Source organism: Mobula hypostoma, chromosome 6 (genome assembly GCF_963921235.1).
Source record: "Mobula hypostoma chromosome 6, sMobHyp1.1, whole genome shotgun sequence".
NCBI lineage: Eukaryota > Metazoa > Chordata > Chondrichthyes > Myliobatiformes > Myliobatidae > Mobula > Mobula hypostoma.
In genome coordinates, this window is record NC_086102.1 from 61,063,565 (window position 1) to 61,640,280 (window position 576,716).

General features: G+C 41.3%; 2 protein-coding genes across 4 annotated transcripts; one reads left to right on the top strand and one right to left on the bottom strand.

Annotated features, from left to right (window-relative positions):
• Positions 1-2,074: 2,074 nt before the first annotated feature.
• On the top strand, positions 2,075-303,129 carry pola1 (polymerase (DNA directed), alpha 1). Of its 2 annotated transcripts, none has more exons than XM_063049905.1 (37): positions 2,075-2,176; positions 7,076-7,200; positions 8,737-8,833; positions 8,981-9,061; positions 9,425-9,537; positions 14,284-14,346; positions 14,462-14,563; positions 16,063-16,279; positions 21,988-22,132; positions 24,354-24,529; positions 29,999-30,111; positions 40,493-40,609; positions 40,694-40,768; positions 44,766-44,904; positions 57,001-57,155; positions 58,721-58,805; positions 59,068-59,129; positions 60,514-60,603; positions 67,506-67,622; positions 69,140-69,315; positions 70,760-70,889; positions 74,771-74,890; positions 79,145-79,256; positions 80,768-80,892; positions 82,195-82,344; positions 85,980-86,102; positions 128,815-128,847; positions 132,264-132,356; positions 134,621-134,826; positions 136,402-136,534; positions 147,941-148,072; positions 148,172-148,346; positions 171,393-171,574; positions 178,145-178,276; positions 217,042-217,158; positions 243,209-243,305; positions 302,299-303,129. In XM_063049905.1, exons 1-37 carry the CDS (start codon positions 2,134-2,136, stop codon positions 302,451-302,453), a joined length of 4,506 nt encoding a protein of 1,501 aa, XP_062905975.1. In that variant the 5' UTR covers positions 2,075-2,133; the 3' UTR covers positions 302,454-303,129. The 2 variants fall into 2 exon arrangements, with proteins under 2 accessions (XP_062905975.1, XP_062905977.1); XM_063049907.1 differs by having other exon boundaries at positions 21,991-22,132.
• Positions 303,130-339,055: 35,926 nt separating this feature from the next.
• Positions 339,056-348,560, bottom strand: arxa (aristaless related homeobox a). Of its 2 annotated transcripts, none has more exons than XM_063050884.1 (5): positions 347,894-348,555; positions 345,973-346,531; positions 345,007-345,052; positions 343,371-343,699; positions 339,056-340,251 (listed from the first exon to the last, which is right to left on the bottom strand). In XM_063050884.1, the coding sequence occupies exons 1-5, from the start codon at positions 348,168-348,170 to the stop codon at positions 340,014-340,016; spliced, it is 1,449 nt and encodes a 482-aa protein (XP_062906954.1). In that variant the 5' UTR covers positions 348,171-348,555; the 3' UTR covers positions 339,056-340,013. The 2 variants fall into 2 exon arrangements, with proteins under 2 accessions (XP_062906954.1, XP_062906955.1); XM_063050885.1 differs by lacking the exon at positions 339,056-340,251 and adding an exon at positions 341,367-342,341 and having other exon boundaries at positions 347,894-348,560.
• Between the last annotated feature and the right edge of the window lie 228,156 nt (positions 348,561-576,716).

The window sequence follows — 576,716 nt, forward strand, 5'->3', positions numbered from 1 at the left end:
TACCGAGACGCCTCTTAAGTCACACTTTGCCACACCAAGGTACTGGCTCCACTCGCTGGCTCACCAGGACATGGCCCTGCTAGAACAAGGCAGGTGCATGTGGGCAGCAAAGAATTTGCCTCATTTATGCCCCTTTGTAAAAATAAACTTGTTATTTTATAGTGGTCATTTTGAATTGTTCCCCTAAGCCATTGTGGTAAAGACAAAGATTGGACATTTCGATTAGTTGAAAAGTGATTGGAACTAGTCTGCTTCATGAACAGCATATCATTAGTTGAACGCATTCAAAACCAGGCTTCTGAACACATTTAACAATTCAATCCCACATGATAACAAGGAACTTCACTTGTGATGAGCCTGATCCTTTCTCTTGAGTTTAACAGGAGGAAGAGCACAGAGATAGAGGAGGATAGTAAATAAATTAAATTTTTTCATTCTTCTGGGCATTCATGGCAAATACAAATAAACAAAAAAAAAGCAAGAAATATTAAGAAGACGAGGTGAAGAGTCAATGAAAGTGAGTCCATTTGTTGTGGGAACAGTTCAGTGGTGGGGGCAAGTGAAGTTTTCCCCAGTGGGATGGTTGAGGGGTAATAAATGTTCCTGTACCTGCTGGTATGGGTCCTGAGGCTCCTGTACCTTCTTCCTGATGGCAGCATGGCTTTGATGATGGATGCTGCTTTCCTACGACAGCAATCCTTGTAGATGTGCTCAATGGTGGGGAGGGCTTTACCCGCAATGGGCTGCACTGTATCCACTACTTTTTGTAGGCTTTTCCATTCAAGGGCATTTGCATTTCCATACCAGGTCATGATGCAACCAGTCAGTATACCCTCCACTGTACATCTACAGAAGTCCATCAAGGTTTTAGATGTCATGCCGAATCTTTACATACTGCTAAGAAAGCACTACTATACTTTCTTTGTAATGGCGCATACATACTGGGCCCAGGACAGATCCTCTGAAATGATAACACCGAGGAATTTAAAGTTGCTGACCCTCTCCATCTTTGATTAGGACCAGATCACGGCCATCTAGTTTCATCTTCCTGTAGTCAGCTCCTTGGTCTTGCTGACATTGAGTGACAGGTTGTTGTTGTGGTGCCACTCAGCCTGATTTTCAATCTCCCTCCTATATGCTTCTTGGTCGCCACCTTTGATTCGGCCTACGACAGTGGTGTCGTCAGCAAACTTAAATATGGCATTGGAGCTGTGCTTGGCCTCACAGTCATAAGTATGAAGCGAGTAGAGCGGGGGGCGAGGCACACTGCTGTGTGACGCACCTGTGCGGATGGAGATCGTGGAGGAGACGTTGTTGCCAATACAATTAACTGGGGTCTGCAAGTGAGGAAATCTATCATTCAGTTCCATTGGGAGGTATTGAGGCCTAGATCTTGGAACTTACTGATTAGTTACTAATAGAATTTTTTAAATGACTTGTTCATATGTTTAATTGCTGAATTAAAAAAAAAACTAATTTTTGTTCCCAGTGAGTTTTACGGTACATTCCTTGAGCTACGAGGAATACAGTGGCCATTAGACACGAACTGAGTAAAAGCTTCCTCAGGGATAATAGTGTGCAACTCTTCAACTTCTTTAATGGCGTTTTACTTGCCTTCTTGGAAAAATAAGTGTTCATCTTCCTTCAAATAACAGGCACACAAAAGGGAGTGTTCAATACTTCCTCTCAGCAAGACAACTCCATGAATCTTGCTAGAAATCTTGAGCAACACACACAAAATACTGGAGGAACTACAGTACGTGTTCAAACAATTAACTTCATGTTGTCATGAACAACGTGTTCGTCGGCACACTGTTTCAGTGGGAGCCAGCCATCGACAGCAGCGTAGGAAAGAGTCTAGCTGCTTGAACTCACGTTAAACTCGGTAACTGAAACCGCCGCGGTGCGTCTTCACGGTTGTAACCTAACCTGGGGAACTGTCACTCATCGGAGACGGGCGGAAATCTTCTGCTGACCTGATCAAAGATGGTGGCGCCCAGCCGCTCTCCGTTCCGATTGGTGCGCTGCTGCATGACGTACATCCGAGCGTGCAGTTCCATTCGCCTCAGTTCCGGCAGATTTGGCGCCACATTTTGGTGCGATTTTAGCAGCGGTTGAGGCAAAAAGCATCGAATGGGTCCGGAGAGGGAGGCTGTAGCCGAGCCAGATGGGCAGGGTAATGAGAGCAATGGTTTGGATCAAGGGGAAGGCCAAACTCTGGGGTGGCGGTGGGGTAAAAGGAGATCTGGGGATTCATTGTGGAAGGAGAAAGGTGTGTGTGTATACAGTGTGAGAGTCGCTTCAGGGTGAGGGGTGTGTGGTGAGTGAGAGGTCACTCCTGTGTGAGGGGTGTAGGGGTGAGTGAGAGGTCACTCCTGTGTGAGGGGGGGGTGTGGTGAGTGAGAGGTCACCCCTGTGTGAGGGGCGAGTGTGGTGAGTGAGAGGTCACCCCTGTGTGAGGGGTGCGTGGTGAGTGAGAGGTCTCTCCTGCGTGAGGGGTGTGTGGTGAGTGAGAGGTCTCTCCTGTGTGAGGGGGGGTGTGTGGTGAGTGAGAGGTCACCCCTGCGTGAGGGGTGTGTGGTGAGTGAGAGGTCTCTCCTGTGTGAGGGGTGTAGGGGTGAGTGAGAGGTCACCTCTGTGTGAGGGGGGGGGTGTGGTGAGTGAGAGGTCACTCCTGTGTGAGGGGGGTGTGCGTGGTGAGTGAGAGGTCACCCCTGTGTGAGGGGTGTAGGGGTGAGTGAGAGGTCACCCCTGCGTGAGGGGGGTGTGTGTGGTGAGTGAGAGGTCTCTCCTGTGTGAGGGGGGAGTGTGGTGAGTGAGAGGTCACCCCTGTGTGAGGGGGGTGTGTGTGGTGAGTGAGAGGTCTCTCCTGTGTGAGGGGGGAGTGTGGTGAGTGAGAGGTCACCCCTGTGTGAGGGGGGGTGTGGTGAGTGAGAGGTCACTCCTGTGTGAGGGGGCGAGTGTGGTGAGTGAGAGGTCACCCCTGTGTGAGGGGGGGGTGTGGTGAGTGAGAGGTCACTCCTGTGTGAGGGGCGAGTGTGGTGAGTGAGAGGTCACTCCTGTGTGAGGGGGGGGTGTGGTGAGTGAGAGGTCACTCCTGTGTGAGGGGCGAGTGTGGTGAGTGAGAGGTCACTCCTGTGTGAGGGGGGGTGTGGTGAGTGAGAGGTCACTCCTGTGTGAGGGGGGTGTGTGTGGTGAGTGAGAGGTCACTCCTGTGTGAGGGGGGGGTGTGGTGAGTGAGAGGTCACTCCTGTGTGAGGGGGGGGTGTGGTGAGTGAGAGGTCACTCCTGTGTGAGGGGGGGGTGTGGTGAGTGAGAGGTCACCCCTGTGTGAGGGGGGTGTGGTGAGTGAGAGGTCACTCCTGTGTGAGGGGTGTAGGGGTGAGTGAGAGGTCACTCCTGTGTGAGGGGCGAGTGTGGTGAGTGAGAGGTCTCTCCTGTGTGAGGGGTGTAGGGGTGAGTGAGAGGTCACCCCTGTGTGAGGGGGGGGTGTGGTGAGTGAGAGGTCACTCCTGTGTGGGGGGCGAATGTGGTGAGTGAGAGGTCACCCCTGCGTGAGGGGTGTGTGGTGAGTGAGAGGTCACCCCTGTGTGAGGGGGGGTGTGGTGAGTGAGAGGTTACTCCTGTGTGAGGGGGGGTGTGGTGAGTGAGAGGTCACCCCTGTGTGAGGGGTGTAGGGGTGAGTGAGAGGTCACTCCTGTGTGAGGGGGGGGTGTGGTGAGTGAGAGGTCACCCCTGTGTGAGGGGTGTAGGGGTGAGTGAGAGGTCACTCCTGTGTGAGGGGCGAGTGTGGTGAGTGAGAGGTCTCTCCTGTGTGAGGGGTGTAGGGGTGAGTGAGAGGTCACCCCTGTGTGAGGGGGGGGTGTGGTGAGTGAGAGGTCACTCCTGTGTGGGGGGGGTGGTGTGGTGAGTGAGAGGTCACCCCTGTGTGAGGGGGGGGTGTGGTGAGTGAGAGGTCACCCCTGTGTGAGGGGGGGGTGTGGTGAGTGAGAGGTCACTCCTGTGTGAGGGGTGTAGGGGTGAGTGAGAGGTCACCCCTGTGTGAGGGGGGGGTGTGGTGAGTGAGAGGTCTCTCCTGTGTGGGGGGCGAGTGTGGTGAGTGAGAGGTCACCCCTGCGTGAGGGGTGTGTGGTGAGTGAGAGGTTACCCCTGTGTGAGGGGGGGGTGTGGTGAGTGAGAGGTCACTCCTGTGTGAGGGGCGAGTGTGGTGAGTGAGAGGTCACTCCTGTGTGAGGGGGGGTGTGGTGAGTGAGAGGTCACTCCTGTGTGAGGGGGGGGTGTGGTGAGTGAGAGGTCACTCCTGTGTGAGGGGGGTGTGTGTGGTGAGTGAGAGGTCACTCCTGTGTGAGGGGGGGTGTGGTGAGTGAGAGGTCACCCCTGTGTGAGGGGGGGGTGTGGTGAGTGAGAGGTCACCCCTGCGTGAGGGGTGTGTGGTGAGTGAGAGGTTACCCCTGTGTGGGGGGGGGTGTGGTGAGTGAGAGGTCACCCCTGTGTGAGGGGGGTGTGTGTGGTGAGTGAGAGGTCACTCCTGTGTGAGGGGGGGTGTGGTGAGTGAGAGGTTACCCCTGTGTGAGGGGGGGGTGTGGTGAGTGAGAGGTCTCTCCTGTGTGAGGGGGGTGTGTGTGGTGAGTGAGAGGTCACCCCTGGGGGAGGCGCGTGCGTGGCGAGTGAGGGGTCACCCCTGGGGGAGGCGCGTGCGTGGCGAGTGAGGGGTCACCCCTGGGGGAGGCGCGTGCGTGGCGAGTGAGAGGTCAGCTCTGTATGAGGGGTGTGTGGCGAGTGAGGAGTCACCCCAGGGTGAGGGGCGTGCGTGGCGAGTGAGGGGTCACCCCTGGATGAGGAATGGGTGGTGAGTGAGGGGAGGGGGAAGACAGTTACCAGAGTGAAGTGTGTGTGTGGTGAGGGGGATCAACCACGGGTAACGTGGTTGGAAAGATCTTTGTGGATGGGGGTGGAGAGAGGAGGGAGACCTTTCCTATCCATATATCTGGACAAGTATAAATATTGTAATTGTACCTGCCTCTACCACTTCCTCTGACAACTTCTTCCATATACTTCTGTGGCAAACACATTCCTCCAGGTCCACTTTAGGTCTCTCCCCTTTTAAATTATACCTGTGCTTTTTAGTTTTTGACTCCTGTACCCTTAGAAAAAGACAATTACAATCCATCTGATCCATGGCCCTCATGATTATGTAAACCTCTATCAGTTCCCCTTTCAGCCTCCTTTGCTGCAGGGAAAACAGTCCAGCCAATCCAGTCTCTCCTTATAACTCAAGCCACTCAGACCAACCAGCATTCTTGCAAGTCTTTGCTGCACCCTCTTTAGGTTAATGACAACCTTTCTATAGTGTGGCAACCAACACTGCAGTGTTCCTGGTGTGCTCTCTGCAGCAGTTTGTATGTGATGTCCCAACTCTTGTACTCAGTGTCCTGTCTCATGTCTAAGTAAGAACATTACGTGCTGCCTCCGTTGATTGATTAGCTCTATTTCTCAGGTGTACAATGACCAACACAGTCCGAGGATTGTTCTGCGGATGCCACATTTCCTGTGCTGACATAACTTGCCCACAATTCATTACCCCGACTCTTTGGGACGTGGGAGCAAACTGGAGGACTCAGAGGAAATCCACTTGGTCACAGGAAAACGTGCAGGGAATGGCAGGAATTGAGTTCTGAAAACTAAAGTGTTGCTCTAACCGCTACGCTGCCATGCTGCCTACCTTATCAACCTGTGATGCCATGGCTTATACTTCGGATACATACTTATACCCATAGGTCTCTCTGTTCCTCAGCATTCCTCGGGGTTCTGTCATCCGCTGTGTATGTCCTTGTCCCAGTCTAACTTCCCGACTCTGTGCACTTGTCAGAGTTGACGTCAATCTGCTATTCCCTGGTTCACTTTCCCACCTGTGACAATAGACGGCCTGAAAAACATCAAAGCATTTCAGCTATTTTGTCACAAACAAGAGAAGATCTGCAGATGCTGCAAATCCAAGCAACACACACAAAATGCTGGAGGAATTCAGCAGGTCAGGCAGCACCTGTAGAAAAGAGTAAACAGGCACCAGTTCGGGCCAAGACCCTTCATCAGGGTCGGGACTCAGCTATTTTGTGATGTTGAAACGAATGACAGGAGAGTTCAATTCTTAGGGGAATGATTCTTGCATTGAATACAGGGTTATTTCTCTTGTTTGGAATTATCCACACAGTGGTCAGTCACCTGTCACCCTTAAAGCTAGATGTACCTTCTATCTCTCTCTGTCTCTCTAGTGAATGTTTAAGCAATGTGTGCTGTGGCTCATTAAAATTCTGGCTTACTAAGATTCCCTGACAATTTTACCACTTTATAAATTTGCATTCATATTGAAGGATCTTACAGATGTGTACGCCCCTTTCCCTCTCCATGATCCCTGTAGCAGTCGTGTGGTAGCAAATTTACATGAAATAATATAATTTGCATTAACTAAAAATGAACAAAATCAGGCAGACACCTTGTGCAGATAATGGACTGTCTTCGTAAAATGCTTTCAACGATTGCATCCTCCAAATCTGTGTTATCATTGTAACATTCAAGATGATTGTCAATGCCTTCAAATTCTTCGTAGTTTATAATTTTTTGAAGTAGTGAAGTTGTTTCATTTCTGGCATCTCCAAGCCTGAATGCTTGAAACTGCAGTGAGCAAAACAGATCTGGGTTGACTTACTGCTTATTTCTCGCCAACTATCAGTGAGAAAAATCACTGCTTTTTGATCACAACTGACACTACTTAAGAACTTAGCTCTATGCACAGCGTAGTGTCTAATGGCCATACAAGTGTGTGCAACTGACTACTGAGAAACAGTTTGGCAACAATTTCCTGCCCCAATTAAGTGGTATAGTATCCCAAATAAACGCGGGGAATCCCAGCCATTTTCTCGATTAGTTTTTGTTCTTTAATAGTTGGCTGCCCCGATTAACCAGTGCCCCCAATAACTGGAAAGCACTGTATTAGGAAAAGTTACTTACCACATTATCCAAATGTCCAGATGAAATCTGTGCTTTTGTATTAAATGGGAGGTGTTACATTTTTCAGGTGATGCAAACTCTTGTGGCTTGGCAATAACGCGTGCAAAACGTGATCGCAGAGAAAAACGAGGACGTCTCGTGGCGTTGGAATGCCTGAAGAAGGCAAAAGCGGGTGAGAAAATAAAATATGAGGTAAGATAGTCAGCTTCAGAGTTTTAGTAAAAGATGAGAGGTTGTGACAGATACAAACCCAAATTGTTTTCTCTAAGTTTCATTGCTTTACAAAATGCTCTGGTTCATGATTCACTGATAAAATACCAAAGATGATTGTATTGGCGAATGAGGTGTCGTGGTCCCCATGGAAAGCAAGCACATACTATTGAAATCCACTTGGAGAATGCCAAAGAATTAAACTGGAGATTTAGCAGAGCTGACGATGCATTGAAGCACTGTGTCAAGGGAGGTCTTCAGCCAGACTGAGATATTATCATTTTGGAATGGAAAGATTAAAGATTGGGAAATCTGCAGTATCAACACAAAGGCGGGGGGGGAGAGAGAGAGAGAGAGCGGATCTAGACTTGTGGGGAGAGTGGAGGACAATTACTTGGTTCACAAGTGTCTGCAATGTAAGAAATAAGATAGGCAAGTTCAAAGCATTGATTCATTTTTAAAGGCTATGACATGGACCTAACTACAGCAAATGCATTGTTGTTAGCTAATGATTTCAGATGATTGAATGTTTTAGAAAAGATGGAGAAATTTGGAACAAAAAGAGAATAGCAAATCGTTAAAGTCACAGTAGAAACTGGATGTCACAGCACAAGGGCAAAGGGATCATTTTAGATTGGGTTAAGGATCAGCAAAGAATACAAGTTTCTGATGGGAGTTGTCGACAGGTTCCCTGCTGGTGATGTAATGGGGAAATACTAAAATACACATTCAAAAAGCATGAGGTAAAAATAAACCAGTTACACTAGGATATTCAAACAGCATGGGTAACATTGCTATTAAATGTATTTTTGGAAGATGTTTTTTAAATACATAAGGTCTTAAATGATGTATTGATGAGTAATGAATGTAATTGGGGTTTCTCTCCTTTTTCTATTGTTTGATTATGTGTACCTTGAACTTAATGCAGGGTCTGTAAACCTGTGGGTCAGATGTGTTATGGCACTGTCCAGCAGTGCTAGTGGTGAGGTTATGTGCTCAGTTGCTGAAATGAAATGTGCGCTCATTATCTCTCTGAGACAAGAGTGCTCCTGAAAATCTGTAGTCCAATTTTGTTGTGTCCGAAAGTTGTTCAGAATTTATTTTACTTTTATTAGTAACTCTAAGGCCCTTAACAGCAGAAATTAATCATTAATCAGAAATAAATAAATGTTTTGTTTTCCAAAGCATTTATTATCTCTTTGTTAGGTAAGTGCTGTTAACCTTGCACACGCACACTTTCTACCTTGTAATTGGCTACTGCCAAAGTTGAACGATCCATGTGAAGACTTTTTAAAAATAAAATTTTAAGATCTGTGGGTTATATTTTTCCTTGTGTGTGACTACTGTTTTTGACAGATGTTGCTTGATTTTTAATTTAACCCTTTCCCCAAACAGTGCCTGGATTGCTTTTCTAGCAAAATTTTTAGCTCTCGGTGTATCTTAATGGATAGATGATGTTCAAATTTGGTAAAATCCATCTTTTGCATTGTGCCATATGTCAAATTGCTGCTTTTTCAGGTTGAAGATATTTCAAATGTTTATGAAGAGCTTGATGAAGATGAGTACTCTAAGCTTGTATGTGAAAGGCAGGAGGATGACTGGATAGTTGATGACGGTGCGTGAACCTTAAATTCCTTCTTAATGTGTGTTTATGAGCCCTGCTAAGGGAAATTCTCCAAGACATTGGAATCATTTCAGTAATTAACTGTGACTTAATGTTCTGTTGTTGACAACTTGTTAATGTCATACCTGTATTTACCAGATGGGATTGGTTATGTCGAAGATGGTCGAGAAATTTTTGATGATGACTTGTCAGAAGATGTCTTTGATAATAAAACGAAAGGTAAGGATTCAGCAGTTAGATCAGAAAATGAGTGAAAAGTTCAGGAGAGGAGATAAAGCGAAGAAAAATAGTTCATGTTTCAGGTCGATGACCTTCATCAGAAGTGGTGAAGGTTTAAATTTTTAATAGTCTTTCGGAAAGTGAGACAGGAAACTGCTGAAATGTTATTTCTGCTTACTACCTGACCTGCAGTTTCCAGGGTTTCAAATTTCTAGTATCCATTGCTTTTTTTTGTTAGTGTTTTCTATTATATTGAAGGTACTAAAATTGATATATGTAACTCTTTTTAAGCAATTTTATTTTTAATGATTTGCCTATCAAATTTAAAACGTCATCTGTTATTAATGTGATCTGTCCCTGTAGGCAAAGGAGCGCCTAGTGCAAATAGAGAGAAGAAAGGTATGAAGAGCTTGGTCTCAAAACCCAACAACATTAAGTCTATGTTTTTGGCCAGCACAACGAAGAAGAAAGCTGAGGTGTGGCATAATCTCTTCACTTCTATTTTACCATGTCATTTCTAAAGAAGGTGGGCGCCAGCATTTATTGCCCATTCCTGGTAGGCTTTGAGAAGTTGGTGAGGTGCTGCAGACTTAAAATGTTCCTGCCCTTATGATGAAACTACTACCACACCATGTTTCTGAGACTGGATGTTAGACAAAGTGGAAGAGAATCTGCAGGTGGTTATATTCTTCCTGGCTGGAGTCTTGTTTGAAGACATGGGTATGAAGTGTTGTGTCAGAGAAGATCAGACAAGTACGTACAGAACACTCTGTAGATAAGAACATAAGAAATAGGTGCAGAAGTAGGAGATCTTTCTCATCGAGCTCTCTCTGCCATTCAATAAGATCGTGTTTGATCTGGCTGTGGACCTAACTCCTTTCCCCTATAACCATTAATTCCCCTACTGTGGTGCACTTTACATTGAAGTGCATGTTCTGTGTTTTTCTAATAACTGTTAAATTTGATTAAGCTTTTTTTTAAGAGACCAGATTAAATTTTACTTTCGATGTTGGTCAGGATCCATTATCTACCTTACTGTAGGTGAAGAATTGATGAGGCGAGATTTAAAGAAGCAGGATGCAGCTAAGATCTTGGGTTCACTACAGGCCTCTGTTAATCGGACTAGATTCTTAGTCCAGGTGTTGCCAAGCAGAAATCAAAACGAAACTTTCCCAAAGGATTGCTCTTCCTGCCCTTGATAATACCACACTGCACTTCTAGAGTCATAGAACACTACACCACCAAAACAGGCCCTTCAGCCCATCTAATCTGCTTCGAGCCATTAATCTGCCTAGTCCCATCGACCTGCATCGGGACCATAGTCCTCCACACCACATTCATCCATGTATCTATCCAAATTTCTCTTAAATATTGAAATCAACCCCGCATCCACCACTTGCGCTGGCAGCTCGTTCCACACTAACACCACCCTCTGAGTGAAGAAGTTCCAGCTCATGTTCCCTTTAAACATTTCACCTTTCACTCTTAACCCATGACCCCTGGTTGTAGTTTCGCCCAACCTCAGTGGAAGAATCCTGCTTGTATTTACCCCTCATAATTTTACATACCTCTGTTGAATCTCCCCTCAATCCTCTAACTTATTCAACTTTTCCCTATGGTTCAGGTCCTCAGGTCCCAGCAACATCCTTGTAAATGTTCTCTATACTCTTTCTGTCTTATTTATATCCTTCCTGTAGGTAGGTGACCAATCTGCATACAATATCCCAAATTAAGCCTCACTAATGTCTTATATGACTTCAACATAACATCCCAACTCCTGTATTGAATACATTGATTTATGTTGGCCAATGTGCCAGAAGCTTTATTTGCGACCCTATCTATGTGTGACACAGCTTTCAAGGAATTATGGATCTGTATTCTCAGATTCCTCTGTTCTGCCACATCCCTCTGTGCCCTACCCCTCACCATGTAAGACCTACCCTGATTGGTCCTCCCAATGTGCAACACCTCACACTTGTCTGCATTAATTTCTATCTGCCATTTTTCAGCCCATTTTTCCAGCTGGTCCAGATCCCACTGCAAGCTTTGATAGTCTTCCTCACTGTCCACTACCCCTCCAATCATCCGCAAATTTGCTGATCCAGTTTACCACATTATCATCCAGACAATGGATGTAGTTGACAAACGACAATAGACTCAGCCCCAATCCCTGTGGCACACCACTATTCACAGGTCTCCCTCCAGTCAGAGAGGCAACCATCCACAACCACTCTCTGGCTTCTTCCATAAAACCAATGTGTAATCCAGTTTACTACCTCATCTTGAATGCCAAGCAACTGAACCTTCTTGACCAAGCTTCCATGTGGGACCTTGTCAAAGGTCTTGCGAAGGTCTATGTAGATAACATCATTTGCCTTGCCCTCTTCAACTTTCCAGTTAACTTCCTCAAAAAAAGTCTATAAGATTGGTTAGGCACGACTTAACAAGCACAAAGCCATGTTGACTATCCCTAATCAGTCCACGTCTATCCAAGCAACATACACAAAATGCTGGAGGAACTCAGCAGGCCAGGCAGCAACTGCCAAAGGGCCTTGGTCCAAAACGTCGACTGTACTCTTTTCTTTTGATGCTGCCTGGCCTGCTGAGTTCCTCCAGCATTTTGTGTGTGTTGCTTGTATTTTCAGCATCTGAAGATTTTCTCTTGTCCATGTCTACTTATATATCTAGTCCCTTAGAATACCTTCCATTAACTTTACCACTACTGATGTCAGGCTCACCAACCTATATTTTCCTGGCTTATTCTTAGAGTCTTCCTTAAACAACAGAATAATATTAGATATCTTCCGTTCCTCTGGCACCTCACCCGGGCGTAAGGATGTTTTAAGTATCTCTGCTAGGGGACCTGCATTTCAGCCCTCACCTCCCACAGGGTCTAAGGGAACACCTTGTCAGGCCTTTAGTATCTATTCACCCTAATTTGCCTCAAGACAACAAACACCTCCTCTATAATCTGTATAGGGTATATGTCCTCACTGTTGCATTTTCTCACATCTATGGACTCTTTATCCGTCTACCAAGTAAATACAGATGCAAAAAATCCATTTAAGATCTTCCCCATCTCTTTTGACTCCTCGCATTGATTACCACTCTGATCTTCAGAGGACCAGTTTTGTCCCTTGCTACTCTTTTTCTCTTAAGAAAGAGTAGAAACCCTTAGGATTCTCCTTCAGCTCATGTCATCATCTTGATCATCTGATTATCATGTGTAAGTAGAGTGCTCTTGCTGCTTCTCAGAACCTGTTACCGGAAATTGGAGCGTGGACTGTGTTCTGGAGCTACACCTGTTACATTTATAGTTGCAGGCTGGAGAGAACTGAATTTTAATTCATTGGTTTGAATCTAAACAAGGCAGAGACACCAGGTGTCCTGATCTTCTCAAAAGTTGAGTTGTGCATATCGGGTACATACATATGTTACGGATAAGTAGTACAGTGAAAAACTAACGTGCAGCAGCATTGCGGGAATATATAGTGCTTGAAAGTTTGTGAACCCTATAGAATTTTCTCTATTTTTGCATAAATATGACCTAAAATGTGATCAGATCTTCATGTGTCCTAAAACTAGATCAAGAAAACCTAATTAAATAAAGAACCCAAAAAAACATTATACTTGTCCATTTATTTATTGAGAAAATGAACCAATATTACATGTATTTCTTGGAAAAAGTATGTGAACCTTTGTTTTCAGTAATCAGTGTAACCTCCCCTGTATAGAATCAGAATCAGATTTATTATCACCGACATGTGACGTGAAATTTGTTAACTTAGCAGCAGTAGTTCAATGCAATACATAATCTAGCAGAGAGAAAAAAAATAATATAATAATAATAAACAAATAAATCAATTAAGTATATTGAATAGATTTTAAAAAGTGTAAAAACAGAAATACTGTATATTTAAAAAAAAAAGGTGAGGTAGTGTTCAAAGATTCTACTTTTTTTTTAATAGGGCAGGACACCTCTATAACCTAAACTCCAATCTCATCTCATTAATTGGAATACCTGACTCCAATTAGCTTTTGTAGAAGGCATTACCCCAGAGGTTCACATACTTTTTCCAGCAAATGCCATGTAATATTGGATATTTTTTCTCAATTAATAAATGAACAAATCTAATGTTTTTTGTGTTATTTATATAATTGGGTTCTCTTTATCTAGTTTTAGGACTTGCATGAAGATCTGATCACATTTTAGGTCATATTTATGCAGAAACAGAGAATTCTACAGGGTTCACAAACTTCCTTGCACCACTGTGGCATGATATTAACAGCATCCACAAGAAAAATATAAATTTTACACGAAAGATCACAATTAGAACAAAAAAAAAGTCCACTTCAGTGCAAAGTGATCAGATTGGTGCTGAACTGTAGGTTTTGCTGGTTGGTTCAAGAACTACATGGTTGAAGGGAAGTAGCTGTTTTTGAAACTGTTGTTGAAGGGCTTTAGGGTTCTGTACCTTCTCTGGCCCAAATGAATGAAGATCACTGATGAAGTATAAACACAAGAAATTTTGCAGATGCTGAAAATCCAAAGCAACACACACAAAATGCTGGAGGAACTCAACCCATACATCCCGTTCCATTTGGCGCTTATCCCTGCAAAGTGCCACAAGTGCCACAGCTCCTCTCTCATAGTCACTCAAGGCCCCAAACAGTCCTTCGAAGTGAGGCAACACTTTGCAATTCTGTCAAGGTCATCTACTGTATCCAGTGCTCCGAGTGAGACCCAATATAGATCGGGGGACTGCTTCATTGAGCACCTTTGCTCCATCTGCCACGACAGGTGGGATTTTCCGGTCTCCACCCATCCATTTTTAATTCTACTTCTCACTTCTTTTCCAACTACTGCCATAATGAGACTATGCTCAGGTTGGATTCAGGATGCTGTCTTCTTGAGGCAGCGCTGTCTGTGGACACTGCTGGTGCAGAAGTATACACCCGTAATGAATTGGTCTGCGTCTTCTACTCCCTGCAGCTTCTTGTGTTCTTGTGCATTTGAATCACTGTACCAGACCATAAAGTGACCTGTCAGCATTTTTTCAACAGTTCATCTGCATAAGTTTGATAGAATGTTTGGAGACATGCCATGAAGAGAGAAAGGTCCAGTAGTAGTAGTTCAGGAGGAAAGAATTTATGAAGAATACTGTTTCAATCAAAAATGTGATTCATAATTACAGACTATTTGTATTTTTTTACTTTTGCAGAAAGATGTTGATTTGTCCAAGGATGATCTATTAGGAGACATACTTCAGGATCTTCATGCAGAGGTAAAGAGCCAGTTCATGCTTAAGTTTTGTTAGATAATTTGGCTGTATGTTGCATCACTTATTCTCCCTTCCTAGCTTTAGAGATCTTAACCAAATTTGGTTTTACTCTTAATAGGCATCCTCGATACCTGCGCCACCTCCCGTTGTGGTCTTGAAGAAGAGAAAGCCTGCTGGGGTGTTAGCGAATCCATTTTCTGTCAAACCACCCACCCTGAAGGTAACCCAATAAACAGCTTCAGTTATATTTTAATGCCTTCTGGATCTTCTGGAATTTGAAAATTAGCAGCAGATTTAAAGAGTGAAACAATGGGTCATGGAGGCAAACAGCCTGGAAGCAGTCTCTTTCACTCAGCAAATCCATACCCACCATTGATCCTATCTGATGGATCCTATTTTATTCTCCCCACATTCCCATCAACTACCCCTGGATTCCACTACTCACTGACACACTATAGGCTATTTACAGAGGGCAGTTTACCCTGTAACTCACCAATCTTTGGGATTTGGGTTCACCTGAAGGAAGCCCAGAGGAAAAAATGCAAACTTTGCACAAACAGATGGAGTGCGGGTCGGAATTGAGCCCCTGTTACCTGAACTGTAAGGCAGCAATTGCACTTCTGTGCCACCTTCAATGTGCTCAAGTATGTCTGTCTACATTAATATTAATTTCTGTTAACAATGGTTAGCAAATTTCACGACATATACCAGTGATATTAAACCTGATTTTAATATTTGTGCAGCCTATTTCGGTGTATATCTACTAATTTCTAAATTTTCTGAGATTTTATTCAAAGTCTTCTCTGTCAGTACTCCAGTGATTGTGGTGCATTCCAATCTGCTTCCTTCACTGGGTTATTTAACTTGCTGACTAATTTAATTCATATACATTGCATTTCTTGTAATTTGTAGTTTTTTATGTATTGCACTGTACTGCTGCCACAAAACAACAAATTTCAGTGATAATCAACCTAATTCTGGCTGTATCCAGATATGACAGTTCAGCCATCTGAGACAAGAGAAGTACCCTAAAGACTAACGTATGCATAACTCTGAGTGCCATGTATGCCAAGGTAGTAATTGTATATAGAGTTCATGACATGTTGCTCATGTGGGATGTATATACAGCACAAAACTTAGCAGAGATTTTGCTTAGTTACCTTGATATACTTTGTTAGGTCACTTTTCAGTGCTAAGATACATTGGTAAGACCACAAGCTGTGGTTAGGGAACACTGTTGTTGGGTTTCAAAGGACCTCACTTGCACTGGGAGAGAAGACTGTCACAGTGAAGCAATGCCACCATTTTGAATGGAGACTAGCAATGGTTTAGGGATCTTGGGAGGAGAAGGGAAAGTATGGATGACCACTTCTGCAGAAACATAGCAAACCTTTAATAGATTGTTTGAAATTAAGGGAATCAAGTCCTTGTTTGTTGCTGCAGGAAAGTGGCACTGAGGGAATAATTCAGCCACTGAATGGTGGAGCACAAGGAGCTTAATGGGTTGAGCCTGATTTGAACGCTGTGTGCCTTCTGTGTTCTCATTGAAATCCCCAGTTGAGAAAAGGATTTAAATGATTCCTAATCGCATTGCAATCTTTGGATTTTTAATTGTGTTACTTTGTGTACCAATTCAGTATGAAAGGTCTTTAACTGTGAAAACTCAGTTCCTGCACATCTCCGAAACAAAGTTCGAAGTTTTCATTTTTGAACCCTCAGGTTTCTGCAGGCCCTGATTTTACTCACTTGAATGGCTCTGCAAGAAAACCAGTCGTCCCTGAAGCTGGAATCAGCACAGTGGAAAGAGCCCTTCCAGTTCCTGTGAATTCATCAGCCAAAAAGGTGCAGGTGAAACAACAGCAAAGGAAGTTGGAATTGGAGGAACCAAAGGACATTCCCAAGGAAGTGATTGTAAAAGAAGAGAGAGATGCTGATGGTAAATATATATAAAAAACATATAATAAAATGCATGTGTGCCTTCAATATTCTTATTTTGTATCTATTGAGGATTGAGTGTTGAGCTGTGGTTTTGCTCTAAGGAAGGGAGCTTTGTCCTCTATAGCGTTCCATGAGCAATGTATACTGTTTGCTTACAGGAATGTACTGTGATCCTGGTCTTGCTTTTTTGTGTTTAACAATTTGTGTGCTTCTCCCTGAAACTCCTGGCTTTGAACCTTATTTGGACATAATGTGTCCTTTGTTGCCTATTCCTGATACATCCACACTATGAAGCAGAGAAATTTACTTCTTCACTGTGAATAAGTTTATGTGCCTCTCTGGCATAATATACAGCGATGAACAATCATGGTTTCTGTGGCAGCTTTTTCATCTCCTGAATCACAAAAGTGTCTGCAATTCATTGACATAAAACACCTCATGAAACCTGAAAAGCATAATATTAAGGTCATTGTAAAGTCTATGAAGGCTGGAGATTCTGAGTAGGTCAGGCTGTAACTGGGTAAGTGAGAAGCCGGTAATGTTTTGGGTAAATCTTGAAATAGCTTCTCAAATCCTGAAATGGGTTCATTGTACTTTGTTCTACAGTTGCACTGGCAAAGAACAAAGCATAAGCCTAATGGAAGACAGAGCAGAAAAGACTAAAGGAGAAGAGGGGAGAATTTGAGATTGGGTAAAAATGCACAAACTAGAGGGAGAAAGAGATTTTTAAAGAAGTAAGAAAGTTAATTCAGTCTTGGGAGTAAGAATGGTTCTTGAGTTTGGAGAACAAGCTGACTTTTTGACTTTAACTAGCATACTCTGACTTTAAAAAAATTTGTTAGGATTCTGCTCTGTATTCAATATTGTAAAGTAGACATGAGTACTAAACATGTCTCATCTGGTCTGGTATCTTTAAAGTTCATGACTGATACTATTAGAAGTTTATTTTATTTTATTTCATTTAAGCATATTAGATTTATTCAGGGCTATTAGATGCAACTTGAAGTATTTTTCATCTAGGACATGTTCAACATGGAGGGGCTTTGCTAGTCACCCAAAAGTACCCTTAACTTAAGAATATTTGTGGGTTTATAACTTATGCAAGTTTGACATGATTAATTCTCAATTCCTTTTACAACCTCTGCTTGACCTTATCACTAATACAACGGATTGTCCTGGAGGTCAAAGCATCTGTGCAACTCGTGTTGGGGCAGAAGGAAAGTTTGACAGGGCTGTCTGTGGGGTTGTACTCATACATTCACCACCAGGTGGAGGTAGAACAAAGCTTAGGGAATGCACTATGACTTGAAGTTTGCAGCTTGTGAACTAAAAAAGACAATGTTAACAATGAAATTATTGGTGTGAACTAACTTAAATTTCAGTCCTTCCTGTGCTACACGAAATCTCCAACACAGTACTGTTAATTGTGAGCAAGTTTATCTACCTCTTTGGAAGTGAATTTCAGAATTGCCGTTAAATTCTGTGGAAGGGTCTCGGTCCAAAACGTTGACCGTTTGCTCTTTTCCCTGGCCTGCTGAATTCCTCCAGCATTTTGTGTGTGTTGCTTGGATTTCCAGCATCTGCAGATTTCCTCGTGTTTAGATTTACCAAGGATTGTCAGTTGGGCTGGGGTGTGATTTTAAACTTTGAAGGATGAGTGAGTTACCTCGCGAACTTTTGAAAGTGCACTCATTCTGAAGTTGCTATAGTCTGTCTGGCCTGGTTCTTTAATGTGAGAGAAGCAGATATGTGCTTTTTTGTTGTCTTTGTTGAGTGCCTGCTGCACAGTGCTAGTTTGCAGCGTTCTTCATTTGGATGTTGACCTGCAGTTTTGATGGCTCATGTGAAGTCTGGTCCAAGGAAATAGGATCTGGAGCAGTGAGATAAATTATATTTAGAATTAGCTTGGTGCTATTGGGGAATTGATTATGTGATTGGGAGCCTGTCTTGTGACCATTGATGTACTAGAGGGACCAGTGCTGGGACCTTTTCTATTTATTTTATACATTAACATTTGAGTTTGATGCGGGATTTCAGGAATGACATGGACACTGGCGGTGGTGTTGACAGTGAGATGAATGGTCTTTGGCTGCAGAATGATGTTGGTGAGTTGGTCAGGGAAATGGCAGATAAAGCTAGGGCTTTACTGTTTGGAGAGAAGGAGGATGAGAGGAGACATGATAGAGGTATACAAGATATTAAGAGGAATAGGTAGTGTGGACAGCCAGTGCCTCTTCCTCAGGGTACTACTGCTCAATACAAGAGGACATGGCTTTAAGGTAAGGGGTGGGAAGTTCAAGAGGGACATTAGAGGAAGGTTTTTTACTCGGAGAGTGGTTGGTGTGTGGCATGCACTGCCTGAGTCAGTGGGTGGAGGCAGATTCACTAGTGAAGTTTAAGAGACTACTGGACAGGTATATGGAGGAATTTAAGGTGGGGGGTTATGTGGGAGGCAGGGTTTGAGGGTTGGCACAGCAATGTGGGCCAAAGGGCCTGTACTGTGCTGTACTATTCTATGTTCTATGAAACAATTTGGAAAATGTGAACTGAGGCATTTTGGTGAGGACAGATGCAGACAACGATCCAATGATCTGAACATTAAATTTTCTAACTTCTGGTAATCTTTGTTCCTGTGTTTTCCAGCCTCATGACCACTTGGGTCCTCTTTATTCCATACCTCCTTTGCCCCCCCCCCCCCCACCTGGGTCTATCTGCCACCTTTTGTCTCCCCATTTTACTCCTTCCATATTTGTCTTTACCTGTCACCCTCAGCCCCTGTCTTGCACTCCACCCTCCCTCTCCTGTCTACCTCCAACTTGGTCTATCTGCTGATCATCCCTCACTCTTTCTTGGTACATCAATCAGCTACCCAGCCCCTGCCTCTCCCCTCTCCCACTCTCTCCTTCACAGTGACCATCCTCCCTCAATGACCTCAATCCTGATCTCCACTTGAGACATTGACCATCCCTTTCTCTCTGCAAATACTGATCCGTTGAGTTTCTCCAGCAGTTTTTTTTTGCTCCATGTCATGCGAATTGCCACACACTAGATCAGGAATTCCCAACCTTTTTTATGCCATGGACCAACACCATGAGTGGACCCCCAGATTGGGAACTCCTGCACTGGACTATAGATAGGAGCATAGTCAATACTCTGATCCTGGAACCTGCAGAGTGAATATCTGTGTTTTTTTCCTCACTCATCTGCTCTAACCTTGGATTTGTGTATTTGTGGCATTCTTCTGCAATTTTTTTGCTGATATTTTGCTAAATTAGGTGCTGAATTCCTTAAAAATGTAACTTCTGTTATGCTAACGACAGGAATTCTGCAGATGCTGGAAATTCAAGCAACACACATCAAAGTTGCTGGTGAACGCAGCAGGCCAGGCAGCATCTATAGGCTGCCTGGCCTGCTGCGTTCACCAGCAACTTTGATGTGTGTTGCTTCTGTTATGCTAGGCAGAGTCGGAGATAAACTAAAACTGAATTTATGGTTGTATACAGTGCCTTAAAGTATTCAGCCCCCACAAGTATTTTCACATCTCACTGTCTCATTTTCTATATTTAAAATATATCGAAGTAGGATTTTTTGAGCTAATCTATAAAACATTGTCCATCATGTCAAATCAAAAGAAAAATTCCAAAGCCTGTCAACAGTTTGCTAAAATATGAAAACCATAATTGTGTGGCTGTAAAAGTATTTTTCCCCTTTGTACTCTAATTACTGCGCTAACTTTCCTCAGTTGCAATCTATTACCTTACCAAGGTAATATACCTTACCAAGTTGTTGATTAGAATATTGGAAGATTACCTGTTTTCAATGAATTCATCAGAGTAAATGCTCCCTCTCTCTGTAAGGTCCAACAGTATGGTGGATTTTCAATAGACCAAATCAAAATGAAAACAAAGGAGCATTCAAGGCAAGTCAGGGAAATGATAATATGGAAGCACAAATCTGGGGAAGAGTACAAGACCATTTCAAAGGCACTGAACATACCTCTGAGCTCAGTGTAGTCCATTGTGAAAAGTGGAAATATTTTGAAACCACAGCCAACACTGCCTAGGTCAGGCTGACTCTCTAAACATAATCGCCGGAGAAGAATGACATTTGTAAGAGAGGCTACTGTGACACCAACATTCACTCTGAGTGAGCTGCAGAAGTCAGTGTCTACAACTGGTGATGAAGTCCATGGCTGTATAATCTCTGAGGCCTTGCACAAAAAGGATATTTATGAAAGAGTGGCAATGAAGAAGCCCTGATTATATAAATAATAAAAAGCATATCCTTGCCCATAAAGACTTTGCAAAGCTTCACCAAGAAGATACTGTTAAAATGTGGTTGGATGAGACTAAAGTGGAACTTTTTGGCCTCAATGTGAAGCAGTACATGTGGCGTAAATCTAATACTGCACATCTGTCAGGTAACACTATCCCTACTGTAAAGTATGGTGGAGGTAGCATCATGCTATGAGAATGCTTTTCAGCATCAGGGGCTGGAAATGTGGTCAGAATTGATTGGAAGATGAATGCTGCTAAATACAGAGAGATCCTAGACTAAAACCTGCTAGCCTCTGCCAGAAGACTTGAGTCGGAGAGAAAGTTCATCTTTCAGCAAGACAGTGACACAGAGCACACTGCCAGATCAACCGTGGAGTGGCTTCAAATGAAGAAAATTAATGTCCTTGAGTGGCTTAGTCAGAGTCATGACTGTATTCAGATCAAACATCTCTGGCAAACCCTCAAAATTGCTGTCCACTGCTGCTCCCCAGCTAACCTGGCACAACTTGAGCAATTTTGCAAGGAGAAATGAGCTAATCTTGTTCCATCACGTTGTGCAAAGCTAATAGAAACTAATCCAAAAAGGCTACTGACTGTAATAGCTCCGAGAATTGGTTCAGCTAAGCAAAGGGGGATGAATACTTTTTAGCTGCTGACATTTCAGTTCTGGAAATGTTAGTTTTTCATGCTTTACAATTTTCCTTGGTTTTTTTTGGGTTTTCTGGGGGGAAAAAAGGAGCATGTGATTCACAAATAAAAATTGTCAGGTAAATTGATCAGCATTGCTGGTTATCATTTATATGAACAAAGGATTGGGCAATGATTATTTTTACAAGGCACTAAGTGGAACATCAGTTCTGTGTTGTGCATGGTTAATGTTAAAGTCGAAGTACTGTTAAGTGGTGGGATTGTTCTCACTAGCAACTCAAATAGGGAGAAAGAACACAAGTGAACTTAGATTTTCATGATGATTCAAGAATATCCATTTTACGTTTTTTTCTTCTTGTATTACTTTTCCCTCCCTCACATCCCACTTTGTACCTCTGTGATTGTTGAATATAGACAAGCTACTGTGGTGTCAAGGAAAATCATTAATTCCCCTTTGATTCTTTTTGCCATTAACTTGCACTGAAGGGTAATCTACATTGACTAATTAACCTACCAGCACATCTTGGGATGTTACAGGGAGAAACTGCAAACCTTGCACAGAAGGCACACAGGATCAGCGTCAGGGTCAGACTGGGCCATCGGAGTTGTGAGGCAGCAAATCTACCAGCTGTGTCGCCATGCCACTGTTGCATGTGAATCTGTGTGCTGCCATGTTTCCTGAGTGGTTCATTTCTAGGAAGATTGTCTTTGCAAAATTCTGTTCAAATCTTTGCTTTGTTTAACTGCTGTACCACGAGTTATAAATTCTGATTTTAATTAGCAGAAGATCCCCAAGTAATGGAGTTGGATGAGGGAGACTTTGATGAACCCATGGACACTGAGCCTATGTCCACTGCAAAAGTAGAAATGGAAGATGTGAAAGCCATCAAAGCTGAAGAACCCAAGAAGGAAGACAAGCCATTCAAGTAAGCCAATTGAAAGAAAGGACTTCTGGAAAATTAATAATGCACTTGTTTTCTTTAGGATATTCTGATAAACAATAGGGATGTATTTACTGATGGGGTTGAATAAAATCTGTTTTTTAGTCTCCTGCAATTGTATTGAGCAGCCATTTTACCAGTTACCAAACAATCAGCCTGTTGCTGGGCCTGGACATATCTCAAGAGGCTAAGATAGTACCCTTGCAGAATTGATCTGGTGCTAATGCTGATAAAGGTTCCTTTTTTAATTAAACCCTCAATTTCAGCTCTTTATTTTCATTTCCAAGCATTGGTTCAAGATGATTTTAGTGTAGTAGGTTTTCTGGGAGAATTCAGTCCAAAGTATGCTGAAGGCTATAAATACCAGTGGAGAGAGCTAGTAGGATCAAGACTCTGCAGATGCTGGAATCTGGAGCAGCCATCTGCTGGCGAAAGTCAGTGTGTCAAGTAGCATCTATTTGGGGAAGGGAAAAAAATTGTCGACAATTTGGACCAGGCCCTGGTGCTGTGTTTCAACCCAAATATCAACAGTTAATCTTCCCACTACCACAGATGCCTCTTGATCTGCTGAATTCTTCCAACAAATTATGAGAAGAGTTTGTAGCTGGCCAGAGTTTATTCTATAGCTCAGAGTGTTGGAGTGTCAGATTTCTCCCTGGTTGAGAAAAATTGCAGCTGCAATTGGTCTAGCTACAGTTTTTCTGAAAAGTTCGTGAAGATTGTCCTGAGAGAATTTCACCAGCATGTAGTGAGTGAACTGATCAATTTTTGGGTATCCTGGATAAGTGAATGCATTGGGTTGAATATCTTTCTGAGGTTTCTGAAGCTGCTTTTCACATAACCCAGTTGGAAATAGAAAGGCTGATCCAGGTTGACAAAATGTTGGAGAATTTCATTTCTAATAAAGGCCCAGTTCTGGTCCTACCTCTCATGGTGCTAATTTGATTACCAAGGTGGTCATTCATGGATTATGGACCTTAGGTTCAAAATTCTGAACAAATTGCCAGACATTTTGGTTATTTTGGAGTCTTTAAATTTGAGTAGTGAAGTTTGAAACAAGCTCAAAATTTTATAGAGAGATTAAAATCCAAAGCTGATGCCAATTACATTGCCTCTCTTTAGAAAGCCTTAATTTTCCCCCTTTTTTTTCTCCTTATGGTAATCCTTTAAACATCTTCACATTTCGAAGGCTTTGACCTGTCAATTTAATTGGAAGATGCATTAATAAAGAAGAATCTTCTCTGTTCTCAACATTCCAGTTTAACGCATCATGCTTTTTCCTTTTGTATTCCATTTGCTTTTGGATATGTATTAGACATTCCTCGAAACTTAGATTATCTGCTGTACCTGTGAACTAGATTTTAATGGGGGTCAACAAAAGCTCTTTGCTCATCCACTATTTTTCCTTATTTATAAAATTATGCGTTTACTTTGAAAACAAATTAGATCGAAGGTTCAGAGGTTCTTTTTATTATCGAAGTATGTATACAGAATACAACTCTGATGTTCATCTTCTCCAGATAGCCATGTAATGCAGAAAACCCATGGAAGTCGTTGAAAGAAAACACAACAACTCCTACCCCCACTGCACAAAAAGAAAATGAAGTAAAATGTGCAGACCTCAAACCCGCAACCTTCCCACCCCTGTGCAAAAATCCAACAGATTGCCCACATGGAAAATCACGAACAAGAATATCAGACCCCAAATCCCCAACCTCTCCCTCGTCCTATGATGTTTTCCCAATATTGAATTTTCTATATCATGGTTTTAACTCTTACGCTATGTATGCCTTTGGAATACCTTCTTTTGCTATCTATTCAGCTTTCTATGCTTCATTACTTGATGCTATCCAATCTCTGTTCCTCAATCCAATCCAAATATACATTGAAAAGCTGAGACTCTGGAACTGATAACTAAGGAAGCTCATTTTACCTCCGACCTCTGAATATTTTCTTCCCCTATTCATTCATTCTCTCTCTCTCTCTCTCTCTCTCTCTCTCTCTCTCTCTCTCTCTCTCATCAGTTCCTTACGCTTGTCAAAAGTTCACCTCTAGATATTTCTGTTCTCATTTTTCCTAATCTCCTAGTTGTAACATTTTTAAAACCATTATTTAATATGAATAAATACAGTATTATTATTGCTGTATTTTATACCTAAAGGAAAATGTTTTGCAAATTTAAAGATTCTGTTTTTGTTCTGGTCAGAAACTCTCCTGTTGTTGAATTTTGTTGGGATCATCTAAACCAAGATGAAAGTGATCCTCAGGTGACTGAAGTACAGGTGGATGCGGGCTGTTTGCCATTAGTAACAGATACAGCAGGAGAGCAAGTCTTTAGATTCTACTGGGTTGATGCTTATGAAGACCAGTATCACCAACCAGGTAATGGCAGTATTGCATAAATAATTGTGGTAAAAACCTGATAACAATAATAATGCTTCCTTTGAATTGTACTGACAGTGACGGTTAGTACTAGCTGTGTACACTTGTTGTGTTTTAATAATTATGTGCTCGAAAGTAAAAATGTTCAGCTTGTGCAAGTTTATGGTTTTTTGTTCTCTTGAACTGTTGATTTGGCCATATTTTTTTGAATTTTTTGCTCTCTTTTAAATGCTGAACCAATCTTGAAGAGGCAGCTTCATGTGCTTTGACCCTTTCCTTAATAACCAAAGGCACTTTAAGGTGACGACATCCCTTGCCTTACTTCCAAACTAGAGGCAACTGACCCCCCCTCCCCCCAAAAGCTCACTATGGATAATTTCCTTCACCTAAGCCTTCCCTGTTTCAGTAGAAATATACATACAGATCCACATATTTCCCTTTTATTCAAATATATTACATCATTGATAACATTTACGTAAGTGCATATTAGAGAGCTTTTATGTTGCCATTGTGAGTACAAGCCTTGTCACTTTGATTATATAAGCATAACATCAAGGTTATTTCATGCATGGCTCTTGTGCAGGATAATCCAAGAGGTTATCTGTCTGCACAAGTTCCTACGTTCTCCCCCCCACCCCCCACCCCCGGAAAGGTCTGTGGAACGGTGTTATACAGCTGTATGGATTGAATGCAAAAGAGACCACTGTATCTCTTTTCAGACTACCTTGGCAGTCATTCTGGGGAGATGATTACGGTCTCATCCCCACTGAATCCATCTTGAGGTCAGTGTGAGGCAGTGCTGTGACTTGTGCACCGCAGGGAGGATCTGACAGGGAAGGCCCTTCTCATCACCTGCCAGGCAGAATCTTCGTTCTTGTTTACAAGTTCTAATGCTGAGGTGTTCTGCCAAATGGTTTTTAAAAGTCTGCACAACAGAATCCATCATCTCCTTATTCCACAGGCTTTTAGTATCTTTCACGTAGACCATCGTTGAATGATTTCTGATCTAACATGCTTGTCTGGATAAAGTGCTTGATCAGTATTTGTGGTAGAATATTGGGAATAATCTTTGGTAATTTTTGTCTTCCCTCTTGCTATGGTTTGACAGGGTGGACATGTGTTACTTTTGCTGTGGTTCAGTTTTTTTAGGTACACAAACATCTTATTAAATCCCACATTGAAATCGCCAAGCTGTCTCTATTGCTCCTTGACAATTAGCTTCTTTCTGTTGTTCATGCACTTGTTGCTGTCTGAAGTGATTTTTTCTGGATTGCAACTTGTGGTTTAATTTCCACCTTTCTATTGCTAATCTGGTTTGCTCATTCTACATGATGATTAAAAATTCTGTTATTTATTGCATTTCTCTTGTTATGTTTTCTAATTTGCTGATTCATACTTTGGTGAAGCATTGTGGTTACCATAAATAGTCATAGGCATACTTTATTGATCCCGGGGGAAATTGGTTTTCATTACAGTTGCACCATAAATAATAAATAGTAATAAACCATAAATAGTTAAATAGTAAAAAGTAAATTATGCCAGGAAATAAGTCCAGGACCAGCCTATTGGCTCAGGGTGTCTGACCCTCCAAGGGAGGAATTGTAAAGTTTGATGACCACGGGCAGGAATGACTTCCTATGACGCTCTGTGTTGCATCTCGGTGGAATGAGTCTCTGGCTGAATGTACTCCTGTGTCTACCCAGTACATTATGTAGTGGATGGGAGACATTGTCCAAGATGGCATGCAACTTGGACAGCATCCTCTTTTCAGACACCACCGTGAGAGAGTCCAGTTCCATCCCCACAACATCACTGGCCTTACGAATGAGTTTGTTGATTCTGTTGGTGTCTGCTATCCTCAGCCTGCTGCCCCAGCACACAACAGCAAACGTAATAGCACTGGCCACCACAGACTCGTAGAACACCCTCAGCATCGTCCGGCAGATGTTAAAGGACCTCAGTCTCCTCAGGAAATAGAGACTGCTCTGACCCTTCTTGTAGACAGCCTCAGTGTTCTTTGACCAGTCCAATTTATTGTCAACTCGTATCCCTAGGTATTTGTAATCCTCCACTATGTCCACACTGACCCCCTGGATGGAAACAGGGGTCACCGGTACCTTAGCTCTCCTCAGGTCTACCACCAGCTCCTTAGTCTTTTTCACACTAAGCTGCAGATAATTCCGCTCACACCATGTGACAAAGTTTCCTACCGTAGCCCTGTACTCAGCCTCATCTCCCTTGCTGATGCATCCAACTATGGCAGAGTCATCCGAAAACTTCTGAAGATGACAAGACTCTGTGCAGTAGTTGAAGTCCGAGGTGTAAACGGTGAAGAGAAAGGGAGACAAGGCAGTCCCCTGTGGAGCCCCAGTGCTGCTGATCACTCTGTCGGACACACAGTGCTGCAAGCACACGTACTGTGGTCTGCCAGTCAGGTAATCAAGAATCCATGACAGCAGGAAAGCATCCACCTGCATCGCTGTCAGCTTCTCCCCCAGCAGAGCAGGGCGGATGGTGTTGAACGCACTGGAGAAGTCAAAAAACATGACCCTCACAGTGCTCGCTGGCTTGTCCAGGTGGGCGTAGACACGGTTCAGCAAGTAGACGATGGCATCCTCAACTCCTAGTCAGGGCTGGTAGGCGAACTGGAGGGGATCTCAGTGTGGCCTGACCATAGGCCGGAGCAGCTCCAGAACAAGTCTCTCCAGGGTCTTCATGATGTGGGAGGTCAATGCCACTGGTCTGTAGTCATTGAGGCCGCTGGGGCGCGGCGTCTTCGACACAGGGACGAGGCAGGACATCTTCCACAGCACAGGAACCCTCTGGAGCCTCAGGCTCAGGTTGAATACATGGTGAAGTACTCCACATAGCTGAGGGGCACAGGCTTTGAGCAGCCTGGTACTGACACCATCCAGTCCTGCAGCCTTGCTTGGGTTGAGACATTTCAGCTATCTTCTCACCTGTTCAGCTATGAAGCCCACCATGGTGGTTTCGTGTGGGAAAGGGGTATATTCATGAGAGCAGGGTGGGGGACTGTGAGGAGGGTAGGAGGGGAGAGTGGAATATGTGTTGGTTGGGGGCCGACAACAGATGGCTCATGTGTGGGATGGGCAGGGGCCACAATGTCAAATCTGTTAAAGAACAAGTTAAGTTCATTGGCCCTGTCCACACTGCCTTCAGCTCCTCTGTTGCTAGTTTGCCGGAACCCAGTGATGGTCCTCATCCCCCTCCAGACCTCTCTCATGTTGTTCTGCTGGAGTTTCCACTCAAGCTTCCTCCTGTACCTGTCTTTACCCTCCCTGATCCTGGCTTTCAGGTCCCTCTGTTTTGCCCTCAGCTCCTCCCTATTTCCATCTCCAAATGCCCTCTTTTTAGCGTTCAGGATGTCCTTAATGTCCTTTGTTACCCATGGCTTTGTTACCCAAAGGAACCAATAAACTAGTCTCACTCATGTTTTCAGCTCTTGATTGTTTCTGAGCTTCACTACCAATTTCACCATGATATTCTGGGTTGTAACCCTTTCTTCCTTTTCCAATTGTTGATGTTTTCTGGGAAAAAAACAGTATCATGGAGTATGTAATTTAGACTGGATCCCTCTGCACCAGTTAGCTTATAACCATATAACAATTACAGCACGGAAACAGGCCATCTCGGCCCTTCTAGTTCGTGCTGAACGCTTACTCTCACCTAGTCCCACCGACCCGCACACAGCCCATAACCCTCCATTTCCTTCCTGTCCATATGTCTATCCAATTTTACTTTAAATGACAGTATCAAACCTGCCTCTACCGCTTCAGCTGGAAGCTCGTTCCACACAGCTACCACTCTCTGAGTGAAGAAGCTCCCTCTCATGTTACCCCTAAACTTTTACCCCCTAACTCTCAACTCATGTCCTCTTGTTTGAATCTCCCCTACTCTCAAAGGAAAAAGTCTATCCGCGTCAACTCTATCTATCCCCCTCATAATTTTAAATACCTCTATCAAGTCCCCCCTCAACCTTCTACGCTCCAAAGAATAGAGACCCAACTTGTTCAACCTTTCTCTGTAACTTAGGTGCTGAAGTCCAGGTAACATTCTAGTAAATCTTCTCTGTACTCTCTCTATTTTGTTGACGTCTTTCCTATAATTCGGTGACCAGAACTGTACATAATGCTCCAAATTTGGCCTTACCAATGCCTTGTACAATTTTAACATTACATCTCAACTCCTATACTCAATACATTGATTTATAAAGGCCAGCATACCAAAAGCTTTCTTCACCACCCTATCCACATGATATTCCACCTTCAGGGAACTATGCACCATTAGTCCCAGATCCCTCTATTCTACTGTATTCTTCTTCAGTGCCCTACCATTTACCATGTAAGTCCTATTTTGATTAGTCCTACCAAAATGTAGCACCTCACATTTATCAGCATTAAACTCCATCTGCCATCTTTCAGCCCACTCTTCTAAGTGGACTAAATCTTTCTGCAAGCTTTGAAAACCTACTTTATTATCCACAATGCTACCTATCTTAGTATCATCTGCATACTTACTAATCCAATTTACCACCCCAACATCCAGATCATTAATGTATATGACAAACACATTGGACCCAGTACAGATCCCTGAGGCTCACCACTAGTCACCGGCCTCCAATCTGACAAACAGTTATCCACCACTACTCTCTGTCGTCTCCCACCTAGCCACTGCTGAATCCATTTTACTACTTCAATATTAATACCTAACGATTGAACCTTCCTAACTAACCTTCCGTGTGGAACCTTGTCAAAGGCCTTACTGAAGTCCACATAGACAACATCCACTGCTTTACCCTTGTCATTCGGGGTCATTTTGTGACATTCACGTACTTGTTAGGCTTTGTGCCTTCCTAGATAATATGTCTACCGTACATGTGCATATGCTCATATAGCCCAACACCTCACTGTATTTATTAGCAAAGTTCAGCTCCAGAATGGTAGGATTGAGAAAATGTATTTGACAGTCCTTCCATTTCATTTCAAAACCAAGCAGACATGGTTAACTCATGGACACAAGAGGTGCTGCAGATGCTGGAAATCCAGAGCAATGTATACAGTGTGCTGGAGGAGCTCAGCAGGTCAGGCAGCATCTAGGAATGTGAATAAACAGTCGATGTTTCAAGCTGAGACTCTTCATTGAGAACTTCTTCATCTTCCCATCTGTAGATGCTCCCTGACCTGCTGAGCTCCTTCAGCTCATTGATAAGGTTAACTCTATCTATCTGCATTATCATCTGTTTGCTGGATTATCATAGGCAGTACTGTGCTATTTGGGCAGTTTATAAGCAGATAGCTTATGTGGGAAAGGTGAGTACCACTGCTTGGAACCAAATGAAACTTGCTTTGTCTTTGTAACCTGTTACAGATCTAATGAAGTGATCTTGCTAATACATGATTATACTCTTTATTGGAAGGTGAATTACTGACCATTTTATGTCTTCCTCAGGAGTGGTTTACCTCTTTGGCAAAGTGTGGATTGAATCAGCAAAATCGTATGTCAGTTGCTGTGTGGCTGTGAGAAATATTGAGCGCACAGTATACCTGTTGCCAAGGGAAAAGGTATGTAATGACTGTTAACTTTTCAAAAACTTGTTTGTAAGATATTTTTTAGTCAATTTATTGAACAACAAGTTTATGTTCACACAATATTATCAACTAAGTTATAGCTTTTTAAAATGTTTGTAATTCTAATTGGGTTTTTAGCTTAAACCTATTTTTATACTGCTTTAAAAACATGAATTTTTAATTATTTGTGATGTTCCCTTAAAATGTCTCTTCAACAAATTGATTTTAAAATCCAATACAATCTAGATCAGAATTTTGCTACAATAGAATATAAAAGTTCTAAGTAAATTTATTATCAATGTACACATGTATCATTTTATACAACCTTGAAATTTGTTTTCTTGTGGGCATACTCAATAATCCAATAACCATGATAGAATCAATGAAAGACCGCACCCAACAGGTACAATAAGTATTGAGAATATGAGATAAAGAGTCCTTGAAAATGATTCCATAGGTTGTGCGAATAGTTCAGTGCTGGGGTGACTGAAGATGAGTTAAATTATCCCCTCTGGTTCAGGAGCATGATAGTTGAAGGGTAATAACTGTTCCTGAACCTGGTTGTGCGAGTCCTGATGCTCTTGTATCTTCTTCCTGATGGCAACAGTGAGAACAGAGCATGGCCTGGGTGGTGGTGGTGTTCCCTGATGATGGACGCAACTTTCTGTGCTGATGTGCTCAATGGTGGGAAGGGCTTTACCCGTGATGGACTGCACCATGCTCAGTACTACATCATCTGTGAAAAGTAAATGCAGTTTGGCCCCTCAAAAAGGACAAGATTCATCTTCTATCTCAATATTATTTTCCTGTCCTAAATCTGATTACTCTAAATTCCAGAGGTCTATTGAATTCTGTTTTGAAAATCAATCATGGAACCTCTAGGAAGCTCCAGGCCAAAGGGTTTCCAAAGATTCACCACCCTCCGAGTAATGAAACTTCTCACTTGAATTCTGTATTTTACCCCTTATTTTGAGACAAATTCCAGGTTCTAGACTCCTGAACCAGTGAAAGCACCCTTCTCCGAATAATTGTGTTGAGCCCTTGGAAAATTTGTATGTTTAAATGAGTCACTTCTCATTCTTCTTAACGCTAGAGAACAGAAGCGTAGCCAACTTAATTTTCTTATATGACCCTGTGATCTCTGTTAGAACATAATTCAAGAGGTGAACCCTTGCAAGACGTCAGGCCCTAATGGTGTACCTGTGGGCATTGAAAACCTGTGCCAACCAGCTGGTGGGAGTGCTCAAGGATGCCTTCAATCTCTCACTGCTGCAATTGGAGAGCAGGGTGAGCTGCATCAATGACTATTACCCAGTTGTACTCACATCTACTGTGATGAAGAGTTGGTAGGTTGGTCATGACCAGAATCAACTCCTGCCTAAGCAGGGACCTGGACCCCCTAAAATTTGCCTATAGCCACGATAGGTCCACAGCGTATGCAATCTCAGTGGCTGTCCACTCGGCCTTGGGTCACCTTGACAATAGCAATACCTATGTCAGCCTGCTGTTTATTGATTACAGCTCAGCATTCAACACAATCATACTCTTATTTCTAATCAACAAGCTCCAAAACCTTGGCCTCTGTACCTCCCTCTGCAACTGGATCCTTGACTACACGTCAGAACATATTTCAAGAGGTGAGCCCTTGCAAGATGTCAGGCCCTAATGGTGTACCGGAAGGCATTGAGGATCCGTGCAGTCACTGTATATCGGAAATAACATCTCTTCTACGCAGCCAGTCGACACTGGGGTACTTCAAGGATGCGTGCTTAGCCCACTGCTCTACTCTCTCTACACCCAAACTGTATGGCTGGATACAGCTCAAATGCCATCTCTAAATTTGTCAATGAGACAACTATTGTTGGCAGGATTTCAGACGGTGATGAGGAGGCATACAGGAGCGAGATAGAGCAATAACCTTGCACTCAATATCAGTAAGACCAAGGAATTGATTGTCGATTTCAGGAAGGAGAAGTCGAGGGAACACACTCCATCCGTATCGAGGGATCAGCAGTGGAAAGGGTGAGCAGTTTTAAGTTTCTGGGTGTCACGATCTCTGAAGATCTTTCCTGAGCCCACCAAATTAATGAATTTACAAAGAAGGCACATGAGTGGCTATATTTCATTCGGAATTTGAGGAGACACCATATGTCACCAAGGACACTCACAAATTTCTATAGATGTACAGTGGAGAGCATTCTGTCACTATCAGGTATGGAGGGGCCATTGCACAGGATCAGAAATTGCTGCAGGAAGTTGTAAACTCAGCCAGCTCCATCGTGGGTACTAGCCTCCCCAGCATCGAGGATATCTTCAAAAGGCGATGCCTCAGAAAGGTGGCATCCATCATTCAGCACCCCCATCTCCCAGGATGTGCCTTCATCTCATTGCTACTATCAAGGAGAAGGTACAAGAGCCTGAAGACACACACTCAACGTTTCAGGAACAGCTTCTTCCCCTGCACCATCAGATTTCTTTCTTTCTTTTTAAATCTTTTTATTGAATAAGTATACGAAAAGGTAAGCCATATAGGCACTAATACACTGTTAGAATATAATAAAATTACAGAAGATATTAATACAAAAAAAATACTACAAACAATGTAACTTAAACATAACGTACCAAGGTAACATAATAGTATACTAATTTTTATATATATATCAATAGAGAAAAGTAAAAAAAAAACCCCAAAAAAACCCCACCGTGCAACTAACTAAAAGCAAAGCAAAGCAATGGGCTAACTTGAAACCAAACAGAGTTTAAAAAAAACTTAAAATCACGTCCTCAATCCCGACCTCCATTAAAAACAGTAAAAAAAACAAGAAGGGTATATATTACATTAAATGAAAATATTGAATAAAAGATCTCCAAGTCTGTTCAAATTTAAATGAGGAGTCATAAAGATTGCTTCTAATTTTCTCCAAATTCAAGCATAATATCGTCTGAGAAAACCAAAAAAAGGTAGTTGGAGCATTAAGCTCTTTCCAATGTTGTAAGATACATCTTTTCGCCATTAAAGTAAGAAATGCAATCATTCTACGGGCTGAAGGGGAAAGATTACTGGAAATTTTAGGTAGTCCAAAGATAGCAGTAATAGGGTGAGGAGAGATATCTATATTCAATACCTTGGAGATAATATTAAAAATGTCTCTCCAAAAAGTTTCCAGAGTAGGGCAAGACCAAAACATATGAGTTAAAGAGGCTATCTGCCCCGGACATCTATCACAAAAAGGATTAATATGAGAATAAAAGCGCGCTAACTTATCTTTGGACATATGTGCTCTATGAACAACTTTAAATTGAATTAGGGAATGGTTAGCACAGATAGAGGAAGTATTGACTAATTGTAAAATCTGCCCCCAGTCATCCACGGAAATGATAAACCCCAATTCCTGTTCCCAATCTACCCTAATCTTATCAAATGGAGCTTTCCTAAGTTTCATAATAATATTATAAATCATAGCCGATGCACCTTTCTGACATGGATTAAGGTTAATTATAGTATCTAAAATGTATGTAGGAGGAAGCATTGGAAAGGAAGAAAGTATAGTACTTAGGAAATTTCTAACTTGTAGATATCTAAAAAAATGTATTCTTGATAAGTTATATTTATTAGATAATTGTTCAAAAGACATAAGGGAACCATCTAAAAATAAATCCAAAAACCGTGAAATACCCTTCGTCTTCCAAATTTGAAAAGCACGATCCGTAAAAGAGGGAGGAAAAAATATGTTACCTAAAATAGGAATCGCTAACCCAAATTGATTAAGATCAAAAAATTTTCTGAATTGAAACCAAATACGTAAGGTATATTTAACTATCGGGTTAGACACCTGTTTAAGGCGTTTCAAATCAAAAGGAAGAGAGGAACCTAAAATAGAGCCAAGTGTATAACCCTGAACAGATTGTAATTCCAATGCTACCCATTTAGGAATGGATAGTATATCCTGGTCAAGTAACCAGAATTTCACATGTCGAATATTAATTGCCCAATAATAAAATCTAAAGTTAGGTAATGCTAAGCCTCCACCTCTCTTAGCTTTCTGTAAATGTATTTTACCCAGTCTCGAGTTTTTATTTTGCCAAATAAATGAAGAAATTTTAGAGTCGACTTTGTCAAAAAAAGATTTTGGAACAAAGATTGGTAATGCCTGAAATATATATAAAAATTTTGGCAAAAAAAACATCTTAACTGCATTAATATGACCAATCAAAGTTAAATATAAAGGAAACCATTTAGATGAAAGTTGAATAATATGGTCTATTAATGGTAAAAAGTTAATCTTAAATAAATCTTTGTATTTACAAGTAATTTTAATCCCAAGATATGAAAAATAATTATTAATCAATTTAAATGGAAAGTTATAATATAAGGGAAGTTGTTTATTAATCGGAAAAAGTTCACTCTTACTAAGATTTAATTTATAACCTGAAAAAAGACCAAATTGTGCTAATAGCTCTAAAACAGCCGGGATGGATTTTTGGGGATTAGAAATATATAAAAGTCATCAGCATAAAGTGATACTTTATGGGACTTTAAGCCCTGAGTTATCCCAGTAATATTTGGAGATTCTCGAATGGCAATTGCAAGAGGTTCTGATGCAGTATCAAATAATAAAGGACTAAGAGGACAACCTTGTCGAGTACCTCGAAAAAGAGGGGAAAAAAGGTGAACTTAAAGAGTTAGTACGGACCGAGGCCACAGGAGAATGATATAACAGTTTAATCCAGGGTATAAATTTCGAGCTAAAATTAAACATTTCAAGCACCTTAAATAAATAAGGCCATTCTACTCTATCAAAAGCTTTCTCAGCATCTAAAGAGATAACACACTCAGGAACATTTTGTGAGGGAGTATAAACAATATTTAACAGTGTGCGAATATTATAAAAAGAGTAACGACCTTTAATAAAACCCGTTTGGTCTTCCGAAATAATAGAAGGAAGTACTTTTTCTAATCTATTTGCTAATAATTTAGAAAAAACTTTAGAATCAACATTTAATAAAGATATTGGTCTATAAGATGCACATTGAGCAGGATCTTTATCCTTCTCTAATATTAGAGAAATTGACGCTCTATTGAAAGATTCAGGAAGTTTACCAAGTTTTAATGAAGCCTCAAAAACCCTACAGAACCAAGGGATTAATGAAGGAGCAAAACATTTATAAAATTCTACGGTAAACCCATCAGGGCCAGGAGCTTTCCCCAAATTCATAGAGAAAATAACATTCTTAATCTCATCCGTGGTAATGGGAGTATCTAACATAGAAGACATATCCTGTGAAATCTCAGGGAAGGCTAGATTATCTAAAAAATCATTCATATATTTAGAATCTCGAGGAGACTCTGATTGATATAAGGAAGAGTAAAAATCACAGAAGGTTTGATTAATCCCCACATGATCAAGTATCAGTCGGTCATTTTGGTTATAAATCTGATTAATTTGAGATTTAGCATAATTAGACTTCAGTTGATTAGCCAACAGTTTGCCAATTTTGTCACTGTGTACATAAAATTCACTTCTTGTTTTCTTTAATTGGTTTACAATCGAGGACGAGAGTAATAAACTGTGTTCCATTTGAAGTTCAGTTCTTTGTTTATATAACTCCTCAGAAGGAGCTATAACATATTTCTTATCAATTTCCTTAATCTTGTCCACAATTACCATCTCCTCCTGCTTCAGCTTCTTCCTCAAAGCAGCAGAATACGAGATAATCTGACCACGAATATAAGCTTTAAAAGTGTCCCAAAGAATGTTGACAGAAATATCCTCTGTATAGTTAATTGCAAAAAAAAGATCAATCTGTTCATTCATAAAGTTAACAAAGTCCGAGTCCTGAAGCAACAGCGAATTAAAACGCCATTGTCTATTATTTTGTATATTGGCCAGAATTTTAATAGAAAGCTTAAGTGGAGCATGATCCACAATGGTTATAGAGTCATAATCACATTTAATCACTGAAGAAATAAGACGAGAATCAATAAACAAATAATCAATTCTTGAATAGGAATGGTGAACATGTGAAAAAAAAAGAAAAATCTTTTTCCTGAGGATGCAAAAAACGCCAAATGTCCGTCGACCCAGAATCAGAAAGGAATGAATTAATCAAAGTTGCAGATTTATTAGGTAAGGTCCGTAGAGGAGCCGAACGGTCAAAAGCTGGAGACAAACAGGTATTAAGATCTCCGCCCCAGATCAATGAAAACTCATTCAAATTCAGGAACTGATTAAATAATGATTTATAAAATTCCGGACAGTCCATATTAGGAGCATAGACATTAACCAAAACTACTTTTTTATTTAAATAGTAGACCATTAACCAATAGAAATCTACCATTCGGATCAGAAATAATATCATGTTGTATAAAAGTAACTGAGGAGTCTATAAAAATAGAGGCACCTCGAATCTTAGCATTGGAGTTTGAATGAAACTGTTGTTCCTTCCAGAATTTAAAAAAACGTAGTCTGTCCCCCCTCCACACATGGGTCTCTTGTAAAAATAAAATTTGTGCTTTAAGTCTCCGGAACACTTTAAAAACTTTTTTCCTTTTAATAGGATGATTAAGACCATTAGTATTTCAGGAGACAAAATTAGTAATAGACTTCATAAACCCTAAAGTCAACCTGCAACAAGGAGGATTGATGATAGGCTCGACCCACGAACCCGGAAAGGGAACAGAACATACAAGAGATACTGGGAAGAAGAACGCAACCAATACTTCAATAATGTATATAGCCCAAGAAGAAGGAAACTAAAACGTGAAGCCCCTCCCACCACCCCCCACCCCATGACCCCAAGGCTAAATCTAACGCAGACCAGCCCGAAAGAAGCAAGCACTAAAACTACCCCCATGACTTCCGGTATACGCTCCCTAAAAAAAGTGTAAATATAAAAAAGATCAGCTGATTATAAAACAGTAAAAGAATAAAAAAAAGATAACTCAATTAAAATAAACACATAATATAACAGAATAAAAGCCAGAAAATATAAAAAAAACCGCAATAAACCCCAGACCCATGAGTAAACAAAACAACAAAAAAAAATGAAATTATTAACATAAACTAGTTATAAAAACCTACAAAACAAAATAGATGTAAAAAAACTACAAAATTTAAGGCCACAAAGGAAATACGTAAAATGACGGTGAGGAAGTAACCACCCAGAATCCCCTGGGAAAAAGAAAGAAATGACGCAGTTAAAAAGAAAGTTTAGCAACCATATTAAATAATCAAAAATAAACTTTTCTGCCCAAATAGGGCAAAAAAAAATTAAGACCGACAAATTCACAGCCTCCGATCAACGGAGATAGTTAAAAAATTACGATTAAGATGTTGAAGGTGAAAATTGATCCAGATAACTCTGGGCATCCGATGGAGATTCAAAAAAACGGAGGGCTTCATCCAGCATACGAATCCTTAAACGTGCAGGGTAAAGCAGCGCTGGTTTTAAATCCATCTTGTAGAGTTCCGACATCACAGATCTATAACGAACCCATTGATCCCGGTTTGGTTTACTGAAATCCTCCACGAATCGGAACTTAAGATCCAGAAAATCAATGTACCCTTTAGATCAAACGAAACAGTTTCTCCTTGTCTTGAAAGTAATGAAAATGTAAAATGACATGTCCAGGTTTATCTGACCTAGGCGAGTATGATGGAACTCTGTGAACATGATCCAATAACGGTGGTTGGTCAGGAAATACAGTAGGAAATGCATCTTATAAAAGTTGAGAAAAATACTTCATAGGGTTATCGGATTCAACAGCTTCACGCACCCCAATCATTCGAAGATTCTGCCGTCGCATTCTGGATTCTAAGTCAGAGTTTTTAAAGGTCAGAAAGTAGAGTTTCTTCTTCATTACATTAATTGTTTCTTCGATTTTCTCCATCTTGAGCTCACTTTATTGCGTGGATTTTTGAAGATCAGATATAGCCGACCGATGTTCCGTAATAGATATCTGTATCTTCTCGATTGAATCGGCAATTTTCTGGAAACTAGTTGAAATTTTCCTTTGAATTAGCTCCGATATAGCTTTCAAAGTCACCGGTGGTTCAGTCGGAGGGGAATCGGTACCTTTCGGTCTAACCGGAGGTTTGCCATCCTTCCTGTTTTTTCCATTCTTAGACATAGCAGACCTTAAACGCATCCAATTATCGAAGAGCCCAATTTGTTTCAAAGTATTGTAAAAGTTGATGCCTTAATGGTTAATTAAAATATAGCTGATCATAAGAAGAAAAACTCAGAGGTAATGGAGCGAGTCAAGAACGTGACTTCACTCCATGAGCGCTACCGGAAGTCCTCCATCAGATTTCTGATTAGACATTGAACCCCATGAGCACTACCTCATTATTTTTGTTTCTTTTGCATTGCTTATTTAATCTATTTTTTATATGTACTTATTTTAATTTATAGTTTTTCCAAAAATTTTTTATTTATTGAAGTGTACTGCTGCCGCAAAACAACAAATTTCGAGACCTATCCCAGTGATGTTAAACCTGATTCTGATTCTGAGCTGTCACCACAACAGCCAATTTGGTGAACTATTCCTGCGTCTCATCTTGTACAGGGGTACCCAACTTTTTTTTCTGCTATGGACCCCTTCCATTAACCGAGGGGTCCACGGACCCCATGTTGGGAACCCCTGATCTTGTATATCCTTTCTCTTTAGGTTAGGAAAACAAAGTTATTCACATGAGTCTAGGTCTTTCATAGTTGTAGTAAGATATCCCTCTGGTTGTATTCAAATCTTACAACAGTTATAAGCCAATGAAACATTTGACTATCTAACTCTCCTTTTGTACCTGCATGTTACTTTCCAGTGCCTTGTATACAAGAGCACACTGGTCCCACCCAATGTTAGTGCTTCTCAGTCTTTCTCCATTTAAATAGTAGTCACTATTTCAGATTCTTGTACTGAGAGGAATAACCCTACGTTATTCTACGCTGTACGCCACTTGCCACTTTGTTGCCTCCTCATCACAGTGTCCTTATTTTCTTGACCTCTCCACATTCTCACTGCCACTCGTGTTCTGACTTAGTATTGGTTTATCAGCAATTGATTTGGGCCCCAGAACCAAATCATTAATGTAGAACCTAGTTAACAATTCTTGTGGTGTCTCACCGCCTGCCAATCTGAAGTACCTGTTATTTTGATATATTAACAAAATACGTGAAGATCTGATCACATTTTAGGTCACATTTATGCAGAAATAGAGAAAATTCTACAGGGTTCACAAACTTTCTTGCAATGTCAAACATGATTTCCCTTTCGTAAATCCCTCTAGACTCTGCTGGACCATATTGTTAATGTAGGTATCTTGATATTCCATTATAAATTTCAACATATACACAACTGCTTCTGTCAGGCCAACGGATCAGAACTCCCTTTTTTCTCTCTGCTACCCTTCCTTTCTGAACTACTAAGGTAGCTTTGCTGCTCCTCCAGTCAATAGAAAACATTCCAGAATGTACAGAATTTCAGAAGCTGGAAACTAGAGCTCCCACTATCTGAATGACTAGCTCTTTGAAAGTTCTGGAATGCAGGTCATCTTGTCCTTTTTAAATCAAATTTTAAGCTCATTATCTGCTTTAACAATATTTCTTTAATAGTTTTAATTTATTATGTATTTGCATTGTATCCTTGACTCTCCAGTGAAAAGTCAATTTACTCATAAATATAATATCAAAAGAATAAAAATGTAGCTAGAAATGTCTCCCATTAAAAGCAGGATCATTTCCTCCAGAGAAATGCAGTAAGTGAAGAATGATTTGTTGTGCTCAATACCAATTGTAGTCACTTATGAACATGAAATTCTGTGATGCTGAAAATTTTGAACAAAACACACAAAATGCTGGAGGAACTCAGCAAGTCAGGCAGCATCTATGGAGAGGAATAAGCAGTTTCAGGCTGAGACCTGAGTAAGTTTGATTGAGAGGCCAAGTCTCTAATGATTTGTAGTCTTGCCAGCATTGGCAATTTCAGCACTTCAACACTTTACAATTAATGCCAAAGGAGTTTTGGTGTTAATCTTGACAATGAGACTTTGTCTCCTGATCAAACAACAAAGCATCACATGGTTCTGACTGAAGAATAGGCCTCAAACTGTCCTAAAACTCTGGTTTGAAAGGTGAGCAATATACTTGTTCTTTGCTGCTTTTAATATTCAGGAAGTGTTGTGCTGTGTGCAATCCTAGTTTGTTTACATTTTTTGGATCTCTTGCTGTTCAGTGTATGAGAACTTGGGTCAATACGTTTTACATTATTGACATGAACTAGAGAGAGTGACCTTTCCAATTTAAATTAAGTTGCTTCTAATGTTTTCTTGAAAATGATAATCATTGAATTTATGTACTATGTGTGATTTCTTTTCAGCGCACAAATCTTAAAACTGGAGAGGATACAGAAACGGCCGTAGGTTTAGCGGATGTTTATCAGGAATTCAGTGAAGCGATTGCTGAAAGATACAAAATAATGAAATTCAAATCAAAGGTTGGTTAATGCATCGCTGACCAGAATTCATTTGATCCTTGGTACCTCATGACTTTACTGATGTGGTTATGTTTTAATTTTTAGAAAGTGGAGAAAAAGTATGCTTTTGAAATTCCAGACATCTCTGAAAATTGTGAATACTTAGAAGTCAGATATGCAGTGAGTATACTGAAATGTCTCAGTTATCCAAATGCAATCTTTATATTCACTGGATGGTTGTAGTTGCTAATCTCTAACCACCATTACAGTTTTGCGAGCCGCCATCTGGAACTGATGCATGTTGATAATGACACCCTCATGATGTTGTTGGATAAGGAGTTCCAGTGATGGTGATTAAATTTTACAGTCAGGATAGCGTGTGACTTTCAGATGGTGGAGTACCTGTGCATCTTCTGTCCTGGTCCTTCTTGCTTTTAGGGATCAGAAGATTGGGAGATGATGTTAAGGAAATCCTTGTGGCTATGATGGATTTTGCGGTTGGCACGCACTCAGCCACAGTCTTCTTGTGGTGGAGAGAGGGAAAAAAAGTGCTTGCGGTGTCAGTTGTGCAAACAGCTTTGTCTGGTGTTCAGGTTCTTCAACATTTTGGGAAGAGGCAGATATTCTATGGCACTGCTGACTTGTGCTTTGTAGATAATTGACAAGCTCTGTGGTGTTTCCAGATGAGCCACTTCTTACAGAACACTGGCCTTGTACCCACAATATGTATGTGATTGGCCCAATTAGATTTCCGGTCAATGGTGGCTTCGAAGATGTTGTTGGTGAGGTACCTGCTGATAGTAATGCCATTGACTGTAAATTTAAGGGCTTAGCTGTTCTCTTTATGCTGATGGTCATTACTGGTGGGGTGTTTTGACAGTTTAGTTCTGTGTTCTATTTCTGATATTCAGGATTTTATCAAAAAACCTGAAAACTCTTAGTGAATTCTTGCCTGGTGGTTCTGTACAAGCTTGTACAGTGAATATTTCATTGCTATGTTACTGCTTTAAGATTACTTCTAGATGGAGAAGTGTGGTCCTTGCAGGAGTGTATTAAATTGGAACAGGAAATTGGTATGGTCCCCCTAAATTCGAAGAACTTTCTATAGCGGCATGATTGAGAGGATCCTGACTGGCTTCATCACTGCCTGGTATGGGAACTGTACTTCCCTCAATTGCAGGACTCTGCAGAGAGTGGTGCGGGCAGCCCAGCGCATCTACAGACGTGAACTTCCTGCTATTCGAGATATTTACAAGGACAGATGTGTAAAAAGGGCCCGAAGGATCATTGGAGACACGAGTAACCCCAACCACAAACTGTTGCAGCTATCTACCATCCGGGAAATAGTGGGCCAGATAAATGCCATAGAATACTTGATATATGGAAACTATCCATTTAAATACATCTAGTTATGTTTTGCCTCAAATTAATAACATATGCTAGAAAATCATTTGTACTTAACCAAGGATGCCAATTAGTAATCAAAGAACTCAGTTTAGTTTTTCTGCCCCACCATTGCTGGTGCCCCATCAGTTGTGATGATTCTAAGGGAAGGGATTTATGAGCAACTGGAAAACCATGGCCTAATTAGGGACAGTCAGCATGGCTTTGTGTGCAGCAAATCATGCTGTAGTAAATTGATTGAGCTTTTCGAAGAAATGACGAAGGTGATTGATGAAGGTAGAACTGTGGATGTTGTGTACATAGATTTTAGAAAGATATTTGACAAGGACCCTTGTGGGGGCTCATCCAGAATATTAAGGTGCACTGGGTACATGGTGAATTGGCTGTTTGGAATCAGAGTTAGCTTGTCCATAGAAATCAGGGTGGTGGTTAATGGATTTATTTTGGCTGGACGTCTGTGACCTGTGTTCCAAAGAGATCCGTATTTGTAACTCTGCTATTTGTGACGCGTGTAGATGACCCAGATGAAAACTTTGAAGGGCGGGTTAGTAAGTTTATAGACATTACAAAGATTGGTGGTGGTGTGGATAGTGTAGAAGACCCGCAAAGGATACAGTTGGATATAGGTCAGTTGCAGATATGTGCAGCGAAATGGTAGATGGTGTTTAACCTGGCCAAATGAGGTGTTGCATTTTGGGAAATCAAATGCAAAGGGACAGATTGTTAAAAGCAAGACCCTTACCATCATTGGTGTGCAGAGGGATCTTGGGGTTCAAGTCATTTGCTGCATGTTGATAGTGTGGTTTAAAATAAGGCAAATGTCATGCATACCTTTCTCAATCAAGGAGTTGAGTCAGGAGCTGTGTTGCAGTTTTATGAAACTCCTGTTAGGCTGCCTCTGGAGTATTGCATTCAATTCTGATCGCTCCGTTATTGGAAGGATGCAGGTGGAGGCTTTGGAGAGGGTGCCAAAGAGGTTTGCAAGGTATCTGTCTGAATTGTAAGGCATCTGCTATAAGAAGAGGTTGGACAAACTTGGGTTGTTTTCTCTGGAGTGGAAGAGACTGGGGTTTACAAGATTATGAGAGGCATAGACAGACAGCCATTATATTTTTTCCTTTTGGTCTTATAAGACAATTAAATAGTCTGCTAGTACAATAAGGTGGCTATTTAGCATTTCAATCTTTCTTGTAATGGTCTTGTACCTGATTGATTACCTGTACTGCACTTTCTGTGTAGCTGTTGCAATTTATTCGGCATCGTTATTGTTTTACCTTGTTCTACATCTGTGCACTTTGTAATGATCTGATCTGTCCGAACAATATGTAAGACAAGCTTTTCACTATATCTCAGTGTATGTGACAATGATAAACCTATGTATTTAATGTATTTTAATGATTCAGTATATTTAATGTATTCCCAGGGTCAAAATATCTAATACTAAGGGACATTCATTTAAGGTGAGAGGTGGTAATTTCAAAGGAGGAGTGCAGGGTAAATTTTTACGTGGTGGGTGTCTGGAAATTGCTGCCGGAGTGGTGGTGGAGGCAAATGCAGGAGATATTTTCGACGCAAACAACAGGAATTCTGCAGATGCTGGAAATTCAAGCAACACACATCAAAGTTGCTGGTGAACGCAGCAGGCCAGGCAGCATCTCTAGGAAGAGGTACAGTCAACGTTTCAGCCGAGACCCTTCGTCAGGACTAACTGAAGGAAGAGTTGGTAAGAGATTTGAGAGGGGGAGGGGGAGATCCAAAATGATAGGAGAAGACAGGAGGGGGAGGGATGGAGCCAAGAGCTAGACAGGTGATTCGCAAAGGGGATATGAGAGGATCATGGGACAGGAGGCCTGGGGAGAAAGACGGGGGGGGGGAACCCAGAGGATGGGCAAGGGGTACAGCCAGAGGGACAGAGGGAGAAAAAGGAGAGAGAGAAAGAAAGCATGTGTATAAAAATAAATAACGAATGGGGTACGAGGGGGAGGTGGGGCATTAGCGGAAGTTAGAGAAGTCAATGTTCATGCCATCAGGTTCATGCCATCATCTATACAGTATACTCCTCTACTGTAAAGATGAAGCCACACTCAGGTTGGAGGAACAACACCTTATATTCCGTCTGGGTAGCCTCCAACCTGATGGCATGAACATTGACTTCTCTAACTTCCGCTAATGCCCCACCTCCCCCTCGTACCCCATCCGTTATTTATTTATATACACATGTTCTTTCTCTCTCTCTCCTTTTTCTCCCTCTGTCCCTCTCACTATACTCCTTGCCCATGCTCTGGGTTTTTTCTCCATCCCCCTTTTCCTTCTCCCTGGGCCTCCTGTCCCATGATCCTCTCACATCCCTTTTGCCAATCACCTGTCCAGCTCTTGGCTCCATCCCTCCCCCTCCTGTCTTCTCCTATCATTTTGGATCTCCCCCTCCCCCTCCCACTTTCAAATCTCTTACTAACTCTTCCTTTAGTTAGTCCTGATGAAGGGTCTCAGCCTAAAACATCAACTGTACCTCTTCCTAGAGATGCTGCCTGGCCTGCTGCGTTCACCAGCAACTTTGATGTGTGTTGCCAGATATTTTCGACAGTCTCTTAGAATGTGCAGAGAATGGAGGGATATGGGCATAGTGTAGGCAGAAGGAATTTATTTAGTTAGGCATCTAATTACTAGTTTAATTATTTTGGCACAACATTGTGGGCTGTTGGGCCTGTTTTGTGCTCTACTGCTCTGTGATAGTTGGTGAAACTTGTCTAACTGCTGCTGTTTCTTGCCGTAGGCTGACCTGCCTCCGCTTCCTTCTGACTTGAAAGGGGAAACATTTTCACACGTGTTTGGCACCAATACTTCGAGTCTTGAACTTCTGCTCCTCAACCGGAAGATCAAGGGACCAAGTTGGCTGGAATTCAAGTCTCCACGTGAGATACCTGATTTTTCTTTAAACTGTTTCATCTAGTTAAAGAAAAGAACTATTATCTATGCACTGCCTCTTGACTTTAACCCACCCCAAATGCTACACAACAAACAGTGTTTGTAAATTATCATTTAGTTTTGTAACAGTAGCAACATGGCAGCCAATTTATACAGAGCAAGGTGCCACTAAGATAAAATGTCATGTTGATTGTAGAATTAATAGAATGCAGTATCCTGTCATTTTCAAATATAAGAGATCTAATGGCATCCATTAAAGATATTGTGTAGCATCTCAGTTTACCATTTTGTCTGAAAGAGCAAACTTTTTTTCTACCATTTTCTTGCCTTTCTCGGCTAAAGTTTCAATGTTGTAATGATACGAGTTGAAGAACATCAGCCAATTATTATCGTCTTATTCCTTTGGAAGTGCAGCATGTCAGAATCTGCAGGTGGTTTAATTTCATTGATGTGATTACAGACTGCCCCTCTCAGTCTCACTCCAGGTATCTCAAAGCCTAACTGTGCTTAGATCAGCTACTTCAGCACATTCTACTCTGCTTTGGGTCTCCAATGCTTCACCGTTTTATTGTGATAAGCAGCTGACCCGGTAGACAAGGGTAGCAAAATCTCCAGCAGCAGTTTGTCCAGGACCAGACAGAGATCCCTAGCCATCCACAAAGGCTCAACTGCTGGTCTGTGTCTTTCACAGGAATGAGACAAGAGGTCATTTGTGCAGTCAGTTGTAGACGGACACCAAGGCAAAAGAGATATTGGGACAAAATATGTTGAGGCCAGACGATGGGCTGATTTGTTTGGTTAAGAGGTGGAGAGATGTCAGAATTTCACGAATGGAGGGTTATCAAGTATAAATGGGGAAAATGAGCTCAGCGGATCATGCACATCTCTTTGAGGCAAAAAAGCAGTGATCCTGGAGTACGCAATAGACCGTAAATCTTCATATCCATGGCTAACCAGCAATTTGCCTCCGTTAGTATTCTCTGTCCAGGAGTACATGGCAGATTTTCTAAAATCAGAAGTTCAAGTCCATACTTGCTGCACATGCTGGCAGTATGTTTCAATGATTCAGTGTAACCAAGAAATACTTCCTGGAATTAAATCTAGTTGCATTCTTGAAAATCTTGCAAAAATATTTTGTGATATGTTTTAACTATGTAAGTGATTTGGATGCAGAAATGCATTAGTAAGTTTGCAGACATGAAGGTTGGTGTGGTTGTGGATAGTGTAGAATGTTATCAAGGGTTACATCGGGACATTGATAGGAGGCAGATGGAGTTTAAACCAGAAAGGTGTATAATAATGCATTTTGCAAGGTCGAACTTGAAGGCAAAGTACATGGTGAATGGCAGGGTTCTTAGCTATGTGAAGGAGCAGAGGGATCTTAAGATCCACGTTCATACATCGCTCAAAATTGCAGCTGAAGTTCAAAGTATATTTATTATCAAAGTATGTATAAATTATACAACTTTGAGATTCATCTGCTTACAAAATAAGAAATCCGAAAGAACCCAGCTAGAATAAAAAAGACCAACACTCAATGCATGGGGAGAGGAGGGGAAAAGCACAAATCGTGCAAACAATGAAAGCAAGCATTCAGAATGGAAGTGAGTCCATAGACCTGCAACTGAAGCTCACATACACAAAACCTGGAGTAGGTCACAGCCTCAGCTCAACGCAGAGGAGAGAGGAGTAAATGTTGTGGAGAGTGAACAGAACCGGCCCGACCCTAGCCTCCGGTCCCTACCCTCTGCCTTTTCAGTCTAGCTGGGCCGGATTTTAAATTGTCCAAACACTGGGTCATTCCCACATTAGGAGCTAGACCCACTGCATCGATACGCTTTGGGCCTGGATCCTGCCACCAAGTTCAGGCCTGTATCCAACCTTTTCAAATCAGCCCAGCGCTTCAATCGGTCAAACCTCGCTCTTGGTTTAGGTGAACATTCTCTGAGGTGCCTGCGCTCCAACTTTTCTCCACTTTCGCTTGCTCCAACTCCATCTCTGACTCCAAATCCGACTCTGTCTCAAACCTGCCTTGACTTCGCTCCAACCACTTCTCTTAGCTCCAACTTTGCATCACACGCGTGCACCTCAACCCCTGAGTTAGCCTTGCGTTCGCCTTCTTCATTGTTTGCTGTGATAGTTTACCACAATTTTCCACAGCAAGTGTTACTAATAAAGTATATGGTTGTATTTCTTTATGAACCACCAGTAAGCTGTCGCCCATCTTCAGAAGTGCCATCTTAAACTCTTTGATAGGATAGATAGAAGTCACATGTTGTGTTTGCCTTCATTCATTAGGGGATTGAGTTCAAAGGCTGTGAGGTAATACTGCACCTCTATAAAACTCTGATAAGACCACACTTGGAGTATTGTCTTCATCTCTGGTTGCCTCATCATGGGAAGCAAACTTTAAAGAGGGTGCAGAGGAGGTTTGCGAGGTTGCTGCTTGGATTGGAGAGCATGTCTTTATGAGGCAAGGTTGAGCCTGCTGGGGCTTTTCTCTTTGGAGTGAAGCAGGGTAGTGGTGTACAAGATGATAAAATGCACAGGTAAAGTGGACGGCCAGGCTCTTTTTCCAGGGCGGAACAGAAAGAGCATAATAATCGGAATGGAGGAAAATATGGGGGGGGGGGGGGGAAATGTCAGAGGTAGGTTTTTTACAGAGGTGGGTGCATGGACTTGCTGCTGGGGTGGTGGTAGAGGTAGATATGTCAGGGGTGTTGAAGAGACTGTTCGATGGATACACAGATGAAAGAAAAATGAAGGGCTATGTGGAGAGGGTCTGGTTAGATTGATCTTGAAGTAGGTTAAAAGGTCAGCACTACATTGTGGGCCAAAGGGCCTGTACTGTGCTGTTACATTCTGTGTTTGAAATGCTGTCCTATTGTGCTCATGAATCTTAAGTAACTCGTTCACCTGGATAGCAGCAAACTCCTGATGATAGTATGTCTTTACTTATTTCCCAGTGTGTTTGTGCTTCTCTAAAGTAAATAACGCTGATTATCAGGGAGCTGAGCCCCACGAAAAGATGACATTTCTGTATCGGGGTGTTAGGTTTGGTTTCAATTGATCTAGCAGCACACCCTAAAAACATCTGTTTCCATAAAGCTAATTCAGAACTTCAAAATGATTAAAGAATGTTCATCACTTATTTCTCCATCCTTTTGATCTGACAATTGTAAGGAGGACATCAATATGGTAACTTCCCAGTGCTATACACAGCACTGTATTTGTTCGCATAACTGAGCACCGGCCACACAAGGATGCATTGCTCTTGCTTACAAGTCAGTCGGCAGCCTATTGATTTTGTAGAATTCCAAAGTCTGGGCACCTTTCTTGTTGTGTCTGATTTCACACTTTATTCCATGAATGCTCTTAACTCGGTCATTGAACTTGGCAAATTCATGGTATCGTTTGCTACTTCGCTTACTATGAAGAGACTGACCACCTGCTTGTATTTCCACCAAGCAAGCTGCCCTGTTGTGTATTATCTTACTTTTTGCATTTTCAAGTTGTTTCTGAAGAACCATATTGGTGTCTAAATCATCAGACATTGCAACAAAAAAATCTGATCTGTTCTGAGCTTTAACTTCAGTGTGGTTGACTTTTTACTATAGAATTTGTTTATCAGTTCTGTTCATAGCAGCTCAATTGCAGGTGTCAAATATTTTAGGGAAAATAATTAGTTGTTTTTGCAGGGGACGCAGCTGTCAGGTGAAGCAATTGTTGGTGATCTTATGCTCCTATTCTAGCCGTGTGGATTTAGACCACTTGTAGAGCTCAAACTGTTGATCAATTTCAGATGAGCTAATCTCAGTAAACTTAACCTGGTACCCTCTACTTGTTGTGGCTTGCCTCTTGCCCATTGGAGAGTTAATTATAGTATTCCACAGGCTTTCTCAATTCGTCGTGGTCTTGTACAAGCAAAATATTTCTTGGCAAGTTATTTATGCATTTGAAAATTCAGCTGTAGCATCACATAGCTCATTTAACTTTGTCTTTAGCACTATTATGATACTCTAAGTGGTCTCTGATTGCTCTGTCAAGATAATTACATAAATATAGGTTTAACATTTTTCTGTACTCCAGCTCTTTTATTGTGCCATCATTGGGAACACACGTAATGCAAGTGGATCTAAAATCGTTTTTGTTTGCCATTTATTATGTTTCTCAAACTCTGTTTTTGTAACTCCTGAATTGCCATAAGAAATTCATGTGAACACATCCGCAAGGCATTAATCTGCTTGATGATGAATGGGATCCTATTCCTGACCTCCTTTGACCGTTTCATGTTGAGAGAGAGATTTACTCTCAATTCCATGCACAAGGGCAGTGACTCTGTTCCCTTTTGAGCATTCTGAGTCTCCAAATGTCATTTCCACTGTTACATAAATATTTCCATTCTGCTCCTAACCTTGTCCTTGCTGCCTTTATGTATTTAGAATTGAACATGTTGGCATTGGAAGACCCAACTTGTTGCTAGATGACAATATCTCACTGCCATTAATGATTAGATTCATTTTGACTGTTGCATTCGATACCAGAACCTGCTATTCGTTCTGAGCCGTAATGAGCCAGCAGGGTCCAGTCATTTGCAAATGACTGCATTTGTTATAGCAGATGCTGCGTCATCCTGGATGCCCTCGGAAAATATGGCAACTTGGGGTTGGAGGGATGTATATGCACGTAGGTGGGAGGGAGGAACGGGGCTTGTTTTGCTGCTGTTGTTCGGCTGCTTGTTCTCTTCAGTGTTGTTCTGCTGAGCATTGTGTGGATGCTGTGTTGGCGCCAGAATGTGATGCGACACTTGCGAGTTCCCTACAGCACACACTTGTTAACGCAGGCGATGCATTTCTCTGTATGGTTTGCTGTACATGTGATAAATAAACTTGAAATCTTGAATCAGTGATGCTTGACTATTTCAGACCGTGCTTAAAATCAAACACACAGGTTAGACTAGTGTTTAAGAGCTAAGGGCACTTTTAGTATAAAAGCAAGAAGTGTTGGAAACTCATGACAGAACAAGCACCATCATTTCCAGGAGGAGCCGTTTATATTTCACATTGACAACTTACAGCCAGGACAGATGACAGCTTGCAGAGCAACACACACAATTCAGTAATTCAGCAGGTCAGGCAGCATCTATGGAAATGAATAGATAGTCAACGTCTTGGACAGAGACCCTTCTTCAGGATAGATGACAACTTGCAATTACTTTATAGCTTCAATGCACTCTCTTTTTCTTGGGGTGGGGGGGAGAAAGTAATAGCAACGACTTTGCTTCTCCAGGGGACAACTCATAATTTTTCTGTTTCTTACTGTACTGAAATTGCACACACTGAATTACAGGGGTACTCTTGAATAACGATGGGTGTGTTGGCTGTGCCGTGGTTGTTACCAGATTGGTGACCAACCATGTAGTCTAACAATCAGGAGTCTGAAATTCTAATCAAATCATAGCAGCTGTGGAATTTAGTATCTAATTATAAACTAGAATTTGGGAAGAATTATCAATTGTCCAATGATGAATATGAATATTGTCATTCAAAAAGCCATCAGATTTTCTGATATCCTTCGGGAAACAAATCTTCCATGATATGGCCTACATGTGTATGCAAACCCATATCGTGTGTTGACCCCTAAGTGTCTGATGAAGTGGCCTAGCAAGCTATTCAGTTGTACCAGTACCGCGTAGATTGCAGTGGTTCTGGAAAGTAGCTTCCTATCATCTTGTGGAGGGCAATTAGAAACTGACTAAAACTGTCGGTGTTGCTGGCAATACCCAGTTCTCAAAAATGAGTATTTAAAAAAAAGTTTTGCCATTTCCTGCACTTTATTTAACAACGGTAGTGCTTTGTTTTACATTGAAACAATGGGCATCATAGCACAGTAATGCCTAGTGAAGGGGGAAATAAAATAAAACTGTAGCAAAACTTGCCAATACTTTCTCTCTTCTCCCCTGTTTGAAGTTGTAGATAACGTATAGAGTTGCCAATTCAAGGACATTGGCGTCTCTTAATATCTTGAGCTGAAGATCTTCATGCATAGGCCTGGTATTGATGCTGGGATACAACTCAACTTTGTCTTATTCCTGTTCTTTCTTCATGTTGACACAAAACTCCACCTTTTGCCATATTTCTTTTTCTAACCTTAAACTCGAAATGTTTTACATCTGGTATTACAAATTTAGCTGGGATTTACTAATCTGGACGGCACTTGATATTTTGTTCCATATCCTGTTCCATCCTATTTGTCCCTCTCTTCATGCCCTCACACTGGCTGCTAGTGCCCTAGCATCTGCTTTTTCAAAGCTCATTAGATTACTTGATGTCTTTGCTTCTCCATCTTTCTGTGGCTTCCTCCACCTTTCAATGGCCCTGTTGCATCATCTTCATTTCTTCTGCCTCCTTTTCCTTTCTGGCTCTACCATTGTCAGAACCTTTGGCTGTCCTGGGGCTGAGATATGAAGTTTCCTGTATACTTTCTGCCTCCCTCTTCTCCTCCCAAATCTTCTTCAATATTCTTCTCTGTGATCAAGCTTTGAATCACCATGACTGCAATCCCTACCCTGGCAGCATGTTCAGCATAACTATGACCTAAAATGAAGCCGACTACAATTCACACTGTATCTTTAATGTGGCAAGTCTTTAATAGGAGAGTTGCTTGACAAAAATTTGAAATCACCCCAAGTCACATAAAACAATGTTGGAACAGATGGACTGTATGTAAGTGACCTGGATGACGATGTAGATGAGTGTGTTAGTAAGTTTTCAGATGATACCAAGATTGGTGGTGTTGTGGATAGCATAGAAGACTGGCAAAGAATAAAGTAGGATATAGATCAGTTGGAGATATGGGTGGAGAAATTATAGATGAGTTTAATCTGGCCAAATATGAAATGCTGTACCTTGGTAGGTTAAATGTGAAGAGACAGTACATTGCTAAAGGTCTTGCCCTTGATGAGTAGAGGGTTCTTGAGGTCTAAGTTCAAAGCTCCACATGTGGTTAAGAAATCATATATCATGCTTGTCTTTATTAGTTGAGACATTGAGTTCAAAAGTCAAGAAGTTGGGTTGCAGCTTTATAAAACTGTAGTTAGGCTGCATACATTTCTGGTTGTCCTGCTGCTGGAAGGATGTTGAGATTTTGGAGAGGGTGCAGAAGAGGTTTACCAGGATGTTTCCTGGATTAGAGGGCATGATCTATAACGAGAGGTTGGACAAACTTGGGTTGTTTCTCTGGAGCGCTGAGGCCGAAGGGAGACCTGATAGAGGTTTATAAAATAATATGAGGCAGAGATAGAGTTGACAGTATCTTTTTCCAATGTCCAATACCTGTGGGCATGCATATAAGGTGAGAGGGGGTAATTTCAAAGGAGTTGTGAGGGGCAAGTTTTTTTTATACAGAGAGCTTGGTGCCTGGAGTGCTCTGTCTGGGGTGGTTGGTGGTAGAGGCAGAAACATTAAAGACTTAAGAGATGTTTAGATAGACACATGAATGTGAGGAAAATGGAAGGATATGGACATCGTGTAGACTGAAGAGATTAGTTCAGTTGGCCATTTGATTACTAATTTATTTGGCTCAGCACAACATATTGGGCTAAAAGGCCTGTTTCTGTTGAAGCGCCTTCAAGGAGAAAAGAAAGTAGTTGAACGTATGTTTGTTGAAAGTGGAATGATTAAATTAATGAAGTGGAGGCGAGAATTAGACAGATCTTGGAAGGCTGTAGGATTGGGGGCGATTTCTGTTATGAGAATGGTGAGACCATAAAGGGTTTTAAAAACAAGGGGGGAAGTGTTAAAATGAAACATTTCTTCACCTGGAGATGCTGCCATTTGGAAAGCATGGTGATGATGGATGAAAAACTGGGGAATAGTCAAGTGTGGTGATAAGAATGATGTAGAGAAGATAATTGAAGTTTGGAGTAGAGTTAGTCAGCATTTAGAGATGGAAGTGGGCAGTTTGTGATGGCACACATGAGATTTGATGGCTCTTGGTTAATATCAATATTATAAACAGTCTGATTGCCTGTTCAAGTTTCTACTCTTCTGACAGTTAAAAGGCCAGGAAAGATTGGATAAAGCTGGGTGACATTGGTTGTGGAGATCAGTGTGGCGTTTTCTGAAGAAGTTGTAGTGGGACAGGAAATAAATGAGAAATGGGGAGGTTGGGTGGAAGAGAGGATATGGGGAAGAATCCTTGGAGGCAGCGGAGGAAGACAGCACTGGTGTAAGAACTATGTTGTCAATGCTTCTCTGGCTATGAGTCTGTGAGGTAAGAATGGAACAGCACTCACTTGGTTTAAGTCAGCTGGGCAACATAGAGATTGGAGGACGATGGCAACTGTGAAGGATTGAATGGAGGAGGATTGTGTTTAAGGCTGCAGACAGGTCAGCAAGGATACTGAGGAATAGGTTGTCACCATTACTGTGGGCCATTTATGGGCTGGGCAAAGCTGTATTGGTACTGTGGCAAGATTGCGTACCTGATTGGAGAGGATCTGGAAAGGATTCTGATTAAAATGGGCATGAATGTGGAAGATTAGCATTTCTAGGGGACAGGAGGGGAGGGGCTGATGACGACTGATAAACGTCCAGTGAGGATTTTAGCTCAAGCTTTGATAGGTCCCAAAAGGGAAAAGCCCATAGGATATTGGAAGTGTGGTAATTTTAATTGAAAATTGGCTCAGTGGCAAGAAGCAATTGGTAAAGGATGATATTTGAGATATTTGGAGTTCCACAGAGCTCTTAGTGATGGTGATATAAATGAATAATTTTGACTTCAGTGTGTAGGTACAGTAAAGAGGTTTCCAAATGATACTAGAAATGACCATGTGAGGAATAGTGCTTAAGACTGCAGGAAAAGTGGACTCTTTTGTTAATTGGGTAGACAGTGGCAAATGAATTTTATTTCTGCGTTATGTGAGCACTTGCATTTGGAGAGCTTTATGAAAGCATAGTAAAACAGTGTATTTAGGATATTGAATGGTATTGCTAAACTTGACCTTTAAAGTTGCAGGGCAGGTAATAAAGGCGTTCAAATGTTTTCCTTTTCTAGTACAACCTTCCTGACTCGGCTAATGCTGTCTGTAATACTATAGTTAGTAACATGTTGTGCAGTTCTGGTTGCCATATTAATTGAAAGATGTGATTGTGCTGGAGAGGGTGGAGAGGAGATTTACGAGGAAGTTAGCACAAGTAGAAAGGTATAACTGTGGGTAAAATTACATAACCTGGGGTTGTTTTCTTTGGAGCGGAAAGCTGAGGGCAGACTAAGTAAAGTAGCTTAAATTATAAGGTGCAGATAGAGGAAATAGGAAAGGCCTATTTCCCTGAGAGCAAGGGTTCCTGACCTTTTTTATGCCGTGGACCCTAACCGAGGGAATCTGTGGATCCCAGGTTGCGAACCCCTGTCTTAGAGAGATCAAGGACTGGGGGCATAGATTTCCTCATGACAGTGAAGTGGAACTGAGCATAAAAACAAGAGATTCTGCAGATGCTGAAAATCTAGAGCCACAAACACAAAAATGCTGGAGGAATTCTGCAAGTTAGGCAACCTCAATGAGGGCAATAAAGAGTTGATGCTTTGGGCCGAGGCTCTTCATCAGGACTGACTGGAAAAGGAGGGGGCAGAAGTCAGAATAAGAAGTTTGGCTGGGGAAGGGGAAAGGGGTAAAAAGGGGGGAGGAGCTGTGGTTCGGGGAGAAATTACCAGAAATTCAAAAGATCGATATCTATGACATTAGGTTTGAAGCTATCCAGCCAGAATGCGAGTTGTTGCTCCTCAAACCTGGGTTTGCCCTCCTCGTGGCAGTAGAGGAGACTATGGACAGACATGTCGGAATGGGAATGGGAAGTTGAATTAAAATGGGTAGCCACCAGAAGATCCTGTCTCTTGTCACTATTTGCTTCAGTCGAGAAAAATCTAACCAAGTCCAGTCTTTCTGTATTTGGTTTGAGACCTTGTGAAGTTACTGTTCTTCAAGTCCACATACAAATATATTCAGACTTGTCAGAATGGGAATTCAAATTGAAATGGCTAACCACCAGGAGACCCTGCCACTTACGGCATACCGAGCGCTTCAACCCTCTTTCTTGGATACCCCGTTACAGACTTCTGCCCACTCTGGATCTTTTCATCTATAACCATTCAACCATCGCGACCTCACCATCAAACCCACACTTGTAGTATGGCAAACTGACTCTACCTTGCTGAGGCCACTTCCTCTTATCCCTTGCACAGGACCCCACGAAGGAGCAACAGTCTATTGGTTCCTGCACCATCACCAACATTATAGTCTCTGGAGATCTCACATTTACTACCACCAACCTCATAGTACCCCACACTGTTCATTTCAACCTCCTACCTAAGATCCACAAACTTGACTGCCCTGGTAAGCCTACTGTTTCTGCGTGCTCCTGCCCCAAGGAACTTGTGTTTGCTCACCTCAACTCCATTTCGTCTCCCTCGGTTCAGTCCCTTCCTACCAACATCCATGGCACTTCACATGCTCTCCACCACTTCAGTCACTTTCCGTTCCCTGGCCCAGATCACATCATTTCACAATGCAGGTCCTGTCCCAATACACTCTTCCCCTCCCCTCTCTCCCCCCCCCCACCCCAAACTCTGGAAGACCTTAAAACTCTCTGCTTTCTGGACAACAAACCTAACCAGTTCCCCTCCACCACCCTTCTCCATCTGGTGAATTGGTTCTTAGCCTCAACAATTTCTTTTTTCGCTTCTCCTACTTTTTCCAAAACTAAAAGTGTTGTATGTGCACCTGCATGGGTTCTAGCTGTGCCTGCCTTTTCATCAGCTGCATGGAGCAGTCCATGTTCCAAGCCTACACTGTTAAAACTCCTCATCTTTTTTTCTGCGTCGTCAGTGACTCCGTTGGTGCTGTTTCCTCTACCCATGCTGAGCTCGGCAATTTTATCAACTTTGCTTCCAACTTCCTCCCTGCCCCTAACTGTCCTTGGTCCATCTCTGACACTTCTCTCCCTTATCTTGATTTCATTGTCTCCATCTCTGGAGACAGACTATCCACAGATATCTTTTACAAACCTATTGATTCTTAGTTATCTTGACCATACCTCCCCTTCACCATTTCCCATCCCCTTTTCCTTCTCTCATGTTATCTCCTTGCCCACCCATTGTCTTCCTCTGGTGCTCTTGTCTCCCCTCCCCTTTTTTCTTTCTTGCATGGTCTTCTGTCTCTTTCACCAATCAAATTCCTAGCTCTTTGCTTCATCCCTTCCCCTTAAAGTTTCACCTATCATCTGATGTTTCTCTCTCCCTTCCCCCACCTTTTAAATCTGCTCCTCAGTCTTTTTTCTCCAGTCCTGTGGAAGGGTTTTGGCCTGAAATGTCGACTGTACTTTTTCCCATGGATGCTGCCTGGCCTGCTGGGTTCCTCCAGCATTTTGTGTGTGTTGCTCTGATTTCCAGCATCTGCAGATTTTCTCTTGTTTGTGACTTGACTATACCTCTCACCACTCTGCCACGCTTGTCTCAGTTCCTCTGTCTCCACTGCACCTGTTCTCAGGATGGGCTTTCTATTCTAGAACATCTGAGATGTCCTTTTTTTTCAAAGAACGGGGTTTTCCTTAAACTACCAATGATGCTGCCCTTACCTGTATCTCCATTTCCCGCACATCTGCCCTCACCCCATCCTCCCGCCCCTTGTCCTTAGTTACCACCCCTCGAGCTTCGGTATCCAGAACGTTATCTGCCATGTGACTTCCGCCATCTCCAACAGGATCCTACCACTAAGTGCACCTTCCCCCGCCCCCCCCCCCACCCAACCTTGCTTTCTGTTGGCTTCCCGGTGATGTAAAGTTTCCCTGGTTCAATGAGATTGATAGGGGACTTTGGATTTCTCTGTGGTGACAGTGATTTTGGGGGAGAGTGGAGTTGTACCCGCGGAGTGAGAACCATAACAGTGTCAGATAATGTGGTGAATCCAAAAGTGCATGGAAATCAGATTGGCTCAGTCACCTGCAGAAGGATCATACATGCATGTTAAGTTGAAATTTAATTTGGGTGCTCTGTGTAAATAAATCCCGGTGCTGTCTTCTTTTTAGAACTCCCCAATCAATCTATGAGTTGGTGCAAAGTGGAGGCTATGGTGCTGAAACCTGATCACCTGACTGTGGTAAAGGACATGGCGCCACCTCCTCTTATTACGATGTCAGTTAGTATGAAAACTGTGCAGAATGCCAAAACGCATCAGAATGAGGTAAGTCGGGCTTGTGTTTTGATGGAAAATGACTGACGATTAACCATGGTTTTTGCCAGCCTCAAATTCTTAAGACTAACAGTTTTGGTATTTCATTAATAAGACCGATGGGTCAATAAGAATGATTTAGAGATCAGTTCACTACATTAAAAAATGACATCAGAATGGTTTGCATTGCAGTTGGCTTGAGTTGTGGATCAGTATTCCAAATATGAAAAGAATAGCCTTTGTTCAGAAATGTTTAAGCTTTGTGCAAATTCTCTGTCGATAAAGAAAACAGCTATGTTGCCACATAAACTAGTATGGATACATGGAGACTCTGGTCCAACAATTTTGTTAGCCATTGCTTTATTCTGCAAATTTGCATTTGAATACATGGAGCTAAATTCCATGTGAAACTCAGTTGACTGGCTGACAATTGGTTTTTGGCAGTTTGGATAATAAGTAAAATGAGGTTATGGTGCTAAGAGATTTGCATTTATTTGCCATATTCATGGCCTTGGGTCATCCCAGGAGTGCTCATAGATAATCAATTATTTCTGAAATGTCATCCCCTGTGTACAGTGGAAACACGGCAGCTAATTTGCAGAGAAGTCCCACAAACAGCCTTGTGACATTGACCAGAGACCCTCCCTTTTGTGATGTTAATTGAGATTCACATTGTGAAGAAAGAGTGGACTGACTTGCTTGTTTCCACTGAAGTGAGAGGATTCTTGATTGAACCAGGCCTGATGGTTCTTGATGGGTAGATGTGAAGACGATGCCTCCTTGTCTGGGGGCAACATTAGAAATGAGGAGTTACTCATTAAAGAAACGAGAGGTGCAGTTCGCTTTCCCAGAGGTCTTTGCAACTCTTTCCTCATAGGATGGCGGAAACAATATTTTTGGGGCAGGATTTTAATAGATTCTTCATATTGCAACGGTTGAAATGGTATGTGTGGTTGAATGGAATGTGAAGATGCAATAAATTAGCAATTCGACCAGTGATGTTCTTAGTGAACAACAGAGCGTGTTGCAAGGGCTAAGTGGCCTATTCCTGCTTTAATTCGTATACTTGTATGGAGATGTTTGTGCAGTTTGGTGAATGCCATCTCTTTGGAATGGTTCTTTGAGAGCTTTTGCATCTATCTTGAGATGGGACTTCTTTATAATAATTTACTGGAAAGACCATATTCTCTTAGTACTGCGCTGAATTTTTTTTTGTTGAAGTCTGGAGTGGGATTGAACCTTCCTTGTATGTGAGAATGGTACCACACATAACTTAATACCTAAGTTTAAACTGGATTTACATGTTCTATGGAGCCTAATGAAAACTTTGGGTAAATATTTGATGCTGATTCGGTATAGCATTGGTAATGAAACTTTGCTTGTCTTAACATCAGATTCTTCTTCAGACAGATGTTCTGAGTAATTTGTGTGCATCATTAAAATCAATCATGAGCAAAGCTTGAGGGGAAAGCAAAGCTTGAGGGTTTTAGCTGTGATTTTCAACACGGCTATCTATAATTCAAAGAGGTGGTAATACTGCTGAAAGGGTCTATTTATATCATCTTCTTCTGTTCCAGATTGTAGCCTTGGCAGCTTTAGTTCATCATGAATTTCCTCTGGACAAAGCTGCTCCCCAGCCTCCATTCCAGGCCCATTTCTGTGGTAGGTGTTTTCGAAGGCTTAGGGACGTACTTTTGTAATCTTAAAGATGCCTCTACTTAAATTGCATCCATATTGAAATAGCCAATGGTAGAAGCTGGTCATTGTCCTGAGTATTGGTATCTTCAGGAGTGATGAGCTTGGATATGTGCATCAGTAGAGAATGCAGTTCCTTGATTTTCCTATTCATTTATTAATCATGCTCATAAGAAGGAAGTCTGTGCTGAAAACCTTGTTAAATTGTTAATGCTTCCTCCCACTCTAGCTGTTACCAAGCCTAGTGACTGCATTTTTCCTTATGATTTCCGGGAGGCTTTGGCAAGAAAAGTGAGTAATTTCTCTCTGCCACTATCATTATTGTAAAATTTATTAATGTGATGATACCAAAAGGGAATTTTTATTCCAGTTCTTGTACAGAAATTATGCTTTTTTTCTATTTGTAAGCATTTTGAATGTGTTAATGGGACTTAAACTGGTCCAGATAATTATCATCTAAAAAAATTATTTGAACAAATGTGTGAAGCTATTAGTGAAAATAAAATTGCTTATCTGTCCTGAACTGCCTTGTGTGGATTTGAGTTTTGTACATTGGAAAGGTCTCTTCTAGTCCATCACCATCTGGATGAGTCATTTGGACAGGCAATAACCTACCAAGGTTAAAAGAAATAAGCAAATGCGGTCATATCCGGTAGTGTCACTAGACTAAGTGCAGCATTCCCCAAGTGCTGTAGCCTCTTGATACTGGCTTGGAAAGCTCGTGAGATTCAGCTTCTGACTAAGTTCCTCAGAGGGATAACAGAATACTGTTTTTTTTTCTGGAGGGGAGACAAACTAGGCAAATGGACAATATTTGTGCCATATTTTAAATAGTATGCCCAATTAAAAATTCTTCATGGTGGATGGGCAAATAAATTAGTAAATATTTCATATTTCCTTATGGCAGAGAAGAAAGCTAGTTGGCAGACTTTCATGTATTGTGAAAATTATAAGTAATAAAAATAATTAAAAAATAAGAGAACAAATGAATATTTTCATTTGGAAGTTTTTGTTTGTTTTTAGCATCGTCAAGATAATGTAAAGAGTAATTACTCACTGATAGTTAATTTACCAAGTCTGCTCGGTACCCTTTTCAAAATAGTTTTAACTGCTTTAGTCCTTCAGGAATGACGCGAATTGTAATTTGTTCTGCCAGACTTTTAAAAAAAATAGTTAATTGTTTTATTACCTTGATTTTATTGGTACATTTTACTGACGGCAGCAACATCCAGAACATGGATTTTCAGCCTCAATCCTTCAGCCATATCAGCCTTTATCAAATAAGCTATTTTCAAATGAAGAAGCTGATCTTCTAAATGAGTATGTACTTCCCTTGAACGACTTGGCACTATGTAGATAATTAAACTTGATAGTAATGCATGTAATGATTAAGAATAGTTGAAATTCTTTATGGGGTGAAAAGGATTTCTTCAGAAAAATTGCAGATGTGTACTGGGTGCATCAAAAATAACAGTAGACTGCACTCAAGAAATCTTAAATTACATGAGTTTCAAATGATTACTTAGGCTCTCTAAGTAAATGTTCATTTCATCTGAAGGTTTAGCAGTGACCGAGTGATAGGGTAGAGAGGATAAGTTAATTTGTTTAAATTCTAGTCAAAAAGCAGTTGGTTCTTTAATTTAGACCTTTGAACTGATTTATGTATTGATTTCAGAATGCCAAAGTTGAGGTTGCTGCTACTGAAAGGACTCTCTTGGGCTTCTTCTTGGCAAAGGTTCATAAGATTGACCCTGATGTTCTTGTGGTGAGTTGAAATTTTGAGTAATATTGTTGAAGGTTGCCCATGGAATCACAAATATGAAAGCTCACAGCTACCAGAAAGAAGTGTAGTCACCACAGTGAATATTTAATTGCAAAATGTGGAGATTTTATTATATATATTTACCACTTAACTGCCGTGCATAAATCATCCCCAAGTTCTGGACTGCTGCCTTTTCAGCATCTCCATTTGTACAAGTATATGTAGGCCAAGCAAATTGTTGGACTTGCCTTGAATTTTTTTAAAAATAAATAATACCATTTGTCTTTTTTGGAATGATTTTAATACTGCTTTTTTAAAGTTGCTTCTGATTATTATGTTCTTAATTGATCATAATTATTTATGGAATTTGAGAACAATGTGACCCATTTGGTTTAAATTTTAGCATAAATTGACAAAATATCTATCCAAATTGAGTCATACTATTCTTGGTAATGTGGGAAATGAGCATCAGTCATGCTGCATGTATTCTCTGGTGAATGCCATTTTTGATTGGCTTACAGAAGGCAGGAAAGCCTTTGGTTTTTATTCACATACATCCTATCAGGTCTGATCTCCAATTAACATGGTTAATGATAAACTTAGATTAAGATGAATAAAATTGTAAATGAAACAATTTCATTAATTTCCCACCCCCATTATTCCCAGAAACCTTTAGTCTCCACATCTCTTCCATCTTACCCATTCTTCCAAACCCCACAAGTACTTCCCAGATTCTGTTATCCTCCTGTGACTTGTTTTTCACAGGTTGTAGCATCTTTTCAAAATGACCACTCCTTGTGACTGAGATCCTTTAGTGATTGATATAAATCGAAGAATTTCAGAATAAGGGATGGCTATCGAAGATAGAAATGACAAGGTTTTGCTTCTTTTAGTGAGTTTTGGCTCTTTGGAATTTTCTACCACAGAGAACTGTGGAGATGGAGTCATCAGACATAGTTGTCTGACAGTCACTTGAACTGCAAGAAGGATGGGGTGAGAGAAAGAGAATGGCTAAATTTGGGCCAGCCATGATCCTATTTAAGGGTGCAGTAGGCTCAAGGGACCAATTAGCCTTCCGTTGCTCCTGTTCCTTACGTTGTTTGAACTTAATGGTCAGAATTTTCTGGCACAAGCAAGTTACCTGTGGTTGCTGCTCGCTTACCCACTGACTGCACTTAGTTTAATTGGGTCTCTAAGTAGAACTATCCTGTCATGCTGGTTCTTATCATCCCTTTCTCAATGTAAATCACTTTGCAGGGACTTAACAAGCCTTGCCAAAGAAAGAATTCTTGACATCCAATGGACTGCCCTACTTTCGGCAGATGTCTAAGCACGAGGCATTGAATGTTTTCAGATGTCTTTAACATTCAGCAACATTGATAGCTATTCAAGATTACGTAAATGATTAATTTTCATTTTTAAAATTGCCAAATTAAAAGCTCTTTAGAACATGTACATAACTTAAATTAAAAATTTATTAATTGAGCAGTGCTCCTCACCCATACCGCTGTTCTTCATTGAAATTAGTGGAACTGCTGGAGCCAACAGTGATCACTCATGTGAAACTCAAAAGTACTGCAGATGCTGTAGATCTAAAATGAAAGAAAATGCTTCAAATACCATAAAACTGTAAGATGTAGGTGTAGAATTAGGCCGTTTGGCCTATCAGGTCTGCTCTGCCAGTTCATCATGGCTGATCCAATTTTCCTCTCATCCTCAATCTCCTGCCTTCTCACCGTATCCCTTCATACCCTGACCAATCAAGTATCTTATCAACCTCTACCTTAGATATGCATAAAGAAGGCCTCTACAGCTGCCTGGGGCAAAGAATTACACTGATTCACCACTCTCTGACTAAAGAAATTCCTCCTCAACTCTGTTCTAAAAGGGCGCCCCACTACTCTGAGGCTGTGCCCTCTGGTCTTAGACTCTCCCACCACAGGAATCATCCTCTCCAAATTCACTCTATCAAGGCCTTTTACCATTTGATACTTTTCAATGAGGTCACCCCTCATTCTTCTGAATTCCGATGAATACAGGCCCAGAACCATCAAATGCTCTTCATATGACAAACCATCCAATCTTGGAATTATTTTCATGAACCTCCTTTGAAACCTCTTGAGTTTTCGCACATCCTTTCTAAGATAAGAGGCCCAAAACTGCTCTCAGTACTCCAAGTGAGGCATCACCAGTGCTTTGTAAAGTCTCAACACTACATCTTTGCTTCTATATTCTAGTCCTCTTGAAATGAATGCTAACATTGCATTTGCTTTCCTCACCACAGACTCAGCCTGCAAATTAACCTTTAGGGAAACTTGCACAAGGATTCCCAAGTTTCTTTGCGTCTCAGTTTTTTGTATTTTCTCTCCACTTGGAAAATAGTCAACCCATTCATTGCTTCTGCCAAAGTGCATGACCATACACTTCTCAACACTGTATTCCATCTGCCATTTCTTTGCCCATTCTCCTAATTTGCCCAAGTTCTCTTGTAGCCTCTCTACTTCCTCAAAACTACCTGCCTGTCCACCAGTCTGTATATTGTCTGCATCTTTGCAACAAAGCCATCAATTCCATCCTCCAAATTTTTGACGTATAATGTAAAAGGAATGTCCCAACACAGACCCCTATGGAACACCATAGTCATCAGCAGCCAGTCAAAAAAGACTCCCTTTATTTCCACTCTTGGCCTATTGCCAATTCGTCACTGCTTCATCCATACTGTAAATCTTTCCTGTATACCATGGGCTTGTAGCTTGTTAAGCAGCCTCATGTGTGGCACCTTGTCAGTGGCCTTCTGAAAATCCAAGCACACAACATCAACTGATTCTCCTTTGTCAGGCAAGAGTTTCCCTTGAGGAAACCATGATAACTATGACCTATTTTATCATGTGCCTCTAAGTACCCTGAGACCTCATCTTTAATAATTGACTCTAACATCTTCCTGACCACTGAGGTTAGATTAACGGGCCTATAGTTTCCTTTCTTCTGCATCTCTCCCTTCTTGAACATTTGCAATTTTCCAGTCTTCCAGAACCACTTCAGAATCTAGTGATTCTTGAAAGTCATGCCTCCACAATCTCTTCAGCCACCTCTTCAGAGCTTTGGGGTGTATACCATCTGGTCCAGGTGACTTAACACCTTCAGACCTTTCAGTTTCCCAGGATCCTTCTCTCTAATTATGGTAGCATCACATACTTTATGCCCCTTGACACCTGGAACTTCCACCATGTTGCTGGTGTCTTCCAAAGTGAAGCCTGATGCAAAATTCTTCCTCAGTTCGTCCATCATTTCCTGTCCTCCATCACTATCTCCCCAGCATCATTTTCCATTGGGCTGATATCCACTCTTGCCTCCAAAGCCAGTATATCCTTCCTCAAGTATGGAGAGCAGAACTGCACACAGTACTCCAGGTGTGGCCTCACCAGTACCCTGTGTAGTTGCAGCATGACCTCCCTTCTCTAGAATTCAATCCCTCTAGCAAAGCAGATAGCAGAAGTTTTTATAAGCATATAAAGCGGAAGAGGGTGGCTAAAGTCAATGTGGGTCCCTTGGAGGACGAGAAGGGGAAATTGATATTGGGTGACAAGAAAATGGCTGAGGCATTGAACGACTATTTTGTGTCATTCTCACGGTGGAGGACACGTCTTATATGCCAAAGAAGGATGTTATGGACGAAATGGGAGGTGAGGACCTCGATAAAGTCACTGTCACTAAAGAGATAGTGATGAGCAAACTAGAGAGCCTGAAGGTATATAAGTCCCCTGGTCCTGATGGGTTGCATCCCAGGGTGCTGAAAGAATTGGTGGAGGTTAGATGCGTTGGTAATCATTTATCAAAACTCTCTAGACTGGGCAGGTCCCGGCGGATTGGAAGACAGCAAATGTCACGCCACTTTTTAAAAAACGATGTAGGCAAAAGATGGGCAACTATGGGCCAGTTAGCTTAACATCTGTAGTCGGGAAAATGCTTGAAGCTGTCATTAAGGAAGAAATAGTGAAACATTTAGAAAGGAGTGGTTCCATTCGACAGACACAGCATGGATTCAGAAAGGGCAGGTCCTGTTTGACAAACTTAACTGGAGTTCTTTGAGGACATAATGAGTGCAGTGGATAGAGGGGAACAGGTGGATGACGTATACTTGGATTTCCAGAAGGCATTCGATAAGGTGCCGCACAAGAGACTTATAAATAAGATACAGATGCATGGAGTCGGAGGAAGTGTATTGGCATGGATAGTGGATTGGTTAACCGATAGAAGGCAGGAAGTTGGTATAGATGGGTGTTTCTCCAATTGGCAGTCAGTGGTGCGTGGGGTGTCGCAGGGGTCGGTGCTGGGCCTGCGGCTGTTTACCATTTACATTGATGATTTGGAAGAAGGGACTGAGTGTAGCGTAGCAAAATTTGCTGATGACATGAAACTGAGTGGAAAAGGAAATTGTACAGAGGATATGGAGAGTCTGCAGAGGGATATAGATAGGTTAAGTGAGTGGGCCAAGGTCTGGCAGATGGAATACAACGCTGGTAAATGCGAGATCATCCACTTTGGAAGGAATAATAGAAGAGCAGATTATTATTTAAATATTGAAAGATTGCAGCATGCTCTTGTGCAGAGGAACTTGGGAGTGCTTTTGCATGAATCACAAAAAGCTGGCTTGCGGGTACAACAGGTTACTAAGGAGACAAACAGAATGTTGGCCTTCATTGCTGGAGGGATTGAATTCAAGAGCAGGGAGGTTATGCTGCAACTATACAGGGTACTGGTGAGGCCACACCTGGAGTACTGTGTGCAGTTCCGGTCTCCATACTTGAGGAGGAATATACTGGCTTTGGAGGCAGTGCGGAGGAGGTTCACCAGGTTGGTTCCAGAGATGAAGGGGTTAACCTATGAGGCGAGATTGAGTCACCTGGGACTATACTGTCTGGAGTTCAGAAGAATGAGAGGGAATCTTATAGAAACATACAAAATTTTGAAAGGGATAGATAAGATAGAAATAGGAAAGTTGTTTCCATTGGTAGGTGAGACTAGAACTAGGGGACATTGCCTCAAGATTCAGGGGAAAAGATTTGGGATGGAGATGAGGGGAAACTGTTTTTCCCAGGGAGTGGTGAATCTGTGGAATTCTCTGCCCAGGGAAGCAGTTGAGGCTTCCTCACTAAATATATTTAAGAAACAGTTAGATAGGTTTTTACATAGTAAGGGAATTAAGAGTTATGGGGAAAAGGCAGGTAGATGGAGCTGAGTTTACGGACAGATCAGCCATGATCTTATTGAATGGTGGCACAGGCTCGATGGGCTGGATGGCCTACTCCTGCTCCTATTTCTTATGTTCTTACGTTCTCCTTTTTATACTTTACATTATTTGAAGAAACTTTTGGTATCCTCTTTAATATTACGGGCTGGCTTATTTTAATATTCCATCTTTAGCTTCTTAATGACTCCTTTAGTTGCCTTCTGTTGGTTTTTCTAAGCTTTCCAATCCTCTAACTTCCTGTTAATTTTTGCTCTATTATATGTTCTCTCTTTGGCTTTTATGTTGGCTTTGACTTTTCTTGTCAGCCACAATTGTATCATCTTCCCTTTAGAGTACTTCTTCCTCTTTGGGATTTATATGTCCTGTGCTTCTAGAAATTCCAGCCTTTGCTGCTGTGCCAACATTTCTGCAACTGTTCTTCTTCCAATCAATTCTGGCCAACTCCTCTTTCCTGCCTCTGTAATTCCCTTTACACCACTCTAAAACTGATACATCTGACTTTAGCTTCTCTTTCTCATATTTCATGGTGAACTTGATCATATTATGGTCACTTGTCCGTAAGAGTTCTTTTTCCTTAAGCTTTCTAATCAATTCTGGTTCATTGCACAACACCCAATCCAGAATATGTGATCTTTTAGTGGGCTCAACTACGAGCTGCTCTGAAAAGCCATTTTGTGGGTACTCCAGAAATTTCCCCTCCTGTAATCCAGCATCAACCTGATCTTCCCAATCTACCCGCATATTGAAGTCCCCCATGACTGTTGTAACATTGCCCTTTTGGCATGCATTTTCTATTTCCTGTTGTAATCTGTAGGTCACATCGTTATTACTGTTTGGAGGTCTGTATGCAACTCCCATCAAGGTCTTGTTAACCCTTGCAGTTCCTTAGCTGTATCCACACTGACGTTAGGCCACATCTGTGGAAAGAGAAAAAGAGGTCACATTTTGTCAGAAAGGAAGGAGACAGAAGTAGGTACAGAGGAGATATCAGGAGTAAGTTTACGCAGAGAGTGGTGAGTGCATGCAATGGGCTGCTGGCAACAGTGGTGGAGGTGGATACAATAGGGTCTTTTAAGAGACTCCTGGATAGGTATATGGAGCTGAGAAAAATAGAGGGCTATGGGTAACCCTAGGTAATTTCTCAGGTAAGGACATATTCGGCACAGCTTTGTGGGCTGAAGGGCCTGTATTGTGCTATAGGTTTTCTATGTTCTATGTTTCTAAGAACAAAAGAACTCATTAAGTTAACTCATTAAGTTAACTCATTAAGTTAACTCATTAACCCCCCAGCTCTCCCTATAGCTTAATGACTTCTTCCGGACAGAAACATTGACTCCACTTCTCTTCCCACCGATGTGGCCCGACCTGCTGAGTATCCTCAGCATTTTGTATTTTCTTGTAAATTGCTTATGAGCATTGGGGGTTGTTTGCAATCTATCGCTGCACTCTCAGCTTGCAGTTGTTTGCACGCTTGTCACAGCACTCTGAGGTGCGTTGGAATGTAGCTCTTCTGTGTTCTCATGGGAAGCCCCATCTTCTTGATCTTAAGCAGCATTTCATGATATCACCAATAATTTCTAAAGATAATCTCGGTTATTGTCTCAGCTTGTTGTTGAACAATATGTGTTTAACATCTGTGCGTACTTGCTTTCAGGGCCATGATATTTATGGATTTGATCTTGACGTTCTGCTGCAAAGAATTAATTGGTGCAAAGTTCCTCACTGGTCAAAGATTGGTCGGTTGAGGAGATCTGCAATGCCTAAACTTGGGGTAAGGCATGTCTGGTTTTCTCAGAATGAGGAATTCGTAATCTGCCAGAGAGCGACAATAAAAGAAATGAAGTTACTGTTATGTTTAAACAGCAATGTGCACAAGTAATGGAAGTAGATTGCCACGTATATTGGTAAAAATGCTTTTAACCCAGAGTCATTATGCTTTTGATATATGCTAACAGACTAAATAATGGAATGCCATTACCACTCTAATGGAAACCCACACTATATGTGACCTGTGAATGTTAAGTATTATCCCACATGCAAAGTGAAGGAGAAAACACTTGTCATCAGAGCTACATTTAAAAAACAAAATTAGCAGTCTGTACAATGACACCCTTAATGTTAAATTGTGAGAATAAGTATAGTAAATGTTATAAGAATTGTTCAATAAGGCTTAGTGTAGTTCTAGTATGCATTAAAGTGCTGTTTTTTTTAAAAATATATAGTTAATTACAATGACTTGAGAGAAGGTACTGGATTAATAAAGCTGTTACATCACAGGTGTGTTACCATATATTCAATTGGATTTTTGTAAAGAATTTTTTGGTATTCATGGTAACTTGATTATCAGAGGAATTAACCAACTGAATTAGGTTCTCACAGTGAGGGCAGCAAATTACTCTTTGACTTCCTCTTGAGTTTGTGGACAACTAGGGATGGACAATAAATCCTGTAACTCCTCCCCTGACTCCTCAAGAAGTGACTAGCTGATTCAGATTTTTTTTCTGTCTGTGAGAAAGGCTGATTCCATATTGCATAGAAGTAAAGCAGGCAATCCAAGGAAACGGCCAGTTACCACCAGATCTAATCTGTGGTGGTGGTCAGTTTCTTCATGTTGGCCAGAGTTTCTCAGTAGTCAGGGGTCTGACATTATAAAATCCCATCACATGATAGCAGATGTCAAAGTTACAAATTGTGTTTTGGGGAGAGTGTGCCCTTTTACTTGAATTCAGGTTTATTAAAGTTCCAATGGCTTATTTGTAAATAAGGTGATGAGCCAGTTCAGACTCGAGGTACTGCAGTGATGTTTAATAAAACTGTCTCTCTGCAACAGCTTGCTGCATGAGCACAGGCATTCTGTTGGGTTCTCTTTCTGTCCTCCACTTGACAGAATGAACCTCTTGCGTGAGGCAAAAGGAATTTTGCAGACTTCAGCTGGATGACCTTTCTTGCAATAAGACCCATCAACGAGCAGCTCCAGAAATGACCATATAAAGCACCGCCAAATTCAGTCTCACTGCGAAGCCCTGTGTGTCAACTCAGTTGGAGCAACAAGTAGTTTCTTCTGTAAAATTGTGCTAATATCTCTGAAGTGGGAGTAGGTTTTTATAATAAAAGTACTTTGGCCCTGAACTCAGTGTAATTGCTTCATTGACTGTACTTGGCTGGGGGGGGGGGGTGGGATGTCCAGAACCTCCAGACCCTCCAGACCAATTGTCCAACTGACATTTTCTTTTTGCAGAGCTGACCTTCCCCTCAGTGATTCCGTTTGCCATTACTGTTTTATTAAAGGGTCGTGGAGGGTTTGCGGAGAAGAATGCAGCTTGTGGCAGGCTGATTTGTGATGTTGAAATTTCTGCTAAAGAGTTAATCCGCTGCAAGAGCTACAGCTTAACTGAATTGGTCCACCAGATCCTCAAGGCTGAGAGGGTCGTCATTCCTGCCGAAAATATTCAGAATTTTTACAGGTGAGGGATATTTGTTTTGTTTGTAAGTGAGAGTTTTGATTACATGCCAAATCCCAGTATGATGAAGTCTAGGGGCAGAAGGAGAGGGCACTTAACTTGGGCCTTACAATTGCGAGATCAGATTTCAACTCTTCAGATATGTGATTGAAAGCGTCCTTTGTCCAATTATGATTCCTGTCTGAAATGGACTTGAAGTGGAAATTTCATTGCTCTTCTCCCTCCTTCATCACAGATGACAAAGTGCAATGCAGTTGTAGCAACGCACAAAATGGTGGAGAAATGTAGCAGGTCAGACAGCATCTATGGAGGGAAATAAACAGTTATGGTTCAGACTGAGATCCTCCACCTGGAAAGAAAGAGGAAACAAGCCAGAATAAAAGGATGCAGAATAAAAGGCATTGATCTGAGGAACTGGGTGGTGATAGGTGAAAGAGGCAAAGGGCTGAAGAAGAAAAAGAATTCAAATAGAGGACAGCAGACCATGGAGTGAAAGGAAGGAGGTGGGGATGCAGATAGGGAAAGGTGTAAGTGATAGGAAGGTCGTGAGGGTAGGAGAGGGGGAAGAGAAGGGGTAAAAGGGCAGAAGGGTTTGGGTATTTGGACAGAGGGGAGTGGTTACCGGAAGTCAGAGATCTTGTGCCTTCCTCATGTTGGAGACTGTCAAAACTGGATATGAATATGAGGTATTGCTCTTCCAATCTGTGTTAGGGCTCAGCAAGGCAGTAGAGGAGGCTGTGGACAGACGTGTCAGTGTGGGAATGGGAAGTGGAATTGAAATGGTTACTGGGGGAAATCTTGGCTGTTAACAGCAGATGGAGTGAAAGAGCTCAACTAGGTGAACCCTCCAGTTTGTGTGGGTTTCACTGATGTAGAGGAGGCTGCACTGGGATGCAGTTTGTGTATCTCTGTTAGTGCAAAGATTGGTGAAAAATGTTATGTCTGAGCTGAAGCTCTGAATGAAGATACTGGGTACCTGAAAAGTAGTTCAATTAATTGGTGCTTGCAGTGCATCTTGTCCATTCAGTGGGAACATGCCGGATCATGTTGTCTTAATGGCGTTCTTGCAGAGCATACAAATGGCTGGAAACTCATGGAAAGTACTCTGATGGGATAGGATTTAAAAAATGCAGAATAAAGACTGATCGAGCTTTTTAAAATAGCAGCCTTGCAGCACGACCACAAGCCCATTCACCTGACCCTAGATGTATTACCCTACCCACCTGTCTTTGGGATATGGAACTCTCAGGTAACCCACACATTCACAGGGAGAACACACAGTTGCTACACTGAGAGAATGGGTGATCAGGGCTGAATGGAATTACTGGAGCCTCAGGGCAGTAACTTGCACTGAAATTGTTGCAAGAAGCTAATTTAGCAAGCTGAAGTTGTATGTATCTGTTGCTGTATGTTGTGATGGTTTTAACTTTTTGCTCTGTTCCTCCAGTGACTCTCAACAACTCATGCATCTACTTCAGAATACCTGGATGGATGCAAAATACATCCTGCAGATTATGTGTGAACTCAATGTGCTACCTTTAGCTCTGCAGATAACTAGCATTGCTGGAAATGTCATGGTAATGTAATATTAGTGAATTATGCTGTTGAAGCCATTGCTAAACTCTTACCAATTTTATCAATCTAACAGTGGTTTTACTTTTAAAAGTCAGTTTTTAATTGTTTCAAGCTGAAATATCAAAACAATCTACCAAAAACCTAACTTCTTTTCCCCGAAGTTTTAAATATTCTTGGCTTCTGTACATCAACATTCAATATTGTAAACTGATCTATGTATTTTACCTGTGTGTAAGGCTCTACTAGATGCACTGTAAATCTTATAGGCAGCACGTGTATAATTTGCTGTGTGATGAAAATATGCAGTAGTTTCCTCTGCAATGTTGAAGGAGTTTGCTCTTGCAAGGAGAACAGGCAGACAGAGGCTTTGGTTATACGGTATCATGCTTGGCTGTTTGAGTGTATAGTTTCATCGCCATCATATGGTAATCAAAATTTACCGAAGCTGAAGCCTATTAATGTTATTGCCCAACAACACCAATCTTAATTCATTGACCAACTTAATGTCTTAATGAATTTTTAAAAATGTACCTGGTTAATTAACTTTATGATTTACGTTACTATTTATGGAACCCTACAAATGTTATTTATGCATAGTGTTTATGATGTTCATTTCCAATCTACCTTGATCTTAATTTTAGAATTGGATTTTATATCAATATTTGTAGTGACCAAGTCCATTGTGAACGTTTGCTGACACAATTTAGCTGCAGGTCTCTGCAGTTGTTGCACTCCTCAGTCTGTCTATCCCAAACTCTGTGAGACTTAGTTTTTCAGTGCTTTTTAGACTTCCAGTTTTCCCCCTCAAATGGCTTTTGCTTCTGCTAAAGCTTGAAACTTCTGCTGTGGCTTCATTCTGACTGAGACTGGTTCATGCTTTACATGCACTGAAATACTCTTTTGTTTGAAACTTTCTTTTGCAACCTTCTCGGTTGTCATGTTATTTGTAGTTTGGCACTGACCAGCCACTGTTGCTTCCTGTGTTCAGTGATTTGCTTTTAGTGTAATGGACTGTTAGCTTTCCAGTACATCAACTACTACATCATTTTATCCCACTGATACCCATTTGTCCATTGAATTTATTAATTCAACAGTGCCTGTTATTCGATTTAGTAAGTATCTCACTAGTTTTCTTGTCCGTGAATTCACTATTCTTCATTTGCACAACTTATTTACCTTCTTTTCTTGTAACTGTGTTTTGCACTCTACTGCCATCTCTAAGTAATAAACTTCACACTTTTGTGTCAATGATAATAAAACAGATCCTGAGAAGATTTTTTATTTCCTCTTCCACTCCCGTGGTTTATTTAAGTTAATTACTTAGTTCTGGATGTTGCTGTCAACCTTGATTTGCATTTCACTTACAACCTTGTTCCCCATCATGTCTGTCATAATGTGAAGTGGGCTGGTTGGGGGAGGAAAGGGGCTCATTATCGAGTGTCAGAATGAGGAAGCGGTAAAGATACTAGAGTTGGAGAACTCATTGGGAGCAGAACAATATGTAGTTAAGCCTACAAGAGGAGAGGCTGTACTTGATCTGCTATTGGGAAATTAACCTGGTCAGGTGTCAGGTCTCTCAGTGGGCGAGCATTTTGGAGATAGTGATCACAATTCTATCTCCTTTACCATAGAATTGGAGAGAGATTGGGACAGGCAAGTTAGGAGAGCGTTTAATTGGAATAAGAGGAGATATAAGGCTATCAGGCAGGAACTTGGAAGCATAAATTGGGAACAAATGTTCTCAGGGAAATGTACGGCAGAAATGTGGCAAATGTTCAAGGGATATTTGAGTGGCATTCTGCATAGGTACGTTCCAATGAGACAGGGAAATGATGGTAGGGTACAGGAACCGTGATGTACAAAGGCTGTTGAAAATCTAGTTGAGAAGAAAAGCTTACGAAAGGTTCAAAAAACTAGGTAATGATAAAGATCTGGAGGATTATAATGCTAGCAGGAAGGAGCTTAAGAATGAAATTAGGAGAGCCCGAAGGGGCCATGAAAAGGCCTTGGTGAGCAGGATTAAAGAAAACCCTAAAGTATTCTACAAGTATGTGAAGAGCAAGAGGATAAGACGTGAGAGAATAGGACCAATCAAATGTGACAGTGGAAAAGTGTGTATGGAACCGGAGAAGATAGCAGAGGTACTTAATGAATACTTTGCTTCAGTATTCACTGTGGAAAAGGATCTTGCGATTGTAGGGATGACCTACAGCGGATTGAAAAGCTTGAGCATATAGACGTTCAGAAAGAGGATGTGCTAGAGCTTTTGGAAAGCGACAAGTTGGATAAGTCTCCAGGACTGGGTGAGATGTACCCCAAGCCACTGTGTGAGGTGAGGGAAGAGATTGCTGAGCCTCTTGCAATGAACTTTGCGTCATCAAGGGGATGGGAGAGATCCTGACAATTGGAGGGTTGCAGGTGTTCCCTTATTCAAGAAAGGGAGTAGGGATAGCCCAGGAAATTATAGACCAGTGAGTCTTACTTCAGTGGTTGGTAAGTTGATGGAAAAGATCTTGAAAGGCAGAATTTATGAATGTTTGGAAAGGCATAATGTGATTAGGAATAGTCAGCATGGTTTTGTGAAAGGCAGGTCATGCCTTACGAACCTGATTGAATTTTTTGAGGATGTGACTAAACACGTTGATGAAGGTAGAGCAGTAGATGTAGTGTATATGGATTTCAGCAAGGCTTTTGATAAGGTACCCGTTGCATGGCTTATTGAGAAAGTAAGGAGGCATGGGATCCATGGAGACCTTGCTTTGTGAATCTAGAATCGGCTTGCCCACAGAAGGCAAAGAGAGGTTTTAGATGTGTCATATTCTGCATGGAGTTCGGTGACCAGTGGTGTGCCTCAGGGATCTGTTCTGGGAACCCTTCACTTCGTGATTTTTATGAATGACCTGGATAAGGAAGTGGAGGGATGGGTTAGTAAAGTTGTTGATGACACAAAGGTTGGGGGTGTTCTGGATAGTGTGGAGGGCTGTCAGAGGTTACAGTGGGACATCGATAGGATGCAAAACTGGGCTGAGAAGTGGCAGATGGAGTTCAATCCAGATAGGTGTGAGGTGGTTCATTTTGGTAGGTCAGATATGATGGCAGAATATAGTATTAATGGTAAGAATCTTGGCAGTGTGGAGAATCAGAGGGATGTTGGTGTCCATGTCCATAGGACACTCAAAGCTGTTGCGCAGGTTGACTCTGTGGTTAAGAAGGCATACGGTGCATTGGCTTTCAACCGTGGGATTGGGTTCAAGAGCCAATAGAGGTGTATAACATGATGAGAGGCATTGATTGTGTGGATAGACAGAGGCTTTTCCCCAGGGCTGAAATAGCTAACACAAGAGGGCACATTTTAAGGTGCTTGGAAGTGGGTACAGAGGAGGTGTCAGGGGTATGTTTTTTACGCAGAGAGTGGCGGGTGCGTGGAATGGGCTGCCCGCGACTGTGGTGGAGGCGGATATGATAGGGTCTTTTAAGAAACTCCTGGGTGGGTACATGGAGCTTAGAAATATAGAGGGCTATGGGTAACCCTAGGTAATTTCAAAACTACATGTTCAGCACAGCATTGTGGGCCGAAGGGCCTGTATTGTGCTGTAGGTTTTCAATGTTTCTGGAGTGAAAGGTTTGCTAATTTATCACATGCTTACACTAGCACATCCAGTGTGGCACTGAGTAAGGCGAGATGTTTTATGTAATTTCTGACAATTTTACCAAATTTTGATTAAGATATGGGGAATACTCTTTGATATCACTAATAGAGGTTACACTGCTGATGATTCTATGAATGTTATCGATAAATCATTAAAGAAAATGAGTTACATTGGTAGCAAATGACTTATTATTGATGAATAATATGCTTTATATGTTGATTTATTTCTCTTAGTCGCGTACACTAATGGGTGGCCGTTCTGAGAGGAATGAATATTTACTGCTGCATGCTTTCCATGAAAAGGACTACATTGTACCTGATAAACCTTCTTTCAAAAAGCATGTGCAAGAACATGTGAGTACTAGTTATTGTATGACTTCCTCTTGTTATTGTTTCTTTGATTCCGCTGCTGAGATGTGCCCAGAAGGACTTGTTGCCATAACCATAAGACCATAAGACATCGGAGCAGAATTAGGCCATTCAGTCCATCATGGCTGATCCCGAATTCCACTCAACCCTATACCCCTGCCTTCTCGCCATATCCTTTCATGCTCTGACTAATCAGAAAATTATCAGCTTCTGCTTTAAATATACCCACGGACTTGGCCTCCACCACAGTCTGTGGCAGGGGATTCCACACATTCACTACTCTCTGGCTGAAAAAATTCCTCCTTTCCTCTGTTCTAAACGGTCACCTCTCAATTTTGAGGCTGTGCCCTCTAGTTCTGGATACACCCATCGGAGTAAACATCCTCTCCACATCCACCCTATCTGGTCCTTTCAACATTCGGTAGATTTCAATGAGATCCTCCTCTGTATTCTTCTAAATTCCAGTGATTACAGGTCCAAAGCTGCCAAACGCTCCTCATATGTTAACCCCTTCTTTCCTGGAATCATCTTCTTGAACCTCCTATGGACTTTCTCCAATGACAACACACCCTTTCTGAGATATGGGGCCCAAAACTGTTGACAGTACTCCATGTGCGGCCTAACTAGTGTCTTATAAAAGCTCAGCATTATCTCCTTGCTTTTATATTCTATTCCCCTTGAAATAAATGCCAACATTGCATTTGCCTTCTTTACCACAGACTCAACCTGTAAATTTACCTTCTGTGAGTCTTCTACATGGGCTCCTAAGTCCCTTTGCATCTCCGATGTTTGAATTTTCTCCCCATTTAGGTAATGGCCTGCACTATATTTCCTTTTACCAAAATGCATTACCATACATTTCCCAACACTATTCCATTTGCCACTTTTTTGCCCATTCTCCAATTTGTTAAGTCCTGCTACAATTGCATTGCTTCCTCAGTGTGACCTACCCCTCCACCTATCTTCATATCATCCACAAGCCTTGCCACAAAACCATCAATTCCATTATCCAAATCACTGATAATCAATGTGAAAAGTAGCAGTCCCCATACTGATCCCTGAGGAACACCACTAGTCCCCGGCAGCCAATCAGAAAAGGCCCCCTTTATTCCCATTCGCTGCTTCCTACCTGTCAGCCATTCCGCTACCCATGGCAGTGTCTTTCCAGTAATGCCATAGGATTTTATCTTGTTAAGCAGCCTCGTGTGGCACCCTTTCAAAGCCTTCCGAAAATCCAGGTAAATGACATCCACTGCCTCTCCATTTGGTGGCATTAAACACCATTCTATTTGTTTGTCAAGTATAATTGCTGACAAGGCCATCAGCATTTGTTGCTTGTCTCCAATTCTCCTTAAGAAGATGATTGCTTTGAATTGCTGTGCTCCCTCTGACAAGTTGCAAAGTCCTAGGATTCTGACCCAGCTTTGGTGGATTACAGTGATATGAGGTGAGGATGGGGCTTGACTTGGATGCGGTGGTGTTCCCATGCAGCTGCTGTCTGTCGTTTTATGTAACTGAAACGGTAGACTCTTTTGAAGAATTCAGTGTATTGCTGATAGCATCTTGTTAATGGTGCACACGTCATCCATGGTGGTGGGTGATATAGAGATTCTTGAGTGATATTTTTGCTGCACCCATTATAGGGGAGAGTATTTCACTATACTTGTTTATAAGGAACATGAATCATTTGCCTCTGGCAACTGTTAGTGCAGCAATTATGTGATTGTCTCATGAAGTTTCTGATCATTGTTACTGGTGAGGGTTCATCACTTAGTGTAGACAGTTGAGCCTTTCACTTTACTGAATATAGTCATTGATCATCGCTTGTGTGGCACTCAGTTTGCTACCTACATGGGGACATGGGTAGCTTTATTATCTAATGATGTGTACACTGCTATCACAGCAAACACCCTCACTTCTAATGTCATAGTACAGTTGAAGATGTCTGGGTCTGGAACATTGTGATGAGGGGCTGCAATACTGATAGTGGGGAATAAAGAACATTACAGCACAGTAGAGGCCCTTCAGCCCATGATGTTGTGCCAACCTTTTAACCTACTCTAAGATCAATCTAACCCTTCCCTCCTACATAGACCTCCGTTTTTTTCATCCATGAAGAAGAATAGCTCTTAACTCGGCAGTGGAGTTATCGGGGCACTGTCATGACGGTGTTTCCATAGCAAGCTATTCTTGATTTTACGAGGCCGAGTTGCTCGCTCAACGCTCAACCCGACTTGGATTCGAACTCGGGAACCTTTGCTCTGGAGTCTGGCGCTGATATTATTGCGCCACCAAGTGGGACTTTTATCATCCATATGCCCGTCTAAGGGGTTCTGACAGGGCATTCCATGCACCCACCAATCTCTGTGTAAAGAATTTACCTCTGACACCTCTGCCCCCTCCCTTGCACTTTCCTCCAATCACCTTAAATCATGCCCCCTTGCATTAGCTATTTCCACCCTGGGAAAACGTGAGGCTGTACACTCAATCTATGTCTCTTATTATCCTACACACCTCTGTCAAGTCACCTGTCATCATCTTTCACTCTAGAGAAAAGCCTTAGCTTGCCTATCTTCATAAGATATGCCTTCTTGTCCCGACGTCATTCTGGCAAAGCTCCTTTGCACCGTCTCTGAAGTTTCCTTGTCCTTACTACAATGAGGTGATCAGATCTGAGCATAATATTCCAAATCTGAACAAGAGAAAAGCTGCAGATGTTGGAAATCCACGCAGCACACACAAGATGCTAGAGGAACTCAGCAGGCCAGGCAGCATCTATGGAAAAGAGTAAACATTGGATGTTTCAGGCCGAGAGTTCTTCCAGCTTCTTGGATGCACAGTCTGTTACGTCTCCAGTAGGAATCAGAAGGCTGGTTTCAGGCTGGAAGTCATGACCACTGGCTTGCCAGGTTAGATCCAGGGTTGACATTTCCTCTTGCTTGGGTGTCTCAAAGTAAGGCATTGGCATTTAGGACTGAAATGAGAAAAATTTTCTTCACATGACTCTTTGGAAATCTCTATCAAAAAGGATTTCGAAAGCAGATATGTGGATAGGAAAGGGATCTGAGCCAAGTGCAGGAAAATGGGATCAGCACGTCAAAGTACCTTAGTCAACATAGATGAGTCAGGCTGAAACCTGTTTCTGTGCTGTGTTTTTTGATATTGTATATATGATACAAAATAGCATAGAGGTAAAAGGTCAACCAACATATTAATGAATTGTGGAATATGAATGGGGGCTGAATGGCCTACCCATTCTTATGATATTCTGGAGCTACTGAAATGGGACTATTAATGTTGACAGAAAGGTGGAGTCAGCAGACCGAACCTGGTAGGAGAGCAAATTTCCTTCCCTAAAAGAAGGTAGTATATCAAAGTTATTATTCCCTGATTAATTTTTTTATTCCAGATTTAATTATTTAACCAATTTGATTTTCTTTGACATCACAGTGGGTTTTAACTTGCCTCTGTGTCACCAGCCCAGTCTCCTTGTCCAATAACCATTCCCACAAAGAATGGAAGTGATGTGTCCATTCTTGACAGCCGTAATCTGAGGATTGTTCTGTGCTTAATATGGAAAAAATTGGTTAATGAGGAAATAACTAGAGATCCTATTAATATTATAGGGTGGATGGGTGCTGTATGTATTTTATTCCTGTACCTATATTGTTCTGCTGTAGTGTTCTTTCAATGACATATCACTTGAATACTGAAATCTGGCAGAATGAATCCATTTTCAATTGACAGGCAATTTCAGATGAAGGCAATTGAGTGTCATAATGCTGCAGTAAAATTCTAGACACAGAGAGACGGCTGAGAGGATAGTGTATATAACTGTGGAATTGTAAAATTAGAGATCTGATGAGCTTTCAATGATTTTTTTTATGGGACTTCAGAAAATGCCTACTTTAAAAAAAATTAAGCCTGATTTCTTGATGCATGTGCCTTGCTAGCCTTCTATTCAGTCTTTTGTCACGTGTAGGTGCTGAATTTTAGTATTATTTTTAAAATAGAGGGCCATTTTTTTTTCTCTGGCACAATTTACCAAAACTGACTTTTTCAAGCTTTCTGAAACTTGGATGATTTACACACAATATAAGTGGCAACAGTTGCTCAAGAAAAAGTTTCTGATGCCTCCGGACATCCCAAACTGCTTTTTGTCAATAAAATAATTTTGTTGTGATGTCAGAAACGCGCACAGCCTGCAAACAACATGGTCTTTGACTCTTGGATTTTCAGGTAGATGATGATGAGGAACACATTGATGGTGGAGGTGGAAGTACAGGAAAGATGAAGAAAGGTCGAAGAAAAGCAGCTTATGCTGGTGGTTTGGTTTTGGACCCCAAAGTTGGTAAGTTTAACCATTGAATAAAACTATACTGCATTGTTTTTCTCCTTTTAATCTCACATTTTTGTTTTCCATATGATTTTCATCAACCCTCCCCCCTTTCAGAAAGCAGGGTGAATTTACTGCTGATAATATACATATGAGTCAACGTGCGTACATTCCGTCAGATTAACTACGACCAGAAGTTGGCCACTTGCCCTCTCAATCCTGCTTCACCAAGCATTAAGTTTTAGGTTGATCGGTTTGGAATCTCAATTTTGCATTTTGACTACCTTTGGTAACTTTTCGCTTCCATGCTTGTCGAGAATTTATCTACATATGATCTACACAGAAGGTGCTAGACGTACTCAGCATAATCAACAGGTTTCAATAGGTACATTTAATGTCAGAGAAATGTATACAATATACATCCTGAAATTCTTTTTCTTTGCAAACGTCTACAAAAACAGAAGTACCCCAAAGAATGAATGACAATTAAATTTTAGAACCCCAAAGCTCCTCCCAGCAAAGCAACGGCCCCCTCCCCCGCCAGCAAAAAAGCATCTACACCTTCCACCAAGCACTCAAGCGTGCAGCAAAGCATCTATAAAGACACAGACTTGCAGTACCCCAAAGACATACCATAGGCGCTCGTGCGCGCGCGCTCTCTCTCTCTCTCTCTCTCTCTCCCCCCTCTCTCTCCCCCTCTCTCTCCCCCTCTCTCTCCCCCTCTCTCTCCCCCTCTCTCTCCCCCTCTCTCTCCCCCTCTCTCTCCCCCTCTCTCTCCCCCTCTCTCTCCCCCTCTCTCCCTAAAAAGAGAAAAAGATGTGTCCCCATTTCACAGCGAGAGGAGAGATATAAGAAAACAGCTTGCTGATTTATGATGTTAAAAGTCTGTTGTGTCGCTTTTCCCCCGAGTTCTGTGCCCAAAGATCGCGGGTTTCTGGGCACACAGCCAGCAGCCAGCTTGTTGATTATGATCTTCTGTGTACTGCAGGGCACACCAGTTTTTTGTGGGGGCACCAACCTCGAATCTGCCCACGAAAATCCGGCACCCTGAAGGTGCACTGGTCTTCCAGGTTGCGTCAGGCAGTATCTATAGAAATAAAAATAGTTAATGTTTCAGAGTAAAGACTCTTTGTTGGAACTGGGAAGGAGAAATCAAGTTAGTTTTAAGTTACAGAGAAGGTATAGGATGCAACGTGATGAATCTCCTCTGACTCCTTGCCTTCTGTCTCTGAATTGCAGGTTTTTAACCTGCTCACTACTTGTATTTCTATTGAAATGAATCACTGACTTCCAACACATAATCAGGACGTAGGTTTGTCATTTCTCTCCTGCTAATGGAATACAAGATGCTCAATCCCTTCAGGGCGATTTGTTCCATAACTTCATTTGTCTGACTGATTTGACAGTAACATTTGTATAACATTTGGATGCTTATAAGTTTACTCCAGCATTTTGTGTATGTTCTGTATTTCCAGCATCTGCAGAATCTCCTGTGTTTATGCTTATACTTTTTGTGTCTTTTTTAGGATTCTATGATAAGTTTATTCTGCTGCTTGATTTCAATAGCTTGTATCCTTCAATCATTCAAGAATTCAATATCTGTTTCACCACCGTACAGAGAACTGCCTCAAATTCTCAGAGGAACCTGGAGGTAGGAACAATATTTCCACTGGTTAGCACATGCAAAATTTGGAAAATTTAGAATAGGAAGTCAGCTGCAGGACTTTCCAAACAAGATGGTGTGCCCCTTTGAGGGGAGATTATGGGAGTGGTATTCCCATTCTGCCAGGACCACCCCCACCCCTGGCTCTCAATTGCATTCAGTTAACTTACTTTCTTATGCCACTTATGTCCTCTGTCATTGTCTACCATGAGCAAGTGTCGTGCTCACTGAAAGGAGAATAAACCTTGATGTGTTGAAACCTGATGGGAATATTCAAATAGATGAAAATTTTCATAGTTTCTTTTGCTGGAGCATTGAAGTGGATACATTTCTTAATGGTTATGGGTTTAAAATTTGATTTATATTTAGTTGTAACTCATTTCATTACGTTTTGGGGAACCTCTAAAATACTGCATATTGCGGTATAGAGATACATTGCATATTTTATGTATTCTAATGATATTATTGATTGGGAATGGTATTGATTTTTGTAAATGTTTTGATGGTTGGTGAAATTCTATTGAAAGATCTCTTTACTGTGAGAATACTTGGAGCAGTTTTGTTGCCACTTGAAGCAGTAGGACCATTCACTTCTCATCAACTCTCACAGCAAGCACAAGATCTGAAACATTAATGGGTCATATCATGCTCACATTTAGGTTACAACCACTTCGTATCTCCTCCTTGTTGGCCAGCTTATCCTTGCCTTGCATGCTTCATTGCAAATACAAATGAGCTGCAGGTTGGTTAATCCCATGATCTTGCCCACTGTTTCCCTGCTGGATTCAGATCTGAGCACTGACTTAATGAATTTCTGGGCCAGATTTAGTCTGATTTGTGTCACAAAACCCTTAAAATTTGCATCTAAATCATTTGTTTACATTCTGAACATTTATGATTACATTCTAGGATTTCAAAGTCAAATTTATTGTAATATGCATGTATACATTGATACAGTGAAAAACTTCCTTGCAGCAACATCATAGGCACATAGCATTAGAAGCATTTCATTAAATTGTTTTTCTATTTTTTTTTACAAAGTAATACTAAAACTTGTTTGAGTATTTCTCTGATTTTTGTCAATGATGAGATGACAAAGGTTCATAATGGTACTTCTGTGGCAGAGCCTCAGGATCCACTGTATGAGGCCTAGCTGCCACTCAAGGCCACTTGGGAGGATACTTGGGCTTTCAAAATCCTAATCAGGTTATTCATCTACAGGCTGTGAATTTCGGTGAGTGGGTCCCATTCATTGTCTTATATTCTCTATAACATTTTTATCTCCCTCAGGGCGATGAACTAGAAGAAATTCCTGAAATACCAGATCAAGATCAGGAGATGGGTATTCTGCCTAAGGAAATCCGGAAATTGGTGGAGAGGCGGCGACAAGTTAAAAACTTGATGAAACAACCAGACTTAAACCCTGATCTCTACTTGCAGGTAATTGTCCATCTCTTTGCAGCTTTATTTCTGAACCAAACAAAGGCATGCCAGTTGGAGTTTCTTATTGTGCATGCAAATATGCTGAGTGGCTGGTAAGATTGACGGAAAAAGTTTTTGGATCCGACTGCAGAAATAATAATGAAGTGTCTTTGTCACTGTGGGCACCATGTTAATGGTGCTTAATTGACTTACAGAGTTTACTTTATTTAGTAACATTCTATATATACTCAGACCCCACTGAATGTTGAGGATGCGTTCCTCAGAGGTGGACACTATGTAAACTAGTGCTTATGTAGGGTCATTATAACATTACGTAAATAGATGTGTGTGCCTGATTTAATAAAAATCAAACCTGAGATATATGATATATATTATTTTATGTGCACACAGTAATTCGTGGAGTAACAAACATGCATACAGACCTAACCTGTACATCAGTGCAGCAGCAACACATCGCAGCAGCAGTGGAGGGAAGTGGGTGGTGGTTACACCTTACAGGAGGGATCAGGCTGCGGGTCCTCCTCTAACTTCGGCTTTTTCAAGTAGGCGTTATTATTTGACTACCTTTTCTTAAGTTTCTTCTCATGAGGCAGAACAGTAGCAGGAAATTATGTTGAGAACACCTCCCTTTGCCTTATTGTTTCACTCCCAGTCAGCATCAATGAGCTGGTCCATGATTTGTCTGATGGTGGTGATACTGGTGCTAATGAATTTTTTAAATAATTGTTTTGATTGATGACATAACCAATTTCAAAGCGGTGCAAACATCAACCTGATGCTCACCAGTTTCCAAATGCCGTATCAATTGCAGTTTCACATCCATGCTAATGTTTTCTCTAGACATTTTAGATGTACTATCCTCACTGGAAGTTGCAAGCTGTTTTCCAGACATTGAGTGAAAAAAATGGAATAAATTGGCAAGGGAACAAGAACATTTACACACACGGGGGAGGCAGAGTGTGAACTGATAAGTGATTGGCTATGAGTGGCTCAGAGCGTGTGTAACGTGCTCTCATTGGCTGATTGAATGTTTACTGTAATGGCAGCCGCTCTTGAGAAGTTTTAAGTGTTATTTAGAATGAATTTTTGTCATTTAAAAAAATTTCAATAAAGAATCGAATAACTGCATTGTAACAGAACAGCGCTATGCGGGGTCTGAGTGTATAGGAATCATTCCCATTGTTAAAACAGTGATGTATTGCTAAGCTCAATATGTTGGCAACAGCTGCCCATGGTTGCCACCAGCCTTCTAAAGCACATTTGTATGTATCTAGTATGATTCTGTCGGAGGGAACTTGAAGGGTAAAGGCACCCACTGATCCACCTTGGGCCACGTCAGGGCTTTCCACGCTGGTGGCTCGAAAAACAATTCCTGCCAGCAAAAAGGTGACAGGAAGTCAACTCTGTCCCCTGGCTGCCCTGGAATTGGCAATGTTGGAATGTTTCGACCATCAAAAACATTGAAGTTCTTGTGAACACATTTTTTAAAGAACAATCCAAAATATGTCATGTTGAAACATTAAAAATAATCTATATTAACCAAAACTTGTGATTTCCTTTGAAGCCATTTTGCCTTCATTGAAAGCATTCTCTCAGACGTCCGTCTTGAACAGATTGTCCAGAAGCAATGCTTTTGAATGTCAGCAACTTCCTCCTGCCATGCTGAACCACACAGTGGCTTTTGTGTCACAGTCCAGTCAGCTGCCTTGAGATGATCTGGTGACAGCAGCCATTTCTTATCCCCCATTTCTTATCCATGTAAACTGAAAAGTGGCTGTCAGTCAAATGTCAGTGCGGTACCAGTTTCTTCTACATTTCTTTGCTATGTCCAGTGCTGCTGTTCTTTTTAAATGAAATCTCATCACAGTTTACTCATTGAAGTTTGAATAACACTTTCTCAAAGCGATAGTTTTCTCGTTCCACTGAGAAAACAATGGAACATTGACATTGGAAATTATGCCACTTTGGAAAATTGGGTGTTTTCTAATGCCCGATCGTGATTTCAGTATTGCGCAGTTCAATGTTTTGGGAACGTACAGCACAAGCGTACCACTTCAGGCATTGCAGATGATAAACTACAATGCTTATAGTAGAATTAAGCGAAGTGGCAAACTTTATCATCGCAATCAGCGAGTGTTTTTTGTTAGTCCCTCTCACTCTGTGACATGTCTCTGCTTCTTTATTAGAGAGAGAGAGAGTTTGCTGCCACTTGTGCTTGGGATGGGGGAGTGTGGCGGGCTTTGGGGTTCTAATGTTTTTACTGTCACTCATTCTTTGGGGTACCCTTTTGTTTCCATTGTTGTCTGCAAAGAGCAAGAAGTTGGAGTTGTATATTATAAGCATTCTCTGATATTGAATGGAGCTATTGAACTAATACACAGGCATGCATGAGTATGGGATGGGTTTGCTAGCCTTTCAAAGAACAAGCATGCATATGATGGATCAGGTGGCCTCTAGTGTTGGTTGATGCTCTGAAAGCCATTTCTGGGCAGCAATAATGTGTAAACTACAGGGAAACACTGCTTGGAAGACTAGAGTGTCCATTCTATTTAACTGTGTTGATACATAAATGAAACAGTACATGATTCTTGGATACAAAAGCTGATTGAAGAGACAAATTTAATTCAGAAATACATCATTATTTGCAGCAATTTGATTATGTCATCTCATGGCTGTGGGTTTGTCTGAAATTACTTGGTGTAGTGTGGGGGGTGGGGAACTTTAAAGTTGGTGACTTGTAACATTTTTTTTCAGCTGAGCAACATCATATAAAAGCTGTTTTTTCAGTGCTGCTTTAAAATGCACAAAATTGCACCTTTTTAAATATAAATTGCAACTAACAATAGGTAGCAAGGTTTTACCCACAATGGTTTCAGCACTTAAAGGCTTTTTACTTCCTTAAAATCTCCATGCATTTAGTGGCCACTTCTCTCGTTTTGTGTGGGGGTAGGGTAGCAGACAGAAATCTCAACTAACAAAAACCTCCAACTTGCCAGATATTTGCAATCTTGTAAAATTTTTATCTCCTTAATTTTTTTTCTCTCTTAGCCATAACAGTAATTTTTAATAGGTATATCACTTCAATTAATGCCACGCTTTAATGTGGCAGCAACCGTTCTTCTCATTTATCACTTGACTGGCAACTTGGGCAGGCAGTTAAAGCTGAACTGTATCATGGTCAGGATTGTAATGATACAGAAAAATGTTAGCACGATTACTGCCTTAGTAATATGACAGTTCTGGGTATATTACTGATTTATCACTTCACAGTAGCATTTTGAGGTGATTTGTCTTTAGGGAAAAAAACACTGAAACATTTTAATATTTATAATATCACTTGTCACTCTCGGAGATGTCTGCTTGTAAGAAATATAGAATGCTTTAAGTTTGAAGCCAGAAGCAAATTATGCTGTACTAATAAGCTGGTACATTTGATTATCACTTTTTCTTAATGGCATTAGCATTGGTATTGCTACTCTTGGTTCTTTACTTTGTAATTCTATTTAGTGTGGTTGGGAATTGGCACCTGTTAAACCTGAAGATTAACCCCTATATCAGTTTCTGAATGATGCTTCAGTGTTCAATATTTTTGTGAAGTGCTGCTGACTTGTGATTTTTGCTTTCTGTTCCAGTATGATATCAGACAAAAAGCCCTGAAGCTTACAGCTAACAGTATGTATGGCTGCCTGGGATTTTCCTTCAGTAGGTTCTACGCCAAACCACTTGCTGCTTTGGTCACACACAAAGGAAGAGAGGTGGGTGTTTCAGAGATCTTTTTAAACAATTTTAATTTTTAATTGGGTTGGAGGTTCATATAAATTTGTTCTTGCCTGTGGTTGAGATTTCCTTAACTTGCATGCTGATGATAAGACATAGGAGCTGAATTAGGCCATTCAGCCCATTGAGTCTGCTCCACCATTCCATCATGGCTGATTTATTATCCCTCTTGATCCGATTTTTCTGCCTTCTCCCTGTAAACCTTGCCATCCTGACTAATCAAGAGCCTATCAACTTGCACTTCAAGTTAACTCGATGACTTGACCTCTACAGATGCCTGTGACAATTCACTACCCTCTGGCTAAAGAAATTCCTCCTTATCTCTGTTCTAAATGCATGTCCCTCTTTTCTGAGGCTGTGCCCTCTGGTCCAAAACTCAGCCACTATAGGAAATATGCATTTCATATCTAGGCTTTTCAGTAGTTGATAGATTTCAATGAGATCTTCCCTCATTCTTCTAACTCCAGTGAGTACAGGCCCAGAGCCTCAAATGCTCCTCATTTGTTAACCCTTTCATTCCTGGTATCATTTTTGGGAACCTGGCCCCTCTCCAATGCTAACACATCTTTACTTGGATAAGGAGCCCAAAACTGCACTCAGTAATCCAAGTGCAGTGTGACAAATGTCTTATAAAGCCTCAGTATGATGTCCTTGCTCTTATATTCTGATCCTCTTGAAATGAATGCTAACAATGCATTTGCCTTCCTTAACACCCCGACTCAAGCTTTAGGGAATCCTGCACAAGGACTTCCAAGTCCCTTTTCGTCTCTGATTTTTGAATTTTCTACCTGTTTAGAAAATAGGTTATGCCTTTATTCCTTCTACTACAGTGCATGACTATGCACTTCTCTACACTATATTCCATCTGTCACTTTGCCCATTGTCCCTGTCTGTCCAAATCCTTCTGCAAACTCCCTGCTTCCTTAGCACCAACTGCCCCTCCATCTATCTTTGTATTGTGCGCAAACTTGGCAACAAAGCCATCAATTCCATCATCCAGATCATTGACATTGAACGTGAAAAGAAGTGGTCCCAACACCAACCCCTGTGAAACACCATTAGTCATCAGCAGCCAACCAGGAAAGGCCCCCTTTATTCCCAATCTTTGCCTCTTGTTTGTCAGCCATTCTTCTATCCATAGTCATACTCTATTGATCCCGGGGGAAATTGGTTTTCGTTACAGTTGCACCATAAATAATTAAATAGTAATAAAACCATAAATAGTTAAATAGTAATATGTAAATTATGCCAGGAAATAAGTCCAGGACCAGCCTACTGGCTCAGGGTGTCTGACCCTCCAAGGGAGGAGTTGTAAAGTTTGATGGCCACAGGCAGGAATGACTTCCATGCTAGTACCTTTCTTATAATACCATAGACTTTAATCTTGTTAAGCAGCCTCATGTGGGGCACCTCATCAAAGGCCTTCTGAAAATCCAAGTAAACAATATCCACTGACTCTCCGCTGTCTGTCCTGCCTGTTATTTCCTCATAGAATCCCAACGGATTTGTCAAGCAAGATTTCCTCTGAAGGAAACTGTGCTGACTTTGGCCTGTTTTATCATGTGCCTCCAAGAATTCCGAAACCCCATCCTCAATAATGGGCTCCAACATCTTCCCTACTACTGAAATCAGGCTTATAATTTCCTTTCTTCTGCCTGGTTCCCTTCTTCAAGTGGAGTGATATTTGCATTTTTCCAGTCGTCTGGAACCACTCTGGAATTTAATGATTCTTGAAACATCATTACTAATCCAGTCTCTTCACCTACCTCTTTCAGAACCCTGGGGTATAGTCCATTTGGTCCAGGTAACATAACTGTCTTCTGACCTTTTGGTTTCCAAAGCACCTTTCTTTTAGTAATAGTAACAACACTCACCTCTGCACCCTGACGCTTGAATTTCTGGCATACTGCTAGTGTTTTCCACAGTGAAGGTTGATGCAAAATACTTAATAAGTTCGACTACCATTTCTTTGTCTCCCATTACTACCTCCCCAGTGTCATTTTATTCACTTTTATTTTATAATCTAGCTTTCCTTCATATTTTATCTTTTCTCTCCTTATGGCTTTTCTAGTTGCTTTCTGTTGATTTTTATAAGCTTTCCAATCTTCTAACTTCCCACTATTTTTTGTTATGATATATGCCCTATCTTTTCCTTTTATACTGTCTTTGACTTCCTTTGTCAGCTACAGTTACAGTTTCAATTGTTTTACGTTCCCTAGCCCCCATCATCTTATTTTCACTATGGTTGTCCAGTCCCTATACACCTCCATCCCCCATAAGGAAGGCCTCAAAGCTCTCTGTTTCTTCCTGGACAACAGACCCAACCAGATCCCCTCCACCACCATTCTCCTCCTCTAGGTGAACTTGTCCTCAGTCTAAGTAATTTCTCCTTTGGCTCTTTCCACTTCCTTGAAACAAAAGATGTAACCATGGGCGCTCACACAGGTTCCAGCTTCGTTTGCCTTTTTGTCGTCTATGTGGAACAGTCCAGGTTCCAAGCCTACACTGTTGTCCGTCCCCAACTTTTCCTATGCTGCATCGACAATTGCATTGCTGCTGCTTCCTGCACCCATTCTGAGCACGTCGACTTCATCAACTTTGCCTCCAACTTCCACCCTGCCCTCAAATTTACCTGGTCCATTTCCGAAACCTCCCTCCCCTGTCTCAGTCTCACTCTCTGTCTCTGGAGACAGTTTATCTACTGATGTCTATTATAAGCCCACAAACTCTCGCAGCTACCTGGACTATATCTCTTCCCACCCTGTTACTTATTAAAATGCTATTCCCTTCTCTCAATTTCTCCTTCTCCATTGCATCTGCTCTCAGAATGATACTCTTCACTCTGGAACGAAGGAGATGTCCTCCTTTTTCAAAGGAAGGGGCTTCCCTTCCACCATCATCAAGGCTGCCCTCAACCGCATCTCTTCCAATTCACGCAAATCTACTCTTACCCCATCCTCCTGTCACCCTACTAAAGACAGGGTTCCTCTTGGCCTCACCTACCACTCCACCAGCCTCCGTGTCCAGCATGTAATTCTCCGGAACTTCCGCCATCTCCAGTGGGATCCCACCACCAAGCACATCTTTCCCTCTCTCCCACCTCCCCCACCCCCCCCCCACTGCTGCTTTCCGCAGGGATCGCTCCCTATGCAACTCCCTTGTCCATTCGTCTCTCCTCACTGATCTTCCTCCTGGCACTTATCCTTGCAAGCGGAACAAGTGCTACACCTGTCCCTGCGCCTCCTTCCTCACAGGGCCCTAAACAGTCCTTCCAGATGAGGTGACACTTCACTTGTGAGTCTATTGGGGTCATATACTGTGTCTAGTGCTCCTGGTGTCACCTCCTCTATATCAGTGAGACCCAACGTAGACTGTTTTGCTGAGCATGTGCATAAGGTTGCATCATTCTCCGTTTAGAATACTTCATCTTTGGGATGTATCAATCCTGCTGCTTCCAAATTGTGCCAGAAACTCTGTCCATTGCTGTGCTGCCATCATCTCTGCTAGTGTCGCCTTCTAACAAACTTTTGCCAGTTCCTCTCTCATGTCTCTGTAATTCCCTTTACTCCAATGTAATACTGATACATCTGACTTTTATCTTGTCCTTCTCAGACTGCAGATTGAATTTTATCATATTATGTTCATTGTTTCCTAAGGGTTCCTTTACCTTAAGCTCCCTAATTAAATCTGGTTCATTCCACAACATCCAATCCAGAATTATCTTTCCCCTAGTGGACTCAACCACAAGCTGCTCCAGAAAGCTGACTTGTAGACATTCCACAAATTTGGCCTCTTGGGATCCAGCACCAACCTGATTTTTCCCAAGCAACCTGTATATTGACATCCAGATGACTATCATACCATTGCCCTTCTTGCGTGCCTTTCTATCTCCTGTTGTAATTTGCATCCCACATCCTGTTTGGAGGCCTGTATACAACTCCTGTTAGGGTCTTTTTACCTTTGTAGTTACTTAACAGGATTTATAAACGTATGATTAAGAGTAGTTAGCATGACTTTGTCAAAGGCAGGTCGTGCTTGATGAGCCTGATTGAATTTTTTTGAGGATGTGGCTAAACACATTGATGAAGGTAGAGCAGTAGATGTAGTGTATAAGGATTTCAGCAAGGCATTTGATAAGGTATCCCATGCAAGGCTAATTGAGAAAGTAAGGAGGCATGGGATCCAAGGTGACCTTGCTTCGTGGATCCAGAATCGGCTTGCCCACAGAAGGCAAAGAGTGGTTGTTGATGGGTCATATTCTGCATGGAGGTTGGTGACCAGTGATGTACCTCAGGGATCTGTTCTGGGACCCCTTCTCTTTGTGATTTTTATAAATGACCTGGATGAAGAAGTGGAGGGATGGGTTAGTAAATTTGCTGATGACACAAAGGTTGGAGGTATTGTCGATAGTGTAAAGGGCTGTCAGAGGTTACAGTGGGACATCAATAGGCTGCAAAACTGGGCTGAGAGATGGTGTTCAGCCCAGATAAGTGTAAGGTGGTTCATTTTGGTAGGTCAAATATGATGGCAGAATATAGTATTAATGGTAAGACACTTGGCAGTGTGGAGGATCAGAGGGATCTTTGGGTCCGAGTCCCCATAGGACACTCAAGGCTGCTGCGCAGATTGACTATGTGGTTAAGAAGGCATACAGTGCATTGGCCTTCATCAACTGTGGGACTGAGTTCAAGAGCCGAGAAGTAATGTAACAGCTATATAGGACCCTGGTCAGACCCCCACTTGGAGTACTGTTCTGGTCACCTCACTACAGGAAGGATGTGGAAACCATAGAAAGGGTGCAGAGGAGATTTGGAACGATGTTGCCTGGATTGGGAACATGCCTTATGAGAATAGGTTGAGTGAACTTGGGCTTTTCTCCTTGGAGCGACGGAGGATGAGAGGTGACCTGATAGAGGTGTATAAGATGATGAGAGGCATTGATCGTGTGGATAGTCAGAGGCTTTTTCCCAGGGCTGAAATGGCTAACACTAGAGGGTACAGTTTTAAGGTGCTTGGAAGTAGGTACAGAGAAGATGTCAGGGGTAAGTTTTTTACGCAGAGTGGTGAGTATGTGGAATGGGTTGCTGACAATGGTGGTGGAGGCAAATACAATAGGGTATTTTAAGAGACTCCTGGATAGGTACATGGAGCTCAGGAAAATGGAGGGCTCTGGTAACCCGAGGTAATTTCTAAAGTAAGTACATGTTTGGCACGGCATTGTGGGCCGAAGGGCCTGTACTGTTCTGTAGGTTTTCTATGTTTCTATGTTTTAACTCTCCCCACAAGGATTCTACATTTTCTGATCCTATGTCACCTCTTTCTAAGGAATTGATTTAATTTTCTCTCAACAGAGCCACCTCACCCCCTCTGTCTTACCTGCATGTCCTTTCAATGCAATGTGTTTTCTTGGATGTTAGGCTCCCAACTATGATCTTCTTTCATTCATGACTCAGTGATTCCCTCAGTGTCTTGAGTGCTAACGTCTAACTGCGCTACAAGATTATCTACTACTTTTTTCTATATACTGTGTGTATTTAAATATAACACCTTCAGTCCTAAATTCATCAACCTTTTTGATTTTGCCCCATTTTACACTTCAGCTCATCCCACTGACTGCAATTTTGCCTGTCCTTCCTCACAGTCTTACTACACACTGAATCTACTTGTATACCAACTGCCCCATCCTCAGCCGTATCACACTGTTTCCCATGACACTGCCAAATTCATTGAAATCCTCCCCAACCTCTCTCGTAAACCTGCTCGCAAGGATATTGGTCCCCCTCGGGCTCAGGTGTAACCCCTTTTTTTTTGTGCAGACCATACCTTTCCCAGAAGAGATCCCAATGATTTTGATTCAGATCCAGAAATCTGAAACCCTGTCTTCTGCACCAATTCCTCAACCACACGTTCATCTGCCATATCATCCTATTCTTACTGTCACTAGCATGTGCACAGGCAGCAATCCAGATTGTTGCATGTAGATTGTTGTGACCTGGTTTTCGGTGATCTGACCATTTGATGCATACTCCATAAGATTGACAGCCTTTGAAGTACTTGTATTTCAACTGTGTTAAAATTTGTTAGTCACTTACAACATCAGCAAGTTGGTGACGATTGAATATTGGTCTCGTCTATGTTCTTTGATAGTGCACCTATTCATAAAATAGCTGTGCTAACTGAAATTTTTTGTGTTTTGATTCTAATGATAGGGTTGGATTTCGCCATCTTGGTGATTTGTTCTAAGCATCTCCATCATTCACAGAGTCAGAAACAAAATCATAAAATAACATTCTGTCCACTCTGCTTCACTCAGTTTAAAAAGGAATTTGTTTTTAAACTGCAAGGCATTCTCGCACTCCCTCTCTCAGGTGTTTTTTTTGCTTTGTGGTGCAAGAGGTTGATTGAGAATCTGTGGTCGGAACTTGCAGTTGACAAACACAAGGTGAAGCAGTTTGACCACTGTATGGCTGAGGACTGTATTCCATATCCATTTGCTAGCACACCTTATTGAAGTAATTGTGAGATGACTGTTTAGAAACACAGCTAATATTTACTCCCTAGCTGAGAATCACCCAGATCTTGGCTAATGTTGGTTATAAAAAAATTAAGAGAATTGAATGTGATTATGTGAAATGCATTTTCCTGATGTAGTTGCTTTGTGTTATGGTCTTGGTCTCCTTGACTTCCTCTGACTGGGGACATAGACTAGGTAAAGTATAAAGCAGAAACACAAGTTTCGAAAGAAACTAGAATGTTGTAGAATTAGTCAGCTCCATCATGGGTACTAGCCTCTGTAGTATCCAAGACATCTTCAAGGAATGGTGCCTCAGAAAGGCAGCGTCTATCATTAAGGACCCCTACAACTTTGGACATGCCTTCTTCCCATTGTTACTGTCAGAAAGGAGGTACAGAAGCCTGAAGGCACACACTCAGTGATTCAGGAACAGCTTCTTCCCCTCTGCCATCCAATTTCTAAATGCTCATTGAACCCGTGAACACTCCCTCAATACTTACTTTTTATTTCTGGTTTTTCATACTGATTTCAATTTAACTATTTTATCTACACATAATTACTGTAATTCTTTTTGTTTATATTTATCATGTATTGCATTGTACTGCAAAGTTGGCAAATTTCATGACATATGCTGGTGATATTAAACCTGATTCTGATTCATTATTCTGTTGTATTACATGGTGACTTGTTTAATGCAGTACATGACTGATCGTATAAGTTAGCTACTCTGTAGTCCTTCGTGCATGTATTCAAATTTAATCTTGGATAATTTCACACTATACCCTCTTTCATCTTCTCACTCACTTCATCTGCAGAGATACAGGCAGGTTATGCCCTTTCAGCTTGCATTCCCATCTGCTCTGCTCTGTATTGTTACTTGAATGTATCATTGTTGTTTCCGAGTGATTGATTCAGTTTTGAAAATAACCCAAAACCATTTTTCCAAACACCAGTTTTTGTGCAACTGCATTATATCCTATGGTTTGTGGAAATGTTATTTTGATGTCTTTGCCATAGAAAAATGATCTTGTGTGTGCCTGTAATCCTGGAAATTTTTGCTTTGAATCATTTGGTGGAACTTGGGAGGTCTCTTCATTTGATTAAGGAGTTAAGATTGCGCTTGACTAACTTGATTGCTTTTAGAGCTTAAATTAATGAATGAGAGAAATGTTTGATTTTGATGTGGTAATATTATTAGTCTTTAATGAATCCAATTTGATTATTTTGAAGTTATTACTTGGGCTGTCAGTCTCCATGTTCTAAGGATCCACCAGGTGGCACCACACACTATAGAATCTTTTACATGGTGCAAAGTTTAACTCTGAGCTGTTTTGGGCATCATCCTTGTCTGCTTTCATACCAGTGGAGCTGTCTGATTACTGTCTTAAAATTGCCTTGAATTTTGCTGCAACAAAGATTTCAGCACTTCACTGGAAGGCACACTACACTTCACTTCTCAAGCACTTTTAGTTGTTTTATTTATAGATTAGAAGCACTTCACTGACTATGATAAAATCTGGTTTAAAATGTCTTGCTTCGTTATAGCCTTGCTCAATATTGAGTAATTCCAATTCCATTAAAGTGCTCCAAAAGTGTGGTGCTTTCTTCTTGTTGATAAATGTCTTTGATCTTTTTTCTTTTTCTAATTTTGTAATACACTGCTTTTGAAATGGGTGAAGACTGGATCAAAATCACATTGTATGGTTTGGTTATATGCTTTTAGGTCTTGAATGTCAGTCCATTTCACTTAATGAAAGTCCAATTTGTTGGTATTATTGAGCTCTTGATGGTTTGTTTGTGATGTGTTGGGCAGTTCCACTAAATGCTTTGACCTTAGAAGCATTTTGCCTGCTGCTGGGCATCGTTGTTCATTTTCCATGAATGATATTAAAATACAAGTGGAGGGAAGTGGGAAGAAGTTATATATTTCATCAGGCTGGCAAATTGTGTATTATCAAAGTTAGATTTAAACTTTCTTTCAAAGTAAAGAAAATATTCTGCTCTGTTTACCATCACTTCAGGGTAAACTTCCTTGATTTAAGTGGTTGAGTCAATAAAGGGTCACAGGTCTCTGGGATTATTTCATTTTGAAACCTTAGGGTTTGCAGAAGAATTTGTGATTAACCACTGTGTTGAAGGAAAATGTTTATGTTGCATAGCTCGGTGGGCTGAAGGGCCTGTTTTCATGTTACCTGACTCTAAGACAGCATTGAAACTCAGTGTGGGGAATGTTGATCGCATTCATGTGAGGGGTGACTTTGCAACTTCTAAGGTCTTGAGCACTCCTGTAGGTTATTTCAGTGGAATAAAAGGTCTGGGACTGACTGTCTCTGAACTAGTTGAATGAAGCAGTTGCAAGTCTTCTGAATTTTGCACACTATTTGTATTTTAGCCTTTTGTAGGATGATTGAACTTGTGACTCGCCACCCTCTGTGATAGCTCAGGTGGCCGTAGAACATTCAGCATGCTCAATATAACTGCACCAGCCATTTGCAAGGACCTCGGTGATCTTGTGCTTCTTCTGCTTCTTTTTATTCCACAACAATAGAAATATTAGAAAGCTAAAGGTGGACAGTCAGACCTAAGCCTATGCCTGCTCTTAACAGTATAATCCCCCCCCCTTCTTTTTTCATACCCCTATTAGTTCAATTTATCCAAACAGTCCACAGAAAAATTTAAATCAAAGTGGAATTTGTGACTGTTAGGAGATGGGCCCTGAGTCTATGCACTGTTTTTCTTTGTCCTGATGTTCTTTGTCATCTGAATGATTTGCTACAATCATTAATGAGTTTTTAGAATTACCCTTCTTCTTGATATTAACCCTGATTCGGATGCTAAGTCCATGAAGTGTTATTGTTGACTGACGACTTGTTCTTGTGCTTAATCTTTTTGCAGTTAATGTTCTCTGCTTTGGTACTTCTGCTAGTCTAAGCCCCATGGAACCTTAACACTCCTATTCATCTTTCTTATAGTCAGTTTTTGAGTGCTCAAATTCTGAAATTAATTGGCTAAATGCTTAAATTTCAGATTGAGCTGCAATTATTCAAAGGATCTTTGGCAGAAGTACTAACCTGCCTCTTCTCTTTCCAGATGCTCGAGAGCTCTGATGTGTATCTTTAGTAATATGAACAAATCCGATAAGATTTGAATAACTTTTAATAATTCATACGGTATGAAGGCTGAGGTTTCTTGGACTTAAAAAAATATATGTAGTTCTGGGTTGACAGAATCAGGAATACTTTTCAACCATGTTTGCTGAATACACCACCACAATGAGACATGAGAGACTGCAGATGGTGGAATCTGGAGCTATGCAAAAACTCTGGAGAAACTCAGCATGTCAAGCTGCATCCAGGGAGAGAAATGGATTTTCCCTCCATAGATAATGCCTGACCTGCTGAGTTCCTCCTGCACCTAGTGTGAAGAATTCCAGAATATCTGATGTTAATTGTTTTTGGCAACATACTTGTGCCTAGATTTCATGGGTTTTGTTCAAGATGATTCTGTGTGTCTACTTAACAGTTCTAAGTTGTTTTATTACACTGTATTATGAACCTGTTGCCTTATGCCAACAAATTTCAATGGGTTTTGATTGGCAGGTGGCTTCATGAAAGATTTTTTTTATTGGATCTTTCTTTACTCCATGCGAAAGAGTTTTTTGTTTTGGTGACTGAGAATTGAAGTGGATTTTAACTAGCAGATGGATTATTTTTCACACACCATCTCTGGCTGACCCAGTTTTATTTGAGAGCTGTCCTTGTGATAGCTCCAGAGTTAACAAGTATTCCATCTCAGTGCAACACGGGGTTGGTTAGTGTATATACTAAGTCTGGGTTAGTAAAGTATTTATTTATTGTTGCGATCTGTTTGATCCCATTGTGCTGGGCTGGGAAGCTTGTAATTTGTTGATCCATTAATTAAAGTATTGCCACAAGATTCAATCTGTAATGGTTGAAATTCAAACTTCATATTCACATGTTTTTTAAAATAAGGAAACTTAACACCTTTGGTGACAAATAGCTGGAAAGATTATCTTGCTTAAAATTATGTTTAAGTGCATGCCTGTTCGTATCCTTGATGCAGTTTTTGTATCATTTTTATGTCAGCCTGGAACCTTCTGATGGTGCTTAAAATCAAGTCTTTATTTTGGAAATTTCTGTCATCGTTTTTTCCTGTTACGGCTATAATGTAGAAATTGCTGTCTGCATCAGATCGAAACCCAGGTTACCAGATATGAAATGGTTGGAAACTGTTTTTACTTGTTAAAGGTTTTGGAGGGTAGGAGCTTTTAAGTTATTAAATACTACTCACCTCTAAACAGAGTGCATCGAAAAACAGTATGTGGCGTAATTGGGTTGAAATTACCATCTACTTCAAACAACTTTGTGAGGGTTGCATAGGAACTGGTAATGGAATTATCATATTACAATTATGAAAAAAATAATTTGTACAGACATTTAATTGTTGTAACAGGTGTAATTAATTCATCTTCAAGTCAGATTGTTTTATTGGAAATTGTTGCAAAGCCTAAAAAACGAGGTGCAGTGTAATTTTTCTTAACATGGTTCAGAGGTGTGGATTTTAAGCACATGTTTTTTTACCACTGCTCTTAAATTAGAAACTGATAGTTTCCACAATAACCATTTTCCTCCTAATCTAATCTTTCTATTCGTACTCAGACTATACAATAGTCATTTTTCCCATTTATTGGTTATAAATTATAACTGTGGAACAAGTTGTTTATTTTGGCGAACAGAGATTCAAGAGAGGCACAAGCAAAGAAACCAATCATTTCTGCGGGGTTTTACAATTTCTGAACAAAACTTTGATTGCTTAATGTTAGAATAATGTTTCTCTTTTGCAAATTTAGTTGAAGTATCAATTCTCAATGGCGTGTAGGCGCCAGCTGAAGATTAATGTTTTTTGTACTTGTGCAGTTTACCCTACTCCCTTCCATCATCAGATACAAAATTGACAGCTAGTAATCTGTACTGTACAACTCAATATGATCGGCACATGCTTCAATCTTTTCAATTTCAATGGGTGCACAAGAAAATTTCTTTTTATTGTAGTCACATTGATAATGTTGCAGTCGTTTTCTTCAAAAAAAACTATAGGTGTGTTCACTCATATACACACCACTCAAGTTTGAAGCAATAAGTCAAATTTTACCATTTCTCAATCTTTCAATAGAATTAAGCGCAGAAGATTTGATTTGATTTTGATTATTCTAAAATCCAGTGGTTGTCCAAGGATTTGCTTGACTTTTCTGCTGGAATTGAACCTATCATTTCAGGTAAATTTCAGTTCTATGAAAAGTTAACTGAGCCCAGGAGCTGATTAGATCTAGGTAACTGTACAGTAGTAGCTTAAAACATGTTCCTCTCTTGCTGACCGTATAGTGGAATAGTGATTTATTTGTGGGGACTAAAGCTAAAATGCAGGAAAGCTGGTGAATGTGTTGGAGGAGCTCATTGTTCTAATAAGACAGCAGGCGTTTTTGTATATCACCTTGAACATAGCAGAATGTACCAATGTGTTTTATAGCCATCTCCAATAAAAACCAGAAAGGTGGGGCTATTTGGATAGCTTGGCCAAAGCACAATGTCTTACAATGAAGAAAAAGTGATAGAAAGGCATTGGTTTAGGGACAGAAGCCTAAAGCCCCTGGCTTGGGCAACTGAAGGCACAGACAGCAGTGTATGATTGAGACTCAGAATGTTATGGTTTTGCCTAAATGTAGTAAAGGGATGTGCTATATTTCCATTATGCTCCTATCTGTGTAACTGAGACTGCCTTGATTATATTTAATGCCATTCTGCTTGTCAATTGAACTACTGATGTGCATTTAAAATTTTCTAGATATTAATCTGAGTTATTTCACGATTTTTCAAAGGACTGATCTCTGGAAAAAGAGGACCGTTTTGAACCTTGCAGCTGTTTTAACTGCATTTCATTGCTGAATTTCACAGTTCAGTTTGCAAATTGTCCTCCTTGGTTTCAAATTTAGCTGTTCTCTTGGCCGAAGGTCATGGTAAAAAGACTGTTATGCTATCACAGAATGGCATCCTGTCAGGGAAGAATAATGGTAACAGGATCATTTGGCCAAGATTCCCAACATTGTTGGGTTATTTCTTTCCTGACTGCTGCCATCTACACATTTCACGATGACTGCTCACATAACTTGTCCAAAGACTCTTTCTATACTCAACAAATACTGTTGCCAATAGAACATGTTGAGCATGCGAGGCAGCAGATTATCACAATTATCTGGTATTGTTCAACACTTTACTCGACTTCAGCACTATTAAGTTGACATACTTCAAAGCTGTACTTTTTGTACAACTGTTATTCTGGATAGTTATTAATAGTTATTTTTCTCTGAATTGCATTAGTCGCAAGCTCCCTGTAACAAGTGTAAATTAATTCTGTATGTTATACAGTGGACAGCTGGGGTGTCAAGTGCTTAAGTTTATAAGAGTAACTCACTCTAGTTTTCTGTCATTACCTTATATTGATGATTTAATGTGTAGAACAAAATGTATTCTAGGAAAGATAGATTTGGGATTCAGATACTGCCCTTAATTAGCAATTACTGTTCTCATTCCATAATTAGCTTTGGACATGTCTGTCATCTTGATATTTATGTGCTACACTATGATGTAGTCATTGAGTGAGCATCAAATGCTGTGTGCACATTCTGCTGTGATCTTGGGAGATAAAATGCTTGTAAAGTCAAGTAGTGACCTTTTATAATTTTATGAATCCAAAGTGTTGGCTTTACGTGGGAAGAAAATTTAGGAAAACAGTATGCTTTGTTCAAAATTCTCCATTTATTTTTTGATGAAGTGTTCCTGACTTTATGTTCTAGACTTCTGGAGGAAGCCATTATATTATGCATCTGTTTTCAGTGACTTAAAGCTTTTGGCCAATATTCTTGTGCTTGTACATAAGCTTAACAAATGCTGCAGTTTTAGCCATCAACAGACCTATGTAAATTAATTTGGTAATATTGGTAACTATGAACAAAAGTACTATTTTCCCTTACAGCACCTCCCCTCTCGTTTCTCTGCACTTTCAATGCACAATGTCCTACATTTTGCTTTGCTTCTCTCGTGTGAGGGTAGTTGGCTTAGTATACAGCAATAATCTTGAAGCTTATTTGAATGCAGATGGTTCAGAGTGTGATATTGACCAATGCATTGTTTCTGCCTTTTCCATTTTATGTTGTTGTTTTGTACAGTGTATTATGCCATTGTGGTAATTGTCGGTTGAGGAGCTTCTAAACTTCTACCAGTTTTTGCTTCGAGCTGGCTGCTCACACATTCATGGGAGGAATCTAAAACGTCTCTCCTTGAATTTGCTCTCTGAGCTAGTCTCCTTGTTCCTTGACACACCATCATAAACAATGTGTCATTGATCATGAAAGTACTCAGTAGGTAAACCTGGCATAGCATATAAATTAACTGCATTAATTCCTATCCATAAACTTCAAATTTATAAGATGAACTATGGATTTAAAACTTTGGAGAATACATTTGCACTTTGCATCATTCGCTTTCTTGGCATATTCCAATACATTTTGTAGCTAATGAACAACTTTTGAAATGCAGTCATTGTTGCTCCAGTGTAAAATTGGCTAGTATTTTGCTCGACTTCGAGACTCCAGAAGCTGCAATTGGTAATTTAATCTGCTTCAGTGGCTAGAATTTTGGAAGTCTTCCCTCTTCCTTTGTGAATAGAGATTGTGATCAGTACCTGAACAAACTTTTGGGTTTAATCACTGGCTTGTCTTCACCATTCCATTCATCCTTCCCCTCTCTGAGGCAGAATGTTCTGTCCTCATCGAGGGCCTTAGCTTTGTCCCCCTTTGCCCAACCTCAGTGAGTTCTGCGCTCGTGACGATGCCAAGCTCCTCTTCTATCTCCTCCAACTCCAAGTCCACTTCTTTGGCAATCATTACCCACCCTGCACTGATGATCCCTTCTCCTATCTTTGACCCTCCTCCTCTGATTGAATACGCTGCTCTGGATCTTTTAACTGCTGACAAGGCATCAACTGGCTGGACCAGCCTTTCTCTCATCTCATTTAACCGTATCCCCTCTGAATGCACTGCCCTCCACACTCTTCACACAAATCCCAACCTTCCCATCAAACCTGTAGACAAAACGGGTGCTGTTGTAGTGTGGTGGTCTGACCTCTACTTTGCTAAGACCAGGCAGCAACTCTCAAACATCTCCTCTTTCTTATCCCTTGAAAAGGACCCCATCAGAAAATTGTGTCTGATACCTTCACTAACCTCATCAACTCTGGAGAACCCTCATCCACTGCTACCAAACTCATAGTTCTCTTACCCCGTATTGCTCGATTCTGCCTCTGATCCAAGATCCACAAACTTGATTGTCTGGGTAAGCCCATTGTTTCTGCCTCCTCCTGGCCCACTGAAATTGTGTCCACATATATCAACTCCATTTTATACACTCCCCCCCACTGCCCCCAGTTCAGTCCCATCTACATCCATGATACTTCACATGTTCTTGGTCTGCTTGACAACTTTCAATTCCCTGGCTCTGACCACTTAATTTTCATCATGGATTTCCAAATTTCCAATTCTTGCACACTTTTATCCTCCATCAAGAAGGCCCGAAAGCTCTCTGCTTCTTTCTCAACACTAGACCCAACCAGTCCCCTCCACCACCATCCTCCTTCATCTGACAGAACTGCTCCTCACCCTCAATTTCTCCTTCTGCTCCTCACACTTTCTCCAAACCCAGGGGGTAGCCATGGGCGCCTGCTGCATGGGCCCCACCTATGCCTGCCTTTTTGTTGGCTATATAGAACAGCCTATGTTCCAAGCCTTCCCCAGTAATGCCCCCCAACTCTTCCTGTGCTACATTGATGCCTGCATTGCTGCTGCTTCATGCACCCATGCTGAGCTCAACAACTTCATTAACTTTGCCTCCAATTTGCACCCTGCCCTTAAATTCACTCGGTCCATTTCTGACACCCTTCCCTTTCTTGATCTCTCTGTCTCCATTACTGGAATCAAACTTTCTACTTACATCTTTTATAGGCATACCGATTCCCACGACTATTTTGACTATTAGTCTTCCTACCCTGTCTCTTGTAAAAATGCTGTTCTCTTTTCTCAGTTCTTTCGACACCGCCACATCTGTTCCCAGGAAGTGGGTTTCCTTTCCAGGACATCAGAGATATCTTCCTTCAGAGAATGGGTTTCCCTTCCTTCGTCATTGATACTGCCCTCACCCACATTTCCATTTCCCAGACATCTGCATTCGCCCCATCTTCCCATTGCCTTAACAGAGATAGAGTTCCTCTTGTTCTCACCAACTACCCCATGAGCTTGTGCATCAAACACATCATTAACACCACTTCTGCCATCTTCAATGACATCCTACCACCAAACACATCTTTATTTCCTCACCCCCCACTCTCTGCTTTATGTAGGGATTGTTCCCTTTGTGATTCTCTTGTCCATGTGTCCCTCCCCTCTAATCTCCCTCCTGATGCGTACCCCCGCAAGCAACAGAAATTCTACACCTGCCCATTCGCCTCAGCCCTTGCCTCCATTCAGGGCCCCAAACAGTCCTTCCAGATGAGGCAGCACTTCACCTGCTAATCTGATGGGGTCATCTGTTGTATCTGGTGCTCCTGATGCAGTCTCCTTTACATTCGTGAGACCGGATGTAAACAGGGGGGACCACTTTGTCAAGCACCTCCACTCCATCTGCCGTAAGCGGATTTTCCTGGTGGCCAATTCTTGTACCCATTCCCATTCCAACATGTCAATCCATGGCCTCTGTCAGGGTGGAGGAGCAGCACCTCATATTATGTTTGGGTAGCCTCCAACCTGATGGCTTGAACATTGATTACTCTTTTCGATAATTTTTTTCTCTCTCGTCTATTCCCCGCTCCGGCCTCTTACCCCTTCTCCTCACCAGCCTATCACCTTTCCCTGGTGCCCCTCCTCCTTCACTTTCTCCCATGGTCCACTCAGACCTTCCTTCATCTCCAGCTCTTTACCTTTCACACCCACGTGGTTTCACCTATCACCTAGCTAGTCCTCCTTCCCCTCCCCCCACCTTTTTGTTCTGGCGTCTTTCCCCCATCCTTCCCAGTCCTGAGGAAGGGTCTCAGCTCAAAACCATGACTGTTTATTAACTTCCATAGTTGTTGCCTGACCTGCTGATTTCCTCCAGTATTTTGTGTGTGTTGATGGGTTTAATGTCACCCTTTCAGGTTGGCAGGTCCCTGAGGAAAGAATTTACGTCCACAAAAGAATGACCAAAGTTAATCCCCGAAAATGAAGATGCTGGAAATCCACAAAATGCTGGAGGAACTCAGCAGGGCAGGCAGCATTGATGGAAATGAGTGAACAGTCAATGTTTCAGGCTGAGGCCCTTCATCAAGACTGGTTCCTGCAGCATTTTGTGTGGTGACCAAAATTAATTCAATGCCAATAAATGTTTAGAGATGAATTGAGAATGCAAAGGGTGCTGATTAAATGCAGACTTGTGTTTTTTGTTTTAACTACACCCAGATGGTAGTTTGAATCACACATTTATGCCACAGGAGAAAGTTTGAACTTGGTGGTTTCTAATGATGCTACAAACTGGAAAAAAAACTGAACCTCTGACCATTATCAGAATAGAGACACCCTTCACTCTTATATAATATCAAACCTTCTGACATGTTATAAATTGCTTGTTAGTATGCTTCATGGTACTGCCAGTCAATTCAGATCCTGGGCCCTTATGGGCTTTCATTTTAATTGTTTGACGGTCATGTCATTATTGCAACACCGATAATGTTACAATAAGATTTAGGATTAGTGCAACTGTCATGTTTGGCATCAGTATTGTCCAGAGCTATCCTCATCTTTTCCGCTGACTCCAAGTTTCCTCTAATTCCAGTGGTCGCTCCAAGAAACTCATTTGAGTTGTTTCTTTTAAGTTTGAAGAGTGCATGTATACAGTCTCTTCAACAATGACAGTTTTTGTTCGACAACTAGCTGAAACCTCAGAATGGGTTTGTTGCCTGTGCTGCTTTATGCTCATCCAATAGTTCACTGCTTGAGGTTCTTATTGGACTAAATTTATCAACAGTGCATTATGCTGCAGTTGGTCTGCTGGTATTGCTTGTATTGATTGTGCTTTAGATTGATCAGAGCAAGGCGCCTGCTGTCTATTAAAACTACCCATTTTCCCTTGATTTAGTCTTTTGACCGAGTAAGTAAACGTTTTTATTTTAATGCCTGTCAGTAATGATTAGTAAATGAGCAGGCCATTTCTTTTTATGAATCTGAGACTGCTGGCATTAGTGCAAAGTGAAAGGCTGGTTTCCTGAAACTGCCATTATCTTCTAATGGTAACAACAGCTGGAACAGGAGACCTCAATTTAATCTAAAGCATTTGGCTCAATTCCACATTGTAGTGGAAGCTTTTGTTGTCAGGGTAAACCATGGATTTTCCATGTATCAATGTGGTGTGAATCCCTTCCTCCTTCAAATAAAATGCAGTGTAGCACAAGTATTTCTCTTCTAATAATACCCTACCAATTTTGTTTTACTTGCATGTTGCAGACTGATTTAAAATGTGTAGTGTAAAATCATTTTCTAAAATTAAAGCTAAGTTTTTGCTTTATGCATTACTCACAATTTACACTACACAGAGTCTTCGGCATTGTTGCTAAGACAGAGGCAAACTTAAGAAAAAAAATAAGACAAGTTCCTTGCCAATAAATTGGCATTGTGTGAGAATGATGGTTATGTTAACAGCCATAATTTACTCCTGACAGTCAGTAGTTTTGGTATGTGAAACGTGATCTGAGTAAACACAGCAGTTTGTGTATCAAGAGATCATCTGCCAGTTGTTTAGAATACAAAGGTCATTTCTAAATACTTCCTGGAATAAGACCCAAAACAGTGAAATATAGATTGTGAATAGCTTTATAGTGAGACTAGTTGATACAAAAGTGTTGGAACATCAGTTTGATCCAAACACTAACAAATAAAGAACAAACATGAATCATTTCAAACATGTATATTTTGGTCCACATAAATTGTATTTTCTTCCCTTCCCCCTTATTCTTGTGCCTCTAACTACAGTAAGGGTATTGCAATTAATATAGTGTTACATACTCTGCTCTTGCCCTGGCCATTCTTCTACATTTGTGTGCCACAGCTATCAGCCACAGGTATGTGATGGAGCCATCACAAATAAAAATAACTGATGATAATGAACATTATCACACTCTTGTCTGGAAAATATTTGCAATGTAGCATTTTGAATCAGTAGGCAAAGCTGGCTCATGTTTGGACTGTCTTACTGATGATAGATAGCTCAGTGCAGACTGTACAAGTATAATTGACCACTGAGCGAGATCTTGCAATTGTCTACTGTATTTGAGAAAGCAAACTTGGAATATAGCTCTTAAAAAAAAAATTGTCTGGTAATGCAGAGGCCTGGATTACCAATCCAGAAGAGCTGGGATCCCACATAACACCCTGATGGCTTCATGGTTAGCTTTTTGTTTAAGGTGGTTGGATAATTGTTTTTTTTTTCAAGAGACCCAAATACAAATTCAGAAACAGTAGATGTGGTGTGCGAGAAATAGAATTTTGTAATCACCTACAATTTAAAAAATATGTTAAAGATAGAATCAAATCAACAAGTTAGTAACAACTAATTGCTTTTTCCTCAAAACATCTTATGAACCACTTTTTCTTGCATCCTGAGCTCCAAATTAAGCTGAATGCAATTACTTGAAATAGTCTTGTGCAGACAGAAAGAATAAGAAGCAAATGATTGCATTAATACTCTTTTAATTGACTCGTTGCCAAAAATTATTAAATAATGTTGTTCAACATGTGCACATATGCAGACAGCTGTTCATAGACAGTGGCCAACCATTGACTGTGCCAAAAGTGGTCAGTTATGCTAACCTAATCTGCACTGAGCAATCCACTATCAGTAGAACAACAGTTCAAACACAAGTTTCTCTTCACCTTGTTCTATGGGATAATACAGCATGGAACTTTTATTTTAATAAGTGTAAAAAGTTATGTGTACTTATGTGTACTTACAAAAATTCTGAGTCATAAGAGATTTATAGTATACGATGTCATGACAAAATTTGAAGCATTGGCAGGTTTCTAAGTGAATTAATCAAAACAGTCAGCCAGTCAAACAGCATCAATGGGGAGAAAAACAGATTTAATGCTTCTGATGAAGGATCCTTGACTAGAAAGGTCTTCTGTAATAATCTCCTCAAGGATGCTGTTTGATTTGTACAGTGCTTCTAGCATCTACTATTTTGTCTCAGATTTCCAGCGCCTGCAGCTTTTTAACTACATCTTTCAAAGTGTTTGTTAAATGCTGTCATTGCTTTGATATACTGTACATACTGTGCAATAGTCTTAGGCACATATATATAGCCAGGGTGCCTTATAGGTTTGTACTGTGCTGTATTTGTCAACTTGGAGTAGAGAGCGAGTTTGTTAATCTGGTGGGTGCAAAGGATGTTGGGAGTGGTGAGGGTGGTGCACCGTGGGAGGGGTTATGGAGGAGGAGTGCCAGGGACGAGGGAGTAGTGCAGATGCAGACACACCCAGCCCAAAGGTACCAGGCAGGTTCATGTGATTCCCAACAATTGTTTCTCAGGTGCTTCGCACTCCCTCCCCTCCCCTCTCCCTCCCCTCTTCCCACTCTCAGTCCACAATAGTGAATGTCAGAACCAGGCTGATCATTACTCACATATACCATGATTTTTTTTTTGCTGCAACAGTGCAGTGCAATACATTAAATTACTACAGTACTGTGCAAAAGTCTTAGGTGCTCTACCTTAAGTGCCCTAGAAGGAGGGCGTCTGTTAAGGAATGGGGTTTCCCTCCCTCTACTATTGATGCTGCCCTTGCCCCATCTCCTCCATTTCCCGTACATCCACACTCACCCATCTTCCTAGTGCCTTAATAGTGATAGAGTTCCTCATCCTTACCTACCACCCCATCAGCCTCTACATCCAACATATCCTTCGCAACTTCTGCTATCTTCAAAGGAATCCTACTATCTTTACGTCCCCCCCACACCTGGCTTTTCACATGGATTGCTTACTCCGCGATTCCCTTGTCCTCTACTCTAAACTTTTACTACTTCCCACCTATCTATCACTTTCCCCAGGTCCCCTCCTTATTCCCTTTCTCCTATGGTTCACTCTCCTGTCATTTCAGATTCCTTCTTCAGCCTTCGAACGTTTCTTTCCTCCTGGCTTTACTTACCACCCTTCAGCCAACCTCTTTCTTCCCCCCTCCCACTCCCCCACCATTTTATTCTAGCATCTTCCCCTTCCTTCTCAGTCCTGAAGAAGGGTCTCAGCCTGAAACATCGACTATCTATTCATTTCCATAGATGCTGCCTGACGTGCTGAGTTCCTCCAGTGTTTTGTGTGTGGACTTCCAGCATCTGCAGACATGTTGTGTTTATGAGTAAATCGGAGTGTTTTTTCTCACTTTTCTGAATTCTTATTGAGTTGAGGCTTTCTCCAGAATGTAACAGAGGAGATTGATTGGTGTCACTGGATCTTTCTCTGGTCAGGTGCATAGACATGTATATTGTGCCCTCCATGCAGGGGCTGACAATGTATTTACAGTTGCCATTCCGGGAATTCATAAGTCAGACTCTCTTGTGCTAATATTAATCTTGACTAGTGGTTTTGAAGGAATCAGTTTGCAGATGAAACGTTGCAACACGTGTATTTAAAACCACCGTCCCTTTGATCTTATCCAATGTTTAGATGATTACTTGGGTATTCATACCATTTAGTTCTTGAAGGAATTGATTCTACAGTAGTTAAGGTTGTTACTTTTGTGGCTCATGAGCATTAATTTGATAGTAAAGAGGCTGTAATCCCCCTCCTCATCACCTCTGCATCTCAATCTCTTCTCATTTTAAGATATTCCTTAAAATCTACATTTATCAGGTCATTTGTCCTGATAACTCCTTTTTTGGTTGATTGTTAAACTTTGTTACCCTTCCAGAGAAGAGCCTTGGGTCCTATTTTTAATGAAATTTAAAAGATGGTGAAGGTGCCATATGTTACCCTTAGGAAGGCTTTGTATGCACAGTGCTGTTGAATGGTGTTCCTTTCATTTGGAGTCACTGGATCTGAATTGGCAATGGGAACTTAAGTTTCTGTCCTTGTTCTGGGATGCTTGATCCAGCTGAGGCACTCCTCGTGTGCAGCATGAATCTGGTTCTGCTTGTATCTGTCTTGGACCCAGTGGTGTGGTGTGGGTTGAGTCATTAGGATTACTTCCATGATTTTTCTTTTGATGAAGGGAAACTAGAAAAAAAGTGTTAGAAACACTAGGGAGTGAGAAAACTAGAATCATTATAATTTTTATCACATTACTTTAGCATGCAATGCTTTCTAGACTAAATAACTGTATCAGTGAGAAAAAAATGTGCTTAATGCCTGATTTCTTGAGGATGGTCCACAAAGAAAGCATGGTTTTTCTTAGTTTTCCCTATAAATGTCCCATTGAATGTAAGAAAAAAGAGAAAATGATTTGCTACTCTCCAAGCTTTTGAATTTGAAGATGATGGGAAAATTGTATCTGGTTTCATTTGATCGAGAGTAGCAGTTGTTAAAGCTACCTAATGTCAGCAACAAATGTGGAAGGTGACTTTCTTACTTTATGAACAAATTCCATGCAGTTGGAATAATTTAGTGGAAAATTGGACTGAATCATTTATTTTTGCATCAGTTTGGGCAAAAATATAACTCCAGTAGCATGATGTCCTAATTTTAGGTTACGCTGCTAAATCTCTGATGTTGAATGTCAGTGACTACATGATAGACAAGGCCTGGTTTATTTGCGGATTTTCTCAAATGTGTAATCAAAACTATGTAGTTTTGATTTTAATATTTGTGAGTTACGCTTTCAATTATCTGATGGAGATTCCGTAGATGCTGGAAATCCAGCACAGCACATACAAAATGCTGGAGGATCTCAGCAAGTCAGGCAGCATCTATCGAATTGAATAAACAGTCGATGTTTTGGGCTGAGACCCTTTCATTAAGACTGGAAGGGAATAAGGAAGATGACAGAATAAGAAGAAGGTGGGAGGGGAAGGAGGATGAGCTAGAAGACGATAGGTGAAGCCAGGTGAGTGGGTGGGGGGGGGGAGACAAAGAATCAGGCTGGGAGGTAATATATAAGTGGAAGAGGCAAAGGGCTGGAAAAAGAGGAAACTGATTGGAGAGGAGAATGGACCATGGGAGAAAGGGAAGGACGAGGGGCACCAAGGGCAAGGGTTAGGCAGTTGAAAAGAGGTAAGAAGTCAGAGTGGGGAATAGAAGAAGGAAAAAAATTACTGAAAGGAGAAATGTATGTTTATGTAATCAGGTTGCAGGCTATCGAGACAGAATATAAGGTGTTGCTCTTCCACTCCGAGAGTGGCCTCATCATGGCAAAAGAGAAGGCCATGGACCATCATGTCGGAACAGGGATGGGAATAGGAATTAAAATGGTTGGTCATCAGGAATTTCTGCTTTTTGCAGATGGACCGAAGATGCTCGACGAAGTGGTCCCCCAATTTACATCCGGTGTCAACAATGTAGAGGGATTCATGTTGTGATAACCAGATACAGTAGACGATCCAAACACAGGTGAAGTGTTGCTTCACCTGTTGTTTTTGTTTGTGTAGGATTCTGCATTATGGACTGGAATTGAGGAGCAAAATATTATAGTATTCTGTTCGAAACACAACACGAAACAGAAGTAGTTTAATTAATATGAAATTTCTTATTTGTTATTAGTGTGATAAAGTAATAAATAGAGAGAGTGGTATCTCTTGTTAGTTGGTAGATGATTGCTATGATTAAAGATGCCTTTAATCATACATCAGGATATCTGGAATTTCAGGTTTTTGTGATCATTGATACCCTTCATTTTACCTTGAAATTCAAAGAAAACACTGTATGATCTATAACTTCTGTTCCTTGTCCTGTGCTGATACGACACTGTCTTGGCGTTCATATTACTGGTTACCTATTTGCGACTCTTTTCACAATTGCCAATGTGCAAAACATTGCACAGTCTAGCAGAAAAAAATCTAATTATCTCCTCTGGAATATTTGTGTAAACTTCAGAAAAATCTAGTTATCTTTTCTAAAGGATTTTATTTATTTTGTAAGTTTTTTAATTATTAAATTACAACCTTCTGTAATTCTGGTGAGGTCATTTTGGCCTTTGCAAAGTACAGGACTAAAGGTCCTGTCCATTGATTAGTCTTTGTGAGGAGGTTCTGTTACCATTATTTGGTAATATTATGGTTGTTGCCAGCTTTGTCCCTATGAATAATCAGCTATGCATGCAGGCTTCATAGCCAAATTTCCAACTCTAGGCCTCAGAGCCTGGTCTGAACCTTTTGGAATGCAATTTTATTCAAATCAATCCAGCCAATCTGACATTTTTTTGATTTCTGACTCCTGTGTACTAATGAAGAGTCTTCGACCTGAAACTGTAACTCTCTCCACACAAATGCTGCCTGACCTACTGAATTTTTTTGGTACTGCTTTTATGTCAGATTTCCAAAACCTGCAGTTTAAAAAACAATTCATTCCCTTCTGAGTTCCCGTGTTTGCACCCATATCTATTTCCATAAGCAGGCATGGTGCACATTACTGCAGTGCACACTAGTTGGGCTATCGATTGGAGTTTTGTTAATTTTTTTAAACTAACCATCAAACAGCTGAGAAAAGTGACTTTCCATTTGTAAACATTATGCCCAGCCTTCAACTTGCACATCACTTTGATTCTTTGTGATGGTTAAATAGCTGTGGAGTTAAATAGAAGAGTTATGATCTCCCTGTGGTGAAACTTTAGTAGATTATTTTGAATATTAAATATTTTAACTGGAGTCTTTTTTTAATTTTAGTCTTGCATCTGTCAACAGCAGAGAATTACATGGAAGTGGGCACCTGCTGTCAGAGTTATGTTTAGTTGTGTGGCTCAGGCACATTTGAAATGAATGCATTATTAATCTTGCCTGTTATGACATTTAAAAGTGGCAAGGATCTGGTGCTGAGGGTCAGGGGAAGCTCCCAAAGTTTCTGTAACACTATAATCTTCTTTGGCTAAGTTCTGCGAAATACCGAATTATAACTTGGATGGGAACCAGTAAAATGTTTTTAACCTCCAAGAACTGCTGGTCAGACCTGTCTGAGGATGAATACTTCATTAGTGCTGTTTGTGTTACAGTTTTGTGACAGACAAGTTTTTTTTTTACACAGAGTGTTGGGTGCCTGGAATGTGCTGCCTGGGGTGGTGGTCAAGGCAGGTATGTACGTTGGGGATTTTGAAGAGACATTTAGACAGCCACATGAATGTGAGGAAAGTGTGCAGACAGAAGAGATAGTTTGCCCTTTGATTACAAATTGAATTGGTTGGGCTCAACATTGTGGGCCGAAGGGCCTGTCCTGTACTATGTTGTGCGTACAGTTTACTGTGTACATGCTTCCAAGAATTATGTTTTGCATTTGGCCATGAAAGCATCATCTTTAAGAGTGCCATTCCACTTAATTTGTGAAACGACATGAGAAGCTCAAGCCAACCTCGGTTTAAACATGAATCCAAGCTTCAGAAGGAGCTAAGCTTTAATTTGGAATCTTAAGTTGGTTTTTGGTGAGGTTCTGGCTGTTTGCTAACCAAGTGACTTTTACTTTGCCTTCAGGTACTGTTAGTTCCATTATAAGGAAAAAGAATGGCCTTGCTTATTCAGGTGTTCAACACCAGAAAATAAACAGAAGGCAGTGTGCAGATCCTGGAAAACCAAAGCATCACACACAAAATGCTGGGGAACTAAGCAGGTAAGGCAGCATCTATGAAAATGAATAAACAGTTGACGTTTTGGGCCCAGGTCATCTTCAGGACTAAAAAGGAAGGGAAGATACCACTTCCCCCGGCCCCCCCCCTTTGTCCTACACTCCACTCTCCTCTTCTATTGGATTCTTCTTCTCCAGCCCTTTACCTTTACCACCCACGTGGCTTCACCTATCATCTTCCAGCTCGCCTCGTTCTCCTCCATCACCTTTCTATTCTGGTGTCTTCCCCTTTCCTTTTCAGTCCTGAAGAAGGTTCTCGACCCAAAAAATTGACTCTATTCATTTCCATAGATGCTACCTGACCAGCTGAGTTCATCCAGTATATTGTGTGTGCTACCAGAAAATAAAGACATGTTGCCTTCAATGTCTTTGTTGTGTTCTAGTTTGTTCCCCTGTTGGTGTTTCATGAAATGTTCCATTTTCTTTTCCCTGTTTGATTCAATTTGGGACTAACTGACTCTGTTTCGCCACTAAGGATTACTTTGGATAGACTGCTGAACTCTCTGTTCAGTCTGTAGGGTAGAGTTGTTGTGCATCTGGTGGAGTTGCTACTTCACAACTCCAGTGACCAGGGCTCACTTCTGAACTCTGATATGTATATGGTGTTTACACATTCTTCCTTTAACAGTCAGGATTTCCTCTGTATATTCTTGGTTCCTCCCATATCCCAAAGTCATGTGAAAGAAATGCCCACAGTACATCGCCCTGAATCTGCAGCTGAATCAGGTTTGAGTTGCTGGGAATAAAATGGGGTTAGTGTAACTGGGCAATGATGGTCGGTTCAGTCTCAACAGGCCAAAGAGGTGTTTCTGCTTCAGTACATTTCAGCTGGAAAAATGCACAACAGTAGCAGCAGGGAGCTTTGCATTAAGTAACACCATTGCAGCTTACTTTGTGCATTTGTTGCCTGAGCCTTTTATTGTGATAAGATTGTGCGATTTCCTGCAGCTGAATCCATTGGTGGAAGATGGTTCAGCCAGTTTGTTGTGAAGTTTTAGCTGCCCTTTCAACAAAATCGGCATGCAGAAGCTTTTGAATTTTGCATTCATTCAAAGATTGCGACATCAAGTTGCAAGGCAGCATCGTAGCTTATCAGCTTTACTCAGGAAGTGTGACCCAGGTGAGAATGAATGCATGTCCAATTTTGTTTCATGAATAGTATCCAATTTTAATATCAGCTGTGGAGAAATGATTCTCCACAAGTGGGTTTGTCAAATCTTAACAAGTTAGATTTTTGATTTTTTTTTATTGTTTTTAGGTGATAACACAAGGTGCATTCCATAAAGGGCACATGAATTTTAATCTGACAGAATTGATAAAGAACTCTTCAAACTAGTCTCACAAGGGTCCACCTTGCTGAATTCTGATGTTAAATCTCTATTTCACTGATTTACCTGGACTTGTTGTTTCAGTACAGCACAGGCAAATCAAATCAATTGGTTAGACATCTATACCTTGTATCAGGTGTGCTTTCATCCAGATACCACTGTGTGTCCTTGAACCCTGCTGAGTTCTGACAGAAGAATGAGAGCTCGAAGCACAACTGATAGCTACTTGCTGCTGTGGGGAAACTGATCTGTTAGTCGCCTGCTTCATGGGGTGTCAGCGGCGTGCTTTGCGGGTGGCAAAGCTGTTTGCTGCAGTTCTACCATGCATTCATTGACAGCGCAATCACTTTACGTTACACTTAAGCTGTGACATTCCCTTGTAAGTATCATTGCATGGCTTGATACCATCATCTCTGGCATTCTGGACCTTCTCTCTGCATTTTTTGGCTATGGTCAGAGTGATTGTCTTTCAAGGGAAGGTTGCAACCTTGGGGACAGCTGTCTATTTTGTCAAAACCTTGGCTTCTTTTGGGTTAGAGGTTAATGAAAACTGTGACTAAAAGCCAGTTGATGGGGGTATCTCTGGGAAATCTAATTAGTCATTAAGGACTCTTCCCTCCTCCTCAACCCTCCCAGAGTGCCCGAGAGTTTGAACAATTCATTAACACCTGTAGGTGATAACTTGAAGAAAGAAAACATTTGCACCGGAAAACTGGGATGCAAGGCTACAGTTCAGTACTAATCAATGTCACCAAATGAGTCTAACAAGGTTGACCGTCTCGTCTCGCAGAATAACCTTATGAAATACTTCTGGTGTGAGGTAATTTGAAATTGTTTTCTCAGAGAAGGATTGTTACATGCCTTAAAATAGCAGACGTGCGGCCTGGGCTATTAGTACCTTGTCATCTTTTGAAGAGAAAGGGGTTAGGATTTCAGCCCCCCACAGGAGGGGGTGGGTGGTCAGGCTGGGTTAGGCAGTTGCTGATGAAAAGATGCTGCATTCATTGCTTTGCTTTTCGCTCTTAAAGGCTAATCCAATTATTTATGTTCGACAACAGCCACCTGTTAGAATCTCTCTTGTTAAAGGTCATTTCTTGGTGCCGAGCCGTCTGACTTTTAACTGCTCTGTATTAAGTTTGTTGCCTCGTATATTGAATATTGTGAAAATGTAATGCATTTCATTTTATAGTATTTGGAATATTTTATCTCTAGTTTGCTCATTATTATCTCTTAAGCAGAAGCTATTCAACTGTATTGGAAGCTATATTTGTGAAATGTTCAAGAACTATCAGTACTTGAAAGGGCAAAGCGGCATGTAATCGTGGATCTTACACAAACCAAAATTTGTGGAGATGGTATGAGCTGAATGGCTTATCCTGTTCCGAAGTACTAAGTCAAAACAAAGTGAGCTATGATGTAAAATGCTGCCAGTGTCATTAATTTATGAGAATGTCCACTAAATTAAGGCAGATGTAGAATGTATATTTTAAATTGTTTTCCCTACTATCGATGTGATTCTGAGTGAATGTCACCCTTTTCCTTGTATCAAATTGTGCAACCAAAGATTTTAAAAAAAGGCTTACCAGCAAGCCATTGAATATTCCCTCTTAACTCCAGCTCTTCGACTTGTTTCTTTTTCCTCAATAAAGTGCTTGGGACATTTGGTAAATTAGAAAAATTATGAAGCTTAAGTTGCAGGAAATGGTATACTGTGATTTTTGCATGTAATATTGTTAGTATAGATGTTTCAATTGAATATTACTGAGCACGTGGCTGCCCCCCAGTTTGGCTCAGATTCAGCTGCCTGCAACAGTTGGGTTATGTTTGGTGCTGACACTTATCCTTGTGTAGGGAAGCTTTAACTTAAAAGAGTTCTGCGACTGAGACTTACCCATATCCGAGCAGTTAATTGTCCTGAGAGAGAAGCCGATGGGAATACAATAGTGTTTATCCTTTTGCCACTTAACACTTGTGGCAGGAAAACCAACTCAGGGGACCAAAATAAGAACTGACGGCAGAACATTGAAGCTAGGGCATTAGTTTGTTAACTATTTCAAGCCATGTGGAAGTTCAAAGGACTATTGAGGCTACAGAGCACTGTAGTAAATAGACATTAGTTTGATTTAAGGTAGTTGTTATGGGAGCTGGAACAACAACCTTTATTCATTTAATCTAGTATTTTGGATATTTTTGCCTGCTTAAGAGCAAAGCAAGCATTTTCAGGTATAGTCTACTTTTAGAAATGAATTTGAAAGGAATTTCAGAGGAGTCCACTCAGTGGCCAAGCTGCCTGGTATGAGCTGTTCGGCTGGATCCCATATTTGATCTGTAGACTGTGGTCAGATGATCTAAGTTGTTCCTTCCCACTCTGAGTCATGGATGGTATAGCAGCTGAAAGAGGATGGGGTTTGATTCTCGTGTTAAAATGGGTAAATTGCCACTATTCATAACTGCAGTTCTGTGATTTAAAACCATCATCCGCTCAGAATTAATCAGTAAACTCCAAGACCTGAGCCTCAATACAATCGGATCCTGGATTTCCTCACTTGTAGACCCCAGTCAGTTCGGATTCGCAAAAACATCTCCACAATCTCCAACAGCACGGGTGCACCACAAAGTTTATCTCCCACTCTGCTCGCTTTCATCTTATGACTGTGTAACTTCCTGCAGTTCCAGCACCATATTTAAGTTTGCTGATGACACTTTGAACTTTGATTCAAGTACAGCTTTATCTCAGTAAAGAGAACTGTGTCACTGGTGTGGGGAAAGAAAGATGGGAATTTAAACTTGCTCTGCCTTCACCATTCTCTCATTCACTATTCACTATTCTTGAATGTTTAGCTCAAAAGGAACACAGTATAAATACTTGGCAGATTTATGATGTTTATGCCAATAATTGCTCTGAAAACTTGGTTTTAAGTTTTGCTGCACTTGCTGTTTTCGTCATCCCTATGAGCTTTTAAGTATTATCTGAAGTTCTTTGGAAACCCTGTAATAGTGCACCCATCGATCACCCTCAACTTACTGACCAGTTGGAGAAGACAAAAGCTCTTATTTGATGTGGAGGTTTAGTTGATTCTGCAATGCCTAATGATGGATTCCAAAATTGACATCAAGGTAGCCTTATTGTTTACCGTTTCTTCCTTTCCCTTTTACAGAGTAGTGTGAACATTTTGATTTGGACTAGCAGAGTATTGTTGATGTAAAAATAAACCACCTATTTTTACCCCAAGTGTTAACGCTCCAGGTTGACCTTCAGTTCTCGTCTGACAAAAGACTTACTTTCCAAACCATTGATTAATTTGTCATTTTAGTAACCATTTAAGGTTGTGAGCTGCGTTCAGCTCTTCTACAACATGGTTTCAGTGGGCAGTGATTCATGGCAGCACGTATTTTTTGTAATTCTCCTTTCATCAGATATGAGTCAGGGTAGGGTAGGGTGGGATGCAAGGGTAAGTGTTGCGGCCTCAATTGTCCAGTGCGTGTGCATTCTGTTCTCAGCAAACTAACACTGTGTGGTTTCATGACTTCAGATAGCTGCAGTTGTGTTGTATTGACCATATACTAAACATATGTAAGCATTCCTTGATTTGCAAACATTCAAATTACGAAGTGGTCATTAATCCTTTGTGGTGTGCGTCTTTGATGTGCAGATCTACAGTTTGAAATAACAAAGAGCTCACCACTCACCTTTATGGGAAACATTTTGGCTGGACTTTTCAATTTGTAGAATTTTGCTGAACAAAATAGTTCATCCTTGCGGAATGTTTGTATATATCTATGGTACATTTTTAAGAGCTGACTTTATATCACTGGCCTACTGAAGTAAACAACAGCATAAAGAAATGGATACAGGGCTTAAGTAACTGAACTCAAAGTCCAGAGACCAGGACCGATGCTCTTGAAAGTTCAAATCTCATTTTGATAGTTGTGGAATCCAAATTCAGTTAACAATTGTGGATCCATCTGGAGTGTCGCAGAGGGAGATATATTGTGTCCATGACCAGTGGAAGGCAGTCAATTCTGAGTAGCCCAAGTCAAAGACAACACTTTGACAATGATGTGGTAATTTCAGAATGGTGGACCCATTCACAAAGGCAGGCATTTAAAGAGGAGTTTATCATCTTGGTGCAGTGTGAGAGAGCCAGTTCATGGAGGTTAGAGGAAAATTGCTATGTCATTGCAAGGTTGCAAAGGCTCAATAGAAGAGGTTACAGTACCTCTTGATTGGATCTGGCAAAGTGTGTACAGAGAGAAAAGTTGAGACGGTTGAGTTCTGGCGGAAACTCAGTGTCTACAAGACTTGTTATTACAGCACTAAATGGTTCAAATCAGTGAAGATCCTGTGATGTTACAGCAGATATGAGGCCAGTGAGTATAGTCAGGATGCAAACGGATAGCACAAAAGGCTTTGATGACTCAGATGAAGGCAGTTAAGGGAGAAATAAATTTGTATCTTCAAAAGCAACAGCAGAGAGAAGCTTTAAAACACACTGATCCATGGTGGGATTCAGGGTGTGAAATGGCATGAAAGTAGGGACACAGAAAGTTTAAGAAGCCACCAAAGTAGTTGTTACTACAGGTCCACAATCCCTTATCCGAAATCCTTGGGGCCAGTTGCATGTCGGAATTCAGAATTTTTCAGACCCCACCCCCGGATACCAAAAAAACACCTATGCTCAAGTCCCTTATTTAACCTGTCTCAGTGCGGTGGACTTTAGGACCTGGCAGCGCACCAAACCTAGGCACATTTTCCCGTATACTTTAAATCATCTCTAGATTACTTACAATACCTAATACAATGTAAATGTTATGTAAGTAGTCATTACACTCTATTGTTTAGGGAATAATGACAAGAAAAAATTTTATTTCCAACAAAAATATTCAATAAAACGTAAAAATATACAGCTTCAAACGAACCAAATCAAACACATGGTAAATGACTTATTGGAATAAATGTAGAACGTCACTGTCACTGTCACTATAAAACTTCAGTAACTTGTCCTTCTGTTTATTTAAATCATATACAGTGGTAGTTCTGACACTATTTTCTTCAGTAAGATGCCGCACAGACACACCATGAACAAGCTTTTGCAATAACCCCACAATCTGTGTTATTGATAACGATAGATGCTTCCTTCTCTTTTTCTCATTGTTTCCCATAGGGGTATCTGCAGCTCTTTTAGGCATTTTCACAGTGAAATTAAACACAAAGTCAACAGTGAACACAAGATATCAGCGAACAGCAAATGCACGTGTAACCAGTACGAGCGCTGAGCCGCAACTGACGTCTGGCTGCCTCTGCTAGTGCTACCACGTCACACCTGAGTGACATCAGCTGTTGGCGAAAAAACTTCAGTTTTCGGAGCTTTTTGGATTTCAGAATTTTGGATAAAGGAATGTGCACCTGTGTTAAATTTGTGGTATCCAGTAACTGATAAGTGTCTTTTATTTATGTTGAGTTTCATTGGGTAGTTTGGTAACTTCAAGAAGATGGTGATTCAAAATATGGAACACAATGAAATCATGAAAAAAGCAATGTTGCGGCAACAGTTGCAGAACAGGATGCGAGAAGTGAATCACTGGCCTAGGACTTCAGTTAGATGCTAAGTGCAGTTGACAGAGAAGAGTTCATTGAATGGAGAGACCAAGAAGTTGAATTGATTGAACTTATAGCTGTACATTTATGGAAAGTTAACTGTTTTGTACAGTTTCACATATTTTGATCATCCACTGTATGTTTTTTTTCCTTTTCCAGTTTGTATATTTGTTGGATAACTATAAAACTGATTTGTATCATGTAGAATGTTTGATGGTATATTATCGCACAATGTACCAGTTTAATTGAGAGTTCTGTCTTTAGTTAAGGATATTTCACTTAAAGCTTTATCCGTGTTTACTTGCTCATCCAAGCAACATCATAGAAATCCAACACATACTGTTATGGTTACAGTTGCTCACTCTGCAGTGTTAAAACAAGTTTTAAACCAGTGTGGTTTTACATATTGGTTTGATACTTGTTTTAACACAGCAGAGTGAGCGACTTCAAAATGTCACCATAACATAATTGGCTAAATATCCTTTTTGATTAGAATTTTTTAAAAATGTATCTGAGTTAAAACCGTCTCATCGGCTAATTTCTTCATTCAGTAAGCAAGTTACAGAACTTTAAAAAAAAAGATTTTGTTACTTCATGGATTATGAAGTTACTTCAAAGTTCTTTAAATAAAAGCTTTGGTAACTAGTCACAGTGGGAACAGGGATAATTCTCTCCCTGGATGGGAGGACTAGTGTCAGGGTAATGATATCAACTATGCCTATTCTATTATATATTCATAGACATGTTGTTTATCGGTTGTTTGGTAGTTGACACACAATAGCAAAAATTTGAAGGCCAATTTCTTAAGCAAAAATGCTTGACTGAAATTATAAGTAACTCAGAATTTTAGTGAAAAATGAATTGATCTTCTAGTCTGTTTCATTTTTGAAATCAAGATTGGGTTCATTATCAGTCATGTCATGAAATTTGCTTTGTGGCAGCAGTACTGTGCAAGGCAAAGTTTTGATCTAAGTTACAAAAATAACTAGTGCAAAAGAGGAATAACGAGATAATGTTCATGGACCATTCAGAAATCTGATAGTGCAGGGAAAGAAGCTGTTCCTAAAAGTTTCAGTGTGAAACTTTCAACAGTGAGAAAATTTCAACGGTTCTTGTTTCAGTCGAAGCAAGCAGCTGAAGAAGGGAGTGGAAGAATTCGGGTAGAAAAAGTTGTTTTTCTTTCCCTTAAACACTGCTCGGGGAGAAGGGTCTGCACTGCGCAGGCGTGTGATGTAGCGCGCCAAGGTTTAAAAGCAGACCACCATATACAGCGGCCCTCGTCGGAGTGGACTGAGTCATAGTGGGATGGCTTTGGCTCAACAGGCTTCGGCGAGAACAGGCAGAGGCCAGGGTAGGTTCCGGTAAGTTTTTTATTCAGATTGTCTAGCGTAGAGAGAATGCCAGGCAGGATGTTGGAATGCTCCCCTTGCAGGATGTGGGAAGACAGGGAGCCCTCCGGTGTCCCTGACAACGACACCTGCAAGAAGTGCATCCAGCTGCAGCTCCTAACAAACCGCGTTAGTGAACTGAAGCAGGAGCTGGATGACCTGCGGATCATTCGGGAGAATGAGGAGATTATAGATAGTAGCTACAGGGAGGTAGTTACGCCAAAGGAGCAGAGGACAGGAAATTGGGTCACTGTCAGGCGAGGGAAGAGGAAAGGGCAGGCAGAGCAGGGTTCCTCTGTGGCCATTCCCCTCAACAACAAGTATACCGCATTGGATACTGTTGGGGGGGATGACTTACCTGGGACTAGCTGCAGTAGCCGGATCTCTGGCACTGAGTCTGGCTCTGCAGTGCAGAAGGGAGGGTGGAAAAAGAGGAGAGCAGTAGTGATAAGGGACTCGATAGTTAGAGGTACAGATAGGAGGTTCTGTGGTCGTGACAGAGAATCCAGGATGGTTTGTTGCCTCCCGGGTGCCAGGGTCAAGGATGTCTCTGATCGATTGCATGACATTCTGAAGTGGGAGGGTGACCAGCCAGATGTCGTGGTGCACATCGGTACCAATGACATAGCAAGGAAGAGTGAGGAGGTCCTGGAGAGTGAGTATAGAGAGCTTGGTAGGAAGTTGAAAAGCAGGACCTTGAGGGTGGTAATCTCAGGATTGCTACCTATGCTACGTACCAGTGAGAGTAGGAATAGGATGTTCTGGAGGATGAACAAGTGGCTGAGGAACTGGTGTAGGGGGCAGGGTTTCAGATTTCAGGATAATTGGGACTTCTTCTGGGGCAGGTGGGACCTGTACAAGAGAGACGGGTTACACTTGAACTACAGGGGGACCAATATCCTTTCAGGGAGGTTTGTTAACGCTATTGGGAAGGCTTTAAACTAGATTTGCAGGGGGATGGGAACCAGCGTGCCAGAGTTGACAGTGGGGCTGGGGTGAAAATAAATGATGTTAAAAGTTCAAGCAAATCTGCTAATAGAAAGGTTGTGAGTGGTGGTAAAAATCTTCTGAGGTGTATATATTTCAATGCTAGGAGTATTGCGGGGAAGGCGGATGAGTTGAGGGCGTGGATTGACACGTGGAATTATGGTGTTATAGCAATTAGTGAAACTTGGCTATAGGAAGGGCAGGACTGGCAGCTTAATATTCCAGGGTTCCGATGTTTCAGATGTGATCGAGGCAGAGGAATGAAAGGTGGGGGAGTAGCATTGCTTGTTAGGGAAAATATTACAGCTGTGCTCAGGCAGGACAGATTAGAGGACTTGTCTACTGAGTCCTTATGGGTGGAGCTGAGAAACAGGAAAGGTATGGCCACATTAGTGGGATTGTATTACAGACCACCCAATAGTCAACGAGGATTGGAAGAGCAAATCTGCAGAGAGATAGCAGGCAACTGCAGGAAACATAAAGTTGTGGTGGTAGGGGATTTTAATTTTCCATATATTGATTGGGACTCCCATACTGTTAGGGGTCTAGATGGTTTAGAGTTTGTAAAATGTGTTCAGGAAAGTTTTCTAAATCAATATATAGAGGGACCAACTAGAGGGGATGCAATATTGGATCTCCTGTTAGGAAACGAGTTAGGGCAAGTGACAGAAGTCTGTGTAGAGGAGCACTTTGGTTCCAGTGATCATAACACCATTAGTTTCAATTTGATCATGGACAAGGATAGATCTGATCCTAGGGTTGAGGTTCTTAACTGGAAGAAGGCCAAATTTGAAGAAATGAGAAAGGATCTAAAAAGCGTGGATTGGGACAGGTTGGTCTCTGGCAAGAATGTGATTGGTAGGTGGGAAGCCTTCAAAGGAGAAATTTTGAGAGTGCAGAATTTGTATGTTCCTGTCAGGATTAAAGGCAAAGTGAATAGGAATAAGGAACCTTGGTTCTCAAGGGATATTGCAACTCTGATAAAGAAGAAGAGGGAGTTGTATGACATGTATAGGAAGCAGGGAGTAAATAAGGTGCTTGAGGAGTATAAGATGTGCAAGAAAATACTTAAGAAAGAAATCAGGAGGGCTGAAAGAAGACATGAGGTTGCCTTGGCAGTCAAAGTGAAGGATAATCCAAAGAGCTTTTACAGGTATATTAAGAGCAAAAGGATTGAAAGGGATAAAAATTGGTCCTCTTGAAGATCAGAGTGGACGGCTATGTGTGGAACCAAAGGAAATGGGAGAAATCTTAAATAGGATTTTTGCATCTGTATTTACTCAGGAAACTGGCATGAAGTCTATGGAATTAAGGGAAACAAGTAGTGAGATCATGGAAACTGTACAGATCGAAAAGGAGGAGGTCCTTGCTGTCTTGAGGAAAATTAAAGTGGATAAATCCCCGGGACCTGACAGGGTGTTCCCTCGGACCTTGAAGGAAACTAGTGTTGAAATTGCAGGGGCCCTGGCAGAAATATTTAAAATGTTGCTGTTTACAGGTGAGATGCCGGAGGATTGGAGGGTGGCTCATGTTGTTCCGTTGTTTAAAAAAGGATCAAAAAGTAATCCGGGAAATTGTAGGCCAGTAAGTTTAATGTCGGTAGTAGGTAAGTTATTGGAGGTAGTACTAAGAGACAGAATCTACAAGCATTTGGATAGACAGGGACTTATTAGGGAGAGTCAACATGGCTTTGTGCGTGGTAGGTCATGTTTGACCAATCTGTTGGAGTTTTTCAAGGAGGTTACCAGGAAAGTGGATGAAGGGAAGGCAGTGGATATTGTCTACATGGACTTCAGTAAGGCCTTTGACAAGGTCCCGCATGGGAGATTAGTTAGGAAAATTCAGTCGCTAGGTATACATGGAGAGGTGGTGAATTGGATTAGACATTGGCTCAATGGAAGAAGCCAAAGAGTGGTAGTAGAGAATTGCTTCTCCGAGTGGAGGCCTGTGACTAGTGGTGTGCCACAGGGATCAGTGCTGGGTCCATTGTTATTTGTCATCTATATCAATGATCTGGATGATAATGTGGTAAATTAGATCAGCAAATTTGCTGATGATACAAAGATTGGAGGTGTAGTAGACAGTGAGGAAGGTTTTCAGAGCCTGCAGAGGGACTTGGACCAGCTGGAAAAATGGGCTGAAAAATGGCAGATGGAGTTTAATACAGACAAGTGTGAGGTATTGCACGTTGGAAGGACAAACCAAGGTAGAACATACAGGGTTAATGGTAAGGCAGTGAGGAGTGCAGTGGAATAGAGGGATCTGGGAATACAGATACAAAATTCCCTAAAAGTGGCGTCACAGGTAGATAGGGTCGTAAAGAGAGCTTTTGATACATTGGCCTTTATTAATCAAAGTATTGAGTATAAGTGCTGGAATGTTATGATGAGGTTGTATAAGGCATTGGTGAGGCCGAATCTGGAGTATTGTGTTCAGTTTTAGTCACCAAATTACAGGAAGGATATAAATAAGGTTGAAAGAGTGCAGAGAAGGTTTACAAGGATGTTGCCGGGACTTGAGAAACTCAGTTACAGAGAAAGGTTGAATAGGTTAGGACTTTATTCCCTGGAGCGTAGAAGAATGAGGGGAGATTTGATAGAGGTATATAAAATTATGATGGGTATAGATAGAGTGAATGCAAGCAGGCTTTTTCCACTGAGGCAAGGGGAGAAAAAAACCAGAGGACATGGGTTAAGGGTGAGGGGGGAAATGTTTAAAGGGAACATTAGGGGGGGCTTCTTCACACAGAGAATGGTGGAAGTATGGAATGAGCTGCCAGACGAGGTGGTAAATGCGGGTTCTTTTTTAACATTTAAGAATAAATTGGACAGATACATGGATGGGAGGTATATGGAGGGATATGGTCCGTGTGCTGGTCAGTGGGACTAGGCAGAAAATGGTTCGGCACAGCCAAGAAGGGCCGAAAGGTCTGTTTCTGTGCTGTAGTTTCTATGGTTTCTAAAATCTTTAGGCCTTGTGCCTCCTCCCTATTGATAGTAACAAGAAGAGGGCATGTCCCAGATGGTGAGGGTCCTCAATGATGGATGCCGTCTTCTTGAAGCACCTTTTCTTGAAATTGCCCTCTGGTGGGGGAAGGTTGTGCCCATGATAGTTAAGTTTACAATCTTGTGATCTTGTACATTGGAGCCTCCATACCAGGCGATGATGGAACCAGCCAGCATGCTCTCCATGGTACATCTACACAAATTTACCCGAGTCTTAGGTGATATACCAAATCTCCACAGACTCCTAATGAAATAGAACCATTGGTCTGCCTTCTTCATGATTGTATCAATGTGTTGGGGAGATGCTTTATTGACTGTTGGTTTAACCCAGAAAAAAATCAAATTATATTAATGTGTAATGTCTGCAGTGCTCTCAGTAATCCATGCAGTGTGTCCCCACACAGAGTAAAGAATGTTAGGCGACATGAAATGGTTTCTATCCCATTTGCTGTGTTTGTTTTCCAGTTTCTGCCATTGTTAGGGGAGCAAATGGAGATGGGATGCACAAATTATCGTACTTCCCTTCCTCATGGCATCGTGCTGTATCAGTGTCATGAATCAAAACTGTATTTTATTATACGTCCAAAGGCAGGTGTTCACACCCTGGGGTCCATGGTCCCTCAGTTAATGTTAGGGATCCATGGCATAAAAAAAGTGTTGGGAACCTCTGTCCTAAGGGTACGGACGCTAGTTGTACAGTCTGCTATTGCAGTATTTCTGTATTTCATACTTGGATCATCTTACTTCCACATTCTTGATGTTATATGCCTAAAGAAGAATGAATCATTGCTTCAATTTGATTGCCGACTAATTATTTTTCCTTGCTTTCTTTCATTTAATGATTCAGCGAGCGCATTGCACGGGCACCAAACATAAAACAGTTTAAATGTGTGACTGGATATGTTCAGCATGTTATGTACTGTAAAGTATAAAGTGATTTGGGAAAGATGACAGGGAAGGTCTGCTGGGCTTTTTGGATTTGGGCTTTTATTCATCAGTTGATCTAAACGTTTTGATTGCAGCCAGTGAGGGTGAATTATTCCCAGTGTGTATCGTGTGTGTGTGTCTTGGAACTCAATAAAATAAGGAAATCATTGCTAACAAAGTAATTGCTGTTAAATAAAACACCGGCTTTAAACGTGAAATGGAAAGATATTGGGAATTCCCCAAGTTCCACTCGAACCGCATAATCTATTTAGAAAAGCTTCTTAATTTATGGCTTTTCTAATCAGCCAACACTTGGTTTGAGGAGTTCATTATTGCTTTTAAGCAGTTGTAGTCCAATAATGCTTAAATCTCAGCCAATTAGTCTGAAGGGAAATGACTTTGGCATTTTGTAATAAGTGTTGAATTACAGCATAGATTTGCCTATTAAACTCTTCACTGATGTGTTTGACATGAGTGAAATATTGTTTTTCAATGCAGTAGTACTTCACAGATCTAGGAGTTTTTAAAAATTCTTGAACTAATTTGTCTTGGGGTTGGGAAGTAGTAATCCTAAACTGCACAAATAGTTAAAAGGTGATAAAGAAATATGCAGGTTTTGTTTAATCTTAGCACCATGGGACCTTTAATTAATGACAATTGAATTTGAAATGCTATTATATTTATTCACTTTTGACATTTTAAAGTTATCTGTCACTATATTGATGGGTGGCCAATTATTTCCTGAGCACTGGTACACTTTCTCTATATGCCATCAACTGGGCTGTATTTAAAGTCCAATCATTGTGTGGCTCACTTTCCTTTTTAAATACGAACCAAACAATATTTCAGGTTTGTATTTGGATTTGTGCAGTAGATTATGATTGTATTTTTACCATTTATTGGGCTCAAAGCTTAATTAAGCTTAAGTATTTCCAAAAGATCTTTAATTGCCTTTTATGGGATTTTAATTGTTCAGACTGACACAAAAGAAATGATCATTATCGTTTTTTTTTCTCTTTCCTATTTTTGTGGGTTTAAAATGTATTTAACACTAAAATGTACCAAATAGCCTATTGTCTTATACTGCATTCTTCAGCAGTGATAAAGCAGGTGCAGTGACTTGCATCTGCTTCTGCAAAGCTCTTCTATAGGAGTGCTTTTTAAACTTCAAGCTGATTGTTATTTTCCATTTCCATAATAAGAATTGAAGATTGACTAACATTTACAAACAGAAACTAACAAACTGTTGGTTGGAAGTTTATGTACAACTGTTTTTGATCATACATGTGGAAGGTGCTGTGTGTTTAGAAAGCAACTGTAGCAAACATAAGAAAGAAAATGAATAGCTATCACAATGTGAAAGCAGTGCATAGTGATGATGTCCTTTCAAGATCGTCCATTGAGGCCATATGTGTAGAACTGAGAAATAAGGTGGTGACAGTCACTCTAGTAGGGCTGTATTATAGAGCCCCTAGTAGTCAGCAGCAATTTGGGGAGCAGATGTGTAGAGAAATTAATGATAGTTTTAAGATTAATAATTTCCCTGTATTGACTGAGCCACAGTGTTTAGGGCCCAGTTGGAGTTTGTGAAATGTGCCCAGGAAAGTTTCTTGAGGTATTTTACTGGAGGAGCAATAGCTTATATTCTGCCTGGGTAACCTGCAACCCAAAGGCATGAATTTTTAGTTTTCTAGCTTTAGGTAATACCCCACATCACCTGATTGTTTATTCCCTTCGATAGATGCTGCCTGAGTTGATGAGTTCTTTCAGTGTTTTGTGTACGTTTCCCTTTTTATTTCAGTCTCCCCCCCGATCCTTCAGTCCTCACATTTTTGCTGCTGTTTTCTTCCCCCACCCCACCCTTCACCCTTTGTTGTCTCCTTTCACCTCTTGACTCCATCCATCCACTTAACGCATAGGTCCCCCCTTCCTGCTCCCCCCCCTTCTGGTTCCAATTGTTTGTTCACCTTTCATTAAGACATAATGTTGTAGTTGTATACGCAAGTCATTGGTGAGGCTGCCCTTGGAGTACTGCATACAGTTTTGGTCACCCTGTTATAGGAAATCCATGGTTAAACTGGAAAGAGTATAGAGAAGATTTACGAGGATATTGCCAGGGCTAGAGGGTCTGTGTTATGGGAAGAGATCAGCCAGGCTAGATCTTTATTCCTTGGAATATAGGAAAATGGGGGGCATTATAGCTGAGTTCAGAATTATGAGAAGCCCAGATAAGATGGATGGTAACAGTCTTTTCTCCAGGGTACAGAGGTGCCAAACTCAGAAGCGTAGATTTAAGGTGAGAAGGGAAACATTCAAAAGGGACCTGATGGCAACATTTTCAAGGAGAGGGTGGTGAGTCTATGGAACAAGCTGGCAGAGGAAGTGGTTGAGGCAGGTGCAATAGTATCATTTAAGAAGCATTTGGCTTGGTAGATGGAGGAGAGGCGATTGGAGGGACATGGACCAAACGTAGGAAATTAGGACTAACTAGGTGAGGAACATGGGCTGCTTGGGCCAAAGGGCCTGTATCTATGCTGTATTGCTCTATGACGCTATGAAGACCGATGAACAAATATACTTTGGAAATGAACACCATTTCAGAGTTGCTGTAATAATATGATTTGAAGCAGGACAATTTGAAAATAAAAGACACTTGTTCTAAGTTCGGAGTATGTTTGATTTCCTAAAAGTTTTGCACTTCATTTGATAACAGTTTGTGGCATCCATTCCTCCTCCCCATCCCCCATAAATAGATCAGCCGTCCTTATCAAGACCACTCCGTGACCATGACTGATCATCGCTTGGTACCTGTACCACTCAAAGGTTTTAGATTAAAAATAGGCTATAAGGACAAGATTTTTTTTCGAATCTATAAATTAAGATGAAATGAGGATCAAATTGATGACACCATTTTAAGTGTGGGTGAAAAATGAGACAGCTCTTGGAAGTTGTGACTGGGTGAATCCAAATCTGTCCTTTAAACGAAACTGAACAAAAGGTGCTTTTAATTTCTTGTGTCTTATCATATTCTTGTCGCCATCAACATCATTTTCACATTTCCTTGCCTTTGTTATGTTCCTTAAATATTTTACTGTAGCAAAGTTATTGGAAGTGGCTGAGTTGCCTTTCCATTGTATCGAACGTTATACTATATGTGCTTTCTAGCACTGCTCAGGAGGTAAGGCTATGAGTTTGCTTTTTCCCTTTTACTCCTATGAACCATCCCCACCCACCTCTTGGTTTTATGTCATGGTTGCCTCCTAACCAATATCACTGCAGACCAGATTAAATATAGGATCTGGGGAGTGCACCTAAGATGGAGTTGAGTAAAAAGAACTTTGTGCACAGGGTTGCAAATCTTTGGAACTCTATGTCAGAGTCATTGTTGAGTAAGTTTGAGATAGATGGGTTTTTAGTGCTAATGAAATGGGAGAACATGGTGATGGAATGAGTGCAGTCCAGTAGATGTTTGTTTGTTCTGTGTGCTGTGTTGTATGACATGGGCAATCATGGTCTTTCTTTGACTATGATTAGTCTTGGCAAACTTTTCTACAGAAGTAGCTTGCTGTTGCCTTCTGGGCAGAGGCTTTTCAAGATGGGTGACCCCAGCCATTATCAAAACTCTTCAGAAATTGTCTGCCTGGCATCAGTGCATGCGTAACTGTGACTCGTGATATGCACCAGCTGTTCATAGGACTATCCACCAGCTGATCCCATGGCTTAATGTGACCCTGATTTGTGGGGAGGGTGCTGAGCGTGTGCTACACCTTGCCCAAGGGTGATTTGCAGGCTAGCAGAGGGAAGGAGCGCCTCACACCTCCTTTGGTAGAAACACATTTCCACCTTGCCATCCATTCAGTAGGTGAGACCTGTTGTAAACTGAATGCAAGTCATGGAGTAACTGCACAGTCTCAAAGAACCACAGGAATTATTCAGCAGGTGCATCTTATATTTTTGTGTTTGTATTTGGAGTACACAAGTAGATCATTAACCAATAATTGCCACCTGTTTACCTGCAACTTTTATTTTATTTCAGATTCTCATGCACACCAAGGAGATGGTCCAGAAGGTAATTTATCCTCGTGCATATCAGTGTATAAAATGGTGCTAAGCTGCAAAGACATTAGCAGCCAACTTCAGGAACTGCTCCTTCACAGCAGCAAATCTCATTCATATTCAAGAGTTTAATCAGGAATAAGTTATTTGTGTTAATTAAAGAAATGTTTTTCATATGTTGGGTGTGATAAATTGTGTTGTTCCTCACATATGTGAACCTTGTGAATAGAAGCACTTCTCCCTCAGGAGCTGCCTCCTTTGAGTGCTTTGTGCTAATGCTGTGTTTACCACTTTGCTTTTGTATGCCATTAGCAGCAATTTTGCAATGGTTTTAATTTTTGGTTCATTTTGTGTAACCAAAAATTAAGCCCTGCTCAGAAATGCTCTCCTGTTCCAACAGCAGCTTTAAGGGGCTATATATTGAAAGTGCATAATATCCATTTTCCGAAAGTTTTATACTATTCATGTCATGTTTTGTGGGGAAGCAGAGGGTGGCATGTGCAATAATGGGAGGTATTAAACTATTTTGATATTGTCCCCATTAAAATCAATATGAAACAACTTCTCCATACATGAAATGAACAATGAATATTGTCTTTTGTGTTTGCAGCATGTATTCTGCACAGTTACTTTGCTGCACTCTAATTCTTGATAGAGAAGTTGCCAGAAGAGCTGCTTAAGGGGATGACACTGTTATGACTAATAAGAACAAAGCTCGCAAATAACTATGTAGGTTATTAAAGGTCATGGGCTTTTTATAGTCTAAGTGAACCTGCAATTGGATTAAACAGGTTCTTGAAATAAATTTGTTTGATGAAGAATGTAGATGTTGGATGTGTCCTGTCTTAAAATGAAAATATTATAATTAGCTATGGAGGAGTAGGAATTCTTCAGCCGACCCTCCTTGTAAAGCAGAGGAAGTGCAGTAATTCTAACTCACTCACGGGTGATGTAAATTTATGCAATAAAAGGTCAGAACCGTGACAGACCTGTCATATTTGCCATTTCCAGTAATGTGCTCTGCTTCCCTATTTATTAACTCATCTGTCAACATCACTCTTTACATCTTCACTAACAGGATTTGCTTAATGCTAATAGACAATCTGAAACTGTACAATTTAATTCTGCTGAGGGTTTCAATTGACAGATGTATCTGTGATTGAAATAAAAGTGAGTGTTCAGTTGGAAGTGGGGGTCTGAATGTAAATTCAGCTCAACTTGTGTCTCTTCTCTGAAGGAAAGGCGAGATTGGAGGTTGTGGGGCTATTAGAATAACTAACAAATCTTTGCCATGGGTAACCTGTTGCTCCATATGTGTGGCTCACAAAGAGTCTACAGTGTAGGAGTTTAGTATGATGGTAGAAAATAAACTCCTTAGATCCACGTCTATAAGTTAAACAATTCCTTGCACCCATGTCAAATGAGTTCATATATTTCTAAAGAATGTGAAGTAATTATTTTTCCACTAAAGCTTCTGAGCTAATTCGATGAATGTATGAATTTTGTGATTTGGACATTAATCTTAAAAACAGGTATTAATTAATTTGCTCCATTTTAAGTGCAATGTCAGACCACTTTAGCACAAGTGGTGAATGTAAAACAGTAGCTTCACATGTTATATCAAAATTAATATATACTCAAGCATTGAGAGCTCCTTAATCTGAAAGATATACTTTTGCAATAGAGTTGCAAAAGACCGAAGCATCTGTTAGATTGATCATTTACCCAATGGCGATGCTATGGGAAGTAAGGAAGGATATTGTTGGAGCTATAGTGGAGAATTGTGCTCTTTATTTGCCATGTGTGAGGTACCAGAAAGCTGGAGATAGTAAGTGTTGTTCCTTATTCAACAAAAGCAGAAGGAATAAGCCAATCTACAGGCCAGTGAGCCTTGCAAAAATCCTGGGAAATCATTGAAATAAAATCTAAGGGGTAGGACTTATGTTCACTTAAAAGTGTAGAGACTAATTAGGAGTAGTTAAAGTGGTTTTGTCAAAGGGTATCCTTTTTCACAAATCTGTTTTTTTGAAATAGCTAAGAAATTTGATGAAGACAGTGCAGTAGATTTAGTTTACGTGGACCATAGCAAGGCTTTTGTCAAGTTCTGTTTGGTGTAGGCTAGTTCAGGAAATGATGGCATAGAGGATCCAAGGTGTGTTGGCAAACTGGATCTATAATTGACTTGGTGATATGAGGCAGTTGTGGGTGGTTTTCTGCCTCTAAGTCTGTAAACAGTGGTGTGCCTGTGCAGTGATTGGCGGACATTTGTTGTTTGTTTCAAAAGAAAATTATCTGGAGGAGAATGCAGGTGGACTGATTGGTGACGTCACAAAATTGGTGAAGTAATAGTGAAAAAATACATCATTGTTCATTTGCAAAGTTGGGTACAGTGGTGGTAGATGGAATTTAATCCAGATAAGTGCATTTGGGATGGGCAATAGTGAAAGGGCATACACTGCAAATGGCAGGGACCTCAGTGTTAGTTTACAAGGGGACCTTGAGGTACAAGTTCGTAGCTCCTGAAAAATGGTAACGCAGGTGGATAGGGGAACAAAGAAGGTATTTGCTATGCTGCCTTCATTGCCTGAGGCATTCATTTTTAAGATCTGAGATATCATTTTGCAGCGTGCACCTCTGACTTTAAGATAACTTTGTGTTTTAGCTAGTTATGATTTGTGCTGTGCTCCCTTCAACCCCTCACTGTTTGCCTTTTAAGATGTTTCTATTGTTCATCCTTTATTGGCCACTCAAATGAGATACAAAATCTCCTAAAGCACTATTTATTGTATCAATTGGTTAGCTTCTGCTTGGTTCCCATATAATAACTGGAAAATTTAATAGAGAACATGGAACACAAACCAGGCAGCTCACAAGCCTTAACGATCTGACTGTTGCAGCCCTAGAAATTGTCTTTTTCAAACAAGGCAAACCAATTTTATGAACTTTGCTGTTGTTTCTTTATTTAGGTAAATCTTCAATCACAACACTAAGATCTATTGGTATTCGCAGTTATATATGCATGGACAAATTAAAGCAGTGAAAAGAAAGGGATTTACTGTATATTTATTACACTTTGAGATCTCACAACATGATTTACTGTTTATATATTATCATGTAGCATGGTCATTGCAGATATATGATGGGGCTCTGCAGCTAATCTGCAAGCAATATGGTCAAAACAACCATGACAAGACTAAATAGATAATATACTTGGATGGTAGCTTTGCAGTTTAACCCTACTCTCATTTAAGCACATGTAAAAAGGCAGGTCGGACATGATTTTCACTGACAAAGTTAATTTGCTTTTCATTTGTGGTTTTGCAAAATTATTTGAACTGAGGAAGACCAAAACTTGGACTCTTCCTCATAACAGCATCTGTGCAGAAACAATTCCTTGGTTGTTACAGCTGGCATTTTCTTTTGCTTTAGATGAACCTTGAAGTTATTTATGGAGACACTGATTCCATCATGATAAATACTAACAGTACAAACCTGGAGGAAGTCTTCAAACTGGGAAACAAGGTGACGTATCATGCTGAAGAGTTCAAGCGTTGCAGTGACTGATCAGATATCAATGCCATTTTATTTCAAATAAAAGTATCATGTGTCACATGAGTGAGATTTATTTATCGATAAGAGTATTGACAACTCCTGAAGCATTTATTTGAATTTCAGTAAACTCTACATGCAAATGAAGTAAGATTTATTTTACTTCAATTGGCCCTTGCTTGAATTGGGTACTATCAATGAAAATTGTAATCTAATCAATTTGGTTAGAGCCAGGTGGCTTTTAATTGAGATGTTTTTCTTCCCATGAGGAATTCAATACTGGCAAGTATGTTCTGTATTGTGCAAACAGTTTGTGAACTTGGATGGTCTGATCTCGCTCTTCTTCTGTGGCTGAGCTATTGGTTCAATCATTCACTGTTACTCTTAACTATGCCCAGTAAATCAGAGTTAAATTGATTATAAGAAAGGTCAATCTTGTTCAACTTTCACCTCCTTTCCCTCACCCCCGCCAACCCTAACAATATTGTTTTGATGGAAATAGTCGGTGGTTGGTTGTTGAAAATTTAAAGGGAAACTGGAAATTTTTTTTTTAATTAGCAATTAAAATAAAGAAAATGTTCCACTTAAGCTAACTACCTGGAAATTTGCATTCATGATCAGATTTTCTGGAAATGCAATCACAAACACCCTTTAAGTTTCATCAGCCTGATATGTTTCTTTCAGTTATATCTTCATATTCTGCCAGAAGCTTGCTAAAGTGAAGTATTGATAGATTTTGCTTGCAGGTAACAGGTAACAGCCATGATTCAAACTGTATCTGGTTCTGCTAATTGGACCCTTGTGTTCTTTGCGTTTTATAGTTAAATATCTGCCTAAGTACCTACTTCTAGTTACTGAACTGAAAAATCAACAATATATAGCCAGGTTTGCAAAAAGTGACGAACTATTGAAGTGGCTTTATGGAGCTGTTTCTGTGACCGCTACCCCAAACACCAAGCAGCAGCGTGAATATAAACACAGACAACCATAAACACATTGCACTCTGGCAAAAGATAGATTTCATATGATAGATTTGGGGCAGCACAGTAGCGCAGTGGTCAGCACAACACTTTACAGTACCCATGACCAGGGTTCAATTCCCGCTGCTGCCTGTAAGGAGTTTATGCATTCTCCTGTGACCATGTGAGTTTTCTCCTACGTTCCAAAGATTGATAGTTTAATTGGTCATTGTAAATTATCCTGTGATTAGGCAAGGATTGAATCGGGGGATTGCTGGGCGACGTGGTTCAAAGGGCTGGAAGAGCCTATTCTGTGCTGTGTCTCAATAAATAAGTGCATAAATGTATGGTGGTTGTTCATTGTGTCTGGCGATGGCAGGAAACCTGTGCAGGAGAGTTTTTAAAGTGGAAAAGTCGTTGCAGTGTGGCAGTTCCACTCTCTCGACCACAGAAGCCTGGGTCCAGTGGTATGAACAAAGGATAGATTTAAATGGCGCATAAATGTGAATCAAAAACCTTGCAGCCTGTTCTTTTACTCCAGTAGAAGGAAGAGAACTCTTTGGCATGTCAAAGGTGAAGCTTTTCTTCAGGCAGGTTAAGAGGAGAGCTCTTGCCTGGGAAAAGCTAGGATGTCTTCTGGTAGTTTACTGATGGAGGGATCTCTGCCAGAGCTAAAAATTGGGAGAGTCAATCAAACATTGACTTTTGATCTAATATCAAGACTAAGATCCACCTTTGTCTATTATCATTTGGTTCTGCTGAACAGGATTTAGCTTGGACTTGGCGCATTCTTAGAGCAAGAATAGCAGTTCCTTGATTCACTCTGGAGAATGAATGAGGTTGCAGGTGATTCGTGGTATATAAACTCACCAGGAGGTCAAGGTAGAAGGATTAACATTCTGGACTTTTCTTCAGCAAAATTATGAAATCCCTTACTTGAAGCTGCTTTTAGTTAATTAATTGGATGCTAAAAGGGTGCACATGCAGCTTAAGTGTTTAAAATCCTACATTCTACCTCACAAGCACGATAAGCTGCTTATGAGGGAATGAGAATGTACAAATTTACCTGGTCAGATGTCAGTTTTCATACTTATTTGAGCTGGGTTTAAACGCCACCTTATTCTGCCATGAGTTGAAAATAATGTAATAAGTATCATTATCGCCACTGAGGGAAGCTAAGTCAGGTTCATACTATAGTCAGTCTGTGGTTAGGGTATAGGCTAAAGTGGATCTAATGAGACAGTGTGAAAATGAGCTAACATGCTGTTGCTTTGGCAGGTCAAGAGTGAAGTAAATAAGCAGTACAAGCTCCTGGAGCTGGACATTGATGGCGTGTTTAAATCATTGCTGCTGCTGAAGAAGAAGAAATATGCGGCCCTTGTCATAGAGCCCACTGCGGATGGACGCTACATCACAAAGCAGGAGCTAAAAGGACTGGATATTGTTAGGCGAGACTGGTGTGACCTAGCGAAAGAAACTGGAAAGTAAGGAACTGATTTTAAATAATATACCTTTCTTGTGTGCTTTTAAAACACGTTTTTGAAATGATGAGTACTAACTTCAGTGTATATGTACAATAAGCTCTCATCTCTGAGTCAGAACGTGTGGGTTTAAACCGCATTCAAGAAACTTCAGCTCCAAATCTTGTGTGTAATAATGCTGCACCTTTCATGATGCTGTTTTCTGTGGGGCTATTAAATTTAAGTCTTGTTTGTTTTCCATTTCTCTGCAGTTCCTATCCCCCACCACACCCTACCAGGTACTGTCTAAAGAGGATAAAAATAATTGTCTTCAGTAGTTCAATAGTTTTGTTTAATATCAGAGAAATGTTTACAATATACATCCTGAAATTCTTATTCTTCGCAGACATCCACAAAAGCAGAAAAAAGTGTCCTAAGGAATGAGTGACAGTAAAAATGTTAGAACCCTAAAGCACCCTATCCTCCCAAAGCTCCAGCAGCAGCAAAACAACGACTCTCCACCACCCTACCCACTTTCTCAAAAAAACATCAGCACCCTCCACCCACAAAGCAAGCAATAACAAAGCCCCCAAGGAAGACCCATGATCTGCAGTACAACAAAAACTAATTGTTCACCTGACATTTCAACATACCACAGACTTTCTTTCTCTCCCCTCTACCCCCCTCACTCCCCCAATAAAGGGGAAACAGTGCATCCCCTTTCACAGTAAGAGGAGAGATGTAATAAAATATCTCCCTGATTTACAATAAAGTCTGTTACAGCATTTATTTTTCTCTTAAGTTCTCTGAATGGAGAACTGACAGCAAACTCTTCCCCACCACCAAGGGACGGAGAGAGAGAGAGAGCCCAATTGACTGAGTACAGAACCCCCGACAGCTGATCCACTGCTCCCAATGTTCTGTTTTCTCCCGCCACGCTTCAGTTGGTGGCACTGGCATAGAATCAGCCCATCCACAGGGACGCAAGGGCGCACTTGTCTTCTAGGCCCTTGGGATTTTGAGCCCCTGGGAGTGGGTTTTACCACCGCAAAGAGACGAGATCGGAGTGTCACTCCAGGTCAGGATCTTCAACAGAACCCTGAAAAGGAAAAAGAGAGACATCAAAGGTAGAAATTAAGCTGTTGCAGATGAAGGAGGTGCCATTGTAACTCCACCTCCATCTACATAACCTCACAAACGTTTATCCCTCTGGCAAAATACTGCCAAGGCCAATTATCTACTTTTTTAATATATTCATTCAGTGGTTATGGACTTTTCAGGCTGAGCCACCATTTATTTGTCCATCCGCAGTTGACCTTGAGAATATGATGCAGAGCTGCTTTCTTGGACTGCAGCATTTGTTGAGATGTGGTTATACCCAAAATGCTTTCAGGGAGAGAGTTGTCTCTTCTCATTGCTGGGGGAAGGTTTCCTTAGTTATGAGTATTATTCCATTATTACTTTGTGAAAAGTTTGTTTTGCTATCTCGGTATATGGATTGTTTGTTAACCATCATTAGGTAAAGAAATATTTCTCTCTGAAATGCTTTGACTCTTTCAAAGAATGTGTTTTAGCTCTCATTTACTTTCTTTTTTGAAGCTATGTCATCAGTCAAATACTCTCTGATCAGCCACGCGACGCAATTGTAGAGAACATCCAGAAGAGACTAACTGAAATCCAGGAGAGTACTATGAATGGCAGTGTTCCTCAGAAATGCTTTGAAATTAATAAGGTAGGTTTCCTCTTAAGCTTTCTAATGAATGAATGTGGCTTGTAAGAGTATTCAACAATTCTGCATGGTTGGGATATTAGGATCCAACCATATGAAAACAACTGAGTTCACAAACATCAAATGATTCTCTATATTTGATTTTAATAGAATATGATGTCATGGGAAGGAGCAATTCAGCCTTTCCTGTATGTTCTGACTGGAAAGGAAAAAGCCAACTTGATGTCGGTCCAGTTAGCATTGCTATATTAATATTGCTGAACTCTTCCTCCCTCTTTTGTTCTTTCTTTCTTTTTAAATCTTTTTATTGAATTAGTACACAAAAGGTAAAACGTAGAAACTAATACACTGTTGCGACATAAACTTACAAAAGATATTAATACACAAAAAAAAGTAGTACAAACAGTGCAGTTTAGTTATAAAATAACAAGGTAATATAATAGTATACTAATTTTCCATATATATCAATAAAGAGAAGAAAAAACCCAAAAAAGGACCTCAAAAAAACCCCACCGTGCAACTAACCTAAAAAGCAAAGCAATGAGCTAACTCGGTATCAAGTAGACTTAAACAACTTAAAACGATCCCATCCTCAAACCCGACCTCCATTAAAAACCGAGAAGGGAATGTAAATATGGTCAAAGAGAGAAAAAAAGTTACATTAAATGAAAATGTAATTCCAATACTACCCATTTAGGAATGGATAGTGTATCTTGGTCAAGTAACCAAAATTTCATGTGTGGAATATTAATTGCCCAATAATAGAATCTAAAATTAGGTAATGCCAAACCTCCATTTCTCTTAGCTTTCTGTAGATGTATTCTACCCAGTCTCGGGTTTTTATCTTGCCAAATAAATGAAGAAATTTTAGAGTCAACTTTGTCAAAAAAGGATTTTGGAACAAAAATCAGTAATGCCTGAAATATATATAAAAATTTTGGCAGAATAAACATCTTAACAACATTAATACGACCAATCAAAGTTAAATAAAGTGGAGACCATTTAAATGAAAGTTGTGTAACGTGGTCAGTTAAGGGTAGGAAATTAGTCTTAAATAAATCCTTATGTTTACAGGTAATTTTAATCCCAAGATATGAAAAATGATTATTAACCAATTTAAACGGGAGGTTCTGATATAAGGGAACTTGCTTATTAATCGGGAAAAGTTCACTCTTATTGAGATTTAATTTATAACCTGTAAAAAGACTAAATTGTGCTAATAAATCGAAAGCTGCAGGAATAGATTTTTGAGGATTAGAAATATATAAAAGTAAGTCATCAGCATAAAGTGATACTTTATGAGATTTTAAACCAGGAGTTATAACAATAATATTTGGAGATTCTCTAATAGCAACTGCAAGAGGTTCTAATGCAATATCAAATAATAAAGGACTAGAGAACAACCTTGTCTGGTACCTCGAAAAAGAGGAAAAAAGGTGAATTTAAAGAGTTAGTACAAACTGAGGCCATAGGAAAATGATATAACAATTTGATCCAGGATATAAATTTTGGGCTGAAGTTAAACATTTCAAGCACCTTAAATAAGTAAGGCCATTCGACCCTGTCAAAGGCTTTTTCAGCGACTAGGGAAATTACGCATTCAGGATCTTTTTGTGACGGGGTATAGACAATGTTTAAAAGTGTACGAATATTATAAAAAGAATAACGATTTTTAATTAAACCCGTTTGTTCTTCCGAGATAATAGAAGGAAGTGCTTTTTCTAGTCTGTTTGCTAATAATTTAGAAAAAATTTTAGAGTCAACATTTAACAAGGATATTGGTCTATAAGATGCACAATGAGCAGGGTCTTTATCCTTCTTTAATATTACAGAGATCAATGCTCTATAAAAGGATTCGGGTAGTTTACCAAGTTTTAATGAGGCCACCAGAACCCTGAATAGCCAAGGGATTAATGAGGATGCAAAAAATTTATAAAATTCCACGGTAAACCCATCAGGACCAGGAGCTTTTCCCGGGTTCATATAAAAAATAACATTCTTAATCTGATCAGTGGTAAAGGAAATGTCTAACATGGAAGATATATCGTGTGAAATCTTAGGGAAATCTCGGTTATCTAAAAAGTCATACATATGTTTAGAATCTCGTGGAGACTCTGATTGATATAAGGAGGAATAAAAGTCAAAAAAGGATTGATTAATCTCAGTTTGATCAAATGTTAGTTGATCTTTTTGATTATAAATCCGGTTAATTTGAAATTTAGTAGAGCTAGTCTTCAACTGATTAGCCAACAGCTTACCAACTTTGTCACTATGTATATAAAATTCGCTTCTTGTTTTCATTAATTGATTTGCAATAGAGGACTAAAGTAATAAACTGTGTTCCATTTGAAGTTCAATTCTTTGTTTATACAACTTCTCAGAGGGAGCTGTAGCATATTTCTTATCAATTTCCTTAATCTTGTCCACAAGAACCAGCTCCTCCTCCTTCAACCTTTTCCTCAAAGCAGCAGAGTACGAGATGATCTGGCCACGAATATAAGCTTTAAAAGTATCCCAAAGGGTGTTCATGGATATATCCTCTGTACAGTTAATTGTAAAAAGGAGATCAATCTGTTCATTCATAAAGTTAACAAAATCCAAGTCCTGAAGCAACAGCGAATTAAATCACCATTGTCTATTATTTTGTGTATTGGCCAATATTTTCATAGAAAACTTAAGTGGAGCATGATCCGAAATGGTTATAGAGTCATATTCACATTTAACCACTGAAGAAATAAGACGAGAGTCAATAAAAAAAAAATCATTTCTTGAATAGGAATGATGAACATGTGAAAAAAAAGAGAAGTCTTTTTCCTGAGGATGCAAAAAACGCTAAATGTCTGTCGACCCGGAATCTGAGAGAAATGAATTAATCAAGGTTGCAGATTTATTGGGTAGACTCCGTAAAGGAGCTGAATGGTCCAATAATGGGGATAAACAAGTACTAAGATCTCCGCCCCAAATTAGTGAAAACTCATTCAAATTCGGGAACAAATTAAATAATGATTTATAAAATTCCGGACAGTCCGGGTTAGGAGCATAGACATTAACCAAAACTACCTTTTTATTAAAGAGTAAACCACAAACCAATAGAAATCTACCATTCGGATCAGAAATAATATCGTGTTGCACAAAAGTGATTGAGGGATCTATAAAAATAGAAACTCCTCGAATTTTGGCATTGGAATTCAAATGAAAGTGTTGACCCTTCCAGAGTTTAAAAAAACGTAATCTACCCCCCCCCCCACACACACATGGGTCGCTTGTAAAAATAGAATATGTGCTTTAAGTCTCCGGAATACTTTAAAGATTTTTTTCCTTTTTATTGGATGATTAAGACCGTTAGTATTCCAAGAGACAAAATTAATAGTAGACTCCATAATCCCTAAAGTCAACCCTCAAATAGAGGAGGATTGACAATAGGTTCGACCCACGAACCCGGAAAGGGAACAGAATAAACAAGAGATAACGGGGAAGAGAATGCGACAAGTACTTCAATAATATAAGTAGCCCAAGAAGAAAGAAAAACTAAAAAGTGAAGCCCCCCCCACCCCTCTGCCCCGTGACCCCAAAGCTAAATCTAAGATAGACTAGCCAGAAAGAAGCAAGCACTAGATCTACCCCCTTGACTTCCGATAGACGCTCACTAAAAAAAAGTGTATATATAAAAAGATCAGCTAAAGTTATAAAACAGTAAAGGAGTAAAAAAAAAGTACACCAATTAAAACAAAAATGATATAATACAAAGAAAAAACAGGTACATATGAAGAAAACCGTTAACCTACAAGAGACCATATAATTAAACAAGAAAATGAAATATCAGCATAGACTAGCCAAGAAAACTACAAAAAGTGCATTTGAAAACTACAAAGATTAAAGCCTCCAGGGATGTGTGTAAAATGATGCCGTGGGAACGGCCACCCAGAATCCCCAGGGAAGAAGAAAGGAATGACGCAGTTAAAAAAAAAAAGTTTGGCAACCATATTAATTAAACCGAAAAAACCAACATTTCTGCCCTCATATAAAGCAAAAGAAAAAAAATTAAACCCAACAGATTAACTGCCTCTGATCAAATAGAGATGATTTAATAGTGCGATTAGGATGTTGAAGGCAAATGTTGATCCAGGTAACTCTGGGCTTCCGACGGAGAGTCGAAAAAACGGGAAGACCCATCAGACAATCGAATCCTCAAACGTGTGGGATAAAGCAACACTAGTTTTAAATCCATCTTGTAGAATTCCGACATCACAGATTTGTAACGGACACGATGATCATGAACCTGTTTACTAAAATCCTCCACCAATCGAAAGCGGAGATCCGAGAAATCAATGTAACCTTTAGGTCGAGCAAAGTGAAGCAGCTTCTCCTTGTCTTGAAAATAATGAAATCGTAAAATAACATTCCGAGGTTTATCTGACTTAAACGAATATAATGGGACTCTGTGAGCCCGATCCAATAGTGGTGGTTGATCAGGAAATAAGGTGGGAAATGAATCTTTTAAAAGTTGAGAGAAAAACTTTATAGGGTCATCAGATTCAGCAGCTTCACGAAGACCAATAATCCTTATATTCTGCCGACATATTCTGCATTCTAAGTCAGAATTTTTAAAGGTCAGAAAGTCAAGTTTTTTCTTCATTGTAGTAATTGTTTCTTCAATTTTCCCCATCTTGAGTTCTTTCTGTTGCGTGGATACTTGGAGATTAGATATACCAGTCTGATGTTCCGTGATAGATGTTTTCATTTTATCAGTTTCATCGATGATTTTCTGCAGTTTAGATGAAATTTCCACATGAATCAGATCCGATATAGATTGCATAGTTACTGCTGGTTCAATCGGAGGGGGGTCGGTAACTTTCGGTCTAACCAGAGGTTTGCCGTCTTTCCCGTCCTTAGACATAGTGGACCTTAAAAGCATCCAAATATATAATAGCAATCCGCTGCAAGGTATTGTAAAAGTCGGAGCCTTAAAAGTTAGCTTAAATGTAGCTGATCATAGGATAAAGCTCAGAGGTAATGGAGCGAGTCAAGAACACGATTTCACTCCATGAGCTCTACCGGAAGTCTCCCCCTCTTTTGATGGTGTTAAAGCAGCAAGTGCAATGTAGCAGCTATTTCTTTTAAGTGTTTCTCATCACATAGTTGTTATGTGATCAAAGATATGGACATGTTGGATGGAGAAAGGTAAGGTGTATGTTGCCCAGTATATTTCAGAGACATCAGCTGCTTCTCTGCAGTAATTTAAAGCTTATCAGGTAGGAAAGGATCTTAAATATTTTAGATAGAGACCTCAAAAAGAAAATCAGGATGTGTTCATTTAAGTTTACAGTTTGAGTTAAAAAGGGCATGTTTCAATGCTATATGATTAGCTTTCCTTTTCCTTTGCCAGCATCCCAGAATGTTGTTCTTATCCGACATATCAGCTCGAAATTAGCTTGTTCAAATGTAACTTCACCATGTTTCATCGAAGGTTGTCCTTATCAATACTTTTTTTTTCCTTTTCAAATCCTTTTATTATTATTATATTATTCAAAAATAACACGAGTACATCGAAGTAAGCAACACTTACAATGTCTCAAGGGGAAAAAATATTATTTTAACAGAGTGAATGGCAGGCATTGAATCAATTGTTTACGGCATGTGCCGATAATGATAATATTGATTTTAACAAATGAGTAAATAATTCCTTGCTAAATGAAGAATGTTGGACTGGGATGTTATTTCATTTTTGAAGAGCTTCGTAAAATGCTGATAACAATTTTGTATAATATTTAGACCATCATTTAATACTTGTTTGTAGAAATGTTTATTTTGGCTAACTCTTGCTCTCAAAATGGCATTTTCAGTATAAGTTTGTTTGGAATAGTTACCATTCAGGTGAGGGACACACTTACATTGTAATTAAAGTTCAAGGATGCTTACTTTTGTGGAAAAAGGCACTATTGATAAATTTGGAAAATCATAATTATTTTGCCAGCATTTCTATAATGATTTGTCTTTAAATAAAACAATTGAGGGTCTCTGTTGGTCAGAGTTGACAATGGATATTGCGTTCTTGCTGTCTAGATGCGCAAGTCTGGGCAGTACGATATGGAGAGCAAGCTGTTGCCCATGTACCAAGCTCCCCCTCTCTACGCAACTGATGACCCCAAAGGAATGGCAGAGACTGATACAATTTGGTACCAGAAGCATCACAGGAGTTGCCAGTCAATGTTGAACTGAATGTAGGGCTGCCTTAGGGACTCCAAATCTGGATTTTTCCCTCAGGGTTTAATCCCAAAGCCTTCCCCATGAGTGGGTATAGCTGCAAGGCAGCAGAGGTTTGAGATCAGTTTTCCTTCTCCTAGATGAGCTGCCAACCATGGCTGATGAGCCCCATCTGCCTGAAGCAACTGGTTTTAAGGCTCCGGTAACCTGCCTGTGCCCCAACTGTGTCAGTAGAAACGGTTCTGCTGGGCTTGGTAGCTGAGCCACAGGTGCAGGCCAGGAGCTGGACTCGGTTGTCAGAGGCTACTTGAGGTGCACACCATTGGGAGCATTTAATCGGCAGGGGAGCTTGTCCCCATTACCATCCTTGGTTATAACAAACTTAAGGAACCAATAAAGCAACTACATACTTCAATATTTGTATAAATCCATATTGTTAAATTCATACCTTGCACTTCAAATTTCAGCTTGGGGTTCCGGCTTCAAAGAAATACCTGAATCAGATTAAATATCACTGGCTTATGTTGTGAAGTTTGTTGTTTTGTGGCAGCAGTACATAATAAAAAGCTATAAATTACAATACATATATGTAAAATAAATTAAATAAGCAGTGCAAAAAGAGAGCAAAACAAATAGTGAGGTGTGGTTCATGGGTTGATTGTCCATTCAGAAATTTGATGGCGGAGAGGAGGAAGCTGTTCCTGAAATGTTGCATGTGTCTTCAGGCTTCTGTAGCCTCTTGATGGGACCAACCCTGGTGATGAGGGTCCCTTCTGAGGCATCGCCTTTTGAAGGTATCCTCAATGCTGGGGAGGCTAGAGCCCAGGATGGAGCTGGCTGAGTTTATAACTTTATGCAGCTTTTCTGACCCTTTGCAGTGGCCTCTCCATACTAAATGGTGATGCAACCTATTAGAATCCTCTCCAAAAGAAATTTGCAAGAGTCTTTGGTGACATACCAGTCTCCTCAAACCCCTAATGAAATGTACTCCTGTCATGCCTTCTTTGTAATTGCATCAATATGTCGGGCCCAGGTTAGATCTTTAGAGATGTTGCACTCAGAAACTTGGAAACTGCTCACCCTTTCCCTCAATGAGGACTGGAGTGTGTTCTCTTGACTTTCCCTTCATGAAGTACACAATCAATTCCTTGCTCTTACTGATGTTGAGCACAGTGTTGCTATTATGACACCACTCAACCGGCTGATCTATCTCGCTCCTGTACACCACCTCTCCACCTTCAGAAATTCTGCCACAATAGTCGTGTCATCACCAAACCTGTAGATGTGTTTGAGCTGTGCTTAGCTGTACAGTTGTTAATGTAGAGAGAGTAGATCAGTGTGGGCATCCTTGAGGCGTGCCAGTGTTGATTGTCAGCAAGGTGGAGATATTATTTCTGATCTGCACTGACTGTGGTCTCCTGGTGAGGAAGTCAAGGATCCAGTTGCAGAGGGAGGTACAGACGCCCAGGTTTTGGAGCTTGCTGATTAGAACTGAGGGTATGATGGTGTGGAACACTGAGATGTAATCAATAAGCTGCAAACTGACATAGGCATTGATATTGTCCAGGTGATCCAAGGCCGACAGAACCAATGAGATTGTATCTGCTGTAGACCTATTGTGCTGATAGGCAAATTGCAGCAGGTCCAGGTCCAGGTCCTTAGGCAGGAGTTGATTTCGGTCATAACCAACCTCTCAAAGTACTCCATCGCAGTAGATGCAAATGGGTGATAGTCATTGAGGCAGCTCACCCTGTTCTTGGGCACTGGTATGATTGTCATCTTTTTTGAAGCAAGTGGGAACCTCCAGCTGCAGCATTGAGAGTTTGAAGATGTCCTTGAACACTCCCGCCAATTGGTTGGCACAGGTTTTCAATGCTCTTCCAGGTACACCATCAGGGTTTGATGCCTTGAGAGGTCACACCTTTGAGACAGAGATCACAGCTGCAGAGTATAGTTTTATAATTTTATTCTGCCTTTCAAAGCCTGCATAAAAGGCATTGAGTTCATCTGCGAGTGAAACGTTACTTCCATTCATAATGTTAGGTTACACTTCGTTGGACATAATGACCTGCAAACCCTGATAGAGCTGACATGTATCTGATTCTCTTAACTTTAATTGAATTGTTTTTTCGCCCTTAAATGGCCTTCCATAGGTTGTACCTGGATGACTGTATAGTTCTGGATAACTAGTCTTGAATGCCACAGATCTAGCCCTCAGCAGACTACAAATCTCCTAGTTTATTCACAGCTTTTGGTTTGGATATGTCATTGTGTTCTCGAATGCACACACTCACACACACAGGTCTTGATGAAGTTGGTGATAACTGTGGTGTATTCATTTAGATTCAAAGATGAGTACCTGAATATTGTTCAGTCCTCCGGATTCAAAGCAGTCCTGTAAGCACTCCTCTCCCTCTCTTGACCTTGCTACCTTGTTCTCACCACTGGTGCTGCAGTCTGTAGTCTCTGCCTATACGCCAGGAGTAGAAGTGCAGCCAGGTGATCGGACTTTCCGGAGTGTGGGTGTGGGATGGCACGGTAAGCATTTCTGATGATATAACAGTGATCAAGTGGTTGCATAGCTAATAATGTTTATGATAAGGCCCTTCCCTTGGACAACCTCGGTGGTGTGGAGAGGGAAGACTTGCAGCATGGGCAACTGCTGGTCTTCCATACAACCTTGTTCAGGCCTGCACCCTGGAAACTTTACAAGGCGCAAATCCATGGTCTCATGAGACTAACGGATGCCTATTAATTAATTAATGTTTATGGTAGTTGTTCAGATACTTTAAGCTAGCCTTGTTGAAATCCCCTGCAATGATAAGAGTGTACTGTTTCATGTCTGTTAATCATGGTGCTCAGCTCCAGTGCCTTCCAGACGTTGGCTGCCAAGATAGTGGTGGAAAACCCCGTCAGCAGATAAAATAGACTCGTTTGACTGTTAGATGTTTTAGGTCGGGTGAGCAGGATTTAGACAGAACTGCAATGTCTATGCACCATGATAACTTAATCATAAAGGATACTTCATCTCTTCTACCTTTGAAAGACTGAGCTCTCCTGTCTTTGCAGAGAATAGTGAAGCCATCGGGCTAAAGTGCTGCATCTGAAATGCTGGGGGTGAGCTATGTTTCCATGAAGCAAAGTACACAGCAATCCCTGATGTCTACGATCAATCCTTAAAGCTTGTTCCTCTATTCATTGCGATCATAACTGATGAGATCATTGCTGTGGTTTCAGCTTTAACCCTTTATTTCTTGATTCTCTTAGTGTTCAGAAATCTGTCGATCTCTCAATGAACGTGTATGTGACTGAGCTTCAACAGCATGTTGAAGTTGAGAATTCCATAGGTTCCTCACTTTTGAAATTAAGAAAATTATCTTCATCTCAGTCCTAAATAACCTAACCCTTATTTTCAAACTATGTCCCCTGTCCCGGGACATCTTGTGAAGAAATCCTCCTGTATCCAGTAGTTGACAGAGTCATTGATTCAGTCTTCGTAAAAATATAATCTTTCTAAAGTTCTTCAACAAGTCATCTTTTATTACCAAGTTGATGAGACTGACTGGAGCCAGAGTTGCTTCTGTGTACCAGTGTTCTAACTTCTCGGTCTCCCGATAGATCAATCATTAGTTTCCTGCAGATGCAATGACATCTTTTTATGTGTTTCTAGTTCTCTTGTTTGTGTGTTTTGATATTTTAAGGTATTTCTGGTCAGTCTGTAGCTCTGCTCGTGGCACTTTGTGTCAAATGAAAACAATTTGTAGTTGGACTACACCACTAAAGCGATACTAACCTTGATTTTGCTGAAAGTCTGCAAGTGTACAAGTCTGCAACAGCAATCTATGATTAACAGACTGTGGTTTAAATTATTGAGTTGATGGGGAGGGTTCATCGGAAAATGGGCAACACTTACACTGAGTCTGCAGGGAGGTTAAATATAGCTTGTTTTTAATAAAATAGCTTCAGCTGTGATTTTAGAATAAAAACTTGTGAAACTAGTGTTTTGTAGCTTGCTGACAGCGATTTCACACAGATGTTACTCATCAGGTATCTTCAGCAGGATGTTATACAGCCTAAACTTAAAAGCAGCGCACAGTACACCCTTGGGAAGAAAGAGCTAATACTTAACTTCCCTACAGTATTTCTTGCCTTCATCCTCATCCTCCTGAATGCCTATCATCCATGTTTATTAATAAATAAATTGATGTCAGCTAAAGTGCAAAGTAACTTTTGTATGGAAAATTCTGTCCAACAGCACTGACTATCATTTAGATCAAGTAGATAGGCCTGGGCAGCTGAAAGCACAACCATCAACAGACCAAAGGCCATAATTCAGAAGAAAAGTTTTGGGCTGGTGAGACATAAAATAGGGATGGATTTGACAGGAATAGAGGAAGCTAGAGAAAAGCCAGCTCTAATTGTGGACTGGAAAGGTTTGAGGTAGTGTAGAGTTGACAGGGAGTTGGGTATCAGTAGCCTCTGAAAAGAATCTAACTTTACATTTTTAGATTATGTTGCTAGGCAACAGAATCTGGATATAGAGGGCACCATGGATAAATCCTTGGGGGTTGATGGTCTATGTGGAGAGGAGTATTTGTTGGTGAAAGACGATGGTAAAAAGATTTGCATCAATGGAATATAGAAGGCATCCAAGTCACTGACCTAAAGCAAATGCTCCCAATCCAGAGTAGCACACTCAAAATGTTGGAGAACTCAGCAAGTCAAACAGCATCTATGGAGAGAAACAAACAGTTGACGTTTCAGGCAGAGACTCTTCATCGGGGCCTGTCGCCGATTGTGCATAGGTGAAGCAGAGTGAAAGATTTCCAGAGAGCCCATTCTAAACCTTGTTTTTAAATTACATAACATTAGGAAAGGTTAGCAATGCCAGTATTCAATGCCTCACCTGAATAAGAATGTAAGTGCCCTTGAATACTGTTAGGAGAGCTCTGCCATTGTGGTTTAGTAGTATTGCGCTGGCAGCACAATTCAAAGTTAATCAGAAAAGCAGGATAAGATAAATTTACTCAATCTGGCATTGTCAAAGCACATAAGATGAGCGAATGAGTAACTGAAGTGCAATTTTGGATTTTATATATTTGGAATTTGGCTGGTGTGGACATACTACTTACTCCTTTTCATGGACATTATTGTTTGAATCATTTAAAATTGTTATTTTTACTTGTGTTTTCTTTACTACCTTAGGCTTTGACCAAGGATCCCCAAGATTACCCGGATAAGAAAAGTCTGCCTCATGTCCATGTTGCCATGTGGATAAATTCCCAGGGTGGACGCAGAGTTAAAGCTGGGGACACAGTCTCTTACATCATTTGTCAAGTAAGAAATGGAGAGACCATCAACCAAGTTATTCTTTACCAAAACAGGTTGAAGCCAATGTTAGCCCAGGTGATGAATGCTAACGATTTATTTCTTTAGGACGGCTCAAATCTCAGTGCCAGCCAGCGAGCCTACGCACCTGAGCAACTGCAGAAGCAGGAAAACTTGACCATTGACACACAATACTACCTTTCCCAGCAAGTGCACCCAGTTGTGGCTCGAATCTGTGAACCCATTGATGGGATAGACTCTACACTGATTGCTACCTTGTTAGGTAAGGTCTTCTTCTTCTTCATGTACCTTGCGCGTTGCACACTTGGGCGACCATGGCTCTCCACATCGAACGATCCCATGCAGCATCAATGATATCTCGCACACTTAGATCTGTTAGTTCTTTCACAGTGTCCATATATTTTCTCCTTTGCCTTCCTCTTCCACGTTTCCCAGGCATACGGCCTTCTAATGCAAGGCATTCTATTTCTCCCTTTCTGATGACATGGCCCAGGAATTTAAGTTTCCTCTCATTTAATATTCTCATTAAAGATCTTTTTGTATGGGCACATTGGAGTACTGTCTCATTAATTACCATATCTCTATATGAAATTTTCAGCATTCTTCCAAGAAACCACATTTCTGTTGCTTTTAAGTTTCTTTGGAGTTCTGGTGTTATAGTCCATGTTTCGGAAGCATACAGCAAGATTGACCAGATGTAACATTTTAGTAGCCTAAGCCTTGTTGTCATAGAAATATGTCTGTTGGTAAAAATGGGTTTCATTTTTTGTGGAAGTGGCATTGCTTTTCCAATTGGAAGGTACTGTGCCTCGACCATAATAATAATTTAGTTTTACTCTGGTTAGAAATTGGGTCAATTCTTATTGGAAATACTAGGTTTAACATGGAAATTGTGGCATTTAGCTTACAAAAAGGCAGAGAAGTTAAACAAAAATATTGTTTCAGTATTCATGAAAGAAGAATTTAAAAAAAACTTGTAAATAATGGAGAAGATCATATCTGATTGAATGAGAAGTTAAAAGAAATCAGCACTAGTAGAGAAAAATTAATATTGAAATTAATGGGATCGAAAACAAATAAGTCTCCAGGACCTGATGAACTGCATTCCAAGGTCTTAAAAGAAATGTCAATGGAGATGTTTGATCTGAGAGTAATCCCCACAATAGGAATATGTCAAATTCGTCCCAGAATTTAAGGGAAGAAGAGGGAAAACAGTTAACTTTCATATTGGAAGGGGAAATGCACTAATCTGCGATGGTAGCAGGATACAGTACTTGGAGAGTTCTTATTGGAATGGGAAATCATGTTCTACAAATTACAAATTTGCCGGAGCATTTTGCAATTATGACTCTAACAATAACTAAGAGAGACCCAGTTGATGAGGTTTATTTGGAGGGTCTCAGCCTGATGAGCCAACTGTTTGTTTCCCTCCATTGATGCTGTCTAACCTGCTGACTTTCGGTTAAGATGGTGCCGAGCTACAATGTCTGTTGAGATCATTGCTTCGACATAGTTGTGTTTTTAGATTCATAGGGATAGTTTTGAGGGCAGTGTAGGGAGTTGGGGGTACAGGCTAGGGTTTTGGGATGAGGATGAAGGGAGTTAGAGGTCGGGGGAGTAAATGAAGTGTCAGGGGGAAGGTGTCGGAGTGCTCTGCGGCAGGCCAGTCATCCATGTTGGATGGATCTCCAGTCAGCAGGTCCCTCTAGGTCAGTGAGTCCTGAGCCCGGATGTCCTTGTGGGCAGGAGGCATGAGGGTTGGTAGACGCCAACATTCCCATCCTCCACTGTAGGAGTTAGCGACTTCTGGGTTAGAAGTCTATGCAAATCCGGATCTAGAGGCCTGGAGTTCAAAGTCCATGATTGGCAATCCTGGGATTGATACTGGAGGTAGAAGGCCAAAGTCAACAATCTAGAATTTGAGGCCTGAGGGTCAAAAGACCAAACTCGACAAGTATGGAAACCCCTGGGTCAATGCATTCAAAGGTCAGAGGCCTGATGCCTGAGAGTCAGAGCCAAGGACTCCAGAGGCTGGAGGTCTGTCTATGTGAGTGAGTGGGTGTTTGGGAGGAAGGAAAGGGGCTGTTTTTGTTTTGTTGCTGTTGTTGCTTTTGTTGTTCTCATGAACATTTTGGGTATGTGATGTTGGTGCAGTGTGTGTGGTGACAGCTGTGGGCTGTCCCCAGCACATCAATAAGATGTATTAGTTGTTAATGCAAGTATTGCATTTCACTGTATGCTTCATTGTATGTATGATAAATTAATCTGTGTATAGAACCCTCGTGACATTGTATCTGGAATAATATGTTCAGGTCTGGTCTTACTGCTTGGAAGGATACACATAAGACAGAGTGAGTAATCTAATGATACAAAAGACTGAGATGCTGGGGATGATATTGTATCAAGAGGAGAAGTTAATCTGACTTGCCCTTTTCTCTGGAGCTTTGAAGACAGAATATGTAAGTGAAAAATTTTGATGTGGCTTGATAGAGTAGGTGCATGAGTGACAGGCCATTCAAGACAGAGATCAATAATTAGGAAGCAAGGACTCCAGAGCACTACAAGGTAGCCAGGAAGGAACTTGAGAATGGATTGAAGAGAGCTAGAAGGAGACAAGAGAAGGCAAGTAGGGTGAAGGAAAACTTCAATGTGTTCTACACATGTGGGGAAAAAAACAGGAGGATGATAAGAGTGAGGGTTGGACCGATCAGGGATAAAAGAGGAAACACGTGCCTAGGTAGAAGAGGTCCTTAAAGATTATTCAGTATTTACCAGAAAGAGGGATCTTGATGATTGTGCAGACAGCGTACAACAGACTGACTTATACTGTTCCAGTGTTTAACATTAAGAAAGAGGAGCTGCTGGAACTTTCAAAAAACATAAGGATAGTTGAGCCCCAAGGTTGGATGGGATATATCCCAGGTTACTACGGAAAGCGAGGGGAGAAATTGCTGCACTTTGTCAATGATCTGTGCATTCTCACTTGCCATAGGAATAGTACCAGAAGATTGGAGGGTGGCAAATGTTATTCCTTTGTTCCAGAAAGGTAATGAGGATAATCCTGGGCATCATAGACCAATGAGCCTTGCATCAGTGGAAGGCAAACTACTGGAGAGGATTCTTAGAGACAGGATTTATAGTCATTTGGAGAAGCATAGTCAGATCAGGAATTGTTAGGTTGGCTTTGTAGGGCGGGCCGTATCTCACAAGCTTGATTGAATTATTTGAGGAAGTGATAGAACAAATTGATAAAGATATAGTGGATGTGGTGTTTTAGTCAGATGTTTGACAAGGTTCAAAGTAAATTTATTACTGAAGTACGTATATGTCACCTTGAGATTCATTTTCTTGCAGGCATTTACCAGAAAATAAAGAAGCAGGATAGAATTTATTAAAAGCTATAAATTACAAAGCCTGGCAAACAGCCAATGTGCAAAAGAAAACAAATCGTTCAGATATTAAAAAAGTAAATAATACTGTGAACATGAGTTCTGGAGTCAGTCTAATTGGTTGTGGAGTCAGTTCAGCACTGAGGTGTGTGACATTATCCTTGCTGTTTCGGGAATCTGATGGTTGTAGGGCAAAAACTGTTCCTGAACCTGGTGGTGTGGGACCTCGGGCACCTACCTCTCCTGACCCATGGTCATTCTGAACGAGTTGCATGGGGGCAGTTGATGATGAATGCTGCTTTCTTCTGCTTATAAATGTGCTCAGTGATGGGGAGGGCTTTGTCTGTGATAGACTGGGCTGGGTGCACCACCTTTTGTAGACTTTTCTAACCCTGTGTATTGGTACTTCCATACCAGGCCTGCTCCCTGTTGTTCCCCATGGTCAGTTCATTCAGAAAACCAGGAGGCATGGTATTCAGGGAAACCTGGCTGCTTTGAGTCAGAATTGGCTTGCCCAAAGAAGGTAGAGGGTGGTAATAGATGGAGCATGTTCTGTCTGGAGGTCCATGAATAAAGGTGTTCCGCAGGCCTCTGTTCTGGGACTCCTCTCTTTGTGATTTTTATAGATGACAAGATTTTTACAAATTCCATAAATGATGAGAAAATGGGGGGCGGGGAGTTAGTAAGTTTGCGGATGAACTGCAAGATGGTAGTGTTGTGGATAGTGTAGAACTGCGGTCCCCAACCACCGGGCCGCGGACCAAGCTAGGCTTTTCTCTTTGGAGTGAAAGAAGATGAGAAATGACTTGTTAGAGCTGTATAAGAGAGAAAGATAGAGTGGATAGCCAGAGACTTTATCCCAGAGCAGAAATGGCTAATACAAAGGTGCATGTGTTAAGGTGATTAGAGAAGATTATAGGGATGAGAAATCAGAGGTTTTTTTAAACACGGGAAGTGGTAGGTGTGTGGAACTCACTGCTGGGGTGGTGGTAGAGGCAGATACATTTGGGACATTTAAGATGCTCTTTGATAGGCACATTAGATCCTTGATATATACACTTTCCATGGTACCAGCAAAGCTCCACAAGGGATTGGAGGCACTTCCGCGCTGCCTGCTGTGATCTAGCCTGATGGTACCATGCTGTCATCTTCAAAGGTCTTGTCGCTACAAATTTTGCAATGAGGTGCATTCTGATTAGTTGCTTCACGGCATGGTTTGAAGCCTCCAATGCACAGGATAGTGAGAGGCTGCAGGGGGCTTTAGATTCAGCCAGGCCCATCACAGGCACAACCCTTCCTACTACTGAGGACGTCTTCAATAGGTGCTGTCTCACGAAGGTGACATCCATCATTAAAAACCCTCACCATCTGGCTAATCCTCAGCATTGTTATCATCGGGTAGGAGGTACAGGAACCTGAAGACCCACACTCATTGTTTTAGCAACAGCTTCTTCCCCTCTATCATCAAATTTCTGAATGGCCCATGAACCTATGAACACTAGCTCGCTATTTTGCTCACTTGTTACTCATTTTTTAATATATTTCTTATTGTAACATTCTTTATTTTATATATTGTACTGTACTGCTGTGGAATGCAATGTATTTCACCACATATGTCAGTGATAAACCTGCTTCTGATTTTGAGATGCCACAATAAGTGCCTGTGACCCTTGTGAATAAAATGATAGAATAGAAAAAATATTGTTACAAAATGCATTGCCATAGGTTTGATTTCTCAATGGGAAAGATTTAATAGTTCAATGGACAGCAACTTACTCATTGCACTGAGACATACTGAGCTGACCTTCAGGTACAGTTTGGGTTTGTGCCACAGTAGCATAGCGGTTATTAGCAAAGCCATTGCAGCTCGGGGCGTTGGAGTTCAGAGTTCAATTCCAACGTCATCTGTGTCGTTTGTACGTCCTCCCCATGAGTGTGTGGTTTTCCACGTACCAGTTAGTAGGCTAATTGGTCATTGTAAATTGTTCTGTTATTAGGCTAGGGTTAATATGTTTGCTGCCAGGCAGTAGGGCTTGTTGGGCTAGAAGGGCCCATTCTTCACTGAAATATGTCTGAATTTAATAAAAATAAATTTCTCTGAGAACATAATTGAATGCCATGCAAGTTGATGACATCATGATGCTGGGAAATTAGTAACTATGATAAAATATTTCATGGATGGAACTGCCTGATGCCATTTAGGGATGGGTAGCACTTCCACCAGGAGCCAGAGCCAACATGTTAAGTGTTGGCAAAATGGACTTTGTTCCTACTTTGCGTGTGCTAAACAGGCACCATACAGAATATTCAACAGCAGTGTCAAAAATGGTTTACAGGATGACAGGGAAATGGGTACTCCTGAGCCTTGTAATATTGTCAAGAGTTCCTACTGAGTTCATGGGATCATTGTTTCATTGCCTTATAAGGAGAGGCAAAGCAGAGTGGGCTCATACCATTCAGAACTTCGAAGAATGAGAAGCAATCTCATTGAAGTGTATAAAATCCTTATGGGACATGACAGGTTATGATATGGATGATGTTGTCCCTATGTAATGTCCAGGCACAAAGATCAGAGCATCAAAGACTGTTCATGTCTGCAATGGAAAGGAAATGAATCTTTGCACTTGTCTACCCCAATGGAGAATTCCCCCAAGTAGATTTTAGTGTGAAACTAAACCTGTAGTTAACTGACTAAAAGGAGCGATGTCATTCACTGAAGATATTCAAGACGGAAATGGTTAGATTTTTAAATATGAAGGAAATAAAGATGCATAGTATGAGGATAAGGAGGTGGTGCTGAGATTAAAGAAAATCAACCAGTTCTGTGCCAAGTCTGTGTGGAGCAGTTTTTTCAATACCATACTCTGTTCTTTATTGGTAGCCCTGCAGGTTATTTTCTCTCAGCTGCTTGTTCAATTCCCTTTTGAAAGCCTTGATTAACTCTAATTCTAACTCTCTCTGCAGGTAGTAGTTTTCAGATCAAACCACTCTGCTTTTCAAATTTTTTTTCCCCACACCCTTTTGCATTTTGACACTTTAACTCTTTGGCTTGGTCTTTAAACAACGTCACTAACGATCAACACAAGCACACCTTAAGGATGCGTGTTTAGCCCACTGCTCTGCTTTCTCCGCTCATGATTGTGGCTGGGCACAGCTCAAACACCATCTATGTATTTGCTGATGACGCCACTGTTGGCGGAAAGGCAGATAGTGACAAGGAGGTGTACAAGAGCAAGATAGATCAACTGGTTGAATGGTGTCACATCAACAGCCTTGCATTCAATGTCAGTGAGACCAAGGAATTGATTGTGGTTTTCAGGAAGGGGAAGTTGAGAGAACACCACGAGTTCTCATTGAGGGTCAGCAGTGGAAAGGTGAGCAGCTCCCAAGTTGCTGGATGTCAACACATTAACGCAATCACAAAGCAGGCGCTCCAACAACCATACCTTCATTAGAAGCTTACAGAGATTTGGTATTTCACCATGATAGCGTAGCAGTTTGTACAATGCTGTTTCAGCTTGGGATGTTCCGGAGCTCGGAGCTCGGAGTTCAATTCCAGTAAGTTGACTGTGTGCATCCTCCCTGTGGAATGCATGGGTTTTATCTGGGTCCTCTGGTTTCCTCTCATAGTCCAAAGACTAACTAAGTTGGTTAAGCTGTTTATGGTAAATTGTCCAGTGATTAGGTTAGGGTTTGCTGGGGCATCGTGGCTTGAAGGGCCAGAAGGACCTACTCTGTTCGATATCACTAAATAAATAAATAAAAACTCAAGGCAAATTTCTACAGATGTACCACAAAGTGCTACATCTGACTGGTTGCCCACTGCCTGATAACGAAGGCTCCAGTTCCCAGGATCGACAGAGGCTGCAGAGAGTTGTAGGCTCAGCCAGCTCCATCACAAGCATCAGCCCCTCCACATCAAGGACATCTTCAAAAGGCACTCCCTCCAGAAGCTGGCATCCATTATTAACGACTCTCACCATCCGTGACGACTGCTCATTACTATCAATGGGGAGGAGGTAAAGGAGCCGGCCTGTTCAAAATCCTCTCCAGGATTGGTTGTCCCCCGAGGCTCCTCAGGATTGTTCAGTCATTCCACACAGACATGAAGGGCGTCGTTCAAATTGATGGCTCTTCTTCGGAGGCCTTCAGCATCCGCAGTGGTGTGAAGCAGGGCTGTGTGCTTGCCCCCACCCTGTTCGGCATCTTCTTCGCAGTCATGCTGAAGCCCGCCTTTGGAACATCAACTGATGGTGTCTACCTCCACACCAGATCAGACGAGAGGCTGTTCAGTCTGTCCTGGCTGAGGGCAAAAACCAAGGTTCATGAAGTATTCATCAGGGGCATGTTGTTTGCAAACAAAGCGGCACTGGCAGCCACTCTGAAGAGCAACTGCAACGCCTCATGGACAGCTTCTCAAGAGCCTGCCAGGACTTCAGCCTGACCATCAGCCTGAAGAAAACCAATGTGTTGGACCAAGGCGTTGAGCACCCCCCTGCCATTACCATCAATAACTACGAGCTGGAGATAGTTCACAAGTTTACATACCTTGGCTCCACCATCACGGACAGCCTCTCCCTAGACCCCGAGATCAACAGGCGGATCGTCGAGCAGCCTCAACATTCGCCAGGCTGACAGAGTCTGGGAGAACAGAAAGCTGATGTCGCACACCAAAGTTGCAGTCTACAGGGCCTGCGTCCTCAGCACACTGCTTTACGGCAGCGAGACCTGGAGCCTCTACTACAGACAAGAGCGGCGTCTCAACGCCTTCCACCTTCGCAGCCTGAGACGCATCCTGGACATCACGTGGACTGACTGAGTCACCAACAATGAGGTCCTGGCCCGCCCCAGATACCCAGCCTCCTCACCCTGCTACAACAACGCCGTCTCCGCTGGCTGGGCCACGTACACTGCATGTCAGACGGGAGGATCCCGAAAGACCTGCTGTATGGGGAACTGGCCTCCGGCAAGAGATCACAAGGGCGGCCCCATCTTCGTTTCAAAGACGTTTGCAAGAGAGGCATGAAGTCACTGAAAGTGAACATTGGGAGGACATCGCAAGCGATCGCTCTCACTGGAGGCTGGAACTACGCAGAGGTCTAAAAAGAGGAGAAGAGAAGCTGAGGCTTGCTGCTGAAGAAAAGCACACTCATCGGAAAAACAGCAGCAAGACAAGACTGGAGGACAGCGCCTTCAAGTGCAGTCGATGCAGCCGAGACTGTCACTCCTGTGTGGGCCTCTACAGCCACAACAGACGCTGCTCTAACACAGACTGAAGCAAGACTTTCCAGCGCAGATCCATGGTCTCGCGAGACTAACGGATGCCACCACCACAGGAGCTTGAAGATGTACACTCAACATTTTAAGAACAGCTTCCTCTCCATCATTAGATTTCTGAACTGTCGTGAACCAATGAAGGCTACTTCACTATTCTTCTTGCACTATTTATTCATTTTATTTTTCATTACTTTAGAGTAATCTTTAATGTCTTACACTATACTGCTGCCACAATACAACAAATTTCATGGCATAGCTCAGTGATAATAAACCTGATTCTGATTCACTGTTTCTAATGACTGTACCTTCAGGGCTCCAAAAGTTGGTACCATCAGAGAGCAGGAAAGGAAGTTGATCTAAGATGAGATTAGATCTTGCATTTTGGAACTTCCTGGACAAGTAAGGCCCTGCTCTGATCCCTGACCTTCGCTGAACTGACCTAGGCCAGCAGGATTAGTGGCATTGCAGTTGCACATTTTGTATCCTGTGGCTGGAGAACTACACAGGAAATCAATTTGGCTTGTATTCTTAGAAGCTGCTTATTAGTCCCTGCGTTTTTCCATGTAAATTTTGCCAGACGGCAGGATCAAGTTATGGATCTGCTGCCAAAATTCAAGTGGCAGCCAAAGTTGCAATGTAGAGATCAGATCAGATGTGCAGTCCATGCCCACATCCATAATGATTGCTTTTTAGTTTCACTTCAGTTTCAAATCTTCCCTTGACAGATGGGTTGTGAGTAGCAACAACCTGGTAATGAGTTGTTGCTGTTGGCTAATTTTCTTTGTGATGGTTTAATTTGTAAGTTGAGCTCTGTTTCTTTGCAATTATCCCTCTTGCTGTTTTATTCCTTCTTTCATTCCTCCTGGTACCCTTCACCTAGAGCTGCCACGTTTATCTTTGGGAATAATATAAAAATTGTCAGTTTGATTGTGCTATTATTACTGCTGTTCCCTGGAGTGATCTGACCCAGAAGCTTTGTTTAATATTCAAAACTGGGAAGGAGACTGTTTTTAATTGATCTGATTATGCATGTTGAGTCACTGACTTGATGGTGTGCCCCCTTGAAAAGTGTTTAAAAATGTTGCCTAAATTTGTGTGTAGTATGAATCTGTACTTTGATAATGTTATCTTTTAGAAGATATGTCTTGTCCATATACTTAAAAGAAAGAACAAACTTGCATGTGTGGAGGAATTTCAAGGCCCAGGGAACTATTCCAAGTCAGCTGCAAAGACTAAAAACAGAATACATCAAACATGACCTGCCGTAAGCTAAACTGAATATAATTTACCACATTCTGGAGAGTTATTGCACAAAAACTTCCAAAATAAATTCCAAACTGAACTTCATACAGTGCAATGAGTGTTGGATCGCTTATTGAGGAGTTGGTGTCCGTGAACTTGGCATCCCTTAACTAGATAGCTGCTTGTTTGCTGGGATTGGAATTTTCTTTTTTTCTGGCATGTGCCTGCGTGCGTGCGAGTCTGTGCCTGTGCGTCTGCGTGTGCGTGCGTGTCTATGTGTCCGTGTGTGCGTCTGTGATGATGTGTTTTTCATGGCTTTTACAAGGTGTGGAGCGAGAGAGAGACTGGCACGCCACCCCTCACACAGACATTTCGCAGTATTTTTTGTTCCTTTATTTTACGAGGTCAAGTTGCGATCTCGACGCTCAACCCGGCACGGATGGTAAGCGTGCTCGGGAGCGGACCTGACTGGTTTCCAAACCCGGGAACCTCCACTCCCGGGTCTGGTGCCGATGTCGTTGTGCCACCAGCCGGCCCGGGATTGGATTTTTCATTGCAAGTGAACAATTCCATTTTCTCCCACCCCACCCCAAGTCTCTGTCTAAGCTTAAACCAGCATATTTCACCTTGAATCACCCTTCCAACCCTCTTTATCATCATTTATGAAATTTGTCTGCTTCGTTTTTCATCATATCACTCACAGCCTTCCCTGTGTGTTGTTGAATCCTTCATCAATTTTGTCATTGCCAGGATCCTCGATTATTTCAATGCTCTCTTGGCTACTTCCAATGTCTGTGAATTTGAGCTCCAAAACTTTGCTGTCCATGTCCTAAACTGTGTGAGGCCCTGGTCTCTCATTCAAAGTACAAAACGAAGTACATTTATTATCAAAGTATCTATACTATACGCAACCTTGAGATTTGTCTCCTTATAGGCAGCCACGAAATAAAGAAACCCGATCGAACCCCTTTTTAAAAAAGGTGATCAAACACCCAATGAGCAGTAAAAGAAAACATTGTGCAAACAATAAAAGTAAGCAACTAACATTCAGAACTGAAGTTCATGAAAGTGAGTTCACAGCCACAAAGCCAGTCATCACTGCAGCTGGCCTCCGTTCAGTGCAAAAACTAGTGAACCTTGCAGAGCAGTGAGCTGAAGCTTGCCTCCGGTCCCAGCACCCTGACTTCTTCAATCTGTTCCGGCACTTAAATAGTCCAAACCTTGGGTTGTTTCTCACTCTCGGACCCGAGCCCTGCCACTTTGATACGCTTTCAGGCCCACGCCTGCTGCTTCAATTCAGCCCAGCGTTTAAATCATTCAAACCTTGGGTCTTTCCTTGCTCTCGGACCCGGGTGCGGGCCCTGCCCCCTCGACTCTGTTTCGCTTCAGTTTTGCCACACTGAATCGCCCTCATATGCCAGCAAGTGTTTGTTGGCACAGTTTAAAAATTTTCCTCCTGTGTCTATGAATTTGTCCCTTGTTTTGTAGGCAAACCATTCAGCAATCCCCTAAGATCCAAGTACCTCTGATTCTTTTGTGTCATCCAAGCTTACTAATGTTGCATAAAGGTTGTTTGAATTGTGTATAAATGAGACCATGAGGCTATATGGAATCGGCGTTGAAGCAGAGTTGTGGACTGGAGCAGTTCAACCAGACTGAATGGTGGGACAGGCTGAAGGGTAAACTACACTTTCCATTGATCAGCCTTGCTTCCTGTTTATACATTTCGATTAGCACACCTCTACTTGCTGGGGTAGTGACAGAAAATGAACTTAACTCTCACTCAAGACTCTCCTGAAGATGGAAACATCTCAACTTTTGATTTGCCATGCCTCCTTTGAATCTTGGATATTTCTAATAAGTTCAATCTTATGAACCTAAACACAAATGTAACCTTATTAGCCCATTCACGGTGGGATAACTTTTTAACGCCAGGAATTAGCCTGGTGAATCTCTTCTGGGCTGATTCCAATGATAGTCCATCCTAACTTCAATAAGGGGACAAAAATTGATCAAAGTTCCAAGTAAGTTTATTATCAAAGTACATATGGCTTTTTAAAGAGATGACTTTTTAAAGTAGCTTTTGGTTGAGCCCACTAGGAGAAAGGCAACTCTGGATTGGGTGCAGTGTAATGAATTAGATTTGATTAGGGAGCTTAAGGTAAGAGAACTTTTAAGAGGCAGTAATCATAATATGGACCCGGCTGGTGGCGTAGTGCCATCAGTGCCGGACTTCGGGACGAAAGATCTCTGTTTGGAAACTCACCTGGCAGAAGGCAATGGCAAACCACTGCTGTAACTTGCCTCGTATGTGGTTCCCCACTACGTCAGAGAGGGGTGGAGGGAAATCGTCTACTAACTGGAGAAACTCCAGATGCGACTACCTTTCCTAATCATAATATAGAATTAAACCTGCAGTTTGAGAGGGAGAAGATAAAGTCAGATGTATCAATATTACAATGGAGTAAAGGAAATTACAGAGCCACAAGAGAAGAGCTGGCCAAAGCTGATTGGAAGGGGACACTGGCAGGGATAATGGCAGAACAGCAATGGCTGGAGTTTCTAGGGGTAATTTGAAAGACGCAAGATAGATACATCTCAAAGATGAAGAAGTATACTAAAGGAAGAATGATGCATCCGTAATTGTCAAGGAAAGTGAAAGCAGCACAGAAGGAAAAGAGAGACCATATAATATAGCAAAAGTTAGTGGGAAGTTAGAACACTGGGAAGCTTTTAAAAACCAACAGAAGGCCGTTAAGTGTGAAAAGATGAAATATGAAGGTAAGCTAGCCAATAATATATAAGAGGATACCAAAAGTTTATTTCAGATATATAAAGAGCAAAAGAGAGGCAAGAGTGGATATTGGACCACTGGAAAATTACGTTAGAGAGGTCGTAATGGGGAACAAAGACGGCAGACAGTTATTATGTATTTTACTTCAGTCTTCACTGTGGAAGATACGAGCAGTATGCTAGATATTAGAGTGTCAGGGGACAGAAGTGAGTGTAGTTGCTGCTACTAAGGAGAGTTGCTTGGGAAACTGAAAGATTTGAAGGTAAATGGGTCACCTGGAGCAGATTGGCATAAACATAGGAGGTTAGATGGCCTGTTCCCTTGCTGTGTTGCTCTAGCTTTAATCTGTGAGTGATTTCACATAAAATAAATAATAATCTGTAGGTTATGAGTAGAATATCACGATTACCATATTTGTTTAGTTCCACCCTCCCTTCTCCATTCTTGTGACAGGAAAATTAAGAAAAAGAAACTTTTAATGTATTGACTGACCTCTCCTTAATGAAATTGGCTTCTGTGTTCCAGTGGGGCTCGAAGTTCCACAAGGGTGCTTTTCAGCTGACAAGGCAATTTCTTCGACAAGTACCATTTTTAGATTTTTTTTATCTTGCAAAAGGGGTTTCTTGGCTTTTGCCTGTATATATGCAAGTTTACAACTGCTGCAAAATGGATCTTAAATAACATGCTGCATTTCCTTTGCTATCATGCTGTTAGGGAGATGATATTTGCAGCATCAAGGAATAGTGATGAGGAAATATGTAACTACAAATAAAATGTTGATCTTAACAAAACTGGACCTTGGTTCCGAACTGAATATAGCCTGTCCCAAGGAGCAATTGACAGCATCAGATGAAAAAGGTTATACTTCTCTTTAGATCTTAAACGCTGTATTTTTGGCAGAAACTGCAATTTCAGTCTTCTCCCCTCCTTACACACAGCCCTTTTCTATAGTGCATGTTGGTATTATAATGCTCATTCATGATGCACTTGGAGAGATGTGTTTGCTGTCAATTGTCATTTCTCATGCCTGTCCATCATGCCTTTCTATTCCTTCCACTGTCAGATGCAACGCAAAGCTTGCAAAGATTCAAACCCATGCCATCCTTAATCAACGGACAAATTAAGAGGTAGTCTAACTTGTTCTCCGGTAATGATAAGATGGCGGCAGGCTTAGTCATAGTGGCCTCTCTGGATTCAACAAGTGGTGCAAATGTTTGTCTTAAATGTTTTTCTTGTGATTGCAAGACCCTGCTGGATGTTAGTAATACAGAATACTTTTAAGTCTGGTTCAGTAGTTCATTGGCAAGATCAATGACAGGATTTTGGTAGCCTCAGGCTGTTGTACCTCATGCTGCACCATTGCCTGTTGCGGCCACCCAGGGGAGGAGGAGGTGCCAGGGACAGTGTGGGAGAGAACAGAGATGCAGTGGGCGTGCTGAACACTGTGCTAGGTTGAGAGCTGGCCCCTGTGGTCCAGCTCTTCCATCAGCGTTGCTGTCCAGTGTTCACTCCCTGGAAGACGAGCTTGGATTGTCCTTGACTGCCACTGACCCAGTGCAAGATGAGGAACTGCTGTATGCTTGCTTTTGCGGAAACCTGGCTTCAGGACAGCATCCCATGCACCATCTATCTTCAGGCCATGCCAGTCGGGGACTTGTACTAATATTATTTTGTTGACATTATGTGCTATTATAACTATATGTGCAGTGTCTGACTGTATATGCTGTGCTTTGCACCTTGTGCCTCAGAGGAACGATGTTTCGTTTAGCTGTATACATGTGTATAGTTGAATGATAATTAAACTTAAACATGAATGTGGTATTGTAGCATAGCCAAGTTTCTTCATGTGGTCTATTACCCAGCCCAACATAGAATGCGAGGCAGTTTAAAGGTGGTCCATTTCTTTCCTGTTCCTGCAGAAAATTGCTTACTTGCCATGATATCCATCTTGACCCCACATCCAAGATCTGTCATGCCAGCTTCCACTCCAGAAGGTGAATGTTGTGGCTGTATGGGCTGCCTGTTATGTTTGTGTAGTGTAATGAAATATGTGAATGTTCTCAGGTCTAGAGGGAGACACAACTTGGATTTGACTTACTGGATGAAGAAAGGGTTACTGAGCTGATGCTAACTTCAAGGATTTGAATCTTGAGTGATGAACTAATCCTAATCATCTCTGTGCAGCAACTATTTTCTTTCTGTTTAATGCTGGTCTCTAGATGGCAGCATCTGAAGTCGACAGTCTTTCGTTTAGGCCCAAACAATCTGACTTTGTTGCAAATGATGGTTCCCGGAATGTTTTCAGAACAATTGTAGTCAAATTGCTTCTCTGATGCAAAAGATTTATTTAACTTTTCATTAATTTTCCCAATAGAAATTTGCCACTTGAACCTTTCAATAGTTTTAGAATCACAAGGGTTTTCTTAATGTTTTGTACTGGTCGTGAATCAACTTTGCAGATTGCTGTAAATCACAGTGAAAATTTAAAGGGGAAGCATACTTTAAGAGATGTACTTTGAATAAATCTACAGGGTGTTAATTAAATAAAGAACAACTGTACACAGTTCTCTTTGTTTCATACGCTATTAAATGAAGCAGCCTTGAAATTATTTGCAACTCATGTGGCCTTTATTTTGTTAGCTGTTGAAAGAAAGTTCAAGATTTTGCACCACAAACAAGGCACCTCATGTCAAATGATTTGTTTCCCAAATAAAAGCCTCGAAGCTTGATTTTTGGGTAATTATGGCATTGTTGAATTGTATGCCGTGGCAGAAAAGAATGACTGATGGTAAAGGTATTTGGTGATGTGTGGCAGTTTGCCTATGAATTATTATTTCCCCATCACTGCTATTAATATTTTCAAATGATTTTAAGCAGTTTTGAAGAACAGGTAAATTTATTTTTCTGTGGAATTTCATATTTTGGTGTTTTGTGAGGTTTTTTTTCTTCCATAGTTTAGTTCAGGCTATCAGGAGCTCTCGTTAAAACCCTTCATTATCAGTCCACACAATAACCTTAAATCACATTTTAAGGACTGTATTAATCAGGATTGTTTGCACACAGTTCCCTTTCACCGTGGATCTGTATTGGAATAATTCTTTTTATTGCTAAGAGGTTATTACATGAATCGAGATTCAGTCAGTTTCAGAAGTAATAATAATTCTGCAGAGAAAACAACAAAAGTTATGTTACAGAATGCAGAATGTTGGATTTCATGTATCGCTGCATTCTGGATCTGCCACTCAAGGTTTTTTTAATATATTGGCAAAGAGAATGCAATGTGATTAGGCACTCAGTAAGTGTTATGCATTTTTATTAATAATTGCTAATTGGTTTTATGGTTGGCACACACACTGAGATAGTGAAATCTTTTGCTGACATAGTGTCCAGATAGTCCAATCCATACAGAAGCATATTGAAGTAGTTCTGAAGGGAAACAAAACCGAATGCTGAATATTGTGTTAGTTACAGAGTAAATGCAGCTGCAGCTTGATAACTAAACTACAAGTGCCTTAAAAAGGTAGATTCAGAAATTAAGACTTCACTTTGTTCATCTTTATTGTATAAGTGGTCTGCACTAGTCTTTCCTTTCTTCCTCTCCACCATCAGATTTCTGAAGCCTATGAAACTCATGAACACTACCTCATCATTTGTCTTTGGTAACATAGTCATTTATTTATGTCATGCACTATACTTCTGCTACATATGACAGATTTCACGACATTGATAATAAGTGATTGAAAAAACTAGCCTTTGAGCCTGGTAGTGCCTGAAGCTTTTGTATCTTCTGTTCAAGGGCAAGGGAGAGCAGAGAGAATGACTGGGCTGGAGACATTATTGATTTTGTTTGCTGTTTTCCCACAGCAGCAGGAAGTGTCAATGGCTGATTGTCGTGATTAAATTTGGACGTTGTGTTAAACCATGTATATATGTTGTAAATGGGTTAACTGTCTGGACACACCCCTCTGCTGACTGCCCCTGTGGCTCCTCCCACAGATTCCGGTATAAAGATGTTTCGCCTTGCCCCTCCCCCTCAGTCAGGGGGCAGACACTCACCAAGGAGGTCGTATTGTACAGCGAATAAAAGCCTTTCGGTATTTTACCTAACCTCAGTCTTTTGGAGTTATTGAAGGTGCTTTCAAAGCATGGAACACGCTTTGAGACCCGACAAATTAGACTTCGATCCACAAATGCCAGAAGCTGGAAACGCTTTTGAACTCTGGCTGGCTTGCTTCGAAGTGTACCTAGAGGAGATTAAAACGACCGACCCCGTAGCGAAGCGCAGAGTTCTACTCTCCAGAGTCAGTCCATGGGTCTACTCGCTGATCAGAGACCAGCCGAACTACAATGGCGCAATGAGCGCCCTCTAAGGCCAATATCTGCGGCCGATGAACAGTGTCTATGCTCGGCACCGCTTAGTGACACGTCAACAACGGCCTGGGGAATCAAGTGCTGAGTTTGTCCGAGCCCTACAGACACTCATGCAGGCCTGCAATTGCCAGGGGCTGACGGCAGAACGGCATGCAGAGCTCCTAGTGAGAGACGCCTTCGTCACGGGGACCAGGTCAGTGTATGTGCACCAACGGCTGTTGGAAAAAGCCGATCTTACCTTAAGTTCGGCGATCGAGCTGACCGACATACTGGAGGCCGCTCTGCATAACTCTGAGGCTCTCCAGGCACGCAATCCCCCGATGGCCTCGTGGGCACTGCAGACCCCGCAACCTGCCGGCGAATCGACTTCGACTGCTGCCAGTCGCAAGTCCCTGCAACCCGCCGGCAAATCGACCTCGGCTGCTGCCAGTCACAAGTCCGCGAAGTGCTACTTCTGCGGACTGGAGAAACACCCCCGGAAATGCTGCCCGGCCTGAGAAGCTACCTGCTCCAGCTGCGGAAAGAAGGGCCACTTTGCGAAGGTGTGTAAGTCCAAACTGCGAGCGGAATCGAGCAGCGCCGCGTGCGAAACATGGGGGGTCACCATCTTGCCTGCTGCCATCTTCCCTGCACGCCGCCACCACGTGCGAGACATGGGGGCGGCCATCTTAGTGCCACCTCCCACCGCCTACGACCAACGGGTGCTCACGGGGCACCCCACCACGCCGGACCAAGACAGCGACTCAACCCTGGCTTCCGTGACCCTCGACCAAAGTGCTCCCCACCAGCTCGCAAGGTCACTGATGGACATCCTGGTGGAGGGGCACAGGACAAGCTGCCTGTTTGACACAGGCAGCAGGGAGAGTTTTATCCACCCGGAAACGGTGCAGCATTGTGGACTCATGATACGGCCGGTAAGTCAGAGGGTCGCCATGGCTTCCGGGTCATATACAACAGACATCTGGGGGGTTGTGTAGCGACACTAGTGGGGCAGGGCACAGAATATCGAGACTTTACGTTACTGGTCATGCCTCAACTGTGTGCCCCTGTGCTATTGGGGCTCAACTTCCAGAGCCACCTGAAAAGCGTGACAATGAAGTATGATGGGCTCCTCCCACCAATTACTGTTGTAAATCCCCAGTTTTGTAGGGATACGTCACATACCCTGCTACTGACCACACACACACACACCCCACCCAACACCATGCGGACTGCCGCACTACCGACGCCACTTGCGGCCTCTCCACCCTCAGGATCCCTTCCCCACCGCTGTTCGCCAAGCTGACCCCTGACTGTAAACCTGTGGCAACTAAAAGCAGGAGGTACAGCGTGGGGGACAGAGCTTTCATTAAGTCGGAGGTGCAGCGGCTGCTCAGGGAGGGGGTCATTGAGGCAAGCACAAGTCCTTGGAGGGTGCAAGTGGTCGTTGTTTGGAACAGGGAGAAAAATAGGATGGTCGTGGACTATAGCTAGACCATCGATAGGTTCACGCAGCTCGACGCGTAACCTCTACCCTGCATCGCGGATATGGTCAATCAGATAGCACAGTACAAGGTGTACTTGACCATACACCTAAAATCCGCTTACCATCAGCTCCCCATCCGCCGGGAGGACCACCCTTACACCGCCTTTGAGGCCAACGGCAGGCTTTATCACTTCCTGCGCGTCCCCTTCGGTGTCACGAATGGTGTATCTGTCTTCCAGAGGGTGATGGACTGGATGGTGGACCAGTGCCAACTGAAGGCCATGTTCCCATATCTGGATAACATCACCATCTGCGGTCACGACCAGCAGGATCACGACAATAACCTCCAAAAATTTCTCCAAGTGGCCAAAGCTTTCAATCTCATCTATAACAAGGACAAGTGTGTATTTGGGACCACCCGACTTGCTATCCTTGGGTGTGTCGTGGAGAATGGAGTCGTTGGCCCTGACCCCAACCGTATGCACCCCCTGTTGGAACACCCTCAGAGCCCTCAAAAGGTGCCTAGGCTTCTTTTCCTATTACGTCCAATGGGTCTCTAACTTTGCAGACAAGGCCCACCCCCTGGTCAAGTCCACCACATTCCCCCTTTCAGCCGCATAAAAGGGGACATTGCCAAAGCAGCAATGCATGCGGTGGATGAGACCATCCCCTTCCAAGTGGAGAGTGACGTCTCCAACTTTGCACTGGCTGCTACCCTCAACTAGGCGGGAAGACCAGTGGCGTTCTTCTCCCGTACTCTTCAAGGCCCTGAACTTCGGCACTCCGCGGTGGAGAAAGAGGCCCAGGCCATAGTGGAAGCTATTAGGCACTGGAGGCACTATCTCGCCGGCAAAAGGTTCACCCTGCAAACTGACCAGCGCTCAGTCGCATTCATGTTTAATAACCAACAGCGGGGCAAAATCAAAAACGATAAAATTCTGAGGTGGAGAATCGAACTCTCCACCTACAGCTATGACATCATGTACAGGCCTGGGAAGCTCAACGAGCCCTCCGATGCCCTATCCCAGGGAACGTGCGCCAACGTGCAGATCGACCGGCTATACGCCCTACATGTAGATCTTTGCCACCCAGGGGTCACCCAGCTTTTCCACTTTGTGAAAGCCCGGAACCTGCGTTACTCCCTTGAGGAAATCAGGACGATGACCAGGGACTGCCAAGTCTGCGCAGAGTGCAAACAGCACTTCTACCGACCCGAAAAGGCACAACTCATCAAGGCCACCCGCCCCTTTGAGCGACTGAGTGTTGACTTTAAGGGCCCCCTTCCCTCCACCAACCGCAATGTGTACTTTCTTAACGTTATCGACGAGTACTCGCGGTTCCCCTTCACCATCCCCTGCCCCAACACCACTACCACGTCAGTTATAAAAGCCCTGCACAAGCTCTTCACTCTGTTCAGATACCCATGCTATATCCACAGTGACAGAGGGTCCTCGTTTATGAGTGATGAGCTGCGCCAATACCTACTGGTCAGGGGAATTGCAACTAGTAAGACCACTAGCTATAATCCCTGGGGGAATGGACAGGTGGAGAAGGAGAAGTGCACAGTGCGGAAAGCCACACTCTTAGCCCTCAGGTCAAAGGGACTGCCAGTCTCTTGCTGGCAGGAGGTCCTTCCCGAGGCACTCCACTCCATCTGCTCCCTGATATGCACGGCCACCAATGCCACCCCTCATGAGCGGCTCTTTTCATTTCCCAGAAAGTCGACCACTGGGACCACCCTACCAACTTGGCTGACGTCCCCGAGGCCAGTGCTGCTTTGGAAACGTGTGGAGCAATAAATACTCCCGGATGGTTGAGAGGGTTCACTTACTTCAATGCGAACCCCCAGTATGCCTATGTGGTTTTACCTGATGGGCGGGAGGACACAGTCTCCATCCGCGACCTGGCGCCCGCAGGAGCACCAGGCCCCTACCCTGAACACTCCGTGGTGACTATTGACCCCATACCCACCGATGTATGTACCCATGAGACACCACGCACTCCAAACCCTACACAGACACCACACAACTCTCCCATACTGGGCACGACGCACATGCACGAGGGATTAACAGCACCTAACATGCTGGCACCTCAAGTCAGGCCGGAGCCAGCACAACTGCCATCGCCGATGCAATCACCACCGGTACTACGTAGATCACAGCGACGGACTCGACCGCCTGATAGACTTGACCTGTAAATATGCTTGTTTTAAATATTGTCAGTCACTTCACCCCGCGGGACTCTTTTTTTAAAAAGGAGGGGTGAATGTGGTAAACCATGTATATAGGTTGTAACTGGGTTACCTGCCTGGACACGCCCCTCTGCTGACTGCCCCTGTGGCTCCTCCCACAGACTCCTGTATAAAGGTGTTTCGCCTTGCCCCTCCCACTCAGTCCGGGGGCAGACACTCACTGTGGAGGTCGTATTGTACAGCGAATAAAAGCCTTTCGGTATTTTACCTAACCTCAGTCTTTTGGAGTTATTGAAGGTGTTTCAGACGTTGAATTTGCAAACATTTTGCTTCTCTTAGATAAATTACAATTTGATATGTCATGAAAGAACATGATGAAAAGGGTTGAACTGAATTGACTTTATCACTTACATCCTTAATATACATGAGCAGTAAGAATCTTTATGTTATGTCTTCATCTAAATGTGCAATTTATAGTAATTTAAAATAAATAGTATGTATAACAGGACAGTCAATATAACATAGAAATACAATTGTTTTGGCATGAATTAATCAGTCTGATGGCCTGGTGGAAGAAGCTGTCCCGGAGCCTGTTGGTCCAGGCTTTTATGCTGCGGTACTATTTCTCAAATAGTAGCAGCTGGAACAGTTTGTGGTTGGGATGACTCGGGTCTCCAATGATCCTTCGGGCCCTTTTTACACACCTGTCTTTGTAAATGAGGAGCATGAGTATGTACTGTATCACTGCATTGGATGAGACAACAACTCTGTTTACCTAAAGTACGAGTGAGTCAGAGATCTTGTGGCATGCACTGATTACAGGAGTTTGGGGATTGCAGTGTGGTCTTTCTAAAAGTAGGCAAGCAGTCTGAGATCATTGAAACAATTGATGCAGCAAACCAGCAAAACATTAAAACAAGGTAGGTGTGTTTGAAAGATAGAAAAACCAAATCTAATAGGTATAATCCACTTTACCACTGGTGCCTAGGTATGGATTATTAAATTAGTTATTCTAAGAGAGGGATTGTTTCCTTATTATAAGATACATTGAGAACCCAGGATATATGTCATATTCAGTTGCAGCAGTCATTTTGTGGGAGTGGATTTAAGTGGCCCGGGTTCATCTGCCTGTGTCCAGCTGGCTTTTGCAGAATAGGTCACTGGGTGCCAGAGTAGCATAGCAATTAGTGTGACACTGTTACTGCTCAGAGCGTCGGGATTGGGAGTTGAATTCCAATGTCATCTGTGAGGAGTCTGTATGTTCCTCGCTGTCGAATGTGTGGTTTTTCTCCAAGGTTTCCTCCCAACAGTACAAAGACGTACCTGTTAGTAGGTTAATTGGTCATTGTAAATTGTCCCTTGATTAGGCTAGGGTTAAATCAGGCGTTGCTGGGTGATGTGGCTCGAATAGGGCAGAAGGACTTATTCCACGCTGTATGTCAATAAATAAATTTTATCAAGTTTATTTACCTGAGACTCAAAACAGTAAGATTATTCTTGCAGGAACATAATCTATTGAACATAGATAACAGTATGTCATCCTTGTCAGAGTGAGAGCATACTTGCTGGGTGTAAAAAAATTATTTTTAGATTATTGCTGCAGCTATTTGTGGGTCTTCCTTTGTGATCTGTGGCTGAAGCACCTCCATTGTCGTCACAGTGTCTACCGTAAGGAATTCACTAGCTTGTGAAGTAATTTGAATCAGATTTATTATCACTGGCATGTGTCGTAAAATTTGTTAACTTAGCAGCAGCAGATCAATGCAGTACGTAATATAAAAGTAATTAAATAAATAACAGTATGTGTATATTTAATTAAAAATCGTGCAAAAACAAATAATATATTTAAAAAGTGAGGTAGAGTTCACGGGTTCAATGTCCATTTAGGAATCAGATGGCAGAGGTGAAGAAGCTGGTTATGATAGTTGGTATTACTTATTTGTCATTCTTTCTCAAACTTTTATTGTATAAGAGTTTACATCATTCCACTCAAAGACCAGGGAAGTGGAGAAAGTTTTAAATATATTCTACAATAGCATGTCTTATAGCAGATGGCAATACTCCACAAACGGTAGTGAGTTGAATGACCAGTTGATTTTGTTCTTATTGGAATTGATCAGGGAGTTTAGAAGCAGTTGTGGTGGATGGTGGTGGGATGTCAACTGGACCATAAATTAAAAGAATTTCTTGATCGTCGCCATGGGATCTTCTTCAATGCTTTGAATGTACTGAAGAGCTTTGGTTTAATCAAAAAATGCAGAACTGTGTCAGTATTGAATCAGTGAATCTTTATTGCATTCCCGACTGACAGATCAGAAGTTTGCAGCATGCTTGGGCTTCTATAATATCATGTGCTGCAAAGTTATGGACAGTTGATGGAAGTGTTCACCAACGTTCTGTCCAAATGAAAGTAAATAAAATTAACTTAATTATTCTTGATTATCAGTTTGTCAGACCAAATCCCTCTATTTCAAAGCACCTTCAGTAAAACTGCGTCTGGTTATGAGTAAGTGAAGATGAATTAACTAGATCAGCTTGATTCCTCATTTCTTTTCTTTCCATCTCTCCCTACCATAAAGGCTTGGATCCATCCCAATTCAGAGTGAACCATATCTGTCTTCAAGATGAAGAAAATGATGTGCTGCTGGGTGGCCCGGTTCAGCTGACCGATGAAGAAAAATACCGTGATGCAGAGAGGTTCAAGTTCATATGTCCAAACTGTGGAACAGAAAACATTTATGACAATGTATTTGATGGCAGTGTAAGTATCAGAATATATATTGACAAAGCATGTCCTGCTCCCCTTGGCTAAATTGAAAAAATTACACAGCCTAGCAGTGCAGCTGAAACATAGAGGCCATAAAAGGCTCGGGCTTGATCATCAAGCAGTCTACTTAATTGGGATGCTAGCTACCACTCTAAAACAGAGTCCAGATTTCACATTCACTTGCCTAGGTTCATCTGTCAGAGTCTCCTCAACCCAACACCCAACCAACTGGAAGAATGAGCATGGATCACCACCTCCATATTGCACAGCATCTTCATTTGAAATTTATAGGTTTGTTTTCATTATTGTGGGATCTAAATCCTGAAACTTTCAGTTCAGCAGTGTTGCGGGGTACTATAAATTGAAGAAAAATAGGGCAGCACAGTTGTAAAGCATGTAGAGCCGCTGCCTCACGGAGACAGTGACCAGGGTTCAATCATGACCTCGGGTGCGATCAGCAAGGACTTTGTATCTCCTTTCTGTAACCTCATGGGCTTCCTTCCGCACCCCAAAGATGTGTGGGTTGGTTGGTCAATTGGCCACTTTAAATTCCTTCAATTATTTAGGTGACTGGTAGAACCTGGAGATAGTTCAGAGTGTGGAATGAATTTAAAAAAAAAAAGTGGGATTAATGTTAGATAGGTGAGTGATTGATGGTCTGTGCTTACTAGGTGGGCCAAAAGGCCAGTTTCCAGGTTGTATCTCTCTGTGACTATAATTAATTACACTGACAGCACAATGGACAATAGATGTTTGCTTTGCCATCTTCTCAGACAATGAAAACTAAATCAGTGCTTCCTCTGTGAAATTAATGTAGGCCAGTTGGCATGAGTGTTTGAATAAGATTGAGAACATCAGTCTGGCTTGCTGTTAATGAGGAATATGGGCAGATAGAGAGTTGATCTCCACAGTAGTGCAATAGTTCTAATTATGTTGTGCTGGCAACAGAGATAAATTTTAGTCCCTCAGTTATCCATGTTTCCATGCTGTGGAAATGTTTGATCGCCAAAAAAATAACCTAAAGGACAACTATTTTCCTGTGAAAGTACTCACTCAGATCTACTTTGATCCTCTGCAACACACACAATGCTGAAGGAACTCAGTAGGTCCGCCACCATCAGTGGAAATGAATAAACGGTCGACATTTTGGGCCAAGACCCCTTCTTCGGGATTGTAAAGGAAGAGGGTAAGACGCCAGAATAGAAAGTGGGTGGGGGTGTGGGTGATAGGTGAAGCCAGGTGGGTAGGATGAGTATAGGTCTGGAGAGAAAGGAATCTGATAAGAAAGAAGAGTGGACCACAGGAAAAAGGGAAGAAGGAGGGGACGCAGGGGGAGCTGATAGGCAGGTGTGAAGAGGTCCATCGGATGGACCGCACGGCGTCTTCGGGCAAGACGAGGGGAGATGGTGTCTGCCTACTGATCAACACTGTGTGGTGCTCAGACACAGTGGCACTGATGAGCTCCTGCAGCCCGGACCTGGAACACCTGTCGGTAAGTCTTGTCCCTACTATCTGCCACGGGAATTCACCTCGGTAATACTGACAGCGGTCTACATTCGCCCCCAAGGCAGACGTGGAGTGTGCTCTGAACACACTGTTTGCCAACATCAGTGAACTTGAGACCAGGTATCCGGAGGCTTTGCTCATTACAGCCGAGGACTTTAACCAGGCCAACCTCAGAAAGGCGCTGCCAAAGTTATACCAACATGTCTCCTGCCCCACCAGGGGCCCGAATATACTTGACCACTGCTACACAGCAGTCAAGGACGTCTACCGTTCCGTCCCACAACCTCACTTTGGAAAATCAGACCATCAGGCCGTACTCCTCCTCCCGGCTTACAAACAGAAACTGAAGCAGGAGGTCACGGTGTCAAAAGTGGTGTCGAGTTGGACAGAGGAAATGGATGAGGTCCTCCGTGACTGCTTTGAATCGGTGGACTGGTTAGTATTCAAGGACTCAGCAGCTAACCTTGATGAGTATGCCTCAGCTGTCACGGACTTTATTTGGAAATGCACGGGGGACTGTGTGTCTTGCAAGAGGATCCGGGTATTCCCTAACCGGAAACCTTGGATGAATTATGAGGTCAAGTCCCTTTTGAAGGCTAGAGCTGCGGCTTTTAGGTCCGGGGATACCAGTTGCTGCACGGAATCCAGGCGTGAAATCTGGAAAGCCATTAAGGGCGCCAAGGGGCAATATCGAGCCAAGTTGGAAGCCCAGGCTAACCAGAGGGATGCAGGTGGACTATGGCAGGGTCTAAATGAGATCACTGGGCGCAAAGGAAAGGCTGGGAATATTAATAACTGTGGCGCTTCTCTTCCTGACAAACTTAACGTATTCTACGCAAGATTCGAACCGAAGAGGAGCGTCCTGCTCCCTCTGGATGAACTGGACCTGGTGGCATCGAGATTCATTGTCACCGAGCAGGACATTAGAAAGGCCTTCCTAAAGATAAATCCAAGGAAGGCGATGGGCCCAGATGGCGTCCCGGGACGGGTTCTCTGGGCCTGTGCAAGGGAGCTAGCTGGAGTGTTTGCTGACATTTTCAACTGCTCCTTGCTTCAGTCTAAGATTCCCTCGTGTTTTAAGATGGCAACAATTATCCCGGTGCCAAAGAAGAGCCAGGTGGCATGCCTGAATGACTATCGACCTGTGGCTTTGACATCAATTGCTATGAAGTGCTTTGAGTGATTGGTTATAGCACACATCAACCACAGCCTACTGGTCAACCTCGACTCTTGCAATTCGCCTACCGGAGCAACAGGTCAACGGCAGATGCCATCTCTCTGGCCCTACATTCCTCCTGAGAACACCTGGAGAATAAAGATGCGTTATGTAAGGCTCCTTTTCATTGACTACAGCTCTGCCTTTAATACCATCATTCCAAATAAACTGATTCCTAAGCTCCGGAACCTGGGCCTTAGCACTCAGATCTGCAGCTGGATCTTCAACTTCCTCACAGACAGGACCCAGGCTGTAAAAATAGGGGACAAGCTCTCCTCTGCAATCACTCTGATCACCGGTGCCCCATAAGGCTGTGTACTCAGCCCCCTGCTGTACTCACTGTACACCCATGATTGTGTAGCCAAGTTTCCATCAAACTCAATATATAAGTTTGCTGATGACACCGCAATTGTAGGCCGTATCTCGGGTAATGATGAGTTTGAGTACAGAGAGGAATTTGAGAACCTGGTGGCATGGTGCGAAGACAATAACCTACCCCTCAACGTCAGCAAGACGAAAGAATTGGCTGTTGACTTCAGAAGGAGTAGCGGACTGCAGGACCCCATTTACATCGGTGGTGCGCAAGTGGAACAGGTCAAAAGCTTTAAGTTCCTCAGGGTCAGTATCACAAATGACCTGACTTGGTCCAACCAAGCAGAGTCCACTGCCAAGAATGCCCACCAGCGCCTTTACTTCCTGAGAAAGCTAAAGAAATTTGGCCTGTCCCCTAAAACCCTCACTAATTTTTATAGATGCACCACAGGAAGCATTCTTCTAGGGTGCATCACAACCTGGTATGGAAGTTGTCCTGTCCAAGACCGAAGAAGCTGCAGAAGATCGTGAACACAGCCCAGCACATCACACAAACCAATCATCCGTCCTTGGATTCACTGTACACCGCACACTATTGGAGCAGTGCTGCCAGGATAATCAAGGACACGACCCACCCAGCCAACACACTTTCCGTCCCTCTCCCTTCTGGGAGAAGGCTCAGGAGCTTGAAGACTTGTACAGCCAGATTTGGGAACAGCTTCTTTCTAACTGTGATAAGACTGCTGAACGGATCCTGACCCGAATCTGGGCCGTACCCTCCAAGTATCCGGACCTGCCTCTCGGTTTTTTTTTGCACTACCTTACTTTCCCTTTCTATTTTCTATTTATGATTTCTAATTTAAATTTTTACTATTTACTATCGATTAGTACTCCAGGGAGCGCGAAGCGCAGAATCAAATATCGCTGTGATGATGGTACGCTCTAGTATCAATTGTTTGGTGACAATAAAGTAAAATAAATAATAGGTTACAGTGGGGAATAAAAGAAGAGGGGACGCGGACGTTTTTTTTTACTGGAAGGAGGAATTGATATTCGTGCCATCAGGCTGGAGGCTACCCATACAAAATACAAGATGTTCCACCTCTCCACCCTGAGGGTGGCGTCATCGTTGCACAAGAGGAGGCCATGGACCGACATATCAGAATGGGAATTGGAATTAAAATATTTGGTCACTGGCAAGTTCCGCTTCTGCTGGATGGAGCAGAGCTGCTCTACGAAGCAGTCCCCCAACTTACGACTGATCTCACTAATGTAGAGGAGGCTCAGGAGCACCGGATACAGCAGATTCACAGGTGAAGTGTTGCTGGAAAGACTGTTTGGGGCCTGAATGGAAGTGAGGGAGGAGGTGAATGGGCAGGTGTAGCAATTAGGCTGTTTGTAGGGATAGGTACTGGGACGGATGAATGGACAAGGGAACCATGGAAGGAGTGATCCCTGTGGAGAGAAGGGGGCGAGGTAAAGATACGTTTGGTGTTGGGTCCTTTTGGAGATGGTGGAAGTTGTGGAGAACGATGTGTTGGATGCGGAGGCTCATGGGGTGCAGTAGGAAAGGACAAGTGGAACTCTATCCCTGTTAAGATGGTGGAAAGTTGGGGTGAGTGCGGATGTTCAGGAACTGGAGGAGATGCAGGTGAGGGCATTATCAACGTTGGAGGAAGGGAAACTCTGTTCTATGAAAAAGGAGGACATCCACATTCTGGGAACAGATGCGGCAGTGACAAAGGAACTGAGAAAGGGAATAGCATTTTTACAGGAGATGGTGGGAAGAAGTATAGTAAAGATAATTGTGGGAATCGGGAGGTTTATAAAGGATGTCAGTCAACAGTTTGTCTCCAGAAAAGAGGTCAAGAAAGGGGAGGGAGGTGTCAGCAAAGGACCACGTGAATTTAAGGGTAGAATAGTTGTGGAGGCAAAGTTGATGAAATGCTCAGCATGGTTGCATGAAGCAACACCAATGCAGTTGTCAATGTAGCAGAGGAAGAGTTGGGGAGCATTACTGGGAAAGGCTTGGAACATGGACTGTTCTACATAGCCAATGAAAAGGCATGAAACATTGATGTCGCCTTGCAGTTTTAAAAAAGTCCTCTCCCCTTCCCTTTTCTATTCCACACTCTTGGCCTCTCACCTCTTCTTAAACCTGCCTATCACCTCCCCTCGGTCCCCTCCTCCTTCCCTTTTTCCTATGGTCCACTCTCCTCTCCTAACAGATTTCTTTCTCTTCAGCCCTTTAACTTTCCTACCCGCCTGACTTCACCTATCTCCTTCCAGCTATCCTCCTCTTCCTCCCCCCCCCCACCTTTTTATTGTGGCATCTTCCCCCTTCCTCTCTAGTCCTGAAAAAAGGGTCTTGGCCCAAAACCTTGACTGTTTATTCATTTCCACAGATGCTGCCTGACTAGCTGAGTTCCTCCAGCATTTTGTGTGTGTTGTTGTTTTGGTGCATCGGTCGGCAACCTTGCCATTTCTTTAGCATTTGTCTGTTTCTTACCACCAGCCAGCATATTTTGTGTGTGTTGCTTTGGATTTCTAGCATCTGCAGAATCCTGTCTTTGAAAGGAAGTATCAGCTTCTTGCTTTTCCTTGGTTATTGGTTTGTAGCCTGTAAAAAAAAACAAGCAAACAAACAACAACAACAAAAGAAAATTGAATCTCATCATTCTTGGGGCTGGAGATTTAGAAAATGATGTTGTTCAAACTGCATTTATCTTCTGAATGCAAATATTTATCTTCATTGAAAATGAATAAGATGGGACTTACCAGTTGACGTTTCAAATAGTTGACATTTCTGTGCAAGAAAAAGTTAAAATAAGATATTGTTTTTTTAAATATTAAATCTTTATTTCCTTTCCCTTCCCTTCTCCCAAATATCCCCCCCAGTTTAAAAAAAAGACTCCTTGACCTTCTGTACATCATTATCCTCCTCTGTCATCAAATGTAGAGGAATGCATCTCCATCCCAAACTGATGCCAGATATTTGTGTGACCTTGAATCAAAATCTAAAATCATCGGAAAATATTTAATCATCTTAGGTTTTTTCCCCCAAGGTTTACAACACACAGTAAATTATGAGACTGGACATCTTAGTCTTTGGATGGAAAGCAAAGGCACCCTTATCTAAATTAAAAGTAATTATTTTAAGTTGATCCAGAGGAAGAGCAGTTGGTTTGGATTTTTTTAGTCAAAACAATCTGGTTGCTTGAGGAAAGTAAGGAGTGGAGCTTGGCACAGAGCAATGTTAGTGAACATAATCCTTGACTTCCCTTCATTACAGCAGTAAACAAGATAGAGAATTAATTGTACGAACTTTGAGAATTTGCAGGTGGGCTGACTGTAAAGTGAATGCATCACTATTCTTGTGCAACTTCAGATATAGAACTTGTGTATAGACCGGGTTGAGTGAAAAATGTTCTTTTTTACTGAATCTTGATTATACAGAAAAATAGTGATGTTTCTTATCATTAAAGTATTTTGAGTTGTATTTCATATGCACCTCTTCTGTTCTGTAACAGGGGCAACAGATACAACCCAGTTTACTGAACTGCAGTAATGTTAATTGTGAAGCATCGCCTTTTCAGTATCAAGTGCAAATATGTAACAAGTTGACTTTGGACAGCAGGCGGCATATCAAAAGATATTACAGTGTAAGTACATGAAATCATATGTAGAACAAAGTCTTGTCAATTGTTCCTCTAATGGAAATGAACTCTGACTGTTCTTTAAAGGAGCTTTATTTCTTCTAATACTGCTGAATTAAGCTTGAATGATGTTACTTGCGTTAAGAAAAACGGAATGCATTTAGTTAAATAAAAATGGGATGCAATTCCATAGAAACTATATTTTGTGCAGTATTAAAAAAAGTTAACATTGATGTATAAACAATGCCTTATTCTACTGGTAAGAGGGAGTATGCATTGCAAATAAGCTTGTGCAAGAGAAACATTAACTTATCTAAACTGAGAAATGAATAGGAGATGTTTTGTGAAGCAGGAAAATTTCACCAGCTTGACAGTTGGCAGGCTGCCTACTGTGTGGATTCATGAAAGCTAAGAATTACACTTTCATGAAATTTTCCTCACTAAATGCCCTGGTTAATCTGAAAGATAACCCACTGATTTCAATTCATCCTTTGGCTGGGCGGTGCTTGTTACATCTTCATTCTGACAAAGCATTTGTGTTAATCATTTGGCCCTCTAGTAGACACTCCAGGGCTGGTGCTTTTAAAATAAATGTGGCTGTGATAGCTCTTTAGTCTATTAAACTTACAATAGAAGCAAAGAACTGGTAATTATAAATTCTGTGCAGTGCTTGGAAAAGAAAGTGAAAATGGATACAGCTTTTGTTGAGTTTTTTTGGAAGTTCGTTCCAGTTGCTCCCTTTTACTTAAGTGCCTGTCTTGGGCCTTTCTGCAAATACTTGAGGCAAAGAACTGCATCCGAAGGGCAACTTGAGGATTTATATTTTTCAAGGTGAAAGTAAACAGTACTTATGTAACTGGCTTTTTTTAATTTAAGTGTATTTTGTTCTTTGGGATCAATTACACGAAAAGAATGTTGAATGGTGCTACAATTCAGAGCAAGGGGGGAAACTGGATTTTCTCAAGTGCCCAGTTATTAGAGAACTGTAGAGCCACATGGGAGAGAAACAGACCCACTTTGCCCATGCTGACCATCATACACCCAGCTTACTTAATCACCCACTTTGCCCATGCTGACCATCATACACCCAGCTTACTTAATCTCATCAACAGTATTTGGTCGACATTCTATATCCCTCAACTGTTATGAGGGTTACCACCTCCATCACTATCTCTGCGTGTTTCAGATTCCACTTATCCTTTGGGTCAGAAAAATTCTACTTTGGGATCCCCTCTAGCCCTCATTACTTGCATATGCTTCACTTATTAAGAAAAACTGTACAAGATGAGTGCTTTACATTGGTGTCCCTTATTATGAAAATATTGCTGCCTATTTGGCAGCAATGTTGTTTAGTATTTCAAGTAGGAAAATTTATTTGCCATTTTAGGTATTAATGGACCATTAGGACACTGGGACTCTGACGAATGGGGAGGCATTGGTGGGGTGGTGGTCATGGGGGAGATCTCAATTATGGAAAATGAAAATCAATTGAAGTTGCTTGATAATACAAAATGAAATCCTGAACGAAGTTAACGATACTTAAAATTACCGGCAGATATTAAAGAATCTGGAACAGGAAACAGACTGCTGGACAAACTCAGTGGCTCGACAGCATGTGTGGAGGTGAAGAGGTGGCCAATATTTCAGATTGAGACTCAGCACAGAGCTGTTGTTCAAGTAGAATACAGCATATCTATTCTTTATTTAAACTCTCTTGCAATAAAAATTGACGTACCATTTTCCATACTAATTGTTTTCTAAATTGACGTATTAACACCAAGAAAAGCAAGATCTCCCAGAATACCAACAGCTTTCAAATTCTCAGAATAAAAAAAATTGAGGCTTTGCCATCTGAAACATTTTGTCCTCAGTAAACCTGGATATATTAGAGTTGATGCCTTCAGACAAATCAATGATACAAATTGCAAACACCTGCAACATCCGCATCATTTTCAATGGCACACGCATCACCCAAAAATGACAGGTTTGTGATCGGTCTGTTAACTTTTCCTCAATCCACACCGGTATATATTACCCTTATAACTGAACGGATTTTGGTAATTGAATTGGAAGCCTCCTGAGGGACCAAATACACAATATTAACCATAACCATTTCACTGGTTGGCACCATTGATAAATTCGAGCCATCTGGCCAGCCATAACTTTGTTCCATAAATTTATCTTGACTCCGCTATTTTCCAAGTGCCCTGTTGCCGCTTCATTAATGATAGATTCCAGGATCTTCCCTACTACTGATGCTCACATGCTGTTTCCCTGTTATTTATGTATAGTTTATGTTAACAATTTTTGTGATGTACTATACTGTTGCTGCCATAAAAAAGATTATTTTCACATCTGAGAATGTATGTGACAATCAGAATCAGGTTTAATATCACTGGCATATGTTGTGAAATTTGTTGACTTTGTGGCAACATTACAATGCAATACATAAATTACAGTAGGTGTATATATGTGTATTAAATAGTTAAAATAGTAGTGCAAAAACAGAACTAACGGAGGTACTGAGGTAGTGTTCATGTGTTCACTGTCCATTTCGAAATCGGATGGCAGAGGGAAAGAAACTGTTCCTGAATCATTGAGCCTGTGCCTTCAGGCTTCCATACCTCCTTCCTGATGGCAGCAATGAGAACAAGGCATGACCTGGGTGATGGGAGTCCTTAATGATGGACACTGCCTTTTTGTGGCATCGCACCTAGAAGATGTCCTGGATACTACGGAAGCTAGTGCTCATGATGGAGCTGACTAAATTTACACCTCTCTGCAGCTTACTTCAATTCCATACTGTTGCTCCCCTCCCCCACCCCAATGCTGGATGGTGATGCAACCAGTGAGGATGCTCTCCACAGTATATCTAGAAATTTTCGGTGTTTTTGGAGATATTCTAAATCTTCTCAAAATCCTAATGGAATGTAGCCACTGTCATGCCAATAAGTAAATAAACTTGAAACTGTCATGCCAATAAGTAAATAAACTTGTTTTGAACCAATCAGGAGACAGAGAAGAAAACATTTCTTTGCATAGATGGTAATGAATATTTGGAATTCTCTACCCAAGGGGGAATTGAGAATATTCAAGATAGAAATTGTTAGATCTTAAAAATGTAAGATTGGTCCAGGAAAGTGGAACTGAGGTAGGAGATCAGCTCTGGTCTTCTCAAATGGCAGAATAGGAACAAGGAATTTAATTCCTTACCCAATTTCTTATGTATATTCTTTGGCCCTTCATAAATGAGGTCAGAACCAATTCTGCAGGAAGAGGGTGGTAGATGCTTCCACCTGTTTTCTATGGTGGCTGATAGAATGTCAATTGTCTGTTTACACCTAGCACTGATATAGTTTTATTCATCAAAAAGATAATGTGCTAAAGTCAATATGTGGAATTGGGTTACTGATCATAATCTTATTATCACTGTCTTATATGATGTGAAATTTGTCATCTTCCAGTAGCATTACAATGCAAAGACATAAAATTACAATAAATTAGAAAAATCAATAGTGCAACAAAACAGAATAACACATTAGAATTCATGGGTTCATGGATGATTCAGATATTGTGACCGTCATGGAGCTGGCTGAATCTGCAACTCGGCAGTCTCTTGCAATCCTGTGCATTGTAAGGCCCTTGCCAGGCTGTGATACAACCGATCAGAATGCTGTCCATTATAGATCTGGGGAAATTTGCAAGGGTATTTGGACATAACAAATTTCATACACTTAACAAAGTAGAGCTACTGGTATCCCTTCTTCATGATTGCATCAAAATGTTGGGCCCAGGATAAATCTTCGGCGATGTTTGTGCCCAGGAACTTAAAGCTTCTCATCTTTTCCACTGCTGATCCCTCACTAAGGACTGTTGCATGCTCTCCTGACTTCTGCTTCCTGAAGTCCACATTCAACTGTTACCCTAACTCAAGGGTCTAAATGGCCAACTCCTGTTCCTGCTTGAAAAGAATGAGATGTAACAGGTTACTTCAGTATTAACATTTGGAGGTATTGTCAATTTGCTTTGTATTTACCAGGCATTCTGCTGGTGCTGTAGCTGCTTTGTACACCATGAGGCAAACAATCTAACGCTATCTGCAAGATATCACTTAGATTGCAAAATTTGCATACTTTCAGAAATAGCTAGCTGAATTTGACAGCCTTCAAAACTAAAAGCACCTCAAAGCTTCTGTTCATCCTAGTTTCTTTTATAATGGAGTTGTGGCTGCCTTCCCCTTATTTGAATGCTGCTTTAGCATAAATCATTTGGGTAGCTGAAGGTCAAAACCATGAGGCAGGATAGAATCTTGTTATCCCGTTGTGGTACACTTAAGTTGGTACTTGGTAATTTTATTAACAGCTTTTGTACGTTGAATTCATTTGTGCTTCGGTGTCTTGAGTTGCATTTCCCAGGGATACTTAATTTGACCTTGTTTTTAAACTGTGTGTTAATGCTAAAAAGCATTAAAAGAATTAGAAGGGCCATCTACCTGCCAACTTTGTTTTGGTAAATTTCTGTACTTAGCAGCTTTTTATGGTCATGAACTCCAGGTCTTTGTAACAGAGTAAATAAGATCTTTCTTCTCTGCTACAGATGCTTCTTTGCCTCTCCTTAGAGCATGACCTGCTGCGGTAGTGTGAATATTAACTTTCTAAACAGACACTGGCTTCTTTTAAATTTCAAGCTAATGTGGTAAGATTCAGATTCAGTGAGGTCATCAAGTAAATGACATTGACTTGGCTACCCAATATGTCTTCTTCATGGTGGAGGATTATAAATACCTGGGGATACGAATTAACAATAAACTGGACTGGTCAAAGAACACTGAGGCTGTCTACAAGGAGGGTCAGAGCCATCTCTATTTCCTGAGGAGACTGAGGTCCTTTAACATCTGCCGGACGATGCTGAGGATGTTCTACGAGTCTGTGGTGGCCAGTGCTATCATTTTTGCTGTTGTGTGCTGGGGCAGCAGGCTGAGGGTAGCAGACACCAACAGAATCAACAAAATCATTCGTAAGGACAGTAATGTTGTGGGGATGGAACTGGACTCTCTGACAGTGGTGTCTGAAAAGAGGATGCTGTCCAAGTTGCATGCCATCTTGGACAACGTCTCCCATCCACTACATAATGTACTGGTTGGGCACAGGAGTACATTCAGCCAGAGACTCATTCCACCGAGATGCAACACAGAGCGTCATAGGAAGTCATTCCTGCCTGTGGCCATCAAATTTTACAACTCCTCCCTTGGAGGGTCAGACACCCTGAGCCAATAGGCTGGTCCTGGACATTTCATAATTTACTGACATAAATTACATATTACTATTTAATTATTTATGGTTTTTTTATTATTATTATTTATGATGCAACTGTAATGAAAACCAATTTCCCCCGGGATCAATAAAGTATGACTATAACTATAACTTCATGTTCCTTGCGCGTTGCACGCTTGGGCGATCATGGCTTTCTACATCGAACGATCCCATGCAGTGTCAATGATAACTCGCACACTTAGATCTGTTAGTTCTTTCACAGTGTCCATATATTTTCTTTTTTCCTTCCTCTTCCGACCCAATAGGTAACCTACCAAATCTTCCTTTCTTTTGAAGGTTATAGAAAGGTAAAGTAAGTGGCTTAATAAAGTGATGTGCCAGTCCAGTGCTGCCTCTTGTACCCAGAATTCTGCTCCTGGAATAAATGAGAATTCTTCCGATGAGCATCTTTCATGGACATTTAGAGTACTTGAGATGCTCCATTATGTATTTTCATACACTGCTAATGCTGATGACCCATGTCTTGATTGATCTATCTTGAGGTTGGATGAGTGCTTAAATTGTTGGAAAACTCTTTGGATAGCATGGCATCCATTTCCTCTTAAGCACTAATGCAAATAGCATCCAACTGCTGTCTTTAAGGTCTTACTTCTCGCCCTGCTGTATATCCATCCATCCTGATCAACAACAAACCTAAGTGTGGGTGGCACATTAGTCATTGACAAGCTAAGGATCAGAATCAGGTTTACTATCACTGTGTCACTTTTGCAGCAGTAGTAGAGTGTAATACATAGTCAAAAAAAACTATATCACAGTAAGAAATATATGTGTATATTCCTTATTGTGATTGTGTGTGTGTGTATATGTAATATGTATGTGTGTGTATATATATATATATATATATAATGTGTGAATTAAATAAATAGTGCAAAAAGAGCAGAAAACAGTGAGGTACTGTACATTAAAAAACACAAACAACAGGAATACTGCAGATGCTGGAAATTCAAGCAACACACATCAAAGTTGCTGGTGAATGCAGAAAGCCAGGCAGCATCTCTAGGATTTAATATTTATGTTTATGTTTATAACCACACCTGTTGCAATTAACTTCCTTTTGATCATCCTGTGGAGCTGGCTTTGTCCTACTCTTGTTAGTTTTCACAGTTTTTATTTTGTGCACTTCAAACTCTTCATTGAGCACTTTGACCTGACTTGACGTGATCTCGCTGGCATGGCAAACATCAATCGCCTTTTCTAATGTAAGATCTGCCTCTCTCAATAGCCTGCCTCTCACTTCCAACCTCTTCCTAGAGATGCTGCCTGGCCTGCTGCGTTCACCAGCAACTTTGATGTGTGTTGCTTGAGGTACTGTACATGTATTCATTGTCCATTCAGAAATCTGATGGCAGAATGGAAGAACTTGTTCCTAAAACGCTGAGTGTGTGTCTTCAGGCTCCTGTACTACCTTGAAGGTAGCATTGAGAAGAAGGCATATCTTGGATGACGGGGGTTCTTAATGATGGATGCTTCCTTTTTGAGTCATCGCATTTTGAAGGTGTTCTCAATGCTGGGGAGGCTAGAACCCATGATAGAGCTGGCTGAGTTTTCAACTTTCTGCAGGTTATTCTGATCCTGTGCAGCGGTCCCTCCATGCCAGACTGTTATGTAACCAGTTAGTTCTGTCGCGGTACATCTGTAAGAATTTGCCGGAGTCTTTGGTGACCTACCAAATCTCCTCAAATTAATGGAATATAGCAGCTGTCAGGCCTTCTTAATAATTGCACTAATATGTTGGGCCCGGGATTAAACTTCGGAGATGTTGTCCTGAAGTCCACAATCAATTCCTTCGCCTTACTGAGGTTGAGTGCAAGGCTGGTGTTGTGACACCACTCAACCAGCCAACCTATCTCTCTCCTGTACACCACCTCATCACCATCTGAAATTCTGCCAACATAGTAATATCATTGGCAAATTTATACATGGCGTTTGAGCTGTGGCTAGCCTTGCACGGTCGTGCACGGAGAGAGAGTAGAGCAGTGAGCTAATCATGCATCCTTGATGTGCACCAGTGTTGATTGTCAACGAGGAAGAAATGTTATTTCAGATCCGCACTGACTGTGGTCTCTCGTTGACGAAGTCGAGGATCCAGTTGCAGAGGGAGGTACAGGCGCCCTGGTTTTGGAGTTTCTTGATTGGCACTGAGATTATGATGGTGTTGAATGCTAAACTGTAATCAATAAATAGCAATCTGACATGGGTAGTACTAAACGGACTGGAGAGCCAGTGAGTTTGCATTCGCTGTAGGCTTGTTGTGGCAATAGGCAAATTGCAGCAGATCCAGGTCCTTGCTTCAGCAGGAGTTGATTCTGGCTGTGACCAGTTGATTCTGGCTGTGACCAATCTCTCAGAGAGCTTCATCACAGTAGATGTGAGTGCAACTGGGTGATAGTGATTGAGGCAGTTCAGCCTTCTCTTCTTGGGCACCAGTGTGCTTGTCGCCCTTTTGAAGCTGTGCGAACCTCCAGTAACAGCAGTGAGAGATTAAAGATGTCCTTGAACACTCTTGCCAGTTGGATGGCACAGAGTTTCAGTGCCCTGTCAGGTAGACCATCAGGACCTGACACTTTGCAAGGTTCATTCTCGTGACTGATGTTCTGGCATTGGCTGCTGAGACAGAGGTCACAGGGTCACCAGATGCTGCAGGGATTGGCACAGGTATAGTTTTATTCTCCCTTTCAAAAGATGCATAGGCTCTCAGGTATAGGCTACGCTGGTTTTAATAATACCAGGTAGCTGAAGAAGAGAGGGCAGACTGGCATTAAAACCCTGATGGCATGATGAAAAGGCAGTTTGTTCAATTTCTGTTATTTGGTGAACTTAAGTTTTGTAATGTCTTATGTGAAAAAGAAAGAAAGAATTCAGATAAATAATGAATTATTCAATAATTATTAGATGTTTTCTGTGAAATTACTGATTCCCAAAGAGAAGTACAGTACCTGTACTTGGCCTAGATTATTTTATGTGCACAGGCAATAATAATTTAGAATTTCAATTAATCTACAAGATAGAAACATATCCTATAATCTTGATTATAGTTGCATATTTTAAATGTGTCAACTTTAAGTAATAATCAGCTTGAATCAGACAATCTCTTACAAGTAACAAGATTACAGAATATTTAATTGATGAACACCTAAATGTATAATTGCCATTGCATTCACCCAGAAAATAAGACACACAGAAAAAGATTTTTAGAATCAATTGTTAGCAGCAGAGTTCACGTGTTGGAAATTCTGCTTTTGCCTTTCTTTCTGGTATGTCAGACAATCCATGAGTTTACTTCAGAAATATACGGGGAAAACTAATTGTAATTTAACAGATTTTATTTCTTGGAATATTTCACAAACCAAACTAAATACATGTGCATCAAGCTGTAAGGCTATTCAAAATACTGGAATGAAATTCATTCTGGTACTTGTAAGCATTTTATAATTAACTATAAACTTGAGATTCTGCAGAAATCTTGAGCGGTGTGTGTGCACTCACTCACTCAAAATGTTCAAGGAATTCAGCAGGTCCTTTCAAAACAAAACTTTCTGTAGCTCACCAGACATTTTTCTTGCAGGAAAACAAGAGTGAACTGTTAATTAGGCTTCAGAGAGAGTTATTAATTGACCTTTATATCCATAAATAGTTCATAATAATTTTGTCCTACAAATATACCAAAGTTCACAATTCAGTCTAACTTCTACATAATAATATTCAATAGGGGTTTAGAGATTTTGAAAGTGGGAGAAAAGTTTTGGGTAATAGATAAGTAAGCAACTCAAAGAGTGGGTGGTGATTCTTCCCAAGAACTGGACAGAATGTTCTGCTTTAAACTCACTTTTTTTTTAGAGCTTTTTCCCTTCTATTTATTCGCTGTGCATTTTGATCGTTTGGGTTTTTTTTTGTTCAGAGAGAGAGAGATACAACATAGAAACAGGATCCTTAAGTTCGCTGTATCTCGCCCAAGCATCACCCATCCAAATACACTAATCTTGTATTAATCTAATTTTCTATTCTTCCCTCAATTTCCTCTACATATTATCACTCATTGAAACATGAGGAGCAATTTACAGTGGCCAATTACCTACCAACTTACACATCCTTCAGATATGTGAGGAAACTGGAGGACCCAGAGAAAACCCATGTGGTCATAGGAGAACTTGCAAACCCCACACAGACAGCACATGAGGTCAGGACTGAACCTTGTTGCTGGTGCTGAGGCAGCAACTCTACCAGCTGCATCATTGTTTTGCTCTTTTGGTAACTATTTACTTAACAGTTCTCAAAACCTGCTATGTTATTTGAAGTGTGTTTTACTATTGCAGTGGTCCCCAACCAAAGCAAAGCATGTGCTGCTGGGCTGCAAGGAAACGATATGATTCGGCAATATGAAACAATATGAGTCAGCTGCTCCTTTCCTTATTCCCTGTCACGCACTGTTGAACTTGAACTCTTCCCCCCCCCACCCCCACCATTGGCTAATCTGCAAGAATATTGTCAATATTAAACCGGTCCGTAGTGCGATAAAGGTTGGGGACCCCTGTACTATTGGACTGGAAGCTTGTGGAAGCATTTGTTTCACAGTGGATTTGTAATATGTGAGATGCACAGCTGAGACTTGTTAGTTGAGGCTTCCAGAGATGGCACAGCATAACTCTTAAAGGAAGATGGTTTTAGGCCTTGCTAGCTCCTTTTCCAGATGACACATTATCACCAGTACACCAGTCTATCATTATTCGTGAAATTTAGGGGCACAGACTTCTCACTGATAATTTTAAAAATTGAGGCACCACGAATGCTGCTGTTAATGACCTTAAGACTTCACTGACATGCAACACTCAATCCTGCCATGGAGATAATAACTTTTTTATAAGATTAAGCTGGCAATAACAAGTTTAAAGCACTTTAGGCTACAACACTATCCATATTCTTGGAGTTTCCAGTGTTCTGACCTTAACCTCACGAGGATACAAATCTGAGGATTGTAAATAAGTAGATAAACGAGGATGTGGTATAATTATGTCATAGCAGAAGCACAACAGCCAGAGACAGGAGTGAACCATGTGGCTCCAGGAGCTTTCTGAGGTGTCCTGTGAGACAGAAAACATACAGCACAATACAGGCCCTTCAGCGCACGAAGCTGTGCCGAACATGTCCCTACCTTAGAACATCCTAGACTTACCCATGGCCTTCTATTTTTTCTAAGTTCCATGTAGCTGTGCAGGAGTCTCTTAAAAAACCCTATCATTTCCGCTGCTGCCGGCAGCCCATTCCACGCACTCACCACTCTTTGCATAAAAAAAAACTTACCCCTGACATCTCCTCTGTACCTACTTCCAAGCACCTTAAAACTATTCCCTCTCGTGCTAGCCATTTCAGCCCTGGGGAAAAGCCTCTGACTATCCACACGATCAATGCCTCTTATTATCTTGTACACCTTTATCAACTCACCTCTCATCCTCTGTCGCTTCAAGGAGAAAAGGCCAAGTTCACTCAAACAAGTCTCATAAGGCATGCTCCACAATCCAGGCAAAATCCTTGTAAATCTCCTCTGCACCCTTTCTGTAGTTTCCACATCCTTCCTATAGTGAGGTGACCAGAATTGAGCACAGTACTCCAAGTGGAGTCTGACCAGGGTCCTATATAGCTGCAACATTACCTCTCAGCTCTTAAACTCAATCCCATGATTGATGAAGGCCAATGCACCGTATGCTTTCTTAACCACAGAGTCAACCTGTGCAGCAGCTTTGAGTGTCCTGTGGACTCTGACCCCAAGATCCCTCTGATCCTCCACACTGCCAAGAGTCTTACCATTAATACTATATTCTGCCATCATATCTGACCTACCAAAATGAACCACCTCACACTTATCTGGGTTGTACTCCATCTGCCACTACTCAGCCCAGTTTTGCATCCTATCAATGTCCCATTGTAACCTCTGACAATCCTCCACACTATGACCTCAGTCTCAAGTTTGTCCACCCACTGAGCAATAATGCAGAATTTTAATGGTAGAGCCTGGAAGATTTGAGGTGCATTTCACATGTAATTGGCTCCCACTTATCGCCATTATTTTTGGAGGTTTGGGATATTAAGGAAATAAAAGAACGTGATCAGAAAGTGAACTGAGGTAGAAGTCAGCCGTGAATGGCTGAATAGTTTTGAAGGGTCACTTGGCAATCAAACAGTGATCTTGCTTCCTCTCTCCTGGAGCACATCCACAATTTTCAGCCTTTATCAATGTGACGGGTGAAATGCATCCTAGTCAGAACCTGTGTGTCTTATTCATTATCTAAATGGACCTTGGGTACCCATCTATGCCTGTAAATTATTGAATTTCTGCAACTTGTGTTATTCAGACAAAGGGAAACAATAGTCTATTGCTTGTGCCGTGATGCTGAATGCAGAGCCAAGCTCTCTTCATGCATCTTTCCATAGAGCTAGAGTTAACAGGCCTATACTTTGCTTGAAGCTTCAAAAGCTGTATGGACTTCCTATGGAGTCCTGACGAAGGGTCTCGGCCCAAAGCGTCGACTGTACCTCTTCCTAGAGATGCTGCCTGGCCTGCTGCGTTCACCAACAACTTTGATGTGTGTTGCTTGGACTTCCTTTAGTCACTTCTATTTTGTTGCTTCAATTCAGTGTGTAGTGTTGCAGCATTTAAAATAATACAATTTTTGTAGTATTAATAACCAGTTGATAGGACAAAGACTTCGTTCCAGTGATCAGGCGGCTTCTGAAGGTTCTCACTTGAGGGGGAATGCTTTTTGAGGGACCAGTAATGTAGCCGCAATGAATATTGGCTTTTGCTGTGCCCTCTGTTTTTCAGGTCCTTGTAGTGCCTCACAGAACAATAATTGGTGTGAATATTTTCCCACCAGGCGCTTCTGATTGACATCTGGGTTAAATAACTGTGATGTTAACTGACAGCGATCCCTTCCATGATGTTACTGTGGAGCCATTTTACCTTAGTGCCATATGCATGCAAAAAGGAAAGAGACCAAATTTTAAGCAACAGAAAGTATATGCCTAGAAACTGAATTGCCTGCATTTGTACACTGTGCAATTCATTTTCAATTTAATAGGAGGAATGGAAAATTGGGCTTTGCTGCCTTTTCTTCTGGGTCCACCGGTCATCCAATATACCAGCTCGCAGTGGCATCCATGTACACATTTCGGGAACTTTAGCCAGGCCTGAATGTGTTGTGCTATCAGTGAGCCCCTCATGTCAAAGCTACAACATACTACACATTCACAACCCTTCAATGTTACTTAAATGACTTTCCCAGAGCAGGTTCTAGCCTGTGGAATCTCATGCCAGAATCTGCCTCTGGTAGGTCCTCTTTAAACATGGTAAGTACCTGACTCTTTCCATTGAGTGCCTGAAACTGTAAATACTCATCTGCCTTTTCCTCGCAGAATGTATGTAAAAGGAAATTTAGGCCCTGTTGATGTAGTGTAAATGTCAGTAAGTTATGTACTATGAATGCAACATGTGAATGTATTGCACTCAGAATTAGCAGATATTATGAATAAAGCAAGTTTTTGGTAAAGGCAACCCAGCTCCTCATTGGATTGTCCTCTGGAAGGATTCCAGCACCCCATCCTATATATTATGGAGTACTGATTTCAAATTAGAAATTAAAGCTCCCAGCTAAATCTTTGCCTTTCTCTTTTTTCACCGCTGCAATTAAATAATTCATTACTTTGAATCTAAGTAGCTCACTCTTTTATAGAAAGAGTCTAGTAATGTATTATATGCCCTTAACTACTTAAGCAACCAAAAAAAAGTGGATACAGAATCAAAATTTTAATTACAAACCTTTTGTGTTAATTACACAATGAGGACTGTTTACTGTCTCATTGAAATGTCTTCGGATTGATTTACGCTTGAGGGTTTTGTTGCTTGAAGGTTTAAATTCTAAAAACTTAATCAAATTGTGAAGGAATTGAATTTTTAAAACTGCTTTTTTTGCCCACTTTCAATTAGTATTATAATGTTCAGAAGTACAGAGACTAAAATATTTACTCACCATTGTGCATGTCATTAATGTAACCTTTTAATCCAGACATGCATCACTATGTACATTTGTCTTGTTATTTTAGGCATTAATTTTTAAATCATGCCATATTGCTACCGAGCATTATTCCTATTTGTCTGATTCCTTTCAGTATAAGGTCATGTGTCTATAAAAGTTCAACTGCCAACCAGCCTCTGAAATAGCTTTGCTGCAGCCCATGTAATTATACATCATTGTCAGCCGTGGAACGGCTTCTATTGCCAAAGGGTGCTGTTAGTCATTCAGCTTCTGTTGCCCTAGAGTTGGGTGTAAGTAACTTTGCAGTAACCTAGTGCTTCCCAATTGCAGCTCTCTCTTCACTGAAATGAAGAGAGAGGAGACAATGTTCTTCAATTAAAGATTCCATTGAGATGAAGAAAAGATCAGTTGTGGATGTTTGAAAAAAAGATATCATTGGTGGGGGGGTGCCGTTTAGTGGTTAGGTAGAGAGACAGAGTCAGTGCTGTTTGTTGAATATCCTGTTAAGGACTGTTACCATTCTAATTAATCAAGTTAGAAATTACAGCTGTGGCTGCTTCCTCTATTCTCAGTATCAATTTTCTGCTCTGCTTAGACAAAGCAAATATAAATTTTGTGTTCATTTGTCATTCGTTCTTTGACTTCAGCATCTCGGAAAATAACAATGTAGCACAAAAGACCAGTATTTACCTAGTTGTAATGTAGGTTGCCATGGTGTTTTGCAAATTATTGCAATTATGTTCACCATGCGAGTCGCCCTTGGTAACTAGGGGGAAAAAAAACTGATAATCCTGTTTTGAACAAAAGGTCAAATTGCTGAATAGAAAGTCTTGATTAACTAGAAGATGTACAAAGTGGAATTATTTCCTTCCATTCAAAAAGAGGTCTTGATCAGGTTTGGTTGGAGGGGGAGGGTGAATAAGTACATCTGTTGATTACTGAAGTACAAAGAATTGAAAGGATGTTGTCTTGAGCCTTTCATGTTGGCCTAATGGTGGCTTTTTGTCAAATTTACTCATTTGATAGATTTGAAAGAGCAGCTGCATTTAATCTGGATAAATGCTTTACCCCCAATTTTTTGTATCCCTCCTGTTCTATCCAGGGCATGATACGTAGAATATACTCTGTGTGTTCATTGATTTGCATTGCAGTATTACCTGATGTTACTCAGGCAAACTAGTGTGGTGGGAATGGTGTGGTCCATGCCGCAGCTTCATTGAAATAAAGACAATTTAGACTATAATTAGGCTTTTCAGACTTTATTAAAGTGCAGAGAGTTCATTAGATGCCTGCTTTTTGGCAGCTCTGTTGAAAGTTACCGCTGGAGTTTCGAGAGGCTCTGAGAGGAGAGTGCGAAAGCTGAGTAAACTCCTGAAAACTTTGTCTTTACATTCTTCATTGCCTAGCAACAGAAGCTTCACATTCAGCCCCTATTTAATTTCTGGTTGTTGACCATCTGGGCTGTTTTCTTGACCAAAATAATCTTTTCCCATTTGTGAAGGAAAGGCAGACAGACCAATTATGGTTTGAACATGAAGTTCGTGAATTGAAGAATTCTTTGAAGTACTATTTAGGGAACAGCTTTCTCTCTTTTCTCACCCCACCACGCACACATTCCTTATAACAAAATGCAGATATAAGAAAATAGCTGTATAATAGTTTATAAACCCATATCATTTAATTTACATTACCCTTGGATTGACAATTGTAAATGATTGCTTGGTGGGAAAGGGGACTAAAGAGCAGATGTAAGCAAGATACACAATTAAAGTTATTTGAGGAATTTTGCATTTTTGGGGAGACTTCCATTATCTTCCTGAAAAGGAGAGAATTTAAAGAAGACGGGGCAACCCAGATCACACTTGAATTTCTGGCAGTTAATGAAAAATGATAATGGCAAAGGCCACAGAACCAGAGCCTACCATCCATTTTCAGTTAATACGTAAACTTATTGGTGATGGTGTTAACTAGCACACGACTTAATGAGCCTTTCACCTTTTGGTGGGAATCTTTGTCATTTTCTGAGCAGTGTGAGAATAAGTGTACACTATGATTCTATTTGGGCTGCACTTGGCTGAAATTCATTTCCTGTTGTGTAACTGCCAGAGTAGTTTCAATCCCCTGCACTGTTTTGAGTTTTATTGCTTTACATGGTCAATGTGACCTTGCAAATCTATTGCAATAATTCTTGAACCAATCTTGGCTTTACGAGGTTTTGTTGTCCTCCCTCTTGGCCAGATGTCTCTAGATTAGCTTTGCAGTTCATCATTTCTTAGTGGCTGTGCCATACAGTTCAATGCATTAATAACTATTTATATTAATAATGATGTTCATAACCTGTATTCAAGTGAATGCATTTTATTTATTTAAGCATATTTGTACACTCATCAATACCATCCTCAATGAGGTGCCAAAACAATAAACATTTTTTATCTATATCATTTATATGTCTGATAATCTAGAGATAACTCTTGCCTTTCAGTGCATGTAGGGATTTTGTTTCAAAACTTCACTATGCTTAGGTTTGATTTCACCTGATTTGATAGACTATAAGACATGGGAGCAGAATTAGGCTATTCAGCCCAACGAGTCTACTCCACGTTCTATCGTGGCTGATTTATTATCCCTCTCTACACCATTCTTGTGCCTTCATCCTGGAATCTTTGACACACTAAGCAAAAACCTATCAACCTCCGCTTTAAGTATATGCAACGGCTTGGTCTGTGGCGATGAGTTCCACAGATTCACTACCATCTGGCTAAAGAAATTCCTCCTCATCTTTGTTCCAAATGGATGTCCCTCTATTCTGAGGCTGTGCCCTCTGGTCGTAGACTCCCCCACTACAGGAGATATCCTCTCCACATCCACTCTACCTTGGCCTTTAAATATTTGATAGGCTTCACCTGAGTGTGGACACAAGTAAGTGGTGACTGTGGTTAGTAGTTGTGTCTTTTGGTTATCTATTCTCTCCTTTCACAGCTGCCACTTCTTCTCTGCGACACAGTGGAAGTCGCTTATGTAGTGCAGCTCCCTCTTGAATATATTTCCTCCAAATGCAACTATTTAGTGCAATGCCTTCCCAGCTTTTAGATGCAATGTTGAATTTCTTCAGGCCGATTTTGATATTCTGTTTGAAGCGTTTCCTTTGCCCTTCAGTGGCTCACTGACCCTCTTTCACCTGGGAGTAAAGGAGCTGTTTGGGACATGAGGTTCACATAACAAACACCAAACTCCTCAAAGAGCTCAGCCACAGCAAACCATTAACAGGAGGACAAAGGAAATGATTGGAGGATGTCTTCAAAGTCTCCTTGAAAAGGAAAGGTTATAACAGTTAGCGCGAAGCCATTACAGCTCGGGGCCTCAGAGTTCAATCACGGAGTCCTCGGTAAGGAGTCTGTACGTCCACCCTGTAGAATGCATGGCTTTTCTCCAAGTGCTGCGGTTTCCTCCCACAGTTAGTAGGTTAATTGGTCATTGTGAATTGTCCAGTGATTAATTTAGGATTATGGGTAGTGTGGCTCAAAGGACCGGAAGGGCCTGTTCAGTTTTATATCTCCAAATAAAATAAAATGAATTACTTGCCTGTAAGCATTCAAAATTAAGAATGAGCATATTGGACGTACTGAGATGTCAATAGCTGCATCAGCAGAACAAGTGCGCCCACTTCAACCCCTGCCTCATCTGTGAATCCCACATCGCCCCATCAACCATCTCAGACCAGAGGAGAAGCAAGTTAGCCTTGGCCATAGAACTACACGAAAAGTTGCTAACCAAGCAACTTAATGCTCTCTTTGCTGGTTTGGCCATAAAAACTACTGAAGGAAAGATGAGAGGCATATGATACATATCCTTGGCATAAGTATGCAACTCTAAAAATTAAATCTACGTTGGGAATCCAATGCAAGACTGGAGAAACATTTTGTAGCTGTGCGGGAAGGTAGGGGAAGTGGTCAGCAGCTTTAGATCGGCTTTTAACAAACTAAAATGTCAACATGCATGCAACAGAAAACAACTCTACGTTGTGATCAACCCACATTGTGATCTTTCTATATTAGTTTGATAAACTTATTTTAAATTATAAACACAAAATTCTGCAGATGCTGAACATCAAAGCAACGCACAAAAACTGCTGGAGGAACTCAGCAGGTCAGGCAACATCCATGGAAATGAGCAAGCAGTCGACGTCTCTGCCCAAGACTGTTCTTCAGGGCTGGAAAGGAAGGGGTGAAGATGCCGGAATAAAAAGGTGGAGGGACAGGAAGGAGGCTAGCTAGAATCTGATAGATGAAGCCAGATGGGTGGGAAAGGTGAAGATCTAGAGAAGAAGAAATTGGATATGAGAGGAAAGTGAAGGGGGAGGGGAACCAGGGTAGGTGATAGGTGAGAAGAGGTAAGAAGCCAGAGTGGGGAATAGAAGAAGGGGGGGGGAGGATTTTTTTTAATAAAAAGGTGAAATCAATATTTATGCCATCAGGTTGGAGCTACCTAGACAGATATGAAGTGTTGCTCCTCCATCCTGAGGGTGGCCTCTTTGTGACACAAGAGGGCATGTTGAAATGGGAATGGGAATTAAAATGTTTGGCCATTGAAAGTTCCACTTTTGATGGGTGGAACAGATGTTCTTGACAGTGGTCCCCCAATTTACGATGGGTCTTAACAATGTAGAGGAGGCAGCATTGAAAGCACTGGTTACAATAGATGACCCCAGTAGATTCACAGGTGAAGTGTTGCCTCATCTGGAAGGACAGTTTGGGACCCTGAATGGGGTGAGAGAGGAGGTGTATGAGCAAGTGTACCACTATCCACTTGCAGGGATAAGTGCTGGGAGAGACAAAGAGAATCACAGAGGGAGCGATCCCTGTGGAAAGTGGAGTGTGTTGGTGGAGGTAAAGATGTATTTGGTGGTAGGCTTCCTTTGGAGATGGCAGAAATTACAAAAAATGATGTGTGGGATGCAGAAGCTCATGGGGTGGTAAAAAAGTACAAGAGGAACTCTATCACTCTTAAGGTGCTAGGAAGATGGGGTGAGGGTGAATATCTGGGAAATGTAAGATGATTTTGAGGGCAGCATCAATGGTGAAGGAAGGGAAGCCCCATACTTTGAAGGAGGAGCACATCTTTGATGCCCTGGAAAGCAAGTCCTTGTCCTGAGAACAGATGAGGTGGAGACAAGGAACTGGGGAAAGGGAGGAGCATTTTTAGAGGAGATAGGGGTATTGTCAAGATTGCTGTGGGTATCGGTAAGTTTATAAAAGATGTCAGTCGACAGTTTGTTTCCAGAAAAGAAATCAAAACAGTGGAGAGAGGGGTCAAAAATGGAGCAAGTGAATTTAAGGACAGGGTGGGAGTTAGAGGCAAAGTTGATGAAATTGACAGGCTCAGCATTGGTGCATGAAGCAGCACCAATGCAGTCATCCATGAGGCAGAGGAAGAGTTTGGGAGCATATCTGGAGAAGTCTTGGAATATGGAGTGATCTACATAGTCAACAAAAAGACAAGCATAGCTGGGGCTCATGCAGGTGCCCATGGCTACCCTTTGAGTCTGGAGAAAGTGGGAGGAGCTGAAGGAGAAATTGCTGAGGGTGAGGACCAACTTTCCCATATAGGGGAGGGTGGTGGTGGAAGGGAACCGGCTGGTTCTTTTATTGAGAAAGAAGTGGAGAGCTCTAAGACCTTGATGGGAGACAGAGTTTATAGAACAGGACATCCGTGGTGAAAATGAGGTGGTCAGGGCCAGGGAATTGAAAGTTGGTGAGGAGATTGAGATCATGTCACCAATGTACTGTAGGTGGGAAGGGACCAAACTAAGGAAGATGGATCGTAAACACGAGGAATTCTGCAGATGCTGGAAATTCAAGCAACACACATCAAAGTTGCTAGTGAATGCAGCAGGCCAGGCAGCATCTCTAGGAAGAGGTACAGTCGACATTTTGGGCCGAGACCCTTCGTCAGGACTAACTGAAGGAAGTGCTAGTAAGAGATTTGAAAGTGGGGGGGGAGGGGGAGATCCAAAATGATAGGAGAAGACAGGAGGGAGAGGGATGGAGCCAAGAGCTGGACAGGTGATTGGCAAAAGGGATATGAGAGGATCAAGGGACAGGAGGCCCAGGGAGAAGGAAAAGGGGAGGGGGGGGAAAACCCAGAGGATGGGCAAGGGGTATAGTCAGAGGGACAGAAGGAGAAAAAGGGAGAGAGAGAAAGAATTTGTGTATATAAATAAATAATGGATGGGGTACGGGGGAAGGTGGGGCATTAGCAGAAGTTAGAGAAGTCAATGTTCATGCCATCAGGTTGGAGGCTACCCAGACGGAATATAAGGTGCTGTTCCTCCAACCTGAGTGTGGCTTCATCTTTACAGTAGAGGAGGCCGTGGATAGATACAGTAGAGGAGGATGGAATGGAGTTGAGGTATGGGGACACAAGTTCAGTAGGGTAGGAGGAGGCAGAGACAATGGGCCTACCTGGACAGTCAGGTTTGTGGATCTTGGGTAGGAAGTAGAAGCAAGCAGCACGGGGTAAGGGAGCTATGAGTTTGTCAGTGGATAGAAGTTCTCCAGAATTGATGAGGTCAGCAATGGTGTTGGAGACAGTTTTCTGGGGTCCTCTTCAAGGGGTAGCTATGATGTGTCTGAGAGTCGTCGCCTAGCCTCAGCAAGGCCGAGGTCAGTCTGCTGCACTACAACAACACCCCTTTTGTCTGTGGGTTTAATGGTGAGTTTGGGATTGGTGCAGAGAAAGTGGAAAGCAGTGCGTTCACAGGGGGTAAGGTTCAAGGAGGAGTGAGGAGTGCTGAATTTGAGTTGACTGATTTCTCATTAGCAAATAGAAATTAAACAATCCCGAGCAGGCCAAGAACCTGTGTGGGGTGTCCAGGAGATGATAGAAGGGGTCATCGCTGTAAGGTAGGGAATTCATGCCAAAGAAGTGGGTTTGGAGACGGAGGTGACAGAAGAAGAGCTTGGCGTGACAGGCATGAAGCTCACTGAGGTGCAGGCAAAGGGGGACAAAAGTAAGGCCCTTGCTGAGGACAGAGCATTCTGCCTCAGAGGGAAGGAATGGTGAAGACATGGCAGGGATTAGAGGAGGCTGGGGAGTTGGTAGTGTCAGAGGAGGGGGGAGGGTTAAGGTGTTCAGGGAAGGTGGGATGTTGTTTATCTCAATACTTACTAAATTGATTATTATGTACTTGAATATAAGTATTGTTAACTGGCTTTGTCAAATATATGTGTTCTGTCATTGAACAAAGATTTAGGTGATAAAATTAGCTTTTTACTTGTTGAAGGAGTTTGTTCATCAAGGTGAAGGAATTAACATTACTGAGGAATTAATACTCAAAAGAATCAGCATTAAGCACTCTTAAGCACTCAATAGATAAAACAAGTGGCAGCTGTTAGATTATCAGTGGCTGTTCCCTGCACTACTACTGAGATTCAGTCCGAGGTCAGAAAAGATTGGTATCACTATCATAGCAGCAATAGCAGCAGTCTTTGCTTGTGTTGAGTGTGACTGTTAATTATGATCAGTTACTTCTGATGGGATCAGGTTGTCCAGGAGCTGAACTGAGACTGTCCTAATTCATTTCATATAGCAGAATAATAGCCAAGAATGGTGAAAGGTTTTAGCTGGGGGCGGGGGGGGGGCGATGTTTGGATGGTTATTGTCATTCATTGTTTAGGCAATGAAAATGATATCCAACTGCTGTAGGCAAAACCTAGCTCTGCCCTAGAAGGCCTGTTACTCTTTAGGAAAAAAAATTCACCGACATCATAAAGTCAGAATGTAGACAAAGTACTATGTGGAGTGCCAATTTCATGTTTGGTCTGAATTGTTCGCAATTGAGGCATTAATTTGCCAAGGTTGATTTAAGCACCAAATCCAACATAACTGGAGCGACATTACTTTTCTTCAAGCTTCAGAGTTCTCAGCAGTGCCTGCTTGGTGATGGGAGTTTTAGTTTCATATCCTCTCCCCTGCAAAGGAGACTCAAGAAATTATAAACCAGCCTTGAAATAAAACTGCCTAACTGTTCTATCACTGATTTAGTGCTAGTTTCAACAAGTTTTTGATGAATAGAAATGTGTAATCATTGGCACAACTGCTTGTTAGGAAAAGAGGAAATCGGATGTCAAGTTGTACTGCTTAAGTAGAAGGGTTTGGAATTAGGCCATGTTAACATGCTAGTGAATGTGTGAGAATTGGAGCAGACGGCTGCATCCAACCTGCACTATGAGTTTGAAGCGGCTTATTATCTTTTCACTCTCTTGACTTATAGAGTCTGCTTTTTTTTTAAAAAAGCTAAGACCAGTAAGTCAAATGACAAACTGGTATTTCAGAGCCTGTTACTTTTGTAGCATTTAAGACAGCATATATTTCTTTTGTCATTCTCTTCTAAATATGTTGGCGTTTTAACTCCTCAGGCTCAGTTCAAGCAGCTGACTTTACTGGATTTAATATCTCCCTTCAATATAAATAGGATTGTAGCAAAACATGTTTGATAAGGAAGACAACATCCAGGCCTTGAGTGTTTGCTGAACGGCCAGTGAATGAAAGCCATTACATTTAGTGAACTTCAGCCTGATGTAGCACATTGGACAAGTAAGAGTGCACGAAGTCTTGCTAGTTGTAGCCACTTTGATTTTTTTTTTGGCATGTACGCTGAATCACTGTATATTAATTGAATGTTCCCTCATGTCTCATCCAAATGGGTTTATCAGTCACAGATAACTTATTTATGCACCTTTCACATGCAGCCTGATCACTGCAAAGAGCTTCACAGGGGTTATCAAATGTAAATAAGTCATGCTAGGAAAGGGGCTATCAATATACACAGCCAAAGTTTAGAAGGCAGAAATGTTCAGACAGGTTATTCCAGAGCTTAGCAATTAAAATGTATGGTTACTGTTACTGGAGCAATTCAATTTGGGAATGCAAAGACCAAGGGGAGAGGATTTGATGCATGGTGATTGGATGAAATGATATTTCCTTCCCTAAGTTAGGGATGCATAACTATACTGATTGGGTGGGGATTCCATTTGTTGTATTTTGTTGGATATCACCAATAATCCTAACAAGGTAGAAGTGAGTAACAAGAGATCTTGCAATGATACAAATTGCCCAGGATTGTAAGGTGGGAAGTTCCAGGACATTAAACCAACTTGGTGATGAACATCTATGTCAGGATGAAGTAATCTGATGGTGATATCTGTATTATGGGTCAAGTTAGGAAGAACACGGGAAGAAGAGGTTAATGCTTCTTGATATGCAGCCTGTTCATTTGTGTGTTACCCAGATAGTTATAAAATAATCTGAAATTGTACAGTACATAAAGATGTGTCACAAAAAATGTACTTCCTATGAAAGTTTTCTGTACTGCTCATCGGCATGACTCTGCATTAATTTAGTACGACATCATGCGTTGATACAGTGCGACATTATTTTTTGCTGAGGCAGATTTCAAGGGGAATAATTCCCACTAAAATAAATTTGGTTTTGGGTGTTGTCTATTGCAGATCATCAGTGTGTTGGTATTTATGGGGCGGTGAATTCTTCCTTCTCAAAATGATAACAAGATTTCAAGTTTTGATTTGTGATGGCAGGGGTTGATTTGTGCTTGCTTAATTTTGTGTCTCTCTTCATTTTAATAGAAGTCTTTGAGAACTCCAGACGCAGACTCGGATAAAAGTAAAATTAGTGTATAATCACAGGTTGTCTACTATTTGTAAACAAGTCAAATGATTTCTGAACTGAAAAGTTAGGTCAAGATAACAGCTTAAAATATGAATGTAACAAATTGCAGCATTCTTGACCTGGTATGCAGTGTTGCATACACAACCAAGTTACACTGAGAAAATATTTAGTTCCTGGCTTCCAAGTGATTCATGTTAAAATGTGTAATTATTTTACTGTGCTTTTTTCCACTGCTCTTTGTCAAAACAAGAATGTGTTTTCCATAATCAAAGCACACCTTCAGTGCCTGTCCTTATGCATGCACCATGGGTGATAGCATGCCTGGGTCTAGGAATTACTCGATAGCCATGCTTTATAGAAATGAAGGTCATCTAGGTGGACCCATTGCATACATCTAACTTGTTCAGAAGCACCATACTGTAATATTAACCAGCCAAGTCAATAAATATATCGAGATGATGCAGATGAGATGTTTCTTTCCCCATTGGTAGGATATCAAGAGCAGAATACTTAAATGAAAAATAATTGAATTAACACACAAGACTTGAATCACCTGAAATAGCATAATATCTTCAAACAAATTAGAAAACTTCAAAATATTTTGGGCAGCATTCACAATTAAATGTGTACACCTAAAGTGATCTTGCAATTTCAAACCAGAAACCAGGACTTTTGAAGTGTGGACTAACTAATCACTCTTCAAAGAATGTTAACGTGCTGTATTAATGTTAGATCTGCAGTTCTAATTTTAATTACTGCCAATTTCCCTTAAGTATTTTCACTTGTTTTTTAAATAAACCAGTCCAGGACCACTGACTGACTTGCAGGATAATAATCAGGACTGGTATCTGCGAGAAGTTTACTGCCTCGTTACCTATTTGAATTTGAAAAGTTCCACGTTCATTCCAAATATTTTTAAATTGTTTATGTTACCTTACTTTATGGCTCTTAAGTTCCAGAAATTAAACATTTGCCCCACTGTTACTTTTGCTATATATATCGTGCAAATGAATTTGAAGGATGTTGCCTTAAAGTTGTTCTTGGTTCAACTTGTACCCATATCACTGGTGTGCAATCAGTAGTGACCTGTTTGGCAATATGTGTGTGTGACTTGGTGATTTACTGTAATAGTCAGCTGATCAAGAGGCTTGCATCTGTTGTATGATAGAAAACTGCTTTAAAGCTTCTTTGAACCACCATCACCCAGGTCATACCATGTTCTCATTGCTGGCATCAGGAAGGAGGTACAGATGCCTGAAGACACACACTCAACGATTCAGGAACAGCTTCTTCCCCTCTGCCATCCGATTTCTGAATGGACATTGAATCTCTTCTTATTTCTATTGTTGTGCTACTTATTTAATTTAACTCTTACATATACTTACCATAATTCATTTTTTCACTATCATTGTGCATTGCATTGCCGCAAAGACAACAAATTTCACAATGTGTGCCAGTGATATTAAATCTAATTCTCATTCTGTTTCTAATTCATCTTGGAATGCTTTAGTGTATTACTTTTGATCTTCATTTTTGTGGCCAGGAATCAGTTTGGCTTAGATTTTCTCCATCTTGGGTATATTTATCGGGATAAAGCTTGGTAATTTAGTTGGGATTTTCAGTCCTGGCAATGTAAAACAGTCCAAAATATTTTTGGGACAGGAAATTAATCATTTGTTGCATGTTGTCCCATTCATACATTTGTGTACATCTAACAACTTTGAGGCTACGTGACCCAAGCTGCTGCTTGAAGATCTCAAAAGTTGTATTACATACCGCCCTGAAGATAACACAGTTGGTATTGCACCCAGAAGTTAAAGTAGACTTTATAATTATGAGTAGAGATAAGTTTTATTTACAACCAAGTAATTTTACACGAGTTCTCCAGCTCTTAGCTACATGCTGGAATGAATGGTAGTCACCTATAACTAATCAAGCATAGCATTTCAGTTCCCCCACACTTTATAAAATTGTGTTTTGACTTTACTTTTCAGCATTAAATCTTAAGTTTGGGTCAGACCAATTTAGAGCTAACATTTGAGATTTCTATCCATCATAAAAGACATCAATAAATACAATCCTCCCCTGATTTTAAACAAATGTACTTTTAGATAAGAACAAAGGAAAATATACTGAATTTCCTCAAGTGATATGGAAATTCTAAAGCAAAAATCAAATAATAAATGAGCTCAAAATTAGTGCTGTAATATGTGACAATATTATCTGCCTCTTGCTGCTGCACAGCACATGTTGAAGTTGGTTAGAAAAATAAATTTCCTTTGAATTATGGTATTGAAATTGATCTGTACTGGAGATCTAATTATCAAAGCAAAACGAAAAAGATATACTGTTCTATTAATAACTGTTCAAAATAGCTCCTTACACTGACGTTTATATTTAATCTTCATGAATAGTCGTTACATCTATTGTTGCAGTTTGTAAAGAAAGATTAACAGATAGTATGTATAAACATATTCATTTAGGTGTTAATTACAGAGGTTATTAGAAAAAAACACTTCTTTCATGTTATTGTAACTAGTAGGATGTCCATACAAACTAACCTCACTGGTTTTTATCAGTAGAAAGAAATACTGTCGAGAGCAGCTGTGAGTGCATGGAGGTTGCTGTTTTTTTTTTTGAATACTTTGAAGCTTGTTTCCATGCTGGTTAAAAATGAAGGTTTCTGCAACAAAAGCTAAATATGATCTGGGAAGTTTGTGAGAAGTTGTAAATGTTGTGCAAAGTAACACACCCTTGACATTCTTCTTGCCCATGTTGAGTTGCCAAATGTGGTAGAGTTATGAATGATTTTTCAGTATTTTAGTTTGGGGTATGATATGTTGCATTGAAGGATCCTGGGGCAGAGTGGGGCATGGGGAGGCTGGTCGATGGGAGTGGAAGGAAAATCACTGGGATCTCTGTTCTGAACAGGTAATTGTCTGCTTCTGAAGGGATGAGATTGATTGAGATGCCCAAACTTCTGTACTTGGATTGCCATTTTTGGGCTTGTGCAGAAGACCACAGGGTAAAATTGCAAGGATTTTGGCGTGCATGCATTTCATAGGAAACTTGGTATACAGGATGATATTGAATGGCTTATACTGCTCATCTAATGGCATGTGTTAAATTCTAACAAGAGTCTCAAACACTAACATAGAGTCTTAACAACAGGGTTGAGAGCTGGTTGACATTTAGTGTGTTCACATCTATACTGCTGTTTGAGAGTCTGAGGTGAATCAGAATGAAGTTTATTACCACTATCTTGTACGATGTGATTTGTTGTTTTGCAGCAGCAGTATATTGCTGAGACATAAAATTACTATAAATTACGAAATAAATAGTGTGAAAGCAGGAATAATGAGGTAGTGTTCATAGACCATTCAGAAATCTGATAGTGGAGGGGGAAAACCTGTTTCTTGCCAGCAGAACAATTGTTTCACCTGCTCCGACACCACCTCCGTCACTACCATTCAGGCCCCCAAGCAGTCCTTCCAGCTGAGGCGACACTTCAGCTGTGAGTCTGTTAGGGTCATATACTGCGTTTGGTGCTCCCGGTGTAGCCTCTTGTATATCAGTGAGACCTAACGTAGATTAGGAGACCGCTTCGCTGAGCATCTATGCTCCATCCACCAGCACAAGCAGGATCTCCCAATGGCTACCCATTTTAATTCCACTTCCCATTCCCATTCCAATATGTCCATCCATGGCCTCCTCTACTGTTGGATAAGGCCACACTTAGGTTGGAGCATGACACCTTATATTCCATTTGGGTAGCCTCCAACATGATGGCATGAATATCGATTTCTCAAACTACCAGTAATGCCTACCCCCATCTCACCATTTCCCATCCCCTTGTCTCTTTTTCATGTTATCTCCTTGCCTGCCCATCGCCTCCCTCTGGTGCTCCTTCCCCACCCCCCCTCGCTCACCTTTCTTCTTTCTTCCATGGCCTTCTGTCACTTTCACCATTCAACTTCCTAGCTCTTTGCTTCATCCTTCCCCCTCCAAGTTTCACCTGTCGCTTGGTATTTCTCTCTCCCCTTCCCCCACCATTCAAATCTACTCCTCAGCAATTTTTCTCCAGTCCTGCCGAAGGGTTTCGGCTCGAAACATCAACTGTACTTTTTTCCATGCATGCTGCCTGGCCTGCTGAGTTCCTCCAGCATTTTGTGTGTGTTGGTCTGAATTGTTGAGTGTGGAGCTTTAGTACGATTTTTTTGATGGTAGTAACAAGAAGCACGTATGTCCCAGATGGTTAGGGTCCTAATTAATGGATGCTGCCTTCTTGAGGCATTGCCTCTTGAAGGTACTGTTGATAGTTGGAAGAGTTATGCCTGTGATGGAGCAGATTAAGTCTACAACCCTCTGCAGCAGGGGTGCCACACCTGGGGTCCACGTGCACCTTGGTTAATGGTAAGGGTCCATGACATAATAAAGGCTGGGAATCCCTGCTCTACAGTTTCTTGCAATTCTGTGCATTGGAGCCTTTATACCAGGCTGTTGTGTATTCAATCTGAAGGTTGTCTAATGTACATCTTTAGAAATTTGCAAGAGTCTTTGTTAACATATCAAAATTGCTTAAACATCTGATAAAGTAGAGCTTCTAGCATGCCTTCTTTGTTATTTCCTCAATGTATTGGACTGAATAGTTATTTTGAGATGTTAACACCCAGGAATTTGAAGCCACTCATCCTTTCTGCTGTTGACCCCTTAATGAGGACTGATGTGTGTTCTCCCTAAGTCCCCTTACTGAAGTCCACAATCAGTTCTTGGTTTTGCTGATGTTCCATGCGAGGTTAATATGACACTACTTCAAAAATCCAATCGACCTCATTCTTATACACCCTCTCTATGCCCTCTTGAGATTTTACCAACAACAGTGGATCATATTCCTTAAGTATCTTACATTTTTTATTCCCCCCCCCACCCACACTTGCTTGCCCTTGTTCTCTGCTATCCCCCTAAACCATAATCCTTTCTCCTGAACCAGCTTCTTTCTTCAAGGTTTTCTGGTCCTACCCCATTCTATGTGATCTTCTTTCTGCTATGTCCTCACCCAGTCTTTCCTTACCAAAGGCTTGGTCAATTCTTTCTCATACCTCCACCAGTCACCATGAGCTACCCAAACTAGAGAAAATCTGCAGGTGCTGGAAATCCAAGAAAATCCACACAAAATGCTGGTGGAACTCAGCAGGCCAGGCAGCATCTATTTAAAAGAGTACAGTTGACATTTTGGGCCGAGACCCTTCAGCGGGACGGGAGAAAAGAAAGGTGAGGTGTAGATTTAAAAGGTGGGAGAAGGGAAGGAGAAACACAAGATGATAGGTGAAACTGGGATGGGGAGGGGTGAAGTAAAGAGCTGGGAAGTTGATTGGTGAAAGAGATACAGGACTGGAGAAGGGGGAATGTAATAGGAAAGGACAGAAGGCTATGGAAGAAAGAAAAGGGGAGGGGCACCAGACGGAGGCGCTGGGCAGGCAAGTACCCCCTCCTTTTGAGCGAGACCTACGCTCAATTTTCACTTCCCTCTTCACTAAATTCTCTTTTAAATGTCCCTTTTCTCTCTCTCACCTTATCTCCTAGCTTACCCATCACTTCCCTCTGGTGCTCCTCCCCTCTTTTCTTTCTTCCATGTCTTTCTGTTATCTCCTACCAGACTCCCCCTTCTCCAGCCCTGTATCTCTTACCAATCAGCTTCCCAGCTCGTTGCTTCACCCCTCCCCCTCCCAGTTTCACCTATCACCTTGTGTTTCCCCCCACCCCCCCACCTTTTAAATCTACTGTACTCTTTTCCATAAATGTCTGCCCTGCCATGGGCTACACCCCAACTTTTCAACCAGCACATCCACTCTTGATAGTAATAGTAAATTATGATGAAGATTAACACATGTATGGTTTGGGCCTCATTTTTGAAAAGAATGCTTGACAATCAAGACCTCCATACTAAGCTCATTGTATGCTAGGCAGCAGTGATCCCTGCCCTGTATTATGTTCTTTTGAAACTTAGACTATTTATACTTTAGCAATTCCAGTACAGGATTTAATCTTTTAAACGTGTTCATAAAAACATGTCTTATTTCATAGGATCTGCAAGACCATGTGCATTTGCTAGTTATGTTTGAGGTCACAGTGGTGATACATTTCACTCTAAAAATCATTATAGTCTCTAAAAATCATTATAGTTTGGAAATGGAAGATCCATGTACCACTGAAGTTCATTTTTGTCACTCAATTATTGTAGAAAGGTGAACAATGGAATCATATGTCTTGCCTTCATTTGGATAAAAGTTCACATAGTTGCAAAAGTACAATAAACAACAGACTAATTAAGGAACATTTTCATATATCCTTTCAGCCAACTGACGGCAACATTTTTAAGGGACAGTAATGACTGTGAAATGTGCTTCTATTCTGGCCTATTCCAGGCAACCAAACTAAACCTTTGGCAACTTACAGAATATGGGTTGGTGTCCTTTGTACAACTGCTTTAGACTAACGACCCTTCCTGTGAGCACAGTTGTCAAATCCCCAAATAACCACACCATTCTGGGTACTTAACTTTTACCTTTCCCTTGCAACATGTTCATCATAAGAAATATTTACTTTCTTAACATTTTCTTTCCCCTGCGTGCTGGATGGTATCATGTTACTTCATGGTTAGCTGTGACTGGAGTACTGTCCATATATTCCAAAATGTTTTCACCTTGGTTCTCACATGGAAGTGCACCGAATTGCAGCCAATATATAGGACCATGTATGGTCCACGCTTGTATATAATATTTCAATATCATCAGCCAGTGACAATTACCCATCTCTGCACTCTAGCTGACACTATCTGAGGTGGTTTCTAAAATTCGCCAGAAATATACTGCAGAGACTTGTGTGTGAATGGATAAAGTTCTGGCCATTCCAGTGAAATTTCTTAAATTGGGTGATCACTAAATGGCAAAAGAATTATTGGATGAAACATTGAACCCATAAAGGGCAACATGAGCAATATGTGCATAGTCAGAAGATATCGATGAGGTCCAAATTAAATATTTTTCATCGGTATTCACAAAGGAAACAGACTTTACAGTTGGAGAATTTAGTGAAGAGGGAAGTGAAAATTGAGTGTAGGTCTCGCTCAAAAGGAGGGGGTATGATACATTTGTGGGCTTAAAAATGAACAAATACCAGGACTAGATTGGATTTAATCCAAGCTGCAGTGGGAGGCCAAGAAAGAAATTACTTGTTCCCCAATGCACAAATGAAGTACGTAATGATTGGAGGAGAGCAAATTTGGCTACCTTTTCAATAAGGGCAGAGGTCAGTCTGGTAACTATAGACTTGCGAGCCAAACCTCAGTGGTAGGGAAGATACAAAAACATTCTGAGGGAGAGGATTAGTGATCACTTGGTATAGCAGGGAAAATTAGATGCAGCCAACATAGTTTTGTCAAGGGAAGATCCTGTCTGACCAATGTGATTGAACCCTTTGAAAAGATAACAGTGTGTCGATGAGAGCAGGACAGTGGTTGTGATTTACATTGACTTTGAATAAAGCCTTTAGCAAAGTCTTGTACCCAGGTTGAGAAAACCTTGGTCAGACCTGAGCAGAGTACTACCTTCAAAGGTGCATTTATTATTAAAGTACACAACTTTGAAATTCGTCTTCTCCTGGTAACCATGAAACCAAGAAAGAAAAGAAAGGCAGCACAATCATCAACCCTCAAATCTGCACCCCCCCCCGGCACAAAAAAAAACAAAATCTGACCAGGTACCTTGGTCCCCTAAATCCTCCTCCCCCACACAAAAAAACGCAAAAGATTGGGCAAAAAACACAATATAAAAAACTATAAGACTTATTTTTCAAGAAAGCCTACAGTCGAAGTCCATATCCAAAATGCAGAAAACCTGGGTAAGTTCTCCAGGCACAGTGGCAGGCTCTCCCCTCTCTGGTAGCAGAGTGAACCCAGCAATCAAAGGACAGGCAGCCACCACACACCTTCCATATTCGCCTCAATGTTTCAATCTCACTCGTCACTTTAATCGGCAAAATGGAGTCAAACATCGACTCACCCTGTCCAGCAGCCTGCTCACCATGAGGTTTCCACACGTTGCCTCTGTCTCCTGGAGACTGCAGACCCAAACAGTCTGCAAACTTCTGCGTTCGCCTCGAAGTTTCTATCTCCCTTGCCGCTTTAATCGGCGAAATAGAGTCGAATATTGGCTCAAGCCCCATTCCACAGCCTATGAGGTTCATGCACACTACTTCTGCCTCCCAGAATCCTCTCAGAGAGCCTCAGTGATCTCCAAACTGCATAACGGGGTTAATATGGAAGGGTGCCCTCTGGTTGGTATGGACGAATTGGGCCAAATGGCTTGTTTTCATGTTGAATAATTCAATGATTTTATCATTTTATAGCAGTTGCCTTAACTATCAGAAGGCAGTTACTTGCTTCTCTGACCATTTTCATGTGGTCTTGTCATTCTGAAATTGTGCGGAAGCACTAACACTTTGTATAAGTATGCCTGAAAATGTGCACAGTAGTTAGGAGATCCTAAGCAAGCCAGGTTTATGTGAGCCCAATGCTGCTTTAAATTTGACATCAACTAGATGCAGTCCTTTGGCATCAATCTGGAACCAAGTTGGACGATTTCTGAGGTAACAAACACACGCTTGTTTTTTTTAGTTCCTTACCTGGACTGTTGCAAAAAGCAAGACCTACTTCTATAACTATCTTGGTTAATGTTCTTTCATTTTGGTTAATGTTTCCAGTTATGATAAAGGTATAATTTAGTGCCTGCACATGTTCAATAAAGAAATCTTCCAGATCAACAGTTTTTTGTGAAAGGTCAATTTATTTCTGTCATCATCTAACCAGCAGATGGGGTGAAACAAAAGATTGTCACAGCCTTTACTTTCATAGAGGCATGCTGACAGGCTGCCTCACCATCAGGTATTTGGGGGGGGTGCGGAGAGGGGGCTACTGCACACGGTTGAAGTAACTGCAGAGAGAGGTAAGATTAGTCAGCTTCATCATGGGTACCAGCCTTCGTAGTATCCAAGACATCTTCAAGGAGTGGTGCCTCAAAGGCAGCGTCCATCGTTAAGGGCCCCCAGCACCCAGGTCATGCCTTCTTCTCACTGTTACCATCAGGAAGGAGGTACAGAAGCCTGAAGGCACACACTTAGTGACTCGGGAACAGCTTCTTTCCCTCTGCCATCTGATTTCTGAATGGATATTGAAACCATGAACACTACCTCACTGCTTTTTTATTTATGTTTTTGCACTACTTACTTAATTTAACTATGCGATGTACACATGTACTAATTCAGTTATTTTTCCTGTGTTATCTTGTATTGCAGTGTACTGCTGCTGCAAAGTTAACAAATTTCACGGTATTTGTTGGTGATATTAAACCTGATTTTGATTCTAAAGAATACTACAAGTCAGGTTAAGATTGGTTTGAGGGGAACTTGGAAGTTTGACCTTCCAGATGGTAGTGGTCATGTTTAGAAAGTGCTAGCGTAGGATACTTCATGAGTTGCTGTCGTGCATTGTGTACGCGGTTCACACTGTAGCCAAATGGACATTGGTGGGGGGATGAATTTATGGGATAGTGGTTGGGATGCCGATGGAGCATAATATTCTTTTAGTTTGTAGTCGTGGAGGGGCTTTTGGAAAGGCAGGAGGTGAGTCATCTGCTGCAGAATTCCTGGTGTTGCTGTTTTCTTGTTTCCAGAAAATTCACATGGCTGCCCCATTCATTTCTTATCAGTGGTTACCCCCACCACACTACCTCCAGGATGCTGGGGGTAAGGACTCAGCAATGCCAGAGTCAGAGTCAGAATCAGGTTTATTATCACCGGCATGTGACGTGAAATTTGTTAACACGGCAGCAGCAGTTTAATGCAACACAATATAGAAGAGAAAAATAAATAAAATAATAATAAAAATAAACCAATTACAGTATGTGTATATTGAATAAACTTTAAAACGTGCAAAAAAACCCCCCAGAAATACTGCATATTTTAAAAAGTGAGGTAGTGTCCAATAGTTCAACATCCATTTAGGAATTGGATGGCGGAGGGGAAGAAGCTGTTCCTGAATTGCTGAGTGTGTGCCTTCAGGCTTCTGTACCTCTTACGTGATGGTAGCAGTGAAAAAAGGGCATGCCCTGGGTGCTGGAGGTCCTTAATAATCGACGCTGCCTTTCTGAGATACCACTCCCTGAAGATGTCCTGGGTACTTTGTAGGCTAGTGCCAAGATGGAGCCGACTAAATTTATGACCCTCTGCAGCTTCTTTTGGTCCTGTGCAGTAGCCCCCCCCCAATACTAGACAGTGATGAAGCCTGTCAGAATGCTCTTGACAGTACATCTACAGAAGTTTTTGAGTGTATTTGTTGACATACCAAATCTCTTCAAACTTCTAATGAAGTATAGCCACTGTCTTGCCTTCTTTATAACTACATCAATATGTTGGAACCAGGTTAGATCCTCAGAGATCTTGACACCCAGGAACTTGAAACTGCTCACTCTCTCCGCTTCTGATCCCTCTATGAGGATTGGTATGTGTTCCTTCGTCTTGTCCTTCCTGAAGTCCACAGTCAGCTCTTTCGTCTTACCGACGCTGAGTGCGAGGTTGTTGCTGCGACACCATTCCACTAGTTGGCATATCTCACTCCTGTACGCTCTCTCGTGAGCAAATTTGTAGATGGTGTTTGAGCTATGCCTAGCCACAGTCATGTGTATATAGAGAGTAGAGCAGTGGACTAATCACGTACAGTGTTGATCGTCAGCAAGGAGGATATGTTATCACCAATCCGTACAGATTATTGTGGTCTTCCAGTTAGAAAGTTGAGGATCCAATTGCAGAGGGAGGTACAGAGGCCCAGGTTCTGCAACTTCTCAATCAAGATTGTTGGAGCGATGGTATTAAATGCTGAGTGATAGTCGATGAACAGCATCCTGACATAGCTGTTTGTGCTGTCCAAGTTGTCTGAAACCGTGTGGAGAGCCATTGAACTTGTGTCTGCCATTGACCTTTTGTGGCAATAGTTCAGTCTAGTCATGACCAACCTCTGAAAACATTTCATCACTGTCGATGTGTGTGCTATTGGACGACAGTCATGAAGGCAGCTCACATTATTTTTCTTAGGCACTGGTATAATTGTTGCCTTTTTGAAACGTGGGAACTTCCGCCTGTAGCAGTGAGAGGTTGAACATGTTCTTGAATACTTACTGTAGTTGGTTGGCACAGGTTTTCAGAGCCTTACCAGGTACTCCATCTGGACCTTACATCTTGCGAGGGTTCACTTTCTTTAAAGACAGCCTAACATTGGCCTCTTGAGACAGAAATCACAAGGTCATCAGGTGCAGCAGGGATCTTCACAGCTGTAGTTGTGTTATCGCTTTCAAAGTGGGCATAGAAGGCATTGAGTTCATCTGGTAGTGAAGCATTGCTGTCATTCATGCTATTGGGTTTCGCTTTGTAGGAAGCAATGCCTTGCAAACCCCACCAGAGTTACCGTGCATCCAATGTCGCCTCCAACTTCGTTCAAAATTGTCTCTTCGCCTTTGAAATAGCCCTCCGCAAATCATACCTGGGGTTCTGGTACAGGCTTGGGTCGCCAGATTTGATTGCCATAGACCTAGCCTTCAGCAGATGACATACCTCCTGGTTCATCCATAGCTTTTGGTTTTGGAGTGTTGTTCAGAATCAGAATCCGGTTTAATATCACCAGCATTTGTCATGAAATCAGTTCACTTTGTGACAACAGTACAATGCAATACATGATAAATATAGAAAAAAAACTGAATTATAGTAAATATATATGTATATTAAATAGTTGTTGGGGCACCACTCCTTGAAGATGTCTTGGATACTATGGTGACTAGTACCCATGATGGAGCTGTCTAATTTTACCATTCTCTGAAGTTTACTTTGATCCTGCACAGTAACCCCTCCTCCCCATACCAGACGTTGATGCAACCAGTCAGAAAGCTTTCCACGGTATACCTGTAGAAGGTTTCGAGTGTTTTAGGTGATAAACTTAATCTCTTCATCCTCTTAATGAAATATTGCCACTGTCTTGTCTTCTTTATAGCTACATCAATACGTTGAGACATGTTTAGATCCTCAGAGGTATTGACACCCAGGAACCTGAATTTGCTCACTCTCTCTGCTTCTAAACCTTCTATGAGGATTGGTTTGTGTTCCCTCGCCTTACCCTTTCTAAAGTCCACAATCAGCTCTTTGGTCTTACTGATGTTGAGTGCAAGATTGTTGCTGCGACACCACTCAACCAGCTGGTATATCTCTCTCCTGTACGACCTCTTGACACCATCTGAGATTCTGCAAACAATGGTTGTATCATCAGCAAATTTATAGATGGCATTTGAGCTATGCCTAGCCATACAGAGAGTAGAGCAATGGGTTAAGCACACATCCCTGAAGAGCACCAGTGTTGTTTGTCAGTGATGTGAGATGTTATTTCCAATCCACACCAATTGTGGTCTTCTGGTTAAGAAGTCAAGCGTATAGTTGCAGAGGCCGGTATAGAAGCCCAGTTTCTGTAGTTTTTCGATCAGGACTGTAAAAATGATGGTGTTAAACACTAAGCTACATATAGTCAATGAACAGCATCCTGACATAGATATTTGTACTGTCGTGACGTTTCAGAACTCTGCTTTGCACTACAATATTGATGACAACATACTCCTTGTTTTCTCACCTTTCCTACGTCAATACCTGCTTTAACATTTCATATTGTATTTTCAGATGTATTCTAGTCCCATGGGACCAATTATCTAGGCATTTTTTAACCTGTTTATGTATAAAAAAAAATACTCTTCAACTATGACTGAGCCCCAACTTAAATCTTTCCTGGCCAGTAAGCATTCTTCTGCCTATAAGATATCCAATGTGCTATTTCCATGTACCTGATACACTTGTCAGCCCTGTAGAAATAAAAGTTATCAGTATTTGTAACTGTACACTACATCTTCACTGACATTTGAATTGAGGCAAATGAATAGAACTTGTCATTGTACATTAGAGCAGAATGTCATGGGCTTCTGAAAATGCCATTCTTTTTATTTCTTCTGCTTTTATTCTTTGCTTTATCACTTTACTGTAAATTTTCATTTTAGGTAATTTTTCACAAGGTACCATTTTGTAAGATATTAAACTAGGTGCTCGAGTGCAAATCCAAAGATAATTTGATGCAGGCCGCCACTGGGAACCGCTGCCTTCTAAATGGCTTAAACACTAAATCTTTTGAATATATTCAATGCCCAGAAAATTAAATACCAGAATAATCATAATGGATGAATGTGATAATCTTTTTTCTAATTATGAGATTTCTATCATGTTTACTTCGGTTTGCACTCCATTCGGAATAATTGTTGAACTGAACGGCACTCAGGCAGGCAAAAATCTTGCTCCTTTTCTTATATTGTGTATTTATTTCAAAGGACGTGTATTTTGAAAAGATTTACCACTGAAGGTGGTTTGTTTCTCTAGGTTTGATGTTGAGTGTGTCAGTGGAAGACTGTAAGTTGGGTGATATTTGAGAATGGATGATCTACCATACCTTGGAGATGAATTATGTCATGTGCTGATTAATGAGTAATGGGCTAAAACTGTTTCCTATTGGTATGTTTCTTTCTAAGGTTCTTTCTTCTTTCTCCCAAAGGGCAAATTTCTTCTTTCAGATATACATCATAAGCAGCAAATTAAGTTGATAGTTTGTTTCAGGGAATAACAATATAGGCCATGTACACGAATAATTCGTAGAACATGATAAAGTACCATTAATGCACTTTGGAGGGATAAGATGTCTTTGTAGTTGATCTCTCGTAGATGCTGCTTATTATTTGGGGTCTGCTCCGGAAAAGTTGAAATGGAAATTGATTGACACAATGAGTCAAAATCTTCATTATTGCATATTGTGCCGTGGTGAGTGGACTTAGGAACTGCACAATGATTTAACAAAACAATGATCCCAAAGGTGAAGGGGAATATACAGAAGAAGAAAGGGAAAGTTATAAACAGTCAGGCTTTACTTCCTATGTTTCAGCTGTAAGCCATCACTGTTTAAGGCCATGGACATGTCAGCCATTACTGGTTCACCTTTTGCAACTAATTTGAAGGAAGAATGCTAAGCAGCAATTATTTTAATTTCACTCAGGAGAAAGGAAAAAGTAGTATTATGTAGGTATAGCTACAGTTCTAGTGCACAGTTCAATCATGACTTTCTCTGCATTCAATTGAACAATAAGGGACATTTTCAGAAGAAATACTGTGAACTTTTAGTAATCCACTTATTATAAAATTTGTGTAAATTAGAGTCTCTCCTTGCTTTTAACCAATTCTGCTGTAAGAGTCTGATGTTCCTTGTTATTATCCTTTCAATGTTCTTGTGACAGAGCTAGATGATTACTGAAATGAACAGATCAATAAGTCAAATGGCCAATTGAGCCTATTTGGAAAAATCTCTGTAAAATCTAGTAAATTGGTTGACATACATTGCAAAAATCTGTCAAATAGAAAAGCTGTTTGTCCCTTAATTTGTTGTCTTTCCCCTTTTTTCTCCACCTGCACTTTTTTCAGAGCTCATGGTGGAGGGTGGGAGAAGAAAGATGCTGATAAAAATATAAATTGTAAGAATATGGTTGTCTTAATGAACAGTTTAAAAGGAGCTTCATTTTTTATTTTGGATTTAGGCTTAATTTTTTGTTTAAAATCTATATTGATATTGACTTCGCTGGAGAACAGATGTAGATTTAGATTTGGAAAAAGGGTATTCTCAAACTGTCCTGGGGAATTCCTGCTTACTCATGGTTTGTTCAAGATTATATGGAATAGCCAAAAACATGGAAGCACTTTATCCTAATTTCAAATAGAGAAAATGAATTTCTTGAGATTTCTCCTTGTCTCCTGCCATGGCCTCAGTATAAGGTGGACAGAAACTCTATGGTTAACTGTTTATCTAGAGATTCCAATCCTTCTGTTGAATCTATAGCTAGAGGTTAGAAGAAGCTTTAAAAGTCATCGAGGAAATTGTCCTACTGACACATAAATTAGATAAGAGACAAAATATATTTTGTATCACAACAAATTTACGTCAGGGAAGCATTCAACAAACTGATGGGATGTGGAATATGTTTAAATGTCCACACATTTACATACAATGCTTTGTCTTCTAACATCTTGTTAACAGAAGATATTTTCCTTTGAAGATCCAAGCTACAACTAGACTGAGAAACTGCTTTGCATCATGAAATTTTAAAGATTATGTTACAGTATTTGAAATTCTTGGTAAACTGTGTAAAGTATAAGGATACGGATTCCTTGTAGACTTACTTTTGTTTTAAAATTATACTTTCATTATTGCATTCTCTCTTACTGTTTCTATGTATTATTTAATACATAAGTTGTACCTTGTCCACGCTTAGGCTTCAAATAAAATTATAGACCTCTGAAAGTATCAATATGTTGATGTCGACCTCTGGTATACTATAAGCTACAGTTACCAAGTGTTGATCCTAGACATATTGGTGCTGTGTTACTTGGAGGTTTTCAATCTTAAGGGACTTACTCTGCTTATGAATACAAACCAAATTTTCGCAGAAAGCCTGAATTTTAACAGTTAGCTTTTGGAGGTTGTGTATTTAAAGAAGGGGCTAAAGGAAACTTTTTAGAGATTTTCATTTTTGTTTTGTTCAATTTTTAGGGCTGGCTCGTTTGTGACGACCAAACATGCCAAAATCGTACTCAACATCTTCCACTGAGGTTCTCTCGCAATGTTCCATTATGCCAGACTTGCACAAAGGGTGCACTTAAGCCAGAGGTAAATAACTTTTGTATTGTTGCTGTAGACTCGTCTTTTTTCTCACAAAATATCCACAACAATAGCATGATTTGTGGATTACCTAAATTATGAGGGACTGGTCAGTGGTTAATTGAAAAGCTCAGTTTATCAATACCAAGTATTTTCATATCAGGTTGATACAATATGGAATTTTTGAATTTAGTAGAAAAGAATGAGGCAACTTGTGCAGTAGCAAGCAGACTTTAAAAGAGCTATCCAACTGGTAGATTCTGCCATCCGTTTCTTTGCGACCAGTGCAGTCTTCACTTTTTAAGCACTTACTTTTAAAATTCAGGTAACAGTCCTCCACCATCAATTCTGATAAAGTTTTTGCGATGAGTGGACCTAGCTTATTTAGAGCAATGACCGCATACCCCTCCCCTTGGCACTACATATCGATCCGTTATCTGCGCATGTGCATCTATGCATGCGAATTGTTCTCTCTCTTGTGCAATGTGAATACACCAGTTAAAGCCATCTCACGCATGTGTGCTCTTATTTAATCGATATGTAGTTCTGCATAGACACAACAGATTGGCAACGAGTATGAACCTGAATGTCAGAAAATATGAACTGCACCAACAGTTATGGGAAAAAATAATGAGAGTTAAGCAGCATGAGAAATCCGTTACAGGCGCTAACAAAGGAACACTTGAGTAACAGTGAAAGACGTATTGAATTTAAAGTGAAATAACGTGGTGATGGCTTCAATCAGGAAAGTTGATGAACTTGATAGCGCTAATGAAGGCTGGGAGTCATACATCAAGAGGGTTCAACTGTATTGTAACATGAACAGTATGGAGGAGCAAAAGAAAGCCCCTACACTTCTTAGCTTAATGGGCCCAAGAACGTAGTCTCTTACACAACCTTGTAACCCCTGAGAAGCCAGCAAGCAAGACATTCAACCAAACTCTTTCAATTTCACAAAATCACTTGAGCCCTAAACCTCTGGTAATAGCTGAGAGATTTAGATTTTACAAAAGTAAACAGTCAAAAGATGAAAACATTTCTGAATACATTGCAACTTTCCCAGTACTGTGACGTTAGAGGTGCACTTTCTGATGCATTAAGGGATTAGCTTGTATTTGGCATGCAAAGTCAAAGCATTCAAAAGAGGCTACTGTCAGAAAAAGACCTAATCTTAAAATGGGCATTGGGCATTGACCATTGCAATCTCATAAAGGATACAGCTGAACTGCAGAAAAGGACGTCAGACATGCACAAAGTGTCCCTGAATGGTGTAAAAACCCAAAGATGTTCACATCCTCCCATAATGCAATTGACTTTTGGTTCAAAGAAAAGCTGTTCAGAAAGTATCACATACAGAGAATGTGCAAGGTAGACAAAAAGCACAACCAAGTAAAAAGTCTCAAACACAGAACTATGCAAATGCATAAAAGTTACCAAATGTAAAACAGAATCAGACAACTTAAAGCTGAACCGTTATGCCTAAAACTGCACAGTATTACTGAAGCAGATTGCAATGTACTATGGATCACAGCAGATATGTCAGGTGTAAAACTGAAAATGGAACTGGACATGGGGTTAGCTTTACCTATAATTCCAGAAGCTGGCTACAACAGACATTTTTCTAAGATACCATTAGAGAAGACCTTAGTGATGCTAAAGACCTACACAGGCGAAAAACTGTGCCCCAAAGGCAAAGTGAAGGTGATATATGGAGGCCAAACACCGCAGTTAGAGTTTTATGTATTGAAAAGTGGGCCAGCACTTTTCAGACATGAATGGTTGAGAAAAATCCAACTAGACTGGCACTCAATCAAAGCTCTCAGTGTGGCATCAGCGGGCAACGACAGCCAAATGGTCGCACTAACCAGAGACTGGCACAGCTGCTTAATGCTTATGAAAAGGGGATTGGTAAACTCAAGGACAGGAAGGCCAGAATTGAACTGGATGAAACAGCAACACCAAGGTCCATAAAATGGGTCCATTGCCTTGTGCACCACTTCAGAAAGTGGATGCTGAACTGCGGAGCTTGGAGGCATTTGGAATTCTCACCAGGGTTGGAGTGATTGGGCCATGCCCATTGTTCCAGTAATCAAGAAAGGGAAGGCCAGAACCGTTTGCATTTGTGAGTATTCAAGGTGAGCATCAACCCAGTGCTGCAAATTGTGCAGTACCCCTGCCATGAATAGAAGACGTTTTTGTATCTTTGGCAGATGGGGAGAGGTTTTCAAAGATCAACTTCTCACAAGCCTATCTACAAATGAAGATTGAGGAGTCAAGCAGGAAGTTCCTTATAATCAACACTCACAAGGGATTGTTCCAGTATAATTGTCTCATCTTTGCCATCGCATTAACTCCAGCAATTTGGCAAAGAACAGTGAGCCAAGTGCTCCAAGGTATCCCAGGAACACAGTGTTACCTTGATGACATCATCGTGGTTGGCAAAAATGATGAGGAGCACCTCCAGAACTTTGGTAAAGCGCTTACCAGGCTGAGTGAGTATAATCTGCTCACGAAGAGAGAAATGTGAGTTTTTCAAGAACGAAATCTCATATTGTGGACATGTCATTGACAAGCATGGCTTACATAAGTCACAAAAGAAGAATGGAGCAGTGCTGCAGGCACCCAAACCGGAAAACGTGTCACAACTCAATTTATACTTGGGCTTTGTAAACTGCTACCAGTGGTTTCTCCCAAACATTGCTGCAGTGCTTCATCCATTGAATGCACTGTTAGACAGGAGCAAAGTGGGAATGGTCAGAAAGATATGAAAAAGCATTCAAGGAAACACAGAGACTAATAACATCCGATGAACTGCTCACCCATTATGACCTAACCCTGCCCATCAGACTGGCATTGGAGCCGTTTTATCACACATTATGAAAGATGGATCTGAACACCTGATTATTTTTGCTTTAAGATCACTGACAAGTGCAGAACGCAACTAGTCACAGATTGACCGAAGAGACCTTAGTCTAATATGGGGAATAAAGAAGTTCCACTGCTACATCTACGGACAAAAGTTTATGCTAGTGACAGATCACCAGCCCCATGTGTCTATTTTCTAAACCAGGAAGGGAATTCCAGTGATGACTGCTACCCAGTTACAATGTTGGGCACTATTCCTAGGAGCCCACTCTTATGACATAGAGTTCAAGAGCACCAAACAGCACAGCAACACTGACGGCTTGTCAAATCTTCTACTATTGGCAACTGAAGAAGTCTTCATACCCAGCAAAAATGTTCCGTACTGTGTTAATGGACCAGTTGCTGGTAGTAAATTCCAAAATACAAAGGGAAACAAGGAATGACCTGACATTGTCAAAAGTCTGTGAAATCACCATGCAAGGATGGTCAGCTCATGGTAACCCTGTGTCTGATTAGACAGGATTGCTATTGCATGTTTACCGAAAAGACAAGTGGACACCCGGTAGGATAGCTGCAGGAACTGGACCACTGGTGTACACAGAGGATGTTGGAGATCAGACATGGAGATGTCATGTGGACCAAATCCTGGATGCTCAACCGAAGAACACGCCTGAGTCGACTGTATCCAACAAGATGGACACATTACAGTCACTGGACTTGCCTCTCAGTGATGATCTCACTGACAGCAATATGACACCAGAAACTGAGAAAGTTGTGTTAGACCAGACATCTACCAAACCCGATGCCACTCCACAGGTCTAGAAGCATTATTTTAAAAGAAACAGAGCACTACTCAAAAGTCTGAACCTTTAGAACTGTGAAGTTAATTATGGACTTATCGTGAAAGCATGTTTATTTGGAATATGGGTTTACGAAAGGGAAATTGAATGTTTTGTACATGTACAGTTTATATTGCACTAATCTACGGGGGGAGGTATAGATCTATTTCTTTTTGAGCAATAACTACCTCCAACTTAGCACTACGTATTGATCTGTTGTCGGCACATGCGCTGTTGTCTACGCATGTGCATGGTTTTCTCTCTCTCACTGCAATGTGAATACACCAGTTAAAGCCATCTCCCGCGACATGCTTTTATGTAATTGATATGTAGTTGTGCGCAAATACAACAGTTTTTTTTTTATTTCACAATTTGCCTGTCAGACTAAAAGGTAAAGATAACAGGTGTAGGGAACCTTGGTTTTCAAGCGATATTGAGGCCCTGTTTTAAAAAAGAGAGGAGATACATCACAAATATAGGCAGGTAGGAACAAATGAGGTGCTTATGGAGTGTAAGAAATGCAAGAGAACACTTAAGAAATAAATCAGGAGGGCTAAAAGAAGGCATGAGTTTGCCCTAGCGGACAAAATGAAGGAGAATCCTAAGGGATTCTACAGATATGTTAATAGCAAAAGGATTCCAAGGGACAAAATTGGTCCTCTGGAAGATCAGAATGGTAATCCATGTGTGGAACCAAAAGAGATTAAAGAGATCTTAAATTAATTTTTTTTCATCTATATTTATTCAGGAGATGGACAGAGAGTTTATAGAAGTGTCAGCTACTTCATGGACCCTGTACAGATTACAGAGGAGGGGGTGTTTGCTGTTCTGAGGCAAATTAGGGTGGATAAATCCCCAGGGCCTGACAAGGCTTTCCTTAGACCATGCAGGAGGCAAGTGCAGAAATTGCCAGGGCCATAGCTGAGATATTTAAATCATCCTTAGTGACAGTTGAGGTATCAGAGGATTGGAAGATATTCAATGCTGTTCTGCTGTTCAAGAAAGGCTCTAAAAATAGCCTGGAAATTATAAGCTGGTGAGTCTGACATCGGTCATGGGAAAGTTATTGGAAAGTATTCTGAGGGACTAGGATATAAGAGTATTTGGATAGACATGGACTGATTAAGGATAGTCAGCATGACTTCATGCATGGTAGGTCATGTCTAACCAATCTTACAGAGTTTTTCGAGGAAGTTACCAGGGAAGTGGATCAAGGCTGTTACGTACCAGCAGCAATAGATCACAAATTGAACCAGGTTTTAATGTTAAAACCACTATCTTTATTAGTGTCTACTCAAAATATAAAAGATTAAACGAAATAAACGGAAAATAACAATGTTATGCGTGTAAACGTGTGTGTGGCTCCCAAACAGTCACATTTAGGAACAGTTCTTAAAGTCTTAAGATTCAGATGGCAAAGTAGAAAGGTTCAGTAACCCACGGAACAAATGAGTGAGGGGAGAGATTTGTAAAATGTAGAGAGAAGCCGATTACGAAGAAATTCCGCAGGTTCCATGCTGGGAAAACAAAATAACAGTTGCTGAAGATCTTATCCGTCGAGTCGTTCCAAAATCCACATAAAACATCACAGGGGAACAGTCACAGAAATATCCCTTATTCCAAGTGGTTACCACATAACACACCGGAATCCAGGTAAGGTTAACAACAGTGGTCCCACAGGATATTCCAACAAAAATCCACGTGTGGATTATATGAAGTGACAGTCCCACATCCAATGCACCATGTTCTGTTGAGCAACCCAATCTTTTGGGCATGGGAAGGTATCAGACTTTTCCCATTTTAACCAGGCTCCTACTGGCAGCTTGCAGTCCAGAGCCTGTATCTCCCCCTCTCTCTCCCCCTCTCTCTCCCCCTCTCTCTCCCCCTCTCTCTCCCCCCCTCTCCCCCTCTCTCCCCCTCTCTCTCCCCCCTCTCCCCCCCCCTCTCCCCCTCTCTCCCCCTCTCTCCCCCTCTCTCCCCCTCTCTCCCCCTCTCTCCCCCCTCCCCCTCTCTCTCCCCCCTCCCCCCTCTCCCCCTCTCCCCCCTCCCCTCTCTCCCCTCTCTCCCCTCTCTCCCCTCTCTCCCCTCTCTCTCCTCTCTCTCCCCCTCCCTCCCTCCCACCCTCTCTCTCCTTACAGCACTGAAAATCTCAGCGGTCTGTCGCAGCTTATACTGGTATCATAGTCCCACCTCACCCAGGCATCTCTTAAAGTGACACTCACAGTCAACGAAACCCATGGGCACATAACAAGGCAAGGCAGGGTACTTTGTTACATAGATTTTAGCAAGGTATTTGACAAGGTCCCACTTGTGAGGTTGGTCGTTAAGGTTCAGCCACTCAGCGTTCAAGATGAGGACATTGGCTTTGTGGGAGAAGCCGGAGAGTGGTAGTAGATGGTTGCCTCTCTGACTGGAGGCCTGTGACTAGTGGAGTGCCGCAGGAATTGGTGCTGGGTCCGTTGTTTGTCATCTATATTAACAATCTGGATGATAATGTGGTTAACTGGTTAACAAATTTACAGATGACTATCAACAAGATTGGGGATGTAGTGGACAGAGAGAAAGGATATCGTGGCTTGCAGCGGGATCTGGACCAGCTGCAGAAATGAGCTGAAAAATAACAGATGGAATTTAATGCAGACAAGTGCAAGGTATTGCACTTCTGCAGAACCCACCAGGGTAGGTCTTGAACAGTGAACAGTCGGGAACTGAGGAGTGGTAGAATACAGGTCCATGATTCGTTGAAAGTGGCATCACAGAAGGCTTTTGGCATGTTGTCCTTTATACATCAAAGTATTAAGTACAGGAGATGGGATATTATGTTGAAGTTGTTTCAGACATTGCCGCAGCCTAATTTGGAGTATTGTGTGCAGTTTTGGTCACCTACCTACAGGAAAGATGTAAATAAAGTTGAAAGAGGACCTGAGTTATAAGGAAGGATTGAATAGGTTAAGACTTTATTCCTTGGAACATAGAAGATTGAGAGGAGATTTGATAGAAGTATACAAAATTATGAGTGGTATAGATGAGGTAAATGCAAACAGCATTTTTCCACTGAGGTTGAGTGGGACTACAACTAGAGGTCATTGGATAAGGGTGAAAGATCAAAAGTTTAAGGTGAAGTTGAGGGGAAACTTCTTCTCTCAAAGGGTCGGATGAGAGTGAAATGAGCTGCCAGCACAAGTGGTGCATGCAAGCTCAATTTCAATGTTTGAGAAAAGTTTGGATAGGTACTTTGATAGTAGGAGTATGGTAGACAATGGTCCTAGTGCAGGTCAATGGGAGTAGGCAATTTAAATTGTTCAGCATGGATTAGATGGGCCAAAGGACCTGTTTGTGTGCTGTACTTTTCTATGACTCTAAGCTGAACATTCTGTCAAATTTCTGTTCTAATGAAGGAGGCACTGATTCTAGACTCTTCTGGTAACTAAAACACTTAATTATTGATTCTATATGAAATAATCTTAATGTAGACAAAATCTTGTGGAGTGATCTATAACATACAAAACTATGAAGGGTATGTATCGGGTAAATGTAAGAATGCTTTTTCCACCAAGGTTGAGTGGGACCATAAAATAAATCCTAGACTCAGTAAAAATATCAGGACAGGATCTCAGCAGTTGGAATAGAGTCTTTGCAGGCCACTGGTTGCCTGCAAGTATTAGACTTGCTAGTTCATGGACTCTTTGGGAAATGTGTACCTTGAATACTTGGGAAATCCACCATAGCCGGCCCCAAGCCCAGCTGAGAAAGGAGGAGACCCTTCGGCCTGAAACATTGACTGTTCGTTTCCACGGAAGCTGTCCGACCTGCTGAGTTCTTCCAGCGTGTTGTGCATGTTGCTTTGACCCCAGCATCTGCAGAGTATTTTGTGTTTGAGAAAAGAGGAAGGTTGGGCATCCCATAAAATCCCCGTGCTACAAAAACACTAACAGAAGTTCCAACGACCTCATCCCTGGGAGAGGAAGGGTACACCAAGAAGGTAAGTTACAGCTAGGAAAACTTGACAGAATGACCCAAGACTGAAGACTCTGGCGAGCTGCTGTTGGTGGCATATCCCCAGTAGGGGTGATGGGCTTAAGAAGAAGAAGAAGAATACTTGGGAAGCAGTATAGATTTAATGAGGAAGGTTTTCTGAACAATCATATTTTGGCTGAGGTTATAGATTCCATAATAGTAACAAGCTGGTGGAGAGCTGACCGTTGGTTGCAACTATACTTCTACTTCACAAGATTCCAAGCTGCTTTTGAGAATACTGAAATTGCCTTAAAGGTTAACACGACAGCACAATGTAGGATAAAGGGAGACAAACAGGGTGCGTAGCAAACAGAAGTAATGCAGAATTAGGTCTCTTGTGCCAGCCCTGCTATTGCATGAAATCATGCCTGATTTTTTAGCTCAGCATGTCTTTGCTGCATCAATTCTGTATCCTTTGATTCCATTAATATGTAATAATCTATCAGTTTCCGCTTTGAATATACTCTGCCACTGAGTTTCCCTTCAATAGCAAATTCCAAAGATTCACTACCCTCTTCGACCTCATTTCTTCACAGTTCTAGATGAGCAGTCCCTGTCTTGAGACGATGATCTCTGACAAACCAGTCAGGAGGAACACCATCCCTACATCTGAACTATCCAGCCTCTTTAGAATATTGTAACATTTGGAAAGGATAGGTCAAGCCTCCTCACTTGACAAATCTGATATCCCTGGAATCAACCTGGAAAATATTTGCAGCACTCACTCCATCACAAGTATATCCTACGCCGGGTAGGAACTACAAATCAGTAAACAATATTCCAGATGCTGAGAAAAATAATCAGAACAAGTTGCCTCTACTCTTTTCAGATGGGTGCTTCATAATTGGCTTGGGCAAAGTGGGTTGAGTGAGCTCCTGTGCTCTATGACACTACTCAAATTCTCTTGAAGTAAAGCCCAACGTGTCATTTGCTTCCCAGTTGCTTGCTAAATCTTTGTTAGCTTTCACATTTTGTATATGAGGGCACTGGCATCTTTTCAGTCATTTTTTAAAAAATATTCAGCTTTTCCAATTTCCCAAAGGTGGATGTCCTTTCTTATTTCCCATATTATATTCCATCTGCCATGTCCTTGCCTATTTGCTTATCTTGTGTATGGTTTCCTTATAACCTAACCAAGATTACGTAATTAGCTTGGTATTATGAGGTAGCTTGATTATTTTGTGCCCTATCCCTTCATCCAATTTAGTGATGTGTATCATGAACATCTGGGGCTTTAACGTCCATCCTTACCATTCAAGTCATAGCCTCCCAACTTGTAAATGATCCCATTTATTCCTACTGTATGTTTTCTGACCTTTAATCATTCCTCAGTAAATACCAGTATACTACCCTTAATGTGCTCTAATTCTGCTTAATAAGTTCTTGTGTGGAACTGCATCAAATATGTTGCAAAAATCTAAATACACCATATCATCTGCGTCACCCTTAACTCTTCTGCTGGGAGCAATCTCGGAAATTCCCACAAAGTTGTCAAATATTATTTCTCTTTCATAATTCCAGGTTTATTCTACCCAATGTTCTTCTTGTTACTTTCCAAGTGCCTTACAGTCATTTCCTTGTTTATAGATTACAGAATTTTCCATGATACTCATGTTAGGCTAACCATTTTTTGTTTTCTCTTCAATTTATTTTTGTCCTGTAAACTAGGGTTACATGTTTTACTTTTCGAGCTATGAAGTGTTTTAATTTGTGTGTTGGGGGCAGAAGTGAGTGTTGTCATTATTACTTAGGTGAAAATGCTTGGAAAGTTGAATGGTCTGAATGTGTTTAAGTCGACAAGACCAGATGTACTACACCCCACGGTTCTGAAAGAAGTAGCTGAAGGGATTATGGAATCATTAGCAATGAAATTTAAAGAATCAATAGATTCTGGCATGGTTCTGGAGGACTGGAAAATTGCAAGTGTCACTCCACTTTTCAAGAAGGGAGGGAAACAAAAGAAAGGAAATATTAAGCCAGTTAGCCTGACTTCAGTGACTGGGAAGATGTTGAAGTAGATTGTTAAGGATGTGGTTTGAGGATACTTGAGGCCACATAACAAAGCAGGCCAAGGTCAGCATGGTTTCCTTAAGGGAAAATCTTGCCAGACAAATTTGTTGGAATTTATTAAAAAAATAACAAGCAGGATAGACAAAAGAGAATGGGTGGATGTTGTGTACTTGGATTTTCAGACGGCCTTTGACAAGGTGCTGTACATGAGGCTGCGAAACAAAATAAGAGCCCATGGAATTACAAGAGAGATTCTAGCATAGTTAGAGCATTGGCTGATTGACAGGAGGCAAATAGTGGGAATAAAAGGATCCTTTTCGGGTTGGCTGCTGGTCACTAGTGGTGTTCCACAAGGGTCTATGTTGGGATTGCTTCTTTTTATGTTATATGTCAATGATTTGGGTGACAGACTTGATGACTTTATGGCCAAGTTTGCAGACAATACGAAGATAGGCGGAGAGGCAGATAGTGTTAAGGAAACGGGCTGCAGAAGGACTTAGATAGATTAGGAGAATGGGCAAGGAGGTGGCAGATGGAATTCAGTGTCAGGAAGTGTACAGTCATGTGCTTTGGAAGAAGGAATAAAAGTATAGACTATTTTCTAAATGGGGAGAAAGTTCAAAAATCCAAAGTACATACTGATTCGGGAGTCCTCATGCAGGATTCCCTAAAGGTTAGTTGAATCAGTAGTGAAGAAGGTGAATGCAACGTTCTAGTTCTTCTATTCGAAAATTTAATCATGGAATATTTAATTCATAACCTTGGTCACTTCGCAACCACTTCTTTGTAACATCTTTTAGATTGTAGCCATTAATGCACCTACCTTTTTACAAATACTGTGTGTATTCTGATAATGAATCTTCAGTTTTTCCTTCATGCCATTTGTCCCTACTTTGACTCTTGTCAAAGGTATACTCTTGTACAAGTGTCCCCCGCTTTACGGAAGTTTGCTTTACGCCACTTTACGAAAGACCTACATTAGTACCTGTTTTGCTAACCGAAAGAAATCCGAAGAGGATTTTCGCTTTTACGATAAAAGGCGCCCGCTTTAAACTTGTGTTTATCACCAGAAAGACTACCATGACCGTGAAGCCTTGCGCGGGCAGGTGTGTGAGTATGCGTGTACTTGCCGATTTTTTTTTTCTACATATTGCTTTTTGGCTAAATCTTCCCGATTCTGTTAAGTAAAACTACACTGTACCTACATTATTTCTATTCTAAAAGGCGCCCGCTTTAAACTTGTGTTTATCCCGAGAAAGACTACCATGACCACGAAGGCTTGTGCGGGCAGGTTTGTGCGCATGCATGTACGTGCCGTTTTTTTAGGTTTTATGTGCTATTTGGTATGATTTGGTAGGTTAATTTTTGGGTCTGGAAACGTTCAAAAAATTTTCCCATATAAATTAATGGTAATTGCTTCTTTGCTTTATGCCATTTTGACTTACGAAAGGTTTTATAGGAATGCTCTACTTTCGGATAGTAGGGGAAACCTGTATTTGCATTCACTGCCCTTTCCTAACTTATCCTGTACATGTATCGTCACCCATTTTGCCATCCTGCACTATTGCTTTGTCCTTTATCATTTTACTTTCTAAATTTACCCGAGCCATATTCCCCTAAGTTAAGTTTAAATGACATGTTTCCACATGCTAATGTTGTTGTGTGCTCTCACTGAATGGAGTGCAGTTGACCAGGCAATGCATCACTGAATTGTGTTTCCTGTATCTACTACATGGCAAATGATATAAAGAACCACAATATTGAAAGGCCTCTATAGACTAGATGTGGAAAGGATATTTCTTATGTTGGTGGGGGGGGGGGGTGTCTAAGACCAGAGGACACAGCCTCAGAATAGAAACATAGAAAACATACAGCACAATACAGGCCTTTCGGTCCACAAAGCTGTGCCAAACATGTCCTTGCATTAGAACTACCTAGGCTTACCCATAGCCCTCTATTTTTCTAAGCTCCATGTAGCCATCCAGGAGTCTCTTAAAAGACCCTTTCGTTTCCACCTCCACCACTGCTGCCGGCAGCCCATTCCATGCACTCACCACTCTCTGCGTAAAAACAAAAAACTTACCCCTGACATCTCCTCTGTACCTACTTCCAAGCGCCCTCTCGTGCTAGCCAATTCAGTCCTGGGGAAAAGACTCTGACTACCCACACGATCAATGTCTCTCCTTATCTTGTACACCTCTATCAAATCACCTCTCATCCTCTGTCGCTCCAAGGAGAAAAGGCTGAATTCACTCAACCTATTCTCATTTGGCATGCTCCCCAATCCAGGCAATATCCTTGTAAATCTCCCCTGCACCCTTTCTATGGTTTCCACGTCCTTCCTATAGTGAGTCGACCAGAATTGAGCACAGTACTCCAAGTGGGGTCTGACCAGGGTCCTGTATAACTGCAACATTACCTCTCGGCTCTTAAACTCAATCCCACGATTGATGAAGGCCAATGCACCATATGCCTTATTAACCACAGAGTCAATCTGTGTAGCAGCTTTGAGTGTCCTGTGGACTCAGACCTGAAGATCCCTCTGATCTTCCACACTGCCAAGAGTCTTACCATTAATACCATATTCTGCCATCATATTTGACCTACCAAAATGAACCACCTCACACTTATCTGGGTTGAACTCCATCTGTCACTTCTCAGACCAGTTTTGCATCCTATCAATGTCCTGTTGTTACCTCTGACAGCCCTCCAGACTATCCACACACACTCAACCTTTGTGTCAGCAGCAAATTTACTAACCCAACCTCCACTTCTTCACCCAGGTCATTTATAAAAATCACAAAGAGTAGGGATCCCTGAGGCACACCACTGGTCACCGACCTCCATGCAGAATATGACCTACAACCACTCTTTGCCTTCTGTGGGCAAGCTAGTTCTGGATCCACGAAGCAATGTCCTCTTGGATTCCATGCCTCCTTATTTTCTCAATAAGCCTTGCATGAGGTACCTTATCAAATGCCTTGCTAAAATCCATATACACTACATCTATGGCTCTATCTTCATCAATGTGCTTAGTCACATCCTCAAAAAATTCAATCAGGCTCGGAAGGCATGATCTGCCTTTGACAAAGCCATGCTGACTATTCCTAATCATATTATGCCTCTCCAAATGTTCATAAATCCTGCCTCTCAGGATCTTCTCCATCAACTTACCAACCACTGAAGTAAGATCACTGGCCTATAATTTCCTGGGATATCTCCACTGCCTTTCTTGAATAAGGGAACAACATCCGCAACCCTCCAATCCTTCGGAACCTCTCCTGTCCTCATGGATGATGCAAAGGTCATTGCCAGAGGATCAGCAATCTCTTCCCTCACTTCCAACAGTAGCCTGGGGTATATCCCGTCCAGTCCCGGTGACTTATTCAACTTGATGCTTTCCAAAAACTCCAGCACATCCTCTTTTTTAATATCTACATTCTCAAGCTTTTCAGTCCACTGCAAGTCATCCCTACAATCGCCAAGATCCTTTTCCCTAGTGAATACTGAAGCAAAGTATTCATTAAGTACCTCTGCTTTTTCCTCCGGTTCCATACACACTTTTCCATTGTCACACTTGATTGGTCCTATTCTCTCACGTCTTATCCTCTTGCTCTTCACGTACTTGTAGAATGCCTTGGGGTTTTCCTTAATCCTGTCTGCCAAGGCCTTGTCATGACCCCTTCTGGCTCTCCTAATTTCATTCTTAAACTCCGTTCTGCAAACATTATAATCTTCTAGATTCATATCATTACCTAGTTTTTTGAAACTTACGTAAGCTCTTCTTCTTGACGAGATTTACAACAGCATTTGTGCACCACGGATCTTGTACTGTACCTGCCTTTCCCTGTCCCATTGGAACGTACCTACTCAGGACCCCACGCAAATATCCCCTGAACATTTGCCACATTTCTTTGGTACGTTTCCCTGAGAACATCTGTTTCCAATTTATGCTTCCAAGTTCCTGTCTGATAGCCTCATAGTTCCCGTTACTCCAATTAAAGGTTTCCCTAACTTGTCTGTTCCCATCCCTCTCCAATGCTATGGTAAAGGAGATAGAATTGTGATCACTATCTCCAAAATGCTCTCCCACTGAGAGACCTGACACCTGACCAGGTTCATTTCCCAATACTAGATCAAGTACAGCCTCTCCTCTTGTAGGCTTATCTACATATTGTGTCAAGAAACCTTCCTGAACACACCTAACAAACTCTACCCTATCTAAACCCCTCACTCTCTGGAGATGCCAAACAATATTTGGGAAATTAAGATCTCCCACCTCAACAACCCTGTTATTATTACTCCTTTCCGGAATCTGTCTCCCTATCTGCTCCTCGATGTCCCTGTTACTATTGGGTGATCTATAAAAAACACCCAGTAGAGTTATTGACCCCTTCCTATTCCTAACTTCCACCCACAGAGACTCCGTAGACAACCCCTCCATGACATCCTCCTTTTCTGCAGCTGTGACGCTATCTCTGATCAACAGTGCCACACCCCCACCTCTTTTGTCTCCCTCCCTGTTCTTTCTGAGACATCTAAAGCCTGGCACTTGAAGTCACCGTTCCTGCCCCTGAGCCATCCAAGTCTCTGTAATGGCCACAACATCATAGCTCCAAGTGCTGATCCACACTGTAAGCTCATCCACTTCATTCATGATACTCCTCGCATTAAAATAGACCCATCTCAAACCATCGGACTGAGCACATCCCTTCTCTATCACCTGCCTATCCTCCCTTTCACACTGTCTCCAAGCTTTCTCCATTTGTGAGCCAACCTCCCTTTCCTCTATCACCTCAGTTTGGTTCCCACCCCCCAACAATTCTAGTTTCAACTCTCCCCAATAGTCTTAGCAAACCTTCCAGCCAGGATATTGGTCCCCCGGGATTCAAGTGCAACCCGTCCCTTTTGTTCTGGTCACACCTGCCTGAGAAGAGGTCCCAATGATCCAGAAATCTGAATCCCTGCCCCCTGCTTCAATCCCTCAGCCACGCATTTATCCTCCACCTCATTCTATTCCTATACTCATTGTCATGTGGCACAGGCAGTAATCCCGAGATTACTACCTTTAAGGTCCTGCTTCTCAACTTCTTTCCTAACTCCCTGTAGTCTGTTTTCAGGACCTCCTCCCTTTTCCTACCTATGTCATTGGTACCAATATGTACCACAACCTCTGGCTGTTCTCCTTCCCACTTCAAGATATCGTGGACGCGATCAAAAACATCCCGCATCCTGGCACCTAGGAGGCAAACTACCATCCGCGTTTCTTTCCTGCGTCCGCAGAATAGCCTGTCTGACTCCCTAACTATAGAGTCCCCTATCACTGCTGCCATCCTCTTCCTTTCCCTACCCTTCTGAGCCACAGGGCCAGACTCTGTGCCAGAGGCACGGCCACTGTTGTTTCCCCCAGGTAAGCCATTCCCCCAACAATATTCAAGCAGGAATAATTACTGTTAAGGGGGACAACCACTGGGAGCATCCTTTTAAAACAGAGATGAGGAGGAATTTCTTTAGCCAGAGAGTGATGAATTTAGAATTCATTGCCACAGGCAGTAGTGGATGCCAAGTCATTAGGTATGTGTGAGGTAGTGATTTGTCAGGGCATGAATGAATAATGGAAGAAGACAGGAGATTGGGGTTGAGAGGGAATATGGATCGGCCATGATGAAATGGTGGAACAGACTTGATGGGCCAAATGACCTAATTCTGCTCCTATACCTTATGGTTTTATGGTCTAATGAACTGGGGTGCACAAAGGCTGCTTTGCTTCTGGAGACTACAGTGACTCTTAACTTCTGTATTACAGCTGCAAGTTGTCATATTAGCAACACTGGTACATTGGTTTTTTGCATTTTAATGCCTTTTTTGCGAATGAAATTTGCCATTGTTTGGCCTTTTTGATCACCTAAAGGCTAAAATACATTATTTCAGTATCGTCCTCGAACATGAACTATGTTTATATTTAATATTTAAGTCTCTTTGACAAAAGTTTAAGAAGTGCCCAAAGAAGCACATAGGGTGTTAATATTTGAAAATAATACAATGGATTCCAGTTAACTGGGACACATTAGGACCAGTACATTTCTGTTCCATTAAGCAGTTGCCCCAATTAGCTGAAGTTTCATGGAAATAGTTAAAAAGATATAATAAAGACAAGCTACTGTTTAACTTAGTAAAAATTATGTATTTAAATGAAATGCAGAACAAATTGGAACACTACCAATAGCATGCAGTACTATAAAACTGAATTATTTCCTAATAAATGCCAATGGCGAAATTCATCCAGTGCACATTGCAGTGTTCTTTTGATTGACTGTAAATGAACAAAATCTGCATAGACACCTAGTGCACATAATGCTCTACTTTCATACAATGCTTTCAACAATTGCATCCTCCAATTCTTCATTTTCATTATAACATTCAAGATGATTGTCAATACCTTCAAGTTCATCTTAGTTCCTAATCTGAAGTAGTGAAATATTTGCACTTTCACTCTTGGCCATTTTTCGTATCTCCAAGCCTGAATGCTCACAACCGCTGTGAGCTCTGAATTGTCTTACTACTTAGTTCTTGCCAACCAACAGTGACAAAGATCAATACTCTTTGAACACAAACACAAGCAGCTGATGCTATTTAAAAACTGTTCACTCTAAGCACGGCGTAGTGTCTAACAGCCACAACAAGTGCACGTGATTGATGGTAGTTCGAATGTTCAGCAGTGGTTTCCTGTCCCATTTAAGCAGAGTAGTGTCCCAAATAAATGAAGGAAATCCCGGCTATTTTCTCAATTAGTTTTTTGTTCTTTAAGAGTTGTCCTAAATAAGCAGCAACCTTGATTAATTAATGACCCAATTAATTGGAATCCACTGTATTCTGTTAACCAAAAGTTCTGATCTTCCAGTTTTAATAGGACTATAAGATATAGGAACAGAATTAGGCTATTTGGCCCATCGAGTCTTCTCTGTCATTTCATCATGGCTGATCCATTTCCCTCTCAGCCCCAATCTCCTGCCCTCTCCCCATAATCTTTCATGCCCTGACGAATCAAGAAACCATCAACCTTAAATATACCCAATGGCTTGGCCTCCACAGCTGTCTGTGGTAACAAATTCCACAGATTCACCACTCTCTGGCTAATGAAATTCCTCCTTAACTCCATTACAAATTGATGTCCCTCTATTCTGAGGCTGCACCCTCTGGTTACAGACTTTCCCCACCAAAGGAAACATCCGCTCCACATCTATTCTATCTAAGCATTTTTAACATTCAATAAGTTTCAGTGAGATCCCTCTCATTCTTCTGAATTCCAGTGAGTAGAGGCCTAGAGTCATATGATAAGCCTTTCAATTCCGGAATCATTTTCTACATAGTTGTCTCCCTTTATCAAGTTCCCTGGCCTTGGGCAGTTTGCACCATTTCTTTGAATCAGGGTCAGCTCTTGTCATTTTATCTTGCTTCCCTGCTCTGAAGAAGCAGATATAATTGTTAGGGTGATGTGGATCTCTTTCTCCATATTAGATGTATTTTTGTGCTACCACATCCAGTCTCCGTTCCTTATACAGAAAAGGAATTTCTTCTTATGGGTGCTCTTAATATTCTCGGGACATCCTCGTATGTCAGAGTTATATAGCACAGAAGCAGACCCTTCGAGTGAACTGATCCATGCTGACTATGATTACCATCCAAACAAGAGGAAATCTGCAGATGCTGGAAATCGAAGTAATGCACACAAAATGCTGCAGGAACTCCACAGGACAGGCAGCATCCATGGAAAAGAGTAAATAGTCGACGTTTTGGGCCACGACTCTTCATCAGGACTGGAAAAAAGAGATGAGAAGTCAGAGTGGTCCCAATTACCCACATTTAATCCATATCTTTCTAAAACTTTCCTATCCAAGTCCTTAATTTCAAAAAGATGTTATTGTATTTGCCTCAACTTTCTCAGGAAGCTCATTCTAAATACTTAATACCCTCAAAAGTTATGCCTCAAGTTTCCCTTCTCACTTTAAACCTGTGCCCTCTGATGCTTCAGATCAGATAAGTTTACCTTAGAAGTGTAGCTATTTAGAATCAGCATCAAGTTTATAATTATTAGCATATGTCATGAAATCTGTTGTTCTCTGGCAGCAGAACGGTGTAATGCGTAAAAATTATGTTAGGTTACAATAAGAAATATTTTTAAAATGTGCAAAAAGAGGGCAAAGTGGTGAGGTAGTGTTCTTAGATGGCAGAAGAAAAGTAGCACCTAAAACATCGTGTGTGTGTCTTTAGGCTTCTGTGCCTCCTCCCTGATGGTAGTAGTGAGAAGAGGGGATGCTCTGGATGGTGAGGGACTTTTGAAGACGTCCTTGATGGTGGAGAGGCTAATATCCATGATGGAGCTGTCTGAGTCTACAACCTTCCACTGGAGTAACTCAGCAAGTCAGACAGCATCTATGGAGGGGGTTGATGTTTTGGGCTGAGATCCTTCATCAGGACTGGAAAGGAATGGGGCAGAAACCGGTGGGGTGGATGCTTGATGCCCAAACACTGACAGGAGTGGTGGTGGAGGCAAATATGATAGAGGCTTTTGAGAGGCTCTGGAAGGATTTTTTGAAAAGTGTAGGAAGAATGGATTAATTTAGTTAGGCATTTAGTTACCAGTTTAATTAATTTGGCATAACATGAGTCAGAATCAGGTTTAATATCACTGGCATATGTAATAAAATTTGTTTTGTTGCAGTAGTACATACATAATATAAAAACTTTAAATTAGAGTTTTATATATATAAAATGTGAAATGCAAAAGGAGAAAGAAGTAGTGATGTAATGGCCATGGGTTCATTATCCATTCAGAAATCTGATGGTGGAGGGGAAGAAACTGTTCCTAAAATGTTGAGTGTGTGTCTTCAGGCTCCTGTTCCTCCTCCTTTCTGGTAATAATAAAAAGAGGGCAAATTCTGGGTGATGGGGGTCCTTAACAATGTATGCTGCCTTTTTTAGGCATCACCTTTTGAAAGTGTCCTCAGTGCTGGAGAGGATAGTGCCCCTGATGGAGCTGGCTGAATTTGCAACTTTCTGCAGCTTTTTCTGATCCTGTGCAGTGGCCCCTCCATACTAGACAGTGATGCAACCAGTTATGATGCTCTCTGCAGTATATCTTTTGAAATTTGCTGTTGTCTTTGGTGGCATATAACTTATTCTCAAACTCCTAATGAAATATAGCTGCTGTCGTGCCTCCTTTGTAATTTTATCAATATGTTGGGCCCAAGATAGATCTTCAGAGATGTTGACACCCAGGAACTTGAAACTGCTCACTCTTTCCACTGCTGATCCGTCAATGAGGACTAGTGTGTGTTCCCTTGACTTCCGCTTCCTGAAGTCCACAATCAGTTCCTTGGTCTTACGGATGTTGAGTGCAAGGTTGTTGTTGCGACACCTCTCAACCAGTTGATCTGCCTCACTCCTGTATACCGCCTCATTATCACCTGAAATTCTGCCAACCATAGTTGTGTCATCAGCAAATTTATAGATGGCATTTGATCTGTGCCTTGCCACACAGTCATAGGTGTAGAGATAGAGTAGAGTCGTGGGCTAAGCATGTAGCCTTGAAATGCGCCAGTGTTGATTGTCAGTGAGAAGGAGGTGTTATTTCTAATCCACATCAACTGTGGTGTACCAATTTAGAAATCAGGGATCCAGTTGCAAAGGGAGATACTGAGGCCGAGGTTTTGGAGCTGTTCTATGTTTTAGATTATCTCTGCGGTGTCACCTGCAAATGCATGGGGAAGTGGCATAAGAAAGGGGGTGGTTGGTGGGAGTAGTGAGTGGCCCAGGGAGTCATGAAGTAGTCCCTGTAAAATGCTGAAGGGGAGGAGAGAGTAAGATGTATTTGTTTGTGAAATATTTTTGAGGATGGTGGGAGTGATGGAGAATGTCATGTTGAAAGTGGAAGATGGTGGGGTAGAAGGTAAAGACGATGAGAGCGCTATCCAAGTTCAATTCCCTGAGGAAATGGGATGGGCTTGGGAGATGGATGAGATACAATAAGGGTTTTCTTGTCAGTGGTAGGAAGGTATCCATGGTTCGGGAAGAAGACATTTCAGAGGAAGTCTCATTATCAAAGCAAATACAGCGGAGACAGGGAGACTGGGAGAATAGGATCAAGTCCTTACAGGAGGCAGGGTGAGACAAAGAGTAGTCGAGATAGCTCTGTGGATCAGTGAACTTGTAAAAGATGTTGTTAGCCAGTTTATCTCCTGAAACGGACGCTGAGAGATCCAGAAGAGGAAAGGAAGTGACAGCGGTCGGCTATATGAAGTTAAGGCATGGCAGCACCAAGGCAGTCATCAATGTCCTGAAGAAGTGGGAGTGAAACAAAAGATAAGCATAGCTAATGCCTATTACTACACCTGTGATCCGGAGGAAGTGAGCAGAATTGAAGGAGAAATTGTTCAATGTGAGTACATGTTCAGCCAGGCAAGTAAGTGTTGGTGGAGGGAAAGGGGTTGAGCCTCTGTAGGAAGAAGATGCAGGTTGGAGGTTTAAAGGGATTGCACATTCATGCTAAAGGTGAACCAGTGGTATCAGAGAGCTGGAAACAGTCAGAATGGTGAAGGGCATCGGAGCTGTCATGAATACAAGTGAGAATGGAGTGGACCAGAGGAGGACAACTAGAATCAAAGTGGGAAGAAATAAGTTGGTAGGTTAAGAACAGGCTGAAAGATTTCACCTCTGAGACCTTACAGATTTTACCAGATATTTAACACTTCACTGAAGCTCATTGACATCTGATTCAAATTTATTTTCAGTAATTAATTAAGCTGTAATTTGCTTTAGTTTATTCTTGATTTTTAGAGAACTTTTCAGAAATGAATGTTTTATTCAAAGAAAAGTGCCCTACGTACTCATAATTAGTTATACCGATGATAATAGGCAATATTGTATTCGTGGGTCCAATATTTCTGTGACCTTCAGTGAAGAAATATGATGGTTTACTATCATTGAATGTTATATTGGTTTACACCCACCCCTGTACAATATGTTTCTGTGTAGCTTGCTTTGTGTCCGAGACGGAAGAGGGTGAAAACTGTCCTTTACTGTAGGTCTTTAGGTTGAGAGTTCCCACTGAGCTGCTAATCAAAATGGCTACCCCTTCATACACAAAATGTTTGTTGAAACATTTATCACTTCTAATATTTACTGGTTTCATAAAGAGTCTCCTTACATATTGACGGCACATACATCCCATCCCTTCCCAATTCTTGTCTGAATCCCAAGGTCTTCCCTCCCCTTAATTTGCTCTCATTGGTCTGCTTCTTGCCTTGACGTCTTTTGTATCATATATGCTTTTATCATCTGCCCAATCTTTTGCCATCATAGAAAGAACCTTCAGAACATTTCTTCTAAAGTTCTACATATTCTTTAATGCTTTGTTTGGCTTCTTTTCTAAAGGAAGTTAGCATTTTGAAATTGATTTCCAGACAAATGAAGTTAATTTTGTGTGGAAACTTGCTCACTGCGTATTTTGAGCATTGTAAGCACTTCTGGTCTCGGTTACTAAGGAGGTGCAAAGGTACTGGAGAAGCTGCAAAAACAGTTTGCTTTCATATCAGAATTGAGAGAGAAAATTTGAGAAAGTATTGAACAGTTGAGAATATTAAGAAAGGTCTGACTATCTCCACAAGTTGGGGGTTGCATTCTGATATGTCTCTCAAACACCCAGGTTGATGCGAAAGATAAAACCCACGAGTGCATGATTGTCACCCCAGTATAGCATAACTCTCAAAGTGTTGCCTATGGCTGCCTTTCCCTCTGTGAAATGTTGCACTGAACATATTGAGCAAAACTGTCCGATAACCAGTCTTGGTGCTTTTAGTTTTTATCAAGTTCTGTTGCTCCTATTCTTACTTTATTGCTTGGACATTCTTAACTAAATAAAATTCAGAGGAAATAAACTCTACTCATTATAGAGGTTTTAATCATTGAGGTTGATTGCATCAAAGGGGCACTAAACAGGAAACCCATAGAGCACTCAGTTTTTTGGTATTTTGGTGGTCTCTGCTTTCCCCACTTCAAAAGACATAAAACTAGATACTGATACTCCCAATCCTTCTCTGGACCACCTGCAAATGGTTCCAAAGGCTGTGGAATTGCACAGCATATTTTGAGCTCTCAGTACACTGAAGCTATCATACTTCTATCATTTCTCACTTGACTGCAAAGAAAAATATGCATTCTAGCAGAGCTGGATTAATCACTTTAGTTCCTGTACCACTCCCACAATTGATATGGTGGCATGATATAAGGATAGTCTGTGGAATGTAGAGAACATTATGAGCAACATTTCTTACAAAATGTTCGTTTTTGTGGTAACTTGCCACATTCTATCTTACCACTAATATAACTTCTGTTATATTTGTTCAGTTAAATTGGATTTGCTGTGTTGAATTGGAACTGCCATGTGTGGTTTTCCCTTGGGTTGCATTTATATATCTAGATTCTTATTTTACCAGCAAGTTTACCTTTTATCCAGAGACGTAAAAGATGAGCAAGTATGTACGGCATATGATGTTACGTCATTCTCTCAGCCAGTTATCTTTCTGTGTGACTCTCTTGTCCCCTCTTTCTCGTTTATTGAGCCCTCTTATCGGACATTATAACTTGTGCCCTCTCTCTCCCACTTACACCCTGTACCCCATTCCCTCCTCTTCACTCCTTCACCTCCCCCCACTCCCCTTTCCTCCCTCCTCTCCACACCTTCATCCTCCCCTCTGCTTTCACCTTCCCCCTTGCCCCCTCATCCTCTCTCCCCTTCCCTCCCCTCTTGCTCCCTTCCCTCCTCTCTCTCCCCTCTCCTCTCTCCCTTCTCCCCTACCTCTTTCCCATCCGTATCCCCTCCTGCCCTCCCATCTCCCTCCCATCCTCCCTTCAGAACTGTCACTATCATCTCCCTCCTGATTTCTCCCACCAACTGACACCCATACTGTGACTGAAAACCCCTCCTGACAGCCACCTCACTTCTCTCTGCCCACTCCTGCCCTGACCTCCTCTTCCACTCTGCCTCTCATTCTCCCCACCCTATCTTGCTCCCCTCTCTTGCCCCCCCCATTACGCCTCTCTCACTTCCCATCCCCATTCTTAAAACCCTTTGTCCGAGGTACGTGTGCCCTTTGAGTATCCTTATTGCCTTTCTATAGGGCTGAGGAAGGTGAAGATATTTACAGGTTTATCCTTTGCCCCTTTTGCTTCATCTGCCAAAGGAAAGTGCCACCACTTGGGGTAGTTCCAATTATTAGTAGTGGCTAATGTGTTTCACTGAAGTGGCATCTTAAACTACACGCTGAATAAAACATTAACTTCCTCACCCAGTCCCTTGTCCTGACTCAAATCGAGATGAACAGCTTTATTGACGAAAAATTGTTACCGACCCACTTTTATCATGAGGCAAGAGATTGACTATTATTGTGTCCAGATTAAATGAGAGAGTAATGTTACCCCTGCTTGATTGTGTTGTAATTGGTCAGAGTTATGTACAGGTGCATTTCGTAATATTTTCAGTAAATTAATTTTTTTTCTCTTTGCCTTTTATTGACGTACGTTTAAAGGCCCATTAGGGCTTCCTTTTTTTCCTATGGAAATTGCAGCATGTTAATTTTCACACAAATTACAGCAATAGCAGGTATCTCTATTTGATATATTGTAACAGGAGCAATCAAAGATAATTGAGTGCCTTTCAGATGGAAACTGGTGCATTCACTTCAATTCAAAGCGAGTCCATTTATCGCCTAATCGGTCTTTAAACAGTAAATTTCTGGAACAAAAATTCTTGTCATAATTTTGCTTAAGTGTATTTGGAAATCACAGTCCTTTGAGCAAGGATAATTGAAATCAAATCCCTTTCAATGGAGATGACATTTCTACATTTTCCCAGTTGAAATTAATTTCAAAAATTGAGCATGAATATCGTCAAATGGCAGGCAATTATAGCTTTCAATGGGAAGAAATTATGCGCACAAAAAAGTGGAGACATCAAATACTGCATCAGCTAAATGTCTTTGTTTCCAACTGTGTTTGCCTTGTAAAGATTTACATATTTTCTGCAGATATTGACTCATCATGCAACCCTGAGATGCAGATAGCCTCCCTTCTTTATTTAAGCCCATTAACAGTAACTAAAATAAGAACATTTTTAGCTTCAGAAGGACTGATTGGATTTTTTTAACTGCAGCTGCAGAAAGTGTAGGCTTTATTCAAGCTATTCACTCAAAATGGGATTTGAGGGCATGCTGAAAATGACTATCTATTGTAAATACACAGGTCTTGAAAGTAATTTTGATGTAATCATACTGCCTTTTAGAACTAGATCATCAATTGTTTCAATAACCAAAAAAAATGGTGTTACTGAAACATATTTCATATGTGCAATTGACTGGCCAGGGGAGGGCAACAGGTCATTTCCTTTATTAAGGTCTGCGCAAATGTTATGAAGAGGAGAGTCTCTTAAGAAACAATTTCACAGCTGGTTTGCTCCTTACTCACTCAAGCCTAAAAATGTGCTGAATTCCTGGTGAAAAGAGAAATAGATGTCACTTCCAAACAAAGACAGGTGCTAAACTGCAGGAGATGGAGAGAGGTAAAAATGGTATCCAGCTTTAATAGCAAAAGCAAATGTTAGCTAATGGCCCGTTCTCAGGAACTCGTTAAGTCATCTCTAAGCAACCAAAAGATAATTGACACCATTTATTTCTGCTGGTATGTTTTCCTCAAAGTGGCTTGCTTTATTTGATTGAATTTAGTTCCTCTTCAGGGTGAAAAATCAGCCCTCCCAATTTTTCTGTGTTTCAAAAAATAATCCAAATTAAATGGACAAAATATGTCAAAGAATTCTATTTGTCCCTGTTTGAACTGGTAGAATGATATGCTATATAGAGTTGGATTAATTATTTGACCAAGGAATATATAAGCAGAACTGTTTATTGGTGAAGAACTTCTAGCATTGAGGGGGGAAAATGTGAATTGTTTATGCTGTTGAGTTAATGTTTTCTAATTGACCTGACCGTTTTCTTTAAATACTTTGCTAACACTTGGTGGGATAGTTGCGCTGAGATAGCTGTTTACATCATTAAATCTGCAAGTTATTTGCTGTTGGATTTCAAGATTGAAATGCTTTATGGAAATTAAAGATCACAAAGGTAGAACAAAATCTATCTGGTTACAGTGATCGTACCTGCAGATTTCCTTTTCGACTATGACCAAGGACTTCAGCAGTGGAAGATATGGCACAGGCCAGGTGTAAAAAAAAGGCAAGGCAACATGCATTAATTGAAAATGACCCTTTTGACAGGGAAGTGCATATGTTGAGTTTTGATGTGCCTTGCATACTATGCATATAAAACACATTTAAAAGGATTTATTAAAAAAAAGCTTCATAACCGAGGCATTATTTTACAATATAAGAGATTGGATAGGCGTTGGCTAATTTTTTTCTTATTAGGGGCACTGCAAGTAGCTGCCATTTCTGGCATCACTGTCAATATAGATTGTCAATGGCTGCTACAGCTGGCTGGCAAGAGCAGTTGTATATCCATTACCAGCCACAAAGCACTTTGCATTTCTGAATTGACAAGCAGTTATATTGACCTAGCGCTTATTATGGGTCAACAGCTGCGTTAACCAACGGAAGGACTGAGGGGCAATTAAAATGAATTGGCAAAAATATATCTTCCTAATTTACTCAAATTTGTTATTTATGCTAACATTGTATGGCTTCTATGGTGACACTAAACAGAATGGACCCAATAATGGCAATTAACATAAAAATATAATGGCTAATCAAATTGACAGCAACTGTTTCTCATCATCTCGACACACAATGCATTATCAAAACAAACTATTATGAAGGAGGCAATTTCACTGTTCTATTCAACCAGCTGCATGTGTGCAGTCAGGGAGATGTGTACCGTCAATTACTGCTGAATCTGAAACTAAACAAATAACTGAATCACTATCCTTGGGTTTTTAGATGAATAAGTAATCACATTTTTGACAAATAGTACAGATTATCATATTTGTCAGATGATGTGAAAAGAGCAGTTTGCTGAGAACACATTCCTTTTAGTCGCAGAACCCAATCTAAACCTAGTTGTGTGGTTAAATATTAGTTAAAAAGTATGATGGCTGGGCTAATGGAAGCATAGGAAAGTAAATTGGAACTGGAAATTTTCACGCCATTAAGTTATAAGTAATGTTCTAGTATTGTAAACAAGGGTTTTATAAAGTGATCTTGGAATTTGAAATTGCAGTAGTCATATTAATCTATCATTTTCTCTCCACCCTTCCCCCTCCAGTATCCTGATAAGGCCCTGTACACCCAGCTGTGCTATTATCGCTACATATTTGACTGGGATTATGCACTGGAAAAGGTTGTCTCTGAGCAGGATAAAGGTAAGGGGAACATGAAAATAAAACTGTGTCCTTCATTTAATGGGGTTAGTATAGATAGAATGAGAAAACACATATGTTACACTTGGCATTGGTCTTTATTCGTCAAAGGTGGTATTTAAACATGAGTTTGGTCTGATGGATTCTCGATCATTTTGGACTGATGCACAAAATTTGCCACATGTGACTTTTACTTTCCCCTGATGTTTTTTTTCATTGACTTATTAATACTGTATGTGTGAAAGCAACATTGGGAGATGTCTATTACCTATAAAACTGAAGTAGTGACAGGAAATGCTGATGTATATAACAAGCTAGTAAGCATTTGGATAGGAATAACAAATTGAGATTTATTCCAGTTGATTTTGACTCAGGATTGTATTCCCTAAAATATTTCATGCGACCTAATCTAAGCACTATTTAATATACATATAATTAAGGGGATTAACCGTCAAAGTTGCCCTTGTCAGCTATATGAACAACACAAGGACACGATCAATCTATTGCACAGGAGTTCATTAGATGACATTCGTTGACTGTGTTATGCAGTGGATAGTGGCTGATTTTTATACATTATTAGATTACCTTTATTCTGTGTGTTGGTATGTTTATTGACCAAAATCCTTAGCTGAGATGGGATTGACATTGTTTTGGTAGAGGAAGAGTCTTCCTCCCGAGAGTGGTAAAAGTTCTCCCTAATTTCAGTCCTAAATGTACTCGTTGTAATTTTAAGATAATTCTGGTTTGTTTTGGATTCCCCATCCCTGTAGAAGGGATATCAATATGAAGTCTTCAATTAAGTAACTAATAAATCCTTTAAACTTAAGTTGTATAAATCATACTAATATTTATCTTCAGAAATTAACCCTTTAAGGCCTACATTAAGATGCAAATTTTACTGATGCATAAAACTCTTCAACAAATGACTTTTGATATGCAGTGTATTTAAAATGCAAGAAGCAGTTAATGTGCCGTGAAAGTCTCTCAATTGTGTCCATCTTGGTTGAGAACATCCATGTTTCTTCCTTCTGTTTTGTGCCTCTTTAGATTATATCTTTCATATTAGTTGCTCATTTTCATTTCAGAAAATGTATCAAAGAAGGTTCACACCAAATAGAGTTTGAGATTTAGATTTTTATTCAGGCATGTTGCTCATCTTAGTGATACCTTAAAAGCATCAGGTAAGTAAGTCACCACTAATATGGCTGGTCTAGATACATTCCTAGCTTGCTGGTATGCAGAAGTGGAGCTTTAGCAATGGTAATGCTGCTGACTGGCAAAGATGAGTGGTTGCACTCTTGATGGAGGTGCAATAAGAGTAGCACATTCAACGTGAAAGTCTAACCACTTCTGCTTGCCATTGTGGGCAGGTACTGAGGACCAGCAAAGGAAACTTGACCCAGTTGCCTTCAACTATAGTCATTTGTATTTATCTTGTTTCTGGTTATATTTATGCATCAGCTGAATTCACATGAGGAGAGTTCCCTCCATTGGCATCTATTTTCCTAGGAACTCAATGTCATGCTTGATGAAATATTGCTTTTATATCAAAGGGACCCCTTCCATCTAACCTCTGGAATTTCCCTCTCCTACCCATTTTGAATTATGGTTGTAATGAAATCTAGAGGGAAGAGATCCCAGCTTAACCAAAACTAAGCACATTGCAGGTTATTGCTGAGTGAGGGTTGCTTTTAATGTCACTTTTCATCACTTTAGTGATAATTGTGCAGAAGTTAAGAATTGGCTGGATTGGATAGATCTTTGTTAATCGAGAAAAGTTGGCCCTTGCCACTTTTATGGATAGTTGACAGTATCGTTACAGCAAAATGTAGCTAAGACTTGGCCAGTTCTGGATTACAGCTGATACGTCTGCTTTCTTCTGCATTCAGAAGTTTAAGAGACTACTAGACAGGTATATGGAGGAATTTAAGGTTGGGGGGGGTTATATGGGAGGCAGGGTTTGAGGGTCGGCACAACATTGTGGACTGAAGAGCCTGTAATGTGCTGTACTATACTATGTTCTATGTTCTATGTTCACTTACAGGGCTCAGCCATCATTGAGAATTGGGATGTTCAAATAGATTTCATTCTGGCATTTTTCTCTTTATGTCTTCCCACTTTGTATGTAGAATGTCGGAATTTCCAGAATTGGACATCCGAATGTCACTTTGTTTTCAGCTTAGTCAATTTTCTGTGTTGTAAGTCTTATTTGTTTGTTGTGCTCACATTCATACATGTGCAGAAAGTGGTCCTATACCAAACTGGTCCAGTGATTAGAAAAACAAGATTTGATTCAATTAAGTAATATTTGCATCCTTCATGTTACTTACAAGTTACTTGGAATTTATGAGCACATTATTAGACATAACCAAAGCATTGAAAAAAGAAAACAAAGTTCAAGGTAAATTTATTGTCAAAATACTTTTTTGTCACCAGGTACAACTGTGAGATTAATTATCTTGTGGGCAGTCAAAGTAAATACATAGGAATATAATAGAACCAATGAAAAATGCACACAGGATGAACAAGTAATGTGCTAAAGACAAATACAAAAAAAGGGGGGAACCAAAAATGATGAATGAATAATTAAATAAATAAATTACAATAAGTATTGAGAACATGAATTGAAGTGCATCCATAGGTATGGGAACAGTTCAGTGATGGGGTGTGTGAAGTTTCTCCCCAGTTCAAGAGCCTGATAGTTGAGGGGTAATAATTATTCTTGAATCTGCTGGTGTGTGTCCTGAGGCAGCTATACCTCCCTCCAGATGGTAGCAGTTATAAGAGAGCGTGGCACGGATGGTGGTGGTTCTTGATGATGGTCGCTGCTTTACTGAGACATCGCATGATGGACTGGGCCATACCCACTACCTTTTATTGGCTTTTCTGTTCCAGGGTATTGGTGTTTCCATACCAGGCCACGATGCAGCAAGTCAGTGTACTCTGATTCAGCCAGTGACAGTGGTTTCATCAGCACGCTTAAATATGGCTTTGGAGCTGTGCTTAGCCACGCAGTCATTAGTATAAACGAGTAGTGCAGAGAGCAAAGCACACGGCATTCTGGTACACCTGGGTTGATGGTAATTGTGGAGGAGATGTTGTTGCCAGTCCAAACTGACTGGGATCTGCAAGTGAGGAAAGTAATCAGGGATCCAATTGCACAAAGAGGTATTGAGGCCTAGGTCTTGGAGCTTATTGATTAATTTTGAGAGGATGATAGTGCTGAATGCCAAGCTGTAGTCAGTGATGAGCATCCTGATCTATGCTTCTTGACTGTCAAGATGTTCCAGAGATTGAGTGAAGAGGCAAGGAAGTGATATCTCCTGTTAATCTGTTGTGGCAGTCGGCAAATTGGAGAGATCCCAACATCGGAGAGATGAGCCTTTTTTTGAATTGGTAGTGAAATCCACCTTACAGTCTAGCAGCAAGAGGCCAGTGTCCAGGACTAAATCCCTTGGGCTAAGCATGGTGCTGTGGCATACAAGCATTGCACTGCCCAATGGCACAGTCCTCGTAGTTTCCAGATGTGTATGGATGTGGGGAATATCCTTTCATATAGCTGCAAAAACTGGATCAACCACATTCTCAAGGAAAAATGGTAACTGAAAGAACTCTAAATCATCATATATGAATCTTAATATGATTTGGGAGAACTTGTTTCTTGTCGACTGACTTGTGATTTACTGCAAAGATGATGAGTGTTCCACAGGCCAACACACCAATTACATGTTAGAGCAAATAAGTTTTGAATATTTGGGTGGGAGATTAATTCATTTTCAACAGTCCAGTTTGTGGTTTTGTTTCAGCATCTTGTGCTGACCATGAGTGTCCTGCACAATCCCTAATGCTATTCGCCATATGCAGAAAACAAATGACTGATAAAATGTAGGAGCTGCACCAGGTCATAGTGCCTCTCAAATCTGTTACACCAATCAGTTAGATCAGCTCTTGGTAAACCTAACACGGGTTGTTTTTAGCAAACCTGGAATCCATGCTTTAAGAGTTGTTAAGCCAAGAGTTCATTTTGTACACCCTTACAGGCAAAGAAATCCCGTCGAACAAGATAAGTAGTACAACCTGACCTGAAAATATATTCCTATTCCGTCGTTGTCACTAGATCCCTGAACTCCCTTCCTAATAGCACTGAAAAATGTATTGACAAGAATAATTACTTCAAAACCTGGCTCACCATTACCACAACAATTTTCTACTGAGGGAAAGAATCTGCTTTCTAGCAAATTAAAATTTAAAGTTGCAACTTATTTGTTTATAAACTGTTCGTGGGAAATCCATGATCAGTTAATTAGCTCAGTCAGAAGAAATCAGTCTTCGAGTTTGGAATAGTATAACAACATTGTATGCATGCGTGTTTTTTTACTCCCCTTGTTTCCAGTACATGCAAGTTCTGATGCAGCAGTCATCTTTTTTTTAGTTTTCCGATCATTGTCAATGCTTTACTGCTCCTTATTTTTAGAAAAAAAGAATCATTTTCAAGCACACAAACATAGGAATTAGGAGGAGGAGGAGGTGTCAGCCCCTTTAGCCGGTTTCACTATGCACTAAGGTTTTGGCTAATTTGACTGTAATTTTAGCTCCGTGTTCTGGATTACTCAAGGAACTTTTCACTCCACTTTCTTATGAAGAGTCTGTCCTAAGTCTCCACTTCCACTGCCCTTTGAGGAAGACTTCCATAGACTTGTGATCCTCTGAGGGAAAAAGTATTTCTACATCTCTGCCTTAAATGGGTGAAACCCTGTTATTGAACAGGAATCACTAGTTTTGGATTCTCCCCAAAAAAAAAGAGCATTCTTTCTACATTCAATTTGTCAAAATCACTCAGGATCTATTATGGTTTAGTCAAGTTGCCTCTCACTTCCAAAACTCCAGCCTAGCTTCTCCAGCCTTCTCTCATAAGCAACCAGTTCAGTCCAGTTATTAGTAGAATTGACCTTTTCTGAGCTGTTTTTAGTACTTCTCTATTATTTCTTAAATAATAAGAGCAGAACTCTACAGAATGTTGTGGGCTGAATCAAAGATCGTGATGAATCGGCATATAGGAGGAAAACTGAAAATCTGGCTGAGTTGGTGCCATAACAAAAACTCAATGTCAGCAAGGCCAAGGAGCTGATTATTGACGACTTCAGGAGAAGGAAATCATAGGTCCATGAGCCAGTCCTCATCAGAGGTGGAGAGAGTCAGCAACTTTAAATTCCTTGGTGTTATTATTTTGGAGGACCTGTCCTAGGCCCAGCACGCAAGTGCAATTACAAAGAAAGCACACAGCGCCTCTACTTCCTTAGGAGTTTGTGAAGATTTGGCATGACATCTAAAACTTTGACAAACTATCAATGTGTAGTGGAGAGTATATTGACTGGCTTCCTCATAACTTGTTACAGAAACACCAATGTCCTTGAATGGGAAATCCTACAAAAGGTAGTGGATGTGGTCCAATCATGGGTAAAGCCCTCCCCGCCATTGACCATATCTGCATAAAGCATTGCTGCAGGAAAGCAGCACTATCTTCAGGGACCCCCACCACCCAGAATATGCTCTCCTCCTGCTGCTGCCATCAAGAAGAAGATACAGGAGCCTCAGGACCATCACCTCCAGTTTCAGGAACAGTTGTTACCCTTCAGCCATTAGGCTCTTGAATTTCAGGGATAACTTCACTTATTGAAATATTCCCACAACTTTAGGATTCACTTTCAAGGACTGTTCATCTCCTGTTCTCGATACTTATTTATTTATTTATTTATTTATTATTATTTCTTTTGTTTTGTATTTGCACAGTTTGTTGTCTTTTGCACACTGGTTGAAGACCCACATTGGTGCGGTTTTTCATTGTGGATTTATTGAGTTTGCCCGCAAGAAAATGCATCTCCGGGTTGTATATGGTGATATATATGTACTTCAATAATGAACTTACTTTGTGTTCCATTTCTATTGAAATTAACAGAAAGAAATATTCTATTCACTTTCCTAACTGCTTTTTGTACTTACATACTCACCTTTTGTGAATCATATACTAGGACACCCTGATCTCTCTGCAATCTCTCAGCGCCTGGAAAATATTTGTTTACTACTTCCTGCTAAAATGGGTCAGTTTGTCCAGTCATACTTTATAGTCTTTTACCAGATCTTTCCTCAGTTGTTTATCCTATCTACATTCTTGTACAACTTCCTCATGTCCCCTTCTCAATTCAGTTTTTCAAGCTGTCTTTGTGTCACCAGGAAATTTATGTTCAACCATATGTTCAGTGCCATCATCAAAGTGAAATATGTAGATTGTTCAAAGTTGAGGTTTAAATTGGTTTTGTACTTCTGTGATTTTAACCTTCTGTGTAGCTTTCTACTCCTTCCACATCCACACCAAATGAAAGTCACTCACATTCCTCTCTTGCTAGTTATATGGAAGCATCACGATATTTAAAAGCTGGTTTTCAAATTTTCACCTTCTTTTCTTGCAATGTCAACAAGATGAAGGCAAGTGATGAACAGAAATTTTCCATTATCATCAGAATATTTAAGTTATGCTGTACTAAAAATACAGCAGGATTGCTGAGATTGATATATTCACATAATAACTTGAATAAAATTCGCTGCTTGCTAGTTTACTGCACTATTTCAAATCCTCATCTGCTAGCTAAGATAAGTAAGAACATATCTTGCAATTCTTAAAGATATTAACACTGGCAGTGAGGAGAGAGAGTTTTCCTAAACCATCTCCATCCCTTGCTCATGGCCTTTATTTGAAAATGTGTCTCTTTGAATTGTCCATCTGTCCTACGTGTGCATTAGCAAGTTCTGAACTTAACTTCCTTTATTGTATGTATTTCTGTATTAAAGCTCTGTAGGCTTTTAGAAAGTATGTGTGATGGAGCTTCCACTTATGCCTTGCATTTTATGAGTTGTTAGTTTCTGAAACTCCTGTTCAATGTAATCCAGTTGTTTTCGCCAGTACAGAAGCCAAGAATCTCTTCATGTGCACTAATTGTGATGGGCATCAGGGTAGTTTGAAGTGCAGTCAACATTGCTCATTTCATTGGCTGGAGTTGTCAGCATGTCTGTGAGGCGCTGTCAAAGAACAGCTTTTTTATAATTTTTTAAGAGTTTCAACACTAATATTTTTTTGTGGCAACATTTGTTGGAGCTAGGTTGATTGAAACAATAACACCCTATCCTCGTTATATGCGGGGGATACGTTCCTCGAAGTCAACGCATAATGCGAATAATTATTTAAAAGGATGCGTTCTTGAGGGCTTCCTAAATAGGTTTTATCTGTAATTTATTTACATTTTCATACCAATACGACACAAAAGCCGTACCACAAGGCAACATTTGTATTAATTTTCATCATTTTAAGGTAATATTCAACTTAATAAATCATAGAAAGTTAACATACTAGGGTGTACAGTACTTACCAACAGTGGCAGGCGTGTTCGCTCTGGGAGATGAGTGGTTGTTGTGGTGTCAGGGAGCTTTACAGGGATGAGGTGGATGGTTGTGTGTCGTCAGGATCATCAAGGACAGCAAGGGGTGAGGGAAGGCTCACAAAACTCTCAGTACTGCCGGCAGCAGGAGATGACACCGGTTTTGAAGAAAGTGGTGGGGATTGTTTGCTTGGCAGCATTTTGATTTTCAGCATAAATTTGCTTGTAGGGAAGAAGGCTTGACTGCAGGGAACGACTGAAATGCTGACTCCGTTCTAAACTTCAGTCCATGGCCATTGCCATTTGTGCCAAGTGTTCCACAGCCTTAAAAAATCCTGCCAGTTGCTTCAGAGTGGAGGACCTGACCTCTTTCTAGGATTCATCAATGTTGTTGATGGCATGTCTGATGTTGAAAGACTTCCACCATTCCCTCACCGTTGTAAACTCCCGGGATTTTCAAAATCATCTGTTGCTTGCAGCATCTGAGAGACAGTTTGCCGTAAAAAAAAATACGCCTTGAATGTGGATATCACACTTTGGTCGAGTGGTTGAATCAGCGATGTTGTGTTAGGCGGCAGGAAAAGCACTGTTATGTTAGGATGAATGCTGTCCAAATGTTTAGGATGGGCTGGCGCATTGTCAAGCAACAAAAGAACTTTAAAGGCAAGATTCTGCTCCCAGCAGTAGTGTTCAGCCTCAACAGCAAAATGATTAGCAAACCAATCTTCAAAGATTTGACCAGTGACCCATGCTTTCTTGTTAGCTGCCCAGTGGACAGGAAGCAAATTCTTACTCAAACCCTTAAGAGCACAGGGTTTAGTGAATGGTAAACTAAGAGAGGCTTCATCTTACAGTCTCCTTCGGCATTGGAACACACAAGCAAAGTCAATCTATCCTTTGCTGCCTTGAAACCTGATGCAGTTTTTCCATCCTTACTTATGTAAGTGCGTTTCAGCATATGCTTCCAAAAAAGCCCGGTCTCGTCTGCATTAAACACCTGCTTTGGTGTGATGCCTAACTCAGCTATCGTAGCCTGCAACTGCACAGGGTAGCGTCCCAGAGCTGTGTTACCTTCACCTGATGCTACCCTGTTTATAATTTCCAACTCCTTTTTCCAATTGTTAAAGCTTGGCTGATGGCCCAGGACTTGACATCGGATGCTTATAAGGCATAGTTAGATAGTTCAAGCACAAAATCACTGCATCGTAGGTAAAAACACAAAAGTTTAAGATTGCAAGATCGCACATCCGCGCATTGCCAAAACCAACGCAAGACTGGCGGGAGTAAGACTGTGAGGCGTGTGCATGTGACTTCTATTGGCGGGAAAGCACTGCTCCTCGCATAACTGTGAGTTTTGGACGCATATGAGAAGTTGGTAGAAATAGGTTCCTTGCATAACTGTGAATCCGCTTTCTCTGTAGACGCATATAATGAGGATAGGTGTACCCGTGGCCAGGACAAAGGTTATTAGCACCTGCCAAGGCATGAGTGATGTAGACACCCTAGCTCAGGCAGTGAACGATGGTGACTGGGGTAGGAATGTTGTTGAGTCACCCCTGGCATACCCAGGTGTAGATATGACAACATGGTGATCTGTGCATTTTGTTGAGAGGACACAAAATAATTCTTGGAATTAGCTTTCCATCCTCTAACCTTTCCGGTCACACCATGTCAGAGCGTTTCATCTGTTCTTAACTTGGCTTTGGTTAATTTGTATTTTGCTTGCATATTTTCAGAGTCTGTGTAGAAATCCTCCGTCCTTATCCATAGCTTGCAAGGTTGAGAAGGTTGAGAATTTGAGACATTACCAATTTGATTCCGTGTTAAAATGAGCTGAAGAAACATGAGATGTTCACAAATTTGTTAGGAGCAGTCACTGAGACACTAGTTAAATTCATTATTAACATCCATTACGGCAATGTACCTCTTTTTGATGAAAATAACGCAATTTCCTGTTCTTTGAGTGGCACTTCCTACCCATGGTACTCTCTCAGGGTAGCAACATTAGTGATGGAGTATCTTCAATTTTGGGCTTGGGTTCACAGTTCTCCAGGGTTCTAAGGTACCATAACCTGAACATTATACAGAGCAGTGGAAGGAACCAGGTGGAATAGCCATTTAATGTCTGCTGCCATGTCTTGATCCAGAGGAGGCTAAGACAACTAGAGGTCAGACCCTGCTCATCACCAAAACAAAATGAGTCTGGATTGGAAATTCCTACCACACCTCAAGGCAAAAGAAGCATCCTGCAGGGTGCAGAAGACCAAGGTTCAACAGAAAACCAGTCATCCAAGGAATAGATTGTACGTGCAAGATAAAACACAAGTTCCACCAACTTACATGATATTTGCATGTTTTTCAGCAGGATGTGAAGACATCCCAAGCCCAAGCACCCAAGCTCTTGTCCTAATCACTCATCCAACAGTAATGTAACTGATCCAGACTTGTCACGCCTGAGTGCTGAACATTGTGAAGCCATATGCTAACTTTTAAAAAAAACGGCCTCAAGAGTTGATGGTATCCCTTTCTCAAGCTCTAAAACTTGGCAGTTAGCCAACATTATTGTCATTTCTCAGGCCAGCATCCCCAGAATTAAGATCATAGTTACAGTCCATTGGGCAGATCACTCGTGTTCAAGTTCGCACTTCCAAAAAAGTCTATTCCAAGCTCTGTCATGGTGAGCGATTACTGGGTTTTCATAGGGAAAAGTATTGTGCTTTCTCAAAGTCCCTTTTCAGAAATGCAACATCCCTATGGGTTGCTGAGAATGCCTGCCCCATGACTAGTAAAAGTGGAAAAGGAGCATTCATGGACATTAAAAACCAAAGGTTCATGATGATGAACCAGACAGAAGTCAAATGAAAATGACCGTCACCCATTTGAACAAGCACATCCTGCCCTGCTTGTGGCAAGTTATGTTGGCCCCACATTGGCCTTATTTGTCATCATCCCAAGGTACTCACCAGGAAGAAGTCTGTGTACCTAAAACAGCTGATTTGTGAGAATCAAACCATTATCATTTTTTCTGGGAATGCCCCGTTATCAAAGACTATTGGAGTGGGATACATAATGCCTTACAAGACATATTTAAATGTGAAATACCCTTAGAGAGTAAAACCATATATTTTGGGTATATACCTCAAAAATGGTTGAAAAGAGATAAATATTTAATGAATATACTGCTGGTGGCTGGTAAAAAGACCCTTACCAGGAAATGGTTATCACAGGAGAGCCCAACTTTAAATGTATGGATGGAAATTACAATGGACATTTACAAAATGGAGAAGATAACAGCATCTGTTAATCATAAGTTGGAACAATTTGATTAATACTGGGAAAAATGGTTTAACTACATAACACCTCATAGGCCTGATTTTATTCTCACAAGTCAATGAATATGCTGTAAAAAAAAAGATCGCTCCTTACTTTGTACATAGTTTTCTTCTTTCAATTGTTCTTTCTTTCCTCCCCTTTCTATAAGTGTATACCTCAGATAAATATTATGTGGAGATTTGTGACAAGTATGATTATATGATATATATGTACAGTATCTGAAATACATCTTATGGAAATGTTTGTTTGATGATGAGCTTCAATAAAAATAAATTACAAAAAAAAAGAATAGTAATTAAGCTTTCTGCAGATTTAAAAGTGACCTCTTGTTTGTTCAGATCACTGAGTGTTCATATCTAGGACTTGGATACAAATCCAGATTCAGATAGTGAGTTTCAGGTTTTGCCTTCCTGGACTAAAATAAATTAACTCCAAGTCCAGAAAGGTACAGTATTACAAACTATGCAGCATATCGGTCTGAATTAAGAAAAATATATTGCATTAACTAGGTGCTTGCACATCCCTTACAATGAGATGCTGTTGATGTAACAAACACGAGAAAATCTGCAGATGCTGGAAATCCAAGCAACACACACAAAATTCTGGAGGAACTCAGCAGGCCAGGCAGCATCTGTGGAATAGAGTACAGTCGGCATTTAGGGCCAAGACCCTTCATCGGGACTCCTGATGAAGGGTCTCGGCCCAAAACGTTGACTGTACTCTTTTCCATAGATGCTGCCTGTATTGTTGATGTAAGGTTACTGTTGTGATGTAAGAAACAATATAAATATGCTTGCACTAAACATGAAATATTTATTTGCTTCTTAGTGCATTAAGGAATTCAGGACAAAGCTCATCAAGACTGAGTAATAATAGAAAGTGCTCTCTTACAGTATTACTGTCCTTCACTTTGAGCTTTCACTGGTGTAAAAATACTTGCCTGTTATGAATGTGGTTTATAATAGATAAACTTTAGTTCTCAAAATTAAAAGAACACTTACCTTATTATGAACCATATTTTGAAATGTACTGTATCATCTGGATTTCTGCATTTCTTTAAGTTCAAAGCATGAATGAAATGTTAATTTATAAATCATAAAAACTGAGACAGCACAGAAGTAATTATTTGAAAATTAAGATGTTATTTAAAATGGTATTTACAGTGAATGATTTTGAAAACATTTTGTGCTCAATATTGCAAAAAATTGAATTATGTTATTCTTAGCTTGTTCACAGTATATTATTCTGTGCAGCGATTCAACAGAGAAAAAAATAAAATAGCTAATGAGCAGAAGAAGCCTTGGTAAAATGTATGGAAATGAAGATCCTTCAGTTGGGAAAAGGAGCAATTAAAATATGTAATTGTAAAAGAATAGGACACACAAAGTATAGGGAAACAAATCAAATCAATTTATCTGTATTCCTTTGCTGAAGTTCGCAATAAAGCTGCTGTAATGAGATTCTTTCTCCGTCTTGAGGTACCCTGGTTTTACATACCAGCCCTGTATTTTGAATGCACTTTGGTACTCATCTCCTTGATGGAGTATAACACGAATAGCCTTTTTAAAAGATTGTGATTGGCACCCTGTTTTTGATACATGCAATCATGGTGCATGTTAAATTCAGAGGACTTGTCTAATCAAGAATTCAATACAAGAAGAGGTGGTAGCTAGCATATAACCCACTGTAATAAGTGAATATGTTGATTGAAAACAGCTTCTAGATTGAAGATATGATAGAGATTGTAATTGGGATGAAAGACGAGCATGATGGTGCTTATGTAGTCGAAATGGATCATATTTCAGTAATAGCAATTCATTTAACAAGGGCGATCTGGGATTCTTTTCAACATTCTTGGTTACTGATTGACGATGTGACAATTTTTAATGTGACAGTTCCTGTAAAATGGTGGCACTGAAGCACATGGTGAACTGAATAATTCGTCCTTGTCCAAGTGGGCAAACAATGACGTTCACCTTTCAATCGTAATGCAAATGATTGCCTTTAAAGTCAAGGTAGCTCGAAGTTGCTTTGTTCTGAATTTTACAATAATTATTGTTTTGGTTTTTTTTTCCTTAAGGTACATTTATTGTATAGTGCTTGTGGTAATATCACGTGTAATGATGTGTAAGAATGTGACTGGAGAGAGTTCTGAGCATGCGCAGAAATGTTAGAATGATCTGGAACATGGCTTGGTAAAAACGTGGTTTGGTTTTGTTACAGTAAATAAAAGTACTAATTCTTCCAGAGTATGATTCTTTATTGTTAACCCAAGGTACCTATAAATATAAGAACACAACAGTGCTTGCCCAGGCAACCTGGCGAAAATTGCTTGAGCAATGTATTATAATTATATTCTTTCTCTTTCTGCTTCTTGAGAGCAGCAGTCAGTAATTTTGTCCGGAGATGAATGCCTTTTAAGTTAATCAACTACAGGTTTTGTTACAATCACGCCATCTTTTCACAGCACTTAAGTTATTCCAGTTGTAGTGCTTTCTAATCCTCTGCTTTTAGTCCCTGTTCTCCAAATGTCCACCTTTGAGTCTTTACATTCCCCACATTGTGTTTGCATCTGCATTCATGGAGGCACCCTTGTTATGAAACCCCACTATACTTCATAATTCTTGTAGTCTCTCCACTGCCAGACCAGTTGTCCATCAGATGGACATCCTGCATCTAAACATGGGAAAGAACAAAGTCATTGAATTTGGCATACCAATAAGCATTACCCCTCAGGAGTGCCTGCATCTTTTTTCCCCAGCTCTCATCCTGGGTTGAAGGCAAATCCCATTCATTCCTGATTGTTTCTGACCCCAAAGCTTTCCTTATTCTTCCATGGATTCATCCTAATGCTAACAATCTTACTGCTGCCCTTACTACTTGCCTTCAGGACTTATCATTCTGATGTCCTTCTACCCATATTGCAGTCTCCAGCAGCAGTAGCACATTCTGCACATTTCCTACCTCACATTCCATTTAACTTCTTTTCTGAGATTGATGACAAGTCTGCTGAGAATTCTTGCCTGTGTGCTTATATTCCACAGTTCAGTCATCCTGCTTTTCTCCAGCAATGTAAGTGCTGCCCTCTCCTCAGTGCCTTTCTCCCTCTCTAACTTTTCTGTGTCCTCTCATTCTTTTCTCACAATGGGTAGCTCAGCTTACATTTGTCCATTGCTTTGAGATACCCTACCCCTACATCAAATTCCACTATCCCTCCCATCTCTGCTTCCAAAATTCTTCAAGCATTGCAGAAATTTACTTTTACCACTATGTCCGTATGGAATCTTGATGTTTTCTCCTGCTTCCATAGGGAACATTTCATCAAGTTTGCTGCTCTTCTTGTTTCCGTTTCTGTTGCCAGAATTGGCCACTGTTCTGTGTGAATATGCTAGGTGGGTATCACAGAATTCGGCAGCTGACTTTTAACTTTACTATTTCTAACTTTACCAATTTACTAGAGTATTGAATTATTCTTTGGACATTTTTGTTCAAATGTAATAACACCCTATTTGCTTGAACATGTGCAGAACTTTGACATATTGCTGTCTAGCTGCCTATTCAGTGTTTATGAAACAGCAGGGCATTGAGATACTGAACAGGTTTATGTAGGTTCTCTTCAAAAAGACATAATAAATGCTTTTTGCAGATTGCTTTTTCTCCCCTTCCATTGAAATTCTCTCTAATATCGAGAGATGCATAAATTTTTAGTAATTTATGTTTGCTCTGGCTATGTATTGTGCATTGGGAAGAGGAATTCAAATGGTGTATAGCTGCTAGCACCTTAGTATTGAACAGATCCTCAATGCTGGTTAGCTACAAGTGGCAGACAGGTTGACACCAGCCTGCTCTTGTCCTGATACTGGATTGATACTTTGCCACATCTATGAGACTAGGAACAGTGATTGTAAACAGAAGATATTTGGAGTGTTACAGAGGTTCAAATGCCCTCATTAAAGTGAATGCTTCTACAGCATATCCACACGGAACAGTGACCAAACAATGAGAATGCATATTTGACTATTCACACTAAATTTACTTTGGAGAAAGTATGAGGTTGATAACTTCTGTTAGACTAATGTACAGCAGTTATGGTAAACATATGCTTTTGAAACCTCAGAGGATCATTCTGACACATGGCTGATAACTTATCACTCGAAAGGTTTGACAGCCTGTGTTTATTCTAAAATGCTTCAGTATACAAGTGATATCTTTTTAAGATTATATGGACGTTTTCTTTTATATAATCAACTGCTACTTAAAAAGCTCAATTTTTTTTTCCAATGTGTAGAACTAATCCTTTTCACAAAGAAAATGTACTTCTTTCATCACATTTAGGGGAAGAGTTGAATATGTTTCTGCGCTTTCACAGTGAAATACTTTCTGTACTACCTTTCAGTTAGTAACATTTTGTCTTAAAAGGGTCAATATTTAATATGTATTTCTTGGTTGAGTGCACAAAAATGATCTGTGGTCCCAGACCACGTCGTCAGCATCGAGGCTTGAAGTACATTCTGCCAGATCTGATGGGACACAAGGCATCATTTGCAAACGCAGTACCAGAGTCCCAAAGCAGGTGCTCTTCCAAGCTTTGCTATGTGAAGAGATTACCAGGTGGTCAGGGGAACTAAAGGGACCACGTTTCCAAAGCTTCCTCATTGACTTCCTCGAATCCAAGGGCTGTGATGGCTCAGAAAGGAGAAAAGGTTTTCAGATTGGCATGGGGACCCTTGAAGCACAGAGTTGTACAGCAGTGAAAAAGGCCCTTCAGTCCACAGTGTCTGTACTGACCATCATGCTTGGCTATGCTATTTCCACTCGCCAACAGTAGTTCCACATTCCACTATGCTTTGCTCATTCAATCACCTCTGCAGATGTCTCTTAAATGGTATACCTATTCCAGCCTCTACCACATTCTCCAGCAGATCACTCCAGATATCAACTACTCTTTCTGTGAAACATATACTCCTATGATACTCTCCAAACATATGTCTTCTAATTTTAGACACCCTATCATGGGAAACAGACACTGACTATCTACCCTGTCAATGACTTTTACCTCGATCATGTCACATCTCGGTTTTCTGTGCCCCAGGGAAAGCAGACCCAGCCTATCTAACCTCGCTTCATAGCTCAAGTCCTCCAAACCAGGCAATGTCCTTGTGAATGTTTTCAACGCCCTCTCAAATTTCGTGTTTTTCCTGTAGTGTGGCAACCAGAACTGCAACAATATTCCAAGTGCAGCTATATGACTGTAACATGACATCCCAACTCCTATACTCAGTGTCTCAACCAATGAAAACAGACATGCTATATGTTTTCTTCACCAATCTGTCTGCCTGTGTTGCTGTTTTCATGAAGCCATGTTCTCATACCCCAAGGTCTCTCTGTTCTACAGCTCTACCGGGGACCCTGCCATTCACTGTGTCTATGTCCTGCCTTGCATGAATTTCCAAAACGGCGTCACTTTAAAACACTTTTAAAGTCCGGGTTAAGTTCCATCCGCCATTCCCTTGCCTTCTTTCCCAGTTGACCTACATCGTGTTGTGACCTCAGACCATCTACTATGCCACTAATTATGGTGTCGTCTACAAATTTTTTGATCATTCTCATCCAAATCATTAATGTAAAACAAATATTAGAAGACCTTGTGGCAACAGTTTTGGTTTATTATTGTCACAGGTACAAAGGTACAGTGAAAAGCTTGTCTTGTATACTGTCCATACAAATCAAAACATTACACAGTGCAGAATAAATTGTAAAATCTACCTAAAATGTGCATGCTGATAAACTATAAACTGCTAGATCATGATGAGGTAGATTGTGAGTTTAAGAATCCACCCTATTGTACAAAAGGTCCATTTAAAAATCTGATGAAGTGGGAGAAAGGCTATCCTTGAGCCAGATGTTTGAACTTTTAGACTTTTATATCTACTATCTGATAGGAGAGGGAAGAGATAATGTCCTGGGTGGGTGGTCTTTTATTATACTGGCTGCTTTACTGTGGCTGCAAGAGGTATAGACAGAGTCGGTAGAGGGGAGACTGGTACTCCGCTGGTCATAAGTTACTAATTTAGAAAAGCGATCCTCCGCAGCCTCGCTTTGCCTCCAATCACCAACCCACTTTTGTGTCCTATTAACGGGGGGTGGGTGGGCAATTATTGGAAGTTCACCAGAAAAAAATGGAACTTCCCAGTGGCCATCCATTTCAATTCTACTTCCCATTCCAATATTCCAATTCTGTCAGTCCATGGCTTCCCCTACTGTCAGGGTGAGGCCATCCTAGGTTGGAGGAGCAACACCTTGTATGCCCTCTGGGTAGTCTCCAACCTGATGGCATGTACATCAATTTCTCGAACTTCTGGTAATTGCCCCCCACCCTTCACCATTCCCCATTACTGTTTCCCTCTCTCAGTTTATCTCCTTTCCTGCCCATCACCTTCCTCTGGTGCTCCTTTCACTTCCCTTTCTTCCATGGTCTTCTACCCTCTCCTATCATATTCCTGTTTCTACAGCCCTTTATCTCTTTCACCAATGAATTTCCCAGCTTGTTACTTCACCCCTCCTGCTCTCCTGGTTTCACCAATCACCTGCCACTTTCTACTTCTTGCTCCTCTCTCCCCACCTTATTGCTCTGACTTCTCATCATTTTTTCCGGTCCTGATGAAGGGTCTTGGCCCGAAACGTCGACTGTTTACTGCTTTCCATAGATGATGCTTGGCCTGCTGAGTTCCTCCAGATGTTGTGTGTGTTTCTCTGGGGTAGTAATACCCTCTGTGCTATGTGCCAGTGAGGGTAAGAATAAGATGATTTGGCAGATGATTGCATGATTGAAGAATTGCTGCCGGGAAAGGGTTTCAGATTTTTGGACCAGTGTGATCTCTTCTGGAGAAGGCATGACCTGTACAAAAAGGAAGGGTTATACCTGAACCCGAGGGGGACCAATATCCCTGGGGCAGGTCTGCTAGAGCTGTTGGGAGGGTTTAAACTAATTTGGCAAGGGGAGGGGAACCAGAGTGATAGGGCTGAGGATGGGGCAGTTGGTACACAACTAGATGAGATATGTAGTGAGACTGTGAGGAAGGACTCATAGATTATATGGCAAAATTGCAGTCAGTGGGATGAATTAAAAATCAAAAAGAGTAATGAAGATGTTATATTTGAATGCACACAGTATACAGAATAAGTTAGATGCTCTTGTAGCACAGTTAGAGATTGGCAGGTTTGATGTTGTGGGCATTGCTGAGTCATAGTTGAAAAAAGATTACAATTGGGTCTTAACATCCAAGGATACACAGTGTATAGAAAAGAAAGGCAGAGGGTTGGGTGGTTTAAAAAAAAATGAAATCAAATCCTTGGAAAGAGATGACATAGGATTGGAAGATGTTGAATCCTTATGGGTAGGGTTAATTAACTGCAAGAGTAAAAAGACCATGATGGGAGTTATATACAAGCCCCCAAATGGTAGCCAGGATGTGGGCTACAAATTACAATGAGAAATACAAAAGACATGTAAAAAGGGCAATGTTACGAGAGTTATGTAAATAGAATGGGAAAATCATGTTGGTGCTGGATTCCAAAAGATGGAATTTGTAGAATGCCTATGAGGTGGCTTTTTAGAGCAGCTTGTGGTTGAGCCCACTCGGGGAATGGCAATTCTGGATTGAGTGTTATGTAATGACCCAGATTTGATCATGGAGCTTATGGAAGAGGAACCCTTATGTGGTGTTAATCATAATATGACAGAATTTACCCTGCAATTCAAGAAAGAATCAATGTATCAATATTACAGTGGAGTAAAAGGAATTACAGGGGCTGGCCAAAGTTATTGGAAGGGAAAACTAGCAGAGATGATGACATAACAGCAATTTGGAAGACATGGGAAAGATATATCACAAGGAGAAAACAGTGTTCTAAAGGAAGGATGAGGCAAATGTGTCTTGACAAAGAAAGTCAAGGACAAGTCAAAAGCAAAAGAGAGGGGGATGTAATATAGCAAAATTTAGTGGGAAGGTAGAGGATTGGGAAACTTTTAAAAACCAACAGAAGGCAACTAAAAAAGCCATGAAGAAAGAATAGATGAAATATGAAGGTAAGTTAGCCAATAATATAAAAGAGGATACTAAAAGTTTCTTTTTCGGATATATAAGGAGTATGAGAGATGAGAATAGATATTGGACCACTGGAAAATGACACTGGAGAAGTAGTAATGGTGAGAAAGAAATGGCAGGTAAAGTTAATAATTGTCTTGTGTCAGTCTTCACTAAGGAAGACACTGGCAGTAAGGGAGTCTTGGACCAGAGAACACAGCCTCAAAATAAGAAACTTCCATTTAGAACAGAAATGAGGAAAATGTTCTTTAGCCGGAGGGTGAATCTTTGGAATTCATTGCCACAGACGGCTGGGCAGGCCAAGGTATTGTGAATGTTTAAGGTGGAGGTTGATAGGTTTTTGATTAACCAGGCACAAAAGGTTACAGGGAGAAGGCAGGAGAATGGGGTTCAGAGGGATACTAAATCAAACCTGGCGGCACAGACTCAGCAGACCGAATGGTTTTATTCTGTCTTGTATCTTACGGTCATATGGTCCTACCAGGCAGGATCTTGTCAAAAGACTTGCTGAAATGTATGTTGGCAATGTTTTCACCCTGCCCTTGTCAACCGTCTTGGTCACTTCTTCAAAATACACAGTCAAATTTGTGAAATTAGTGATTTTCCTCAAATAAAGATGTACTGACTCATTATCTGTCCTTGCCTCACTTGTGGCTAATGAAGATACAATAATCTCTCCTGGGTCCCCAGCAATTTATCCAAATGTATGTGTTAAATTTTCAATGTCATCTCCTTCGTAATACCAATATACTCCTGTGATTGAGAGCACAACGAAGCCCAGTGGAAGGAGTGCCCTACCTCCCACACTACTCTCCAACCTGCCCAATCGAGTATCTCCTGCCCCTCATGGGAGGGCCTGCAGATTCCAGGTTGGCACCATCAGACACCACAGAAACTAGAGAACTGAAAATAATCTAACCTCAAATATAGTGTGATCTCAAATCTAAGAAGAGTGGTTGACTGATTCTGGGACTTTGTGGGGCTGAAGAAGGTTTTTTTTAATGAAGTCAACACATATGGATGTCTCTGGTAAAACTATCACCTTCTTCACATTTCTAACCCATTTAAAAGATTCAGTGGGTAATCAAGAATCTGATCCATTGGCAGGTCACTTTGATCAGGTTTTGAGAAAACTAGATGCAATTTCACAAATAACATTAAAATAGATTGTTATTACAACTTGATAGTTTTAATTTGTATTACCATGGTGGGACTTCAATTTGATCTCTAGTCCAGTAACAGAGCCACTCTGTTATCACTAGATTTGATAGATTTATTTATTATTAACGTGTACCTAGGTGCAGTGAAAAAAATATTTTGCATTTCATTCATTCAGATCATTTCATTACAACAATGCATTGAGATAACACATGGGAAAACAATAACAATGCAGAACTAAGTTTCACAATTAAAGCCGAAATCAAAGGGGACAGGAAAAATTTCCTTTAGCGTCCTGAGGAAGTCGAGGTGCTGGTGAGTTGGTCTTGATTGTAAGTGTCGTACTTTAGGGTGTTTGTTACTATGTTCTGTATTTGAAATGCTTCAAGTGTGCTGTACCTGCAGATGTGAATTTTGACTTTGCTTCACGTGAAAAATTCACAAAAAAAATTTGAGCATCTTAAAAAAAACACACACAAATGATGTTTGCATTTTGCTTTCAAGTAGTTTGCCTAGTTCAGAAAGTGGAAAAAAAAGATTGCTTTATTTACTTCAATTTCATTGAAGTGCTTTGAACTTTAGAGTACATTCCAGAAAACTGTTTTCTGTATTGTATTTCACAATTGGCTTACTGGTTTGTAGACATTCACAAAAGATCTTGCGATTGTTGGCAGGTTTAAAATGATCTGTCTAATCCAAATTTGTATTAAAGGGTGGGTGGAAGTGACGTGGAATGCTGGGATGGGAAGTAGCTTTCTGTTTTACATAGTAATTTCTGTCATGAGTATGAATTGCCTGTCATTAAATCTTTGATGTTCCACCATGATATGGCTTTTTTAACGCCCAACCACGCCTATATGGTTACGTTACGTACTTGCTTACTGAGGTGGGCAATATTTAAGACCATAAGATATAGGAGCAGAATTAGGCCATTTGGCCCATCGAGTCTGCTCCGGCATTTCATCATGGCTGATTCAATTGTCCTCTCAACCCCAATTTCCTGCCTCCTCCCTGTATCCCTTCATGCCCTGACCAATCAAGAATCTATTAAGGTTTGCCTTAAATAAACAGAAAGGTTTGGCCTCCACAGCTGCCTATGGCAAGGAATACCACAGATTCATCACTCTCCAGCTAAAGAATTCCTCCTCATCTCTATTCTAAAAGGAAACATCCTCTGTACATCCACTCTAATAAGGCCTTTCTCCATTTGATAGGTTTCAATGAGGTCACCCCTCATTCTTCTGAATTACATGAATACAGGCCCAGAGCCACCAAACGCTCTTCATATTTCACGTTTACTTAAATGAAATGCCATGAAAATGGAAAGTAAGAATCACATAGTGTCAACCTTTGCATGAATTTGTTTGGCCAAAGATAGCTATCACACTAAAGTAACATTAGACAGAAGAGACTGAAAATGGCTCACAGAGCCACAGAGTTCTGACTGGACCAAGGCCTTGACTTGGAACTGGGGATATTTTAAAACAAGCAGATGTCCAGCAACTTTGATGTGTGTTGCTTGAATTTCCAGCATCTGCAGAATTCCTGTTGTTACAGTTTTTGTCTAGAATTGTTATCCGACTTGGAAATTAAATTAGAACTCCCATGAGATTAAAATTTGGTGAGTGATGCAATCTGTAAGAAAAAATATTGTTAGAGGTAATTTGCAATTTGTGTTTTCGCCACCCAGCATTTAGTAGAACGTTGTCAGCTACAAATGTTGACTGTAATTTTTTGTTGTAATGATGGGGAGCTCGCTGTTCACTGTTGATACTGCCCAAAACTATTAAATGCATGAACATAGAAGTTGGTACTGTCCTGCTTCACCTCACACAGTGCTATTGCAGCCTTTTGCATCTATTGTCAACAAAAGCTTGTATACACTTGCCGGTATAAAATATTAAGCCTTTTTGGATGAGATGTAACTGTATTTCATAACAAATTAAGTTATAATTGACTGTTGAATGAACTCTCCAATCCTGAAATCTATGTTCATTTGACATTTCATTTTCTGTTTTAATCCCATTTGTACGTGCAATTGTTATGCAGCTTTCTTTACTGTAATTAAAACGCCATTTACACAGTTGTGATTTTTTTTTTACATCCTATTTTGTTGTCTCTGAGATTGGTGGATCAGGCTGCATGATGACTTCCTGTTGCAAGGTTCTGAATATTTCTGAGCAATTTCTCCGTCTCCGCCGCATCTGCTCTTAGGATGAGGCTTTTCATTCCAGGACAAGGGAGATGTCCTCCTTTTTTAAAGAAAGGGCTTCCCTTCCTCCACCATCAACTCTGCTCTCAAACGCATCCCCCCCATTTCACGCACATCTGCCCTCACTCCATCCTCCCACCACCCCACTAGGAATAGGGTCCCCCTTGGCCTCACCTACCACCCCACCAGCCTCCGGGTCCAACATATTATTCTCCGTAACTTCCTCCACCTCCAACGGGATCCCACCACTAAGCACATCTTTCCCTCCCCCCCACCGCTTTCCGCAGGGATCGCTCCCTACGTGACTCCCTTGTCCATTCGTCCCCCCCATCCCTCCCCACTGATCACCCTCCTGGCACTTATCCTTGTAAGCGGAACAAGTGCAACACATGCCCTTACACTTCCTCCCTTACCACCATTCAGGGCTCCAGACAGTCCTTCCAGGTGAGGCGACACTTCACCTGTGAGTCGACTGGGGTGATATACTGCGTCCGGTGCTCCCGATGTGGCCTTCTATATATTGGCGAGACCTGACGCAGACTGGGAGACCGCTTTGCTGAACACCTACGCTCTGTCCGCCAGAGAAAGCAGGATCTCCCAGTGGCCACACATTTTAATTCCACATCCCATTCCCATTCTGACATGTCTATCCACGGCCTCCTCTACTGTAAAGATGAAGCCACACTCAGATTGGAGGAACAACATCTTATATTCCGTCTGGGTAGCCTCCAACCTGATGGCATGAACATTGACTTCTCTAACTTCCGCTAATGCCCCACCTCCCCCTCATACCCCATCTGTTATTTATTTTTATACACACATTCTTTCTCTCACTCTCCTTTTTCTCCCTCTGTCCCTCTAACTATACCCTTTGCCCATCCTCTGGGTTCCCCCCCCCCACCTGTCTTTCTCCCTGGGCCTCCTGTCCCATGATCCTCTCATATCCCCTTTGCCAATCAGCTGTCCAGCTCTTGGCTCCATCCCTCCCCCTCCTGTCTTCTCCTATCATTTTGGATATCCCCCACCCCCTTCCACTTTCAAATCTCTTACTAACTTCCTTCAGTTAGTCCTGACGAAGGGTCTCGGCCTGAAACGTCGACTGTACCTCTTCCTGGAGATGCTGCCTGGCCTGCTACGTTTACCAGCAACTTTGATGTGTGTTGTCTGAATATCCTGTATGGATTGTGCTGAGTTCAGTGTCACACTTCAATTCCTCCCAGGTTTATGAATGCTTGACTTGTACACAGCCCACACATACGCAAGAGAGTACAGGAGACCAACAGGGTGGACTTGCCAACTGCTATGGGGCTACAGACATCTTCCACTGCCAGTGAACTTGTCTGTGACCACATTTCCAACTTGTGTTACAGAACCATCTTGTAAACCTGAGGACAAGCTGTACCTCAGAGGAAATTTTCACACTTGAGCCAAGTAAATTTTCATTGGCCATTTATTCTGAGGCTGATAGTGAGATCCACCTCTTTGCCGCTAACTGCAAAATGTGGTCAGTGATACATTTTAATGGAGAAGTGGAATGACATCAAAGTCCCTCTTCGGCGTGCTTAAGGGTTGTGTGCACTAGCCCCTAATGGGTTTAGCACCTTGTCATATGGAATGTTAAAAAGCTCACCAGTCCCTTTCATGTTTTTTGAAGATTTGAAACGATGTTAATGTATCATATGACTTGCAGAGGGGGTTAATACCTCAGTTAGGTTTTTATTCTACTGCATGGTTTGGGTGAGTTACTAATTATATCCACTCTCAACTGTCACACAAAGAAATTGTTATGTTGTAGTTTATATCTGTTCAGTATTTATGGAAAGCCATCAAATGCACTGAAAGATAAATAAGGTTGAGTTCATGGTTGCTACATGCTTCTGAGCTGCATTTCGTGGCTTAACTTTGTGAAGTCTACTCCCAAGAGTGCAGTAATATTCCTTTATTTTGTAACTAAAGTTATGCCAAATGGAAAACCATATGAGTCTGTTCCTAATTGGATATGAAATGAATATCAAATGAAAGTAAAGAAATGAACTTGAAGGGAAATGAATCAAAATTTATGCAAATTTGTAATTAATTTACAAAATTAAATTGTCTTTAACCTTTGTAGCATCTGGGAAATCTTATCAAGCTTTAAACAGCAATTCAACTTATTGAATGAGTGCTAGTGAGTTGGTTAGTGTTATAGTTTATCTCAAAAGGGAATAAGCATTGTTTTTGTGTTGTATCAATTACAGTATTTTTGTTCTTGAGCTGAGAACATTTCTCAAATGTAATAATGAATATATTTCATTCAGTTTTATTTACTTCATATGAACATGTAAACATCCAGACAGGGAAAGACTGACTGTTCATGCCTGATCTAACTGGATTTGATGTAACTAAAGTTCAAAGTACTGGATGCTTTCCTTGAATTCACTCTCTTAAAGGCAGCCTGCACATCACCTTCAGATACTGAGACCAAAGGATCATCGGGAGATATGAGGGTGTGGCAATGGTTCCTCCCTGTTCTAGTGATCAAAGCGAGCATAGAAGGTATTGAGCTCATCTGGAAGTTAGTTCTGCTGTCCCCTATGTCGCAAGATTTAACTTTGTTAGAGGTTATGGCATTCAAACCCTGCCACAGCTGTCGAACATCCCTCGTTGATTCCAGTCTTGTCTGGAATCTCCACTTCGCCTGAGAGGTGGCTTTCTGGGAGATCATACCTGCACCTTTTGTAGCATTCTTGATTTCCAGACTTGAATGCCCCTGATCTGGCTCTCAGCAGATTCTGGATTTCATTGCTCATCCTGCTTCTGATTGGGGAAAACCCAAGATGATTTTGTGGGGACGCACTCATCCAAGGCTGTTTTAATAAACTAAGCATTATTATTAACTGTGCTCCCTCCCACCAACAGTTGTGTAATCTCCTTGTATGATTACACAAACCCACATGTAAAGTTTGAGACTACTTTAGTAAGTGGGGTAAAAGAATTTTCTCACTGATCCACTCAGCAGAAAAAAAAACAAATTTTGGAGATCTCTCATTGTTTTCCTTAAACTTTCTTGTTCAGTTTAAATACATAACTTGCAGTCTTCCCTTTTGCCCAAGTTTAAAAGTAGCCAATTTTATATGCCTTTTGTGAAAGCCTCTGTGCTTTTCCTGAAAATCATTGTTTCACTCATTCTCTGGGTTTCAAGACTAACAATTTGTAGCCTTCTAACTGCAAGAGAAGACAGCAATGCTGTGCCAACATGAATCTGTGGTAAAGGTTCTGCTGTGTTTCTTTTGGACTTTGTCGATTCTTGATCCTATGGCATTGAAGGAAAAGCAGTACATTGCAAAATCAGGGTGGGGTTTAAGAGAAGGGAATTTGCAGTTGATGCGTCCCAATGTACTTCCTCGTTGAGCTGATAGAGCTCGTGGTTTTGAGAAAGGCTACTCGATAAGCCTTTCCCAGTTGCTTCAGTGCATCTTGCAGGTGGAGCGACTGTAACCACGTTGTGCTGATGCTGCAGAAGTTAAACTTCTAAAATAATAAATAGATTGATCTCAAGGCCACAGCTTTGACCTGGATGGTGCCAAACTGCTCGAGTGTTATTGAACATGTGCTGTTTCAGGGAACGATGAAATATTGAATGACTTGCAGGTGATGAAAAGCTTTGGTGACATCACTAGGTGCTTTAGTAGCTGCAGAAATCCATTCTGCTATAGATATTGCATTAATGTTTCTGATCACTGGTCCTTATTGAGGAGTGGGGAGGGGTGATTTAAATGACTGTGTGGGAAGTCAGGGAGAGGGTATGTCTGGCATAGCCAATGAGGTGCAAATGTTGCTTGATTCTAACCAGCTCTGATCTGTATTACATTTACATCCTGTGTCAGGGCAGACACCATTGTTATCTGAAGAACAGATAACAGAGCCAAACAGTAGAGTCATCACTAATTTTTGAATTGAGCGATAATCCATTAGTCCAAATTTTGAGGCCAGCAGAAAGCACCCTACAATGATGGCTTATTACATTACAAAGTTGGTCCTTCACTGAGTGCAATTTCCTCAGTAGAACTTGCACAATTGACCAAATATGGTCTCTCTCTTTCTGGCTGTTGACAGAGCCTTCTTTCACGTAATGGAATCAAAGATTGATGGAAAATTCATTGCTGCCAGCTAAGCCATGACTTCTGACTAAGTTGGAACTATTGTCGTGATCAAGTACATGAAATGTTCAAAAAGATGCTTATTTTAAAAAATGGAAAAAATTAAAACTGCCGAATCACCCATAAAATGATCAAACATTTGCAATTAATGAATGGTTAAATGTGATGTTATGCCTGCTGTTTGATGAATATGCCACTGTGTATGGTTGTGACAGAGTTTATTTACAGAACTCTCCTCCATTCACTGTATTTTTCTGGAGAAATCGCCCTGATATTATTAGAAAAGTCTACTCATCTCATTGCCTGTTGCAGTTTTGGAGTGATGTACCATGTTTTCGATGTTTTGTTTTAAAATTTTAACTAATGCTTACCTTGATCCCTTTTGTCATTCCAACCAGTAGTGAGTCTTACTTTGCACCAAGCCTAAGCTAACTTGATTGTAGACCTGAAATGCTGACTAATTTTCTAGAATTTTGGCACATGCTCATTCATGCCAGATTCTGGATTTAGTCATATTTATATTCTGAAATGTCCACTGTTACACAGGCTCAGATTTCCACAAATTCTGAGCCAATTGGCAGAACTTTTCTCTTAGGATTACACAGCACTTTCTACATTAACTTACTCTGTTTCAAAATTGTCCCATTGTTCGCGAACATCCTGGAATCCCGATATTTGTCTAGACATTTACTTTCTAGGTATTGTGCCTTTTGTTTGAAGTGGGACCCAAGTAAATTCAGTTCTGTTGAACACCTAATGTCACATTTCTGCTTGATGCAAACAAATTCCTATTACTTTCCGCTTGAAAGTTTTCTGAAATGGCATTAGCCAGCTGACAGTAAAATTATAAATATTGGTGTTGTCACACTACTCTGTAATCATGAATTAGAATTTTTATTCACAAAGGACTCGAGTTTTTTATTGAAGTTGTAGAGACGTGGCAGATTTGTAAAGATTTTAATAAGCAATAGCTCTCAGCGCAGACTGTTCTTTAAGGTATGGGGTAAGATTCTATTTCTTTCAGTTACGTGTGAGTGCAGAAATAGTTCTGGTATCTGGAATGTTATACTATCTCTACAAAGCCGTGTTTCCAATTCACAAAGGAGATATCATTCAAGAAAATAGTGAAAGGCACAAAAGCATAAAATGGTGAGGAGTGATGCAGGTTTCATATCCTGTGTAACACGGTTATTGATTAAGTGCAGTGAGAGCAGGGTTTTACAATAAATGGCCACTGAAATACTTTAGAGAAATAAACACTTTGATTGCTAGCCCAATCTCCTTCACTGCGTTGACTCCTTGCTAGAATTTGGACCTTAGATGCTCGGTACCCTCTAGTCTTTGACTTCAAGTACCTCAGGTCAAGAATGGTGAGTTCAGAGAAGGATATAAAGATACGGAAGGTGCTGGTGTGGAGGTCTATGAACGACATGAAGGAAATCTGGAAGTCAAACCTGACCAGAGGGCTTAAAAAGTGGATCTTCATAGCAGTCATAGAGTCCATTCTTACATACGGATGCGAGATGTGGACACTCATCAAGACTATGCGAAAGTCTCTGGATGGTTGCTATACACAAATGCTCCGGATGGCTCTTGACGTGAGTGGCAACAGCATGACGAACGTCGAGCTCTATGACGACCTACCGATGTTCACCACTAAAATCGAGGCAAGAAGACTGCAACCAGTGGGGCACTGTCTTCGCCACCCTGAGCTACCTGCCAGCCCAGTCATCATATGGGAGCCCAAGCATGGAGGATGAACCCTGGGTGCCCTCCCAAGATTATGGTCAACACGCTTCTAAAAGACAGCAGCGTGGCTAATGTAGATGAACTGAACACACTGATGAGGGAGAGGGAGAAGTGGAGAGTCCGTCATCGTGCCGGACACCAGCCCCCTAGGCCTGAGTTGACGTAGTAGTAGTACCCTCTAGCATCCTAAACATTGGGGTGGTGGTGAAGCGGGTGGCAGCAACTTGCAAATCAGTGTCATTGATCAGTGGTTGAGTGGGCCAAAATAAATGAGAAGTATTAAGGATAGCAATTTGGTCTGAGTTAATGAGATGGGGGTGGAAGTTGGGAGGCCGATTAGAAGAACAGTCAAGTGTGGATGAAACAAAGGTATGGACAAGTATGTTGATAGTTGAGCTGTGGCAGAGAGAAGATGGGTGAGTTTGGGGTGGCAGAACACATTTCTGTCATCTTCTGATAAAGGTCAAATGGAATGAGAAAATTAGAATTGGAGGGGTTCAATTTGTGACAGTGGTTAAGGAATAGAGAAACAGCAAGATTATGGAGTTTGTGGTTGGAGTTCACTGCAGAAAGTTGGTTCCACTTGTGACGAGAATACACATAAAATTAAGATGTTTGCTGGCCTGGGCTAGCATCAGTGGCATCAGCAGTTGGTCTGCCACCTGCCCTCAGGGGAAGGAGAGATAAGGAACAATGGAGCAGCGTCTGGAGATGTGTAATGAAGGGACGTGGGAGAGAGAGCTGTCGGGAGCGGCTTCCCCTTTGAACCCTGAACTGTTTGAAGTGGTGGACAGGCGATGCCCCAGCAGGGGGATAAAAAGGGACAGGTTCGCTAAGGCAGACACACACACGCCACCCGAGGTAACGAGACCCTGGAAGCGGTACGCTTCTCACGAGTCGGTGAGAAGTACCAGACAACGGCCAGGGTGGAAAGGTACGATCAGCGGGAACCCGGTGTGTGTCCGCCCTTGCCTGGGTGCCGGGTTCACTGCAGAGGATCGACCGCATCTGGAGGAGGGGTCACAGTCGGTGACCTCAGGTGACATCACCAAGGACCTGCCCAAAATCGCCAGTCTGTGAGTGAAGCCGTGCTGAATGATCAGTTGTTCCTGTTCTATCTCTCTCTTCCCCCACGTTGTCCATCGCCATGGCAACGATTACTGTGAACTGAACTACTAAACTGGACTGAACTTTGAGTCACTTTGAAATTTGGTCATTTACCCCTAGACAACGATAGAGCTTGATTGATGCTGTTATCTTAATCCTGTGCACATGTGTGTTTATCATCGCTGAACTGTTGCATTTATTATCCTTTCGATTACTGTGTTGCTTGTTTCTTTAATAAAACTTTCTTAGTTCTAGTACTCCAGACTCCAACTGAGTGATCCATTTCTGCTGGTTTGGCAACCCGGTTACGGGGTACGTAACACACTTGATGATAAAAATTGGTTTTTATCCAGGGAAGATAACAGAACAATGAGACTGCTCAAAGCTGGACATTAACAGCATATACACAGCCACATTAACAACCTGGTCCAATGTCTTCTGATGACTTTGCAAACTGAAAACATTACAGAGGAGGAAGAGAAGAGAAATGTCATAGTGACAAGGGGTCTAGAGTATTAATTTGAAAATGTGTCATAAATTTGAAGGGATTCAGGTTAACTTCATATTATTAAATTTGGAATACTAACACGATTCAGTTTGTGATCAGAGTGCTGGGAAAGGTGCCATTCTGCTGAGCTTGAAGAAACCACACCACTTCTTTCTAGCTCACAGTCACTGGCCTAACTAAATTTGGCTTATGAATCTGGTCCTTCTCCCCTGCTCTTAACTGTTGGATCTTTGGAACCCAAGAAAATCTGAGTTTTACAAATTTAGATGGACAATTATTTGAACTAGAGACCCAGCCTCCTCTTTTCTTGACCTGCCTGCATCCTGAGAGTGGATTACTAAACTATTGAAAGGACCTCTTGTATGAGAAAATGGACTCTTGGCCTCACAGTCTACTTCACTGTGGTGTTATATTTTATCTTTAACCTGCGCTCACCTTTTCAGTAGCTTTTACACTTCATTCAACATTAATGTTGTTTTTCCTTATTGTAGCTCAAATCACTAAACAGTATACAAGATCAGTTTTGCCTTGGTGCAAGTGCCAATAAAAACCAACGCCATTACCAACCAAAAGTGAGGAAGGTTTGAGTATGTGAATGTTTTACCTCTCAAATGTTCTAGTTATCTCCGGGGATGAAAATTCCCCCAAGTAAGTCATCGTGGTACCAAATGCAGAATTTCACCTGATGTATTTTGAGTAAATGCAAAATTAATTTTTCCACAAATCATTCTGAAAGGGAAAAGAACAATGCAAGGCCCTTTGTGAGAATGGTTGGCTATTTGCAGAACAAGGTTTGTTTGGAAAGGTTTAAGCATAATTAATCATCGGTTGAACTTGTTTGATAACCTAAGTTCTTTTGTCATATATATTGTTTATCAAGTAGTTTCCCTAACACTTGAAAAGGAAGTTAAAATTCTAAATTCTATTATGCATTGCAATTTAATCCTAATTAAATATTACTTTAGACATCTCAGTGGATTCTCTTAGGTGAATAGATGATCAGATTTTAAAAATCCTGGTAATTTACTATATTATAATCTACAATAAGTAACGCTGAGTGCTAGTTGTTAACTGAGAGCTGATGTTGTAATTGGCTATTTTTCTGTTGCTACAATTACAGCCACAATAATGCAAATGGCTTTCCTCGTCCATAATCTCATGATGTCACAAAGCCTTCTCATTTAAGTTTACTATGTCTATTACAGCTGGTCTTGTAATGGGTTGAACATCGTTTTTATCCTGACTAATTTTATTTTGACTATTTGTGAGGCAGTTTTTTTTTTAACCATTAGGACTTCGAATTTTAGTTGTATTCATCTAAGACTTGGCAAAGTTCCATGTTTGTAGGTCCAATATTACAGCTGTTATCCATATTAATTACAGACATACATAGGCATTATAATTGTGAGCTGCATGTGTTTCTCTCAGTATTTAAGGAAAATTCAAGACAATGAATTTCTCATATGCGCTCATTTTATCACCAAATTCTCAAAGGTGGAATACGAAATAAATATGGCTCTAACTTTAACCTGTTCTGTAGTCTATTTGTGTGCATGTGTCAAATGTGACCAACATACTTCTCACATTGAAAGACATAGAAGGTATCTATAGTTCTATAGAGCTTTTACAGCACAGCATTGTTCTGGCTTGACTGACATGTAATGCAGAGCCTGAGGTTTTAAAATGGCCAAAGTTTGACAAGAGTGAATCACTGTAGTCATAACTGAATAATTTATTTTGTATTGTGAATAAAGTGGTATTGGATAAATGCCATCAAACTAGTAAAGGCAAAAGAAAAGTTTTTTTTCCCTTAAAACCCATGTATTAATATGTCAGTAATAGTAGTGAAAAAATAGACAGGTGGGTTACAAAGCCCTTATCTTTCTGAACATTTATTCAGTTTAGTTTGATTGACAAATGATTAGAGTGAGTTCAGTGGGATTTAAATTGTTGGTCTAAACCATAGACATAGGTGGTCATTTTTCATGTCATTATAAGGATGAAATCTTCTTCAAACATGTTCGGAATATCTACTGGGAAGTCTTTGCAATAGAATTTTTATTTGCAATTTTCTTCACTCCTCCAGACAAATTTAGCACCCTTATCTGCTTTGGTTCATGGATGGTGTGGTCTTCTTTCAAAGTTGTTGAGGCATTTAGTGTCGTATCTGCCAGGATTTCAGTGATGAGCTCTGAATTGCTTTCAAAATGGGCATTATGCCAGTTGAGCAGCACAATAGAAAACCAATCTCACACCATTCTACTCTTGATGTCATTATTGTAGCATTTTAGATAACTGCTAGTACAAAAAGATGTGCTGAATTGCTACCAGTTAGTAAAGTTAAATCTAGAGTAGCAGTAAAATTACTGTGAAAGTGGCTTGTCAGAGGTCAGTACGAGGACGATAGATGGTCTTTTTTATTAGCATGACTAACCACTTCTCACTACAGTTCTTCACCTGCACTTTATTTATCATCTTCATTCCTCTGTTGGAAAAATGTGTCAATGCAAAAAGTTGAAAAGCAATAGAAGTTCAGGAAAACGTTCTGCAAATGGTGCACTGCTGATACTGTGCAGACAGCGCAGTTGCTGAGGTGGTCCTGCCTGAAAAGTAGACTCGTAAAAACGTACAGCACAGAAATAGGCCCTTTGGCCCATTTAGTCTGTGTTGAACTATTTAAACTGCCTAGCCCCATGCTGTTTTCATAAACAGTATGCCTGTTTATAAAAGTTCTGTTGAATTGCACTTCATTTAACTTAATGTTGGCAAATGATATGTGAAGCATAAACACCAACATGGATCTGTAGACCAAATGGACTGCTTATGTCCTGTAAATTCTAGGTAATGCTACTTTGAAAATTAACAGGTTAATGCATTTTATTTCTTCGGCCTCTGGGTCTCTTGGTTTAGTTAATTAGTAGTCGTTACTGTTGTTTATTTTTATGGAAGTTATCTTTGTTGAAGGGAGGGATTGGCAGTGTAGCTTACCCACAGGCAAGATTTGCTGATTCCCAGCCACTTGCCTTAATATAGCGTAAATAATCCATCTCACTGGACAGGAATATTGTTCAAAAATCTATTTAATCCCACAGTATGGAGCAGTATTCACAGTTTTCCAACAGAACATTGTGGTCCATAGTAAATTGAGATGTTATTTTGTCGCTCTCTAGAATATTTACAGTCCCATATTCTGTGAAAGCAAATTGCACCCTACCATTTTGGGGTGTATCTGTTGGCTGTTTGTAAGATGCATCTGTAGTATTTAGATTGAGAACGTTAAGGATGCCTGGAAAGATCTGAAGCTGAATTCTTATCTTTCCTGTTTTAAAATAATTGCCCTGTTGGCAAACTGACCAGGAGATGGGATAGTGAGTTTGAAGCAATTTGCAGTTCTATACCTGGCCACTTTGACTTCAGCTGGGGAAGATAATGACTGTCTACTATCAAGGCAGTTGGTTGCTTCAGCGTCCACATACTGGAAAGGCCCCTGAATCTAACTACCAACACATCCACTGTCATAGAACTTCTGTTGTCCCATACTCTCCTTGTAGTGTTGGTCATCAGTTCTCATGACTCCCGGGGTCCTCCACACATTGTCAAGTTACTACTAGAAACCTGCTGAGGCAATTATGCTTGCCCGCTTCATGCACAAATAGACTTAAACAACCTGCTGGAGGAATTCAGTGGGTCAGGCAGTCCAGATCCATCCAGAGTTTCAACCTAAAGTGACATTTCCTTTCCTCCCACAGATGCAACTTGACCCGCTGATTTCTTTCTGCAAATGGTCCATTGTTCAGATTCCAGCATCTACACTCTGTTTTGTCTCTTTGACTTAAGGAGTGAATGTGCAAGAGGAGGTTGACTTTTAAAGTTCTCTGGAGTCATAGGGTCATACAACATGAAAACTTCTGTCTACCTGGTCTATGCGAACCAAGAATCCCATTTGCTATCCATGTACCTGTTCGTAGTCAACTAACTGTTAATGTTAACAGTATTTTGCTCAGTAAACTAGGTAGGATGATTCCAGACCCCATCTCCAGTACCCCAAGATTACACACCAACTTAAATGTCCCTATTGTAACTGATCTCCCAAGACTCCCGATGGTGTGTTCCAGGCGCCCAACTCCCTCTGTGTAAAATCATCACACAGTGCATTGAGCAAGAATAGGGTAAATCAATAATAATGTGGAATAAAGTGTAAAACTTACCAAAGAAGTGCAGTGCAGGAAAACAATAAAGTACAAGATCATAATAAGGTAGATTGTGAGGTCAAGAGTCCATCTTAATGTTCAAGAATTTAATAACAGTGGGATAGAAACAGTTCCTATCTGCAAGAAGGTAGCCTCTGAGTAAAATAAGCACAAGGTGACATTGGCCCTAAGTACCTTGAATTAATAGTCTAGTTTAAGTCATGTATTCATAGCCTTGAGAAGAATCGAAATATCTGATTCAATCCAATAGGCGGTGACTTGGCAAATTGGGGAAGAGGGAGTGAACATTTTCAGAATCAGAATCAGGTTTATTATCACTGACATATGTTGTGAAATTTGTTTTGTGGCAGCAGCACAGTGTAAAGGCTTAGAATGATTATAAATTACAAAATAAATATAGAGCAAAATAAGGAATAATGAAGTAATGTTTGTGAGCTCATGGACCATTCAGAAATATGAGGACGGAGGGGAAGAAGTTGTTCATGAATTCGTGAGTTTTATCATTTATGTTGGTGAGTTATGCACTTTCAATTAAAGACTGTTTGTTCCTATGGGAAGAATTCTGTCTGCTTCACATTCTGGTTTTAAACTGTTATTATTTAATTATCATTTTTGTTCAATTATCCTTCAACCATATATAATATAAAATTTACAATTTGTTTTCCCTGTTTGGTTTGGAATTAGTGCTGGTATGCTATACTCTGTTGCTTGGGCGAGATTTTAAAAAGTGTCTTTTTATGTGCATCTTCATAACGTTCAATTTAAAGGCTGCTCTCCCCTACCTCTTCACTGCTTAGAGTATTCCAATTCTCCTCCCTTCCTGCTCTTGGAGTGCACATAACTGTTTGAAATCCACTGGTACAATTGTCAAATCAATTATTCATTCTCTGCAATTATGCTAGCACAAAGAACATTTTGCTGGACTGAATGATGATTAAATTAACAGCTATTCCAGCTGCCTGATAACATCTAATAGAATATTCATAAGCCCAAAATGGAATGAATTATCTCCATTAACTTCATCATGCTCACTTAATTACATGCTTGTTATTGTATTTACACCTTGTTAGATACCACTGAAGCTGATACAGTGACTGGCCAGGAATCGGAAGCGTCTGTCATAGGGCAGTGAGAGCGTTTTGTGGGAAATGCTATTTATTCTAAATGCTCCACCTGCTGGGAGCTGGGGTTAGTCAGCGGAGCTGAGATGAATTGGGAGACGGGGTGTAAAAGAAATAATGTGCCTCTGACAGGCTTGGTGGCTTTTAAGTTGCTCTCATTCAGCCACTTCACAAAAAAAGATTTTTTTATTCCATCTTTCAGTGATGACATGATTGCTTTTGGTAATCATTTACCATTCTGGTTTTATTTTTTTCTCTCCTGAAGTAAATTGTCTGTAGTAATAGGTTCTCAGAATTATCCCCTGTTTTTCATGGATTTCATTTTTGAACCTGTCAGCCAGTATTTAACCTCAGCTAGGTTTCCTGTTTTCTCTTTTAACTTTATTTACTAAACATCTACTTAATAATGGTATGGGTTTTATATTTAAATTGTTCTTTGTGAAATGTGTTCGTGATAACCGTTGTTATGTTCAGTAATTCAGGGTAGACATCCATGTTTAATTAATGTGACCAAAGTAAGTTTTTCTTGTATATTAAGTGCGTTCTTAATTCTTCATAGTCATACAACAGTCCTTCAATGTATTTACAGTAATGAATTAACTGAAGTGTACAGAAGAATAATTTAGAACTTCTCATTGTTTCCCAAGAATTAAATTTGTTTCTCATTTCCGATGAGAGGACGAAGAGATGGTCATGGTTTGATAATAGACACAGTTGGATTGTGACCTTGCTGAATTACAGATATGCATGCTAAGACTGGAGCTAATGGGCAGAAGAGTTGAATATAATTGTACTTGCCTGCCTTAATTGATAACTAAACTTCCTATTCTCTTGTTTAGTCTACAAAGAAAAAAGATAAGAAGCTAAAATTTGCTGTAGAACGTCAATGTCTGATGCAGCGTAACTTTTGAAGCAGCAAGTACACTTTTGCTTAACGATGATTGAATCCACAAATAATCCTTAACATTTTGGAAAGCCTTTGAATGCTGCATCTTGAAGGCTGTGCTGCATTGAACTTTAATTCTAATAAAATTATGAATCTATTCTGTACCATGGATTAGGTGAGTTGTATTATTCAGTGATCTTCAGGGAAATGTATGATGAAGGTATTAAAAGCTCGCTGTCTTCACATTGCAGGAGTATTTACTGTGGTGAAGCACTCAGCTATAACAGTGAAATAACTATTTCACTATCAATCTGTATAATAAACTGAATTACTGTTTCTTCTAACAAACCATGTTGAAAGCATTCACTGGAATAAAAATAACCGCACAAGAGCAGATCTTTTAATTTTGTCAATTATTGCAAGGATGAGTTGTATGGGGATGAGGGGGTAGAAACAGAATTAATCCACATTTAATGTTCCTCTTCAAGGCAGTTTTCCATATTTTATCATTTCTTTTCTAACCAGGTCACTTGCCGCAAGCTCTCATTTTTCTGATTAAAACTGAGATATTGAAACTACTGTTTGCAGTATTTGAAGGATTTGAAAGCAAAGACAATAAAAAAAAATGTAACATTGAATCTCATTAACTTAAAACTGAGGTCGTGTAAAGCTTCATCATGAGACCATAAGATGTAGGAGCAGAATAGACCATTTAACCCATCGAGTAGGCTCTACCATTCGATCATGCTGATTTATTTTCCCTCTCAGTCCCATTCTCCCTCATTCTCCCGGTAACCTCCGATGTCCTTACTAATCACAAACCTATCAATCTCCACTTTAAATGTACCCAGTGACTTGGCCTCCACAGCTGACTGTGGCAATGAATTCCACAGAGTCACCACCCTTTGGCTTTAAAAAAAAATCCTCTTCATCCCTGTTCTAAATGGATCCACGTCCTTCTATTCCAAGGCTGTGCCTTTTGGTCCTAGACTCCCCCACTATAAGAAACTTCCTTTCCAAGTCCACTCTATCCAAGCCTTTCAATATTCGGCGGGCTTCGATTAGATTCCCCCCTCACTCTGATAAACTTTAGCAAGTACAGGCCCAGAGCCATCAAACACTTCTCATGTGTTAACCCTTTCAATGTTAGATTCATTCTTGTAAATCTCCTGGACCTTCTCTAGTGCCAGCACATCCCTTCTTAGATATGGGTCCCAGAAGTCATTTAACACTCACCCTGGAAGTGAATTCCACAGACACAGTTATCATGCTGATTAATATGCATGGAATGCACTTCCAGTGTGAGTGGTTAAAGCTGTGGCATCCTTGACGATGACAGTTTTTGCATTAAGTATATATGTGGTTAAATGTTAACTCGTCTGCTGATAGATATTGATAAAACATAATGTGTTGTTTACTTTTGTGTCTTCACTCTATTTTATTTCATTTGCAATTGTAAAGAATATAGAAATGGGAGTGGGCGGCATAGCTTTTTGAGTCTTACTGCTAATCATGCCTCTTCTCTGACCTAACTCAGTATACCTGCCTTTACCCTTAATTCCTTATTTCAATTTTAAGATAGATAAGAGTACAAATTAACAATTGGCCTGGCATCAATTTCCATTTGCTTAAGAAAGCACCAAAATTTACCGGTCTTGATGCCGTTTTGTCTGCAATCCTGATACAGGGTTTCAACCCAAAATGTCACCAACTTCTTTCCACCTCCAGTAGACTTTGTTACTACTGTCAAATAATGTTTTGAAAGTTGCAACTTCAATTTTTGGAATGTACCCCCGAGATTCCTCAATATAGGGAAGTAGTTTTTTATTTACTCTATCGGTTTCCTTATCAGAACAGCCCTTGCCCATCTAAATCTGAGCAAATCTTACCATCCTTGTTTGAGAAATATAACTTTTCTCAGTCCAGTTATCATTCTGGTGAGTCAGTACAGGGACCTTCTCCAAGTCTAATACATCTACCATAAAGCTGTATGTTGAAAACTTGTAGAGGTTCTCTGATCTAACTAGGGTTTTACATTAGTAAACCAGAACCTCGTTCTCTGTTGTATTTTAGTTCTTTAGATAGAAATATTCACTCAGTGATTCAGGAACAGCTTCTTCCCCCTCTGCCATTCGATTTTTAAACCCATGAACACTACCTCACTACTTTTTTTTATTTCTGGTATTTGCACTACTTATTTTAACCTAATCTATTTAATATATATACTTAACATAGCACAATTTTTTTCTCTATATTTATTTATCATGTATTTCATGCTGTAAAGTTAACAAATTTCACGACATATGCTGGTGATATTAAATCTGATTCTGCTGTTAGCATCAAAAGTGCCTTTATGGTTTTGGTTTGTACCTGCTCAGAAAATATTAATAGACTACCCAAATTGACCCCTAAGTCTCTTGCTTCTAGCCCTTTTTAGAAAGCATGCTCATATTTTTCTTAGTTTCAAAACAGATGATCTCATATTTGCCATTGTGATGCCCATTCAGTTAACCTTTTTGTCCTTGTATAAATTTTTATCCATTATCATCCATCCTGCTTTAATAACACCTATATTTATATCATTGGCAAAGATTATTGTGTAACTTTCTATCCAATCTATGCAGTTGATAAGTATGGTGATTAGTTGGAGCACCAACACATTTGTGTGAGACACTACTTATTACATGCCATCAATTATCTCTGTACTGTTTCTCTGCTACTCAGCCAATTTCTTATCTAGATTAATAGTTTGTCCTCAGCTCCATGAACTTCAACATTATTACCATATGAAGGAGTTTATCAGTTGCCTTTTGGAAGTTCATAAATGTAAAATAAAAAAATCTATTAGTATTCACCAGAGATGGAGAGAAGAATGAAAATGTCTGCGATATATTGGAATTGGTCCGTTATGTCACATGTATCGAGCTACAGTGAAAAGCTTGTCTTGCAGACTTTTCATACATATCAAATCATGACACAGTGCATTGAGGTAGTGTAAGTTAAAACAATTTCAGAATGCGGAATGAAGTGTTACAGTTCTAGAGAAAATGCAGGTAAACAATAAAGTGCATTTTCCTAACGAGGTTAACTGAGGTCAAGAGTGCATTTTATCATACTAGCGAACCATTAACCTGTGGGGTGGAGGTTTTCTGAGTGCCAGATACATAGACTGTATTCTGCATTTCATGTTTCAACATTGTTTTTTCCTTCCGTCATAACTGATCTGCTATGTGTTTCTAATATTTCCCACTTTTATTTCATTTATCCAGAATTTAATGGTTTTTTGAATTATAGAACAGAAACTGGCCATTTGGTCAAACTATTCCATTGCTTTTATAAGCTCTTATGATTTTGTGTTAACTGATGTTATTGCACTTGCTCTTTAATCCCCTGCATTTCCTGTCCTGTCTTTCTTAAACAGAAACATGATGTATGGATTTTTCCAGTTAAATGGGATGGCTGCTCTATTTGGAAAGCAATCAAAGACTTAAATTATCTGGATTTTTTCTCCACAACATTTTATTTGTACCCTGCAGTAGAAGATAGCTGATCCTGGAAATTGGTTATTCTTCAGTGCTTGTTTTATCCTGAACTTCAGGTTCTCTATTCTACACAGTGGTGATCTTTATATTCTGATCACTTTTGATTTTTCCCATATTCGTTTTCAATGCTAATCAAAATCACAACAGAAACTATATATCCAGCTGAAGCTATTTCCTTTTCGGTTACTTTATATTTATTTCCTTGAAACAAAAGAATCAACAGTCAATCACATACATTGGTGAGAATTTGTTTTGAGAAAATGATCTGTTTCCTTTGAAATTTAATGTTTAAGCGGAGTTTAGAAAACGTCTGGACAATATAATGAAAGTATTTCAAATGGAAACAATACTGATATTTTATTTTTGGAACTACATTGGGAGTGAAACACTGTGTGGCCCAAGAAACTGAATGAAACCAGGATCAAATGTTTTTGCTTAAAGGGGCCTTTTATATGCCACGTGGTTTATAATTTTCCTTCTATTTTTGCTAACTGAAAACATCGACATTTATTATTGCATCATCCCCATGTGTCTCAGGTCAACATTTTAGTGAAATAATGTGAATTTTGAATTAAGCAAAAAAAAGTGCAGACCTTCAATTGTGTATATTTATATTTTGCGGATTGTTTCATCAAAGTCTATAAAACCTAAATTTGATTGGCAATTGCCTGGATTGGCTAGCGATGCTAATATGCACCTTAAGCTTTAGATACATTTTTATGTGTGTGATATTTTGAAAGGGTTTTGTACCAAGCATGATTTTTAAGGGAATTATGACTTTCTTCAAAGAACATTCCGTAGTTTTGATATATGCCAGTAACTTTACAGAATGTGCCACATAAAGCTGTATTTGAGTCTTAAATTATTCTTGGGTGTACTCTGCCAATTTACGATCATCGCATGAAAATGTTGAATACATTCCGAGATGATTTAGCTAGTTCTGAACAGCTTTAAGTTCTGTTGGCCGGTATTAAGCCAGGTGATGCTGGATCTCTCTATTCTGCATTTAGTTTTTAAATCTCTCTGTTTTAACACTTAGAGGTATTCAAAAATAAAGCTATTAGTATGGAGATCAATAATTTAACAAAGAATATAAGCCTGAAACAAATTAAAAATAATGACCCTTGAGAATAATTAGAAATAATAAATTCCCAGTGAAATGGTTTAGCCTATAACTTAAGTATCTCTGTAGTACAGATCAACAGGCACAGAATCCACTGAAATCGGTGGGGTTTCAGCAACGAAGGGTAATTCCTCGGCAAGATGCTGTGAAATCTAAGCAGGAAATGAACAAATGGCAAGTGGGGGTTATTTAAGAGTGGGATAGTAGGTATCCAGGATCAGCAAGTTCAGAAACTGGTTTGTTGTCACTGACCTAAGTCTTGAAATTTGTTTTGTGGCAGCATAACGTTAATGTAAGTTATAATAATTATAATTAGTGTGAAAGAGGAATCCTTTCAGGGTGAAGGGTAAACCCAGCAAGTTAACAACCTTGGCTGATGAGATATTGAGGTGTTGGTCAAGAACAAGAGGGAAACATACATTTAGGAGGTTGGTATCAAAAAAAATAGGCATCTGTTAGTCTCGTGAGACCATGGATTTGCCTAAGGTTTCCAGGGCGCAGGCCTGGGCAAGGTTGTATGGAAGACCGGCAGTTGCCCATGCTGCAAGTCTCCCCTGTACACGCCACCGCTGTTGTCCAAGGGAAGGGCAGTAGGGCTGATACAGCTTGGCACTGGTGTCGTCGCAGAGCAATGTGTGGTTAAGTGCCTTGCTCAAGGGCACAACATGCTGCCTCAGCTGAGGCTCGAACTAGCAACCTTCAGATCACTAGACTGATGCCTGAACCACTTGGCCACGCGCCAACACTGTCAAAAAAAAATTGTGAGAGTAAAAAGGCCCTGATAGGAGTTGTGCACAGACACCCAAACAGCAGGAAGGATGACAAATTACAATGGGAGATAGAAAGGGCAGTGTTACACTAGTCATGGGAAACTTTAATATGCAAGTAGATTGGGAAAATCAGGTTGATGCTGGATTACAGGAGGGGGAATTACTAGAGTGCCTACGCGATGTTGGCTTTTTAGAGCAACTCATGGTTGAGTCCATCAGCTATTCTGTAGTGGGTGTTGTGCAATGAACCAAAATTGATTGGAGAGCTTAAGGTAAAAGAATGCTTAGGGGAAAATGATCATAATATGATAAAATTCACCGTGAAATTTGAGGAGGAGAAGCTAAAGTCAGATAGCGTAAAGGGAATTACAGAGGCATGGGAGAGGAGTTGGCTAGAATTGATTGGAAAAGAACACTGACAGAGTAACAATGTCTGGAATTTCGGGAAGCAATTTGAAAGACACAGGATTTTTACATCCCAACGAGGAAGAAATATTCTAAAACAAAGATGACACAACCGTGGCTAACAAGAGAAGTTAAAGCCAACATAAAAGCCAAAGAGAGGGAATATAATAGAACAAAAATTAGTGGGAAGTTAAAGAATTGGGAAACTTTTAAAAACCAACAGAAGGTGACTAAAAAAGTCATTAAGCTGGTAAAGATGGAATATGAAAGTAAGCCAGCCCATAATATTAGAGGATACCAAAAGTTTCTTCAGATAACGTAAAGTGTAAAAGGGAGGCGAGAGTGGATATCAGACCACTGGAAGGTAATGCTGGAGAGATAATGATGGAGGACAATGTAATGATGGACAAACTGAATAAGTATTTTGCATCAGTCTTCACTGTGGAAGACAGTAGCAATATGGTGGAAGTTCCAGGTGTCGGGGGCATGAACTGTGTGAAGTTACCATAACTAGTAAGAAGGTTCTTGGGAAACTGAAAGTTCTGAAGGTAGATAAGTCACCTGGACCAAATTGTGTACGCCCCAGAATTCTGAAAGAGGTTGCTGAAGAGATCATGGAGGCATTAGTAATGATCTTTCAAGAATCACTAGATTCTGGAATGGTTCCAGAAGACTGAAAAATTGCAAATGTCACTCCACTCTTCAAGAAGGGAGAGAGGCAGAAGAAAGGAAACAAGAGGCCAGTTAGTTTGACCTCAGTGATTAGGAAGGTGTTGGAGTTGATTATTCAGGATGAGGTCTCGGTACTTGGAGGCACATGATATAATAGGCCATAATCAGTATGGTTTCCTCAAGGAAAAATCTTGCCTGACATATCTGTTAGAATTCTTTGAAGCAATAACAAGCAGGATAGACAAAGGAAGAATTGGTTGATGTTGTGTGCTTGGATTTTCAGAAGGCAGTTGACAAGGTGCTACATGTGAGGCTGCTTAACAAGCTACAAGCTCATTACAGGAAAGATTTTAACAACGATAAAGCAGAACGCAAAGAGTGAGAATAAAGGGAGCCTTTTCTGGTTGGCTGCCAGTGACTAGTGGTGTTCTACAGGGGTCTGTGTTGGAACTGATTCTGTTTTATATTGTATGTCAATGATTTGGATGATGGAATTGATGGCTTTGTTGCAAAGTTTGAAGATAGGTGGAGGGGCAGGTAGTTTCGAAGAAGTAAAGAGGCTACAGAAGGACTTGGACTGATTAGGAGATTGGGTAAAGAATTGGCAGATGGAATACAATGTCAGGAAGTGTAAGGTCATGCACTTTAGTCAAAGAAATGAAAGGGTTGACTATTTTCTAGATGGAGAGAAAATATAAAAAAAAGGTACAAAGGGACTTGGGTGTCCTTGTGCAGGATTCCCTAAAGGTTAATTTGCAGGTGGAGTCTGTGGTGAGGAAGGCAAATGCATTCATTTTAAAAGGACTAGAATATAAAAGCAAAGATGTAATTTGAGACTTTGTAAAGCCTCACCTGGACTATTGTGAGCAGTTTTAGGCCCAGTATATTGGAAAGGATGTGCTGAAACTGGAGAGGGTTCAAAGGAGGTTCATGAAAATGATTCCAGGGTTGAATGGCTTGTCATATGAAGAGTTTTGATGGCTCTGGACCTGTATTCACTAGAATTCAGAAGAATGAGGGGTGACCTAATTGAAACCTATCGAATGGTAAAATACCTTAGAATGGATGAGGAGAGGATGTTTGGACTAACTGAAAGAAGAGCTAGTAAGAGATTTGAGAGGGGGAGGGGGAGATCCAAAATGATGTGAGAAGACAGGAGGGGGAGGGATGGAGCCAAGAGCTGGATAGTTGATTGGCAAAAGGGATATGAGAGGATCATGGGACGGGAGGCCCAGGGAGAAAGAAAGTGGGGGGGGAACCCCAGAGGATGGGCAAGGGGTATAGTGGGAGGGACAGAGGGAGAAAAAGGAGAGAGAGAAAGAATGTGTGTGTATATAAATAAATAACCGTTATTTAATTATATACACACATTTTTTTCTCTCTCTCTCCTTTTTCTCCCTCTGTCCCTCTCACTATACCCCTTGCCCATCCTCTGGGTTTTCCCCCCCATCCCCCTTTTCTTTCTCCCTGGGCCTCCCGTCCCATGATCCTCTCATATCCCTTTTGCCAATCACCTGTCCAGCTCTTGGTTCCATCCCTCCCCCTCCTGTCTTCTCCTATCATTTTGGATCTCCCCCTCCCCCTTCCACTTTCAAATTTCTTACTAACTCTTCTTTCAGTTAGTCCTGACGAATGGTCTCGGCCCGAAACTTCGACTGTCCCTCTTCCTAGAGATGCTGCCTGGCCTGCTGCGTTCACCAGCAACTTTGATGTGTGTTGCTTGAATTTCCAGCATCTGCAGAATTCCTTGTGTTTGTGTTGGGAGTATTGTGTGCAGTTTGGGTCACCTACCTATAGGAAAGGAGTAAATAAGGTTGCAAGAGTACAGAGAAAATTTACAAGGTTGTTGCCGGGACTGGAGGACCTGAGTTATAAGGAAAGATTGAATACGTTAGAACTTTATTCCTTGGAACTTAGAAGATTGAGGAGAGATTTGATAGAGGTAGACAAAGTTATGAGGGGTATAGATAGGGTGAATACAAGCAGGCTTTTTCCACTGTGATTGAGTGGGACTACAACTAGTGGTCATGGGTTAAGGGTGAAGGTGAAATGTTTAAGGGGAACATGAGAGGAAACTAATTCATTCAGAGGGTCATGAGAGTGTGGAATGAGCTGCCAAGACAAGTGGTGGTTGCTGGTTCAATTTCAACATTTAGGAGAAATTTGAATGGGAGGGCAATGGAGGGCGATTGCCTGGGTGCAGTCGTTGGGAGTAGGCAATTTAAGTTGTTTGGCACAGGCTAGATGAGCTGAATGGCCTGATTATGTGCTGTTCTTTTCTATAACCCTATGATATGAAATTAGGAAGTGTTATTAGTGAAGAAGGATATCATAAAGTCCTAATCAGTTAGGGAAGTGGGCTGAGGATTTCAATCTAGATAGTGTGGGATGATGCATTCCAGAATGCCGTACCAGTGAAGGATTTGTATTATAAATGGTAGGGCACTATGGAGTATAATGGAACAGAGAGATGTAGGAATACAAGTGTGTAGTTTGTTGAAAGCAGCATCACAGAGTGGTGAAAGAGGTGTGTATTATGCTGGCCTTCATCTGTCAGGATATGAGTATAGGAGTTAGGACAGGGTGTTGTGGTTCTGCATGTCATTGGCAAAGCTGCACTTGGAGTACTGTGTACAGTTTTGATCAACCTGTTATTGGAACGATGTAATTAAACTGGAAATAATATAGAAAAGTTTTATAAAGCTGTTGCCTTGGCGAGCTGTCTGATTTATAGGAAGAGATTGGCTGGCTAGGTCTTTATTCCCTGGGACATAGGAGAATGAGGGCGGACCTTTATAGAAATGTTTAAAATTATGAGAGGCATAGAGGTGAAAGGTAGCAATTTTTTCACCAGAGTAAGGGAGTCCAAAACTAGAGGGCATACGGTGGGTTTAGGGTGAGAAATGTAAGATTTAAAAGGGACCTGAGAGGCAACTTTTCACTGCAAAGGATGGTTTGTATATGGAACGAATTGCGAGGCAGGTACAGTAGTATCATTAAGAAACACTCGTTAGATAAATGGGGGTGAGGCCTGGGGGGATATAAGCCGAATGCAGGAATTGGGGCAAACTGGATAGGTTCCATGGACGTTTTGGACTCGTTTGGCTGAAAAGGCCTGTACTCCTGCTGTACTGCATTGCTCTGTGACTTTATGAAGACTGGGCTCCACTGCTACCATCCAGGTGGAGTGCAGCAAAGCCGAATGCTGATGGCTGTGGTTCAGTCTGTTACGCAGCAAATCCAGGATACACTTCCATTCGAATTATGGGATGCCAGCTGGAACTGTTAGCCTCTCTGCATGATTCAGCCAGGTTTTTGTATGTTAAATGGGAATTGTTTTATCCTCTCTGGGAGGTGAACATTTATCATTTCTGGAGCTCCCCTTCTTCTTGACCTTCCTGTATTTTCACCATTGATCCATTTCAGATCTCCAATATCTACAGTGCATTGCATTTGCTTTAACCTTACCTGTTGTGTTCTGTTGAAAGAATTTTCTCGTTAGTTGGTTGGCTTTTTATTACCAAACATGTTAGCAGTTAGGATTCTTTAAAGTAACATTTGTGTAATTATCATTTCCTTTATTAATAGTTGACATTAACTACTGAACTCTGAGAAAGCAACAGTTTGCATTAGTTGTCATCATTCTCTACTGATCTATAAATGTTATAAACCCATCCTGCCTGAAAATTGTAAATATCCAGATCTTCTTGCAAAAGAGCTAAGTTTCCAAAAATTAAACTTGGGAATGGTATCTGGCTGGTTGAGTCAATAGAAATATGAAATGTTCTTATGGCTAAAATGCTTAGTGAACATTACCTGAATTCTGTTAACTGCTGTTATTGTTGATTGTGGAAGTTTCATTTCATTGGAACAAAATCTTTCACTGATATCTTGACTGATAAGCATTAGCAGGCTGACCTTGAGAACATGTACCTACAGTAAACTGTTACCCCTGCATTGTCAGACAATTGGATTTCAGTGGACCTTTTGAATGTTTAGACTGTGCCTTAATTGGAACTGCAGTGTTTCCCTTGGTGATAGACCTGGGGTCAGGATTTCAATGTGTTACAGTGTGCATATGTTTTCCCCAGTACGGCAATGGTATCATAATACTGAGAAGGCTGGAGTTTGGATTATATCTTGCAAGGTTGCCTTCAGATATCTGTAGTACAGATCACCTTCCTGTCATATTTGCTCGACTGGTGTCAAATCATATTTCTGCTTCACATTGTAAAGTGTTTCAGGGCCATTAGTCCAGCTAGCATGCAGGGAATTAAACATTTTCAAATGCGCTGTAAAAAGTATACGTTAGAATCAGATTATTGTCTGACAGGGCTACAGGATTGTCAGAGAGAGAGAGAGAAACATTGCAGTTTTAACACATTTTGGGAACTTTATCTTAAACTGTAAGTTAGCAAGATGAAAAGTGGGCAAGCATGTTATTTTGTTCTTCAACAATTCCCACCGCTTTCTGGAAGGAGTTTGTGCGTTTCCCTGTGACCGCATGGGTTTCATCCAGTTGCTCCTGTTTCCTCCTACAATCGAACAATGTATCGGTTGGTAGGTTAATTGGTCGTGGTTAATTGTCCCATGATTAGGCAAGGGATAAATCGAAGGTTGCTGGCTGGAAGGGCTCATTCAGTGCTGTATCTCAATAAATAATAAAATTGTCATAAAATATAAACAAATTGTGGCACAACCACAAAATACCAGATATAACCCAGATCAGCAACTGTCTTGTTATTAAAATATACTCTGATTCCTGTTTGTTCTGTATCTGATCGGGGAACAAAGGGAAAATATCATAGCACTGAACTTGATTTTGTATCTTTGCCTCAGAAGAGCTCCAACCAGAATGATTTTCTTTTCATTTATTCACAGCAGCCGTTTTTGGCCTTTCTGAACAGTATTTTCAACAGAAACTTAATTAGGAGGCTGTTTGTGTTGATGCTGATGCTCTTTACCGACTAGGTTAAGGTGGCCTCATATTTGTATAGGACCTTGCAAAGACGGAGAAGACTTCAATACTATTAGCTCAAGTTGAACTTGTTCATCAAAATTAGAACAATATCAAAATGCATTTGGTATATTATCACATAATTTTTTAAAAAGTAAAAGAAAATTGAAGGCCGTGGAAATACAAGAATTTTTCTGTCAAATTTTTATGTTTTATGTATGGTTGGAATACCTTGAGCAATTAGTGTTCGTTGTCAGGCTTGTAAGTCCAGTAACAATAATTGGTGTCCACACACCCATAATTAAATCTAACCAAGAGTCTTGGTTTTAAAGCAGTGAAAGGTAGAACACCAAAATCAGGATTAATATCACTGGCATAGGTCATGAAATTTGTTATTTTGTGGCAGCATTAAATTGCAATATGTAATAATAAAAACTGTAAATTACAATAAGATTGTGCACTATATAAAAAATAAATATGTAGTACAAAAAGAAAGGGAAAATTACTGAGGAATTGTTCATGGGTTCATTGTCCATTCAGAAATCTGATGGTGGAGGAGAAGAAGCTGTTCCTAAAATGTTGACTGTATATCAGGCTCTGTACACCTTCCTTGATGGTAGCAATGAGAAGAAGGCCTGTCCCGGATGATGGACAGTTTTAGATTTCATGATGGATGCTGCCTTTTTGAGGCATTGCCTTTTGAAGATGTCTTCGATGCTGGGTCCATGATGGAGCTGGCTGAGTTCACAATTTTTTGCAGCTTTTTTCAATCCTGTATAGTGGCTCCTTGATACCCTATGGTGATGCAACCAGTTAGAATGCTGTCCATGGTAGAAACTTGTGAGAGTCTTTGGTGACTTATCAAATCTCCTCAAACTCCTAATGAAGTACGCTGCTGCCGTACCTTCTTTGAAATCTAAAACTGCTCACTCTTTCTACTGTTGATCCCTTGATGAGGACTGGAGTGTGTTCCCTCAACTTCCCCTTCCTGAAGTCCACAATCAATTCCTTGGTCTTACTGATGTTTAGTGCAAGGTTGTTGCGACACCACTCAACCAGCCGATCTGTTTCCCTCCTCAACTACTCCTCGTCACCATCTGAAATTCTGCCAACAATAGTCGTGTCATCGGCAAATTTACAGATAGTGTTTGAGTTGTGCCTAGCCACACATTCATGGGTGTAGAGAGAGTAGAGCAGTGGGCTAAGCACGCATCTGTGAGGTGGTCCAGTGTTGATTGCCAGCTAGGAGGAGATGTTTTTGTTCCAATCCACACTGACTGTGGTCTCTCGATAAGGAAGTCAAGGATACAGTTGCAGAAGGAGGTATAGAGACCCAGGTTTTGGCGCTTGTTGATTACTACCGAAAGTATGATGGTATTGAACGCTGAGCTGTAATCAATAAACAGAAGCCTGACATAGGTTTTGCTATTGTAATTCTTATTGCTTTTTCAGTTAACACATTGCAGTGTTAACCAAATTAGCAAACTAATTTTAATCGCATTGTAAACTTTAATTACCACCGAATATTCTCTCTAGCATTAAAAGTCAGTTTTTACTAATGTCAAGTCTCATCTGTTCAAAGTATAATTTTGTTGTATTTTTAAAAAGTAAAGTAAAATTTATTTATCAGATTATGAGATGCAGGATTTCTTTTCCTGTTCATTGCACACTCAAATTTAGGGGCACTAAAGCTGGCCTTAGTTTCAGAATCCAGTTCTGGAGCTTTAAACTTTTTGTAACTTTCATTTTTATTGAAGTCTTCAATAGCTAAATTCAGAACTATTCTTTAAGTAGCAAACGGTACAGATCATCGGACTTGCATTTATGCTCCCTCTTTTACATCTTCTGGTCTTCCTAAAAAACTTTCCAATGAATAGGTTATTTTTGTGGTTTTGCAGGCAAACATAGCATATTATAAATCTTACAGAGGGAAATCAAATGACTGAATGATTTGCTTTTGTCAGTTGGTTATTGACGACGGTGGTCCAGGAGTCTCTTGTCCCACCACTAAGAAGTGGTGGAAGCAGGTATTTAAGAAGCACTTGATGAGCACTTGGATCACTAAGGCAAAGAATGCAATGTACCAAGTGCAGGTAATTGAGATTAATATGTATATATAAATTTTGATAGTTGGGGTAGACCTAGTGGACTGAAGGGCCCTTTTCTGTCCTGATGACTCTATGGCATTGTTTATAATCAGCTAAGTAAACATTGATGTCTCAATTTAATTCGATTTAATTACTGCACTGTAGGCTAAACTAGGGTGTGCATGGGTAGATATGTAATGCTTACGTCTGTGATAATTTGGCCTTTAAGTGTTTAAAATAAGTTCAATTTAAATTTAAGTGGAAGTAAAATTAAATGATAATTATTTTAGCCTTAAATCATTTGCAGTGGTAGTATTTTCTGCATTGCCTAATGCAGTACAGTTAGTGGGGTCATTTTACAATCACCACTAGCCAAGTACCTGCATTTCAAAAAGACTGCACATTTGGCTGTTGAAAATTGCAGAGAAATTGCAAGAGTTGATGTTTTTAACCTATCTCAAAAATCTGTGCAAATGTGGAGAGCTTGCCACAGTAAAGAAAGCAATCCCCTCTGCAGCAAAATTCAGATAATTTTGTAAAAATGTCTGTTTGTCAGAGCTTGGATGTCAAAATAGTTTTACTTCAATGGCTTTGATAATCCAAAAGTTAGGCTCTTTTGCCTCTTTAATTTATTAATTCTATAAAATAAGTATGTAGCTTTGCAATCAGTTAACTTTGGAAAGCTTTTTAAGAGATTGCACAGTCTATCATCACCTGCTAGAAAGGAAGGCAGAGTATCCTTCATTCACTTGTGCTGTAGCATATTTTATCCTGATTGTGACAGGAAGATTATAGTACAAACAGCTTCTCCAGTTCTGCACTCAGTGTTCAGCTGAATTTTGGTACAGAAGTTATTAACTGACATCTGTTTACAGTATATGGAAGAACAATTTTTAGAAAGTTTAGCCTCTTATACAAAATATGCACTAAACGTTTCAGATTTTCTTTATCCTGCTAACTCAGTATGAATATTACTTGACTAGTGATTGAAGTGTTCATTATTTTGCCTGTAGTGATATTTCAGCTTTGTACAAGGTAATCAAGGTTACTAGGATAAGACCAGTTACACCATAAATCCAAAGTAACTGATGCACTCTTTAGTAATGATATACACAATGTAATGAAAAAATGTTCAAAAGCCGGATTTGTCTATGCAACTGAATATAGCTTTCTTTTGACAAGTAGCTAAAAAATCTTTTCATTGGCAGCCTCACTGGAATCAAATCATTGGGACAGTGGCTTATTGATGTACTTACATTTTTGTGTGATTGTAATACTTGCTGATGGGACAAGTGGAAGATTATTGCTTACAGATCAAATAAACAGTATTTTCACTTTGTCTTTAAAATTGATTACACAATCACTGTTGTCTCTTGAGCTAATGTTTTTCTGCCATTGCCCTCAGTGGCACCACCTATAGGATGTTGATAGTTTGACTCTTTCTGAGCCCCAGAGCTGAAGATTGGACAGCGGGGGTGACCCACTGCATCCCTGCTAGCTCTACAACTGGAACTATCAACACGTTCCTTATCTTTGTTGCTTCTGTGTTATTATTTTTAAAGAATTAATCCAATCCCCTGTTGCAATCTCAGCTTCTATAACCCCTGGTAGGAAAAATATGAAGGACGCTTTTAGAAAGCTTAAGTGCTTAGGTGCGTTAAATTTGTCACATTTTCTTTATTCTGCTCACCCTGTAAGAATATTATGTGACCAGTGATTGAAGTGTTCATTAATTTTCCACAGTAACCTATCAACTTTGTTCAAGGTAATCAAGGTCACCAAGATAAGATAGTTACACCATAAATCCAAAGTAACTACTACACGATTTAGTAATGATATACATAGCTTGCTAAAATAAACTGAAAAATTATGCTTTTTGTCCTTTTGAATTGTTGCCATCTTTTCAATTCAACAACCATTGCATGAACCATGTCTTTCTCCCCAGTCAATCTGTTGTTGCCCACTAAATCTATTCCGAGCTTTCCATCAAATTTTTGGCTCTGCTCAAATATCAGAACAGCTCCTTTCAGGGACACTAATAGTGCCCTGTATAATTGTGGCAAAGATAGACTATTTATTTTCATCTTTCTCTAATAGTCCATATCCTTTGATGCTTTTGAATACACCATTCTTCTCTAGAGCTCCCCATCCTTGTCCATTTGGGTAGGCTTCATATGCTTCCCTCTTTTTCTTCAGTATTAAACTCCTTTTCCTGTGTCTCTGTATCTTGTAAGGGGTTGGGCACGTAGCCAAGTGGTTAAGGCGTTCGTCTCGTTACCTCAAGGTTGCTAGCTCAAGCCTCAGCTGTGGCAGCGTGTTTGTGCCCTTGAGCAAGGCACTTAATCACATATTGCTCTAGTCTGTGCGAGGAGTGGCACCCCACACAGGCTTCCAATCTGCGCCTTGTAGAGCATGAAAATGTCAGACGCAGGCCTCTCATGGTCTGAGTCGATGTTCCCTCCCCCCTTGTAAGGATGCCTCCTATTCCTCATCTTCAGTGTCATTTGGTAAAATCAGCTCCGTATCACCGCCACTCATCTCTTGTGCTGTTGATCAGTTGACTTGCATATAATTTTTGGGACATTTAATACTGAATAAGCAAGAAGTTTCTCCAACTAAATATTGTTTGTAATCTCCACCACCAAGCTGATTCCATTCCTCTCTCAGATTGCTAATTGTCACCTATTTCAGTTTCAATCTTTGTCACATAACTGGCCCCAAGTTAATCTTTGGATCATGTGTCCATTCAGCGCCTTTTTTCAACCTCTGCCTTTATTCCTGATGAAACCTTCCTCCTTACTTGGTGAAGCACTTTTGACCAACCTCTGACATTACCTAAAACTCTTGTCAATCGTCCTAACAATCACAATATTTTTATTGTTAACCCCTAGCTTCAAATTAAATAATGCCTCAATTCTGAAATTTTTACTCTTGTTTTTTAGTCCCTTTCAAGACCTTTCCTTTCCCTATCTTTGTCATCCCTCCAACTGCATTGACTGCGCTCCTCAATTCTGATTGCTTAATATCTCTGTCCAAAATGCAGTGCCCATAAAAAGTATTCACCCCCCCCCCTTGGAAATTTTCATGTTTTATTGTTTTACAACATTGAATCACAGTGGATTTAATTTGGCTTTTTTGACACTGCTCAATGAAAAAGATTCTTTGGTGTCAGTGAAAACATCTCTAAAGTGGTCTAAATTAGTTACAAATATAAAGCTCAAAATAATTGATTGTGTAAGTATTCAACCCCTTTAAAATGATACACCAAATCATCACTGATGCAAGCAACTGATTTTAGAAGTCACATTATTAGTTAAATGGAGATCACCTGTGTACAGTCAAGGTATTTCAATTGATTATGGTAAAAATACACCCATATCTGGAAGGCCAACTGCTGGTGAGTCAGTATCCTGGCAAAAACCAACGTGAAGAGAAGAGCACTCCAAGCAACTCTGCAAAAAGGTTATTGAAAAGCACAAGTCAGGAGATGGATATAAGAAAATTTCCAAGTCACTGAATATCCTTTGGAGTACAGTTAAGTCAATTGGCAAGAAATGGAAAGACTATGGCACAGCTGAGAGCAGGCCGTCCTCAAAAACTAAGTGACCGTGCAAGGAGGGGCAGAGTGAGGGAGGCCACCAGGAGGCCTATGACAGCTCTGGAGGAGTTACAAGCTTCAGTGGCTGAGATGGGAGAGACTGCACATACAACAACTGTGGTCCAGGTGCTACACCAGTCACAGCTTTATGGGAGAGTGGCAAAGGGAAAGCCAGTGTTGAAAAAAAAATCACATGAAATCTCAGCTAGAGGTTGCCAGAAGGCATGTGGGAGACTGAAGTCAGCTGGAAGAATGTTCCATGGTCTGATGAAACCAAAGTTGAGCTTTTTGGCCATCAGACTAAATGCTATGTTTGGCATAAGCCAAACACCACATATCATCAAACACACACCACCCCTACTGTGAAGCATGATGGTGGCTGCATCATGCTGTTGTGGTGCTTCACTGCAACAGGCCCTGGAAGGTAGAGGGTGAAATGAATGCAGCAAAATACAAGGAAATACTGGAGGAAACCCTGATGCAGCCTGCAAGAGAACTGCAACTTGGGAGAAGATGTGTTTTCCAGCAAGACAGTGACCCCAAGCATAAAGTCAAAGCTACACAGTAATTGCTTAAAAACAACAAAGTTAATGTCCTGGAGTGGCCAGGTCAGAGTCCAGATCTCAGTCCAATTGAGAATCTGTGGCTGGACTTGAAAAGGGTTGTTCACTCATGATCCCCAAGCAATCTGACAGAGTTTGAGCAGTTTTGTAAAGAAGAATGGGGAAAAATTGCAACATCCAGGTGTACAAAGCTAATAGAGACCTATCCACACAGACCCAAAGCTGTAATTGCTGGCAAAGATGCATCTACTAAATACTGACTTGAAGGGGTGAATACTTACAATTATTTTGTGTTTTATATTTGTGAATAATTTATATCACTTCGTAGAGATCTGTTTTCACTTTGACATGAAAGAGTCTTTTTCTGTTGATCAGTGTCAAAAAAAGCCAAATTAAATCCATGTGATCCAATGTTGTGAAGCAATAAAACATGAAAACTTCCAAGGGGAGGTGAATACTTTTTATAGGCTTTGTAACTCCACCCTTATTATTAAACCTTTCTGTTATTCCCTCCCTTAAGTCACTCTGTAATACATGAGTGACTTTAACTTATCTTCTATTTAAATCTCTTTGTGCCTTGTTAGCAAGTTTTGTTTGGCAGCAATTCTGTGAACAACCTCATGAGATCTTGTTTACATTAAAGGAGTTATATGAATGCAAGTTCTTTTTCTTGTTTTTGCCTTGTTAATAACTATAATCTTTCATTTCTATAATGAAAATGAACTTTCACTGTACCCTATCCCAGGTTTGAAAGTGCTTCCTACATTTGGTTGTAGAGAGTTACAGAGAACATGCAGCTGTACCCTTGTCGGTGATTCACTTTAATTCATTGTACTTGAATAAAGTATCAAGAATTCCAAATTTCTTTTCAATTATCTTTTCAATCTGCACTCAGGCCTTAAAGATCTCATCGTCATCCTTGATCACTTGTCCCTGAATCTCAAGAACTGAAGTGATTGTGGTTCATTCTGCTAATCTTCTACTAAAAATGAACCTTTTCGTATTTCTCTGATGTCTGCCTCTGTTGCCCATCTATCCAGACCGTTAAACCAGCCCTCCAGTCTTGTGCTCAGATCTAAACACATTCTATAATGGAAAATATCTTCACTGCCATAGTGAAGTAAGTCTTGCTTTGTTACATTGCTGAAGACTGTATATAAACAGGTTCATCAGGCAGCCCCATATGCTGATCCCGGTAAACCCCAGCACCTGATATTTGGAAGTAGATACTGATCCCAGTCTACAGTGTGAACGAGGCGTTTGGCAGTGCAGCCCTCAGCTACAGAATTCGGGATTAAAGAAAGAACTAAAGGGATCTGAAATTGTTATTCATTAGACTGCTACGTGAATAGATATTTTTGACTAATATTTTTTTATTTCTGCCAAATTGATATAACTGCTTGGTACATTTGCATCATGATAATCCGTCATGTAAATGAACCCTAACAAACTCAGTGGGTTTTGTCAGCTACACAACTCCACAACTTCAAAAGCAATTCCCTTTTGTTAGTCTGAATGTGCAACAAGAATGCTCTGGGACTTTCCTTGAATAGTGATTAATATTTCTTGGCACTTGTATCCAGTATGCGAAAGACCTTGAATTGATTACGTTCCTATTACTACCTCCAGGCCTCCCAAACACTATTATTATTACAATACTTTTTAATGTATTCACTATAGTGATGTATAAAATTACCGGAGCCAGTCTGTAGAGAGCAGTGATCTGGGTGTTGTCGAAGCAGGGATATGTAACAACCCAAAAGTCTGCAGATATCTCTCCTGCAGTGCCATGGGACCTGAAAGAATGGATGGTTTTATGATTTAATCTCACCTGAAAGCTTTGTGCAGAGGGTTGTCCACTGAGTGAAAGATATAGCGGTAAGGCAAAGCCCATCATATCTCTTTGCTAAGAGAGTGCAAACCTCATTTCAACATACTGCTGTCTTCCATTAGCTCTACTTCAAATATTTTCCAGTGGAAAGTGATTTCTGTATCAAGTACTCCTTATGCCTTCGCTCTGAAAGCAAGTAAGAGCTCAGGGTGTTCATTTTTTTTGTCTTTTCACATTGGATTTGGAAAGTAGTTAGTGGTGACTCCAGATCTCTGTCTTGGCTGAAATACTACATCCAGCATGAGCTCAGCATGTTTATTTTCTGTCGCTTGGTACTGAACTAGGCTGAGCATTTTTGTGCAGAAGTGGTGGGAAATGGAGCACTGATAAGGTAAGCACGATCTCCGGCAGAGAGTACCTAAAAGGTGACACACTCTGATGAACAGAGTGCAATTGGATATCTGAACCAAGCAGGTCTATGTTACACAAAGGAATTCAAGGATGGAGTGGCGTAGTGGCTCAGAAAGATGCTGCACCTGATTCAAGTCTAGTAACCTGAGTTCAATCCTGGCTTCTGCTACTAATTGTGTAGAGTTTCTCCTTGTAACTGCATGGGTTTCCCCAAGTGCTCTGGTTTCTTCCCACAACCCAAAGATGTGCTGGTCGGTAGATTAGTTGGCTACAGTAAATTACCTCTACCACGGATAGGGTAAGAGAATCAGTGAGAAGGAGAATGAGATTGTTCTATAAACTAGCATAGGCTTTGGGCCAAGTGGCCTCCAACATTGTAAGGAAGATATGGGGGAAGGTATTGGAGGGGAAGAACTCACTTTCACTATAATGAGATTCCAATATCTTACAAAATTTTAAAGAAGATTAAGAATTGTTTAAATATGTTAAAGATTAAAACTGAGCAAAAATAAGCTTGTACTACTTGAACTCTACCGTCATGCTAAACTGAAACGAGTATTGCAGTTGTAGTGGTATGCTTGATAGATAAACCTTTCATTGCTGTGTCGTCTGATAGGGCATGAGATTTTTTGCAGTTCCAATAAAGGTAGCTCGAGTTTGACCTTCCTTCTACATATGCTGACATTTTCTTCCTTCCTCAGTCTTTTTTAGCCTAAGTGCATTGCACCAAAAATCTAAGGCTGACATTGTATTGTACTTTTAAAAAAGAACAGTTTGGGAAATAAAAACATTGGGAGAAAAATACAATAGCCACTAAGGTATTTAAGGTAGCTGGAAAGGACCTCCATGTGATTAAGGAGAACCCTGTTGTGATCAAGGTATTTATTAACACTGTTGTCCTTCTTTTTCTTGCTGTTGCCATTTTTAATGCTGTGGCTTAGTTTTCATATACAGTACCACAGCACAAAGTATGTCCAGCAGCTGAAAAATTACTGTTTGAATATTTTTTTTAAAAACTCTTAGCTACATAGACAGTAAAGGTTTTGAGACGGAGTTCCCAACCTGGGTTCCATGGACCCCTTACTTAATGGTATTGATCTGTGGCATAAAAAAAGATTGGGAACCCCTGGTTTAAAGGGATATCAGTCAAATGGGGGCAAATTAGACCAGCTTACATGAGCATCTTTGTTGGCAGGATGATTTGGGCCGGATGGCCTGTTTCTGTCATAACTACTCAATGACCATTAATCAGCTTATGTATTAAACAGTCATTCCATAAATGACCCAATTTCAAATATTGTTTATTGCTTTCTGTTTCTTTCAATTTGTTCTCTAAACTGGAATATTGTCTGGTTAAAGTTTAGAAGTTTTCTTTTAATTGTATAAACTCCATTTCTTGAATGGAGTTTAAGGAAATACAAATATTGACAAATGAGATTGCTTTTTTTAAATAAAATTTTCTCTCTGCACACCTCTCCAGTTGCCACTATCACTAACCCACACTAACATGTCACTGAAAATAAAAAGCCATTCATTGTGAGATCCTGATGCAGTAATTGAACAGAGGACATGTCTTTGCAAAAGGCATCAAAATCTTTTTGATGCACGATTCTAATGTTTACATTAAGTATTCCCAGTTTGATTAAAATTATTACATATGAAAGTAGGAAAGGTTGTTCATCATCAGCTGAAGTGTTTCTTTCTTTGACTACATAACATTCTCTTACCTAGCTAGGCTGGTGGCAAAAGTAATATCTCAGCAGAAAGGATGGGGAAAAACAGAGGAGTTAATTCCAGTTTTAGTCATTTAAATAACTATGGTTATGATCAAACTATTCTATTACTGAGAACCCATTAACAAGTTTTACCTGTTCAGGAGAAAAAATAATTATTTCTTATCAGATTCATCAGAGCAACAAATGCAATGGTCTACACTGAACCAAGCATGTGTATAAAATACTGAAACATAGAGGGCAAAGAATATTCCATTAATGCTATTGAAATAAATCTGTTGTATTGAATATTTTTACAGAGTTGAAATTGTATTTTTGCAGCTTAGGAAAGCTTTAGTGGTATAAGAGCAGCTATTGACCACACAGGCCTGTCACTTTGTTTTATAAGTGTAAAATAATTGTCATTTCCTCACTCATGCATTTAGCGTTAAAATATTCACTCCTCTTACTCTGACAAAAAATGCAAGCATATAAATGTTTAAGATAATCTTACATGCATAAATTTATTTGAAAGGAAGTTAAACCATTTTAGATTGTTGTAACTGTGAACAAGACTGCTAGACTTGAGCTAGTTGCTCATTTTTCATAACTGAGGGTCAGCTTTATACAGTATAATTCTTTCCATTGTAGCAATACTATTATCTTAATTGATTTCTTTTGAGGCTCGGTCACATTTTGTCCAGAATGTTTTTCATTAAATCTGATTTTGGCAATTACTTACGTCACTTTGCTTAGGTGTTTATTATGCAACTCTTATTTTCATTTTGATGAGTTTATTTAAAATCTGCCTTTCTTTCTAGCGACTTCCTAATTATTAGCATCATATGTCTTTAAATAATTTTTGTTAAATTAGTTTTTACAAATTACTTCATAAACTTAATGTCTTTTATCTGCAAAAGGGAGAGAAATTCTTTCCCAACATTCAACTAAAGTTGCTTTGCAAAGGTTCTCAATACGTGTTGCTCATCTCCATATCTTATCCAGGTGGATAATAGGGAGTATGCCACATGAATCTGGCTAACTGTCTTATGCAGATTTATAGTTTTAAGTATAAGGTTTTCTGATATAAAATAAGTGACGTATTTAATATGATTTAGAATTAGCTCTGTTTCGATGGAGACAGGCAATGAAATAAAATGTGTTTAACTTAATTGAACTGGCTTTTTTCTATTGAGTGTTGGTAACAAACAATTGTGAGATGTATTTTTTCTGTAAGGAATTGGATGGATAGTGAACAATTAAAGATTTAAAAAACTTTCAAGTTGATTAACACTTTACAGAGCTGGAGCACAGTAGTTTTGTTTCTAAAATTTATTTCTGAATACTGTTTTTCTTTTTCCAGAATTCATAAAGAAGCGTTTTCATCATGAAATGAACGAATACAGTTTTGTGTATAAGCGGCTAAAAGGAATCATGGATGATGTGCTGTCTTCTAGCAGCTACTCTGAGGTGAACCTCAGTAAACTGTTCCAGCCATTCAGTACAATCACTAAGTGAAAGAGATGTTGCTGTCTCACGTCATTTTTCGTGGAATGGATCCAGAACAACTAAAATATTTCTGTTTATAATTTTGAGATCTGTGAAGATCTGGGGGAATTGCTCTTAACATGTGATCCACAAAGTGAAATCTGACTCTGGTTATGTTGAAGGAAGTCAGAACAGCAACAATGTTAGGAAAAGGCTCAATGAGCTCATTACATGGACTTGTTTTAAAATAAAATTTGATGAAAGATGACAGTGCCAATGTTAACCTCAATTGAACCTGTAAAGAGATGAAAGCAATCCATTAAAAGCTGGCTGGAAAGGGAGTATAGGACCGACGGTACTTTTGTTTTGAAAGGGTGATCGATAAAAGAGGGATCACTGCAGAGTCCCACTTACAGTGAAGTGGAACAACAGGTCTCATTTAGAAAGAATCAAACAATCTGTTTAAGTGACTTGAGTATATTGGGTTAGAGGACTAACAGACAAACACAACAGGCTTTAATAGGCAGCTGCCAATACATGACATAAGTACAACAATCTATTCACAATTTCAATATGTATTTCTTCCTATCATTTTAAAAGTAGATGTTAATTTTTTTATGTAAGAAATCTTTTACATGTACAATGTTATCATGTTTTGAATAAAATCAACTTTGTTATTTCTAAATCATTCCCAACATGTGATTAATGCTTTAAAAAGACTTGTCTTTTACTTTGAAGAATTCTAATAAAGATTATTGAAAGTTCTTTTTTTATTTATTGATGAATCTGTACATCAGTCCAGCATTTGTAAATGACGACTTCATGAATGAACCTCACTGACTATGCTACTATGCTGTTTTCTAGAAATTGTAAGCTTTTTATTAGGGCAGCACGGTAGTGTGGTGGTTAGCACAATGCTTTACAGTATCAGCGACCCGGGTTCAATTTCCGTCACTGCCTGTAAGGAATGTGTATGTTCTCCCCGTGACCGGATGGGTTTCCTCCCACAGTCCAAAGACATGCAGGTTGGTAAGTTAATTGATCGTTGTAAATTGTCCCACGATTAGGCTAGGATTAAATTGGGGAATTGCTGAGCAGTGCGGCTCGAAGGGCATCTCAGTAAATTATTATTGCTAATTTTCTCACTTTTCCAACTGAATGATACAAAGAAAGCAAACTTTACAGGTGGTTTGAATTTTAACCTATTGATGCTACGAGGTGGCCACGGCCATGAGATTGATACAGTTTGCAGCAGACCAAACCACACACAGTGTGAAGACTGAGGGTGCAATTTCTTGACGTGTTCGAGGAGGCTCAGGGTATAACTCAAGGGAGTAGAGCATGGTTGCATCCAGCTCCAGTAAGACCTGTTTCATTCTGGAACTTATGGAGGCCCTTCACTGAGAGTAGGTTTTCGTGAGAGGAGACCGAGCGAGTCGGTGGAGGTTAAGTTTCCTAGGATTATTCTTCCAAATGGCATAGCCACGATTTCAGTTAGGACAGTGGCATGCTCCTCATGCAGGATGTGGGAGATCGGGGAGAGTGCCAGTGTTCCTGATCACGTCATCTGTAGGAAGTGCGTCCAGCTGCAGCTCCTGACTCAGCATGAGAGGGAAATGGAGCTGGAGCTGGACATATTTAGTCTCATCTGGGATGCCAAGAGCGCCAACGTCAAATGTTTTAGTGAGGTGGTCACACCTGAGGTATGAGCTCCAGGTGGCTGGGTGATCACCTGGAGAGGGAGGGGCTATAGGCAGATAGTACAGAATCCCCTGAGGTTATTCATCTCAGAAACACATATATCACTTTAGATACTGGCGGGGGGGGGGGGGTGGCGGGGAGCAGCAGCCAGGACAGCAGGGACAGTCAGATTGAACATTAGCAATAGGAGACTATAATTAAGGTTCAGACAGCAGATTCTGTGACCAGTAGAGATGCCAGTGTGTGTAGAGTCAAGGATGCTCCTACATCATAGGTAGAAGGGGTAAGAGGTACAGGGAGTTAAGCCTGCAAAGCAGAACCGTGAAGGTAGCAATATCTGTATTACTCCAGATGCCATGTGCTAGTCAGGGCAGGAATAGAAAGATAGAACAGCTGAATGTGTGGCTGAGGATCTGGCACGGGGAGCAGGGTTTCAGGTTCTTGGATCATTAACTGGAGGGGAACCAATATCCCAACTGGGAGGTTCACTGGTGCTAAATGGGGGGGGGGGGGGTTAACTAATTTGACACGGATGGAAAGAGCACCATGTCAGAAAGTGGAGGCATTGAGAGGAAGGTAGATATCATGACCAGTGAGAATAGGCAGGAGCAAGGCAATAGATATGACAAGATGGATGAGTTGAAGTGTGTGTATTTTGATGCCAGGAGTATTATTGGTAAGGATGATAAATTTAGTGCATGGATTATTAGTACATGGAATTGTGATGTTGTGTCCATAAGAGAGACTTGGTTGGGGGTGGCGGGGGGGATGAGAGTGGATGCTTAATATTCTAGAGTTACTACAGAGTTTTAGAAAAGAGAGAGAAAGAGTTAAGAGGGTGGGAGTTGTGCTGTAAATCAGTGACAATATCACTACACTCAGTGGATGTAAAGGAGGGCTCATCCAATGTGTCTGTTTGAGTAGAACTCAAAAATAAGAAAGGTACAATCACTCTGATGATATTTTTTGATATTAAAATAAACTTTATAATTTTAAAAATTACAAGAATAAACCACAAAAAGTAGAGGGTTATGCGGTGGCAAAATTCTAGGCAGCTCCTTGAGCAGGTTACATGGTCGGCATAACATTGTGGGCCGAAGGGCCTGTAATGTGCTGTAGATTTTCTATGTTCTAATGTCTTTTCATTCTCACATTCATGGTCAATGTGTTAAGTAGTGTTTTGGTTATTGCATTCCTTAAAACCTGTAGGGTTGTTACCACTCGTGTGTCTACCTGGGGTGGTACCCTACTATAATAATTGAGGGGCTTCCTCACCCAACTCAGCTCCTCCTTGTCTAATAGCGGAAGAGCCCTATACTGTGGTCCTTCCCCACCGAGACCTCGCAGTGGCTGCACCGAGCTTCAGTGCGTCTTTCAACACGTACTCCTGCAGCTTGGAATTTGCCAGATAGCAGCATTCCTCCATGGACTTTTCAATGTGCTGGTAGACCAAGTTGATGTTGGTGTCGCTGGGAACAGTTCATAGTTCAGAAAGTCCTCGGTCATGCAGCTGCTTAAGATGAACCATGAGACAGACCCTTGCATCTTTCTCCACACCTTCAAAGTTTAAAGTAAATTTATTATCAAAGTACATCTATGTCACCATATGTTACCCCAAGATTCATTTTCTTGGGCTGTCACAGTAAGTACAAAGAAGCACAATAGAATCAGTCAAAAACTATTTACAAAGATGGACATAAAGTGTGCAAAAGACACAAATTGTGCAAATACAAGAAGGAAAACAAAATAATAATGATATATAAATAAGTAGCAAATACTATTGGGAACATGAGTTGTAGAGTCCTTGAAAATCAGTCATTGGTTATGGAATCAGTTCAATATTGGGATGAGTGGAGTTACCGAGTCTGGTTCAGAAACATGATGCTTGAGAGGTAAGTACTGCTCTTGAACCCTAAGGCTCCTGTACCTCCATCCTGGTGGTAGCAGCGAGAAGAGAGCATAGCCTGAGTGGTGGGGATCCTTAATGATGGATGCTGCTTTCCTGCGACAAGTGCTCCTAGTAGACGTGTTCACTACTGGGGAGTGCTTCATCTTTGTTGGACTATGCTGTATCCACTGTTTTTTGTAGGTTTGTCAAAGTTTTAGATGATGTGCTGAATCTTCGCAAGCTTCTAAGAAAGTGGAAGTACTGCCATGCTTTCTTTGTAATGGTGCTTACAGGCTGGACCCAGGATCCAATGCAACACAAAAACACAATAAATATAATACATAAATCGATTGTATGTCCATAAAATAGTGGTAGTGGTTTATTGGGTGGAGGTGTTGATCAGCCTTACCATTTGGGGAAAGTAACTGTTTTGAGTCTGGTGGTTCTTGCATGGATACTACTTAGACCACTGCCCCTCCCCACCCCCGCCAATGTGAGTGGGCAAACAGTCCATAATCAGGGTGGGTAGAATCCTTCATGATGTTACTGGCCCATTTCCAGCACCTTCCTGTACCTATCCCCTTGATAGTGGGTAGACTGGTGTTGGCAATGGATTGGGCAGATTGGACTACCCGTTGTAGAGCCTTCCCATCCACCGCAGTTCAGTTTCCGTAGCATGAAATGATGAGCTTGTTAAGATGTTCTCTCCTGCGCATCTGTAGAATGATATGAATATAGATAAGACCATAAGACATAGGAGCAGAATTAGGCCATCTGGCCAATCGAGTCTGCACTGCCATTCAATCATGGCTGATCCCTTTTCCTTCTCCTCAACCCCAGTTCCTGGCCTTCTCCCCATGATCTTTGGTGCCATGTGCAATCAAGAACCTATCAATCTCTGCCTTAAATACACCGAATGACCTGGCCTCCACAGCTGCATGTGGCAACAAATTCCACAAATCCACACACTTCTGCTAAAGAAAATTCTCCGCATCTCTGTTTTGAAAGGGCACCCCTCTATCCTGAGGCTGTGCTCTCTTGTCCTAGACTGGCCCACCATGGAAAATATCCTTTCCACATCTACTCTGTCTATGCCTTTCAACGTTCGAAAGGTTTCAATGAGATCCTCCCGATCCTTCTGAATTCCAGCGTGTACAGAGCTAGAACCATCAAACATTCCTTGTATGATAACCTTTTCATTCCTGGAATCATCCTTGTGAACCTCCTCTGGACCCTCTCCAATGCCAGCATATCTTTTCTAAGATGAAGGGCCCAAAACTGTTCACAAAACTCAAGGTGAGGTCTCACCAGTGCCTTATAAAGCCTCAGCATCACATCCTTGCTCTTGTATTCTAGATCTCTTGAAATGAATGCCAACATGGCATTTGCCTTCCTCACCACCGACTCACCCTGCAAGTTAACCTTCAGGGTGTTCTGCACAAGGACTCCCAAGTCCCTCTGCATCTCAGATATTTGAATTTTCTCCCTGTTTAGAAAGTAGTCTGCACATTTATTTCTACTACCATAAGTGCATGACTATGCATTTTCCAGCATTGTATTTCATTTGCCACTTTCTTGCCCATTCTCCTTCTGCGTCCTACCTGTTTCCTCAACACTACCTGCCCCTCCACCAACCTTTGTATCATCTGCAAACCTGGCAACAAAGCCATCTATTTCATCATCTAAATCATTTATATACAGCATAAAAATGAGTGGTCTCACTCCTTTTATTCTAAGGATCCTTTTATTCCCACTCAGTGCTTCCTACCAATCAGCCAGTGATTTAACCAGGCCTGTAACTTTCCTGTAATACCATGATCTTAACTTGGTAAGCAGCCTCATGTGTGGCACCTTGTCAAAGGCCTTCTGAAAGTCCTAGTATACAGCATCTACTACATCCCCTTTACCTATCCTACTTGTAATCTCCTCAAAGAATTCCAGCAGGTTAATCAGGCAGGATTTTCCCTGAAGGAAACCATGCTGACTTTGTACTATCTTGTCCTGTGTCACCAAGTACTCCATTACCTTATCGTTAACAATTGACTCTAACATCTTCCCAACCACTGAGGTCAGGATAACTGGCTATAATTTCCTTTCTGCTGCCTTCCTCTTTTCTTAAAGTGTGAAGTAATATTTTCAATTTTCCAGTCCTCTGTCACCATCCCAGAGTCCATTGACGTGTAAAAGATCATTTCTAATGCTACCACAATCTCTAACGCTACCTTTTTCAGAACCCTAAGGTGCAGTTCACCTTTCTCAGGTGACTTATGTACCTTTTGGTCTTTCAGCTTTTTGAGCATCTTCTCTCTTGTAACAGTAACTGCACCCACTTCTCTTCCTTCACACACTACAACATCAGGCATACTGCTAGTGTCTTCCAGAGTGAAGACTGATGCAAAATGCTCATTTAGTTCATCAGCCATCTCCTTGTCCCCCGTTATTATTTCTCCTGCCTCATTTTCTAGCTGTCCTATATCCACTCTCATTTCTCTTTTATTTTTAACATGAAAAAAACTTCTACTATCCACTTTGATATTATTTGCCAGCTTGCTTTCATATTTCATCTTTTCCTGTCTAATGATTTTTTAGTTGCTCTCTGTGGGTTTTTAAAAACTTCCCAATCCTCTTTCTTCCCACTAATTTTGCTTTGTTGTATGCCCTTTCTTTTGCTTTTACAATAGCTTTGAATTCCCTTGTCAGCCATGGTTGTACTATTTTACCATTTGAATTTTTTTTTCATTTTTGGAATACACATGTCCGCACCTTCCTCATTTTTCCCAGAAACGCACACCATTACTGCTCTGCTGACATCCCTCCCAGCAGTTCCTTCTGATTTACTTAGGCCAACTCCTCTCTCATACCACTGTAATTTCCCTTACTCCACTGAAATACTGCTACATCAGACTTTTCTTTCTCCCTATCAAATTTCAACTTGAACTCAATTATATTGTGATCACAGGTTCCTAAGATTCTTTTACCTTAAGCTCCCTAATCACCTCCGGTTCATTACATAACACCCAATCCAGTACAGCTGATCCCCTAGTAGGCTTAATGACAAACTGCTCTAAAAAGCTATCCCTTAGGCATTCAACAAACTCACTCTCTTGAGATCCATTACTAAGCTGACTTTCCCAATCGACCTGCATGTTAAAATCTGCCAATACTACCATAACATTGCCCTTTTGACTTGCCTTTTCTATTTCCTGTTGTAACCTGTGGTCCATCTCCCAATCACTGTTGGGAGGCCTGTATATAAATGCCATCAGAGTCCTTTTACCCTTGCAGTTTCTTAACTCAACCCACAAGGATTCAACATCTTCCAATACTATGTCACATCTTTCCACTGATTTGATGCCATTCTTTACCAGTAGAGCCACACCACTCCCCTGCCTACCTTCCCATCCCTCCGATATAGAGTGTAACCTTGAACATTCAGCTCCCAACTACAACCATCCTTCAGCCACCACTCAGTGATGGCTACAGCATCATACCTGGCAATCTGTAATAGTGCAACAAGATCATCCACCTTATTTTTTATACTACACGTATTTAGATACAACACCTTGAGTACCGTATTTGGTATCCTTTCTGATTCTGCATATGATGTGCATAGTCCAGCTCTCTTCAGCCTCCTCAGAAAGTAGAAGCATTGGTGAGCTTTCCTGACAGTGAAGAATGTGCTCTGGGACTATGAAATGATAGGTGAGATGTGGATTCCCAGGAGTTTGAAAATGCTGTGCCACTGATGTAAAGAGGGGTATGAGTGGTGTGAGTTTTCCTGAAGTTGATAACTACCTCCTTTGTCTTGTTGATACTGAAGTAGAGGTTATTTGCCTGGCACCAGGTCTCAAACTCTTCCACTTCCTCTCTGTAGGTCATTTCATCTTTGCTGGTCTTGAGCCCCACCACTGTCGTGTCATTGGTGAACTCACTTGGGAGTTTGGCCGTACAGTCTGGTGTGAGCAGAGTCTACAGCGATGGGCCGCTGGGGGGCACCTGTGTTGAGGATGATGGGGAGGGAGGAGCCGTTGTGGATCCTGACTATCTGAGGTCTGTTGATTAGGAAGTCCAAAACCCATTTGCACTGTGGTGCATTTAGACTGTTGAGTAGGAATTTGTTCACCAAGTTCTGTGGGAAAATAGTACTGAATACCAAACTGAAGTTCAGAAACAACATTCTGACATAAGTGTCCCTGCTTTTTAATTATGTCAAGGCCAGGTGCGTGACAACTGCTATGGCATCTGTCGTAGAGCAGTTCTGTCGGTAAGCGTTTTGGTAAATGTCCAATGAGGCGGGAATGGAGTTTTTGATATATGCCATTTCCAGCCATTCAAAGCAGTTCATGATGATTGGCATCAGTGCCACCAGGCAGTAGTCCTTTACTTCTGAGGGTGCAGAGATTTTTAATACAGGGTTGATGGTGACTGATTTGAAGCATGTGGGGACAGCAGCCTCATGGATGAAGTGTTGAAGATGTCAGTGAGTTGGTGTGCACCCTCCCTGACTACTCGGCCTGGAGCTGGTGTGCTGCCTCCCTGTGTACTTGGCCTGGGATGCTGTCTGGCCTGGCTGCCTTATGGGGGTTGACGCTACAGAGTCCTTCTCACGTCTACTGCTATTACAGACAGCGGCTGCTATCCTGGAAGGGGGTAGCTTTTGTAGCCGGCATTATATTCTATGCCTTGAAACATGTATCGAAGTTGATTAGAGCATCAGAGAGAGAGGCGTCACTGGTACAGGTGACATTGTTTATTCTTGTGTAGTTGGTGATGACCTTAATGCCCAGCCACCTATGTCAGGGTTTGTTATCGGACAGGAGTTCCGGATTTTTTTTGCGCGTTGGTGGTCTTTTCCGCCAAAGAATTTGAAGTACTGACGCTCTCCAACTCTGATCCCCTGATGAAGACTCACTCATGGTCCTATGGTTTCCTCCTCCTGTCGTCAATAATCACCTCTGGTTTTGCTGACATTGAGTGTGAGGTTCATGACGATACATCATTCAGTCAGATTTTTAGTCTCCCTCCTATATGCTGATTCATCACCACCTTTGATTTGCCCAACAACAGTGGCATCACCTGCAAATTTAAATATGGTATGGAGCTGTACATACCCTCAGAGTCACACGTATAAAGTGAGTAGTGCAAAAGGCTGTGTGCTTAGCCCCCAGCTCTACTCACTTTATACTCATGAATGTGAGGATATGTACAGCCCCAATACCATGAGGCACACGGCCTTGTGCACCTGTGCTGATGGTGATTGTGGAGGAGATGTTGAACTGACTGGGGCCTGTAGTGAGGAAACAGTGGATCAAGTTGCACAAGGAGGTATTAAGGCCAAATCCTTGGAGCTTGTTGATTAGTTTTGAAGGGATGGTAGTGTTGAACACAGGGCTATAGTCAATGAAGAGCATCCTGATGATTGCATCTGCACTGGTCCAAGGCTGAGTAAAAAGCCAATGACATCTGCTGTTAACCTGTTGTAATGGTCGGCAAAGAGCAGTGATCCAAGTTGCTCCTCAAGCAGGAATCAATATGTTTCACCACCAACCTCCCAAAGCACTTCTTCACAGTGGATGTAAGTGTGATTGGCCAATAATCATTGAGGCATGTTGCCATGTTCTTCTTGGGCACCAGTATGATAGAAACCTTGGATTGCTGAAGCGAGATGGAAAAGATAGCTGTAAAAACTCCAGCCAGTTGGTTTACCCAGGGCTTCAGTTCCCGACCAGGTTCAACGTTGTTTCAATGTGAATGATGCTCGCACACCAACATCAGCAACTGAAATCACATAGTCCTAAGGAGATGTGGTAGTTCATGAAATATTCTGTCATGTTCAGTTGGTCAAAATGAGCACAAAGTACATTGAGCTCATTTGGGAGTGAAAACTTATTTTCTCTTATGTCATTTGGTATCACTTTGTGGCTCTTCACCAAGCCAAAATCTGCAAAGAGATGAGCAACCATCTCATCCCCATCAGAATCATCCTGTGGGCAGTGTGCAGTGGGACTGTTGGTCTGGGTACACATAAGGTAATCTGTAGTGAGCAGAGGCTGTTGACAGGGCAAAACTGCAGTCAACAGGATGAGTTGCAAAGTAAGAGGTGGACAAAATCGAAAAAGAGTGAATACAGGACTGAAGGTGTTACAATTGAATTTGTGCAGTATACGGAATAAGGTAGATGAATGCAGCACAGTTGCAGATCAGCAGGTCTGATGTTGTAGGCATCACTGAATCATGGCTGAAAGAAGATTATAGCTTTGAGCTTAATGTCCAAGGATACACACTGTATCAAAAGGACAGACCAGAAGGCAGAGGGGGTGGCCTTTCTCTGTTGTTAAAAAATGAAATCAAATCATTAGAAAGAGGTGACATGGGGTTGGAAAGGTTGAATCATTGTGGATAGAGCCAAGCATCTGCAAAGGTAAAAAGGCCTTGATGGAAGTTGTATACAGACACCCCCCCCCACACCCCACACCCCACCAAACAGTAGTAAGGATGGGCTCTACAAATTAAAAATGGAGATAAAAACTGCATGCAAAAAGGGAAATGTTACAATAGTCATGGGGGTTTTCAAGATGCAGGTAGATTGGGAAAATCAGGTTGGTGCTGGATTCCAGGAGGGAGAATTTCTAGAGTGCCTACGAGATGGCTTTTTAGAACAGCTCATGGTTGAGCCCACTAGGGGATTAGCTATCCCAGATTGGATGTTGTGCAATGAAACTGATATGACTAGGGAGCTTAAGGTAAGAGAACTCTTGTGTAACAGTGATCATAAAATGATAAAATTCACCCTGAAATTTGAGAAGGAGAAGCTAAAGTCAGATGTATCAGTATTACATTGGAGTAAAGTTGAATTCAGAGGCATGAGAGAGGAGTTGGACAGGATGGATTGGAAAGGATTGGCAGGACTGGCAGAAGAGCAGCAATGGCTAGAATATCTGGAAGCAATTCAGAAAACACAGGATACATACATCACAAAGAGGGAGAAGTATTCTAAAGGAAAGATGACAAAACTATGGCTAACAAGAGAGGTCAAAGCCACCATAAAAGCCAAAGAGATGGCATATAATAGAGCAAAATTTAGTGGGAAGTTAGAGAATTAGGAAACTTTAAAAAAACCAACAGAAGGCAACTAAAAGGTCATTAAGGTAAAGTTGGAATATAAAAATAAGTTAGCAAATAATATTAAAGAGGATACCAAAAGTTTTTTCAAATATATGAACGTCACAATGGGGTGCTGGGAACAGACCCAAATGCAAGACACAGACACTGAAGTACAAGGAACAGGACTTGACTAGAGTAGGGATGTGACAGGACTAGAAACCATGGACTAAGAGACAAGAACCTGGGTCTTGCCACGGGCTCGGACCCCAGAACCAGGCAAGGACAGGACATGGCTAGGATCCCCGAGGCTGGGGGTTCTTGGAGCTTGGCTGTGGGATCCCCGAGGCTGGGGGCTCTTGGAGCTTGGCTGTGGGATCCCCGAGGCTGGGGGCTCTTGGAGCTTGGCTGTGGGATCCCCGAGGCTGGGGGCTCTTGGAGCTTGGCTGTGGGATCCCCGAGGCTGGGGGCTCTTGGAGCTTGGCTGTGGGATCCCCGAGGCTGGGGGCTCTTGGAGCTTGGCTGTGGGATCCTCGTCTTGAGATGCAGAGGCTGATAACTCAGAGGCTGGAGCCGAGAGACCGACTGGGAACTGAATATTAACATAGAGCCAGGACTTGTCCTTTGAAAAGCTGGGACTCATCATTAACACAACACCAACATGAGACAGGACAGTACATAGACATAGAGCCAGGACTCAACCTCTCCACACCAAGGTGGGACAGGTCCACCTGTTGGGCAACAGCAGAACAGCCAGACTTACCCAACAGAGACAAAGACATGTTCCCCCCCACCCCAGAGGGCAACAGCAAAATAGCCTGACTTACCCCATGGAGGCAAGGACAAGACAAGACAGATCCCCCTGCAGGGCAACAGCAAAACAGCCTGACTTACCCCACAGAGGCAAGGACAAGACAGCCCCCCCCCCCCCAGGGCAATGGCAAAACAGCCTGGCTTACCCCACAGAGGCAAGGACAAGAAGAGACAAACACCAAAGAACAACAAACAGTTCCATCTCTGCTTCGGGGTAGCTCCAAGTCTCAGTTCAGCCAGCAACCTCAGCTGGCTACAGAAACAGCCGGATCCCTATCTAGCTCAGAGTGGCTGGCAGCCACTCAGCTGGCCTGGGAAACAGCCAAATCCATACCGCAAAGACAGCTCCAACTACTGACAGCAAGGCTCCATGAGGGGTGATTCCCCAACACAGCCTAAAGATGGCAAGTGGCCACTCTAGCATTCCACCAGCAGGTTGCACCCAGGGGATTTTGGTAAAAAAAAACAAAACAAAAAAAAGAAACCAGCAGCCTGTACTGAACCCCAAGGCTACTTATATTCCAAGCCCCAAGATGGGAATCAGGTGCCTATGATTAACTCAATCAAAGGACAGCTGGAAGACCTGGAGTCCTGAGTCCATGGACCAGACCATGAACAAGAATACGGACTTCACGGACCAGACCATGACAAGGAAGTGTAAAGGGGAGGCGAGAGTGGATATCAGACCACTGGAAAATGATGCTGGAGAGGTAGTAATGGGGGACAATGAAATGGCAGATGAACTGAACATATATTTTGCATCAGTATTCAGTGTGGAAGACACTAGTAGTATGGTGGAAGTTCCAGGTGTCAGGGAGCATGAAGTGTGTGAAGTCACCATAACTAGAGACAAGGTCCTTGGGAAGGTGGAAGTTCTGAAGGTAGATAAGTCACCTGGACCAGATGTTGTACACCCTAAAGTTCTGAAAGAGGCAGCTGAAGAGATCGTGGAGGCATTAGTCATGATCTTTCAAGAATCACTAGACTTTAGAATGGTTCCAGAAGACTGGAAATGTCATTCTGCTCTTCAAGAAGGGAGAGCGGCAGAAGAAAGAAAAACTGTAGGCTCGTTAGTCTGACCTCAGTGGTTAAGAAGATGCTGGAATCAATTATTAAGGATTAAATTTCAAGGTACTTGGAGACATTTGATAAGATAAGCCATAGTAAGCATTGTTTCCTCAATGGAAAATCTTGCCTGACAAATCTGTTGGAACGCTGAAAAAAAATAACACCCAGGATAGACAAAGGGGAAGTGGTTGATGTTGTGTACTTGGATTTTCAGATGGCCTTGGACTAGGTGCCACACATGAGGCTGCTTAACAATTGATGAGCCCGTAGTATTACAGAAAAGCTTCTAGCATGGATAAAGCAGTGGCTGATTGGCAGAAGACACAGAGTGGGAATAATGGGAGTCTTTTCTGGTTGGCTGCCAGTAACTAATGGTATTCCACAGGGGTCTGTGTTGGGACTGATTCTTTTTGTGTTATATGTCAATGATTGGGATTATAGAATTGATGGCTTTTTTGCAAAATTTGCAGACGATATGAAGATAGGTGGATGGACAGGTAGCTTTGAGTAGGTAGAGAGGCTGCAGAAGTATTTGGACAGATTAGGAGAATGGGCAAAGTGGCATATGGAATATAGTTTTGGGAAGTGGTTGATCATGACTTCAATAAAATAAATGAAAGAGTTGGCTATTTTCTAAATGGAGAGAAAGTACAAAAAAACTGGGTTGCAAGGGGACTAGGGAGTCCTTGTGTAGGGTTTCCTAAAGGTTCATTTGCAGGTTGATTCTGTGGTGAGGAAGGCAAATGCAATGTTAGCATTCATTTCAAGAGGATTAGAATATAAAAGCAAGGATGTAATGTTGAGACTTTACAAGGCACTGGTGGGGCCTCATTTGGAGTATTGTGAACAGTTGTGGGCTCCTTATTTTAGACGGGATGTGCTGAAACTGGAGAGGGTTCAAAAGAGGTTCACAAAAATGATTCCAGAATTGAATGGCATTTTTCATATGAAATGTATTTGATGGCTCTTGGCCTGTATTCACTTGAATTCAGAAGAATGAAGGTTGACCTCATTGAAACCTATTGAATGGTGAAAGGCCTTGATACAGTGGATGTGGGGAGGATGTTTCCTATGGTGGAGAGTCTAAGACCCGAGGACACAGCCTCAGAATAGAGGGGCATCCTTTTAGAACAGAGATGAGGAGGAATTTCTTTGGCCTGAAAGTGGAGAATCATTGGAATTCTTTGCCACAGGCAACTATGGAGGCCAAGTCTTGTATATTTAAGGCAGAGCTTGATAAATTCTTGATTCTTCAGGACATGAAGGGATACGGGAGAGAAGGCTGGAGATTGAGGCTAAGAGGAAAATTGGATTAGCTGTGATGAAATGGCGGATCTGACTCGATGGGCCAAATGGCCTAATTCTGCTCCTATATCATACAGTCTTATGGTAATTCTGTCATCCTGTCATTGACATATTACATGAAAAGGAGTTGTCCCAGCACCGACCCCTTTATTGTTACTCTTTGCCGCCTGCCCCTCAGCCAATCTCCTTTCTGTGCTAATATCTTTCCTTTAACACCATGGACTCTTATCTTGTTTAGCAGCCTCATGTGTGGCACCTTGTAAAAGGCCTTCTGAAAATCCAATTAAACAACATCCACTGACTCCTTTGTCTATCCTGTCTGTTATTTCCTCAAAGAATACCAACAGATTTGTCAGGCAAGATTTCCCTTCAAGGAAACCATGCTGACTTCTTGAATGCCTCTATCTTATTTGCCTCCACCATCACCCTAGACACCCACCAATCTCTGTCTAAAGATTCTTGCCCTGTACCCCTCCTTTGAACTCACCTCCTCTCACCTTAAATGCAAGGCTTTTGCTATTAGTACTTCAATCCTGGAAAAATGATACCGACTGTCTACTTTATTTATACCTCTCATAATCTTATAAACCTTTGTCAAATCTCCCCTCAGCCTCTGCTATTCCATAGATCAACCTAAGTTTGTCTGACCTTTCCTTGTAACACAAGACCTCTAATCCAGGCAACATCTGGGCACATTGGGAAGGACGAGAGTTTAAGAGGGGTAATGTTGTTGGGTGGTGGAGGGACCCAGGTGAAAACATCCCCATTCACGGATAACATCATTGCCTTCTCCTCAGATCCAAGGTCAGTTCACAGATTGGTCGGCATCTACATCCAGTTTGACTTGGCATCAGGGGCCAAAATTAACTGCACGAAGAGCGAGGCCACCATTCCTTCACTGTCAGGTCTGGTTACCTGAAGGTGTTGGAGCTTCCATTCAGACAGCCGAGGCATGCAACAAGAATTGGCTGGAGTAGACTAGGAATTAAAACAGTCAATGTGAATGTGGGCAGGACAATGGGGAGCAACCTGGTAACCAGGTGTGAGGTGATCTTAGAGCTGGTGTACTTGGCTCCGCTGTGGCCTGTCCCCCACCCCTCCAGATTGGAAATCTCCCGATCCGTCTTCACGTTCATCTGGGGATCCAAGATGGAGTGAGCTGGGTGGGTCATGATACCCCATTTGCTGGACAACAGGGGTAAAACCATTGTTAAGGAAGGCAAGTGCAATGTTAGCATTCATTTCAAGAAAACTAGAATATAAAAGTGAGTATGTAACACTGAGGATTTATAAGGCATTGGACAGACTACACTTGGGCCCTTATTAGATTAGATTAAATTATGAGGACACTCAGTCTTCGTTTATTGTCATTTAGAAATGCATGCATTAAGAAATGATACAATGTTCCTCCAGAGTGATATCACAAAAAAAACAGGACAAACCAAAGACTAACACTGACAAGACCACATAATTATAACATATAGTTACAGCAGTACAAAGCAATACCATAATTTGATAAAGAGCAGACCATGGGCACGGTAAAAAAATGTCTCAAAGTTCCGATCAACTCCCGATAGTCCCGATACCAGGTGGCAAAAGGGAGAAACTCTCCCTGCCATAAACCTCCAGGTGCCGACAACTGCCAATGCATTGGAAGCACCCGACCACAGCTGACTTTGAGTCCGTCCGAAAACTTCGAGCCTCCAACCAGCCCCTCCGATACAGCCTCCCGAGCACCATCCTCTGCCGAGTGCTTCGACCCCGGCCCAGCCGCCAAACAACAAGAAAAGCTGAGGATTCGGGGCCTTCTCCTCCGGAGATTTTGGATCACACAGTAGCAGCAGCAGCGAAGAAGGCATTTCAGAAGTTACTCCAGATGTTCCTCCGTGCTCTCACGTCTGTCTCCATCAAATCAGGATTGTGCACGGCACCCTACTTGACAGATAACAGATATCATTCACCGGAGTGGCCGCTGCGCGCTGCATCACGCCGCCATCTTCTCCTTATCTATGAAAGGCTGTGCGGGCATTGGAAAGGGTCCAGAAGAGGATCATGAGAATGATCACGGAGATGAACGGGTTAATGTATGAGGAGTGTTTGATGGCTCTGAGCCCAGACTCGCTTTTTGTTGAGAAGAATGAGGAGGATGTCATGGAAAACTGTTAAATATTGAAAGGCCTGGAGACAGTAGATGTGGAGAGGATGGTGAGTCTAGGACCAGAGGACACTGCTTCAGAATACAAGGACATCCCTTTAAAACAGAGATGAGGAGGGATTTCTCTAGCCAGGAGGTGGTGAATCTGTGCTATTCATTGCCGCAGATGGCTGTGGAGGTCAAGTCATTGGGTACACTATATATAAACCAGAGGTTAATAGGTTCTTGATTAGAAAGATCATGAAAGGTTATGGGAAGAAGGCAGGAAAGTGGGATAATAAATCAGCCACGGCGGAATGGTGGAGCAGACTCATTGGGCTGAATGGCTTAATTTTGCTCCTGTGAGTTATAGTCTCTTAGAAAAGCACGTGAATGTGCGGGAAAAAGAAGGATATGGATATTTTGTAGGCAAAAGGGATTAGTTTAGCTGTGGATTTAAGTATTCATTTTCTTTTAGTTTGGGACAGCACTTTGCATCTGTACTGTCATATGCTCTATATTCTTTCAAAGTGACTACTTCCTTCTATATCCTTGCTTCAGAATCCTTCCAGGGCTCTGCTGGTGATGAATAATATTTCCAATCTACAAACAGATTCGATGGATGATTGACACTAGAGAAACATAGAAACATAGAAAACGAACAGCACAATACGTGCCCTTTGGCCCACAATGCTGTGCCGACATGTACTTACTTCAGAAATTACCCAGGGTTACACATAGCTTCCTATTTTTCTAAGGTCCATGTACCTATCCAGGAGTCTCTTAAAAGACCCTACTGTATCCGCCTCCACCACTGTCGCCGGCAGCCCATTCCACGCACTCACCACTCTCTGCATAAAATACTTACCCCTGACATCTCCCCTGTACCTGCTTCCAAGCACCTTAAAACTGTGTCCTCCTGCGTTAGCCATTTCAGCTCTGGGAAAAAGCCTCTGACTATCCACATGATCAATATGCCTCTCATCATCTTATACACCTCCATCAGGTCACCTCTCATCCTCTGTCACTCCAAGGAGAAAAGGCTGAGTTCACTCAACATATTCTCATAAGGCATGCTCCCCAATCCAGGCAACATCCTTGTAAATCTCCTCTGCACCCTTTCTATGGTTTCCACATCCTTCCTGTAGTGAGGTGACCAGAACTGAGCAAAGTACTCCAGGTGGGGTCTGACCAGGGTCCTATATAGCTGCAACATTACCTCTCGGCTCTTGAACTCAATCCCACAGTTGATGAAAGCCAATACACCGAATGCCTTCTTAACTACACAGTCAACCTGCGTGGCAGCTTTGAGTGTCCTATGGACTCGGACCCCAAGATCTCTCTGATCCTCCACACTGCTACCATTACCACAGTTTTACCATTAATACTATATTCTGCCATCATATTTGACCTACCAAAATGAACACCTTACACTTATCTGGGTTGAACTCCATCTGCCACTTCTCAGCCCAGTTTTGCATCCTATTGGTGTCCCGCTGTAACCTTTGACAGTCCTCCACACTATCCATAACACCCCCAACCTTTGTGTCATCAGCAAATTTACTAACCCAACCCTCCACTTCCTCATACAGGTCATTTATAAAAATCACAAAGAGAAGGGGTCCCAGAACAGATCCCTGAGGCACACCACTTGTCACCAACCTCCATGCAAAATATGACCTGTCCACAACCACTCTTTGCCTTTTGTGTGCAAGCCAGTTCTGGATTCACAAAGCAATGTCTTCTTGGATCCCATGACTCCTTACTTTCTCAATAAGCCTTGCATGGGGTACCTTATCAAATACCTTGCTGAGATCCATATACACTACATCTACTGCTCTTCCTTCAAAAAATTCAACCAGGCTTGTAAGGCATGATCTGCCTTTGACAAAGCCATGCTGACTATTCCTAATCATATTATGCCTCTCCAAATGTTCATAAATACTGCCTCTCAGGATCTTCTCCATCAACTTACCAACCACTGAAGTAAGACTCACTGGTCTATAATTTCCTGGGTTATCTCTGCTCCCTTTCTTGAATAAGGGAACAACATCTGCAACCGTCCAATCTTCCGGAACCTCTCCCATCCCCATTGATGATGCAAAGATCATTGCCAGAGCCTCAACAATCTCTTCCCTCACTTCCCACATTAGCCTGAGGTACATCTCATCTGGTCTCGGTGACTAATCCAACTTGATGCTTTCTAAAAGCACCAGCACATCCTCTTTCTTAATATCTACATGCTCAAGCTTTTCAGTCCACTGTAAGTCATCCCTACAATCGCCAAGATCCTTTTCCATAGTGAATACCGAAGCAAAGTATTCATTAAGTACCTCCGCTATTTCCTCCGGTTCCATACACACTTTTCCACTGTCACACTAGATTGGTCCTATTCTCTCACGTCTTATCCTCTTGCTCTTCACATACTTGTAGAATGCCTTGGGGTTTTCCTTAATCCTGCTCACCAAGGCCTTCTCATGGCCCCTTTTGGCTCTCTTAATTTCATTCTTAAACTCCTTACTGCTAGCCTTATAATTTTCTAGATCTCTGTCATTACCTTATTTTTTGAACCTTTCGTAAGCTTTTCTTTTCTTCTTGACTAGATTTTCAACAGCCTTTGTACAGCACGGTTCCTATACCCTACCATCCTTTCTGTCTCATTGGAACATACCTGTGCAGAATGCCACGCAAATATCCCCTTAACGTTTGCCACATTTCTGCCGTACGTTTCCCTGAGAACACCTATTCCCAATTTATGCTTCCAAGTTCCTGACTGATAGCTTCATATTTCCCCCTACTCCAATTAAATGTTTTCCTAACTTGTCTGTTCCTATCCCTCTCCAATGCTATGGTAAAGGAGATAGAATTGTGATCACTATCTCCAAAATGCTTTCCCACTGAGAGACCTGACACCTGACCAGGTTCATTTCTCAATACCAAATCAAGTACAGCCTCTCCTCTTGTAGGCTTATCTACATACTGTGTCAGGAAACCTTTCTGAATACACCTGATAAAATCCACCTCATCTAAACCCCTCACTCTAGGAGGATGCCAATCAATATTGGGGAAATTAAAATCCCCCATCATGACAACCCTCTTATTACTGCACCGTTCCAGAACCAGTCTCCCTATCTGCTCCTCGATGTCGCTGTTACTATTGGGTAAGAACACCCAGTAGAGTTATTGACCCCCTTCTTGTTTCTAACTTCCACCCACAGAGACTCAGTAGTCATCCAAGTCTCTGCAATGGCCACAACATCATAGCTCCAAGTTCTGATCCACGCTCTAAGCTCATCTGCTTTGTTCATGATGCAAATTGTACATTCTGGAAATCTGGAACAACACACGCAAAATGCTGAAAGAACTTAGCAGGTCAGGCAGCATCTACGAAGGGAAATTAGCAGGTGATTTTTCGGGCCAATGTGTTCATCGTCAGATGATTAATGGATTCCTCTCCAAGACTGACAGCTGTAGCTACTTTGCCAGCAAAAGAACCACAGAATGAATGGGAACTCTGCATCTGGTTAGCATCCCACAGCTGTCATGGCTGGGGAAAAGAGCATGAAACATTAATTGTTTCTCTTTCCATAGATGGTCCTTGACCTGCTGAGTGCTTACATCATTTCCTGTTTTATTTCAGACATCTACATTTGCAGTCTTTCGATTTTGATTTACAGATGCTCCTGATAAAAAAAACAGAGAAAAAAAGTTACCTGAAATTGTTAAATGGAATATTTAGTCTCAAAGGATATAATGCTTGTAAGATGCACTGCTGTTCCTCGAGTTTATGTTAGACTGTATTGGAACACTGCAGGGGGCTACAGACTGATTTCAGAATGGAACAGAGAATTAATGTAGCAGGCAATTGGAGGCGCAGCATCAGTCCTGAATCTTGAATTGAAATTCACCACAGAGCAGTCACTGAAAGGACGGTTAGGGTCCTGGGACGGTGGGAAGAGATGAAGTAAATGGGAAGGTGTTGCATAGGCAGTTGATAGAGCTGGAAGAGCAGAGCACGGAGTTGTAGAATACTGAAAGTGGGAGAGGGGAAGATAAGTCTGGTGAAATCATGCTGAAAGTACTCAGAATGGTGAAGGATGATTTGTTGAAAACGGGAGGCTGGTGGGGGTCGGAACTCCATCTTTGCTGTGCCTAGGTGAAGATGCATAAATAGATGAGCGGTAGTGAAGAGCTCTGTCAACTATGTAAGCAGAGAGGCACCTTTTGGAGAATCTTCTCAGTCCTGCAGGTACAATGGAGATGAAGGAACTGGTAGGATGAAATGGAGTTCTTGCAACAGTCAAGGTGGGAGGAGGTTTAGTGACACTAGTTATTGGCTTGTAATGGATGTTTTGTCACTAACCTGCCCTATGAGCTGGAGACTGGGAGACTGAGAGAGGGAAGAATTGGAGATGGACTGCACGAAGGCAAGAACAGTGGAAATTGTCCACCAATATAAAGAAATGTTCACATTCTGTGTGAATACCGACAATCATCAAAGTCTTGGAAAAAGAACTGAAGGATTGGCATTGTCTGGGTCTAAGAGAAGGACTGTTCTACGCAACCCACAAAAAGTCAGCATGAGCACTTGCGAGTTCCCATAACTACTTCTTTGAAAGGTGAGGCCTTCTTTGAAGGAGATCTTGTTGAGGAGCTTGTGAACTTCTGATGTCATGTGAAGTGGTCCACTTAGATTCCATCTCCCATCCCACCCCTACCATATAATCAGTCCCATCCTAAAGATCACCAGTTCACCAGCAATAAAATTCCCCCGGAAATTTCAGCCACGCACTACTGTTGAAAGATGGTTCAAAAGCACACTTAAAGGGATTTACATAGTTGCTGAGAAAAATAGAGAAATTAAAAAGCTGTGAACTGAGCAAGAGAATGAAATTCAACTCAGCCCATGGAGAAAAATACAGACTAGTACCAAAAGGTTGCAACATTGTATGCTTCTATCCACAAAAAAGGTGGAATAAACGGTACAAAATAAAATCAGATGTTCGACTCGCATTAGTCATTGTAATTCTGCTAGTATTCTGTCTGGATTTATGTGAGTCATGGTATAACATGCAAAGGTACCAATTTCACAAATGCATGTTACCAGCAGGGAGCATCGCCCACATTTACAAAATCAATCCAAATATATTTTAAATTTGCATAGTGGTTGAATTAACACACAATGAACATATGCTTCAAAGTAAGAAGTTGTAGTCAGTGATATTGCAGTAGAAAACCTCACTAATAGGCTGCAATTAGAAAACATTATCCGTAAACTTCTTGCTCTTATTAGAGTTGGAGAAAAATCATGAACGATTTTTAAGCAGCTTCAGGGGTGTAGATTGGCAGGCATTTAGTCATAATGGATTATTGACTGCATAACAGCTTATTAAAGTTTTGATTTTTATTAACAGCATCAAATATAGAATAATTTACAATTTGTAATTAACATCGATCTCAAAGGTTGCATGGTGTTCATTGTTTAAAAATGTGGCTTTACACTAAATACTGGGATGTAATTAAGAGATTGTCTTAAATGGCTCGTAGCATATAATGTTCATAGAACAGCTTGTCTTGTTGACTGATCATTGATTTTACTGTAGACTTTGAAATATATTGGCAGCAACAAGCTTTCTACTTGTAACCTAATTAAAGGTTTGTTGCAGATTGATGCTGCATGGTTTAATGTTGCTCAGGTATAACTTTATAAGGATTTGACTGTTACAAGAAATATAAGCAATATATCAGTTCTTCCTTAATTACTTGCACTTCCTGCAATAAAAATTAATATCACCTTTATCCCTTAATCATGATTTTATTTATTTATTTCATTTGGAGATATAGCACAGTAACTGGCCCTTCCAGCTCAATGAGCTTTCTCTGCTCAATCACACCCATGTAACCTTCTAACCTGTATGTCTTTGGAAAGTGGGAGGAAAATGAGCACCTGGAGGCAGCCCAAGCAGCTGCAGAGAGAACATACAAACTTCTCACAGATAGTGGCAGGAATTGAAACCGTGTGACTGGCTCTGTAATAGCACTAAGCTAGCCACTGTGCTATTGTGCCACCCCTCTCATCTTTCCACAGGATCACCTACAACTCAGAGTCAAGTTTGATCAATTTCCCAGCACTCGGTCAGAGACGTCGCCCACCGATATTGACAATTTCAAAAACAAGAGATCAAACTAATGCTCTTAAGAATTTTATGATTTACACAATTTTCAGTGTTATTCTTGCTGCTCTGTTGTTTCTGAGACTTGGCGAGTCACACCTCTAACTCTTTCTCCCAAACTTGGAAAACTCTTGCTTTACCAAAGTTACCAGTAAAAGATCTCACTCTCATTGTTTGAGAAGGCTCATTTTATCAAGAATATTTTTAGATATATCCAGAAGTTGGAAACACTGTTAAAATTAGGACTTTACCCGTGTGCTATTGAGGAATTACTACAAGCTTCACACACATTAGTTCCAATTGGATTCAGTACATAGTTTAAAAGTGAAAGGAAAACAATGTAGTTTATGAAGAGCAGTCATTAAACGTTATATGAGAAACCTGGCAGTCAGCTTGTGCACAAGATTCCATAAGCATCAATGAGATAAATAGATAATCTGTTTGTAATGATATTGGTTGGGGGATACATATTGGAAGACACTGAGGAAGACCTACAGCTTTTCAGCTAGTGCCACAGAATCGTTCAAGTCCCTGGCATGGTAGAAAGCACTGGAAACAAAAATCTCTGCAGCCTTTCTGTGGCACTGCACCACTTAGACTTTGCACTCATGTCTATAATGAGACGTAAAAAGCAAGATGTCAATATAGAAGCTGCTTCACTTTTTCAAATGTCCTCTACTTCTGAACAAAAACCAGTCTTGAATAAGGTATAAGTTTCCAGAGGATGCAACAGACATATGATTTATATCCAGAGGATGCAACAGACAAAGAGATAAATATATTTATGATCTATGTGACTGAGGTAAGTAAATACTATCAACTTTGTACAAGCATTTGTTAAGATCTCAAAAATTCAATCCAATGCTTGCCTCAACAATTTTCTTCTAAGCATTTTCTTCTATTCATCTAGTTTTCTCCATGTCTGAAACTGATGAGGTTTTTTCTTCATCGTTTGTTGAATGAGGTATAAACTAGTTGAACATTGTAATGGAAAATTTCCCAAATGCATCTCATCGATTATGTCAGCAAGTTTGTAAAGTTGAGCAGTAAAAACACATTTCAAAACATCCAGTAAAAAAGATCTGTGTATTGATCTGAATAAACGCTCCACAAACATATCTCTCGTATTAGAGGCCAGGAAATGAGGCTGCTTGTTCAGATTCACATCTGTGACTCACGGATAGATATTGAGCAGTGATTTGTAAAAGGACAGTTACAACTGTGTTTATTATGTGAGCCACCTACTGGCTTGCTGAACCTAGATCTAGTCATACATGATTTCAAGTCAACTTGTTCCTGGAGGCTTTAGAAATAAGATGTTTTTGCAGGTTGCACAGGGTTACATCTAAAGTCTGTACTTAGTAGATGTAGAGAACATAATTTTATTCCAGGTTGTATCTTATTCAAGATATAATGGAGTATAGCCTTGGGTTAAAATCATGGTTATAGCAAAGAATCTTCTCTTGCAGTTTTGTTCTACTGAGGAGACTCTTCAAAGCATGGAATCCCACTCCTACTGCTCATCTTTTTAAAAACCAAACTGCATGGAATATCAAACCTACTTGACTTCAGGGTGTTTATTCCATGGTTTGACATTTTTTAAAAATTATCCACTGCCTTCTACATACCACCTGTAGCAGCAAACATCAACTGTCAATCTCCAGGAAGTGGCACACAGAATTAAGGTCCCCCTCCGCCCAGGACGTCCCTCTTACCATTACTACTATCAAGGATGAGTACTGAAGATGTGCACTCAACATCTTATGGACAGCTTCTTCCCTTCTGCCATCAGATATTTGAATGGTCCATGAACTCACGGACACTGCCTCACTATTTGCTCTCTTTCTGCAATATTTATTTATGTTTATATTTCTTATGTAACCTATATTATCTTTTATGTTTTTTACTGTACTGCTGCTGAAATACAACATGTGTCAGTGATAATGAACCTGATTCTGATTCCGTTTCTCATCCTCTATCTGTGGAAAACCACAAGTCTCCAATGTCCTTGTCTTTCCCTCTTACAGCGCACAAATCAACATTGTTGTAGTACTGATATTGACCTTACAGCAGAGCTACAGGCTGTTCAAACGAACAAGTCCAGAGAGCTGTTTCTCACAGAGAATGGTCCAGTCATTCGGTATGGAAACAGCCCTCTGGCTCTTCCAGACAAGGCCAGCCATCAATAACTCAATAAGACTAATTCTATACATTTCCTGTTTTATTTCCCCATGTTCACATCAACCTCCCTAGATTCTACCGCTTGCCTGTGCACACAGATCAATTTACAGTGGTCAGTTTACCCACCAATTCACATGCCTTTAAGATATAGAAAGAAACTAGAGTGCAGGGGAAGCTGGCTTTATTATGGAAAGAATGTACAAACTCCGCATAGATACAGTACCCCTGGAGTTTGCGGTTGAATCTGCATCACTGGGGCTAACAGACTGCAGTTCCTTCAGCTGTGCACTCTCACCCCAAACATTCTGTTCTGTATGAGAATGGTAAATTTTAATGTTTTTATAACCATAGAACCATAGAAACTACAGCACAGAAACAGGCCCTTTGGCCCTTCTTGGCTGTGCCGAACCACTTTCTGCCTAGTCCCACTGACCTGCACACAGACCATATCCCTCCATACACCTCCCATCCATGTATCTGTCCAATTTATTCTTAAATGTTAAAAAAGAACCCACATTTACCACCTCGTCTGGCAGCTCATTCCATACTCCCACCACTCTCTGTGTGAAGAAGCCCCCCCAATGTTCCCTTTAAACTTTTCCCCCCTCACCCTTAACCCATGTCCTCTGGTTTTTTTCTCCCCTTGCCTCAGTGGAAAAAGCCTGCTTGCATTCACTCTATCTATATCCATCATAATTTTATATACCTCTATCAAATCTCCCCTCATTCTTCTACGCTCCAGGGAATAAAGTCCTAACCTATTTGACCTTTCTCTGTAACTGAGTTTCTCAAATCCCGGCAACATCCTTGTAAACCTTCTCTGCACTCTTTCAACCTTATTTATATCCTTCCTGTAATTTGGTGACCAAAACTGAACACAATACTCCAGATTCGGCCTCACCAATGCCTTATACAACCTCATCATAACATTCCAGCACTTATACTCAATACTTCCATTAATAAAGGCCAATGTACCAAAAGCTCTCTTTACGACCCTATCTACCTGTGACGACACTTTTAGGGAATTTTGTATCTGTATTCCCAGATCCCTCTGTTCCACTGCACTCCTCAGTGCCTTACCATTAACCCTGTATGTTCTATCTTGGTTTGTCCTTCCAACGTGCAATACCTCACACTTGTCAGTATTAAACTCCATCTGCCATTTTTCAGCCCATTTTTCCAGCTGGTCCAAGTCCCTCTACAGGCTCTGAAAACTTTCCTCACTGTCTACTACACCTCCAATCTTTGTATCATCAGCAAATTTGCTGATCCAATTTACCACATTATCATCCAGATCATTGATATAGATGACAAATAACAATGGACCCAGCACTGATCCCTGTGGCACACCACTAGTCACAGGCCTCCACTCAGAGAAGCAATTCTCTACCACCACTCTCTGGCTTCTTCCATCGAGCCAATGTCTAATCCAAATTACCACCTCTCCATGTATACCTAGCGACTGAATTTTCCTAACTAACCTCCCATGTGGGACCTTGTCAAAGGCCTTATTGAAGTCCATGTAGACAATATCCACTGCCTTCCCTTCATCCACTTTCCTGGTAACCTCCTCGAAAAACTCCAACAGATTGGTCAAACATGACCTACCACGCACAAAGCCATGTTGACTCTCCCTAATAAGCCCCTGTCAATCCAAATGCTTGTAGATTCTGTCTCTTAGTACTCCCTCCAATAACTTACCTACTACTGATGTTAAACTCACCGGCCTATAATTTCCCAGATTACTTTTCGATCCTTTTTTAAACAACGGAACAACATGAGCCACTCTCCAATCCTTCGGCACTCCACCCGTAGACAGCGACATTTAAAATATTTCTGCCAGGGCCCCCGCAATTTCAACAGTAGTCTCCTTCAAGGTCCGAGGGAACACTCTGTCAGGTCCTGGGGATTTATCCACTTTAATTTTCCTCAAGACAGCAAGCACCTCCTCCTTTTCAATCTGTACAGTTTCCATGGTCTCACTACTTGATTCCTTCAATTCCATAGATTTCATGCCAGCTTCCTTAGTAAATACAGACACAAAAAATCTATTTAAGATCTCCCCAATTTCCTTTGGTTCCACACAAAGCCGACCACTCTGATCTTCAAGAGGACCAATTTTATCCCTTACAATCCTTTTGCTCTTAATATACTTGTAAAAGCTCTTTGGATTATCCTTCACTTTGACTGCCAAGGCAACCTCATGTCTTCTTTTAGCCCTCCTGATTTCTTTCTTAAGTATTTTCTTGCACTTCTTATACTCCTCAAGCACCTGATTTACCCCCTGTTTCCTATACATTTCATACAACTCCCTCTTCTTCTTTATCAGAGTTGCAATATCCCTTGAGAACAAAGGTTCTTTATTCCTATTCAATTTGCCTTTAATCCTGACAGGAACATACAAACTCTGCACTCTCAAAATTTCCCCTTTGAAGGCTTCCCACCTACCAATCACATCTTTGCCAGAGAACAACCTGTCCCAATCCACACTTTTTAGATCCTTTCTCATTTCTTCAAATTTGGCCTTCTTCCAGTTCAGAACCTCAACCCTAGGACCAGATCTATCCTTGTCCATGGTCAAATTGAAACTAATGGTGTTATGATCACTGGAACCAAAGTGCTCCCCTACACAGACTTCTGTCACTTGCCCTAATTCATTTCCTAACAGAAGATCCAATATTGCATCCCCTCTAGCTGGTCCCTCTATATATTGATTTAGAAAACTTTCCTGAACACATTTTACAAACTCTAAACCATCTAGACCCCTAACAGTATGGGAGTCCCAATCAATGTGTGGAAAATTAAAATCCCCTACCACCACAACTTTATGTTTCCTGCAGTTACCTGCTATCTCTCTGCAGATTTGCTCCTCCAATTCTCACTGACTATTGGGTGGTCTGTAATACAATCCCACTAATGTGGCCATACCTTTCCTGTTTCTCAGCTCCATCCATAAGGACTCAGTAGACAAGCCCTCTAATATGTCCTGCCTGAGCTCTGCTGTAATATTTTCCCTAACAAGCAATGCTACTCCCCCACCTTTCATTCCTCTGCCTCGATCACATCTGAAACATCGGAACCCTGGAATATTAAGCTGCCAGTCCTGCCCCTCCTGTAGCCAAGTTTCACTAATTGCTACAACATCATAATTCCACGTGTCAATCCACGCCCTCAACTCATCCGCCTTCCCCGCAATACTCCTAGCACTGAAATATATACACCTCAGAAGATTTTTACCACCACTCACAACCTTTCTATCAGCGGATTTGCTTAAACTTTCAACATCATTTATTTTCACCCCAGCCACACTGTCAGCTCTGGCACTCTGGTTCCCATCCCCCTGCAAATCTAGTTTAAAGCCTTCCCAATAGCACTAACAAACCTCCCTGAAAGGATATTGGTCCCCCTGTGGTTCAAGTGTAACCCGTCTCTCTTGTACAGGTCCCACCTGCCCCAGAAGAGGTCCCAATGATCCTGAAATCTGAAACCCTGCCCCCTACACCAGTTCCTCAGCCACTTGTTCCTCCTCCAGAGCATCCTATTCCTACCCTCACTGGCACCTAGCACAGATAGCAATCCTGAGATTACCACCCTCGAAGTCCTGCTTTTCAACTTCCTACCAAGCTCTCTATACTCACTCTCCAGGACCTCCTCACTCTTCCTTGCTATGTCATTGGTACCGATGTGCACCACGACATCTGGCTGGTCACCCTCCCACTTCAGAATGATGATGATGTTATGCTCACTGCTCATTGGCTTAGGAAAAATAAGTAATCATAATTTATTTTGAAATCAGTATTATTGACTTATTGATGCAATAGCTTTCTAATGTTTATTTTTTTTATATTCAATGAAAGGACATCCTAGTGATATAATGTAGGATTTCTAACACTTCTGCAGATAGAAATCACAATAACATTCCTACATTGTGAAACACATGAAATTTAGTTTGACGGAATTCATCCATGGAAACAACCTATTCTACAATAATATAAGAATGCAATCAGATTCAGAAAAAGCATGAGGGTGACTCACTCAGTTGGTGTTTCCTAATTCCTGCTGAATGTCTGTCTTAATGTCAAAGATATGAATCTGAACATGTTCCAGCACCACCTACCTGTATGGTAGTAATCATTTTTAGAATGAAAACACCTGTCTTGCATTGTAAAATTGTTACTCCCTCAACAGTTGTGTGGAGCATGTAAGGAACTATTTCTCTAATATCTCTATTCTAAGACTGCCCTTAAAGCCTATCTCATTGATCAAAACTTCATCTTTCCCAATTTCTCATCCTATTTGTTGCCATTGCGTTCTGTATTAAGGAGGGCACATAGGTACAAGTTGTAGTAGTAATAGAAGCAGCAAGCATTTACTCGATAAAGCAGTTATAGAAATGCCCTTTAAAATGCAACGTATTAAATTTTAATTTCATGCCCCTAACATTAAATTCCTGTGTGGAATTTCCAAGTATAAAATCTAATATTGGTAGAGCAGTGATTAGCACAATGTTTTACAGTACTCGTGACCCGGGTACAATTCCCACCGCTGCCTGTACAGAGTTCGTAGATTCTCCCTGTGACCGTGTGGGTTTCCTCCGGGTGCTCTTGTTTCCTCCCGCAGTCCAAATATGTAGTGGTTGGTCAGTTAATTGGTTATTGTAAATTGTTCCTGTGATTAGCTAGGATTAAATCAGGGGGTTTGCTGGGCAGCATGCCTCAAAAGGCTGGAAGCCTATTCCGTGCCAAATCTCAATAAATTAAAAAGAAATAAATGACTCTTTAAATTGCCCACAACCTTTCCATTGTGTCCACGTACAGTTTATTTCTCTTAATGGCTTAGCTTCTTTTCCTTTATTACAGTAAAGTCACTAGTTACCATCCCTAACCTCTCTTTTATGCCCTTTAAAAACCTGCTTTCCCTCAGTTGTCAATATTTAATCTACTACTTAGTCTTTCTCTTGTCCCCATGACTGTTCTATACTTTAAAGATACTAGATGAATTCATAAAATGGTCATGAAATTTAGGATTTCTTACAAATGAGCAGATAAAATGATCCATTCCAATTTTCACGGAGGTACTTACTGCGTGCATATGTCTCAAAGGACAGTTGATATCTGCAAGAAACAACAATGTTCTTAAATAGCACTTAACATGCAGATTACAGTATGTCCCAGAGTACTTTACAAAATGGAAGTAGTAAATACAATGGTCACTTAGTGTTAGAAGAATAAATAAGAGCTCTGAACTGTAGACAGGAATATACTGTATATGATGATAGAATGTAGTGTTAATCTGCATCCAAATCAGATGAATGCAGTGAAAGCAAACATAGGGCAGAAGGATGGAGACAAAAATGTCATTTCTAAATAAAAATCAAACTTCCTATCAGCTTGTCTGACTCTGGTGCATGTAGCAGTGGGATGGAACTTATAAACATTTCCTCTGATTGCCCTATCCCTGACCCATCTATACCTCTCTGGTTAGTAAATGATCCAAACCTTGCAAGGTAGAATTCAGTGGAAGTTAACCTCAAGGCTAATTTTGTGAATTGTAACAGTTATCTGAAGTGTGAGCAATCTACATGGTAATAGATCCAAATTCACTTTACAAAATGACATATTTAGCTTACCTGATGCTGCATTTCAAGCAGAACTAATAGGAGGTTTGCTGAAAAATACACGACATTTGGATGCATTTTAAAAGTGAAACCTATTGGCATCAGTTGAAGAACCTACCCCAGCAAGTGGTTAAGGATTCTAGGTCTGCTGCAGAATGCCCAAGAACCAGCCACAGCTTTTGTGTTGAGTTTTGCATGACCAAGATTATCATTGCAAATTTCCATTTTGCATAATGCTTTAGAACTCAGATAAAATGAGGCAACAAAATTGTATCTGAAAGACACAAGGTCACAATGTTAACTCTTCACATGAACGGCAAATCTGAGGAAGGCATATGAGGAACGTGTAATGTTCATGGCGAGTTTCCATGTAAGCTTTGCTGAATTGTTTCCAGTAAACCTGAGCAAACTCCTGAATAACTTATAGGAGGCTGAAGCCTGATTTCTTGAGAATCATGAAGTACTTGGGTATTTCCTGTTCTTCCTGGACTCCCATTGCTCTTAAATAATATGTTTTCCATGTAAAATTGTGGGTTCCTTAAATATGCTGAGCAGTTCACAATATCATTGTTGAACCTTTCCTCCCATATAATCAACAAAGAAGAGGAGGTCTCTCAAAAACTGAACGAAAAAGAAAATGTCACCTTTTAGACAGAAATGTTGACCAATATGCACTGTAACTGCTCCAGGTGGGAACTCACACTCTGAGACTTCTAAATAGAGAATAGTGGAACTTTTGCTGGAAGTATCTAAAGAACTGAAGCTAGTATGACAGCAGAGGGTTAAGGATTCTTCTTTTCTTTAGATGTTAAACCCAAAAACTTCAGAAAAAAATACTTCAGAAATACTCTAGTACTGATCAGCACTGTCAAACTTGGCATTAAAAGGGTTAATGGGTATGGATTCATTTTAATGCCAAGATCTTCCAAATGGTAAAAATTTCTCTCATCTCATGCAAAAATTAAATATATCACTTTTCATAATATTGCCCCTTGTTCAGAGGGTCTGGAGATCTGACAGATTTATCTGCTCAAACTTCATGGTTAGTGCATTTTTTGTGATTCTTTTCCTGTGTTGATAATGTCTTACACACAGTTCTTGATGTGAATTTGAAGCAGGTCTGATGTACCTACTTAACACATGTCAATCCACAACACTTCAGCCACATGCTGTGCTGATCAGCAATTGCTTAGCTTTTGGAGCATTTTGAATAGTGTTAAACTATGGGATGATTATGGAATAGCTTTCATATTACAATTTATTTTTTACTATCTTGAAAGGAAAATCAAAGTTTAAACTGTAAAAACTTGTTAGCATATTTCAAAAGTTAGTAGAAAATACATTTAAAACAACCTTGATATGCGGGGGCAAAATCTTCATATTAACAAGTAAAAGTGGGTAATGTCTATTGAGGAAAGACTTAGAGAGGTAAAGGAAAACTGTGTGGTGATATCCCTTTATGAAAATGTTTATGTTGAACCATAATAAAATCCTTAATTATTTGCTTTCACGGCTCCCCATACATCGCCCCCCCCCCCCGGTCTCCACACATAGAGAAAGTCTTTGTTTTTGCCTATCCTTTGACTAATAATGTATTTAGAAGGATTAGTTATGAAGTAACAATGGACTTGGACCACACAGAAATGAGAAAAATAGGCAATTAAAAGAATGGGGCCATTATATTCAGATCATTGTAACACCATATACAGTGCTGCAACAGGATAGGCTACATTTTCAGCCTATACATTTTTTTTAGATGCTTAACTACTTTTATGATCTGCTGTCTGGAATGAAAGAGTTTCTAAATTGACATACAGAAGGGTGGTTGGTTACCAATCTGCATGTTGGTAAACTTAAGGGAGAATATCTTTACTTGAGACAGCCTCCTCAATCAAGTTAAAAGAGACAGGTTGTACTTTCAGACATTGAGTATTTTTTTTCATACGATATGTATGCACGTAACTCTGGTACTAATGAATAAGGAACCTCAACATTGAAATAATATGTTTCCAGAACTATGTTCCCACATAGCCCACCCTGTTGTTAAAACATGGTTTCAAGCACCAAGGTAATTAATATTCAATAACTGTCCTTGGTTAATATGTGAAATCAGAGACATAATGCAAACTCATTGGGATTTTAAAAATATTAAGAATTGGCAGAAAGCACCTAAAGTAACAGAAGCCCACCCAAGTGAACAGTCTAATGAGAGCATACAGGCAACTCTTCATCATGAAGTCTCGCCAACTGATGTCATCACATTAGAAATGCTTCTTCGTATTCAGGGCATTCATTCATTGTACTCTACAGTGCAGAGAAAAGAAGACCAGTACAGCAGGTCAGTAACAAAAATGCCTTAAGATTATTGCTGTGATACAGAACTGAGCCACGGAAATTTGAATACAGTTATCACATGATGCAAGATGAATATTGGAAAGAGGTACATGGTATTTATCAAACTCATGAAGAAGTAGATGCACATTTGTTCATTACCAGTTGTATATTCCCTCTCTTCCCCTCCCTCAATGGAAGAAATAAATGTTGCAAATCTGTGTGCAATACCTCTCTTTCACTGGGATGAGATCTTACTTCAACTTCATGAAGATGCTAAGTGTCATAGGCCATTACTGGATGCACTGAAACATTCAGGAACTGCAGCTTTAACTCTCAATACTGAGCAGGCGACCATGTAGGGTCCTAAAAAGCAGGTCTGCTGCAAGCTCAATCTTTGGCATTCCTACACAAGAGACATCATTCTTGCAAGTAATTTAGGCGCATTGCCTTCGGCTGGATTTGACGTTTACACATCATTTATGCCTTGCACCAAATAAGCATTGGAGGGCGAGGGAAGCTGCTCCCTCTCAATACTTGAAATAAGTGCTGCAAATGTTGTTAATGCAGCAGCAGAATCCGCAAAATGATACAATGCGCTTTCATCCTCTCTTTTAAATTTGCCTCTTCTTCCTGTAATTCTTGCATTCTCCATTCTTCAATTCACATAAGATATTAATAAATACTACACAACGTGTCAAACGGATGGTGGAGAACCTTCCCTAATGTATGTATGCGTGCTCAAAATGTATATATTACTATTCGCAGAATCTGTTGGACGTTTCTATATAGTGTCTAACTGGCCGGGTATTTCCAGGTTTGCAGCCGTAGGACATCGCTTTGGGTCACTTATCCCACTTCATCTGGGATAAATAGCTTTAAATCACAGCAGCCGTTTGAAAACACGTTTATTGGAATTTACCAGATTAGCTCATCCCTCTGATTCAAATTTCAAGTCTGAATTCCTTCAGCAATAAAGCATTATAAAGTTGCGGGAGGCTGTTTTCAAACCTGGTTGAATACCAGTGGTTTTGCATTAATTTACTACTAAGCTAATAAGTAGGTTTCGTTTTGTTATGCTAAGCTTTATTGCTTTCTTTTATCGGAATAGTGTTTTCACCAAAGCGTAGACAAGGCGTTCTTTGATGAGGGAATTAGTGTTCTATTATTCCTCTATTATTCATAGCACACTAGAATATGTAAGTACCTGAGGGTGTAAAAGGAGAACAGAGTCTATTGCAAAGTGTTCGGCTTGTTTCTTTGTACAGCTGAGTATGAGATGATAAACCGCTTAATACACTGCACTAATTGGATGAGAGCAAAGAGATGGGAATTAGTGGATCCAAAGAAGATCGTGCTACCAGTTTCCAATGCTGCTTTCTTCGGGCTTTCTTTCACTTCAACAGCTCCAAAGGCGGCAGAACCTTAGCCACCACCACCGCCGCCCCCATCCCAGCCTTTAGCTTACCCCAACCCCCTCGTACACCCTCCTAAAGGATTCTGGACCTTGTATAGAATTAGAGGCTTTAAACAGATTTGGCTAAAAAGAACACGGGTTCTATTTGGTTGCCGTTTGATAAACGATTACTGCAGAATTAGCCTGACCCTTAAAGTGTATTTTGATGCATTATGCCTAAAGAAAATAATAGAAAGAAGCGGCAAAACAAAATAACAGCTAAAAGCACTTCCACTGCACGTATATTATTCACGGGTTCATCAGTACACACAGAATACTATGTCTCCATATGTTACATTTTAATATTTTGTTTTAAGGAATCTGTGCATAAGGACTATCTTGTATCTGAGTCATGTATTCTGATCCACATTCATTACAACAGATTGTAGGCGTATACGTGTATATACAAAGAGACTTTCTACCTCTGGACCTGCACAAAAACGTGAACACATTTATATACACTACTTATCACTCTCCTTGAAATACCTCCAAATGTAGAAGCTGTTTTTTGGGAACAGATGGTGGAAAGCTTGTGAGTGAATAGTATTGGGCGGGGGGTTGAAGTTGTGTGATCGCGCTGAAAACTGGCTCCCGTGCAATGCCGTGTTTAAGATTTACTGGAGGCTGAAGACAGCACAAAAACACCAGGGAGGTTTGCTTAAGGTTGGGGGGTCATAGTCATCATGTTTTGTAGCAAGAATTCCCAGATATTAGGGCCAAATTGGGTTGCTATTCATTAATAATGTTCACAATAAGATTAAATCATTCTGGAAAATCTCATAAAACCCTCTAAATACGCTTCACTGACTCTTTCAAACGAAATCATTCAACACTTGGGGAGGTTTGGATGAGGAGAAATTGGTTTCTTTGCTAATGCTTTTCTTTCAAAGACACTCAGAGTTTATCATGCGTGACATGTCAAATGTTTAATATAGACTTGATGGGAGTCATCGGCTGTTAACGTGTGATATTTATGGTGAATATTTAGCAAAGAATGGTTGCTTTACCAGCTGCGAAACATGAAAGAATTGTCTCAGATCTCCATGTTTTCACCATCACTGTGAGGAGGATTTTTTGTAAACCGAAGCGAGTGAGAGGGAGATGCTTTCATTCGACCGTACGAACTTTAATCCGGCAGGTAATTTCACGCAATTTGATTTACTACCATAGAGAGGATCAAATGGAGGGAAAAGACGACTTTTTTAAAAAATGTTCGTTAATGTAATAATGGCACGGGTCCTGGCGCGATGTCAGCCACCTTGTGTGAATGCGTGTCACCCGAAGTAGACATTATCTCGTGTTAACCGTTACCTGATGAAGAAAATGATATGGGTGCAATTTAACTAGACTGAGGCAATTCAGGATCCAGAATTTAGGCAGCATTTAGAATTGGAGAACAGCAAACGATTTTCAATCTAATAAGACGAACTGTGCAAATGAACACGTTTTCCTTGCTCTGTATTTTTAAAGTATCTCCCTCCATTCCCACCTCACCTCCCTCCCCCACGCACACATACACCACATTCTCGTTTTGTGGTGCAATGTTTATAATCAGAATAAATTCGTTCAAAATACCGCCCAGCATACAGCACGTATATCCCTTTTATTAAAGGAAAACCACGAAATGGTTGAAATGAAGCGGAAATTAATTCATTATACTGGAACGGAGCGGAGACTTTCGTTGGCTCAGTATTGACTTGAAGGAAGTAGAACAATGAATGAGTTATCACGAAATACGGAACCTCCTTGCCTCCAGTTCTACCAACGACGTATCATATGTTTCATTTTTGGACAAAAATGCCGAATTCCGTTTAGTTTATTTTGAATGGTTATACTCTTGCATTTCGCTCGCTTGATCAGATTAACGCACAGCATGTGGCATGTTATCCTGAATATGAAATCGACGCGCTGATTATATTTATATCATTTGATTCCGCATAGCCTGCTCTGCAGGACACGCAAACGTAACCCATCTGAGATAGCTCATTGTCAACCAAGCTCACATTAAATGCGGCTTGGGGCGGGGGGGGGGCGGGGTGGTAGGTTGGTGACTAATTGGGTAACGCAGGAGATGGCAATGGCGCTTTACAGCAAAAAGTTATTAACTAAGAACGTGTAGTGAGTATCGTAGGTGAAGTTTATTGAGTCAGACTGCGAGTGTTAACAGCAGTTTATGAGATAGAGGGTGAAGAGGTGATAAGTGGTGGCCCATGTTGGAATTTCAAAGAGTTTCGGAGCGAATTATCTAAGGAGTCCTCAGATGATATATTCTAACAAAGTCCATCCGGTTAATGGAAAATCAAGTTAAGGCTGTGCCAGTACGTAAAACATCTTTCGCTCAGCTTTAAAAGAATGTGCTATAAATTTTATATAATTTGGTCCCAGTTCGGGGATTACTTCTCATAATCTATAAACTTGCATTCTGTTACGCGGCTGAACTCGAAACTGGGTCAAAAGGTCATTGTGGTGCTGTTGAATCTCTCCTGATTCATTATACTTTTAACATCTAAATTAACAAGAAGACGTTTTAATTGTGTTCCAGTGTTTTGCTTAATGGTATTTAAAATTGGCTTCTTAAATTGGCCGGCACTTGCACACATACAAGTCTGATTTGGGAATGAATCGAAGGAGACTGAATCACGGCAGTTGCTTGTTAGCGAGAATCGGTGTACGACTGCACCGGCAGGCACGCCATGCACAGCGGATCCGTCAAAGATATAATGTCGTTGCATCAGTTCTGCGCCATAAACAAAACCGAGTCGTGATAAGGCGCTCATTCCAGTTCTGGTATTTTGTAGGTGACACGGAACTGGTTAATAGAGAGTGTATTTGTGGAAGATACCTTTGGAAAAAATACGCAATCGTTTAGAATAAGCGTTTTCTTCAATTAGCTTGTTAGGCATAACATTTTATTTCAGAGTGTCTCCACTCTTCTAGCCCATAGCAAGAAATTACAACAGTACACGTAATATAGCCACTTGTTTTTATAAGGTTTTCGAAACCTCTATAGTTAATAAGTTAAATAAAATGTTTGTCCATAAATAATTATTCTACGAACCTAATGCATCCAACAACACTGTAATAAGATCTGCTCGGTAATTCTAGAGAATAAACTTTCACAACACACTGAGTGCATTTTTTCGTTTTTTTAAAAAAAAATGTACAATTATTTTCCTTGGAAATTCTGAAGAGCGACCATTATGTACAGAAATCAATCACAGTTTAGTGACATAAGCAGTCCACTCGGATTGGCAGTAGTTTTGTGTCCCTTTGGTTTAGAAGCAAACCGCTGGTTGGCTACACTGACGTATATAGTTTTTAAAAAAATCCAGGCGTAACCAACGCGTTTCTGCACGTGTGATAGAACGGGTCCGCCGCAGAAAGTCAAACTCGTCTCAGTGAGAAACAGCGTTCTTTTATAACGGCCCCAACAAGATTGGAATCAGGAAATCTAGCAACTGTCAATTCTACATGCACGTGTTCGGAATACATTTCTCTCTTTTTGCAAATTTGACCTGATTAGATCCGCTCCTACAGTATTAAAGCAAGTTTGAGTGATCGGATCAGGCATACTGCTAATAAGACTCCACAACTTCCTTCTCCCTCTTTCAGAGATATACGAATGATAGGAACATCACAAATCTATATTATGAGGAGAATGTCAGTGTTTTGATTTTAAATGTGGCCAGTTGATAAGATGAAAGAGATATTGACTCTACGAACATGCACAGTCTGGTAACTCAATCCACGCGAACGAGTGGTCCAGTTTCTGAATTTGGTCTTGTTCAACAAACAGCCTGTGTGGAGCTCCTTGCTGCGAGTTCAGCACACTTCTTTGCCAGTAGAAGGTGCAGGGAGGATGTTGAGTTGTGTGAGTTGGGCGGCATGCTCCTTAGCTTTGAGTCTGAGCGCTGCGATACTGGACGCTCGTCTGTCTGCGGCCGCTACCGCGGGGTCTGAGAGGGCGCCGGCTTGTACTCCCCCTTCAACACCCGCGGCCGACTGTCTCAGCAGAGCAGGGGCAGAGGCTCCTGTCAGCGGGCCTACTGTCGAGAAGAGCCTGCAATAGACAAGGAGTTTCGGCATTATAAAATGGGAAATCTTTTAAAATCAAATATCATTAGCTAATTTAGTAATTGGTGGGTTGCAATTCGAATATGGCGGGGGGGGGGGGGTTACCCTAGATAATGAGGCGTGTAGCACAGGACCCACATTTAAGCAGACTTGCACACTACAGGTCTGACTATATAAATGTATTACAATGTGTAAGGGAAAGTGTCACCTACACATGTGAAAAAGAACTTGCTTGGGGGTTAATTCTATCTCCAGAATTTACTATAAGTTTTGTAAATTGTCCTCATTCATCAATCACAAGTGAACAACAGGACACATATAGTCAAATTAATTTCAAAGTTATTTGCGTTATCGCTATTTTAAAATAAAACATATTTACTGTAAGATAATAACTTTGAAGGGACGCACAACGTACAGCACATCTCACTGCCGCTCCGGTAATATAGCACTGTGGTCGATTAATACCATCCGGTACTTCGCACCTTTCAGCGAGTGTTCTGAAATGCTCTACCCCTTGTATTACTGTTCTTTCACAACTTTAGACCCCACGCTATAGTTTAATTCAGCACCTCAACAAGTATCGAACTATGACCTGAAGCGTTTGCATTAACCGGGGAATAATGCATTGCAAAATTAGACGGTATTCTGCCTACATAGACATACTAATGTTGATTTCTCTAATTTAGGGGTGTGGAATCATCCACTTTATGCTCGACCATTGCAAAAGCATACCAACCGATTAATCCTCCCTGCTGGATAGCCGGTATTCGCGGAACAAGTTGCATATTGCGCATGCACGACTAAAATTGTCACCTTAACGGAAATACTAATTATTTCATATCTCATATATGAATTATTTACTGAAACTGGCTAAGCTACTTTAGTTAAAGCCTTAAGTTTAAAAAAACAAAACATGGGATAATTTCTATAATTTGGTGAATAATTTTTCACCGTCCCTTATCTTTGCGTACTTTGCACTTGTGACAATGCTTTAATCGGCATGTTTAAACAATTGAAATTCCATCATTGAGGCGGCTGATGAAGTTGGATGTCAAGGAGAGAATGTGTGCACTCGTCTCGCATGCTGTGACCGGATTCCTGCTCCCCCCCCCCCGCCCCCAACCATCATCTCTAAACCGGTGGAGCAATAGGATCACCTTGCCTCTATGCATGGTTGTTTTCTAAATTCAGTTTAAGTTGTTTCCAGTCATCCTATCCAGTGAGAGATACAGTACAGTACTCTACTCTGTAAACCATTGCCAAGCTCAGCCAAGCCCACTGCATCCATGCTACTGCTGATAATGGACACGATTGAATGATGAATTTGGGGCACCTACAGAAACTGGACTGCCACAATTGAACGGGATTGGCCTCAGTGGGTTAAGTGTGCCTGTACAGCTATATCCAAACATGGCGATCCGCCCGGAATGACTTTTCGTCGTGGGGTGTGAGCTCACCAAATCTTGGCTTTCGCCCTTGAATGCTTTGGATTTAGATTAACGAGGATTGGGAAGGAGAGGAGAAGAAACACACATCCTCCGATTTAGACGAATGGAATCTCGTCACTTGGTTTGGAAGTGCTTTAATACGATGATGGGTTCCACACTTGGCAGGTCCTTGACTGATCAAAATGAAGATCTTAAATAGTGCAGTAGAGCTGTCACGCAGCTGTACACGAGAGTAAAATGTGGTGGCGAAATCGTATCCGAGAGATGTTCGTAGGAACTGACAAAGTAAGCGTTACATGTGTACCTTAAATGAAAAAAAACCCACCCTAACGCTTTGTTATAAAATCACTTCACTATCCAGCTAAAATGTATCCCATACAAGTTGCAGAAGATTAGCGTGTTTTCAAATGGTACAGACAACACAACGTCGTTCCACACAGAAGTTCAAGCATATATAGCACACATTTCGGACAGCCGCGATTATGATAAGCCTTGACACGTTGAACAGGCATAGTTGGGATGGGTGAGTTTATTTCACTCGCCCTCCTTTCTGTCGTGGCCAGTACCGTCCAACATCTCTGCCACACCTCGCCAGCTCATCGATAAAGCCATTCTTCATCTTAAGTTTCTACAAGCGGACAACGAATAAATATTTCAATTTTTTTTCTTCATTTGCTGAACGTATCTTAAGTGAATAACTCAAACTTCTGCCAAGGCAGAGGAATAATCCCATGAGATAATTAGTTATGCTGTATAAAAACACTTACGGAAGCAACTCTATGAGAATACTCTAACTTCTTCGATGAAAGAAATGTTTCCTCAAAGCAGCATTTATGATGCCGAACATTTTGTTCAACTTCTACCCTTACTGCAACCTAACGCATGAATTGGAGAATCACACTGGTTTAGAATACAAGTCTGTTCCTATTTTTAATTCATTAAACACAAAATGAAACGAGTTCAGCGCCCACCCCCTCCCCCCCCGTGAAAACGGAGTTCTGCCACTCCCTACTACAGGATTTTACAATTCCTGTGCTCCTCGCTGAAGCTCTGAGCTTTCAGATGTTTCACTGAATACAATTAGTCATTGCGCGGTATGGAAATGTTTAATCCGGATTTAGAAAACCGGTTTTACACGAATAAGGGTGATACATAGATCACTCAAAGTTTTTTTGTGTGATTTCTAACACAGTGTTAACACCTGCGTTGATGAAGTCGCCCCTGGGCGATTATTTTGAGTTTTCTGGTCTCGTTCTGAACTCTGCTGTCAATTATATTTGTACGGACGATTTTGAAAAGCGTTCGCCTATTGCCAAAGGTGTCCCATTCCGTGCGAGTCATTAATCGCAGCTCGCTAACATCTACCCCTACAGGTAAGGAACTGCTGCTACTTTATATTTTTTAAAAAACTGTTCACCTGGACTCATTCCGTGGGCCTGGCTTTTCCCGTTTGCTGCGATTCTAGATTGTTGTTTTACAATTTAGCTTCCCCTCTCCCTCTCCGGACCCCCAATTCCCCCCACCCCACCCCCTCCCCCCGGCGCTGAGGAATTGAATCCTGCCCTCAGACACTACGCCTGAGTTGAAGTTGCTGGTTGCTGCTGCCTGGTAACGGGCAAATAGGGAGGGTCTCTACTCTTCCGCTCCAAGCTCTTACCTGCCGAAATGTGGGGTGATGAAAGGATGCCTGAACATGGCCGCTCCCAGGAAGGTGCCGAGGCCGAGCGGAGCTCCGCTCGGCGAGAGAGCCGCCGAGCCCGGTGGAGGCGGGAGCCCGGGGAAGGCGGCGGCTGCGGCTGCTGCTGCGGCGGCGGCTGACCAGGCGGACTCGAGGCTTGGGTGGTGTCCGAAGGGACCGCCATCCAGGTAAGGTCCCAGCGGATGGCCCGCTCCTAACGGGCTTGGGAACGGCAAGCCTCCGGGATGGTTCTGGGCTCCAGCCTTTTCTCGCTTTCGCCATTTGGCTCTGCGGTTCTGAAACCAAACCTGAAAACAAAAACAGGAAGAACTCTTCTGTGTAGAGAAACTTTGTAAATATTGCAGGGAAACAAAAGAAATACTTTGATATTCCACAATACTAGAATTAAATCATAGCAATAAAACGGATATATAAAATCGTCATTGCAATAGCTCTATTTATATCGCGGCGTTAAAACATCAGGTTTCAGTGTTAAGGAATTATTGGAAACATATCACCATACAGGTCATGTGAGTTGGCTACAAATCTCACGCGCACACAGAAATACACACCGTCTGAACCAGGCATCAAACCAACCCACTTGTAAATTGTTTCCGCTTTTTAAAAGCATCCAAATTCAACATACAACATGAATAAACACACCAAAAAATGCAATTAAACTGTGAATTAAAATGATGTAATTACATACTCTATCCCTGTTTCAATAATTCACCATATTAATATTAGTGTTGACGCCTTAATTGTAAACGATCGCATCTGCAAAAAATTGCGTAATCGCTGCTAAATTGTCCTTAATTAATTTTGATAAATAAACTTTAACATATGGGAAAGATAAAAACTATATGTAGTAATGAATCTATACGAGAAGATTTCGCAAGTTTTATTGAGTGTAAACCGGCTTTTGAAAATAAAGTGGGGAGGGGGGCGGGGAGGGAAGATTATTTAACTTTCCCACGACTGCCTGAGCGGAAAATAATCATTCCTGGCTGCCTGTCACGTTGGGTATTTGACAATAGAACAATGTGTCAACAAAACGAGGGAGAATCTCATCATTAGCCCCTCTAATGCAAGAAGCTGTTGTGTAGTAAATGAGCCATATGGAATTTATTAGGTCTTATCAGCGCTCGATTGTAACTGTAAAGTGATTTACTCGGCCTTCACCTCCTAACATATGTTTTATGTTTCTCGTGTTCGCAATAAGGCATCAATCCTAATGTTTATCGTCTCTTTGGTTATGAGACTTCGAGAGAAAATGCACTACGGGTCCTATCAACTTTAAAGGCACTTCACTGGTGCACCGGCACTCTTGATCACTGAAAGCCAAGGAAATCATATCGTCTGTTTTAATGCTCTCGGTTGCCGTGGCGCGAGGGCATTCGCATTATTCATATTTGTGCTGGAGTAGCATCTGTGGAAAGTCTGACAGTACCACACTGTGTCCGCCACCGTCCGCAATTACGCATAAATAGGTACACTATATCAAATGAAATTAAGGACCAACAATTTTACATGACAACAGTTAAATAAATAAATAAATGGAACTCTGCTAGAGGAATTGGTCTAATTATACACAGACATTCTGGTTGCAACTTACTTGCACCCGAGCTTCCGTTAAGTCGAGCCGCATCGCCAGTTCCTCCCTGGACAAAAACAGAAAGTGAAAACGCACTTTAGGCATTCTAGTGTTTCGCGCTACCTTTTCAGACAATGTACACTAAACTTGCGAAATTACAGCAGGCATAACCTAATGCCATTGACAGGGGCTCTTCAATCTTTCCAGTCTACTTGGGCCATAAAAAAAAAGCGGTCGCAAAAAAAGTAGGCAAACATTGAGAAAATTAAACGGCTCATACCTGATATCAAAATGTAGGATTTTCAATTCAGAATCAGTATTGTGCCACCATTCAATTCAGGAAAATGCCCAATCCCATGTAAAAACAAATTTGAATTCTGCACCTTCCACTGCCATATCAAATTACTGAAAGTAGTGAAGATTTAATTAACACATGGTTGATCCCAAATTTTAGCCTTTCCCTTCACGAACATGCCCAATAACAACTCGTTATACCTTCATGTCGTAAAATTAAACCTGTACAGTAGCCTGAAGCGGCCGGTCACCGTCCGGTTTACTTTCGGGCACGGGCATAATGAAATAGAGTGTCATCAGGATTTGTCAGATTTCTCAAGTCCACATTGACTTGCAAAAAATAAACTCAATAATTTCACCCTTTATATTTTCTCCAAGTTATCACGATGAAGGCACGATGCCTTGGCATCTATAGGATGAAGTGAACCCTTACACAGGCACGTGGATTGCGAGCACCGGTGTTAAACTGGGCGCTCACTATTTGGATAAAGGGGGCACTGCCGGTTGTAGCACCGGGGAAGCTATCGCCCTCTCATTGATTGCTTGCTGCATGCCCCAGTTATTGGTGCATCTGATTTTTACGGATCTAATTGTTCATCAATGAGTTTGAATCCAGTGGGAAACAATTACAGCCCCGGGACTATGCCAGCTACCTTCAGCCTGGATTCGTAGTTGTGTGATGTGTACAGATACCTGGTAAAGACATCTGGGTAGTGTGTTTTCTGAAAAGCCCGCTCTAGTTCTTCCAGCTGATAGCTGGTGAATGTAGTCCTATACCGCCGCTGTTTTCTTTTTAACATGCCTTCCTCAGAGTCACTGCCGGCTGATAAACACAAGCTGTCCTCGCTATCCTTCACATCCACATCCGTCTGAACCTCCTCCACCAGCTTCGGGGACAAGTCATTTTCAACCGCGTCCTCTTTCGCGTCCCCCTCTACCGATTTGTCGGCCGGCTCCGCCAGTTCTAAACCCGGGGATCCTGGCAGTTTGGATACACTCTCACCCTGCGCTTTGGCCAAGCTGAAGTTTTCCTTGTAGGATTTACTGCGGCTTATGCTGACTTGCGGAGCCTGGCTGATCTTCAGATCGGCGCCCCGGAAAGCTTCAGAGGACGGCTCTCTTTCTAATTTCTCGTTCCCAATGTCATTAAATCCTCGGGAGTCCAGGATCTTCCCTCCGTGGCCGTACAATCTTCGGAATTTAGGAGGGAGATGGAGCTCTGTGTCAAACGACATATTTTCCTTGGGTGATCCTAGATATAAACAAGAAGAAGAATTCATAAATTTGTTAAATCACGGCCACTTCCTCTGACCGAGTTACTATTAATTAGTCACACTTTACTTCTTTCCCGGAAGTTCCACAATTTTTTCGATATTATCTAGCCGCCGCTTTAACCTAGTTGAACTGTGTTGGAATACACCGCCGGCGCTCGACTTGTCTGGCTGGCGAAGTCATAAATAAGAGTGAAATTTTGGCAGAGACTTTCGCCAGCTTTTGGCAAGCGCCCCGTTGTAATGAAGATTGAGAATCTGGAGATAGCAACTAGTTAACGTGTAAAATGAATGCAAATTGCCCTCACTCCCACAGTGTGCTTTAATTAATAAGGGAAGCAAGATCCTCAGACCAGGCCAGGCCGCAAGAATCGGGACCTCTTCATGTCCGCAGCACAGGAGTTTAAAAAAAACCCGTCTCTTTCCTCACAACAAGATACGTCTTTGAAAGGTCCCCCTTTAAATAAATACGCAGTTTATTTTCTTGGGGAGAGCCAGTTTTGTTTTTCAAATAAGTTTGGCACACGAAGGCCATGCAAACTCTGCAGAGAGCCGCATCACTCTGCGACGGGAATCAGAGCGGTTCTATTTGCGAGTACCGCTACTGCCTGCAGGTTGTGCACCATGTATTCTCATTCTCAGCTAATGTGGCGTTTTATTTTATATGTGTCGATTTCATTGTGCTTATAGGATGGGAATTCGAAATACCCGTGGTCTCCCCGTGGACGTCCAAGAGAAACACTAATCGACTAACCTATCACCTTGCAAGACACAGAATGTAAACGATGTTTTTTTTCCCTGAGCCATTGAATAATATTACTTATATTTAAAATCAAGCAATTACAATAAAAGAAGAAAATCAGTCTGAAATGTTACATGCAAATTCCAACTCATCGATGTTTAGATGTCAGTGACAATTAAGAGGTGTGAAAGTTAGAAAGGAGCTTCGTTAATCTTCGTTAACGCGAACGGCGAAATTCGATATTGGTCTGTTTATCGACAGAATACTTTGTAAGAAACTAATCGCATACACGCCATTATTTTCAAATGCATCGATAACTTTCAACAGATGTCCGCGGTTTATATAATAAAATGCTGTGCCTGGTAAAGTAATTTTATATCCAACGTTTGTTATTCGTGAATTGAACGGGCGCTGCAGAACTACCGTATTATTTTACTGTACATGCCCAACAAAAAAGTGCAGATACAGCGAAGTTAGAGGGTCAACACTTCCACCTCTTGGGCAGAAATATGCCTTTTTGAAGCTGAAAAGTGCAGTCTGGATAGGCAGTCCTGTGATCGATTGAAGTAACCCACCCCTCCCCCTGCTGAAGTCACCTTACCTTCACTCGCTGGGTCCGGGTCATTTCTGGCTGTGAGAAGCGGCAATGCCTGAGCTCCAATACACCTAATCTTACACGGGCTTCTCCTGCCCAGAATACTGTCAATGCAGTAAGAAGAAAGCAAAGTTGGGGATTTACTTTTGCACTCGGGTCTCTCGCAGATCTCCTCCTTGTACTGGGTTGTCATGGTTCGAGCCTGGTTTCTGGGCTGCCGCAGGCTGCGATTCTCCCACATGTACAGCGATCGCTCTTGATCTGATCGAGGTACTAATGTCATTTGTATTGGGCTGTAATTGCTTTCCTCTCGATTCTCCAATGCACGTGCTGAATCCCCTGTGATTGGCTCACGGAGGTCTGGGGAGACTTTTTTTTCACTTTCCTCCAACTCGAAGTTTGGGCGAGGAGGAAAACCGGATCTGGAATTTACAGGAATGAACCTCGTTGAAAAGGCCGATTTTCTTTGGTTGAGTTGCTCAGAGCTGCTGGTGAAATTCTTACAAGCACAGAGGCGAACAGATATTTACAGACTGCAGTAGCGTACTGATTTCACCGGCCAGCCTCGCCTGAGCAATGAATTCTGTTTTTTTTAAATTGCTTGCTCCCTAGTAACTTGCGATGTTTATCTTTGATTTCGACTGTTCCAAAACGCACTCTGGATTCTGTAGGCATCACTAAATTACAGATGGGGAGCAGTGAGAGATGGTTCTCGACCTGAAACGTCGACTGCACCTCTTCCTACAGATGCTGCGTTCACCAGCAACTTTGATGTGTGTTGCCTGGATTCTGTAGGTCTGGCTACGTTTCATATGCACTGTATTAAGTTTTCCGTGTTTACTGTTTATAAATTACAACACAAACACATGTGCTAATTTTCGAACGTTGTCCAAAATTCGATTAATTAATTCCGTAAAGTAATATATTCAGAATCTGACTTTAAATCCAACTCTGTTAATGAACGTTAACTCTGGGAAACGTTATTTGATGTTTTGCTTAACTATTCTGTTCATCTCTCCCCTTACCTTTGTTGTCAGAAAGCGAATTCCATAAAACTCCTTGGAAATTTATGGAACTTATTTTTGGGAAACAATTTCAACCCACTATGTCTGTAAATATGTCTGTAAACCCGGCATGTCAATGGTTCCATAACGGGACTTCGTAACTACCCCATGTTCACCCATCAAATTAAAGGATAGATTAACTTGTAATGTGATATATTAAACGTTCGTGTTCGTAGCTAAATGTGTTTTCCAATAATACCGATAGCCATGATTTATTTAGATAGGGACCTCGTCAATGAACACGAATGTCTACAAACAGGAATGTGATTCAGATTTATAGTTCTATGTTGAGGTTATTCCAATGATTTCGTAAACCGATTATATAACACCCTTATAAGAAATGATTTGCTGAAACGAACCAGACAAATTGTTGAAAATAACAGTACTATTAGGTGAAAAAATTAATTCAGTTATTCTGCACTTATTCCCAGAAAATATCCAGTGCATATGGCGTATTGCAGATGTTTCTCAACGGTGTATTTAATGCTCTAATAACACTTCACGACTAAAAAAGGCGCATTGCGTGACTTCCTGGGGGGAAGCCTGAAACGTTTTTTTGTTTTTCTATCGCTGATCTAAATGTAATTACTTAGCGGAAACAAGTAGATCATCCCCATATCAATATTATAGCCCCTAACGACACGCGTTCACTACATCGACTACAGATGTGGTTGTCAATTTCGGAGAACGAAGGGCAGCCAGTTTTCCAAAATTAAATAAAACAATATTTTCGCTTGCAGATAAAATATCCAGATAAAGAACTAGAATTTATGCCAAGAGTTTGGCTAGTTGGTGTTTGAGATCGGCGTACCATACACGGGAGAGAGGGATGGGAAAAGAAGCATTACTCATTCAGAGCTTGTCTGTGAATATGTATCTTGTCTGTCTGTCTCTCTCTCCCTCTCTCTCTCTCTCTCTCTCTCTCTCTCTCTCTCTCTTTCTATCCCCCCCCCCCTACACACTTGTAAAACGACAGCGGGCGGAAGAAAGCCTGTCAAATTTAGTAAATATTTAACCCTAGTGTAGAACGTGTTCTCTTGAACATATACACAATTGCAACGGCGAGCCAGCTAAAACTCGAAATGAAAGTGGCATTAGAAAGGTAAGCTCTTGTAACCGTTGGTGATAGATCTTGTACTGTATATAAAAGACACTGAGACTCATAATTGCCATGAATCCAGAAAATATAGCTACCCTATTCTGCTTTGTGTAATGTTATTCTGCTCCAAAGTCTGATGATTAGAAATGCATTCCACGACAGGGATATAGAATTGCTGTTCTGTTCCATCTATAAATGAAAGGTAGGTTTATGTATTCCGTGCAGGTTCTAAGCAAGAACAGCTCTCACCATGTGCAAGATGGCTTTGGTGTGGAAAGAAAATTGTTCCTTATGTTTAACGTGGGAGGATAATCCGGAAACTGGAATCAAACAGGAACCACTTTCACCATCTCTGATAACGCCAAGTATCACCAGAGCGCCTGGTTTCGGCAGCTCGGCAATGCCTCCTCTTCCAAACAGAATTAATCAGGTTCACATTCGTTTAGTTACAAGGCTAAAGGGGTTTGAATATGCATATTTGCCCGGGAACGAAGTGGGAATATGGTGGAGGATTTGTGCGCCTCGATGAGCTCTGATTGCTCCTTTCTCTACGAATGAAATTGACGCAATGACATCTCCGCGATTAAAAGTGCCAGCTATATTAATGCAAAGTGCATTATTAACACTCATAATTAACTCCTCGCTTCTAATCGAATGTGTCCGTCTTACCCAACACAAACACAGACTAATGACGCTGGAACCAACGGATGCCGAATGCTTGATTTTATGCCATTCTGAAAATATTTTGTTCAGAAAGAACTAAATTCCTTCAAGTGTAAGCGCCAGAAACATATGTTGGGCTGATAACGTTGTGATGGAACATTTGGCTCGCTTTCCTTTGCCAATAAGACTCGGCGGCGTTACAGATATATCACAAATTAGCCACATTTGATCCACAGTAAGAAGCAATAGCCCCCTCCCCCCGCTAAAAACTTAAATCCTTTTTTATTTATCTCCAATTGCCACATCACCAAAAATAAAGTCATACCTACGCAGGTCTCCAATACATACTTTCTCGCTCGGTCTATAGTTGAACCGAAGAACTGTCCAATGCAAGCCGCAGAGCAATTATTTTTTTAAAAAAAGGTACGACTGGGGTGTAGCTCGTCACTACGAAGCAAATGACACTATAAAATAAGGGAAGATTGACTTGTTTCTTTACAACGGAGCCAGTGGAGATTGATATTGAACTTTATTCGAATTTGCTAGGAATTAAGCATGCCAAAGGAAGATCATTTCCTACAGGGTGATTAGGCACGCGGCGGCCGCGAACACGCCAATTTATACAGAAATAATTATTAGGAATATACGAGCGGGTGAATTTCCCACCCAGTTTGGGAGTTTACGTGCCGATGTCCTTAACAACCGTTTACAAGAACACGTTACAGAACTTTACTTAGCCCCGTTTCACTTTAACGACATTCGGTAACATTTTTGACGTTGAACCAACTGATGTTTTTATAAGAAGTTTTATTTAGCGAAATAAAACCATTCTACACAGCGACTTGCGGCCTATTTTATAGATCGTACAAACATAGAGGTCGCAATAAATTCGTATCATATGTAAATTTATTTGTAAATGGATTTGTTTTAAAATTTATTACTTGTTCAATCAAACTAAAAGTTGGGTTATTGAAGGCGCTTTGCATGGTTTGATGTGATATTTACGAGCGCCCTCTGTGACAGGTGCCAGGATGGGTATACCGTTGATTTAACTCATTTGTCATCGGCCTTCCCATTTTGAAATATTTCCCCCAACTTCCGGGTAACCCTGTTCAACAACCTCTTTTAAAACGTACAACCGTTCATTTGGTAAACATCTTGAAAGCTCAGGTAGATTGACGTCGAGCAAGAGGTGCATCCAATATTTTTTGCACTTTGCTGTTTAACACTGGAGGTTCTCTCGACACTTAACAGCTCCATGTCCTAGTGCTGTGATTTTGTTTTACTTTAATTATGTTTAGACTTAGTTGAATTCTTATGGGCGCCTTTTGAAGTTGACTCTTGTTCTTGTGATACAAGTGCAAGCGTTAAAAAGACAATACGAGTCTATTCGCATGATTTTAAACCGCCAACCCAACCCTTTAAATCGCACGAGTGGTAACCCAGATCCCAACGCCACGGCTACACGAAATTCCACACTCCATTTCAAGCACTGTCGAACCGAACCACATCACCTCCATTGGGAATGCGATAACCCCGCAATTAAACTCTAACCAGTCAAAGATAATTTGCATTAGAGTGGTTACATTACTGTTTATTACACTGGATTATTTAACTCCCACAGAGACAACTAAAACTACCTTTAAATATTGAACAGAGTATTGGGAGGGGCTCACCGGGAAAACACCACTGAAGCGGATTCAGATAAGGACAGAGGATGCTCATCTATAAAATGGAAAGAAGAGTTAAAGTTGCAAAACTAACTAATCGCAGATTAATTTACCAAATAAATCTACACATTTAAAACAAGGGAGTTGTTGTTTAGCATCGGATCATCTGCGCTAACAATCACTGTTCTTTTCCACCTGTCCATATCAGATTGCTATGTTATTCACGAGGTAAAGAAGTACATTTTTAATTTATAATAAAAAAAACACCAGAAATTTGTTGACAGTTCTGAAGCACGTTTTTAATTTAGTTAGCTGCTGGAAATACCAAGAACCGGTTGTAGTCAGCGGGATCGCCTGCATGTGGTTCTGGAAGAGGAACAATGTTTTTCATCGCTTGCGAAGATGCTGCAGGAAAAGTAAAGCAAAGGCTTTGAGGAAGTCGGAATCAGAAAATTACCAGTGAGATGGCCCCATCTGGTGGCCGGATCATCGGTGAAAAATTGTGTGATTCTGAGGGTTTTTTGCTGTTTATTTTAGAATCAGAACAGAATCAGACCCATCTACTCTTGTTCTTAGTTAATTAACAGAATGATCCAACTAGGAAAGACCCAGAACCTCTTTTGTAAGTTTCCATGGCACCTTGTTGCAGGTTCTGTGCAACTTTTTTGGAAAGTTTACAAAGATGTTGCCGGGTCTAGATGTCCTAAGTTGTAAGGGAAGATTGGATAGGTTAGAACTTTATTCCTTAGAACATAGAAGATTGAGAGGAGATTTGACAGAGGTATACGGCATTATGAGGGGTAAATACAAACAGACTTTTTCCACCGAGGTTGGGTGGGTCATGGGTGGCGACTGAAAAGTAAAATGTTCAAGGAGAAACGTTTCCACTCAGAGGGTTGTGAGAGTGTAGAACGAGCTGCCAGCACAAGTGCTGCGTGCGAGCTTGGTTTCAAAGTTTATGTGAAGTTTGGATAGCTACATGGATGTAGTGGTATGGAGGGCTATGGTCCCAGTTCAGGCCAATGGGAGTAGGCAGTTTAACTGGTTTCAGCATGACTGAAACTTCAGAATCACAGGGCCTATTTATTTGCTGTACTTCTCTATGACTCTAATTGTTTATTTTGTATTGAACGAGAGAGAGAAAGAGAGTAAGAGAGAGGGAGAGGGAGCATCAGTGGAGAGAGAAACAGAATTAATGACCATGATTAGATAAAATGGAATGGACAATGGAGGAGGAGAAAATAGAGTAATCGAGAGTGTCAAAGGCTGCATACTGGTCAAGAGGCATAAGGAGAAATAACTTAGCATGGCCACAGTCAGACAAGGATGCCTTTTGTGGCTTTGAAAAATGTTTAGGCAGCTTGCTGAAGAAGGAGATTGTTGAGCTGGGATGTTAGCTTGTAAGTATGGAAAGATTAAGGGTGTGCTCGTATGGTGGGAGTGATGATAGTGGATTCACTGTTGGGGCTGTTGAGGGCTTGAAGAGATAGCATCATTAAGTACATCAAACAGATTGTAGACAAGAAGAGAGTTTGGGTGAAGTTTGGTGGGAGAGAATGCAAGGAATTGAAGTAGGCGAGTCTCACGGACAAGAATGAGGTCAGGGAGGGTATGGAGGTAGGTAGGAGTGAATGATGCAGAAGGTAGGGATGAAATTAGACCAACTTTGGCCTAAGTAGGTCCGAGGAAGAGGCGTGATGCCTGAATCTCAGTGATAAAATTTCCATGATTTTCTCAAACCAATTGTTTACATCAGATTAAATGGGGCATACAAAAAGCACTTAATGAGACAGCTTTATGTAGGTATGGGCAGCCAGGACTTATCTCAGCACCTAAAGCAAATTTTTGCTGTAGAAGCCTCACCAATGTTTCCATGAACAGAACTTGCTGTATAAGACCTATTTACCATTAGGCAGCGGAGCAACCCGGAGTTACCAGGAGTAACGGATCTTCACCTAAATTCACAATAATAAGGTCATGAATAGAGGCACGTATGTGACAGACATCTACATTTACCTTTAAGTTAAGCAAACATTAGAAAACCAGAAAAGAAGAACAATATGAAGCAAAGGAGAGCATTAGAAGCTAAGAACACAAATCTATAGAAAGTAGCACAGCTGGTTGATAAGGTGATTGAGAAGGCACATGGCATTCTTGTCTCTATTGTCCAAGGTGGACAATACAGTGGCAGGAATGTCCTGCTGGAATTGTGTAAATGTGTTGAGCACAACCAAAGCACATACACTACATAGAGGGAGGACATGATTGTACAAGAGTGAGTGCAGGGATTTGCAGAGATGCTGACAGGGATGGAGAAATGGCTGGACTGTTGTTGTTTCCTAATGAACAGAAAAAGCTGAGAGGATATTTAATTGAAGAATTGAAATCATGAAGGTCCTAGTCAGGGTGAAGGGAAACAATCTATCTTCCTTAGCAGAGAAACTAATAACAAGGGGACATAGATTTAAAGCAAAGACAAAAAGATCTGGAAGTTTTTTCAGGGGCAGAAGTCTGGAATTCACTCCCTGAAGAGGCAGAGGGAGGAGACACTTTAATCATTATTAAGAAACAATTGAATGAACACATGATATGCTACGAGGCTAAAGATTAAGAGGTAGAAATTGGGATCCATCTGTGTTATAAATTCTAAGACAATATAATTCTATTTTCAAGATTTCTTGCTCTATCCTCATGTGAGACTGTAGAAAGTGGCTGAAAGTTATTGGTGATATCAGGATTTGTCTAATACAAATTCATTTCACACTGGATACTTATTGCCAGATGAAAAGAGCAATTTCAGGATCTGATGTACTATAATTTGCGATATTCTTTGTTGTATTGCCCAGACCCCTTGAAAGACTATTTGCAAATATAATCATGAAGCGGAACAACTTAGAAATGGATAAAACTTAACTTGGAGTCATGGAAGCTAATCCAAATGGTAATACTTCATAATGCTCGATTCCAAACATAATGGCATCTTGCAGGTATGAATGCTGGGTACATCGTGAGTGATTGAAATTCAGAATGAACATTGTGAGTGGAAGTGTTAGGGCTTTCCAGCACTGATTACTGGGTATAGTGCAGCTATTATGACTTCTATGATATCAGTTAATTTCAGCATCTCTTAGTTCACTGCCTGCCATTATAATAGAAAATATCATTTACATGGCAAACTGTAATTGACAATTTCTGGCAGACATATTTGAGCCTCTTTATAGCTGACAGTAAGTGAGTTCAAATGTAACTGAATTGAGCAGAAAAGACTTTATCTTCTTACACAAAGTATGTTTTCATACAGAATGAATATGCCTGGAAGAATCTGTTTTATTTTCTCTGACATGCTTGTTACATCTGCAGTTTATGTGAAAATGGCTCACTCATTTCTGCTCTTCTACCTTCCTTTGAAGTCCTGTTACTTAGGGCACACTCTTCTGACCAAGGGGAACTAACAGCCTTTTTAAAGAAAAAAACTTTCCTGCTGTTTGAAATTTAGCTAGAATATTACTGATTATTCCTCTTTTTCTGCTCTGGAGACAGAACTCAAAATTTGTTTTGCTTGTTGTGAGTAACAAGATTGCCCTCTTCTGGATATTATGAAGATTGGCAAGAATACCTTTGCTCCCAGTGCTTCATTCTGACATGAATTCACACTGAGGAAGAAAATATGTTCATAGTAATTGTAAAAAAGGGTGCAAGGATGGAAAGATCTTGGGGTAGGGAACATAGAACATACAGTGGGATGGGGCAGCTCAGAGGCATTCCTTTGGTCACAAAGTTCGTACTGACAATAATGCCAATTTAATCCCATCTGATTGTTCATGGTCTATATCTCTCCATTCCCCACCTGCTTATGTACTGGTCTAAATACTTATTAAATGTTGTTTCAGAACATCTCCTGGCATCTACCGCTCTCTGTGTAAAAACCTGCCTCACAAATCTTCAGATTTATCCCCTCTCACCTTAAAGCTTTTCCCTCTAGTTCTCACGGTGTGCTAACAGACGTCTGAACCCAGGTCTGCAGGAAAGACAGGCTCCCATGTAGAGAGAGAAACAAGAGTTTCCCAGGGAACCTTGATGACCTTTTACGTAGACTGGAGAAGCTCGGAACGTGGATTCGAGGGCCTCAGAAAGTAATGTCAGGAAACTTGGAATGTAGCCTTGCAACAAGCATCTTCAACCCCAGATGACCAATGTCCAAGCCGCTGTTGAAACTCCACTGGGTCTATCGACCATGGGGTCCTACTGTCACGGTGTGCGCTGACAGACAGCTGAAGCCAGGTACCGAGGAATGACAGACTCCCACAATGAGACAGAAATAATCTTTCATAGGAATTTCAACAGAACATCGGTGGCTCGGCCACATGACACTGCGGGATGAATATTTCTTGAAACACATGGATGCCTCGATAAATGCTAACTGGGAGTCCACTTTAAATAATCACAGTACAGAGAAAACCTGTGCCAGTCATAGGAAACTTGTCAAGATTAAACAGAAAGCACAAGGGCTTAATAACCCCAGCTAAGACAACATTTAACAAATACGGGTGCACATGACTCATGTATTTGACATTTTCCCTGTGGCTGGAAAAGGGAAGACTTTTGACCCTATTTATGCCTCTCATAATTCTATGAACTTCTAGCAGGTCTCCCTCAGACTCCAACACTCCAGAGAATACAATCCAAGTTTGCCCAGCCTCTCCTTATAGTGCTATGTGCACAAATCATTGAATGTTGCAGAACAGTTTGTGAATGTGGTTAAAAAACATATGGGAGCTCGAACCAGAAGCCAAGAGTGAAAAAGAGGCAGGAAATCACGATGAACTTTTCAAAAACACTGGATTAATCCCAGCTGCAGTTTGGATACTGCACATCATGAAAGATGCAAGGTCACTGAAGATAGTGCAGAAGACATTGATGAGAATGATTCCAGGAATGGAGAGTATTAATTCTGTGGAGAGACTGGAGTTATTTTGTCTGAAGGGAAATCTAATAAGGGTATTTAAAATCCTAACATACTGTATAAGGGTATTTAAATTCTCATTGGCAGAAGGGTCAAGAACCAGGACACAGAGAATGAAAGTGATTGGCAAAAGAATTACAAGTAATATGAATAAAATCTTGGCTCATTTATAAAATGCTTGATCACAATTGACAGCATGGTAGTGTCATGGTTAGAGTATTGAGATCACGGTGACAACAGTTTGAGTTCGATTCCCACCGTTCTCTCTAAGGTGTTTAGACATTCTCCCTGTGACCATGTGGGTTTCCTCTGGGTGCTCTGATTTCCTCCCACATCTCAAAGACATATGGGTTAGTAGGTTAATTGGTCACATGGGTATAATTGGGCGGCGAGGTCTTATTGGGCTGGTAGGGTCTTACTGTAGTGTATCTCTAAGTAAATAAACTTTAATGATTTACACACTCTCCTCATTGTAAGACTCTATAAACATTGTACCTACTGGTCTAGAAGAGTAAGAAGGGTTTTGGTTCAAAGACATATGATTCGAAGACCCATGATAGGAGGAAAATTTCTTGATATGGGAAACTTTATAATCATTTACCTTCATGGAGTCAAAGAGTTGTTCAGCATAGAATCTGGCCATTGGCTCACAATATCCATGCTGACCTTTTTGTCCATCTGAACGTATCCTGCAATAGGACCATCTCTTTCTATGCTTTGCCCATTTATGTGAAGAAGAAGGAGGGACTGGTGCACTTCACAAAATAGATGGCATCATGAGGAAGGAAAATTATGTGGATATATTGAAGCAGCATCTCAAGACTTCACTCACAACACGCTGGAGGAACTCAGCAGCGGAAAAGATCGGTTGATGTTTCGGGCTGGAACCCTTCGTCAGAACTGTAGGGGGAAGGGGCAGAGGCCCTATAAAGAAGGTGGGGGGAGGGTGGGAAGGAGAAGGCTGGTAGGTTCCAGGTGAAAAACCAGTAAGGGGAAAGATAAAGGGGTGGGGGAAGAGAGGCAGGGAGGTGATAGGCAGGAAAGGTGAAGAAAGAATAGGGGAAAACACAATGGGTAGTAGAAGGAGGCGGAACCATGAGGGAGGTGGTAGTTAGCTGGGGGGGGCAGAGTGACATAGGGATAGGGGAAGGGAGGGGGAGGGAATTACTGGAAGTTGGAGAATTCTGTGTTCATACCAAGGGGCTGGAGACCCCAGCATCTGCAGATTATTTTGTATTTATCTCAAGATATCAGCCAGGAAGTTAAAGCTCGGTTGCAAATGGGTCTTCCAAATGGACAATGACCCCAAGCATACCTCCAAAGTTGTGGCAAAATTGCTTAAGGACAACAAAGTCAAGGTATTGGAGTGGCCATCACAAAGCCCTGACCTCAATCCGATAGAAGGTTTCTGGGCAGAACTGAAAAAGCGTGTGCGAGCAAGGAGGCCTACAAACCTGACTCAGTTACACCAGTTCTGTCTGGTGGAATGGAACAAAATTCCAGCAACTTACTGTGAGAAGCTTGTGGAAAGCTACCCAAAACTTTTGACCCAAGTTAATCAATTTAAAGTCAATGCTACCAAATACTAACAAAGTGTATGTAAACTTCTGACCCACTGGGAAAGTGATGAAAGAAATAAAAGCTGAAATAAGTCATTCTCTCTACTATTATTCTGACATTTCACATTCTTAAAATAAAGTAGTGATCCTAACTGACCTAAGACAGGGAATGTTTTCTAGGATTAAATGTCAAGAATTGTGAAAAACTGAGTTTAAATGTATTTGGCTGAGGTGTATGTAACTTCTGACTTCAACTGTATCTATCCTGTGCCTTCTGAATTGCTTCCAGAAACTCCTGCCATGAATGCTCTGTCATCATCCTTGCTAGTGTCCCCTTCTAATCAGCTCCCCTCTCATGCCTCTGTAATTCCCTTCACTCCACTGTAATACTGATACTTTTGACTTTAGCTTCTCCTTCTCAAACTGCAGGGTGAATTCTATCATAGTAAGACCACTGCCTCCTAACTGCTCATTTACATTAAGCGCCCTAATCAAATCTGGTTCATCGCACAACACCCATTTCAGAATAGCTGATCCCCTAGTGGGCTCAACCATGAACTGCTCCAAAAAAGTCATCTTGAAGACATTCTCCAAATTCTCCTTCCTGGGATCCAGCACCAACCTGATTTTCCCAGTCAACCTGCATACTGAAATCCCTCATGACTATCACAACATTGTCCTTTTGACATGCCTTTTCTAACTTCTGTTGTAATTTGTAGCCCACATCCTGGCTACTGTTCGGAGGACTGTATATAACTCCCATTAGGGTCTTTTTACGCTGCAGTTTCTTAACTTTACAGACAAGGATTTTACATTTTCTGATCCTTTGTCATCTTTTTCTAAGGAATTGATTTCATTTTTTTTCACCAACAGAGACATGCCACCCCGCTGCCTACCTGTCTGTTGTTTTGATACAATGTGTATCCTTGGATGTTAAGCTCCTAACTATAATCTTCTTTAAGCCACGGCTCAGTGATACCGATAACATCAAACCTGCCAATCTCTAACTGCGCTCCAAGAACATCTACTTTATTCTGTGTACTGCATGCATTCAAATAAACCACCTTGAGTCCAGTATCCAGCACCCCTTTCAGTTTTGTTCCCCCTTTGCACTGTAACTCATTCCATTGACTGCAATTTTGTCTATCATTTGCCTGTCCTTCCTGAGTCTCACTACACACTGCCTTTGCTTGTAAAACAACGGCTCTATCCTCCGCCCTATCACTCTCATTACCATCCTCCTGCCAGATTAGTTTAAACCCTCCCCAACAGCTCCAGCAAACCTGCTGCAAGGATATTAGTCCCCTTTGGATTCAGATGTTACTATCCCTTTTGTACAGGTCATATCTTCCCTGGAAGAGATACCAGTGGTTCAGAAACCTGAAACCCTGTCCCCAGTACCAGTTTCTCAGCAACACATTCACCTGGCAAAACATCCTATTCTTACCCTCACTGGTGCGTGACACAGGCAGCAATCCAGAGATTACTACCCTGGAGATCCCGTTTTCCAGTTTTTTCCCTAGCTCCCTGAATTCTCTCTTCAGGACCTCCTCACTTTTCCTACCTGTGTTATTGGTGCCAACATGTATCAAGACCTCTGGCTGCTCACCCTCTCCCTGTGGAATGCTGTGGACCTGACCCGAGACATTCCTAACATTGGCACCTGGGAGGCAACATACCATCTGGGTGTCTCTACCGCGTCCACAATATCTCGAGTCTACCCCTCTAACAATGGAATCTCCTTTCACTACTGCAGTCCTCTTCTCCCAGCTTCCCTTCTAAGCCAGACAGTGTCAGAGATTCAGTTTCTGTGGCTTCCCTGTGGGAGCTTGGCCCCCTCAACAGTATCCAAAGCAGTATACTGTCTATTGAAGGGGATGACCACAGGGGTGTCTGCACTGGCTGCCCATTTCCATTTCCTCTCCTGACAGTCACCCATTTTCCTGCCTCCTGCAGTTTAGGGCTGACTACCTCCCTGTAGCTCTTATCTATCATCTCCTTAGTTTCCATATAAGCCAAAGGTCATTGAGCTCCAACTCCCGTTCCTTAACACGTTCTCTGAGGAGCTGCAGCTTGGTGTACCTGGTGCATATGTGGTTATCTGGGAGGCTGGAGGTCTCCCAGAATACCTACATCTCACACAGCAAATGCAACACAGCCCCTGCAACCTTCATCACTGCTCTAGCTATGCATTACCAAATGAAGAATGAAGAATGAAGAAGATGAAACTAATCAGATACATACTTTGCCCAAGTCTGTTTCCACTGAAGCTTGATGAGCCAAAGCCTCCCTATACTAACACTGGTCCACTCCAACAATGACCACTTTGCTTGGCCTTGCCTTATGTTGTACTTGCCCTTCCTAATGAGGCCTCCAGCACCAATTCAACTACAACTATGCCACTAAAATAGGCTAGTGTTCCAGATATCAACCATTCTCTGTGTAGAACAACTTCCTCCATCCAATCTCCTGCCTTTCCCTTTGTTTCTGATACCTAACCATGGTAAAAAGATCCTGACTATCTACTTTACCCATTCCTCTTATAACTTTATGTACCTCAGTCAGGTCACCACTCAGTCTCCTTCACTCTGGGGCAACAAGCTCCACCTATCCAATCTCTCCCCATAACTAAAGCTTTCCAATCCAGGCAAAATTCCAATCTGGCAAATCTGCAGCACTCTCTCCAACACATCCTTGCTCTGGTGGGGTGACTGACCAGTACTGTTAGAGTTTTGTCAAGTTCCAGTATAATGTCCCAGCTGTTATATTCTTTGTCCTAGCCTATAAATGCAAAATGTTGTACACCCTCCCCATCACCCTATCTATCCAGGTTATCACTTTCAAAAAATAGTGTGCACTGCGATGTTCCTCTGTTCATCAGCATTTCTCAGTGCCCAAACATTTACTCTATTTATCCTTCCCTATTTTACTTCTCAAGATCCATCACCTTGCTTTTATCACTATTAAGTTCATCTTCCAGTGCTCCACCTGATCTATATCCTGCTGTGGCCTTGGACAGAGGTAAGTCAAAACATTTTCTTTTCGAGGGGTGTGAAGCTAAGATGGCGCCAGAGGGCAACTTCTTCAAGCTCATCTGCGAAACAGCTTAAATTCCTCTCTTTAGTGTCTCTTTTTAACTTTTCAAGGTGGCTGGGGTCCTGTTGTAGTCTGTGATCTACAGCTGCACTCAAACTTTGAACTTTGAACTCTCTCTTCAAAGCCTGGGGGAAGCAGAGTCTTTGAATATTTTTAAGGCAGAGATGGAGAGATACGTGATAAGAAAGGGGTGGCTGAATGGGTATGTAATATTGAGATTACCAGCAGATCATCCACAATCATATTACATGACACGAGTTCTCCAATTAATTATTGTTTTCTTATAATTTTTCACTATTATATAAGGATACTATGATTGATGTTCCCCAGATGCTTTTCCTCTTGTCCCACTTCACCCCCCAGGGTGAAAAAAGCTCTGCTTCCATCCCGCTTGGATTAGTACAGGTCGACCTTCACTAATCCGACTAGCTGTAATCCGGTTCCTTCAATAATCTGGCACTGATTATGCTTAATATGATCCTTCTGTAATTCAGCATTTTCACTAATCCAGCACTCCTCAGGTCCCCGTAGTGCTGGATTAGTGAAGGTCGACCTGTACAAAGATCAGAGAAGGTCATATTATAGAAACTTTTTTCCTCTTTGGTCTTTACACTCTTATCTTTCCGATTTCTCCAGGGTAATTAAACTGCACTGCATTACTACTCAATTATTCTTGCATGTTTCTTCAAAATTCCCTCCCATAACTCATTTGCAAAATGTTATAGCTTATAGCATATATCCAGTGATGTTCTATTTTCTCTGAATTCTAACCAAAATAGTTTCTGTTTTTGACCTTCAGGCTGTATTATCTTTTCCATTGAGCATTTTTCTTGGTTTGTTCATTTCTGCTTTCCTCCTTTCAATTTTCCTAATTTTTCTTGAATATCCAGAAATGTTAAGTTTCCAAATCTTTCCTTCCCCTCCCCCACCGCCCAGTCTTTATTATTACTACCATAACATATGCCAGTGTGTGGAGGAAGTTCATTATTGTTGTTTTAAAAATGTATATTTACTCATGTGATGTGACAATACTTGGCAAGGAGAACATTAATTATCCATTCCTAGTTGTCCTTGAGATGGTGGTTGTGAGTAATCTTCTTGAACTAAAATCATTCTTCTGAAGAAGGTGCTCCCTCTAGTTTTGGGTAGCAAATTCTGGCATTTATGCAATTGCTACATTTCTGGGTCAGGATGATGTGTGTCTTACAGTGGAAGAAACAGGAGGTCTTCCTTTACATCTGTTGCTCTTCTTCTTGGTGGTAGAGGGTACAGTACTTTCAGAGTACCCTGCCAGAGGAAAGAATAGGGATTTCAGGGAAATCAATTCCAAAATATTTTCCAAAAAGAAATGCTTAAAAAAAAACTTGTAATACGTTCGTTGCTGTACCACTGACTTTCTCTGGTCTTGATATCTGTAGTAAAGTCTGCAGATATTGGGAAACTGAAAGAGAACAAGAAAGTGTCAGATTCAAAAGGGCAAAGAACGAGATAACAACAAAACTAATGATTCAGATTCAGTTCCTTCAATTAAATTGGAAGTTATTAAATGCGTACAGATTTTGTAAGGTTACAGAATGAGAGCAAAAGAAAGAAAAGTTGCAAACAGGTAAGGCAAAAGAAATATGATTGCTGGGCATGTTGTGGGTGATGGGGATCCTCAATTATGGATGCTGCCTTTTGAAGATATCTTCGATGCTGGGGAGGCTAATGCCATGATGGCTGAGTTTGCAACTTTTTGCAGCTTTTTCCAATCCTGTGCAGTGCCCCCCCCCCACACCAGATGGTGATGCAACCAGTTAGGATGCTCCTCCTGATTCATATGTAGAAATTTGCTTGACTTCGATGACATACCAAATCTTCTCAAACTCCTAATGATTGCATCAATGTGTTCGGCCCAGAATAGATCTTCAGAGATGTTGAGAGCCAGGAATTTGAAATTGCTCACTCTTTCCACTGCCGATCCCTCAATGAGGACTGGTGTGTGTTACCTGAACTTTCCATTCTTAAAGTCCACAATCAATTCCTTGGTCTTACTGATATAGAGAAACTCCTTTCTTTGAAGAAGGAGGTCATCTCAGATGTTCCGGAAAGGAAAGTCTCATCCTAAAAACAAATGCAGTGTAGACAGAGGAAGTGAGAAAAGGGAATGGCATTTTTACTAGTGACAAATGATACAGTAGTTGTGAGAATCATAGGCCTATAAAAGACATCAGTAAACAGAATATAGAGAAATAAAATATATCAGTAAGCAGACACCTGAAATAGAGACAGGGAGATCAAGAAAGAGGAGAGATGTGTCAGAAATGGACCAAGTGAATTTAAGGGCAGGGTGGAAGTTGGAGGCAGAGTTGATGAAACTGATGAGCTCAGCATGAAGCAGCACTAGTTTAGTTGTCAATGCAGTGCAGAAATATTTGGGGATTGTTGCCAGTGAAGGCTTGGGACATGGACAGCTCCACAAAAAGGCTAAGCATAGCTGAGGCCCATGAGTACATCTTGAGTTTGCAGAAGTAGAAGAAGCCAAAAGAGAAATGGTTTAGTGTGAGGACCAGTTCCGCTGGACAGAGGAGGGCGGTGGTGGACGGGAAATGGTTCGGGCTGTTTTCTAGAAAGAAGTGGAGAGCTTAAGCTCTTGATGAGGATTAAAAATGTTTATAGACTGGAACTTTATAGTGAAAGTGAGGTGATCAGAGGCAGGGAACTGAAAATCATTGAAGAGATCTAGAGCGTGTGAAGTGTCACAAATGTAGGTGGGAAGGGACTGAACCAAGGGGAATAAAATGGAGTTGAGATATGCCAACTTGATTTCAAAGGGGCAGGAGCAGACATGAACAATGGGCCTGCCTGGACAGTCAGGTTTGTGGATCTTGGGTGGGAGGTAGAAATTAGCAGAGCGTGATAAGGGAACTATGAGGTTGGTGGCAGTGTGTTAACACACAGTGGCATTGCTAGTAAAGCTGCTACCTCACAACTCCGGTAGCCTAGACTTCAGTCTGGATCTCTGGTACTGTCTGTTACACATTTTCCCTTTGAATGTGTGAGTTTCCTCTGGGTGCTCCTGTTTCCTCCCATGCACCAAAGTCGTGCAGGTTGCTAGGCTAACTGGCTACTCTAAATTGCTCCTAGCGTGCGGGTGAGTTGTAGAATTAGAAAGAAATGAATGAGAATGTTGAAATAATATAATGAGATTGGGGTAGGATTAGTGTAAATGGGTTGTTGAACGCTGATGGGCTGAAGGGCCTGTTTCTGTGCGGTATGTAATTTAATTATTTGCAGTTCCTGAATTAAGTTTTGAACATGCATTTATGATTAAGTTTGAAGGTAAAGTATCATTAAAATACAAAATAATTAAACAGTAAAATTCATTATATTTTGTACTACTTATTTGCAACAATTAAGTTTTATTTAAAAATTATGGTCAGGAGTTTTCTAAGGCATGCATAAAATTTACTATATAATTAAAAACTCAGTTAAATAGAATGTAACGAAGTGTAATAATTTCAAGGCAATTTAGAATAAGAGCAGTTGGAGGTTCTCCTGAATTTACTGATTTCTGAAGTTTACACTGGAGAAGACTGCAAGGCAATGCACCCCATGAAGAGGCAAGTAATCACTGAGAGCAGTGTATGGATTTTTGTGTTTAATTGTGCATACTCTGGATGTAATGGTGGTGAACATCAACAGATTTCTGTCATTGCAACATCAAGTATGGGCCAATGACCTGTAACGTAACTAAGTGGAAACAGGGAAAACTCTGAAGTGATATTAGCATGAGAAAATAGGAGTCATGTTGACAGCAATCCAATAAAGTAAAAAACACCTACCAGACGCAGTGGTGTCATAGAGCCATGAAGTTATACAGCACAGAAACAGACCCACCTCAGCTTGTTCCATTTCCTCTAAACCTTACTTATCCTTGGACTCATTTAAATGTCTCTTAAACATTGTAATTGTACGCACTACTGCTTCCTTTGGCAATTTGTTCCATCTACCCAGCACCCTCTGTGTGAAAATTTGACTCCCTTGATCCCATTAAAATTTTCCCATCTTACCTAAACCCTATGTCCTCTAGTTTAGACATCCCAACTCTGGGAAAAAAGACTGTAATCACTAATTTATCTATGCCTCTTATGATTTTATTAGGCTCTATAAGGTCGCCCCTCAGCCTCCTTACTACAGGGAAAACAATCTGTCCTTATGACTCAAGACCTTCAACATCCTTGTGAATCTTTTCTGTACCCACTCTAGCTTAAAGGTTGCATGCATTGCCTTGCCATCTTCTTCACTATAATGTTCTGAAACCAGTGAGTTGGTGCGTATGATCGTTCAGATCATTGTAACTGCAAATTGGTGAAAAGGGAAACATGAAAAAGTGACAAAGTGATTTGAAACACCTTGGAGATGTGTAAAGCATAATATATATGCATAATTGTGATTTCTTTCTTTTATATTGTACTTTGGAGATTCTCTGAACATGCAGAAAGTAATATACAGAATATTCCCTTCATGAATAATGTGTGAAGATTGTTGTGGGCTGATTGGCAGAATAGCTCAATTAATACGTTATTTCTCTCTGCAATCTTTTGAGGTTTTCCATCTAGTGTTCTCAGGAGAAACTCACAAACCGATGGGAGTAAGTGGACATAACTTTCGAATGTTACCTTATCAAGAATTTCCAGAAATAATGGGAAGAATTTCTAGCTCCACTAGTTTCAGAATAAAGCTACGTGAGGAAAACAGAATGATTCCCAGAGCCTTTGATAAACCCTGGGTAATTAACACTTCAACATGACATATGTATATATTACCCCAATTTGTTGTTAATATTATACACATCAATTACCTTGAATCGTTTATATCTTGTGTCTTGAAGTTGGGCTGAAACTTGTTCTCATCTCTATTGAATCTAAAACATTTGAGTAATTGTAGATAGTTGAAAGGAGAAAAAATGTGTACTTGTGATAAAATATACAATGAGATTATTTCCACCTCTAATGTAAATTAGTTCTTCCAGTACCTTATTCTGATTTTATAAGTAACATTGCATTGTGTTTCTTTTGCTCTGTGGGTTTATGTTAAGAATTTGAGAATTTGAGGCAATTGTGGTCTGAAGGGAGGGCTGGTTAACATACCAAGTGCCACTTGGTGGTAAATATCCAGATGACCTTTTGGGAACCGACTGCCTGTTTACCTAATTAACTCCACAATTAGGAGAAGGACTGGTTCCTACCCAGTTCAAGAATTACTGTCCCCCAAAAATCTAGTATACATTGAGACGGTGTATGTCTAGTGAACCCACCCCCCACCACAGGTGGTTTGAAGGCCAGCTATCACTTCTGGGGTTGAATAAAACCCAAAGAGAAATACATTTGTCTTAGAGAAAGGGTACTGTCGTGTTAACAATATGGTTCTTTCTGTTGTTGGAATGGTCCAATGACCAACTTTGCCCTTGGCCATTTGCACTAGATGCTATGGCTCTGCTCTATTCTTCTCCATCTAAAGAGTTCCAAGGTATTAACTGCCCATCAATGATTGTAAAATGAATGGACACCCTATTGACTTTGTGAAATTTGGATACCTGTTATTGCTTGATGGATAATGTGATTGTACTTCTGCAGTTATTGTGATGTTTAGGATTTGGAGGTCTGTTGAATCAATGCATTTTTAATTTAGGCTGAGCAATATTGCATTCAACATTCAACAATTACAGCAAAGTTTCTCCTTTCGGTGCCTTTACTTCCTTAAACTACCAATGATTTACATCAAGTGTTTGTAGCATACAATGTAAGAATGAAATATTAAAATACAGATTGGTTGACTCAGAGGTGTTGCTGTGTTAACAAAATCATCATGAGCCTCATTTGGAGTCCATTCACCCCAGTGAAAAGTTCTTCATGCCTTGCAAGCCTGGATTAATTCACTCTGAGCTGCTGTGCATCCTTGGATTTCTTGCAGTAACCTTGTCACAGTGTATTGAACCGCTCAGGCTTTAAGTTTTGCAACTCATTTTATAAATCTCTGCCTCTCCTATGCTCTTTCCTCTTTTAAATTCCTCCTAAAATCTTTTGCATTTATTAAGCTTTTGGTAATGCAAATGAATTCCTTTGGTTCAATTATTTTGCTTGATTAGACTTTTGTGAATTGCCTTGAGATTTCTTTTCATGTAACAAGGTGTTTTACAAATTCTGCACATAAATTAATGCAGCTTTGTCCCATTTTTGGCCTGGACAATAAGATTAAGGAGTAGAGAGAAAAAAACTCAAATAAATTGAAAGAAAATATGAAAATAGGTGGGTGGGAGATCACCAGTAGGGTTACAATTTACAGCGATTGAATACATCAAAGTATTTTAGACACTTCTCACTACCTTCTTAAAACAGCCAACATAATCAAAGGCTCTGCCCACCCCAGACAGTCTCTTGTCTCCCCCTTCTTGTTGGGCAGAAGATATATAAGCCTGAAAGCATGTACAATCACACCCCTGGAACGGCTTCTAAACCATGTTATAAGACTATTGATTGGTCTGATTGTGCGATAAGATAGGACCTTGACCTCACAGTCTGCCTAATTATGACTTTGTAATTTATGGCCTACATGCACTTCCTCTGTAAGTTTAACACTTTATTTTTCAATTTATTATTGTTTTCCATTATATACCTCAATGCACTATAGTAATGAAATGAACTGTGTGGATGGTATGCAAAACAAATATTTTCATTTACCATGGTATATGTGACAATAATAAACCAATTTACCAATTTAAAATTTTAATTAAGAAAATCCCATGATCAGGACTGGTAATATATTTTAGGGATTATTCTGGAGTTATTTGACTATATCAGATATTAACAAACAAGAACCAGGCTTCATTTCTTACTGTTAATGTAAATACATCCAGAAAGCTTGCAATTGGTCTTCAATTTTTTTTTGTAAATTGAAAGCAGTAAGTTGAAGTTAAAAGCACAGGCTGCCCCACAGACTAAATGATTGCATATGTAATAGCAAAACATTAGGACAATGGGGTTGTATTAATTGGCTTGCATCAAACCAGGGAACATGGGCTAAGTTATTTACACCATTTGTGACTGAGTTCAAACTGGCAGACCAGATGGATGTTGTCACTTAGCATATCAAACATGGTCACAGGTAGAGGCAATCAATAAGTTTTGTGTATTTATGATATTTGTGTACTCGGAGACAGCCCTGACAACATTAATTTTGGTTGTCTGGGATTTCTGCCCTCAGAAGCACTTAGACTATTTGTGTGACTTACTTTGTGACAAAGGTGCTTGAGTATTTGGAGTCGTCTGTCACTGCAGATATTAAGTTCAAAGGTAACATTGCAAACCGAAATTATAGAAGGAATTGATGTCATTGTAAGTATTAAAATTGCATTGTAAAAAGTACTGTTACCTTTGATGGTAAGGGTATAAAATGTGATGTACCTTTAGGTTTGTAAGCCTCTACTGGGAGTGTTTCCAGAATGATGCCTGCTTGTTGTGACGAATAAAGACTTCCATATCATTAGCTTCAGTGTCTCTTTGGTGACTTTGATTCACAGATACAACACTTGGGGGCTCATCTGGGATACATTCATGACCTATTGTGTGGCCAGTGACTTAAGCAGTGTAAGGGGGTGAATATTTTTAAGAATGGCACCCATTCTTAGATCTTTTTATGACCACGGGATCATGAAGCGTCAAAGGACACAGCAGAGAGCTTAACTACTAGATATAGAAGTGTGGTGAGTGTGTGCATGTGTATTTGTGTAAGGGACCAGATATTTTTGGGGTAGGTTTGGTGAGATCAGGCTACCATTTCCAAAAGGTGGCTCTGGACTGTTCAGGACATCAGAGAGGTGTGTGTATGTGTATACTCATTTTGGGGAACTGTAAAATGGCATACTTGTTTGTGAGTGTTTGTGTGTTTTAGAATAAGTTTGAAACTCTAGGATAACAGATGTTCATATGGACAGGCATCATGAGATCAGTGGCACAGAAGTGGAAGATTGCTGATCACCTACTCTCTGGTTTCAAGTATGCACTGTTTAATTTTTATCCATCCCTTATATTTTGCTTAATATAGGAATTGTTTGGAGATATTTGAGGGATGAGTTATTCCGAGGTGTATCTTTTGGGATGGCACCTATTGATGTCAGACAGCATCAGATCGAGAATCCCGATGACTCCAGACAGCCCTTTACAGATTACCACCATTCACAGACCCTTCACCCCCCGGGCAAAGCAGAGCTATTTGTCTGAGCTGCCCTCACTTAAAATTGCTTGTGGGAGTTCAAAATTTTTGGGCAAGTTCGAGGAAATGATTGAAATTCACCAGATGCATTCCAAAGATATACATGTGTTGGTTAAAGTGAAATGCTTGAGGAATACAATATGTGGGATAGTATGGCACAGTTGTAAAAGTTGTAATGTGGCTGTAGTGGATGTAGCAGTTGTGAAGTCACAGAGGGCTTGCTTTGTGTGTCAGCAACCAGAGCATCTAGTAAGAAACTGCCTGACTTGACATAGCACGATAAATGAGATGAATTGTTACAGCTGTGGCCTATCGGTCCATAGTTGGAAGCAGTGTCCTAAAAAGGGAAGAAGTGTGAGAATCACTCACCAAAACAGGCAGAATCCATAGGTTGCCCTTTCTGTCTAATCTGACTGCTGATCAGATTATAGAATGAGTGAAGGCAGCATCTAGGTCAGACAACTGGCTGGTGTTAGCCTCCATTGCCAGTACCGGTTACCCGTAGATGTACGTGAAAGGCGGTTGGCAATGTGATGTTAGTGGACACAGGGTTGTCAGTATCAGTAGCTGACCTACCCCTGCCCATGACTGGAGAGGCATTTTACATTACCATACCATTGCAGGAGGTGAAACAATGAGGGCAGAGAGAAATGAGCCTCAGGTGCTTGAGAATGAGGGAGTGTAGCTCCCTGTAGATTTTTTTGTAATCCCAGGCAATGAGGGTACTGTCCTGGGGATAGACATACTGAGTAAGGCAGGTGCTATCATAGATTTGGGAAAGGGAGAAATAACATGGAAAAGACAGGAACATTCTATGATCCACAGACCGGACAACATGGCCCAAGGAGAGATAGCAGGCACAGGAGATGGGACAATGTACATGAACCATGCCAGGAGGTCCAAAACAAAATCAAGTGTTAAAAGTAGTGCAGCTTCCTACGGAGGTAGCAGCATTTAAAGTAAAGGCTCACCAGAAAGGAGAGAGCAAAGAGCAGAAAGGGAATGAGTGTGCAAATCACGGGGCAAAGAGAAAAAAGAAACAGGAGTCTGCAGAAATTGCAAGTATGCAGGAAGAAACTACTGGAGCCAATTTAGTCATATTTTGTGAGGCTGTGAAGGACTATTGTAATTGGGTCAGCAGGTTGAGAGACAGAACAAAACAGCAACATATTTCTGATTGGAGAGAGCCAGAGTGAGAAAAGATCATCCTCTTACAGCTGGGTGACCAAGATATGGTAAGGGAGCGACCTGAAAAGATGGGGTTGGCTCCCAGATAGATAGGACCACAGGTGATGCTTTTGACAAATGAAATCTGTGTTTTCTGTGCAATCTGTGGAACACTAGAAGCACTGTGGAAATAGAATTGGTTCAGGTTTCAGGTCTGGGACACTTCATTACAACATTAACCATTTCTCTTTCCAGAGAGAACTGCTAGTGTTTTTTTTTGGTTTTCAAATTTTTTGTTTTTTTTTGTTTTTCAAATTTCATCTTATGTCAGACCTGGTGAGGCAGCCAGTGAAAACACTGGACTCAGGTTAAATCGCATGACTCACCTTCTTGTCACAGACAGAGCGAGGCATTAAGTCCACCCATTCACAGTGTCATTACAGAGAATCTAAGTGATGAACACCAGCCGCTGCATCACATCTGACCAGACCTGATGGAAGTACACGCACAGATGAAAGAGAACGGAAACACAAATACAGAAGACAGAGAGAGAGAGAGAGCATGCCAGCGAATCATGAATAAAGTTTAATGTGTAACAGTAACTATACTTCGTAATGAAGGCTGGCTCTTGGAGATAGATGATTCAGAATAGAAAGATATTGGGGAAAATAGATGGGAAGGGATCTGAGTTAGGGCAGAGGCATCAAGTTCCACAAGCTCAGTGGCAAGGCAGACTAAGAAAGAGAGAAGAAATTGCACACAGCGTCAGAAGGCAGCCACCCCAGCTGAATGGAGAGTGAACACAAATGCCCTAGGCGCTTTCAATGGTTGGACTAGTGATTGAAAGGACAGTCCTGGAGGCGGGGGCGGGGGGCGCGCTGTAGGGCAAAATCCTTGGAGTTATTTGAGTAGAGAGCACCCCAACCCTTCCTGCAGAACAATCAAAAAGACTGATTGTCAAGATTGTTCTGATAATCTCTCATTATGTGAATGTGAACTGTTGCTTGAGAACCTGAAACAAAGTCACCTTGCTGTGACCCTGCCCACAGAGTAACTGATAACAGCCAGTAATGATAGTGTTAGGCAGCCTTTCTCAACCTTTTTGCCCTGGAGGAACCTTTGAAATAATTCTGAGGTCTCAGAGAGCACTTGTGTAAAAAATTATTTTATCTACAGTTCACGGTACCGTAGTGTGATCAGTAAGTTGTAGATATCATAGTTCCAAAATAATCGTCAATGTTCTTTTGAGTAGAAAATGAATTTTTAGCCAACCTTTCTTGAAAAAAATCTGGTAGATAATCTTAGCTTACATTTCTTAAAATTAATCTCTTTCTTTCCTGTTCATAAATTTAAAAACTCATAAGGCAAACATAGTAAACTCTGTTAAACAACTGGCCTAAGCCAAAATAGGATTTATTTTTTTCTAACGGTAGGCTCAGTAGATTTAGTTTAAATAAAGGTTGTAAATTGGCTTTAATTAATGCTATTTACAACATGAAAATTCATTGACAATGTTGAGTAGTAAAGTTACTAAAAACCATAAGCCAAAACAGTATGAATAAAAATAAAGCCTAAGACACAATTTTATGTAAGACTTCGATAAAACATTTTCTCACTAAGTGACATGAACAGGCTCAAAAGGTAAGCCTAGCATGTAAAACCTGTGCTTGCGTTTTGCTGCACAAATACTCGATTCTGGGTCAAACTTGAGATAAGCACACATGGATTTCACCTTCAATTGAAATGAGATGATTTCTATCATTGCTCTTGATGCTTATTAAACAAGAAAACACTTGCTCACACATGTAGGAAGTTGAAAACTGCAGTAAAATGTTCATTGCTTTCCTATGAATGCAGGATACTCTTCTTTCACAGAAATCCAGAACTTGTCCAGGGGCAAGGCAGTAAATCTCATCTTAAATGCACGATCAGACTGCAGCTCACAAGTTCTTCCTCTTCTCTCAAAGTCAAGTTCTCAGGCTGAGCAGAAGATTCAGAGAAAGGATCCCTCACCTAGTCATATACTCGTGTTGAAAGGGAGGAAAAAATACTGTTGAATTTTGTTCTACAGTTCTTCCAGGTGGTTTTCAGTAAGACGCAAGATTTTCTGATATCCTTCTTCACTCTCAAGCCCCAGCAGCAGTGGAAACATTTCAAGATTTCCTTTTGCAACACGAATTTTCCTAAGACTCAGTTTCCTTTAAAATCCAAGAATCTTGTCACCTGAAGTCAAAAAGTTTTCTCCAGGGCCTTGCAGAGATTTATTCAACTGGTTCATATGATGAAAAATGTCTACTAAGTAGGATAGTTTCTGCAACCATTCTTCATCTTAAGGCACTCAGCAAAATCTGGCCTACTATTTTCTTGGAAGTGCTCTTGCAATTCACCTTTCTGTTCAAACACCCTGCTGAGAACTCATCCTCTGCTAAGCCACCGGATTTCTGTTTGTAGCAGGAGATTGGTGTGCTCTTTGTCCAGGTTTTCACACAGTTTCTTAAACATTCTCGAGTGAACTGGTCTTTGTTTAATAAAGTTAACCATCATCCAGAACTTTTGTCACTTAATGTCCAAGAGTTTTTGACATCAGCACCTCTCTGTGAAGAAAGCAGTGTGCTACCATGTTTAATCACAATCTTTCGCGGAACCCCTAGCGACCTTTCGTGGAATCCTAGGGTAAATTGAAGTTAAAAGCACAGGCTGCTCCAAAATACTGTTAATTTCTCACCCACAATCAATGACAAAAATCACTGCTTTTTGAGCACAGAACATATGCAACCGATGTTATTTAAAAACTGTTCATTCTCAGCACAGTGTAGTGTCTAATGGCCAAGGCATGCGTACGTGACTGGCAATAGTTAGAAACTGACCAACAACAGTCTTCTGTTCCAATTAAGTGGCAGAGTCTCCCAAACAAATTAAGGGAATCCTGGATATTTTCTTGATTATTCTTTGTTCTTAAAGAATTGTCCAAAATACGTAGCTGCAATCGTGACTGTATTACCAAAAAAAGAGATAGTAAGGGGATGTATTATATGAATTTATATTCATGGGAATTAGGTGTGTTGTAGGATTAGGTGAGTTTCTTGCAGTGTAGAGGTTGCATAAGAGGATAGTATAATTAACAGCAGCTTTGGCAGCATTGTGGGATTCCATCAACCTACTGCTGGAAACTGAGATAGCATGAAGAGTCAAAGTCAGAACTTTGGGAATATTCTGAAAAGATACTCAGAGCAAGAAGGAATCAAAATGTTTTGAGAAAGGATAGCTGTTTCAATTAATTGCTGGAAGAAAATTAATATAGGTATGCCAAAGTTATTTAACAAAAGCACTGCGTTATCTGGCAGATAAGTGCGACTGAGAATATTCTGCAAGAATTTTGATGGTTGGTATTATAGTGGACTAGGAGTTAAATTAGCTAAAACTGTATGCTTCAGAAGTGCATCTTGCAAACTTTGGTTTCGGGATTTAATTCTGAGCATGCCAGGATATGATCAGGAACTCCCTCAGTAGAGGAAGAAAGGAGGCAATTAAAGCATATTAATGACTCATTAAGAGCAATCACTAATTGGCAGAAATTCCATTCCATTAACATTCAGGTAGTTTGCAATCACAAGATGCATGGAAGATTGTTGTGCAGTTGCCATAATGCGATTGGATTTCTTATTTATCTTCATCTCTCCAAGTAAATGACTGCATAGGACAAACCCTTTAAGAGCACGGCTGATGGTCTCAGTAAAAAGCCCAAAAAATGAAGTTTTAGATGAGGCTCTAAGCAAAGCTATCTGTTTGTCAGGATTGTTAGTGGGCAAGCTACAGGATTGCTAAAATGCATTTTAACTTCCCTAATGATAATGGAGCTCTTCAGTATAAGTACAAGCAGGGTATCAATGATGGTGGTGATCTGCTGAACATACTCCAACCCTCTACAACAGTGATGTTGGTCATACATGTCAGAGCTGACACAGATCCAAGTTTAGACAAGGAGTAGGAGGAGGTTGAAGCAGGTTGTACTGCTTTGTGACTCTAAATAGATCAGGGTGTGAGAACTGCACAGACTAAAAAGGTTTGATGTAAAATACAGTAATATTAAAATGCACAGTCAGAAACAGAATCAGGTTTATTATCACCAGCATAAGTAGTGAACTTTGTTGTCTTTGCGGCATCAGTCCAATGCAATACATAATAGACAGAAGAAAATGTGAATTACAGTAAGTATATATATAGTTAAATTAAATAAGTGGTGCAAACAGAAATTAAAAGAAACACCGAGGTAGTGTTCCTGGGTTCAATGTGCATTCAGAAATCGGATGGCAGAGTGGAAGAAGCTGTTCCTGAATCACTGAGCGTGCTACCTGATGGTAGCAATGAGAGCAGGGCATGACCTGGGTGATGGGGGTCTGTCATGATGGATGCCACCTTTGTGAGACATCGCTTCTTGAAGATGTCCTGGATACTATGGAGGCCAGTGCCCATGATGGAGCCGACTACGTTTACAGTTCTCCGCAGTTTATTTCAATCCAGTGCAGTAAACACCCCAACAACACCGCCAATACCTGGCAGTGATGCAGCCAGTTAGAATGTGCTCCACAGTACATCTGTAGAGATTTGTGAATGTCATTGGTAGCATACCAAATCTCCTCAAACTCCGAGTGAAAGATGACCGCTGTTGTGCTTTCTTTGTAGCTGCTTCGATATGTTGGGCCCAGGAGAGATATTAACACCCAGGAACTTGAAATTGCTCACTCTTTCCACTTCTGATCCCTCTTTGAGGACTGGTATGTGTTCCCTCATCTTGTCCTTTCTGAAGTTCACAATCAGTTCTTTGGTTTTACTGATGCTGAGTGCAAGGTGGTTGCTGACACTACTCAATTAGCTGATAAATCTCCCTCCTGTATGCCCTCTCATCACCACCTGAAATTCTGCCAACAATAGTTGTGTCAACTGCATATTTATAGATGAAATTTGAGCTGTGCCTAGCCACACAGTCATGGGTGTAGAGAGAGTAGAGCAGTGGGCTAAGCACACATATCCCTGTGGAGCACCAGTGTTGATCGTCAGTGAGGTGGAGATGATATTTCTGATCCGCACAGATTGTGGTCTTCCATTTAGGAAGTTAAGGAAATAAATGTTCCCCCCACCATCAGAATTCTGAATGGACTGTAGGAGCCACGTATCTATTTTTTGTCTGTCCATATTGTGTTTTGTGTTGTGTGTTTATTATGGGTTGAGGGATGGTAGAATTAAATTAGTAATCACATGTTCATGCTTTGTTCTAGTTAGTTTGTTTTAATTTAGTTGAGAGGGAGTGAGACAGGATGCTACTTTCTGCTGACCACCTATTTGAACATTAATTACTCTTATTCTACTTATTTCATTATCTCACTGATTTGGTTTACACTAATGTTTAATATCACTATAAGATCGCTGGTCTTTGCTGGTTTCGTAATAAAGGATTGAATGTATGTTTTTTGGCTGGGAACTCAGGTTTGGAAGTATCGAATCCTCCGCTCAGTCTCTCAGCGGTTCTGGTTTGTTTTCAAGTAACTGCTGCACAGATAATGAACCAACCCATGAGCACTTTCTCACAATTTTTGTTCCCCTTTTGCACGAATTTAATATTTTAATAAGTGTCTTAATGTAAATTATAGTATCATTTATGTATAGAACTGCACTGCTGCCAAAAACAGCAAATTTCATGACATATCTCAGTGATATTAAAAGTGATTCTGAATTCTGATTCTGGAGTAGGCAAAAGAGGGATGATTGACTTGGAATATTGCAGGAAGTGGTTAATTTGCCACTGTGTTCACCTCTCCTGACCTTAAGAGGTCATTAAACTGCTTGTCGTATTGAATGTGGGTAAAAGGGACATAAGGGAAGAGTCAATAAACCTGAGGCAGTCTTGCTCCATTCTCCTTCCTTTTTTTTAACTCTTTGTAGTGAAGGCTTTTCCTGACTTCACCAATTGTTATATATTATAAGGTGCTTTTATACAGTAGAGCTGGAATTGAATTGTGTACATTATCGGCATACCTAATTTATTTGACCAGTTGGAAGAACATCTGGAAATAATGGGCCAGAATTTGCTGCCGGTTTTTAGTTTTTCATGTGGATCTAAGAGGGGTGATTGATAAATTCGTGGCCTAAGTTAGGAGGAGTCAATTTTAGAAATCCTAGCACATTTATTTTTCCTACATTTACACACTTAGTCCAGCTGTTGTGGAGGATATGGATCCCTTCTTTGCAGAGGTCGGCATCTTGGACCTCCAGAAGTGGTCCACAGCAGGGGTGACTGATAAGTTCGTGGCCTAAGGTAGAAGGAGATGAGTTATTAACTTCAAACCTTCTGCATTTTCACTCAGTTGAGCTGCATGTGCATGTAACGAGAGTTGTATAACTCATCTCCTTCTACCTTAGGCTATGAACTTATCAATCACCCCAGCTGTGGACCACCTGGAGGTCCAAGACACTCTCGTTACATGCATGTGCAGTTCAACTCTTTGAGTGATAATGCAGAAAGTTTGAAGTTAATAACTCATCTCCTTCTCCCCTAGGCCACGAACTTATCAATCACCCCTGCTGGGGACCACTTCTACAAAGAAGGGATCCGTATGCTCCACGACCACTGGACTAAGTGTGTACATGTAGGAGGGGACTATGTTGAAAAATAAATGTGCTAGGTTTTCTAAAATTGACGCCTTCTACCCTAGGCCACAAACTTATCAATTACCCCTCGTATGTGGCAAAAATGAACTTGAATGATGTAAAGATATGACAGTGGGGAGGTGGGTGAAGGTCAGGAGAAGAGGGTGTGTAGTTTAAGCTTCTCTTCTGAAATAGGTGGAAATGATTTGCCATATCCCCAAATTTTCTACTTGCCAGAGCTATTAACTCCTTGAATATAAACAAGAGAAAATCTGCAGATGCTGGAAATCCAAGCAACACGTACAAAATGCTGGAGGAACTCAGCTGGCTAAGCAACATCTACGGAACTGAATTGAATCAAAATGACTTTATTACTTACATCCTTCATATACATGAGGATTAAAAGTCTTCACATTACATCTCCGTCTGAATGTGCAATGTGCAATTTAAAGTAATTTGTAATAAATAGTATGTACAAGAGGATCGTCAATATAACATAGAAATACAGCTGTATCAGTGTGAATTAATCAGTCTGGAAGAAGCTGTCCCAGAGCCTGTATGTCCTGGCTTTTATGTTGCGGTACCGTCTCCTGGATGGTAGCAGCTGGAACAGTTTGTGGTTGGGGTGACTCGGGTCTCCAGTGATCTTTTGGGCCCTTTTTACATGCCTGTCTTTGTAAGTGTCCTGAATAGTGGGAAGTTCACATCTACAGATGCGCTGGGCTGTCCATACCACTCTCTGCAGAGTCCTGTGATTGAGGGAAGTACAGTTCCCATACCAGGCAGTGATACAGCCAGTCAGGATGCTCTTCATTGTGCCTCTATAGAAAGTTCTTAGGATTTGGGGGCCCACACCAAACTTCTTCAGCCGTCTGAGGTGAAAGAGGCGCAGTTGTGCCTCTTTCACTACACAGCTGGTATGTACAGACCATGTGAGATCCTCAGTGATGTGGATGCCGAGGAATGTAAAGCTCTTCATCCTTACAGCCCCAGATCCATTGATGTCAACAGGAGTTATCCTGTCTCCATTCCTCCTGAAGTCCACAACCAGCTCCTTTGGTTTTGTGACGTTGAGGGAGAGGTTGTTTTCTTGACGTCACTGTGCCAGGGTGAATACTTCTTCTTGATAGGTTGCCTCATTATTATTTGAGATTGGGCCAATATCAGTGTAGTTTTGTCAGAAAATTTAATTCACAGATTGGAGCTGTGGGTGGCGACACAGTCATGGGTATACAGAGAGTAAAGGAGAGGGCTTAGTCCACAGCCCTGGAGGACACCTGTGTTGAGGGTCAGAGGGGCAGAGGTGAGGGCGCCCACTCTTACCATCTGCTGGTGATATGACAGGAAGTCCAGGATCCAGCTTCACAAGACAGCGTGAAGGCCGAAGTCTCTGAGCTTCTTGTCAAGCCTGGAGGGAATTATGTAATTGAATGCTGAACTATAGTGCAAGAACAGCATTCTCACATAAGCATCCCTCTTCTCCAGATGTGTAAGGATGGTGTGTCGAGCTGTGGCTATTGCATCATCTGTTGATTGGTTGTGTTGGTAGGTGAATAGTGTGGGTGGTAGCAAGCTGCAGATGCCGTCCTTGACCAGCCTCTCAAAGCATTTGCTTATTATTGAGGTGGGTATGACAGGACACCAGTCATTCAGACACGTTACCTTGGTCTTTTTAGGTACAGGAACAATGGTGGATGTTTTGAAGCAGGAGGGCACTCTACACTGGAAGAGGGAGAAAGTAAAAATGTCTGTAAACACACCTGCCAGTTGTGCCGTGCACATCCTGAGTACCCGCCCTGGGATGTCGTCCGGTCCCGCAGCCTTGTGACTGTCCACCTGTTGGAAGTACCTGCGTACTTGGGCCTCAGAGATGACTAAGCTGAAGGTCGCATCAGTTGTAGGTCTCCTCAGGGGTTCATCAGTGTTGGCAGCATCGAATCGAGCGTGAAAAAGATTTAGCTCATCTGGGAGAGAGGCAGTGATGTTGGAAACTCCACTGCATTTATCTTTGAAGTCTGTGATGGTGTACAGTATAGTTAATGTTTTGGGTCGAGACCCTTCAACAGGCATATTTCTGAGCGGCCTTAATGTTCCAGACATCAACATTAAAAAGCTATTACAATTAATGAAACCATATTATTACTAAATTTATAGACAGTATAAATTAAAACACATGCTTAATTAAAATAATTTAATATTATATAAAGTCTAAATTAATAATTGCTTACCGTATCCTGCACAGTTGCTCCTCTCGTTTGAACTGTAGCACTTGGTGTAATCTGATAAATATTCTGCAGACAAACTCCTGAGAGAATGTTTTGGGAACTGCAGGAAGTTTACATTCTTTGAGAAGCCTTGTGTTGAAGTGTAGATAGGAAATCATTGGTGGAGATCAAACAATGTTTGGATGGAGATCCCAAGTGCAGGTGCATTTACATAAAGAGGTTCTGATAGTTTGTGGGAAATTGCCAATCATTTCCAGCTCTATTTGCTAAAGTTGCTTTAAGAAGAGTACCCACCAAAAATTTTGGATTAACCACCAACTGGGCAGATCCATCTTGATAATCACATCCCTCTCTCTGCCTGTCAGAAGTTAAAAACCAGCTCCGTCGCTTAATCAAAGGCTAATGGCAGAAAATAAGCCAAGCATGTTGCTAAAGCACAGGCTTCCAGTTGAATGAAATACAAGTCTGTTCACTGGAAGTAAGTAGAAATGGGAGAGCAACAACAGTTGTATCTTCGCTTTGTTTAATTATAATCTATAGGGAAGATTTTGCTTCTGTTTTGTTTGGGTGGTGTGGGAGAACAGTTTCTTCCTTTCCGGAGACAGTTTTCTGAATGGACAATGAGCCCATGAACACTACCTGACTATTTTTATTTGCTCTCTTTTCGCACTACTTATTTAATTATATATATCTTATTGTAATTTATGATTTTAAAAATGACTATTGCAATGTACTGCTGCCGTGAAATAACAAATTTCATGACATACGCCAGTGATATTAAACCTGATTCTGATTCTGAGAATTTTCGAAAGTTTGATCATTTGTCAAAGGTTCTGATGTCTTGTAGACAAGAAGGGTAATCATGAAGTTCAAAGAGAGGGAATACATTTTCCTGGATTGCAGTGAAGGCTTCCTTTGGCAGGAGATGCCTGAAGTCCTGTAGCAGCCGTCATATTTATCCCACCAGTCTCCCAGGTGCTTGTCTGTATGTATGGGCTGTGTATAAACTGGCATTCATAAGATAGGGATGACCTGTACAGATAAAGTTGGGAGTCAGATTGGGTGAGTAAATGCAATGCAGGAGAATGAGTAGAAACTTTATTGCAGTTGGCGGACGTTCTACTTTAGCTACCTCACCTCTCCATTCCTTTTCCTTTCTCTCCCCACGACTTAACACATGGTGTTAAATGTTAATCTGGGGTGTAGTCTCATTTCTAATACACATTTTCAAACTCAGTTTAGTTAATAATTTAAAATAATTTAACAAATTCTCCAATATACTTATCAGTGGAGGAACTTCCTTCATGGTGAAATTTTAATGCTTTTTATCGGATTAATATTGTTAATTTTCTAAGTAAAAACAATGACTGGCCCAAAATTTGTTGGAGCTCATATATTAATTCAGCAAATTGATTTAGATATTTAAAAATGGGAATTACACCTTGCATGCTTCAGAGTGATTGTGTCTGAAGTTTGCATAGTTTGGGAGAAGCTGCTGTCCTTTCTGCTGTGTTCCCACAGGAGGCAGGGCTATTCACTGCTTTATTCTTTCTAACTGTTTCCACTAGGAGAACTCTGTTTTGTTTCAGAGAAAATCAGATCTGGTTGCAGGTTTCGGAGCAATGTGATTACCCACAAGAGACAGTCTGGAATGTGATTGTGCAATAATAAGTTGAATGAAGGAAATACTTACACGGACAGATAGCAAACAGTTTTGTTGTTGTAAGGAAAGGATAGTTTGTAGTGAGGCAGTTGGAAGAGTCTAGTTCCTTGGGCTATTATTGAATCCTAATAGCTGGGATTTTTGAGTAATGACAAATGTCGACGCCACCAGAACTTGCATTATTTCACCAAGAAACTAGCAGCAATTTATGGAACTCAGGAGCAGCTCTATGTGACTTGGCGTTTCCATCACTCAGCACGTCTCCACAGGCTGAGGTGCCAACAAATGTCACCAACACAAATGAGTTTGACTGATGTAAATTTAAGCTACTGATGAACTGCTCCTGCATGTAAGCACTGTATAATACAACAACATAATGGCAAATTACTAGGCTACTCGTCAGAAGCTCGGACCTTACATTTGGAAAGACTATGAAAGTGACCTGATTTGATCTTCCAGTGTGGTAGTGACCAGGAAAGAACTCCATCCCCTTGAAACTGACCACTTTAATTTTGTATTTTGTTTATTAACAGTTCTCCTCTTAGGTGCCATTTCTGTGTTTGGTTTTCCTATTTTTTTCTATTCCTTTAGTTATTAAAATCCTGTGTATCATTACTTTTATCCGCATATGGTCCTAAGCTGTTTTTGTTTTCCCTCTTGCTTTTTCTATTTGCCCATTTTCCCTGCTTTACCTTTTTAGTTTTAACTCCAAACGAACTACCTGGCTGAACTTTTTTTAAACAACTGGTTGCTCTGTTGTCTTTATCATTTAAGGTATTTCTGTTTGTTCATTGCTCCCTGCACTCTTCAGACCAGTTTCACTCAGCTTCTGAGCGTTAGATTTAACCACGTGTATGAGGTGTACAGTGACGTTTAGCTGCTGAGGCACCCTGGTAGCACAGTGGTTAGCATGACGCTGTTACAACTCAGGTGTCCCAGAGTTCAGAGTTAGTTCTCTCCGCCAACTGTGTGGGATTTCTCTGGGTGCTCTGGTTTCATCTCACACACCAAAGACATACCGGTTAGTAGATTAATTGGTCATTGTGAATTGTCCTGTGACTAGGCTAATGTTAAATAGGTGAGTTGCTGGGCAGAGTGACACATTGGTCCAGAAAGGCATGTTCCACACTGTATCTCTAAACAAAAATAAACAGAATAAAATAATTTATTCATAGAACATTGTGCATATTCTATTACTACTGACGTCACCATGTCAACAGTTATTTGTGTCAAGGAGCAAATGAATAGCCAATAGATTTAAGAAATGATCACTAACAGGGATATCTTATTTCTGGCAGAACAACTGAATATGACATTTCCAGGTGATCTTGCTAGGTCCTGGGTTAGTAGGTTGACTAGTCCTGAAGGGTATAGAAAGCTGATGTCTTCACAAGTCTTTGTAACTTTCACCCAGAAGCTTACTGGAGGGGCCTTAGAGAAAGAGATGATGTTTCTTTTTTCTTAGCAACTTAAATATTGGCTCAGATGCAGTTGATTATCTTTATAATCATTTTTATGAGCTGTGAAATGGATGCTAACATACAAAGACCAAAATGACCTGGATGTGGAGGAGGCCAAAGCCTTTAGAATTAGCTGTCATTAGGAGTGTCTCTGTTCAGGTGGAGAAGTACACAGAAAATACTTATGTTTATGCAAATCTGTTCCTACTGTTATGCTTCCTGGAAAAGTTCTAGGGCAGCTGCTATTTTCCGTCTGTGTTTGGAGATCAAAAATGGATTGTGTCTGCTGGAATGCCTAGCACTAATCTTCAAACAAAGTGGGAAAAACAACCCCAACATGGCCTTCATCTAGATGGCTGCGTTAAACCTAGCTGAGATCCTGGGTGTACAAATACTGAGTGTCTCTATGTACTGAAGTTGTACCTGTCCGGTATTGTGAAAGACAGATCTGACCATGTTGGCACAGAACTTTATTCACTCAGTATGGCATGTTCCTCATTGAAAATTTCGTGGTGTTTTTGATGATGTTTTTGGCCAGTAGTCTATCAAGCAATAGTCCACACAGAATGCCTTGGAGATCATTTGGGAGAAGGAGACAGCAGGTTCCGTTGGATGCTTCCACGAGCAGGCTATCAAGGTCATTCGGCGAAATGCTTCATCAGCAGAACTTTAAAACTAACACCGATATCTAGCTGGCTTCAGTGCAAAGGGACTCCTTGTCGGATCCATTGTGCGTGGCTGGAATCTCAAGGCCACCGCACACATCAAAATGGTGACAGCGGGGACAAGACTGCTTCTGGAATCTGTATTTGCTAGCAAGGTCTGGAAAGAGATGCAGTGGTATTCATTGTGTTTCATACAAAACAGCTATATAATCCCCAATTCTGTGTTCCATGGGCTGTTTCCAGGATACATACTGACTCAAACATCTACCCACTGTTGGAAGATTATCAGTTTGGTCAAGGACACTTTTTGGTTTTGCCCAAAACTTGCCAGTCTTGTCATACATGGAGCTGTTCACAAAGGAAGTTGTAGACCAGCACTTTCTAAGGCCCATGTTGAAGAAACTGCTGAAGCTTGGTGAAGCTGCCAAATAGACTGTAAAGCACAGTTTAAAGCCTGAATAGCTGGAAAGTGTGTAAAAAATATCTTGGACTGTTTCCTCATGTTTTGATGTTATGCTGATGTAAATGTTATAACTATGATTCTAGTGAACATCTGAATGTACTGAATTATTATTATTATTATTATTTTTCTTATTCATTTATGGGATGTGGGCATCGCCAGCTAAGCCAGCATTTATTGCCCATCCCTAGCTGCCCTTGAGAAGGTGATAATGAGCTGCCTTCTTGAACCACTGCAGTCCCTGAAATGTAGGTACACCCACAGTGCTGTTAGGGAGGGAATTCCATGACTTTGACCCAGCGACAATGAAGGAACGGTGATATGTTTCCAAGTCAAGATGGTGAGTGACTTGGAGGGGCTTCCCAAGTGGTGGTATTCCCAGGTTTCTGCTGTTCTTGTCCTTCTGGGTGGTAGTGGTCGTGGGTCTGGAAGGTGCTGCCTTAGGAACTTAGAAATTATATATTTGTGAATATTATGAATACTGTATTTTTATTGATAAAGAAATCTGTGGCTGTGGCCTGAAATCCCCATTTTTCTTTCCTTCACTTTTTGCACTTGGGATCTTTCATTATCCAGACAGTGGTGGCAATTGCCCTCCCTGCCAACTCTTGATGTATAGCTGGTGTCTTGATACCAGCACACAGTACCTCGGAGACAGCTGCGGAGGGCAGGAGACTGTCATCCATCTCTTTCCAGAATGTGTGCACAAGGTCTGGAAAGGACACCGTTGTCTTTAGCTTACCCTACACAATGAGAAAGGTAAATCATCTCTGACCTGCTTTAGCCTTTCTTCTGCATTTGCTTCTTAACTGGCTGCTGGGAGGTTTGCAAAAGCATTGGAAGGAAATAATTTGTTGCCTGTCTGATGATCTAATTAAGCACATTACCTTTTTACCATGAAGAATCAAAAGCATTAGTGATTAGGTGGTGATAAGGAAGAAAGGTTAACATTTTCATTTTCACAGGAATTGCAGGCATCCAACATCATAAAATAATGATAATAATTTGTCATGCCTAATGGATCATTTTCCATCTGGTTACTTTCAGAAACAGCATATTACATTGCAATCCATTGACTGTTGTATACTCTGCAAGAAAAGTTTGTTCTGAACAAAGAAAATATAAAAAAATCATATTGCACACATTTTGTTAAAATATTTAAATTATAAAATGTTTGTGATTACATTAATTCAGAATCAGGGTGATTTACTGAACAATACTTTCAGAAGGATCAGAATGAAATTTTCCAGGCTGGTTGAAACCCTTTCCAGTTGTTTTTTTCTGACATCATTTACTTCTTGTTTCCTTTCCTTTTCAATGCATAATGAGTTTTGGAAGAGGTAGCTGTTGTATATTTAATATGTAAGTAATATTTGAGTAATTTTGTATATATTTTGGTTGATTAAGCATTCTTGTTCATTTAAATAATTCATTATGAGTTACAGAGCCTATAAAAAGTATTCACCCCTCTTGGAAGTTTTCACGTTTAATTGTTTTACGACATTGAATCACAATGGATTGAATTTAGCTTTTTTTGACACTGATCAACAGAAAAAAAAGACTCGTGTCAAAATGAAAACAGACCTCTAAAAAGTGATCTAAATTAATAACAATTATAAAACACAAGATAATTGATTGCATAAGTATTCACCCTCTTCAAGTCATTATTTATTAGATGCATCTTTGGCAGAAATTACAACCTGGAGTCTGTGTGGATAGGTCTCTATCAGATGTTCTCATCTGGATACTACAATTTTTCCCCATTCTTCTTTACAAAACTGCTCAAGCTATGTCAGATTGCATGGGGATCATGAGTGAACAGCCCTTCTTAAGTCCAGCCACAAATTCTCAATTAGTTTGAGGTCTGGACTCTGACTTGGGCACTCCAGGATATTAACTTCCTTGTTTTTAATCCATTCCTGTGTAGTTTTGGCTTTATACTTGGGGTCATTGTCTTGCTGGAAAACAAATCTTCTTCCAACTCGCAGTTTTCTTGCAGACTACATCAGGTTTTCCTCCAGGATTTCCCTGTATTTTGCCTCATTCATTTTACTCTCTACCTTCACAAGTCTTCCAGGGCCTGCTGCAGTGGAGCATCCCCACAGCATGATACAGCCACCACCATGCTTCACGGTAGGGGTTGTGTGTTTTTGATGGTGAGCGGTGTTTGGCTTACGCCAAACATAGCATTTAGTTTGATGGCCAAAAGCTCAATTTCATCAGACCATAGAGCCTTCCTCCAGTTGACTTCAGAGTCTCCCACATGCCTGCTGGCAAACTCTAGCCGAGATTTCATGTGGGTTGTTTTCAACAGTGGCATTCTCTTTGCCACTCTCCCATAAAGCTGCAACTGGTGAAGCACCTGGGCAGCAGTTGTTGTATGTGCAGCCTCTCCATCTCAGCCACTGAAGTTTGTAACTCATCCAGAGTTGTCATAAGTCTCTTGGTGGCCTCCCTCACTAGTTCCCTTCTTGCACGGTCACTCAGGTTTTGAGGATGGCCTGCTCTAGGCAGATTTACAGCTGTGCCATATTCTTTCCATTCCTTGATGATTGATTTAATTTTTCACAGAGATACTTGGAGTGTTCTTTTGTCTTCATGGTGTAGTTTTTGCCAGGATACTGACTCACCAGCAGTTGAATCTTCCAGATACAGGTGTATTTTTATTACAATCAATTGAAACACCTTGACAGCACACAGTGATCTCAATTTAACTAATTATGTGACTTCTAAAACCAATTGGCTGCACCAGTGATGATCTGGTGTGTCATGTTAAAAGGGGTGAATACTTAAGCAATCAATTATTTTGTGTTTTATATTTGTAATTAATTTAGATCATTTTGACATGAAAGAGTCTTTTTCTGTTGATCAGTGTCCAGAAAAAGCCAAATTAAATCCACTGATTCAATGTTGTAAAACAATAAAACATGAAAACTTCCAAGGGGGTGAATACTTTTTATAGGCACTGCATATGTATAAACACATGAATTGCATATGACATCACACTTCTATGCGATATGTGCATGCCTCGTTTAATGTTAACACAAAGTTTGAATCACATTTTGGACTCCTATGTCTTCTTTTGAATTAGTTTAATGTTTTGAAGTTACAAACCATAATATTGGTGATGAGGTATTTTTAATACTAACTTGAGATGGCTATCAACTTGTTAAAGCACAGTGAGATGTTGGAATGAAAAAAAATGCGGTGAGGAATGGTTGCATTAAATAAAACAGCCCAGCACATGCAGAGACAGCCGAGTTAAAAACAGTGCAATAGAGCACATGTTCTTCAAAAGGGAAGACACGATAGAGTTTTAATAAATAAAGGCAGAAAACAGAAGAATTTATGATTTCAAAGGAGTGAGTACAGGATGATAATAATCATAAAAAATCAGAAATGGCTGGCTAAATTGGAAGGGTTGACATGTAGCTGGCTCATGTACACTGAGCTAATTCAACAATATTTTGAAGCAAATGAAACAGCCAATGAGAAACGCGTACCAATTTTGCTGAGTTAATTGGGTCTAAAGGCATACAGTTTGTTTTGAAGTTTAACTGCTCCAACCAAACCAGCAAAAATCAGCTTTGCTGATATTGACAAAGTAATACAGAAACATGTAGAATTGAAACCTTTGTTGATTGCAAAACACTTCGGTTTCATTAGTGGAATCAAAAAGAAGGGGAGTCCATTGTGGATGAATTGAAGAAGTTGTCTGAGCATTGTCAGTTCGATAATGGGCTTAATGATGTACTGTGAGATTGTTTAGTTTGTGGAATCTTACAATAAAACATTCAAAAACAGCTGCTAACTGAAACACAACTCATTTAAAAGAGCAGTTAAAATTGCTGTTTCAATGGAAACTGCAGAGAGAAGCAATTGAGTTGCAGTCGGCAATGAAAGTGAGCGTAAGCAAATAGCAACATCTAAACAGAAACCAGCCTGGGCAAACAAATTGTGTTACCGCTGTGGCAGGGGCTCACATACATCAGACCAATGCAGGTTTAAAGGTGAAATTTAGAGAAAATGAAATAAGTAGGCCACATAAAAAGTGCATGTTGGACAGACAAAAATAAATGGTCTGCACAGGGAAGAGAAAAAGCTAAAGACTCAAGTTGCAGTTTTAAAAAGAGCACTAATCTGAATGCTGTTGATGAAAAATTTGATAACGATAAGAGTAACAGAGGATTGTGTAGCCTTAAGATTTACAGAGTGAAAATTAATAACAGACAAACAATATGACTTATGACAGAAGTGAACAGCAAATTAATTAAAATAGAATTGGACATTGTGTTGGCTGTTCCAATCATTCTATAAAATGACTTTGAATGGTGTTTCAAAGATACCAAACTGAAGCCTATAGCTATTCAATTAAGAACTTATACCAGAGAAAAGGTAACTCCTGTGAGAATGACATTCGTAACAGTGAAATACAACAACCAACAAACTATATTGAGCTTGTATGTGGTAAAAACAGAAGGACCAGCATCATGGGCACATGATTGGCTGAGACAACTACAGCTTGATTGGAAATCCATCCACCATTTGCATGCCACATTCCTGCAATGAAGCCAGCTGAGAATGAATTAAGAAAGGTACTGGATAATGTCACAACTGTCTCCTTGCTGAACACCATGAACCGTTGCCCAACACAGGACTGAAAGGTATTACCAAGCTGTGTGCCTCTGGTTGGAAAGCATATTGGACCAGGGAAAGACCAAGCTGGTCAGAGGAATTGTGGAAGTGATGAAAGCAGTGGTCTGACTACAACAGGTTTTGGAGGCAACGTATCTGGGAAAGCTTCTGATCGGTTAATCAGGCAGTTACTTGCGAAAAGTGGCTTGGTTTTCAGCTGGAAGAGAGTTCAAGGAGCTTCACGAATGTTGCAATCATTCAGTTTTTGTGAGTATAAAGACCCAGAATCTACTCTATGAGCATTAGGGTTATTGCAAAAAGCTGCTTGTAAAAGTAGAAGCAAAGACCAAAGCCCAGCTGAATGAATGGAAGGCTAAAAAGAATGGAGAATAGAAAGCAGAGGGTTGTCAGATGATGTTGTGGATGAGGAAGCCAAGTGGAGAGATCAGATCGTAAAGGGAACAATCGAGGAATTAGTAAGAGAATACTGCAGTGAACTAAATGCACCTTCCCAAGATTAAGATGCACAAACAAGAAGAAGAAAAAGGAAGAAGAAAGGTAGCCAGAGCTTTCAGAACCACTTCCTGCAGTCTCAGAGTCAATTCCTACAACCACCATGGGGGAGGTCCCAGAGCCTGTGATGATTTGCACAACCGCAAGTCTCACCTGCAAAGCAGAGTGATATCCTTTCAAGGAAAAACATTATCTCACAAGAGTTAGAAAGCCTCCACAGTGATTTAATCTTTAGGTCTGAATGGAGCAATTTAAATTTACTCTGCTGTGGATGACAGTATATAGTAATTGTTTAATTGAGATGCATTCTCTATTGAGTTGGAATTTATACTCAAAGGGTAGGGAGGAGTGTTGTGTATTTAATGTTTAAGTAATATTTGAATAATCTTGTATATATATTGGTTGATGAAGCATTCTTGTTCATTTCAATAATTCATTACTGGTTATATGTATAAACATGAATTGAAGTATGTCATCATGCTACCACGTGAAATATGGACACCTTGCTTAAAGTAAACACAAAGTTAGACCCACATTTCGGTTTCCCATGTCCTCCTTTGAATTAGTTGAATGTTTTGAAGTTACAAAGCATAACAGTAGGGAGGGTATAAAGGTTGACAAAGCATTGAAGTTACATATCGGGCAGGTTGGATGGGCCAGGGCTTTCTGCTGCTGTTACTCATTTGCTGATATTGTTCACACTTTCTCTTCTGACAGTCAGTGTGTACAAGAAATATTTGGAAGTGGTTCCATCCAATACAAGGTGGAATAAGGGGAAAATTCCCCAAGGAAAAGATTAAGGATTGAGAGCTCATCAAGGAATAAATGTATCAAGTCATGTTTAAAAGCAAAATATATAATTTGTTGACCAGTCGACAAGTCTAACATTTGCCACAGGATGGTTGGGGATAATTTTAATCATGCTAGTTCAGCAGAATTTGATTCGGTGGATAGTAAGAGTCACTTCTGGGACACGTATACAGAAGTTCCTTTCTCCTCAACATGCAGATTCATTCATCAGCTGCTTGGATCCTCACTTCAATATTCAATTTAGACCTAAATGAAAACAATGATGCTCATTTGCTGTTTTGAAGAAAAGCTTGGGCATATATAGAAGCTGGTGATTAGATGAGAGATGAGAAATGAAATCAGAAAGTGCTGGAAATACTCAGCAGGACAGACTGCATCTATGGGGAAGAGAGATCGTGTTAATGTTTCAGAACAGAGGGCCAATGTCACAACTGAGAAGAGAAGAAAAGAAACTCATTAAATTGCTAGGAGGGTGGGAAGGGAAGGAGCCTCTGGTGGGATAAAACCTGAGTGACTGTGGGCATGAGGTATAATCAAGGTTATCGGGTCAATGAGTGAATTGGAGCATGTTAAGCAGTGAGAACATAGATTAAAAAATGTAGGAGTTGAGAAATGCAGAGTAGGAAAACATGCCAGTAGGCCAGAGATAAGAATATTTTTTTCTTGTTAAAATAGGTTCATAGTAGTGGTGAAATACAACTCAGATAAGTCTAATGTGCCATAAATTTTATAACCTGAACATTTTGTGTACGGTTCTACTTACATGGATAAGATTAGCAACAGTCTAATTAATTGAAATATTGGACAGGAATGATTAAGATAAAAAGAAGTATTTTAGAAACAGCAGGAGTTTACAATCTTGATGAATGTGCTCTGTGGTTTTCAGCTAGAAAACAGTACATCATAAATGCATAATCACATTAAGGTCAAATGCTAATTTATTATCTTATTCAATCAGTCTTCATCAGTATGTAAAAATTCTATACTCTAAGTCAGGTTGTCAGAGCACTCAACCACACACCTTTCCCCACCAATGAATATTTTCTGGAGGAGTTTACCCCCAAAAGTGTAACTTATTGTTGTTAAATAATTTAAAGACATGATTAAACAGATACAATTATTGCTGCCTCCCAGATTAGAGGGTGGAGATAAATTCTCTACCGCAGTGCTACTGTGCTACTAAAAGTGAAATTAGCTGTGATCTTAGAAAGCAAACTGACAAGGTACTTAAATAGACCTGTGGTCATTCATGACTTGGTCTGCATATCTACAAGAAACAATATTGTACTTCTCTGACAACTGGTTGTTTTGGTTGTTTCATTTCCCAAAGATGCATTTGAGCAGTTTTGTAAATACCTTGGGGACTTTTCTGCAGTGTAATCTTGTGGTGTCTCCGTATCGTACCTGATAATGTGACTAAGATTGCAGTGACTATATATATATATATTAGTGACAATTTCCCTTGTGGCCTTCTCCACACATGACAAACTCTGAAACCAATGACTGATTGTGCAGGGAATGCTTAATCTGCTCCCATTTAGCATGATTAGATTCAATGAGGCATCGTATTCATTATTACAATCTTTCATCTTTGTGCTGATTCAAATAAAATGAAAGGACAGGATTTCACAAACAGATCAATGCCTATGCTTCAGTATGCTGGAACATATCAAGGGCTGAGGGTTGCAATATTCAAAGGCTATGTGCAACTGACAAATTATTGGGTCTTTGTGATTGGACACTGAACCTTTATTCATCAATTATTATTTTGTTTGTTCATTTTTTCTCTTTGTATTTGCACAGTTTGCTGTCTTTTCCACATTGGTTGTTTGTCAATCATTTCTTGTGTGGTTTTTCATTGATTCTATTGTGTTTCTTTGTACTTACTGTGAGTACCCACAAGAAAATGAATCAGAGGGTAGCATATGGTGACATATCTGTAAAGTGCATTCTGGTTAATTGGGGCAGCTCTTAAAGAACAAAAACTATTTGAGAAAATAGCTGGGGTTCCCTTTTTTTGTTCATTTGGGACACTCTGCTGCTTAATTGGGACGGGAGACTATTGCTGAACAGTTTCTAACTAGCGTTAGACATGTGCACGTGGCTGGTAGACTAGACACCGTGCTTAGAGCAAACGAGAAATCTGCAGATGCTGGAAATCTGGGCAACATGCACAAAATGCTGGAGGAACTCAGCAGGCCAGACATCATCTATGCAAAAAAAGTACAGTTGACGTTTTGGGCTGACTGTACTTTTTTCCATAGATGCTGCCTGGCCTGCTGAGTTCCTCCAGCATTTTGTAAGCAATACACCGTGCTTAGAGTGAACAATTATTCAATAGCTTCAGTTGTGTGTACTTGTCTTCAAAAAGCAGCAATTTTTGTCACTGAAAGTTGGTTGAAATAAACAGTAGGACAATTCAGAACTGTTTTGCTCACTGTGGTTTCAAGTACTGAGGCTTGGAGATGCCAAAAACAATTGGGCGTGATTTATCAGTTAGGAACTTTGAAGAATTTAAAGGTATTGACAATCATCTTGAATGTTACAATTAAAATGAAGATTTGGAAGATGCAATCATTGATAGCATTGTATGAAGGCAGTTCAATATCTGCATTAGGTATCTGCCCTGATTTTGTTCATTTACGTCAATCAAAAGAATGCGGCAGATGAATTCCTCTGTCGATAACTATTAGGAACTAATACACAATTTTATAATACTGTACTAGTTTTGATGATGTTTAAATTTGTTCTGTATTTCACTTAGATACATAATTTGTTACTCACTTTATCTTTGTTATTTTTTTAAACTATTTCTATGAAATTTTGGCTAATTGGTGCAGCCACTTAAATGGGCCAAAATGTATTGGTTTTGATATGCCTAATTAACCCGAATCCACTGTAATTTGATAATAAATTTACTTTGAACTTTGAACTTTAGAAAATAATTTACTCAGGAACACTTAAACTATTTGCCATTTGGATCAACTAAGCAAAGAAAATATGTTGAACAAAAAGCTTATACTTGTCTTGTTTATGTTCTACTGTTTGAATTGTCAGTGTAAAGTTACACAGAAATGCACCACAAATAGCCTGATTGTTCAGAAGATGAAGCATAGTTAGACAAAAAATGTATTCATTCTACCATCGATGCAAAATTAATTCGTATTGATTTCTGACCTACACTTTATACTAATTTTTTGGCTTAGCAGTGGAGATTTATGGATCGTGAATTCAAATCCAATTAATAGTTGTAATTGTTGTATTGGCTGGCTCCACATGTTCTGAAGGCGGATGCCTGAGTTAAATGGACTGGGAGAGCCTCACAATATCCTCAACTAGGTTAATTTCTCTATTTCATGAATGGCACCACAGTTAGCTATGCAGCCTCATAGTTCCAATATCCTGGGTTTGATTCTGACCTCCTGTTTGTGTGGAGTTTGTATGTTCTCCCCGTAACTGTTCCTTTTACTGCTGGGTGCCCTGGATTCCTACTACATCCCCAGGATGTGCTGGTAAGTTGATTGGGTACAATAAATTAACTTAGGGGAGACATGAGGCAGAAGAGTCAAGTGGCAAACTAACGGGCATGTGAGAGAAAATCAATTGCAGGAATAGAAGGAAATAATGACAGGAGGAATTGGATTGATGGGATTGCTCTGGGAGCCAAATTTGAATGACTGAATGGCCTCCTGTGTCAGAATATTTAAGTAATTAAGCAAAAATACAAGAAACAATAGGTTCAATTGGTACATTTAATGTCAGAGGAAAGTATACAATATACATCCTGAAATTTTTTTTCTTTGCAAACATCCACAAAAGCAGAGGAGTGCCCCAAAGAATGAATGACAGTTAAATGTTAGAACCCCAAAGACACCTCCCACGCACAAGCAGCTGCAAGGCAATGACCCCCCACCACCAGCAAAAAAGCATTGGCACCCTCCACCGAGCACTCAAGGGTGCAACAAAGCATCAATAAAGCACAGACTTGCAGTAACCTAAAAACTACTCGTTCATCCGGTAATCTGACATACCACAAGTTCTCTCTCTCTCTCTCTCTCCCACTAATAAGGGAAAAAAGAGATATCTCCATTTCACAGTGAGAGGGGAGGCATAACAAACAACTTGCTGATTTATGATGTTAAAAGTCTGTTGAGTCACTTTTTCCAAGCTCTTCACCCAGAGAGCTCAGGTCTCAGGGCACACAGCCAGCAGCTGACCCACTGCTCCCAATGTTCCATGTTCTCCTGCAATGCCTCAGTCTGGGGCATCGGTCTTGAATCAGCCCATCTCCACAGCCACAAAAATCCGGCACCCTGAAGGTGCACTAGTCTTCCAGGCTGCCTCCCTGGGAAATCAAAAAGCGGCCGGTCATGAGGCTCTGAGAGCGGATCCCATTCCCGCAAAGAACTGAAGTCAGAGTGTAACTCCAGATCAGGGCAGGGTCTTCAATAGTCAACAACTTTCACTAAACATTCCAGAAAATGCAAGCATGAGGATGAGGCTAAAGACCATAAGATATAGGAGCAGAATTAGCCCATTTGGCCCATCGAGTCTGCTCCTCCATTTCATTATGGCTGATCCATTTTTCCATTCAGCCCCAATCTCCTGCCTTCTCCCCATATCCCTTCATGTCCTGACCAATCAAGAATCTATCAACCTCTGACTTAAGTATATATAAAGACTTGGCCTCCACAGCTGCCTGTGGCAAAGAAACCCACCAATACTCCATTCTCTGGCTAAAGAATTTCCTTCTCACTCATCTCTGTTCTAAATGTCATCCCTCTATTTTGAGGCTGCATCCTCTGGTATTAGACACTCCCACCATAGAAAACATCCTCTCTACATCTACTCTATCTAGGCCTTTCACCATTCCATAGTTTTCAATGAGGTCACCCACATTCTTCCAAATTCTAGTGAATACAGGCTCAGAGCCATCAAATGCTGTTCTTATGACAAGTCATTCAATCCTGGAATTATTTTCGTGAATGTCTTTTGAACCCTCTCCAGTTTCCGCACATCCTTTCTAAGATAAGAGGCCCAAAACTGCTCACAATTCTCTGTGAGGCTTCACCATGCTTTATAAAGTCTCGACATTACATTCTTGCTTTTATATTCCAGTCCTTTCAAAATGAATGCTAACTTCACATTGCCTTCCTCACTACAGACTCAGAGTGCAAATTAACCACAAACAAGAGAAAATCTGCAAAGGCTGGAAATCCGAACAGCACACACAAAATGCTGGAGGAACTCAGCAGGCCAGGCAGCATCTAGGAAAAGAGTACAGTCAATGTTTTGGGCTGAAATGCTGCCTATACTCTTTTCCTAGATGCTGCCTGGCCTGCTGAGTTCCTCCAGCATTTTGTGTGTGTTGCTGCAAATTAACCTTACAAAATTCTGCACATGGACTGCCAAGTCACTTTGCACCTCAGATTTTTGTAATTTCTCTCCATTTAGCACACAGTCAACCCTTTAATTTCTTCTACCAAAGTCCATGATCATACACTTCCTGACAGTATATTCCATCTGCCACTTCTTTGCCCATTCTCCTAATCTAAGTCCTTCCATAGCTTCTCTACTTTCTCAGAACTACCTGCCCCTCCACCTATCTTCATATTGTCTGCAAATTTTGCAATAAAGCAATCAATTCTATCATTCAAATCATTGACATATAATGTAAAAAGCATCAGTCCCAACACAGACCTCTGTTGAACACCACTAATTACTGGCAGCTAACCAGAAAAGGCTCTCTTTATTCCCACTCTTTACTTCCTGCCAATCATCCACTGCTTTATCCCTTCTAGAATCTTTCCTGTAATGCCATGGGCTCCTAACTTGTTAAGCAGCCTCATGTCTGACACCTTGTCAAAGAAGATCTTGACCTTGTGAAGAAGATCTGATAGGTTCCCAAAGCCCCTCAAATCAAATTAATTAACACAGCTCAGTTTTGCAGCCATAAGGAGTAAGAGAGATATTGGGCACTGGAGAGACATGACAGAGTTAGCTTGCATGGATCATGTTAGAGACAAAAACCAAGTGCTCCCAAGTCATCTAAAAGAATTATTTTCCAAGTTTGAACTGTTCAGAAACTGTAACTTCTAGTTCTGGTAAGATGGTGGTGTACTTTGACACAGTGGCTTCAATGGGGTAAACCAAAGGTGTCATTATCTTTTTCAAATGTATTTTTTACTATTGCAAGACGCTGCTGGACATTAAGATCTTAAAGTACTGCAGATGTACCCCATCAGTGGGCTGATTATTGGCAGAGATACTGAAGGAGCTCGATATGGTGTGGACTGTGATGCTACCTGCAATAGTGAGACATCGGTGTGCAGTCTAACAGCGATTATCTTGGTTGCTTTTCTCGTGATCATAAGACCTGTTTAGACTTTGGTGCTATGGAATGCTGCAAGTCCGAGTAATTGACTTATTGGCAAATGGCGGGTAAGATCTGTGGCTTCAGTTGTAGCGAGGACTAAACTTCAGGCCACAGTGTTGCCTATTTGCAGCTGCCTATGGGGAGGTGTTGGAGGTGGTCTGGCATAGGATCCATGCTGGAGTCGTGCTGGCTCCAGTGTCTGCTTGGCAGAAGACAAGCTGTATTGTGTTCAGCTGCAGACTGCCGCAACATTCATGGATTCAGAGATTTGGACTATATATTTTTTGTTTGACTGTATTGCTACTATGTTATACAGTATGTGACACTCACAACATGCTGGAGATACTCAGCAGGTCGAGCAGCATCTGTGGAAACAAAGAAGGTGGGGGGAGGGTGGGAAGGAGAAGACTTGCAGGTTCCAAGTGAAAAACCAGTAAGGGGAAAGATAAAGGGGTGGGGGAGGGGAGGCAGGGAGGTGATAGGCAGGAAAGGTGATGAAGGAATAGGGGAAAACACAATGGGTAGTAGAAGGAGGCGGAACCATGAGGGAGGTGATAGGCAGCTGGGGGAGGGGGCAGAGTGACTTAGGGATAGGGGAAGGGAGGGGGAGGGAATTACTGGAAGTTGGAGAATTCTATGTTCATACCAAGGGGCTGGAGACTACCCAGACGGTATATGAGGTGTTGCTCCTCCAACCTGAGCTTAGCCTCATCATGGCAGTAGAGGAGGCCATGTATGGACATATCTGAATGGGAATGTGAAGTAAAGTTGAAGTGGGTGACAGAGTATTTTGTGTTATACAGTATGTGCTTTGTACTGTGTATGATGTGCTTTGTACTGTGTATAATTGTTGGTACTATGTTTCGCACCTTGGCCCTGGAGTAACATTGTTTCATTTGGCTGTATTCATGGGTATTCATGTATGGTTGAATGAAAATTAAACTTGAACTTGGACTTGAACTTAAATTACATAGCATTGGTATTGTAGTCTGTGACAATCCTGAAGCCCTTGCAAAGTTCAAATGATCCTACTTTTCCACTTAATGGATGATGGAAGTAGGTCATTGAAAAATGAGGCTGGAAACTTCCCTGCTATCGCATTTATCAAAGTTTCACTATTCCTTAAAATGAATTGTGTCATGTGATATAACTTCCTTCTGAAGTCAGAGGGAGAATATTTGAGATGTAGCTGGAGTAAAGTGGGTTGCTTTGTTTCATTAAGCAATGTGGATTAATTAATTTATTCTTCTGAAAGTAACTTATAAAAAGATGTGAATACATGAGTGGTTATGACCTGTTTTCACAAAGCAGGTGCAGAGCAGCTTAAAAAGAATTTACTTTTTGGGCAGAAACGTGACAGATAATTGCAAGCTATGTATTATTTGACAAACATATCTGCAACAGGAGAATCTGGAAAATAAAGAAGAGAAAAGATAAATATTTGAAATTATTCTATAGAATATCAGGCAATGATACTTCATCTCCCTGATATTTTCATATATTTCTTGTAACAGAGATTATTCAACCCATTGAGTCTACGCTGGCTTTCAGAGCAAACCTATTCCTTCACTTATTGAAAATAAAAGCAGAAAATATTTGATACACATATTAAGTCAGGCAGCAAATGTAGAACAAAAGCATTTTTCTTTTACCACACATGTTGCCTGACCTGCTGAGTGCTACCAGCATTATTGTATTATTTTATATTTCTAGCATCTATAGTGTTTTGATTTTCATTCCCCTGCTGATCTTATTGAAACCTATTCTCCTGCACATGCCCGTTAGTATCTGCACCTCCGCCAACCACTTATACTAAGGGAGCTAGTTAACCTAATAACCAGCTCATCTTTGGGATATTGGAGATGAAAATTCCGCACAGACAGCAGGAGAGTTATGTTTATTCTAATCATAGAATAATTTTAAGTTGTAGGAGGAGGCCACTTGGCCTGACCATCTTGATCAAACCTCCAGCATGTGTTTGTACTCTAGAGGACAACAGTGTGTCAGGTACGTATCAATCCATTTAGTTTATGCTTCTATGGCTGGTAAAAATGTTTTCAATCACCTTATTCTCCCACCAATTCTTCAAATATATGCCCCTTTTTTATTGCACTGTCGTTGGAAGTAAGTCTTCCATGTTACTGCATCTAGACTTAGATCAGTTAAGTTTTCTCTCTGATCCACGAAAAGAATTCCATCTTATCTAACCTTTTCTCTTAGTTACAACTTTCTAGTCCCAACAAAAAACACTCCGACATCTCCCCTCTGCTCTTACTCCAGGGCAATCATGTTTTTCCTGTAATTCAATGACCACTGAGGTGTGCAAAACTGAGTTATCAGACCATTTAAAGTCCAATTGTTTGATGATCATTAGGGAAAGGTGGTCACCAGTATTATTAAGTTGTTAATAATTTCTAAATGATTCTATTCTTTTTTGTTTTTTTGTTCTGTTCCTACAATTTCTTTGTTGGACAAGCGCTAATGGAAAATGAATCATTGCAAATGATTTAAGAGCAAATTGCTTCTTTCTCTTTTCAGTGAACCAACTAATGTACTTTAAAAAACACGAGACCATAAGAAGTAGGAGCAGAAATTATTATAGTTTGAGCCTATCCAGCCAATTGCAAAGATCATGGCTCAGGGCTTACCTCAGCCTTACTTTCTCACCGAAACTTGACATACATTGATTGCCTGAGATTCCAGGATTCTATCCAATTGAATCTTGAATATGCTCAAAGACTGAACAATCCTTTGAATAATAGAATTCCAAAAATTCCTTACTCTTTGGGTGAAGAAAAGTTCCCTAATTTCAGTCACATTCTTTATCTTGTGAAGATGTCTCTAAGTTGATGAGTCTCAATACAAGAGAAGTAATGTCCCAGTCACCAAGTTCCTTCATATTTTTGAGACCACTTTCATTTTTTTAAACTTCAGAGACTACTGGATTATTCTACTCAATACTTCCTCATAAAGATGTGCTGATATTGGACAGGGTTCAAATGGGGGATTGAAGGGCTTGTAATATGTGGAGCATTTAATGGCTCTGGGCCTGTACTCACTGGAATTCAATAGAATGAGGGGGAATCTCATTGAAATTTTTCAAACGTTGAAAGGCCTCAATAGAGTAGATTTGGAGAGCATATTTCCTATGGTGGAGGCGTCTAAGACCAGAGAACGCAGCTTCATAATAGATGATGTCCATTTAGAACAGAGTTGAGGAGGAATTTCTTTCACCAGAGAGTGACAAATTTTTGAAATTTCATTGCCACAGACGGCTGTGGAGGCATTGCGTATATTTAAGGCAGAGGTGGATGGATCCTTGATTAATCAGGGATATGGGGAGAAGGCAGGAGATTGGGGCTGAGGTCAGCCATGATGAAATGGCAGAGCATACTTGATGGGACAAAAGGCCTAATTCTACTCCTATATCTTATGATCTTATGGTCTTACAGACAGCATGAGGAATCCATCAGCATTAAGCTAATTGTGCTATCTCTGAAGCAAGTATATCTCTCCCATGATAAAGAGACCAAGACTAGATAAACATGCTACTTTTTTTCCCCACTTAGTTAACCTTACCTATGTTGCTTTGAAATGATTTTGTGTTCTTTCCACAATCTACTTGCCCACATAGTTTTATGTCATCAACAAACTTGAATGCTGTGCATATGGTCCCTTCTTCTAAGTGCAGGTGTGTGCACTAGACAACAGCTGGACTTCGGGTAGAAAAATGTGGTTCATCTCTATCTGATGCTCATGACAGCTCCAGCAGCTGTCTCAACGGAGTCTCAGCATTGGCAGCTGTAAAAAATAATTTTTAAAACTATATTGAATATTTTATTACTTTTAAAGAATATAAAATGGAAGTAATAAGAAACCAAAAAAAGTTAATGAAAATCAGATAAACCACTTGAAAATAATTATTAGTATTAAACTAAAGCAAATAGAATCTCCTATATCTGTAGCCTATAAACTCATTGAAATAAGTGGCGTCTTGGAACTTTCATCTAGTCACACTTAGCATAGCATCTGCAAGCAATTTTCTGGTGTAGTGGTAAATGAGGGGATCTGCATGGAACAACTTGCAATGAGTCACCAACTCCCTATGTCATCTTGGGCAAAGATATTGGGAAATCTAGGCAAGACTGGAGTGCAACAGTGGTAACCTGATAGATTCCGACCGCAGAGCAGTGTCTCCAACACTTCAGTTCCTGTTTCAGCCAGAAATGAGAATGTAGTCATTTTATTCCCCTTTTAATCTATGAAGAACTCCGATTGGCATCTTAATTTCATGCAGGATTTTTTCTGGTGGCTATTTTTTCCCCCAGGCACACAGTCCTTGGTGATTTAAAATCAGGAAGGAAAGGTGAGTTTATGAATGGAGTAGTCATTCACTCCTTTTGTGACAGTCTATGTTTTTGGAGGTAACTGTCAATTATGGTAAGTATCCAGGGCTGTTGAGAGGCTGTCAATTTTACAAAACACTTAACCTGCCTCCCTGCTGGTCTTTCTGCGGTGTTTCTTCAGTGACTTTTTGATCTTTTTAGTGTATTTTGATATTCCTGTGCCAACATATGTGTTTCATATTAACACACACAAAATGCTGATCAGCAAGTCAGACAGCATCTATGGAGAGGAGTAAACAGTCGAGGTTCCAGGCTGAGACCTTGTAGTAAACCGTATATATATGTTGTAACTGGGTTACCTGTCTGGACACGCCCCGCTGCTGACTGCCCCGGTGGCTCCTCCCACAGACCCCTGAATAAAGGCGGTTGGGCCATGGCTCTTCCTCTCAGTCCAGGGGCAGACACTCAGCATGCTGGAGGTCACATTTTACTGCTAATAAAAGCCTTTCAGTATTTACTCTACTTCCAGTCTTTTGGAGTTATTGATGGTGCATCAGACCTTTCATCAGGACTTTACCCAAATGTTTCATGGTTGGATAGAGTTTTAGCTTCCGATTCAGAGCTCAGGTTCTCCTTGTATCCAGCAGTTGCTTAAGGCCATATTGTTCTGCTTGCATATATTTGAGGCCCTCATACTCTGTTGGTGTTGCCTGTGACAGCTGTTTGGCTGGCCATAAGTACAATGTGAGATGTTATGATCAAGAGAAGTAAGTGCAGGAGCAGGCCACAATGCCTCTCAAGCTTGTTTGGTTATTATGTAAGACCATGGCTGATTATAGGCCTCAAATTCACCTAGTTCATCTTCACAGCCATTAATTCTCACGTTGGCCGAGAATCCATTGATTCCACCTTGAACTTATTCAAAGCCTGTGTGCTTCAGAGTTGTATTATAAGACTCATTTCTCCTTTTCAATGACTATGCACAGTTCAAGATTCTTTAGTCAGCTACAAACTGCACCAGACTACCCTCCATCAAGCGCTTAGAGCATATACTGAAAGGTTCCAGAAAAAGGCAAACAATATCATAAAGGATCCTACCTATCCTGCTGATGGGCTGTTTTTCCCACTCCCACCAGCGAGGAGGTTACGTAACATCCACGCCACGGCCACTAGTCCCAAAAACAAGAGAAATCCAAGCAACACACACAAAATGCTGGAGGAACTCAACAGGCCAGGAAAAAAGTACAGTCAGCGTTTTGGGCCGAGACCCTTTGGCAGGACTGGTCTCAAAAACAGTTACTTTCCCCGAGCAGTAAGGCTGATCAACACCTCCACCCACTAACCCACCCCTCCACTCCCCTAACACCACTGCTTTATCATTTCCTATCAGTCACCTAGTGTATCTAGCATCACTTTATGTACATAAATCAATCTATGTATTTAAGCTTTCTTATGAATTTATATTTATTGTGGATTTTTAAAATTATTGTGTTCTTTATCTTATTGTGTTTTCTTTCTGCTGCATTGGTTCTGGAGTAGCAATTATTTCATATTCCTTTACATTTGTATGGAAATGACGTTAAACATGATTGAATCTTGAATCTTGAAAAGGAATTTATTATCTCATTCCCTCTCAGTATCTTATGTGTCCCAATGGGATTATGGCTCATGTTCTGATGACATAAGACATCAACTTCCTTTTCATTGTGTATCTGCTCATTCCCCAGTTTGTTTCAGAATGAGCGAGATGTTATGTTCTGAAATGGTTATCACTCTGGGGCTTTGTACCTCATATTTCATATTGAACAAGGCTGTCAGTTCCAAGTTAAACCTCGGTGGCTGGAATTCAATCTCATCAAGGTCATGGCTCTTGTGGAGTTTGTATGTCATAATGAACAACGAAGTGGGTGGGGTGTGTTACTTAGGTATTTTCAGGGTGCATGGTATTCAAGATGAACCAGGCTCCACATTTTGCTCTCCACAGAGGAATACATAAATATAAAAAAAAAAGAATTCATCTCTCCTTCTTAGCCTGCAAGACATTTTTATTTCAGACTAAACTCTGTTTGCCTCAGCAGACTAGCAACCCCTACAGCTTATTCTATTTAAACTGGATTGGAATCTAGTAACTTTCTCGCTTGAGTAAAAATTGTTTATGAACAGATCTTCCCCTTGATGCCTGAGCCCTGCTGAACACTATGCAGGAGGCATTTCATGCTTATCTATAACAAGGAGTGCTTATGACTTTGCTCATCATCTTCTCAAGCTGAAATTAGGTTCAAATCAAAGTTTTGTTGGTTGTTTACAGAAGGGAATCGTTTCCTTACACAGCGATATCGTCCTCAGCTCAGAGTTGGGAATACTTCTTTACACTTGAGTCTCTGTGGATTAGAGCATAATAATTGCAAACTTCTGATATTTTCCAGATTTGAAAATAGCCAATGTTCATGGCAGCATGCTTTTTGTAATAGAAAAGCAGCTAATTGATCAAAGTGGTCAAATAAAACAGTCGGAAACAGTGTGTTTTATTTTTTTCTGCAATTGTGGGTTTGGACAGGAATGTGAGTTAGTGTTGAACATCAGCATGGGGTGGGGGGAACAAACTTGAGAAGCCATACAGCTCACACCTGCTTCTATTCTGCATGCTCTTCTGATTTTCTCATCAAAACGACTCTGGCTATATGTTCCTCTGTCTTATGGTGCCAAATATACCTCTGTTAAGTCTGCTCTGTAACTCCTCCACTTTCTGACCTACGATGTCCGGGCTGTTTATTAGATGAACATGTACTTAGAAATTTACAGCTTTAAATCCCATTTCCATCATCGCTGTTGGTGTTTTGGGTAAAATTAAATAGATTCAGAGAAAGAATGTTTCTTGATTTGACATGGAGAAGCTGATCCTATTACACAGAGGTACATCAAAAAAAAAATCATGGACCTATACAATAAACATGGTATAAATTTTTTTTTTGGTGTGGTGTTCAAGGAATCTGATTGACTGCCAGATTTTAAGTTGATCTGTCACTCTTTATGTTGATACTCAGTGCAAACTGACTTACATTGATGTGGAAATGATGACATAATGATAAATTATAATCTGGCTCTTCTTCAAAGTATGAAGTATCTTACATTTTGCTTTTCTCCTGCCATATGGAAATATCAAAGTGATGCTGTGCACAAGCTCCTTTAACAGCCACTGACTGCTGTTCCATGTTTATGTGTGAAAAGAAAAATGGGCTCTGGTTGCCAATTTTTTAATTAATGGATCGTGTATGCCAACTGCCAAGTGTTTCTCGTATATTAAGAGACAGACGGATTTAAGATGTGTTGACAGCGCAATAGAGAAACAGCAGAGGCAGTAGATAAGGTTAGTCAAGACCTGGGAGTAGATTTTCAATTTGCTTCCCTGGCTGCTTGGGCTGGCTGACCATTATGGAAATCTTTCAGTGTTCATTATAAGGAAAATCAGCAGCAAAATGCAGAGAAACAGATCCAGAGAGAGATGGAGTGAGAAAGAATAAAACTCTCCAATCGAGTTCCTTAGATATCCACTCTGATTTAAATTCATAAAGGATTATGAGAGCACATGGGTAATATCTTCTGGTCAGATTCTCTTGCGCCTTAGGCCTTGCAGATAGTGTGCATCATTGATCTTCCTCCCCTGAATAGCACCTTGTTATCTTATGTCATTTGGAACAACCCTCCTCATACATTGCTCCTGCGTTATTTCTGAAGTAGGGAGGTAGCTGCTACGCTGCTCGTTCACATCCTCACCTGACCATACCGTCTCTGAACCCTTCTGGTTAAGTTATACTCGACACATTTTGTCTCCTCCTCGCCCTGCCCCCAAATCTTGCCCACGTGAACTTGATGCTGAATGTTGATAAAGATGAAACCATACTCAGAAAGTGACCCTTAATGCGTGCATATCCCTTTAATTTAGATTTGGAAAGCAGAATTTCAGTGGTTGTGGAGCTGGCGCTCTGCCCATGCAGCTTTGCGGAACATTCTCCTGAGCAGCTGCATGGTTCCAGAGCAGCCAGTATGCTCTTGCCCTGGGGCCGTTAGCAATGGCAATAAGACACAAATCCCTTCCCACAGCTCAGCCCTGTCCACCGGTAAAGAATGTTATGCAATGATGGCTACATAGCACTGCCCTTATCAATATCAGTGAACAAGAAGGAGGACATTGATTGCTACAGACAAACTAATTACCATGACTGACAAATTAAGCTCACTATTAAGGCAGGTAGGCAGATGGGGGAGAGTAAAGGACTAAAGCCCTGATAACTTGTAAAACTCAGTAGAAATCCTTGGAAGAGTTTTATTGCCAAAGGCAGAAAACAGGTGCTAAATGAGTGTGGTGCTAATAAGAAGTGGCTGTTGGAGAGTCCTAATTTAGCATGCAATTTTCAAGTAAGTCGATGATTATCAAGGTCGAACATGATTTCAGGTGTTCACCAGAATCCCGCAGGTCCAGGACCCAGGTGTTGATTAGACATATGGCTTGTAGATTGGTCTATGGGCGTGGCTTCTCACCCCTCGCCTGCTGAAGATGCCCTGGATCCCACAACTCTCAGTAGTTCAGAGACTGATGGGCAGAGGTTCTTGGATGTCATGGTGTCATGGAGCACTACACATAGGCGCAGGTCCCTCGGCTCATCTCGTCTGCGCTAACCTGTAATTCTGCCCAGTTCTGTTGACCCATGCCCAGAATATAGACCTCCATGACCCTCACATCTATGTACTTCTCTTAAATGTTGTATAAAACATCCACTGGCAGCTCATTCCACACTTACTCCATCCCCAGTGAAGATGTTCCCCCTCAGGTTCCTTTACATATTTCACCTTTCAACTTTAACCTATGACTGCTAATTTTAGTGACACCAAAACTCTGTGGGGGAAAAAGTCTGCTTGCATTTACCCTATATGTACCTCTCAAAATCTTGTATACCTCTAGTAAATGTCCCCCATTCCCCTATGCTTCAGGGAACAAAGTCCTGGTCTGTTCAACCTTTCCCATAACTCAGGTCCTCAAGTCCTGGCAGCATCCTTGTAAATTTCCTCTGTACTCTTTCAATCTTGTTGATATTTTTCCTGTAGATCGGTGACCAGAACAGAATTGGAACAATACTCCAATTTTGGCCTCACCAACTTCAACATAGCGTCTCGACTTCTGTACTCAGTATTCTGATTTATGAAGACCCATTTTCCAAAAGCTGTCTTTATGACCCTATCTAACCGTGATGCCACTTCCAAGGAACTATGTGTCTGTATTCCCAGATCCTTTGGTTCTAATGCACCCCTCAGTGCTTTGCTGTTCACTGTGTATGACCTGCTCAGGTTTGTCCTTCCAATGTGCAGCAGCTCAAACTCGTCTGCCTTGAGTCCCATGTGTCACTTTTTTCAGATAAAGTTTTGCTGAAGGAAGCCCAAAGGAAACATGCGTTCCTACACACACACTGGGGGAAGAATCCCCGTCCCAGCCTCATCACACTCTCCTTTGGCTGCTTCTTCCTGTCAGGTGAAATGGACTATTGCAGAATGCCTGTGGTCAAGTAGTCCCTTTCTCTTGAAAAAATAGATTAATACTCCTATTCCACAAGGTGGGCGTGGGCTCAAAAGATCCAAATCACTTGGACCTCCACAGGCTCATATCCTGATTGTACCATCTACCAATCATTGTACAGTTACAGCCCAGTCCATCATGGGTAAAGCCTTCCCACCACTGAGCACATCTACATGAAACACTGTCTGCTGGAAAGCAGCATCCATCATCAGAGACACCCACCACCCAGGACATGTACTCTTCTCACTCCTGCCATTTGGAAGAGGGTACAGGGCACAGGAGCCCCAGGACTCACACCACGAGGTTCAGGAGCAGTTATTACCCCTTAATCATCAGGCTTTCAAACCAGAGAGGATAACTTCATTCAACTTCACTTGCCCTATCATTGTTATGTTACCGCAACCAAGGGACTCACTTTCAAGGACGCTTCCTCACATGTTTTCGATATTTATTGCTTATTTATTTTATTATTGTTATTTCTTTTTGTATTTGCACAATTTGTTGTCTTTTGCTCACTGGTTGAATGTGCTGTCTCTCATTGATTCTGTTATGGCTATTATTCTCTTAATGGATTTGCTGAGTATGCCCTCAAGAAAATGAATCTCGGGGTCATATCTGGTGACATATATGTACTTTGGTAATAAATTTACTTTGAAATTTGGACCTAACCATTGTTTAACTTGTGTTGTGGCAATAATGATGGAATCACTTTGAAAATTTGTTAATTGAACACCGATGTCTTGTGAGGGGGAATAATTTCTGCACCTTTCAGCAATGATAATGGGCTCTGGGTTTTTAAACCTTTCTTCCCTTGATTATCTCGTGCTCTTGTGGGTGGAGAAGTGATTGATGTGGATGTGAAGATCGAAGCCTATGGCTCAGGCTCTTGTTTGCAGAGCTGATGACAAAAATTTCTTAATGGCATCACAACAACAGTGTGATGGTTCAGTTAATAAAGCTGTTGCCTCACAGGCCCAGAAACTGGTTTCAGTCCTGATCTTGGGTACTACAAGTGTCATGTTTGCACATTGTCCTTATCATATGAGTCTCCTTTGGGTACCCCAGTTTCCTCCTACACCGTGAATATATATGGGTTGGAAGGTTTATCGGGCACTGTAAATTGTCCCTAGTGTGTTGGTAGATGATAGAATCTGGGGAAGTTGACGAGAATATGGGAAGAATAACAAAAATGGGGTTAATGTGGAATTAGTATAAATGGGTGGTCAGTGTAGACACAATGGGCTGAAGGTCTGTTTCTGTGCTGTCCGTCTCCATGACTCTACAACCAATGTCTCCACATTGCATCACAAAACTAGGTAGTGAATGTGTGGGTCAAAAACAATGTTGGAAGAACTCAACAGGTCAAACAGTGTCCATGGAGGCAAAAGGTGGAAGGTGCAAGCCAATGTTTCAGGTTGAGACCCTGCATCAGAACTGAGACGGAACATGAAAGAAATTTCTCCAGCCTTTGCTGCATTTGTTCTCCAGGTGAGGACTTCTGCCCTGGGAACTTCTGAAGTCTCCTCCCAGAAGTGTGACTTCCCCTCTGCCATGGTTAATGGAGCCCTCACATGTATTTCCTCCATTTCCCATAGGCCTGCTCTGACCTCACCTCTCACCGTGTAGAATAGAATCAGAGCTCACTTTTCACCCTACTGGCCTCTGCATCTAACACATCATCCTCTCTCATTCCTGCCAGCTCAAGCCACATTTTCCCCTCTTCCCTTCACTTTCTGCTTTTCACAAGGAATGCTTTCTTTGGGACTTCCTGGTCTGTTCACTCCTCCCCAACCACCTCTCCACAGCACTTGGCAGTTCCCTATCACCACCAATGAAGGATCCAAACAGCCCTTCCAGATGAGGCAGAAGTTTGCCTTCACCTCCTTCAACTTGGTCTATTTCATTCGGTTCTTATCATGTGGGCTTCTTGACATTGGTGTGATCGAGCATGGACCAGGCATCTGTTTTATGGAGAGCCTGTGTTCCAATCCACAACTGCCATCTGGAGTTTCTAGTACATGTCATTTTAAGAATCCTTCTCACTCCCACAGGAAGTCTATCCTCAGCCTCCTCCCTTGCTATTGAGATGCCAAACACAGTTTGGAAGAACAGTATCTCATTTCCTGCATGAGTAGCTTACAGGCCAGTGGTATGAGTACACTCACCTATCCATCTACCTTTATTCCCTTTTGTTCACCCCCTTGTCCCCTCTCCCCATCAATTCCACCTGTCCATCATCCCTTCCGATCTGGTTCCACCGGCCACTAACCCAATTCACTGCCACTACCCCCACCTCCCAGTACTGCTACACACTAAGAATCTTTTTCTCTCAATTCTGATACAGGGTTTCAACTAGAAACATTGATTTGCACTGTTTGCCTTGATGGATACTGCTTGGCCTGTTCAGTTCACCAGTGCTCTCCTTTTATTCTAGTTTTCAGCATCTGCAGTCTCTTTTGACTCTGTGTTTTTGTGGGGTTATTTTTTAGACATGTACTAGCCTTTCTACTGAAAACCTAGTGTGAAGGCTCATCTAATTGGTGTTTGGATGCAAATCCTATATCATGGGAGTACATGCCAGAATTTCCAGTTGATATCCCTCATGAAAGAAGCTCTCGGCTGGGAGTGTAAACTCATTAACCTACCCTTTTGGCTTTCAATTTACAGTTTAGAAACTTAAGAAAATCGCAATCAAAAAAGTAGAAAGACTCTGTTTGAATGGCAATATCACTTAAGAATTTTTTTTGCCCTTGAATTTTTAATTCAGTCTCTGGTTACTTCTTCCTCAAAATGTCTGCAACTAATGGTTGTTGAAAACTAGCAACACGAGGTGAAATATAAGTACTAATTAATAAATTCAAATAGCCACAACAAATTTTATTCTGGATTGAAAGAATCCATGGTTTCATCGCTGTATTGCAGGGGTTCCCAACCTGGGGCCACAGACCCCTTACTTACTGTTACTGGTCCATAGCATAAAAAAGGTTGTGAACCCTTGCTCTATTGGAAAGTGTGTTGAGTGCCTATTATGAAAAGGTACATCTAGAATTACGGAACTGTTCCTACCTGTAATTTATACACGCGCAAAATGCTGGAGGAGCTGAGCAGATCAGGTAGCAACTATGGATCTTTAGAAGGGTCTTGGTCTGAATTGTTAACTGTTTATTCACTTCCACAGATGCTGCCTGACCTGAGTTCCTTCAGCATTTTGTGTGTGTTGCTTTGGATTTCCAGCATCTGCAAAATTTCTTGTGTTTATAATTTCTACATTTTGTTTTTATTTATTATATATTGAGGTTATGCATTAACTGCTACAAGTTTCTGAATACACTTGGAAATTCTGACAACTAGTCCAGTTCTCTTTAAACAAACTTCTTTAAGCTTTATGAAATTCCTCATGAAATTATATATGAAAAAATATAATGTAGAAAAATAATTTGCTGATATTTTTCATTTTAGATGTCAAAGCAATAAAATGAAAATGTAACCTTTAATTAAGTACATAATTTCATAGATTTGAGACAGTAAAATTGTAATTTATTAGCCTCCTTTTGTAAGTTATGAGCATGTAAAAAAACACAAGGCATCTTCCAGTGACACTGTTAATCTATGGTAATTAACAGTCATTAAATGTATGTGTTAGGAAGATTAATAGAAGTGTGAACTAGATAATTACACCATTGTTCAGTCTTGTATTCATTAAGAACAGTGGCAAGGATTTAAATTACTCCGCTTTTAATATCAGAAGTATATTAACATCATCAAATGAATTATTAATGCCACAAGAACAAGGTTTGTCAAAATTTTTATTTAATGATATTTGATTAGAATGGAATGCATATCTTTGCCAGCAAGATGCAAAGCTATATAAATTATATGCATAAATTTGGTAAACAGTCTAGTTAGTTTGCTACTTTACCGTGTGGCCTTATGCTAATTCTGACCTCATTACAGACATGGGTAAACGAAATGTAGTAGTGTTATTGGCTCTCAGTAAAATAATGCTGTGAAAGAACCTTACTTTCTTAGGCTTCTTCATAGCTTGGGCTGCCTTAATAATGTGGACTGCATCTTTGAAATACCCTTTGATCATTACCACCAACACCTATTCCAGAACATCTGAGAAATCCTCCTTCAAAGAATGGGGTTTTCCTTCCACCACCATCGTTGCTGCTCTCACTTGCGTCTCCTCTGTTTCCTGCACTCCTGCCTCCCATAAGGTTCCCCTTATCTTTACCTCCACCCGACAAAACTCCATAACCAGCACAATATTCTCCATAAATTGTGCCACCTCCAATGGGATTCTTCCACTAAGCACACCTTTCCCCCAACCACTCTCCACTTTCCATAGGCAAATGACTCCTATAGAATTCCTTTGTCCACTCGTTTTCCGCCCCCCCACTGATCTCCCCCCGGCACAGACCCCTGCATACTTGTTCCTGCACATCCTCCTTCACCACCATTTGGCGCCCCTAACAGTTCTCCCAGGTGAGGCAACACTTCACCTTGTAGTCACTTGCTGTATCTGGTACTAACCAGAATATTCCCATTGACATAGAAACATGGAAACATAGAAAATAGGTGCAGGAGTAGGCCATTTGGCCCTTCGAGTCTGCACCGCCATTTATTATGATCATGGCTGATCATCCAACTCAGAACCCTGCACCAGCCTTCCCTCCATACCCACTGATCCCCGTAGCCACAAGGGCCATATATAACTCCCTCTTAAATATAGCCAATGAACTGGCCTCAACAGTTTCCTGTGGCAGAGAATTCCACAGATTCACCACTCTCTGTGTGAAGAAGTTTTTCCTAATCTCAGTCCTAAAAGGCTTCCCCCTTTTCCTCAAACTGTGACCCCTCGTTCTGGACTTCCCCAACATCGGGAACAAACTTCCTGCATCTAGCCTGTCCAATCCCTTTAGGATTTTATACGTTTCAATCTGATCCCCCCTCAATCTTCTAAGTTCCAACGAGTACAAGCCCAGTTCATCCAGTCTTTCATCATATGAAAGTCCTGCCATCCAAGGAATCAATCTGGTGAACCTTCTTTGTACTCCCTCTATGGCAAGGATGTCTTTCCTCAGATTAGGGGACCAAAACTGCACACAATACCCCAGGTGTGGTCTCGCCAAGGCCTTGTACAACTGCAGTAGTACCTCCCTGCTTCTGTACTCGAATCCTCTCGCTATAAATGCCAGCATACCATTCGCCTTTTTCACTGCCTGCTGTACCTGCATGCCCACTTTCAATGACTGGTGTATAATGAGACCCAGGTCTCGTTGCACCTCCCCTTTTCCTAATCGGCCACCATTCAGATAATAATCTGTTTTCCTATTTTTGCCACCAAAGTGGATAACTTCACATTTATCCACATTAAATTGCATCTGCCATGAATTTGCCCACTCACCCAACCTATCCAAGTCACCCTGCATCCTCTTAGCATCCTCTTCACAGCTAACACTGCCGCCCAGCTTCGTGTCATCCGCAAACTTGGAGATGCTGCATTTAATTCCCTCATCCAAGTCATTAATATATATTGTAAACAACTGGGGTCCCAGCACTGAGCCTTGCGGTACCCCACTAGTCACCGCCTGCCATTCTGAAAAGGTCCCGTTTATTCCCACTCTTTGCTTCCTGTCTGCTAACCAATTCTCTATCCACATCAATACCTTACCCCCAATACCGTGTGCTTTAAATTTGCACACTAATCTCCTGTGTGGGACCTTGTCAAAAGCCTTTTGAAAATCCAAATATACCACATTCACTGGTTCTCCCCTATCCACTCTACTAGTTACATCCTCAAAAAATTCTATGAGATTCGTCAGACATGATTTTCCTTTCACAAATCCATGCTGACTTTGTCCGATGATTTCACCGCTTTCCAAATGTGCTGTTATCACATCTTTGATAACTGACTCCAGCAGTTTCCCCACCACCGACGTTAGGCTAACCGGTCTTTAATTCCCCGGTTTCTCTCTCCCTCCTTTTTTAAAAAGTGGGGTTACATTAGCCACCCTCCAATCCTCAGGACATGTGACTAGTGAGCTAAGGCAGCATATCAGTAATTGGAAAATCTGCTTTAAACACACAAGATTCTGCAGATGCTGGAAATACAGTGCAACACCTATAAAGTGCTGGAGGAACTCAGCAGGTCAAGCAGTATCTATGATGGGGAATAACCAACTGACATTTCAGGCTGAGGTCCCGATGAAGGGGCTCAGCCTGAAACACTGACTGCTTGACCTGGTGTTTTCCTCCAGCATTCTGTGTGTGTTGATCAGTGTGAGTCTTGCCCGCTGAGCTGCAGGGTGCTCAGTTTGCCTGCACTTGGAAACTCGCTGACTGTGCCTCAATGACGAGCTGGTGAACAGGAACAAGCTCAATAAACAAATATTTAAAATAACTCTGCACAGATAAGTGGAGTAATTGTTTAACACCCCATTGCTTCAGTGCTGTTTAACTGATCTATCGCATAGGCCTGGTTTTATAAAGCTGGGCAAAACACAGAGACAGGAGGCTGATAAATAGCACATGGGTGGAGAGAGAAAGGTGACTGCCTGAAATGGATGCAGAGTTGATGGAGAGGCCATGCAACCAGTGCAAGGCCAATAGTCATAGTCATACTTTATTGATCCCGGGGGAAATTGGTTTTCGTTACAGTTGCACCATAAATAATAAATAGTAATAGAACCATAAATAGTTAAATAGTAATATGTAAATTATGAAATAAGTCCAGGACCAGCCTATCGGCTCAGGGTGTCTGACCCTCCAAGGGAGGAGTTGTAAAGTTTGATGGCCACAGGCAGGAATGACTTCCTATGACGCTCTGTGCTGTGTCTCGGAGGAATGAGTCTCTGGCTGAATGTACTCCTGTGCCCACCCAGTACATTATGTAGTGGGTGGGAGACATTGACCAAGATGGCATGCAACTTGGACAGCATCCTCTTTTCAGACACCACCGTGAGAGAGTCCAGTTCCATCCCCACAACATCACTGGCCTTACGAATGAGTTTGTTGATTCTGTTGGTGTCTGCTACCCTCAGCCTGCTGCCCCAGTACACGACAGCAAACATGATAGCACTGGCCACCACAGACTCATAGAACAGACTCAGCATTGTCCGGCAGATGTTAAAGGACCTCAATCTCCTCAGGAAATAGAGACAGCTCTGACCCTTCTTGTAGATAGCCTCAGTGTTCTTAGACCAGTCCAGTTTATTGTCATATACGGTCATGAGACCGTTTTAGAGGTTGCACCTCAGTCATTGGCTGCCAATTACATTGACCTCTCCAGTAGATGAGCCCTGGCCCTGGTCCGTAATAGGGAGACCTCTAAAGAGTAACCAGGAAGCATATAGACAAATGCTTGAATCACAAAGGTATTGAAGCCTAAATGTAGGTAGTAGGATCGTATTGGTAAGACAACGGTTGACAACGTGGGCTGAAGGGCCTGTTTCTGTGCCAAAAAATCTCTCTGACACTGATTCTAGGTTCCACTGGAAAACAGAATGAAGTTTCTGCTGTGGCATTTTCAGAGTATGTGCAAGAAATATTTTTAAAATATATTCTTATCACCTGGTATGAAGCTTGGACTTTGGACTCATTTCTATCTGAAAATGGTATTGTGTCCTACCGAACACAAGAGATTTTCAAGATGTTGGAAGGAAGTCCTGATGAAGGGTCTTGGCCTGAAATGTTGAATCCTTATTCCTTTCCAGAGATGCTACCTGACATTCTGAGTTCCTCTAGAATGTTGTTTGTATCCTGCAGAGTTGACATTACAAGTGATATGCCATTCATCAGTCATCTCCATTGTTCTCTCCATCTCTCCTCTTCCCTGCAGCCTAAAACATGCATGTCACATCACTTTTCCAGTTTCTGATCAAGGGTTCTTGACCCGAAATATTGACTCCTTTCTCTCCTCACTAATGCTGCTTGCACTGCTGAGTGTTTTCAACAATTTTTAAAAATGTTTTGGATTTTCAGCATCTGCAAGTTTTTGTTCCAATTACCATTCTTGCAATCCTGCAGGGCACAGCTCAGTGGCTGCCAGAATTCCCACTGGAGGGTGAAAAGGTGATTCCATTTGCAGTGCTACCAGGAACATCCTTCATCTTCCTTGTGCTGCAGAGACACACACAGATGTGTAACATTAAAACAGTTTTTGCCTTACAGTAGACAAAACCCCATCATTTTGCAGGCCGACTGGATATCTCAGACAGCACAGAAGAATCACCCACCACCATTGAGGCCAATAAGTTCAGGGTACAAAAGCTTAGCCATGCACGTTTTTAACAAATTCAATCATGTTGTGACACTGACTCGAAAACCTGCAGATGCTGAAAATCCAAAACATAAGCAAAAATTGCAAGAAGTACTTAGCAAGGCAAGCAGCATTAGTTGGGTGAGAAATGGAGTTAACATTTTAGGTCAAAAATCTTAATCAGAAATTGAAAAAGTGATGTGACATGCATGTGAGAGGAGGGGAAGTGGAGAGAACCGTAGGGATGTCCATTGAATTACATTTGACACATAATATCAGTTCTGCAGGACACGATACTATTTTCAGATACAACTGGGTCCAAAGTCCAAGCACAATTTACACTTTTTGTGATATTTTGACCGGAGAATTATTTCAAAAAACTGCATTGAAATCTTTAATGTCTACCTGAACGTTGACATCTTTCAAAGTTGCATGAGTACTGAACTGCAAAGATAACTATGTTTGACGTTAAGTGATTAATGTAGTAAACAGTGACACAATGTGATAACATTATTGGAGTGGGAGTTTTCAAATATAACTCTCCAACTGCATAAGCAAGAGATAATTATAAAGGCAATAATTTCAAAGTTTCAAAGAAAAAGTCAAATAATGATAGGAATTATTTTCTTCCGCTATTAATTTTAGTGTAAAAGCCCTTAAGTATTCTTTTCTAATTAAATTATGTGAGGACCTGTGCTGGCTAGAGGAAAGAGCAGAGAATTCTCCGAGCATTCAGGCCAATATTCTTCTGTCACCCAATGCTACCTGTTGAAAATTCATTGGCTCACTGAAAATAATTTTCACTCTGTTCATACCAGGATGAGACAGAAGGCAGTATAATCTTATTATTCAATATGTGGTAATTATTCCGGATCCTTATGGTTGCCATACCCATGGGAGATAGTGGGGAAAGCCCCCATTACCTATTAAATGTTCCCAATGGCGTGTGTCTCAAAAAGCCTCGGACAATCAAGTTCAGCTCCTGGTGTTTAGCTACCAAGCCGGGCGGAAATGTTTCTACTGCCAGGAGAAGGGACAAGGACATGTTGCTGGTGGTTTAAAACCACTTACTTTGGGCAGATGGGCTTGTCAGCCATGGTTGGCAGCTCATCTAGGAGAATGAAAGCTCCTATCTCAAACCTCCACTGGCTTGTGGTTATACCCACTCATGGTGAAGGTTTCTGGAGTAAACCCTGAGGAAAGATTTCAGAGCTGGAGTCCCTAATGCAGCCCTGTGTTGATTGGCAACTTCTGTGACGCCCCTGGTGTCAAACTGTACCATTCCTTTGGATTCATGGAAAGAGGGCATGGGCAACATGCTTGCTCTCTGTATTGTACTGCCTTGGTTTGCATATCCTGTAAACGGAAGATGGAAGATGGAATATCCATGTTCAACCCTGACTGACAGGGGGCCAGTTAAGGTAATTATTCTGCAACTTACTACGTGTGATATCATGGCATTAGCAAATACCATCACCAAATGTACTCTTGAATGATTACTTCAGCAAATATGAGAAAATATCCTCCTGTGAGTGCCAGTCTTGTGTAAATGTTCCAAAGAGGCTACCTGTCCTATTGGACGTTTAACTTCACCTAAATAAGTAAATGTATGAGGAAAAGAACTAAATATTACACTGAATTAAAATATAGTTTATAGCCTTAGGCCTTCCTTCATTCCAAGAAATTGATGTTGACTTGCTGCTAAATTACTATTGTGACACTTATATCAGAACTGTTCAGAAATGGACTAAAATGAAGGGAGTCTGACAGCCGATTACAGAAACCTGATATAAAACTAATGGAAGCTAAGAATGGAGTCATAACATACCATATGTGCAATTACAGTAAAAGGACAGGAATTTTATTTATTGGAACAACCAAAGTAGGGAATACTTTCAGCGCTGTGAGAGCAAAAGGTGATATTTCATCATTTTTATAACAAACACAAGTAAATCAAGTATAATATTAAGTTATATTAAGTTTGGAAGCTTGTTAGATTAAATTCATTAGAAATGTTATAACTTCATCATTGTTATGAATGGGTCATTTAGGTATGTAAAAAGTTTCATTTCACTGTTTCTCAACTGCATTAAATATTTTATGATAGAAATTAAAATTGAAAGATGAAAAAGATTTTCAGGAAAATATAGTTGTACTTATTCACATATAAGTAAGAGAAACTCTTTTAAGGTATTTTATTCTCTGTTAAATGAACTCATATTCACAATGTATCATGGACTCAGGAAATTAATACAATATTTTTCATTGGTGATGTCTTGAATATATTAAAAAAAAGATTCTTATCATGAAAGAAGTAAAATTCAAACAAGTATAATCACAGATTCATAAAGTTATACAACACAGACACAGGCTACTTGGCCTAACGTGTCCACGCTGACCAGTATGCCTACCCACATCAATCTCTACCATCTCTTCTAGCAGCTCATTCCATAAATCAACCATCTTCTGTGTAAAAAACATGCCCTTAGGTCTCCTAAAAATCTTTCTTTTCTAGTGTTAAACCTTTGCCCTCTGGTTTTAGACTTCCCTATCCTTGGAAAAAGACCATACCTATCTGCCCCATATCCAGTCTTTATAAATATAGTATAAAGCCACCCTCAGCCTCCTTCATTCAGGGAAAATAATCTTAACCAATCTAAACATTCTTTATAACTCAAGCCCTCCAATACAAATAACATTCCTGTGAATCTTTTCTTTTGCATCCTTTCTTGCTTTGTCATGCTTTTCCCAGAATTAGAACTGTGCTCATTGCAAGTAGTGATCTTTCAATAATCACTTGACTCTAGAATAGTTCCAGAGGGCTAGAAAATTGCAAATGTCACTCCACTCTTTAAGAAGACAGGGAGGCAAAAAAAAAAATAAGTTATAGGCCATTTAGCCCGACTTCAGTGGTTGGTAAGATGTTAGAATCCATTATTAAGGGTGAGGTTTTTGGATACTTGGAAGCACATGATAAAATGGGCCAAAGTTAGCATGGCTTCAGTAAAGGGAAATATTACCCGACAAATCTGTTGGAATGCTTTGAGGAAATAGCAAGCAGGATAGACAAAGGAGAGTCAGTGGATGTTGTTTACTTGGATTTTCAGAAGGGCTTTGACAACATGCTACACATGAGGCTGCTTAATAAGATAAGAGCCCATGGTATTACAGGAAAGATACTAGCATGGATGCATGATTGACTGACTGGCAGGAGGAAAAGAGTCAGAACAAAGGGGCCTGTTCTGGTTGACTACTGATGACTAGCAACACACATCAAAATTGCTGGTAAACGCAGCAGGCCAGGCAGCATCTCTAGGAGGAGGTACAGTCATGCGATGCTGCCTGGCCTGCTGCGTTTACCAGCAATTTTGATGTGTGTTGCTTGAATTTCCAGCATCTGCAGAATTCCTGTTGTTTGCGTACTGATGAGTAGTGGTGTTCTGCAGTGGTCAGTACTGGGAACGTTTCTTTTTAGGTTATATGTCAATGATTTGGATGATGGAATTGATGGCTTTGTGGCAAGCTTTCAGATGATATAAAGGTAGGTGGAGGGGCATGTAGTGTTGAGGAAGCAGGGTCTGCAGATGGACTGACAGATTGGAAGAACGGGCAAAGAAGTGGCAGATGGAGTATTGTATAGGGAAGTGTATGGTCACGCACTTTGGTAGAAAGAATAAAGGTGTAGACTGTTTTCTAAATGGGAAGAAAATTCAAAAATCAGAGTTGTAAAGGGACTTTGGAGTCCTTGTGCAGGATTTCCAGGTTGCGTCGGTAAGTAAGGAAGGCAAATACAATGTTAGTATTCGTTTTGAGAGGAGTAGAATAAAAGAGCAAGGATGTAATGCTGAGGATTTATAAGGCATTAGTTAGACCACACGGAATGTTGTGAGCAATTTTGGACCCCTTATCTAAGGAAAGATGTGTTGGGATTGGAGAGGGTCCAGAGGAGGTTCACAAGAGTTATTTCAGGAATGATTCTGAGAATGAAAGAGTTAACGTATGAGGAGTGTTTGATGGCCCTAGGCCTATACTTACTGAAGTTTAGAAGAATGAGGGGAAGAGGGATCTCATTGAAGTATATCAAATATTGAAAGGCCTAGATAGAGTGGATGTGGAGAGCGTATTTCCTATAGTGGTGAATCTGGGACCTGAGGACACAGCCTCAGAATAGAGGGACGTCCATTTAGCACAGAGATGAGAAGGAACTTACTTAGCCAGAGGGCAGTGAATCTGTAAAATTCATTACTACGGATGGCTGGGAAGGCCAAGTCATTGAGTATATTTACAGAGGATGTTGATAGGTTATTGATTAATCAGGGCATCAAAGGTTATGGGGAGGATGGATTTGAGAGGGATAATAAAACAGCCACGATGGAATGGCGGAGCAGACTAGATGGGCCAAGTGGCCCGATTCTGCTCCTATGTCTTACAGTCTTATGAAAGAGCAGATTTTTCATCAGATTATGAAAGAGCAACATATGGCTGTTTTTATACTTTCCCCTGCTCTGTGCTGTTTCCCAGAAAAATCTTAATTCATTTCCAAAGGCAATGAATCTGAATTGAGATTGAAAGAAGTTCCAACCAAGATAAAAAGGAGAGCACTGTTGAGTATGGAGGAGATCTATCTAATACAATGTTGCTGAGCAACTCTTAACTGTGCCAACAAAAAGCCACAAGAGATGTGGACTCCTAATGCATAGAAAGAAAATTGAGCACCCTCCCTTGTACCACTGGTCTCACCAAGAAAGGATAATTGAACAGCTCAGTTTCTGATCTACAAATGTGAAAACTCCAATATATTACAGCAACATACTTTATACTTTATTGTTGCCAAACAATTGATATTAGAACGTACAATCATCACAGCGATATTTGATTCTGTGCTTCCCGCTCCCTGGATTACAAATCGATAGTAAATATTAAAAATTTAAATTATAAATCATAAATAGAAAATAGAAAAATGGAAAGTAAGGTTGTGCAAAATAACCGAGAGGCAGGTCTGGACATTTGGAGGGTATGGCCCAGATCCGGGTCAGGATCCGTTCAGCAGTCTTATCACAGTTGGAAAGAAGCTGTTCCCAAATCTGGCCGTACGAGTCTTCAAGCTCTGAGCCTTCTCCCCGAGGGAAGAGGGTCGAAAAGTGTGTTGGCTGGGTGGGTCGTGTCCTTGATTATCCTGGCTAATAACATACTCTGTTATTCCTGCTATAATGATTTGCATGCTCTCTCACACACCTAAATCAGCCATATGTAAGAAGAAATAAAGTAAAATTTTGTTCTGGACATGAAGTATGTATATTAAAGCAGCTATACTTCATTACGAGTTTGAAGAGGTTTGGTATGTCAACAAGTACACTCAAAAACTTCTATAGATGTACTGTGGAGAGCATTCTGACAGGCTGCATCACTGTCTGATATGTTGGGGGGAACTACTGTGCAGGTCTGAAAGAAGCTGCAGAGGGTTGTAAATTTTGTAAATTTAGTTGTCTCCATCTTGGGTACTAGCCTACAAAGTACCCAGGACATCTTCAAGGAGCTGTGTCTCAGAAAGGCAACGTCCATTATTAAGGACCTCCAGCACCCAGGGCATGCCCTTTTCTCACTGTTACTATGAGGTAGGAGGTACAAAAGCCTGAAGGCACACACTCAGCGATTCAGGAACAGCTTCTTCCCCTCTGCCACCCGATTCCTAAATGGACATTAAACCCTTGGACCCTACCTGACCTTTTTTAATATACGGTATTTCTGTTTTTTATGCATACTGTATACTGTTATTTATTTATTTATTTATTATTACTATTATTTTGTTTTTTTCTTCTATATTATGTATTGTGTTGATCTGCTGCTGCTAAGTTAACAAATATCATGCCACATGCCGGTGATAATAAACCTGATTCTGATTTGTGATGGATTGTTTAGAAGCACCCTGAGCCAAGATTCAATGATGCCTTGATATTTGGTGAAATGTGATCACTGCTTTCTTTTTGATTTTCTGAGTAAGCCATAGAAAAATAGAACAAAGAGCTGGACAACACAGGAACAGGTCCTTCGGCCTATGATGTTGTGCAAAGCTAATGAAGCCTAATTACACTAAACTCTTCTGCTTGCATTTCGTCCATATCCTCCCCCCATTGTCAGCAAAGTTCAAAGTAAATTTAAGCAAAGTACATACATCATCATATGCAACTCTGTAATTCATTTTCCTGCAGGCATACTCAATAAATCCAAAATAGAATAATAACCATAATAGAATCAATGAAAAACTGCACCAACTTCGACGTTCAACCCGTATTCAAAAGACACAAACTGTGCAAATACAAAAATAAATTAAAATAAATAAATAAGCAATAAACATCAAGAACATGAGATAAAGAGTCCTTGAAATTGAGTCCATAGGTTGTGGTAACATTTCAGTGATAGGGCATGTGAAGTTGATTGAAGATATCCCCTTTGGTCAAGAGCCTTATGGTTGAGGGGCAATAACTTTCTGAACCTGGTGATGTGAGTCCTATGGTTCCTATACCTTCTTCCTGATGCAGCAGCAAAATGAGAGTATATACTGGGTGGTGGGGGTCACTGATGATGGATGCTGCTTTCCTGCCACAGAACTTTGTGTAGATGTGCTTAGTGGATGGGAGGGCTTTACCTGTGATGGACTGGGCTATATCCACTACTTTTTGTAGGATTTTCTGTTCAAGGGCATTGGTGTTTCCATACCAGGCTGTGATGCACCAAGTCAATATATTCTTTACAGCACATATATAGATGTTTGTCAAAGTTTTATATGTCATGCTGAATCTTCGCAAACTCCTAAGGAAGTTGAGGCACTGTTATTCACATGCAGTGTAAGAGCCTTTTAAGTGCCTCTGTATCTGCCTCCTCCACCACCCTACGCACTCACCATTCTCTGTGCGAAAAACTTTCAGCCCTGTACATCTCTTTTGAACTTCCCACCCCCTCAGTTAAATGCATGCCCTCTACTTTTGCCTTGAGATAAAGACACCAACCCTTTACTCTTTCTATACTTCTCATAATTAAAAAAAATTGATCAGGTCTCCCTTGGCCTTCACTGCTACAGAGAAAACAAACTAGTTTGTCCAAACTCTTTTTCTAGCACCTGCTCTCCAATGCATACAGTATCGTGGCAAAGCTCTTCTGTGTCCTCTCCAAAGTCTTGACATTCTTCCTATCATGGGGTGACCAGAAATGAATGCAATAGTCTAGATATTGCCTAAACAGTATTTCACAAATCTGCAACATAGCTTTCTGACCCTTTAACTCAATTTCTTGTCTAATAAAGGCAGGCATGCCAATTGGCTTCTTTACCTTCAGGAAGCAATGGACTCGGACACTAAGATCTCTCCTTTCATGAAAGTCAAAGTCAAGTTTACTACCATATGCACAAGTACATGAATGTACAAGTGCAAAGAAAAACTTATTGCATCGGATACACAACATTCACAAAAAGTAAATTAGATATAAATTATGCATAATTTTTGTAAGAAAGAGTTAGAATGAAAAGATCCACAAAGTCCAATGTAGTGAAAAGTTGTTAAAGTGGTCAGAGTGTTGCTATGTTGATGTAGTGACTAGGGTTGTGCAGGTTGCTTCAAGAATTGAATGGTTGAAGGGAAGTTGTTTGTGACCCTGGTGCTATAGGAATCACATTGTGTACCTCCTGCTTGACAGTAGCTGGCAGAAGATGGTATGGGCTGGATGACGGGGATCATTGATGACAGATGTTGTTTTCCTGAGCCAGTGCTTCACTTAGGTATAATTATTGATGGTGGGGTGGGGTGTGGCTGAGTCCACAGCTGTCTGCAGCTTCTTACAGCAGATTGTGTGAAGCATTTGAATTGCCATACCAGATCATGATACTACCAGTCAGAATACTTTCAACAGTACAGAAGTTTATACTTTATACTTTATTGTCGCCAAACAATTGATACTAGAACGTACAATCATCACAGCGATATTTGATTCTACGCTTCCCGCTCCCTGGATTACAAATCAATAGTAAATATTAAAAATTTAAATTATAAATCATAAATAGAAAATAGAAAAATGGAAAGTAAGGTAGTGCAAAAAAAAACTGAGATGCAGGTCCGGATATTTGGAGGGTATGGCCCAGATCCGGGTCAGGATCCGTTCAGCAGTCTTATCACAGCTGGAAAGAAGCTGTTCCCAAATCTGGCTGTAGAAGTCTTCAAGCTCCTGAGTCTTCTTCTGGAGGGAAGAGGGACGAAAAGTGTGTTGGCTGGGTGGGTCGTGTACTTGATTATCCTGGCAGCACTGCTCCGACAGCGTGTGGTGTAAATTGAGTCCACGGACGGAAGATTGGTTTGTGTGATGTGCTGCGTCGTGTTCACGATCTTCTGCAGCTTCTTCCGGTCTTGGACAGGACAACTTCCATACCAGGTTGTGATGCACCCTAGAAGAATGCTTTCTACGGTGGATCTATAAAAATTAGTGAGGGTTTTAGGGGACAGGCCAAATTTCTCTAGTTTTCTCAGGAAGTAAAGGCGCTGGTGGGCCTTCTTGGCAGTGAACTCTGCTTGGTTGGACCAAGTCAGGTCATTTGTGATATTGACCCCGAGGAACTTAAAGCTTTTGACCTGTTCCACTTGTGCACCACCGATGTAAATTGGGTCGTGCGGTCCGCTACTCCTTCTGAAGTCAACAACCAGTTCCTTCACCTTGCTGACGTTGAGGGATAGGTTATTGTCTTCACACCATGCCACCAGGTTCTTAATTTCCTCTCTGTACTCAAACTCATCATTACCCGAGATACGGCCTACAAAAGTTTGTTAGAGTGTTCAGTGACATTCTGAACCCTTTTAACATTCTAAGAAAGTAAAGATGCTCGAGCACCTTCCATGTGATTGCATCTATGTTAAGGGTCATGGCATTAAATGTGTACTTTTCCTTGACATTTGATCTACCGAAGGACAACACTTTATACTTGTTCGAATTAAACTTTACTTGCCACCCAAATCGGTAACTGAGCTATCGCCTGCCATATCATTTGGCAGTCTTCTGCACTTCCCACAATAACACAAATCTTTGTGTCATATGCAAACTTACTAGTGCTCCTTTCCACTAACCTTGAAGATTTTTAGACCATAAGACACAGGAGATGAATTAGACCATTCAGCCCATCAAGTCCAACATTCCATCTTTGCTGATTTATCATACCTCTCAACCCAATTCTGCTGCCTTTTCCCCATAACCTTTAATGCCCTGACTAATCAAGAATCTAACAACCTCCACTTTAAAATGACTTGACCCCCACAGCAATCTTTGGCAATGAATTCCACTGATTCACCATTGTCTGGATAAAGGAATCCCCTTCAAGGCTGCAGACTCTGGTCGTAGACTCCCCCAGTAAAGGAAACATCGTCTCCATCTCCAGTCTATCTAGGTCTTTCAAAATTTAATTGCTTTCAATGATACCCCCCCCCCCCCGGCCAATCTTCAAAGCTCCATCAAGTATATTGAGAGAGCCCCTTATATGTTAACCCTTTCATTACATCCTTGCTTTCATATTCTAGTCCTTTCAAAATGAGTATTGACATTACTTTTTTCTCCCTTACCACTGAGTCAACTTGCAAGTTAACCTTCAGTGAATCCTGCAGGAAGACTCCCTAGTCCCTTTGTACCTCTGATTTCTGAGTTTTCTCCCTATTTAGAAAATAACCTATGCCGTTATTCCTTCTAAAAAAAAGTGCATAACCACTTCCCTACATGATATTCCATCTGCCACTTCTTTGCCCATTTTCCCAATATGTCTTCCCTTTATAGGAAGCAGGATGTCTGCAGAAAGACTTAGATGGATTGTGAGAACCTGGCCCTCCACCTAAAGTCATATCGTCTACAAAGTTGGCCACGAAGCCATCAATTCCATCATCTAAATTATTGACATATAATATGAAAATACGTGGTCCAACATGGCCTCTGTGGTTCTTTCTTTAACCAGTCATATTTTCCACTTAAGTGAGAAGTTACTCTCAAAGTGTCGTAGGCAACATCTGACAGGAAAGTAAAATATTCTTTGACTTCAAATCCAGAATAAGCAGTCCAAGGTTTAATCCAACACCATCATCTGCAAGGTTCTGAAAACTGGTTACTAGATAAGAATTTTGACAGCTGTACAGTTAAAAGCGAAAGCTGTTTAGAAAAATATGAAATGTGTATAATGAGAAGTTACTTGTTATCTATGGATAGTTTAAATTGATGTGAGCAAATTACTACTTTAAATAAAGGAGGAGTAGTGTTGCACATCTATATGCATGCATCTACTGTAATTATTCTGTGTAAATATCTTATCTCTTAACCTAAACCTATGCATTCTAGTTTTTGATGCCTTTACTATGGAGAATAGTTTTCTTTTATCACCTCTATATGTGCCACTTATAATTTTGCATTTCTTTTTCAGGTTTTCCCCTCAGCTTGCCCAGCTTCAAGGAAAACAAACACAGCGTATTGAAAACACAAAATACTCTGCAGATGCTGGGGTCAAAGCAACACTCACAACACGCTGGAGGAACTCAGCAGGTCGGGCAGCATCCGTAGAAACGATGAGCCGACGTTTCGGGCTGGAACTCTTCGTCAGGACTGCAGAGGGAAGGGGCTCTACAGTCCTGATGAAGGGTTCCGGCCCGAAACAACGACTCATCGTTTCCACGGATGCTGCCCGACCTGCTGAGTTCCTCCAGCGTGTTACAGCGTATTGAATCTCTCTTCACTATCGAACTACTGTACTCCTTGTCACTGAGAAGGTCCACCGTGGACCACTTCCCAGTGAGTCACCTCTGCACCATGCCCAGTGCAATCTCATTAATACTTGTAGGGCACTTCAAACATGAAGTATATGTGCACATTACCCCAAATGCTGCAGTCCTTGCCAACTTAAACTGGGAGTGGCGTCAATCAGTTTCTTCACAGTTGTCTTCTGCCGTTTCATATATACAATGTTTTCCCCTTACGGATTAGCCTCCCATTATAAAACTTACTTCTTTCTTGCAGTGTTCATCCACTTACCTTAGCTTATTGTGGTGAATTCTTGCATTAACTTACAATCTGTTTTTATATTAAAAATTATAGTTATGGCTACTCTCAAACTGAAGATATGTTGTTTGACATTTTTACAAACATTACCATTGTTTAAATTTAAAAGACACTCTCTTAAAAGCCTACAATATATAACTAATTTCAGCTTCAATTTCCTTTAAGATGGATTATTGCATCTTGTCTATGCCAGTCTTGTGACTATTTTAAAAGCATCTATTTATAAACAGATCCATTGTCATTTGCTCATTGCGGTTTCCAGAAATCTGATTTATCTTCGAGGTAATGTTCCATCTTCCTTGATAATGGTTGTTGGAAAAAATAATCTTAAATCTCTGCTTTTTTTTGATCTCCAGTAACCTGATCGCCATTAGCATCTAATATATTATTATTTTTCTTTCATTTATAATGTACTGTCCATATATTTGAGTATTCTTAAGTAGATAGTACAGCTCATTTGTCTTTAACCTAGCTTTACTTATCTTTATAACTGACAATATTTTACTGCCTAATGTAATTTTTATTCTTTAACAACCTTAAATTCATGGCTAATGTTTCTCTTGACACACACAGTTAGCATTAAACCTTAATTGCTGTTGATTTAGCTGAAATGGCTTTTGATTGTAAACAAATCAATACAGTTTAAAACAGAATTTTTAAGACCGGGCTTGTATTGTGATATTATGGTATAGATTTTGCTATATGAGGCCGCTGCAGCAACCTTTTAGTGGGGCTATCAGTGCTGAGAGCAGTTACACCCACTCACTCACATATTAACCTTCTCCCTCCCACACACACTTGATCTTTCAGTTCTGTATGACTCTTTGTGCTGAAAGAATGATGGCTGATAGTGGAGAAAGGACAACAGCTGGTTCTCAACAGGAACCATTAGCCAATACGAATTTAATTTTGAAAAAGCAGAAAAGGATTTAAGCTGTTCCTTCTCTGAGAAACTAACATGCCTACTGACATTTGCAAATTATTCTCATAAATAAGAAGTCAGTGTCACCTTTTACAACTTTGTCTAATTTGTTCACAACTCAGGGCAAATATTTTCAAGTTCATCTTGCAATCTAAGCTTGGATATAAAAGAATTCCCATGTTTTCTCAGTCATTGTTGTTTTCTAATTAAAATTTAAGGTTCAAAGTAAATTTATTATTGAAGTACATATATGTTACCATACACAACCCCGAGATTCGATTTCTTGTGGGTATACTCAGAAAATCCAAGAACCATAATTGAATCAATGAAAAGCCACACCCAACAGGACGGACAAACAACGAATGTGCAAAAGACAACAAACTGCAAATGTAAAGGCGAGAAAAAAATAACCACGTATATTCCAACATTGCATTTCATTTGCCACTTTCTTGCCCACTTTCCTAATCTGCCTAAGTCCTTCTGCAGTCTATCTGTTTCCTCAACACTACCTGCCCTTCCCCCAATCCTCATATCATCTGCAAACTTGGCAACAAAGCTATTTACTCCATCATCTAAATCATTGATATACAGCATAAAAAGAAGCAGTTCCAACACTGACCCTTGCGGAGCACCAATAGTCACCAGCAGCCAACTAGAAAAGGATCCTTTTATTTAGAGCTAATGCTCTAACTCATGCCAGTAACTTTCCTGTAATACCATGGGCTCTTAACTTGGTAAGCAGCCTCATGTGTGGCACCTTGTCAAAGGCCTTCTGAAATTCCAAATATACAACATCCACTACATCCCCTTCATCTATCCTACATGTAATTTCATCAAAGAATTCCAACAGGTTCGTCAGGCAAAATTCTCCCTTATGGAAACCATACTGACTTTATCTTATACTGTCCTGTGTCACCAAGTACTCCATTGCCTTATCCTTAACAATTGACTCCAACATTTTCCCAACCACTGTGGTCAGGCTAACTGGTCAATAATTTCCTTTCTGCTGCCTTCCTCCTTTCTTAAAGAGTGGAGTGATATTTGCAATTTTCCAGTCCTCTGGCACCAGGCCAATGGTTTTCGAAAGATCATTACTAATGCCTCCACAATCTCTACCACTACCTCTTTCAGAACCTTAGGGTGCAGTTCATCTGATCCGGGTGACTTATGTACCTTTAGGTCTTTCAGCTTTTTAAGTACCTTCTCCCTTGTAATAGTAACTGCACTCACTCCTCTTCCCTCACACCCTTCAACATCTGGCACACTGCTAATGTCTTCCAGAGTGAAGACTGATGCAAAATACTCATTTATTTCATCCTCCATCTCCTTGTCCCCATTATTATTTCTCTAGCCTCATTTTCTAGTCATCCTATATCCACTCTCATCTCTCTTTTATACTTGAAAAAGCTTTTCCTTTTCATTTTGAAATTGTTTGCTAGCTTGCTTTCATATTTCATCTTTTCTCTTCTAATGACTCTTTTAGTTGCTCTGTATGTTTTTAAAAGCTTCCTAATCTTCTGTCTTCTCCTAATTTTTGCTTTGTTGCATGCCCTCTCATTTACTTTTACATTAGCTTAGGATAATGGCGCATAACGGTGACTCCTTTGCTTACATCTTTAGAAAAAGCTCTATTTCTATCTTTACTATCTCTTATTTTCCTTTTCAGGGTTCTTTTGAAGACCCTGACCTGGAGTTACACGTTGACTTCGGTTCTTTGCGGAAATGGGATCTGCTCTTGGGGTCCCACAACCAGCCGCGTTTCAATATGCCAAGCACGTGGCCTGGAAGACAAGCGTGCTTCCAGGGTGCTGAATTTTCATGGCTCTGGAGGCGGGCAGACGTGAGGCAGGTGCCGTCGCTTAGTATGTTGTGGGAGATGGAAGATCGTAAGCAGCAAGCTGGCTGCTGGCTGTGTGCCCAGAGACCCGAGTTCTTTGGGCACAGAGCTTGGAAAAAGCGACACAACAGACTTTTAACACCATAAATTGGTGAGTTGTTTTGTTATGTCTGTCCTCTTGCTGTGAAATGGGGATACCTCTTTTTCCCTTATTAGGGAGAGAGGGAGACCCTGTGGTATGTCAATTTACTGGTTGAACGAGTAGTCTTTGGGGTTCTACAGGTCTGTGTCTTTATTGCTGCATGCTTGAGTGCTTGGTGGAGGCACCGATGCTTTCTTGCTGGTGGGGGAGGGGGGTTCATTGCTTTGCTGCTGCTTATGCATGTGGGGGGGCTGGGGGGGGCTTTGGGGTTCTGACATTTAACTGTTATACATTCTTTGGGGCACTTCTCTGTTTTCGTTGATGTTTGTGAAGAAAAAGAATTTCATAATGTATATTGTATACATTTCTCTGAATGTACCTATTGCATTCATTAAAAATTAATTAAAGAGTCGTTAAATGTACCTATTGAAACCTATTGAAACTTCCCTTGTCAGCCATGGTTGTACAATTTTGCCATCTGAGTACTTCTTTGATTTTGGAATACATCCATCTTGCACCTTCCTCATTTTTTCCCATAAACTCATGCCATTGCTGCTCTGCTGTTGTCCCTGCCAGCATCTCCTTCCAATTTACTTTGGCCAACTCTTCTCTCATACCACTGTAATTTCCTTTACTCCACTGAAATACTGCTACGTCTGACTTTACTTTCTCCCTATCAAGTTGAACTCAATCATATGGTCATCACTGCCTCCTGAGGGTTCTTTTATCTTAAGCTCCTTAATCACCTCTGGTTTATTACATAACACCCAATCCAGTATAGCTGATCCCCTAGTAGGCTCAATAACAAACTGCTCTAAGAAGCCATCTTGTAGGTATTCAACAAGCTCACTCTCTTGAGATCCATGACCAACCTGGTTTTCCCAATCGACCTGCATGTTGAAATCTCCTAAGGTTATCATAACATTTCCCTTTTGACATGCCTTATGTATTTACTGTTGTACTCTGTGGTCCACATCCCAGCTACTCGTTCCTATTTCCACCATATTTAATATAGCTAGCCATTCCATTTTATGTTGATTTTCAGAAGGTTGAATAAGAAAGTATATCGATACACAGTAAATGATGGAACGCTGCAGAAAGCACACTTACCAAGAATTTCTGTCGATCAACATGGTCTGCAGTACAATTTCCATAAAAATGTTTCATCAAGTCTTCAGCTTTCCTTCTGGGTCTTTGTATATCTCACCAACTGATTGATAAGAAGTTGGCAGAATTTTGAACAACAGGACAAACAGTAAGGCAGGAGTCCAATTTATTGCACAATGCGTTCTGTCATCTGTTAGTATTTTGTTCTCAAAGGTAGTTGATATCATGAGGGAAAGAGTAATTTTTTGAGTTTGTGTTAGTGTTAAAGAACCCCAGATGTCAAATGTTCAGATTGATACTGTGATGATCGGAAAGAATGACCACTGCTCTTGGAAAGTTAACCATTGTCATTTTAATTTGTGCTGTATAATACTTGGCCAGGGACTGATGAGGCCATGTGCAAAAGACACCAACAATGACATTCTTTGCATGAGAAAGCACAACATTCTCCAAAGAAATATTGAAAGGAAAGCTACATTTTATGATGCAATGTGCTTTTCTCTGGGAATGTCAGAAGTCTGTGCAAGTTGAAAGACAGAAGAGATTGTATATTTTTTTTAAAAAAATGTTGACTTCAAATGCAATGTTTAGCTCAAAATAGTCTGGAAGCAGAACGCTCAGTTTGACTGCTGTAGTGTTGATTTTAGTTGTTGCAGCTTTCATAATGCTTATTCAGCACAAGAGAAATATGTGATGTGAGGGAAACAGTTGTACCTAAAATAAAGTATTGCATATTCAGACACAGCAAACAATTTCCTGCAAATTGGATATCCATGGACAAACATAAATAACCCTATCTATTGGCAGCTGCTGCATATAAATATCAGCTTTCAATATTTTGCAGAAAATGTTTAATTTATGTTCTGTGTTATTCTCAGCAATATTGATAACACAATATGAACTCTTAATAAGAAAAAGAAAATGATGGGAGTCAAATTATGGCAACTGCCTCTGAGAATGTCTCTTTTTAAAGTAGTGTGAATTTATGATTAAAATGACTGAGTGACCTTCTAAGAATGTACTTTTCAATCCTTAGCTTATTTAACAAAAAATATTTACCAAATTTAATTTTTGAATTGTCAGCAATTCTCAATAAATAGTAGTTCAACAGAAACAGGACCTGGATCAATTTGGAACTTATTAATGTGCATCTTAGCACTGGTAAAAATGCCCTATCAGCAAATGCATTACACAAGACAACCACTAAGAAGAGGCTGTGTTGACTGAAACAATCTTATTGGTTAGCTCCTTTCTAACTAGTATCAATGGAATAAAAGAAGCATCTTCTATTAATATGACTTACATCAATTGTTCATTTGAAATTTAATCTCTATACATTTGTGAAGTCAGATTGAAAGTCAAAGTTGTTTATTGTCATATTCACATAAATGTCTCTCTCGAGCAGACTTCATCATGATCATCATGACTCCAGTATTTCTACTATTGTTTAATGTTTCTTAATTGTACATATGATTTTTTTTGTGTTCTATCACTGAGCAGAAGGGAGCCATCTGATTGGCCTATCAGAGTTCTCTTTGGGAGCTAGTTGACTTGATCAGCATTTCTGATCTGGCTATTGTTCATGATTGCACTTAATAAAAAAAAAATCACATGCATATGTATTTTCAGGTGCAATAAAAACAGGATCATCACCGTCACAAAGCAATACATGCACAGCATTTACACAAAAAAATCAAACATACATTATGCAATTTTTTTTTACAAGAAAGAGCACAATTAAAGCTCAAAAGAAGTCAATTGAGATGCAACGTGGTCATATGTTACGAAATAGAGGTAGTGATTAGATGGTTCAAGGGCTGAATGGATAAAGGGAAATAACTGTTCCTCAACCTGATGGTGTGGGAATCAGGATGCCATTCTTCCTGCCTGATGGCAGCTGCAGGAAGATGCCATGGCTCAAATTGTTACCCTCTTGAGGCAGTGTCTCATGTAGATACTACTGATGGTTTTATTTATTACATTTAGAGATACAGCATGGAACGAGCCCTCCTGGCCCAATGAGTTGTGCTGCCTAGCGGTCTAACTGTTTAACACTAGCATAATCACAGGATAATTTATAGTGACCCATTAACTTACTACTGGTACATCTTTGGACTGTGGGAGGAAACTGGAGCACCCGGAGGAAACCCATGCAGTCACGGGGAGAATGTACAAACTCCTTACAGGCAGTGGTGGGAATTGAACTCTGCACTCTCGACACCTTGGGCTGTAATAGCGTCGTGCTAACTGCCGTGCCTCTTTTGTACCCCTTTTTGCAGGGATGCTTTCTGCGGCTTTATCTTTTCCAGTTCACTTAGATAATTAGAAGGAGCAATTATTATATTGGAATGGCATCGGAACAGAGAGATCTGGATAATCCTCCTGTGAAGGGTAATAATTTTAATTTCAACTCATTTAGTATGGACATTAGATTTATTAAATTAAATGATCAACACCAGCTCTGAAATAAAACACAAGTGAACAAATGACAAAACCTTTGCTCTTCTTTTATACTTGTATGTGTCTACTTTCTTTGTTTCTGCGATCTCTAAGAGATCTTAATATTTTTGTCTGCCAACATGTCTAGTGCTACATATGAAGTCTTAAGATCATTGTTATCAGCTTTTTGTGTTTCCATTAATGCTATTTCCCCATGGCAATTTATATTTGTTTAATTGATTCTTTTGACTAGTGTCTTATTGACAAATTCAGTTTCTCCTCCATTTTCAAACAGAAAGCTCTCTGAATACTATTAGAATTTATGATGCAGAATTCTACTGTCAATTTAGCCTCTGTGATGGGGAAACTTATAGAAACAATAATCAAGGACAATAATGGTGGACACCTGGCAAAGCTAAAATTGGCAAAGGAGAGTTATCATGGATATTTGAAATGTAAATTAATTTTGACACACCAGATAAAATTTTGGTCTTTCCTTGATGCCACATGTTGTCAACTGCTGCCTTGTGTTAATCTCATCTCACCTCTGGAGGTCAGCTCCAACATTTAAGATTGTTTAATATAATTTCCAATACACAAGTATAATGGAGAACAAAATAATTGTTACTCTGGATCCGATGCAGCATAAAAAAACACAATAAGATAAAGACATAAGAAAGCTTATATATATAGGTAAATTGTATGCCCATAAAGTGACTCAAGGCACAGGAGTATCTATACATAGGGCGATTGACAGGAAATGATAAAATAGTGGTGGTGGGGTGTGTGGTAGCTGGATCAAGACCACATTAAAGTCTGTAACAAGACAAGAAGTTTAATGAAAGGAATGTAATGGATGTAAACTACATGGATTTTCAGAGAGCACTTATTAAATGCACAATTCTGATTTGATGGAGACAAACGTGAGAGTACGGAGGAAAATCTAGAAAACTTCTGAAATGTCCGCTTCGCTGCCGCTGCTACTGTGTGGTAACCGGAATCTCTGGAGCAGAAGGCCCTGAAATCCTCGGATTTGCTTGTTTCAGCAGCTGGGGCAAGGTTGAAGGCACTCGGCAGAGGATGGTGCTCAGGAGGCTGTATCGGAGGGGCTGGTCGGAGGCTCGAAGTTTTCAGACAGATGGACTCAGTGTTGGCTGTGGTCGGCTGTTTCCAAGGCATCGGCAAGTTGACAGTGCCTGGAGGTTTATGGCAGGGAGTTTCTCCCTTTTGCTGCCTGCTATCGGGCACTCGGGAGTTGATCGACTCTGGGACTTTTGAGACTTTTCTTACCGTGCCCATGGTTTGTTCTTCATCAAATTATGGTATTGCTTTGCACTGCTGTAACTATATGTTATAATTATGTGGTTCTGTTAGTGTTAGTCTTTGGTTTGTCCTGTTTTTCTGTGATATCACTCTGGAGAAACATTGTATTATTTCTTAATGAATGTATGGATTTCTAAATGACAATAAAAGAGGACTGAGTGTTCTCATAATCTAAATTTTCATGAGAGAGGCTGGTTAGCAGAGTTGAGGCCCATGAAATTAAATAATTGCTGGCAGCATTGATGGGAGATTGGTTTATAGTCAGAAAACAAAACTGTGCTAAGTGATTGGTTATTAGATGCTAGGAAGGTTGGCAATGGAATTCCTCAAGATTTGAAATTGCAACCATGACTTTAGGCGGGCTGAAATCAGCCTGTGAGGTTGCTCGTTGGTGATACAGTGTGAGGTTTAAAAAGAGCTCCGGAACTTTCAGTTTTCCTCTGATGGGCTGAAATCAGCACAGGGCCAATAAAAAGAAAAGAGGTGTAAGTGGAGTGGCTATTGTTGGAGTGGGCCGGTGTTAGCATGGTCCGGTTTCGGCTCAACAGGTTTGGTGAGAACAGGCTTGGGCAAGCACATACGGAGATTGTAGGTAAGTAAGAAAGTTTATGGTAATTTTTTTTCTGTTAGTACACAGAGCGCCGAGAGTGGATCTGAGAGATTGTGGTATGTTCCTTGTGTGAAATGTGGGAAATTTGGGAGATCTCCAGTCTCCCTAATAACTGTATTTGCATGAAGTGCATCAAGTTGCAGCTCCTTAGAGACTGTGTTAAGGAACTGGATGACCTTCAGCTCAGATGGGAATATGAGAGTGGAGCTACAGGAAGGTAGTCATCCCTAAATTGCAGGAGGCAGGTACCTGGTTGACTGTCACGAGAGGGAAAGGGAATAGGCAGCCAGTGCTGAGTACACCTGTGGCCATTCCCCTCAATAATAAGTATAGCTCTTTGATAACATTGGGGGAGGGGGGAACAACAATCCAGTGGGGGAAGACCAGGTCTCTACCACTGAGTCTGGGTCAGAAGAGAAGGTGGGGGTAAGGTTGGGAGAGGAGGAGTGCAGTAGGGATAGCCAATTCCATAATTAGAGTAAATTCTGTGGATATGGAAGAAACACCCAGATAGTATGTTGCCTCCCAGGTGCCAGGGTCAAGGACATCTCGGATAAGGTCCACGGCATTCTAAAGGGGGAGGGTGAACAGCCAGATGGTGTGGCACATTTTGGTACCAACGACGTAGGTAGGAAAAGGGAGGAGGTTCTGAAGAGAGAATATAAGGACTTCTGTAGAAAGCTGAAAAGCAGGACCTCCAGAGTAGTAATCTCTGAATTGCTGTCTGTGTCACGTGCCAGTGAGGGTAAAAATAGGATGATTTGGCAGATTGATGAGGGGCTGAGGAATTGGTGCAGGGGGCAGGGTTTCAAATTTCTGGATCATTGGGATCTTTCCTGGGGAAGATATGTTCTGTACAAGAAGGACAGGTTACACATGAACCTGAGGGGGGGCCAATATCATTGCAGGCAGGTTTGCTAGAGCTCATGGGGAGACTTAAACTAATTTGGCAGGGGGTACGGGAACCAGAGTGACAGGTCTGAGGATGTGGCAGTTAGCATACACCTAGGTAATGTGTGTAGTGAGACTGAGGAAGGACAGGAAGGAAAAATTCTAGTCAGTGCGATGAGTTAAAAATGAAAAAGGGTGATGAATACAGGACCGAAAGTGTTACATTTCAATGCATGCAGTATACAGAATAAGTTAGATTATCTTGTAGCACAGTTACATATTGGCAGGTATGGCATCGTGGGCATCACTGAGTCGTGGCTGACAAAATAAAAGATCAAAGTTGGGAGTTTAACATCCGAGCATACACATTGGATTGAAAGGACAGACAAGTAGCCAAGGGAGTTAGGTGGCTCTGTTGGTTAAAAAAATGAAATCAGATCTTGAGAAAGAGGTGATGTAGGACTGGAAGGTTTAGAATCCTTGTGGGTAAGGTTAAGAATCCGCAAGGGTAAAAGGACCCTGATGGGAGTTGTATACAGGCCTCCAAACAGTAACCAGGATGTGGGCTACAAATTACAATGGGAGATAGAAAAAGCATATAAAAAGGACAATGTGTGATAATCATGGCATAATTCAATACACAGGTAGATTGGGAAAATTAAGTTGTTACTGGATCCCAAGAGGGGATTTGTAGAATGCCTGTGGCTTTTTTCAGCAGCTTGTGGTTGAGCCCACCAGAGGAATGACAATTCTGGATTTGGTGTTATGTAATGATCCAGATTTGATTAGGAAGCTTAAGGAGACAGTGATCATAATATGATAGAAATCATTTTGCGGTTGAGAAGGGGAAGATAAAATCAAATGTATCAATATTACAGTGACGTAAAGGGAATTACGGAGGCTGGCCAAAGTTGATTGGAAGAGGACATTAATAGGGATGATGGGAGAAAAGCAATGGCTGGTGTTTCTGGGGGCAAATGTGGAAGGTGCAGAAAGAATAAAGAAGTATTCTAAATGGAAAATGAGACAACCATGACTGACATGGGGAATCAAAGACAGCATAAAAGCAAACAAGAGGGCATATAATATAACAAAAATTAGTGGGAAGGTAGAGGATTGGGAAAACCAAAAGAAGGCAAATAAAGGAGTTGAAAGATGAAATATGAAGGTAAGCTAGCCAATAATATGAAAGTGGATACAAACCGTTTTTTCAGATCTATAAAGTAAAAGAGAGGTGAGAATGGATCTTGGACTGCTGGAAAATGATGCTGGAGAGGCAGTAATGTGGGACAAAGAAATGCCAGATGAATTTGATAAATATTTTGCATCAGCCTTCACCGTGGAAGACACTATCAGAATGCCAGAAATGCCCAGACTGTCGGCTGGGGGGCGGGCAGAAGTGAGTGTAGTTGCTATTACTGAGGAGAAGGTGATTGGGAAGCTGATAGCCTGATGTCAGATAAGTCACCTGGATCAGATGGACTACACCCCAGGGTTCTGAAAGAAGTAGCTGAAGAGAACGTGGAGGCATTAGTAATGATCTGCAAGAATCACTAGGTTCTGGAATGGTTCCAGAGGAATGGAAAATTGTAGATGTCACTCCACTCTTTAAGAAGGAAGGGGGCAGAATAAAGGAAATTATAGTTCAGTTAACCTGACCTCAGTGGTTGGAAAAGTTTTGGAGTCTATTATTAAAGATGAGGCACATGATAAAATAGGCCAAAGTTAGCATGGCTTCTTTACAGGGAAATCTTGCCTGACAAATCTGTTGAATTCTTTAAGGAAATAACAGGCAGGATAGACAAAGGAGAGTCAGTGAATGCCGTTTATTTGGATTTCTGGAAGGCCTTTGACAAGGTGCTGTACATAAGGCTGCTTAACAAGGTAAGAGTCCATTGGTGCTATAAGAAAGGTACTAGTATGGATAGATGTTTGGCTAATTGGCAGGAGGTAAGGTGTCAGAATAAAGGGGACCTATTCTGATGGTCTGCTGGTGACTAGAGGTGAGCCACAGGGGTTGGTGTTGGCACTGCTTCTTTTCACGTTCTATGTCAATGATTTGGACTAAGGAATTGATGGATTTGTGGTCAAGTTTATGGATTATATGGAGATAGGTGGAGGGACAGGTGGTGTTGAGGAAGCAGGGTGTCTGCAGAAGGACTTAGACAGATTACGTGAATGATCTAAGAAGTGGCAGATGGAATATAATGTAGGGAACTGCAAGGTCATGCACTTTTGCAGAAGGAGTAAAAGTGCGGTCTATTTTCTAAATACTTATTTTATTTTTTATTTTTTTGAGGTACAGTGCGGAATAGGCTCCTCTGGCCACTGTCCAGCAAGCATTGATTTATCGATGTACTCTGGAGAGCATTCTGACAGGCTGCATCACTGTCTGGTATGGGGGCTACTGCACAGGACCAAAAGAAGCTGCAGAGGGTTGTAAATCTAGTCAGATCCATCTTGGGTACTAGCCTACAAAGTACCCAGGACATCTTCAAAGAGCCGGGTCTCAGAAAGGCAGCGTCCATTATTAAGGGCCTCCAGCACCCTTTTCTCACCTTTACCATCAAGTAGGAGGTACAGAAACCTGAAGGCACACACTCAGCGATTCAGAAACAGCTTCTTCCCCTCCGCCATCCGATTCCTAAGTAGACATTGAACCCTTGGACACTACCTCACTTTTTAAAAAAATACACTATTTCTGTTTTTTGCACACTTTAAAATCTATTCAATATATCTATACTGTAATTGATTTACTTATATATTAATTATTATTATTTTTTTCTCTTTTATATTATGTATTGCATTGAACTGCTACTGCTAAGTTAACAAATTTCACGTCACCTGCTGGTGATAATAAACCTGATTCTGATTTTGATTTTAACCCTAGTCTAAACATGGGACAATTTACAATGACCAATTAACCTACCAACTGGCACATCTTTGGACTGTGGGGGGAAACCAGAGCACACTGAGGAAATCCATGTGGTCATGTGGATTGTAGAGGGATGCTGGTGGGGATGATGGCAGAACAGAGGTGCTGAAGTTTCTTGGAATAGTTCACAAGGCGCAGGATAGATGTCCCACAGAAGAAGTAGTTCACAAATGGCAGTGGTAGGCAACCGTGGTTGACAAGGGAAGTCAAGGACTGCATAAAAGCTAAGGAAAGGGCATGTAATGTAGCAAAAGTGAGTGGGAAATTGGAGGGTTAGGAAGTTCTTAAAATCCACCAAAAGGCAACTAAAAAGCCATAACAGGGGAAAAGATGAAATATGAGGGCAAACTAGCCAGAATTATAAAACAGGATACTAAAAGTTTTTTCAGTTATATAAAGAGTAAAAGAGAGGTGAGAGTTGATATTGGACCACAGGAAAATGATGCTGGTGAGGTAGTAATGGAGGACAAAGAAATGGCAGAACTGAATGCGTACTTTGCATCTATCTTCACTGTGGAAGACACTAAAGGTGTGCCAGAGGTCAGGGAGCAGGAGTGAGTGTCATTGCTATTACAAAAGAAAAAGTGCTAAGCAAGCTGCTGAAAGGTCTTAAGGTGGATAAGTCACTTGGACCAGATCGACTGTATCCCAGAGTTCTGAAAGTGGTTGCTGAAAAGATAACAGATGCATTAGTTATGATCTTTCAAGAACCACTTGATTCTGGCATGGTTCCGGTGGACTGGAAAATTGCAAATGTCACTCCACTCTTTAAGAAAGGAGGAAAGCAGAAGAAAGGAAATTATAGGCCAGTTAGCCTATCTCGAGGTTGGGAAAGTGTTGGAGTCCATTATTAAGGATGAGGTTTTGGGGAACTTGGAGACTAAAGATAAAATAAGTCAAAGTCAGCATGATTTCAGTATAGGGAAATCTTGCCTTACAAATCTGTTAGATTTCTTTGAGGAAGTAACAAGCAGAGTGGACAAAGGAGAGGCAGAGGATGTCATTTACTTGGATCTTCAGAAGGCATTTGATAAGTTGCCACACATGAGACTGCATAAGAAGATAAAATCCCATGGTGTTACAGGAAAGATACTGGCATGGATAGAGGAATGGCTGACAGGCAGGAGGCAGTGAGTGGAAATAAAGGGGCCCTTTCTGGTTGACGGCCAGTGACTAGTGGTGTTCCTCAGGGGTCAATAATGGAATTGATGGCTTTGTGGCAACATTTGCAGATGGTATGGAGATAGGTGGAGGGGTAGGTAGTGCTGAAGAAGCAAAGTGACTGCAGAAGAACTTAGACGAATTGGAAGAATGGGCAAAAGAATGGCAGATGGAATACAATGTTGGGAAATGTATGATAATTAAATTAGATAAAAAGAATAATAGTGCAGACTGATTTACAGGTGGAATCTGTGGTAAAGAAGTCAAATGCAATGTTGCCATTTATTTCAAGGGGAATAGAATATAAAAACATGGAGATAATGCTAAAGCTTTATAAGACACTAGTCAGACCGCACTTGGAGTATTGTCAACAGTCTCGGGCCCCATATCTCAGAAAGGATGTGCTATTATTGGAGAATAACAGGGTTGGGTGGGATCCGGTATCAGCCATGGTGAAATGGCAGAGCAGTCTTGATGGGCTGAATGGCCTAATTCTGCTCCTATGTCTTATGGTCTTATAGTCTTAAAAGCAAGGATTAATACTGAGGCTTTATAAGACAGTGATCAGACTTGGGCCTCATATTTAAGAAAAGTTGTGCTGGCAATGGAGAGGGTCCAGAAGAGGTTCACGAGAATGATACCAGAAATGAGAGGATTAACAAATGAGTGTTTGATGGCTCTGCAACTTGGAGTTTAGACAAATGAGGGAGGATCTCATTAAAAGCTATTGTATATTGAAAGGCCGACATAGAATGGGTGTGGAGAGGATATTTTCTTTAGTAGGTAAGTCCAGGGCCAGAGGGAACAGCCTCAGAATTGAGAGACATCCATTTAGAACAAAGATGAGAAAGTATTTCTTTAACTTGAGGCCGGTGAATCTGTGGAATTCATTGCCACAGATGGCTGTGCAGGCCAGGTCATTGGGTATACTTAAGGTGGAGTTTGGTAAGTTCTCCATTAATCAGGGAGTCAGAGGTTATGGGGAGAAGGCAGGGGAATATGGCTGAGAGGGGTAATAAATCACCCATGATGGAATGGTGGAGCAGACCCGATGGGACGAGTGGCCTAATTCTGCTTCTATGCCTTATGGCCTTCTGGTCTCCACATTCATTAGATTTCATTCAGTAGTGTGTGTTAGCCAGTTGACTTCATTGCTAATTGTAACCACCCTTATTGTGTATTTATTATTTCAGTAATATTTCAGAAAGCTTGAATATAGATACAATTTATTTAAGCATTCTTGTTTATTTAAATAATTCATTATCAGTTATATGTAAAAATACGTGAATTGCATACATCTTCATGGTGGTTAACATGTGATATGTGCATGACTCTTTAAATTAAAGAACAAACTAAGATATGCATCTCTTGGGCTCCTATTTTTTCCTTTAAATTAATTTTATGTTTTGGCATTACAAATTATAACACCCTACCCCCGTGCCCTAATGTTGTTTTGGTAATATCACCAAATGTCAAGAATAAAGGGAAAAAGTCTCTTTTTGGAGAGGGTCATTGCTGAGCATGTTATTGATGTGAATGTTATTTACTCTTCCAACATATCCTTTTTTCAGATTTCAAGTTCAAGTTCAAATCAAGTTTATTGTCATTTAATTACATACATGTACATAATGTATATAACCATATAACGTAGGTATATAGAAATGAGACGTTTCTCTGAACCAGGATGTGAAGCATAGTAGTACATGTAATACACAATAACTTATGAAAGTATGGATAAAATCTACAGACGAATCACATATAAATAACAAACTGAAGTGTATTAATATTAAATATTTTAAGGTATGGAACAGATTAACCAGTGACACCTTGAAGTTTTGGGAGTTCGGAAGCCTAATGGCCTGGGGAAGAAACTGTTTCTCATCCTGACTGTTCCTGTTTTTATGCATCGTGGTCTTCTGCCTGATGCTGGAAAGTCAAAGAGGATGCTGGATGGATGGGTGGGATCGTTAATACTAAGGGACCTGATTTCCGCATTTTTCTTTACAGCTAGCCACAAGCAGGCATGAGCCAGTTCATTTGCTGAGGATTTGTGAATGGAACTGAGCATGATGCAGACCTCACTGAACATCCCCCACTTTGAGCCTCATGATGGAAAGAAAGCCATTGATGAAGCCACTGAAGATGATTGGATCTAGGGCTTGACCTTAAAGAACTTCTGCAGTGGTGTTTTGTGGCTGGTATGACAGGGCCATCAACAAAGAAAACCATCTTCCTTTGTGTGACATATGACTCCAGCAACTGGTGAGTTTTTCCCTTGATGCTCATTGGCCTCACTTTTAGCAAGAATTTTTGTTGCCAAACCTTGTCAAATGCTGCCTTCTTGTCAATCTTACCTGTGGAGCCATGTAGATACAGTCCAACCCAAAGTGGAGATTATGAGTAGGTTCTTGGTAAGTCCTGCTTGATAACATTGTCTACGACATCCACCATCACTTTGATGCTGATTATGAGGAGACTGACTGGTGGTAACTAGTTGTCCTGCTTCTTCTGTGAACAGCACATACTCAGGCAAACGTCCACATTGTCCAGTAGGTGCCACTGTTGTAGATCTTAGGAGGAGACATTTCTCGTTGAAAGTGGCTGTAAATGCTTCAGTCTCGTCGTTATCATCCATACGCTGGGCATACCATCTTTGGGGATGGGGATCTCCTGGATTCTCCTCATTCTATAACTTGTTTCCTTGGCCTCCATCGTTCACACCTAATTGCGGTAAGAAATCAGAGCTTCTGTCTGATCTATTGGTTACGAGAGCACTGAGGTTTGCCTGTTGAGTGCTGTTTTTTGTTGTTTAGCATACATGCAACCCTGTGCTGCAACTTGCCGAGGATGGCACCCCTTTCGTTGCCTTCACTTCATGCTGCTGGCATGCTCCTCTGCACTCACTGAGCCCGTGATGGTCCTGGGCTCGATGGTAATGAGATGTAAAAGATATGCCAGGCCATAAGGTTATAAATCGTGCTACATTTTTGTTCCCTGCGGCTGCTGATCCTCAGCACCCCCTGGATGCCCAGTTTTTGAGCTGGAGTTTCCAAGTATGCCCTGCACTTGTACTTAGTTAGCTTTTAAATTTGACCCTCATCAGTCCAGAGCTGCGGTCTGGTGGGGCTCCTTCAAGGTGCTAATTATGGTGGAATTGAGTGCTGTCCAGGTGGTGTGGATGGCTTCGATTGGCATGAGGCTTTGAGTGAGGAGAGCTGCCTTTTCAGAATCTTTGGGGCTTTCTCTACAGCAGTGGTCTGTTTCTTCTTGAATGCTGGGGGAGGCTGAAGGGACTGATTGGCCTTCTTTGCTTTTTGCACATAGCTGGGGTTGTGTACAGAAGCCTGTCTGCAGATAGCAACTCGAACAGGCACATACACATGCATATACATCTGGAGGGGTATGACTTTGCCCCCTTTGCTTCTCCCCACTCATTCTCCCTTGATCCCTTTCACTAATGATCCTCTCTAACTCTGAAATTCTTCTTCTTCTCATCTCCTGACCTCCACCCACCCTCCCTCAGACTCCCTTCCTCCAACCTCTGTTGTGCCCACACCTTGATCATCTCTTTCCTTCCCTTCATGAGCTACTCTTGCCTTTAACTTTCCTGTGACCCTCTGCACGCCACCACCTCAGCATTTCCTCCCCCACCTCATCTTCTCCTGCCCCACAGGTCTCTCCCCAAGTTTGACCCTCCCTGGAACCTTCCCCTAGCAACTGTGCTGGGATGTGGAGTGACACAGCTGATGTGGAAGCTCAGCCCACAAAGGGAGCTCAAGCCTTGGAGTCCTGCACCCTCTCAGCTCGCTCCCCTACCCTGGAATTTCCCCTCTTGTAGCTACCACCTCCCACAACTTTGAAGCCAGTTGTCGTCGTGGCTATTCCTCGAGGTCGAGAATAATGGTCTTCGTTCCGTACAGAGTGAAGACGCCTGTGCGTGTATTTGTTTAACGTGTACTTGATGTTGCACTCCAAGAAGCACATGATACCTCACAAATCAATCAACTGATTCCAATGGCATGGAAACCACAACAATCAGAGCTGATGGATTTGTTGCAGTCTTCATCCACCTTCACAGCCATTGAGTTCGAAGTAACTTCGTCTGCCTGGTCCATTGTTGAGGTCTTGGTTGGATTGTTCTTTGTCAGGGACCTCACCCTTGACCTTACTGCCAAGGGTGACCCTACCAGGAGCATAGCTCCAGACGGCATCACTCTCGGGATCTCAGGACCACACAAGCTTCTCCACTGCGACAGGGTGACAATCCACAGACAAGTTGAAGCAAGTGAACCCTCACTCAGTGGGCTGGGCCAGAGTGCAGGGTGGCCAAGTCTGGCAACCCCTGGGTCAGTGTGTAGGTAACTAGAAGGTCTGCTACAACACTCCTTGCCTCAGTCCTGCTTGTGCAGATATGGAAAGAGTCCAGCAATTTGCTGATAACCATGGCTTCATGATTCTTCAGTGCTGTCAAGGGTTCTTCAGCTCAACTACTTAAGGCCCATCCAGCTGAGAGTCAAGTACTAACCAGGACAGAGAGGCAGCCTACTCCTACTGGAAGGGCTGGCTGGAAAAGCTCCTGAACAATGACACTATTCTGGAGAGGAGTACCCTCAGCTCCAATCTGCAGGAAACTGTCTGACCTGCTTCAGCACCCCAGACCAACACGACGTCAAAAAGACAAATTTGTCTGAGAACAAACTTCCATGTATCAAAAGAAAAGGACCTGCCCTGTGCCATTACTGTTACCATCTTTAAGAAAGGAGACAAATCTGATTGCAGTAAAGACTAAGAAGTTTCCATCTGTCAGTTACAGGAAAAAAATCATCACCAGTGTCCTCCTCTGTGGTTGCTAGTCACAGTGTAGATTTCATGTTCACCATGCAACATTTTCAAGAGAAATTCAAGCGGTTCCATCAAGCCAGTTTAGATCTCAACAGAGTCATTGACTCTATCAACCAAGAAAGAGTGTGCTTTTTTCCCTCACATCTGGCTATCCATAGGAACTCATCTCCGTCTTATCTCTACAACATCATGACATGAAAACTGTGATCTCAGCCAAAGGTTCCACAAAGTAACCATACAGGTTGTGTCAGGTAAAGCTGTGTTATTGCTCCAACCCTTCTTAACCTCACTTGTAGAAACGTTACACAACATCTCCAACAAGCAGCCCACTGGAGTGAAGCTAATTTTCAGGACTGATAAGAAATTGTTCATTCTAAACCCAAGGTCAGTCTTTGAGCTGCTGGCCGCAGGTGTTGCTTGTGTTTGTGAATGCCAGGAGGCAGAACTCCAAGTCATCCTCATCAACCTTCCGAAGACCCACAGGATTGCAGTGGAAGCCAGTCAGCTATGATCCTGTGGGAATATCGAGCAAATAGTCAAGCACGAAGGATTCAGGAATTCAGAGATAGATGAAGAAGGCATAGTCGCAGTTAAAACCTGTATAAAACACTACTTGGACACCACTGGAAAATTCTGTCCATTTCTGATCATAGGAAGAGTGTGAAATTCTGAGAGAGACTGCAAGGAAGATTTAGCTGGACTGTATACAAAGATGAGAAACTACTGTTGCTAGACCAGGGAAGCTGTGTTTGTTAATGGAGTAAAGGAAATTTGATAGTGATGCAGAAAACTATGAGTAGCTCACAAGGAGTAAATAGAGAAGTATAGATTTAATACTTTGGGCAAAAGGTACAAGGAGCATGTGAGTAAGCCCATAAGACCACAAGATTAGGCGCAGCATTAGACCATTTGATCATAGCTAATCTAATTTTCCTCTCAGCCCCAACGTCCTGCCTTCTCCCTGTAGCCCTTCATGTCCTGACCATTCAAGAATCTATCAAGGTCTGCCTTAAATATACATAAACACTTGGCCTCCACAGTTGCCTGTGGCAAAGAATTCCACAGAGTTACCACTGTCTGGCTAAAGAAATTCTTACACATCTCTGTTCTAAAAGGATTCCCCTCTATTCTGAGGTCGTGTCCTCTGGTCTTAGACTCTCCCACCACAGAAAACACCCTCTCCACTCTATCAAAGTCTTTCACCACTTGATAGTTTTTGATGAGGTCATGCCTCATTCTGCTGAATTCTAGTGAATACAGGCCCAGAGCTATCAAATGCTCTTCATATGACAAGCCATTCAAACCTGGAATCATTTTCCTGAACCTCCATTGAACTCTTTCCAGTTTCAGCGCATACTTTCTAAGATAAGGTGCCCAAAACTGCTCACAATACTCCAAGTAAGGCTTTGCCAGTGCTTTACAAAGTCTCAGCATTACATCCTTGCTTTTATATTCTAGTCCTCTTTAAGTGAATGCTAACATCGATTAGCCTTCTTCACCACAGACTTAACCTGCAGATTAACCTTTCAGGAATCCTGCTCAATAGTCATAATCATAGTCATAGTCATAGTCATACTTTATTGATCCTAGGGGGAAATTGGTTTTCGTTACAGTTGCACCATAAATAATAAATAGTAATAGAACCATAAATAGTTAAATAGTAATATGTAAAATTATGCCAGTAAGTTATGAAATAAGTCCAGGACCAGCCTATTGGCACAGGGTGTCTGACCCTCCAAGGGAGGAGTTGTAAAGTTTGATGGCCACAGGCAGGAATGACTTTTATGACGCTCAAAAACTATCAAGTGCTGCATCTTGGAGGAATGAGTCTCTGGCTGAGTGTACTCCTGTGCCCACCCAGTACACTATGTAGTGGATGGGAGACATTGACCAAGATGGCATGCAACTTAGACAGCATCCTCTTTTCAGACACCACCGTGAGAGAGTCCAGTTCCATCCCCACAACATCACTGGCCTTACGAATAAGTTTGTTGATTCTGTTGGTGTGGGCTAGCCTCAGCCTGCTGCCCCAGTACACAACAGCAAACATGATAGCACTGGCCACCACAGACTCGTAGACCGTCCTCAGCATCGTCCCGCAGATGTTAAAGGACCTCAGTCTCCTCAGGAAATAGAGACGGCTCTGACCCTTGAGGAGACACAAGGACTCCTCAAAACTACCTGCCTCTCGATCTAGCTTCATATTGTCTGCAAACTTTGCACCAAAGCCATCAATTCCATCATCCAAATCATTAATATATAATGTAAAAAGAATCGGTTCCAACACAGACACCTGTGGAATACCACTGGCAACCAACCAGAAAAGGTTCCCTGTATTCCCACTCTTTGTCTCCTGCCAATCAGCCACTGCTTTATCTATTCTAAGATCTTTCCTGTAATACCATTGGCTCGTAACTTGCTAAGAGGCCCCATGTGTGGCACCTTATCAAAGGTCATCTGAAAATCCAAGTACACAACATCAACCAATTCTCCTTTGTCTATCCTGCTTGTTATTTCTTCAAAGAATTCTAACAGATTTGACAGGCAAGATTTTCCCTTGAGGACACCATACTGACTCTGGTCTATTTTATCATATGCCTCCAAGTACCCTGAAACCTCATCGTTAATAATCGACCCCAACATCTTCTCAACCACTGATGTCAGACTAACTGGCCTATAGTTTCTTTTCTTCTGCCTCTCTCCCTTATTGAAGAGTAGAGTGACATTTGCAATTCTCTAGTTTCCTGGAACCATTCCAGATCTAGTGATTCTTGAAAGATCATTATGAATGCTTCTGCAATCTCTTCAGAACCTTGGGTTGTACATCACCTGATCCAGGTGACCTATCCACCTTCAGACCTTTCAATTTCCCAAGAAACTTCTCTTTAGTAATGGCAGTTATGAACTTACAACCTTTAGTGATAAAATGAAACAAAATCAATCAGAGCTGGTAAAAGGGAATTTGATAGGCACTTGAGTGAATGAGAGAGAGAGTGAGTGAGAGAGAGAGAGTAATGCAGGGCTAAGAAGTTGGAACTGATGGATTGGTACATTGGGAACTGGGACAGACATGATAGGCCCTATGGCTTCCTTCTGTGCTTCACCAGTTCCAAGGACCCCTGAGTGTCGAGACTCCCAAATTATGTTAAGATAAAATGCAGTTTTTCTAAATTTATCCTTCTACCCTCCTTCCCCAGCTCTTAATTTCAGTAAATCTGGCCTTTGTTTTGAAAAGAAAATGCTGTTGATTCAGGGCATCAGAAGGACACCCCTATTCTTTCACTTAATTACCCCACATGGCACGTTGCAAATAACTCTGCTTTTGCTGATCTTGCTCTAGTGTTGAATGAGATGTTTACCTAGAATGGACATGTGAGAAAAGCCATCGACAATTATGATGCAAATGTATGTTCATTGAGAATGCTTGTTTGAAGCAGCATTCATAGAGGACACTGGAATTGTAGGGAAGAGTGCCTTTAGCAGAATAAAGGAATTATAATGCTTTAGCAAGCAGCATCATATTTCCTCATACTGCCATATGCAAAATGTCCAAAACTGATGTGGACTCTGCCATAATTTTGCCAATTATTTAGTTCAGTGCAACCTAACATGCTATTGGGAAGCACAATCTCACCTCTTTAGCAGATGGACCACAGCTGGTGCACACCCATCACACTGTTCATTTTCCACTGGATGGGAGCTGAGTGTACGTCTATGTAATAATTGTGATGAGGACATTAAGGTATATACACTAATATTCTAATAGTTTGGTATTATCAAGTTAATTATTTTATGAAAATCAAATGCTTTTATGTGACTAGAATTATTTTCATACTAATCAAATGTCACATTCTTGTGAAATCTAGGATGTCCATTATTGAACTGTTATTTTTAATCATTGCTAATTATATACCACTATGCAAATCTATGTTGATTACAGCTAAATTAAAGGCTTAATTGTTACCTGACCTTGTCTACATTTTATGTAAATATGTTTTTAGGTCTATCTTATTTTGTAATGTGACAAACATATTGCAAGACAAAGTTTTGTACTGACTAAGTATTATTCAAATTAAAGTAAATAGAAAATGATTTGTAACTAAATCACTTTATTGAGTTGAACCCCAAGGGCTTGATTAAAAATTCTTGTAATTTATATAGTGGCTGTAAAATTAATTGGTATTTTAGGAGCATAGATCAAATTAGTTGAGAATGACAAAGAACATGGAATATTTATTACCTTATTTGTGCTAACTGGTTCTTTGGGTTTTGTTAAGTATATACTGCCTAAGTTAAATATTTTGCTGCTTTTTCCTAAATGTATCTCCAAGTTGGAAAATTTTCAGATTTATAATATTGTACTTACTGTGCTTACTGTACTCAACAGTGCAAGACTGACCATTTCAGTTGCTTACAACAGCGCTCCCCAACCACCGGGCCACAGAGCATGTGCTACCGGGCCGCGAGGAAGCGATATGATTTGGTCAGCTGCACCTTTCCTCATTCCCTGTCACGGCCACTGATCAGCCATTACGCATGCGAGGTCATGACCCGCGCGTCAGGGCGGGAAGGCGATCAACTCCTCGAGCTTGCAACTGACGACGGGCTGAAAAGTATGTTTGACATAACATCTCTGTCGGCATTTTGGATCAAGTCAAGGCTAAATATCCTGAGATAGCCACGAAAGCACTGAAAACATTGCTTTCATTTCCAACATTTTTCTGCGAAGCGGAGTTTTCTGCAATGAATGCAACGAAAACTAAACTGCGGAATAGACTGGACATCAGGAACCGCCTTCGAGTATCGCTGTCTCCCATCACCCCTCGATAGGATGGTGTTGTTGCAGGGAAACAAGCCCAGGGCTCCCACTGATTCAGCGATATTGGTGTGTTGCAATGATTTTAGATGTTCATACGGGGAAAATATGTGCTGTGCGTTTAATATCCAAATGTTACTTAAAATGTTATCAACAGGAATTCTGATGCTATTGACTTATAAGTGACTTATATAACCGTATAACAATTACAGCATGGAAACAGGCCATCTCGGCCCTTCTAGTCTGTGCTGAAGGCCACTCTCACCTAGTCCCGCCGACCTGCACTCAGCCCATAACCCTCCATTCCATTCCTGTCCATATACCTATCCAATTTTTCTTTAAATGATCAGATCGAACCCGCTTCTGCCACTTCTGCTGGAAGTTCGTTCAACACTTACTTCAAGCTCTCCTGATAATTGACTTATCATTATATTCATGCGAGGAAAATAAGCTATATGAAGTGTGTACCATCTAGTTATTCTCTCGGCTTTTCAGCACCCCCTAAATATATGACTGCTGCCATCAAGAAGGAGAAGGGCTACAGGTGTACAACCACCACATGTAAGTTTCCTTGAAATTTACATGAAACCCTGATGTGGAAAGATATTGTCAGTGGATTTTCCTAACAAAGAGCCACAACCCTGTCAAACATGCTGCCAAACCGTGACACGTAATGTTTACTGCAGATGGAGGAGAGAGGGGAAGAGGGAGAAGTACATTATGGAAGGGTTAACGGAAGGTTAGGAAAAGTGGAGGAAGGATGGGAATGGGTCAGGGAAAGAGCATGGAAGTGAAGGAGGATGAATTGAAGGAATGAGTGGATGTGGAGTGAGGAGGAGCTGCAGCAGGAGCAGAGTCACCAACAGCACAAGTCTTCATTCTTTTTGAAATAGAATGTTGGCAACCCTTGCACTGAGGAAGATTCATTATTTTTAATATCATGGCTGCTAACACCTTCTGACTAAGCAGGAGCACTTCAATTAGCATCTCAAAAATTGTTCAGTCATTGTAGCAAAGCGATTAGGGTTGAGAATTAGAATTTTGCTTTGGTTTAGTTGTTTCATATTGTCGGATCGGAGTAAAATAAGGGTTTTTTTTATAATGGAAGGACAAGTAAAAGTTTGCCACAAGATAGGAAAAATACTTTTATTTTAGAGAATGGATACAGAAATAAAGTTACTGTGCCTCACAGTGACCAAAATATCTTCAGTAATTATGATGATGAAGTCTTACCTTGTGTGGGCCAAAAATTCCGGGTTTTCATCCACCCTGGTACTTACTTAACTGTTATCAGCTCTCAGGGGATGGTTTGAAATGGGTGCTCTGAGTTCCTCAACTGAAAGCACTTCAGCATATCTGATTAAAGATTAGCTTTATTTGTTACATGCACATCGAAACATACAGTGAAATGTGTCGTTTGTGTCAAATCAAATCAGCAAGGATTGTGCGAAGCGGCTTGTAGGTGCCGCCATGATTCCAGCTCCACTGTAGCATGCCCACAATTCACTAACTCTAACCATACAGCTTTGGAATGTGTAAGGAAACTGGAACACCCAGAGGAAACTCACACGGTCACGGGGGAGAATGTACAAGTTCCGTACAGGGAACGCCTGAATTGAACCCTGATCTTGCTGCTGGAACTGTAAGGCATTGGGTTAACTGCTATGCTACTCTGCAGCCTTTAAACAACATGGAATGCTAAATGAATTTGCTTGTTCTGAAGATTCACGAATTTGTGTGTTATGCTGCAACGAAAGAGACTGATCTGTGACTCTGCAATGTAGCATGTTACAACACACTAGTCGAATACAACTGTACTTTTGTTTATATATTGCCCAACATGGTTTCAAAATTACTTTCATTAACTGGCACAGCCTATTTATTATGCCTACTTGGAATCCTCCTAAGCTGGTCTCTCAAATACTGACAATTTCTGTTATAACTATGATCAATGGGTATCCTTCAGGTATTTTTAAAATTACTGGTACCCTGCCATCCTATCGTTACTGTGTGAGTCTTTCACCTGCATAATGGACCATTCAGTTTGAGGCATCATTGCCTTGAGCTGGGAATGTGCTTGACCACCAGAGAAAGTAATGATTACCAACTCTGTCCAAAACACATACAGCTGGTTTTCTGGCCATCAAAGAAAAACAAACTGAAATAAGAGTAATAGTCAAAAAATAACACAATAACAATATATACCCTTGGAGCGGAGTTACCGTTCATCATAAGACTGATAAGCTCTTTTCTTTAGCAGATGTATTTTTCCACAGTAATTAGTTCCTGCAGAAATGAACTCCCTTCTTCAGAACTCAAAAAAAAATGGTTCACATTTAATTAGTTTGCGGTAAAACATCATTGCAATTAGTTTTCATGCCCAATCAGACCCCCTTCATAAAAGTTGTCAGAAACAACTGTGCAATAGTGGTTGGTTCCTTGCAGTTAAGCAAAACATGTCCAGCTCCTGATGTCACTAGGGTAAATACAGTGTAGCTACTGTGTTATTATGTGTGTACATAAATAATAAAGAACTTCAGTTCACAGTGGGCAAAGCAGGGGTGGCGGTGGGGGGGGGGGTTGTTCACCCTGGGACAGGAAATGACGATGGTGAAATGGTCGCATGTGCTCCGTGTTAAGCTAAAGCTCTTCTGTAAGTAAAATGTGCTAGCGTTTACTCACACTGTTTGCCTTTATTAAGAACAAACGTAACATGGTGTAAGAAGTCAGTGTGAGGTCTAAACATGAAGGGTTAGTGAAAACCGTGTGTGGCTAAGGAAGAGACTGCATGTGCTAGCAGCAAGTGAGGTTGGATGCCAGAGTGGCAACGGAGCACATTGTCCTAAATTCACTGGATTCACCATCAAACTCAGGCGATTTGCCCCAGATCCCCGTCATGGATATGCTAAGTCCGCCCTCAGCACTGCAGTTTACTGACAATCTAACGGATAACTGCAAATGTGTCAAACAGCAATTCAGTATATATTTAGCGGCTAGCAGAGTGGGTGGAGCTGATGAGAAATTGAAAGCATTTATCTTTCTATATGTAATTGGCGTAAAGGCTTTGGACATCTATAACAGCTTTCAAATCGATGAGACAGATTTTACATTAGACACTCCGATGTCAAAATTTGAGGAGTATTTTGTCCCAAGTATAAACAGCACATTTGAGAAATATAATTTTTTTCCCTGTGACCAGATACAAGGTGATAGCTTTGTTTGATATTTAGCTGAGCTTCACACACTGCGTCAGTCCGGTGGATTGAGAAATTCACTTGTTAGAGACAGAATGGTTTGCAGAATCCCAGGTAACGGGCTCAGAGAAAAATTGCACTGTGAAAACAATTTGATGCTGGAAAAGGCTGTGAATATGTGTAGGGCAGCAGAGTCCACACGAAACCAAGCTAAGGAGCTGCACAGGGCAGACGCAACAGTTCATGCTGTGAAAACAGAGGGGCAGAGCACGAGGCGTTTCCCAAAGCAACAGCAAAGCAAAAGCAAAGCAAAAATTAAGGGTCAAACAGCAAATGCAGCAAATGAGGAGGTAGGCACATTTCAAAGATATGTTCTGCTTATGGAACATCCTGCAATAATTGTGGAAAGAAAACTTATTTTGCAAAGTGCTGCAAAGCTGCTGCTACAGAGAAAAAGGTGCACATGGTTGCTGAGGAAATGGAGGATATCTTTATAGATTCTCTACAGGTTGTTGGTGCTGGTAAAAAAGAATGGACTATTCTGGTGACTGTGAGCGAGACAGTAATTCCATTCAAGCTTGACACCGGAGCCCAGGTAAATCTATTATCCATGGATGATTACAAGACTCTCAACATAAAGAGTGGGATTTACCCAGTGAAGTTAAAAGTGACAGTCAATACTGGAGAGAACGTTCTAGTGAAAGGGGGCTATATAATGACCTCAAGCACAAGGGACAGCACCTAAAGGCACAACTCCTGATTGTAGAAAAGAGTACAGCCAATATTAGGTCCGAGTGCATGCAAAAAGCTCAACCTGGTGGAAAGAGTTTTCATAGTGGCTTCACAGACCAAAGATGACCACCCAAAATTCATGTAAGAGAAGCACAAGAACTCCTTCTTCCATAGACATCTGCAACCAGACAGTCAATGGCACTGCTAAACAGAGTGATCATGATGAAGAAGTTGCCTGTCTTTCTTCCACATTATGCAGCTTTGGATCAAAGTCTGCCTCCCATCGAACTCTAATTAAAGACTGAATATCAAAACTATCTCCACGTTCCCCTCTGAAGTTCTCTTGACTACCCACGTAAAATCTGTCTTTATGTGTATTAGCAATGTTCCTAGGTAGGGAAATTCTAGGCAGTTTCTAGAATAGGTTACATGGTTGGCACAACGTTGTGGGATGAAGGGTGTGTAATGTGCTGTAGATTTCTGTGTTCTATGTTTTACTGTGTTAATTATATCCCCTGTGCTCAGAACAACAGGATTCACCTTCTTGTTATCTCCTTTCTTTATTTTGGACTCAATTTCCAAAAGTTGTTTTGTCTCTCAGTCTACGAAGAAAGGACCCATGGTGACAATGTCACCAGAGTATCAGAACAACAGGACACAGAACGGAGGGAAGGAGAGACTCAGCAGATGAAGAAAGATAAGGAAAGTGAGGAGGAGAAGGCTGATGAGCACAGTTGATTCCCCCACAGCACCACTGAAAGAGGCTGGAATGATCAGCTGATGAGCAAACAGATTGGAGGGATCTGTGAGATGGAGAGACGTACTTCATACTAGCAGAGATGCATGCCATAGGGAGTGTGCTGGGAGAGTTCTCAGACCATGGATTACCACGACCATATGCCCTAGAGGGCAGAATGAGGCACATGATATGATTATCTCTATAACAAGACTGGGATAACTGCACAAGGAAAATGTAGGTGCATTGTCGGGTCTGTCTGCCTGTGAGTGAAGGGGTGACAAGGACTGTGAAGGAATTCCTTCTCCTACAGGAGTTTTTGCAGAAACAAGAGACCGTGACATCAACCTTCTGGGCAAAGGTTCAGAAAAACTCTCCTGACACAGTTGCTGTGGAGGCACACTAAATCTTTCTGCATTGATGCAGCCTAACCCCAAAACAGTTTGTGGTCTGATCTCTACACGATGAGAGCTACACGAAGTTGCTGCAGAGAGATGTCACTGTGGGTTGTGTGAGCCAATTACCACCCTCAGTGTACATGGGGTTATTATCCATGAGTTTTTTGGAAGCTGCACATTAGCAGCCAGCTGATCCCAACATAGAGATGGCCCACATGAGGAATTTGTTCTCCCCTGCATGATCAGATTGTTCTTGTACAGTGCAGATATGACATACAGTATGTGTACTTTTCTCCCATTTTCAGAGGTGGAGGTTCATGGCCTTCACTTACACACCTTGTCATTCCGAGAGGAGTCCTGCGCTGATAGTCCAGGGAGCTGATCTGAGGAGGTAGGACAGCTGAACTTAGATGGCCATGGTTTGGCTAGTTCCCTGTCTGGAGTTTGAAAGGAAGGCTGTGTGATCTATGTGTCATCAGAACACTGCTCCATTGTTTACCCAGTACCTTGATGTCCAGGTCTCAGGTAAATGCTTCCTCTCCTCATAAGGACGCTATCACCATCCACCACGGTTTCTCTAGTGTATGATCTATGACCATGGCCAACCATCCCACACATACTCCTCCAACTAACTGGGACCAGAAGTTGGAGGGATGTCAAATCATTAATGATATCTGCATAGATTCAAGAGAAGGAGTAGCCTTCAAGTAGCCAGTATGTGGTCAGATAGAAGCCAGTGCATTGCAGCATTAGGCCAGCTACAAGGTGATCAAACTCAGTGTAATCAACATGCTGAAAATGTCCCTTCATTAGTGTGGAGACTCAATGACTTCGCCGATGATGGGGTGAGTTGTAAAATTCGAACTATGACAGAGATGAGCAACAGTTGTCTGATATGTGCTGGTGGCCAAGTAATTGAGAATTACCATGTCCTGACCCTCCACATAATGGCAGCCTAGGCATGAAACATGACTACTGTTCTCCCTTCCAGGAGGTTTCATAGCGCTGTTACTACAGCATAGAAAACTTGAGCCTGAAATACATTGTTCATTGGAGAGATCTAGGCATGATGTTTTATCCCTGAGACATCTCAGGCTATAAGCCCTTTGCAGATAATTATCTGTAGTTTGTGGTCCTCAGGATTCACTGAGACACCTAAATCTCCAGTAATGAAGTGCTGTTAGTGACACTATCACCAAGGAACCTATTGAATGAGTAGGCCAATAAATTAATGCTGCAACAAGCATTCCATGGTTTTAGCCGATATGATGGACCTCAGGAAACATTTGAGGAGTCTGCAGTCTGTTCTGAGCCTGTAATTTATTGCTTACAATTTTATTAGATTAGATTAGATTAGATTATGAGGACACTCAGCCCTTGTTTATTGTCATTTAGAAATGCATGCTGATATCTGATGTTAAAGTCAACAATTGTACTCATTTAGCAGTGCTTATCAATTTAAAGGTAATTTATATTCTCCGTGTATGCTGTTTTTCTATTGTGTTTTCAACTGTGATAGTTAGGGAGCTGGGTTAAAAATTGAGGGATGTGCCCTTATCTGTTTTTACAGGAGGTTGTGAAGTAGATACCTCCCCACTGATAAAATGGCATATATTTTATATGCTATTCCAAATGGCCTTAGAAAACTTAGGAAAAGGTAACGTTTAGTTTTCTATCAATAATTCATCCTGACTACTAAATGGTTTAGAACTTATATTTGTTCATATAAAGTTAATGATTAACAATAAACTGCAGCAAACTCTTATAGGTTAAGAAATAAAACTACAAAATGTTCAATATGCCATGCAATATATCTGGATTTTTGTCTTAATTTTCAATTGCAGCTGAATTGTATTAGTTTTTTAAACATCCATAAAGGTAAGGGTAGAAGATGTATTGTATCTGGTAGCTGATGTTGAGCAGTTCAAATATTGGTTCGGTGGAAGTGGCGAAGTTAGGTTCCGGTCACTGTTGTATTTGCATTAGGAGTAAAGCCTGATTTATACTGCTGCGTCAACTCGATGCCGTAAGTACTGTGTCGCCGCAAACTCTACGCAGAGCCGATGCAGATCCCTACGCCATAGCCTGACGCGCACCTCTCCCAAAATGTAACTACGTGTCGAGGCAACGCAGAATGCAACAGCTGTGATTGGTCTGCTTGGTAGCATCGCATTTCCTCCTAGGCTGCAATAGCTTCCCATTGGGTGACTGAAGGGCCGGGAAGGAACTCTGGCTGCAATGCTTTCCATAAAGCTTTACAGACCTCTGAAATTATGGAGGACACATTTTGCTTTTACGAAAAAAGACGCTCGCTTTAAACTTGTTTACCCCAGAAAGACTACCATGACCATGAAGCCTTGCGTGGGCAGGTGTGTGCACATGCATGACATGTACAAATTGCAGAGCGATGCAGACTCACCAATGCACAAGTATAAATGCTCACAACGCGCGTAGGTCACTTGCGTAGGTTACCGCGTCGAGTTAACGCAGAAGTATATATCAGGTCCAACGCTAATTATATCTATGGAGGTACCTTTTCTCTGTACTGTTCTCTTTTATTTTGGATTTCTTACTTACCTTATTTTCATCTGTCAACTAATTGATGTCACATTGCTGATGCTGAGGATAGGTACCTACTTCTTTTCTTGTACACGTTGAATTTTGTTGACTGCACATCCTTGGTGTACCAGGCACCTCTTATTATTTTAGTTGGGATATTGACCCCTATCCCCTAGCCATAACTTATTTGAAGAGTTGTTCTGATTTTTTACTGGTAACATAATTGGGTGTAATTTATGTTTAATGCGTATTTCTTGTGAATGCTGCTTATATAGGATTGGAAGATGTACACTCCTTGTGGGTAGAGTTAAGAAACTGCAAAGTTAAGAAGATCCTGATGGGATTTCTTTAAGGCCTCCGAACAGTAGCCAGGATGTTGTCTACAGATTACAGTGAGAGATAGAAAACGCATGTCAAAAAGCCGATGTTGTGTTAGTCATGAAGGATTTCAATATGCAGCTAGATTGGGAAAATTGAGTTGAAACTGGATCCCAAGGCAAAGAGTTCGTGGAATGTGTCCAAGATGGCCTTTTGGAGCAGCTTGTGATTGAGCCCACTAGGGGATCAGCAATTCTGGATTGGGTGTTGTGTAATGAACTAGGTAAGATTAGGGAGCTTGAGGTAAAGGAGCCCTAAGGAAACAATGATCATAGTATGATTGCATTCACTCTACAATTTGAGAGGGAGTAACAAACGTCAGATGTATCAATATCACAGTGCGGTAAAGGGACTTACAGAGGCATAAAAGAGGAACTGGCCAAAATTGATTGGAAGGGGACACTAGCAGGGATGATGGCAGGATAGTAATGGCTGGAGTTTCTGGAAGCAATTCAGAGGGAGCAGCCTAGATACATCCCAAAGAAGAGGAAGTATTTGAAAGGCAGGATGATGCAACTGTAGTTGACAAGGGAAGTCAAAACCAACATAAAAGCAAAAGAGAGGACAACTATTAGAGCAAAAATTAGTGGGAAGTTAGAGGATTGGGAAATTTAAAGAAATCAATAGAAGGCAACTAAAAAAACCATAAGGGGTGAAAATATGAAATATGAATGTAAGCTAGCAATAATACCAAAAATGATACCAAATATTTATTTCAGATACTGTATATAAAGAGAGGTGAGAGTAGATATTAGACAACAGGAAAATGATGCTGGAGAGGTAATAACAGGGGGTAAGGAAATGGTAGATGAACTGAATAAGTATTTTGCATCAGTGGAAAACACTAGTAGTATGCTGGAGGTTTGAGAGTGTCTAGGGGCAGAAGTGAGTGCAGTTGCTATTACTAGCGAGAAGGTGCTTGGGAAACTGAAAGGTCTGAAGGTAAGTAAGTCACCTGGACCTGAACGGACTAACCCTAGGGTTCTAAAAGGGATAGTTGAAGAGATTGTGGAGGCATTAGCAATGATCTTTCAGGATCAATAGATTCTGGCACGGTTCCGGAGAACTGACAAATTGCAAATATCACTCCACTCTTCAAGAACAGAGGGAGGCAGAAGAAAGGAAGTTATAGGCCAGATAATCTGACTTCAGTGGTTGGGAAGATGTTGGATTGATTGCTAAGAGTGAGGTTTCAGGATACTTGTAGACACATGACGAAATAGGCCAAAGTCAGCATAGTTTCCTTAAGGGAAGATCTTGCCTGGCAAATCTGTTGGAATATCTTTAAAGAAATAACAAGCAGGATAGACAAAGGAGAATTGGTGGATACTTGTAATTTCAGAAGGCCTTTGACATAGTGCTGCACATGAGGCTGCTAAACAAGATAAGAGCCTTTGGTATTATAGGAAAAATACTAGCATGTATAGTGCTTTGGCTAATTGGCAGGAGGCAAAGTGTGGGAATAAAGGGATTAGCTGCCGGTGACTAGTTCCACAGAGGTCTGTGTTGAGACTACTTCTTTTTACATTGTATGTCAGTTATTTGGATGAAGAAATTGACGGTCTTGTGGTCATATTACAGATAATATGAAGATAGGTGGAGGGGCAGGTAGTGCTGAGGAAGCAGAGAGGCTGCAGAAAGACTTAGACAAATTAGGAAAATGGGCAAAGAGTTGGTAAATGGAATACAGTGTTGGGAAGTGTATCATCATGCACTTTGGTAGAATGAATAAAGGGGTTGACTATTTTCTAAACAGGGATAAATTTCAAACATCCAAGGTGCAAAGAGATGCAAAGGGATTCCTCTTGCAGGATTCCCAAAAAATTAACGTGCTGGGTAAATCGGTGGTGAGGAAGGTATATGATATGATTATGAGGACACGCAGTCCCCTTTTATTGTCATTTAGTAATGCATGCATTAAGAAATGGTACAATGTTTTTCTAGAATGATATCACGAAAACACATGACAAACTGACAAAAAACTAACAAAAACCACATGATTATAACATACAGTTACAACAGTGCAAAACAATACCGTAATTTGATAAGAACAGATTATGGCACAGTAAAAGTCTTAAAGTCTCTCGAAAGTCCCATCACCTCACACAGGTGGTAAACCTCCAGCGCCGCCAACTTGCCGATGCAGCATCCTGGAAGCATCCAACCACAGTCCGACTCCGAGTTCGTCCGAAAACTCCGAGCCTCTGACCGCCTCTTCGACACCGAGCACTGAGCACCATCTCTGCTGAGCGCTTCGACCCCAGCCCCAGCAACAGGTGATACGCAAAGCCGAGGATTTGGGGCCTTCATCTCCGGAGATTCTCGATTGCACTGTAGCAGCGGTAGCAAAGCAGGCATTTCAGAAGTTACTCCAGATGTTCCTCTGCGCTTCTCACGGCTGTCTCCATCAAATCCAGATTGTGCATGGCCCCCTAGTTACACATAGTCGATATTCATTTGGAACGGCCGCACGCGCTGCGTTGCGCCTCCATCTTCTCCTCCCTCCTACAATATTAGCATTCATTTCAAGAGGACTAGAATATAAAAACAAGGATATAATGCTGAGGCTGTAAAAAGAACTGGCGAGGCCTCACTTGGAGTATTGTGAGCAGTTTTGGGCCTCTTATTTAAGAAAAGGTCTGCCTTTATAGAGCAGATGTGAAGAGGATGTTTTCTTTGGTGGGGGAGTCTAGGACCAGAGTGCACATCCTCAAAATAGAGGGACGTCCATTTAGGACAAAGATGATGAGGAATTTCTTTGTCCCGAGAGTGGTGAATCTGTGGTATTTATTTCCACAGGCGGCTGTGGAGGCCAGGTCACTGGGTGCATTTAAGGCGGATGTTGATGGGTTCTTGAATAGTCTGGGCATGTACGGTTATGGGGAGAAGACAGGTGAATGGGACTGAGAGGGAAATGTATCAGCTACGATGAAATGGTGGCACAGACTGGATGGACCAAAAGTCCTAACTCTGCTCCCATGTCTATGGTCTTACAGTGTTATATGATGCCTATAATATACAGCAAGTATGATTTTGTTGTCTGTGCACACATGCGCTTGTGCATATGAGAAATTTGACTTTGACTACTGATGTTTATGGCATCTCACAATAAATGGAAGAGTTCTTTTACAGTGATTGTTCTCATTTTTTCAGGACAAACTTATTGAGCATTTCACTGAATGAAAATGGATTTGCAAGGAAGTGTTCAAGTGAAGATATATTAAATCAGCTTTTCCTGTCCAGGGTGTTGTAGAATGGATGGCAATCTGTTTTGAGATGTGCTAAATTTTTGTAAGCCTTGCCAGTGCAAATGCAGATACTCACTCACCAGAATGTCTGGAATGAAGTTGAGAATCATGGCCTCAAAATAAGGGATTGGTCATTAAGAAATAAGGATGAAATTATATAATAGCAAGTGTTTATTCCACTAGACACCTTCAGAGAAGAATGAAACACCAAATTTGTTCAGAAGAGATTGTTTTTAGATATTAAGTGAATTTAGGTGTTATAGGTTTGACACAAGTGTTATTGAGGCCATGAGCTTAGTGAATTATAGTGCAGGTGCAAGATGGCAAAGGCTGTCCCTGCCAGTTTTTTCCTTTGCATTTCTATAGAAGCAATAAGTCAGGGGCAGAATCTCCTTTTGACAAGATTATGTGTCCTGAGGCTTTAACTGCTGAGTTGATCCCTTTGTCTTCCTATCCGTATATAGGTAGGGATGAAAGAACAAGGCACCAGAGGTAAGGACAACAAAGAGAGGACAAGGAGACAGAGGAGAAGCCAAGGAATTGCTTCAAGTTGGTGGACTGGTCCACATTCAAGGACTCATTAGAGGACCTGAATGAACATACCATGGTTGTTATGAACTTTATAAAGACACTCATGGATGAGTAAGTACCCACAAGGTCATTCAGAGTTTTCAAAAAAAAAACAGAAGCTATGGATGAATCAAGAAATCCACAATCTGCTGAGGGTAGGATCGGTGGCATTCAAGTCTGGAAAGTAACCTCACATGCAAAGTGACAATTCTGGAGCAAACTTAATCATAGAGTGATACTAAACAGTTGTGTCAGGGCTTGAATGCCATCACCTCCTACAAAGCAAAACCCAGCAACAGAAATAACAACAATGCTTTGCTCCGAGAAGAGCTTTTATGCTCATTTTGACCGACAGAGCATAGAGGTACCTGCATGAATCCCAGAACCCCAATGATCCTGTGATTTCAGTCTCTGAGGCCGACATGAGATCATCCTTTCAGGGGGTGAATGCATGGAAAACATTTGGCTCAGATCATGTACTTGGCTGAGTATAGAAGACCTGTACTAATCAGCTGGTTGGAGTGTTTACCGACATCTTTAACCTCTTGTTTCAGCAGTTTGAGGTACATACCTGTTTCAAGCAGGCTTCAATCATACCAGTGCCTAAGGTAACCAGCCTCAGTGACTCTCGTCCATTAGCACTTAACGTCCACTGTGATGAAGTGCTTTGAGAGGTTGGTCATGAAGCATATCAACTTCTGCCCGAGGAGCGACTTGGATCTACTCCCTCATAACAGACCACCAGCAGATGCCATTTCATTGGTTCTTCATTCAGCTCTTGAACATCTGAACAGTGAAGATCCATAAATCAGTTTGTTCTTCATTGACTACTGCTCAGCATTCAACACTATCATCCCCTCGAAAATAATCAATAAACTCCAAGATCTAAGCATTGATATCTCCCTTTGCAATCAGATCCTCGATTTGCACACTTGCAGATCCTGGTTAGTGCAGATTGGCAAAAACATTTCCTCCACAATCACTGTCAGTACAGGTGCACCACAAGGCTGTGTGCCCAACCACCTGCTCTACTCACTTTAGACCTATGATAGTGTGGCTAAGTACAATTCCAATGCCATATTTAAGTTTGCTGATGACACCACTGTTGTTGGCTGAATCAAAGGTGATGATGAATATAGGAGGGAGATTCAAAACCTGGCTGAATGGTGGCATAACTTCTCATCCATAAAATGCAGAAATAGTACTTCCTCAGAATGGCTTAATGCACTTCGTGCTATTCTGTCTGACTTTAATAACATCGGTGGAGTTATAAGTAGGCTATTGTATCATCACATGGCTAAAGCATTTCCTCTTCAAGTCGCAAGAAGCTGAGTTTAGTCATAAGAATGAATGCAGTTGCCACTGTACTACACAGCTTTGGGAACACAGAATTTGATTGCCCTCATTTGGAAGTTCATCTTTGATAAAAAGTTCAGTTGATTGCAGGGACGATTGGCAGGAGTTAATGTATTAGTAGTATACATTTTTATTCAATAGGTTGGAATTGCAAGCTGCATTTTTTCCTTCAGGGTTTTCTCTCCCCAGATCCCATCAGATGAAAATTGATTCCCTTGTCTTCACCCAGCTAAATTCTATTACATTCCAATGAGTTGAATGGGGGCTACATATGTTAAGAGTAAACCTGAATACTTTCTTGATGATGTCTCAGGCCTTCAAAGTATACTTACCTTGGAACACATGCCTACAAATATCACTTGGTATGATGGATGAGTTCTTGAATTCCATTCACTATTTTTTGTTCTGGCGGCAAGTTGGACAAATGGGTTGTGATAAATAACATACACCTGCAGCCAGCTGTATGATTAGACAAGCAGATATTGCAGTTCTTGGTTTAATAAGAATGGCATTGGGGTTTGATAAGTAAGAATATTGTAACAGGTGATTTTGAAAACTTGATTTGACAGTTATCTGTAAGTACTAGCCCAGTGTACCGCTGGAGTGATTGAAAAATTGCATTGCTTCCTGCATCTCACTGAAACTTCAGATACATCAAATTGTTAAAGGATGCACTGTCTGTAGTGAGGCTGCTATCTGTACATTGATCTACTGGGTAGCAGCAGATGTAACGTTAGGGAAAATGCACCTCCTTTTCACAGCAGAGGCTTGCCATTTTGCCATTAAGCAGCAATTAGCATATTGGGAAACAATAACTGTCTTGCTAATTTTGGGGGTGGAAATTGTATGTGTTTTGTTTTATAACCTGAGGCTTGACAAAGTTTAATGCTTTAAATTCTGAATACTTTATTAGATTTTATGATGCCCAAAATGTTTTTCCCATTATAGAACAGATGTAGAGTGAAAAGTACTGTTCTTTTGAATATATTGCAAAGTGACTTTGATGTGTTTTTGTATCCCTTTATTTTCTATCTCTGTCTAAATGCCTCTTACATATTTTCCTCTACCTGGGAATCCTGGGAGACCTCCAGCCTCCCTGGTGCACCGAGATGCAGCTCCTCAGAGACCGTGTTAGGGATCTGGAGCTGCAGCTTGATGACCTACTGCTTATCAGGGAAAGCGAAGCGGTGATAGACAGGAGCTACAGGGAGGTAGTCATCCCTAGGCTACAGGGGTCAGAAAACTAGGTGACTGTCAGGAGAGGGAAGGAAAATGTCCGGATAGTGGAGAGTACACCTGTGGCTGTCCCCCTCAGCAACAAATATCTTGTTCTGGATGCTGTTGAGGGGGATGACCTGACAGGGGATGCCCACTGTGACCAGGTCTCTGGCACTGAGACTGGCACTGTTGTGCAGGAGGGTAGGAGGGAGAAGAGGAATGCGGTAGTCATAGGGGATTCCATAGTCAGGGGAACAGACAGGAGATTCTGTGAGCCTGATAGAGATACCCACATGGTGTGTTGCCTCCCAGGTGCCAGGGTACGGGATGTCTCGGATCGGGTCCAGAAAATTCTGAAGGGGGAGGGTGAGCAGCCAGTTGTCTTGGTACATGTTGGTACCAATGACATAGATAGGACAAGGGAGGAGGTCCTGAAGAGTGATTTCTGGGAGTTAGGAAGGAAGCTGAGAAGCAGGACCTCCAGGGTAGTAATCTCAGGATTGCTACCTGTTCCACGCGCTAGCGAGGGCAAGAATAGTAGGATCAGGCAGATGAATGCGTGGCTGAGAGACTGGTGCAGGGGGCAGAACTTCAGATTCTTGGATAATTGGGATCTCTTCTGGGGGAAGTATGACCTGTTCAAAATGGATAGGTTACACCTGAACCCGAAGGGGACCAATATCCTGGCGGGAAGGTTTAATAGAGCTGTTAGGGAGGGTTTAAACTAATTTGGCAGGGGGATGGGAACCGGAATGATAGAGCGGAGGAAGGGGAAAACAGACATAAATCTAAGATAGTGAGCAGTAAAGATGTCAGGAAAGACAGGCAGGTGATGGGGCAAATTTGTAGCCATTGGGTTGAGTCGCAGTGCAATAAAGTTGCAGTGAAATCAAAGCGAAAAGTACCAAATACTGGTCTTAAGGTGTTGTATTTAAATGCACACAGCATAAGGAATAAGGTGGATGATCTTGTCGTACAGCTACAGATTGGCAGGTGTGATATTGTGGCCATCACTGAGACGTGGCTAAAGGATGCATGTCTCTGGGAGCTGAATGTCCAAGGATACACGATGTATCGGAAGGATAGGAAGGTAGGTGGAGGGGGAGGCGTGGCTTTATTGGTAAGAATGATATTAAATCATTAGAAAGAGGTGATATAGGAAGGTGCAGAATCTTTATGGATTGAGCTAAGAAATCGCAGGGGTAAAAGGACCCTGATGGCAGTTATATATAGGCCTCCAAACAGCTGCAGGGATGTGGACTACAAATTACAACAGGAAATAGAAAAGGCTTGTCAGAAGGGCAGTGTTATGATAATTGTGGGGGATTTTAACATGCGAGTGGATTGGGAAAATCAGGTTGGCAGTGGATCTCAAGAGAGAAAATTTGTAGAATGTCTGCGAGATGGCTTTTTAGAACAGCTTGTAGTTGAGCCCACTAGGGGATCGGCTCTACTGGATTGGGTATTGTGTAATGAACCAGAGGTGATTAGAGAGATTGAGGTGAAGGAACCCTTAGGAGGCAGTGATCAAACATGATTGAGTTCACTGTGAAATTAGAAAAAGAGAAGCCAAAATCTGATGTGTCAGTATTTCAGTGGAGTAAAGGAAATTACAGTGGCATGAGAGATGAACTGGCCAAAGTTGACTGGAAAGGGACACTGGCGGGAAAGACAGCAGAGCAGCAGTGGCTGGAGTTTATGCGAGAAGTGAGGAAGGTGCAGGACAGGTATATTCCAAAAAAGAAGAAATTTCCGACGGGAAAAGGATGCAACCGTGGCTGACAAAAGAAGTCAAAGCCAAGGTTAAAGCAAAGGAGAGGGCATACAAGGAAGCAAAAATTGGTGGGAAGACAGAGGATTGGGAAGTTTTTAAAAGCTTACAAATGGAAACTAAGAAGGTCATTAAGAGGGAAAAGATTAACCATGAAAGGAAGCTAGCAGATAATATCAAAGAGGATACTAAAAGCTTTTTCAAGTATATAAAGAGTAAAAGACAGGTGAGAGTAGATATAGGACTGATAGAAAATGATGCTGGAGAAATTGTAATGGGAGTTAAGGAAATGGCTGAGGAACTGAATGAGTAATTTGCATCAGTCTTCACTGAGGAAGACATCAGCAGTATACCGAACACTCAAGGGTGGCAGAGAAGAGGAATGTGTGCAGTCACAATTACGACAGAGAAAGTACTCAGGAAGCTGAATAGTCTAAAGGTAGGTAAATCTCCTGGACCAGATGGAATGCACCCTCGTGTTCTGAAGGAAGTAGCTGTGGAGATTGCGGAGGCATTAGCGATGATCTTTCAAAAGTCGATAGATTCTGGCATGGTTCTGGAGGGCTGGAAGATTGCAAATGTCACTCCACTATTTAAGAAGGGGGCAAGGAAGCAAAAATGAAATTATAGACCTGTTAGCTTGACATCGGTGGTTGGGAAGTTGTTGGAGTCGATTGTCAAGGATGAGGTTTCAGAGTACCTGGAGGCATATGACAAGAAAGGCAGAACTCAGCATGGATTCCTTAAAGGAAAATCCTGCCTGACAAACCTATTACAATTTTTTGAGGAAATTACAAGTAGGCTAGACAAGGGAGATGTAGTGGATGTTGTATATTTGGATTTTCAGAAGGCCTTTGACAAGGTGCCACACATGAGGCTACTTAACAAGATAAGAGCCCATGGAATTATGGGAAAGTTACATATGTGGATAGAGCGTTGGCTGATTGGCAGGAAACAGAGAGTGGGAATAAAGGGATCCTATTCTGGTTGGTGGCCGGTTACCAGTGGTGTTCCACAGGGGTCTGTGTTGAGGCCGCTTCTTTTCACATTGTACATCAACGATTTGGATTATGGAATAGATGGCTTTGTGGCTAAGTTTACTGACGATACGAAGATAGGTGGAGGGGCCGGTAGTGCTGAGGAAACGGAGAGTCTGCAGAGAGACTTGGATAGATTGGAAGAATGGGAAAAGAAGTGGCAAATGAAATACAATGTTGGAAGGTGTATGGTTATGCACTTTGGCAGAAGAAATAAATGGGTAGACTATTATTTAAAGAAAGAATTCAAAATTCTGAGATGCAACGGGACTTGGGAGTCCTCGTACAGGATACCTTTAAGGTTCCAGGTTGAGTCGGTGGTGAAGAAGGCGAATGCAGTGTTGGCATTCATTTCTAGAGGAATAGAGTATAGGAGCAGGGATGTGATGTTGAGGCTGTATAAGATACTGGTGAGACCTCACTTGGAGTACTGTGGGCAGATTTGGTCTCCATATTTAAGAAAGGATGTGCTGACGTTGGAGAGGGTACAGAGAAGATTCACTAGAATGATTCCGGGAATGAGAGGGTTAACGTATGAGGAACATTTGTCCGCTCTTGGACTGTATTCCTTGGAGTTTAGAAGAATGAGGGGAGACCTCATAGAAACATTTTGAATGTTGAAAGGCATGGACAGAGTGGATATGGCAAAGTTGTTTCCCATGATGGGGGAGTCTAGTACGAGAGGGCATGATTTAAGGATTGAAGGGCGCCCATTCAGAACAGAAATGTGAAGAAATTTTTTTAGCCAGAGGGTGGTGAATCTATGGAATTTGTTGCCATGGGCAGCAGTGGAGGCCAAGTCAATGGGTGTATTTAAGGCAGAGATTGATAGGTATCTGAGTAGCCAGGGCATCAAAGGTTATGGCAAGAAGGCGGGGGAGTGGGACTAAATGGGAGAATGGATCAGCTCATGATAAAATGGCGGAGCAGACTCGATGGGCCGAATGGCCGACTTCTGCTCCTTTGTCTTATGGTCTTATGGTCTCGCTGGCAGGGTATACTGAGTGCTTACTACTCTGTATACAAGTATCCCCTGCTATCCGAAGGTAGAGCGTTCCTATGAAACAGTTCATAAGCTGGAATGTCATAAAGTGAATAAGCAATTACCATTTATTAATATGGGAAACATTTTTGAGTGTTCCCAGACCCAAAAAACAACCTACGAGATCATGCCAAATAACACACAAAACCTAAAATAACAGTAACATATAGTAAAAGCAGGAATGATATGATAAGTACAGAGCCTATATAAAGTAGAAATACTTTTCTGCGGCACTGTCTAGCACAGCGAAAATCTTGCAGAAGCCCTCTTGGCAGAAACACTCTCTCCAGTAATCTTTAAGCTATGAAGCTGACAAATCATACCAAATAACACATAAAAATACACAGCCTATATAAAGTAGAAATAATGTATGTACAGTGTCGTTTCACTTACCGGAATCGGGAAGACTCCAATAAATTGCAGTTTCGTCACAGTTAAACACTCGCTTATACGAGTGACCACCTGACGCAAATTGGCAATCGCCTCTGATCTGGGCCGACATTTACGTGCTGGACGACACCTAATTAATTAGCTTGTTTATTTCAGCTTTTTTCTTAAAGATGTGCTGGGTGCGTTCCGACTACCGCTGCACCACTGCATTCTTCGTAGCAATGTATCAGTTCGCGGCCCGGAGGTTGAGGACCACTGCTTAAACTATGAAGCTGCCCTTGCCTCAGAAACCGATCAAACCGCCCATGCAAACACGAGGAATTCTGCAGATGCTGGAAATTCAAGCAACACACATCAAAGTTGCTGGTGAACACAGCAGGCCAGGCAGCATCTCTAGGAAAAGTTACAGTTGACGTTTCGGGCCGAGACCCTTCGTCAGGACTCACCCATGACCACCTTTAAATTCCATTTTCGCAAAGCTTTCATCACCATCGTCCAGTGCTTTCTGTTTCAGCTTATTAAAAAGACTGACTGATTTCTCCTTAAGTATAAGGAAACTTAACAGAACACCACGCTTTGTACACCCCTCAATCCACTCAAGCAATAGCCTTTCCATTTTATCCATTATTGGATGCCGACTAAAAGAGACCACTTTGCTAGGAGCAGAACCAAAAGTAACATCGGCAGCTTTCAAAATTCTTTCTCTCTGCGTATAAATAGTGCGAATGGTGGATGCACGCAAGTTCAACGTGTGGACAATGTCCTTACTTCGTTCACCACGATCGAAACGCTTAATTATGTCTAGTTTTACGCTAAGTGTAACACCCTTACAAGCTCCTTAGAGCTCATCTTGCTAACGGATGCACAAAATAAATCGAGATAAAGTATGTGTTTAAGCAATGCCGGCTAGAATGCAGTTCCAGGGGAGAAGTTTGGCTGTTCAGGGCGCGTGCTGCCTTTTTTTGTAACAGTGAAAACACCTTCTGTTAGCGAAAACAGGTAACTAATGTAGATCTTTTGTAACAGCGAGGTGTCATAAAGCGAACGTTCAGAAAATGCGGGCCACCTGATATTTGATACTTAAAAAATAGTTCCAGCTGGAGGAACTCAGCAGGCCAGGCAGCATCTATGGAAATGAATAAACAGTCAACGTTTCGGGCTGAGACCCTTCACCAGGACTGGGGAAAATAGATGTGAAATCAGAGTGAGGTGGTCGGGGGAGAGGAAGAAGAAATATGAGGTAGTAGGTGAAACCAGGCGGGGGGAAGGGTGAAGTAAAGAGCTGGGAAGTCAACTGGTGAAAGAGATAAGGAGCTGGAGAAGGGGGAATCCGATAGAAGAGGACAGAAGGCCATGGAAGAAAGGGAAGGGGAAGGAGCAACAGAGGAAGGTGATGGGCAGGTAAGGAGATGAGGTAAGAGAAGGAAAAGGGGATGGGGAATAGTGAGAGAGGGCCATTACCAAAAGTTTAAGAAATCGATATTCATGCCATCAGGTTGGAGGCTACCCAGACGGAATATAAGACATTGTTCCTCCAACCTGAGTGAGGCCTCATCATGACAGTGGAGGAGGCCATGAATAGACGTATTGGATTGGGAATGGAAAGTGGAATTAAAATGGGTGGCCACTGGGACATCCTGCTTTTTCTGGTGGATGGAGCGTAGATGCTTGGCGAAGGAGTCTCCCAATATACGTCGGGTCTCACTGGCATATAGGTGGCTACACCTGGAGCACTGGATGCAGTAGATTACTTCAACAGACTCATAGTTGAAGGGTTGCCTCACCTAGAAGGACTGTTTAGGGCCCTGAATGGTAGTGAGGGAGGAGGTGCAGGTTTAGCACTTGATCTGCTTACAAGGATAAGTGCCGGGAGGGAGATCAGTGGGGAAGGATGAATGAACAAGGGAGTCATGTAGAGAGTGATCCCTTTGGAAAGCAGAAAGTGGGGGGGGGGGGAAGATGTGCTTGGTGGTGGGATCCTGTTGGAGATGGCCGAAGTTATGGAGAATTATGTGCTAAATACAGAGGCTGGTGAGGAGGTAGGTGAGGACAGGAGGAACCTTATCAATGGTGGCATGATGGGAGGATGGGGTGACGTGCGCGAAATGGAAAAGATGTGGTTAAGGGCAGTGTTGATGGTGGAGAAAGGGAAGCCCCTTTATTTGAAGAAGGAGGACATCCCCTTAGTTCTGGATGGTGGAAGAGGGGAAGCCCGTTTCTTGGAAAAAGGAGGCCATCTCATTACTTCTGGAATGGTGGAGAAAGGGAAGCTTCTTTCTTTGAAGAAGGAGGACATTTCCTTAGTTCTGTCTCTTAACATCTTAATTTATAATTGAAATCATAGCCACCCATCCTGTAAACCAAGTGTGCTTTTTCCTAATGTCTCCTTGCCCATGCTTTATCAGTCACAGAACTGCAGAATCTAACTGTTGCTTGTATTTGTTATCAAAATAAAAAAAGAAAGAATAAATACAAAATACAATTTGAGTAACAGCCTTTTGTGCCAAGTTCTTTTTTGTTCCAAGTTTTATTTGGGCCTCCTGCAATGTGATGCAAAGGTGATGCTTATGGACTCACTACAGCTGAATCATTACAATATTGAGTTATTTTCATTCCAAGTTTATTCAAAACAGTACCCCCAAAGAATATATGAAGAATTGTGGAATTCACACACATGAAAGTAATGAAGGTTGATGGATTTTAAAGGAAATTTCCAAGGCCTTGGGATGGGTGAGAAAGTTTTTCTGAATTTTACCGGATATGAGGTTTCTCAAGGGGAATGATGTAAAGAAGCTTGGAATGTTTTCTCGATTGCACAGCAGGTTAGGGGAAAATTTTAAGATGTGTTTATAACTATGGGTGGAGAAACTTGTTTTCTCCACAGTCTGAGCATTCAGTAATTGGAGAACATGGCATTTTGATAACTGGGTAAAAGAACCACACAGGAAGTTAACTTTTCCAACAACACCAACAAAAAAAACTACATTGACTGCATTGTACAGACTAAGATGGTTTCAATACTATCTTTTCAAAAGGAGACATATAGCTTCTTGTGAAATCTGTCTCGTTATGAGTAGATGGCTTTATGGAAAAAATTGCTCTGAATACAACTTACTATTTAAGTTTCAGATCAGTGCATCATCCTGCAAAATGTCTGATGCAGATGCGTGCAGCCCTTTAATGCACCCCATTAAGCTGGATAAGTGTTATTTCCAATACTGCCTTCCTATTCTATCCAAGTAAAAGCAGCGAATTACAATTATATATCCTACTGTGATGAAAGAATACCCACTGATTATCATAAAGCTTTTGCATGGGGAATATCACGAGGTATGATTTTATTATGATTCTATGAACTATTGGTTTAATATTCCACTAAGCATCTGAGGAATTACTTTCTTGTTCATGAGACGGTGTTATTAGTTGATTGAATGATTATAAAGCTTAATTAGGAATTTGATAGCAAGTGGTTCTTGCTGAGGTATTGGATTTGTTATTAGTTTCTGTATTTTCCACTAGTTTAATAGTCAAAATATCAATTAATTTGACTTTTTTTCTCTAAATACATTTGTATTTTAAGAGGGGAAAAATGTTAAAATGAACAGTGGAGACAATAATTCCTTGAACCTTCTGCAGCTACAGTATCATTAGTTTTCAATTACCTCAGTGGCATTGACTTTTCTATTTGAATGGAAATCTCCATTCATTGTGCATTGGTATAATTTTATTAAGTACAATCCTCAGCACAGGGAAACAGTTAACAGTATTTAATCCAAGTTTTACCTTGTATTCTTCATGCACCAATTAAGTCAATGTTTGAATACAATGCTGCGTTATGTTTATTTAATATGAATAGGATACTTTGTAATTGATAATATTAGTCATAGAGAAGTACAGCATGGTCCAGCTGGTCCATGCTGACCACAACGTCTTCCCTGCTGGTCCCAGTTGTCTGTTTTTAGCCCATAATCCTCCATGTTCCTATCCAAATACCTCCTAAATGTTTCAATTGTATCCACCTCGACCACTTCCTCTGGCAGCTCCCTCCAGGTACTCACTACCCTCTCTGTAAGGAAGTTACCTCTCAGGTCTCTTTTAAATCTCTCCCCTCTTATTTGTATCTGTGTCCTCTAGATTTTGGCATCCCAACCCTGGTGAAAAGACCATGACTGCCCACCTTATCATCTCACGATTTCATAAACTTCTATGCTGTCATCTCTCGGTCTTCTGTGTTCGAGGGAATGAAAGTTCAGTGCAGCCAATCTCTCGGGTCCTCTAGTCCAGTCAGCCTCATTGTAAATTTCTTCTACACCCTCTGTAGCTTGACAATGTCCTTCCTATAACAGGGTGACCAAAACTGTACAGGATACTCCAAGTGCAGCCTCACCAATGACTTATAACTGCAGATTTGTGTCTCTGCTCTAAACTCAGTGCCCAGACTGATGAAGGCCAGCATGTTAAACACCATCTTTATCACCCTATCTATCTGTGTAGATGGTTTCGGCAAACTATTTTTCCAGGTCCTTCTTTACCACAATATTCACCAGTACTCTGCCATTCACTGTACAAATACTACTTTGGTTTGACTGTCCAAAATACACTTATATCAGATGAAATCGTTTTGACATCCCTCATCAATAGATGCAACTTAAACAGTGGTCCTGTAGGGTAATGTAATTGGTAAATACATACATAATTCACAGCCACCAACACTGAGTTGGGGTTCACTTTAAGAGGTTGGTCTGCCATGATGATGTGATTTTGTAAAGTGCTTTTGCTATGCTTTGTGTTCAGTGTTTGAGGTACAGTAAATGAGTTGCTCAAACATAAAATGCCTCTGCTGTTATTTGTGAAAATCTACACTGGTGACCCCGATGCTCTAGGACGATTCCAGAGTTATTGAACATGTCGGTCAATGCAGTCGCTTTGAAACTGCCAGAGTTTTGGGAGTAAAATGTCGTTGCTTAGTTTGTACAAGCCAAGGCCCAATTCACGCTGTGAGAAATCCCTGCCAACAACACCATATATTTCTACATGGTATCATCGCTCAGTAACTCCACAGCTGCGAGAGTGGTGAGTCTACTGGACCACCCACCTGAACATGAATAATACCGATTGCTGAAATCTCACCAGTTACAGACTTTTGGACTACCGGAGACTGAGCACGGCAAACAGTTGCTCTCCTTGCCCGGCCTCAGAAGTGATAAGCTGTTGGTGTTGACGGACCACCTGCTGTCTCTCCTGGGAATTCACCATCCTTGTTTTATTCTTTAAAACCACTTCATGCAGCAAATACCTCATGAAGTTTACATGGACCTCGCTAATGTATCCTGTGAAGGACTATGGGGAACTTGCTAAAATGGCTGATAGTCTACACTCAGCTAGGCAGTGTATGCATCATTCCTCCTCCTTTCTCTACCTCAATAAGCCCGGTCTGCAAGTCCCCCAACATAAGGATTCCACTGGCTGCGAAACAGGCGACGCTGGGAATGTGCTTTTACCACGCTGGCATTGCTATGAACTGTTGGAAGTGCAGACCACCTTGCAGTTTCAACGATGCCAGTGCATCAGGACATCAGAGGTCTGTGAACACTGTGGGTTCCAGCTGCCAGGATCATCTGCTGCTCATTATGGACACCCTTTCAGGATGACGCTTCCTGTGTGACGATGGACCTTCTTGGTGCAGATTTCCTGTGTGCCCACATTCTCCACTACAGTCACAAAACATGGGGTTGAGCACCACGTTTCTACAACTGGCCCACCAGTCAATGTCTGCATGTGTGGACTGGACCCAGAAATGCTGGCAACCGCCAAAGCTGAGTTTGTCAACATGGAAAGACTTGACATTGTACGTTGGTCGAATAGCCCCTGAGCTTCACCGCTCTATATGGTCTCTAAATCCTATGGTGGTTGCTGCCCATGTGGCAATTACTGACGCCTTCATGAGTCCATCACTCCTGATCTTTACTTGGGTCCACACATCCAGGACTTTTCGGCACATTTAGCTGGAAAGTTAATTTTTTTCCGAAGTCGATTTAGTTAGGAGCTACCATCAGGTGCCTGTGTGCTTGGAGGACATTCCCAAAGTAGCTGTGATAATTCCATTTGGTTTCTCTGCATGCTACTTGGACTGAAAAATGCAGAACAGACTTTCCAATGCCTGATGTATTAAAAATCTTAGATTTTCTTTTTGTTTATCTGGATGACATACTTGCTGAACATGTATCTCATCTCCGCACACCTTTTGAGTGCTTAAACCAACGTAGGTTGTCTATTAACCCTGGTAAGTGCCAGTTTGGTTTGTTAACCATAGACATTCTTGGCCATCACATCTCTGTCGAAGGTGTTAAAATCCTCCCATCAAAAGTAGCCACTAATAATGGATTTCCCTCTGCCCCGCACTACTAAAAAATTACGGAGTTTTTAGGCATGGCAAATTTCTATCACTGCTTCATTCTGTGAGCTGCTGAACTTGCACTTGCCCTGTATAGTGTGCTTAAAGGCACACCCCTAAACATGTGTTTGACTAGCTAGAAGGACATGACCAGGGCATTTGATGACACCAAACAAGTACTTTTCCAACATGACCCTACTGGCGCACTGACTCCCTGATGCACCCATAGCCATTACTACTGAGGCTTCAGACTCTCCTGTGGGTGCTGTGCACTCACAGTTGGTCAGAGGTGTGTGGCAGCCACTCGCCTTCTTCAGTTGGCAGCTCTGTCCCCCCAAAAGGAGGTGCAACATGCTTGACCTTGAGCTTCTTGGTTTCTATCTGGCTGTTTGCCATTCTAGTTTTCTTCTAGAGGGTTGTCATTTCACACCGTTCATTGACCACAAGCCCCTCGTGCATGCAATGGCTAAAATATTAAACCCTTGGCCTGCACGGCAGCAATACCAACTGGTTTACTTATCGGAGTTCATAACTGATGTACAACATATCAAGAGGAAGAATAATGCTGTGGCTGATTAGAAACATAGAAAATAGGTGCAGGAGTAGGCCATTCGGCCCTTCGAGCCTGCAGTGCCATTCAGTATGATCATGGCTGATCATCCAACTCAGAACCCTGTACCTGCCTTCTCTCCATACCCCCTGATCCCTTTAGTCACAAGGGCCATATCTAACTCCCTCTTAAATATAACCAATGAACTGGCCTCAACTGTTTCCTGTGGCAGAGAATTCCACAGATTCACCACTCTCTGTGTGAAGAAGTTTTTCCTCATCTCGGTCCTAAAAGGCTTCCCCTTTATCCTTAAACTGTGACCCCTCGTTCTGGACTTGCCCAACATCGGGAACAATCTCCCTGCATCTAGCCTGTCCAATCCCTTTAGAATTTTATATGTTTCAATATGATCCCCCCTCAATCTTCTAAATTCCAGCAAGTATAAGCCTAGTCAATCCAGTCTTTCATCATATGAAAGTCCTGCCATCCCAGGAATCAATCTGGTGAACCTTCTTTGTACTCCCTCTATGGCAAGAATGTCTTTCCTCAGATTAGGGGACCAAAACTGTACACAATACTCCAGGTGTGGTCTCACCAAGGCCTTGTACGACTGCAGTATTACCTCCCTGCTCCTGTACTCGAATCCTTTTGCTATAAATGCCAGCATACCATTTGCCTTTTTCACCGCCTGCTGTACCTGCATGCCCACTTTCAATGATTGGTGTACAATGACACCCAGGTCTTGTTGCATCCCCGTTTTTCCTAATTGGCTACCATTCAGATAATAATCTGTTTTCCTGTTGTTGCCACCAAAGTGGATAACCTCACATTTATCCACATTAAATTGCATCTGCCATGAATTTGCCCACTCACCTAACCTATCCAAGTTACCCTGCATCCTCTTAGCATCCTCCTCACAGCTAACACTGCTGCCCAGCTTCGTGTCATCTGCAAACTTGGAAAAGTTGCATTTAATTCCCTTGTCTAAGTCATTAATATATATTGTAAACAACTGGGGTCCCAGCACCGAGCTTTGCGGTACCCCTCTAGTCACTGCCTGCCATTCTGAAAAGGTCCTGTTTATTCCCACTCTTTGCTTCCTGTCTGCCAACCAATTCTCTATCCACATCAATACCATACCCCCAATACCATGTGCTTTAAGTTTGCACACTAATCTGCTGTGTGGGACCTTGTCAAAAACCTTTTGAAAATCCAAATATGCCACATCCACCTGTTCTCCCCTATCCACTCTACTAGTTACATCCTCAAAAAATTCTAATAGATTCGTCAGACATGATTTTCCTTTCACAAATCCATGCTGACTTTGTCCGATGATTTCACTGCTTTCCAAATGTGCTGTTATCACATCTTTGATAACTGACTCTATCATTTTCCCCACCACCGATGTCAGGCTAACCGGTCTATAATTCCCCGGTTTCTCTTTCCCTCCTTTTTTAAAAAGCGGGGTTACATTAGCCACCCTCCAATCCTCAGGAACTAGTTCAGAATCTAAAGAGTTTTGAAAAATTACCACTAATGCATCCACTATTTCATTGGCTAATTTCTTAAGCACTCTGGGATGCAGACCATCTGGCCCTGGGGATTTATCTGTCTTTAATCCCTTCAATTCACCTACTAACATGTACTTCCCTCAGTTCCTCCATCTCACTTGACCCTCGGTCCCCTACTATTTCCGGAAGATTATTTATGTCCTCCTTAGTGAAGACAGAACCAAAGTAGTTATTCAATTGGTCTGCCATGTCCTTGTTCTCCATGCTCAATTCACCTGTTTCTGACTGTAAGGGATCTACATTTGTCTTAACCAATCTTCTTCTTTTCACATATCTATAAAAGCTTTTACAGTCAGTTTTTATGTTCATTGCCAGCTTTCCCTCATAATCTTTTTTCCCTTTGTCCTCCTCTTCTGGACTCTGAATTTCTCCCAGTCCTCAGGTGAGCCGCTTTTTCTGGCTAATTTGTATGTTTCTTCTTTGGAATTGATACTATCCCTAATTTCCCTTGTCAGCCACGGGTGCACTACATTCCCAGGTTTATTCTTTTGCCAAACTGGGATGAACAATTGTTGTAGTTCATCCATGCGATCTTTAAATGCTTGCCATTGCATATCCACGGTCAACCCTTTAAGTATCATTTGCCAGTCTATCTCAGCTAATTCACATCTCATACCTTCAAAGTTACCCTTCTTTAAGTTCAGAACGTTTGTTTCTGAATTAGTTATGTCACTATCCATCTTAATGAAGAATTCCACCATATTATGGTCACACTTACCCAAGGGGCCTCGCACGACAAGGTTGCTAACTAACCCTTCCTCATTGCTCAATACCCAGTCTAGAATGGCCTGCTCTCTACTTGGTACCTCGACACGTTAGTTCAGAAAACCATCCCGCATACATTCCATGAAATCCTCTTCCGCAGCACCCTTACCAATTTGGTTCACCCAATCTATATGTAAATTGAAGTCATCCATTATAACTGCTGTTCCTTTATTGCATGCATTTCTAATTTCCTGTTTAATGCCATCCCCAAACTCACTAGTACTGTTAGGTGGCCTGTACACAATTCCCACCAGCGTTTTCTGCCCCTTAGTGTTATGCAGCTCTACCCATATCGATTCCACATCCTCCTGGCTAATGTCCTTCCTTTCTATTGCGTTAATCTCCTCTCTAACCAGCAATGCCACCTCCTTTTCTTTCATGTCTATCCCTCCTGAATAGTGAATATCCCTGAATGTTGAGCTCCCATCCTTAGTCACCCTGGAGCCATGTCTCTGTGATCCTAACTATGTCATATTCATTAATAACTATCTGCACATTTAATTCATCCACCTTGTTACGAATGCTCCTTACATTGACACACAAAGCTTTCAGGCTTGCTTTTACAACACTGTTAGCCCTTATACAATTATGATTACCTCTTATGGACAGCCATTGAGGCCAGACACATTGGGAATGACTATGCATCATGGCAGCCGACTGGGTTACTGACCCAGAGGTCCAGGCTTACTGAACAGCAGTCCTGAGATTGGCTGACAGTAAGTTCAGGGAAGCTGGGGTTTCTCTCATGTGCGATGTCCCAACCGGTTGCCCTCACCCCATGGTCCCCTGGAAAATTTTCTCCCCTCATCCCCGCACCACCTCTAGTGTAATGTGGACTATCTCCAAGACCTCTCCATTTACTTTCCCAAGTTCCAGTGTCTTTACATCTTTCTCCACTGTAAAAGCAGAGGAGAAATACTTATTAAGGACCTTGACCATTTGTAGCCTCACACAAAATTGTTCCCTTTGGTCTTTGAGGGACCCTATTCTCTCTTTAGTTACACTTTTACAGTATACTTGAAGTATATTTTTGTATTTTCCTTCATCTTCTCTGCCAAAGCTATCTCATGGCCCATTTTTCTGCCCTGATTTCCTCCCTGAATACAATTCTGCAGATCTTGTAACTGTCCACTTAATCAAAGATCCCTGTAGCTGACCCATGCCTTCTTTTTCTTGGCCAGGACAACAGTATCTGTCATCCAGAGTTCCCTACTCTACCAACCTTGCCCCCCATTCTAACAGGAAATTGTAGACCCTGACCTGTCATTATCTCAACTTTAAAATCCTCCCACTTGCTTGTGGTTCCTTTGCTCACAAACAACCCGCTCTAATAAATGTTTGCAAGTTCCACGTCATTACCTTCAGAACCTGCCTTGCCCCACTTTAGAACAAGAGCATCTGGACTGATTCTGCCCTTTGCTTAACTATTTTAAAGCTAACAGAACTATGATCTCTGGTCTCATAGTTCTCCCCCACTGTCACCTCAGTCACTTGCCTCACCCTATTACCCAAGAGTAAGTTGAGTGTTGCCCACTTTCTAGTAGGACCCTACAGTATATTGCCCAAGGACACATCCCTGAATGCACTGACAAATTCCACCCCTGAACAGTAACCCTATTAGTCCTGGTCTGCATTCAGAAAGTTAAAATCCCATACCATGCCAGCCTTATTATTCTTAAAATTCTGTGCAAATGCTCTGCATATTTGTTCTGATAAAAACCATTTAAAATTAAACCCAGTGCACTTAATTAAAAAGATTGAACTAAAATAAAGTAACTGAGAGGAAAAATACACTGTTGCTTCCTTGTCCATATTTCTGGAATCCCTATTGAGATAAATGGAGCCGTGTCTGAGATTCAAGGCTAAACAAGAATAGGATCTGAAAGCAGATTTCCCTCATGTAATGCTGGAGAATGCAAGCAAAACCAAGTTCTTATGGAATTAAGCAAGCAGCTCAGCGTGGTGTCATTTGTCATTTAGTCCAGGATGACCACATCTGCAGAACATGGGTAGAAGATTGATCTGTTCAGCTCTGATTAAAACTACTTATGGTGGTAATTTTTAATGTATATATTGTTAAATGCTATCTTGATTAAAAGAGATCATATAGTTTGTAAGCATAGTATTTGGTCAGAAACAATTTTATGCTTTGATAATATGAATAACTTCAAAAGTGTTCAACGTCCCCAGTGAAAGCATGTCTGATTATGTTGTAGATTCATAATATATTGATGTTATTCTTATCAAGAATACAGTATATTGACAATATCTCTCAGGTCAAAGTGTTTAATATAATTCAAATTGTAAGCTACAGCTAAGAAACGTAATTTATACACCTTCTTCATTTTGATTTATTTCTTATTGTTTACTCAATAATTTTTGCTGCCCCCTAGGGGATTTAAAATGGCTTTGAAGATCTGAATTTGGTTTTGCACATTATTCATTTTCTTGCTACATCAATGAACTTTCTTTGATGTAAAATGCAAAGGTCAAATATTCAAGGCCGCAAAATAAACAAAATTTTAAAAATATGAATAAAAGCCTAGATTCCTATTCCTGTTTAATAGCATCAATGAATCATACTCTGCCTCTGATATTTTCTTGAACAGAATAGAATGACTTCTATAGAGAGAGTACCAAGGACTGATCTGTTTACACATTATGTCTAGAACTGTCAAGTGCTATTGAACTTCCATGTTCCACTTTCCCTCAATTCTTCGATAGGATTTCTATAATACACCTGGCATGCTAAATATGTTAATTTTAATCCTTGTATATTAATTGGTAAATGTAACAGGTGTTCCACTGACAGTCTATAGTAATTATATTGTTTTCCTGTTGAATGTAATGCGAGTGTTTACATGCATATGACATGGCAACTGCTAAATCAAGAACAAGACACTTCTGCAGACTTGACCACTTGTTCTCAAAACACATTTGTTTTGAGAACAAGTGGTCAAGTCTGCAGAAGTCTGCGTGTTGTGAGTGTTGCTTTAAAATGCCTTAGGAAGGCAAAATCTCTTCCTCAGCAGTTTTACCAGGAGCCAAATCTCTAATTTGTTCAAAAATGAAGATTTAAAGTAAAAATTCAAAACACAAGTTAACATGAATTAACTTTTAAACTGCTTAACCTGAGTTTCTGGGGGCAATTCAAAAGGTGCAGGATATACTGTATATACCCAAAGATGAAGGAGTATTATAAAGGAAAGATGAGGCAACTGTGGCTGACAAGGGAAGTCAAAGATAGCAAAAAAAAAAACCAAAGGGGAAGGCATATAATATAATGCAGCAAAAATTAGTGGGAAGTTAGAGGATTGGGAAGCTTTTAAAAACCAGCAGAAGGCAACTAAAAAAACCACAATGAATGAAAGGATGAAATATGAAGGTAAGCTAGCCAAAAATATTAGAGGATGCCAAAAGCTTTTCCAGATATACATTACTGTGCTGAAGTCTTAGGCACATAGAAACAGAAAACCTACAGCACATTACTGGCCCTTCAGCCCACAATGCTGGGCCGAATGTACTTACTTTAGAAATTACCTCAGGTTATCCATAGCCTTCTATTTTCCTAAGCTCCATGTACCTATCCAGGTGTCTCATAAAAGACCCTATCATATCCGCCTCCACCACCATCGCCGGCAGCCTATTCCACGCACTCACCACTCTTTGCATAAAAAACTTACCCCTGACATCTCCTCTGTACCTACTTCCAAGCAGCTTAAAACTGTGTTCTCTCATGTTTGCCATTTCATCCCTGGGAAAAAGCCTCCAACTATCCACATGATCAATGTCCCTCATCATCTTATACACTTCTATCAGGTCACCTCTCTTTCTCCGTCACTCCAAAGAAAAAAGGCTGAATTCACTCAGCCTTTTCTCATAAGGCATGCTCCCCAATCCAGGCAACATCCTTGTAAATCTCCTCTGCAGTCTTTCTATGGTTTCTGCATTCCTCCTATAGTGAGGCGACCAGAACTGAGCACAGTACTCCAAGTGGGGGCTGACCAGGGTCCTATATAGCTGCAACATTACCTCTTGGCTCCTAAACTCAATTCCATGATTGATCAAGGCCAATGCGCCACATGTTTTCTTAACCACAGAGACAACCTGTGCAGCAGCGTTGAGTGTCCTGTGGACTCCGACCCCAAGATCCCTCTGATCCTCCACACTGCCAAGAGTTTTACCACTAATACTATATTCTGCCATCATATTTGACCTACCAAAATGAACCACTTCACACTTATCTGTGTGAATTCCATCTTCCACTTCTCAGCCCAGTTTTGCATCCTATCGGTGTCCCACTGTAACCTCTGACAGCTCTCCACACTATCCACAACACCCCCAAACCATGGAGGGAAGGGGTCCCAGAACAGAACACTGAGGCACACTACTGGTCACCTCCATGCAGAATATGTCCCATCTACAACTACTCTTTGACTTCTGTGGGCAAGCCAATTCTGGATTCACAAAATCTTCTTGCATCCCATGTCTCCTTACTTTCTCAATAAGCCTTGCATGGGATACCTTATCAATTGCCTTGCTGAAATCCATATACACTACATCTACTGTTCTACCTTCATCAATGTGCTTAGTCACATCCTCAAAAAATTAAATCAGGCTCGTAAGGCATGACCTGTCTTTGACAAAGCCATGCTGACTATTCCTAATCATATTTTGCCTCTCCAAATGTTCATAAATCCTGCATCTCAGGATCTTCTCCATCACCTTACCAACCACTGAAATAAGACTCACTGGTCTATAATTTCCAGGGCTATCTATACTCCCTTTCTTGAATAAGGGAACAACATCTGCAACCCTCCACTCCTTCAGAACCTCTCCTGTCCCCATTGATGATGCAAAGATGATTGCCAGACCCTCAGCAATCTCCTCCCTCACTTCCCACAGTAGCCTGGGGTACATCCTGTCCGGTTCCGGTGACATATCCAACTTGATGCTTTCCAAAAGCTCCAGCCCATCCTTTTTTTTATAAGGCATGCTCATAATGTCTCTATGCTCAAGCTTTTCAGTCCACTGTAAGTCATCCCTACAATCACCAAGGTCCTTTTCTGCAGTAAGTACTGAATACGGAAGCAAAGTATTCATTAAGTACCTCCGCTACCTCCTGTGGTTTGATACACACTTTTCCACTGTCACACATGATTGATTGTATTCTCTCATGTCTTATCCTCCCTCTTTCTCTTCACATACTTGTAGGATGCCTTGGGGTTTTCCTTAATCCTGCTCGCCACGGCCACCTCATGGCCCTTTCTGGCTCTCCTAATTTCATTCTTAAACTCCTTCCTGCTAGCTGTATAATTTTCTAGATCTCTATCATTACCTAGTTTTTTGAAACTTTTGTAAGATTTTCTTTTCTTCTTGACTAGATTTTCTATAGCCTTTGTACACCATGGTTCCTGTACCCTACCATCCTTTCCCTGTCTCATTGGAATATACCTATATAGAACACCACGCAAATATCCCCTGAACATTTGCCACATTTCTGCCATACATTTCCCTGAGAGCATCTGCTCCCAATTTATGCTTCCAAGTTCCTGCCTATGTCATGGTCCTGTCTAGCAATTCCCCATCTTGCTATTACCTCCTTAATTGGGCATAATCCCCTTGTCTGGTTTCCAATCATTCCCGGTTCCACTAATTACAGCACATCTGGTTCCCATTAGCGAACACAGGATAGAACTCGGGCAGCACAGCCATACTTTGCCAGTTTGTTGGTTGACTCTAGTGTGAGCAAACCTTGTTTCCTGATTCCTTGGGACTGTCGGTTCTAAGCTCCGCATCATTTCCTGGATACTCCACGCAAACCTTGTCTCAGTGTAAAGACTCTCCTGGATACCGGTTCCCTGTTTGCGGTGGTGCTAACGCCTCACGACTCTGCCTCCGTGCCTGTGTCCTGCACTTGGGTTTGTCCTCAGCCTTGTCCTTGCAACAGAATGAACTGGTGAAGAATAAACCCAGTGGACATGAACCTGTGTAACAGGCCCTCGCCAGCCAGGGCTACCTACTGGGCGCCCATGACCAACTGCTCAGAGAGGTCATGGAAAACCTTTGTGCGCTGTCCATGAAAGTGAGGAAGGCCAGTGAGCAGGTTGACTGGGTATCTGCTTCCCTTACCTGTCCCTTCCAAGGACCCCGACTGACCAAACTGCACAGCCTGGGGTGGCTATGCCCCTTGGATCGGCAACACAATCGCCTCGAGAGCCGTATGTACCTGAACCGGAACCCTACGCTGGGGACCTCTGGAAGTGCCGGGCCTTCTTATTACAATGCTCTTTGGTCTTTGAGCAACGGCCACAAGTGTACACCTTGGACAGATCAAAAATTGCATACATCATGGGGCTATTATGTGGGGATGCCTTGGCATGGGCCATTGTGATCTGGGATAACCGACCAAAGGTTTGTTCCTCCTTTCCCTCCTTCAACTCCGAAATGAGAATGGTCTTTGAACATCCTATTCACGGTAAGGACGCCGCTAAGTGATTGCTAACTCTCTGTCAGGGTTCGTGAAGCGTAGCAAAATACTCCATCAAGTTCCGAACATTAGCGGCTGACTCTGGGTGGAATGACGAGGCACTACAGGAAGTGTTCCGGCAGGGCCTGTCAGATAAGATAAAAGATGAACTGGCAGTGAGGGATGCCGCGGACAGCTTGGACTCTGATCTCTCTATCCACCAGGCTCGATGATCGACTTCAAGAGCGTCTGAGAGAAAAGACCGGCTCCTCGGGTCAGCCCACGTCCCACCTTACCATCTTCAGCCAGCCTCCCTTCCCCAGCCACTCCAAGTATAGCTCCTGCTCCGACCATCCCCACTACCCTGAGGGAGGAACCGATGCAGCTGGGATGGAACTGTCTCTACCCGGCCGAACGATTTCGGAGGCAGAGAGCTGGGGATTGTTACTGTTGCGGCCAGCCGGGACATTTCCGGGATACCTGTCCTCTGTGGCTAAAAGGGAGGGCTCACCAGTAGAAAGGGGGACCCTGGTGAACCGGACGGCACTTCCTTCAGTCCCCCAGACACAAATGCAGATCCCAGCTACTGGGAATTATCAACAACAGTCCTTGCCCCTATCCGCCTTGGTAGATTCCAGTGCCGAGGGAAATCTGCTGGCCGAGGACATGGCCTCCCGGGCCGGAATACCTCAGGAGCCGTTAAGTATCCCTCTGGAGGCCCGGGCTCTGGATGGAAAACGGCTGGCTCAGGTTACCCACTCTACTCCACCCTTGACTGTGATTCTGTCCAGAAATTATCGAGAGGAGGTAAGATTTAATCTCATTCATTCTCCTCAAGCCCCTGTAGTTCTAGGATATCCCTGACTGAACCACCACAACCCCTACATCGACTGGTCTACCTGGAGGATAGCCAGCTGGAGCCTGTTTTGCCACGCCACCTGTCTGTGGTCGGTTCGATCCCCTAGGGAGGCTACTGTGACCCCGCCTGTCTTGGAACCCCTCGACTTGTCCGGAGTCCCCGCAGAATACCATGACCTGGGACAGGTATTCAGCAAACAACGGGCTCTTTCCCTGCCTCTTAACCGCCCATATGATTGCGCTATTGACCTTCTCCCCGGGGCCTCGTTACCCACCAGTCGTCTTTATAACTTATCCCGACCGGAGAGAGAGGCCATGGAGTAATACATTAGTGAGTCCCCGCGGCGGGCATTATTCGACCTTCATCCTCCCCGGTGGGTGCCGGTTTCTTCTTTGTAGAGAAGGATGGGTCGCTTCATCCATGTATTGATTACCGAAACCTAAACAATATAATAGTTAAAAATAAGTACCCGCTACCCCTCATTAACTCGGCACTTGAACCACTTCACGGAGCCACCATCTTCTTGAAGTTGGACCTTCGTAGTGCCTACCATCTAGTCAGGATCAGGGAGGGAGATGAGTGGAAGACGGCCTTTAATACACCTTTGGGCCACTTCGAATACTTGGTCATGCCATTTGGCCTCACCAATGCCCAGACCCACGACCCGCAAGCAACTTCAGCGGTTTTTGGGGTTTGCAAACTTTTATCGCCGATTTATCAGGGATTACAGTCGGGCGGCAGCGCCCCTTACCCAACTTACCTCGCCTACCACACCTTTTTGTTGGAACTCCGAGGCTGATTCGGCATTCACTGACCTGAAGAGGCGGTTCACAACTGCTCCCATCCTGGTCCAACCAGACCCCTCCCATCAATCCATTGTTGAGGTTGACGCCTCCGACTCTGGGGTAGGTGCAGTCCTGTCCCAACGATCAAGTCCGGACGAAAAGCTTCATCCCTGTGCCTTCTTTCGTTGTTGACTGTCCCCCGCCAAGCTGAATTACCATGTGGGGAATCGGGAACTACTGGTGGTCAAGCTAGCATTGGAGGAGTGGAGGCACTGGCTGGAGGGGGTGGAGCACCTGTTTATTGTTTGGACTGGTCATAAGAACCTGGGGTATTTTCAGACCGCCAACAGGTTGAACTCCTGCCAGGCCCGTTGGGCATTATTTATTGAACTGTTCAAGTTTTTGCTCACATACTGTCCAGGGTCCAAGAATGGGAAGCCGGACACACTCTCCCGCCAATATAACTCCAAGGAGGACACTTCAAGCCCAGAGACTATCCTCCCACCATCCTGCGTGGTGGCAACCCTCACTTAGGAGATTGAGTCCATAGTAAAGGAAGCCCAACGGGATGAGCCTGACCCCACCAATGGACCTACCGATTGCCTTTTTGTGCCTGATTCCGTCAGATCTCAGGTTCTCTGCTGGAGGTACACATCTCGGTTCACCTGCCACCCCGGGAGTGATCGGACCCTAGCTCTCCTGAAAAGACACTTTTGGTGGCCTTCCGTGGAGGCGGATACCCATTCCTATGTCTCTGCATGTTCTGTCTGTGCCCGTGGAAAAGCCTCCCATCAGCCACCTGCGGGATTACTTCATCCCCTACCTGTCCCTGGTTATCCTTGGTCGCACATCGCCCTAGATTTCGTCACGGGACTACCCCCTTCACACGGAAACACCACCGTACTCACCGTGGTAGACCGGTTCTCCAAGATGGTGCACTTTGTAGCCCTCCCTAAACTCCCTTCTGCTCAGGAAACCATAGACATTCTCATCCGCCACATCTTCTGCCTCCACAGAATCCCCGCGAACATCGTCTCCGATTGAGGTCCCCACTTTATCTCGCAGGTATGGAAGGCTTTCTGTCAAGCCTTGGGTGCCTCGGTCAGCCTGTCATCCGGCTTTCCCTCACAGATGAACGGGCAAACGGAATGGGTCAACCAGGACTTGGAGGTGACACTACATTGTATTACAACCAACAACCCATCTACCTGGAGTGAACACCTTGCATGGGTTGAGTATGCCCACAACTCTCTGGTTAGTACTGCCATCAGAAGGTCTCCCTTCGAGTGCTCCCTTGGGTACCAACCCCAGCTGTTCCCTGCGCAAGAAGAGGAGATTGTGGTGCCATCTGTTCAGGCCCATATCGATCGGTGCCGCAAGGTTTGGGAGGACACACGCACGGCCCTGCTCAGATCAGCCGATCGCAATAGGAGGATTGCTGATCGACACTGGACTCCTGCGCCTGAGTATCGACCCGGGCAGATGGTGTGGCTTTCATCCAAAGACATCCCTCTCAAAAACGAGCCTAAGAAACTCACCCCTTGCTTCCTGGGACCTTTCAAAGTCGAATGTATCATCAACCCCACAGCAGTCTGACTTAAACTACCAAGATCTATGCACATCCACCCTACTTTTCATGTTTCCCAATTAAAACCACTGTCTGTCAGCCCCTTGTGTCCTCCGACCGAAACCCCTCCACCCGCCCGGATCATCGACAACCTTCTGGGATACACCATCCGGCGGCTACTAGATGTGCGCCGTCGAGGCAGGGACCTCCAATACCTGGTTGACTGGGAAGGGTATGGCCCAGAGGAGCGTTCCTGGGTTCCCCGCTCCTTCATCCTGGACCCCTCCCTCATCCAAGACTTCCACCGGGACCATCTGGACAAGCCTGGAAGATCACCTAGAAGCTCCCGTTGAGTGGGAGGTACTGTCATGGTCCCGTCTGGCAATTCCCCAACTTGCTATTAACCTCCTTATTTGGGCCTTAATCCCCTCGTCTGATTTCCAATCATTCCCAGTTCCACTAATCACAGCACACCTGGTTCCCATTAGTGAACATGGGATAAAACTCGGGCGGCACAGCCATGCTTTGCCAGTTCATTGCTTGACTCTAATGTGAGTAAACCTCGTTTCCTGATACCTTGGGATTGTCAGTTCTGAGCTCTGCATCATTTCCTGGATACTCTACGTAAACCTTGTCTCTGCATAAAGACTCTCCTGGATACTCGTTCCCCGTACGCGGCGGTGCTAATGCCTCGCGTCTCTGCCTCTGCGCCTGTGTCCTGCACTTGGGTTCGTCCTCAGCCTCGTCCTTGCAACAGCCTGATAGCCTCATATTTCCCCTTACTCCAATTCAACGTTTTCCTGACTTGTCTGCTCCTATCTCTCTCCAATGCTATGGTAAAGGAGATAGAATTGTGATCACTATCTCCAAAATGCTCTCCCACAGAGAGACCTGACACATGACTAGGTTCATTTCCCAATACCAGGTCAAGTAAGCCTCTCCTCTTGTAGGCTTATCTACATACTGTGTCAGAAAACCTTCCTGAACACACCTAACAAACTCCACCCCATCTAAACCCCTTGCTCTAGGGAGATGCCAGTCAATATTGGGGAAATTAAAATCTCCATCATGACAAGCCTGTTATTATTGCACCGTTCCAGAATCTGTCTCCCTATCTGCTCTTCGACATCCTTGTTACTACTGGGTGGTCTATGAAAAAACATCCAGTAAAGTTATTGACCCCTTCCTGTTTCTAACTTCTACCCACAGAGACTCAGTAGACAATCCCTCCATGACTTCTTCTCTTTCTGCAGCTGTGACACTATCTCTGATCAACAGTGCCACACCCCACCTCTTTTGCCTCCCTCCCTGTCCTTTCTGAAACATCTAAAGCCTGGCACTCTAAGTAACTATTCCTGCTTCTGAGCCATCCAAGTCTCTGTAAAGGCCAGAACATCATAGCTCCAAGTACTGATCCACGCTCTAAAGCTCATCTGCTTTGTTCATGATACTCATTGCATTAAAAGTCTGAGTGTATCCTTTCTCTATTACCTGCCTATCCTCTCTTTCATACTGCCTACATGCTTCCTTTGTTTGTGAGCCAACCGCCCATTCCTCTGTCTCTTCAGTTCGGTTCCCACTCCCATTAATTCTAGTTTAGACTCTCCCCGATAGTCTTAGCAAACCTTCCTGCCAGGATATTGGTCCCCCTTGGGTTAAGTGCAACCCATCCTTATTGTACAGGACACGCCTGCCCCAAAAGAATTCCTGATAATCTAGAAATCTGAATCCCTGCCCCCTGCTCCCATCCCTCAGCCACGCATTTATCCTCCACCTCACTCTATTCCTATACTCACCATCGCGTGGCACAGGCAGTAATCCCGAGATTACTACCTTTGTGGTCCTGCTTCTCAACTTCCTTCCTAACTCCCTGTAGTCTGTTTTCAGAACCTCCTTCTTTTCCTACCTAGGTTGTTGGTACCTATATGTACCTCAGCCTCTGGCTGTACACCTTCCCACTTCAGGATATTGTGGACGCGATCAGAAACATCCTGGACCCTGGCACCTGGGAGGCAAACCATCATCCATGTTTCTTTCCTGTGTCCACAGAATCGCCTGTCTGACCCCCTAACTATAGAGTCTCCTATCACTGCTGCCATCCTCTTCCTTTCCCTACCCTTCTGAGCCACAGGGCCAGACTCTGTGCCAGAGGTGCGGCCACTGTTGCTTCCCCCAACAGTACTCAAACAGGAGTACTTATTGTTAAGGAGGACAGCCACAGGGGTACTCTCTCGTATCTGACTCTTGCCCTTCCATCTCCTGACTGTTACCCGCTTATCTGTCTCTCGAGGGCCCGGTGTGACTACCTGCCTATAGCTCCTCTCTATTACCTCTTCACTTTCCCTGACCCGGCAGAGGTCATCGAGCTGCATCTCCAGTTCCCTAAGGAGCTGCAGCTCAACGCATCTGGCACAGCTGTGGCTGTCCGGGAGGCTGGGAGTCTCCCGGACATCCCACATCCGACACTGAGCACAGAACACCGGTCTTGCAGACATGCTTCCTATTCCTATTGTTCACAAGTAACTTAACTCGCCTCGACGGGTTATTGCCGAAGCCTCTGTTGAGCTAACATGTATATAGTTAAGGTGCCTGAGACTTTTGCACAGGACTGTAGTAATTTGTATTGCATTGTACTGCCGCCACAAAAAGACCCACCAAGTTCATGACGTATGTGAGTGAGGATAATCTTGATTCTGATACGGGTCTCTATTGTGGACTGAGAGTAGAAAGGGTGCAGGGAGAGAGGATTCATGGTTGGAAATAGGGGAAGGGAGAGTGAAGCATCAGAAGGATATTCTAGAATGATCAATTAACCAATTGTTTCGAATCAAATCATCTTGCCTGTGTGATGGGCTGGGTTGATCAAACTCAAATAATTCAAGAGTCCAGGAGATGTGGTAATAAGTGTACAAGCACAGCAAAGTAACTTCAGCCTAATTGATTATCATAAATTAGAAAGCATAAATAAACAGCACAAAATACTGTGTAGTAAGACATGAAGATTTCCATGAAGATTTCAGGGCTCACTGTTCTTAGTCTGCACTTGACTGTTGTTGTTGGGGAACTCCACATTCCAACTCGTGAAATCACCCTGGATCCGTCCTAGGCATCGATCATGATCCCTTGGTCTAGGTGAAGTCCCAAGAACTGAGTGAAAGGTGCCTCGGTAGGGGCTCAATCCACAAGCATACTGAGACATACAGAGACTAACTCTGCATGGTTTCTTTCATTCAAACAATTCATGTGCTCATTGACGGACATTCTGATGCTGCTGTGCCTGAGGCCAAGGAAGACTCCAGCTGCTATCAGCAAACACTAGACATTAACAATCCTAGTGTTTAACTTGTATAGACACCTTGACACCTTATATGCTGCAAACTCACACAGAGTTAAAGTGTCACTTGAACCAGTTCAGACTTTCAACCAATACTTGCCAAAGTTTAACACACTACAAAACAGCCTGGTGTCTGTGGGCTGGGTGTGTCTGCACACCCACCACCCTTGGCACTCTTTCTCTGCCATCTGTCCCATGCACCTCATGTGGCGCTCCACCTTCACCATTCCCAACATCCTTTGCTCCAGCCTGATTTACAAACTCGCTCTCCGCTCCCCGTTGACAAATACAGTACTGTGCAAAAGTATTAGGCACCCTAGCTACGTAGTACATATGTGGTGTGTCTAAGATTTTTGCACAGTACTGGATAAAGAGTAAAAGAAAGGCTAGAGTGGATGTTGATTAAAGTCTGTCACGAGCCTTGTGGCCCATCAGGGCGGTGCTTATGCTGGTTTCCGTGGCGTGAAGCGACTGAGAGTACGACACTGCCCCCCCGCGCCCCCCCCCAGATAGGATGCCAGTCTATCGCAAGGTTAACCCCCAGCATTTTGCCAGTATATCAGTGATATACTGCGTCCGGTGCTCCCGATGTGGCCTTCTATATATTGGCGAGACCTGACGCAGACTGGGAAACCGCTTTGCTGAACACCTACGCTCTGTCCGCCAGAGAAAGCAGGATCTCCCAGTGGCCACACATTTTAATTCCACATCCCATTCCCATTCTGACATGTCTATCCACGGCCTCCTCTACTGTAAAGATGAAGCCACACTCAGGTTGGAACAACAATACCTTATATTCCGTCTGGGTGGCCTCCAACCTGATGGCATGAACATTGACTTCTCTAACTTCCGCTAATGCCCCACCTCCCCCTTGTACCCCATCTGTTATTTATTTATATACACACATTCTTTCTCTCACTCTCCTTTTTCTCCCTCTGCCCCTCTGACTATACCCCTTGCCCATCCCCTGGGTTTTTTTCCCCCTCCCCCTTTTCCTTCTCCCTGGGCCTCCTGTCCCATGATCCTCTCATATCCCTTTTGCCAATCACCTGTCCAGCTCTTGGCTCCATCCCTCCCCCTCCTGTCTTCTCCTATCATTTTGGATCTCCCCCTCCCCCTCCCACTTTCAAATCTCTTACTAGCTCTTCCTTCAGTTAGTCCTGATGAAGGGTCTCTGCCCGAAACGTTGACTGTACCTCTTCCTAGAGATGCTGCCTGGCCTGCTGCGTTCACCAGCAACTTTGATGTGTGTTGCCTGTATTATGCTGTAGGTTTTCTATGTTTCTATATTTCTTTAGTGATACGCTCACATATGATGTGGTGGCATAATAACTATGCCATTCATGTACTTCTTACATACAGTATAATCCATAATGAATTATTGAAAGAAGCAAAGAATGCTTATCAAACAATATATTTACAATATTACTGAAATTTTACTGAAATATTAAATACACTACATTCCTCCCTGCTTAGCTACAAACCCCAGCTCAATATACAGTGCACCTCAACTCAAATCTGTAATGTACAGTCATTTTAAAAACACGTAGTATATAATACAGCTACTCCAGACATCCGTAGCATAGTAAATTTTATATTGTCCCATTCAGCCTGCAGATTTAGTTGTTATCGAGGATTACTTACTCTTGTTGGATGATAAAAAACATTTTATCATTTCTTAATGCATGCATTACTAAAATGCATGATAATAGTTTTTTTTCCTGTCACTGGGGTCACTCTGATTGACAGGTGAGACCTGTGGCTGTGAAACAGTCTTGGTTCTGGGTCTCCTCCATGATGGTTGTAGCAGTTGACTTTGGGACTGTAGGAAGTGGTTCTGACAGCTCAGGACACCTTTCTTCTCTAACAAATGACTCTGCTCTCCACAACTGATCGATGTGTTGCCTCCTGATGACATGAGACACAATCTCCACTGTGTAGGAGAGTGGTCCAGTTCTGTCCTTAACCTTTCCAAGTACCCACTCTATAGTTGCTCAGGAAGACTGCTTGTCCAGGAGTAAAACATTGAACCTCCGTGTCTGAGGAGCCCTCGTCTTGTCTCCTGCACACCCCGTCTGAGGCTGGGTTTGAGCAGATCCAAGCGTGAGCACAAGGATTGGCCCAGGACAGCATGGCTGGTGAGTGGCTGGTTGTGGAGTGTGCTGCATTGTGATATGCAGGAAGGAAACTAGTTTGCTCCTGATTCAGTGTCAGTGTAGTGTGTTCTGCTGACATTGCTCACAGTGTGTTCTTCAGACTCTGGACAAACCTTTCTGCTAAGCCATTTGTAGCTGGGTGGTACGGTACAGATGTGATATGTCTTATTCTATCCATTATCAGCAATGATTGAAACTGTTCTGCAGCAAAATGTGATCCATTCTTACTGACTAAGTGTTCTGGAATGCAGTCCTTGAAAAGCTGTTCAACGCATCAACAGTGTGCGAGACTGTGGTGGAGGCTATTGGGAACGCTTCTGGCCACTTTGTAGCTGCATCCACTCTTGCCAAGGAATTTTTGCCCATGACTGGTCTGGCAAAATCCACATGAATCCCCTGCTAGGGCAATGCAGGCCATTCGCACAGATGGAGAGGTGCTGCTCTTGGCATCATTTGGACGTGTTGGTATCCCAAACAGTGCATGGCAAGCTGCTCAATTTGCTGATCTATCCAGGCCACCAAACAAAGCTTCAAGCCAATGCTTTCATTTTGACCATGCCTAGATGACTGGTATGTAGCTCCTCCTGCACTTTAGCTCTCAGCTTGGATGGTACAACTCTCAATCCCCACATAAAGTAACCCCTGTCAAGGGGAAGTTCATATTGGTACTGGTAAGAGTGGGGGAACTGGGATTCCTGCTGTGTACTCCAGCCATTTTGGGTGGCCATGTAGATCTAAGACAGTGTTTGGGTATTTCCTGGTTTCCCTTTGGATCATCTCTGCCATAATAGGGAGACTTTCGATTTTCTATTAGGGAGAATGCATCAACAGGATTTGTAAATCAAGTCAAGTCAAGTCAAGTTTATTGTTATTTAGCTGTATACATGCACATAACATATAAAACCATATAATGTATGTAAAAATGAGACAATGTTTCTCCGAATCTGGGTGTAAAGTACAGTATTACACATAACATATGATAACTTTTGAAGGTAAAGATAAAATCTACAGATGAATCACACATAAATGACAAACTAAAGTGCATTAATATTAAATACTGTAAGGCACCAAACAGATTAATTTGTGACACTTAAAATATGATACAGCAGAGAGTTCAGAAGCCCAAAGGGGGAAGAAATTTTTTCTTATCCTGACCGTTCTTGTTTTTGTTCATCGTAATCTCCTACCTGATGGCAGGAAGTCAAAGAGGATACTGGATGGATGGGCGGGATCCTTAATAGGACTGAGGGAACTGTGTACGTAGTGCTCCTGATAAATGTCCCAAATGGATGGTAGGGAGGCCCCTATGATCCTCTCAGCTGTTATCATAGTTCTTTGTCGGGATTCCTGGTCCGATGCTCAACTGCTCCCATACCAAATGGAGAAGCAACTTGTCAGGATGATCTCAATGGTGCTCATGTAAAATAGGAGGTAGGACCCTTGCTCGCCTCAAACTTCTTTGGAAGTGGAGGTGCGGCTGTGCCGCCTTGCTCATGGAGGTGATACTTAGGGACCAGACGAGGTCATCCATGATGTGAACTCCCAAGAACTTGGTGCACTTAACTCTCTCTAGAGAAGAGCCATGTATTTGCAAAGGGAGATGATTTGTCTGCACCTTCCTGAAGTCCACAATAATTTCCTTTGTCTCCTCCGTGTTCAGGCTTAGGTTGTTCTTTTCACACCGGTCCACCGGCCGCTCCACTTCCTCTCTATACGCTGCCTTGCCATCATTCTTGATAAGATGACACTGTTGTGTCATCTGCAAACCTGAAGACACGGTTTGAGCTGGATCTGGTGACACAATCGTGCGTCAGCTGTATGAACAGCTGTCGTTGAGCACGCAGCCTTGGGAAGCACCAGTGCTCTGCGTAATGGGACTAGAGATGTTGCTGCCCACACGGACTGACCGGCCTTACTGTTGAGAAGTTCGGTATCCCATTGCAAAGGGAGACATTGAGATGCAACTAGGACAGTTTCCCTACCAGTTTCTGAGGTATGATGGTGTTGAGCTCTGATCTGAAGTCTATAAACACCAGTTTGGCATATGAGATACTATTTTCAAGGTGGGAAAGAACAGAATGGAGGGCAGAGGCTATTGCATCATCAGTGGATTGACTTGAGCGATAAGCAAACTGGAAAGGGTCCAATGTAACTGGGAGAAAGGCTTTAATGTGCCCCATAAGCAGGTGCTCAAAGCATTTCATAATGGTTGATGTTAATGCCACTTTAGTCAGGTTACTGTCACCTTCTTTGGCACTGGAATGATGTTGCCTTTCAGGTAAATCTTTCAGGTATTTCCTTTACTAAGGGTACATTGGATATTTCATCAGCATTTCCATGATTAGTTGTCCTCTTGAATTTGATCTTTTACTTGCATCCTCTGACAACCAGAGTCCATCTCTGCTGTTAGTGGAAAACCCTTCTGTGGATTGAAAATGCACATCAGTGGTTGATGATCAGTATTGACATTAAACTCTCTTCAATACAGACACTGGTTGAAATGTTTTACACTCAAAACCAGACTCAAAGCCTCTTTGTCAATCCGTATGTAGCTTTTCTCTGCAACACTAAGGGAATGTGATGCAAAGCCTAGGGGGTATTCACTACCATCATTCATAACATGTGACATGATTGCACCTAAGGCAAGCTTCACTGAACGATGTGTATCATAATGTGTGAATACAGTATCTGGCATCACCATTTCCTTTCTCTTTTGGAAAGTCACCTCAGGCTGCTTTGTCTATTGCCATTTCTTCCCAATCTGAAGTCATGTGTTTGAAGGGTGTAACATGGTAGCCAGATTTGGCAGGAACATGTTATAATAATTGACAAATCCTAAAATGGACTGCAACTCTGACATAACCTTTGACTTTGGGTCATCCACCACCTCTTGAATTTTCTCATCACACTTGTGTAATCTTGTGTGTCAATGGTGTGACCACAGTGAGTGATGCTTGGTTTAAAGAATTTACACTCGATGCATTATGCTTTGAGCCCATAATCTCCTAATCTTTTTAACACGGTCTTGAGGTTTTGGAAATGTTTCTTGTCACCCTCATTGGTAAGAGTGATGTCATCCACGCAACAATGAATGCCTGGGAAGCCTTGTTGTACCTTCCACAGTGCAGGCGCAAGTGATACTTGAAAAATAAGCCTATAAGTGATAAAACCCTTTGTGACTCTTCATGGTGAGACACACTTTGGATTCTTCTTCCATCTCTGTCTGTAGGTAGGCCTCAGCTAAGTCCACTTTGCTGAAGTGTTTTCCTCCAGAAAGGTTTGCAAAGATATCCTTTAATCTGGGCAGAGAGTATTGATCTACTGTCATTACTGAGTTGATGGTAAACTTAAAATCACCACAGATCCTGACAAAGCTTGAAACAAGTGCAGTCCATTATTAAGGATGAGGTTTCGAGGTACTTGGAAGTACATGATAAAGTACGCCAAGTTCAGCATAATTTCTTTCAGGGGAAATCTTGCACGACAGATCTGTTGGAATTCTTTGAGGGAAAAGCAGGCTGGGTTGGCAAAGGACTGTCAGTGGATGATACTTACTTGGATTTTCAGAAAGCCTTTGACAAGCTGCTGCACATACAGGAAAATACTTGCGAGGGTAGAAGGTTGGCTGATTGGCAGGAGGCAAATCGCTGTAATAAATAGGCCTATTCTGATTGGCTGCTGGTAAATATTGGTGTTCTGCAGAGGATGATATTGGGACTGCTTCTTTTCATGTTATATGTCAATAATTTGGATCATGCATGATGGCTTTGTGGCCAAAATTATGGACAATACGAAGGTAAGTGGAGGGGCAGGTAGTGTTGAGGAAGCAGGATATCTGCAGAAGGATTTATACAGACTAAGAGAATGGGCAAAGAAGTGGCAAATGGAATATAATGTAGGGAAGTGTATGTTCATACAATTTGGTAGAGAGAATAAAGGCATAGCCTATTTTCAAAGTGGGGAGAAAATTCATAATTCAGTGGTGCAAAGGGTCTTGGGAATTCTCAAGTAGGATTCCCTAATGGTTAACTTGTAGGATGAGTCAGTGTTAAAGAAGGCAAAAGTAATGTTATAATTCATTTTGAGAATGTAAGAGCAAAGATGTAATGCTGAGGCTTTATAAAAATTTGGTCAGACTGCATCTGGAGTATTGTGAGCAGTTTTGGTCCCCTTAACTAAGAAAGGATGTGCTGGCATAGGAGGGGGTCCAGAGGAGTTTCACAAGAATGATTCTGGGAATGAAAGTGTTAATGTATGAAGAGTATAAGATGGCTCTGGGCCTGTACACACTGGAGTTTAGAAGAACGATGAGGAATCTTATTGAAACCTATCAAATATTGAAAGGCTTAGACGGAATGGATGTGGAGAGGAGTTTCCTATCGTGGGTGAGTCTAGGACCAGAGTGCACAGCCTCAGAATAGAGGGATGTCCATTTAGAACAGAGATGAGAAGGAAAACTTCTTTTCCAGGGGGTAGTGAATCTGTGGAATATGGCTGTGAAGGCCAGGTCATTAAAGCAGAGGTTGCTAAGTTCTTTGTTAGCCAGGGTGTCAAAGATTATGGAGAGAAGGCAGGAGAATAGGATTGAGAGAGATAATAAATCAGCCATAACAGAATGGTGGAGCAGAGTAGCTGGGTTGAGTGGTCTAATTCTGCTCCTATGTCTTATGGTGTTTGGTCTTGTCATCTCCACATTCATTAGAGTTTATCCAGTAGTGGGTGTTGGCCAGTGGAGGTCCTTTCGAAGTGGGCAGTGGAATAGAATAGGGTGCTACATCCTTACGAGTGGAAACTAATCTTGCACTTTTGAAACTATTTCTCAGTGTAGCTGTTAATTATCCAAAGTATCTTGATAAACTATTGGGCGCATGTGTCATCTGCTAGTTGCATCCTTCCCAATGCACAAATATGTCTTGGAGATCCAGTAATGAGTTCCTAATAGCTTTTTTCCTTGATTATTTAAAATTGTCAGAGTATTCCCATACACTGATAAATTCAACTCTTTCGGGAGGACAACTTTTTATTCCATCATTCTTGTTTTCACTTTCGCAAATAAATAAAAGAAGAAAAATTGCTTTCTGCTTTGTGCTCTTCAGATGAAAGGTAACATTGTACTTTCCATTAACAATTACTATGACTGCTGTCTGAGATGTATACTTTTGGTTACTGTGACTTCTAAGCTGTGCGGTGCATTGCTTGAGCGCTGAATATTCCACTCTTCTGTCTGATTTTATTCTAACAAGGAAAGGTCAGTTTTAGCTCAAAACATGAAGAGTGATGGGTAGCTGGCTTATAGTAGAAGCTAATAAACCTATATTATTATTCTGGGTAACTGATATATTTTAAACAACAGTACAGTTTTAGCATTATGTTAAGTATTGTCTTCTACTGCCAGTTATGACTGAACGGCTATAAATTGTGGAATATAACTATGAATTAAGATAAAGATGTTCCTTTCATTAAAGAATTAATTTATTTTTTAAAGTTTGCTTTGCTTTGTAGGATCATGCCACAATGATTCTGACCTTGTACAAAGACATCTTGATGTACAATACATGGATAACAAGGTCACGTGAACTTTAAAACAACAACAATTCAAATGGTGAAAGTGACATTTTAATGGTTTGTGACATTAGGGACAATATTACTGAGTCCATAATCACTTTCTGCATGGCAATGGATGAGTTGGGGAGGGGATACTGGGTGGGGGAAGAGATTGGCTTTTGCTTTGAGTTTCCACTTGACTCACCAGCCTGTAATCATTGTTCCATCATTACGGGGAAAAGATTCCCCAGTGTAATTCCTACACCTCCACCTTCTCTATTTTCCAGTTCCCATTCTGGTTGCTCTCTCACCCCATCACTTCCCCTCACCTGCCCATCACCTTCCTCTGGATCCCCTCCTCCTTCCCTTTCTTCCATGGTCCACTGTTTTCTCCTATTAGATTTCTTGTTTGTTAACACTTCCACCTATCCACTCCCAACTTCTTACCCCCCCACCTCACCCACCTACCCCCTCATCTGCTTTCACTATCACCTGCCAGTTTATACTCCTTCCATTCATCCCACTTCTTTTTCTGATATATGACCCCTTCCTTTCTTGCTATGATGAAGGGTCTCTGCCTAAAATCTGTGTGGATTGGTAATAACATATCCTCCTTGCTGACGATCAACTCTGGCACACCTCAGGGGTGTGTGCTTAACCCACTGCTTTACTCTCTGTATACACATGACTGTGTGGCTAGGCATAGCTCAAATACCATCTATAAACTTGCTGAAGATATAACCGTTGTTGGTAGAATCTCAGGTGGTGATGAGAGGGCGTACAGGAGTGAGATGTGCCAACTAGTGGAGTGGTGCCACAGCAACAATCTGGCGCTCAATGTCAGTAAGACAAAAGAGCTGATTGTGGACTTCAGGAAGGGTAAGACAAAGAAACACATACCAAACCTCATAGAGGGATCAGAAGTGGAGAGAATGAGTAGTTTCAACTTCCTGGGTGTCAAGATCTCTGAGGATCTAATCTGGTCCCAACACATCAATGCAGTTATAAAGAAGGCAAGACAGCGGCTATACTTTATTAGGAGGTTGGAGAGATTTGGCCTGTCAACAAATACACTCAAAAACTTCTATAGTTCTCCATAGAGAGCATTCTGACAGGCTGCATCACTGTCTGGTATGCAGGGGCTACTGCACAGGACCGAAAGAAGCTGCTGAGGGTTGTAAATCTAGTCAGCTCCATCTTGGGCACTAGCCTACAAAGTATACAGGACATCTTCAGGGAGTGGTGTCTCAGAAAAGCAGCGTCCATTATTAAGGACCTGCAGCACCCAGGGCATGCCCTTTTCTCACTATTACCATTAGGTCAGAGGTACAGAAGCCTGAAGGCACACAGTCAATGATTCAGGAACAGCTCCTTCCCCTCTGCCAACCAATTCCTAAATGGTCATTGAATCTTTGGACACCACCTCACTTTTTTTATTTATACAGTATTTCTATTTTACACTTCTTTTAATCTATTCAATATATGTAATTGATTTACTTGTTTATTTATTATTATTATTTTTTCTCTCTGCTAGATTATGTATTGGATTGAACTGTTGCTGCTAAGTTACCAAATTTCACGTCACATGCCGGGTGATAATAAACCTGATTCTAATTCTGATTCTGATCCTAAAATGTCGACATTTATTCCTTTCCGAAGATACTGCATGATTTGCTGAGAGCCTCCATTGTTTTGTGTTTGTTGCTCTAGATTTCCAGCATCTGCACAATCTTATGTGTTTATGAGCACATGGATAAAGCACTAGAAGGAATTGTAAGGAGGCGCAATGTGCTGTAGTAAAAGGAAAGGTAAGTCGCATCCAGAGTTTCTCCAGTTAGTGGACAATTTCCCTCCACGCCTCTCTGATGTGGTTTGTCATTGCCTTCTGCTGGGTGAGTTTCTGAAGAGATCACCAGCTTGTAACCCTGCACGAATGGAAAGCGTGCAGGAGAGCTGGCTGGATACGAATTCGGGACCTTTCGTCCCCAGGTCTGGCACTGATGCCACTATGCCACCAGCCGTGTCCATGCTGTAGTAACACACACAAAATGCTGGAGGGACTTAGCAGGTCAGGCAGCATCTATGGAAAAGAGTAAACAGTTGACGTTTCAGGTCGAGACCCTTGTTCAGGATTGAGAGGGAAGTTAGGTGGGGGGTGGTGGGTGGGTGGGTTGAGAGATGCCAGAATTAAAAGGTCTGGGGAGGGGAGGAGGCTAGTTGGAAGGTGAGAGGTGAAGTCAAGCAGGAGGGAAAGGTCAAGGGCTGGAAAAGAAAGACTTTGATAGGAGAGGAGAGTGGGCAATAGGAGAAAGGGAAGGGGGTGGTGTCTCAGCCTGAAATGTTGACTGTTTAGTCCTTTCCACAGATGCTGCCTGACCCGCTGAGTCCTTCCAGCATTTTGTGTGTATTGCTTTGGATTTCCAACATCTGCAGATTTTCTCCTGTTTGCAGTATACTGTATCCATCTTTTGGTGGTTGTGGTGGGGGTGGGGTTGATGGAGTGCCTCTGGTTGATCACCTGCTCTTTGTATCCCTCTCTACATATGCATCTACTGCTTTGCTAGACTTTCTCCTGACCCTCCTGAAGACCAGGATGCTGACAAACACCTTTGTTTTTCTGCAAGTATACCCGGTAAGGTATTCTATAAGAATGGGCAGCACAATACTTAAATACTAGGTGCTCCTCAGAACATCCAGAAAAATTATTGCTGTACATCTTGAAAAAACACTGCAGGAAATTTCCTGATGCTTTGCCTTCAATCCGTATTTAATACTGTATCTCAATAACTTGCAATTGACTGACCGTTACATGGAGGTGGTGGTAGGTCTTGTCATAAGGCGGCGATGGAAGCGGACCCAAATGCAAGACACAGACAATGAAGTACTAGGAACTGGACTATGTTTATTAAGAATTCTAGGGAAGCCAAGGAGCGAGGACAAAATGATAACACGAAGGTAGACGAAGAGTGACAAACCAGAAACCTGGATTTGGACTTGGGACTTGAACTTAACAGGGAACTCAGGTCATGACTCGAGACTCGGGTCTTGGCTGGGACTTGGCACCTGGGTCTAGACTTGGCTCTTGACTACAGCTTGGACTTGGCTCGGACTTAGTTCTCGACCTGGACTTGGAACTTGACTCTCGACTTGGACTTGGAACTTGATGCTTGCCTTGGACTAGGCTCAGATTTGACTTGGGCACAGGACATGGAACACTGAGCTGGGGCTCCTCCTTTGACACAGGTCATAGAGCCGGGACTCTTCTTAGACACGGGACATGGAACACTGAGCCGGGACTCCTCTTTGGACACAGGTCATAGAGCTAGGACTCTTCTTAGACACAGGACACGGAACACTGAGCCATTCCCCACTCAGGGTAGTGGCAAATGACTGGACCTACCCAGCGGCGGAGAGAACATGGACAGACAAAACCAAGCAATGATTGACTGTTCTTTAACTTGACACAAAAAGGCTCCAAGTAGCGGCATGCCCCAGGTGTCGCCCAGGAACCACAGACAGCGGCTGTAGTCTCACTCCGGTGGGTTAACTTGACGGGGATTCTGACAAGGTTACTGACTAGGACGGTCCAGCAAGACATCACTGGACCCCAGAGCTATTTATATTGCCAGCCAGGTGCCTCAATTAAGGTGCCCAACGGAACAAGGGCAAGAAGGAATAGCCGGAATATGGAATCCGCAGACCGGATCGTAAACTGGAATGCGGACTTCACGGACCGGACCGTGACAGGTCTAGCATCTACTGAAGAACGATTGCTCTTCATGGAATAACTTGAAGCTTCACAATAACCTGTTTAATTGTGCACACATTGACTGCTTGCCTGGTTTCCTCTTTGATTACCATTAATTCAATAATCTTGGGAGCATTGGGTCCGGAAAGTGGTGATGGTGCACTAGTATTCTTTCAATACTAGTGCTCCGTGTCACTATATATTAACTTAAATTTAATGCAAACTATAATGTGAATTTATTGCTGAGAAACTGGCTCAGATCCTAACCCAAGATTCTATTTTCATAGCTTGCTCGTTAAACAGCAGATGAAGCTTTTTAGGCCAAAGGGAGTGTAGATGTGTTCTGTGGAGTGACTTCTGTACTGCATGTGTTGAGCAGTGTACGTCGAAACCTGAAAGGCAACAGAACAGAGTTGGTTCCAGGTATTTCCAGAGGACCCCGCCACTCAGAATTCCTACCTGCTTATCAAGCCTAGATGTAGAGGACCTCTGCACCTTTTCATTGGGGACAAGGCCAGATGGTGGTAAGCAGGCCTCAGACAGCATAGTCAGGAAGCTCTAGCACAAGGCTTGTCTGTTAAACTACAGCAGCATGTGTCATTTCAACCACATCTAATTCTATTAAGATTTTAAAAAGTGCTAAACCTCATTTAAACACTTCAGGTTTAAATTTATTGTTATTTATGAGGCGTTGAGCAAAGTTGAAGTTGATGAGGAAGAGACTGGAGGACGGGTGGGAGTTTGATGCTGTATGCCTGCATTTGACTGGTCGCCCTCTCTCTCTCAATAGAGAAAATGCAGGAGGCTTAGGATCAATGTTGCCAGGATTGATCGGCAAGGCAGTGGACTTGTTTTGGGGGACTTTGAAGTTCATTTTGCATGTGTTCCTGGATTCTGGTTACACTCTTTTCCCCCTGTTTTTGAGTGGTTTGTTTGGGGTGATTGATGAGAACTCGTTATGTTCATGTCGTATGATGTAGGCGATCATGGTCTATGACCCTGATTGTTCTTGGCAAATTTTACAGAAGTAGTTTGCCATTGCCGCTGCCTTCCTTACAAGACGGTTCACCCCAGCCATTATCAATACTATCCAGAGATTGTCTGCTTGCTGTCACAGCTGCTGACACACCCATCCACCCATGGGTTCATCTGACCCTGATCAGAGTGCAAAGCAGGTACTACACCTTGCCCAAGGGTGAACTGCAGACTAGCAGAGGGAAGGAGCAGCTTAAACTTCCTTTGGAAGAGAGGTATCTCCACCCTGCCACCTATGGATTCTGTGTACATACTTTGATAATAAATGTACTTTGAATCTTTTTTAACCATGCACATGTAGACAGCTTAAGAAAACATTGTTCCTCTGGAGCCAAGGTGCAAAGCACAATACATATAGTCACACACAGCACATATAGTCACAAAATAATATTAGCATATTATTTCACTAACTTTTAACAATTAAAGTTTATTGCTTGCCTTGCAAATGCTACAAACTGAAAATTGTTATACAAATAAATGCCTCAGATCCCCTGTCAGATAGGTCTTGGAGAACCTACTCTCCCAGATATACTGTATTCCCTTTCAAAGTGCCAGCGAGCAAAAGTGATTTGGCTCCATATTCGTCACTATGCTTCTGGGTAACATTAAATATGTTGATATTTGGGTGATGAGAATGTCGACTGACAGTAGGTTGGTTATGTCAGTTGAGTCAGAAATTTTACAGTTAATGCTATTTATGACCAGTCTACTTTGGTGGGCTTGTGTGAACACTTTGCCGACCCGTCAGCTTTGGTTGCTGCAAATGCGATCAAGCCACATTCTCACAGGATTCCGGAAAGGTCCCAGAAGTTGCTAGTGCTCCTTATCAGCCTTCTCCTGACTACACTCACATGATCAGTCCAACATGAAGTCCAGAGAAAGGCTTGTAGTGATTCTCTGCGCATGTCTGGAACACTGCCTATTGAACCTAACATTAATACTCCTGTTGTCAGGACAGAAATAGTTGCTAGAGAGTGGAATAAGTATTGGGAAATACTTCTCCCTCGCTGCCTTTTCACTTAAATCATTTCATGTGCTATGCATTTCTCTTAAGATGTTGAACATTTTTAAAAAAGTGATTTTCCAATGAACTTAAATGTTTCTGAATATCCAAGACATTGAAAGAGTGCACAACCTGTTTGGCTCCAGTTCATAGGTAATCCCACCATGAAAACCATCCTCTCCATTGACTCTGTGTACACTTCCCATTTCCTCAAAAGCAGTCAACATAATCAAAAATCCCTCCTACCCCTGTTATTCTCACTCTTCCCCCGCCCCCCCCCAAGGCAGTAGTTACAAAGGCTGTCTGTAGAACATCTTTTAACTGCTGTTATAATTCTCTTGAATGGACCTCTTATCTGTTAAAGGTGAACTCCTGACTTCTCAACATAATTCATGTTCCTTGCACCTTATTATCTACTTGTTCCTGCACTACACAGTCTCAGCAACTGCAACACTATTCTTTATTCTGTTACTCTTCCCTGTCTACTACTGTGATATCTTGTGTTCTGAAATGACCTGTCTGAATGGTATGCAAAATAGTTTTTCACTTTGTCTCAGTACAAAGATAATTACCAATTCTTCAGGCCTTTCCTCACCACCCCTTCCTGCCATGTGACAATATATTTGCTCTCTAGCTATCTTTACTTATTGAGCTACAGTGCAGAATAGGCCCTTCTGGCACTTTGAACCATGCTGCCAGCAATCCCTCGATTTAATCGGAGCCTAATCATTGGACAATTTACAATGATCAATTAAGCTCCCAACCAGTATGTCTTTGGACTGTGTGTGGACACAGGCTGAAACTTATGCGGCCACGGGGAGAACGTATAAACTCCTTACAGGCAGCAGCTGGAATTGAACCCAGGTCACCTGTACTGTAAAGCATTGTGCAAGCCACTACACTGCCTCACAATGCCTAGCTACTTGTGACTGGGATGTATTTTGAAATGCACATTAACAATTCCACATCCCGAAGAGGTAAGGTTTCTGCAGGCCATATGCAGCAAGTGTACCTTGTTGGCAAGAAATTCTGGGCCAATATTTAATCTTGATACCTCTCATTTCTCCCATTGGCATTTCCCTCCAAAGACTCAATCTTTCAAGCCTGAAGCGCAGTCCTTCAGTAGCTTTGTTATTTTGGCTTCCAATCTGATTTAGTCCTGGAACATTGGCGATTTACTCCTGTAATTGATGCAGAGAACTCTCTTAGGCTAGGTGCATAAACCTGGCACCATATTTTCTATGCTTTGCCATTATTTTTCATGGAATCACACACTTAGTAGTTACCTTTGACTGCTAGATGCTATTTTTACTGGCTAAGTGGCCATTAAACCAGTTTGCTGTCATTTTTTGAAGGTGCTTTCCAATTGGATCCTCAGTCACGTATTGCTTAAAGTGTACCATAAGGCAACAGATTACTAGAATTTGTACAAAGTGCAGGTATCATTGCTATGAGGGTGTTTAAAGGCTATTGAGAATGGCTTATTTAAGTTAAGTTGTCTCATGGCATAATGGTTTTTTGTGGAATGGGCATCTATGAAGATAAGGCTTGTATTTGGATGTTATATTGTCTTACTCATTGTCAATTTATAAGGGAAAATGATTTTTGAAATAACCAAGCTATTTTTAAACATTACACAGAAGTAACATAATTTGATCTCATTTTAAGCAACTGGCTTAAAATTCATCTTCCTGAAATGTCTTTCACTGAAACCAAATGTTTTGCAGTAGAGGTGGTGAGAAAGTACTTGTTGATTTGGAAAATACAGCAATGATTCTGGAAATGACATGTTCTGCTAATTTCCAAACAGATTAGAAATGTATGGTCATATAAAATGCATACAATTTTTTGCTCCAAAAGGAAATGTATAACTGAAACCAAGAGAAAATCTGCAGATGCTGGAAACCAAGCAACACACACAAAATGCAGGAGGAACTCAGTAGCATCTATGGAAACGAGTATAGTTGATGTTTTAGGCTGAAGCCCTTCGGCAGGACTACAGAAAAAAAGCTGAGGAATAGATTTAAAAGCTGGTGGGGGGAGGGGCACGGAGAGAGGGAAACACAACATGATAGGTGAAACCTGGAGCTTTACCTGAATAATTGAACTATTCAGGTAAGGAAAATTTAAAGATTGATCAAAGTTGAAAGTTCGAAGTAAAGTTATTATCGAAGTACATATGTGTCACCATCTTGGGTCTTCAACCTATGTGCAAAAAACAACAAGCTGTGCAAATGCAAAAAGAAGGAAATAATAATAAATAATAAACAAATAAATATTGAGAACATGAGGTGAAGAGTCCTTGGAAGTTAGTCCAAAGATTGTGGGAACATTTCAATGATGGGGCAAGTGAAGTTGAGTGAAATTATCTCCTTTGGTTCAAGAGCCCGATGGTTGAGGGGTAATAACTGTTGTGAGTCCTGAGGCTCTTGTACTGTACCCTGTTCTTGATGACAGCAGCATGACCTGGGTGATGGGGGTCGATGATGGATGCCTCTTTCCAGTGACAGCTCTTTGTGTACATGTGCTCAATGGTGGGGAGGGCTTTAGCTGTGATGTACAGGACCATATCCACTATTTTTTTTGTAGGATTTTCTGTTCAAGGGCATTGGTGTTTCCATACCAGACTGTGATGCAGCCAGTCAATATACTCTGCACTACACATCTATAGAAGTTTAGATGTCAGGCTGAATCTATGCAACTTCTAAGGAAGTAGAGGTGCTGCCGTGCTTTCTTTGTAATTGCACTTATGTGCTGGGCCCAGGACAGGAGGTTCTCCAAGATAATAACACAGAGAAATTTAAAGTTGCTGACCCTCTCCACCTCTGATCCTCGATTGAGGATTGGCACATGAACCTCTGGTTTCCTCCTCCTGAAGTCAATAATCAGTTCCTTGGCCTTGCTGACATTGAGTGAGAGGTTGTTGTTATGCCACCACTCTGCCCAATTTTCTATTTCCCTCCTATAACCACCTTGGTTTAAATCCATGACAGTGGTGTCATCAGCACACTTGAATATGGCAGTAGAGCTGTGCTTAGCCACACTTGTTGCATACACCTGTTAGGGTGCATTCTCCAGTTACCTTATAAGGTAACCATAGCCTTCAGCCAGGAGCAGATGTCACCAGGTGGTTCCCAACCTTCACCGAGTGTTTCGACCCTTAACTACAACACTCTCCAGTTGGTGGGCTGGCAGTGGTGGCTAAATCACTGCCCATCTGCTCCTGGCTTCCAGCTTCCCTCCTCTCGCCTACTCCAAATCCAACAAGAGGCTCGTTCTGCCTCTTCCCCCATCCTATGAGCTGCTTGTTTTTTGCTCCTTTCGTCCAGGCCCAGATCTGACAACAACCGCCATGCTGATTTGGCTGGGAAACCTCTGCAGCCGATCTCCACAGGGAACAATCATGCCTGCCATCCCTTGTTTTTACACTCCTGCACTAAGGGCTGGTACTTCAAGGCCTTTCTCTCGTGGGCCTCTTCCCATCCCTCCTCCCACGGCACAGTCAGCTCAACCAGAACTATTTTCTTGTCTCCGGTTGACCACAGTACAATGTCCGTGCGTGGGGTTGTGTACACCACATCCGGGAACTGCAACCTCCTTCCTACATCGTCCCTCATCTCCCAGGACCTGGCCGTTAGCAGCAGATTGGGCTTTGGTTGTTTGGTTACGAAAGGCCTGGCTCCCTCTGTGATGAAGGTGATGGCCTTCCTCAAATCTGTGCCAGCCGTCCTCTTCTTGCATCTCTCTCACTCTAGTGTGTCAGCAAGAGCCAGAAGCACCTCATCATGGCGCCACCTGTACCGTCCTTGAGTTACAGCTGTTTTACACCTGGACAGTATATGAGCCAGTGACCCCTTTTGACCACAGAGCTTACAGTTTGGGTCCTCTCTCATCCCCCATGTGTACAGATGTAATGGTGAAGGAAGGGTGTCTTACACGGATCGCAAGAGGAAGGAAATACGGAAGGGCTCCAGTCTCCATAACTCTGCCCATGAGATCCTATGCTTAGGCAGATCCCATTCTGTCCAGGCACCCTGGGACCCTTGTTCCACTGCCTTTGAAATCCGCTTCTCTTCCTCACGGATCCGTACTTCTGCCTGTATCATGTCTCGCCTGTTCCTTATGCTTGCGTTTCTCCACTTCTGGAAGTGAACTGAGCCGAGGCCTTGTCGCCCAACACAGGGGTTGCCGATGATATCTCGCAGCTTCAGAGAACACACTGCCTCCTCCACATCTGTGTTGGCTGTCAACTTGCGCCCAGATCTAGTTGTAATGCCTGCTTGCTTTACCAAGACATCATTGGAATCTCTCAAGCTTAATAAGGCTCTGCATTTTGCCACCTTGAATTCCTCCACAACAGATGACAAGGGAAGCTGCAGTTGCCCAGAACGAATGTTCAGTCATAAGTCTAAAGTGAGTAGAGAAGGGGGCTAAGCACACAGCCTTGTGGTGTACGTGTGATGATGGAGATCATGAAGGAGATGTTATTGCCAATTCAAACTGACTGGGATCTGCAAGTGAGGAAATCAGGGATCCAACTGGACAAGGTGGCATTGAGGGCAAGATCTTGAAGCTTATTGATTGGTTTTAAGGGGATGATGGTATTGAATGCTGAGCTGTAGTTGATAAAGAGCATCCTGATGCATACTTGTCCAAACTAAATTTTACTGGGTTCTTATCTATTCATTGAGCTGACATGGACATTTCCAAACAAGTTGAACTCTTATTGTTTCTGATCTGAATGCTAAATTAGAAACTTGAATAGGAATGGACCATTCGACCCACCTCACCATCCAACATGATCGTGATTGATTATTAATTTCAATATCCCTATTCTCGTCTTCTGTACTTACCTCCTTGGAATTAAGAAAGGCATCTGCCTCCTCCTTGATTTTATTTAATCATGTGGCCTTCTCTGTGGTAGGGAAGTCCACCGGCTTCCCAACCTCTAGGTAAAGAAATTTCTCCTATTTTTTTAATGGAACTCCTTTATCCTGAGTCTGAGTCCCTTGCTATTGCACGTTCCAACCTTCTGGGATATGCTTTATCGAATCTATCTACTCTTGTTAAAATTTTTGTTTTAGAGACTCCCATCTTGTTCTGCAGCTGGTTTAAGCTAACCGACAGTTGTCGGTGCCTGGTGGTTTATGGAAGAGAGAGTTTCTCCCTTCTGCTGCCTTCTATCGGGACTATCCGGAGTCCATCGGAACTTTGAGACTTTTTCTTTTACCGTTCCCATGGTCTGCTCTTTATCAAATTATGGTATTGCTTTGCACTGCTATAACTATATGTTATAATTATGTGGTCTTATCAATGTTAGTCTTTGGTTTGTCTTGTTTTTTTTGTGATATCACTCTGGAGGAACATTGTATCATTTCTTAAAGCATGCATGTATTTCTAAATGACAGTAAACGAGGACTGAGTGTCCTCATAATCTAATCTAATCTAATCTAATCTCTTCATTTGCCAGCCCTACTACCCCAAGGTTCAGTTTGCAGTCTTTATTGAACTACCCCCATGGCAAGAACGTCCTTCAGAAAAAGAGAGTGAAACTATGCACAACAAAGAAGGCACGTCAATGGCTATACTTCATTAGGAGTTTGAGGAGGCTTGATATGTCACCAAAGACTCTAGCAAATTACTACTGATATACAGTGGGAGCATTCTGACCAGTTACATCACCATCTCGCATTGAGGCTGCAATGTTTAGGATAGAAAGAGTCAGCCAGCTCCATCATGACACAAGAATCCCCACCGTCGAGGACAACTTCAAAAATGGTGCCTCAAGAATGTGGCATCCATTACTAAGGACCATTGCACCATCTGGGACATGGCCTCTTTTTGTTAATACCATCAGAAAAGAGATACAGGAGCCTGAAGACCTGTACTCAGCATTTCAGGAACAGCTTGATCCCTCCACCAGTAGATTTCTAAGTGGTTCATGAAAACTACCTTGCTATTCCCCCTTTGCACCATTTTAAAATTTTTTGTAACTTATCATAATTTTTTATGTCTTGCACTGCATTGCTGCCACAAAACAACAAATCTCATGACGTAAGTATGTCACTGATAATAGACCTAATTCCGATTCTGAACTCCAGAAGGGATCCTGCCAAAGCCCTGGATAGATGTAGCAAAATCTATCTCAAATCCCCTTGCATTTGCTTCTTGAGGGCAATTAAAAACCACCATTTATCATTTGGATAAAGCCATAAATGGGCCAGAGCAGTTGAGAATAGTTATCTTTTCCTTATGGACAACGTATTGAAGAAAGAGCTTAGCAACATGGCTTTGCCTAATTTGTGCTGTTGTGTTCACAGTAAATTCTGGTGAATTTTTGTTATGTTTATTATGCACTGGTCTAGATTGTACTGGCTATCATTTCAACCTATCTGCACTCTTCCTTCACCACCACCCATTACATACACCCTTCTCCCCCAACTCCCCAAATTGCCGCAAGATTTTGTTGCTCCCAATGATGTTCAGAATTTGACTGAGGGTAAAGTGCCTGGCAAATAGGTCACAGGCAGCATGTGTTATGTTAGTCTTTTTATTGAAGATTTGAAGCCTATTTAAATTTGGAGTATTGTGAGCAGTTTGGGACCCTTATCTTAGAAAGGATGAGCTGAAACTGGAGAGGATTCAAAGGAGGTTCACGAAAGTGATTTCAAGTTTGAACAGTTTGTCATATGAAGAGTGTTCGATGGCTCTGGGCCTGTACTCACTGGAATTCAGAAGAATGAGTGACCTCATTGAAACCTGAATCGAATGGTGAAAGGCCTTGATAGAGTGGATGTGGAGAGGATGTTTCCTGTGGTGAGAGAGTCTCAGACCAGAGGACACAAACTCAGAAAAGAGGGACGTCCTTTTAGTGCGGAGATGAGGATGTGGTAAACCATATATATGTTGTAACTGGGTTAACTGTCCGGACATGCCCCTCTGCTGACTGCCCCTGTGGCTCCTCCCACAGACCCCTGAATAAAGGTGATTTCGCCTTGCCCCTCCCACTCAGTCCAGGGGCAGACACTCAGCATGGAAGTCATATTTTACTGCAAATAAAAGCCTCTCAATATTTACCCTACTTCAGTCTTTTGGAGTTATTGAAAGTGCTTCAGAGGAGGAATTTCTTCAGCCAGAGAGTGGTGAATCTGTGGAATTCTTTGCCACAGGCAGCTGTGGAGGCCAACTCTTTATGTATATTTAAGGCAGAGGTTGATAGATTCTTGACTGGTTAAGGCATGAAGGGATATGGGGAGAAGGCAGGAGATCGGGGTTGAGAGAAAAAATGGATCAGCCATGATGAAATGACCGAGTTGACTTGAAGGGTCAAATGGTCTAATTCTGCTCCTATGTCTTATGGTCTTACATGCTGATGAATAGAGTTTTAACTCCAATGAAAGTAAGAAAGTAAGAGTAGAGACTGATAAGTGTTGGTTGGCGATTGTCAGCAGATTAAGAAGCCATCTCCAAGTAGGTGAAATCTGTAATTAACCTGAGCACCTTCAGCTGTGTACAAGCAAGACACTTCAAAGAGAAGTTGCAGATTTCAATGTTAGCTCACTCAAAGCAATGTTAACATGAATTTGAAGTTTAATAGTATGAGTTTCCTGAAACTTGCCAATAAAACAAGATGATAGCACAACAGACGGACTGATGATGGTTTGATGGTTTGATGATTTGAGATGTGGGTGTTTTTGGAAAAGCAGTCATTTATTGCCTCTAGCAAATTGTCCTTGAGGGTGGTGGTGTTTTGTTACCTTGAATTTACGATTGTTCTGAAGGTTCTTTCCACAATGCCATTGTTTAGGGAATCCCAGTAGGATTGCAACTCAGTCGGAGAGAATGGCAATTCATTCCAAGTGAAGGTGCTACATAATGATGGGATTCTGCAGGTAACGGTGTGCCTTGTTCCACTTGCTTTTGTTTTCTAATTGTGTGAAGAGAGTCATTGCCTGGAACTTGTACACTACATATTATTTGCCACTTTCAACCCATGCATTAGCTAAAGACTTGGAATAGAATTGAATGCTATGCGGTCATCAAATATTCCCTTTCTGGCCTTATGGAAAGAAGATAAGAATTTAGGTGATCTATTTGTATTTCTTGTGCTCTTAGTAAGTGAAAAATATTAGTTGTGCCTGGGACATCATCCAGAAGAACTCTGCCTGGAATATTTTGGAGCTGGAATCATTGTCCTGAGTGCCTATAACTACCTTCCTCTATCTGGCATTGCTCCAACCATTGGAATGATTTCCCGCTGGAATTTTTTCACTTGGTTCAAGAGTCTGAACCAGGGATATAATGAGTGATGTTGATTATTCTGGCAAAACCCAAACATGGCACAAGCAGGTTATTGGAAAGAAATTTTTGTTTGTTTCATACCAATACCTTCCATTGCTTTGAGAATACTGGAACTGTGTATAGCTGGATTAGATTTGTCCTAATTTTTGAACAGAAAATACTTGAGCAAGTTTCACTAGTTAAACTATGCAAATAAAACATTGTCATGACAGAATCTGAAGCTTTAATGGTACAACTTGACTAGTTGTCTGAGTTATTTAGTACATACCTTCAGTAATATGACCTTGACTAAATCCTGCTTTCAGGTGCTTCCTGCTATCACGTGGGGTAAATTGAATTGGCTGTGGTCATTGGGATTATGGGATGTGGATCACTGACTTGAATGGTTGTGAAAATGTTGAAAACTGGCATTCTTGACCCGTCATTTGCAGATGAGTAGATTGTTGGAGTCCTCCCTTTCAGTGAAATGTTTAATTGCCCAAAATCTAGGTGTGGAATTGCCTCTGTCCATTGCATGTTCCAGCATTACAGAAATACATTTATGAATGACTGGGTCATTGCCTTGGTTACATCTCCTCCCAGCATGTCCTTCTACATCCTTATTGTCCTAGGGATGGTTGCTTGTTCAGTTGTAATGATAGAATGGAGATCTACTGAGCATGAAGTAGCAGATTATAGTGTTTCTGCTGCAAAAGGTCCACATACCTTAAGGATATCCAGTTTTCAGCTGCCTGGTTGGTAGTCAATTCTATTTTGCTGAATGCCATACAACATGCTGGAGGTGTCTTCAATATAATCATGGGAATTTGCAGTGGTCATTTGTACCAACACTTTCCTGGACATGTACATTTTCTACAAACAGATTTCTGAGGAGAATTTCACTTAGAATGATCCTTTTTGTTTCACTCTCAACATGCTGCAAATCCAAGCTGACAACTGTTGCTTGGACATTGACTGGTTGGGTGTATGGTAATGCTGCCAAGTTATTCTTGGTAATGGATATAGAAGTTCCTTATCAGCCAGAGTACATATGCTTCCTTTCTCCTTCCATGATTTGCTCATGAAGCTATGAATTAATTCACCAGGTGATAGAGGGCTGTGAGTGGTTATCAGGCCTATGTTTATCCACGTTCCAAGTTATCTGACTCAAGAAAGCAAAGTTGCTGGAAACGTGGTTCAACATGCATAAAATGCTGGAGGAACTCAGAAGATCAGGCAGCATCCATGGAGGAAAATGAACAGTTGATATTTTGGGCTGAGGCTCTTCATCATGTCCTGGTTGTCATGATGAAGCAGATTGGCTCAAAACATCCTCCATATATGCTGCCTGAATAATTTGTTCCTCCAGCACACTGTGTGTGGTTACTAAGATATAGTCTGGAGCAGATAAGGATTTCCAGATTTAATCTTTCTCATCTGGTATATCATATAGTGCCTTGATGGCGAGTTTGTCTTGCCAGAAGGATAGCGCATACCCCAGACAGTGTCGTGGAATCTGGCATAACTATCTTAAAATATGATTCTGTGACTGTAATCATATTACTCTGAGGGTGTATGGGGTGTCAGGGAGGGGTAGCACCTCTGGTGGGGTAACATGCCGCGTCCTTTTCAAGGCGGTTAGTCCACCTTTGGTCCCCACCTGGCACTCAGCTCTCACCTGTGGCTCCCCGTAGCTGTTTGCATGCGACAGCGGCCATACTCCGGGCAACGGCTTCGACAAGCCGGCTAAACTAGGTGAGGGTAGCCGACGGATCTCAAACCCTCGGTGAGATAGGGAGTTGTCTATCCCAGCATGTGAAGACAGACTCCGGCGGATTGAGCGGATGAGACCAATGGAAGGTCCAACGGTCAAGAAGGCGGTCTCTGCAAGCGTCGTGGAACGTGTAGAGCAGGACAAGTCACAGAAGACGTCCTGGTCATCCACTGCGCCTAGTCCCATCTCCAGCCGTCTCGACTCTGTCTTGCCACTGGATCCAGATGGGAATTGGGAAGAGAGAGTGAGGCTGACGCTGCGCAACTCTTTCTCACTTAAATCCAAGTTAAGCGCTAGTCTCGACACCATCAATAATGGTGTCGAGGTCTTCATCGACGTTGACGATGGACGAACAAGAACTCTGAGACAACTCTCCCTACTTGGAAACCACTCATGTGGTGTTTGTGAGGAGTGTATGTTGTTGGTAAGCTTCTTTTTGCTCATCGAATTTTATGCTTGTGTTGTGAGACAAGAGTTACTGGAGAATGTAATAGGTTACTTGACCATTTCAATTAACGGCCAGAAAGCTGCAGTCACAAGCCAGACTGGATAGATAAGGCAGGTTTCTTGCTCTGCACGGTATCAGCAAAGCAGAAAGGTTTTCACTGCATTCCAATAGCTTCTTTGTTATAATAACTTATTTTTAAAGTACACATTTGCCATAGTAGAACCTGCAAGTCTAGATTTAGTCTAGATTACCTGGTAACAAATGCAATATCTCTGCCTCCTAGTCTGCCAATGTGCTCACAAGTGTGTCAAATCTCTCACGGAAGAGCAAACTCTGCAAAGATTTGCAGGTTTGTTTACAAACTTTGCAGGTGACTACTGTTGAAGGCCTTAACCGTAAACCAGGGTGTACAGGCAGAAGATGAACTTGAGATTTTGAAGGTACAGTTGAAAGCAAGAAATTCCATCCTACTGGAATCAGGTCTGTTGCCCATGGGTCCACATAGTCATGTTTTACCCACAGCTGCCAAAGTCAGTACTGCTTTCAACTTTTACCTTTGGGGATTCTTTTAGAGTTTTGATGAAGACATTCATGGGATCTCATCAGCAGTGGCATGCAAACACAACAGGCACGGTTGCTTTGGAGTTGTCAATTATACCAATGATGCCTGTGATGAAGCCAGTTAGAATGAGTAAATATTGGAGTTAGCTTCTCTAGCTAGCTCCCCATGGGTCTATTGCCATCAATTTCACCCACAGGGTAGTCAAGGCACTCCCACATCACCTGATGCGCACTCCAGTTAACTGTTTAATTCTTCAACCACGTGTGTTCAAGGTTCGTGGACAGATGTTGTGATGCACACTCCCTGAGATCTTGTGATTTTCCACTAGACTTAATGGCTGCCCATTTGAATAAAAGATACCTCCAAAACATGTGGCTGACATGTAGGAGGAGCCCAGCCTAGTGATACAGGTAGTGATACAGATGCTGCTATTTGATAGGCTACAGGAGGAGGAAACTAGAGATCCATGAGCCAGTCCTCATCAGAGGTGGAGAGGGTCAGCAACTTTAAGTTCCTTGGCATTATAATTTCAGAGGATCTGTCCCAGATCCAGCACATAACTGCCTTTTTAAAGTTGGCATGGTAGTGCCTCTACTTTCTTAGAAGTTTGTGGAGATTCAGCGTGTCACCTAAAACTTTGACAAACTATTATACATAGATATACGGTGTAGAGTGTACTGACTGGTTGCATCACGGCCTGGTATGGAAAGACCAATGTTCTTGAACAGTAAGGCCTACAAAAAGTAGTGGGAATGTCCAGTCCATCATGGGTAAATTCCTTCCCACCACTGAGCACAATAACATGGAGTGCTGTTGCAGGAAAGCAGCATCCATTATCTAGGACCCCCATTAACTAGGCCATGCTGTCTTCTTGCTGCTGCTATTAGGAAGGAGGTACAGGAGCCTGAAGTCCCACACCAGGTTCAGGAATAGTTATTAGCTCTCAACCATAAGGGATTAACTTCACTTACCCAGTACTGAATTGATTCTACAATCTCTGGGTTCACTTTAAGGACGCTACAACGTGTGTTCTTGATACTTCTTGCTTATTTATGGATTTTTTTTCCCTTTTTTGTATTTGCACAATTTGTTGTCTTTTGCACATTAGTTGTTTGTCGGTTATTGTGTGTGACTTTTCATTGATTCTATTGTGTTTCTTTCTATCTACTGTGAATGCCAGCAAGAAAATGAATTGCACGGTAGTATATGGTGACATATATGTACTTTGCTAATAAAATTTATTTTTGACTTTGATCTCACTAAATAAATGGAGGATCCTGAGGATATGCTTTTGGGTCTCAGTAAATTTGGAGTATTCATTACAATACACTATCACTTACATCCACAGTGATGAAGTGTTTTGAGATTTTGGTGATGAAATATATCAACTCCTGCCTGAGCAGCAACTTGCCTACAAGAGCAACAGGGTCATCTCATTGGAGCCTCATTCAAGCAGGGAACATCTGGACAGAAAAAGATGCATAGATCAAGATGCTCTTTATCAGCTACTGCTCAGCATTCAACACCATCGTCTCCTCAAAACCAATCAATAAGCTTCTACACCTTGGCCTCAAGACCTCCTTGTGCAATTGGATCCTTAATTTTCTCACCAGCAGACCCTAGTCAGTTCAAATTGACAACATCTCCTCCACAATCTCCATCAGCACAGGTGCCCCACAAGCTAAGTGCTTAGCCCATTGCTCTACTTGCTTTACACTTATAATTATGTGCTAAGCACAACTCCAATGCTATACTCATGCTTGCTAATTGTCACAGGCCAAATCAAAAGTGGTGATGAATCAATGTACAGGAGGGAGATTAAAAATCTAGCCTCTTTCTCAATGTCAGTAAGACCAGGGAACTTATTATTGTCCTCAGGGTGAGGAAACCAGGGATCCATGAACCAGTCCTCATCAAAGGATTAGGGGTGGAGCGGGTCAGCAACTGTAAGTTCCTTGGTGCTATTATTTCAGAGGCCCTCCTGTCTTGGCGCAGCATGTAAGTGCAATTATGAAGAAAGCGCAGCAGCGCTTCTACCTTCTTAGGAGTTTGCGAAAAATTCAGCGTGACATCTAAACTTCGACAAATTTCTATAGATGTGTAATAGAGAGTATATTGACTGGCAGCACCACAGTCGGGTATGGAAACACTACTGCTCTTGAATGAAAAATCCTACAAAAAATACTGGATATGGCTTAGTCCATCATGGGTAAAGCCCTCCCCAACATTGGGCACATCTACACAAAGTGTTGTTGCTGGAAAGTGGCATGAATCATCAGAGACTACACCAACCATTACATCTCTTCTCACTGCTGCCATCAGGAAGAAGGTACTGGAGCCTCAGGACTCACACCACCAGGTTCAGGAACAGTTATCACCCCCAACCTTCAGGCTCTTGGAATCCAAGGGAATAATTTCACTCAACATCACTTGCTCCATCTTTGAAATGCTCCCACAACCAATGGACTCACTTTCAAGGACTCTTCACCTCACGTTCTCAGTATTTGTTTGTTTGTTTGTTTGTTTATTTATTTATTTATTATTTCTTTCTTTTTGCATTTGTCCAATTTGTTGTCTTTTGCACACTGGTTGAATGCCCAGGTTGCTCCGGTCTTTCATTGAATCTATTGTGGATTTATTGAGTGTGCCCACAAGAAATTGAATCTCAGGGTTGTATATGGTGACATATATATACTTTAATAATAAATTTACTTTGACCTTTGATCAATCTTTAAACTTTCCTCCCTCAGTAGTTCTATTATATTTTTCCCTTTTTGTGATAATGGGTAAAAAAAAGCATATATTTTTATACAAACATACAGATCAAATCTGTATGGAAATTAGCAGAACAAATCCTCTCCAGAAGCATTGCAGTATTTTCCAGATTAATAGCTAATTTCTCACCACATCTGTTGCAATACATTTAGTTTAGTGAAAGACATGGTAGGAAGATGGTTTTCAATCTAGCTGATCGAATTATGTTACCTTTGTGCAACGTAAAAATAGGTTGGTTATTTCAAAAACAATTTTCCCGCTACTGGCATGACTTCCTGCCCATTTTACTTTTAAAGACCTACACAGTCTGTGTATATAAATGGAGAATGAGAAAGACAATAAAACATCCCAATACAAGCTTTATCTTCATAGATGCTATTCCACAAAGAACCATTATGCCATGAGACAACTTAACTTCAATAAGGCATTTTCAATAGCTTTTAAACACCCTCATAGCAATGATACCTTTCATTGACTCTGTTATGGTTATTATTTGATAGATTTACTAAGTATGCCTGCAAGAAAATGAATCTCAAGGTTGCTTATGGTGACATATACAGTATGTACTTTGATAATAAATTTACTTTGAACTGCCGTAGGTTTCAAGAATGGCTCTAGGGTGCCATGCTTTGCACAGCATGGGACTGTGGTAGGTATTTGACCATTAGGAGAGAACTTACAGTTGCGGAACTGTTTATTCAGGTTAGAAAGGGGGCTGGGGAAACAGTAATTTTTGAGCATTAATTCAAAAGGAGTCATGCAGACTGCAAATCCTTGGATGCTCTCTGAAGTGTGCAATGATGTTTCGATATTACTCAGCATTTGTCAGTTCAAGCTAGAAGGTTATTCAGGACTTGCTACATGTGAGTATGACTTCACATTGATCAAGCATCAGCAATTTGGCACAAGCCCTTGCAAGCACATCCAACAAAGCTGATGGAATTGATGGCTTTGTGGCCAAGTTTACAGATGATACAAAGATAGGTGGAGAGGCAGGTATTGTTGAAGAAGCTAGGAGTCTGCAGAAGGTCTCTGACAGATTAGTAGAATGGACAAAGAAGTGGTAGTTGGAATACAATGTAGGGAAATGTATGGTCATGCACTTTGGTAAAAGGGATAAAGACGTAGAATATTTTTTATAAACTGGAAGCAAATTTAGAAATCAGAGGTGCAAATGAACTTGGAAGACCTTGTGTAGGATTCCCTAAAGGTTAACTTGCTGGTTGAGTCAGTAGTAAGGAAGGCAACACTGGCATTCATTCCGAGAGGTCTAGAATATAAAAGCAAAAATGTAATGCTGAGGCTTTATAAGGCATTGGTTGGAATGCTTTTGGGTATTGTGAGCAGATTTCAGCCCCTTATCTAAGAAAGGATGTGCTAGCATTGGGGAGTGTCCACAGGAGATTAGGGAGAATGAAGGGGTTAACGTATGAGGAGCATCTTCTGGCTTTGGCACTTTCATCCACAATGTGTGTCAAACATAATGCTGAATTAAATTAAAATTCTTCTGCCTGCATGTGATCTGTATCCTTCCCTTTCCTTCATATTCATGTCTGTTTCAAAGCCTATTAAAAATGACTCTTGTGTTTGCTTCCAATCTGTTTCAGGTACGTACAACCCAAGATGGCCCAACTATTGTCATACCTCATACCCTCTATTCCAGGTAGCATTCTGGCAAATTACTTCTGTACTCTTTCCAAAGCCTCCATATCATTCCTGTAATGGGAGCAGGAATTGCATACAATATTTCAATTGCAGCCAAACCAAACTTTTAAATAACTGCAGTATAACTTTCTGACTCTTGTACTCAAGGCTTGACCAATGAAGGCAAGCATACCATAGTATGCCTTCTTTACCACCCTATCAAACTGCGCAGCTACTTTCAGGAAGCTAAGGATGAGGACCCCAAGATCTCTCTGCACTTCAATGCTGTCAAGTGTCCTGCCATTAACTGTATACTTTCCTCTTGGATTATACCTCTAAAGTGCAAGATCTCACACTTGCTTGGATTAAACTCCATCTGCCACGTCTCCACCAATTTTTGTAACTGATCTACATTCTGTTGTATCTTCTACATTGTTCCCAATGTAAAAGGAAGCTAACACAAGGAAAAGATGGGAGGCACTTGACTTTATCGTCCCTTTGCTCTGTGAAAGTGAACTTCTCTTGCTGTAGAGTGAAGTGATCTTCCAGTAGAAATCTCCAGCAAGGTTACAATTTTCTTGACCCAGGAACAGCATCTGTAAGAATGTTGAAAGAAGAATACTCCAACAGCAGCCTTTCTTGCAGTACTATTGAGTAGCATAGAAATTAAAGATTCAGCAATATCATAAATGCAAATAATCTAATTCTAAGAAGCTAATGCTGAACGAGGGTGAATACAATGTTGGATTAAAAGGAGGATTAAAATCAACTTTATGACTGGCAACTGCTCACTTTCATAGAAAGTTGAAAATACCTAAGTTCTAGGCAATTTCACAACCTGTGCAAGTTCCGAAGTGTTCATGGCTAATGTAGTGATGAGTCACTATTGTAATCCAAGAACCAAGTTAACATAAAGGTAAGCAAGTTAACATAAAGGAGGCTGCCATGCCATCTTAATGGAGGGCGCCATGGTAGTGTAACAGTTAGTGCGGTGCTATTACAGCTCAGGGTGTCGGAGTTCAGAGTTCAAATACAGCATCGTCTGTAAGGAGTCTCTGTATGTCCTCCCTGTGGAATGTGTAGCTTTCCCCAGGTTCTGCGGTTTCCTCCCACAGTTCAAAGGGTGGGTTAATTGGTCATTCTAAACAGTCCTGTGATTAGGTCAGGGTTAAATTGATGTTGTTGGGGGTTGCTGGGGTGGTGCAGGTTATTTGCCCTCCAGAATACAGTATATTGTTGCATGAATCCTTCTGCTGGCAAATGCATGAGTTTCTGTACTTTGTAAACTGAGCACTTTCCCTTTTATCTTGATACAGAAACACTGTTGCAGGGAAATTGCCTAAGATAATGGCAGTAATGCTAGTCTGACATCAGGAGGAGCTGTGTGACTGTGTTATTAAACTACTAAAGTACGTATATTAATGAATCATATTTCCAATGCATTCTGTTCATTCATTCTCTTTTCCCATTCTGTGAGCCTCGCAAGGCTCTTCATCTTTTATTATTTTCATTTCTTACTGTAATTTAACTACAAGTGAATATTTTTCTACATTATATTTTTGTTATTAGCTCACTTTCCATTTTCCACCTGTCCTGCAAAAGGTGCATTTTGGCATTTTGGGTCGGATTGAGGGAGAAGGAAAGTTTGCCAATATATAATGGCATCATGAGAAAGTAAGTGATTGGTAGGTAATAGATGAAACCAGAGATGAGGAAATTGTGTATAGTCTGGGGGGTGGGGGTGGTGAAGGAGGGCAAGGGGGAAGGGAGAGGCAAAAAAGAGGAAGAAAAATCAGTGGACAGGTGATGGTGTGTTGGAGGGGATGGGAAACAGGGAATTTACTTTCTCATCATTATCCTATCCCCATCTTCTTCCACTTATGACATACGAGCCTTTATTCCAACTCCCACCCCATACTGCCAGCAGTATTTCCAGTCCCGGTGCAGGAGCTTAACTTGAAAAGTGGACTCACAACCTTTTGTTTCTACATGCTACTTGACCTGCTGAGGTCCTCCAGCATTGTTTACATTTGGAGATTGAGTGTGGCTGCTTAAATGAGATTTGTGGAAATTAAGTTATATCTATGGCCTATTGACATAACGTCTGAGCTGCCCTGGGCAACAAAATGATTGACCAAACTGAGTGGGCAAAACAGGTTTCCTTTCATTTCTATATTAACCTTACAAAGCCAGAAGGCAGCTTTTGCAAAAGAGAAATAATCTTGTATTTACAGAATATGTATTTAATAGGGCAGTAAATTTAGAATGAGTGGTGATTTTATCTCAGCTTTGAAATATTTTTACATTGAATTTAGGGCATAAAACCATGATTAGTTTAGACGGAGTAACTAGAGGGCAACTTCTATTTGTGGGTGGTTGGAGACTCAGAGATTAAGGATTGAACATGTGAGCAAAAGATAAAAAGGGGACAAGAGGTAAATCTTTCACTGAGTAGTTTGAATGTGAAATTTACTGGCTGTAAGGATGATAAGAATTGAATTAATCAGGGCCTTCATAACAGAAAAAGGTAGACATGGGTGGCGAGGGGAGAGACTAATTTGAAGAACTTGAAGGGTTATGGAGAAACGACAGGGGATTTAGATTCAAGTTTCAATGACAGTATTCCAATGAGAAAAGCTGGACACTACCATGAGTTCTGGAATTTTACAAAGTCTTGTTAACTTGGAATCAGATTTTAGAAACCATAGTAGCAAGTTGTGGAAAAAACAATACAGATCTGCATATTGTACTTGTGTAAATCATGTATGTATGTTGTTTGAGCAGAATTATTAGAACTTGCTACCAGTTACACTGCTGGTGTTTAGGGTAGCAATGAAGGTCCTTTGTCTCTGGCAGTGTTCAAGGCTTTCTTCATCATGTCAGTAGCTCCTCCTCGGTTTTCACTACTGTAACACAGGTGGAGAGTCAGAAATACTGTCACACTCAGATGTACAAGGATTCTTCATTGCTCTTTCTGTAATAATTTAGTTTTACCAATCAAGGTTGTTAGCTCTGAGTTGAACCCCTGAACCCAGAGGACTGGTGGACCACTCTTAGTTGGTCTTCTATCCTTTAATCTATTTGGCATGGCTGACCCTACCAAGAGCCAAAACATAAAGCCCTGATTCCAGTTAACATGGTTCTCTGCGTCATTGAGATACTCAAGCCTCTAAATCATGACAAGGCTGAGATCTCTTGGAAGGCAATTATTAGAACGTTTGTGTTAAAGTACATGCCTGTGTTCTGAAGTTCTTGGTGTCACTTAGAATTTTGTAGTTGGAACATTTTAGCAAATGGAGGTGGGCTCATAGACTTTTTCAAACACTTGGCACATCATACATAAGAGAGAGCACTAAAAGTTCAGCATTGCAACCAATTAATGGCCATTGTTTGAGGATCATCCTCTGGCAGAATTAAAATGAATCCTGGAGGTACTTGGACACATTATTTAAATTTGTTTAATGTGGTGAATCCTACTTCCAGTACTCAAGTTAATGTGGCCTCATGTGACTTGCTTTTAGGATAGATTTTGGAACAAGTGTAACCTAGGCTGCAAGCTGAGTATGTACAATTGAAGTCAGAAGTTTACATACACCTTAGCCAAATGCATTTAAACTCAGTTTTTCACAACTCCTGACATTTAATCCTAGAAAACATTCCCTGTCTTATGTCAGTAAAGATCCCTACTTTATTTTAAGGATGTGAAATGTCAGAATAATAGTAGAGAGAATGATTTATTTCAGCTTTTATTTCTTTCATCACTTTTCCAGTGGGTCAGACGTTTCATACACTTTGTTAGTATTTGGTAGCATTGCCTTTAAGTTGTTTAACTTGGGTCAAATGTTTTGGGCAGCCTTCCACAAGCTTCTCACAGTAAGTTGCTGGAATTTTGTTCCAGTCCTCCAGACAGAACTGGTGTAACTGAGTCAGGTTTGTAGGCCTCCTTGCTCGCACACACTTTTTCAGTTCTGCCCACACATTTTCTATCGGATTGAGAAAATGATGCCAAGTCTGCTTCATCCTTGGGAGCAATTTCCAAACACCTGAAGGTACCACGTTCATCTGTAAAAACAATAGTACATAAGTGTAAACACCATGGGACCACGCAGCCGTCATACTGTTCAGGAAGAAGATGCATTCTGTCTCCTAGAGATGAACGTACTTTGGTGTGAGAAGTGCAAATCAATCCCAGAACAACAGCAAAGGAGCTTGTGAAGATGCTGGAGGAAACATGTAGACAAGTATCTGTACTGGATTGGGTATTGTGTAATGAACCGGAGGTGATTAGAGAGATTGAGGTGAAGGAACACTTAGGAGGCAGTGATCATAACATGATTGAATTCACTGTGAAATCTGAAAAAGAGAAACCAAAATCTGATGTGTCGGTATTACAGTGGAGTAAAGGAAATTACAGTGGCATGAGAGAGGAACTGGCCAAAGTTGACTGGAAAGGGACACTGGCGGGAAAGATGGCAGAGCAGCAGTGGCTAGAGTTTATGCAAGAAGTGAGGAAGGTGCAAGACAGGTATATTCCAAAAATGAAGAAATTTTCGAATGGAAAAAGGATGCAACCGTGGTTGACATGAGAAGTTAAAGCCAAAGTTAAAGCAAAGGAGAGGGCATACAAGGAAGCAAAAATTAGCGGGGAGACAGAGGATTGGGAAGTTTTTAAAAGCTTACAAAAGGAAACTAAGAAGGTCATTAAGAGGGAAAAGATTAATTATGAAAGGAAGCTAGCAGATAACATCAAAGAGGATACTAAGAGCTTTTTCAAGTATATAAAGAGTAAAAGACAGGTGAAAGTAGATATAGGACCAATAGAAAATGATGCTGGAGAAATTGTAATGGGAAATAAGGAGATGGTGGAGGAACTGAATGAATATTTTGCATCAGTCTTCACTGAGGAAGACATCAGCAGTATACCGGACACTCAAGGGTGGCAGGGAAGAGAAGTGTGTGCAATCACAATTACGACAGAGAAAGTACTCAGGAAGCTGAATAGACTAAAGGTAGATAAACCTCCTGGACCAGATGGAATGCACCCTCGTGTTCTGAAGGAAGTAGCTGTGGAGATTGCAGAGGCATTAGCAATGATCTTTCAAAAGTCGATAGATTCTGGCATGGTTCTGGAGGACTGGAAGATTGCAAATGTCACTCCGCTATTTAAGAAGGGGGCAAGGAAGCAAAAAGGAAATTATAGACCTGTTAGCTTGACATCGGTGGTTGGGAAGTTGTTGGAGTCGATTGTCAAGGATGAGGTTACGGAGTACCTAGAGGCATATGAAAAGATAGGCAGAACTCAGCATGGATTCCTTAAAGGAAAATCCTGCCTGACAAACCCATTACAATTTTTTGAGGAAATTACCAGTAGGCTAGGCAAGGGAGATGCAGTGGATGTTGTGTATTTGGATTTTCAGAAAGCCTTTGACAAGGTGCCACATATGAGGCTACCTAACAAGGTAAGAGCCCATGGAATTACGGGAAAGTTACATACATGGATAGAGCGTTGGCTGATTGGCAGGAAACAGAGAGTGGGAATAAAGGGATCCTATTCTGGTTGGCTGCTGGTTACCTGTGTTGTTCCACAGGGGTCTGTGTTGGGGCCACTTCTTCTTACATTGTATATCAACGATTTGAATTATGGAATAGATGGCTTTGTGGCTAAGTTTGCTGTCGATACAAAGATAGGTGGAGGGGCCGGTAGTGCTGAGGAAACGGAGAGTCTGCAGAGAGACTTGGATAGATTGGAAGAATGGGAAAAGAAGTGGCAAATGAAATACAATGTTGGAAAGTGTATGGTTATGCACTTCGGCAGAAGAAATAAATGGGCAGACTATTATTTAAATGGGGAAAGAATTCAAAGTTCTGAGATGCAACGGGACTTGGGAGTCCTCGTACAGGATACCCTTAAGGTTAACCTCCAGGTTGAGTCGGTGGTGAAGAAGGCGAATGCAATGTTGGCATTCATTTCTAGAGGAATAGAGTATAGGAGCAGGGATGTGATGTTGAGGCGCTATAAGGTGCTGGTGAGACCTCACTTGGAGTACTGTGGGCATATTTGGTCTCCTTATTTAAGAAAGGATGTGCTGACATTGGAGAGGGTACAGAGAAGATTCACTAGAATGATTCCGGGAATGAGAGGGTTAACATATGAGGAACATTTGTCTGCCCTTGGACTGTATTCCTTGGAGTTGAGAAGAATGAGGGGAGACCTCATAGAAACATTTCGAATGTTGAAAGGCATGGACAGAGTGGATGTGGCAAAGTTGTTTCCCGTGATGGGGGAGTCCAGGATGAGAGGGCATGACTTAAGGATTGAAGGGCGCCCATTCAGAACAGAAATGCGAAGAAATTTTTTTAGTCAGAGGGTGGTGAATCTATGGAATTTGTTGCCACGGGCAGCAGTGGAGGCCAAGTCATTGGGTGTATTTAAGGCAGAGATTGATAGATATCTGAGTAGCCAGGGCATCAAAGGTTATGGTGAGAAGGCGGGGGAGTGGGACTAAATGGGAGAATGGATCAGCTCATGATAAAATGGTGGAGCAGACTCGATGGGCCAGATGGCTGACTTCTGCTCCTTTGTCTTATGGTCTTATATCCACAGTAAAACGAGTCCTATATCGACATAACCTGAAAGGCTGCTCAGCAAGGAAGAGGCCACTGCTCCAAAACCAGCATAAAAAAGCCAGACTACAGTTTGCAAGTGCACATGGGGACAAAGATCTTACTTTTTGGAGAAATGTTCTCTGGTCTGATGAAACAAAAATTGAACTGTTTGGCCATAATGACCATTGTTATGTTTGGAGGAGAAAGGGTGAGGCTTGCAAGCCGAAGAACTCCATCCCAACCGTGAAGCATGGGGGTGGCAGCATCATGTTGTGGGTGTGCTTTGCTGCAGGAGGGACTGGCACATTTCACAAAATAGGTGGCATTATGAGGAAGGAAAATTATGTGGATATATTGAAGCAACATCTCAAGACATCAGCCAGGAAGTTAAAGCTTGGTCGCAAATGAGTCTTCCAAATGGACAATGATCCCAAGCATACCTCCAAAGTTGTGGCAAAATTGCTTAAGGACAACAAAGTCAAGGTATTGGAGTGGCCATCACAAAGCCCTGACCTCAATCCGACAGAAAATTTGTGGTCAGAACTGTGTGCGAGCAAGGAGGCCTACAAACCTGACTCAGTTACACCAGTTCTGTCTGGAGGAATGGAACAAAATTCCAGCAACTTACTGTGAGAAGCTCGTGGAAGGCTACCCAAAACGTTTGACCCAAGTTAAACAACTTAAAGGCAATGCTACCAAATACTAACAAACTGTATGTAAATGTCTGACCCACTGAGAAATAGATGAAAGAAATAAAAGTTGAAATAAATCATTCTCTCTACTATTATTCTGACATTTCAGATTCTTAAGCTAGAGTAGTGATCCCTACCGACCTAAGACAGGGAATGTTTTCTAGGATTAAGTGTCAGGAATTGTGAAAAACTGAGTTTAAATGCATTTGGCTAAGGTGTACCGCTAAAATATCAGGTTTAAAATGGAAAACTCAATTTTTCATTTCTCTTATAGACAACTTCTTCCACTATTGAGAAAATTGCTATAATATTGCATTATGGCTCAATTAGATCTTCAAGTCTCCACTGCTAGCTTTTGCCAACTTAGTTGAGTTTGGGTTCACTGATCGATCAAATTTGTCAGGACTGCACCTTGCCTACTCTGACTGCATACAATTTCATAGTTATTGATGTCTTTCTTTAAATGCTGGCTTCATTGACTAAATAAAATGTCATGGATCGAAGGCATCTAGGGATGCTCCATGGCTGTGATCTATAATAAGCTCCATGGAAAGAGCTCAATCAGACACTCCTGCTTCCTCCATTGTGGTTCGATCTATGGTCTGTCTTATGTTCTGATGATTCCTTGTGTAATGGACCAGCTGTTGCCAGGAAAAGTTAATGCAGAGAAGAGAATGTATGCTAACATGAGGAATTGAGTGAAAATCTGACACTTTCACCCTGCTTCAGATCTTCTGGATATGGTCAACGCGGTTTAAAAATGCCAGAAGAAAATGTTGAAGACTTGCTTAATTTGGGTGTCATGGCTTGCCATCCAGCCCTAATTCTTATTCCTCTAATATGGAGACTTCGCTTCCCAATGACTGGATTCGCTCCTACACTTGGGCAAGTTTTTATCTAATTTCTTTGGACAGTTTTCTTTAAATACAAAGTAAGTAAGTAAAACCTTTCAGCTTAGGGTGTTATACAGGGGAAGATAAACCCTCAGTGACCAACATGGATTGCATTTGTTGGAATAGATGAGTGCAGAGAATGCATGTGATACTTTTCTTCATAGCACTGCATTGACCATGACTTGTACCCGGAGATCTTAGGTGCAAGAAGGATGGAATGTTCCTCAGCTGTGGATGCATAACATGAATATTCCTTTCTATGAAAGACAATTTAATTTTAGAACTTTCCGTTAGCTCAAGGCACTTTCTCCATGAGTATGGGACATCAGTGGCATTTTTGCCAAAATATTCAGTTAGCACTCAATGTACGTAAGGTTTAAATGAAAAGCCACATATTTAAACAAGCACATGAAAACAGCCATGATCACAGTGCCTCTCTGTACCTAGACAATTGGTTAGTACATCTACTGAAGTTTATCAATGGAGCAACCTGGGGTCCACAAACTCCTTGGTTAATAGTAGCGATCCATGGCATAAAAAAGAATGAAAGCCTTGTGCAGGAGAAGGTTGATGGTTTGAGCTTCACCTTAGAAATTTGAAAATAAGCACACCTTCAAGAAAGTGATGTAGTGTAGGAAATGCTATCCTTCAGATGAGAATTAAAGTCCTTCCTATTTCAATAAAAGCAAAAGGTCATACAGTGCAACTTGTAAACATTTGTAGATTGCTTTGTGCCTTTGACCAGTATACATCCAGCAATAAACACTGAAAAGCACACATCAAGGAACTTTCTCAGAAACAAGAGTTGAAATTTTATTGTTATTTTTCTACTAATACTACTTGAGCTATTGAGTTTTTAATTCAGATGTCTAGCATTCATGTGTTTTACTTTTCTCTCTTAAAGCAGACAATCCGCTGTGTTGTGGGATCTTCATGCAGAGTTTAAAACACAACTCTAAGCAGAAATCAGGATAGATTATGACTAAGGTGTTGTGGGATAATGTATTTGTGAAATCCTTTGTAAATGTGTATGCTCCTTGTCTTGTCAGGCCTACTCCCGCTGACAACTCCCCCAGTCTACACATGCAAGTGCCTCCCAGTCTCCATTCAGCTAATAGGATTCTCCTGCCGCTCATTCCAGAATCATCACCTGCAGCCTATTTAACCCCAGTTCTCATCCACAGTTCTTGTTCACTCATCACACCAGCTGCTCCTGGCTTTCACTCTCCCTGCCTGAAGTTTACCTTCTTGCCTGTTGTGCTTAGTTTCTGATCCCTCTTGCTTTCTGGCCCCTTGTGGCTTGTTGCTTTGTGGTCTATGATTAAAGTTATCGTTCGCAGCTAAATCATCTCTGTTGCTTTGCTTTTGGGTCAAGCTTCCTCTACAAATCCTGACACCTTTATTCTGGAGGCTTGTACTTGCCCTTGAAGAGAGAATATGAAGACAAACAGATGGATGCTCAGCAAGGGCAGGACAAATTCAACTGTCTACTGGCTAGCAACCATTTGAAACAGCTGCTCTTTCTGCTGAAGTAATTTTGTCCTTTGCCCTTGCCAGTTTGTTACATCCTAAGAGTGAGACAGGCTGTTTTCCGAGAAGCAGTCTCCTCAGTGAGATGAGTTAAAACAATTCCCACCTCCACTTATCGGTAAAACTTTTCTCTTTCCACGTTTTATATTACATGTTCTAGGTCAATAAGATAACTACCTTAAATTTTGTAGTAAAAGAATTTGTACCTGGCTGTTCAGTATATAAATAGTTCATTACATATTCCTTTTTAAATGAATGTTAACAGGCCTATTGTTATCCAGCAAAGCTGCAGGATGGTTACATCCAAAAAAGATCAGGATAGGGTTAGAAACTTAAATATTGCAGGAATATCTTGGCTTATAAATTTATGACACTTCTTGTTGTATTTCCACTTGATATTCAGTTCCATTAAACTTGTCGGGGCCACTATGTTCAAAGGTCAATGTGATGATGATTGCAGTTTTTCCCTTTGTCCAAGATAAATTCCTATCCCTGTTTCAATAATTAAAAAAAGCTGTAAAACAGCCATGTAGTCCCATAATTAATTACTGGACAAGTGACTAATTAAATACCATTCCCCTGACTTAGTTAAGGATGTGATACTTAATTAATATAAATATGTTTTGCTGAGGTCTTTGTATGGGATAATGGCATCTACTCATACAATCCTCAGTTTGCTGTATTAATCAGCAAGTAATACAATAAAAAAACAATTACCCTCAATACGTCTGATACACAAAACAGACAAGCTCTGCAATTTCGAATGGATTTTGAGTTGGCATTAAGAATTAATTCTGGACTGGCCAGTATCCTGAAATGCTACAAGGATTTAACTGTATGCCCATGTGTATTATGTTGTACTGTTTCCTCACTTAAGCCAGCCAGATCTGATTGCCCATTGGGTTTGGAATTATAGTTTTTAGATCCGGGAACACAGAAAAGACAGAGAGAGAGATAGATATATATATATAAGGGTGAGATCACAGGGGCAGAAATTGAGGGCAAATAAGGAGGCAGTGATGCTGGCCTGTTGGGAGATTAGACTTTGGTCACAGTTCAATTGGTGTGAACAATCATTGGGAATGTTGGTAAATGGAGGAGTGTCATGGGAGATGATGACGGTGAAGGAAGTGGGCATTTAAAGGGATGAGTATTGATTCTAACTCTGGCCACAAACAATGCTATAATTGCATAAAGAGGCAATCACTTTTGCCTTCTTTTACTGGCCAAGTTTCTTGAAGATCAGAAAATATTTTAGAATCAGTTTCCTGTCAAAAAATAAATGCTGGACCTGGTGATAATGTTATCCAGATTATTCTTTAGAAGTTAACAAAGGAGTCACAAATCTTGTGGTTACAGTTGTTTTATCAGTGGTTTATAACAAAGAAATAACAATAGAACACAGAATCAGAATGAGAATAAGGTTTAATATCACCAGCGTATGTCAAGCAATCTGTTAGTGGCAGCAGTGCAATGCAATACATGAAAAATATAGAAAAAAATTACTATAAGTGTATATATGTATATTAAATAGTTAAATTAAGTATAGTAGTGTGAAACCAGAAATAAAAAAAAAGTGAGGTAGTGTAAAAGTGAGGGGTTCCAATATCCATTTAGGTATCGGATGGCAGAGGGGAAGGAGCTGTTTCTGAATCACTGAGTATGTTTCTTCGACTTCTGTACCTCCTTCCAGGTGGTAAAAATGAGAAGAGGCTATGTCCTTGGGTGATGGGGGTCTTTCATAATGAACGCTGCCTTTCTGGGGCACCGCTTCTTGAAGATGTCTTGGATACTGTGGAGACTAGTACCTATGATGGAGCTGACTAATTTTACAATTTTCTGTAACTTCTTTCGCTCCTGTGCCGTAGCCCCCCAATACGGTGATGCAGCCTGTCAGAATGCTCTCCTTGGTACATATGTAGAAGTTTTTGAGTGTTTCAGGTAACAAACCAAATCTCCTCAAACTTCTTATGGCCGCTGTCCTGCCTTCTTTATAGCTGCATTGATATGTTGGGACCAGGTTAGACCCTCAGAGATATTGACACCCAAGGATTTGAAAATGCTTGCTCTCTCCACTTCTGATCCCTCTTTGAGAACTGGTGTGTGTTCCCTCGTCTTACCCTTTCTGAAGTCCACAATCATCTCTTGGTCTTGCTGACAAGATTGAGTGCAAGGCTGAGTGCAGGGTTGTTGCTGTGACACCACTCAACTAGCTGTTATATGTTGCCCTTTCATCTCCATCTGAGATTTTGCCAATAATGGTTGTATAATTAGCAAATTTATAGGTGGTATTTGAACTGTGCCTAGCCACACAGTCATGGGTATAGAGAGAGTAGAGCAGTGGGCTAAGCACACATCCTTGAGGTGCACCAGTGTTGATCATCAGCGAGGAGGAGATATTATTACCAATCCACACAGATTGTGTTCTTCTGGTCAACAAGTTGAGGATCCAATTGCAGAGAGAGTTACAAAGGTCCAGGTTTTATAGCTTTTTGATCAGAACCATAGGAATGATGGTGTTGAATGCTGAGCATAGTCAATGAACAGCATCCTGACATAGGTGTTTGTATTGTCCAGGTGATCTAAGGCCATGTGAGGAGCCATTGAAATTCCATCTGCCATGGACCTATTGTGGCCATAGGCAAATTGCTGTGGGGCCAAGTCCTTGCTGAGGTAGGAGTTGATTCCAGCAGTAAGTAACTAAATCTACCTATAACAAACTCACTCCACTGTAAATAAAAAGGAAAGCTTGAACAAAGAGAAGAACAAAGAACTGAACAAAGTTTCTTGCTTCGTGGTTGAGCTTTATACTGAAAACTAGGTCAAACTAGATGAATAAGGGAATTCTTCTGAATGGAACAGCCTATGAGATGAGAAGGCCAGGCTGTAATTTATTTGCATTGCCATGACATCCCGGGCCCATAGGAAAAGAAATCAGAGAACCAGCTATAAGACTGAAAATTCACTGAACATTTACAGGCAAACAGGTGATTATACAAACATATAATCAAACATAAATTAAGTTAAACTACAAGAACAATAACTTCTGTAAACCAACAGAGGGAAAACTTTCCGCAAAAGTACAATTCACCTCTTATTCTACCTCCATTGAGTCTTGAAATGGGCGAGATGTAAGGGCATAGGCTTTCTGTATTACATTTCCCATCTTTTTTGCCTGTTTTCTATCATTTCGTTTATCTATTTGTCAAATTAGTTCCTTGTATGACAGAGTCATTCAGCATGAAAAGAAGATCTTCAACTCATTTGGTACACGCTAACCAAGGTACTCCATTTTCCTGCATTTAGCCATGTGTCTCTAAACCTTTCCTGTCTGTGTACCTGTTTGGGGCTATATCCACACTAAGCCAGATAATTTTGAAAATGAAGCCTTTTCTCTTCATTTTGACCCTCCGTTCACATTGAAATGGCGTTTTCATCCCCCGTAAACCGAGCTTTTCTAAAACACTCTCCAGCGTGTGTGAATTTGAAAATGATTGTTGCACATTGTAGTGTGGATGGGATAAACAGAGAGATTTAAAAACATGTGATGACAACACCACAACAACAATGCTTTTTCTACTTCTGCTTGGTACTGCGCAAGCACTGCCGGACGGCTGTTATAAAGTGCAATCGGTGTGAACGGCGTGAGAGTTAAATTGTAAAGTGAGCTTTTTTGACTATTTAAAAACGCTGTCATGACGTGCCGGAACAGATGGCAGCAGCGCGGCATTTCATTGTTTTCATGAACGCAACCCCCCACTCAACCTAACAATTTCAGAAGAGACGGCAACGAGACTGAAGCCAGAAGAGTTAGAAATGTACTCACCAAATACTTTGACCCATAGCTTACTGAATAAATAAGTATACTCACTTTGCCCCGTTTTTTGCCCTTGCTTGTATGAAGGTGGTTTACCTATTTATGCAAGTATTTCTCTGACAATAGATGTGTAACAGCCTAATGTAATGTTGTATGGAAATACAAGATAACACTGATGCAGACATGTTTTATACATTTAACAAGGTGCTTTATTAATGCGACAGAGCTAGTCAGTTTTTCAATGTTCGTCGTCAGCCGGGTCATACTGTCGGTGAACTCCCTGTCGGTTGCCTCCATACGCTCCAGTATTTGTTGTTGTTTAGTTTTAAGTCCTCCTGCGCGAGAGCCAACAGCAATTCCTTTAAAGTTTTTCTAGTCTGAAACTGGACAAACGCGCACCAAGTATACCGTTTCCTCTTCGCTTGTTTTCTGTGTCCTGCACATGCCCAGTAGGAGGAGATTTGCCCAAATATCCGTTCTAATGTGGACAGAGATATTTTGAAAATGCTTGGTGCGGATGCCTGTCGTTTTTACCTGAAACCGACGTTTTCAAAATTATCCGGTGTAGTGTGGACGTAGCCTAAGTACCTTTTATATGTTGTTAATGTACCTGTCTCAACCACTTTCACTGGCTGCTCATTTAAGTTGCCCATCAGATTACAATTAAATGTCTCCCCTTACTCCTTAAACCTATGTCTTCAAGTTCTTGATCTCCCAACACTGAGGGTGAAAGACAATGGACATTAATTCTAGTTATACCCCTCATAATTTCTATACACTTCTCGAAGTTCACCCATCATTCTCCTGCACGCCAATGAAAACAGTCATCCTCTCTCCATATTCAGTCCCTTAACTTCTGGCAACATCATTGCAAATATCCTCTGCACTCTTTCTAGCTTAATGACATCTTTCCGATAGCAGGGTCATCAAAACTGGCCATAATATTCCAAACGTAGCTTCAACAACATCTTGTACCAATGCAACATAACATCCCAAGTTGGAAACTCAGTGCCCTGATTGATAGGGGCAGTGTGCTAAAAGCCTTCTTCAACACCTGGTCTACCTGCAATGCCACTTTTAGGGAACCATGTTGTACTTGTACTACCAGATCCCTCTATTTTGCATAACTCCCCAGGCTTTTACTGTTGATTATGAACGTAGTACCCTGAGTATCCAAAATACATCAGCTCATACTTTTCTGAATTATCTCTATTTGCCATTCCTCTGTCCACTTACCCAGCAGATCGAATTCCCTCTGTAAATTCTGGTAACCATTTTCACTGTGAACAACACAACCTACTTTAGTATCAGCTGGAAAATCATTAACAATGGCTTGTATATTCTCATCCAGATCATTGATATAGATGACTAATAAGAATGGGGCCAGTACCAAACCCTGGTTAAACTTTAGTCACATGTCTCCAGTCCAAAAACCAACATCCCACCATCACCTTCTGCTTCTTATCAAGCCAGTTGTGTAGCCAATTAGTTACATAGCTCCACACACAAAATGCTGGTGGAACGCAGCAAGCCAGGCAGCATCTGTAGGAAGAAGTACAGTCGACGATTTGGGCCGAGACCCTTCGTCAGGACTGATTAAGGGTCTCGACCTGAAATGTCGACTGTACTTCTTTCTATAGATGCTGCCCGGCCTGCTGCATTCCTCCAGCATTTTGTGTGTGTTACTTGAATTTCCAGCCTCTGCAGATTTTCTCGTGTTTGAGTTACATAGCTCTCCCAGGATCCCACACATTCCAAATGTTCATACAGCCTACCATGCAATATCTTATCAAAGGCTCTACAGAAGTTCACAGTCACTTCACAAAAGTTTTTTGCTGTACTCTGTTAATTGTTCTAAATTCTTCAAAGATGTGATAACAGCACATTTGGAAAGCGGTGAAATCATCGGACAAAGTCAGCATGGATTTGTGAAAGGAAAATCATGTCTGACGAATCTCATAGAATTTTTTGAGGATGTAACTAGTAGAGTGGATAGGGGAGAGCCAGTGGATGTGGTATATTTGGATTTTCAAAAGGCTTTTGACAAGGTCCCACACAGGAGATTACTGTGCAAACTTAAAGCACACAGTATTGGGGGTAAGGTATTGATGTGGATAGAAAATTGGTTAGCAGACAGGAAGCAAAGATTGGGAATAAACGGGACCTTTTCAGAATGGCAGGCGGTGACTAGTGGGGTACCGCAAGGCTCAGTGCTGGGACCCCAGTTGTTTACAATATATATTAATGACTTGGATGAGGGAATTAAATGCAGCATCTCCAAGTTTGCGGATGACACGAAGCTGGGTGGCAGTGTTAGCTGTGAGGAGGATGCTAAGAGGATGCAGAGTGACTTGGATAGGTTGGGTGAGTGGGCAAATTCATGGCAGATGCAATTTAATGTGGATAAATGTGAAGTTATCCACTTTGGTGGCAAGAATAGGAAAACAGATTATTATCTGAATGGTGGCCAATTAGGAAAAGGGGAGGTGCAACGAGACCTGGGTCTCATTATACACCAGTCATTGGAAGTGGGCATGCAGGTACAGCAGGCAGTGAAAAAGGCGAATGGTATGCTGGCATTTATAGCGAGAGGATTCGAGGACAGGAGCAGGGAGGTACTACTGCAGTTGTACAAGGCCTTGGTGAGACCACACCTGGAGTATTGTGTGCAGTTTTGGTCCCCTAATCTGAGGAAAGACATCCTTGCCATACAGGGAGTACAAAGAAGGTTCACCAGATTGATTCCTGGGATGGCAGGACTTTCATATGAAGAAAGACTGGATGAACTGGGCTTGTACTTGTTGGAATTTAGAAGATTGAGGGGGAATCTGATTGAAACGTATAAAATCCTAAAGGGATTGGACAGGCTAGATGCAGGAAGATTGTTCTCGATGTTGGGGAAGTCCAGAACGAGGGGTCACAGTTTGAGGATAAAGGGGAAGCCTTTTAGGACCGAGATTAGGAAAAACTTCTTCACACAGAGGGTGGTGAATCTGTGGAATTCTCTGCAACAGGAAACAGTTGAGGCCAGTTCATTGGTTATATTTAAGAGGGAGTTAGATATGGCCCTTGTGGCTATGGGGATCAGGGGGTATGGAGGGAAAGCTGAGGCAGGGTTCTGAGTTGGATGATCAGCCATGATCATAATAAATGTCGGTGCAAGCTCGAAGGGCCGAATGGCCTACTCCTGCACCTATTTTCTATGTTTCTATGTTTCTATGTAAAGCAATATTATGTAGTGCATTAATGACATAAGACCATAAAACCATAAGACAGGGGAGCAGAATTAGGCCATTGGGCCCATCATGTCTGCTTTGCCATTTCATCATGGCCGATCCATTTTTGCTCCCAGTCCCAATCTCCTGCCTTCACCTATGCCCCCCCTCCACATATCCCTTCATGCCCCAACCAACCTAGTCATAGTCATAGTCATACTTTATTGATCCCGGGGGAAATTGGTTTTCGTTACAGTTGCACCATAAATAATAAATAGTAATAAAACCATAAATAGTTAAATAGTAATATGTAAATTGTGCCAGGAAATAAGTCCAGGACCAGCCTATTGGCTCAGGGTGTCTGACCCTCCAAGGGAGGAGTTGTAAAGTTTGATGGCCACAGGCAGGAATGACTTCCTATGATGCTCTGTGCTGCATCTCGGTGGAATGAGTCTCTGGCTGAATGTACTCCTGTGCCCAACCAGTACATCATGTAGTGAATGGGAGACATTGTCCAAGATGGCAAGCAACTTGGACAGCATCCTCTTTTCAGACACCACCGTCAGAGAGTCCAGTTCCATCCCCATAACATCACTGGCCTTACGAATGAGTTTGTTGATTCTTTTGGTGCTGATTCTTCTGCCTTATATATACATGAAAACTAGGCCTCCGCAGCTGCCAGTAGCCACAAATTCCATAGATTCATCACTCTCTGGTAAAGAAATACCTCCTCATCTCTGTTTTAAAAGGACACCCCTCTATTCTGAGGCTGTGCCCTCTGGTCTTAGACTTCCCCACCACAGTAAACATTCTTTCCCCGTCCATTCTATCAAAGCCTTTCACCATTCAATAGGTTTCAATTAGGTCACCCATCATTCTACTGAACTGTCGTGAATACAGGCCCAGAGCCATCAAATGCTCTTTATATGACAAGCTGCTCAATCCTGGGATCATTTTTGTGAATCTCCTTTGAACCCTCTCCAGTTTCAGAATGTGCTTTCGAAGATAAGGGCTCTAAGTTGCTCAGTACTCCAACTGAGGCCTCATGAGTGGCATTATAAAGTCTTGACATTACATCTTTGTTTTTATATTCTAGTCCTCTTGAAATGAATGTTAACATTGCATTTGCTTTCTTCACCACAGACACAACCTGCAATTAACCTTTAGGAATCCTGCACAGGCACTCCCAATTCCCTTTATGCTTCAGTTTTTTAAATATTTTCTCTCCATTTAGAAAATAGTCTGCACTCTCACTTCTTCTACCAAGGTTCATGACCATGCACTTTCCAACACAGTATTCCAGCTGCCACTTCTTTGCCCATTTTCCCAATTTGTCTGTCTTTCTGTAGCCTCTCTACTTCCTGAAAACAATCTTCCCCTCCACTTATCTTTGTATCATCTACAAACTTTGCAGCAAAGCCATCAACTCCATCACCCAAATCGTTGATATATAACATAAAAAGAATCGGTCCCAACACAGTTCCCTGTGGAATGTCACTTGTCACTGGCAACCAACTAGAAAAGGCTCCTTTTATTCCCATTCTTTGCAACTTGCCAATCAGCCACTGCTTTATCCATACTAGGATCTTTCCTATAACACATTGAGCACATAACTTGTTAGGCAGCCTCATGTGTGGCACCTTATCAAGGGCCTTCTGAAAATCCAAGTACACAACATCAACTGATTTGCCTTTGTCTATCTTGCTTGTTATTTCTTCAAATAATTCCAACAGATTTTTCAGGTAAGATTTTCCCTTGAGGAAACCACACTGTCTATGACCTATTTTATCATGTGCCTCCAAGTATCCTGAAATCACATCCTTTAACAATTGACCAACATCTTCCCAACCACTGAGAGCAGACTAACTGGACTAGAATTTCCTTTCTTCTGTCTCTCTCTCATCTTGGAGTGATGTTTGCAATTTTCCATTCTCTTGGAACCATTCCAGATTCTAGTGATTCTTGAAAGATCATTATTAATGCTGCCACAATCTCTTCAGTCACGTTTTTCAGAACCCTGGGGTGTACACCATCTGGTCCAGGTGAATTTTCTACCTTTAGTCCTTACAGTTTCCTAAGAGCTTTCTCCCTAGTAATGGTAACTTCACACACTTCATGACCCCTGACACCTGGAACATCCACCGTACTGCTAGTGCCTTCCACAATGAAAACTAATGAAAAATACTTATTCAGTTTATCAGCCATTTCCTTATCCCCCATTACTATCTCTCCAGCATCATTTTCTGGTGCTCCGATATCCACTCTTGCCTCTTTTATGTATCTGAAGAATTGTTTGGTATCCTCTTTAATATTATTTGCTAGCTTACTTTTGTATTATATCTTTACCTTCTTAATAACTTTTTCTAGTTGCCTGCTGTTGGTTTTTAAAAGCTTCCCAATCCTCTAACTTCCATCTATTATATGCCTTCTTGTTGGCTTTTATGTTGGCTTTGACTTCTCTTGTTAGCCGCGGTTGTGTCATCTTGTCTTCAGAATACTCTTCTTCCTCTTTGTGACATATATATCCTGTGCTTCCAAATTGCTTCCTGATACTCCAGCCATTGCTGCTCTGCCATCATCCCTGCCAGTGTTCTTTTCCAATCAATTCTGACCAAATCCTCTCTCATGCCTCTGTAATTCCCTTTACTTCACTATAATACTGATACATCTGACTTTAGCTTCTCCTTGTCAAATTTCAGAGTAAATTTGATTATATTATGATTACTTGCCCCTAAAGATTCTTTTATGTTAAGCTCGCTAATCAAATCTGTTTCATTGCACAACAGCCAATCCAGAATTGCTGATCACCAAGTGTGCTCAATCATGAGCTGCTCTACAAAACCAACTTGTAGGCATTCATGAAATTCCCCTTCTTGGGATCCAGCACCAACCTGTTCTCCCCAATCTACCTGCATATTGAAATCCCCCATGATTATTGTAACATTGACCTTTTGGCATGCATTTACTATCTTTCATTGTAATTGGTAGAGTATATCCTTCCTACTGTTTGGGGGTCTATATACAACTCCCATCAGGGTCTTTTTACCCTTGCAGTTCTTCAGCTCTACCCGCAATGATTCAAAACCTCGGACGCTATGTCACCTCTTTCTAATGATTTTATTTTATTTTTTACCAACAGAGCAACGCCGCCCCTTTGCCTTCTTAACTGTCCTTTTGATACAATATGTATTCTTGGGCATTAAGCTCCCAGCTATAATCTTCTTTCAGCCTTGATTCAGTAATGCCTACAAAATCATACATGCCAATCTGTAACTGTGCTACAGGTTCATCTACCTTACTCAGTGTAGTAGGCAGCCGTCGATCCCAGGGGATCATGGGTTTGCACCTCTGATGGACTGTATCCTCTCCAGGGCGCAAGCCTGGATGGGAAGATTTGAAGAACTGGCTGTTGCCCATGCAGTGGATTCCCCTCTCCACGTCACTGATGTAGTCCAAGGGAAGGGCAAGTGCTGATACAGCTTGGCACCAGCGTTGTCGCAGAGGTTGCCAGAGTGAAGTTGTAAACAGCATCAAATTATCTTAGGGACCCGGCTCTGGATTTCTTCCTCGAGGTTTACTCCCAAAGCCTTTCCCGTGGGTGGGTATGGCCGCAAGGCAGCAGAGATTTAAAATCAGAGTTTTTCTTCCCCTTGGTGGGCTGCCATCCAAGGCTGATGAGCCCCACCTGCCTAAAGCAATTGGTTTTGAGGCACCAGTATTCCACCTTGTCAGTAGAAATAGTTCCACTGGGCCTAGTAGCTAAGCCACATATGAAGGCTAAGAGTTGGACTTGGTTATCAGAGGCTATTAGAGATGGATGAAATTTGGAGCACTTTACAGGTAGTGAGAGCTTAACCCCACTACCAACCTCGGCTATGACAACCTTAGGAACCTTACTCAGTATACTGTGCACATTTAAATATAATACCTTCAGTCCTGTATTCATCCTTTTCAATTTTGTCTGCCTTTTACATTGCAACTCATCCTGTTAACAGCTATTTTGCCTTATCAATAGTCCCTCCTTGCTAGGAGTCTTACTACACATTGCCTCTGTTTGTAAACCAACTATCTCATCCTCAGCACTCTCACTCCAGTTCCCATCCCCCTGCCAAATTAGTTTAAACCCTCCTGAACAACTCGAGCCAACCTGCGCGCAAGGATATTGGCCCCTCTCAGGTTCAGGTGTAACCCATCCCCTTTTGTACAGGCCGTATCTTCCCCAGAAGAAATCTCCATGATCCAGAAATCTGAACCCCTGTCTTCTGCACCAGTTTCTCAGTTGTGCATTCACTTTCCAAATCATCCTATTCTAATGCTCACTGGCATGAGGCACAGGCAGCAATCCAGAGATTACTACCCTGGAGGTCCTGTTTTTCAGCTTTCTCCCGAGCTCCCTAAAATCTCTCTTCAAGACCCCCTCACCTTGTTTACCTATGTCTTTGGTGCCAGTATGTGCCAGGACTTCTGGCTTCTCACCCTTACCCTTAAGAATGTCATAGACTCGATCTAAGACATCCCTGACCCTGACACCTGAGAGGCAACATACCATCTGGGTGTCTCTATTGCCTCCATAGAGTCTCATCTCTGTTCCTCTGACTAAGGAATCTCCTATCGACACTGCAGTCCTCTTCACCCCTCTGCTCTTCTGAGCCACAGCACCAGACTCAGTGACAGAGACCCAGTCACCGTGACTCCTCCCTATAGGTCATCCACCTCAATAGTATCTAAAGTTGTATAATTATTGTTGAGGGGAACAACCACAGGTGTACTCTGTACTATCTCACATAAAATCAACATTCTTGCTTTTATATTCATATCTCCCAATATATAATATTTTCTTCCAGTGCAAACATTTGAATTATACTGTTACCTCCATTAGCTTTAAACTATTTTTCTAGCCTCTTTATTTGTTGACCATACTTAAATCTCATAAATGATGTGTGTCTAAGGTTCATGTATCAAACACAGATGTAAATGAGAAACCATTAAGTACAGCCATTGAAAACTCTCTGGGAAGTACATATAAAAGTACAGATTTTCCAATTAGCATTACTTTAATAGTGGCAATAAACTATTTTGGGTTATCACTAACATTAGAATAATAGATAAGTGGAAAAGTCAAGCAAAAATGTCTTGCTTTTTTGCTGAAAAGAATGCTAAAGAGAATGCCAATTTGATACTTTGCAGTGACCCTGGGAGGACAAGATTTCCATTAGCAGCAGAATCTGGGCAATAATAATTAAACCATCACATTTAACTTGGGCAGGGAAATACAGTAATGATATTAACAATGTTTGTATTAGATTATAGCATGGTTCACTTTTTTTTTGTAATTCAAATTTTTATTATTATTTATTCTTATTTTCCAAAGCAGCACAGCATATCATAGAGCAGATACAGGTCAGCATATTTACACAGCCATCCCATGACAGGAAAACAAGTAAAACAGACACAGAAAGAAGCTCTAATTTAAGTTTAAATTAACATACAACCAAAATTGATCCCGCGCGTTTTGCACTTTTCCCTCACTGTTAATTCTTCCCAACATGTGTTCATATGATGAAATCTTAATCATTTCCTCAGTCCATTCCTTCACAGTGGGACATCTGGATTTTTTTCCAGTTTTGCAATATATTTCTTGCAGCTTTAAAATAGTGAACTTGTCATTGTTTACATTAGGTATCATTGTCCTATCACCCAGGAGACAAAGCCGTGGGCACAAGGGCAGTGTGGAACCTGACCAACTCTCCAATAAATCAAGAACTTTACACCAAAATGGATGAACTATGGGACACTCCCATATCAGGTGAAAATATGTGCCCACCTCATTTTCACATTTTCAGCATAAATTATTATCAACAATCCCCATTTTGTAGCGTCTAGTTGGTGTCCAATAATATCTGTGTACATTGAATAAACTTCCCTCTAGCTTCCCTAATATGTCTACCCACATTTGATAAAATATTTGACCACTCATTATCTTCAATATCGTTTCCAAGATCCTTCTGCCATACTGCTTTGAGATTGTTATACAATTCACCACAGAGTGCTTGAACATTTTATAAAACACTGATGCTTTATGAATTTACTGTGGTAATGTGAAGTATTCAGTTAAAGGGTTACTTTGTGGGTCATCGTTCTTGAATATGCTATTAACGCAATGTCTTATTTGCAAATACTTCCAAAAATTCCCTTTATCTACAAAGTTATATTTCCTCTGCAAATCCACATATGACATAAAAATCCCATTCTCATAGAGATCACCAACTGTATTTACACCTTTAATCTTCCATTCATTCCAGTACCCCATTCTTTTACCAATGCGTATCTCAGGGTTATTCCAGAGCAAGGAGTATAACTGGTTTAAATGTGACATTCTACAAGCTTTATGGAATTGTACTCCACACACTCCTTGAGTGAGATAGTATAGGATTTAGATTAGTCTTGTTTTCCACATGTTGTGAGAGGATGTTAAGGGGAGAATGTGGTGCAGCCAGACTCCATTCTATAATTACCCAATCTAAATCAACATCAGTCCTGTCCCAATGTTTAGCTAACTTGGTCATTTCAAAGGATAATTTATATGCCCTGACGTCTGGTAGACTGAGCCCACCCATGTCCCTGGACATACACATCTTACTCATTTTAATTCTGGGCTTCTTCTTATCCCATAAAAAATCCCTGGTAATTTTGTTGTATTGCTTGTTGATCAAATCTGATATATTTAAAGGAAGCATCATAGAAAGATAGTTAAACTGAGGTGCTATGACCATTTTAACTACATTGACTTTACCCCAGAGTGACAGTCTCAGTGCCCCCCACTTATCCAGATTATTTCTTATCCTACTCAAAAATGGGTCATAATTTAAAGTGATTATTTCATCCAAATTCTGACCAGGTTTGATCCCTAGATACTTCATTCCAACTGGCACCCATCTGAAGTTAAACTGAGATACTGAATTTGAATAACACAATTTTGACATTGGCATAGCCTCAGATTTATTGCAGTTGATTTTATAACCAGATACTTCAGAGTATAATTGAATTGTTTTCATTAGTGGGGGTAAGGAGTTAGACGGGTCACTAATCAGTAATAAAATATTGTCAGCATATAACATCAGCTTACGCTCCTTTCCACCTCCCTTCACTCCTCTAACATTTGGATCTGCTCTAATCATGATTGCCAGTGGTTCCAAAAAAATCGTAAATACCAGTGGGGAGAGGAGGCAGCCTTGGCGTGTACCCCGTGAGATGCTGAAAAATGAGGATATGATACCATTTGTAATAACTGCAGCCTTAGGGTTTTTATACAAAATTCTAATCCATGATTTAAATAGAGAGCCAAACCCAAAGAATGACAAGGCTGTGGTTAAAAATCTCCACTCAACCCTGTCAAAGGCCTTTTTGGTGTCCAGGGAGATGGCAGTAACTGGGATACTACATAGGGAGGTCAGCTATATTAAGTGCAGTAATCTCCTTAAATTGTCAGTTGAAGATCTGCCTTTAATGAAGCCAACCTGGTCAGTATTAATTATAGATGGCAATACTTTCTCTAATCGCAAAGCCCGTATTTTAGTCACTATCTTACAGTTCACATTAATTAAGCTTAGAGGCCTATAATTGGAGGGACCTATTGCCTCCCTGTCTTTTTTTGGGATCAACAATATTAATGCTTCATTAAGTGTATTCGGTAAAGATTCCAAATTAAATGTTTCTGAGTAGATTTTTGTTAGAATAGGAGCCAATATGTCCGGAAATTTTTTATAATATTCAACTGGAAAGCCAGCCAAACCTGGAGAGTTCCCCATTTTCGTAGCCGCAATAGCTCGCCTGACCTCATCCTCAGTAATTGGGGCATCCAAGGACTCAGCTTGTTGTGGGGATAATGTAGGGAATTTTATGTCAGCAAAAATCTGATTCAGCTCCTCCTGGTCATGGTTAAACGGTGATGCATATAGATGTTCATAGAACTGCTGAAAGCCTTCGTTTATTTCTTTAGATGATGACACAAATGTATCCCCTTTCTTAATTACAGGTATAACACTATTCATATTTTGCTGCTTTAAATATCGTGCCAGCAGCTAACCAGCTGTGTCATCACCTTTGCAGAAACTTGTTTTTAATCTAAATAATGCATATTCTGCTTCTTTGTTATATATGTTGTTTAGCTGGAATTTCAAATTACACAGATCTTTGTATAAGTCATCAGTATATTGTCTTGATAAAATCTTTTCCAATTTTTATTTGCTCCATACTTTCTTTCTTCCTTTTAGATGTTTGTGTTATTAATTTTCCTCTTACATACGCCTTGGATGCCTCCCACACCAAGGACAGCTTTACCGTGGTCCCTACGTTCAGTTCAAAAAACGAAGTCAAATCCTCAGCCAGCTTATCACTGAAATCCTCATCTTTTAACAGCATAGTATTCATTCACCATCTACCCCTCCTTCCCCTTTCAGTACATAAATCAATTTGAATTTCAACTGGTGCATGGTCTGATAATGCTATCGGGCCAATTTTACAGTCTATCACCTGTTCAACGATGGAGTTGGACATTAGAAAAAAATCTATTCTAGAGTAGGATTTATGTCGATGAGAGAAAAATGTATATTCTTTTCCAGATGGATTCACCAATCACCATATATCCACCAGACCGATATGCTCAATAAGTTGATGTAAGGCAGCCCTGTCCCTGGGTACTGGTGATGTCTGAAATTTGCTTTTATCAATAACAGAATCCATTACTTGGTTAAAATCTCCTGCTAAAATTATTTTTCCTTCCTTGGTGCCTAAAATTTCATTCACCTTGTCAAGAAAGTCTGGGTCTTCCTTATTAGTTGCATATATGTTACAAAGTACTACTTTCACCCTATTAATGTGCATCCATACAAATTATCCTGCCTTCCTTGTCTTTAAATTCTCCAAGCAATACAAAATTAAGTTTTTTGTTAATTAAATTCATTGTCCCATTTTGTTTGCTATTAAGTGATGAATAGAATACCTGGCCCACCCAATCTCTTCTAAATTTCAGGCTTCAACATCTTTAAAATGTGTTTCCTGGACAAATGCAACATCAATTTGTTCTCCTTTAGGGTATGATAAAATCTTTTTCCTCTTGATTGGGTTTCCACACCCATTAATGTTCCATGATATGAAATTAACCATTTTAATGCACACTAAACTTCATGCACACGTGCAAAAATATACATTTTCCCGGATGGCGGAGTCTGAAATGCAATAACTCTGAAAAAAATCATCCAAAAAAACCCCTACTGTACTCTATCCCTGTGCTCAATTGTTACCAAAAAACACTGCAAATACTGCACTCTCAAACAAAAAGTAAACAACCAACATAACCCAAAAACATACAAATAATATATTCCTGCCAGATTAACTAACAAATAAAAACAAACAGGCAGAATAAACCCCACAAAGGAACAGAAAAGAAAAAGACACATGATATGGTCCACAAAGTACCGTGCCAGCTAGTAAGCCTCGCCCTAATCAGACCGCTTTATCCAGCTCTCCACCCACCCTGTTATACCTAGAAAGTTATCTCTACCTATCACTGTGATCAAATCCTGTCTCTCAGTCAATGCCAACGACGCAGTTTTTCTGAATGAACTTCTCTGCTTCTGCAGCAGTAGTAAAGAACTTGTTCCTGCCTTTCCATGTGATGTGTAGAACTGCTGGATAAGTGAGTGTGTACCTCACGTTGACTTTTTGCAGCATTTTCTGAGCCGTAGTAAATGCCCTCCGTATTTCAGCCAATTCTCCAGACATATCTGGAAAGAAGGAAACTTTGCATCCCTCCCACTCAACTCCTCTCTTTGGCCGCTTGAAGCACTTTCTCTTTGGCCGAAGAGCGCAAGAATCATATTAAGACCAGCTGGGGTGGTGGGGGGGGGGCGTGGGTGCGATCCTCGCCTGGCCTAGGAGCCGGGGCCCGATGCGCCCTCTCAATCTCAAACTCTGCATTCAGTTCGATGCCAAATCCTTCGGACATGGTTCTTTGCACACACTTAATCAGACCGCCCGTTTCCGCACCCTCCTTTGGACCGATCAGCCTGACGTTGTTGCATCTGCTCCTGTTCTCAAGCTCCTTGACATGGTTCCACAGCAGGTCTAAGCATTTCTTATTTTGCTCGCTGGCACCCACCAGTTGCATAGTGGTGTCCTCCACACTGGAGAGACAGCCCTCGGCTTCCGTCAGCCTCTCTTGAATGACATTGATGGAGTTCTTCAGCTCCGTTGTCGTTTCCTTAATCGTAGATACATCAGCAGCCACCACGAGTAGGGTGGAATTCATACGACTAACTTCAGCCAGTAAATTCTCCATGTTGGAGCCTTGGTCCATCTGTGTCGTTAGCATGGCTTGAACTTCGGATTGTGGGCTCTGTCTTGTAGCCACGTGGCTCGCTGTAGCACTCTTAGGTCTCGGCATCGTACAAAATTATCTCTCAAAGTTGTTATTAGCCCTTTTAGTGAAAAGAACAAACAGTTTTTAACTTCCGGACAAGGCGGGATAAATATGCTCTAATTAATAGAATTTCATGGTGAGTTGTCGGAGCTCCGCTAACGTGCAGCCATCTTGCCCGGCACCCACGTGACTCCGCATGGTTCACTTTTAAAGTATGAGGAAGATTTGGGGTGACAGAATGTCCTGGTTATAAAATAGGAAAGACAAATGAAAATGGATTAATTTTCACCCCATGCCCCTCCAAACCCAACTCTATCTGCCCATCACCTCATACCACCTGTATCCACGTAGCACATTCTAGCACCCCTTACCTCCTTAGTATGGCCATCTTCCCTGCACACTAAGTCCTGATGCAAGATTTTCACCTGAAACTTCGACAATCTCTTGTACTCCACAGATGCTGCTTGACCCTCTGATAATTTCTCCACATGTTTGTTTTTTTTTGCACCTGATTCAAGCAGCTATAGTCTCTTGTGCCTCTTGCTTAGATCTATATTTGGGTGCAGGGAAAATGAGCACATTCCACTGGTCTGGTTGTTCTGATTTTGATGTCAGCAATCTTTCCAGGAAGCGTTGAAGTGTCACATTGGGGTATTGCTGTGATATCAGATTAATGACTGAAACTTATGCTATCTAGGTAGATATATTATAGACAGAGATTGTCTATAATTGACAGATAATTAAACAGTTTTTGTTTAGGGCGTTAGTGAAGCTCTATCTGGTAAGGGACCACTAGAATCTGAGGAACCATTGCTGTTTATCAGTTACATCAATAATTGGATGAAGCATTAAACTAATGTGGAAGAACATTAACTTTTGAATTAAATTTTATTGTTTAAGCTTGCCTAGCTAAGTATTGCCCAGATTTTACTGTGTAAATTTAAGATGTAACCTAACATTGGCAGAGTCTTGAAATGGCTGTCCTTGATCACATATTAAAGGGTTAACTATAAACCAAGGTCTGTGTCTTTATTTCTGTTTGGTAATGGGTTAAATTCTCTTACAACTAAATAGTGTGGGGTGGGTTGGGTTTAACAGCTTGAAAAGGTATGGATGAAGTAAAAGGGAAGAGGAGTGCAGGAGAGGTTACTGAAATTTCTAGCATAAGGAACAAGACAAAAAGTTTAGAAAGGGATAAGGATTTAACTTAAGGCAGCACAAACAAAATTGAAAAGAAGGGTGGTAAATACAGTATTGAAGGTGTTACAGTATATTTGAATGCATTCAGTATATAAAATAAGGTTGATGATCTTGTAATGCAGTTAGAGATTGGTAGGTATGATGTTGTGGGTATCCCAAAATTGTAGTTGAAAGAAGATCACAGCTGGACACTTAACTTCTAAGGATTTGCATCATATTGAACGGATAGGCAGGTGGGCAGAGGGGGTTGGGGTGTCTCTGTTGGAAGTGACATAGGATCAAAAGATGTAGAAGCTTTGTGGGTAGAGGTAAAAAGACATTGATAGGAGTTATTTACAGGCCTTTGAATTGTAGCCAGACTGTGGGATACAAATTACAATGGATGATAAAATGACATGCAAAAATGGCAATGTTATGATGCTCATGGGGATTCTAAATGCAGGTAAAACTCAGGTTGGTGCTAAATCCCAAGAGAAGGAATTTGTAGAATTCTTGCAAAATGGCTTAATAGAGCAGCATATGGTTGAGTCCATTAGGGAAAAGGAAATTTAGGATTGGCTGTTGAGTAATAAACCTGATTTGATTAGGGAGTTCAAGGTAAAGGAACTCTGAGGAGGCAGTGATCACAATATGACAGAAATCACCTTGCAGTTTCAAAGGGAGAAGCTAAAATCAGATATATCGATATTATAGTTGAGTAAAGGTAACTATACATGCATGAGAAAGAAGTTGGCCTAAGTTGATTGGAAAGAGACACCAGCAGGGATGATGGTAGAATAGCAATGGCTGGAGTTACTGGGAGTAATTTGAAAGACACAGGAACAGTTCATCCTAAAAAAAAAATAAACTTTCTAAAGGGAGGATGAATCAAAGACTGCATAAAAGCAAAAGAGATGACATAAAACATCATAAATATTAGTGGGAAGCTGGAGAATTGGAAAAAAAGTTTAAAAGCCAACAGAAGGCAACTACAAAGCAATAAGGAGAGAAAAGGTGAAATGTGAAGGTAAACTAGACAATTATATTAAAGATGATACTAACAATTTTTTCAGATATGTAAAGAGTAAAGAAGAAGCGAGAGTGGGCAACAGACCACTGGAAAATGTTGCTGGAAAGGAAGTACTGGTGAACAGAGAAATGGCAGACAAATGGATTAAGTATTTTACAACAATCTTCACTGTAGAAGACACTAGCAGCATGCCAGAAATTTGAGAATGTTAGTGGCAGAAGTTGCTTGAAAAGATGAAGGTCTGAAGGTAGCTAATTCAGCATTATATAACCATATAACCATATAACAATTACAGCACAGAAACGGGCCATCTCAGTCCTTCTAGTCCATGCCGAACTCTTACTCTCATCTAGTCCCACCGACTTGCACTCAGCCCATAACCTTCCATTCCTTTCCTGTCCATATAGCTATCCAATTTAACTTTAAATGTCAACATCGAACCTACCTCAACCACTTCTGCTGGAAGCTCGTTCCACACAGCTACCACTCTCTGAGTAAAGAAGTTCCCCCTCATGTTACCCCTAAACTTTTGCCCTTTAACTCTCAACTCATGTCCTCTTGTTTGAATCTCCCCCACTCTCAATGGAAAAAGCCTATCCACGTCAACTCTATCTATGCCCCTCATAATTTTAAATACCTCTATCAAGTCCCCCCTCAACCTTCTACGCACCAAAGAATAAAGACCCAACTTGTTCAACCTTTCTCTATAACTTAGGAGATGAAACCCAGGTAACATTCCAGTAAATCAACCGATCTTTTCCACGGGCGCTGCCCGACCTGCTGAGTTCCTCCAGCTTGTTGTGAGTGTTGCTTTGACCCCAGCATCTGCAGATTATTTTGTGTTTAACATTTATGTTATTGTGCTCAATGGTGAGGAGGGCTTTACCCATAATGGACTGGGCCATATCCACCACTTTTTGTAGTTCTGTTCAAGGGCTTTGGTGTTTCTATACCTGGCTATGATGTAGCCAGTCAATATACTCTCCACTACACATCAATAGAAGTGTGTCAAAGCTTTAAGTGGCGTACTGAATCTTTGCAGGCTGTGATGCAGCCTGTCAATATACATTTCTGTGGAGAGAAATTGTCCCAATTCCACAAAACCTTATGAAAAGTATATGTGAATATTTTGACTATCATTACATCCCACCTAAAAGCATTCGAAGTATCTATATTGGATATTGAGTCACACCATGGAAACAAGAGTTGATAAGCTTAATGCAAGTTTAGATAGATTATTCTTAATGTTATTACAATATCCTTCACTCAATGTAGACAAAACGATCTATTTGTTCCTATGGTGGGCTTATCATAGAGTGTGAACCTTTATGGGGTTGCTTTAATTACAGATACATAACCCAAGACTAACAAGGTATACTTTTCCACACTTTGGGAATGTGATATACTTCAAAATTTAAAATAAACTTTCAGGCAAGATGAATTAACTTTTCTAACATCTATGACTGTATGCTATATTTAAATGTATGAATGGTGAGAGTAATAAGACACAGGAGCAGAATTGGGACATTTAGTCCATCAGGTCAGCTCCACTTGCTGATTTATTTTACCTCTCAAACTCATTCTCTTGGCTTCGCCCCATAACATTCGACACCCTTACTAATCAAGAACCTATCAACCTCCACTTTAAATATACCCAGACGACTTGGCCTTCACATCCGTCTGTGGCAATGAACTCCACAAATACACTACCTTAAGACTAAAGAAATTCCTACTCATCTGTGTCCCAAAAGGATGCCCTTCTATTCAGAGGCCATGCCCTCTGGTCCTAGGCTCTCTCACCATTGCAAGCAAACATCCTCTCCACATCCATTCTAATTAGGCTTTTCAATATCCCTTTTGCCAATCAACTGTCCAGCTCTTGGCTCCATCCCTCTCCCTCCTGTCTTCTCCTATCATTTTGGATCTCCCCTCCCCCTCCCACTTTCAAATCTCTTACTAGCTCTTCTTTCAGTTAGTCCTGATGAAGGGTCTTGGCCTGAAACGTCGACTGTACCTCTTCCTAGAGATGCTGCCTGGCCTGCTGCATTCACCAGCAACTTTTATGTGTGTTGCTTGAAATTCCAGCATCTGCAGATTTCCTCGTGTTTGCGTTTTCAATATTCAGTAGGTTTCAATGAGATCCTTCCTCATTCTTCTAAACTCTGCTAAGTACCGGCCCAGAGCCATCAAACACCACTCATACATTAACCCTTTCATTTCTGGGATCATTCTCGTAAACCTCCTCTGCATCTTTTCCAATGCCAGCACATATTTCTTAGGTATAAGGCCCAAAACTGCTCAAATACAATCTGACCAATGTCTCATAAAGTATCAGCATGGCATCCTCGCTTTTATGTTCTAGTGCTCTTGAGATAATGCTAACATTGCATTTGCCATCCTTACTGCCAACTCAACCAGCAAGTTAGCCTTCAGGGAATCCTACACTAGGACTTCCAATCTCTGAATTTGTTTACTATTTAGAAAATACTTAATGCCTTTATTCCTTCTACCAAACTGCATGACCACACACTTCCTGCATTGTATTTCAATTGCCAATCCTTTGCACATTCTCTTAATCTGTTCAACTCATTCTGTTTCCTCAATACTAACTTCCCCTCCATCTATCTTTGTATCATCCACAAAACTGGTCACAAAGCCATCAATTCCATCATCCAGATCACTATCATATAACATGCAAATTCACGAACCCAACACTAACCCCTGCGGAACGCCACTAATTACTGGCAGCCTACCAGAAAAGCCCTCCTTTAGTTCCACTTTTTGTCTTCTGTCAGTCAGGCAATCTTCTGTTCATGCTAGTGTCTTTCCCGTGCTCTTACCTTGTTTCGCAGCCTCATGTGTGGCACCTTGTCAAAGGCCTTCTGAAAATCCACGTAAATAACATCCACAGACTCTCCTTTGTCAATCCTGACTGCTACTTCTTCAAGGAATTCTATCAGTTTTGTCAGGCAAGGGTTCAGCCTATTTAAGCATGTGCCTCCAAATACCCTAAAACCTCATCTTTAATAAAGGACTCTAACATCTTGCCAATTGTTCAATCAGGCTAACCGGCCTATAAATTCCTGTCTTTTGTCTCCCTCCCTTCTTAAGGATTGGCGTGACATTTGCGATTTTCCAGTCCTTCAGAGCCATTCCGGAATCAAGTGATTTCTGAAAGAGCACTACAGGTGCCTTCACTGTATCTTCAGTTACCTCTTTAATCGGAAATGGGCGAGGCAAAGTAGGTTTGGTTTTCAATTTTTCCTGTTATTTGAGGAAAGGGGGAAGTATGAGTATGAGGGCAGGTTGTTGTTCTCAATGTCGGATGTGGGTGGTCCTGGAGTCTCCAGGCCACCCAGACGTCCACATCTGCGCCAGGTGCGCCGAGATATAGCTCGTAAGGGACCGCGTTAGGGAACTGGAGCTGCAGCTCGATGACCTTCGTCTGGTCAGGGAGAGTGAGGAGTTGATAGAGAGGAGTTACAGGCAGGTGGTCACACCAGGGCCACAGGAGGCAGACAAGTGGGTCATGGTTAGGAGGGGGAAGGGGAAGTGTCAGGTACTAGAGAGTACCCCAGTGGCTGTGTCCCTTGACAATAAGTACACCTGTTTGAGTACTTCTTGGGGGGACAGCTTACCTGGGGGAAGCAACAGTGGCCGTGCCTCCGGCACAGAGTCCGGCCCTGTAGCTTAGAAGGGTAGGGAAAGGAAGAGGAGGGCAGTAGTAATAGGGGACTCGATAGTTAGGGGGTCAGATAAGCGATTCTGTAGATGCAGTCAGGAGACCCAGATGGTAGTTTGCTTCTCTTGTGCCAGGGTCCAGGATGTTTCTGATCGCGTCCAAGACATCCTGAAGTGGGAGGGTGAGGAGCCAGAGGTCGTGGTACATATAGGTACCAATGATACAGGTAGGAAAAGGGAAGAGGTCCTGAAAGGAGAATATAGGGAGTTAGGAAGGGAGTTGAGAAGAAGAACCGCAAAGGATTACTGCCTGTGCTACGCGACAGTGACAGTAGGAATGGAATGAGGTGGAGGATAAATGCGTGGCTGAAGGATTGGAGCAGGGAGCAGGGATTCAAGTTTCTGGATCATTGGGACCTCTCTTGGCGCAGGTGTGACCTGTACAAAAAGAATGGGTTGCACTTGGATCCTAGGGGGACCAATATCCTGGCGGGAAAATTTGCGAAGGCTACTGGGGAGACTTTAAACTAGAATGGTTGGGGGGTGGGAATCAAATTGAAGAGACTAGGAGAGAGGAGGTTAGTTCACAAATAGAGAAAGCTAGTAGACAGTGTGTGAGGGAGGATAGGCAGGGGACAGAGAACGGGAGCACTCAGACCGAAGATGTAGGGGAGAAGGAAGAAAAAGATAACAAAGTTGTTTGCACCATCAAGGATAAACAGAGAGTAAGAGGTGGAGAGTTTCTTAAATACATCTATTTTAATGCTAGGAGCATTGTAAGAAAGGTGGATGAGCTTAGAGCATGGACTGATACCTGGAAATATGATGTTGTAGCTATTAGTGAAACATGGTTGCAGGAGGGGTGTGATTGGCAACTAAATATTCCTGGATTTCGTTGCTTCAGGTGTGATAGAATCGGAGGGGCAAGAGGGGGAGGTGTTTCATTGCTTGTCAGAGAAAATATTACGGCAGTGCTTTGGCAGGATAGATTAGAGGACTTGTCTAGGGAGGCTATTTGGGTGGAATTGAGGAATGGGAAAGGTGTAGTAATGCTTATAGGTGTGTATTATAGACCACCTAATGGGGAGCGAGAATTGGAGGAGCAAATTTGTAAGGAGATAGCAGATATTTGTAGTAAGCACAAGGTTGTGATTGTGGGAGATTTTAATTTTCCACACATAGACTGGAAAACTGCTGGATGGCTTGGAGTTTGTAAAATGTGTGCAAGAAGCTGCAGAAGATTGTGAACACGGCGCAGCATATCACACAAACCAGTCTTCTGTCCTTGGGCTCACTTTACACCACACACTGTGGGAGCAGTGCTGCCAGGATAATCAAGGACATGACCCACTCAGCCAACACACCTTTCGTCCCTCTTCCCTCCGGGAGAAGGCTCAGGAGCTTGAAGACTCGTAAGGCCAGATTTGGAAACAGCTTCTTTTCAGCTGTGATAAGACTGCTGAACGGATCCTGACCTGGATCTGAGCCGTACCCTCCAAATATCCGGACCTGCCTCTCGGTTTTTTTGCACTACCTTACTTTCCATTTTTCTATTTTCTATTTATGATTTATAATTTAAATTTTTAATATTTACTATCGACTTGTAATCCAGGGAGCGGGAAGCGAGGAAACAAATATCGCTGTGATGATTGTACGTTCTAGTATCAATTGTTTGGTGACAATAAAGTATAAAGTATAAAAGATAATTTTTTGCAGCAATACATAGAGGTACCAACTCGAGAAGGGGCAGTGTTGGATCTCCTGTCAGGGAATGAGATAGGGCAGGTGACGGAGGGATGTGTTGGGGAGCACTTCGGATCCAGTGATCACAATGCCATTAGTTTCAATATAATTATGGAGAAGGATAGGACTGGACCCAGGGTTGAGATTTTTGATTGGAGAAAGACTAACTTTGAGGAGATGCGAAAGGATTTAGAAGGAGTGGATTGGGACAATTTGTTTTATGGGAAGGATGTAATAGAGAAATGGAGGTCATTTAAAGGTGAAATTTTGAGGGTACAGAATCTTTATCTTCCTGTTAGGGTGAAAGGAAAGGTCAAAAGTTTGAGAGAGCCATGGTTTTCAAGGGATATTGGAAACTTGGTTCAGAAAAAGAGAGAGATCTACAATAAATATAGGCAGCTTGGAGTTAATGAGGTGTTCGAGGAATATAAAAAATGTAAAAAGAATCTTAAGAAAGGAATTAGAAAAGCTAAAAGAAGATATGAGTTTGCTTTGACAAGTAAGGTGAAAATAAATCCAAAGGATTTCTACAGTTATATTAATAGCAAAAGGATAGTGAGGTATAAAATTGGTCCCTTAGAGAATCAGAGTGGATGGCTATGTGCGGAGCCAAAAGAGATGGGGGAGATTTTGAACAATTTCTTTTCTTCGGTATTCACTAAGGAGAAGGATATTGAGAATTGTGTAAGGTAAGGGAAACAAGTAGGGTAGTTATGGAAACTATGATGATTAAAGAAGAGGAAGTACTGGCGCTTTTAAGGATAAGTCTCCGGGTTCTGACAGGATATTCCCTAGGACCTTGAGGGAAGTTAGTGTGGAAATAGCAGGGGCTCTGACAGAAATATTTCAAATGTCATTAGAAACGGGGATGGTGCTGGAGGATTGGCGTATTGCTCATGTTGTTCCATTGTTTAAAAAGGGTGCTAAGAGTAAACCTAGCAATTATCGGCCTGTGAGTTTGACGTCAGTGGTGGGTAAATTGATGGAAAATATTTTTAGAGATGGTATGTATAATTATCTGGATAGACAAGGCCTGATTAGGAACAGTCAACATGGATTTGTGCGTGGAAAATCATGTTTGACAAATCTTATTGAATTTTTTGAAGAGGTTACTAGGAAAGTTGACGAGGGTAAAGTGGTGGATGTTGTCTTTATGGACTACAGTAAGGCCTTTGACAAGGTTCCGCTTGGAAGGTTAGTTAGGAAAGTCCAATTGTTCGGTATTAATATTGAAGTAGTAAAATGGATTCAGCAGTGGCCGGATGGGAGATGCCAGAGAGTAGTGGTGGATAGCTGTTTGTCAGTTTGGAGACCGGTGACTAGTGGTGTGCCTTAGGGATCTGTACTGGGTCCAGTGTTGTTTGTCATATATATTAATGATCTGGATGATGGGGTGGTAAATTGGATTAGTAAGTATGCAGATGATACTAAGATAGGTGGCGTTGTGGATAATGAAGTAAGTTTTCAAAGCTTGCAGAGAGATTTAGGCCAGTTAGAAGAGTGGGCTGAAAGATGGCAGATGGAGTTTAATGCTGATAAATGTGAGGTGCTACATTTTGGTAGGACTAATCAAAATAGGACATACATGGTAAATGGTAGGGCATTGAAGAAGGCAGTAGAACAGAGGGATCTAGGAATAATGGTGCATAGTTCACTGAAGGTGGAATCTCATGTGGATAAGGTGGTGAAGAAAGCGTTTGGTATGCTGGCCTTTATAAATCAGAGCATTGAGTATAGGAGTTGGGATGTAATGTTGAAATTGTACAAGGCATCGGTAAGGCTGACGAAGGGTTCCGGTCCGAAACGTCAACTGATCTTTTCCATGGATGCTGCCCGACCTGCTGAGTTCCTCCAGCTTGTTGTGAGTGTTGCTTTAACATGGAATGTTGAAAGGTACAAGAGTCTCAGAACTCACGTCACCAGGTTCAGGAACAGTTATTACTCCTCAACCATCATGCCCTTGAACCAAAGGGGATGACTTCACTCAACTTCACTTACCCCATCACTGATACAGTATGTTGCCACAACCTATGGACTTAATTTCAGGGAGACTTTATCTCATGTTCTTAATATTTATTGCTTATTTATGTATGTACGTATGTATTTATTATTTTTTTTTGTGTATTTACCCAGTTTGTAGTCCTTTGCATATTGGTTAAACACCCAAGTTGGTGCAGATTTTCATTGATTCTATTATGGTTATTATTCTATTATGGATTTATTGAGTATGCCCACAAATAATGAATCTTCATGTTATAGGTGGTAACATATATGTACTTTGGTAATAAATTTACTTTGAACTTTGAAAATGTCATTGAGAGTACTCAGCCATTTTACTCCAATAGTTCTGCATACATAATGAGCAATATTTATAAAATAAACTCACGAGCTCTGAATATGCTTTGTCCTCACCTAAGCGAATGAGGTTTAGACATGAATTCAGCTTGATTTCATCCCTGCTCCATTGGAGAAGGCTCATCACAGCAGAGGTGTTACGTAACAGAGGCAATGTGATGCTCAGCATTGTACCTGTCTTCGGTATTGGTAATATCTTTATTCAACAGGTAGAAATTCTGTGGGATATTGTTCTAATCCCTTTTTTATAAATTGGAACAATCTGGCATAGTTCCCATTTCCTGTGATTCCTTTATAATGTCCTCTCTGTATGTGAGAATTGTGCTGCTTGCTTTATTAAGACTCTTTTAAACTTTGTTACAAATTGTTATTTGTTATCCCAGAGCAACCTTAGTCAAACCTTGCTGGGTAATTGCGACTTTTACAAGTGCTTTTATTCATTTTTTGAAGTGTAATCTTGTATGAGAAACATGGCTATCATATTCATTTGGAAACACTGTCAATGTGACGACGATAATATTTACCATTCCTTTTCCCTTATCTTCACAAATAAATGTTGTGTGACTGATAGAGAATGAGTATTAATAAGAAGAAATAACTGAATCAAAACTTTTCCTGGCTAAATCTACATCCTATTTACTTTTTGCAAGTGACATTAATCCTATCAGAAGCATTGCAAGAGTGGCCCCAGGAGAAAATTTCACCAAGATTCCTAGTAACAGGCAGAAAGCTGATAGACTTCTCAACGAACACTTGACTGGTAGATTTCTTTTAAGTTTGCTGGAACAATTCATTTTGTTTTCCTTCCCTAAAGCATTTTAAAATCTTAATTTACCAAGGAACACACTGGCGTTTGACTTCTGGATGGTGAACAAGGAGAGAAGCAAATTTTCTTCTCTGAATTCCGTTTGAAGAAGCCTATTATTTACAAACAAACAAATGGCATGTTCAAGCAGGTAAACCACCAACCATTTAACACTCTTGATTTACTAAACTAAATTAAGATTGCTTTTCCAGGATTCAGAATAATTTGAAGGAGGGAGACTAATACATATAGCATGCACAATTAATACAGTTTCGATATAGGTGTGACAGTTGTGATTAATACAAGTGTAGATATTATGGCATTGCAGTAATTACATTTGAAGAAGATTTGATAGGTAAGATAGAAGATGATAGACTCATTGTTTAAATGAGGACAATGTAAAATGGAAAATGTGGGGACTGAACTGCTGATTGAGCTATCAGACATATATTCAGATATTAAGAACAAACAGCTTGATTTTTATAATATGTAAATAAATAACTGTCAATCATCTTTTCTAATCTTGAAAACTGAACACTTTGAAGTGCTGTGTTAAATTAAAGACAAATACAACAGCGCTCATGTAACTCTGAATGATATTTTCCTGTGTTATATTGAATACAATTTGTCTTTGAATCATTCTCAAACCAAGGTATCATAAATCAGTGACTTTGTTCATTATTTATAAAGAAAGATATAATTACAAAGGACTCAAACCAGCATGTAACCTGGATAATCTTTCGTTCAACAGTTCACTTGGCATTTTTCTTTCTTGACTCTTTATATGGAGTCTATCCCTGGTCGTTGGATGTCCTCTGGAATTTTTCTGAGTGGTAATTTTTAATGTGTGAATAATAACAGAAATATTTGGTAATGAACTTGACTCGAATTAAAGTTGGAAATGTTGGATGATCCTTTCTGTACCTTGTTCTTTAAGCTAGTTACTCAAAATGCAGCTCACTGGATTACTGTCAGGAGAGGGATTACAAACCAATGCCATCATCCTAATTTCTTCCTGGCTGAATCCATTAAATTTGTAAGGTTCAACATTCATTAGCTAAACTTATATGACATGACTAAGGGGGCTGTTAAGACATTTATAATAAAATCAGACAATACTGGAAATACTCAGGTCTGATGGCATCTGTGGGAAGGGCAAAGTTATGTTTCATTAGAATTTGCAGATGGGTCAGGAAGCAAGGTTGTGTGACTCTGCTTCTTTTTCCATAATTCTGTCAAAACTGCAGGATATTTCCAGCATTCTTTGGTTTTATTTCAAATATTTAACAATGCATTTCCCCTTTTTTGAGTAGTAATGCACAGTTGTGCTCATTTTATCTTTTAAAAAGCTGTAAAAATAGGGGATACGCTCTCCTCTACAATCACTCTGATCACCGGTGTCCCACAAGGCTGTGTACTCAGCCCCCTGCTGTACTCACTGTACACCCATGATTGTGTAGCCAAGTTTCCATCAAACTCAATATGTAAGTTTGCTGATGACACCACAATTGTAGGCCGTATCTCAGGTAATGATGAGTTTGAGTACAGAGAGGAAATTAAGAACCTGGTGGCATGGTGCGAAGACAATAACCTATCCCTCAACATCAGCAAGACGAAGGAATTGGTTGTTGATTTCAGAAGGAGTAGCGGACCGCACGACCCAATTTACATCGGTGGTGCTCAAGTGGAACAGGTCAAAAGCTTTAAGTTCCTCGGAGTCAATATCACAAATGACCTGATTTGGTCCAACCAAGCAGAGTTCACTGCCAGGAAGGCCCACCAGCACCCTTACTTCCTGAGAAAACTAAAGAAATTTGGCCTGTAGCCTAAATCCCTCACCAATTTTTATAGATGCACCGTAGAAAGCATTCTTCTAGGGTGCATCACAACCTGGTATGGAAGTTGTCCTGTCCAAGACCGAAAGGAACTGCAGAAGATCGTCAACACAGCGCAGCACATAGCACAAACCAATCTTCCGTCCATGAACTCACTTTACACCTCATACTGTTGGAGCAGTGCTGCCAGGATAATCAAGGACACGACCTATCCAGCCAACAGACTTTTCGTCCCTCTTCCCTCCGGGAGAAGGTTCAGGAGCTTGAAGTCTCGTAAGGCCAGATTTGGGAACGGCTTCTTTCCAACTGTGATAAGACTGCTGAGCGGATCCTGACCCGGATCCGGGCCGTACCCTCCAAATATCCAGACCAGCCTCTCAGTTTTTTTGCACTACCTTACTTCCCATTTTTCTATTTTCTATTTATGACTTATAATTTAATTTTTTAATATTTACTAATTTTAACTATTTTTAATATTTATACTATTTAATATTTGTAATCCAGGGAATGTGAAGCGCAGAATCAAATATCGCTGTGATGATTGTATGTTCTAGTACCAATTGTCTGGCGACAATAAAGTATAAAGTATAAAATAATTTTCCGTATCAAAAAGATTAAATAGGAAAGAAGAACTACCAGTGCTCTCTCTTCAGGTGATTCTACTTCTGCTGTAGTGCTTCTGCCCTGGGTGCTTTGTCCCAGCATGCCTGGATCAATTCAGACAAATAAGATTTTATTGTCATATTTCCCACAACAACAAAAAAGAAAAAAATCACAGATTTGTAATCTAACCAACTTTCTGTAGGTCATTTAAAAATTTGTATTCTTTACTTACACAACTATGGTCCAACTATTGACTGGCAAACAAACAAATTGTCATTGTTCTAGTAATAGAATATACTGCACATAGTATGATAAGTTTATCTTTATTTGTTACTGAAAACAAAATGTCCACCCATTGAAGTAACACTAGAGCGCTGCTCTATAATTAAGAAAAGTAATGTTGATGCTGTACATCTGAAGTAAAATGGAGAATTCTGGAAATACTGAGATCTGTGGAAGTGGAGATCTGTGATATGACTTTTCAAGTCAATAACTTTGTCTCTTCCCCAGTTTTGAAGACGTGTGGCTGAAGCCCATGGCAGATATTCTAGTTTTGCTGCTGTGATAGCTCTCTTAAATGGTAGGTTTGAAGTAAAACAGGGCTTTTGGTGCAGGGGAGGAGAAGAGAAAGGGGAGGACTGTAGTGGGGTTTGGGGCGGGGAGGGACAGGAGAGATAGAATGATGAAAGAGACAATGGAGCTGGGTGAAAAAGGGTGGTGAAGACATTTTGAATTAGCAAAAGTCTAATGGTGGCAGTGAAATTACAAACATTAAGAGCAAAATATATGCAGTGAAAGTGTGAAGAAAAAAAGGCTGGTATTACCATTTATCTGATATTAGTGTTCAGCTGAGGGTGGTGTGTTGTGCCTGGTTGGAAGATAAGGTGCTGCTGCTCTGCTTGGTGTTTGCATTTAGAAGAGTGTATTGCATTCTCAGATCTTAATTCTTGTTGTTTCCTCCTTTGGAGTACCGTATGATCTTCAGTCTGTTTCTGGAACCTCTTTCGTTGCACCGCTTCAAATGCTGAGTGGCAGCATTTCCTCTTAGGAGAGTGTTTCCTAGCTGCCTTATCAAGTGCAATGAAGCATAAACTGAATTGATTTTTCTTGCAACAACTTGCTTATTCTGCCAAGGAAACGCTATGCAGCATATAAATCATCCAATCTGAATTAAAATTTATTTAACAGTTTATATATAATTTTAATCAAAGACTAAGTATATGAACAGTTGGTCCCATTCCTTGTCAGATGATGTATGTTTCAGGGCTGGAGTCACAGCCTGAACAACTGCAATGATTTATTGCAGTTCATAACTCCCTTGTAATTTTCTCTTCTTTTGTTGAAACAGTATTTTTCCTTATTTGACTCAGTGAACCTGGCTGCATTGAGATCTCTCATAGATGATCCATGCTTTTCTGAACAGAGACTTCTTTTTGAAGAACATGAGAATATCTTCTGCAGCTTTTCACACTTCAGAAGCAGCTAAATTTGAATAGTACCCCAATCTGACAAATAGGCTGAAACAAACTTGACAGTTCATTACTGGACCTTGTTTATATTTTAATTGGATAATAATGAAATTTGTCTTGATAAATAAAGCTATCTTGTTAGAATAATGGAGTAAAGATATCCAATAAAGTACAATATGTTAATACATATGTCTAGGCCAGCGGTCCCCCACCACTGGGCCGCGGACCGGTACCGGGCCACAAAGCATGTGCTACCGGGCCGTGAGGAAACAATATGAGTCAGCTGTACCTTTCCTCATTCCCTGTCATGCACTGTTGAACTTGAACATAGGGTTGCCAACTGTCCTGTATTTGCTGGGACATCCTGTATATTGGGCTAAATTGGTTTGTCCCATATGGGACCGCCCTTGTCCCGTATTTCCCCTGCAAAGGTAGAGCGTTCCTATGAAACCTTTCATGCCAAAATGGCGTAAAGCGAAGAAGCAATTACTATTAATTTATATGGGAAAAATTTTTGAGCATTCCCAGACCCAAAAAATAACCTAACAACTCATACCAAACACATAAAACCGAAAATCAGTGACACTAACATAACGTAAAAGCATGAATGATATGATAAATACACAGGCTATATAAAGTAGAAATAATGTATGTACAGTATAGTCGGGAAGATGAAGGCAAAACCGATTTGTGGGGAAAAAATCGGCACGTACGTGCATGCGCACATCATGCATGCGCACACAGGTGCCCGCGCAAGGCTTCATGGTCATGGTAGTCTTTCCCGGGGTAAAGTGTCCCGGGATTTGACTGCTACTTTTGTCCCTTATTTTGGGAGTGAGAAAGTTTGCAATCCTAACTGTAAAAGACATGTTAAGGTGAGTTTAACCCTATTTGAACACCGCACCCCGCACCCGCCCCCCCCCGCCCCGGTTGGCCGGTCCTCAAGAATATTGTCAATATTAAACTGATCTGCAGTGCAAAAATGGTTGGGGACACCCAGTCTAGGCAATGTATATAGTTAAAGCATGACATTAGGTTATATGGTACCTATAGGTCAGTTCCACTTTTATTAAGTTAAAGTAAATGAATTAGTCAGAGGTTTTGGGAATAAATCCAGCTTTCTGATTTTTGAAAACAAATGATTTTACAAAAGTGACACTGATAAAAATCATATGCATTTTTATGTGGTGCCATTATTGTATAAAGAGCACTTGACAGCTGATTATTTTGTGTCAAATGCCACCTATGAGCTGGAAAATAATAAAGGAATCCATTGAGATGTGGTTGCATTAAATATGACCTGTAAAAATGGAAGTGGAAACATCAGGGAAATAAATATATAGGAAGCCAGCGGAAACAGTTTTGTAACAATCATCAGTAAATATTAAGATGGTTATTTAGAATTGTTTCTCATGTACAGTATTCATAAATGTCAAAGCCATGCATTGAAAAGTGTTGAAATGTGACTGCAAATTGCTGATCAGTAAATGTTGAGAATTCAGGACATCAGAGGGTATATACAGGGCAGAACAAATATTAAGGCTCCTTTGAAGGATCTTTCTGTAAACAAACAATTAACAGATTAGCAGGTAGACTGGACAGCTTGAGATATTGAGAATAGACTTTCAGGATGTGGAATTGGGCAATCAACACAACCAGGGTGTGTACTGTAAAAATGTAATGACAGGTATAGAAGACAACCAAGATCGTGGAGGTAAGTGCATAAGAGGCTGGAAATACGCAGGGTCAGGCAATGACTCAGCAGGAATGATAATACTGCAGCTCTTTCTAGCAGGTTTAATGAAAAATATAAAAGGGGGAAAGGAAAATCTTGTGGTGAGAAGGGCAGTATTTTGAAATTCAACACTAAAACAAAGGCTGACATTCTGAACTAAACGCAACACTTGAAATTAAGTGTGGAGAGTATCCTAACATGCTGCTTCACTGCATGGTGGTGGAGAGAAAGGCTGCACAACAGGTAGCCAAAACTACCCAACACATCAGCAGCATCATCATTAAGGACGTATATATAGAAAGGTGTTGCAAAAGGGTCAATAACATCCTGAAGCATCCCACACACCCTGCTCATGGACTGTTTGTCCCGCTCCCATCAGGGAGGAGGCTACGTAACATCCACGTCAGGACCACCAGACTTAAAAACAGTTACTTTCCCCAGGCAGTAAGGCTGATCAACACCTCCACCTATTAACCCACCCCTCCACACCCCCAGCCACCCTACTTTATCGTTTCCTGTCAGAGTTACCATATATACATATACTCCTGCGCCTAGCATCACTTTATGGGTGTACAGATAATCTATGTACTATATACACGTTATCTTATATATTTATATTTGTTGTGGTTTTTTATTATTATGTTCTTTATCTTATTGTGTATTTTATGTATTGCATCGGACCGGAGTAACAATTATATTGTTCTCCTTTACACTTGTGTACTGAAAATTATACTAAACAATCTCCCGTCTTGAATGATGAGCTGGGAATAGGCATTGATTTACATAGGAAAATGAGTAGGAATGTTAAGGAAGACAAGTCGTGATATCCCAATAAAGTGAATTCCAAGTGCTGTTCAAATAAAACTCTGGACAAAACAGAAATTGTGTATCACCGAGTCTAATTCTATAGGGCAATACATGGTGATCAATTTTCCCACACTCACATGAGCTACCCTGCATTGTGGACCAGGAAAACTGTTAGTTGTGTGCTAGGACAGTCTGTGCCAAAGAAGAAGTGAGATGCTGATTGTTAACATCAAGAAAGGGGCAAATAGTATGGGAAGAAAGGTATATATAGGATAAATGCTCATAATTCAAAATAATATTCTCTGGTAGATTTGCAGTACTTGTATTGACTTCAATAGTAAAGTTAATCATGTATATAAGTAGTAGGTGATGCTGTGAACATCATCTTCAAAAATAACTTGGAAAAATGTTCAAGTAGAAATGACAAAAAGAAGAGAGCCGCCCTTTAATTAACTGGAACTAACAGATTTGTGAAGAATTGAAAATCATTTAGATAAGTTACAGAGATAATGATGATGACAAGATCCTAAAAAGAATTATCCAAATACATAGCTAAGTAACGAAATATAAATGGATGAGGCTTCCATGGGGTGGATTTTGTAAAAATGAATCCAAGACATTTTTTTCGAAAGATGAAGAAAAATTTGTTGAGAGGTGGCTGTATGTACTTGTCCTCATTCTCTAAGATAAGGTCAAGTGATAGAAGTGTTTGTGCAGAATCACTTTGAGAACGGTGATCACAGTTGGTAAACAAAAAGGGAGTCATGGAAAAGGTAGGTTTTGTCCTTGAGATAGGGCCCATGATGGAGTTGGGGTTGTGAGGTGGAGGATGGTGAGACAGACATCAATAGTGTAAGGCAAGACCTGGCTGTAGTAGGTAAGGAGCAGTGGGAGGTGTTTAAGCAAGATAGTAAGAGTTCAGAGTCAGAATATGAGGAAATAACGAACGTGCAGTCACCGGTAGATGGGATAGTAAAAAGAACATTTTTGCTCCATTTGGCCTTTATAAGTCAAAATATTGTGTACAGGAGTTGGGATGTGATATTGAAGTTGTACAAGACATTGGTAAGGTCAAATTTGGAGTATTGTGTGCAGTTATGGTCATCTACAGGAAAGCTATCAATAAGACTGAAAGAGTACAGAGAAAATTTACAAGGATGTTGCCAGGATTTGACGATTTGAACTATAAGGAAAGGTTAAATAGGTTAGGATTTTTTTTCCTGGAGTGTTGGAGAATGAGAGAAGATTTAACAGAGCTATACAAAATAGGATAGGATAAGGTGGTGAATTGGAGATACGTCTTTACCAAGGGAGGTGTAAGGCGCTCCTTCTTTCTGCTAGCCTGAAGGTTACTCTTGGACAAGGTGTAGCACCTGCTTAGCCCACTCCCGATCAGGGTCACATGAAGCCATAGGAGCAGGTGGCGGATGGTCGTATGAGCAGCTGGTGCATATCACAAGTTCTGGTTATGCGACCACTGATGTCAGGTAGAGAGTCTTCAGAGTATTGATAATGCTGGGGTCACCTGTTTTGTAAAGGCACTGCCCAGAAGAAGGCAATGGCAAACCACTTCAGTAGAAAAATTTTCCTAGAACAATCATGTTCATGGAAAGACCACGATCGTCCGTGTCAGACGATACAACACATAAGAAACAAACGAAGAATAGATCAGGTAAATGCAAGCAGGCTGTTTCCACTGAGGTCTGACCTCTAGTTCATGTGACCCTGATGGGCGGGTGGGGGGTGGGCTAAGCAGGTGCTACACCTTGCCCAAGAGTGACCTGTAGGCTAGCAGAGGGAAGGAGCGCCTTACACCTCCTTTGGTAGAGATATATCTCCATTAGAGGTCAGACATTATGTGTGAAAGGTGAAATATTTAAAGGGAACCTGAGGAAAAATTTCTTCACTTAGAGGGTATTGTGATTATGGAATGAGCTACTAGAAGATGTGGTGGATGTGGATTCGATTGCAACATTTAAGGGAAGTTTGGATAAGTACATGGATGTGAGAGAAGTGGAGAGCTATAGTCCAGGTGTGGGTTGATGGGATTAGCTAGGATAACAGTTCAGCACAGAGTAGATGGGCCTAAGGGCCTCTTTTTGTGCTGTAGGGTTTTATGACTCTATAACTTTGTGGCAGTTAGAATCTTTTTCCCAGGGAAGGGTACTGAAGATCTAGCGTATACAGGATATCTGAGAGAAAGAAGTTTTTCAAGCAGTGTTAGGTATCTGGTATCCGGAGGGGGTGGTGAAGGCAGATACAACTGCAGCATTTAAATGACACTCAGACAGGTGCTTAAAATGCAAAGGTGTAGAGGAGTACTGATGTGATGCAGGCAAATAGGATTAGCATAGCCAGGCATCATAGACTGAAAGAGCCTGTTTGTGCTGTAAGATTCTGTAACTCCACAGCAGGTCTACAAGTGTGTGTTCATTGTTGTGAACAGACTCACCTCAAGGACTGCGTCTGGTTATTATGACTGAAAAACAAAGAAGGTGGTAGTGCAGGGAAGATCCACAAAGCTAATCCCTGATGATTCACTTACAGTATGAGAAAAAAAGCAGATTTAGATTTCTCATTCTGATAATCTGAGGTATCTTGAGTTGATCTGAACAGAAAGGTTAATTCAGATTCTGATTTAACTTTGAAGGTAGAATAAGGGGATGCAAGTTCCAAGCAGTAATATTAGAAATGATATCAAGACCATTTTGTAGAAGCATTTATGGAGGGCGATAGATGCAGCAATGAGGAAGTGCACTGTTGTACCAGACGGACATGCGATGATGGGTTTAAATAGCTTTCCTTACTCTTTGATCCTTTAACATTTTCACATTCTTAAATTGTTTATCATTCTTCACTGTCCAGTTCTCTCTTTTGGATGTACTCCCTTTATCATGCTCTGTAGCTGGAATAACTTAACGAGTCAGATAGACAAGAATCATTTTCATGTGCATTGTTGTTAAAGGACCATCATCTTACTGATGTACGTACGTAGAATCAGTTACAAGAACATAGCACAACACTTAGAAAAAACACACGTGCTTGATGAAATAGCAGGCCAGAACAATGAACATGAAAATGCATCCCAATCTACAATGTTGGAATACTGCAACAATCTGGCACGGTGGAATTGATTGAAGTTATTGAAAGCTTCCTTAATTTAGGTATATGGAGTTGCCACGAATGTTTTAAATAATGTGCCCTATCACTTTGTTTTTCAGACATTTTTTATTGACTAATAAATAGAAAATTTTCTTGCAATTAAAGGTTTGCTATTGTATTTTCTTTTCAAAGGTTGTGTTGAAGGGTGTTAAATGAAACAAATTTTAATGCTTGGAATAAAGATACTGTAACTACAGTGAGTTGATCCATAAATTGTTTTGAGAAGTACAGTTTATCAAAAGAAAATGGAGAAGCCTATTCATCTCATTAGCCATAGCAAAGTCTGTTGATGTCCAGAAGCTACAATTACCATGTCATTACTAGAATGAAGCATGACAGTATTTTATTGTCATCAGGTATTTATTTAAAAACATTAATTACACAGTGAAGCAATCTCGTATCATTTGTCACACAGTAATTTTTGGAAAGGCTGCCCAGCAGCAACTTGGTACCAGTGTACTAAGCACAATATAATAAGTGAAGGTAGTTTTCTGATTCTTCTTCCACTGTCACACAATGAATGTAATCTGAAACTGCAAAGATTGGAGGTTAAGTAGGTGGTTACTGAGAATGCATATGGGAATGGTGATGCCCGCTTTACCCAGATCTGTTGCTTTGATTGCAGCGTGTATCGAAAATGTGGTCCGCTTTATACAGTAAATTCAGTGTACAGCCCATAATACTATTAGACCATAAGACACAGGAGCAAAATTAGACCACTCAACCCAACAAGTCTGTTCTGCCATTCCATCATTATCTCCCTCAACTCCGTTTTCCTGCCTTCTTACCGTAAACTTTGATGCCCGGACAATCAAGAACCTATCAACTTCCACTTTAAGTATACCCAATGACTTGGCCTCCAAAGCCATCTGTGGCAATGAATTCCACACATTCACCAATCTGGCTAAAAAACTGTATGAAACATCCTCTCCACATCCACTCTGTTTAGGCCTTTCAATATTTGATAGGATTCAATGAGATCCACCCTCATTCCTCTAAACTCTAGCGAGTACAGGCTCAGAGCCATCAAATGCTCCTCATACATTAACTCTTTCATTCCCTGAATCATTCTTGTGAACCTCCTCTGAACTATAACCAATGCCAGCACATCTTTTTTTTGGATCGGGACAAGAAGGGCGGCGTGAGAGCTAAAATCTGAAGTAAGGCAGTTTTTAAAAAAAATTTTTCGAGTACAAGAAGGACGAGGCTGCACAGGTGCGTGACATAGAACATAGAGCGCGGGCAGTGTTGGTGCGGGAGAAAGGAGTGCTTCAGGTTGACGGACGACTGGAGATCGGAGGATCGGAGGATCAACCGTTGTAGGTAGGCCGAGGAAGATCGGGACTACCTAGGCATTACCTGAGGAGGAAAGTAAAACTGCACAGGCGCGGGTGATGTCAGCGGCGAGCGCGGAGTTTAAAAAGAGGCCCACTTTCAGGTGTGGGCAGCATCGGTGCGGGCAGCGGAGTGCGTGGGAGCAGAGTGCTGGGCTTTGGCTCAGTGGGCTTCGACATAAGGGGGTCTTCGGTGAGAGGTAATCAGTGAGCTTGAGTACGTGCTTGATGAGGGAAAAAGGTAAGGTCAGTAGGTACTTTTTCATTTATTCTGATTAGTCTGGGATCAGGTAATGGGGGAGATAGTTAGAGCAGTGGTGTGCTGTGTATGCAGTATATCGGAGGTCAGGGTCAACGCAGTTGTCCCTGATGACCACACCTGCAGAAGGTGCATCCAGCTGCAGCTCCTATCAGAGCGAGTTAGGGAATTGGAGCTGGAGCTGGATAAACTACGGATCATTCAGGAGGCAGAGACAGAGATAGATAAGAGTTATCGGGAGGTAGTCACACCGAAAAGACGGGAGGTAGGCAACTGGGTGATTGTCAGGAGGTGGAGGGGGAGCAGGCAGAGAGAGCAGTGCACCCCTGTGGCCATTCCCATCAACAATAAGTATACTGTTTTGGATACTGTTGGTGGGGATGACCTACCAGGAACAAGTTGCAGTGGTCCTGTCTCTGGCACTGAGGTTGGACCCTCGACTCAGAAGGGGGGGAGGGAAGAGAGGACAACAGTAGTGATAGGGGATTCTATGGTCACGGGGGCAGATAGGAGATTTTATGGGGGAGATCGGGAGTCTCGGATGGTGTGTTGCCTCCCTGGTGCTGGGGTCCGGGACATCTCAGATCGGGTGCTGGTTATTCTTGAGAGCGGGAGCAAGAATCCAGATGTTGTGGTCCATGTAGGGACCAACGATGTGGGTAGGAAGAGTGAGGGGGTCCTGCGTAGTGAGTTCAGGGAATTAGGTGCGAAGCTGAAGGGCAGGACCTCCAGGGTAACAACCTCAGGATTGCTACCTGTGCCACGTGCGAGTGAGGCGAGGAACAGAAGGATTATACAGATCAATACGTGGCTGAGAGGGTGGTGCAGGAGGGAGGGCTTCAGGTTTTTAGATAATTGGGCTTTGTTCCAGGGAAGGTGGGATCTGTTCCGATGGGACCGTTTACACCTGAACTGGAGAGGTACTAACATTCTTGCAGGAAAGTTTGCTAGTGCTGCTTGTGGGGGGGGGGGGGTGGTGGTTTAAACTAAATTTGCAGGGGACAGGGATCCAGAATGTGAGAGAGGATAGCGAGATGAAGTATAAAGGACAGGTGGGGACTACACAGTTCCAGAATATTAAGTGTGAAGTAGAGAAAGGTGAGGCGGAACGAGTGATAAGGAGGATACATGTGCAGAGGGATGGTCTGACGGAGCATGGAGTTAAATGTGCAGAAAGAGTAAGTAAATTTAAGAAGGACAACAAAATTCAAGGGACGTCTATCCCGGTGAGAGTTCGGGGAGCTGGGTTATGCACAATAGGCAGCGATTTAAACAGAGAAAGGAGAAATGGGTTAAAAATTCTATATCTGAATGCACAAAGTGTCAGAAATAAGGCAGATGAGCTTGAAGCTCAGGTGCGAATGGGTAACTATGATGTTGTTAGGATAATGGAGACATGGCTGCAGGGGGATCAGACCTGGTAATTGAATGTACAAGAGTATATGTGCTATCGAATGGACAGAAAGGTGGGCAGAGGGGGTGGGGTGGCCCTGTTGGTGAGGAATGAGATTCAGTCCTTTGCAAGGGGGGACATCGAATCAGGAGAAGTAGGGTCAGTGTGGATAGAACAGAGGAACAGTCAGGGCAAAAAGACCCTAATAGGTGTTATCTACAGGCCCCCAAACAGTAGCATGGATATTGGGTGCAAGTTGAATAGGGAGTTAACAATGGCATGTGGCAAAGAAAATGTCGCAGTAGTTATGGGGGATTTCAACATGCAGGTGAACTGGGAAAATCAGGTTGGTACTGGACCCCAGGATAGGGAGTTTGTAGAGTGCCTACGGGTCGCATTTTTGGAGCAGCTTGTATGAGAGCCGACCAAGGATAAGGCTACTCTGGATTTAGTGTTGTACAATGAACAGGATTTGATAAGTCATCTTGAAGTAAAGGAGCCATTAGGAGGTAGTGACCATAATATGATAAGTTTTTATCTACAAGTTGAGAGGGATAAGGGCAGATCAGAAGTGTCAGTATTGCAGTTGAACAAAGGAGACTATGGAGCCATGAGGGAGGAGCTGGCCAAAGTTGACTGGTCCGATATCCTAGCAGAAAAGACAGTGGAACAGCAATGGCAGGTATTCTTGGGAATAATGCACAAGGTGCAAAATCAGTTCATCCCCCGGAGAAGGAAGGATTCATAGGGGGGAAAGTGGCCACAGTGGTTGACAAAGGAAGACAGAGATAGCATAGCATTATAAAAGAAGTATAACAGAGCTAAGGTGAGTGGGAAGATGGATCATTGGGACATTTTTAAGGAGCAACAGAACTTAACTAAAAAGGCAATACGGGGAGAAAACATGAGGTATGAACGCAAGCTAGCTAGGAATATAAAGGAGGATAGCAACATTTTTTTTAGGTATGTGAAGAGAAGGAAGGTAGTTAAGAACAATGTTGGGCCCTTGAAGAATGAATTGGGAGAAATTGTTATGGGAAACAGAGAAATGGCAGACGAATTTAATAAGTACTTTTGATCTGTCTTCACTAGGGAAGACACAAGCAATCTCCCAGATGTATGGATGGGCCAAGGACAGAGGGTAACAGAGGAACTGAAACAGATTGACATTAGGAAGGAAACGGTGATGAGTAGACTGATGGGACTGAAGGCTAACAAATCCTTGGGTCCAGATGATCTGCATCCTAGGGTACTAAAGGAGGTGGCTCTGGAAATTGCTGATGCGTTGGTGATCATTTTCCAATGTTCTTTAGATTCAGGATCAGTTTCTGAGGATTGGCGAATGGCTAATGTTATCCCACTTTTTAAGAAAGGAGGGAGGGAGAAAACAGAGAACTATCGCCCTGTTCGCCTAACATCAGTAGTGGGGAAGATGCTAGAGTCCATTATTAAAGATGAAATAGCGGCATATCTTGATAGCAGTCATAGGATAGGGCTGAGCCAGCATGGATTTACCAAGGGCAAATCATGCTTGACTAATCTATCGGAGTTTTTCAAGGATGTAACCAGGAAGATAGACGCGGGAGATCCAGTGGATGTGGTGTACCTTGACTTTCAGAAGGCATTTGATAAGGTACCACATAAGAAATTGGTGGGTAAAATCAGAGCTCATGGCATTGGGGGGAGGATATTGACATGGATAGAAAACTGGTTGGCAGATAGAAAGCAAAGGGTAGCAGTGAATTGGTGTTTCTCGGAATGGCAGGTGGTGACTGGTGGGGTGCCACAGCGCTCGGTACTGGGACCACAGCTGTTTACGATTTACGTCAATGACTTAGAGGAAGGCATTGTGAATAACATCAGCAAGTTTGCTGATGATACTAAGCTGGGTGGCAGTGTGACATGTGATGAGTATATTAGGAGAACTCAAGGTGACTTGGATAGGCTGAGTGAGTGGGCAGAAACCTGGCAGATGGCGTTTAATGTGAATAAGTGTAAGGTTATTCACTTTGGGAGCAAGAACAGGAAGGCAGATTATTATCTGAACAGTGTGGAGTTAGGCAAGGGAGAAATACAAAGAGATCTAGGAGTACTTTTTCATCAGTCTCTGAAGGTGAATGAGCAAGTGCAGCAGGCAGTGAAGAAGGCTAATGGAATGTTGGCCTTTATTACAAAGAGAATTGAGTACAAGAGCAAGGAAATCCTTTTGCATTTGTACAGGGCCCTGGTGAGACCACACCTGGAGTATTGTGTGCAGTTTTGGTCTCCAGGGTTAAGGAAGGACATTCTGGCTGTGGAGGAGGTGCAGCGTAGGTTCACTAGGTTAATTCCTGGGATGTCCGGACTGTCTTACGCAGAGAGGTTAGAGAGACTGGGCTTGTACACGCTGGAATTAAGGAGATTGAGGGGGGATCTTATTGAGACATATAAGATTATTAAGGGATTGGACAAGATAGAGGCAGGAAATATGTTCCAGATGCTGGGAGAGTCCAGTACCAGAGGGCATGGTTTAAGAATAAGGGGTAGGTCATTTAGGACAGAGTTGAGGAGGAACTTCTTCTCCCAGAGAGTTGTGGAGGTGTGGAACGCACTGCCTCAGTGGAAGCCAATTCTCCGGATGCTTTCAAGAAGGAGCTAGATAGGTATCTTATGGATAGGTGAATCAAGGGCTATGGGGACAAGGCAGGAACCGGGTATTGATAGTAGATGATCAGTCATGATCTTGGAATGGCGGTGCAGGCTCAAAGGGCCAAATGGTCTACTTCTGCACCTATTGTCTATTGTCTAACATAGAATAGTACAGCACAGTACAGGCCCTTTGGCCCACAATGTTGTGCCGCCCTCAAACCCTGCCTCCCATATAAGCTCCCACCTTAAATTCCTCCATATAACCTGTCTAGTAGTCTCTTAAATTTCACTAGTGTATCTGCCTCCACCACTGACTCAGCCAGTGCATTCCACGCACCAACCACTCTCTGAGTAAAAAACCTTCCTCTAATATCCCCCTTGAACTTCCCACCCCTTACCTTAAAGCCATGTTCTCTTGTATTGAGCAGTTGTGCCCTGGAGGAGAGGCGCTGGCTATCCACTCTATCTATTCCTCTTACTATCTTGTACACCTCTATCATGTCTCCTCTCATCCTCCTTCTCTCCAAAGAGTAAAGCCCTAGCTCCCTTAATCTCTGATCATAATGCATACTCTCTAAACCAGGCAGCATCCTGGTAAATCTCCTCTGTACCCTTTCCAATGCTTCCACATCGTTCCTATAGTGAGGCGACCAGAACTGGACACAGTACTCCAAGTGTGACCTAACCAGAGTTTTATAGAGCTGCATTATTACCTCGCGACTCTTAAACTCTGTCCCTTGACTTATGAAAGCTAACACCCCATAAGCTTTCTTAACTACCCTATCCACCTGTGAGGCAACTTTCAGGGATCTGTGGATATGTACCCCCGCAGATCCCTCTGCTCCTCCACACTACCAAGTATCCTGCCATTTACTTTGTACTCTGCCTTGGAGTTTGTCCTTCCAAAGTGTACCACCTCACACTTCTCCGGGTTGAACTCCGTCTGCCACTTCTCAGCCCACTTCTGCATCCTATCAATGTCTCTCTGCAATCTTTGACAATCCTCTACACTATGTACAACACCACCAACCTTTGTGTCGTCTGCAAACTTGCCAACCCACCCTTCTACCCCCACATCCAGGTTGTTAATAAAAATCATGAAAAGTAGAGGTCCCAGAACAGATCCTTGTGGGACACCACTAGTCACAATCCTCCAATCTGAATGTACTCCCTCCACCACGACCCTCTGCCTTCTGCAGGCAAGCCAATTCTGAATCCACCTGGCCAAACTTCCCTGGATCCCATGCCTTCTGACTTTCTGAATAAGCCTACTGTGTGAAACCTTGTCAAATCCCTTGCTAAAATCCATATAGATCACATCCACTGCACTACCTTCATCTATATGCCTGGTCACCTCCTCAAAGAACTCTACCAGGCTTAGACACGATCTGCCCTTCACAAAGCCATGCTGACTGTCCCTGATCAGACCATGATTCTCCAAATGCCCAGAGATCCTATCTCTAAGAATCTTTTCCAACAGCTTTCCCACCACAGACATAAGGCTCACTGGTCTATAATTACCCGGACTATCCCCACTACCTTTTTTGAACAAGGGGACGACATTCGCCTCCCTCCAGTCCTCTGGTACCATTCCCGTGGACAACGAGGACATAAAGATCCTAGCCAGGGGCTCAGCAATCTCTTCCCTCACCTCATGGAACATCCTGGGGAATATTCCGTCAGGCCCCGGGGACTTATCCGTCCTAATGTATTTTAACAACTCCAACACCTCCTCTCCCTTAATATGAACATACTCCAGAACATCAACCTCACTCATATTGTCCTCACCATCAAGTTCCCTCTCATTGGTGAATACCGAAGAGAAGTATTCATTAAGGACCTCGCTCACTTCCACAGCCTCCAGGCACATCTTCCTACCTTTATCTCTAATCAGTCCTACCTTCACTCTTGTCATCCTTTTTTTCTTCACACAATTGAAGAATGCCTTGGGGTTTTCCTTTACCCTACCCGCCAAGGCCTTCTCATGCCCCCTTCTTGTTCTTCTCAGCCCCTTCTTAAGCTCCTTTCTTGCTTCCTTATATTCCTCAATAGACCCATCTGATCCTTGCTTCCTAAACCTCATGTATGCGGCCTTCTTCCACCTGACTAGATTTCACTTGTCACCCATGATTCCTTCACCCTACCATTCTTTATCTTCCTCACCGGGACAAATTTATCCCTAACATCCTGCAAGAGATCTCTCAACATTGACCACATGTGCATAGTACATTTCCCTGCAAAAACATCATCCCAATTCACACCCGCAAGTTCTAGCCTTATAGCCTCATAATTTGCCCTTCCCCAATTAAAAAATTTCCTGTCCTCTCTGATTCTACCCTTTTCCATGATAATGCTAAAGGCCAGGGAGCAGTGGTCACTATCCCCCAGATGCTCCCCCACTGAGAGATATGTGACCTGACCCGGTTCATTATCAAGTACTAGATCTAGTATGGCATTCCCCCTAGTCGGCCTGTCCACATACTGTGACAGGACTCCGTCCTGGACACACTTAACAAACTCTGCCCCATCTAAACCCTTGGAACTAATCAGGTGCCAATCAATATTAGGGAAGTTAAAGTCACCCATGATAACAACTGTGTTATTTTTTCACCCTTCCAAAACCTGCCTCCCAATCTGCTCCTCTGTATCTCTGCTGCTTCCAGGGGGCCTATCAAATACCCCCCATAGAGTAACTGCTCCCTTCCTGTTCCTGACTTCCACCCATACTGACTCAAAAGAGGATCCTGCTACATAGACAGGACAGTGCGGAGAGTTTAAAAAGGAAGGGGACTTCCAATGGGTGTATTTTGGATCGGGACAAGAAGAGCGGTGTGAGCTAAAACCTGAAGGAAGGCAGTTTTTAAAAAAACTTCTTCGAGTACAAGAAGGACGAGACTACGCAGGCGCGTGACATCGACAGGACAGCGCGGAGAGTTTAAAAAGGAGACCACCCTATACAGCGGGCAGCGGAGTGAGTGGCAGCAGAGTGTAGGGCTTTGGCTCAACGGGCTTAGGCGGTAACGGGAAGAGGCGAGAGCGAGGCACCAACTCTTTTATTTCCTGTTGGCGAATCGGCCCATACAGGCAGAAGAACAACAGGGCTCACACAGCGAACGGTTTAAAAAGTTTGTGTGTGTGGCGAGATAAGTGGGTGAGTAGACTTATTTTTCCTTGTTCCATTCCTGTAGAATTAGGTAGGATGTCTGCAGGGTTAGTGCTTTGTTCAGGGTGTCAGATGTGGGAATCCTGGAAGACTTCCAGCCTCCCTGATGGCCACATCTGCGCCAGGTGCACCGAGACGCAGCTCCTCAGAGACCGTGTTAGGGATCTGGAGCTGCAGCTTGATGACCTACTGCTTATTAGGGAAAGTGAAGAGGTGATAGACAGGAGCTACAGGGAGGTTGTCATCCCTAGGCTACAGAGGTCAGAAAACTGGGTCACTGTCAAGAGAGGGAAGGAAAATGCCCGGATAGTGGAGAGCACCCCTGTGGCTGCCCCCCTCAGCAACAAGTATCTCGTTTTGGATGCTGTTTAGGGGGAATGACCTGACGGGGGTGGCCACGGTGACTGGGTCTCTGGCACTGAGCCTGGCGCTGTTGTGCAGGAGGGAAGGAGGGAGAAGAGGAATGCGGTAGTCATAGGGGATTCCATAGTCAGGGGAACAGACGGGAGATTCTGTGAGCCTGATAGAGATACCTGTATGGTGTTTTGTCTGCCAGGTGTGAGATGTCTCCGACTGGGTCCAGAATATTCTGAAGGGAGAGGGTGAGCAGCGAGCTGTCTTGACCAAGATAGGAAAAGGGAGGAGGTCCGGAAGAGAGATTTCCGGGAGTTAGGAAGGAAGCTGAGAAGCAGGACCTCCAGGGTAGTAATATCAGGATTGCTACCTGTGCCACGTGCTAGCGAGGGCAAGAATAGTAGGATCAGGCAGATAAATGTGTGGCTGAGAGACTGGTGCAGGGGGCAGGGCTTCAGATTCTTGGATCATTGGGATCTCTTCTGGGGGAAGTAAACCTGTTCAAAAAGGACAGGTTACACCTGAACCCGAAGGGGACCAATATCCTGGCGGGAGGGTTTAATAGAGCTGTTAGAGAGGGTTTATTCTAAGTTGGCAGGGGTTGGGAACTGGAATGATGGAGCAGAGGAGGGGGAAAACAGAAAAAAATCTGAGATAGTGAGCAGTAAAGATGTCAGGAAGGACAGGCAGTTGATGGGGCAAATTTGCAGCCATTGGGATGAGTTGCAGTGCAATAAAGTTGCAGTGAAATCAAAGCAAAAAGTACCAAATACTGGACTTAAGATGCTATATTTAAATGCACACAGCATAAGGAATAAGGTGGATGATCTTGTTGTACAGCTACAGATCGGCAGGTATGATATTGTGGCCTTCACTGAGACCTGGCTAAAGGATGCATGTCTCTGGGAGCTGAATGTCCAAGGATACACGGTGAATCGGAAGGATAGGAAGGTAGGCAGAGGGGATGGCATGG

Coding starts and splice junctions, on each gene's coding strand:
- pola1 (XM_063049905.1), top strand. CDS start 2,134: ATGGGTCCGGAGAGGGAGGCTGTAGCCGAGCCAGATGGGCAGG. Junction 30,112..40,492: donor ACCTGTTGCCAAGGGAAAAG/GTATGTAATGAC, acceptor ATTTCTTTTCAG/CGCACAAATCTTAAAACTGG. Junction 243,306..302,298: donor TGTCTCTGAGCAGGATAAAG/GTAAGGGGAACA, acceptor TTCTTTTTCCAG/AATTCATAAAGAAGCGTTTT.
- arxa (XM_063050884.1), bottom strand. CDS start 348,170: ATGACATTAGTACCTCGATCAGATCAAGAGCGATCGCTGTACATGTGG. Junction 346,532..347,893: donor CCCGGACCCAGCGAGTGAAG/GTAAGGTGACTT, acceptor GTTTATATCTAG/GATCACCCAAGGAAAATATG. Junction 345,053..345,972: donor TACCCAGATGTCTTTACCAG/GTATCTGTACAC, acceptor GTTTTTGTCCAG/GGAGGAACTGGCGATGCGGC.